Here is a 515,364-nt window from a genome sequence, read left to right as displayed (position 1 = left end):
TACAGCAATTTCAAACTCACCTCGATTTTTTTTACCATTTTTCCAATATTAATTATACGATTTTGAGCTTGTTTTTTGAAGAAAAAACATGGGACTTGCACTAATCCGATTTTTTTGCAATAATCTACTATACTGTATACTCAACTCGAAAAATTTTTTCGCATCAAAAATTGAAAAATTTCATAAGGGGGTAGCCTTTGCTAAAAAAATGCAAAAAAAATAGAATGTGAAATTTCACGTAATTTTGTTTATTGTTCGAATCGTTTTCGAATTTCGAACTGCGGAATGCTGGAAAATGATCGAAATTCGAAAAAATGAAGGAGTTACAGCGTTATTGACCTTAAAAATGACCTTGAATTTTTACGCTAAAATAGATTTGATTTTTGCGATGTTTTTCATAGAAAACTTTACACTATTCCTTCATCCAGCACCACTACGGAAAGAGATTTTCCCCACGAATCCAACGGTGTCTGAAAAATTGTGATGTTTGCAAAACTAAGGAAGTTACAGCAATTGCAAACTCACGTTGGTTTTTTTGAATTTTTTTGGATATTAATTATGCGATTTTGAAGCAATACTCTAAAGTTTTCAAGGAAATAGGAATGAGTATTGCTTCGTCCAGCACCATTACAGAAAGGGATTTTCCTGACGAATCCAACGGTGTCCTCAGATTTTTGAAATTCGCAAAACTAACAATGTTACAGCAATTTCAAACTCACCTCGATTTTTTTTACCATTTTTCCAATATTAATTATACGATTTTGAGCTTGTTTTTTGAAGAAAAAACATGGGACTTGCACTAATCCGATTTTTTTGCAATAATCTACAATACTGTATACTCAACTCGAAAAATTTTTTCGCATCAAAAATTGAAAAATTTCATAAAAAAATAAAATGTGAAATTTCACGTAATTTTGTTTATTGTTCGAATCGTTTTCGAATTTCGAACTGCGGAATGCTGGAAAATGATCGAAATTCGAAAAAATGAAGGAGTTACAGCGTTATTGACCTTAAAAATGACCTTGAATTTTTACGCTAAAATAGATTTGATTTTTGCGATGTTTTTCATAGAAAACTTTACACTATTCCTTCATCCAGCACCACTACGGAAAGAGATTTTCCCCACGAATCCAACGGTGTCTGAAAAATTGTGATGTTTGCAAAACTAAGGAAGTTACAGCAATTGCAAACTCACGTTGGTTTTTTTGAATTTTTTGGATATTAATTATGCGATTTTGAAGCAATACTCTAAAGTTTTCAAGGAAATAGGAATTAGTATTGCTTCGTCCAGCACCATTACAGAAAGGGATTTTCCTGACGAATCCAACGGTGTCCTCAGAATTTTGAAATTCGCAAAACTAACAATGTTACAGCAATTTCAAACTCACCTCGATTTTTTTTACCATTTTTCCAATATTAATTATACGATTTTGAGCTTGTTTTTTGAAGAAAAACATGGGACTTGCACTAATCCGATTTTTTTGCAATAATCTACAATACTGTATACTCAACTCGAAAAATTTTTTCGCATCAAAAATTGAAAAATTTCATAAGGGGGTAGCCTTTGCTAAAAAAAATGCAAAAAAAATAAAATGTGAAATTTCACGTAATTTTGTTTATTGTTCGAATCGTTTTCGAATTTCGAACTGCGGAATGCTGGAAAATGATCGAAATTCGAAAAAATGAAGGAGTTACAGCGTTATTGACCTTAAAAATGACCTTGAATTTTTACGCTAAATAGATTTGATTTTTGCGATGTTTTTCATAGAAAACTTTACACTATTCCTTCATCCAGCACCACTACGGAAAGAGATTTTCCCCACGAATCCAACGGTGTCTGAAAAATTGTGATGTTTGCAAAACTAAGGAAGTTACAGCAATTGCAAACTCACGTTGGTTTTTTTGAATTTTTTGGATATTAATTATGCGATTTTGAAGCAATACTCTAAAGTTTTCAAGGAAATAGGAATGAGTATTGCTTCGTCCAGCACCATTACAGAAAGGGATTTTCCTGACGAATCCAACGGTGTCCTCAGAATTTTGAAATTCGCAAAACTAACAATGTTACAGCAATTTCAAACTCACCTCGATTTTTTTTACCATTTTTCCAATATTAATTATACGATTTTGAGCTTGTTTTTTGAAGAAAAAACATGGGACTTGCACTAATCCGATTTTTTTGCAATAATCTACAATACTGTATACTCAACTCGAAAATTTTTTTCGCATCAAAAATTGAAAAATTTCATAAGGGGGTAGCCTTTGCTAAAAAAAATGCAAAAAAAATAAAATGTGAAATTTCACGTAATTTTGTTTATACTGCATACTCAACTCGAAAAATTTTTTCGCATCAAAAATTGAAAAATTTCATAAGGGGGTAGCCTTTGCTAAAAAAAATGCAAAAAAAAAATAAAATGTGAAATTTCACGTAATTTTGTTTATTGTTCGAATCGTTTTCGAATTTCGAACTGCGGAATGCTGGAAAATGATCGAAATTCGAAAAAATGAAGGAGTTACAGCGTTATTGACCTTAAAAATGACCTTGAATTTTTACGCTAAAATAGATTTGATTTTTGCGATGTTTTTCATAGAAAACTTTACACTATTCCTTCATCCAGCACCACTACGGAAAGAGATTTTCCCCACGAATCCAACGGTGTCTGAAAAATTGTGATGTTTGCAAAACTAAGGAAGTTACAGCAATTGCAAACTCACGTTGGTTTTTTTGAATTTTTTGGATATTAATTATGCGATTTTGAAGCAATACTCTAAAGTTTTCAAGGAAATAGGAATGAGTATTGCTTCGTCCAGCACCATTACAGAAAGGGATTTTCCTGACGAATCCAACGGTGTCCTCAGAATTTTGAAATTCGCAAAACTAACAATGTTACAGCAATTTCAAACTCACCTCGATTTTTTTTACCATTTTTCCAATATTAATTATACGATTTTGAGCTTGTTTTTTGAAGAAAAAACATTTCGAACTGCGGAATGCTGGAAAATGATCAAAATTCGAAAAAATGAAGGAGTTACAGCGTTATTGACCTTAAAAATGACCTTGAATTTTTACGCTAAAATAGATTTGATTTTTGCGATGTTTTTCATAGAAAACTTTACACTATTCCTTCATCCAGCACCACTACGGAAAGAGATTTTCCCCACGAATACAACGGTGATGTTTGCAAAACTAAGGAAGTTACAGCAATTGCAAACTCACGTTGGTTTTTTTGAATTTTTTGGATATTAATTATGCGATTTTGAATCAATACTCTAAAGTTTTCAAGGAAATAGGAATGAGTATTGCTTCGTCCAGCACCATTACAGAAAGGGATTTTCCTGACGAATCCAACGGTGTCCTCAGAATTTTGAAATTCCCAAAACTAACAATGTTACAGCAATTTCAAACTCACCTCGATTTTTTTTACCATTTTTCCAATATTAATTATACGATTTTGAGCTTGTTTTTTGAAGAAAAAACATGGGACTTGCACTAATCCGATTTTTTTGCAATAATCTACAATACTGTATACTCAACTCGAAAAATTTTTTCGCATCAAAAATTGAAAAATTTCATAAGGGGGTAGCCTTTGCTAAAAAAATGCAAAAAAAATAAAATGTGAAATTTCACGTAATTTTGTTTATTGTTCGAATCGTTTTCGAATTTCGAACTGCGGAATGCTGGAAAATGATCGAAATTCGAAAAAATGAAGGAGTTACAGCGTTATTGACCTTAAAAATGACCTTGAATTTTTACGCTAAAATAGATTTGATTTTTGCGATGTTTTTCATAGAAAACTTTACACTATTCCTTCATCCAGCACCACTACGGAAAGAGATTTTCCCCACGAATCCAACGGTGTCTGAAAAATTGTGATGTTTGCAAAACTAAGGAAGTTACAGCAATTGCAAACTCACGTTGGTTTTCTTGAATTTTTTGGATATTAATTATGCGATTTTGAAGCAATACTCTAAAGTTTTCAAGGAAATAGGAATGAGTATTGCTTCGTCCAGCACCATTACAGAAAGGGATTTTCCTGACGAATCCAACGATGTCCTCAGAATTTTGAAATTCGCAAAACTAACAATGTTACAGCAATTTCAAACTCACCTCGATTTTTTTACCATTTTTCCAATATTAATTATACGATTTTGAGCTTGTTTTTTGAAGAAAAAACATGGGACTTGCACTAATCCGATTTTTTTGCAATAATCTACAATACTGTATACTCAACTCGAAAAATTTTTTCGCATCAAAAATTGAAAAATTTCATAAGGGGGTAGCCTTTGCTAAAAAAATGCAAAAAAAAATAAAATGTGAAATTTCACGTAATTTTGTTTATTGTTCGAATCGTTTTCGAATTTCGAACTGCGGAATGCTGGAAAATGATCGAAATTCGAAAAAATGAAGGAGTTACAGCGTTATTGACCTTAAAAATGACCTTGAATTTTTACGCTAAAATAGATTTGATTTTTGCGATGTTTTTCATAGAAAACTTTACACTATTCCTTCATCCAGCACCACTACGGAAAGAGATTTTCCCCACGAATCCAACGGTGTCTGAAAAATTGTGATGTTTGCAAAACTAAGGAAGTTACAGCAATTGCAAACTCACGTTGGTTTTTTTGAATTTTTTGGATATTAATTATGCGATTTTGAAGCAATACTCTAAAGTTTTCAAGGAAATAGGAATGAGTATTGCTTCGTCCAGCACCATTACAGAAAGGGATTTTCCTGACGAATCCAACGGTGTCCTCAGAATTTTGAAATTCGCAAAACTAACAATGTTACAGCAATTTCAAACTCACCTCGATTTTTTTTACCATTTTTCCAATATTAATTATACGATTTTGAGCTTGTTTTTTGAAGAAAAAACATTTCGAACTGCGGAATGCTGGAAAATGATCAAAATTCGAAAAAATGAAGGAGTTACAGCGTTATTGACCTTAAAAATGACCTTGAATTTTTACGCTAAAATAGATTTGATTTTTGCGATGTTTTTCATAGAAAACTTTACACTATTCCTTCATCCAGCACCACTACGGAAAGAGATTTTCCCCACGAATACAACGGTGATGTTTGCAAAACTAAGGAAGTTACAGCAATTGCAAACTCACGTTGGTTTTTTTGAATTTTTTGGATATTAATTATGCGATTTTGAATCAATACTCTAAAGTTTTCAAGGAAATAGGAATGAGTATTGCTTCGTCCAGCACCATTACAGAAAGGGATTTTCCTGACGAATCCAACGGTGTCCTCAGAATTTTGAAATTCCCAAAACTAACAATGTTACAGCAATTTCAAACTCACCTCGATTTTTTTTACCATTTTTCCAATATTAATTATACGATTTTGAGCTTGTTTTTTGAAGAAAAAACATGGGACTTGCACTAATCCGATTTTTTTGCAATAATCTACAATACTGTATACTCAACTCGAAAAATTTTTTCGCATCAAAAATTGAAAAATTTCATAAGGGGGTAGCCTTTGCTAAAAAAATGCAAAAAAAATAAAATGTGAAATTTCACGTAATTTTGTTTATTGTTCGAATCGTTTTCGAATTTCGAACTGCGGAATGCTGGAAAATGATCGAAATTCGAAAAAATGAAGGAGTTACAGCGTTATTGACCTTAAAAATGACCTTGAATTTTTACGCTAAAATAGATTTGATTTTTGCGATGTTTTTCATAGAAAACTTTACACTATTCCTTCATCCAGCACCACTACGGAAAGAGATTTTCCCCACGAATCCAACGGTGTCTGAAAAATTGTGATGTTTGCAAAACTAAGGAAGTTACAGCAATTGCAAACTCACGTTGGTTTTCTTGAATTTTTTGGATATTAATTATGCGATTTTGAAGCAATACTCTAAAGTTTTCAAGGAAATAGGAATGAGTATTGCTTCGTCCAGCACCATTACAGAAAGGGATTTTCCTGACGAATCCAACGATGTCCTCAGAATTTTGAAATTCGCAAAACTAACAATGTTACAGCAATTTCAAACTCACCTCGATTTTTTTACCATTTTTCCAATATTAATTATACGATTTTGAGCTTGTTTTTTGAAGAAAAAACATGGGACTTGCACTAATCCGATTTTTTTGCAATAATCTACAATACTGTATACTCAACTCGAAAAATTTTTTCGCATCAAAAATTGAAAAATTTCATAAGGGGGTAGCCTTTGCTAAAAAAATGCAAAAAAAAATAAAATGTGAAATTTCACGTAATTTTGTTTATTGTTCGAATCGTTTTCGAATTTCGAACTGCGGAATGCTGGAAAATGATCGAAATTCGAAAAAATGAAGGAGTTACAGCGTTATTGACCTTAAAAATGACCTTGAATTTTTACGCTAAAATAGATTTGATTTTTGCGATGTTTTTCATAGAAAACTTTACACTATTCCTTCATCCAGCACCACTACGGAAAGAGATTTTCCCCACGAATCCAACGGTGTCTGAAAAATTGTGATGTTTGCAAAACTAAGGAAGTTACAGTAATTGCAAACTCACGTTGGTTTTTTTGAATTTTTTGGATATTAATTATGCGATTTTGAAGCAATACTCTAAAGTTTTCAAGGAAATAGGAATGAGTATTGCTTCGTCCAGCACCATTACAGAAAGGGATTTTCCTGACGAATCCAACGGTGTCCTCAGAATTTTGAAATTCGCAAAACTAACAATGTTACAGCAATTTCAAACTCACCTCGATTTTTTTTACCATTTTTCCAATATTAATTATACGATTTTGAGCTTGTTTTTTGAAGAAAAAACATGGGACTTGCACTAATCCGATTTTTTTGCAATAATCTACAATACTGTATACTCAACTCGAAAAAATTTTTCGCATCAAAAATTGAAAAATTTCATAAGGGGGTAGCCTTTGCTAAAAAAATGCAAAAAAAATAAAATGTGAAATTTCACGTAATTTTGTTTATTGTTCGAATCGTTTTCGAATTTCGAACTGCGGAATGCTGGAAAATGATCGAAATTCGAAAAAATGAAGGAGTTACAGCGTTATTGACCTTAAAAATGACCTTGAATTTTTACGCTAAAATAGATTTGATTTTTGCGATGTTTTTCATAGAAAACTTTACACTATTCCTTCATCCAGCACCACTACGGAAAGAGATTTTCCCCACGAATCCAACGGTGTCTGAAAAATTGTGATGTTTGCAAAACTAAGGAAGTTACAGCAATTGCAAACTCACGTTGGTTTTCTTGAATTTTTTGGATATTAATTATGCGATTTTGAAGCAATACTCTAAAGTTTTCAAGGAAATAGGAATGAGTATTGCTTCGTCCAGCACCATTACAGAAAGGGATTTTCCTGACGAATCCAACGATGTCCTCAGAATTTTGAAATTCGCAAAACTAACAATGTTACAGCAATTTCAAACTCACCTCGATTTTTTTACCATTTTTCCAATATTAATTATACGATTTTGAGCTTGTTTTTTGAAGAAAAAACATGGGACTTGCACTAATCCGATTTTTTTGCAATAATCTACAATACTGTATACTCAACTCGAAAAATTTTTTCGCATCAAAAATTGAAAAATTTCATAAGGGGGTAGCCTTTGCTAAAAAAATGCAAAAAAAAATAAAATGTGAAATTTCACGTAATTTTGTTTATTGTTCGAATCGTTTTCGAATTTCGAACTGCGGAATGCTGGAAAATGATCGAAATTCGAAAAAATGAAGGAGTTACAGCGTTATTGACCTTAAAAATGACCTTGAATTTTTACGCTAAAATAGATTTGATTTTTGCGATGTTTTTCATAGAAAACTTTACACTATTCCTTCATCCAGCACCACTACGGAAAGAGATTTTCCCCACGAATCCAACGGTGTCTGAAAAATTGTGATGTTTGCAAAACTAAGGAAGTTACAGCAATTGCAAACTCACGTTGGTTTTTTTGAATTTTTTGGATATTAATTATGCGATTTTGAAGCAATACTCTAAAGTTTTCAAGGAAATAGGAATGAGTATTGCTTCGTCCAGCACCATTACAGAAAGGGATTTTCCTGACGAATCCAACGGTGTCCTCAGAATTTTGAAATTCGCAAAACTAACAATGTTACAGCAATTTCAAACTCACCTCGATTTTTTTTACCATTTTTCCAATATTAATTATACGATTTTGAGCTTGTTTTTTGAAGAAAAAACATGGGACTTGCACTAATCCGATTTTTTTGCAATAATCTACAATACTGTATACTCAACTCGAAAAAATTTTTCGCATCAAAAATTGAAAAATTTCATAAGGGGGTAGCCTTTGCTAAAAAAATGCAAAAAAAATAAAATGTGAAATTTCACGTAATTTTGTTTATTGTTCGAATCGTTTTCGAATTTCGAACTGCGGAATGCTGGAAAATGATCGAAATTCGAAAAAATGAAGGAGTTACAGCGTTATTGACCTTAAAAATGACCTTGAATTTTTACGCTAAAATAGATTTGATTTTTGCGATGTTTTTCATAGAAAACTTTACACTATTCCTTCATCCAGCACCACTACGGAAAGAGATTTTCCCCACGAATCCAACGGTGTCTGAAAAATTGTGATGTTTGCAAAACTAAGGAAGTTACAGCAATTGCAAACTCACGTTGGTTTTCTTGAATTTTTTGGATATTAATTATGCGATTTTGAAGCAATACTCTAAAGTTTTCAAGGAAATAGGAATGAGTATTGCTTCGTCCAGCACCATTACAGAAAGGGATTTTCCTGACGAATCCAACGATGTCCTCAGAATTTTGAAATTCGCAAAACTAACAATGTTACAGCAATTTCAAACTCACCTCGATTTTTTTACCATTTTTCCAATATTAATTATACGATTTTGAGCTTGTTTTTTGAAGAAAAAACATGGGACTTGCACTAATCCGATTTTTTTGCAATAATCTACAATACTGTATACTCAACTCGAAAAATTTTTTCGCATCAAAAATTGAAAAATTTCATAAGGGGGTAGCCTTTGCTAAAAAAATGCAAAAAAAAATAAAATGTGAAATTTCACGTAATTTTGTTTATTGTTCGAATCGTTTTCGAATTTCGAACTGCGGAATGCTGGAAAATGATCGAAATTCGAAAAAATGAAGGAGTTACAGCGTTATTGACCTTAAAAATGACCTTGAATTTTTACGCTAAAATAGATTTGATTTTTGCGATGTTTTTCATAGAAAACTTTACACTATTCCTTCATCCAGCACCACTACGGAAAGAGATTTTCCCCACGAATCCAACGGTGTCTGAAAAATTGTGATGTTTGCAAAACTAAGGAAGTTACAGCAATTGCAAACTCACGTTGGTTTTTTTGAATTTTTTGGATATTAATTATGCGATTTTGAAGCAATACTCTAAAGTTTTCAAGGAAATAGGAATGAGTATTGCTTCGTCCAGCACCATTACAGAAAGGGATTTTCCTGACGAATCCAACGGTGTCCTCAGAATTTTGAAATTCGCAAAACTAACAATGTTACAGCAATTTCAAACTCACCTCGATTTTTTTTACCATTTTTCCAATATTAATTATACGATTTTGAGCTTGTTTTTTGAAGAAAAAACATGGGACTTGCACTAATCCGATTTTTTTGCAATAATCTACAATACTGTATACTCAACTCGAAAAATTTTTTCGCATCAAAAATTGAAAAATTTCATAAGGGGGTAGCCTTTGCTAAAAAAATGCAAAAAAAAATAAAATGTGAAATTTCACGTAATTTTGTTTATTGTTCGAATCGTTTTCGAATTTCGAACTGCGGAATGCTGGAAAATGATCGAAATTCGAAAAAATGAAGGAGTTACAGCGTTATTGACCTTAAAAATGACCTTGAATTTTTACGCTAAAATAGATTTGATTTTTGCGATGTTTTTCATAGAAAACTTTACACTATTCCTTCATCCAGCACCACTACGAAAAGAGATTTTCCCCACGAATCCAACGGTGTCTGAAAAATTGTGATGTTTGCAAAACTAAGGAAGTTACATCAATTGCAAACTCACGTTGGTTTTTTTGAATTTTTTGGATAATAATTATGCGATTTTGAAGCAATACTCTAAAGTTTTCAAAGAAATAGGAATGAGTATTGCTTCGTCCAGCACCATTACAGAAAGGGATTTTCCTGACGAATCCAACGGTGTCCTCAGAATTTTGAAATTCGCAAAACTAACAATGTTACAGCAATTTCAAACTCACCTCGATTTTTTTTACCATTTTTCCAATATTAATTATACGATTTTGAGCTTGTTTTTTGAAGAAAAAACATGGGACTTGCACTAATCCGATTTTTTTGCAATAATCTACAATACTGTATACTCAACTCGAAAAATTTTTTCGCATCAAAAATTGAAAAATTTCATAAGGGGGTAGCCTTTGCTAAAAAAATGCAAAAAAAATAAAATGTGAAATTTCACGTAATTTTGTTTATTGTTCGAATCGTTTTCGAATTTCGAACTGCGGAATGCTGGAAAATGATCGAAATTCGAAAAAATGAAGGAGTTACAGCGTTATTGACCTTAAAAATGACCTTGAATTTTTACGCTAAAATAGATTTGATTTTTGCGATGTTTTTCATAGAAAACTTTACACTATTCCTTCATCCAGCACCACTACGGAAAGAGATTTTCCCCACGAATACAACGGTGTCTGAAAAATTGTGATGTTTGCAAAACTAAGGAAGTTACAGCAATTGCAAACTCACGTTGGTTTTTTTGAATTTTTTGGATATTAATTATGCGATTTTGAAGCAATACTCTAAAGTTTTCAAGGAAATAGGAATGAGTATTGCTTCGTCCAGCACCATTACAGAAAGGGATTTTCCTGACGAATCCAACGGTGTCCTCAGAATTTTGAAATTCCCAAAACTAACAATGTTACAGCAATTTCAAACTCACCTCGATTTTTTTTACCATTTTTCCAATATTAATTATACGATTTTGAGCTTGTTTTTTGAAGAAAAAACATGGGACTTGCACTAATCCGATTTTTTTGCAATAATCTACAATACTGTATACTCAACTCGAAAAAAAAATCAAAAATTGAAAAATTTCATAAGGGGGTAGCCTTTGCTAAAAAAATGCAAAAAAAATAAAATGTGAAATTTCACGTAATTTTGTTTATTGTTCGAATCGTTTTCGAATTTCGAACTGCGGAATGCTGGAAAATGATCGAAATTCGAAAAAATGAAGGAGTTACAGCGTTATTGACCTTAAAAATGACCTTGAATTTTTACGCTAAAATAGATTTGATTTTTGCGATGTTTTTCATAGAAAACTTTAGACTATTCCTTCATCCAGCACCACTACGGAAAGAGATTTTCCCCACGAATCCAACGGTGTCTGAAAAATTGTGATGTTTGCAAAACTAAGGAAGTTACAGCAATTGCAAACTCACGTTGGTTTTTTTGAATTTTTTGGATATTAATTATGCGATTTTGAAGCAATACTCTAAAGTTTTCAAGGAAATAGGAATGAGTATTGCTTCGTCCAGCACCATTACAGAAAGGGATTTTCCTGACGAATCCAACGGTGTCCTCAGAATTTTGAAATTCGCAAAACTAACAATGTTACAGCAATTTCAAACTCACCTCGATTTTTTTTACCATTTTTCCAATATTAATTATACGATTTTGAGCTTGTTTTTTGAAGAAAAAACATGGGACTTGCACTAATCCGATTTTTTTGCAATAATCTACAATACTGTATACTCAACTCGAAAAATTTTTTCGCATCAAAAATTGAAAAATTTCATAAGGGGGTAGCCTTTGCTAAAAAAATGCAAAAAAAATAAAATGTGATATTTCACGTAATTTTGTTTATTGTTCGAATCGTTTTCGAATTTCGAACTGCGGAATGCTGGAAAATGATCGAAATTCGAAAAAATGAAGGAGTTACAGCGTTATTGACCTTAAAAATGACCTTGAATTTTTACGCTAAAATAGATTTGATTTTTGCGATGTTTTTCATAGAAAACTTTACACTATTCCTTCATCCAGCACCACTACGGAAAGAGATTTTCCCCACGAATCCAACGGTGTCTGAAAAATTGTGATGTTTGCAAAACTAAGGAAGTTACAGCAATTGCAAACTCACGTTGGTTTTTTTGAATTTTTTGGATATTAATTATGCGATTTTGAAGCAATACTCTAAAGTTTTCAAGGAAATAGGAATGAGTATTGCTTCGTCCAGCACCATTACAGAAAGGGATTTTCCTGACGAATCCAACGGTGTCCTCAGAATTTTGAAATTCGCAAAACTAACAATGTTACAGCAATTTCAAACTCACCTCGATTTTTTTTACCATTTTTCCAATATTAATTATACGATTTTGAGCTTGTTTTTTGAAGAAAAAACATGGGACTTGCACTAATCCGATTTTTTTGCAATAATCTACAATACTGTATACTCAACTCGAAAAATTTTTTCGCATCAAAAATTGAAAAATTTCATAAGGGGGTAGCCTTTGCTAAAAAAATGCAAAAAAAAAATAAAATGTGAAATTTCACGTAATTTTGTTTATTGTTCGAATCGTTTTCGAATTTCGAACTGCGGAATGCTGGAAAATGATCGAAATTCGAAAAAATGAAGGAGTTACAGCGTTATTGACCTTAAAAATGACCTTGAATTTTTACCCTAAAATAGATTTGATTTTTGCGATGTTTTTCATAGAAAACTTTACACTATTCCTTCATCCAGCACCACTACGGAAAGAGATTTTCCCCACGAATCCAACGGTGTCTGAAAAATTGTGATGTTTGCAAAACTAAGGAAGTTACAGCAATTGCAAACTCACGTTGGTTTTTTTGAATTTTTTGGATATTAATTATGCGATTTTGAAGCAATACTCTAAAGTTTTCAAGGAAATAGGAATGAGTATTGCTTCGTCCAGCACCATTACAAAAAGGGATTTTCCTGACGAATCCAACGGTGTCCTCAGAATTTTGAAATTCGCAAAACTAACAATGTTACAGCAATTTCAAACTCACCTCGATTTTTTTTACCATTTTTCCAATGTTAATTATACGATTTTGAGCTTGTTTTTTGAAGAAAAAACATGGGACTTGCACTAATCCGATTTTTTTGCAATAATCTACAATACTGTATACTCAACTCGAAAAATTTTTTCGCATCAAAAATTGAAAAATTTCATAAGGGGGTAGCCTTTGCTAAAAAAATGCAAAAAAAATAAAATGTGAAATTTCACGTAATTTTGTTTATTGTTCGAATCGTTTTCGAATTTCGAACTGCGGAATGCTGGAAAATGATCGAAATTCGAAAAAATTAAGGAGTTACAGCGTTATTGACCTTAAAAATGACCTTGAATTTTTACGCTAAAATAGATTTGATTTTTGCGATGTTTTTCATAGAAAACTTTACACTATTCCTTCATCCAGCACCACTACGGAAAGAGATTTTCCCCACGAATCCAACGGTGTCTGAAAAATTGTGATGTTTGCAAAACTAAGGAAGTTACAGCAATTGCAAACTCACGTTGGTTTTTTTGAATTTTTTGGATATTAATTATGCGATTTTGAAGCAATACTCTAAAGTTTTCAAGGAAATAGGAATGAGTATTGCTTCGTCCAGCACCATTACAGAAAGGGATTTTCCTGACGAATCCAACGGTGTCCTCAGAATTTTGAAATTCGCAAAACTAACAATGTTACAGCAATTTCAAACTCACCTCGATTTTTTTTACCATTTTTCCAATATTAATTATACGATTTTGAGCTTGTTTTTTGAAGAAAAAACATGGGACTTGCACTAATCCGATTTTTTTGCAATAATCTACAATACTGTATACTCAACTCGAAAAATTTTTTCGCATCAAAAATTGAAAAATTTCATAAGGGGGTAGCCTTTGCTAAAAAAATGCAAAAAAAATAAAATGTGAAATTTCACGTAATTTTGTTTATTGTTCGAATCGTTTTCGAATTTCGAACTGCGGAATGCTGGAAAATGATCGAAATTCGAAAAAATGAAGGAGTTACAGCGTTATTGACCTTAAAAATGACCTTGAATTTTTACGCTAAAATAGATTTGATTTTTGCGATGTTTTTCATAGAAAACTTTACACTATTCCTTCATCCAGCACCACTACGGAAAGAGATTTTCCCCACAAATCCAACGGTGTCTGAAAAATTGTGATGTTTGCAAAACTAAGGAAGTTACAGCAATTGCAAACTCACGTTGGTTTTTTTGAATTTTTTGGATATTAATTATGCGATTTTGAAGCAATACTCTAAAGTTTTCAAGGAAATAGGAATGAGTATTGCTTCGTCCAGCACCATTACAGAAAGGGATTTTCCTGACGAATCCAACGGTGTCCTCAGAATTTTGAAATTCGCAAAACTAACAATGTTACAGCAATTTCAAACTCACCTCGATTTTTTTTACCATTTTTCTAATATTAATTATACGATTTTGAGCTTGTTTTTTGAAGAAAAAACATGGGACTTGCACTAATCCGATTTTTTTGCAATAATCTACAATACTGTATACTCAACTCGAAAAATTTTTTCGCATCAAAAATTGAAAAATTTCATAAAAATTTCTTTGCTAAAAAAATGCAAAAAAAATAAAATGTGAAATTTCACGTAATTTTGTTTATTGTTCGAATCGTTTTCGAATTTCGAACTGCGGAATGCTGGAAAATGATCGAAATTCGAAAAAATGAAGGAGTTACAGCGTTATTGACCTTAAAAATGACCTTGAATTTTTACGCTAAAATAGATTTGATTTTTGCGATGTTTTTCATAGAAAACTTTACACTATTCCTTCATCCAGCACCACTACGGAAAGAGATTTTCCCCACGAATCCAACGGTGTCTGAAAAATTGTGATGTTTGCAAAACTAAGGAAGTTACAGCAATTGCAAACTCACGTTGGTTTTTTTGAATTGTTTGGATATTAATTATGCGATTTTGAAGCAATACTCTAAAGTTTTCAAGGAAATAGGAATGAGTATTGCTTCGTCCAGCACCATTACAGAAAGGGATTTTGCTGACGAATCCAACGGTGTCCTCAGAATTTTGAAATTCGCAAAACTAACAATGTTACAGCAATTTCAAACTCACCTCGATTTTTTTTACCATTTTTCCAATATTAATTATACGATTTTGAGCTTGTTTTTTGAAGAAAAAACATGGGACTTGTACTAATCCGATTTTTTTGCAATAATCTACAATACTGTATACTCAACTCGAAAAATTTTTTCGCATCAAAAATTGAAAAATTTCATAAGGGGGTAGCCTTTGCTAAAAAAATGCAAAAAAAATAAAATGTGAAATTTCACGTAATTTTGTTTATTGTTCGAATCGTTTTCGAATTTCGAACTGCGGAATGCTGGAAAATGATCGAAATTCGAAAAAATGAAGGAGTTACAGCGTTATTGACCTTAAAAATGACCTTGAATTTTTACGCTAAAATAGATTTGATTTTTGCGATGTTTTTCATAGAAAACTTTACACTATTCCTTCATCCAGCACCACTACGGAAAGAGATTTTCCCCACGAATCCAACGGTGTCTGAAAAATTGTGATGTTTGCAAAACTAAGGAAGTTACAGCAATTGCAAACTCACGTTGGTTTTTTTGAATTTTTTGGATATTAATTATGCGATTTTGAAGCAATACTCTAAAGTTTTCAAGGAAATAGGAATGAGTATTGCTTCGTCCAGCACCATTACAGAAAGGGATTTTCCTGGCGAATCCAACGGTGTCCTCAGAATTTTGAAATTCGCAAAACTAACAATGTTACAGCAATTTCAAACTCACCTCGATTTTTTTTACCATTTTTCCAATATTAATTATACGATTTTGAGCTTGTTTTTGAAGAAAAAACATGGGACTTGCACTAATCCGATTTTTTTGCAATAATCTACAATACTGTATACTCAACTCAAAAAATTTTTTCGCATCAAAAATTGCACTAATCCGATTTTTTTGCAATAATCTACAATACTGTATACTCAACTCGAAAAATTTTTTCGCATCAAAAATTGAAAAATTTCATAAATTTGCTAAAAAAATGCAAAAAAAATAAAATGTGAAATTTCACGTAATTTTGTTTATTGTTCGAATCGTTTTCGAATTTCGAACTGCGGAATGCTGGAAAATGATCGAAATTCGAAAAAATGAAGGAGTTACAGCGTTATTGACCTTAAAAATGACCTTGAATTTTTACGCTAAAATAGATTTGATTTTTGCGATGTTTTTCATAGAAAACTTTACACTATTCCTTCATCCAGCACCACTACGGAAAGAGATTTTCCCCACGAATCCAACGGTGTCTGAAAAATTGTGATGTTTGCAAAACAAAGGAAGTTACAGCAATTGCAAACTCACGTTGGTTTTTTTGAATTTTTTGGATATTAATTATGCGATTTTGAAGCAATACTCTAAAGTTTTCAAGGATATAGGAATGAGTATTGCTTCGTCCAGCACCATTACAGAAAGGGATTTTCCTGACGAATCCAACGGTGTCCTCAGAATTTTGAAATTCGCAAAACTAACAATGTTACAGCAATTTCAAACTCACCTCGATTTTTTTACCATTTTTCCAATATTAATTATACGATTTTGAGCTTGTTTTTTGAAGAAAAAACATGGGACTTCACTAATCCGATTTTTTTGCAATAATCTACAATACTGTATACTCAACTCGAAAAATTTTTTCGCATCAAAAATTGAAAAATTTCATAAGGTAGCCTTTGCTAAAAAAATGCAAAAAAAAATAAAATGTGAAATTTCACGTAATTTTGTTTATTGTTCGAATCGTTTTCGAATTTCGAACTGCGGAATGCTGGAAAATGATCGAAATTCGAAAAAATGAAGGAGTTACAGCGTTATTGACCTTAAAAATGACCTTGAATTTTTACGCTAAAATAGATTTGATTTTTGCGATTTTTTTCATAGAAAACCTTACACTATTCCTTCATCCAGCACCACTACGGAAAGAGATTTTCCCCACGAATCCAACGGTGTCTGAAAAATTGTGATGTTTGCAAAACTAAGGAAGTTACAGCAATTGCAAACTCACGTTGGTTTTTTTGAATTTTTTGGATATTAATTATGCGATTTTGAAGCAATACTCTAAAGTTTTCAAGGAAATAGGAATGAGTATTGCTTCGTCCAGCACCATTACAGAAAGGGATTTTCCTGACGAATCCAACGGTGTCCTCAGAATTTTGAAATTCGCAAAACTAACAATGTTACAGCAATTTCAAACTCACCTCGATTTTTTTTACCATTTTTCCAATATTAATTATACGATTTTGAGCTTGTTTTTTGAAGAAAAAACATGGGACTTGCACTAATCCGATTTTTTTGCAATAATCTACAATACTGTATACTCAACTCGAAAAATTTTTTCGCATCAAAAATTGAAAAATTCCATAAGGGGGTAGCCTTTGCTAAAAAAATGCAAAAAAAAATAAAATGTGAAATTTCACGTAATTTTGTTTATTGTTCGAATCGTTTTCGAATTTCGAACTGCGGAATGCTGGAAAATGATCGAAATTCGAAAAAATGAAGGAGTTACAGCGTTATTGACCTTAAAAATGACCTTGAATTTTTACGCTAAAATAGATTTGATTTTTGCGATGTTTTTCATAGAAAACTTTACACTATTCCTTCATCCAGCACCACTACGGAAAGAGATTTTCCCCACGAATCCAACGGTGTCTGAAAAATTGTGATGTTTGCAAAACTAAGGAAGTTACAGCAATTGCAAACTCACGTTGGTTTTTTCGAATTTTTTGGATATTAATTATGCGATTTTGAAGCAATACTCTAAAGTTGTCAAGGAAATAGGAATGAGTATTGCTTCGTCCAGCACCATTACAGAAAGGGATTTTCCTGACGAATCCAACGGTGTCCTCAGAATTTTGAAATTCGCAAAACTAACAATGTTACAGCAATTTCAAACTCACCTCGATTTTTTTTACCATTTTTCCAATATTAATTATACGATTTTGAGCTTGTTTTTTGAAGAAAAAACATGGGACTTGCACTAATCCGATTTTTTTGCAATAATCTACAATACTGTATACTCAACTCGAAAAATTTTTTCGCATCAAAAATTGAAAAATTTCATAAGGTAGCCTTTGCTAAAAAAATGCAAAAAAAAATAAAATGTGAAATTTCACGTAATTTTGTTTATTGTTCGAATCGTTTTCGAATTTCGAACTGCGGAATGCTGGAAAATGATCGAAATTCGAAAAAATGAAGGAGTTACAGCGTTATTGACCTTAAAAATGACCTTGAATTTTTACGCTAAAATAGATTTGATTTTTGCGATTTTTTTCATAGAAAACCTTACACTATTCCTTCATCCAGCACCACTACGGAAAGAGATTTTCCCCACGAATCCAACGGTGTCTGAAAAATTGTGATGTTTGCAAAACTAAGGAAGTTACAGCAATTGCAAACTCACGTTGGTTTTTTTGAATTTTTTGGATATTAATTATGCGATTTTGAAGCAATACTCTAAAGTTGTCAAGGAAATAGGAATGAGTATTGCTTCGTCCAGCACCATTACAGAAAGGGATTTTCCTGACGAATCCAACGGTGTCCTCAGAATTTTGAAATTCGCAAAACTAACAATGTTACAGCAATTTCAATCTCACCTCGATTTTTTTTACCATTTTTCCAATATTAATTATACGATTTTGAGCTTGTTTTTTGAAGAAAAAACATGGGACTTGCACTAATCCGATTTTTTTGCAATAATCTACAATACTGTATACTCAACTCGAAAAATTTTTTCGCATCAAAAATTGAAAAATTTCATAAGGGGGTAGCCTTTGCTAAAAAAATGCAAAAAAAAATGAAATGTGAAATTTCACGTAATTTTGTTTATTGTTCGAATCGTTTTCGAATTTCGAACTGCGGAATGCTGGAAAATGATCGAAATTCGAAAAAATGAAGGAGTTACAGCGTTATTGACCTTAAAAATGACCTTGAATTTTTACGCTAAAATAGATTTGATTTTTGCGATGTTTTTCATAGAAAACTTTACACTATTCCTTCATCCACCACCACTACGGAAAGAGATTTTCCCCACGAATCCAACGGTGTCTGAAAAATTGTGATGTTTGCAAAACTAAGGAAGTTACAGCAATTGCAAACTCACGTTGGTTTTTTTGAATTTTTTGGATATTAATTATGCGATTTTGAAGCAATGCTCTAAAGTTTTCAAGGAAATAGGAATGAGTATTGCTTCATCCAGCACCATTACAGAAAGGGATTTTCCTGACGAATCCAACGGTGTCCTCAGAATTTTGAAATTCGCAAAACTAACAATGTTACAGCAATTTCAAACTCACCTCGATTTTTTTTACCATTTTTCCAATATTAATTATACGATTTTGAGCTTGTTTTTTGAAGAAAAAACATGGGACTTGCACTAATCCGATTTTTTTGCAATAATCTACAATACTGTATACTCAACTCGAAAAATTTTTTCGCATCAAAAATTGAAAAATTTCATAAGGGGGTAGCCTTTGCTAAAAAAATGCAAAAAAAATAAAATATGAAATTTCACGTAATTTTGTTTATTGTTCGAATCGTTTTCGAATTTCGAACTGCGGAATGCTGGAAAATGATCGAAATTCGAAAAAATGAAGGAGTTACAACGTTATTGACCTTAAAAATGACCTTGAATTTTTACGCTAAAATAGATTTGATTTTTGCGATGTTTTTCATAGAAAACTTTACACTATTCCTTCATCCAGCACCACTACGGAAAGAGATTTTCCCCACGAATCCAACGGTGTCTGAAAAATTGTGATGTTTGCAAAACTAAGGAAGTTACAGCAATTGCAAACTCACGTTGGTTTTTTTGAATTTTTTGGATATTAATTATGCGATTTTGAAGCAATACTCTAAAGTTTTCAAGGAAATAGGAATGAGTATTGCTTCGTCCAGCACCATTACAGAAAGGGATTTTCCTGACGAATCCAACGGTGTCCTCAGAATTTTGAAATTCGCAAAACTAACAATGTTACAGCAATTTCAAACTCACCTCGATTTTTTTTACCATTTTTCCAATATTAATTATACGATTTTGAGCTTGTTTTTTGAAGAAAAAACATGGGACTTGCACTAATCCGATTTTTTTGCAATAATCTACAATACTGTATACTCAACTCGAAAAATTTTTTCGCATCAAAAATTGCACTAATCCGATTTTTTTGCAATAATCTACAATACTGTATACTCAACTCGAAAAATTTTTTCGCATCAAAAATTGAAAAATTTCATAAGGGGGTAGCCTTTGCTAAAAAAATGCAAAAAAAAATAAAATGTGAAATTTCACGTAATTTTGTTTATTGTTCGAATCGTTTTCGAATTTCGAACTGCGGAATGCTGGAAAGTGATCGAAATTCGAAAAAATTAAGGAGTTACGTTGGTTTTTTTGAATTTTTTGGATATTAATTATGCGATTTTGAAGCAATGCTCTAAAGTTTTCAAGGAAATAGGAATGAGTATTGCTTCATCCAGCACCATTACAGAAAGGGATTTTCCTGACGAATCCAACGGTGTCCTCAGAATTTTGAAATTCGCAAAACTAACAATGTTACAGCAATTTCAAACTCACCTCGATTTTTTTTACCATTTTTCCAATATTAATTATACGATTTTGAGCTTGTTTTTTGAAGAAAAAACATGGGACTTGCACTAATCCGATTTTTTTGCAATAATCTACAATACTGTATACTCAACTCGAAAAATTTTTTCGCATCAAAAATTGAAAAATTTCATAAGGGGGTAGCCTTTGCTAAAAAAATGCAAAAAAAATAAAATATGAAATTTCACGTAATTTTGTTTATTGTTCGAATCGTTTTCGAATTTCGAACTGCGGAATGCTGGAAAATGATCGAAATTCGAAAAAATGAAGGAGTTACAGCGTTATTGACCTTAAAAATGACCTTGAATTTTTACGCTAAAATAGATTTGATTTTTGCGATGTTTTTCATAGAAAACTTTACACTATTCCTTCATCCAGCACCACTACGGAAAGAGATTTTCCCCACGAATCCAACGGTGTCTGAAAAATTGTGATGTTTGCAAAACTAAGGAAGTTACAGCAATTGCAAACTCACGTTGGTTTTTTTGAATTTTTTGGATATTAATTATGCGATTTTGAAGCAATACTCTAAAGTTTTCAAGGAAATAGGAATGAGTATTGCTTCGTCCAGCACCATTACAGAAAGGGATTTTCCTGACGAATCCAACGGTGTCCTCAGAATTTTGAAATTCGCAAAACTAACAATGTTACAGCAATTTCAAACTCACCTCGATTTTTTTTACCATTTTTCCAATATTAATTATACGATTTTGAGCTTGTTTTTTGAAGAAAAAACATGGGACTTGCACTAATCCGATTTTTTTGCAATAATCTACAATACTGTATACTCAACTCGAAAAATTTTTTCGCATCAAAAATTGCACTAATCCGATTTTTTTGCAATAATCTACAATACTGTATACTCAACTCGAAAAATTTTTTCGCATCAAAAATTGAAAAATTTCATAAGGGGGTAGCCTTTGCTAAAAAAATGCAAAAAAAAATAAAATGTGAAATTTCACGTAATTTTGTTTATTGTTCGAATCGTTTTCGAATTTCGAACTGCGGAATGCTGGAAAATGATCGAAATTCGAAAAAATTAAGGAGTTACGTTGGTTTTTTTGAATTTTTTGGATATTAATTATGCGATTTTGAAGCAATGCTCTAAAGTTTTCAAGGAAATAGGAATGAGTATTGCTTCATCCAGCACCATTACAGAAAGGGATTTTCCTGACGAATCCAACGGTGTCCTCAGAATTTTGAAATTCGCAAAACTAACAATGTTACAGCAATTTCAAACTCACCTCGATTTTTTTTACCATTTTTCCAATATTAATTATACGATTTTGAGCTTGTTTTTTGAAGAAAAAACATGGGACTTGCACTAATCCGATTTTTTTGCAATAATCTACAATACTGTATACTCAACTCGAAAAATTTTTTCGCATCAAAAATTGAAAAATTTCATAAGGGGGTAGCCTTTGCTAAAAAAATGCAAAAAAATAAAATGTGAAATTTCACGTAATTTTGTTTATTGTTCGAATCGTTTTCGAATTTCGAACTGCGGAATGCTGGAAAATGATCGAAATTCGAAAAAATGAAGGAGTTACAGCGTTATTGACCTTAAAAATGACCTTGAATTTTTACGCTAAAATAGATTTGATTTTTGCGATGTTTTTCATAGAAAACTTTACACTATTCCTTCATCCAGCACCACTACGGAAAGAGATTTTCCCCACGAATCCAACGGTGTCTGAAAAATTGTGATGTTTGCAAAACTAAGGAAGTTACAGCAATTGCAAACTCACGTTGGTTTTTTTGAATTTTTTGGATATTAATTATGCGATTTTGAAGCAATACTCTAAAGTTTTCAAGGAAATAGGAATGAGTATTGCTTCGTCCAGCACCATTACAGAAAGGGATTTTCCTGACGAATCCAACGGTGTCCTCAGAATTTTGAAATTCGCAAAACTAACAATGTTACAGCAATTTCAAACTCACCTCGATTTTTTTTACCATTTTTCCAATATTAATTATACGATTTTGAGCTTGTTTTTTGAAGAAAAAACATGGGACTTGCACTAATCCGATTTTTTTGCAATAATCTACAATACTGTATACTCAACTCGAAAAATTTTTTCGCATCAAAAATTGAAAAATTTCATAAGGGGGTAGCCTTTGCTAAAAAAATGCAAAAAAAAATAAAATGTGAAATTTCACGTAATTTTGTTTATTGTTCGAATCGTTTTCGAATTTCGAACTGCGGAATGCTGGAAAATGATCGAAATTCGAAAAAATGAAGGAGTTACAGCGTTATTGACCTTAAAAATGACCTTGAATTTTTACGCTAAAATAGATTTGATTTTTGCGATGTTTTTCATAGAAAACTTTACACTATTCTTTCATCCAGCACCACTACGGAAAGAGATTTTCCCCACGAATCCAACGGTGTCTGAAAAATTGTGATGTTTGCAAAACTAAGGAAGTTACAGCAATTGCAAACTCACGTTGGTTTTTTTGAATTTTTTGGATATTAATTATGCGATTTTGAAGCAATACTCTAAAGTTGTCAAGGAAATAGGAATGAGTATTGCTTCGTCCAGCACCATTACAGAAAGGGATTTTCCTGACGAATCCAACGGTGTCCTCAGAATTTTGAAATTCGCAAAACTAACAATGTTACAGCAATTTCAATCTCACCTCGATTTTTTTTACCATTTTTCCAATATTAATTATACGATTTTGAGCTTGTTTTTTGAAGAAAAAACATGGGACTTGCACTAATCGGATTTTTTTGCAATAATCTACAATACTGTATACTCAACTCGAAAAATTTTTTCGCATCAAAAATTGAAAAATTTCATAAGGGGGTAGCCTTTGCTAAAAAAATGCAAAAAAAAAATAAAATGTGAAATTTCACGTAATTTTGTTTATTGTTCGAATCGTTTTCGAATTTCGAACTGCGGAATGCTGGAAAATGATCGAAATTCGAAAAAATGAAGGAGTTACAGCGTTATTGACCTTAAAAATGACCTTGAATTTTTACGCTAAAATAGATTTGATTTTTGCGATGTTTTTCATAGAAAACTTTACACTATTCCTTCATCCAGCACCACTACGGAAAGAGATTTTCCCCACGAATCCAACGGTGTCTGAAAAATTGTGATGTTTGCAAAACTAAGGAAGTTACAGCAATTGCAAACTCACGTTGGTTTTTTTGAATTTTTTGGATATTAATTATGCGATTTTGAAGCAATACTCTAAAGTTTTCAAGGAAATAGGAATGAGTATTGCTTCGTCCAGCACCATTACAGAAAGGGATTTTCCTGACGAATCCAACGGTGTCCTCAGAATTTTGAAATTCGCAAAACTAACAATGTTACAGCAATTTCAAACTCACCTCGATTTTTTTACCATTTTTCCAATATTAATTTTTGAAGAAAAAACATGGGACTTGCACTAATCCGATTTTTTTGCAATAATCTACAATACTGTATACTCAACTCGAAAAATTTTTTCGCATCAAAAATTGAAAAATTTCATAAGGGGGTAGCCTTTGCTAAAAAAATGCAAAAAAAAATAAAATGTGAAATTTCACGTAATTTTGTTTATTGTTCGAATCGTTTTCGAATTTCGAACTGCGGAATGCTGGAAAATGATCGAAATTCGAAAAAATTAAGGAGTTACGTTGGTTTTTTTGAATTTTTTGGATATTAATTATGCGATTTTGAAGCAATGCTCTAAAGTTTTCAAGGAAATAGGAATGAGTATTGCTTCATCCAGCACCATTACAGAAAGGGATTTTCCTGACGAATCCAACGGTGTCCTCAGAATTTTGAAATTCGCAAAACTAACAATGTTACAGCAATTTCAAACTCACCTCGATTTTTTTTACCATTTTTCCAATATTAATTATACGATTTTGAGCTTGTTTTTTGAAGAAAAAACATGGGACTTGCACTAATCCGATTTTTTTGCAATAATCTACAATACTGTATACTCAACTCGAAAAATTTTTTCGCATCAAAAATTGCACTAATCCGATTTTTTTGCAATAATCTACAATACTGTATACTCAACTCGAAAAATTTTTTCGCATCAAAAATTGAAAAATTTCATAAGGGGGTAGCCTTTGCTAAAAAAATGCAAAAAAAAATAAAATGTGAAATTTCACGTAATTTTGTTTATTGTTCGAATCGTTTTCGAATTTCGAACTGCGGAATGCTGGAAAATGATCGAAATTCGAAAAAATGAAGGAGTTACAGCGTTATTGACCTTAAAAATGACCTTGAATTTTTACGCTAAAATAGATTTGATTTTTGCGATGTTTTTCATAGAAAACTTTACACTATTCTTTCATCCAGCACCACTACGGAAAGAGATTTTCCCCACGAATCCAACGGTGTCTGAAAAATTGTGATGTTTGCAAAACTAAGGAAGTTACAGCAATTGCAAACTCACGTTGGTTTTTTTGAATTTTTTGGATATTAATTATGCGATTTTGAAGCAATACTCTAAAGTTGTCAAGGAAATAGGAATGAGTATTGCTTCGTCCAGCACCATTACAGAAAGGGATTTTCCTGACGAATCCAACGGTGTCCTCAGAATTTGAAATTCGCAAAACTAACAATGTTACAGCAATTTCAAACTCACCTCGATTTTTTTTACCATTTTTCCAATATTAATTATACGATTTTGAGCTTGTTTTTTGAAGAAAAAACATGGGACTTGCACTAATCCGATTTTTTTGCAATAATCTACAATACTGTATACTCAACTCGAAAAATTTTTTCGCATCAAAAATTGCACTAATCCGATTTTTTTGCAATAATCTACAATACTGTATACTCAACTCGAAAAATTTTTTCGCATCAAAAATTGAAAAATTTCATAAGGGGGTAGCCTTTGGCTAAAAAAATGCAAAAAAAAATAAAATGTGAAATTTCACGTAATTTTGTTTATTGTTCGAATCGTTTTCGAATTTCGAACTGCGGAATGCTGGAAAATGATCGAAATTCGAAAAAATGAAGGAGTTACAGCGTTATTGACCTTAAAAATGACCTTGAATTTTTACGCTAAAATAGATTTGATTTTTGCGATGTTTTTCATAGAAAACTTTACACTATTCTTTCATCCAGCACCACTACGGAAAGAGATTTTCCCCACGAATCCAACGGTGTCTGAAAAATTGTGATGTTTGCAAAACTAAGGAAGTTACAGCAATTGCAAACTCACGTTGGTTTTTTTGAATTTTTTGGATATTAATTATGCGATTTTGAAGCAATACTCTAAAGTTGTCAAGGAAATAGGAATGAGTATTGCTTCGTCCAGCACCATTACAGAAAGCGATTTTCCTGACGAATCCAACGGTGTCCTCAGAATTTTGAAATTCGCAAAACTAACAATGTTACAGCAATTTCAAACTCACCTCGATTTTTTTTTACCATTTTTCCAATATTAATTATACGATTTTGAGCTTGTTTTTTGAAGAAAAAACATGGGACTTGCACTAATCCGATTTTTTTGCAATAATCTACAATACTGTATACTCAACTCGAAAAATTTTTTCGCATCAAAAATTGAAAAATTTCATAAGGGGGTAGCCTTTGCTAAAAAAATGCAAAAAAAAATAAAATGTGAAATTTCACGTAATTTTGTTTATTGTTCGAATCGTTTTCGAATTTCGAACTGCGGAATGCTGGAAAATGATCGAAATTCGAAAAAATGAAGGAGTTACAGCGTTATTGACCTTAAAAATGACCTTGAATTTTTACGCTAAAATAGATTTGATTTTTGCGATGTTTTTCATAGAAAACTTTACACTATTCCTCCATCCAGCACCACTACGGAAAGAGATTTTCCCCACGAATCCAACGGTGTCTGAAAAATTGTGATGTTTGCAAAACTAAGGAAGTTACAGCAATTGCAAACTCACGTTGCACAGTGGGCCAAATGGCAAAAAAATTGGAAATAAGTCTACAACTTTTTATCTGTTGATTTTAGCCATACAAAATGTTCTAGACATTTGTAGAGGAGGACATAGGCTTTCAGAAAAGTGCTGTTGTTGGTCCATATCTTTAATACAGGGTGAGCTACAGGGTGTCAAAGTTGACCACTTTTGACTTCTCCAAGCTTCTGGGGGCCATAACTTTTGATCTACTCAACCGATTTACATGATTTAGGACTCTAGAGAAAGAGCTTGACAAGATCTAAAAAACTTATGCATAAAGTACCATGCCATCGTGTACTGTTAAGGAGTTATGAATTGTTTAATTTTAAAATATGAAAATTTGGCCTTGGTTTTTTTCAGTGTTTTTTTAATAACTCCGTCAATTTTAAAGCTATAAACTTCATACTTCACACAAATTATGCCAGCATATGTGTGCATAAAATACAAAAGGAATCACGTGAATATCTTTGGCGGTTTAAAAATGGCATCGTTTTCAATATGAAAAATATTTTTTTTGTCAAAAAATTGCAAAATTTTTCAAAAAAGATACTCCCATTTCCTTTAAGTTTTCGCAAACTTTGGCCGTCAAAGCATTATCATTTCTTTCCATTTTCACAAAGTCGAGGTATTAAGAAAAGTTTTAAGTGCTAATTTGGCTAATTTCGATATCAAACAACACCGTTATCTTAAGACCAAAATGGCCAATTTTTTTACTAAACTTCAAAAGTTTCTCACTGGAAAAAAAGTTCCACGGGGATTTTTTCGCTTTTTTTGAACTTAAATGAAAGCTTAAAATGTTCCCAACATTTTAAGGTATGTCTCGCCATATCCTAGCCATAAATGAGATCGTAGCGATCAAAATACTGAAAAAAGTCAATTTTCAAGTAGTGCTATATTCATTGCTAAAAAACAAGTATTACGTCACATTTTATTGCAAAGATGTTAAATAAACTTTTATTTGGTAACACTTCTTCTACAAAACACAAAAAGAATCATGGAAATATCTCTATTCTATTCCATTTTATGGAACCGGCAATAAAAAAGTCAATTTTTCAAAAAAGTCGAATTTCCCAAATTTTGTTTTTGTTGTCCTAATTGCACATGACACACTATAGCCATATTTACGCAACATACCTTATCGTAAAATTTTTCATACCTTTCCAACGATGTATAAAACATTTCTCAACTCGGATTCTATCTACTCTAAAATTCATTTACACTTCATTAAACTCTATATAAAAATGTCTATTTGTGAAATGGAACCTTATATGGGGCCTACACTAAAACATTGATAGATTTGCCCAGGGTTTACAATACAAATGTGTTAGAATAAAAAAAGGTCTCCTGCCAAAGTTTAAAAAAATTGGAATAAAAATATGTGTTTTAGAGCGAAAACACTTCGCATCGGCGTGCGTTTGTATAGTACCTACATCTATTTTTAATGTAAGCTGATGATTTTTGAATAAAAAGTAACCTAGAAATATACCTGCATATATATATATATTTGTGTTAAGATTTGATGCAGACAAATGTTACCTGTTTCGCTATGTCGAATTCCCAGGAAATCCACCGTATCAATGAATGTGAAAAAACCTACCCATAAAAAATTCATTGTCATTTTTTTTAACCAAATTCGAGTCCAGGTAAATAATTATAGAAGAGTAAGTAAAAAGAGGCACTTTGGACCCCTTTTTACGATTGCGTCTGATACCTGAAATGGGTCATTAATTGTGAATATATTGCATAAATATTTGAACAAAATCCAAATTTTCTTCATTATATTTTGTAGAGGCGTAAAGGACATTTATAAGTTATGGAAGTCATACTGAAGTATTCCACTCTTTCGAAAATTGTATGGGACATCAAAAATGATTCCAAATCATACACGGAGTCATTTAAGGAACTTGTTTACACTTTGGACCACATATATGGAATAAGGCTAAATAAAGACGCTTTAGACAAACTTGAAAAATTCTACAAATCATTTGAGAGAAGGTTGCCAGAATGTTCATTCGCAAAAATCAAGTTTTTCAAAATGTATGAGAAGTGGCTGAAATCGGATCTACTTATTGAAATTAAACCGCTGATTCCCGGCCGGCCTAGCAAAGCATACGACGAAGTTACGGAGAAAACCAAAAAGAAAAAACAAGAGGAACTATTGGCGGCACATCCGCCAAATTTAATAAAAGATACGTTCAAAACAGCATTGTTAAAAACACAACCAAAAAATGTTGGACGAATTGTCGATGTTTTACCATTAGCATCTCCGAAAAGGGTAAAGAGAATGGTAGAAAGTATTCCAACTCCAAAATCGACTACAGAATTCACGGAGGAAGATGCACTGGCCCTGATTTTGAACCTAGGCCTCTCAAGAAACAAATACTCAACAATGAGGAAGGCTCTTCGTGAAAAAGGATGGGGTTGTTTACCCTCAAAACATAAATTGTACAACACCAGGACGAAAATGGTGCCATCAAATATATACGTGGACGAATTAAAAGCAAGAGTGAAACTTGCTGATCTTGTTGAAAATACAGCTGTTAGAATTATTTCTAATTTTACTGAAGAACAGTTGAACACATGTAATAATTCCGAAGTGGTTTTGATCAGCAAATGGGGTTGTGATGGATCATCTGGATTTTCCGAATATAAGCAACAAACAGAAATAGATACCAACTTCGCATCAATTTTCATGGCATCATTAGTACCATTGAGAATGAGATTGTACAAGGACCAATCTTCATCATCGAAAGAAAATGCATTTCAAGATATATGGATAAATAGAACACCTGGGTCAAAATATTTATGTCGCCCAATTCGGTTTGAGTATACAAAGGAAGACCGGAACACAACACGATCTTTGGTGAACGAAATAAAGGAAGAAATTGCTGCATTACCCATGATTGTTATAAACCAATTGGGAAGAAATATAAAAGTTTCGTTTCAACTACAACTCACTATGATCGATGGAAAGGTGGCAAACGCATTAACTGGCGTTATGTCCAATTGGAGATGCAATATTTGTGGCAAGAAGAATGGGCAATTCGAGGACAAGTCTGATGAAAATTTAGTAAACGAAAATGCGCTCAATTTCGGTATTTCGCCCCTGCACTGTAGAATTCGATTCATGGAGTATTGTTTGCATTTATCGTATGACCTTAAATATCGGACTAGCCCTGGAAACCGCGATGTCTCTGCTAGAAACAACCAAGATCTTCACAAAATGAGGCAGGAAGAGAAGAATCGAATCCAGTTGGAGTTTAAACAAAAGGGACTTATAATAGATAAACCTCTTTACGGATACGGAAGCACAAATGATGGCAACTCGGCAAGGCGGTTTTTTGAGGACCCCGTATCGACATCTAAAATAACCGGTCTTGATGAACACTTGCTAAGACGATTCAAAGTGATTTTGGCTGTAATCAATAGCAAAAAGATGATAAATTCAACCAAATTTGAAGCTTATAGTAATGACACAAAAAACATTTTATCTGATTTATATTCGTGGAAAGCTTTAACACCGACAGTACATAAAGTCTTACATCATGGCAAGGAAATTGTGGAATACAACATACTTCCGTTAGGAGAACTTACAGAAGAAGCTCAGGAATCCCGTAATAGAGATGTTAAACAGTTCCGGCTTTTCAATACCCGAAAGAGCACCAAATTTAACCAAAATTATGATTTACTTCAATATTTATTGTTATCGTCTGATCCGGTACTATACAGCATCAGAACTAAATGGCTACCAAAAATATGTGACGATATAGATAAGGACGATCCCGATGCCATTCAAATTAAAGAGCTTTTAAATTTTGATACCTTAGATTATTTGGTAGAGAATAAAATCAAATAATACAAAACTAAAATGCTTTTTTATTTTGGGAGTAGCTAATATACATATAAACGCACGCCGATGCGAAGTGTTTTCGCTCTAAAACACATATTTTTATTCCAATTTTTTTAAACTTTGGCAGGAGACCTTTTTTTATTCTAACACATTTGTATTGTAAACCCTGGGCAAATCTATCAATGTTTTAGTGTAGGCCCCATATAAGGTTCCATTTCACAAATAGACATTTTTATATAGAGTTTAATGAAGTGTAAATGAATTTTAGAGTAGATAGAATCCGAGTTGAGAAATGTTTTATACATCGTTGGAAAGGTATGAAAATTTCCTTTACGATAAGGTATGTTGCGTAAATATGGCTATAGTGTGTCATGTGCAATTAGGACAACAAAAACAAAATTTGGGAAATTCGACTTTTTTGAAAAATTGACTTTTTTATTGCCGGTTCCATAAAATGGAATAGAATAGAGATATTTCCATGATTCTTTTTGTGTTTTGTAGAAGAAGTGTTACCAAATAAAAGTTTATTTAACATCTTTGCAATAAAATGTGACGTAATACTTGTTTTTTAGCAATGAATATAGCACTACTTGAAAATTGACTTTTTTCAGTATTTTGATCGCTACGATCTCATTTATGGCTAGGATATGGCGAGACATACCTTAAAATGTTGGGAACATTTTAAGCTTTCATTTAAGTTCAAAAAAAGCGAAAAAATCCCCGTGGAACTTTTTTTCCAGTGAGAAACTTTTGAAGTTTAGTAAAAAAATTGGCCATTTTGGTCTTAAGATAACGGTGTTGTTTGATATCGAAATTAGCCAAATTAGCACTTAAAACTTTTCTTAATACCTCGACTTTGTGAAAATGGAAAGAAATGATAATGCTTTGACGGCCAAAGTTTGCGAAAACTTAAAGGAAATGGGAGTATCTTTTTTGAAAAATTTTGCAATTTTTTGACAAAAAAAATATTTTTCATATTGAAAACGATGCCATTTTTAAACCGCCAAAGATATTCACGTGATTCCTTTTGTATTTTATGCACACATATGCTGGCATAATTTGTGTGAAGTATGAAGTTTATAGCTTTAAAATTGACGGAGTTATTAAAAAAACACTGAAAAAAACCAAGGCCAAATTTTCATATTTTAAAATTAAACAATTCATAACTCCTTAACAGTACACGATGGCATGGTACTTTATGCATAAGTTTTTTAGATCTTGTCAAGCTCTTTCTCTAGAGTCCTAAATCATGTAAATCGGTTGAGTAGATCAAAAGTTATGGCCCCCAGAAGCTTGGAGAAGTCAAAAGTGGTCAACTTTGACACCCTGTAGCTCACCCTGTATTAAAGATATGGACCAACAACAGCACTTTTCTGAAAGCCTATGTCCTCCTCTACAAATGTCTAGAACATTTTGTATGGCTAAAATCAACAGATAAAAAGTTGTAGACTTATTTCCAATTTTTTTGCCATTTGGCCCACTGTGCGTTGGTTTTTTTGAATTTTTTGGATATTAATTATGCGATTTTGAAGCAATACTCTAAAGTTTTCAAGGAAATAGGAATGAGTATTGCTTCGTCCAGCACCATTACAGAAAGGGATTTTCCTGACGAATCCAACGGTGTCCTCAGAATTTTGAAATTCGCAAAACTAACAATGTTACAGCAATTTCAAACTCACCTCGATTTTTTTTACCATTTTTCCAATATTAATTATACGATTTTGAGCTTGTTTTTTGAAGAAAAAACATGGGACTTGCACTAATCCGATTTTTTTGCAATAATCTACAATACTGTATACTCAACTCGAAAAATTTTTTCGCATCAAAAATTGAAAAATTTCATAAGGGGGTAGCCTTTGCTAAAAAAATGCAAAAAAAAATAAAATGTGAAATTTCACGTAATTTTGTTTATTGTTCGAATCGTTTTCGAATTTCGAACTGCGGAATGCTGGAAAATGATCGAAATTCGAAAAAATGAAGGAGTTACAGCGTTATTGACCTTAAAAATGACCTTGAATTTTTACGCTAAAATAGATTTGATTTTTGCGATGTTTTTCATAGAAAACATTACACTATTCCTTCATCCAGCACCACTACGGAAAGAGATTTTCCCCACGAATCGAACGGTGTCTGAAAAATTGTGATGTTTGCAAAACTAAGGAAGTTACAGCAATTGCAAACTCACGTTGGTTTTTTTGAATTTTTTGGATATTAATTATGCGATTTTGAAGCAATACTCTAAAGTTTTCAAGGAAATAGGAATGAGTATTGCTTCGTCCAGCACCATTACAGAAAGGGATTTTCCTGACGAATCCAACGGTGTCCTCAGAATTTTGAAATTCGCAAAACTAACAATGTTACAGCAATTTCAAACTCACCTCGATTTTTTTTACCATTTTTCCAATATTAATTATACGATTTTGAGCTTGTTTTTTGAAGAAAAAACATGGGACTTGCACTAATCCGATTTTTTTGCAATAATCTACAATACTGTATACTCAACTCGAAAAATTTTTTCGCATCAAAAATTGAAAAATTTCATAAGGGGGTAGCCTTTGCTAAAAAAATGCAAAAAAAATAAAATGTGAAATTTCACGTAATTTTGTTTATTGTTCGAATCGTTTTCGAATTTCGAACTGCGGAATGCTGGAAAATGATCGAAATTCGAAAAAATGAAGGAGTTACAGCGTTATTGACCTTAAAAATGACCTTGAATTTTTACGCTAAAATAGATTTGATTTTTGCGATGTTTTTCATAGAAAACTTTACACTATTCTTTCATCCAGCACCACTACGGAAAGAGATTTTCCCCACGAATCCAACGGTGTCTGAAAAATTGTGATGTTTGCAAAACTAAGGAAGTTACAGCAATTGCAAACTCACGTTGGTTTTTTTGAATTTTTTGGATATTAATTATGCGATTTTGAAGCAATACTCTAAAATTTTCAAGGAAATACGTAGCCTTTGCTAAAAAAATGCAAAAAAAAATAAAATGTGAAATTTCACGTAATTTTGTTTATTGTTCGAATCGTTTTCGAATTTCGAACTGCGGAATGCTGGAAAATGATCGAAATTCGAAAAAATTAAGGAGTTACGTTGGTTTTTTTTGAATTTTTTGGATATTAATTATGCGATTTTGAAGCAATGCTCTAAAGTTTTCAAGGAAATAGGAATGAGTATTGCTTCATCCAGCACCATTACAGAAAGGGATTTTCCTGACGAATCCAACGGTGTCCTCAGAATTTTGAAATTCGCAAAACTAACAATGTTACAGCAATTTCAAACTCACCTCGGTTTTTTTTACCATTTTTCCAATAATAATTATACGATTTTGAGCTTGTTTTTTGAAGAAAAAACATGGGACTTGCACTAATCCAATTTTTTTGCAATAATCTACAATACTGTATACTCAACTCGAAAAATTTTTTCGCATCAAAAATTGAAAAATTTCATAAGGGGGTAGCCTTTGCTAAAAAAATGCAAAAAAAAATAAAATGTGAAATTTCACGTAATTTTGTTTATTGTTCGAATCGTTTTCGAATTTCGAACTGCGGAATGCTGGAAAATGATCGAAATTCGAAAAAATGAAGGAGTTACAGCGTTATTAACCTTAAAAATGACCTTGAATTTTTACGCTAAAATAGATTTGATTTTTGCGATGTTTTTCATAGAAAACTTTACACTATTCCTTCATCCAGCACCACTACGGAAAGAGATTTTCCCCACGAATCCAACGGTGTCTGAAAAATTGTGATGTTTGCAAAACTAAGGAAGTTACAGCAATTGCAAACTCACGTTGGTTTTTTTGAATTTTTTGGATATTAATTATGCGATTTTGAAGCAATACTCTAAAATTTTCAAGGAAATAGGTAGCCTTTGCTAAAAAAATGCAAAAAAAATAAAATGTGAAATTTCACGTAATTTTGTTTATTGTTCGAATCGTTTTCGAATTTCGAACTGCGGAATGCTGGAAAATGATCGAAATTCGAAAAAATGAAGGAGTTACGTTGGTTTTTTCGAATTTTTTGGATATTAGTTATGCGATTTTGAAGCAATGCTCTAAAGTTTTCAAGGAAATAGGAATGAGTATTGCTTCATCCAGCACCATTACAGAAAGGGATTTTCCTGACGAATCCAACGGTGTCCTCAGAATTTTGAAATTCGCAAAACTAACAATGTTACAGCAATTTCAAACTCACCTCGGTTTTTTTTACCATTTTTCCAATATTAATTATACGATTTTGAGCTTGTTTTTTGAAGAAAAAACATGGGCCTTGCACTAATCCGATGTTTTTGCAATAATCTACAATACTGTATACTCAACTCGAAAAATTTTTTCGCATCAAAAATTTAAAAATTTCATAAGGGGGTAGCCTTTGCTAAAAAAATGCAAAAAAAATAAAATGTGATTTTTTTGCAATAATCTACAATACTGTATACTCAACTCGAAAAATTTTTTCGCATCAAAAATTGAAAAATTTCATAAGGGGGTAGCCTTTGCTAAAAAAATGCAAAAAAAAATAAAATGTGAAATTTCACGTAATTTTGTTTATTGTTCGAATCGTTTTCGAATTTCGAACTGCGGAATGCTGGAAAATGATCGAAATTCGAAAAAATGAAGGAGTTACAGCGTTATTGACCTTAAAAATGACCTTGAATTTTTACGCTAAAATAGATTTGATTTTTGCGATGTTTTTCATAGAAAACTTTACACTATTCCTTCATCCAGCACCACTACGGAAAGAAATTTTCCCCACGAATCCAACGGTGTCTGAAAAATTGTGAAGTTTGCAAAACTAAGGAAGTTACAGCAATTGCAAACTCACGTTGGTTTTTTTGAATTTTTTGGATATTAATTATGCGATTTTGAAGCAATACTCTAAAATTTTCAAGGAAATAGGTAGCCTTTGCTAAAAAAATGCAAAAAAAATAAAATGTGAAATTTCACGTAATTTTGTTTATTGTTCGAATCGTTTTCGAATTTCGAACTGCGGAATGCTGGAAAATGATCGAAATTCGAAAAAATGAAGGAGTTACGTTGGTTTTTTCGAATTTTTTGGATATTAGTTATGCGATTTTGAAGCAATGCTCTAAAGTTTTCAAGGAAATAGGAATGAGTATTGCTTCATCCAGCACCATTACAGAAAGGGATTTTCCTGACGAATCCAACGGTGTCCTCAGAATTTTGAAATTCGCAAAACTAACAATGTTACAGCAATTTCAAACTCACCTCGGTTTTTTTTACCATTTTTCCAATATTAATTATACGATTTTGAGCTTGTTTTTTGAAGAAAAAACATGGGACTTGCACTAATCCGATGTTTTTGCAATAATCTACAATACTGTATACTCAACTCGAAAAATTTTTTCGCATCAAAAATTGAAAAATTTCATAAGGGGGTAGCCTTTGCTAAAAAAATGCAAAAAAAATAAAATGTGATTTTTTTGCAATAATCTACAATACTGTATACTCAACTCGAAAAATTTTTTCGCATCAAAAATTGAAAAATTTCATAAGGGGGTAGCCTTTGCTAAAAAAATGCAAAAAAAAATAAAATGTGAAATTTCACGTAATTTTGTTTATTGTTCGAATCGTTTTCGAATTTCGAACTGCGGAATGCTGGAAAATGATCGAAATTCGAAAAAATGAAGGAGTTACAGCGTTATTGACCTTAAAAATGACCTTGAATTTTTACGCTAAAATAGATTTGATTTTTGCGATGTTTTTCATAGAAAACTTTACACTATTCCTTCATCCAGCACCACTACGGAAAGAAATTTTCCCCACGAATCCAACGGTGTCTGAAAAATTGCGAAGTTTGCAAAACTAAGGAAGTTACAGCAATTGCAAACTCACGTTGGTTTTTTTGAATTTTTTGGATATTAATTATGCGATTTTGAAGCAATACTCTAAAGTTTTCAAGGAAATAGGAATGAGTATTGCTTCGTCCAGCACCATTACAGAAAGGGATTTTCCTGACGAATCCAACGGTGTCCTCAGAATTTTGAAATTCGCAAAACTAACAATGTTACAGCAATTTCAAACTCATCTCGATTTTTTTACCATTTTTCCAATATTAATTATACGATTTTGAGCTTGTTTTTTGAAGAAAAAACATGGGACTTGCACTAATCCGATTTTTTTGCAATAATCTACCATACTGTATACTCAACTCGAAAAATTTTTTCGCATCAAAAATTGAAAAATTTCATAAGGGGGTAGCCTTTGCTAAAAAAATGCAAAAACAAGTAAAAGCGTGCTAAGTTCGGCCGGGCCGAATTTTATATACCCTCCACCATGGATCGCATTTGTCGAGTTCTTTTCCCGGCATCTCTTCTTGGGCAAAAAAAAAAGGATATAAGAAAAGATTTGCTCTTCTATTAGAGCGATATCAAGATATGGTCCGGTTTGGACAACAATTAAATTAGATGTTGGAGACCTGTGTAAAATGTCAGCCAATTCGAATAAGAATTGCGCCCTTTGGGGGCTCATGAAGTAAAATAGAGAGATCGATTTATATGGGAGCTGTATCGGGTTATGGACCGATTCAGACCATAATAAACATGTATTTTGATGGTCATGAGAGAATCCGTCGTACAAAATTTCAGACAAATCGGATAATAATTGGGACCTCTAGAGGCTCAAGAAGTCAAGACCCAAGATCGGTTTATATGGCAGCTATATCAGGTTATGAACCGATTTGAACCATACTTGGCACAGTTGTTGGGTATCATAACAAAACACGTCGTGCAAAATTTCATTCAATCGGATAAGAATTGCGCACTCTAGAGGCTCAAGAAATCAAGACCCCAGATCGGTTATATGGCAGCTATATCAGGTTATGAACCGATTTTAACCATACTTGGCACAGTTGTTGCATATCATAACAAAACACTTCGTGCAAAATTTCATCCCATTCGGATAAGAATAGCGCACTCTAGAGGCTCAAGAAGTCAAGACCCCAGATCGGTTTATATGGCAGCTATATCAGGTTATGAACCGATTTAAACCATACTTGGCACAGTTGTTCGATATCATAACAAAACACGTCGTGCAAAATTTCATTCCAATCGGATAAGAATTGCGCACTCTAGAGGCTCAAGAAATCAAGACCCCAGATCGGTTTATATGGCAGCTATATCAGGTTATGAACCGATTTGAACCAAACTTGGCACAGTTGTTGAATATCTTAACAAAACACGTCGTGCAAAATTTCATCCCAATCGGATAAGAATAGCGCACTCTAGAGGCTCAAGAAGTCAAGACCCCAGATCGGTTTATATGGCAGCTATATCAGGTTATGAACCGATTTAAACCATACTTGGCAGAGTTGTTGCATATCATAACAAAACACGTCGTGCAAAATTTCATCTCAATCGGATAAGAATTACGCACTCTAGAGGCTCAAGAACTCAAGACCCAAGATCGGTTTATATGGCAGCTATATCAAAACATGGACCGATATGGCCCATTTACAATACCAACCGACCTACACTAATAAGAAGTATTTGTGCAAAATTTCAAGAGGTTAGCTTTACTCCTTCGGAAGTTAGCGTGCTTTCGACAGACAGACGGACGGACGGACGGACAGACGGACGGACATGGCTAGATCGACATAAAATTTCACGGCGATCAAGAATATATATACTTTATGGGGTCTCAGTCGAATATTTCGACTAGTTACAAACAGAATGACGAAATTAGTATACCCCCCATCCTATGGTGGAGGGTATAAAAATAAAATGTGAAATTTCACGTAATTTTGATTATTGTTCGAATCGTTTTCGAATTTCGAACTGCGGAATGCTGGAAAATGATCGAAATTCGAAAAAATGAAGGAGTTACAGCGTTATTGACCTTAAAAATGACCTTGAATTTTTACGCTAAAATAGATTTGATTTTGCGATGTTTCTCATAGAAAACTTTACACTATTCCTTCATCCAGCACCACTACGGAAAGAGATTTTCCCCACGAATCCAACGGTGTCTGAAAAATTGTGAAGTTTGCAAAACTAAGGAAGTTACAGCAATTGCAAACTCACGTTGGTTTTTTTGAATTTTTTGGATATTAATTATGCGATTTTGAAGCAATACTCTAAAGTTTTCAAGGAAATAGGAAAGAGTATTGCTTCGTCCAGCACCATTACAGAAAGGGATTTTCCTGACGAATCCAACGGTGTCCTCCGAATTTTGAAATTCGCAAAACTAACAATGTTACAGCAATTTCAAACTCACCTCGATTTTTTTACCATTTTTCCAATATTAATTATACGATTTTGAGCTTGTTTTTTGAAGAAAAAACATGGGACTTGCAAAAATTGAAAAATTTCATAAGCCTTTGCTAAAAAAATGCAAAAAAAAAACAAGTAAAAGCGTGCTAAGTTCGGCCGGGCCGAATCTTATATACCCTCCACCATGGATCGCATTTGTCGATTTGTTTTCCCGGCATCTCTTCTTAGGCTAAAAAGGATATAAGAAAAGAGTTGCTCTGCTATTAAAACGATATCAAGATATGGTCCGGTTCGGACCACAATTAAATTATATGTTGGAGACCTGTGTAAAATTTCAGCCAATTCGTATAAGAATTGCGCCCATTGGGGCTCACGAAGTAAAATAGAGAGAACGATTTATATGGGATCTGTATCGGGCTATAGACCGATTCAGAACATAATAAACACGTTTGTTGATGGTCATGAGAGGATCCGTCGTACAAAATTTCAGGCATATCGAATAATAATTGCGACCTCTAGGGGTCAAGATCGGTTTATATGGCAGCTATATCAAGTTATGAACCGATTTGAACCTTATTTGACACAGTTGTTGAAAGTAAAAATAAAATACGTTATGCAAAATTTCAGCCAAATCGGATAGGAATTGCGCCCTCTAGAAGCTCAAGAAGTCAAATCCCCAGATCTGTTTATATGACAGCTATATCAGGTTATTGACCGATTTCAACCATACTTGGCACAGTTGTTGAATATCATGACGAAATACTTTGTAAAAAAAACTCATTCAAATCGGATAAGAATTGTGCCCTCTAGAGTCTCAAGAAGTCAAGACCCAAGATCGGTTTATATGGCAGCTATATCAGGTTATGGACCGATTTGAACCATACTTGGCACAGTTGTTGGATATCATAACAAAACACGTCGTGCAAAATTTCATTCCAATCGGATAAGAATTGGTAGCCTTTGCTAAAAAAATGCAAAAAAAATAAAATGTGAAAATTCACGTAATTTTGTTTATTGTTCGAATCGTTTTCGAATTTCGAACTGCGGAATGCTGGAAAATGATCGAAATTCGAAAAAATGAAGGAGTTACAGCGTTATTGACCTTAAAAATGACCTTGAATTTTTACGCTAAAATAGATTTGATTTTTGCGATGTTTTTCATAGAAAACTACACTATTCCTTCATCCATCACCACTACGGAAAGAGATTTTCCCCACGAATCCAACGGTGTCTGAAAAATTGTGAAGTTTGCAAAACTAAGGAAGTTACAGCAATTGCAAACTCACGTTGGTTTTTTTGAATTTTTTGGATATTAATTATGCGATTTTGAAGCAATACTCTAAAGTTTTCAAGGAAATAGGAAAGAGTATTGCTTCGTCCAGCACCATTAAAGAAAGGGATTTTCCTGACGAATCCGACCTCGATTTTTTTACCATTTTTCCAATAATAATTATACGATTTTGAGCTTGTTTTTTGAAGAAAAAACATGGGACTTGCACTAATCCGATTTTTTTTGCAATAATCTACAATACTGTATACTCAACTCGAAAAATTTTTTCGCATCAAAAATTGAAAAATTTCATAAGGGGGTAGCCTTTGCTAAAAAAAAGCAAAAAAAATAAAATGTGAAATTTCACGTAATTTTGTTTATTGTTCGAATCGTTTTCGAATTTCGAACTGCGGAATGCTGGAAAATGATCGAAATTCGAAAAAATGAAGGAGAAAGGAAAGTTTTCAAGGAAATAGGAAAGAGTATTGCTTCGTCCAGCACCATTACAGAAAAGGATTTTCCTGACGAATCCAACGGTGTCCTCAGAACTTTGAAATTCGCAAAACTAACAATGTTACAGCAATTTCAAACTCACCTCGATTTTTTTTACCATTTTTCCAATATTAATTATACGATTTTGAGCTTGTTTTTTGAAGAAAAAACATGGGACTTGCACTAATCCGATTTTTTTGCAATAATCTACAATACTGTATACTCAAATCGAAAAATTTTTTCGCATCAAAAATTGAAAAAATTTTTGCTAAAAAAAATGCAAAAAAAATAAAATGTGAAATTTCACGTAATTTTGTTTATTGTTCGAATCGTTTTCGAAATTCGAACTGCGGAATGCTGGAAAATGATCGAAATTCGAAAAAATGTAGGAGTTACAGTGTTTTTGACCTTGAATTTTTACGCCAAAAAAGATTTGGTTTTTGCGATGTTTTCCATAGAAAACTTTACACTATTGCTTCATCTAGTGCCACTACGGAAAGAGATTTTTCTCACGAATCCAACGGTGTCTGAAAAATTGTAAAGTTTGCAAAGCTAAGGAAGTTACAGCAATTGCAAACTCTCGATGGTTTTTTTGAATTTTTTATACCCTCCACCATAAGATGGGGGGTATACTAATTTCGTCATTCTGTTTGTAACTACTCGAAATATTCGTCTGAGACCCCATAAAGTACATATATTCTTGATCGTCGTGACATTTTATGTCGATCTAGCTATGTTCGTCCGTCTGTCCGTCCGTCCGTCCGTCCGTCCGTCCGTCCGTCTGTCTGTCGAAAGCAGGCTAACTTCCGAAGGAGTAAAGCTAGCCTCTTGAAATTTTGCACAAATGTTTCTTATTAGTGTAGGTCGGTTGGTATTGTAAATGGGCCATATCGGTCCATGTTTTGATATAGCTGCCATATAAACCGATCTTGGGTCTTGAGTTCTTGAGCCTCTAGAGTGCGCAATTCTTATCCGATTCGAATGAAATTTTGTACGGCGTGTTTTTTTATGATATCCAACAACTGCGCCAAGTATGGTTCAAATCGGTCCATAACCTGATATAGCTGCCATATAAACCGATCTTGGGTCTTGACTTCTTGAGCCTCTAGAGGGCGCAATTCTTATCCGATTGAAATGAAATTTCGCACGACGAGTTTTGTTATGATATCCAACAACTGTGCCAAGTATGGTTCAAATCGGTCCATAACCTGATATAGCTGCCATATAAACCGATATTGGGTCTTGACTTCTTGAGCCTCTAGAGTGCGCAATTCTTATCCGATTGAAATGAAATTTTGTACGGCGTGTTTTTTTATGATATCCAACAACTGCGCCAAGTATGGTTCAAATTGGTCCATAACCTGATATAGCTGCCATATAAACAGATCTGGGGATTTGACTTCTTGAGCTTCTAGAGGGCGCAATTCCTATCCGATTTGGCTGAAATTTTGCATTACGTATTTTATTTTTACTTTCAACAACTGTGTCAAATAAGGTTCAAATCGGTTCATAACCTGATATAGCTGCCATATAAACCGATCTTGGATCTTGACTTCTTGACCCCTAGAAGTCGCAATTATTATTACCGATATGCCTGAAATTTTGTGCGACGGATCCTCTCATGACCATCAACAAATGTGTTTATTATGGTCTGAATCGGTCTATAGCCCGATACAGATCCCATATAAATCGTTCTCTCTATTTTACTTCGTGAGCCCCAATGGGCGCAATTCTTATACGAATTGGCTGAAATTTTACACAGGTCTCCAACATATAATTTAATTGTGGTCCGAACCGGACCATATCTTGATATCGTTTTAATAGCAAAGCAACTCTTTTCTTATATCCTTTTTTGCCTAAGAAGAGATGCCGGGAAAAGAACTCGACAAATGCGATCCATGGTGGAGGGTATATAAGATTCGGCCCGGCCGAACTTAGCACGCTTTTACTTGTTGGATATTAATTATGCGATTTTGAAGCAATACTCTAAAGTTTTCAAGGAAATAGAAATGAGTCCAGCACCATTACGGTAAGGGCTTTTCTTGACAAATCCAACGGTGTCCTCAGAATTTTGAAATTCGCAAAACTAACAATGTTACAGCAATTTCAAACTCACCTCGATTTTTTTTACCATTTTTCCAATATTAATTATACGATTTTGAGCTTGTTTTTTGAAGAAAAAACATGGGACTTGCACTTATCCGATTTTTTTGCAATAATCTACAATACTGTATACTCAACTCGAAAAATTTTTTCGCATCAAAAATTGCCTTTGCTAAAAAATGCAAAAAAAAAAATAAAATGTGAAATTTTACGTAATTTTGTTTTTTGTACGAATCGTTTTCGAATTTCGAACTGCGGAATGCTGGAAAATGATCGAAATTCGAAAAAATGAAGGAGGTACAGCGTTGTTGACCTTGAAAACGACCTTGAATTTTTACGCCAAAAAAGATTAGTCGGCACCGACGCTTTTTTCTGAAACGTATCTGTTGAACTCCGTTCTACAAACTATTGAACTTTAGAAATTAAGAAATGAATTAACTGAAATACTTAATGAATTGAATTCTTAGATACCATTAATTAAACAAAGCGGTCACCTTAAACCCTTTCTTTGTCATATGAAGAAAGCTTTTACTCAATTTAAGTTAACATGTTGTCCCTTTCTTTGCTGAATTAACTTAAACTAATTGTTGTATGTTCTAAATCAGTATGTCTGCCTGACGCTTTGTATTTTAAGTTTACTTGTGCATAATCATCTGAACTGGTAAGCTGCCGCTGTCCACAATAAACTTACATACTGTAACTGAATTCTAAAATACTGCATTTTTTATTCCATTTTATTTCGTTGAAACTGCTTACAAATCTGGGAGCCCTTAATTTACCTACATACAGTCCATTACAGTTAAAGCCTACCCTGGATTCGTACATGGTCCTTTCGAACCGTCAGAGGAACTGTTAAAACAACATAATTTTTTTTTTTTTTTGGAAAAAAAAACTGGATCACGTCCACCGCATATCATAAATTACCGCACTTACAAATCATCCTCATCAAGTTTATAATGGAAAAAAGGTATGTAAAATTTATTACTTTGTGAACGGATAGGAATTGTGGAGTTTGAAAATATTTTGAATTTGTTTCGTAAAATTACTTACGAAATTCAAAAAAGAAAAAAAAATTTACAAGTGAAAATTTACTTCAGTTTATCTGTTCAAAGTGGCACAAAGTCAAAGCATTCGAATCTTCTTTGTACATAATACTTGTGTAAGAACAGCTTTTCACGAAAGCGCCCAGTTAAGTATTCATGTGCAACCCTTTCATTTGATAAAAATCGTGGTACTTCACACGCACCAAAAACAATCTTATATTTTGGCGTTAATAAACGCACCGCATCATAGCTACATATATGTATGTATGCTAATTTATGTTAAGAGCACAGGTCTCTTAAAAAAAAAAAAAAAAAAAAAATAAAAAAAAAAAAAAAAAAAAAAAAAGAAGAATCAAAATTCAATCATATTTGCTGTTGTATTTCGTGGTATGTAATTATTGCCAAAAAAAAAGACGAAAATAAGGTAATAATTTTCTGCGCTCTGGCATATGCGTACTTCTGAGTAAAAAGAATAGGCAAAATCTATGTTAAACCCCTTACGCATATTAACAGCCGCGGAAGAGATGACAACCAAAAGTACTCTCTTACAATCAATTAAATTTGCTCTTTAAAATCCACCTTGCTTGTCAGTAAAATCTGCAACATTTTTTTCTTGACATCTATGTCTTTAACATACTGACATACCACCGACAGTCGGCATTATCTTCACTGGCTTCTAAAATCTATAGAGAATCATACACACTTTGCCGCACAAACATAACCTCAGTCAACATATGCCCTAAAACACACCAGCCCCGATCACCCGAACAGTTATCATACGAGACAAGACGAAAGGGAGAAAGAAATTGGCAAATTATTGAAGTAGCAAAGCCAAAGTCATCGTCTACTTCGTCTTTACCACTTGATCCACCTCAGAGTTTGCCATCGTCATTTTACCGCCCTTTTTTGGATTTTTTTATTTCAATTCTGTCTTTGCTTTGCATAGAAAAAAGAGTTGGTACACTCATCGCATGTATACATAATATGTTGTTGCATTTATTTGAAGGAGGGACATCTCTTTGAAAGCATACGTTTAACATCAATACACTCTTTGTTTACTTATACCACCCGCCTGCTGTGTTACTGCGTGATGAGTGGCTGCCATTTCGCACACACGGATTAAATCTCTTACCATCGGCACCATTACGCATTCGTCATAAAGTTGCTGCTGCTTTTATATGTGACTGCGCAGCTCCAAATCTCTTTGATTTACCACTGCTCTTCTTAAAGTTGCTGCTGCCTTTATAAGTAACAGCGCACCTCCAAATCTCTTTGATCTGCCACTGCTCTCCTTAGAATTGCTGCTGCCTTTACGAAAAACAGCATAGCTCCAAATCTCTTTGATTTACTTCATCTTCATTACATATGAGTGGCCAAGTGCACTGCGCATGTCCAAATATATTCTCTTTTATTGTTTTTATAATATTGCACAGGGTTGCCGGATACCCATTTTCAGAAATCGACAACGCTATCCAAGAAATACCCTATCCATTGTTTGTATAAATTATACAACAATATTTAAAAAGTTTCATGAAATATCGATTTCATTGCCAATTTGATTATACGCACAAGACCTACATCAATACGACCAGATTTTCAACTTTATATATCCGATCCGGAAAACTGACACACAAGCCCAGCATCAATTGCCAATGTGGCATCACTGTTTTTGTACATTGGGATTTGCCTCATTTACTGTCACACGATTTAATTCTTAGGAAAGAGAGAGGCTTGCGTAAAGTGTTAGAAAGCCGGTATGTCATTTTGATTAATAACTGATGCTGTAAAGTTCATTTCTGAAGAGGAAGAATAAGAACATTGTTAAAAGATTAAATAGTTAAAAAGAATTTACAAAAGCATAGTTTTACAAGAAGGAGACGTTTGGAAAATTTGTTGAAGTCAATCAAGAAGTGTTGAAAATTGCCACAATAAGCCGGAAAGAAATTTAATTTGAAGAAAGTACGGAGAAATACAGTGAACCAAGAAGTGAAAGAGGGAAAGAGGCGCTAAAATTATCAAAGTTGGAATTTTTTTTATGATGTGTTCTCTGCACCGTTTGGAATAACCAGTCTTGAGGTGAAGGAAGTTCCAATACATGTATTCTGGTTGTTAATTTGGACAGACGACGTTTACCATTGATGATTGTTGGTTTGCCTAACGGTGCACGAAAATCCATTCCAAGACGAACACACATATGGATGGTTCTACAAGGGCAGCAAGAGGTGAGAGGCTGACAGTCAAGAATATTTGGTATAGTGGGTGAGTGTTTGAACATTTGTGGTTGTGTAGGGTTGCCAACATTTTATATAAAAGTGCTACAATCGAAATAGAGGAAATTGAAGACGGAAAGTTGCAAATATAAGAAGTTTTTATTTGCACATAAAGGAGTCTGGTTGGCATTAACTGTGTTCGTTTACCTAAGAATTTGTGCAAATCTGTAAAGATTATTACCGAAAGTCATTCGCGTACTTTATTTGCAAGCAGAATTGCTACTGTCCTGCAAATTTTACCGGAGGATTTTTACTGGGAAAATAAACGAACAGGCATATTACGAAATTGAATTTAGTCTGGAATTTTGTAAAATTTATTGGAAAGTTTCAAAGTGTTCAGTCTAAATTTTCGATTCATCGATTTTGTGGCCGGAAACTTATCAATTATAAGAACGAGACATTTTGGAAAGAAAGAATATATCGATAGATATATGTTCAAGGGAAAGCCACCCTCATCATTATTTCTACAGACATATATACATATTATTCGTCAATTTTTCATTTGTATACGCTGCAAATTTGAATTTAATTACTGATACCTTTGGGGAGAACAAAACCGTCCATTGTATGTCATTGGGCTCATACCCGCAACACGACAATTTTTATCTGCATTAAATTTTGGAAAGATTATTTATATTGAATTTATCGTGAATGTGTGATATTCTAAGTATACGCGCTGGGTCATTTCTCATTCTGAGAAATTGAGTTTATGCCCAAATTTGTTGTTGGTTACCATTTGCATTTAGAATAACCCTAGTTTAGAGATTAGGAATACCAATAGATTTGAAATCTATGTCTCAAATTTAGCAAAATCGGCAATCTGGTTGGAGGTTTGTGGAGGACAATAACAAGAGGCCACAGCCTTCACGTTTACTTTACTTTTCAACTGAAATTTATCTTGGAAGTTTATTGGATCAAAGGCGAACTTACAATACCGTTAATTCGCTACGCCATACGACTGGTATTGGCCATACTACTGTATTATACAAATTGGTCTTGGCGGCCTTGCGAGGATTTAGGATTATTTGGGATTTGGAATTGACTTCTCTTTAATAAATTTGAACAGCATTGATCTATTATTCTCGCACGTACAATTGACTTCCTTATTTGCACTGTTTGAAGATATCTGTATGCCTTTCTTTATTACCATTCTTCTGAACTAAGATTGATCTATATAACTGGGGAAAGACATTAATTTCAGTTGAACTCTTTAATATATATTGTCTGCAAAGCTTGGAAGAGAAACATTTTCAAGGCTCTATTGAAGAAAAATTTAGATTTATGTTAATTGAGGCTATTTGGGTATTACTATTAGTTGGAGAATTGTTCATTTCGTTGTGAAATATATATTTCGAGATATTTATTTGTTAATTGATCTGATCATTTCCTTGTGGGATTGCTTAGTTTGTTGTAATCGCTCCTATACGGAAAATTAATTTTATCTAGGCCCTAGTGCGGGGTTTGTTCACTGTTAAGATTTTCTGAAAAAAATGTCATCGAAGAAGTTCATCTTCTTTTCTGACCAGCTGGTCACATTCTGCGCCAACTTTGCAACTATCGATGTTACTGAGCATACGTTGTCAAGTTTGAAAGTCGATCTGGACGATTTAGATCGTCGTTGGCGCACTTTGACCCAAGTTTATGAAAATTCAATGACCACTGATCCAGGTCCAACTAAGGAGGAAAAGGAATCTATTCACTCAAAGTTTAACGAGTCGTGCAGGTCCTATAAAGCATGTAAGACTTCAATGCTTGACTTGATGGATATAGAACAAGGGAAAATGGATAGGTCATCACGGCCATCTGGGATTATTGAAACCGAAACTGAAACTGGGTATTCCCTAAAAGTTCCTCCATGTGATACCGAACTATTTAGCGGTGGTTATGATAAATGGCCAAGCTTCAGAGATATGTTCACAGCCATTTATATCAAACATCCAAAACTGTCTCCTGCCCAGAAATTGTTCCACTTAAGGTCGAAAACCCGGGGTGAAGCCAACCAAATTGTTAAACAATTTAGTTTAACCGATAATAATTTTCAACTGGCTTGGGAAGCACTGCGACAGCGCTACGAGAATAAGCGCATTCTTATCAACCACCAACTTAGGAAGATATTTGAGAGTGATCGCGTTACATCTGAGAAGGGGAAAGCTTTGCGGAATTTGCAATTTACGATTAATAACTGTCTTTCGGTTCTTAAAACTTATAACATAGCTGTTATTTCATGGGATCCCATATTAGTTTATTGGGTATCTTCAAGGCTGCCTGAAGAAACTCTGACTGCTTGGGAAAACTCCCTAAATGATCATAAGCAAATGCCTACTTGGAACCAACTTGATGATTTTATTTCAAAGCGACTCGATATGTTGGAATCGATATCAGATATGAGGAAACCCTCAAACCAACAAACGACTCCATAAAGAACGAATAATTATCACGCTAAAACTGATCAGAAATTTAGACCCTGTAAGGCCTGTGGGCAAAATCATTCCCTGCGCACTTGTCCAAAATTCAAGTCTTGGCATCTTGGTCAAAAACGAAAGTTTATTGCTACAAACAAGATATGCGAAAACTGTTTGTCTTATGGTCATAAATCTGAAAGTTGTAGAAGCGACAAACTTTGTCAAGAATGTCAACGATCTCACCACACTTTACTGCACCCTGAGTCTAATCATAGTACGAATCCAAGTAATCAGCAAACACAGGTTTCGGCATACCATGTTGACACGCAACATGAAGACGTACCGTCTACTTCAGCTGAGGCTTATTCTGGTCAAATTTCGTATGTTCAGTCGAATTTTGCACATTCTGGTCATTGTACTATTTTGCCAACCGCTTTAATTGACTTGGAACACTTAGGAACCAATTTCACTGTTCGAGTCTTTATTGATCAAGGGTCCCAAGAGTCATTTATCTCAAATAGAATTGTCAATCGTTATTCAATACCCACTAAGAAAGCGTTTACGACGATTTCTGGATTGGGTGACACTGTTTTAGAGAATTCTTCGAAACTCTGCAATATAACGCTAAGATCTAGGAAATCTGAGTTCAAACTGAAGGCAACAGCGGTTGTAATTTCCAACTTGAACCATTTGATGCCGTCTTCCACTACTACCATATCCAATTGGTCTGATTTGAGAAATATGGACTTAGCTGATCCCAATTTCTATAAACCTGCACAAATAGACATGTTATTGGGTAGTGACATTCTCCCGTCTATTTTGAAATCTGGGGTGCAAAAGAATATATCTGGTAACCTCTTGGCACAAGAAACTGAGTTTGGTTGGATATTAAGTGGCCCATCTAGAACTGTAACTTCTTTCGCATCTTTCGTTGCATGCTCTAATACACTCAATGAACAAGTAAAGAAATTTTGGGAACTTGAGGAGATTCCATCATCAAAGAGTTTATCGGATGATGATGTTTGGTGCGAAAATTTTTACAAGACTACTACTGTGCGCCGATCTGACGGAAGATATTTGGTTAGATTACCATTTCACCACGACTTACCCCCCAGTATAGCTCTCGGATCGTCGAGACGAGCTGCTATGGGTCAATATCTTCATATGGAGAAGACTTTAGAAAAATCCCCTGATCTGGCAAAGGAATATAATAGCGTATTATCAGAATACCTTGAACTCGACCATATGGAGCCCACTGTTTCCACAGAAATTTGCCTGAGATCGAAATATTTATCCTTCTATCTTCCACACCACGCTGTCGTTAAGCCTGAACGTACTACGACAAAAGTTAGAGTTGTATTTAACGCCTCAAAGAAAACATCAACTGGTTGTTCTTTGAATGATATTCTGCACACTGGTCCTATATTACAAAACGATTTAATGAATGTCATTTTACGTTGGCGTTTCTTTAGATATGTTTTTAACGGTGACATCCAAAAGATGTACCGACAAATATATGTACACCCAGAAGATAGAGAGTTTCAACGAATTTTATTTCGAAACTCCTCAACTGGAAAAATCACGGACTTTCGTCTCAAAACTGTTACCTTTGGAGTAAACTGTGCTCCATACTTGGCAATAAGGACCTTAGTGCAACTAAGCGAAGATGGAAGGTCGAGTCATCCTGTTGCATCATCAATTTTGAAGCATCAAATATATGTTGATGATATATTGTCTGGTTCTCATTCTTTATCGGAAACAGAATCCTATTTATTAGAACTCATTGACTTACTAAATTCTGCTGGATTTCCACTAAAAAAGTTAACGGCAAATCACCCCCAAATCCTGAAACAAATGCCCCCCGAGGATCTTCTCAACGAAGATTTCCTCAAGCTTGAGGATACCAGTGAAACCAAAACTCTTGGCATTCGATGGAATGCTATGGCTGACAATTTTTACTATAGTGTTTCAAACATTGAGTTCCCTGACAACCCACTTACTAAAAGGAAAATATTATCTATCGTTGCCAAAATATTTGATCCCGCTGGATGGTTAGCTCCCATCGTGGTTGTAGCTAAAGTTCTTCTGCAGCAACTGTGGATCGATGGTACTGACTGGGATGAAGAAGTCAAACCGCACTCGCTTGAAAAATGGCATTACTTCATTTCAAACTTTTCTGAAATTGAATCTATCAAGATTCCCCGCTGGATTCACTATTCCCCTGAAAAACTGATTCAAATTCATGGGTTCTGTGATGCTTCTGAGAAAGCATACTGCGCCTGCATCTATATCTGTACTATTTCGAATGGAGAAATTAGAACTTCTAACTTACTTGCTTCGAAAAGCAAAGTAGCACCGCTAAAAACTGTAAGCTTACCCAGACTTGAATTATGCGGCGCCACATTACTGTCAAAACTGTTAAAGTCTATCTGTCGAAATATGAACATTTCCGTCACTGACATTTATCTTTGGTCTGACTCGACAATTACCTTGGCGTGGTTGGACAAACCACCGTTTCATTGGAAGACATTTGTCGCTAATAAGATTTCTGAAATATTGGATAATGTTGGTAACGCAACATGGAGGCACGTTCCAACAAATGAGAATCCTGCCGATTTAGGAACTCGTGGATGCACTGCTTCGGAACTTAAAGATAATTCTCTTTGGTGGAATGGCCCAAAATGGTTGTTAAAATCATCAGAGTTTTGGCCGAAACCAACTACATTTAAAGAACCTGATCTCGAACGGAAAGCGTCCACTTTTCACACCGAGACACAAACTGATAATATACTGGATCGGTTTTCTTCGTTCAATCGAGCTTTACGTGTCATCTGCTTCGTATATCGTTTTATAAATAAATGCAAAAAACAATCCATTCCTGAAACTGATTGTATTACTAAAGACGAAATATCTATCACTAAACTTAACCTTATAAAAATGGCTCAACGTATGTATTACCCTTCCGAATATAAAGCGCTTACGAATAACTTACCTATTAGTTCTAAAAGTCGACTTTTAACTTTGAACCCCATTCTTGATGAACACAAACTGATACGAGTTCATGGTCGTTTAGCCAATTCTGATTTAAGCTACAATGAACGGCATCCGATAATATTACCAGAGAAATCACGGTTTTGCAAACTGTTTATAGAATTTACTCACAAAATGTTGTTACATTCAGAGCACCAGATTATGCTGAGGGCAATTCGACAGGAATTTTATATAATACGCTTAAAAAGCGCAGTTAAAAACTGTATAAGGAAATGTCGTACCTGTGCATTATACAAGCATCGCATTCGCACTCAAATAATGTCGTCACTGCCGCCTGAACGATGCACTTTTTCGTTACCATTTACACACACTGGTGTAGACTTTGCGGGACCCTTTGAGTTGAAGACGTCAAGACTTCGAAATGCGAAACTGCAAAAAGGATACGCTGCCATATTTGTGTGTTTGTCAACCCGAGCCGTTCATTTGGAGACCTGCTCCGAACTTACAACTGAGGCCTTCCTATCCACCTTCAGCCGATTTGTTGGGCGAAGAGGATATCCTAGCAAGGTTTTTTCTGATAACGGAACAAATTTCGTTGGCGCGAGTAGGTCATTATCTGCTGAATACAAAACATTTCTGAAAAATGTACAAAGATCGGTTTCTGAGAAGTATATTTTGCACGAGTTTTCATGGCATTTCATTCCTCCTCACGCCCCACACATGGGAGGTTTATGGGAGGCGGCTGTAAAGAGCATGAAAACGCATTTACGGAAGGTTGCTGCTAATATCAAATTTACTTTTGAAGAATTTTCCACTCTGCTTGTTAGAATCGAAAGTATTCTGAACTCTAGACCGCTGTCCCCTATAAGCGAAGACCCAACTGATTTGATTCCATTGACCCCTGGCCATCTACTGAGGGGAGCTGCTTTAATCGCTGTCCCTGAAGACTATTCTGATAATTTGACTCTGATAAATCGATGGCAAAGACTTAAGGCTTTACAAATTCAATTTGCAAAGCGATGGAAGACAGAGTACATTTCTGAGCTTCAGCGAAGATATAAATGGAAGTCTGTCCAACAAAATCTGAAAACTGACGACTTCGTTGTGGTTAAGGAGGACAATCTTCCTCCCAGTGAATGGTTACTAGGTCGAGTAGAAAAGGTCTTTAGAGGGCAAGATTCTAATGTTCGCGTAGCTGAAATACGAACTCGAAATGGATTACTGACTCGCCCCTTGGTCAAACTCTGCATTCTTCCCACTGCCTAATATTAGTATTCTCCACATCCGTTCACAACTTAATAAATTTTACGTTTACAGCTCTGCAAATAGTCTACCAAAGTGCCGCATCTGCCATCAAAGGCATGCACTGAAAAATTGCTTTCAGTTTAACAAAATGGATGTCTTCGAGCGGCGGAAGGTAGTCAAGGATAAAGGGTTCTGTTTTAAATGCCTTTGCTCGGCCCATACTCGTGATTGGTGCCCTTCCCGAAAAACATGCTTGGTTTGCAATAACAACCACCACACCATGCTTCATACGGATAATAATAATAAGAGGAAAGCTAGCCAGCAGAACTACTCTTCATGGCAAAACAACCATCCGAAGCCATCAAGCTCCCAGAACTCGTCTTCTGGACGTCGCTCCATAACCCCTTCCAGTTCACGGAGAACATCCAATATGAGACGCCACCGTTCGCCAAAACCATCCGTACATGAAAGGTTAAGTCAGCGATCGAAATCACATGTATTTTCTCCTACAGCTTTGGCACGTGCTCTGACTACAAACGGTCCTGATAAAATTCGGCTGATGCTAAACTCTGGTGGAATACAGACCTTCATATTGCGTTCAATGGTTCAGCGGCTACATCTTCAGACTACACGGAAAGAACACACTGATTTCTGCACTGTTACTCTGCAGTCCTATCATGATCCCTCAGTTAAAATACAAATAACTGGAATTGTCAAATCCAAGTTCGACATTCCTCTGCCCAAAGATACTGTTGAGAAAGAATTGCAATCTATATACGATCATATCACCACGTTAGCTGACCCGCACTTCTTCAAGCCGTCGGACATTGAAATTATAATTGGAAATGATCAATTGTCCAAAATACTTCTGGCTGGCATGATTCAAACCTCCTCGTCCATGCCCATAGCCCAAAGCACCATCTTCGGTTGGATTATATCCGGAGCTTGTACGTACTAAATTGCAATGCTGCAAGGGAGGCGGCATGTTGAACTCCGTTCTACAAACTATTGAACTTTAGAAATTAAGAAATGAATTAACTGAAATACTTAATGAATTGAATTCTTAGATACCATTAATTAAACAAAGCGGTCACCTTAAACCCTTTCTTTGTCATATGAAGAAAGCTTTTACTCAATTTAAGTTAACATGTTGTCCCTTTCTTTGCTGAATTAACTTAAACTAATTGTTGTATGTTCTAAATCAGTATGTCTGCCTGACGCTTTGTATTTTAAGTTTACTTGTGCATAATCATCTGAACTGGTAAGCTGCCGCTGTCCACAATAAACTTACATACTGTAACTGAATTCTAAAATACTGCATTTTTTATTCCATTTTATTTCGTTGAAACTGCTTACAAATCTGGGAGCCCTTAATTTACCTACATACAGTCCATTACAGTTAAAGCCTACCCTGGATTTGTACAGTATCTTTAAATTGCCTGAAAATACTTCAAACTTTATTATAGATCTAGAAATGAATGATGAGGATGGACACAAATATACCCTACAACTACACCTGCAATACATCTGGCGATCGCTGTTTGACGTAACATAGATAGACTACCAAACTTCCTCAGGAAAATAGTGTTGGAAAAGAATATATTCGGGCCAAAATCTGTTAACGATCTTTTATCTCATAATGGGGAAGCAAATTTAGAAGTTATTACAAGCAATTCCATGTGGTATTATTGAAGTTCCAGACTGGGTAAATATAAAGAAAGAAACAGAAAATGCAATGGGAAGCAATACAAGTATTTACAAAAACCTAGATTATTATAGGGGATCTCTACACTTGAATGAGCAATACGATCAAAAAACATACGATGGATAATGAAAGCCAGAGCTGATATGCTTTTCTGAATGCCAATAACTATTCAGCGAGTGGAGAACAAACTCCATGCCCACTCTGTAATCTCCAGAAAGGGAAAAAATTCATCATTTTCTGGGAAATTGTCCAATATTAGCCGGTATCAGATTGCAAGTCTTTGGAATAGACTATCTACCACCATATCAAATTATTGACATACTACAATAAATGGACATCGAAGTGATAACTGGGAAAATCTACTACGATATATGAGAACAGCAATGAATTTCAGATCATAAAGCCTAATGAATATCAATAATTTTGTATGTACATTTGTAATAAATGCAAAAACAATATCCTAAAACATAATATATTATAATTATTTTTGCCTCGGCAGACGACAGCATTCATTTGAGAAACTTATAAATTTAATCCAAAAAAGTTGTAATATAAAAATATGTATACTGTTATTTATAATAAAGGAATACTTATTACTTCTAGCAGTCGGTACGGCCCAAATTTGGTCCTTCGTTACTGGTTTTTGGCTGATTTGGCAGAAATTTTGTACTTTAAGTACACATGTGCACTTCGAATAAGTATGTTTGGATAAATTTTTTATAGAATCCATAGCGGCGAACTCCCAAGGTTTGTAATTCGGTTTAGCAATAATATGCATGCATTTAGTACTTTTTTGCTCTTTTAAAAAACTAAATTGGGTGAGTGCAGCTCTCACATAAATGTATCCTCTGGTTTGACAACTCAAATTGTTTTATAACCAACTCGATCCATTCAGGTACATATAGCTCGGCCAACCGGACTTTAAGTTTAGTACGCATTTTACTCTAGTAGAGAGTAGAGAGGATTATTATCTGCTCAGCCCGTTTGTCTTTTCAGTTTCATTTGGGTTTCTATGATAACTCAACAAGTAAAAGGGCGTCAAGTTCGGCCGGACCGAACCTTGGATACCCATCACCTCGGGTATAATGTAAACCACCTTTCGTCAAAATTCGGTAAAAAATGCATACCTTATGCCTCATAGCAGCTAATCGAAATATGTTCCGATTTGGACCAAATACTAATAAGTACAAATCTTTGCTCAATTGTGTATAACAAAATATTGGTTTTTTTAGTAGCTATATCTGACAATAAACCGATCTGAACCATATACGAAGCGAATGTCAAAAAGCCTAACATAAGTCACTGTGTGGAAGGGCCTAACACTACTCACTGTCCCAAATTTCACTACTCACCGTCCCAAATAAATCGAGAGAACGGTCTATATGGCAGCTATATGCAAATCTTATTCGATCTAGGTCAAATTGCAGAAATATGTGGAGGGGCTTATAACTTACTGTCCCAAATTTCGGCGACATCGAACAATTAATGTGCCTTTCATGTGCCCAAAACCTTAAATAGAGAGATCGGTCCATATGGCAGCTGTATCCAAATCTGGACCAATCTGGGCCAAACTGAAGAAAGATATTATAGGGCCTAACACAACTCACTGTCCCAAATGTCGGCGACATCGGACGGTAAATGCGCCTTTTATGGGCTCAAAACCTTAAATCGAGAGAACGGTCTATATGGCAGCTATATCCAAATCTGGACTGATCTGGGCCAAATTGAAGAAGGATGTCGATAGACCTAACACTACTCATTGTCCCAAATTTCGGCGACATTGGACAATAAATGCGCCTTTTATGGGCCCAAATCCTTAAATCGAGAGAACGGTCTATATGGCAGCTATATCCAAATCTGGACCAATATGGGCAAAGTTGCAGAAGGATTTCGAAGGGCTTAACACAACTAACTGTCCCAAATTTCAGCAAAATCGGGTAATAAATGTGGCTTTTATGGGCCTATGACCCTAAATCGGCGGATCTGTCTATATGGGGGCCATATCAAGATATAGTCCGATATTGCCCATCTTCGAACTTAACCTGGTTATAGCCAAAAGAACCTGTGTAAAGTTTCAGCTCAATATCTCTATTTTTAAAGACTGTAGCGTGATTTCAACAGACAGACGGACGGATATGGCTAGATCGTCTTAGATTTTTATGATAATCAAGAATACATATACTTTCTAGGGTCGGAAATGAATTTTTCGATGTGTTGCAAACGGAATGACAAAATGAATATAGCCCCATTCTTTGGTGGTGGATATAAAAAGAAGGCATCATTTATAATATCTCTGTTGATATTCTTTGCAAAGTTTCGCATATGATTCAATTATCCTTCCAAACACCAAAAAACAACATTACATATTAGTCTTTAATGCATACCTTGAAATTTGTTGCATAGTGAAATTGTTACATGATAAGTTGCTATTGCCTTGAACAAATGTTTATATGAGTATCATTGTTACAGAATACGATACATATGAGCCTAATTTGTAATTTGAACGATACAACACTTAATGAAAATTAATTACCTAATGGCTTCCGGTGTTTTGTTCATTAAATGAAGTGAGAAGCATGAAATTGTTTGCTCACCAACACCAGAGAAATCCCCAAAGGCGTTGTCAAGGATAGTCAAATCAGGATTCTCTTAACGGAAAGTGATGAACATATAAAAACATTTACAACGCTTGTTGTCGGTAGATTGTTATTTATAGCATAATGACCTTATACATAGAAGTGCTCTTAAAGTAACTGCAAAAGCTAAGCTAAGCATTATGGATCAATATGTTCAACTAGCACACTATATGCTCACCTAACCTAGGCTCTCTCTGAGAGCACAAAGGAAATATTTCAGTAAAGGTTAATTCAACTCCTAAGCATTACTACCAAGGAAGAATGCTTCAATTGCAGTCTAGACGATATGATTCATTTCCCATTCACAACCTTTTGTACATAAACAACTTTAACCAAGTTAAGATATGTCACAGTATTCTATTTAAGATTTTATTTCTTTTTTTCCTATCCCTTATTTATGTTGTGTCATTTACACTTCGCATGTATTGTTACAAAAATAAACTGAAAAGCAATGAAGCATGAATGATAAACAAAAATACAACTGTATAGCAAAATATGGTTACAGGGCATTTACTGTGAAAATAGTTGTTGGTTGTATCAGTTTTTTCCTTTCTTCGCAAGTCTATTTGGGGATGAAAAATTTTTATACATAAAATTATTTTAAAATATATGTACATGACTTTGAAAATGGAAACTTTTTGTCAATACTGTCAAATGCTGTGTACATGACTTATGAAAAACAATTTAAAGGAAGCAGGAATGAAATTATTTCTTTAGGGATTAAAGACTTATGATGTTTGATATTTTAAAGCGTTTTTCCTAGATGTATATAAATTTTTTTCCACTTCAACAAAAATTTATTTGTACAAAATACTTAATTTCTATGAACATTCCATTAAAGAACAGGGGATACTTCTCTTATATCAATGAGTGCAGTCCGATTAAAATTTATTAATTAAAGCCGGGTCCGAACGACGTAGCATATTGTGACACCACTTGGTAGAGAAGTTTAAACATGGCAGGATACCTTACAAATGAAGCCAGCATTAGTAATGGGATAACCACCGCTAAAAATCTAGTTAATGTTCGCTCCTGGATGTGAATCCAGACCTTCGGATTCATAGGCAGACATGCTAACCTCAGCACCACGGTGGCCTCCATTTATTTTGTATACGTACAGACAACTGTTAAACGTAATCAAGTTTCCCCCAAAAACCACAAACAATTAAATACAAATAAATTGCTTACAAACAAATTGGCAAACAATTTTCTAAGGACGTTATATATATTTTTGACAAATGACCACACCCTGGCTTCCTAAAATGGATAGTTAATAAATTATGTCAAATATGCTACAAATATTGATGAACATCAAGAGATTGCATATAAAACGTTTCCGCAAGACTACAATAAAAGTAAACAACTTCCGTAGCCATAATGCAGGAAATGGAAGTAGGTCGCTTGGCTAACAATGTGCACAGGCATGTTATGCAAGACTATTATTAGCTTATGATGCTTGAGCAATAAAATCAATCATTTATCGCATTAAATTTCTGCGGCAAATTAATGATATTAAAGTAAATAGGGACATATTGTGGTTTACGACAAGAAAAGATAGCAGTTGGGAAATCCAAGTTTATTGCACACTACCATAGGAATATAGATAAACTTAATGAATCATTTGTTGTTTTTCCCACGGTACGAGCGGACAACTCCCCTTAGGATAATAATGCTACACCTGATGAAAACATGGATAGCTTGGTGTGTAAGCAATGAAGAATTCTTAGATAGCTTCTCGTTAATGAAATCTAATGCCGTAGACCTAGATGATATCGAATCAAAATTTAAACGCATTATTCTCCCTCACCTACTTCTTTACTTCATATAACTTTTTGACTCCATCCTAAGTTCTAGCAATATATCCAGCCACTAAGAAGCATACCAAAATAATTCCAGTCCCTAAATCTAGTTTGTGTTCCGCCCCATTTCCATCGAAAGGAATTGAGAAAATTGTAACATAAACTGATGACTGAATATTTCGAACAGTAGACTTTGCTGTCCATAGACAGACTGGATTTCAAGCAGATCATAGTTGTATTTGTTAAGGTCTCTAAATCAATACGAAGTGAGATAATAGCAGGATTGCTCTTCGGTACTTTTGGAAAATACCAAAGAATTCGATTATGTTGATCATTTGAACCTGTGTAGCAAGCTCCAGATTTTTTTTATACCTTCTATCATAGGATAGGGGAAATATTCGTCTAAGACCCCATAAAGTATATATATTCTTGATCGTCATGACATTTTAAGTCTATCTAGCCAGGTCCGTCCGTCCGTTTGTCGAAAGCACGCAAACTTTTGAAGGAATAAAGCTAGCTGCTTGAAATTTTGCACAAATATTTCTCATTAGTGTAGATCGGTTGGGATGTTTTGATAGGGCTACCATATTAACCGATCTTGTATTTTGATTTCTTGAGCCTCCAAAGGGCACAATACTGAAATTTTGCATGAGGTGTTTTGTTATAATTTCAAACAACTATTCTAAGTACGATTCAAATCGGTCTATAACCTGATATAGCTGTCACATAAACCGATCTGCTTCAGCTGCAGTTTTGCACGATGTGTTTTGTTATAACTTCCAACAACTGTGCCAAATAAGGGCCAATTGGTTTACAACCTAATATAGCTGTTATATAGACTGATCTGGGATCTTGACTTCTTGATCCTCTAGAGGGCATAATTATAATCCGATTTGGCTGAAATTGTGTAGAACGACTTCTCGCATGACCTTTAACATATGTGTCAAATATGGTCTGAATTTGTCTATAACCTGATACAGCTCCCATATTATTCGATCTCCTCATTTTGCTTTTTGAGCCACTAATTCGAATTGGCTGAAAATTTACAAAATGAATTCTTCCATGTTCTCCAACATTCAATTTAATTATGATATAGATCTAACAGTATAGCAATATCGGTAAAACAAATCGACATACGCGATCCATGGTGGAGGGTATATAAGATTCGCGGTCCTTATTGCCCATGCCAATACAATATATATCCTTCCATTGTAAGGATAAAACAATCTCAGTCCACCAAACTACTGAGAGGTAAGTTAGTATTCGTATAATCACGCTTCTGTAGAGTCAGTGAGCTATTCTCGGATTCAGCCCCATTTCGAGCCTACGGCCCGTCTAAATAGTACCCAACATCTGTGAGCCTTCTCAGTAAGCTCCTGAATGTGACACTTCCAATCCACTTTCCTGTCCAAGATCACTCCTTAAAATTTTACCTTGTCATACATATATCAATATCAATATCGTGTTCTTAGTGAGCAGGCAGATTTCAGCCTTCTCTAGGCTAATATTGTGATCCCTAGGTCTTGCCCATTCCATGCCATCTATATGACCCTTCCGGCCCTTCTGCATAGCTTGTTCGAATCCTTACCTCTTAGAAGTTTTATAACATCATGTGGTACGCAAATGGGCTCAAATACCTCCTCAGTCAGCATCTGTAATTTATGGTGGTCACCCATAAAAGTGGCGATAAAATTTCTCCCTGTGGCGTGCCTTGTGCCACTTTCTGCCTTGTCTTTATATAATGGGACCCACAATATATCAACCGGTCAGCACATTGTTAAAAGACCCCTCGATGTCAATGCTTACCGCCAATGTGTGAGTCTTGGCATCGAAGAGCTTATAGGTCTGTAGGCCTTTGGTGTCGCATAATTTGCCTTGCCGGGCTTGGGTATAAACATCACCCTTGCCTCCTGCCAGGCTTTCGGAGTATATGCAAGTCGTAGATATGCTGTGAAAATATTGGCCAGATGAGGCGCAGGACAGTCTGGCTCTTTCTGTAGTAACGCCGAAAATTTCCCATCAAGTCCGAGTGACTTAAATGGTTTGAAACTCCTCAAGGATTCCTTTATCATAAATTCCATAATTATAAACCTTCGATCAACGTCATTATTTCAAGAATCCGGTGTCTCCATGAGTCCCTTTTTTTCTTTAGAGAAAAATTTATTTTAATTTTTGTCTTATTAAAAATTTGCATTAAAATTTATCCTTGAGAGAATAATTCCTGTATTTCGAGAATTACAGATATTCTGTCATTATAAAAAGTTTTATTGTTAGTTTGAAATTTATACTGCAAGCAATGTATGTAAATAAACCATAAAATATTTAACACATTACGTTCTTATATCTATATTTAAGTTGCCTTCAGTTGATTGCACATCTTCTTGCTACCATCTGCAAATATTAAATTTAATTACAATTGTTATTTTCTACAGAAATTTCAAAAATGGCCAAATGCTCAGTGGAATTCGGTTTTGCATTGACTTAAAAACATGAAAATTCAATTAAAATTATAGGGGGTAAATAAATATTTGAATACATCTGTCCTAAAGTGCATTTGATGAGCTGTTTTGGAAATTGGGAATAGCATGAAGCTAAGTGGGAAATTGATAACAAAATAAATTTATTTAGTACAAGGTTAAGTACTAACATGAAAGTTATTTTGGATTATTTTGCAGATGTTGTAAATTATTGCATATTACAAATATTAAATTTTCTGGTAGAGTAAAACATTTTTTATTTATTTTAAATCTAAATTGCCATCATATTTAGAGGGAATTATTGTGCCCTCTAGAGGGTCAAGAAGTCTTATTGGGGGATCAAGCCGGACATTGCTACATCAACTCAAAGTCTCGAGTTAATAAAGAATATAAAGAATTTCTATGAGTTAAGTTTTTCGAGGTACCAGCATTGGTTGATAATTGTATCCAAAATTTATCTGGAGAGTGAAAAGAGTTCTGTATACTTTGCCATTTCATCAGAAACAAGCAACGCCTGCAAATCGTTGAAATTTAATATCAAAATTCGTGCTATATGACAACTGTTTTATAAAAAAATTGGCTTGTGGTCCAAATTTACATAAAGTTATTATTAATAATACCCTGTACCACAGTAGTGGGATAGATTATAACAATTAAAAGCGTGCTAAGTTCGGCCAGGCCGAATCTTGGGAACCCACAACCATGGATTCTGCTAAAATATGGGAGCTATATCTGGTAATAAATCGATTTGGACCGTATTGGGCATAGTTGTTGAGAGTCATAACAGAACACTGTGTGCAAAGCTTTAGCCAAATCAGACAAAAATTGCGGCTTCCAGGGGTTCAAGAAGTCGTTGTGGATTGCAAATGGGCCATATCGGTTCAGATTTCGATATAGCTCACGTATGAGGTTGTCCTTCAATTTGACTTCTTGAGCTCCATAAAGCTGCAATTGTTATCCTAATCGTTACACGAAATGTACTGTAACGACTTTCAACAATCGTCACAAGTACAACCCGATATAGCTCCCATATACACCTATCTCCCGATTTTATATCTTGAGCCCTTCGAAGCCACAATTTTTATCCGATTAGTTTTAAATTTTACACATAGTGTTCTGTTATGACTTTCATCAAACGACACAAGTATGGTACGAATCGGTCTATTACCCAATATGACTCCCATAGAAATCGATCTATTGATTTTACAGCTTGAGCTACAAGAAACCGCAAATTTAACCGATTGGGTTGAAATTTTGCATGTTGTGTTCTGCTATGACTTCCAACAACTCTCATGTAAACATATCTCCCAAGTTGACGTTTTGAGCAGATTTTCAGATTGGCTTTTCACGGTCCCTAGAAGCTTTAATTTTTGCCTGCTTTGGCAAAAATTTGGTACGTGGAGTACAAGTAATTCATTTTGTGTAATCTTTTGGCTGAATCCATTGTCGTGATTTCCAAGCCACGGCTGAACTTTGTTTTTATTTATTGGTTCTATCCAGGGTGGCGTATTAACGTCTTTAAGGGAATGCCATAAAACATACGCCACATAGGTATAAATGATACAGAAGAAACTCCATTTAAGGCTCGCGATGTTACGTTTCAATAAAGTTCGGATGCTAGTAGCCATAATTTTGAAAATGTCATATCGGATGAATACTATATATTGGAGCTATATGTAAAACTGAACCGGTTTTGGTAAAATTATTCACACATGTTAAAACATTAAATAGAACGTCTTGTGCCAAATTTTGTAAAGATCGGACCAAAATTATGGCTACTAGAGCCTTAAAATGCCATATCGGATGAAACATATAAGGGAGCTATTTCTAAGAGAGAACCGATTTTGATAAAATTGTGCACACATATTTGAACATTAAAAAGAACGTCATGTGCAAAATGTTGTAAAGATCGGGCCAATATTATGGCAACTAGAGCTGCAAAAGGCCGTATCGGATGAAATATATATATGGGAGCTATATCTAAATCTGAATCGATTTTGTTCAAAATCAATAGCATTCGACCTTGAACCAAAAATGTAACTTGTGCAAAATCTTACGATAATCAGACAACAAATGCGACTTGAACCTTGATCACAAGAATATCGAATATCGAAAGAATAGGAAATATATTTTGAAGTCGAGAGGCTCGGAGTAGGATTTTATTTCTGATACATGGTTTCTTCGGAGAAACTTCTTAGAATTGCATTAATTTCACGTTTTTGCTATACGATTTAAAAAAATCGACCCGGCCTAATGTTCATACTAGTATATTCTTGATCGTCGTACAACTCTAAGATGAGCAATGTCCATCCGTTCATCTGTTGTGTTGAAACTTTGAACAGCTTTTTTTGTGTCCATAGGTACGTTAAGTTCGAAATGGGCTATATCGAACTATATTTTTATATAACTCCCATGTAAGCCAATCTTTAGCTAAAATTTAGCACTGTAATCGTTCTCAAAACCCTCGAATACGTATTGAATATAGTCTATTTCGGATATAGCCACTATATAGACCGATTTTAGTGTGTAGGGCCCATGAAATTTGGCACAGTGAGTTGTCTCCTTCGACATGAGTATCAAATATCGAATATAATCTAGATTGAACAATATTTTGATACAGCCCCCATATAAATCAACCTCTTGATTTAAAGTCTAAGACCCATACCGACCTCATTTATTGTCCGATTTAACTATAACTTGGCAGACTAAGTTTTGTTAATCCCCTCAATATCCGTGCGAAATATGTCCCGGATTCTGATATCCCGATTTAAGGTCCTTTACCCTTAAATATGGCATATATTACACAATTTTGCAGATATTATTGTTATTATTTATTAATAGATTGATAGATAAACACAAAAATAATACATGCATATAAAATTGATTCTTAGATTTACAATCTATATATATTATTAGATCTATATATTTTCTGTATTTGACACATCTCTCTAAATTATAGTATAGAGGGGTAAGATTCGTGCCATTTAGTATGTTAAATGTTTCATTCTCTTCGAGACTTGCTTTATTAAACCATCAATTTTTCTTTTCAATATTCCAAAATAAAACAAACACACAAGCAACCAATAGAGTGATAGTTGCATGTATTTATGGAAATTCTTTGTAAAAAACAAAATTTTCATTGTTTGGTCGCTATGCACTTATACATATAATACACTTTATGGTTTAAATATAACAATATTTTTATCATGTTTCAAATCACGAAAGCGGCTTATTTGGTCTGTTTATCTTCTGGGTGAAGTTTGTTTGTATCTACGATTCTTCTTCAGAAATAATTTTTATACACTTTTGTGTTGTCCATTGATTATTGTCTCATCATCGTGGCCATTATCAATTATTAACAAGCGCAAATGAGAGGCAAATAAAGGAACATTTGTCAAAGTTAGTTTCTTTAACTTTTGTAGGTCCATTTGCATAATGATTTGTAACAATATTTGTTCTGAAAATTGTTTTGACATGATGTATGAAGAAAGTTAGTATTGGTGGGAAAGCATCATTTATATCATTTTGGGACAATTTGTTAAAGTCCTACAAAAGTTCAATACGAAAACAAACTCTCTTTATTCATGACAAGGCTCTGGACAATAGGAAAAATGATTTCTATTGTGAGCAGGAGAGGTAGTTTAATGGAAAAATAGCGAAATAATTTAAAAGATTAATTTTGTTGACCACAACTTGAACATTTTTTTATTGAGAATTTAACGCCTTTTGCTAACACTGATAACTATTTTCTAGGAAAATATTTACTCTAAATCTTTAAATAATTACAATTTATGTAAATTGCTACTTAATGATGCAATCACTATAGTCATTACAAAAGCCCTTTAACTGAAAAGTTACTCATCGTTCTTTGATGCAAAACTTTCGCCTTATGTCTGCGCAAATATTTCTCTTTTCTCAAGTGCCTTTGTCATTAGTTTGCAGCGCAGCCAATGGTCGAAAGTTTTATTGTGTGATGAATAATTATAATAAAATAACAATAATGTAAAAACTTTGTACCAAGAGCATATTATCACATGCTGCCTAACACTCTATACACAAAGTTTTATTTTTGATATTTGATATTTAATGATTATAGAGCAAAATATTTGAAGTATCCTTAGGGTAATCTTATAAACATGCTAAATACGAGGTCTTTTCTGTGGTTAAGGTATATTTTAGTATTTTTGAGCTATGTGCATACGATTACCGTTTCTTAAGCAGGGCCGAGGATATCTATGGTAAAGTAAAAGAGTGCTAAGTTCGGCCGGGCCGAATCTTGAGAACCCACTACCATGGATTTTGCTACAATATGGGAGCTATATCTGGTTGTAGATCGATTTGACCGCACTTGTCTGTTGTAATGGTTGTTGTAATGCCTCAAGAAGTCAAATCGGGAGTCATCTTATATGGGAACTATAAGAGAACACTTTGTGCAAAATTTCAGCAAAATTGGAAGAAAATTGAGGCTTTCAGGGGCTCATGAAGTCAAATTGGAAGATCTGTTTGTATGGGATCTATATCAGGTTATACATAGATTTAAACCGTACTAAGCACAATTGTTGAGAGTCTTATTATAATAGAATAACCTGTGCAAAATTTTAGCCAAAATCGGACAAAAATTGCGGCTTCCAGGGGCACAAGCAATCAAATCGGGAGATCGGTTTTTATGGGAGCTATAACTAAATCTGAACCGATCTGGTCCATTTGTAATCCCAATGACCTACATCAATATTAAGCATCTGTGCAAAACTTCAAGCGGCTATCTTTACGCGTTCGACCGCTATCGTGATTTCGATAGACGGACGGATGGACATGCCTAGTTCGACTCAGAATATCGAGACGATCAAGAATATAAAGGGTGATTTTTTTGAGGTTAGGATTTTCATGCATTAGTATTTGACAGATCACGTGGGATTTCAGACATGGTGTCAAAGAGAAAGATGCTCAGTATGCTTTGACATTTCATCATGAATAGACTTACTAACGAGCAACGCTTGCAAATCATTGAATTTTATTACCAAAATCAGTGTTCGGTTCGAAATGTGTTCATTCACCGTTCAGCGATGAGGCTCATTTCTGGTTGAATGGCTACGTAAATAAGCAAAATTGCCGCATTTGGAGTGAAGAGCAACCAGAAGCCGTTCAAGAACTGCCCATGCATCCCGAAAAATGCACTGTTTGGTGTGGTTTGTACGCTGGTGGAATCATTGGACCGTATTTTTTCAAAGATGCTGTTGGACGCAACGTTACGGTGAATGAACACATTTCGAACCGAACACTGATTTTGGTAATAAAATTCAATGATTTGCAAGCGTTGCTCGTTAGTAAGTCTATTCATGATGAAATGTCAAAGCATACTGAGCATCTTTCTCTTTGACACCATGTCTGAAATCCCACGTGATCTGTCAAATACTAATGCATGAAAATCCTAACCTCAAAAAAATCACCCGGTATATATACTTTGTGGGGTCCTAGATTAATATTTCGGGGCGTTACAAACGAAATTACTAGATTTGTAAACCCCCATCCTATGGTGGTGGGTATAATTACGGAAAATGTTAATATAGATAAGAAAATACGGATAAATGGTCGTAAGGAAAATAACAACAGGCTAGGACTAAAAGCATGGCACTCTTCGTGTCTAAGGCTACCATTCACAAAACTAGGATCGACGAAAATCTTTTTATATTGTCTACTTTAGGATGGGTGTATACTAATTTCGTCATTTCATTTATAACACATCGAAATATTGATCTGAGACCCAACGAAGTATATACATTATTAATCGACTTGAGATACTAAGTCGATTCAGCCATGCCCGCCTGTGTGTCGAAAGTACTCTAACTTTCGAAGGAAGGAATGAAGCTTGGCTCTTGTAAACCTGCACAAATACTTCCTATTACAGTATGTCGGTTGGGATTTTAAATGAGTCATATCGGTCCATGTTTTGATATTGCTGATAAACTGATACTGGATCTTGTTTTGAGCTGTTGTTCTGAGCCTCTACAGTCACAGTACAGGTCACAGTTCTAATCCGACTTGGCTGAAATGTTGTATGAGGTGTTTTGTTTGTCTTCTTCTAAATCGGTTCTTAACCTGATATAACTCCCAAAGAAACCGATCTCGAATCTTGACTTATTGAGCCTCTAGAGGGCGCAATTATTATCCGATTTGACCGAAATTTTGCATGAATTGTTTTGATTTCCACCAAATATGCCATGTATGGTTATAATCGGTTCAAGACCTTATATAGCTCTCATATAAAACGATCTTCCGATTATACTTCTTGAGCCTCTAAAGGGCGCAATTTTTATTTGATTTGGCTGAAATTTTGTGCAATGACTATGACTACTATGGTCTCCAATATCCTAATGAAACATGGTCCGAATCGGTCCATAACATAACATAGCTTCAATAGCATAGCAATTATTATCCATTGTCCTATATTTCCCTATAAAGAGATACCGGGAAAGGAACTTGACAAATGTCATCCATGGTGGAGTGTATATAAGATTCAGCACGGTAGAACTAAGCACGCTTTTACTTGTTCTAGTTAGACAGTGCAGTGGCAGGAGGCTCGAAATAGCCTAGAGGTCAGTAAGCAGCCTACGAAACATCAGCGATTCCCAGTGAGGCATTTTACCGATGGATCAATTATCGAATCTCCTCCGGGGCGAGACTGAAACACAATTTAATGCATATTGTGAGCAAAGTTAAGATCCATTTTTCTCAAATATACCCAAATATACAACCCAAAACTAAGTTACAGGACTGAACCAAGTGACCTACGTCATAATGGAATGTTCGTTGGCAAATTCGCAATTCGTCAATCTACCCTTCAACATGACGACACCACCACCAAGGCAAAACAAACAGGTAAATAGGTACTCATAGAGTATAATGCTAGCATTAAGTTTAGAATAGCACGGCCAGCGCCAAACCCTAAAAGCTACCGAAAAATGTAAAAATCAACTGGAAACCGAAAATGCTTTGGATTGCCCAAGCAGAAAAAACATTTATGGCAATGTCACACAGAAGAGTTGGCCATTTTCATCGTCATCAAAGTATTCGTCATCAAAGATTGTCGTTATAGTCACATACGATATAGACATGTCTGTCCGTCTGTTTGTTGAAATCAGTCTACACTTTAAAGTTCAAAAATGCCCTATATGTTGATATAGCACCCTTTATACCGATATCTCTATAAGAAAAGTAGTATTTTCGCCCTGATTTCAAGGAACAACTGTGCCGATTTTGGATAGGGCGATCTCCCAATTTAAAAGATTCAAAGACAAGAAATGAGCATTTTCTACCAATATTCGCCACGATCTGACCATATTTGTATGCAGTTGCAGATGCCCCGTTTTCCGATTGAAGGCATTGAACGCACAAAAGCCGCATTTCTTACTCAAAATTTATCAAAATTTGGAAGAGCTTCTTTAACACTCGTACCAGATACAGCCAATATTAGAATTTACGCCCTTTTTGCTGAAATTTTAAGCAGTAAGACTCCTTGTAACAGTATTTGGCTACTCGACATCAATGGTTTTATTCTGCACTCTTAACGAATACACAAAAACGACAAGAAGTGAAATAATTTCTAGTTATCCCCAAAGATGTGTATACCCTACAACACAACTGTGGTACAGGGTATTATTACTAAGTGAATTTGTTTGTAAAACCCAAAAGGAAGAGAGATAGACCCATTGATAAGTTTTCCGATCGACTCAGATCACTTTCTGATTCGATTTAGCTATGTCCGTCTGTCTGCCTGTCCATCTGTCCGTCTGTCCATGTTAATTTGTGTACAAACTACAGGGCGCAATTTTCACCCGATCGTCTTCAAATATGGTATGGACATGTTTTTCGGCTTAAAGGCGAAGTCTATTTAAATTGGAAAAAAACGGTTCAGATTAGAATATAACTCCCATATATGTTCGTCTGATTTGCAGTAATAGTGCAATAAAATTGGTCTTTTGTTAACCGATTCTCTTGAAATTTGTTTGGGAGGATTTTCTCTTGACTTTCAACATTACCGGTGAATTTCATGAAAATCGGTTAGATATAGTTCTTATATATACATATCACCAATTTCCACTCCTAGAGCGCATTTATAAACCAATCTTCCCAAAATTTTGTACAACGCTTTCCTCGGCGACTTCCACAATGTCTATAAAGTTTGCTTGTAATCGGTACAGATTTAGACATAGCTCCCATATATGTGTTCGCCCGATTTGCAGTAATACTGCAATCAAATGGTCATTTGTTTATCGATTCTCTCGAAATATGGCATGAAGGATTTTCTTTTGACTCTCGACTTTATTGGTGAATTTCATTGAAATCGCTACAGATCTACAATCCGCAACCTCTTGTGAACCTAACCCAAACTTAGTAATAGTTCTGATTGTATTGAACCTTTTACTCCAGCAATGAAACATGCATTTTTGGGTTCTATGCTATGTCCATGTGTTAATTAAAATCCTTCCATCCTATCCCATAATGACCTCCCCAGTTTAATTATAAAACGTAATCACTTGGTAAAACTTTCACTGCCATGACAATCATAATATTTTAGAAAATTAATTACAAACATTACAACGTTACCCAACTATCTAATATAAATAATTTGCAAATTGATCTCTCGCCTACGTTCTTTACAACCATTAAACTAATATTTATCTAACTAAATTGAAACCTCCACTTGCTTCCTGCCATTTTTTTTTGTGGCAGAAGTTTGGCTTTCTTTCTACTTAAGCATTTTTATTCACCCCAGCAATTTCATGAGCTTCCAACTTACCCAAAGGAAGGATGATGGCCATAAGACAGCAGATGAAAACTATGTAGGAGTAAAGTTGTAAAATATTCCACATCATTCACTTTGTGAAGTCTGTTTTTTTTTTCTTTTGACCCTGTTCAGGGTAAATTTGCTATTTTAATGAGGCCAGTGAATAATATTTTGCTGATGAATTTAAATGGCTCAAATTACTAGAGAACCAATTAAAATATAATCATTTGAATGACTTAATATCTGCCTTAATTTCTTTTCTTGGAATAAAGTCTTCAACAGAGGTTTGTTAATAGAAATCAAGAGATTTAAATATAAATTAGGATTAATGCAATGAAAGGAGTTTTTTGGGAGAAATGTGGAAGAAATACGCCCTTTTCTAGAATTGGAAGAAAGTCTCATAAATTATTCAGCTCACTGCATTCAAAATCATTCCGGTGGTTGTAAACTCAAATTGAGTTTATTTTTATATGAAAGATAATGAATTTTTATGTAGTCCTATATGCCAGCAATATCCGGTGTGAAGATTACAACTCCTACAAACATTATTCAATCATACTCACCCACCATTCACTGAGTACATTACTTGTCATTTGAAATATTCCCCTTAAAATCCTGCGGGATACATTACTCAGAATAATTTATACAGTGTCAACAAAAACAAGAATTTGTGTAAAGAGGAAAAAAAAGCGCAATAGGCCTAAAAAATCCTCCCCTTATGAAAAGTTAAACATCTATTGACTTAATCCTATTTATCGACACCCTAGCAATCTTTCAAATTCTATGAAGTTCGTATATTAAGCAGGAAATAAGCAAACAAAATTGAGTTGAGTTTGTACTTAAGCCAAAATATGTTATCACATAAGCTTCTTAACTTCCACACTCAAAGGAAAGAGCTGCTGCCGAGAATTCACAAATAATAATCATCTAAAGTGGAAGGGACAAAAAAACTCTTCTCTCCCTAGATACCATGTGATTGAAAAAATATATATGATAGAATTTCCTATTAAAACTAAATCGTATTTCTTTTATTAAAATCTCATTGCTATTGTATCTTTCCTATTATTGGCTAAACGTTAAGAAAAAGTCTAGCAAAACTCAATGGAGTGAAAAAACGAGAGTGGTGCCGACTAAATAATAACTTACACTCTATAAGTGTAAATTAAGCGATAATATTATACGAGGTACCTGGCACGATGCCTTGCCAACACAAACCACCACAACATTTTTTGTTTGAAAATATTTCATATAGTGTTTTTTAGAATCCATTCACTTTTGCTCAATATAGCAACATTTTGCTACTATTTCTCTAAGCCGGTCAAAAAACGAGTTGCAAGCTGCACGAGTGACATCTTCCGATATTTTGGCCCGTTCCCTCTGTAAAATGGCTTTATTCCGCTCCACCATACTGGTATATTTTTATACCCTACAACACTACTGTGGTACAGGGTATTATAACTTAGTGCATTTGTTTGCAAATCCAAAAGGAATAAAGATAGACCCATTGATAAGTATACCGATCGACACAGAATAACTTTCTGATTCGATTTAGCTATGTCCGTCTGTTGACCCATCCTTTTAGATCTATAGATCCCAGATCAGCGAGAGAACTCTCTATGTAGCCAGCTAGATCATGAAGGGCTGTTTTAGTGGATTTGGCTTTACTATATGCATGCTGCTGCCACGACAGGCGATCAGCAGGGATCTTTGCCCTAAGATATGTTTCTATCAACCTCTCAAGAGTCGTTAGCATAAAATATGGCAGACTGCAGACTAATAGGACGAAAATGTTTCACATTCGTGTGGTAAGGTTTTCCTGACCTTCGTGTCTCTCCATCCCTAATTTATATACGACATGCTAATACAACAACCTTCCTAAACCAAGAAGCCAGTCTGTCGGACACAGTTTGTAATTCAACCGGTGATACGTCATCAGAGCCTGACGTCATCAGAGCCTAAAGGAGTCGAAACTTTTTATCCCCTAAAGGATTTTCGGCGCAGACATAATTTACCTAATAATCTCCGACGAATGCATGACAGTCACAACCTCTTCTGGCGCCACGTTGTCCGTTGGAGAATTTCCCGAGAATGTGTATCAACGAATAGTTATAGTGTTTCCTCGCTAGACATTGTCCATACATTCTCTGACTTCTGAATATACCTCAACCTAATAGGTCTCGAGGACAGAATCTTTCTTAGCCTAGAGGTCTCAGATGTATCCTTGTTCCGAGCCTTTCTCAGCTCTGCATTATATTTTCTCAGCTCAGCCCAGTCGTGTGGTGCTCTTGTGGTTTTCGCTCTGTTGAAGAGTTTTCTGCAACCCACCCTATTAATCATCAGTCACGATATTTTAGACGTGCTTCGAAGCACCGCGATCGTATTATTGGAGCATTTTTTTCGACCAATCGACACGAGCCTTTTTTTGAGCGATTGATAAATTGTGTGGAATATAACGCGAACAAATTTTTTTGGCAGTCAAATGTTCATGCAGTATTGAATTTATGCTGGTCCCACTAATGCCTAAGATTATCTCAATCTCACGATAGGTCACATGACGTTCTTGCAATATAAGTTGGCGCACAGTATCCCCACAGAAGTGGCTACAAATCGTGTGCCATATATATGAAAGACAGCTAGCAATGAGACTTTTTAGTTTCAAGGCTGGCTAATACTGAATCTTCAGAACTTTACGGCGAAAGAAGAAAAATATTCCAACTACACTTTTCAAGAATACAAGCTTTGTGTCTTTCATTCCCCGTACTCTTGAGTAGTTTAAATCCAGGAATTTTTAGCACAACCATGGTTCCTGGATAAGAACCACGTTATAACCTTTTGCCAGCAGAAAGACCTTTAGTGGCTACGAAGCGGTTTAATAAAAGTAGAATCTGATCTTCGAAAACCGGACCATAGTCTAGATTTAAATTTTCCTCCACGTTAGCAAAATTTTTATTTGTGTACATTTTTAGTGAAACCCATGATGGTGGGTTCTCAAGTTTGCGAAAAAAGTTTCCCGCTGTTGCTTAATGAAATGCTCATGGGCATTATAAATGATTATTTCTTTCAGTAGTATACTGTTGTATGTCAAGTTAAAGATGAGATAGGTAAGGTTAGGTTAGAGTGACAGTTCTTTATAATTTTAAGTCTATAGTGATATCATAGTAGCGACAGTCCAAAGCCTATGGTGGAAATCAAACCCACGACCCCGTACTAATAATCCGAGCACGATACAAAGCGACTTTCGGTGCGCGCTGCAAATTGTATACTTAGATCTTCTTTCCTCCAATCATTTAAATAAGTAAAAATATGAAATCTCGTTTTGCCTATTGTCTAGTTGGCACAATAAAAACTCTTACCAACCGGATACTGTAATACAAGAATCAACCTCTTACTAACATAACCTTATTATCATCATTCCTCTCTCATGCTAACCCAACCTGTGACAACTTGGTGCTTAAACTCCTTATATTTATCTATACGAGTACCAAGCCTTTACCAATTTCATACTATTCGATATGCAATAAAAGCGAAAAAGAAATACTTGTACGACATGCTTCATAAATTAAACAATTTAGATGTTGCAGAAAAACTCACATAAACAATAGGTTCGACATCATTTTAGCTAAAGCAACCCTTAATATTACGCTTAAATTTACATGTCGTCTTAATTGTTTTTGCTAACATTCTAGCCAAGAGAAAAAAGCAAATATGTAGATTGAAAAATTCCATTGCGTATGCTTTTAATGGAACAGTCTTGCCTCAAAGGCAAATGCTTTTAATGAGAGAAATCTCATGTTACTGCTAGACATGGGTTTACTTTCATTACTTGAAGCTTTTTTTACATGTGCGAGTTGGTACAATTCAAAAATGAAATAGAATTTTATACGTGTGCTCTTCATGTAGTATGTTGGTTTAACACTTATAAGGATGCTGACAAATATTAACAGTTGTAGTAATTGTGTTGACATAAAAATGACTTGTTTGAGAAGTCAAAGTGTTAAAGTTTATCTTAACTTTTGAGAAATTATTTTTGTAATATTTTAGCAGATATATTCATACCACCTTCTAGAAAACTAAAGCTAAGGGTATAACAAAAAATTAACTTTTCTAAACTGTTTTATAATAAATAAATATATGAAAAACAAAAAGGAAATAGAAAACATTAAACCGTTGCATACATTAAGGCTTTACTGGCACCAAATGTTTAAGTGGAGGAAAAACAGGAAACAAAAATTAAATAAGCTGAGATATCTAAACATTATTTTTTCTTTGAAGCGATGGCATTTAACATCAAAAGAAATGACTTAATTACATAAATATAATTGTATTCCGCCAAAGCAAATGGAGATAACTTAGCAAACACCGTTGGAATTTTTGTGGCAGCTTTATTTAGTTAATTTACTTTAACACATAATTGGGTGGTAGTAATTGGTCTTCTCTTTTTGCATTGCTTTTACTTCTGACCCTAAGGCAAATGGAATGCATGTGAAAACGTAAGTGTGCATTTGGTGTAAGATTAAAATGTTTTTCGAGTTTTATAATAATTATGTCTACTTTTTGGGGATTTATAACAAAGACTACTTTAAGGGGCTTAACAGAAAACAATTCGAATGATTAAAACAGAATTAAATTCTTGAATCTGATGTACAATATCATATGCATAGTAAATAGCATGGATTGATTAATTTCTTCAATATAACATGCTATTGACTGATATTATGTACCGCATACATTAATACATGAAATCTATCTTAAACAAATTTAAGAAATATTTCTTAAAGTGAGAAACAAGTATTACTCGTTGGCTCGAATTTAAACCAGAACCCCCAATTTTTTACTCTAAAAGAAGGAATTTGAATTGTTTAGATATTGACTTACCTATTATGCCGAGCATCATGTCCTCTTTTCACACCGGTGTCCTTTACTTTTACATGGTTATTCTTGCAACGCTATGTAGACTAATACTCTGAACAATGTTCATACAACAGTTTTTAACGAAAGGATTCCAGACTGTGTGTGCATCAATTAAGCTGCCAAAGATAACTGTTGCTGCTCCCCAAGCTGCTTATTAGTCCAAAAACAAACAAAAGCATTCCGTATAAATCTTTTAAAAGCATACTCAACCCATATAAGCCTAACCAGTGAGCTTCAGCCATAATGCCGCAAACCATATGCATGGTCAAATTGAAAATGCTTAACAAGTGTTTGCCTTTCTTGTATGAACTGATAGTCTTATATCCATAGGGATTTTGCCATACTATGGGGACATGTGCGAACATTTTGTGCTATTTACTCTTTAATCTTTCCAAAAAGTCTAGTTTATGTCGGTTGGCTAAGTAGTGTTTGAAATATCAAGGACATAAAGAGCACAGATGTGTGGACATTTTGACTCAAATCAACAATAAATGTCAATGCTATTTAATAACAAGTGAAAGCATGTTAAACTCGGCCGGGCCGAATCTTGGGAACCCACCACCATAGATTCTGCAAAAAATTTATACAAAATAAATTTAGTTGAAGGGCATAATTTTATTCTACATATCAAACTTCTGTCAAATCAACAAAAAACGAAGCTTCTAGGAACCGAACAAGGATGATCGAGAGACCGGTTTAAATGGAAGCTATATCAGGATATGTACCGATTTGAAGCATACTTAGCACTGTTTTTAGAAGACATAATAAAACACATCATAAACAATTTCAGCCAAATCGGATATGAATCGCGTCTCTAGCTTTACTCCTTCGAAAGTTACCGTGCTTTCGACAGACGGACGGACATCGCTAGATCGACTAAAAATGTCATGATGATCAAGAATATAAATATATTTCTTGGGGTCTTAGACGAAAATTTCGAGGTGTTAAAAACGGAATGACGAAATTAGTATACCCCCATCCCATGGTGAAGGGTATAAAAACACATAAAGTACAGAAATAGGCATGAAATCTTTATTTGATATTACGTATCGATAGTACGGTCCATATAATGTAATGTTTGCTACTGGCTCATCTTTACTCCAATTCACATATTATGGGCTTAAAATCCTATATTGGAAGATCGGTCTATATGGCTGCTATAAGCGAAGAAAGACCGCTTGGGGTTTATGTTTCATCTGATATGGACTTTCAAGCGTGTAGTGGCCACAATTAAGGTCCTATCGTAAGAAAATCTAACATGGTTCGATTTTTCAATTGTTATGTTAAATTAAGGGCTTGCTAGGTTTTGACAAAGGATCCATGTATTAAAAGTATTAAAGTACGAAGACTCGTTGGTATACCCAAAATTGGTGTATAATCGGCTCCACCGACTTTTGCCTTTCCTTACTTGTTTTTTATAATTTTTATTAAAATTGTGCTCGGATAAATTTTAAATGATTCTGTTAAAATTGCCAAATAATCTTCATACATAAAGGCTTTCACACAAAAACTGCACTTCCATTAAAGGCTATAAGCTGTGCTGTTTATTTCATTTATTTTATTCCTATGGACCATTCCTAACCACTCCAATGGACGAGAGAAATTGATGGATGTGTCAACAATAGTAAAAACCATTTTTTGGAGACATATGTGATGGTGACATATGTAATTCAATTAAGATTTTTGCTCTCGTAATGGCAGAAGCTGCATGTTTTTATTTAATTAAAACTTAAATCTATTGAAATAGTAGTATGTTTGTATAGTAATAGTCAAACCATTTTTCTTATATTAAAAAAAATTTAATTTTATGGTAAATATGGTAAGAATAAGGCATAGGCTTATACAATTTCTAGTTTAACCAACCCAAGAAATCATGGATCTAAAATCAAAATTGAGTTATCGGCCTTTAAAGACAAAATCGGAATTTCGCTTAATATTGGTCGAAAAGGATAAGGTTGTCGTTAAAATGCAGCAGCTCGATTTTGATTTTAGATCGGTGGCGAGCACACTAACACTAAAAACTAAACATCCAAGGGTTTTATAAAGGCGAATTTGTGGTACATATTACGGCGAAACGGCTGAATAAATTGTAATGAAATTGAATTGAATTGAAAACGGCCAAGGGTTTTATAAAGTCGAGTTTGTCGTACATATTATGGCAAACAAAGTTTATTTTTCCAGAGACGTGTAGAATATATTTGAAAATTAATTTTCCGAAAAGAAAATGCATGAAAATGAGGAACTAATTTTCAATAAAAGAAGAAGAAACACAGCTTATTGTTTTTGCTTTTTATTTTAGCATCCGTTATCTGTGTGAATGCAAAGCCACAGGCGGGAGTATTAGTGGTGTGAGTGAGAGTGAGAGAGTTGACTGGTATGTGCGAGATAGAGAGGGAGAGAGGGAGAGTATGTTAAAAGAGGTTATTATTGGGGTGCAGGTGTGTGATGCGTGTGACCCTACTTGGTGTTCTTTAGCATGAAGATCGGTCAGTAGCTTAAGCTGTGGCTATGGACAATGTTGGCAACGGTTAACCACAAATTTGGCAACGCACTTATTTAAACAAGTAAACATTAAAAGGAGTCAAAGTAAATAATTGTGTGGCCACACATAATGAATGAAATAGCTAGCGGAGAGTTAAAACAAGTAATCGAAATAGTGTACAGTATTTATTAGAGTATAAATACTGCACACATTGCCACTGTGGTACAGGGTATTATAGTAAATTTTTTTCCGCAAATAAAATTTCCTTTTTATTTCATTTGTCCCAACGTTTCGTCAATTTTTGTTGACATCTTCAGGGGATACGTAATAAATTAGGCTATATTCACATGAATTTTTTCGTCAAAAGCACATTCATTAACAACACGACATTAATTATTGTGTATTGGAGACAACTTTCTAGAGCTACTGCAATCTTGCAAAACTATGCACAAAGCTTTCTCCGATGACTACCACTACTAAGAAATTTGGTCGAAATCGGTTCAAATTTAGATATAGCTCCCATATGGTAATAAAGTGATCGATATTTGCCAGGAAGGATTTTTTATAACTCCTAATTTTACTGGTGAATTTAATATTTAGATTATTGTCGACCAGGTGCGCTTTGGTGTCTACTCTAAAGATTTATAACTGGTCATATCGAAAAGGTTACCCGACCACTGCAGTATGTATCAAGCGGTGATCCTTGCTAATTGCAAGGATTAAGGAAGTGGTGGAATGGCTGAGATATAATGTCATAACGACGATTGGCATACATATCTTTTCAGACAGCCAGTCAGCCTAATCGCAAGACATGCTGAGAGACTGAAGGTTGCCAGCAACGACTTTTGCAGAAGCTGTGAGGACATCGAAGTAGAAGAGACTATGGAACACCTTCTGTGTGTGTGTCCCTCACTGGTAGTCTGAAGGAGTTCCACTTTAGGTTCTGATTTCTTTGAGAACCTGTCTGATTTAGTGGATGTTTATATTCGCAAGTTGTTGGGCCTTTTAAAGCGATCTGGATGGGCCTTTCAAAGCGATTAAGTGTTTGTGGGTCATCCTCTTTCCTTAAACCACATACCGTGACAATGAGGGTTTTTACAAGTAGAGCACGAAGCTTGCTTTGAGATATGGATTCAACTTTCAGAGTATTTAACCCCAAAATGCACCATCGGGGATATAGCCCTACTATGTTAACACGAATTAAATAAAATTTTATGTCTAAATGAAAAAGTTTTAGGAGTCGAGTAAGAACGTATTATTGAATCATTTTTCAAATGGCAGAAATAATGGCAATATAAATTGAAATGTAAGGTATATGCAGAAGGGTAAAAATTTGTTCCGTCCACACTTAACGTGTGGACAGTAAGAATGGTAAGCACCGGAAATGGATATATAAAGTAAAGTTTCTATCGCTCGACCCTCTTTCAATTTCTACCAAACGGACTTATAACCCGATAATAGCAATATGGGACATAGTTTATAGAAGAGGGGTACGAATCCTACAAAAAAATAAATGAAAATGAAGAAAAAAAATTTTGGCCGAAAAATTTTAGGCGGCTGCACAATCTTATCTCTTCGAAATATTCACAGCATTCAACCGAATGGCATCGGCTATGTGGAGTATATTTGTAGTCAAGATACACCCATGAGACCTAGAAGTTTAGATTATAGGTTAGGTTAGGTTTAAATGGCAGTCGGTCATCGGTCTCACTTAGACGTTTTCGTCCATTGTGTTACCACAGGAGCAGGAGAAGGAAGGTGCCTTCTATAACTTACCGTTGAACCATTCAGATCGCTTTAAAAAGCTTAACTATATGCAGATGTTCACATCCGCTAAATCAGCCAAATTGTGAAAGAAATGAGAACCTAAAGTGGAATTCCTTCTGACTGCCAGTGCGGAACACACACACACAACAGATGTTCTATATTTTCTTCTTCATCGACGTCCTCACATCATTGTCGTTACCAACAACCTTTAGACTGTCAGCATGTTTTCTGAACAGACATTGATCTGTCAAGACGCAATAACTGAGACGTCCGTTCTGAACAGCCACCTGTGTAAGTTAGTTCCTGCAAGCTCGTCCGCTCTACAATTCCATGGCTAACACAGTGTCCGTAGCCGCCGCATGGTCAAAGACAAAGCTTCATTAGCCTCGCAGCAGTGGTCGTATATTTAGTTTAGTTCATAAATGTAAGTAAATTTTTATTCAGGAAGGCACAGTGGAGCTTGCTTGGGTGGGCTAGTTACAATTATTTCCATGTCCATGGGCCTGCATGTGATTATGTGTTGTGTACGTACATTGTTCAATAGCATGCACATTTTTTGGCCAACATTTCTTGGAATTTGTCATAGGTTGGGACTTTCATAACAGTTTGGTGAGTATTTTTGGCCCTTTCAAATTGACCCAGCCTAATGTATGAATATGGTATATAAGATTTGGCCTGTATTGAACATAACTTTATTTAAAGCAAAGATGTAAGGTCATTGGCAATTAATGGAACCTTTCCTGGATTAAACCTCCAATATATAAGATTTTAAAATTTATAGTCTTATTTTTCATCATGTGTCTACAATTTGTGGCGCATTAACTTTAATTCCAAAAGTACTATATCGACTGAAGGTCAGACTTTAAGATAAATTTATCATCGTTACTTGCAACGTGCGTTCCTTCGAATATATGAAGTGTTCTACAGTGGCTGCAAAATTCACATTCTCTTTTCTTTCACTTTCGTATGGTAGTAATTCAGTCAATATGGCATACAAATTACCTCATTAGTTTGACCGGCAGAATCAAAAACACCGAACGCCACATGATATGGTTCGTACTACCATCAAGGTAGCATCTGCCAAAAGAGAAAACAAAATTTTCCTTCAAACTAAATTTTCTGAGATAATGAAAAATGACAGGATTTATTTTCATTTCATGGAAATGTATATTTTTCAAATCAAATTTACGCGGCAGTTAAATTCAATGGCGAAGTGTGAAATTCACCTAATGAAATTGTCATTTTTTAGTCTCACCTTCGACCTTGTCATATTGACACTTCTGTTACATCTATCCAACGGCTGTATTATGTGTCGTTATGACATCCATCATGAGAATTGTAGTAGAGCAATGTTTATCGAAGAAACAGATGTATTCGCACGCCTCTACTTTGAATTTATGACAATTCCTAAGGGGTCAATAAAATAAATTATTCATTTTTTCATTTCATGTTTGCGTTGTGATGAAATTTAAATTGATCTTGGTTGTATACTTACCCATTGATTTTATTAGCAAGCCATAACATTCACCAAGGGACTGTTTGCCAGTGTGAACAAGTGAATGAGGACCCTTTGGGTATTTTCTCTTTTTTAGAGTTTTATACATTTTTGTTAAAAAAATTGTATGCTTGAGAGAACTTAAAGGTTGCAGATTAAGAGTGGTATGTATTAAGTTAAAATTCATATTTGATTAAAGGCATTTGGATAGCAAAAGGACATCTATTGGAATGATTTGTACAATAAATGACTTTGAATCGGTTGTGTAGCCTTTTAAGCTCTAAGATAGAGACTAGAAAAGTAAAAAGGCGTTAAGTTCGGCCGGGCCGAACTTTGGATACCCACCATGTCGGGTATATATGTAAATCACCTTTTGTCATAATCCGGTGAAAATGAATGATTTATGCCACCATAGCAGGTTTATCTAAATATGGTCCGATTTGGACCAAATTCGACACGGATATTGAGTGGTCTAATAAGTACAAGTCATTGTTCCATTTCGTTGAACAAAATATTGGTCTTTTTGGTAGCCATATCCAAATATAGACCGATCTGAACCGTATACGACACGGATGTCGAAAAGCCTATCATAAGTCCCTGTCCCAAATTTCGGTGAAATCGGACAATAAATGCGCCTTTTATGGGCCCAAAACCTTAAATCGAGCGATCGGTCTATATGGCAGCCATATCCAAATCTTGACCGATCTGAAAGTTGTCGAAGAGCCGAACGCAACTCACTGTCCCAAATTTCGGAGAAATCGGACAATAAATGCGCCTTTATGGGCCCAAAACCTTATATCGAGAGATCGGTCTATATGGCAGCTTTATCCAAATCTGGGCCGATCTGAGTTAAATTAAAGAAGAATATTGGAGGACCTAACACAATTCACTGTCCCAAATTTCGGCGAAATCGGACATTTCATGGGTCCAAAACTTACATCGAGAGATCGGTCTATATGGCAGCTATCTCCAAATCTGAATCGATCAGGGACAAATTGAAGAATGATGTCGACTGGCCTAACACAACTCACTGTCCCAAATTTCAGCAAAATCGGTTAATAAAAATGGTTTTTATGGGCCTAAGACCCTAAACCGGCGAACCAGCCTATATGGGGGCTATATCAAGATATAGTCCGATATAGCCCATCTTCGAACTTAACCTGCTTATGGACAAAAAAAAGAATCTGTGCAAAGTTTCAGCTCAATGTCTCTATTTATTAAGACTGTAGCGTGATTTCAACAGACAGGCGGACAGACGGACGGACATGGCTAGACATGATCAAGAATATATATACTTTATAGGGTCGGAAATGCATATTTCGATGCGTTGCAAACGAAATGACAAATGAATATACCCCCATCCTTCGGTGGTGGGTATAAAAATAACTAAGCGAAATATTAGAAGACCTAAAAAGGCTTATGGCATGCATAAATTGTTTTACAAGTCTACCTGCAAATGTTAATTGGCCCTTGAACATTCCATTAAGGATCAACGGGGATGCTTCATGCGTATTAATAAGTTATCTACGATTCATGACCGATCTGAGCTAGATTGGTTCAGTGGTAAAGCATGGCGTAGCACCACCACTTAGTAGAAAAGTTTTATATGGCTGAATACTGGTGTTCTAGTTAGCTTTCAGTCTCAAAAGGTGTTCTACATGGCTCTGTATTGGTTCCACTCCTTTTTTTTCTTATGCATTAAAGACCATCCTCGACAGTTATAGAACTGCAGTATTCATATGTATGAAGACGACGTACAGTTGTATATGATCGCTTCACCGGAGAAGCAGATTGATGTAGGATAAATACATGGGGAAAAGGCCAATGAAGTTCTTTAAAATCCATCAAAGTCGAAGTGCTTTATGATTGGTCGAAATCGAGAACATGTCTGATTTAGCGGATGTATCTACTCTGCACTCCTATATAGTCGAAAGTCACCTTCTATTGTCATGTGAAGGTGTATAAGGTGGATAACTACATATACAAAGACTTATTTTACTGGACACTCACGAAATCCTGAAGATCTTGAGGATGCTATTCTGAAAAGAAAGATTCAAAATCAAACACCTAGCCTAGTTCTTGGTTCAAAGCTTTTTTACAAAGGAATACATTGCAAATAATTCGCTGGATCCATGGGGCGGTGTTACGGTAGAGAATTGTAAATAGAAAGGCTTGTTTTCAGAAGATCGATTAAATCTAAGGACTGATATCAGAAGATTTTTGAGATCTACACAACAAACTCGATATAAAATTGCTAAACTGTTCCATTTTTTATAGATTACGATAAATACCTAGAGACGGTTGCAGAAGGTTACCGACTATATGGTATTGCGACAAATTCATAGGAGCTTGATGCTATGAATACACAAAAAGGAAAGGCAAGTGAAGCCTATGCACCATTTGTCGAACTCTTTGACAAAATGACAAAAGACGGCACTTGCCACTCATTGCAGCTTGACAGGACACATTCCAAACTTTAAGGACGTAGAAATTTGGAAACAATTACAAACGTAGATATATTGTATGTTAGAAATGTTACATATATTGTAGTTAACACTCCTTCTGACAAACGGATAAACTTTAAGGCGGACACAGACCACTGTGCATAGATTTATAGGAGTTTGATGCATAAGTATAGGCAATAGAGAGAGAGAGCTTTAGTTTAAGTTTTACATTGTTAGAAGAAAGTCGTTTGATATTGTTATGAATAATGTAATTATTGAAAAAGAAAAATATTTGTTTATTGTTTTGTATAATATTAGATTTTTCAATAATAAAGCAATTTTCAAAAACAATAACACCAGTTTTTTAACTATTGTCTTCATGACCTCGAGCCGAACAAACCAAAAAAGAAAAGAATAGAAAAAGATAGAAAACTTGTCTTTAGAGAAAATTTCATAGAAATTGTGTCTTAAGAGAATATTTCAAAAAAAATTTATGCTTACAGAAAATTTCTTTAAAGTTTTGTCTTTAGTGAATACTCCCAAAAAAAATTACCTTAATAGAAAATTTTATAGAAATATTTGTCTTTTGAGAAAATTTCATAGAAATTTTGTCTTTGGAGAAAGTTTCGTAGAATTTTGTCAAAGAGAATATTTTTAAAAAATATTGCAGAAAAATTTTCGACGATTGAGCTCGTTTCGAAAGAGAAACAAGCGACAATTGTAATGATCTTCGCTCTAACAGACAAAAAAAACTTGAAAATAGAAAAATTCGGCAGAGCCGTGCCGGGATTTGAACCTGGGCACACGAAGCAGCAGCGAGAGACGTTGCCGTTGTCTAGCGGTCGAACCATCAATGCAGCTTCCAAAAGGTGCACAGAAATATGCGTATGCCATGGGAATAGTTTAATTGTAAAGACAAAAAAACTGTCATTACACAAACACGTGCACTGGGAAAGGAACAGCCACTGGACAGGGTTATCGAGCGTGGGTAATGTTGAATTTATATCATAGAAGCGTTTTCGTAATAAATACAATATAAGTACAACATACCAACTTACGGCCCTTACGGCCACACCTAATATGGTGTTCTAACCAAAGACGAAACGCGCCCCATAGTGGTTGGTGTCTGTGGTGATTTTTGGCTTTCCTTTTCCATTGCAGAAAAATTTCCTATTATTGAGCTCGTCTCGAATGAGAAACGAACTTAAATTTTAAAATTAAAATGATCTTCGCCCTGACAGGCGACAAAACTTAAAAATTAAGAAATGTTTTTAGAGAAAATTGAGTTTTTCTTTGAAGAAAATTTCATAAAAAAATTGTCTTTAGAGAAAAATTTATAGAAATTTTGTCTTTTGAGAAAATTTCATAAAAATTTCGTCTTAAGGGAAAATTCTATTAAAACTTCTTTTTAAGAAAAAATTTTATTAAAATTTTGTGTTTAATGAAAATTTTATGTTTAATGAAAATTTTATTTAAATTTTGTCTTTTTTAGTTCATAGGGAAAATATTTTGGAAATTTTTTCTTTTGGGATTTTTTTTAATTTTGGCTTTGGAGAATATTTCATTGAAGTGTTGGTCGATAAACATATTATGTCACATATCGCCTTAGTGGAACTTTTAAACTGTTTTCGCCATCTTCATTGTAATGGCACTAACTTGGATGTTTAGGCGGTGACAAACTGAGCGATCCATGTGTAAGTGTTTGCCATTACAAACCCAATTAGTTACTACTGCAATCAAGATTTTTTACTTCAAATGATCATTTCATTAAACTACAGTTTTGGTTTTTCTAAAACAGTATTAGAATTCCACTCAAAGAAAAAATATGTTTACCAATTGTGTCCTTGTTGATGTAATAACACTCCTGTGGAAATTCTTTTACTTAATGAAGATTACTAGTGTTGAAGTACACATTGTTTTAATCTCAAATTTGGATTTAGTCACACGTTCCCATTAAATGCCTAGGCCTCTTTGGGACTCTGCCTTGCCATCTGACATATTAAACATTGTAAGCGTAAATCCCTTTTATGCAATTTACTCGTTATAGTCTTTTGCCTCAAACATAACAATCTCGTCCACGGTTTCATTTCCTTTTGTATCGTTTAAGTTTATTTGCCGTTTAATTAAATGAAAGGAGATCGCTTTGTTATTTCTGCCCTTTGCGCCATTTATCCAGCCAATAGCAAAAAGAAAAACAAAAAAACACTTTTCAAGCATAGACGTTATGGTAAGCCGAGACTAGCCTCAGTGTCATATGAGAGGTGGCAGATTAAATTTATCTTTTTCTTACAATTGTTTTCTTAAACTGCTAAGGGGCGCATTTGAAGAAATCCAGCAGCAAAACAACTCGTCTTTGGGTCAGATTTCATTGCTAATTTCAGTTTCATGTTTTGTTCCTTTGAGGTATTGAATGACGCGGGCACATTCGCTATCCCACATAAACTAGATAAATTTTTATTGTGAGCAACTTCAATAAGAATTAATCTAGCCAAGGCAATCACAGAAATTCAATTAAATAAACAAAAAGGTGTTCCATATTGCAAAGGGTCTTAGCTTAAGGCAAAATAATTTTATATTCAAAGCTTTGGGGCAAAAAATTTTGTTTTGTTAAGAAATATTTTTCTTGTCTTAACCCAAAAAGAAAATATTTTGCACAGCGTGTTCCAGCAAAATCATTTCCACAAAATTAAAGTAAATTCCAGCTAAACCGTAGAAATGGAGGATGCTCTACAATGGCCCCCTTATGATGAGTTAAAACAGTTACCATGGCACTCCAGAGAATTTAGAGCAGAACTCAAATTGAAATTTGCATTGCATTTATATTTGAACGGTATTAAAGGGTAGTAATTCTGCGCGAAACGTAGCGAGTTTGTTATATAAGAGAACAATTTATTTTTTAAATTAACTAAAATGTGATAAGTTATGGCAGATGACTTAAAAGTTTCAACAATAAAACTGCTTAATCCAAATACAAAGATCATTTTTTCGTTTTAACGATAGGAACTGGAAACATTCTTCCTTTTGTTATAGCACAACTGACTAAAATGTATAGGTGTGCTTAAAGCACTTAGGATTGTGTGCGAGGAGTTCGAATCAGCTATGCAGAAGGGTCAAATGGGTCTGGAGAGCGGGGTGTCTGAATATGAGCCTAGAAAAATTAACTTCGGCCGGGCTGAATCTTGAGAACGCTCCTCCATGGATTCTGCTAAAAATTTACAAACAATAAATTATTTGAAGGGCATAATTTTAGTCTACATACCAAATTTCTGCCAAACCAGGTAAAAATTTAAGCATCTTGTAGCTGAACGAGGATAATCGCCACATCGGCTTATATGGGAGCTATAAAGACAAGACTGTATATTAGAGTGGGTTAATTTGTACGGCCCAAAAAACACACACCAGTCGGTTGTCAAGATCATTATCTTCGACAAATTCTAAGAAGTTTTGTTGGCGAAATCATGGATCTAAAATCAAAATCAATCTTCCACTTTTAATGACAAAATTCAGGTTTCGGATTCATTTTATTAGAACTGGTAATTATTTTCTTTAAAACACGGAGGCTTGATTTTGGATTTAGATCCATGGTTTTTAGGGCTTAAATTCCTAGAATTTGTCGTAGATTCCGATTTTAAAAAACACCAAAAAATTGGCCAGCCCTGCTATATATGTATCCACCAGTCTCAACTACATGCTCAGATCGAGTGCATTAAAGTATACCTCACTTCCGATTCAATGAAAGTATCCACCTTCATGGTGGACCAATAAGAGGCACCACGTTTCCTCGAGAGAAGAATTCGAAAACGGGTACTGTATACGAGGATAATTTACAGGCTCAACAGAAGTGTGATAAGACCAATATTAACTACACCTCAGTAGTTTAATGGACGGGGATGGAGAAAAAAACTACATAAGGACAATATAAGGGGGTTCAGAGATAATTTCATTTATTTATTTTCATAATCGGTAAGCCACATTCAGCGGTAAGCAGGTCATACCATTGAGGGATAATCAAGGTGAAGTTAGCAAAACCTGGATGGATTGGAAGAGGTAGCGGATCGCATACCTAAGACAACACTTGAGGTCGAGACAATGCTGCAAGCGGTCTTGCATTGGCGGAAATCTAATATTGCTAGAGATCAAAGCTAGAGAACAGAATGGGTTAGGGATCTGCATTGGGGAACCAGGGACTGAGATCTGTTTCCGACTGCCTTACCATAATACGGTTCTTTAGGCGGAGATCCAGGTGATCATAGAATTCGTATGGTGGTATGGTGTTAAGGAGAATACCTCGATTCTGAACATCATTATGTATAGTAAACAGGCCGTTAGGACGGTAAAGTCACGGACAATCTTGAAGTGTAAGAAGGAGATTAATGCCTTCTCTGATGACGCACAGTGGGCCAAATGGCAAAAAAATTGGAAATAAGTCTACAACTTTTTATCTGTTGATTTTAGCCATACAAAATGTTCTAGACATTTGTAGAGGAGGACATAGGCTTTCAGAAAAGTGCTGTTGTTGGTCCATATCTTTAATACAGGGTGAGCTACAGGGTGTCAAAGTTGACCACTTTTGACTTCTCCAAGCTTCTGGGGGCCATAACTTTTGATCTACTCAACCGATTTACATGATTTAGGACTCTAGAGAAAGAGCTTGACAAGATCTAAAAAACTTATGCATAAAGTACCATGCCATCGTGTACTGTTAAGGAGTTATGAATTGTTTAATTTTAAAATATGAAAATTTGGCCTTGGTTTTTTTCAGTGTTTTTTTAATAACTCCGTCAATTTTAAAGCTATAAACTTCATACTTCACACAAATTATGCCAGCATATGTGTGCATAAAATACAAAAGGAATCACGTGAATATCTTTGGCGGTTTAAAAATGGCATCGTTTTCAATATGAAAAATATTTTTTTTGTCAAAAAATTGCAAAATTTTTCAAAAAAGATACTCCCATTTCCTTTAAGTTTTCGCAAACTTTGGCCGTCAAAGCATTATCATTTCTTTCCATTTTCACAAAGTCGAGGTATTAAGAAAAGTTTTAAGTGCTAATTTGGCTAATTTCGATATCAAACAACACCGTTATCTTAAGACCAAAATGGCCAATTTTTTTACTAAACTTCAAAAGTTTCTCACTGGAAAAAAAGTTCCACGGGGATTTTTTCGCTTTTTTTGAACTTAAATGAAAGCTTAAAATGTTCCCAACATTTTAAGGTATGTCTCGCCATATCCTAGCCATAAATGAGATCGTAGCGATCAAAATACTGAAAAAAGTCAATTTTCAAGTAGTGCTATATTCATTGCTAAAAAACAAGTATTACGTCACATTTTATTGCAAAGATGTTAAATAAACTTTTATTTGGTAACACTTCTTCTACAAAACACAAAAAGAATCATGGAAATATCTCTATTCTATTCCATTTTATGGAACCGGCAATAAAAAAGTCAATTTTTCAAAAAAGTCGAATTTCCCAAATTTTGTTTTTGTTGTCCTAATTGCACATGACACACTATAGCCATATTTACGCAACATACCTTATCGTAAAATTTTTCATACCTTTCCAACGATGTATAAAACATTTCTCAACTCGGATTCTATCTACTCTAAAATTCATTTACACTTCATTAAACTCTATATAAAAATGTCTATTTGTGAAATGGAACCTTATATGGGGCCTACACTAAAACATTGATAGATTTGCCCAGGGTTTACAATACAAATGTGTTAGAATAAAAAAAGGTCTCCTGCCAAAGTTTAAAAAAATTGGAATAAAAATATGTGTTTTAGAGCGAAAACACTTCGCATCGGCGTGCGTTTGTATAGTACCTACATCTATTTTTAATGTAAGCTGATGATTTTTGAATAAAAAGTAACCTAGAAATATACCTGCATATATATATATATTTGTGTTAAGATTTGATGCAGACAAATGTTACCTGTTTCGCTATGTCGAATTCCCAGGAAATCCACCGTATCAATGAATGTGAAAAAACCTACCCATAAAAAATTCATTGTCATTTTTTTTAACCAAATTCGAGTCCAGGTAAATAATTATAGAAGAGTAAGTAAAAAGAGGCACTTTGGACCCCTTTTTACGATTGCGTCTGATACCTGAAATGGGTCATTAATTGTGAATATATTGCATAAATATTTGAACAAAATCCAAATTTTCTTCATTATATTTTGTAGAGGCGTAAAGGACATTTATAAGTTATGGAAGTCATACTGAAGTATTCCACTCTTTCGAAAATTGTATGGGACATCAAAAATGATTCCAAATCATACACGGAGTCATTTAAGGAACTTGTTTACACTTTGGACCACATATATGGAATAAGGCTAAATAAAGACGCTTTAGACAAACTTGAAAAATTCTACAAATCATTTGAGAGAAGGTTGCCAGAATGTTCATTCGCAAAAATCAAGTTTTTCAAAATGTATGAGAAGTGGCTGAAATCGGATCTACTTATTGAAATTAAACCGCTGATTCCCGGCCGGCCTAGCAAAGCATACGACGAAGTTACGGAGAAAACCAAAAAGAAAAAACAAGAGGAACTATTGGCGGCACATCCGCCAAATTTAATAAAAGATACGTTCAAAACAGCATTGTTAAAAACACAACCAAAAAATGTTGGACGAATTGTCGATGTTTTACCATTAGCATCTCCGAAAAGGGTAAAGAGAATGGTAGAAAGTATTCCAACTCCAAAATCGACTACAGAATTCACGGAGGAAGATGCACTGGCCCTGATTTTGAACCTAGGCCTCTCAAGAAACAAATACTCAACAATGAGGAAGGCTCTTCGTGAAAAAGGATGGGGTTGTTTACCCTCAAAACATAAATTGTACAACACCAGGACGAAAATGGTGCCATCAAATATATACGTGGACGAATTAAAAGCAAGAGTGAAACTTGCTGATCTTGTTGAAAATACAGCTGTTAGAATTATTTCTAATTTTACTGAAGAACAGTTGAACACATGTAATAATTCCGAAGTGGTTTTGATCAGCAAATGGGGTTGTGATGGATCATCTGGATTTTCCGAATATAAGCAACAAACAGAAATAGATACCAACTTCGCATCAATTTTCATGGCATCATTAGTACCATTGAGAATGAGATTGTACAAGGACCAATCTTCATCATCGAAAGAAAATGCATTTCAAGATATATGGATAAATAGAACACCTGGGTCAAAATATTTATGTCGCCCAATTCGGTTTGAGTATACAAAGGAAGACCGGAACACAACACGATCTTTGGTGAACGAAATAAAGGAAGAAATTGCTGCATTACCCATGATTGTTATAAACCAATTGGGAAGAAATATAAAAGTTTCGTTTCAACTACAACTCACTATGATCGATGGAAAGGTGGCAAACGCATTAACTGGCGTTATGTCCAATTGGAGATGCAATATTTGTGGCAAGAAGAATGGGCAATTCGAGGACAAGTCTGATGAAAATTTAGTAAACGAAAATGCGCTCAATTTCGGTATTTCGCCCCTGCACTGTAGAATTCGATTCATGGAGTATTGTTTGCATTTATCGTATGACCTTAAATATCGGACTAGCCCTGGAAACCGCGATGTCTCTGCTAGAAACAACCAAGATCTTCACAAAATGAGGCAGGAAGAGAAGAATCGAATCCAGTTGGAGTTTAAACAAAAGGGACTTATAATAGATAAACCTCTTTACGGATACGGAAGCACAAATGATGGCAACTCGGCAAGGCGGTTTTTTGAGGACCCCGTATCGACATCTAAAATAACCGGTCTTGATGAACACTTGCTAAGACGATTCAAAGTGATTTTGGCTGTAATCAATAGCAAAAAGATGATAAATTCAACCAAATTTGAAGCTTATAGTAATGACACAAAAAACATTTTATCTGATTTATATTCGTGGAAAGCTTTAACACCGACAGTACATAAAGTCTTACATCATGGCAAGGAAATTGTGGAATACAACATACTTCCGTTAGGAGAACTTACAGAAGAAGCTCAGGAATCCCGTAATAGAGATGTTAAACAGTTCCGGCTTTTCAATACCCGAAAGAGCACCAAATTTAACCAAAATTATGATTTACTTCAATATTTATTGTTATCGTCTGATCCGGTACTATACAGCATCAGAACTAAATGGCTACCAAAAATATGTGACGATATAGATAAGGACGATCCCGATGCCATTCAAATTAAAGAGCTTTTAAATTTTGATACCTTAGATTATTTGGTAGAGAATAAAATCAAATAATACAAAACTAAAATGCTTTTTTATTTTGGGAGTAGCTAATATACATATAAACGCACGCCGATGCGAAGTGTTTTCGCTCTAAAACACATATTTTTATTCCAATTTTTTTAAACTTTGGCAGGAGACCTTTTTTTATTCTAACACATTTGTATTGTAAACCCTGGGCAAATCTATCAATGTTTTAGTGTAGGCCCCATATAAGGTTCCATTTCACAAATAGACATTTTTATATAGAGTTTAATGAAGTGTAAATGAATTTTAGAGTAGATAGAATCCGAGTTGAGAAATGTTTTATACATCGTTGGAAAGGTATGAAAATTTCCTTTACGATAAGGTATGTTGCGTAAATATGGCTATAGTGTGTCATGTGCAATTAGGACAACAAAAACAAAATTTGGGAAATTCGACTTTTTTGAAAAATTGACTTTTTTATTGCCGGTTCCATAAAATGGAATAGAATAGAGATATTTCCATGATTCTTTTTGTGTTTTGTAGAAGAAGTGTTACCAAATAAAAGTTTATTTAACATCTTTGCAATAAAATGTGACGTAATACTTGTTTTTTAGCAATGAATATAGCACTACTTGAAAATTGACTTTTTTCAGTATTTTGATCGCTACGATCTCATTTATGGCTAGGATATGGCGAGACATACCTTAAAATGTTGGGAACATTTTAAGCTTTCATTTAAGTTCAAAAAAAGCGAAAAAATCCCCGTGGAACTTTTTTTCCAGTGAGAAACTTTTGAAGTTTAGTAAAAAAATTGGCCATTTTGGTCTTAAGATAACGGTGTTGTTTGATATCGAAATTAGCCAAATTAGCACTTAAAACTTTTCTTAATACCTCGACTTTGTGAAAATGGAAAGAAATGATAATGCTTTGACGGCCAAAGTTTGCGAAAACTTAAAGGAAATGGGAGTATCTTTTTTGAAAAATTTTGCAATTTTTTGACAAAAAAAATATTTTTCATATTGAAAACGATGCCATTTTTAAACCGCCAAAGATATTCACGTGATTCCTTTTGTATTTTATGCACACATATGCTGGCATAATTTGTGTGAAGTATGAAGTTTATAGCTTTAAAATTGACGGAGTTATTAAAAAAACACTGAAAAAAACCAAGGCCAAATTTTCATATTTTAAAATTAAACAATTCATAACTCCTTAACAGTACACGATGGCATGGTACTTTATGCATAAGTTTTTTAGATCTTGTCAAGCTCTTTCTCTAGAGTCCTAAATCATGTAAATCGGTTGAGTAGATCAAAAGTTATGGCCCCCAGAAGCTTGGAGAAGTCAAAAGTGGTCAACTTTGACACCCTGTAGCTCACCCTGTATTAAAGATATGGACCAACAACAGCACTTTTCTGAAAGCCTATGTCCTCCTCTACAAATGTCTAGAACATTTTGTATGGCTAAAATCAACAGATAAAAAGTTGTAGACTTATTTCCAATTTTTTTGCCATTTGGCCCACTGTGTGACGGCACGTAACTGTTTGTTTGGGTGCAGCACTGTCGAACAGCAAAATAGTCAGTAGTACAATGAAAATTCAATAGGAAGATTCGGATTATAAGAAGACGTGGCTAATACTGAAAGGAAGTAAAAAGAAGATCAGTATCACTTTCGGTATTATTACGGATCACATAGAATCCATTTTCATTTGCGAACCAACAAAGTTTATTTATTATAGATCGTCGTAAAATTCGAAGACGATTCAACGATGTCTGTCCATTCGTCTGGTGGTGAAAGATATCTCGAAACTAGGTATCAGAGATTGGAGAAGGAGAACTGAAGATCAAGGCGCTTGAAAATCTATTCTAAGTTCGGCTAATGGGACAATCATAGCCAATTAAAGTAAAGTCCGTCCGTCAGTTATAATCACGCTACTGGCCTCAAATCGCGTTTCGCTGAATTTTGGAAATTTGAGATGTACTAAGCCCCACGATATCTCTACCAAATATAATCCATAGCGGATCGTATTATGATATTGCTGCCATATATTTCGATATGCCAACTTCCGGCTTAAGCTTTAAGCGGCCGATTTCGCTGGATTTGAAAAAGTGAGTTGCAATATGCCCCCTGTTATCCGAACCAAATATGGTCTATATCGGAATATATTAAGATATAAATGTCGTATAAACCGTTCTGCCGATTTAGGGCCTTAAGCTCATGACAGCTGCTTGTATCAACTACATTCGCTAAAACTTGGCACAGCAAGTTTTGTTAGGCTTCTTGATATCGGTACTTAGTACGGTCTAGATCAGTTAAAAGATATTGCCATCATATATAACGACTTCTCGATTTAACTACCCGATTTTCTGAAATTTAGCACTGTAAGTTGTACCATATACGAATCAAATTATGTCTAGAATGACATATATAAACATATAGCTGCAATATTCACCGATCTCCCTATTAAGTGTCTTGAGCCCATCAAGCTGCGTTTATTCACAAATATTCACAAAGCCACATGGTTGTCCCCAGATCAAGGAGTAAGGAGGAGGCATTCATCCAGTGTATTAGATGTACGATCGATCCGTGAAGCGAACATAGATTCGGATCGTTACTTTGTTGCAGTAAAGATTCGCACATCTGACACTGCATGGAAGCTGAATGCGGCATACAGAGCAGCCCTACAATCAGTAGCAACGTGCCACGTCAAGAATAAGTATCGTGAGAAATGGAGAGAGGAGAAACGACTATTCCGCTGGAAGAAAAAGGAAATAGAAAGGCGTGAATGTGATCGAATTGAGATGTACAGGAGTCAGAATGAAGTCCGGAAATTCTACCAAAGAATTAAATATAAAACCGATGATTTTGGTGCAGGCACACCCTTCTGCAGAGACAAAGAAGGAAGTCTTAGGATATGGAAAGAAAATTTACCCAGCTACTTGTGTCCGACGATGCAACAAAGAGGATACCGCAGATTCAATCCCTGATGATAGAATGTTTATCTCGTAGTCAGAATGAGGTCCAAGTAACAGTAACCTGACTGAAAAACAACAAGGTAGTATAACCGATAGGTTGCACTGCACGGGAAAGCTTTGAACACCACACAGGATAGAACATTGAGCTCCTATCTGTGTGGTGTTCATTGCTGTCACGAGAAGCTCAGCTGCGAGCTACCGGAAGCGTCCACAGGTTGCGGTTATTGGAATGATCCTTAGGGTATAGCTGCAATGGCAGTCGCGGACAATCAGCAGTATTGAGCGGAGAGTCTCAGTGAGAGGCCGGATGGCACCGGCTCTTGACAAGGCGAGTTATTGGCGCCTTTAAATAACCAATGGACACCTTGTTGGTGCGGCAATCGGTCCTTTGGACCAAAAAGATATCATCTACAGGAGCCTGACGAGGATCGCCACTCCCACATAAAAATATGGCTACGGCAACAACAACCGATGGGTTACCCGCTGAACCTTTTTAGAACCGGAGGCGCCACGATGATAAGGCATATCCTATGAATGGAACCTCAGCTTACTATGTCCCGTACAAGACCGAATTTGCCAACTATAGAGAAATAAGTCTCCTCCTCAACGCATAGAAGATACTTTCGAGCGTACTGTTTGAAAGATAAAAACCTAAGGTCAATGAGATAATTGGTCCCTATTATGATGTGAATATCTGGTCTGTGGTAAATCCACCACAGACCAGATATTCACACTGCGCCAAATCCTGGAGAAGACCCGAGAAGAACAGCTCAACTCTTACTATCTCTTTGTTGACTACAAAGCCGCTTTCGATAGCCCTATACGTTCAAAGGTATTTCAAACACGTCTGAGTTTGATATCCCTGAAAAATAAATAAGACTATGCTGGACGATACATGCTGAGTAGGAATAGGAAAGAACCTCTCCGAACCATTCAATATTTATCGTTGGAAATTTGCAATATCTCGCTGGAGAAAATTATACGAGATGCAGATATGGGACACTAATCATAAAAGAACATATGCTACTCGCCGACATCGATTTCACGGGTCAGTCACCGGGAGTAGTAACTGCAGTCTTTGAAAAAATCGAAAGAGAATCAATGGAAGTGGATCTGGCTGTTAGTGGATATAAGAAAAAATGAATGGTATCAACTCCTAAAATACTTTGTACATCCGAGCAGATAAAGAAAATGGAGAAAGTTGGGAACCTCAACTTTGAGATAGTCAGCAACTTTATTACCTCGGCATCGTCGTAACCGAAACGAATGACACCAGTTTTGAAATAAAGCGAAGAATAATACTGGCAAACAAATGCTACTTTGGATTAAGTAGAAACAAGGTCACCTCTCTACAGACGAAGATCACACTATACAAGACTCTGATACAAACCGCGTTGTTATATGGTTCCAGGGCATGTTTACTTGTGAAAGCGACAAGGCAGAGCTTGGAGTATTTGAGAGAAAGATTCTTCGTAGAATTTATGGACCAGTTTGCATTGATGGAGAGTATCGGCGTCGTATGTACCATGAACTGTATGAGTTGAATGATGGCGATAGCATAGTCAAACGTATCAAAGTATAATGGATGCGTTGACTAGGTCATGTGTCAGAATGAATGAAGAAGTCCCAGCAAAGAAGTCTTTTGAAGGCGATCACTGTGATACACAAAAACCGGGACGACCAAGAGCCCGATGGAAAAATCAAGTGGTGGGAGACACCTCGAAACTTGGTGCCAGATATTTAAGAAGGAGTGCAGAAGATGGAACGCTATTCTGAGTTCGGGTTATGGGACAAATATTCTGTAATTCTGTCAATTAAAGTAAAAGTAATAACTGCCATGTAGATCAATTTCCCGATTAGAGGAAAAGTGTATCATAAAACCGTCTTATATTACCCTATATTGAAAAAATTTAGAATAAAGCATAGTTTAGGTCCCCTCGACATGCTTAACTTATTCGGTTTACATATGTTAACGTGTCCAAAGTTTGCGTTGTCGAACTTATCATGATTTAACCCTTGTTTAATGCTTACCGTTATTCTATTTTATACTTTTGAGACAGATGTCACCAATATGTTTTTATACCATCAGAAGTTATTTGACAAAAATAAGAATATTCTTGAATTGTAGCCAAGCTTAAAAAGTTATAAAGAGAACAAATCAAACTTTATTCCGTTTCCATGAGCACATGCCCATAATGTAATTAGTTTATTAACTAATATTATTAATGAAACATTTTAATTAAATTGCATGTTATAGAGCTTTTAATGAATCGTGTAATGGAGTGCTATTGAACATCATTATATGAACATTTCTAGGAACTTGTATAAACGTGATGTGGAACTTAAGCAAACATCCTTCGTATAACACATCGCGTTAGAAAAAAGTAACAATTAATTATTGCATACAATTCTCTAATTGGTTAAAAGATGAATGTGACGATGTGTGTTAGTGCAACAAAAGGCGTAATATGTTACATATATAACATCCATACATGTACACAAAAAACTCTTGGGTTCTTCAATGGAGTCCTTATTAAAAAGAGGCTGGTACTGAATAAGCTGTGTGATTGTTGTCCTTATGTTTCTGAAATAACATTTAGTTCAAATAAAACCCGATTTATTAATATGATGAACATGACCGAAAAACGTTTTTGTTCTCGGTTTAGTTGTAAAGAAGCTGTGGTAATTGTTATTACGTTCTGTTAATCTTTGGCATAATTAACTTATTGTTTAATGAAGAAGAAAATAAATGTAATCTTTAACTTAGTGATTATATTTTTATACCCACCACCGAAGGATGGGGGTATATTCATTTTGTCATTCCGTTTGCAACACATCGAAATATCCATTTCCGACCCTATAAAGTATATATATTTTTGATCAGCGTAAAAATCTAAGACGATCTAGCCATGTCCGTCCGTCTGTCCGTCTGTCTGTTGAAATCACGCTACAGTGTTTAAAAATAGAGATATTGAGCTGAAATTTTGCACAGAGTATTTTTTTGTCCATAAGCAGGTTAAGTTCGAAGATGGGCTATATCGGACTATATCTTGATATAGCCCCCATATAGACCGATCCGCCGATTTAGGGTCTTAGGCCCATAAAAGCCACTTTTATTAACCAATTTTGTTGAAATTTCGGACAGTGAGTTGTGTTAGGCCCTTCGACATCCTTCGTCAATTTGGCTCAGATCGGTCCAGATTTGGATATAGCTGCCATATAGACCGATCCTCCGATTTATGGTGTAAGGCCCATAATAGCCACATTCATTATCCGATTTTGCTGAAATTTGAGACAGTGAATTGTGTAAGGCCCATCGACATCCTTCGTTAATTTGGCTTAGATCGGTCCAGATTTGGATATAGCTGCCATATAGATCGATCCTCCGATTTATGGTGTAAGGCCCATAATAGCCACATTCATTATCCGATTTTGCTGAAATTTGGGACAGTGAGATGTGTTAGGCCCTTTGACATATTTCTTCAGTTTGGTCCAGATCGGTTCAAATTTGGATATAGCTGCCATATAGACCGATTTCTAGATTTATGGTTTTGGGCCCATAAAATGCTCATTTATTGCCCGATGTCCCCGAAATTTGAAACAGTGAGTTAAGTTAAGCCCCTTGACATACTTCTGCAATATCGCACAGATCGGTCCAGATTTGGATATAGCTGCCATATAGACCGATATCTAGGTTTTAGGTTTTGGGGCCATAAAAGACGCATTTATTGTCCGATGTCGCTGAAATTTGAGACAGTGAGTTTGGTTAGGCTCTTCGACGTCCTTCTTCAATTTTGCCCAGATCGGTCTAGATTTGAATATAGTTGCCATATAGACCGATCTCTGGATTTAAGGTTTAGGGTCCATAAAAGAGGCATTTATTGTCCGATTTCGAAATTTGGGACAGTGCTTAGTGTTAGGCTCTTCGACATGTTTAGTCAACTTGGCCCAAATCGGTCCAGATTTGGATATAGCTGCTATGTAGACCGATATCTCGATTTAAAGTCTTGGCCACATAAAAGGCGCATTTATAATCCGATTCCACTGAAATTTGGCACAGTGACTTATGTTCTGCTTTTCGACATCCGTCTCGTATATAGTTCAGATCGGTATGAGGTATATGAGTATACGGTATGAAATTTTCACTGAATTTTGGTGAAAGGTGGTTTACATATATACCCGAGGTGGTGGGTATCCAAAGTTCGGCCCGGCCGAACTTAACGCCTTTTTACTTGTTTTTGTTTAACATGTATTGGTTGATGTGAAAAATTTGAAAAATTTTTACTTTTGATTTCTTTATTTTTGGGCAAATTTATAACGCAAAATTCTTTAAGCGCTTTTCTATATCATTAAAATATGCCTTTAAGATTTCATCTTGGTCTATCATCTGTTGGTCTACTGAATTAATTTCTAAATGTACTGTTTTTGTTTGTTTTTTAAATAATGTCAATTTTTTGTTCTCTTGTTAAATTAGGTAAATAATCGCCAAGTATTTTATGCATAAATTGACTAACGGTGTGATGAATGATTTCAGTTTATCATCCATGTCAAGGACGCCTTCAATGTCAAGCAATTATTTTTGCAGAGTGCTTTTTGGCATAAAATTTGTCAGATAGAACAAAAAAGGACAGAGGCATTTAAGTTGAGGCTAGTGAATTATTTTAAGGGTCAAATATGCAAGTATTTGTGGTTAATCTTGGGACAATGAGAGAACTTTACAACAAATTTTAACCACAAAATTGTGGTCAAGGACGACAAGAGAAACTCATTGCGAAAAGAAGGATATACATGATAGTCAAATAAGTTGGTTGTTAAAAATGAGTAAAGCTAAGTCATTTATTTTTAGTATTAAAACGAAGGAAATTGAGGTAAGGTAAGGCTCATAAGTAGAGGTGGTACTTAATGCAAAACATTTTGGCTTTTATGCTTTAGTTGAAACTATATTAAATGTTTGCTTAAATTTCGATTAAATTTTAAATTTATAGTTTGGGCTATAATATGATCGTTTATCTGTCTGTCGAATAGAATGGGCCGACAGTATCTTGGAGACGGCATACGACTTGGCAAGCCGTAGGAGTCGAACGTTAACCCAGCGAAGACTGAAATCTGCCTGTTCACAAGGATGTGAAAAGTCAAATGCTTGAAAGTGATCTTGGATACGAAATTGTACTGTGGTTTAATGAGAAGGCTCACAGATGTTGAACATTATGTATATGGACCGTAGGCTTTGAACCTAGGCATGGCGATGCGAACTACGACAATTAGTCTACTGGAGACTATTCTAGGTATGCGACAAATAAACTTGCAGAGAATGTTCCATTTACAGAAAGCGCAAAAAATTTACGTTTAAACTCAATGATAAGGAATTTGCTGTTTATAGCTGAGCGGCGTCCCGCGATGCGATACCTCTTTGAGGAAAGTTTTTTTTATAGCTGAATGCTTCACAAATATCGCACTGGAAGTGGATAACCACTGATGAAATTTGTTTTCTAATGTTCTCGCCAGGACTCGAACCAAGGCAGCCGGTGTTATAAGCAGTCATGCAAACCTCTGTACCACGGTAGCTTATATTTTAGGAGAATGGAACCTCTATTTTGAAGTATACTATTGATCGAGATAGTAGGTCTACTTTGATAGGCTTGATATGAAAATATCATTGAGACTGCCAGAGATACACATTGTGTTTCAGCAGATATTTGTACAATAACAGCCACCGCAAGCGAAATCTTCACATGAACCCTTTATGTTAAAAACTCTGTTTTCTAATGTTCTCGCCAGGACTCGAACCAAGGCAACCGGTGTTATAAGCAGTCATGCAAACCTCTGTACCACGGTAGCTTATATTTTAGGAGAATGGAACCTCTATTTTGAGGTATACTATTGATCGAGATAGTAGGTCTACTTTGATAGGCTTGATATGAAAATATCATTGAGACTGCCAGAGATACACATTGTGTTTCAGCAGATATTTGTACAATAACAGCCACCGCAAGCGAAATCCTCACATGAACCCTTTATGTTAAAAACTCTGAATTTATGTGCAAAATTTTGATTATGTCAACTCTGATGATGCTGACATTTGTGCATGAACACAATGATATATCTGAAAATGGCCCAGAAATGTACTAGGAAAATCACGGGTTGTACCCATTATTCACAGGCTGTAGTCAAACGACCTTCGTCTATTGAATCGTGAGAGTCGGTGCAGTTAGACGTAAAGAGCCAGAGATTAGTCAAAAGGCAAAAGATTGCGTGTGGGACTTTGCGGCACAGTCGTCAAACTATTGAAACTCATAAATCAAATGGTCAGTATGGAATCGGGGTAATATTGATAATTTGTATGTAACATAACTCGTTGGTCTGACAAAGGCCAGAAAAGGGAAAGAGAAATACAATACTTGCTACCGCCAGTTTTCTCGAAAGTATAGATCATATGTAATGGCTACGATAGGGGACACGATGTTTTATATCCTTCACATTCCCAACGTTAGTGAATGGGGGAAAGTGAGCCAAAGTTCCTCCGGGAATGCACATTAGGCTGGATCACTTTGTTAGGACAAAAACTCACCCAGCGGTTGGAAAAATCGTAATCAACTACAAACCAAGAACCTTGATTTAGACCACAGATGGGCAACAACACTCAACTGTACATGAACTCCTATTCCCGCGGGCATAGCAACAGTGTAAACAGCTTCTTGTGGCTTTGTTCGGTCGACGCTTTGTTTTTATTTTACATAGCTATTTCACTTAGTTGATCAGTCGTATTTTACTGCCACTCACACAAGCACAATTTACTATTTTCAACTGTGTAAGAGGGCCCATCACTGGTTTAGACCCATGATTTTTTGCGCAATAACTCTCAAAATTTGTCGAAGATTACGATTTTGCTACCAACTAAATATTGACCCACCCTAATATATATACTCGTTCATGTACGTGTATCATTTTCCCATCTTTTCGTCAATGATCTGCGGACTAGTGCATGCAAAACAGACCACTGAGTTAACTCGCCTTGATTTGATGCCGATTTAGATTAAATCTTGAACTTAAATTAGGAAATAAATTGTCGCAATAACGTGAATGAAAAAAATAATTTTAAATATACACAAATCAAGTCTTAGACTATTGGGGCTAATCATGCATTCGATAAGTTTCCAATATATCGATTTATTCCTTGTTATTATCCTTGAGTTTTGTGAATAGTAACAGTTTGGTAAAAAGTTTTCATAACCAAAAATATATAGAAAGTGTTCTTTAAACCATTCTTAAAACATGATTATCACAGCAAATCTATAACACTCAACACAAACACTCACTTCATTCACTAACCCGCTTGTTCTTCCATCTGTTAACAATTTGCTCTCAATGTTGTAAACCTGCTAAATTTGTCTGAGAGTCAATGGTTCCTACCAACCATTGATAATATCCCAGAACCATAACATTCTTTATCATAAGCTCATAATTTAATATGAGCAATAAGTTTCAATTTTATTTATCAACATTGACGGCAAAATCTTTAGAAGAGGCATGATTTGTGGGTGCCAATCTCAGCATGGGAAGTAATATGTGAAGTTTGTATCTTCGACATAATCTTCTTAAAGCTATCGTCATTGTATCTTACATTTGGCTGTGTTCAGAAACCATAGAATGGTTTTTTAACCCAAAAAGCAAGACGCTTTAGCACCTATCGTCAATGCATAAAAGAAACAGCAGTGGAAACAATACAAGTTTATTGGCGAAAAAAAAAATTTAAAACAACCAAAAATTTTTGTAGTAAAATTGGGGGGAAAAGGATTTCACCGGTATTCACAAAACTTAATGTAGATTTGAAATAGGTTAATATGACAGATTTCCTTTAAGGATCTTTCAAATAAATCTACACTGAAAAAATGTCTGTCTCAATTTTATGGATTCAAAGATAAGCAAACTTAATTTAAAGATAATCAGTTTACCAACTGTTTAAGGAAACATTTCCTTTGGTGAAAGATATTTTCCTTGGGACTTTTGGTCTTCCCGGTTTGCGTGTACCACCGTGTTTGCCTTAAAAAGACTTCTTTGCTGGAGCTTCTTCATCCATTCTGACAACATGACCTAGCCAACGCAGCCGTTGTATTTTGATGCGTGTAACTATGCTATCGTCGTCATACAGCTCGTGGTTCATACGTCGCCTATATTCTCCGTTAACGCATACTGGTCCATATATTTTACGAAGAATCTTTCTCTCAAATACTCCAAGCACTGCCTAATCTGCTTTCACAAGTACCCATGCTTCAGAACCATATAACAGCACGGGTAGTATCAGTGTCTTGTATAGTGTAATCTTCGTCTGTCGAGAGGTGGTCTTGTTTCTAAACTGCTTACTTAGTCCAAAGTAGCATCTGTTTGCCAGTATTATTCTTCGCTTACTTTCAAAACTGGTGTCATTCGTTTCGGTTACGGCGGTGCCGAAGTAGATGAAGTTACTGACTGGCTCAAAGTTGTGGTTCCCAACTTTCTCCATTTCCTTTATCTGCTCGGTTGTGCAAGGCTTTTTGGGAGTTGAAACCATCCATTTCGTCTTATCTCCATTTACTGCCAGACCCATTTTCACTGACTCTCTTTCGATTCTTTCAAAGGCTGCAGTTACTACTTCCGGTGACCGACCTATGATATCGATGTCGTCGGCATAGGCGAGTAGCGTGTTTTCTTGTGATTAGTGTGCCATATCTATTCACATCTGCATCTCGTATAATTTTCTTCAGCAGGATATTAAAGAGATCACACTATAGGCTGTCTCCTTGTCTGAAATCTCGTTTGGTATTAAATGGTTCGGAGAGATTCTTTCCTATTCTTACTGAGGAACGCGTATCAGCAAGTATCATCCTGCAGGGATACCAAACTCAAACATGGCTTGAAATGCCTTTGAACGTAAAGGAGTATCGAAGGCGGCTTTGTCTTTCTCGCAGTACGCTCGAGAGTATCTTGTATGCGATGGGGAGGAGACTTATTCCTCTGTAGTTGGCGCATTCCGTCTTGTCTGTTTTCTTGTGTACGGGACATAGTACGCTGAGGTTCCAATCATCGGCTATGCGTTCTTCTAGGCAGATTGCTCAGATAAGCTAATGCATATGCCTTATCAGCGTATCTCCTCCGGTCTTAAATAGTTCAGCGGGTAACCCGTCGGCTCCTGCTGCCTTGTTGTTCTTTAGTTGGGTCACTGCTACTTGGACCTCACTCTGACTAGAAAGAAAATATTCTATACCATCATCATTGATTGGTTCTGCGGTAACCTCTTCGCCACCAACATCGGACACTAGTAGTTGGGTAGAATGTTCTTTCCATATCCTCAGCATGTTATCTGTGTCAGTTAACAGATTTCCTTCTTCGTCTCTGCAGGAGGATGTGCCTGCACCAAAGCCATCGGTTTGATGTTTAATTCATTGATACTAGAATTTTTTTTTTATTTTAAATGCTTACTTAATTTTGTGTCTTGTTAGTTTAGACAAAAATCTAATACGAGGTTAAAATCGTTGAAGGTTATGAAATTAACTTTGAGACAAGACAACGGGGTAAATTGCAAATTTTACCCCTGAACATTCCATTAAGGAACAGGAGCAAACTTCTCACATATCAAGGAGTGCTGTCAGTTTCAAGTTTTTAGCTCAATGATAATGGGCTTCCTTTTTAAAGCCGAGTCCGAACACTTGCAATGTGACACCTCTTTGGGGAGAAGTTTTTATATGGCAAAGTACTTCACAAATGTCGCCAGCATTAGGAGGGGATAACCACTGCTGAAAAGTTTTCTATCATTTTCGCTAGGATTTAAAACCAGGCCTTCAGCGTCATAGGCAAACATACTTACGTGTGCGCTATGGTGGCCTACCTTTATTAACTACAATGTGTAGAATCCTATGAAAACTGCACCATTTATAAACCCATAGTAGATGTATTCAAATATGGTCTTATCTGAATCATACTCGGCGTGGGCATCGAAGGACCTAGCACAGCTCACTGTGTTAAATTTCAACAAAATCGGATATCAAATGTGATTTTTATAGGCCCAAGACTTTAAATCGGGAGATCGGTATATATGACAGCTATATCCCAATATAATTCGATATTGATCATCAGTTCAAAATTTCATCAATATATGTTAATAAATGCTCCTTTTATGAACCCAAAAACTGAAATCGAGAGATCGGTATATATGACAGCTATATCCAAATATAATCCGATCTAGACAATACACGCTGCAGATGTTGAAGGGCCTATCAAAACTTGCTGTTAAATTGGGTAACAAATTGCCTTTTATGAGCACAACACCTTAAATAGGGAGTTCGGTATATATGACAGATATAACAAAATATAGTCCAATCTACACCATACTCGATATAGTTTTCGAGATGTCTAACACAACTCGCCCAGAGGTTAGCATGTCGGCCTATGACGCTGAACGCGTTGGTTCTAATCCTGTCGAGTACATCAGAAAAAATTTTCACGGTGGTTATCCCCTCCTAATGCTGGTGACATTTGTAAGAAACTATTAAATGTTAAACCAGTAAGGAAAGGCAATGTCCGGCGGTGCCGACTTTATAATACCATACACCTACCCTATAAATACAAAATGGAAGCTACATCTAATTCTGAATCAATTTGATTGACCTCGGCGGATGTTTTCATGGGTGATTAAAATCCCCGTATCAAATTTCGAGCAAAGCAAATATGATCAAAATGTAATAACTACGGTTGACAAATGACAACAAATTACCCAAAATCTAACGAACATATACATGGGAACTACATCCAAATCTAAATTGATGTTGACCAAACTTCTTAGATATTGTGGTAGTCATCGAGGAAAGCGTTGTGCACAATTTTGGCAAGATTATTCAATAAATGCGCTTGCAGTGGCTTTAGAAGTGAAAATCGGGCGACATACATATATGGCAACTATATCTTAATTTGATGCAATTTCTTTGAAATTCACCAGTAATATTAAGAGTCATAAGAAAATCCTTCCCGCCAAATTTCGAAATAATCGGTTAACAAATGAGCATTTTATTGTAATATTTCTCAAAACCGGACGAACATATATATGGGAGCTATATCTAAATCTGAACCGATTTCTATGAAATTAATCAAGAGTCAAGAGAAAATTCTTCCTACTAAATTTCAAGAGAATCGGTTAACAAATAACCATTTTATTGCATTATTACTGCAAATCGGACGAAAATATATGTGGGAGCTATATCCAAATCTCAACCGATTTTTTGTAATTTCAATAGGCTTCGTCTCTAGGCCGAAAAACATGCCCGTACCAAATTTGAAGACGATCGGATGAAAATTGCGATATGTATTAGTTTGTACACAAATTAACATGGACAGACGGACATAGCTAAATCGAATCAGAAAGTGATTCTGAGTCGATCGGTATACTTATCAATAGGTCTATCTCTCTTCATTCTGGGTGTTACAAACAAATGCACTATGTTATAACACCCTGGTGTAGGGTATAAAAATGGTAAGGTGAAGGGTATAAAAATGGTATGTCAGCCATGTAAAATCTACTCCCGAAAGAGATGTTGAACTGCAGCACGCCTTTCGGACTCTGCTATAAAAACGAAGACCATTGTCATTTAGCAGTCATTGATATGTGAAAAGTTTGCCTCTGTTCCTTAATGAATTGTTCATGGGCAAATTTGCAACACAATGCACTATGCTTATTATACCCTCCACCATAAGATGGGGGGTATACTAATTTCGTCATTCTGTTTGTAACTACTCGAAATATTCGTCTGAGACCCCATAAAGTATATATATTCTTGATCGTCGCGACATTTTATGTCGATCTAGTCATGTCCGTCCGTCTGTCCGTCCGTCCGTCTGTCCGTCCGTCCGTCTGTCTGTCGAAAGCACGCTAACTTCCGAAGGAGTAAAGCTAGCCGCTTGAAATTTTGCAAAAATACTTCTTATTAGTGTAGGTTGGTTGGTATTGTAAATGGGACATATCGGTCCATGTTTTGATATAGCTGCCATATAAACCGATCTAGGGTCTTGACTTCTTGAGCCTCTAGAGTGCGCAATTCTTATCCGATTGGAATGAAATTTTACACGACGTGTTTTCTTATGATATCCAACAACTGTGCCAAGTATAGTTGAAATCGGTTCATAACCTGATATAGCTGCCATATAAACCAATCTTGGGTCTTGACTTCTTGAGCCTCTAGCGTACGCAATTCTTATCCGATCAGAATGAAGTTTTGCACGGCGTGTTTTGTTATGATATCCAACAACTGTGCCAAGTATGGTTCAAATCGGTCCATAACCTGATATAGCTGCCATATAAACCGATCTTGGGTCTTGACTTCTTGAGCCTCTAGAGGGCGCAATTCTTATCCGATTAGAATGGAATTTCGCACGACGTGTTTTGTTATGATACCCAACAACTGTGCCAAGTATGGTTTAAATCGTTTCATAACCTGATATAGCTGCCATATAAACCGATCTTGGGTCTTGACTTCTTGAGACTCTAGAGGGCACAATTCTTATCCGATTTGAATGAGTTTTTGCACAAAGTATTTCGTCATGATATCCAACAACTGTGTCAAGTATGGTTGAAATCGGTCCATAACCTGATATAGCTGTCATATAAACAGATCTGGGGATTTGACTTCTTGAGCTTCTAGAGGCAGCAATTCCTATCCGATTTGGCTGAAATTTTGCATGACCTATTTTATTTTTACTTTCAACAACTGTGTCAAATAAGGTTCAAATCGGTTCATAACCTGATATAGCTGCCATATAAACCGATCTGGGATCTTGACTTCTTGACCCCTAGAGGTCGCAATTATTATCCGATATGCCTGAAATTTTGTACGACGGATCCTCTCATGACTATCAACAAACGTGTTTTTTATGTTCTGAATCGGTCTATAGCCCGATACAGATCCCATATAAATCGTTCTCTCTATTTTACTTCGTGAGCCCCAATGGGCGCAATTCTTATACGAATTGGCTGAAATTTTACACAGGTCTCCAACATATAATTTAATTGTGGTCCGAACCGGACCATATCTTGATATCGTTTTAATAGCAGAGCAACTCTTTTCTTATATCCTTTTTAGCCTAAGAAGAGATGCCGGGAAAACAACTCGACAAATGCGATCCATGTGGGGGGGAATATAAGATTCGGCCCGGCCGAACTTAGCGCGCTTTTACTTGTTTCTATTAATTTTATTCCCACAGTGTAACGCCTTTTGATTTACACGTTATCCACTTCTCTTCTTCATGCTTATATTTGTATTTGGAGGAAAATATTAACAGGTTTTTATTTTCTGAGAAAATCTCCTCTCGACAGACATCTTTGTATTGATTCAATAATGTAATACATCAAATTAAAGTGTCACTTTCACAAATAGTTAAAAAATAAAACGACTAGCAATGATTTCGGCAGAAAAACTCAATACTAAAACGTGTCATTTCACTTCACCATGCTTATCCCTAGTGTGTGTGCTCGTAATCGGTTTTGTACATGCCAAAATCAACTGGCTAAAACGACCACGACCACAGTCTCACATATGTATGAGGATTCCCATTAACACCATATACATGAAACATTTTTACACCAGCGTTGTATGTTGTTGCACAGTAAGATAAAAGAAAGGAAATGGGCAAATATCTACATATCCTTAAATTTTAAATAAAACCAACTTCCATAGATATCATATTAAGATAAAGCGAGAAGACTTTGCTCATATCGTAGAGTGCTGAGCTTAATCAAAAGGCTCACATCCTCTTTACATATATGTGGCCAATATTTAATGTTGTAGATGTTCTCGCCAGGATTCAAAATCATGTGTCCATCGTCTCAGGCTAACATGCTACCGTGTACTCCATGTTGATCACAGAAGTACAATAGATGTATATATATTGGGGATCCTAAAATCATCCTAAAGCACAGCTATAGTACAATGAAGTTTGGAGACGCTAAACCACTGTTCACTTTTATTGTCACTTCCACATCAGCAAGCTATAAGCGGAATATTTGAGTAATGATGTTTAATATGTCCTTCGGCTAAGTTCTGTCCTATATATGTAACATAACTTTAAGTATTTGCAACAATAACAATGTCTAAGCTTTGGCTTAATGAAACATGCCAGAAGAATTTTCTCATAAAGGCACAAAAACTGGCAAATGTGAGCAAAAATTTCAGAAACCTTGCATACGGAATGCTGGATTCCATACTCAAATTATAAGAGAAAAATTTTATTTACTTACAAGAATCCACAATGAGATTATAAACATTATATGAAGAAGAAAGCACAACACTGGAATCGATTAATTGTTAGTTTGGGACGACTGATTTGAAAAACTAATTTAGTTGACAATATCTGTAATTTAATGCAAATTCATTTTGATCATTGCTTAGGTGTGCAGTGGGGCGTATGATTTACACCAAGCATTCCATAATTAATACACAACATACGCCACATTGTACCATTCAAGTATTCAAGTGGTTCTTATATTAATTGGAGCAGATATGACTAACTTCAACTGAAATTCCATTCCATTAGGGCACAGGGGATAATTCTTTCATATCAATGAGTGCATTACGATCAATATTTAAACTTAATGATAAGGTGCCTCCTTTTTATGCCTTATCCGAACGGTGTGCCGCATGGCGACACCACATGGTAGAGAAGTCTCAACATGGGTTGATACCTCACTAATATAGCCGGCATTGACAAGGGGATCACCTAAGCTCATCACGATACCAGACATGAGCTACGTGGGGTATAAAATAGAGTACGACCAGGGATATTGTGAGTAGCACAGAATTGGGTTTTTCGAGGTTACTTTCCCATATTAAAGGCGGACAGCAAGCCGATTCAATTTAAAGTCCGTATCCACTTTTCAAACCAAACTAATCTAACCGGCATATTCCTTCCTTTATAGTCCGTGAAACGAGTGACTAATTGAAATTTTTAAAGTTCGATTCATGGTGGAGGCGAGGAAGACGTTGTACAATGCTTTGGGAAGATAGATCAATAAATGCACCTGCAATGGCTCTTGGAGTGAAAATCGGGCGATATATATATGAGAGCTATATCTAAATCTGAAGCGATTTCTGTAAAATTCACCAGTAATGTCGAGTTCAACAAATGACCATTTTCTATTTTTAGAGTTATTATAACATAGTCTGAGTAGCAGATGGGTTCAAAACCCTCCGCATTCAGGATCCGTAATAGGTTATTCATGGTGGTCACCCACAGAAGGGGCGATAAAATGCCCGGTTATTGCGTGCTCTGTACCACTTTTTCCCTTATCTTAATATTATGGGACCGACAATTTATCCACCTGTTGCTTATCATATGTCTCTTAAGACCCAATTCACCCGGTACTGGTCTAAGATGTGGATCAGAGTGTCGATTCTCACTTTGTGTGAATTCCCCACGATGACTATGCATACCGCGAATATGTATGTCCTTGCATCGAAGAATCTTCTATTTAATGCACAACCTCATGCAAGGCAGTCTACGCCGATCTTTTCTTGGCATTGGCATATTGTTTGTATTTGAACAATTCGCTTGATGTCCTATTATGGTTTTGAGTAGAAAGCACGTAAGGCTTAAAGCTTTTTAGGCCTTGCAGGCTTGTTTATAAATACCACCCTTGCTTCCTGCCGACCTTTCGGACTATATGCAAGTTCTAGGCGCGCTGTGAATATAGCGGCCAGATGGCACGATAGGTAGTCCGCCTTCTTCTTTAGTAACGTCGAAAATATTCCATTTCGTCCGGGTCACTTTAATGGACCATATTGATAACCCTCCGATCAACCTGATTGTTCCAAGATTCCGGTGTCTCCGTGAGTCCCGTGGTTTCCTGTAGAAAATGCGTTTTCATCAATAACCTCAATTTGTCCTCCATTGACTCTGTTTCGCCTATTAACGTTTCAGTTTGGACATGACAAAAACATTATAACATTTTAAATAAGCCCAAGATTGGTCCCATATCGAAGTAAAAATTTAAAATATCATCTATTTTATCACAACTGACCTGGAATGCGCCTTCAATCATACTTCCTTAATTTTGGCACCATCACCTGTTGCAAATAATATATTTGTTCGGTGATACACCAAACAAATATATAATCACTTGAGAAACATTCAAAAAGAAAATGTTAACAGGTAGTGACACATAAAGACAAATTTTTCACTAGATAACTGTGAAGGAAATTTTCTCTTTGTTATAACACAAAGAAGACAAAATATTCACCTTATCACCAGACTTTTTTTTACAATAGTCACTTTATGTCTGCCACAAGAAGTTGAAGAGAAGATGTGTTCACAGCTTTCTTTTTTAAATTGATGACAAACTCCCAAGGGTACAATTAAATAATTTGTAAGTATTTCTTGGGTGTTAAAAATTGAAATTTCCTTGAGAGAATACTTTGATTTAACTAGCCTCCTACTACAAGGCAATGCTCTTTGTGGCCTGTTTGCGGTCACGACTTTTGCTTTGAGAATAACAGCGAGATAGTGAATCGTAAAATTGGATTAAATTTATTTCGAATATTTGAATTAGTCACAATGAAGCTTTTTTAATTAATACTTTTTATTTAAAATTTAATAAAAAAAACAAGGTTACTAGGGGTTTTTCGATTATGTGCACTTGTTTTCTTTTTTGTGCTGCAGCAATTTTCGAAGCACGGATAATAGAAATAAACCACGATTCATTGAGGTCCAAAACCAGAAGCGCAGCAAGCCGATTAACAGATGTAACCGGTTAATAAAAGCCTGGATAATCGATGTTTTATGTATTTATGTTAACAAACTTGTGCTGGCTTATATACTAGCTGTTAGTAAGCTTTTTTGCATTTTTTATTAAGTTCCCTTTAGTGTAGTTTTATTCAATTCCCTTTAGTTTATCAAAGAAATATAGTTATCCGAATTAAGTATTGTAGTTGGAGTTAGCAAAAGGGATAATTATATTGGGTTGCCCAAAAAGAAATTGTGGATTTTTTAAAATAAAGTAAATGCATTTTTAATAAAACTTAGAATGAACTTTAATCAAATAAACTTATTTTTACACTTTTTTTCTAAAGCAAGTGAAAAGTAACAGCTGATAACTGACAGAAGAAAGAATGCAATTACAGAGTCACAAGCTGTGAAAAAATTTGTCAACGCCGACTATATGAAAAATCCGCAATTACTTTTTGGGCAACCCAATATATAATTAATTAATTAGGATATTCCCACCGTAATGAATTTGCGTTGTCTTGGCTAATTATATATTTTAACATATCGCACTACCCTGTGCTTGTTTTGTCCTGATTAAAAACCTTTATACCACCCTGTGATTAAATGGAGGGTGCCTAGGCTATATTTCAAAAATCGTCTTGTGTGTACTACCCTGTTACTATCTCTTTAATTTATGCATCACCCAGTTACAGTGCTAAAATCGATAATAGCGTGTAATCGGAGTATGTAACAAAGCTCCATTTTAAATCAACGATAGATGGCACCTTCAAAATATGTAGTTTAAACCAAAGAGTTATCAATTATCTAAGAGTGCTTTTGAGCTTCTTCCTCGCGATATCGTAAAAAAGCAGTGATTAGGGTGGCTTGGTTCTTCGTTCGGCGGTCATGTTTGGTGTCGAACATCGAACTTTGGTTAAAACTGTTTACAATGAATGCTTGAATTTATGCTTTAGATATTAGTAATGCCGATTCCGGGATCACCTAGATTAAAGTTGGCAATACAATTAACTCGTTGATAAAACTAACAGAGAGTTATCAACCTCCCCTCCTTGATCGGGAGGTTGTAAATTTCTTTATACACACTAATCTTGTTCACTGGTCATCCCGTACTACTCGCTTGAAATCCGTCCTCGAATGCATCAATGCATATTCCCATCTTAACCAATAAAAAATGCCAAAATCTCAGGATTGCCAACATTTGTGCATTAATTTTCCATAGCATAACTTCAGGCATTTAATTTAACTGATTTAACGTTGTGTAGATTACCGTTGTAAATATTCAAAATCTTACTTAATGTTGGATGCTTTGGATATAAAATGCGCAAGATGTCGGCAATGCTGAATTTGATGTTGGCACTTTGTTTTGCTAAGATGGGATAATATATATGCATGCAAAGAGGGATTAATATATAAAGGAATTTTAAGCGAAAATGCGGGATTACCAGTGACCAAGATTAGCGTACAACATGTGGATTATACAGGTCACAACCTCACGACATATTTTGTTAAAAGGAAAACCGCATTATCTATTGATATTAAAAATGTACCACGTTAATTTTTATCAACATTGAGGCAGTTAAGTAAATGCCTAAAATTATGCTTTGGATTAAAAATTCACAAAATATCGGCAATGTTGGCAATGTTTTTTTGGTTAAGATAGCAGAATTCATTGCTGCATGCAAAGAGGGCCAAATATATGAGGGATTTTAGGCGAAAAATACAAGCTGACCAGTGACCAAGTTAGGTGTGAAACATGTGGATAATGGACTTTACAACCTCACTATCAAAGAAGAATTAATATAATAATAATGGATAACTCTTTGATTTTAACGCGCTGACTATAATGCCAACTTTTATCAACGTGAACCCGGAATCGAGAATGCTAATACTTAAAAAAACATAAATAAAGTATAACTTCATTCACTTGATCTAAGCTGTTTTAGCAATCAAAGTTCGATGTTTGACATCAAACATTGCCGCCGAACGAAAAACAAAAAAAATCTATAAAATGTTCGATATCGTAAACGACATCTCAGCTTTTTACGATATCGCGAAGAAGAAGCACAAAAACACTCTTTGTTGTCAACTAGGTAACTGTATTGACAACTTTAATCAAGGTAACCCAGAGTCGGCATTGCTGATACTTATAAAACATATCTAAAGCATAATTTCCGGCACATTGTATAAACTGTTGTTCGATATCGTAAACGCCATGTTGCACCCTAATCTCCGCTTTTTTACGATATCGCGAAGAAAAAGCACAAAACCAATATTGATAATTAACGACAGTACTACCCTGTAAATGAATTGACCAATCTTCTCTTTACTTCGTACAACGCTTTCCTTGATGACTGTTACAGTATCTGAGAAGTTTGCTCAAAATTGGTGCAGATTTTGATATAGCTTCCCAATATATGTTCTTCCGATTTGCAGTAATATTGCAATAAAATGGTCTTTTGTTAACCGATTCTCTCGAAATTTGGCAGGAAGGATTTTCTCTTGACTCTCGACAATACCGGTTAATTTATGGAAATCGCTACAGATTTAGATATAGCTCTCATATACATATATACATACATATATATATATATATATATATATATATATATATATATATATATATATATATATATATATATATATATATATATATATATATATATATATATATATATATATATATATATATATATATATATATATATATATATATATATATATATATATATATATCGGTTAACAAAAGACCATTTTATTGCAATATTACTGCAAATCGGAAGAACATATATTGGGAAGCTATATCAATATATGTTCTTCCGATTTGCAAAGCTATATATATATATATATATATATATATATATATATATATATATATATATATATATATATATATATATATATATATATAGATTTTCACCCCAAAAGCCAATGCAAGCGCATTGTTTGACCAATCTTCCCAAAATTTTGCACAACGCTTTCTTCGACGACTACCACATGATCTGAGAAGTTTACTGGAAATCGGTTCATAATTAGCTATAGGTCCCATATATACATATGTTCGTCAGATTTTGGGTAATTTGCAATAATGTTGCCATTTGTCCACCATAGTTGTTACAGTTTGAATATATTTGCTCCCCGAGGTCCATCAAAATTGGTAAAGAAGGTACATAGCTCCCACATTGTACTTTTAGTGTAGATGTAGGGTATCACACAGTCGACACCGCCCGACTTTTGCCTTTCCTTACTGGTTAAGGCTGTAGAAATCCACAATTTTTGTGGATATATAACTACAATAAGATATCCGCAAAGGCAACCACATTTTGAAGGCTTTGAAAGGTAAGGATCGGCCTATAAATATTGGGTTGCCCAAAAAGTAATTGCGGATTTTTTAAAAGAAAGTAAATGCATTTTTAATAAAACTTAGAATAAACTTTAATCAAATATACTTTTTTACACTTTTTTCTACAGCAAGCTAAAAGTAACAGCTGATAACAGACAGAAGAAAGAATGCAATTACAGAGTCACAAGCTGTGAAAAAATTTGTCAACGCCGACTATATGAAAAATCCGCAATTACTTTTTGGGCAACCCAATAGAATGTTGGAAAGCAGTAAAAAATTTAGCTCTGACTTTAACCAAATGTCACCGCCGATGGGCGAGTTCCTGCACCTAGTAGCGATCACAAGTTTAAAAAAAAAGTTTGAGGTATCTATACCAATTTCGCAGTAACAGATGAATTTGGCAATTTTCGAATGGGGTGGGCCCCCCAAACTAAAATCCTGGTTACGTCCCTGGTGGAGGGTACCAGGGGTTTTTCTAATTCTTTAATAAAAAATTGCCTATTTTGAAGACCCTTCCTTCAGCTCCAGCAAAGCGACAAGATCTTCACATTCGTAATTAAGTTAGCATAGTAGATAATTGCATCTAAGGCCCAAATAAATCACGAAACAATTGTTGTTTTTAAGTTTATTGAATTTTTTTGTTTTTCATATATATTTTTATTATTTTTTGTTTTTAATGAAAGAGCAAAAGAGATTGTGAAACAAAACCTAATACATAAAATACGAATACAATAATAAGAATACACATACATATAATTCTTTTGTTTCATTTAATAAAACGTTTATGCGTGTCTATATATCATATATATGTTATTGATTTTTTTTTAATGAATAAATATATATGGATGAATATATTTTATATGATTTTATATTTTGTTAATATTTTTCCTCTGTATGTTTTTCGTTTTAAGGGATGATTTTCTGGTTTCATAGAATAGAATATATTGATTTAATGATTTACTGCCTCTGTTTTTAAATTATATTTAGGAATTTAATGGTGGTATTTGAATCATCGTTATATACTGTATATATATATTTTTTTTTTTGTAATATAGATTTTTTTCTTGTTGTTGTCATTTTGGTTGCTTATGGCATGAATGTATATGATATATCTATTTAATATGAATATGCTATATAGACTTTAGACATTTAATATTTCTTCATATATATATTTTCTATTTTTTGTTAATATATAAATAAAAAGATTTTTATATTGCTGATGTTTTTCGTTAATGGATTTTATATTCTTCTGTTATGTTGCTAATATATACTCTGTATTTTATTTATTTCGTATATTTCATATAAATATTTCTTTGTTTCTGTTGCGTTTGTTTTGTTGTTTTTAGGAAATTGTGTGTTTTTTGTTTTGTTTTTGTTCTTGTTTTAGGACACATGGTTGTATTTTGTATTTTCTTGTTATGTAATTGTATGAATTTCATTGGAACGAACATAGATTTTTGTTTGTGGTTGTTGCTGTTGTTACTGTAGATCCTTGTTTTGCTATTTGGGCTTATTTTGTTTTACATTTATTTTTTTAATATATATTAATGAATTCTATGTTTTTTGTGTTGTTGTTTGTTGTATATGTTTTATATATTTCATATGAGTTGAAAATAAAAATAAAAAAAACTAAAATATATAAATAATATTTAATCTTCTTTTACTTACTAATACATTAAATAGACATTTAACTGAGTAGCAAAAAATTTATTTATATTATTTATTCAATATATATAATATTTTGTATTTCATAAACTATTTTCTTATATATAAGTACATCTGTTGATTTACTATATTTTTATTTTATGAAAATATGAAAACTTAGCCAAACCCTGATGTGCCTTGACAAGCCTGATAAATGCTGGGCAATGCTTCTGAGTAGGGTTTAGCCATAGTTTCAAGCCTTCGAGTCATGCCTTTATACTACGATCTTATTTATTTCTTTTTTTTTTGTAAATAATTTATTTGTGTATTGTATTGGGGTTAAAATAAATTATGAGATTTTGTTTTGGTAAAAAAATAATATTTATATATATATATATTTTTCACTATATAAATATTTAAATGTATTGTAATTTGGCCATGTGAATTTGGGCTTTTGACCTTCTTGGAGGTATGGATCTCTGGTCATAATTTGAACATTTAACGATATATGTTTTGACTTGCTACCCGCTTGTTTTATATCGTAAATGCTTTGTATTTTTGTCTTGATGTTCTTCTCCCAATGCATTTTTTTATAAAAAATTAGATTTGTTTTCTTCTATATTTGTTTTTTTTTTAATTTTACTTTTAGTATAAGTCTTTAAGTCTTGTTGTTTGTGATTTATATGCAGCTTGGGAAGATACATCCAACCAAATTGCATTATAATCTTTGTGTATATATATATATATATATATTGTTGCTATATAATCTTTATATTTTCTAAAACTTCACACAACCATTTGGCAATATCGTAAATATTTCAATGACTCCATGCAATCCACTCCTGTTTTGGCCAGCCCTTATTCCCTTGCCTATTTCGTTATGCTTTTAGCAACTTCTTAAAACCATTTATAATTATTTTTGTTATGTATTTAAATATTTTTATTTTCATGGAAATGTCTTTTTTATAAATATTTTGGTATTTTTTTAAAACTAAAACAAATATGAATATTAAAACTATTTTTGTTACAACTTGTTTTTTTGCTTTTTTCCCATTGACATTTAATTTGAAGAGATAGTAGATAGATGCATGATAGTTGAATAGATAGAAGAGAGCTAAAATGATATATTTGTAGAGTTCAGAAATGAACTTAAAAGTCCAAAGAGAAATATCAATATAGTTTTATAGTGAATTTACTGTTAATTTGGATTGGTTATCTATGCTTCTAAGGTTCATTAAATGAACAATATCATAAAAGAATGGAAGTCAGATATGAGTTCCGAAATCTTTACTTACCGTTTTACAGAGTGGGTGATAAGCTTCATTAAATGAACAATATCATAAAAGATGGAAGTCAGATATGAGATCCGAAAATTTTACGTACGGTTCGAAGTTTTCTTGGTCTTGGTCGATGCTAGAAGAATTCTGATCTTTGTTGATTCTTCATTTCGAGAAGCGAACTATTTGAAGAAATTTCCCAGCAACTCATTACTTTTGATAAAGACCAAAGATCCCCTGGTAATGCTAACTGACAACTGTAAGCAGGCAGTTGGTACCCTACCTAGGTTGATTCGTTGTACCAATATCAGAATTTCTCTCTCTTACAATTGAGAAGGCTCTCTGCATGGAGAAATTCAAAGATCAAATTTTTGACAATTCTATGAAGGCGATGTATGAGTATTTTAAATACCATAGCCGATACCTGATAACATTTTCCGCGCATGTCCTTCCAAATTTGAATATAAGATTTGTACATTACTTCAAAAGACTATTTATTTTAGCCCCATATTGTCCCGTACGAACTTCATGTCCGTTTGGGGTGATTTGTAATATGGTTAGATTCCAATTCAACTCTCGACTAACTATTATTGAGTTCAATATTTTCTTGATCGGCCAAATGTTTGCTTTGGGGTGGAGTGTCCTCCAGATAATTGGCATTTAATTTTTCTATCACATTTGTATTCTACACTCTAATACCTTGAGATTCATAGATCAGCCCATTGGCTCAACTATTTCATTTCGGAGTTTTTTTTTTTGGGAGAAAGCAGCTTTCCCGAGACTTGGCGCCGAATTTTGATATCTTTTTTGTATTCTATACACACAAAATGAAAATCATAAGCCATGAACGAAATTGTCGACAAGTAAACTTCTTTGGTAGAAAACAGTAAGTCTATAGGTGCAATGTATCTTATGGTATAGAATCAGTGTCGGATTCACTATTTTTGTTCAATTTTGCAAAATATATAACTTTGCGGACAGTATCGATAGAAAAAATATCAATCGATATTCAGACAAAAAATAAAATATTGATATTTTTCTGCCAGCTCCAACACTAATGGCCACTTTAGGCACATCATGATCGTACCAATCGTGTGTAAGTGTTGATTACAGCTTTTGCCATAAGCGGTACATCGATTTTTTCTCTTCTTTGATTTTTTTTTAATTTCTTATACTTTCTATCTTTCTCTATTTTTTGAGAAAAATGGTACTACAGAGCCAAAATTGGCTTTAAAATTTAGCTACTGAACTCGATGATGGTGCCAAGTGGTTGCTGGCTGAGCAACTGGATTTATTTTTTCAGTATTGGCGAGTTATAATGGGACGAGTTATATTGAGAAAAACGTATTAACAAGCCGCTAACTGTCAAGGACCTCGTTCGTGTGGAGATGGCTCGTAAAGGGAGGTTTTGGACGTTTTTATACACATGTCCTCCTTGCTTTACAAATTGGATCAAGAATTACTAAATTTAGTCAGCCAAAGTTGACCAAATTCGTCTAAAAGTACCTCATGGCAGATTGGCAATATAACTACAACTAGCGTGGCCTGAATTTTGTCAGCTTTAAGATCTCCTCATCACAATATTCCACCTAACGATGATGGTAAAGAAATTTGCCTGCTTCGGTAATAACGGGACGTTTCGGTCTGCACTGCCGGCTGGCTTGAAAAAGGTGCTGAATATGAAGCCTAGTGAGGAGCGAAGACCGGATTCAAAATGGGATGTTTAGGTTTTGCTTTCATGTGATCACATGGAGCAAGGGTCATTAATATCGCTTATATATCATTTTTCAGTGTATTGAAGGGAAGGTCAGTGCGAAGACAGTGGTGAGATGGTTTGCCAGAATTCTGTTGTCTACCGTCGATCAGGAAATAAGGGAGGGATGAATTGTTTTCGTCGTGGCGTCACTTCGCCGCGCACATGAGAAACCCGCGTAGTACATAGTGTAGAAGCTGCAGTGATGTAAATGAGGATGAGACAACGGTTTAACAAGCATTTTCTTTGATAAACACCGGTTTGGTAGGGGCGAGAACTCTCCATCTTGCGGTATCGGGTTTTCTCCGATCTAAGTGATCTTGCAAAGTTTTATCTGAGAGATCTTTAAAAGTACATAGTCAAGAAAGAATGGTCACAAGAGAATACCTACATTATTTTCATGTTAGAGATTCTCCACATGCTCTTGTAACATTCTAAGATAATATAATCTGTTCATATAATTTTTATATTAGATTTTTAAACCTATTGTTACAACAAAGTCATTCAAAGTCTTTAAGAGTTGTTACAAAACTTAAATCTAATGAAAAACATTTAATGTCGAAATTCGTACATGCCCAACTCATTTCAATATTGTTGGGTTTTGCGAGCAAAGACCTCCAATCCATTTTTTCACTTTCTATTTAATATTTCCTTATGGTAGTTTATAAAACCTATATTTTTGTTTTGTTTTATCATTAAATTCTATATGATTTGCCTTAATCGTTTTTTTTCTACATTCAAGTCTAAAAACTATTAAAAAATCTTTTTGTTATTTTTTTTTAATAAATTTCTTTTCTAAATCGCTGTTGTTAGTGTCATTACTTATTCTTTGCCCACTTTTGCACCTTTTATGTTTCATTGATTGGTTTTCAATCTGTTAGCATCTTTTGGGGACTTTTCATAAAATTGTTCTATGCCTATGAAAAACGTAGAATATCTGTCACTTTTCTAAAATATCTCTTTTATAAAACTAATAAATTTCATATATGTATGTATATATATACTTTATAATAAATCTCATGTATTTTAAATATATATTTTTTTATATTTTGGAAGCTGTTCTTTTAAATATTTTTTTCTTAATCTTCACTCGAATAATTTAAAAATTTCTTAAAATTATAAATATTATTTATGTTTTTTATTATATTATAATTTGCTTATTTCTTTGTCATATTTTATATAAAAAATTTTATTTCTTAAGTTTGATTTTTTCAAATTTGTTCTGGTTTGGTTTCGGGGCGGGAGCGTTATTATATTTTTTTTGTGTGTGTGTTTAAGTGTGACTGTTAGTTTGGATGTTTGATATATGTATGTATGTTTGAATTGTATATTTTTTGCTGTTAGTATATGGAATCTGATCTGATTTGCTTTAAATCTAGCCTGATAAACTCGTTTAGTGGAATGAATGGTGTTTGCAGGTGATTGAAGATTTTCAAAATATAATTTTTTTCATTTCATTTCTGGCAATATTGAAGTTAAAGCAAAGATGCGGAAGAAAGAGTTTTTGTAAACAAAAATTTTGGAAATTTTGTAAGAGAGATATGAAAGTCCGATAAATAAGGTGAAAGATTGCTGTAGGGAAATGGTCAGCTTTGCAGTTTGTTTTCATGGTATAAATGGTTAGTTGGCTAGGACTTATGTATCTTCAAGATAAACTACAAAAGGAATTCTCCAGGAGGTGTGTATACAGAGGTAATCTACACTTTGAAAGGCTTGGCCACACATGAGTACGTCGATGAGCGACATAACAATAAAAGGCAAAGTAGAACAAGTTTAGCCTAAATGAAGTAACATGAGTATTGTGAAATGATGTGTTTTGCAAGGATATAGCAATATGAAGGCTTTGTTTCAACAGTTGATTAGTATCAATATGTGTCTTCATACGTCTAGTAATGATTTGACTTATTTTCTACTTATGCTGTGTCAATGGTGACGTATATGCTTTCAACCCCCAGTTTGTCGTTAAGAAAAATATTGATGGAGATTCTTCTGTCTACTTCTTCTGGAATACACAATGACAGGATTTCTGGTTATTCATGAATTTTTCGATGAAGGACTAGTTTCTAGGGTACATACATAAATCGTCACCTCTGGTTGGTGACACCTTCATCAATGAACCTTTTCATACTTCTTTAAAGAACAATGACTTTAAATCTGCCTGGATTTAGTCCTCCAATAGATGAAAAAACCCCCATAGTCTTGTTCTTGTAATGATTTACTCTAGGACATTAGCGAAGAGATAACCATGAGCGACAATGTACAGTTCGTAAACGATACCATTGCAGGTCTGGAGGAGGATGATGTTCAAAATTTCGCCGGGTTCCTCAAAGATCTAGATTTTGAATGCCACAATAAATCTTCGAATAATAGATTCGAAGGATGACTTAACAGAATGATGAATTTAGTAGTCTTGCCTCTGGGAGAAAACTCATAGAGGAGTATAAGCACTGACAATTTTAATGAAATGTCAGTGCTTATAGCAAGTGAGAATGAAATGAGAAATGGGATAGGTCCCAAACCTGTCACGGGATAGATCCTCTGGTGATAGGGACCGATCCCAGTTCTCGACCACTTACATGGAAAAAAACTATCACTTTTGTAAAGGCATCTGTTGGAAGTTGTATTGATGGCTAGACAACGGCAATGGCTCTCGCTGGTGCTCCGTGTGCCCAGGGGCTCAAGAAGTTAAGACCCCAGATCGGTTTAAATGGCAGCTATATCAGGTAATAAACCGATTTTGACAATACTTGGCACAGTTGTTGGAAGTATTACCAAAACATCACGTGCAAAATTTCAGTCAAATCGGACGATAATTGCCTCTAGAGGCTCAAGGAATCAAGACCGGACCGGTCAAGATCGGTTTATATGGCAGCTATATCAAAACATGGACCGATTTGGCCCATTTACAATCCCAACCGACCTACACTAATAAAAAGTATTTGTGCACTAATAAAAAGTATTGCAAGCGAAAGTTAGCGTACAATCGACAGACAGACGGACGGACGTACGGACATGGCTAGATCGACTTAAAATGACATGACTATCAAGAATATATATACTTTATGGGGTCTTAGGCGCATATTTCGAGGTGTTACAAACAGAATGACGAAATTAGTATACCCCCATCCTATGGTGGAGGGTATAAAAATATGGTGGTCCCTCCTTTTGACTTCCAAATGATTATAGAAGAAATTACCAGAATACTACAGATACTTGTACTACACTAGTTGATTGTTAAAATTGATGACTTACATTCATTAATACAAAAGCTTACAGTTAGATTTTACGTGGATAACGCTACCGACTTCATATCCACTGTCACCATATTAAAGTCCTTTCGGATCTTCCTTCTTTCAGGCATCAGAAGAATTAAAAACGGGAAATCCTCTTAGGCTCAGTGCTTTCTTCCCATCATCTAAGTGGTACCAGGAGTTACATTGGTGTGAAGCATTAGAAGAGTTCATTATTTTTGAGGCTGAAGAATAAAGAAGATTTTATAATAACAATAGGCTTTCTGATAGTTATCAAGATTATATTCTTCTATTATCCTTTATCAACCTAACCTAACTATAAATTCAACAGAAACTGTGATTGTATACAACAAACCGTAAAGCCTAGATGAAGTTTTATTAGAAATTAGATTAGTGAATATGAAACCTTTTAAAATTTTTGAGAAACCTTAGCAAATCACTAAAACACCTTTTGTCTTTGCATTTTGGTTATTATGTCTATGGTAGGTCGATTGATTTTTTTCTGTCTTCTTACTTTCTTGCTATCTTTCTTTTCAAAAATATGTATGTATTTGTGAACATTAGAGTTAAGTTACGTTTACGTTTCTTCTTTTGTGAATTTAATGTTTAGTCGTTGAATGAGAATTGTCAATATATTTGTTGATATAGTATAACTATAATTGTATTACGATGACATTGGTTTCACATGTACTATGTTTGACTGTAACGGCTAAAAAACTATGATTTTTGTTGTTTGTTCATGCTAACTTTAGATAAATCTTTTTTTCGATAGAGTATATCTTGCACATATATAAGTGTGTTCTTCTTTCTCTTTGTATATATAAATAATTATATTTAGTTCTTTCTTTTTTCTAGGTATATAAAATACAGTACACACATATATATGTATATGTATATAGAATTTATGTTTGATCTATTAATAATAATATAATATTTCTCTTTTCTTGTGTTTGTATATAGTATTGTATATTGCATTATAAATTTCGATAATTTATTAAATAGCTTCGTTTCTTGATTTTAGAATGAACTTAAAATTTATAGAAAATAATGTTATGTAACTGATCTATTTAATATGCTGATAAATCCGTTGATTTATGTTTGTTTTGTTTTTAAGATGGACTTTATGAATGTAATATAAAATATCATGTTTTTGTTTTAAACTGTTGTTAAATGATCCGTTTCATTTTCTGTTGCTTTCTTCTAGATGTTGTTGATGTTATTGAGTTTTCAGTACTAGTCATGGTGAAAACTCTGTTCTTACCATTGTTATTGATGTAATGATGTTGTTGAGCAATGGTGATTCTGTTGCGCCTTAGTTGTTTATAAATGACATCGATATTTTGTTTGATACTTATTAATATCTATTTTACCTCTTATGTTTTTCTTATATTACTAATATATATTTTTTATTGCATATTAATTATATATTAAGTTTTTAGGGTTTGGTATTACCTCAACCTTCACAAATATTGCCATTCGATATAATAATAATAATTTGATATATTTTATGAAGATTTTTTAAAACTTTTGAATATGTAAATATTTTATATTTTCTATCATTTTTCATATATTCTTTCGGTTTTCTTTTTATATAATATTATATTGAGTTTCTTAATAAATTTCTCTAATATATCTATATTTTATAAAAATTTTATTTCATATCTCTTACATATAAAGATATTTATGTATGCTTGTGTATATAAATAAATAATTATAAATTTGGTGTTTTTCTTGATTTAGCCCTTTAAATTAATACTTAAATTAACTATTCTTCTGCTGGTTGCTTCTTCAAATAAATTTATATATATATAATACGTCAATATAATACGTCACAATAATATTTATTTATCTTTTTTCATATAATTATTATATCAAATCTCTTATTCTAATAGTTTAATATTAGACTAAAATTTTCTTAGGGGGACATTTGTTTAAAACACATTTTTCGTTTGTCATATGTATTTTTTTTATTTCTGTTAATATATTTTTCTTTTTCTTCAGCGTATTCGTTTAATGGTTGTAGAACTAGCGTCAATATTATATTATGTTTATGTGTTATATTAATGTTTGAGCAAAATGTTTGAATTGTTATCATAAGAAAATGAAGATGATTGTTAGATGGAGTGAGAGGGGATTGCGGTAGTAGTAGTTAGTTATTTAATATGGTTTCCGGTGTAGCTTACCTAAGGACTAATTCGATCAAAAGAGAACGTGATTGCAATCCAATAATGAGCTGCGCCATGGAGTACACGTACAAATTTTGCAAGAACATCGTATATGTGCTACAGATACTGTTTCACTAAGGAAATTTAAATTCTTTTCGTTCTCTGAAAGACTAAAGTGTAGCTGTTCATTTACACTTGTCAACGTCTATTAGATTTTCATTTACCAGATCGATGGTACTAAAAGCTTGACCCTCTAAGTTGAATGCAAATTTGTCCATAAACATACCATTAAGGAACAGCGGGTATGCTTCTTTCATATCAGTGAGTATTATCGGTTCTAAGTTTAAGCTCAATGAGTCAGGGTCACTTGTTAGCTTGTATACAGAAATCAGCGAATTTCATTATGGGTGAACAGTTGTGCAAATTAGAGAAGTGGAAACTGGCTGTAAACCCTTGTCAAATTTTTCAACTACAGATTACTCCCCGCAATCAAAAACATCGCTATTTGGAAACCTCATATATATTTTCTATGCCTACGAGCATCCACAATGCCGAAATGCGGAGGCGAACATGCTTTCGCAATTGAGAGCAAATTATTCCCGAATGACAGTATTAGAATTTTAGAAGGAAGCATTTATTAATCATTACAACGATACTCCAGGATGTGAAGAATATGGACAACCTACTGACGAGGGAGAAAGATCATCTAAGCAGTGTTATAGGAATTCTAACAGCACACATATTTGTGATTATTTGCATACCTCAGATATATTTCCGATGTCTAAGAGCACAAACAAAACACAAGAAGGCGTTATTTTTTGCGATATTGAGAACAAATTATTTCCGACTAACAATATTAGAATTTTACAAGGAAGCATGGGTTTATCATTGAAACGATTTTCCAGGATGTAAAGAAGCTGTGGAACGAAAGTTCTAAACCAAATATGAACAACCTACTGACGAGGAAGAAAGATCATCTGGGCAGTAATATAGGAATTCTAACAGCACACATATTTGGGATTATTTGCATACCTCAGATATATTTCCGATGTCTAAGAGCACAAACAAAACACAAGAAGGCGTTATTTCTTGCGATATTGAGAACAAATTATTTCCGAATGACAATATTAGAATTGTACAAGGAAGCATGGATTAATCATTGAAACGATAATCCAGGATGTAAAGAAGCTGTGGAAGGAAAGCTCTAAGCAAAATATGGACAACCTGCTGATGAGGAAGAAAAATGATCTAAGCAGTATTATAAGAATTATAACAGCACACATATTTGTGTTCTTAAAACAAATATCCCGTAAAGGCATAAAAAATTATGACATCTGCTGTTGGTGTCATGGTACTGAAGCATCAACCTATTGAATTCTGCTTGCCATCTATGTCGGGAATGTTAATGTTAATATGGTAAGGCTGAAGAAGAGAGTACCCGATTTAAATCGTCCCATGCCCTTGCAACCTTACACCTAACATAAGCCAGTTATTAGATGTTCTACGCTCTCACAGTTTTTAAAGAAACCAAGAAAAGTCTTAACGAGATTTCTTCGCCTACGAAATAGTTCTTTTACTCGTTTTGCTCATTTACACGTGATTTTCTCGCCTGCGTATCAGCAAGCTATTTTCGCTTACGCGTTTAGTTTCCTTAAGAGATTCACTCGCTTACACGACTTGTTGGGTGGTACGTTTCATTCCCAAAGTCGTTGTGTACGCATACGTGACTTGTGCTAAGGCTATTTGCCGCTGAAATCGTTCGTCCCCTTGAGCGATTAACCTGTTTTATCTCACATGATACGATTAGTTCGTTCATGAACATTCCCACGAACATTCCATAAGGAGCAAGGGATGCTTTTCTCATTACAAATTGGGGACTGTCCTACTAAAGTTTTAGCTCAATGATAAGGGGCCTCATTTTTTATGCCGACTCCGAGTGCCGCAAGTCACTTGGTAGAGAAGTTTTAACATGGGAGCATCACAAATTTTGCCACCATTGGGAACGGTATAACCACCGCTGAAAATGTTTCTGATGTTCACGTCGGGATTTGAGCCCAGGAGCTCGTCGTCATATTTCTGCGGTGTCCAGAGAAGTGTAATTGGCGCCTTTAAATAACCAATGACCATCTTGTTCCTGCTGCGATCGATTCTATGGACCGGAACCGCCTTTTAACTGTGTGGTTCCGGTTTAGTACCATGTATTAAATGCTGAATGGTCTGCGTTAGAGATTGATACAAGTAGGCAACCATAGCGCAGGGTTATGCATGTCCGCCTATGGGTTCGAATCCTGGCGAGAACATCAGAAAAAAGTTTCAGCGGTGGTTATTCCCTCCTAATGCTGGCGATATTTGTGAGGAACTATGCCATTTGAAAAAATGGTATGGCAGCCATGGAAAAGCTTCTCCCCAAAGAGGTGGAGCACCGCGGCACCCCGTTCGGACAAGGCTTAAAAAAGAAGGTCCCTTTCCATTGACATTAAACTTAAATCGAATAGCACTAATTTATTTATGAGAGTTTGCCCCCGTTCCTTTAAGCAATGTTCATGGGAAAATTTGCATTTTTGATGATTGATCAGTTCAGCTTTCAGTGAATACTAAACTTGGTGATTTAGTTCTCTTTATATCTAGACTTATGATAGCGAAGTAAAACTTGGTAGTAGCTCTCATCTCTCGGCCTACATCCGATAGAATATGGAATATAACTGTCATTTATGAAAAGAAACATCAAAAGGTAGTAATGGTTAGGTTTTGTTAGAATGGCAGTCCTTTACAGACTCACTTAGACAATTTTTAAGCCCATTGTGATACCACAGTAGCGATATACCAAGGTCTCTGGTGTGAATTGAACCTACGACCCCGCACTAGCAACCCAACCACGATACCAAGAATCAATAAAAATTTGCCTGTACTGAACTAACAAGTTAAAACAAACCTGAGAAGAATCAAACCGCTTGCGCTCTTAGAAAATGTTTTTTATAAAAATTGCTTAAGCTGAACTAATTCAATTTAAAAGTTCAAGGAATTGAACAACTTCCAACATCCACTAAACGATAAAGGAGAATCAGTAGATACACCTCACACGAAAACTTCAATAATAAGTTATTGCGGCAAACTAAACACACCTGAAATATTAACAAAATCATTTTGAAAATTCGAACATTATAGGAAATTGCGTATTTAAATGAATTAGCCCCTAGCTAAAGATATATCAATAACAATTTGCCTGTACTGAACTAACGAATTAAAACAAACCAGAGAAGAATCAAACCGATTGTGCTCTTAGAAAATATTTTTTATAAAGATTGCTCAAGCTGAACTAGTTCAATTAAAAAGTTCGAGGAACTAAACGATTTCCAACATGCACTAAACGATAAAGGTGAATCAGTAGATATTTCTCATACGAAAACTTCAATAATAAGTTATTGTGGCAATCTAAATACACCAGAGATATGAACAGAATCATTTAGAAAACTCGAAACCATAAACCATAGAATATATATCCGTAAAAGTTTCTCTAACTCAACTCTCAAAAAAGTTGAGATAGATATTCCACAACAATGAAATCAATTTGCATGATAAATAAAACAAAATGAGAAAACAATGATTCTTGGTATTAGTTATTTTCCGTTAAAAATTAGGCAAAGCTATACTGATTCTAAGCATAAAATTAATCTAAATTTGAAAGAAATCGAAATGCCTTACCTCTTCTCTGGTCAAAACCATTGCTAGAATCCTTTTCAACATCTTTGGGTACTCCGCACATGATGTGGTTAAGGAACGAACTGTTACCTAAAATTTGATCTAATTTAGTTTTTGAAAATCAAGGGAGTATTTTACCAAACAGTTATATACTCACTTTTTATATTCGCCAAAAATTTTGCCAAGGTTAAGGGAAACCCAATGGAGTTCAAGTTGAGCCAATTATTATATGAGTTGATATTGTAAATTTGCCTTAAAAACTCACCCCTTGCCGATATTTCCTCAAGCAAAGAGAGCTACTCTAAATAACAAGCTACCTAAATGTTGGAAGAAGAACAGTGATGTTCTTAGAGACTTTCAACAGAGCTCATTGATATAGGTAAGTTGACTTATATAAGGAAGTTTTCACCATTTACTAGATGTTTATTTGCATTATTTTTCTATAACGTGCATTAGACTATAATCTCATTGACTTCTTTCTAGAATATGAACTTCCGAAAGATTAACGACATGCAGTTTAGACAAAAGGCAGTTTATTACACTGAAGATAGGAAATAGAACAATGATATTTTGAAGAATATTTCTAAGACCACGAGAAAGAAAAGAGGTATTGTTTTAAATGATTTGATTTTGTTATAAACAATCTTTCCCATCTAAACAGCATTAACATTTATGACTTATTCATGTTGAAACTGTAAAGAAATAGGGGTTTCAGAAGATTGCGGATTACAGTCCATCGGTGAAGCTTTGTGATTTGCATTGATCCTGGAAAAATACATTTAATACAATTCCTACAATATGGAAATCAATGATTTCTTAGCATTATCGCGTTTTAGACCATATCTATCTGCTATGTTTATTACCTTTGTTGCTCTCCTACTACTTCCCCTTCTAGCCCTCAATAAATACCTTTAGCTCCTTATTGTAGATGTTTATACAAGAATAGATGTATGCAACGTTTTTTCGGTTTGTTGTTAATTTAAAAAGAAAATTATATATTTTATTGATCATTCAATACTTCGTTTAGAGTTTGTTTGTTGTTTTTGTTTTGTTTCGAAACAATAAAATGCGAGTTTATTTTTGTGGTTTTGTTTAGTTGAAATTGGGTTTCTTTTCCATAGTTGCGGTATTTTTCATTTTATCATTATGATTTGTTGTTTTTGCATAAGTTTAGAAATAATATGTTGCATATTTATGTTATTACACACATTTATAGTTGAATATATAATAGCGTAATGATAATAATCATAATTATGTAATGTAATATAAGAAATAATTGGATTTAATAAAGTTTCTCATTTAATAGATTTTGAATTAATGCAATTGAAATAATTTCATTTATAATTTAATAATAATAATTGAATTTAATTTAAGATACACATTTGTTTGGTTTAAGTACTCTATTCCTCCTTCTGTGATATCAGTGGTATTTATTTAATTATTCTGATATTCTTATTTTGTTACACTCTTTATCCTTTGAAGGATCTACATGTTTGCTTTGTTTTTTCTTTTTTTTTAATGAATGTGATGTATATGAGTGATTGCTGTTTTTTTTCTGTTTATGAATATTGAGTAGGCTTTAGACATGAAGGAAGCTATTGGATCTTGATCACAAAGATTGAAAGATCGTGTTGTTGTTCTAGCTTGATTTGAAGGAAGAAGATGATGGTGTTTCTCAAAAGTCTAACAAGAGAGATTTTTTTATGAAAAAGTCAGTAGTAATGTTTTATTGCAATATTCCATTGTTTTTTAATTTTTTGCAAGCATGCAATAAAATATGACCGCTCAATCAAGCTTGGGATCCTTGATTGAGCGGTCATAATTAATGACAATATAATTTTTAATTAACATTATTTTAATTAAAAGTTATATTGTCTTCAACGTCCAAATAAAAGATATGGAAGTTATGACAATGTACTTCGATGCATACATGGCTTTTTCTCATAAATCCAATTCTGATCGGATTACGTACTCCACAGGTCCACTATTGACAAACATGAATTGGAAATTGTCGCATAGATTTGTCAAGAGCAACATTCTACCAAAATTGAGAAAATGAGCAAGAAGAGAAAAAATTTTGAAAGCTATTATCGAAAAGTGACCGAAGATGACGGGAAGTTCCCACCTTCTGAACATTTTTCTAAATGTTCACCTATCTATAACTCGCAGTCCTCTAATTTGGTGTATAATGTATTCGGCAATATTGCTGGCAAGATTGTGAGCAATATAACTCGCAACCCTTTAATTTTGGTGTATAATGTATTCGGCAATATTACTAGCAAAACTGTGAGCTATATTCTTGTGAACCATTTTAACCTTCAAGCTACCCACTTAAACGGTCGTTTTTTCAAATGAGACAAAAAACCTTTTTTTAATGGGTGTATGGCTGATCAAAATATTCTACAAAAATGTTCCCTGTGCATTTCAACTATATATCTCTGATTACTCTAAAACCCAAAACTTTAACCAAAAGCCAGTAGTAAGTAAACATATAATCTAAATTTTAGGGTCAAACTAGCAACTTTTCTAAGTTGCTGTCGAATTCTCCTATAAATTGTCATTTCAGGAGGATGAAGCCAAAGACAAAAATATTCCTCATCAAATTTGACTAAAAGTCACTGAACAACAAAAATCTGTAAGTGTGATATGTATCATGAAAATATCGATGTCGATTTTGGCAGAAAAACACAAAATTTTTTTCAACTCTTTCTGCTTGAATTTCTATGGTACTTCGAGTTGAAACTTCATTTTAGACGAATGGTGTCAAAAGAAGAAAAATTTTCTCTATAAAATTTCAGTTGAATTCTCAAAATAGACTATAGTTATAAATATAAAAAATGTTAAGAAAATTAAGGTATACATTTGAGCATTTTATGCGAAAGTTATTTGGTGACAGCAAAAAGTGTTATTTTAGCACGTGTTTAAAACCAGTCAAAATTTCCCATTATGTATATTAGAATCATAGCGCCAAAAGAAGAAATATAATTCATCAAATTGCGCTTTGAGTCATCAAAGAACTGAAATCTTTCAATATAATGCTACTCACATTTCAACGACGGCTATGTATGATTTCAACGACGGCTATGGATGATATTCACATCGTTAGTTCATAATTTTCCATTAATCAATATACTTATTGTTGATCTTCCAAAATATTTAGAGTTGATCCAAATACAACAAGTTACCATTACTATGTGATATAGCATACACTTATCACAATTTCTTCGGGACAAGGCACCTCCATATCTGGGTATACACATCTGGTGTCTTTGGAGAAGATGGCTTTTTTAACTTATAGTTAATTACTGATAACTGTATTGCGAACTATTTCGGCAAACAAGCTTGTAACATCCAATATATGATTATAGAACATACTAACGTAAATTCTGGATTTTGAAGCAGCTAGATCATTAACTACTCTTTCTTACTCTTTCCTGTCGTCTACTCAAAATACAATATAAATAATTTCCCTAAATTCTCTAATGAATTCGTTAATTTTTGCTGGATTGGATTCCAAGCTGTCTGTCTGTATTAACCATAATTTTCAGTTATACAGTATCATGAATTCGTGCTCTATTATTGTTACCAGTCCATCTTTTCGAATCTGGAAGCTTCTGAACTAAAGGTGAATTTGTATTATTTCCACAAAAATGTGAATATGTAGAAGAGATAGCAACTAGAGAACTACTTTGTCTACCTTAGTAAGGTCTTTCTCTGCCTTTTTAAAAATCAAAAATCGGACAAAGCATATGCCATTTAAGCATGGTAATACTGGTTTTAGTTTGACTAACATCTAGAGATCTAACATCAAAAGATTGGTATAATAACTATATTTACTCTCCGAATACAAATGAGCAAAGCTTTTAGAATGTCTTGTATATGACACCACTTTAGCTGTAAAAGCTCAGAAAAAATTTCTAGATATCACAAATTTGTCCTAGGATTATTATAGAGTAATAGCTGGAACTTTCAGAACGTTTTTATGATGGTTTTCCTATAGATGCTTGCTTACGACCTTTTCACATTGTAATCCACTTACAGAGTAAGCTTCCGGACATGTATACTCTGTATGTTATATATTTGGGGATATGAAAATCCCTAATTTTCTTGTCTTTTAAATGTATAAAACCAGTTTAGCTGTAAAACCTCAGAAAATTTTTCTAGAGATCTCGAATTTGTCCTGGGATCATTAAAGATAAATATCTAGAACTTTCAGATCTTTATTATTGGGTGACAGAGATCACAATTGTGTTGTATGTCACCGTAACTCAAAAATTCAATATCGTCATATGTAGTATTTTATAATGGTATACATATATATCAAATGGATTATATACGTCACCATAAATTTTTTACCATATCTAAATTCAATGTCGTCAAATTGAAAATTCACTAAACCATATTTTCTGAATAGTTATATTTAACTTGTATTTTATTAGAAACTCCAGATCTTGTCATTTTAAGCCATATTTTATCATATAAAAATCTACTACACCATTTATCATTTCAAGTGTTAAGCCTTTTCTTACCTTTTCCTTCATATTCTTTTTTAAAACAACCACTTGCAAGTTTTATATATTTTATTAATTCCAATCGATTTATTTAAAATTTTGTTTTGTTGGGAAAATTAATATTTTTACAAAAATTTGGAAGAACGTGTAATTTTGGACATTCATTGTTTTAAATAAGAATTTGTTTAAGGCTGGTCTAAACCAACTAGCCTCTTCTTTGTCATATTACAATATGACTTTATTCTTACCTGATACTCTCCTAACTTGTATTAGCCCCAAAATCATTGGGATTATATTTTTAAATTTGGGAATATGTGTTTATTTCTCCCAACGATCTTCATCAAAATCATGTACCAATTGTTTATGTTATAAACTAGCTTTGCTGTTGAGTTATCAAGATCATATTAATACATTGGTACGCTGTTGAAAAATGGACTAGTCAATATACGTAGTTCAAATTAAGTTAGTCCAATTTATTCCTTTTTTTCTGGGTTTATGTCTTACCTTTCTCTTTAAGGATAAACATCCACTATAAATGATGAGAATTTAAACTTATTAAATATTTCCGTAGAATGCTATGGCATTACATTAGCAATATCAATTCAAAACTAATGAACAATCTGAAAATGGAATGGTCGATGTTATTCGTCATGTTTGCTCTTTAGTCAACAATGTTATTTTCTTCTTGTTTGATTCCTTTCTTATCCCTCTCTTTCAGTTCCTATATTTGATATTAAATAAAAGACAATTTTTTTAAAGAAATATATGCTGTCCTCATTGATAATCTAGATATAGATTATCTAAAAATGGCAGAAGCAAGAATGAGATTTTTCCATTGAAGAAGCAATAATATGATTTATTATAATTATAATTTGAGTTGAAGAATGAAATAATTAACGTAATGTATGGAAGTGTATGCTGATGGAGCAAAACATTTTTGATATTTATGAAGATGAGGCGAATTTGTTGGTGTACTTACCACACGTGTCGCACAGAATTGGAAAATAATTGCAACATTTCATACCGTCAGTCGCACTAAAGATGATATTATGTGAAGAACTTAGAGTAAGTCTACAATAAAGAGATCTCAATTTTTGCTATTCTTGATAAAACGCGTTGTAACATCCGTTAATCCTAGCAATATGGAAGTATTGTACCTCTATACCTATAAGAGCCGAATTGAATTATAACGTTTGTAAAAGTAGATAGTCGTATACTTCTATATGTATGGTTGCAATTTCAATTGTGGTATGATATACTCTGAAGAACTTGATATATCGAGAAGATTACTTTATCTTTTTAGTGTATATCAAGCGGAGATGAGTTTACTGATTAAATTCAAATAGGAAACTATTAAATTCCAGGCCACGTTTTTCTTAATTCGAAGGCCCACTCGATATATTCTCAAAAACTGTAAAGCAAGAAGATTTGCTATACCAGTGTTCGCAATACTTTTAAACAGAATAATTAATAATTTTATCTGATCAAACTTTGCACATGTTTTTAGTAAGGGTAGTAAAGAAATTAGAGCTTTAAACTAAGTTCTTAGACTTTAGTTGCCTATGTCTGGACGTTCAACAAATATTGCAAGAAAAGAGTAACGTTATAGACTTCCGGAGTTGTGTTAAGAGAATATATTTTCGTCTGCTTAATGATATTTTGGTCCATACGAAATTTATGAGTTTTTTATTTGAAGTTTTTTTTTTTGTATCTTTAAGGTATGTGAGGATGTTTGGGGTATACACTAAAGAACTAGAACTGGAATATGTTTGACAGTTCAACAGTCACTAGTTTGCGCCACAGGTATGAGGATCCTTGGAGTATACTCTAAAGAACTAGAAGTGGAATATATTTGATGTTTCAAAATTCATCAAATTGATAAAATTCATCAACTCTTACTCTTAATTTATATATAATAAAAATAATGAATATAACTCACTTTCTTCATTTTAAGCGAACTCGTCCACTATTTTAGCTGTACACCTCGAAAATGTAATGAGTTTTCCATTGGTAGCTATAAAAATCCTCATTTTTCTTTGATAAATGAAATATCTGTATACTTTCCTAGTTCGACTTGCAGTTTTCATAGAAATTTTCCATTCCATTCTGTATAATAATATAGATAGGGACAAGACATTAGAAAATTTTTTCTATTATAATTCATTTACAGAATAAGCTCCCTTTTTTCCTTGTCCTCGTTTTCCTCGTTTTCCTCGTATTCTATCAATTAAATTTCAGACCAAAGCAATACTCATCTTATGGAGTATTCCTTTGGTTTGAAGTTCAATACATACATAAGACACTATATGAATTTTCAATAATGCCTTATATTAGTAAGGGATTTGGATTTGGTAATTAGTTATTTAACAAATTTGGCGTAAGCCATTTGTAGGTTTCTGAAGATGTCTGTTTGCGTTCTCTTATTTGGATATTTTTAATCATTTCATGAATAATCAAGAATATATTTCAGTAGATGTGTTTCTTATATATACAAATTTAGAAAATTTATGGAACTTTTCTAATGAAGCTAATCTATATTTTACTTATACGTCGAATGAAGTAAGCCATGTTGAATTAGTATTAGTGTAGAGTTCTTTAAATCATTAGTTTGACAAAGGAAGTAATAATAATACAATAACATTGAGTTAATTTAGAGAAGAAATGCCTGGTATTATTTGTTTTGCAAAAATTTGCGAGTGAGATATTTTTTAAAGTTCCTATAATATGCTTAGAAATTCAACACGGCCAATATTTCAGCATTACGTAAAGTGGTTGCTTCTTCACTATTTCTAAAATTCAAAGTTAAGCTTTCATTCTCTTTTTCGTCAATTTGCCCTTAACACAGAATTGAACTTATTGGTTTGACCATTACGTTCAATGCTTCTTTTGTACTATAAACACTAGACAATAGTTGTGGATAAGTGAACTACCTTAATTTTTTTGCAGAATCGTGCAGATTGTGTAATCAGAAAAGAAGATTTGTACAATCTTGCTGTTCTTTTCTGGATGTATCTCCTTTTTGAAGTATTAAACTTAATGGTATAAATCTGTACAATATCCTATTGAGATTCTAACAAGATTTTGAGACCCAATAAAAGGGTGCGGATGTAGAACATTACATAAAATATATATTGACGTGCTTTTTGAAAGACTTTTCATTTGTGCAAAAAAAACCCTCTCGATCTCGTTGTTAAGAGTTAGAGATTTTTGAAAAAGTTCTTCTTCTTTTATTTATTATTACTCCCTTTAACACTACAGCGCCAAACTAGTCTTTGATGAATTTTCTTTTTTGATGTTTTGTTTTTTTTTCTTCATTTTTGTTACTTTTGATGTTATGACAGTCTTTTAGATTTCCAAAAATGTTCTTTCATTCTCTGCGATGATCGTTTGGTCAAACCTTTAGTCTTCCCCCATACAATGTCCCAGCCAACTTAGCCTCTTTCTTCATTTAAAGTAATCAAATAAAAGTTAAAAGTTTTTTTGGTTTTTTTTTTCGAGGTTTTTCTTTATATATAAGTATGTATGTTTCATATATATAATAAATAGAGTTGTTGTTTTATTTTTGCGGATATTTTTTTGGTTTGGTTTTGTTTTTAAAAAAGAATTGTTTTATATAAATTTGACAATAAATTAGTATAAGTAGATAATTAATTAATTAATTCATTAATTAATGCGACAATCAAACGGTTAAACATAAACATATGTATGGCTAAAAAAGAAAATTCTACACACATACAAATATATATTTATTATTATATTTTTGTTTATTTTTTAGAGTTTTTGTTAAAGAGATTTCTCATTCTTCTTTTTCTTCATGCTGCGTTTTCACTGGGCTGTTTTTTGCTTTGCCATATCTCATGCTGTTGGTTTTTTTTTCATATTTCACTTTGTTATAATAAAATTGTTGAAGTTTTCATGTATGTTTTTGTTTTTTTTTTTTTTAATTTTATTATTACAAATTTTTTGAGTTTTTTGTCATTTGCATTATCGTTATCGTTATTATTATGTTTTTGTTTGAAGAATAATTAAACATTGATATAATAAAGTTTATGGTTAATTAATAATATTTTTTGTTGTTGTTTGTTTGTTGGTTTTGTTTTAAGTGTATGGTTGTTTTTGTTGATGTTGAGTTTGTTTTTGTTTTTTTTTTGTTGTTTCATGTAATTAGAATAAGAGCATAATTAAATAATTAAAAATAAATTATGTTTACTAAGTAAGTTTTATGTGGTTTTTTATTTCAATGAGTTTTTTTATATTTTGTGTTTTAAGTTAAGAGTTAGATTTGAAATAAACATAGACAAAGACAAAAATTAAATATATATATTTTTAGATATTTATATTAATAATATATAATAATTAATTAATAATAATAAATTTAATTTGCTCTACACAATGTGCGCGGTTGTTGAGAATTTTGTATTTCATTTATTTTTGTGTTATGTTGTTGTTCACTTGTGATGGGATGTTACGTTTTATGGTTTTTCTTCTTCTATATTCGTTAAAGACTTTAGCTGTTGTCTGTTGTCTACTAGATTTTCATGGTCTATGCTTTGTTAATAGTTTAGAGAATTATTATTATTACCATAGTTTTTGTGGGTGTTGTTTTAGTAGTAGTACTAGCAGCATGGGGACTTTTTCTTTTTTTCTAGGAAGGAGGTTTTTTCTGGTTTCCTGTTTTGTCGGTTTTTAACTCTACTTTATTTGGTTTTTCACATATGGTATATTTTGTGTGTTTGTTGTTCAATTTCTTTAAGTTCTGATTTTTTCTTTTTTTTCTAAAGAGCATTTGTTTTAATTTTCTTTTCTAAATAACAAAGTTTTTTTGTTTTTCTTTTGGTTTTGGAATATTTTCGTAATGCGTGCATTTTTTCACAAAAAAATTGGAAATTACATAAATTTTTTTAATAAATAATTTAAAGAAAATTTGACTAGTAAGTTTTGGTTGTACACCATGCATTGAGTAGGGGGAAATCAAAGCATAACTATACGAATATTTATTTCTTTAAGTGTAAATCAGACAAATAACAAAGGAATCATATGGAGGGTGGCTTATTAAACCTTACCGGGAAAAAGGCAACCGAAAGCAAAATATGACTTTCTTCGTTGCCAGAGTGTGATAAGAACTTTTCCGAAGGGATCGTGTTGCAAGGCAGATGTAGAATACCATTTTATTGCGTTTTTCAGGGAATAAATTTCATTAAACTTGTTAAGTTGAAGTCATAACTTGTGGTTTTACTACAAATAGGCATAACATTATCTAAATCATTACTTGTATTCCATCAAATAATGACTGCTTCACAAACACACCTTAACTTAACTTAACTGTTAAACTTTCGCATAACCGCCCCAAAAGAATTTTATACTTTGCAATACCACTTGCTTTAACGGTAATTTATATATACTTATCTACCCCTAGACTTCATCGGACAGTGGCGGAGCCCGCAACCCTTGTAATAGCCGTAATGATTCTGATAGACCAACAGACCATGTTGCATGCCAGGCTCTATACCGAGAGGTGCAACACCAAGAGAGATGTAAACGGATCATATACGGAACATACAAGAGGAGACTATCGAGAGATTGTACAAATGAGAGTCTGGCCAAGTGGACGCAATGATTTATCACCGATGTACGCATGTGAAGAGATAGAAAGTAAGGCGACGTGAACTATTACGTTATACAGATCTTGACAGGCCATGGCTACTTCCGGATATACCTACTTGGAATGGGCAAATGCATTTATGAGGAACTCGAAGTAGCTGACGATGTAGAACACATATTCTTCCACTGTGGGCGCTGGGTCGAAAGACTCAGGGAACTAGAAACATCGATTGGCGACGTTTCATCTGGCACAATAGTCCAGAGGATGCTGGAGAACAAGAAGAACGGGGAGGCAGTGAGAAGAACGTCGATGAACTAGTGCGCAGGAAGAAAATGGACCTGGACTCAATGAATGCGGAGGTCTAGACGCAGACGCGACAATGATGATGTGAATAACTAGCAGATATGGGGTCCATCTCGAAGTAATGAGAAAGTGTTTCCGAGGTGAAGTTAATCCCCCGGGTGACGTTGATGGAAACGGAGCTCGGCATAAGGCGGGAGATATACTCGTCACATGTGTAAAGCATTTTCCCCATCCTGATCCGCAAAAATACCCCTAGACTTCAATAAATCTTAAAAGCAATGAATTATTGATAGCAATCTTTAGAAGTCTTCAATGGAGAAGTATTATGTTTCCATTTCTCCATGATATTCATTATTTTAAGAATACGTTATGTTGAATATGCTAGCTGTATGTCAGAACTTTACCAGTTATAAATATGTCATATCTCCAGCATATCTTAACCCGTCATCAATAGAAGTATTTCTAATTATGGCGGTGAGAGCGTTGAGCCGAAAGATGCAGGATTGACGAGGTTTCGCTGGTACAATAGTTCAGAGCAATGATGGAGAACGAGAAGAATCTTCTCATCGCAGATTAGCCGAAGAACTACTGCGCAGGGAGAATATGGACTTAGACGCAGCGGCGTAGATTGCAGAGGTCTGAACGCAGACACAACGAAGATGATGTGGATAATCACTAGATATGGGGTCCATCTCGAAGTAATGCGAAAGTGTTTCCGAGGTGGAATTAATCCCCCAGGGTGCCAGATGGTGGGGTTTTAGCAGCTATCCTTGATAGTTACAGAGCTAGGTGGGAGACGTACTGACGTAATGACATATGGTGGGATTTTAGCCGGTACCGTAAGGGAGTTCGGCATAAGTCGAGAGACACGCGTGAAGCATTTTTCCGATCTTGATCAGCAAAAAAATATCGACAGATAATAAATCTTAAAAACAATGAATTGTTGATAGCAATCTCAGAAGGCATTATAGAAGAAATTTCGCATCTTGAAGAAATTCATTGTTTTAAGTATACGTTATGTTGTTATGTAGGTTAGTATAAGGCCTGTTCCCATTATCGAATTCTCAAAGCGAAAGTAAATGTTTTGCCGATATTTGCTAAGTATTATTCTTTTATGGTTTGAAATCACTTGAAGTTCCCTAATATAAAGAAATTTCATTACACTATGCATTCCAATATAGTTTTGGCAAACTTTCCAATCTATAAGGCAAAGAAAATCTTTCATTTTACGTTTTCGAAAACCGGAACAGACCACTATATGTCAGAACATTACCAGTAATAGATATATCGTTATCTCCAGCAATACCCATAACCTTCACGAACAGAATAGTAGATGCGATATTCCTTATTATTGGCGAAAGGTAATCAGAGATACTCCTGCTATACTAGATGTCTTTCGGAAGGAATTTATGCTAATATATAGAAATTTACGATGCTAGTTTTCATCAGCAAGGGGAAAGACTTTAAAATCCCCACCGAAGGCAATCTCAGCTAAAGGAGAATTCAGAATTACACTCTTAGATGTCAGTTCAGAACATCAGAAACTGATGTTAGTTCGGGAAATCTGTAACAGATGTCAGTCAGAGAGAATATTCCCGGTTATATGGAAACTTTAAAAGTCCGTTCTGATCAACAAGAGGAAATGAGATCCAAAATCATACTGCCTACTATGTATATACAGCGGATAAGCTGCTGGATAGTCAAAGAAAACCTCGACTAGAGGAACAGATCACCGCAGTAGCAGAACTCTTAATGCCTTCATCTAAATAAAACTAATTTCTCCAAGAACACTTCGACTAGAGGAGTAGATCACCGTAGAAGGAGAACTCGTAGTTGTAGAGAATAAACTACCATAGCAGTACTATTACTTTGCCAGCGAAGCATAATTAAAGTCTAATACGATGCCTTCATCTATATGCAATCATTCATTGCCTTGAAGTCCTTCTTTTCTTGTGTTAAAAAAATTCCCATCCTATTTCCCTCTTTTAAGTTCAATTCATCTTAACCACCTACCACAAAATCTCTTAGTACATTGTCTGATATTGTTTAATTTTTTGTTTTCTTTTAAATAAATTTCAGTTTTTTTCGGTTTAGTATGTTTAGAAATCTAGTCGTCTCGGGCCGACCATTTGCAAATGCTAACTTACAATAGAATTGCAGCTGCTGCACTGCACATACATACAGATGAGCTACTATTTAAGCGGTTTTTGTTTTATTGGTCTTAAAGCTTACTTGCAAAACACGATTACCTAAAGTATAACCATTCAATGATTGTATAGCCACAACCGCTTCATCATAATTGGTCATGGTAACAAAGCCGAAACCTTTACATTTGCTGGTCTGCAGGTCGCGGATTACCTTAACCGATTGGACGGCACCGAAGGGGCCAAACAATTGCCACAAGACATTCTCTTCCGTTTCGGGTGCCAAATTGTAAACGAATATACACCAACCGGAACCAGTTATGGCATTGCCCGGCAATATGGAATTTGCCAATAGATCACCAGCCAGGGGGGAATATCTAAAAGAAGACAAGGCCAAGCCATAGCAAATAAGGTTTTTTGGAAGAAAAGAAAAAAAGAGACATAAGAAAATTATTTTTTTTAGTTTTATTATTACAATATCATTAAAATTATTTTACAAAATAAATAACAAAACTTTTATTAATTGTGTTTTTTTGGGAATTCATATAGAAAGTGAAACAAATTTTATTTTATATATTTTTTCCTTCAGATTATTAAAAGTTTTGTTTTTTTTCTACATTTATTTTTTATTGACTATAAAATATAGCTTTTACTTAAATTACTTTAATATTTTCTTGTCGGTATTTATTTGCTGCATGCCAAAGTGTTTAAATTTAAAGTGATAGAAGTCAGAGGAAATTAATCTTTCTTGTCTCATATTAGGGGTATTCACAATAAAGACATTACATCCTCTAAAGTCAGAGTGTGGCTTCCCAACACCGAGAGTCCTCTCAGCTCCTGGCAACTTGATTTTTATACCTTAATGTTTTCTTTATTTTTTTTTTTTTTGTGAACAAGACATATTGTAGATCCGTTTTTAGTGAAACTTGAACAAGATATTTCAACTTTAACGGGTGCTATATGTACTTCAATATTGTAAATTTTTAATTAAAAATTTTGAAGAATTCTTTGAGTTCTCAAATTTCAAAACCCAGATCTACCACTTGGGTTTATGTTTTTATACCCTCCATCATATGATGGGTGTATACTAATTTCGTCATTCTGTTTGTAACACCTCGAAATAAGCGTCAAGACCCAATAAAGTATATATATTCTTGATCATCCCGGTCGATCTAGCCTTGTCCATCCGTCTGTCCGTCTATATTTCGAATGCCCGCTAACTTTCGAAGAAATTTCAAGATTTTGGAAGATTAATAAAATACTCTTCTAGAAGAGTTGCGCATTACTCGCCTGGACGAGTAACAAATATGTGTTTTGGAATATTTATCATACGCTCCACAATTGGATGGGGGTATACTAATGACGTCAAACTGTTTGTTACTCCTCGAAATATTCGTCTAAGACCCCATAAAGTATATAAATTCTTGATCGTCATGACATTTTCAGTCGATCTATCCATGTTCGTCCGTCCGGCTGTCTGTCGAAAGCACGCTAACTTTCGAAGGGGTAAAGCTAGCGGCCCCCGTAGCGCAGAGGTAAGCATGTCCGCCTATGACACTGAATGCCTGGGTTCGAATCCTGGCGAAGAGGTGTCGCACTGCGGCACACCGTTTGGACTCGGCTATAAAAAGGAGGCCCCTTATAATTGAGCTTAAACTTGAATCGGACTCCACTCATTGATATGTGAAAAGTTTGCCCCTGTTCCTTATTGGAATGTTCATGGGCAAAATTTGCATATATATACATCACTACTAGAGCCACTGCAAGCGCATTTATTAACCAATCTTCCAAACTTCGTACAACGCTTTCCTAGACGAGTGTCATAGTATCTGAGAAGTTTGCTCGAAATCAGTTCAGAGTTAGAAGTAGCTCCCATATATACATATATGTTCGTCAGATTGTGGGTTATTTGCAGTAACGTTGTCACTTGTCAAACCTACTTATTACAATTTGAACATATTTGCTCGCCGAGGTCGATCAAAATTGGTTCAGAATTCGATATAGCTCCTACATTGTACTTATAGGGTAGGTGTAGGGTATTATACAGTCGGCACCGCTCGACTTTTGCCCTTCCTTACTGGTTCTACTTGAAAAAGTCATTCAAAGAACTTGACAATTGTGATCCATGGTAGAGGGTATATCAGATTCGACCCGGCCGAACTTAGCACTATTTTACTTGTTTTGTGTTAGAAGGTAAAACAATCCGCTGGGTGGGTGTATGTCATGGGGTGTGAGACGGACTAAATACTGTACCTTCTTTTCAACCAAACCTAACAGAACATCTTATTACACTAAGTTAACAGAATTTACAATTTATATAAGGAAGATTGATATAAGGAAATGTTAAAAAGAATGATAAGTGTTTCAGAAGCCAAATTCGATGAGCATTTTAAATTGGAGAATCGCCAAAGAAGTAAAATGTTGTCGACTATAAATATCCCAATAAAGCAATGCAATAAAAGATGTATTTCCTCCGACCCCAACTAATAGTGACAGATGTTTACAAAAGACACAAAAATGACGGTTGATTATGGTTTAGTACAAAAAACAAACTTAAACAAGAGAAAAACAATAGAAAACAAACATTTAACCAAATTAGAAAATTGAAACATTTAAAACACCAAACAAATTTAAAAAGATTTTAAAATATTATAAGGATTCCAACATCGAAACATTTAAAAAATTCCAACAAAAATTCACTCAAAACAATCAAAAAAAAAAAAAAAAAATAAATTAATTCAAAAAATAGGAAAAACTTAAAATATAATCACTACAATTCAAACTTTGCCAAAAACAAATTGTATGCCAAAAAGTTAGTTGCTCTTCTTTTTTTTCATTAATAATTTTTTAATTAGATTTCTTTTTTTTTGTTTTGTTTGTATTTTTTCGGAACAAATAAAATAATAATAAATAAGAAATTAATTCACCTTTGTAGACCCTTGTTAATGGCAAACATGGGGCTTTTTCCAATGCTAAATTTAAAAATTAATTGACCACATAAGAAAATAAAGAAACCAAAAAAGAGCCATAAAAAAAGAAAATGCATATATAAAAAATATTGAAAAAAAGAATACAAAAAATTTTGTTAAGATTAGTAAAAAGTATTGTTAGAGAAAAATATTTATTCAATGTAAATAATACAGAAGTCAGTATATGAAACAATTCGGTTATCCACAAACAAAATTAGTGAAAATGGTTAATTAAAAAAGAAAAAAACAAAAATTATTAACAGAAAGGATATTGTGGGTTATTAGGTTAAAATGGAGTTATTTGGGTGTGGTGGGGGGCTTTGGGATTGGAGGGAATCAGACTTTTTGTGTCGAAAGAGTAAAAGTTTGGGTGTGGGATTGCTGAAGGTGTTGCAAAATAAATCCCTGAAAAACTGTTTCTCATCTTTCATTGAAAAGCATGCCTAAATCCCCTCAATTTTTGTTTCTAATTGCTCGATATAGTTACCTTATACGGCCAGCAGATGGCAAAGCTCCAGCAGTCAAACGTCTAGTCGCAGCAGCTGCCTGTGGCGTCAAATAGGCGGCCAATGGTGGTGGGATTTGAGCTTTAGCACTATTGCTTGGGTTATTGGCAAATTTGACCGTAATCGGTTCGGTATAACCTTTAGGAGTTTTGCCATTCAGTTCTTGGATTGCACGTTCGGCTTCGTTGCGCTGATCGAAACGTATAAAACCAACACCTTTCGAGAGACCTATGGAAGAAAGTATCAAAAATAGTGTTGAATTGAATAAAAGGCATTTAATTATTTTAAAATTATTGAAGACACAAAAACAAAAAACCAAACATACCTTGGCCATTTAACAAAAGTTTTTTGATAACTTCAATATCTAAAATAAAAAAATTAATGAAATAAAAAAGTAACACAAAAAATTCAACAAAACAAAGATTATTAGATTAATACAAAAAACAAGTAAAAACGTGTTAAGTTTGAACGGGCCGAACTCTGGATGCCCACCACCAAGGATAAAATAATCATCCTATTTTATTATAACTGTACTACTATATCCATAGTTATACCTAAATAAGGGCTAGTCTCGATCATATTTTATTCAGGTGCCGAGAACTCATATACAAGTAACAGTTTCAGCGAAATCAAATTTAGAAGTTCCGTCTATATGACAGCTATATGTGTAAACTGGTCTGATTCATATTTGGTTCGGAAGTTGGGAGGCTTAAAATAACTTAATATTTCAAATTTCAACGAAATCGGGCAATAAATGTGGCTTTTATGGGCTTCAAATCCTTAATCGGCATATCGGTCCATATTGCAGCTATATCTATAGTCCGATTTTTAAAATATCTGGGTCATATAGAGGGAGGCTTTAAACAACTGACTGATTCCAATTTCAGTGATATCGGGTAATAATTAAAGCTTTTAGGGGCGTCAGACCCTTAATCGGCATATCGATCTATATGACAGCTTTAACTAAATATAATGCTATCTGAACCATATTTAATTCAGATATCGTGAAGCTTAAAACAACTCACTGTTTCAAATTTCAGCGAAATCGGATAAAAAATAAAGCTTTTATGGTCTTCAGTCCCTTTATCGGGAGATCGGTCTATATGGCAGCTATATTTTAATATAGTCCGATCAAAGCCATAATTGGTTCAGATGTTGGGAGGCCTAAACTACCCAAATTTTAGCGAAATCGGATAAAAAAGACCTTCTATCGGGAGATCGTTCTATATGGCAGCTATATCTAAATATAGCCCGATCTGAACTATGTTCAGGTCAGATGTCGGAAAGTTTAAAATAACCCACTGTTGCAAATTTCAGCGAAATCGGATGAAAAATAAGGCATCGGCAGATCGGTCTATATAGCAGCTATATCCAAATATGGTCCGATTTGGCCCGTTCAAGAACTTAACCAGCATGTATCAAAAAGACGTATCTATGCCAAATTTCAGATCAATATAGGTGTTTTCAATTCAATTAAGGTGTATTAATATTGGTGTTGATATCGGGAATGTCCGAGAAGATAAACCAGTAAAAAATGTCAAAATCGGGTGGAGCCGACTATATAATACCATACACCACTGAGTCCACGCACTACTTTTAATATATATAACCAATGTGTAAATGTAGTCGGGCTTTAATTTTGAATACCTATTGAAATACCGAATGCAAATTGCATTCCGAATAGCGTGCCACAAGTGTTTACATGGCAATGTCTGGCTAGTTTTCATTGCTAAAATCCTACGAATAAGGAAAAATCTTAAATTTTGGCCAACTTTTTTTTAAGTGTGGATATATCTGTTTGAAATTTGGAATGGTAAGCTGTGGGGGCTTTTGGCAGGCCTCTAAATTTGTTCACCTCGGAATTTGCAAAATTTGTTGGGGCTGCCGAGTCCGAACGGCGTGCCGCAGTTCGACACCTTTTAGGGGAGAAGTTTTTACATGGCATAGTACCTCACAAATCTTGTCAACAATAGGAGCGGATAACCTCTGCACTCTGGTGGCCTCTATTCCAGGAGGTTGAGGCATATGGAAATGTGCAAGGAGTGGCTTCAGATCAAGAAGATGGATGTTCGGCTTTGCTGCGTACCATGTCGTCAGGGAATGACAGTACCTATTGGCTAGATTGGATAGAAGCCATGATGGACATCAGGAATTGTTGAAAAAGATAACGTGCCTGGGCCTGAGGGGAAACAACTTCAAATTGCTGATTTGCTAAATTATTAATCGTATAGCTCTCATTCATATGCCTGAATTATCATTTGTGTTTCTTAATGGAATGCTCATGGGCAAATTTGTATCATTTAGGAACATGATTTGCCTGCTTGTTGTATGTGATTAACCTATAAGACTACTTGCTCGGAAACTTCTTTCCCGAAGGTATTAAGGTATACCCGCTCCTACCGTGCTAACGATCAAGGCTCTATTTCCCGAAATATTGTGTCGCGCAAGAAGAAGTAGAGGAGGAAACGTTAAATCCTACTCCAAGTGTTTCTTTATAGTGATTTGTTTGATTTTGGTGGATTTCTTACCGATACCCACAGAGACAAATATATAGAGGCTTGCATCCCGGATTCTTTTTAAGAATTGACATACCATACAAACATAGTGAATCAGTTTGCAGCCACATCACTAAGCAAGGTTTCGGGAGCAGAAAAAACAAGTAAAAGCGTGTTAAGTTCGGTCGCGCCGAATTTTGGGAACCCACCACCATGGATTCTGCTGCATCCCGGATTCCTTTTAAGAAATTACATACCGATTAGTGAATCAGTTTGCAGCCACATCACTAAGCAAGGTTTCGGGAGCAGAAAAAACAAGTAAAAGCGTATTAAGTTCGGCCGCGCCGAATTTTGGGAACCCACCACCATGGATTCTGCTAAACATTTATACAAAATGAATTAAGATGTAGGGCATAATTTTATTCTACATACCAAACTTCTGTTAAACCAGCAAAAATTAAAACTTCTAGGAACCGAACAACGATGATCAAGTGACCGGTTTACATGTGAGCTATATCAGGCTATAGACTGATTTTGGCCGTACTTGGAACAGTTGTTGGAAGTCATAACAAAACACTACATGCAACATTTCTGGCAAATCGGACAAAAATTGTGGCTTGTAGGGGCTTAAGAAGTCAATTCTGACGATCGGTTTATATGGGAACCATATCAGTCAAGGCGCAGTTGTTGGAAGTCATAATAGAACACCACATGCAAAGTTTCAGCCAAATCGGATAAAATCGGGAGATCGGTTTATAGCGAGCTATATCAGGTTAAATACCGATTTGAACCGTACTAGGAACAGTTGTTGGAAGATACAACGAAACTTTGCATGCAAAATTTGAGCCAAATCGGAGAAAATTGTGGTTTCCAGGGGCTCAAAAAGTCAAATCGAAAGATCGGTTTATATAGGAGCTATATCCAAATATGGACCGATATGGCCCAATGGCAATCTCCAAGGACCTATATCAATAAGAAGTATCTGTGGAAAATTTCAAGCGGCTAGCTTACTTATTCGACAGCTATTGTGATACTGACAGACGGACGGACATGGCTAGATCGACTCAGAATGCCGAGGCGATCAAAAATATATATATACTTAATGGGGTCGCAGATCAATAATTCGAGTTGTTACAAATGGAATGATTAGTATACCCCCATCCTATGGTTTCTGCCAAATCGGACAAAAGTAAAATCGGGAAATCGGTTATCGGGTCATATCTCGATTTGGACCCTACTTGGCACAGTTGTGGTAAGTCGCAACCGAATACTACATGCGAAATCTCAGCCAAATGGGACAAACATTGCAGCTTCCAGAGGCCCGAGAAATCAAATCGGGAGATCGGTTTATATGGGAGCACAACACTACATGCAAAATTTCAACCAAATTGGACAAACATTGCAGCCATGTCCGTCCGTCCGTCTCAGAATGCCTAGACGATCAAGAATATATATAGACTTTATAGGGACGCAGATCAATATTTCGAGTTGTTACAAGCGGAAAGATTACTATACCCCCATCCTATGGTGGTGGGTATAAAACTGTTTTAGACTGCTTTAAAGGATGCAGTGATGGGTGGTGCGTTTTAAGCGAAATTTTGTATGCTCCCTTAAAGGAACCTAAAAATAAAAATTTGGTATCCAAATTTCGGATACCAAGTAGAATTTAGTATCCAAATGTGTTTCTGGGTTGCACCCATTTCGCAAAACACCCCCCAAAAAGGTCTTATTTAATGATCATGGCAATATGAGGCTCAAATAAAGGGTATTTAAGTGTAGAATACGAATCTGATATACAAATGTGGGACCAAAAACAATCCACAAAGAGGACAAATTTACTACAATAGCAATATGGAATCTGATATCATTATTCAGGAAAAAAAGTGTGTATGGGGCCACCCCACCCCCATAACACCACCCATATAGGACGTATTTGCTGACCATTTCAATATGGGGCTGCAATAAGAAGTATTTTAGAGTAGAACACGAATCTGATATATGTTTTCAGGGCCAATCACTGAACGGACGCCCCATCCCCCAAAACACCTCCGAAACCGGTCATGTTTGCCGACTATGGAAATATGGGGCTCAAATGGAAGGTATTTGGGAGTAGACCACAAATCTGATATCAACGTGCGGGACCATCTGCCTAGGGGATGTTCCACCCCAACCATGATATCCAAATGTAGGACCATGTATTTGGGGCACCGCCTCTTTCCCAAAAACACCCCCAAAGCGTACAAATTTTGGGGCCAAATGTTTGAGGACGCCTCATCCATCCATTTCATCACCCCCGAAAACACTCCTAAATCGGACATCATGACAATATCGAGATGAAATAATTACTTTTAATAATGGAGTATATTGAACACCCAAACGTTAATGACCCTAAACCCTCCGAGCGAATTCATAGACCAGTAAAGATCATATGGGATTCAGATAAAGGCATTTATATTGTTATGCTTTTGCAATATACATATATTATTTTCGTAGCATGGTATTTCACTAGAAGCTCTTTAATTGTCGCAAATAAATATTCAAAGGGTAATTTTGTTCCATATAAAGTAAAATGAGGTGCGGCGAAGCGGGCCCGGTTCAACTAGTATTTCAATAAAAATAAGTTTGTAAACTAAAAATTCTCTCAATAAAAAATCATAATATAAATAAAAAATCTTATTTCCATATAAATCGAATGCTACTTACCGGATATATTATCACAGAGTATACGAGATGTTATTATTTTGCCATATGGTGCAAATAACGCCTCCAAGTCTGGTTGTGATAGATTTTTGGGAAGACCCGATACATATAAATTAGCACCCTTGATAGACTCCGAACTTGGACGGGCGTACGAGACTTTGATAACCTTATTCTGCAAACGCAAACCATTCAAGGTGTTGACAGCCTTCTCGGCATCTTCGGGCCGCACATAGTTAACAAAGCCGTAGCCCAAACTTTGACCTGAAAAAGGCAGAACTTTTTCAAGTTACAACTTGGCCCCAAGGAGCAAAATCGAGAAACTAACCTTGTTGCAATGCTGGGTTCAAGGCCTGCAGGGAAGCTGGCAACACTAAAAAAAGCAAAGTAGAAAAATCACTGTCAGTAATTGTCAAGGAGGAGGCAAGTAATTGGGCTGAGTTTTACCTGAAATTTTATCTCGCACCAATTTGCAACTTTCCAATTCACCAATGCTGGAGAAGAGAGAACGCATCTCCTCCTGCGTCATGGTCTGTGGCAAATAGTTGACAATCAGATTGGTGCGCGATTCATCATTGCCATCGACAGACCCATTGGTACTGCCATTTTTGATAACAATGTCCATGGCATTGGTCATCTTGGTGGTGGTGGTGGTGGTTTGTTGCTGTTGGAGAGTAATTTTGAAAGATTTCTTTGGTAACGCGTAGATGAAAAAGTGAAGATTAGCTGGCTCTCGCTCTCTCTTTCGCTCGCTCGCTGGTTAGCTCTGACGCTTACTTAAAGTCAGCGTTAAATATCTTAGGTTTTGTTTGTGTATGTGTTTTTTAAGTGTGCTTAGCACAAGTTGTTGTTATTGATGCTGTTGTTAGTGATGCTTTAGTTCTTCTGGGGAATTGTGATTCTCGTTCAGTTTATAAGAAAGTCCTTCTTAAAAAGCGTAGTCCTTTTTCTTCTGGTTGCTGCTGCTGCTGCTTTTGCCGATTTAATTCACGGTTATGATTTCTTTACTTTTCTTAAATGGAGTTGGAGTTTTAGATCTTTGTTTGGATCATTAATTTATAAGAGTTGGTAATTTATTTAAAATTGTTTAAATTTTTTAATAATAAAAGTTAAAAGAGTAAATTTTGCTAATGATTTTGGTTTTGTTTTTGTTATTTTTTCTTTAGTTTGGTTGGTGAATGTGAATTTTCTTTCTTTTGTTTTGGAATGCTGTTTGGTTGATTTGTTGTTGTTGTTGTTGTTGGGTTTTCTTCTGGTTTTTATAAAATTGCAAAAATGCAAAAAGTTCTTTAGCGTAAATTTGGTTGTTGTTGTTGTTTTCTGTTTTTATTTGACTAGAGTTCTTAAATTTTATAAATTTATTTTTGTTGTTGCTGTTACTCTTGTTGTTGTTGTTGTATTTCAATATGGAACATTTGGTTGATTTATACTCAAAAAATTCTTAAATCTTTTTCTGAGTCTCTATTAAAGTGTATAAATGATTATTATTTTTGTTTTTTTTTTTTGTGGTTGTTGTTGTCAATTCGTTATTTTTGTTTTTGTTAGCTCTGTAATAGTTGGTTTTCTTTGGTGGTGTTGATTTGCAAGATTTCTGTTTGTTGTTTTTTTTTGTTTTGGAATATTCTTGATTTTGGAATAATATAAAATATTTTTTTTTTTTTGGGTTTTTGTATTTTCTCACTTGGTGTACAATTAATAGCTGCTCGATTGCTTACTCAAAGTGTATAAATTTCTGTAGTTTGTATCAAATCTGCAAAAAGAGGGAGAGAAAAATGGAATAAAAATTAGCAAAAGTCATTTATAGATAGAAACATGCACTAAAACTAAGCATAAATGTTGTTTTTACTTTGTTGATATTTGTTTGGGCTTATAAATCACTAGAATTTTCAAATTATGCGACTTGACAATATCAGAAAATGATACTCAAAAAAAAAAAAAAATGTATTGAGTTCCATATTGTCCCGATCGGTGGCTATGTCCCTTTTTAGATATGAGCCAGCTCTCCAGATACTTGACCCCAAAATTTGAATATAGACCTGAATTCTACTCCAAAATATCATTTATTTAAGTCTACTAGTCTGGTGTGACCAGTGTTGCCATTCGGGAAAATTATTTCCTACATAAATTTAAGAAAAATCCTACCGAACCCAATTAAAACCTACCAAATATTCTACGGACCAAAAATGCCTTGTATGTTTTTTACCCACCACCGAAGAGGTGGCCATTTTGCCAGCCATTCCATTTGTAATTCATTAAATTGTACATTTTCAACGTTACAAAGTATGCATACTAGACCGTCATTATATTCATAGACGATCTGAACATGCCTGTCCGTCTGAAATCACTCTACAACCTTAATCAAAGATGACCTATATCTTGATATAGCACCGCTTATACCGATCTTCAGATAAGAAATCCTGAGTTATTAAAGCCCGAATGACTTAGCTGAAAGTCTGCTGAAAAGAGTCCTGACTGGTCATTGCAACGTCAGACCTTAAGCATAGCACTGGAGGTAGGGATAAAACGAAATTTTGCAGGGCATGCGATGACGAGAGGGAGTTGGAGATGCTCGATCACTTTTTATGTCACTCCCCCGAAAATAACAAGAAAAAATTTATGGACTACCTCGATTACTGAATTACCAACTTAATCCAATCTAAGTCTGATTTTAGACGGCTAGGATGCCGCCAGATTATTAGTTTCTAGGCCAAATAAAGATCCGAATTTTGTACAAAACCAAACTCGTTTCGTTCGAAATTAGACGATATTATACATATTATCTGCCCTACATGCTTCACAGAACCCCATGACACCAATCGCCTATTTACACACCCGGCGAAACGAACTTATCTAACTGCAGAGTCAATGTGGACTGCTCCAATTGAAGCGGCCAGATTTTGTAGAAAAAGCAACGGAATGACGATAGTCAACAACAGACACACTTGTAACCTATTTTTACAAACTTTTACTTGAGAAGCATATTGCAAAAAAAAGTTTAAAATTTTCAATGTTCCATACCTAAACAAGCAAGGAAAGGCAACAGTCGGGCGGTGCCGACTTTATAATACCCTACACCTACCCTATAAATACAAAGTGGGAGCTATATCTAATTCTGAACCAATTTTGATGGACCTCGGCGGATGTTTACAGATGCGTTATTAAGCAACCCGTATCAAAGTTCGAACATAGCATCGAGGGTTGTGCACATTTTAGGCAAGATTGGTCAATAAATGCGCTTGCAGTGGTTATAGAAGTGAAAATCGGGTGATTTATATATGTGACAGCTAAATCTAAATCTGAATCGATTTTTATGAAATTCGCCGGTAATATTGAAAGTCATAAGAAAATCGTTACTGGCAAATTTCGAGAGAATCGATTACTTAATGAACACTTTATTGCAATATTTCTCAAAATCGGACGAATATATATGGGAGCTATATCTAAATCTGAACCGATTTCGGAAAATTTTTTTAAATATTGTGGTAGTCGTCGAGGAAAGCGTTGTACGAGTTTTTGGCTAGATTGTTCAATAAATGCGCTTACATTGGCTCTAGAAGTGAAAATCGGGCGATATACATATATGGCAGCTATATCTAAATCTGAACCGATTTCTATGAAATTCACCAGTATTGTCAAGAGTCGAGATAAAATCCTTCCTACTAAATTTCGAGAGAATCGGTTAACAAATGAGCACTTTATTGCAATATTGCACAAAATCGGACGATCATATATATGGGAGCTATACCTAAATCAAAACCGATTTCGACTAAACTTGATAGGATATTGTGGAAGTCGTTGAAGAAAATATTGCACAAAATTTTGGGAAGATTGGTCCATAAATGCACTTGCAGTGGCTCTAGGAGTGAAAATGGGGCGCTATACAGTGGCGCAGATATGTCTACATATCTTTTCGTAAATAGCAGTCACGTAGACTGACTGTAACATAGTTATGGTAAGGTTTTACCCTAAAAATTTTAAGTAATTATAATGCTAGGAACCATAGTAAACACTTTTAACACCAATAAATATTTGACAGAAAAGCTTTTTCATTCAAAAAATTAGTTTTGTAAAGTGTGTTTTTTCAATGGGGTATGTATACTTCTCTGTGCCACTGCCATAAGAAATTATGAGAACTATATCTAAATCTGAACCAATTTCTACAAAATTCACCAAATTTCAAAAGAATCGGTTAGCAAATTACCATTTTATTGCACTATTAATGCAAATCGGACGAACATTGATATGGGAGCTATATCCAAATCTGAACCTGTTTTTTCAGTTTAAATAGGCGTCATCTCTAGGCCGAAAAAAATGTACCAAATTTGAAGACAATCGGATGAAAATTGCGACCTGTAGTTTGTATACAAATTAATATGGACAGACAGACGGACATAGCTAAATCGAATCAGAAAGTGCTTCTGAGTCAATCGGCATACTTACCAATGGGTCTATTTTTATTCCTACACACCGCAGTTATGTGTTGTGTTGATGCTGTATTTCCATTCTCCCCTTATATTCATAATAACGCCATGAAAAAATATGATGTTAAAAGCGGTGGTATATTACTGAACATAACACCGCATCAATTGCGGTGGCGGAGGATACTAACACCGAATTATTATACAAATGCCGCAAATCGAATTGCAGGTTTCTGGTACCAACACACGATAACATTTGAGAAAATGAAAAAAGGTCAACCAGCCATCAACTTAAAATTTGAACCTCGTGGCCAAATTGGAATAGTGGAAGCGATGTCGAGGTAGAATTTGGTAAAGAAAACGAGAATCGTAAGAATGACATCAGCCAGAAAAGGACAAACTAATCACTTATCTTCGGGAATTGCGATATAGTCCCTATGTCACACAATGATTACTTTTTAAGCTGTCTGAATTGCTTTGTTCATGCCAGGAGCTCCAATTTCATTAGATGTCCGTTTGGTTTGGCCCTCCGGTAAAAAAAGAAATATTAAATTTTTTGCTAACCAAAGGGGGCAGACCCTTTCCCATATCTTGAAGATGGGCGCACTATGTTATAATACCCTGTACCACAGTAGTGGTGTAGGGTATAAATATATTCTTCGAGATACTTTAATACATACAGACCCATACCGTCCGAATAAGTTTACATGCCTCTGGGGAGTACTTTTTTATTTCCAGCTTAAACTATTTTTTCTAGTCTATTTGATATTTACTTAGCTATTCATATTCCTACAACAAATATTTTTGTATACTTAAAAAATTAAAGGGAAAATCAAACTTTTTCCTTACACTCGTACAATGTACCATTATATCCCTTAGCTACAGGACTACAAGGAATATTTATTATTAAATGTTTTGCAAACAAACTTTTCTATTTACCCTCGACTGGCTCTAGGTCCTTTTCGAGTTTCCTAGTTACAGTTCATTGAACCCATCCATATGGTTTTCGAAGTACAGATGGTATTTTTGTTTTCGGCCTAACTGCATGACAAAAAGAAACCATCCCCCTAGTTATTTTATCATTCTCGACTGGCACGAACATAATTACAACAACAACTAAACTAGCTTTACAAAGTATATTGTCCCTGTTTTGAATGCAATCGTATCTAAGCATTTAATGATCCATTTGCAGTTGTAAGTACTATTTTCATTGCTTGGCTGTATAAATGTTGCTTGCGACAGCAATTTAATGGCGTTAGGCTCAAAAGACGTAAACTGAAAACTAACACTTGTATGGGAACAAAATTTGAGCATGGTGGTTTCATATATTGCACGTCATATAACATCCCTACAAACATTTTTCATAATTTTGGAAGAGAGTTCGTCCCAGTGATAAAAAAAAACAATCTTCTGGAAGATTTTTGAGCAATTGTTCTTCCGTATGAGTCGTGAAACTCTCTTCTACCATACTATTGGACAATTCACTGCGTAAGCGAACATTTTAGCAATTCTTCGCGAGGATTCTCTTACAACCCGTTGCGTTATAATCGTCCGTATGACCCGTGAAACACTTTTCTGGGTTATCATTAGACAATTCATTCCATGTGCGCAAGTTTCACCAACTCTTCGTGACATCTCTTACAACCCATCGCGTTATAATCTTCCGTATGGCTCGTGAAACACTCTTCTAGGTTATCATTAGGCAATCCATTTCATGTGCGGATGTTTTAGCAACGATTATTACGGAACCCATTTCGTTATACTCGTCCAGAAGATTTGTTTATTAATCACCTGAGTTAAATTTTCGCGTTTGCTTTTATTTTCAAGCCTAGTGTATTTGTATTGCATTATGATATTCGATGGACTTGTATTGAATTATGTTATTCGATGTTTTGTTTTGAGTGGACAACATGTGCAACACCAAACATAATTCTCAGTTGGCTTATATGATGATTGGTACCTATACTCGTATGACAAATATGACGAGTAATAATTTTTTTTTTTTGGAGGTTTTTCGCACTAACGTTTCAGATGAACAACTAAACTTGATATGCGTTTTTAGATCTTCTAAGCAAATAACGCGCAATATTTAACAAGTAAAAGCGTGCTAAGTTCGGTCGGGCCGAGTCTTATATACCCTCCAGCATAGATCACATTTGTCGAGATCTTTTCCCAATATCTCTTTTTAGGCAAACAAAGGATAAAAGAAAATAATTGCTATAATATTGGAGCCTTATCAAGTTATGGTCCGATTCGGACCATAATCGATTTGAATATTGGAGACCATAGTAGAAGTCATTGTGTCAAATTTCAATCAATTTGGGTAAGAATTGCGCCGTTAAGGGGCTCAAGAATTAAAACAGAGAGATCGCTTTATATGGGAGCTGTATCGGGTTATAGACCGATTTGGACAATATTTATAGCCGTTGTACAAAATTTCAGCCAAATCGGATAATAATTAAAATGAGCCTCTGGAGGCTCAAGAAGTCAAGATCCCAGATTGGTTTCTACGGCAGCTATATCAGGTTAGGGATCGATTTGAACCATATTTAACACAGTTATTAAAAGTCACAACAAAACACGTCATGCGACACGTTGGAAGTCATAATAAAATACCTCATGCTACATTTCAGCCAAATCGGATAAGAATTGTGCCCTCTAGTGACTCAAGAAGTTAAGATCCAATATCGGTTTATATGACGGCTATAACAAAACATGGACCGATAAAGCCTATTTACAATCCCAACCGACCTACACTAAGAAGAATTTTTGCAAAATTTGAAGCCGCTAGCTTTGCAAATTGCAAATTTTGCCCATGAATATTCCACTAAGGAACAGGGGCAAACTCCTCACATATCAATGAGTGCAGTCCGATTCAAGTTTAAGCTCAATGATAAGGGGCGTTCTTTTTATAGCCGAGTCCGAACGGCGTGCCGCAGTGCGACACCTCTTTGGAGAGAAGTTTTACATGGCATAGTGCCTCACAAATTTTGCCAGCATTAGGAGGGGAAACCAACGCTGAAAATTGGTTCTGATGGTCTCGCCAGGATTCGAACCCAGGCATTCAGCGCCATAGGCGCACATGCTTACCTCTGCGCTACGGTGGTCGCTAGCTTTATCCCTTCGAAAGTTAGCGTGCTTTCGACAGACAGCCGGACGGACGGACATGGATAGATCGACTGAAAATGTCATGACGATCAAGAATTTATATACATTATGGGGTCTTAGACGAGTATTTCGAGGAGTACAGACGAATGACGAAAGTAGTATACCCCCATCCAATGGTGGAGGGTTTAATAAATATTCCAAAACACATATTTGTTACTCGTCCAGGCGAGTAATGCGCAACTCTTCTAGAAGAGTATTTTATTAATTTTCCAAAACAATAATTTGTTACTCGTTCACAAGATTCTTGCGCGATTCTAAGATCTTCCAACACACTTCTGACCTACTCTTTGGTAGCTCATATGGAAGTTTCGCCTAATACACTTGCGGGCGAATCGTCTACGACCCTTGTCGAGCTCTTTCGCGATCGTGACCTTCTTCTAGAAGCATCGCGTAAGATTGTTTGGCGATCAAAAATGTTTGCAGGGATGCCTTAGTTAAGATATATACATATGTGTATGTATTGATGTCTGTCCTGTATTTGTTTGTAATATATTGACTTTTTCGTTCATGTTGAGCCGGTTTGTCCTTTTCGAGAAAATGTCTGGTTTTTCAACTTTGCCTAGATTTCAACCCTTATTACGAGGCTCTGCCTTGCCCAAAAATTACACACATAGCATTTGGCTGTGTGGCTATGCCATTTTTCCAATTGGAAAGGCTATTTCTATGATATCTATGATATTTGAGATGCCAGACTTGCGATAAACTGTATATTAGGCTATCGATATGCGACATTTAAAAAACCCACAAGCTATTCAAATGCTTGTATAGAAATAGAGAAATATAATTATAAATAATGACTGGCAATAGGAGTGGGCAAACTATTAAACTAATAAAAATATCAATCACGGTCATTTACAATTCTAAAAAAAAAAACAATTGAATCATAACTTATTACATTTTACGGAATACTTATTACAAAACTTTACTAACTAGCTGAAATCTCAAGACTTTATGAACAAGGGAATAGCTTTCTTTGTGGGAACTAAATATATTATAATATAGACCGATTGGGATCATACTTTATATAGTTATTGGAAGTCATAGAAGGAGTCATTGTTTGAAATTTCTGTCGATTGGGATCAGAATTGCTTCTTCTAGAGTCTCAGGAATTCTAATCGTGCGATAATTTTAAATGGGAGCTTTATCAGGATATAGAGAGATTCGGATCATACTTGACACAGATACTTGGTCAAAAGAGTGCTCGTCTTGCAATATTTCTGTCAAATCGGGTGACGATTGCGCCCTCTAGAGGCTGAAATAGTACCATGAGAAGATCGGTTCATATGGATCTATATCAGGTTATGTACGTCTTGCAGGTCAGAAGAGGGCTCGTCGTGCATTTTAGCCAAATCGAATAAGAATTTGAAGAAGTTCAACCGTGAGATGGGTTTATATAGGACCTTTATCAGCTTATGAGCCGATTCGTATCATGCTTGATACAGAAGTTAATAGTCTGAAGAGAGTTCGTCGTGCAAAGTTTCAGCCAAATCGAATAAGAATTGCACCCTCTAGAGGCTTAAAATCAATCGAGATATCGGTTTATATGGGAGCTATATCTAAACATGGACTGATTTGGTATATATGCTATTTTTGCTAAATTTCAAGGGGCTAGCTTAACTCGATCAAAAATTGGAGTGCTTTCGACCGACAGACGGACAGACATTGCTAGATCGACTTAGAATGTCACAACGATCAAGAATATAAAGGGTGATTTTTTGCTATTATCATTTTGGCAACACTGGTTTAAACAGCTCACGCACGTTTTGTGTTTTGTTTCACAGTCAAACATCTTCAGTTTGGTCTATAATTGAACCATGAATCGTCTTACAAACGAACAACGCTTGCAAATTATTGAATTTTATTATTTTTATTATCAAAATGAGTGCTCTGTTAAGAAGGTTCATCGCGCGCTTCTGTATTCAGCGACGAAGCTTATTTTTGGCTCAATGGGTACGTAAATAAGCATAATTGTCGATTTTGGAGTGAAGATTAGCCAGAAGCATTGCAAGAGCTTGCAATGCATCCTGAAAAAGTCACAGTTTGGTGCAGTTTATGGGGTGGTGGCATCATTGGACCGTACTTCTTCAAAGATGATGCGAATCGTAACGTATTTGAGAAAGGTGAGCGCTACCGTGAGATGATATCCAACTTATTTGCCCAAAATGCAAGAGCTTGACTTACATGACATGTGGTTTCAACAAGACGTTGCCATATGCAGCACAGTACTCGTAACAACGGACTTATTGAGAGGCGAGTTCGACGAACATTTTAATTCACGTCCGTGACCGGTCAATTGGCGATTTAACGCCTTTAGACCATTTTTTGTGGGGCTATGTTGAAGCTCATATCAACAAGCCCGCTTCATCTGACTCATTGGAAGACAACATTGAAGCATTTATTCGTGAGATGCCGTCCGATTGGAAAGAGTATGCCAAAATTGGACTATGCGTATGGATTATTTGAGCAGCAGTCACAGTCAACATTTGCATGAAATAATCTTAAAAAATTAAATTATATTAACCGTACGTCGATTCAAACAAAGATTTCATGGAATTTTCTTAATTTGATGTGTTTGTTTTGAAAAACTTTCTTGTAGCTCTTAAAACATCATCCTTTATATACAATACTTTATAGGGTTTTACACCAATATTTCGATAAGTCACACATGGAATGACACAGTTGGTATCAGGGCTGCGGAGTCTGACCCTCGACTCCGACCCCGGCTTGGTGTCTACGTCGCAGTATTAAGCCGGTGTCGGGGCAGGCGTGCTCAACTCCGAACTGAACTCCGACTCCGATCTCAAAACCTCGACTCCGGGACTCCCCATTCCTGGTTGGTATACCCCCATCCTCTGGCGGAGGGTATAAACAACGAAAAACGCATTTAGATTCGAGTGGTGGAAACTTTTATACTTTCCACCATGAGTCCTGTTTGACAAGATCTTTTAATGAAGTTTTCAATCGCAATCGACAACATCGAGTAAAGTGACACAAATTGAAAATTTGCCCATGAACATAGCATTAAAAAACAATCTCAATAATTGCTGTCCGGTTCTAGTTTCAGCCGACATCTCCTAATATACACCTCTATCTCAAATATGCTACATTAGTGAGGATATAACCAGAGCTTTTTTATGTTTTCCCCTGGTTTCGAAACCCAAGTTTCAGTGTCCTAGCGTTGCTGCGCCACTGGGGCCTCCGGTAGTGTAGTAATTTTTCTCAAATAGCAAAATGCAAATTTGCCCATGAACATTCCATTACGGAACATGGGCAAACTTCTCACATTTGAAGTGCTGTCCGATTCAAGTTTTATGCTCAATGATAAGGGTTCTACTTTTTATAGCCGAGACCGAACGGCGTGTCGAAGTGCGACTGTTCTTTGTAGAGCAGTTTCTACATGGCAGCAATGTCAAATGATACAGTACCTCACAAATGATGCCAGCATTAGGAGGGCATAAGGGCCTCTGAAAATTTTCGAAAGGTAATATTTAGTTCGCAGCGCCTGAAATGTGTTTGGCCAAAGGAAAAGATCCCTTAATCTTATGGCAGTGATAGCATCAGTTTGTCTAGTCATGATGAGCAAAGGCATTCAACTCAGTGCATCATATGCTGTCGTCCTCAGTGTGGCTGTGATGCCCTAACAGGCTATCCTTTGGACCTGGCTGAGTATTAAACTGTAGGAGGATTTTCAAAGTGCAGTCCCCCGGACCACAACGCCATATAGCATTGTAGGCCTGACGATTACAATATATAGCCAGACTAAGACAAGCGTTGCCCTTTTTGTCTTTTCCCAAATGTTGGATTTAAAGTTTAATTTTCAGTAACCAAAATACCCAAGTATTTTGTGCTTTCTGTAAATTGTAAATTGAATTGTTGTGGTCCTCAGAGCGGCTATGATGCATAACCAAGGCATTGTTTGGGTCAGGCAGCGTATTATACTGCAGGTGGTTTTTTGAAGTGCCGTCCACCAGACCAAAACGCCGTATAGCAATATTATCAATAAGGTTGTAATACACAAATAACCCATAGGAAAAATTAGCAATAGGAGGATTTTCTAGGAGCCGTCCACCATATCACACCACCATACAGCATTGTAGGCCTGACAAAAACAGTAGATCAAACCACTACAGCCAGTGCAACCCACACGGTTTGAACAGATGTATAGCGCAAACGTTGCATTTTTCGTCTTTTCCCAAATGTTGGATTTGAAGTTTAAGTTTTTTGTGCTTTCGTTAATTAATGATTAGACCATTGTTTGGATCCAGCTGAGTATTAAACACTAGATGGATTTGAAGTGCCTTCCACCACAAACTGAAAACTGAACTACAGACAATGCATGGCACGCGGTTTAAACCCAAATTTCTGCCAATAACCTTTTATATGTCTTTGAACATGTGGATGGTCACATGAGGCCTTTTGTAGTCGTTAAAAATATGGTAGTTGTAAAATTGTTTTACTAAGGTAGCCATACTTATAGGGCATGAGTTTTAGATGTCCATCTCTCACACAAAAGGATGCTCAATAATATTGTGTACGCAATGGGAGAGAAATTAATTTGTCTGTAGTTGGGGCATACAGTTTTGTTTCCTTTGTTTTGTCGGATTTTGACTAGGGATAGGGTGTTGAAGTTGTAATCATCGGGTATGGGCTCTTCTAGCCATTTTGTATATAGAAGCTGATAGATACTCAGCTGACAAATCATCAGCAACTGCTGCCTTGTCATTCCATAGGTGTGTTACTAGTGTATCACTTTATTATACTGTGGAAAGATTCAGATGAAGAAGATCTAAAACTCAGATAAGCAAACCGATGAATCAACAGTGAACCAATCACATGATAACTATATGGAGTGCGTAAGCCAATAACCTAATACTTTGCGATTAAACGCACTCCTAATTTAACCCAAAGCTTTTCATCGAGTTCCCTTCATAAAAAATATATCTCGAGTACAAAGACACCTTGGTAAATATAAAATTTTCTTCTCTCATAACAACAAAGACCAGACTGGCCTACATCTCATTTGTAAAACATCAAACACAAAGTTCAATGAACATCTGCATGCCCATTAAGGTTGGCATGAATTTTAAAACAAATAAAAATGCTGCTAAGTAAGGGCCTATGTGTGTCATATGTCTGGGGAAGTCGACCCAATAAACCATAGGCGTTCTGCAGGCGCAAAAATCTCTTCTTTTTTTTAATCCACTGTTGAAATAATGAATAAAACAACGAATGAATGACACAAAATAAAAATAAGACACAATTTCCTTATTTTTTCCTTTCCTCATTCGATGTGATATAAAGTTGCAAAACAACAACTGGGATAGGGTAAAAAAATACCTAAACGAACAAATAAACAACTAAGTTAAGTGCCTTGTAAAAACGAAAAGGATATGATGGGGACAAGATGACAGCTCAACTGACAACGACGACGCAAAAAGGATGACGTTGGGGAAACCAGTTGAGACGACTGGTTGGCGGCAATACTAACCAAAGAGTCCATGCGTTTCATCGGTTCCATGATGAGAGTTGATGTTGGGCTAGAACCAAAAAAAAAACCCACACAAACATAAAAGGAAATTCTCAAGGGGAAACACTCCCACAGAGACAAGGCTATCCCCATCCATCATCATGGTGTGTGTGTAGGCTGACTAGAATGATGTGTGTGTCTATTTGGATGGCTATCATAAGGAAGTCAAATAGAAAAGCAAATGTTACAAAACAGTGGGACATTCCTAGAGAAGTTTATGATTTATAAAGGGAAATGATAAGATCGATTTGTGTCATGAAAATGTTGGGCTGGTTGGGGGGTGCTTTTGGCAATGAAATCATTCTGAGATTTTATGTTATGAGTCGTTACATTATTCCAGCTTAAGCTTATTACTCCACTTTATGGAAAACTCCTGAAAAACTTGTAAAACAAATGGCCAAATGGGATCATAAAGCAATTTTCTAGGAAAGACATTGCAACTGAAAAATAATTGGCTAAAATAAACAAGTGAATATCGGGTTAAGCCTACCATCGGGTTAAGCCTACCATTTGATACCTTACACCACATTGTGTATGCAGACTAAGTTGTCGAAATTAAAATTTTCTCAAATTTTAAATGCAGAATTTCGAATTTCGGTACATATTGTGTGAGTTATAGAAAAAATCGCTGTTCAAAACTTTGAGAAGATCGATTGATAAATACGCTAGCAAAAGCCCTGAAAGTCGATATCGAAAGATACATATAAAAAAAAATCTGCATCTAATTACGATCTGCTTTACTCGCTTTTTATTTTACGGCTTGGCTTAACCCCGTCTATTATCTACCATGTCCATCCGTTCGAAATGAAGATAATGGGCTGAAACTTTCACAGTTTTCTTTTTTGTCCATAGCAGGTTAAGTTCGAAGATGGGCTTTATCGGACTATATCTTGATATATCCCCCATATAGAACGATCTGCCGGTTTAAGGTCTTAGGTCTATTAAATTCACATTTATTATCCGATTTCGCTGATATTTGGTACATAATGTTGTATTAGGCCCCTCGATATCCGTGTTTAATTGGCTCAGAAACTTCTATTGTTTGCTAAAGCGCCCGATTTAAGGTCTTGGGCCCATAAAAGGCGCATGGATATAGCTGTAACATATACCGAGTTCCCGAATAAGTTCTTCTTACCCAAGTTCGCTGAAATTTAGCACAGTGAGCTGTGTTAAGCTCTTCGATATCCGTTCTCAATATCGGTCTATATTTGGACATAGCTTTCATGTATGCCGATTTTCCGATTTAAGGTCTAGGAGCCATAAAAATGTAATTATCACCCGATTTAGGCGAATTTTGGTACAATTAGTTGTATTACTACTACAAATCCTGAATATGGTATAGATCGGATTATATTTAGATACTAGCATCCCGGCAGTCCGCTTTGTTACCCCCGTTTTTTATACCCCTTTTTAGTGTAGGACTTCCAAGGTAGTCACTCAGGTTATAAGTTTATGAAGTTTTGTAATTGTATAAGTATTTGTTTGTTTGTAATAATTGTGTATAAAATTCAGAAATCTGTCCCCTTTTGTAAAGAAAGTACCAAAGTGTACCAAGAATAACAATACATCTGAAAAATCATAAAGTCACCCAATATACATTGTCAAGGTATAAATTAAACCCAATTTTGAGCGCTTTAGCTCAATTCATAAAGAAAGTACGTTTTCTGATTTGCGGTATATTCATAAATATGCGGTGCTAGCGTCTATCGCCACCGCAACTGATGCGTTGTTATGCTCAACAGACTGATATGAGTGGCGATCGTATGAATATTCATACATTAATTTCCATGTTTCATGTATCACCGCTTTTAACAATGTCTTTGCCCATGGCGGTATAATGAGTGAATGTAAGACGGTATGGAAACACCGCATCAATACAAAATATAGACTATTGTAGAATCATAATTACAGTGTTGCTTTTGCCACGATGAAAAATACCATTAATTATAATAAAAAATTTATTATATTGTGTATTGTTGACCTTTTTTGATTATAATTTCATCATTGAGATCTCAAGCTGAACTATCCATGAAATTTATATATTTTAATATTGCAAATATTTAAATTTGTTAGGTAAGGTTGAAAAGAGGGTGCAGATATTAATGCGCCCCATGCCTGTAATTGGCTTGTTGTGCGCTCTAAAAACTATAAAGAAACATCTTAAAAGAAAATTTTAAGTCAGGAATTCCGTGCTACTTACAAAATCCTTAATTGTTTTCAATACCACTCCCCTAAGTTGGTTCATGTCTGGTATTGCGCCCCACCTAAGTGCTGGTATCTGTTAGACGCGAAAGCCGGGCAATGACGAAGGAAATGCTCCAACGTCTCATCATCTTCCCCGCATGCCCTACACATGCTATCTCTTGCCGCACCGATTTTACATAAGTGAGCTCGTAATCCCATGTGTCCCGTTATGATACCAATAGCTATACTGACCACCTTCTTACTTCCTTTCAGTAATAGCCCCGTCTTCTCACGATCTGGATCCCCCCATAGGATTTTCGCCATACTACCGACAGTTTCGCTGTTCCACAATGTTGCATGCTCATTTGTCGCCCACTCCCTTAACTCGGACTGCGTCGACCCGAAAGGCTTTGTGGTAAACCAAGTTTATTGACGGCAGTCCTCTGGTCGCCAAATTGTCTGCCCTTTCATTTCCCCTAACTCCGTTATGGCCCGGGACCCAAACGATGATGATTTTATCATCCTCAGATAAGCCTTTAATCTCCTTCTTACCCATGCCCTTAACGTCCGGGTTGTTATTGCCCTTATGGAAATTTTATTGTCGGTAAACTCGACGTCCTCGTATTAGCACCACACCACCTCACGCATTTCCTAATCGCCCGGATCTCCGCCTGCAGCAACGTACAATATTATGGTCAGGCAGTCTAAAACACATCTCAGTACCTGGGTTCTAAATGTAGACCTCCAAGCCCCCTCTGTCCTCTAGCTTTGATCTATCCGTGTAACATGATCTTCCAGATGGCAATTCAAGGGTTCCGTCAATCCAAGACTGCGCCGATGGCAGCACTGCCTCGCACTCGACTTCAAGGTTCATCTCAGGTATCCGATCGGAAACCTCTTCCCTTTCTTCTAGGTTTCCTATCGTCGCCTCGATTACACCGATATGGTATGATCTGCTTCCATCCTCAATCCATTCTTCTATCGCCTTAAGTCTCATAGCCGCAGTGGCTGCCTCACACTTAATCTGTATGTCAATGGGTCGGATATCTAGCATGGCGTCCAGTGCCCTAGTGGGCGTGGTCCTCATCACTCTGCCTATGCCAAGACAACATGTTCTCTGAACCTGTTGTATGGTCCTTGTGTTGCACTTTTTCTCCATAGCATTCCACCAAACTACTGAGGCGTTAGTAAGTATTGGTCTAATCACGCTCCTGTAGTGATAGTGGACTATCCTCGGATTCAGTCCCCATTTCGAATCTACGGCTCGTCTACATATTGCCCAACATCTGTTAGCATTCTCAGTACGCTCCTGAATGTGACCAATTAAGTTTCCTATCCAAGATCACACCTAAGTATTTGACCTTGTCAGATATCGAAATTGTCTTATTGAGGAAACGTGGTGCGTTAAGTAGGCCCACCTTCGCCTTCCTCGTGAACAGGCATATTTCAGTTTCCTCTGGGTTAACATTGAGACCTCTGGGTCTAGCCCAGTCATATGCCATACGCAAGACCATTTCGGCCCTTCTGCATTAAATATTACATTAAATTAAAATTTGTTTCTGATTATATTTTTTCATCATATTTTGCGATTTTTTAAACATTTGTATGCTAAAAAATGCGGTGTTTGAGTGTTTGACCATAGAGCACCAATGTTTGACCATAAAGCACGGTTGTACGTACTGGATTGACCAGATGGAGTTCTTCATCGCCGAGGGCTGCCGCCTCAGTGTATAACACACTGCTACAACAACAACAACCCATAGAGCATAAGTATATGAGGTGGAAGCTTAAACTCAGGCGTCATACGTTTGCTTCAAAACGATAAATCATTTTTGTTTTTGTAGAAGACGTTTGCGTTGATTGGAGTTGCTTTGTTCCATAAGATGCCTTGATTCAAAAAAGACAAGTATTTTTGCTGTGCATCGCAAATGCGATACACCGCCGTAGATCTCTGGTAGACTCCCATTCCTCTTCTCTTTGTTGCGTTGATTCAAAAAAGACAAGTATTTTTGCTGTGCACCGCAAATGCGATCCACCGCCTGAGATCTCTGGTAGACTCCCAGTCCTCTTCTCTCTGTGCCACTGGCAAAAATGTCTTGCACTCGACCAGCTATATGATCCGAAACTTACCGAAGCCAAGTATAAGAAAGTGTACAACACATTTCACTGTTATTTAGGCCGTTGAAAGGAAAATTGGCCAACGAAATCGGTGAATTAATACATATGGGGGCTATTTATACCTATTGATTTATTGGAGAGGTTATTGGAATGTACTAGTGTAAATTCGAAAAAAAACTGAAGCCTCTAAAAGCTTAAGAAGGTCTTTCAATTAAAATTCCTACAAAGGTTATTCATTATCCTACCATTTCTTTTTTTATTGCAAATCTGACTTTCGAGTTGATTGACTTTAGATTTGAATAATTCGTCAAGGCCAAATTTGGTTTTTAGCAAATTTTCCTCACATTTAGCTCACCTTCATTTGAATTTTTCCAGCGTCAATTTTGCTTTCTAGACCATTTTCTTGCCACTGTGTTATAATTTTTTCTTTCCACCATTACAAAGCATACACAAAAAGGACATAGAGAAACAAAAAACCAACTGAAACCAAAATGAACTCAAAACGCCGCATATTCAACCACATGTAATTGACACTTTTGATGTGAGTACACGACTAAGTGCGAATATGTCTCAAAACATATTCTTTTTTTGTTTCTGTTGCTTTTTGCTGCCTTTTCGAAATGCAAAAAAAAAAGCAAATTTGACCTCATTTTTTATGATTTTCTTTCCATGATGGATCCATCATTCGACAAGGGATGAAAGCCCGGCCGGCATTCAGTGGCTCAGTCGGCAGTCTGGTGTTTTGTTTTCGAGACAATGAGGTGTTTGCACATGCAACATGCTATGTAATGGCAAAGGCAAGAAAAAACAAAGTGAAATATATATTTTTTTTCTAAAATAAAAAAATATACTGGAAAAATGTGGAATTTTAAGTGTTCTGCTGACTGCACTGCCTGGCCCTTTTGCCTGCTTCCTGAGCTAATTACTTAAGCACGTGACATATATGTTTGTTCTTTTCCTTTTTTTTTGCAGAAGTTTATTGTGTATCGAAGAAACCCCAGGCTCAGTCAGTCACATACCCATAAATGGGTAAAATATGTTAATGGCTTAGCAAAGGGGTTCGAGTTTCGAGAGCACCCTGCCAAGTCATTAACACGCCAACGTGAGTGCTTATTATGGCGCTCTTGGCATAGGCAAAATGCCGGAAAACTTCAGAATTTTTTTTTTGGTTTTGGGCCGAGTAAAAAATTGGGTGTGCCTTTTTTGGTGATGGATGTTTGTTTTGTTATTACTAGAGTGGATTGGGTATAAAATTGGAAAAATGAGAAATTTTGCGTTATCGAATTTTTGAGCTTATTTTTTAATTATTTATTTTATTTATTCCAGTAAAAATTTAAATTATTCAGTATAAGTGCTGAACCTTCAGAACTTCGACAAGTCTAAAGGACTTGCATTTTTCGAGTTCAACAAGGTCAAGTTCAAGGTTCTAAAGTAACAGCAACAACCGAGTACTTGTCTAACTAACGAAATAGTAGCTTGTTGCGTTTTAGTGAGATTTTGCCAGAAGCAGACTGGACTTAAACAAGAAAAAAGATATTCCTTCTCGATCTATATAGAGCCAAGGAATGATCCTAACCCAACGATTGCAAATGCAAATTTTGCCCATGAACATTCCACTAAGGAACAGGGGAAAACTTCTCACATATCAATGAGTGTAGTCCGATTCAAGTTTAAGCTCAATGATAAGGAGCCTCCTTTTTATAGCCGATTCCGATTCATCAAGATTAGACAATAGGGACAAAGAGCATGGAAGCTTCCAACCATTTAAGTCGGCTAGATCTCAAGGCAGACTAACTGACATCCCATCTAACCGTTATATGCCTAGCAGAGCGCAAGAGTGCTGTTTATACCCCAGCCCTGGAAGACAAGCCTTACGTCCTGTCTACTCAAAACCATGGAGCATATACTGGATACCATAATGAGTAGGATTTCCAGCGAATTGCTTAGATAAAAGCAGCATGTCTATATCAAAGGAAGGTTGGTGGAGATGGCCCTGCTCGAGATTGTGTATAAAATAGAAAAATCCTTCGGTATGCTTTGAAATCGAAAATCTTTTAACAATGCGAGACCATTAACGATTGGACCGGATCCTTAGTTCCTGGATCAACCACATGCTATGGTGTATAAATTGTGGGTCCCATGACAGAAGTATAAGGGATAAAGTGGCTCAGGGTACGCCACAGGAGGGCACTTTATCGCTACTCCAATGGCTAACCACCATAAATAATCTAATACGGATTCTGACTGAGAAAGATTTTCAACCCGTATGTTACGCAGACGATGTAGTAATACTTCTACAGTCCGAATCAGCAATGCTGAGGGGCCGGAAGGGTCTTGGAAATGACATATGACTGAGCCAGATCTAGAGGTATGAACGTAAAAGCGGAAAATAATGGCATCTGGCTGTTTACGATAAATACGAAGATGGGCCAATTTAAGGCCCCAAGTTCTTTCAACAGAATTTTTGCGTTGTCCGAAAAGTGTAACAATTTGGGAGTGATCTTGGATAGGAAGTTAATCTGGAAGTGTCACAGCCAGGAGCACACTGAGAAGGCTCCCAGATGTTGAATCTGAGGAAAGTCTAGTGGCTCCACAGGTGCGTTGTTGGATGAATACTTACTAACGCCTCAAAAGTTTAAGGGACAACGACGATGGAGAAAATTAACTCCAGAGACAATGTTAGCGCAATAGCAACCTAGGATCACCCCTACTAGGCCACAGCTATCAGCTTTAAGACTTAAGCCAGTGTGGAAAAGGGTAAGTGGATAGAATTTGGGATCAGATCATACCATCGCAAGAATTGGAATTCATGCAAATTATATCGGAAAGTCGAGTACGAGAAATTGCTGGCAGACTTGATTGATGGAACTCTGGTATTGCCATCCCGGCAGTTCATGCTACACGTATGAATCACAGCTAGAGGACAGAGTAGTCCTGGCTGTCCATAATGAGGACCCATGGATTGAGATCGGGCGATATATATATATATATATATATATATATATATATATATATATATATATATATATATATATATATATATATATATATATATATATATATATATATATATATATATATATATACATATATATATATATATATATTTAATATTCGAAAAATGGTAAAAAAATTGAGGTGAGTTTGAAATTGCTGTAACATCCTTAGTTTTGCGAATTTTAAAATTCTGAGGACACCGTTGGTTGGACGAAGCAATACTCTTTCCTATTTTCTTGAAAACTTTACAGTATTGCTTATAAATCGCATAATTAATATTGAAACCATTAAGGAAAGACAAAAGTCGGGAGGTGCCGACTTTAAAATACCATACACCTACCCTATCAATACAAAGTCGGAGCTACATCTAATTCTGAACCAATCTTGACGGACCTCGGCGGATGTTTTCAGATAGGATATTTAAATACCTGTATCAAAATTCGAGCAAAGCAAATATGTTTAAAATGTAATAACTACAGTTGACAAATGACAACAATTTACCCAAAATCTGAAGAACATATATATGGGAGCTTTTCACCAAACTTAATACATAGATGTTGTGGAAGTCGTCGAGGAAAGCGTTGTACAAAATTTTGGGAAGACTGTTCAATAAATGCGCTTGCAGGTGTCTAGGTGTGATATTCGGATGATTTATATATATGAGAGCTACATCTTAATCTGAACCGATATCTATGAAATTCACCAGTAATTTCGATAGTCATTATAAAATCCTTCCTACCACATTTCAAGAGAATCGATGGACAAATGGCCATTTTTTTTGCATTATTACTGCAAAACGGATGAACATATATATGGGAGCTATGTCCAAATCTGAACCGATATCTATGAAATTCACCAGTTCGATAGTCATTAGAAAATCCTTCCTACCAAATTTCAAGAGAATTGGTGGACAAATCACAATTTTATTACATTATTACTGGAAATCGGACGAACATATATATGGGAGCTATATCCAAATCTGAACCGACTTTTTTCAATTTCAATAGGCTTCGTCTCTAGGCCGAAAAACATGCCCGTACCAAATTTGAAGACGATGGGATGAAAATTGCGACGGATAGACAGACAGACGGACATAGTTAAATCGCATCTTTTGGGTGTTACAAATAAATGCACTAAGTTATAATACCCTGTACCACAGTAGTGGTGTAGGGCATAAAAAATTAAACGGCGGCCCTGTAAAAATTCCACCCCAAAGAGGGAGGATATATCGCACTGCGACATATCGTTTTGACTGGACAATAAAATGAGGTCCCTAATTATTGAGCTTAAATTTGAATCGAACAGCATTGAGTGATATGTGAGAAGTTTACCACCTGTGCCTGTATGGCATGTTTATAGGATAATTTGCATATTTGTCCACCAGCCCACAACACCATACAGCATTAAAGATTTGACAACTGCAGCATACTTTCAGTTCACAATCTGCGGTTTAAACATTCAACGATTGCCTTCAGCTCTCTTTCAGGGCTTTTTTTCGCCCTTTCTAAAGTTGTGGAGTTAAATTTCCTATCTTACTAAATACCCAGGCTTTTTGCGCTTTCAGTAAATGCAACCTTGTTTCCAACCAAAGAACGATTTAAAAAAAAAGCAAAGCTTCTCACAAAAAATGGTAGAACACCCTTTTGAAATTTTATTTTTGCTCAAAAATTTGACGATATTTGATTTTAACAGAAATTTGTGCTATGGTTTTAATTTCATAAAAATATCCACAATATTAGTTTGTTCCAGGATTTTTTTTTTTAATTATTATTCTTATAATTTTTTTTTTCAAAATTAATATTTCAAAATATTTTATTGAAACTTGAACTTGAAGAATATTTTTTTCATTAAAATTGCACATTCAATTTGTTAATTGTCTAAATGATGAAAAAAGAATCTAACTTTTCAGTAACAGCCATATTTTTATATCTTTAATTTCTGTAAGCAGCTTTAATTTTTTGTTTGTTTGCAAATTCCCTTTTTTGTAGCTAGAAAAAAATCATCCCCACAATTAAAACATCCCCTTTCACAGAAAATTTCTTTCTCTAGCGGAATAAAAAACTTTTCTCTTGAATTTAGCTATTTACGCTTCAAATGCATGCGCTCAAAATAGAACTAAATGCTCCAAAATACAATCAATACAGGCAGACAGACGATATGATAGACTTGCAGGTTCCTTTCATGTACTCGCTCTCTTTGTATATTTTCCCAATTCGGATGTTTGGGGGAAATCGCCGCGTGAGAGACAAACTGGAACTGAGAAGGCAGCAGCCGGCAAAGGGAGTGCTGCAAGATGGCATTTAATGTAATACACACATAAAATCATAGACTTCCTGTATTTGCCAACTATTACATGATGTACTTGACGAAGAAGAACTGCGACCATCACCAGCATCATGGCATCCTCTTTTACTCCTTTTCACTATGATTTCATTAAGAGAATCTCTCATCTACTGATTGCCAGCTAGACAAAAAGCATCAGCGATTTTGGGGAGGACATGGAAAATTTTCTGTATCTATTCACAAACAGTTTCCCTATTATTCCGCTGCTGCTGCTGCTGCTGTGAAATGAGTAGAGTGGCATGGAAAACAAGTGCCAAAGAGTCAAGCATTAGACCAAAGAATGCTGGCAAAACAACCCCACTACAGACAACCACTATTTGGTTGTTGTTGTTGTGACAACAGCCAGCAGTTATAACAAGCAGCAGCCCACAGGACTCTGAAGGGATAACACATTTGCAGAGTATCCATAGACATACACATATACAAATAGTTAGGGAATTGCATTGATGCTGAGTCAATTCGAAACAATAGAAAATGTTTTCAATAAATTCTTGATTATTTTTCCATATAATTGGTGTTTAGCTGACATATTTTTGATTACACAACATTCTGTGAAATCTTGTTGAATTTCGAGGAAATCATGTATTGATGAAATACTAAAAAATAGACTTACAGTTATTTATTAATATAGTTAATATATAATCAAGTGTATAAAGGCATGTTTTGTGGATCTATATATGGTTATGGGCGGGTTAGAACCATACTTTGCTTGAATGATGGAAGCCATATTAGAAGTTTTTGTGATAAATATCAGCTATATCGTTAAAGGTTAATGGAATCTATGGGTTCAAGAAGTCTACCCGAAAAATGATTAGTATGAGAGCGAGAGAAAGTAGTTCATCTTCCCTTTCAAAGTTATTCAGTAAGTTCTTTTTATAATAACTTTAATTAAAAATGTGGTAGTTATTTTGAGACTTATATTTTCTTAAGTGTTTCCCCCAATAAAGTCTCTTAACTATTTATGAATTCCTTCATATATCCATACATAACATTGATTTTTCCTAATAAACAAACAAAAATAGAATGTAATTCATGTACGTGTTACCCGAAATGTAATCATCATATGTTTGATTCAATCGTTACGTGTTTTTTCTTTAATGATATCCTGCTGACATTTGTCCTCAAACTGAATATTCCCTACATTGTTGTTGCCTTTGTCTTCGCCGTCAAACGATTGATTATATTGAGATTGTTAACGCATGATAAGCATAACAAATTATGATAATTCTCCAAATGTTACAATATTGGAAGAACAGAACGGTAGTATGTTGAAGGAAATAAATAAAATAGGCAATAAGTGTTGCCTATAGTAAAGGTGCTATTGGCAGCAAGGACAAACAAATCACTGAAGGCCATCGATGAAAATAGTATGGTAAAATTAGATCTACGTTTGACATTTCTCGAATTAATGCCTATATGTACATACAAATTAATGATAATGTTTGATTATAATGAAGATTGTTATTCATTGTTATTGGGAATTACTTCCGGTTTCCATAGAGTCTATTGAAAAGCGACGAAGGTTATGGATGTTATCAATTGCCTATTGCCTACGTTCATGCAAAAATTACGTATGCATAAGTTTCCTTGGTAGATTTAAAACAAGTGACAGCATGCTAAGCTTGGCCGGGCTGAATTTTATATACCCTCCACCATAGATCGTCTTTGTCGAGTTTTTTGCGCAGTATCTCTTTTTAGGCAAACTAAAAACAATTAATAAGAACTGTTATGCTATTGGAGCTATCTTAAGTTATAGTCCGCTTCGGACCATTAAAGAATTGAATGCAGAACATGATAGAAGTCATTGTGTAACATTTCAGTCCATTCGGATAAGAATTGCGCCTTGTAGGGGCTCAAGAAATAAAAACGGGAGATCGGTTTATTTGGGAGCTGTCAGTTAAATCAGCAAACGAAATCTGCTGGAAAAGGCACAAAAATTTGCTGAAATGCAATTTTTTGTGGTTGCCTGTTACTTGTTTTTATTACTTTGCATTATTTTTGTTGGAAGATGTGATTTTAATTTGAGGAAAATTACTGTAAACAAGCTACCTGTTCCATCCATTGGTATACGTTTCGAAATGTGGCTGAGCTCACTCGCATTTTTTGTTATTGCTCTACTAATGTGTACACTCATAGAAATTTGTTGGTAAAAACAACAAAAATGTTTGCTGAAACAGCAGAAAGTCTGCTAAAAATAGGACAGCAGCAATTTGAAACTTGTTAGTAAAAACAACAAAAATGTTTGCTGAAACAGCAGAAAGTCTGCTAAAAATGGGACAGCAGTAATTTGTTGCTAAAACAGCAGACATTTTCTGCTGTTTTTAAATACAAATTAGTTAAGGAAAGCTAAAAATTGTCGTAAATATTGAAAATTTTTTATATTCCATTTCGTTTTCAACTTTACTATCATATAACTTAAAATTTTGTACAATATGCTAATTTTTTATTGATCTTATTCTTTTAAACAGAAATTTTACGCCTAAAATTTAATTTTTTTTATTATTTTTATATAGCAAATGCCGCCATTGTTGTTTAGAAGTCCAAAAATTTTTAATGAATTTATTCAAAAGTTTAAAGTTTCTAATTTAATATCAGCAGACTGTGTTTGCTGATATCGGCAGAATAATTTTTCTGGATGTACATGACTGGCATGGCCTTTTGTATCTAAATTTAAAGAAAAAAGATTGTGGGAAGTGTGCATTCAGTGGTGATTTTGGACATCCACTGAGGCACTCATTTACATTTGTATTTTATGTTTTCTCCTAATATTCCCTTCATAATTCGGCAGCAGTCATTTTCAGCAAACAACAAACTTTTCAGCAATAAGCCTGCTGAACTGAAGTTGCAGAACTACTGCTGTACAATAGAAGCAAAATTAACTGGTCTCGGAGATTTTCGACTTTATTTATTGAATGTTTGCGGAGACAGGCTTCATACAAATTTTTTTTCACCAAACAATATTTATAGCCTTCTCCACAGCCAATTTACTGACTTTCTTACTTTATTATTTTGAAACCATCTTTGCTCGAAATGCGTTTTCTACTGAACAAATTCGGGTAATTTTTATTATATTTTTGGACAGTTTTATCCGCTAAATTTAAAGTTTTCGTTTTCTGAAAATTGAAAATTTGAAATGCCGATCACAAATGAAGGTTTGAGGGGCTTGCCAAAAGGGCCTTCAAATTTTACGCATAATCTCGTTAACACCTCAAATATAACCATCAACAAACGGCAGATTTTTTAATACTTTGCCAAATCTTTCCCACAGTGTGTTTGTTTATTTTTGCACTTAGATCAAATTTAACCTAATTTTGCCCAGTTTCTCTATAACGAAGTATTTCGTCGGTCCCCAACTGCTACGTTATAGAGAAGTTCGATTGTACATGGGAGCTGTATTTAAATCTAAACCGATTTCATGCCGGGAGTTGTAAGGGAATCATTTCGTGCAAATCGGTTAACAAATAATTCAATTCTACAATACAAGTCTAAATCGAACGAATATAAAGGGTGATTTTTTAGCTATTATCTTTTTGACAACACTGGTTTAAAAAGCTCACGCACGTTTCGTTTCACTGTCAAACATCTAACCATGAATCGTATTACAAACGAACAACGCCTGCATATTGTTGAATTTTATAATCAAACTTCGGGCTCTGTTAACAAAGTTTATCGCGCGCTTCTTCCATTGAGCGACGAAGCTATCTTTTGGCTCAATAGGTACGCAAATAAGCAGAATTGTCGATTTTAGATTGAAGATCAGCCAGAAGCATTGCAAGAGATACCAATGCACCCGGAAAAAGTCACAGTTTGGTGCGGTTTATAGGCTGGTGGCATCATTGGACCGTACTTCTTCAAAGATGATGCGAATCGTAACGTAACTGTGAGCTAACGTTATCACTACTCTATCGTTACACTATTGTGAGATTATATCCTAATTTGCGGTTTATGGGCTTTAGTGCAGTGGCATCATTGAACCGTACTTCTCAAAGATGATGCGAATCGTAACGTAACTGTGAATGGTGAGCCCTATCGTGAGATGATATCCACCTTCGCGGTTCATGTGCTTTGGTGCGGTTTGTGGGCTGGTGGTATCATTTGATAGTACTTCTTCAAATATGATTCGAATTGTAATGTAACTGTGAATGGTGAGCGCTATCGTGAGATGATGTCCACCTTATTTGCCCAATATGCAAGTTTCAACAAAACGGTGCCACATGCCACACAGCACTCGTAACAATTGACTTACTGAGAGCCGAATTCGGTGAACATTTAATTTCATGTTCGGGACCGGTCAATTGGCCGCCAAGTTTGTGCGATTTCACGCCTTAAAACTTTTTTTGTGGGGCTATGTTAAAGCTGATGTCTATACGGACAATTCCGCTATGTTAAAGCTGATGTCTATACAGACAAGACGCATTAGAAGACAACATTAAGCATTTATTCGTGAGATACCGGCCGAAATGTTGGAAAGATTATGCCAAAATTGGACTAAGCGGATGGACCATTTGAGGCGCTGTCACGGTCAACATTTACATGAAATAATCTTCAAATATTAAATTATATGGACAGTACTATCGGTTAAAATAAAGATTTCTTGCTTTTTTTGAATCGTCCAACAAACAACGTTAATCTTGCAATATTAGTCCGAATCGGACTAACATATGTATATATGGGAGTTATATCCTAATAGTCTAGCCCAAAAATGATACCTCTGCTAAATTTGAAGACGATTAAATAAAAATTGCGTCTTGTACATTGTACACAACTTTTTATGGACAGAAAGACGGACATTGCTAAATCGAATCAGAAAATGATTCTGAGTCGATCAGTATACTTGTCAATGGGTATATTTCTCTTCCTTTTGGGCCTTACAAACTAATGCACTAAGTTGTAATACTTTGCACCACAGTAGTGATGTAGATATTATTTTTATATTGGATGATATAAGGGGGAGGATATGGGACGGGGAAGTGTTGGATGACCACAGCTTTTCTGATCATCGTTATATTAGTTTTAGTCTTGGCGTGGCGCCAGAAGAGTTTGTCACTGGTTTCTGGGTCACAAATTACTGGGTCTGAGTCGTAAACCATTTGGGATAAAAAGTTTCGACTCCTTTAAGCCGCCAGGCCCTGATGATGTATAACCGGTTGAATTACAAGCTGTGTTCGACAGACTGGCTCCTTGGCTTAGGGAGATATACTCTGCTTGTCGTATATACGTGTGGACACAAAAGTCATTTTCATTCCAAAACAAGAAAACCCACCACACGAAGGCTAAAGATTTCCATCCTACTTGTCTGTCATCCTTTATGCTGAAGACACTAGAGAAGGTGATAGAAACATAACTTAGGGCAAAGATTCCTGGAGATAGCCTGTGTCGACAACAGCATACATATAGTATAACAAGTCCACTGAAACAGCCTTTCAACACCTAATCGCCTGCATTAGAATCTTCAATTCAGGCGATTAGGTGTTGCAAGGCGCCGCCACGGAATATACAATGGAATGATTTCTTGTCTTTGAAGATGCTCTCAGTAATGTAAAATCGTCAACAGACATTAAGAAGCTGAAGTTTCTAGGCATCAATACTATCGTAAGAAAGTTTATTAATAGCTTACTTACTAAAATATGCATTATGGCAGGCTTGGGATCTGTAGATCTAAAAAAGTTGGATCAGCAGAGGGAAACCTAAAGGAGGTCTACTGTCTCCTCTACTTTGTAATAAAGCCATTAACAGTATGTAATTGTCTCTGGAAAAACGGTGTAAGGCGGTCGTGTATGCTGATGTCGTGGTTATTGTGGTTAGGCAAAAATTTCCCAGCACACTTAGAGAAATACTTCAGGAAGCTCTACGTGCGACAATGAAGTGGGCTACGGAAAGAAGTCTGGGCTTAAATTCATCTAAGACAGAACTAGTTCTCTTCAATACCTGCAAGAGAGTCATTGGCAAAAGTTGGGGTATTAAATCGTGTGTCATGAACTGAGTTTAAACAGCAGCTGTCGGACTTTAATGCCATATAGTGTTGTAGTCTGATTTACGGCTCTTCAAAAGTCCACTAACTGTTCAATACTCAGGATCCAAAGGATATCTTGTTTGTCGCCCTGAGGATGACACCATCCAATGAACTGAATTTAATGCTACACCTAATGCCTCCGTACATTGTGCCGAGACAAATTGCTGCGACCACTGCTAAGAGGCTAAGGAAGCTTGCTCTTTGATCATGTGACGGCTACGAACACTGTGTTATCCTTGATACAATATTCGATGTTCCAGGCAGTGTGGATTTTACCCTGCCTCCTGATAGAACCGATTTGAACTACGATTTCCATGGTGAAAAAGTCAACCGCTTTGCTTTCGCTGGCTAGAACAGACGTCTCTGTCATGATGTTCGACATGAGAGGTTACTGTCTGATCGGAAAACATGCTCACAGACTGAAGGTTGCAAGTAACGACTTTTGCCGAAGCTGCGAGGACGTCAAAGAAGAAAAGACTATAAAACATCTGGGAGGCCACCCTAGCGCAGAGGTTAGCATGTCCGCTTATGACGCTGAATGCCTGGGTTCAAATCCTGGCAAGAACATCAGACAAATGTTACAGCGGTGGCAATATTTGTGGGTACTATGCCATGTAAAACTTCTCTCCAAAGAGGTGTCGCACTGCGGCACGCCGTTCGGACTCGGCTTTAAAAAGAAGGCCCCTTATCATTGAGCTTAAACTTGAATCGGACTGCACTCATTGATATGTGAGAAGTTTGCCCCTGTTCCTTAGTGGAATATTCATGGGCAAAATTTGCAATTTGCATAAAACATCTGATCAGAGTGTGTCCCGCACTTGAGTTCCACTTTAGGTTCTCTTTTTTTCAGAACTTGTCTGATTTAGCTGATATGAAAATTCGAAAGTTGTTGGGCTTTTTGAAGCATTCTGTTAGGAACTAGAAATCATCTTCCTTCTCCTGTTCCTGTGGTATCCCAATGGACAAAAACTTCTAAGTGAGTCTGATGGCAGACTGCCACTTAAACCTAATCTAGCCCACCGGTCTGCTGATTAAAGTTCTTGGGCCCATAAGATTGAGGATTCCATGTGAACAGCAAATGGAATGTAAGTAACACAATCCTTAAGGCCAATGAAGCGCATGGGTAAGCATATTCGCCTTGACGCTAAACAACTGCTGGTTCAAATCCTGCTAGAACATCACAAACACATTCAAGAGCTCAAGTTGATGAGTTTTTGCCCACGGATGTTGATCTTGGACCGCTGTGTGCCATTTCGAAATGGATTAAAATAGTAAGCCACCTATTTTTTTTAGCTTAGTCTTATATTGTGTAGCATTTATAGATGTATGAAAAGTTTGCCCTGCTTAAAAGTTTATAGGAAGAATATAAAAAGCTAATTTGTTTGGGAAAAATTATTGTGTCCGAATGAAAAATAATTGTCTTTTTTTAAGCCAAATGCATAATTTATGTTAGTCGCAATTTTTTTCTCTTTATTTTTCATGCGATTGCTGAATAAGCCATACTTTAATATTTTTTTTTTTTTTGTATTTAAATTGAAAATTTTTTAATCCGATGGGATTACACTTTACTTACATTTCTGTCTGTTAGCTCCGTATATGTGGTAGTGTAGACATAGACCATAAAGTTTTTCCGGAAAATAATTTATATGTGGTAATAATAATAATCTCAAATTTACAACTCAGTGACACAGAAGAAAAATTAGCGGAAATTTTTATTTAAACCGTGGTAAATTTTCCTTTTCTTTAGTTTTTTTTTGTAACAAAAATTTGACTAGAAAAACGACGTTGAACACAATTTATGCACACACAGACGATGAAACGTTACTAACGATAATAATGACGAAGAATATTTAGAAAAAAATTTGGTTTATTAACAAAGTTCAAAATTTAGGTTTTAATTTGTTGTTTTTGTTTTTGAATTCTAATAATTTGGCCTTTATTCTTAACAATTATCTTGAATAAATTGTTACGAATTTGATTTTTTGTTATTTAGATTAGAAAATAATATTGCAAAATGCCCGTTTGAAATCTTTTTTCCTCCTTTCCTTTTGGGGGGGTGGTGTTATTGGCTGTTATAGTGTTGTTGTTGTTGATAAACCACGGCAACAAAGTCTATAGTGTTTTTATTTTTTCTTGGATATTACAAAGGAGTCCCAAGTTAAACTCGGATTGTCCTGTAGCTGTTTGTTTTCTTTGCTATGCTTTCCTTCTTTTCTTTTCTAGTTCCTTTTTATTTTTGGAAGCCGGTGTTGGTTTGTTTTTGTTTCAAAAAAACAATTTTTTTGTAACGAAACGAAAGTCGAAATTGTGAACCGAGTTTTGAATGGACTACTGGACTTGTAACTGAGAACCTTGGTAAATTGGATGTTGTTGTTTTTTTCTTATGATTTTTCCTGTTGGTGTTTGGCTAGGTTTTCTTTTTGGTTGTTGTTGTTTTTTTTTGTTTGTTTTTGCAATTGTTTTAACACAAAATTATTGCATTAATAGAGTGCAGAGGAGTCCGAAAACAATAAACTAAAGATATTTAAAACTGAATGTTCTCGAAAAATGAACGAACGAAAGCAACAAACGAACACGTACGACTGAGGACGACGATCCTTATGGTTTGTCGATTGATAACAATATGCGCCCTGCTGGTCATTATCCTGGCATGTAAACCCTCAATCTTAAAGCTAACAATTCAAATTGGAAGGCACTGGAATATATTTGAATGAAAAGAGAATAGCAGAGCTCTTGCTAAGAGAGCGTACTCAAAGTCACCCCTAGCTGTTAGAGTATAGCCTAACTTGTCTAGCCTTTGTAAGGGCGGAATAAAGGATACCGGCTTTCACACCCTTTTTGTGAAACAGCAACAGAGCAGTTTCATATAAAACAGAGTTAAGAGAAAAGTTTAAGAGCATACGGCAAAAGGATAACAAAGTAAAAAATACTCTAAATAAAAGCAAGGAAAAAATGATAAAAAATATAAAAACTAACAAAAAGTATAGTTTTCACAATTTTAATAAAATGTTGGGAAAAATTAAAAAAAAATTAATTTTGATTTGTTTATGTTTTTACAACTGTTTCCCGTTTTTTTTCCTAATTTGACATTATTTTTCCTTTGTCTTTTATTTCTCTTCCTGGCAATTTAAATTTTGGGTAATTTTTTCCTCTCTCTCACTCTCTCTCACCTGTGTCGTTTAGTGTCTGTTGTCATGTTAACGCGTGCCTGGTGTTGTTGTCGTCGTCGTAATCATCATCATCGCTTTCCTCCGCTATGGCAACGTCGTTAACATCACCATGTCTGCCGGCAGCCAAAGGACTGAAATATTCCTTCACAACAGCAACAACAACATCTACCGTTTTTTTCAAACCAAGCAAATGCATTGTTTTTGCGTGCTTTAATTTTGTGTGTGTGTGTGTTTTTTTTTAAATTTTGAAAACCCCTTTCCACGCACGCACTCACGCAACACAGCACATTGCACACCCAACACATACGGCCATTCATCTTGCACTGCTGCACACACACACACCCATCTCTGTTCTAGCGTAACTGTGGTTATTTGGCCAGGCTTCTTAACCACCATCCATCCCCCTACTTTCATCTTTTTAGTATAAAAGTCAAACAGGACAATGTTGTTGTTGCTGTTATTTTTGCCTTAGCTGGACTTTTAGAGAAGTGGGACTTTATTTTCCTCTTTCCGTTTCTTGCATATGCTAGAAGGGGATAACGCAATGCAATTTAACAGCAAAAAAATTAAATACAATGATGCAAAGCACAGGAGGATACTATGACGATGATGCTGTGTGCTAGGGCATGTAGGTATGGGTGTGTATGCCTGTGTGCATATGCTATGCAGGAAAAATGCTGAAAATAGCAAAATGCCCACAGTGAGGGAGGGGATTTTGAACGATTAAGCACTCTACAGGCACAGTGGCAGATTTTTAATAGACATTTAAAACTATTTTCACTTTTGGGAGCAAAACTTTAGCCACGAGTAACTTAAGTAAAAAATAAACCATTGTTCTTTTGACTGCAAGTGTCGGGTTTTTGGAAGTTAGTTGTTCTCTACGAGAAAGGAAATCTGTCCAAGAATACCCTGAAAGACCGAGGAGATTCGCAACGATGGGAAACAGGTCGCAGTGGGAAAAATTGAAAAAAAATATAAAAATCAATAAGGAAAGGCAAAAGTCGGGCGGTGCCAACTTTTTAATACACAAAAGGGGGGCTACATCTAATTCTAAACCAATTTTGATGGACCTCGGCGGATGTATCCAGCAATTATGTTCAAAATGGAATAACTACGATTGACAAATGACAACAAATTACCCAAAATCTGACGGACAAATACATGGGAGCTATATATATTGTGGAATATATTGTCGAGCAAAGCGTTGCACAATTTTGGGAAGATTGTTCAATAAATGCGCTTGCAGTGGGTCTAGGAGTGAAAATCGGGCGATATATATATATATGTATGAGAGCTACATCTAAATTTGAACCGATTTCTATGAAATTCACCAGTACTATCGAGAGTTATAAGAAAATCCTTCCTGCCAAATTTCGAGAGAATCGGTCAAATTGCACGAACATATATATGGGAGCTATATCCAAATCAGAACCGATTTCTATGAAATTCGCTAGTTATATCGAGAGTCATAAGAAAATCCTACCTGCCAAATTTCGAAAGAATCGGGTAACAAATGACCATTTTATTGCATTATCACTGCAAATCGGACGAACATATATATGGAAGCTATATCCAAATCTGAACCGATTTTTTCTAATTTCAATACGCTTCGTCTCTAGGTCGAAAAACATGCCTGAACCAAATTTGAAGACGATCGGATGAAAATTGAGACCTGTAGTTTGTACACAAATTAACATGGACAGACAGACGGACAGACAGACAGACGGATATAGCAAAATCGAATCGAAAAGTGATTCTGAGTCGATCGGTATACTTATAAACGGGTCTATCTTTCTTCCTTTTGGGTGTTACAAACAAATGCACTAAGTTATAATACCCTGTACCAGAGTAGAGGTGTAGGTTATAAATATGCCATTTGAGAACGAATAGAATTTCAAAGAGCTGAAATTTGAGATGATTTAAGATGACACCGCCACCCACGAAAGAGCTGCATATGCTGGTGAAGAGTAGTGCATAACAGACAGGGGATGTGGTACTAAGAGGGTGGGATGCGAACTCTCATCACATTGCGTGAAAAATTTCAACCAAATCGGATAATAATGGCGCTTTCCAGAAGTCAATATCCGAGATCGGTTTATATGACAGCTGCGTATATCATATTATGAACCGATTTGAACCATACTTAGTACAATCGTTGGAAGTCATAACAAACACCACGTACATAATTTCAGCCAAATCGTATAAGAATTGCGCCATCTAGAGGCTCAAAAATTCAAGACCCAAGGCCGGTTTGTATGGCAGCTATATTCATATATGGACTGATATGGCCCGTTTACAATCCCAACCAACCTACACTAACAGGAAGTATTTTTGCAAAATTTCAAGCGACTAGCTTTTCTCTTTCGAAAGTAAGCGTGCTTCCGACCGACGGACGAATCTCAGATCAATATTTCGATGCGTTACAAACGAAATGTCTAAACTTGTATACCCCCATCCTTTGATGGAGGGTATAAAAAGATCAGTACAGCTAACTAGAATTTCACATGGTTTCGCCATTTTTGACAACAACACAATCTAAAATTTCATAAAAATTTCGTTAGCGATATATGAAATTCAATCTTATTGAAAATTAGTTATATACCCAACACTCGAGGATGGGGGTATACTCATTTTGGCATTCCGTTTGCAACACATCGAAATATCCATTTCCGACCCTATAAAGTATATATATTCTTGATCAGCGTAAAAATCTAAGACGATCTAGCCATGTCCGTTCGTCTGTCTGTTGAAAACACGCTACGGTCTTTAAAAATAGAGATATTGAGCTAAAACTTTGCACAGATTCTTTTTCGGTTCATAAGCAAGTTAAGTTCGAAGATGGGCTTTATCGGACTATATCTTGATATAGACTCGATTTAGGGTCCTAGGCCCATAAAACCACATTTATTATCCGATTTAGCTGAACTTTGTGACAGTGAGTTGTGTTAGGCCAGTTGATATCCTTCTTCAATTTGGCCCGGATCTGTTCAGATTTGAACATAGCTGCCATATAGACCGATCCCTCGATTTTAGGTTTTGGGCCCATAAAAGGCGCATTTATTGTCCTATGTCGCCGAAATTTGGGACAGTGAGTTAAGTTAGGCTCTTCGACAACTTTCTGCAATTTGGTCCAGATCGGTGCAGATGTGGATACAGTTGCCATATCGACGGATCTCTCGATTTAAGATTTTGGGCCCATAAAAAACGCATTTATTGTCCAATTTCGCCGAAATTTGGGACAGTGAGTTGTGTTACGCTCTTCAACATTCTTCTTCAATTTGCCACAGATCGGTTCCGATTTGGATGTAGCTGCCATAGAGACCGATCTCTCGATTTAAAGTCTTGGCCCCATAAAAGGCACATTTATAATCCGATTTCGCTGAAATTTGACACAGTGACTTATGTTAGGCTTGGGTATCCAAAGTTCGGCCCGGCCGAAATTAACGCCTTTTTATTTGTTTTAACTTTACCATGGGATCACTTTTTTTGTGTGAGGAAGTGGGATGGAAAGAACGGTCTATATGGTGGTCATACCGTAAGATGTATCATACACAAACATACAAATGTAGACGGCCTAGCTAAAGAGACTTTTGAATCTATCAGGCTAACGAAAGCGGCTTGGTAGTCGACAAAAATATGGTAAGTCTCAATTTTTTCTATCTTGGTCTTTTTCAGAATTTTAAGTGGTTTGAATATCTCAATGATGTATTTACGAGGCCTAAAGCCGCATCGATAGGACCCATTACTGCTATAGTTGTAATCATCGTTTGCCATCTTTAAGCTATATTTCGCAAACGACTTAGTTCATATAACTATTCAGCATCGCCTTCGATCTAAAAACATTCAACTGGTAACTCATCGGTTAATATGACTTGCTGTTCTTCAGCCGGGTAACTGATACATGCACCTCATTCTGACTAGGCGGTATAAATTACATAAGTTCATTAGGGTTTATTACTGGGATATTCTCATCGCCGCAACTATCGAATTTCAAAAGCTGGGAAAATGTTCTTCCAATACGCTTAGCACTATACTTGTATCTGTTACCAGATTGATCTTTGTCTCCGTGGGGGGATGAACCTGTACCAAAACGAGCGGATTTTTTAACATCTTGGAAACCCATCGGTTCCCACTGCTTAAGCTGTTTTTAAATTTTAAAAAAATTCAATGCTTTAAGATTAATATTGAAATAAGATTTTCAAACTTTTGTGACAATCAAGAATCAGACTTTCTTCCATTTGCCAACAAAAAAGTACTAATTGATTATTACTTACGCATTTTCTTGCTGTCCTCTGATGGCAGTCGCTTTCTAAGTGACATTAAAAATGTCTTATGGCAAATTGTTCCAAGGATACAAATTTAATTTCTCTTGTGATAAAGACTGGTAATGCAATTAAGCAGCAATTTTTCCTCCAATTCCATTTGCTTTTGAACTTTTCCAAAAGCTGATTTGTGCGCAGCGGTTTTTGCCAATATTTTCTTTTGCTTTGAAGTCTTAACTAGCAGTGAAACGTAATTATGGGTTCTATTGTCCTTTATTTGATGCCGCCATGTCCCGAAAGGAGCAGAGCAAGCAAAATATGAGCTCATATATTGATTGCTACATACAGCAGAGAATGGAAACTATGTGGGTAGGAGTTGTTTTTTGCCTTTTGTAACGAATCTGCTGTTTACCACAGAAGATAGCACCCTCTTAAGCATTTCCCTTCCCTTTCAAATCAACGACTCAGACTTTAGGATTTTCCATTTTTTATGTTCACAACAATTTCAAATACTCCAAATACGCTCTTTTAAACGGTGCTTAACTAATGCTAGCCGATTTTTCATTTTGCGTTTTTTTTTGCAACCATTTGAAATGTACTCCAGCATCAGAAAATCACATTTGACACGCCCGAATAGAAACTACCGAACTAACTAACACACAGACTCCAAAGAGATAAAAGGATAATATTTTACAGCAAGGATATGCTGTGCAAACAAGGGCAGAATATTTGTGCGAGTGTCAGTGTTCATCAAAGGTATACAATGAAATATGACACCATATCGACTACACCATGGCACCATTACACCTTCAACGAAGATGATAACAAAAACTACCTCCATTTGATGCTACATCCATCCCATTGAAGACTTCAATCGAAATTGAACCAAATTTATATCCAAATCTTGTTGAATACGAGATTTATAATCAGTGATTGTTAAAGAAATGAGCTTCAAGACTAATTGGAAGAGGTTTACTTTGAAAAATGCAAATTATTTGCAAGCTATGTTAGATGGGGTAATTATTCTGGAAACAGTTTCCACCCCTGAAAAACCATTAGGTAAGTATGGTGCTGCACCACCATTAATTCCAACGTAGAAGTCATTAATATCCCAATTTATGGCTGAGCTTCATTGAAGACTATTGCAAAAATTCAATTCACGTTAATTTTTCGATCCTGGTTACTTGGGTTCAATGAACTATAGACAAAGCAAAAGATGATACCAAACAAAAATTAACACCTAAAATTAGGGTGTTTCTCTTGGGGTGATTTCTTTGGTAAAGATATTTGTTATAGGCAACATGTGATCTCTAATTGTTTTCCTAGACTGTGTCGTTACTTTTGATGAAATGCTGAATTTTTGAAAGGAGCCACATATTAAGTCCCATTTCCCTCCAGGAGGCATAGTTAAGGAGATACAGCCATTTTAAGTTTTACAAGTGAAATTTAGATTTATAACAGATTTTTTATGAAATTCTAAATTTATTGATGCAGTCACGAATTAAGGGTCCTTTTCCCCTAGGACGCATATTTTAAGAGATAGCACCATTTTAAGTTTTCTAAGTCCAATTTCGGTTTTTAATAGATTTTCCATGAAAATCTGAATTTTTTGATGGAGTCAAGAGTTTAGGAGATACAGCCATATTAAGTTTTCCAAGAGAAATTTAAATTTTGAATGGATTTACCATGGAATGGATTACGCATAGTTTAGCAGACATAGCGAAGTGAAATTTCGATTTTTAATGGATTTTCGATGATATTCTGAATTTTTTGATGGAGCCCCAAAGTAAGCCCCATTTCCTTCTAGGACGCATAGTTTAGGAAATACAGCTATTTTAAGCTTTGCAAGTGAGATTTCGATTTTTAATGGACTTTTTGATGAAATTCTGAATTGTTTGATGGAGTCACGAATTATGGTCCATTGCCCTCTAGAACACATAGTTTAGGAGACACAGCGAAGTGAAATTTCGAAATTTTCCATGAAAATCTGAATTTTTTGATTGAGTCAAGATTTAAAGTCCATTTCCCTCTAAGGAGCATAGTTTTGAAGACACAGCCATTTTAAGTTTTCCAAGTGAAATTTAAAATTTTAATGGATTTTCGATGATATTCTGAATTTTTTGATAGAGTCACAAATTGAGGCCTTTTTCCCTCTAGAACGCATAGTTTAGGAGACACAGTCATTTTAAGTGTACTATTTTTGTTTTTTTTTTATATGAATTTTTTTTTGGAGTCACGAATTAAGGCTCTTTTCCCCCAAGACGCATAATTTAAAAGATACCGCCATTTTATATTTTCAAGTCCAAATTGTGATTTTGTTGATGAAGTTAAAATTTAAGGTCAATTTCCCTCTAGACGAATTTCTGAATTTTTAATGGAGTTACGAATTAAGGCCCACTTCTCTCTAGGACGCATAGTTTAGAAGATACAGCTATTTTAAGCTTTGCAAGTGAAATTAAAATTTTTACCGGATTGTCGTTGACATTCAGAATTTTTGAAAGGAATCATGAATTATGGCCCATTTACCTTTAGGAGGTATTCTGAATTTTTTGACACTTTGCTGGGTGCGGGGGCTCAATGGTATAGAGGGAAATGAAAAAGCCAATGTACTTGCTAGTTCTAGACTAAATCTTCCCCTTGTGTCCCTTATGGATGTTTATCCTACCATTTCGCAAATTTTGTATGGTCTCATAGAGCGCTATGCAAGCGAAGGCTGTGAGCAAAGTGCGGTCATTGGGATCATAACTGGACACAATAAGCTAAGTAAACACATGTCTCGTATAGGCATTAAAAATGATGATATCTGCCGCTGGTTTCACGATCTAGGCGCGATAGAGGACAGTTTTCATTTCTTATGTCAATGCCCAGCGCTATGCCAAAGTAGAAAGAGGGTACTTGTTTATTTTTTCTTTCAGGCACTAGATGAGTGGTGTTAGATCCGCCAAATACAAGGTCTTCATTGACGCGTGAAAGTCGTACGAGAAAGTGTATTGAAACTTGTGTTCTAGGCAGGTGTTACTGCTGACAGAAGAGGAATAGCTCATGAGGAATCACAATGGGTCACATCATGGCCTACGCGGATGCTAAGACGTTAATCTTGGCGTCATCACTTTCCAACCTAACCTAACCCCGCCATATCTTAGTCATAATTGAGGTCGTGGTCCATAACTTGAGATATAGCTCCTGCCACTAAATTTCCCATGAACATTTCACTTAGGAACATGGAATATTTCCCCCATATCAATGAGTGCAGTCCGATTAAAGTTTAAGCTCAATAATAGGGGGCCTCCGAGTCCGAACGGCGTCCCGCATAGCGACACTACTTGGTAGAGAAGTTTTAACATGGCAGGATACCTCACAAATGTAGCCAGCATTAGAAGAGGATAACCACCGCTGAGCATTTTTCTGATGTTCACGCCGGGATTTGAAGCCAGGCGTTCGGAGCGAGGCACGCTTACCTATGCACCACGGTGGCCTCCTTCAATGTTTGCCTGTTTTGGGAGAAATTTGGTATATAAAGTATATAAGTGCCCTACAACTACGTTCATTTGTTAAATTTGTTAGCAGAATCCATGGTGGAAAGTTCCCAAGATTCGGCCTGGATGAACATATCACGTTTTTACTTGTTTATATATATATGCGAGGTGGTAGGAATCGCAAGTTCGGCCCGGTCAATATGGCCTTTTTACACCTCTGTATGTATATTCTTGATCGTCTAAACATTTTAAGTCGAGTTAGCCATATCTGCCCATCTGTCTCTCTGTCGGCATGATCAACTCAAGTTTTAAACCAATTGCATGAAGCCTGCTATTCATAGCCGTATACCAACGGCCTACTGTGTTTCAGAATAGAAATTCATCGGCCGAAACTTCAAACACGGAACAAGGAACACTTCTGTTCCGTATACACAGTCCTAGACTATAGCTTACTTCTGTACTATTTTACATAATACAAATATTGGGAGTTGTCATTAAGGACAAACAAGTTTTGTACATGCTCCTCCTTCCTAAAGTGGCAGATATGGTGGTTGTTATTTAAAGCTTGTTTTGCTGAATTTCAAATCTCATTCCCTGCTAAATAATTATCATGTAACACATACTTCGTTATCAATAACCATCACATAGAGAGCATGATTTACTTGAATTATTACATGAAACTCTCGTAAAGATTCCTATCATTGCATGTTCTAGTATAGCAAAGGTGCTTCAGGACATAAATACATATGACAACATATGTCAAAATGTTTAAGAGTATGTGAGGCAATGTCATTCTTTGCAGCTGTAGTTAAAAAATATCTAATAACACATCCTCATCTGAAAACTTTGTCAAACCAACTTCTATATCTTAAAACATAAAAACGCTGTAAAAAATCTCTAAACAAGGCCTACGTACTGAATCTTGGGTCGTTTTTGAAAATTATTGCCTTAAGGTTTAAAAACACACATATTTCATGTAACTGAAATTCATTTGATGTGACACAATGCCAAGGGGGCAACGAGGGAATGGGGCACATTATAACCACTGCTCAGAATATTTCTAGCATATAAACGCTGAAGCAAGTAAATGAGTTGTGTTCTTGTTCAGATTTATTACAGCAAGTTCTTAATAATGTCCTTACACTTATACACACTCACCCATTGATATATACAGTCAACCACCCACATATGCCCTCTTATGGTGTGGTAAGGTATGCATGGTATGCTGTTGTCTAAACGTTTTTGCATCAAAGCTAGGACATATGCATGTGTGAGTAAATATTTGATGTTATTGTTGTTTTTAAATTAAAAGCTAAAACAACAATCAATCTCAAATGGGGAGTCATAACAAAGAATGACAGTAACAAAGCCGTAATAAAGGCTGTAAAGTTCTCTATAAAGTTTTGAATCAAGTTGATATTAAACAAAGACTTAAAAAAATTTCCATAAAGGAACAACATATCTGTAATACCTTCAGATTATAAAATAAAGAAAATAATTCTTAGAGAAAAATAACTAAAGAATTCAAGATTTCTGAGAAGTATAATAAGGATAATCATTTCTAATTATTAAGAAAATGTTTTTTTTTTTGGCTAAAATAGTTTTTTTTTTAGATATTTCAAGATTAAAGAATTAACAAGTAAAAGAGTGGTATAATCGGACGGGCCGAATTTTGAAAACTCACCACCACGGATTCCGCTAAAATTTTATACAAAATAAATTTAGTTCATGGTTTTTTGGACCGTACTTGGAACAGTTGTTGGAAGTCTTAACAGAACGCTATGTGCAAAATTTTAATTAAATTGGATGAAAATTGCGGCTATCAGGTTATAGACCGATTTGGACCGTATTTGGCACAGTTGTTGGAAGTCATAACAGTACACCGCAAGCAAAATTTCAGCCAAATCGGACAAAAACTGTGGCTTGCAAGGCCTCAAGAAATCAAATCGGGAGATCAGTTTATAGCGTGGCTATATATACCAATTTGAACCGTACTTGGCACATTTGTTGAAAGTCATAACGAAACACTACAAGCTAAATTTCAGCCAAATCGGACAAAAATAAGGGCTTTTAAGGTTTCAAGAAGTCAAATCGGGAGATCGGTTTATATGGGAGCTATATTAGGTGGTAGACCGATCTGAACCGTACTTGGCGCAGTTGTTGGAAATAATAACGGAACACCACATGCGAAATTTCAGCCAAACTGGACAAAAATTGGGGCTCGTAAGGGCTCAAGAAGTCAAAACGGGGGATCGGTTTATATGTACTTGGCAGAGTTGTTGGAAGTCATAACGGAAAACTACGCGCAAAGTCAGTCAAATTGGACAAAAAATGAGGCTTGTAAGGTCTCAAGAAGTCAAATCGGGAGATCGGTTTATATGGGAGCTACACCAGGTTATAGACCGATTTTGACCGCACTAACCACAGTTATTTAAAGTCATAACAGAGGACTTTGTCCAAAATTTCAACCCAATCGGACAAGAAGTCAAATATGCAGAACGGTTTATATGGGAGCTATATCCAAATCTGAACCGATATGGCCCCCCATCCTATGGTGGTGGGTATAAAAAACAAAACCAAAAAACCTCAGGTATAAAAGAAAATAAAATAAAAAATTAATAGAAAAATCTTAATATTGAATTTTCTTATGTCTAAACTTTGGATAAAGAGCAGTCATTTTGTTTCACATTCCAATTGCAAATCTTGCTGAATTGCTTCTCTAGTCACTGATTTTTATACCCACTACTGTGGTACAGGGTATTATAACTTATTGCATTTGTTTGCAACACTCAGATTAAGAGAGATAGACCCATTGATAAGTATACCGATCGACTCAGAATAACTTTCTGCTTCTATTTAGCTATGTCCGTCCGTCTGTCTGTCTGTCCGTCTGCCTGACTGTCCGTCTGTCCATGTTAGTTTGTGTACAAAGTACAAGTCGCAATTCTCATCCGATCGTCTTAAAATTTGGTGCAGGCAAGTTTTTCGGCCTGGAGACGAAGCCTATTGAAATTGAAAAAAAAAAAACGGTTCCGATTTGGATATAGCTCCCAAATATAAGTTTGTCCGATTTGCAGTAATTGTGCAATAAAATGGTCATTTGCCAACCGATTCTCTCGATTTTCGTATAACTCTCGATATTACTGATGAATTTTATAGAAATCGGTTCAGATTTAGATATAGCTCTCATATATGTATATCGCCCCATTTTCACTCCTAGAGCCACTGCAAGCTCATTTATTGGCCAATCTTCCCAATACTTTGTTAGACGCTTTCCTCGATGACTTTTACAATATCTAAAAAGTTTGCTGGAAATCGGTTCAGATTTAGATATATCTCCCATATATATATTCGTCCGATTTTGAAAAATATTGCAATAAAGTGCTCATTTGTTAACCGTTTCTCTCAAAATTTTACAGGAAAGATTTTCTTACGACTTTCGACATTACCGGTGAATTTCATAGAAATCGGTTCAGATCTAGATATAGCTGCCATATATGTATTTCACCAGATTTTGACTTTCATGATCACTGCAAGCGCATTATTGGGCAATAATGCCAAAATTGTGCACAACCCTGTCCTCGATGCCTACCACAATATCTAAGAAGTTGGGTCAAAATCGGTTCAGGTTTAGATGTATATTCGTCAGATTTTGGATAATTTGCAATAATATTGTCATTTGCTCGAAATTTGATACTGATTGTTTAATAACCCATCTGAAAACATCCGCCGAGGTCCACCAAAATTGGTTCAGAATTAGATATAGTTCCCACTTTGTATTTATAGGGTAGGTGTAGGGTATTATAAAGTCGGCACCGCTCGACTTTTGCATTTGTAGTGTAGGCGTAGAGTATTATAAAGTCGGCACCGCTCGACTTTTGCCTTTCCTTACTGGTTTAGTATAGTGATTTGTTATATAATTATACCATATCACGCCTTTGAAACAAACTTGACAAAAACTTTAACATTACCATTTCTTGTATAGGGTGTCATCAAATCAAGAAACCTCGGCCCGTTACAAAAATCAAGACATATGGTAGACTGTTTATTTTATTTCTATTTTTTCTGATTTCCTTTACAAAAAAAAACAGATTTCCCTTACAATTTATCCACACTTTGTACTTTGCTGTTTGTTTGCTTGCCTGTATATCAACAGTGAGTTTTGCATAATTAGCTCTCAAGAAAGATTTTATAATTCAGTCAACCGACAAAATTCCCTCAAGGGTTGTTGTTTGCTGGCAGGCTGCAGAAAAATTTGAAAAGATGTTCAAACATTTTAAGGGCGGTAGCAGAATTTTTAATTAGAAACACCAGCACTTGGTAAATTATGCATAATTTAAAAATTAAGAAAACCAAAAACTCCAGAAAAGAAAGTAAATGAAATATGAAATACAATTACCGATAATCTTAAGTGTTTACATACTCCTAACTCTTTGTGGGCCTGCATATTTGCCTATATAATTGTGAAATTAAAAATAATTTGATTAGTTGTCAACATTTATTAATGGAATGTATGTTGAATGTGGTAGCATTCTAAAAATGATAGAGTGCCCAGACTTGTGAGTGAGGTATGGATATTCTGTGTTAGCAAAAAATGGTATGATTCCTTTATAGACTAAATAATAAAATAAAAAATTTTTTTAAAATTTTTCTGAATACAAAATTTCAATGGGATTACCTCTGAAGAAAATATTTTTGTAAAATTTTCAGTAGAAAAAAATTGTTCATGAAATTTTCCATAAAAATTTATAAGGGCAAAATTTCATGTATTTTTCTTGTAAGACGGTAGAAGTTCAATAAAGTAATAAATCACACGGAAGTTGTCAATCTCTAATCGGAGCCTTTCCCAGGCGGTGTATAGGTAAATAAACGGGTCATTCTAACTCACCTTATCTCTAAAGTTGGTGGATAGGTAAATAAGCGGGTCACTCTACCTCATCAAAGTCTTGCTTTGATAAGTGACACAAGTGAGGTACGTAACCTCCTTAGGGAATCTTGTATTTCCCATGGACCAAAATTGACAAAAAAACCACTATGAAATGTTAGCAAGAGAAAGATCACCTTACCTGTGCAGGGAGTAATAACACCATTACTGAAGGCGTTATGACCTCAGTGCCAGATAAGTTCACGATTCACCAAGTGGTAGAGATCTAGCAATCATGGGCCCATTACCTGCAAGGTTCGGTGGAATAGCCAGTGTATCTGATTTATATGATTCAAAAGGAAAAAAACCGACTAACAAGTGAAGAAGATTCAGAAATCCCAGAGAGGAACGCGGTTCATTCCCAGCGATTGAATACACCCAAGTGACAAAACAAATGAGGAAAACAAAACAAATGAGGTAGGATGAGGAGCTTACAGTTACTTGTATTATCTGTAACATGATTAAGGAAAGGTTTCACAATCCAAACGACTTAAGTTTTTTGTGTGAAAAAGTGTTTTTTTTTTTTTTCATTCAAATGTCTAAAATGTGTAGAAGTAATCTAAATATAACGGAGAAAGTGGCACAAGGCACGCCACAGGGGGGCATTTTATCGCCACTCCTATGGGTGACTACCATAAATAACTTATTAGAGATGCTGATTGAAGAAGGATTTGAACCCTTCTGCTACGCAGACGATGTTTTACTATATCTAAAAGGTAAGGATCCTAATGGATGGATCAAAGCTAGAGGTCGGAGTGGACCTGGGGGTCTATATTGAGAACTCAGGGACTGAGATCTGTTTTAGACAGCCTAACCATAATACGGTCCTGCAGGCGGATATCTGGGCGATCACGGAATGCGTGAGGTAAAATTGCCATAAGGGCAATAATAACCCGGACGGTAAGGTTTCGAACAGTCTTGCAATGTAAAAATGAGATTAACGCCTTCGCTGAGGATGGCAAAATCCGCATCGTTTGGGCGCCGGGCCATAACGGAGTAAGGGGGAATGAAAGGGCAGATGATTTGGAGGTGATGGCCAGAGGACTGCCGTCAATAAACTTGGTTAACCCGAAGCCTTTCGGGTCGACGCAGTTCCAGTTAAGAGAGTGGGCGACGAATGCGCACGCAAAATTGTGGAACAGCGAAACGGTCGGTAGAACGGCGAAAATCCTATGGGGGAATCCACATCGTGAGAAGACGAGGCTATTACTGAAAGGAAGTAAGAAGGAAGTCAATATGGCTATCGGTACCATGACGGGACACATAGAACTACGAGCTCACTTATGGAAAATCAGTGCGGCAAGTGATGGCATGTGTAGGGCTTTGGAGCATTTCCTTTGTCATTGCCAGGCTTTCGCGTTTAACAGTTACCGGCTCTTAGGTGGGTACACTATACCAGACATGAACCAACTTAGGGGAGTGGCACGGAAAACAATTAAGGAATTTGTAAGTAGCACGGAATTACTAACTTAGATTTTCTTTTTCGAGGTTACTTGTTTTATATTAACCAAGAGAAGACAGAAATCTGCATGTTCACGAGGAAGTCACAGGTGAGCCACTTTTACGCACCACATTTCCTCAATAAAACGATTTCGATATCTGCCAAGGTTAAATACTTAGGAGTGATCTTGAACAGGAAACTGAATTGGTGTGTCACATGCAGAAGCTTACCGAAAAGGCTCACAGATATTGGACACTATGTTGACGGTCCGTAGGCTCGAAATGGGGCCTGAATTCGGGGCTAATCCACTGACAGTACAGGAGCGTTATAAAAGCAATATTTATTTACGCCTCAGTAGTGTGGTGGATTGCGATGCAGATAAAGTGCAACGTAAGGATAATACAACAGGTGCAAAGAAAATGTTGTCTTGGCAAAGGCTGAACAATGAGGACCACTCCCACTAGGCCACTGGAGCCTATTCTGGATATTCGACCCATAGACATAGAGATTAAGTGTGAGTCGCCATTGAGACTAAAGGCGATGGGTGAATGGATTGAGGATGGCACCAAATCAAACCGTCGCGGCGTAATCTAGCCAACAATAGGATGGAATAGAAGATGTTCCCGATCGAATGCATGAGACGAAACTTGAGGTCGAGTGCGAGGCACTGCTGACAGCGGCACTGTCTTAGAATGACGAGACCCTAGTATTGCCATCTAAATGATTATGTTATAAGGATGAGTCAAAACTAGATAACAGTGTTGGCCTGGGGGTCTATATTGAGAACCCAGGGATTGAGATCTGTTTTAGACTGCCTGACCATAACACGGCCCTGTAGGCGGAGATCCGTGATCGCCCGGCTTCCACGAATAACATCCACCCGCACTTACGTGTGGACGCAATACCAGTCATGAACCAACTAAGGGGCGTGGTATGGAAAACAATTGGGGATTTTTTAAGTAGCACGGAACTCCCGATGTACATTTTTTTGCGAGAAGACGAAATTCTTATTCGACTTGGCTAAAATTTTGCATAATGACTTCCACTATGGACTCCAACACACAAACTAAGTATGGTCCAGATCGGTTCATAACCAATTGGTTCTACTAGTATGGCAATTCTTATCCATGTTTGCCTTAAAGGGATACCGAGCAAATAACTTGACAAATGCGATCCACGTTGGAGGGTATTAAACTTAAACACTCTTACTTGTTCATTTTGCAAACCTTGTCTCGGTCGAGATTTACGATGCTCTCATGTTGTCGCAGTCATGAATTTATGACAATATGTCTTTTAATCAAAATAGAAAAAAAAATATTTTGTAATTCCAAAACCATACATCCTACGTGATGTTCATTAAAAAACCCCCTATCCCAAAATTGGATTGTGTTAACATCAATGGTGAGAGAACTTAAACTCATTCATGTCGGCGATAAGAAGGCGTAGGCTACGCTTTTGAGTTTATTTGCTCTTTCAATTCATTTGTGGTTCCTGGAATAGCGATATGTCAATTATTTGACATGACAATAGGCATTCATTTGACAACAGAAATAAATTGGATAATACCAATGTGCAAGAAAGAAAAAAAGGAAAAGCAAAAACAACTACGATTTTATGACACATTTCTTAACAACATGACACTCTGATAATAGACACTTGGTGTTGGAGAACATTAAACAACGACAACAACAACAACAAGGGGAATATCCTTAGGAATCCCAATAACAGCTTGCCTTGGTTAAGGAATTTGTGTTGCCTCCAACTCAGCTCTTCTATGAATTTGCCACAAAGGTGAAGCTAGGCTAATGTCATATATAAACCTCAAAACCCAACAAACAAATAAAACAAGCAAGGAAACCAACCTTTGTCTATGGGAACCAAGAGCCCATTAACAGCTGTTATGATGGCATAAAAAGAAGTTTTAAAATGTCAAAGTAGTCCTTGTGGAGTTTCTAATAAAAAAAACAACAAATACTTAGAAACAAGCAAACAAACGCACACAGCAAGACTCATACTCAAATTTCAAATAACCCCAAAGATTAGCCACAACACCCTATATTGTGGGTTAATGAACTCACCAAGTACAATGTATTCCTATCTTCCTACATGGCTATTAATGTTGTTGTTTTTTCTTGCTTTTGTTTTGGGCCTAGTCAATGGTCATTGTTTGTGTTATCAATGTTTGTAATTAGAGCGCGTGTCCTGTGCTAACATAGAATAGAACTCAAATCAGCAACAAACAGGACAAATTTTTTCCTTTAATCTACGTGTCCTGCTTAACATAGTCGCGCTGTCCCTCTCTCTGCCTAGATTAAATTGTTATACATTTCACAGGTAGAACACAGAGAAAAATAGGTTCTGTAATTGTTTGAGTCGGGGAAGTCTTTGAAGGCTCACATATCAATGAGTGCAGTCTGATTCAAGTTTATTCTCAATTATAAGAGCCCTCCTTTTTATAGCGAACGGCGTACCGCAGTGTGACATCTCTTCGGAGGGAAGTTTAACTTGGAATGGTACCTCACAAATGTTGCCAGCATTAGGAGGGGAAAACCACCGTTGAAAATTTTTTTCTTATGGTCTCGCCAGGATTCGAACCCAGGCGTTCTTTTAGGGACCTTCGGTATATACAGTTGAATAGGAGCACGAGATCAGAAATCTTTATTGATTTCTTAGAAATTAGAAAATCTTAAAGACTTCTGGACGGGTTTAGCGCCTTTATGTTTTGGGCTCTTTAAGATCGATGCTGGTTGAAGTATGTGAAAACATCTTCAAATCATTCAAAAGCCTATAAGGATTGTTACTGGGTCCCGGGCCATGACGTACCGGGGAATGAGGAGACTGGAAGGGTAGTTAGGAATATATCGCAAATAACGGATCCGGATCTATGCTTAACAGCTATCCTTGCCAGCTCATCGACAGCTTCGTTCCTCGCCAATCCCTGATGGACCGGGGCCTAGGAAAGCTTGATAGCTTTCCTCATGGGCTCCGAGATAAATCACCTTTCGGGTGGGCTACCCACTCAATCTAAATCCTCTCGATCTCGCTCGATCAAAAACCAGAGCCTTCAGCACCGCCTGATTGCCGAAGTCCATATGATTCCCTGATGCCGATGAACTCCAAAAACATTCCCGCCCCACTAGCCCCATTCCAATTTACATTCTTCCGTGTACACAAAAGGCGGGGTCGCCGCAGCACAGAATTGTCTTTTGGAAAAATTATGTTCAACCCGGCAATAAGTAAGGACACCGCTGGCAAATAATACTTCGCACAGAAGTAGGCCCAAAGCTTCTGACTTTTTCCGTCTAAGGGCGACTAGTGCAAAGGCCTAATGTCGAGCATAGCATTCAGCTTTTCGCCATCTCGGTACTCGTCCTTCAACAAGTACAAGAGCGAGGTGAAATCGTTCAAAAGGGGCCTCATTAGTCTGTTATTGCGAGTCAATAGAGGGAGTGAATGAGTCCTCCACTTTCCGCAGATTGCACCCTAAGGATCCAAAAACTGTTGGACGCATTGTAAGAGATAAGAAAACCTGGACGGAATCTGGCTTTGAGACGCTCGAGCTATTGGCTGTTATGCACATCCCTGGGTGCTGGGACGTAGCTGGTGGGTAATTTAATCCGCGTGGAGCCATGCTATATGCGGCGCGACTGAATACATACCAGGGGAGTCCTTCCTGGTTGATGGATTGAAAGTCGTTTTCCCGAAAAGGGATCTCTGGGGGTTGGGGGCACTCTACCCTTCGCGAGACCCTCCGTGTACACGGATGGGTCTAAATTGGATTGAGGCATTGGATTCATTGCATTCCTTGAAATCAGGGTTTCTTAAAGACTCTGTCAGGCGGAGGTCTTCGCGATCTTGAAGGCACTAGAGACGATGTTGCTGCGGGAGCGGTGGCCCGATCAAGCCGTCACGATATACGTGAACAGTTAGGCGGCGCTGAAGGCTCTGGCGTCGGGCCGCGTGAGATCAAAACTGATTAGAAGGTGCAAAGAGCTTCTTTGAATCATATCAAAGGTTTTGCTGAAATGGATCGCTGATTGCTGTCTTATATACCCTGCACCATGGATCGTATTTGTCGAGTTCTTTGCGCGGTATATCTTTTTAGGCAATTAAAGAATAACGAATAAGAACTGTTATGCTATTGGAACTATGTCAAGTTATAGTCCGATTCGGAGCATAAATTAAATGAATGCTGAACATTGTAGAAGTCATTGGGTAATATTTCAGACCATTCGGATAAGAATTGCGCCTTGTAGAGACTCAAGAAGCATAATCGGGAGATCGGTTTATATGGGAGCTGTATCAGGCTATAGATCGAATAAGACCATAATGGACATGTATATTGGAGATCATGGGAGAAGACGTTGTACAAAATTTCAGCAAAATCGGATACGAATTGCACCCTCTAGAAGCTTAAAAAAATCAAGATCCCAGATAGTTTTATATGACAGCTATATCAGTTTATGTACCGATTTGAACCATACAAAGCACATTTGTTGGAAATCATAACACAACACTTCATGCTCAAGATCGGTTTACATGGCAGCTAGATCAGGTTATGGACCGATTTGAATCAGCCAAATTGGATAAGAATTGCGCCCTCTACATGCTCCAGAAGTCAAGACCCAAGATCGGTTTATATGGCAGCTATATCAAAACATGGACCGATTTAGCCCATTTACAATCCCAACCGACCTACACTAATAAGATATATTTGTGCAAAATTTCAAGTGGATAGCTTTACGCCTTCGAGAGTTAGCGTGCTTTCGACGGACGGACGAACATGGCCAGATCGACTTAAAATGTCATAACGAACAAGAATATATATACTATATGGGGTCTTAGATGCATATTTCGAGGTGCTACAAACGGAATAACGAAATTAGTATACCCCCCATCCAATGGTGGATGGTATAAAAAGCATTTAAATTTGTTTTTCTGTCCTTATTGCTGTCTGGTATCGTCTTGTAGAGTATGCTTATCTATTTTTTCTCCATTTACGTCTCTTCTAGGGTGAACACAATGGACCTAAGGTCTCCGAGTAAAGCGGCTAGTAGTGGAGGTTACTCCTCCTTGTTCCAGATATCAACACAGTCCCGGTACTTCCTCGATAATCATGTTGAAGGCACATTTGGTCAGATCCCGATGTTCTACTACCAGACCACCAAAGATGAATATCAGCCGTACCTCCCTCACAAAAGTTCATCCGAGCACGCTACCAATTCGGCTTCCGTGTCGCCTTAGTGAGAAGATAATGGGTCGCCTTAGTGAGGAGATTGGTTAAATTTTTTTTGTCATTTACCCGCTGTGGAAATATGTTATGGTAAACAATTTTTTAGAGTGTTGCCATATTCTGCCTACTTCTCTACTCATTGTATTTTTTTCGGGTCAAGCACTATTATTTACCTACATATTTCTCCATACCCTAGTCCCTTGGAACTCTTGAACAAATTCTTATTGTATGGCTTTTATCGCCGGTTGTTTGTTTTTTATGTTTTTGTTTTGTTTTGTAATGCGTCTTTTAACTTGAAATATGTATGCGTGCTTCATTATATAAATCTATAAACAAAATAATTAAGGATAATGTTTGCCAAATTATAGGATAGCGTTCAGTATGTCATATGTGTGCGTTTTCGCCAAAAAAAAAAAAAAACGAACAGAAGAAATTATTTCCATTATTTTCAGGAATGCAGTCAGGCAGAAAATTAGATCAGTGTTGCCAACGATAATTAAAAACACTTATTGTAATCTTTGAAAAGATGAAAACCCATGGAACTATCAAGCATGGCATTGTCAAATTGACCACATTTCTTCATAAAAGTGAGTCAACACCCAGATGTTATCAGATCAACCACAAATGTTCATAAACCAACAACAGTTTTTTTGTAAACGAAACTTTAGCAACTGTCCACAGCCGTTCACATTCAGACAACATATAGTGCAAAGTTTTTTAAAAAAGATAAAAATTTTATGTGTGGCTTAGAATCGAACCTGTGTTCTATCCATCCCATGATTGTGTGTTTACAAATGCCTTACCACACTACACTACTGCCGTCTTTCACATAGAGGTAGTGTTAATAATGGTCGGGGCATGAAATCATCCCCGCATGTTGACAGTATTGTAGCCAACGCCTATCCTTGATAATGACATCATTGGTACATGATTTTACAATGTCTATTTTCTATCAATAAAGGTATAATTTATGCTATCTCCCAAGTTATTGAGCTAGTTAGAGAATGATATCTATCAATGATTTTTCCATTGCAAAAATACTTCGATCGGAAAAGCTCGCCTCGAGAGAGAAATAAAATAAGAATTATAAAATAATGATCTTCGCCTTAAAAGGCAAAAAAACTTGAAAAATAAAATTTAGCGGAGACCGGCCGAAATTCGAACCTGGACACTTAGAGCAATGGCGAGAGCCGTTGCTTTTGTCTAACATTCGAAGCCATTGGCACAACCTCCGAAAGATGCACAGAACATGTGTATGCCATGGGATTAGTTACACACACAAACACATGCATTGGGAAAAGAACAGCTAGCAAAGAGGGTGTCGAGCTTGGTAGTGTGGTGCTTATATCATAGAGGCGTTTTCGCTATAATTTCGATATAAATACAACATACTAACGGACGGCCCTTGAAGCCTTCACACCTAAAAGTATCCGATGAGATTTCCACCAAGAATCGAAACGCGTCATACTGTGGTTGATATTGTGGTACCTTCTGGCTTAACTTCATCATTACAAAAATACTTCGATCATAAACAGCTCGAAAGAGAAAGGTGCTAAGTTCGACTGGGCCGAATCATAGGAACCCACCACTATGGATTCTGCTAATAGTTTACACAAAGGATTTGGACCGTACGTGACACGATTGTTGGACGTCGTAACAGAACAGGCCCATCGGATAAAAATTGAGGCTTCCAGGGGCTTGAGATGTCATGTCAGGAGATCGGTTTATATAGTTGCTATATCAGGTTATACACCGATTTGGACCATACTTGTCACGATTGTTGGAAGTCGTAACTGAACACTACGTACAACATTTCGGCTCCATCAGACAAATATTGAGGCTTCCAGGGGCTTGAGATGTCATGTCAGGAGATCGGTTTATATAGTTGCTATATCAGGTTATACACCGATTTTGACCAAACTTGCCAATATTGTTGATCATAACAGAACTCTACGTGCAAAATGTTAGCTTAATCGGATATTAACTGTGGCTTTTTTGGGAGATTGGTTTATATGGGAGCTATAGCAGGTAGACCGATTCAGACCATACTTGGCACTTTTGTTGGAAGTCGTAACAGAACCGTACGTGCAGCTCAAGAAGTCAATTCGAAGGACCACTTAATACAAGAGCTTTATCCAAATCTGGGTCGATATGACCCGCAACGACCTATATCAATAAGAAGTATCTGTGCAAAATTTCATGCAGTTAGCTCTACGCGTTCGAACGATATCGTGATTTCCGCAGACAGACGGACACGAGGATGGACAGATGGACGGACGGACATGGCTAAATCGACTGAAAATTTCAAGACGATCAAGAGTATATATACTTTATGGGGTAGCAGATCAATATTTCGAATGGCCGAATGGCTAGATTAGTATACGCCCCATCCTATGATGGTGGGAATAGTAAAATGAAATTACTGAGATCAATGAACGATTCGAGAGGACACTGTCGGGATGGGTGATACAGACTGGGTTGAGTGCAAACCCAAGATTCGGTGATAAAGGTTACTGGATCTGAAATAAATATTTGGGAGCAAGTGTCCGAAAACCGACTCAACCCAAAAAACCGCTCAATGGAACACGTAGGCCAATTGGGAGAGTATGGGGCCAAACATGTGGGTAACGTGGAGAATCTGTGGTTTATATAACAAATACGCCAAACAAATCATCTATTAATGTAGATCTTAGAAGAATCCCTAGACCAAAATGTATTGATCAATTCTGCTCAAGCTTCAAGATGTTTAACGCACAATCTCATGGCTCGGTGCACTATAAGTTTAATATATAAACATAAAAAAAAAATAATTGTACCTTAGCATATCTCTGTAAAAGTGTTCTCGTCAATACCTGAAAAAGAAGAAAAAATAATTAGTCGTTTGTTTTTTTTTATCCATTTAAATAATTTTCTATAAAATAAATATAAAACATCGATATTTAACTTTTTCTGATGTTAATTCATCAGATTACACTGTGGAACAATTTTAGGGTCATGGTCTGTTGGTGGGAAATTCCAAGCGAGATGATGTTAGTAGGGCACAAGAGAAACACCCTAAAAGGGATCGGAATTCTCCTGCTAAGAGTTCCCACATTTGAGGTACATCCAAGTTATATGAGTAATGAGTGGCCTGTTTTAAGCGATTTACAGCAACCCCGAATGGGGCATATATCCAGTGTTGTAGGTTATAGAACTTTCGACTCTTAAAACTTTATTTTACCTTAAAATAACCCACACCTATAATGCGTATTGCATAATGAATGCTATGAGAAGAGGTAGAAACACCCTTATGTTAAATTTGCCGTTCGACACAGAATCAGCTAGCACCGTCCAACTTTTACCTTTTCTTAGTATAATTTTTGTTCCCTTCACTATAGGATGGGGGATATACTGACTTCGTCATTCCGATTGTAACACATCGAAATATTGAGCTGAGACATTTAAAATTAATTGAGCAATGTCCGTCCGTTTGTCGAAAGCATTCTAACATTATAATGAAAACTTCTCTCTTAGTGTAGGTTGGTTGGGATTGTAAATGGGTCATATCGGTCCATGTTTTGACATACGTAGCTGCCATATGAACCGATCCAGGATCTTGACTTCTTGAGCCTCTAGAGGGCGCAATTCATATCCGATTTTCTGAAATTTTGCAAGAGGTGCTTTGTTATAACTACCAACAATTATGCTAAGAATGGTTAAAATCGGTTAATTACCTGATTTGAACCATACCGATCTCGGATGTTGAATTCTTGAGCCGCTAGAGGGATCAATTATTATCTGATTTGACTGAAACTTTGCGTGAAGTGTTTTATTTTGACTACCAACAATCGTGCCAAGCGTGGTTTAAATCGGCTTTTAACCTGAAATAGCTCCCATTTATAAACCGTTCTCCGACCTTGACTTCTTGGGCCGCTAGAAAGCGCAATTATTATACGATTTGGCTGAAATTTTGCGTGAAGTGTTTTGTTTTGACTTTCAAAAGTTGTGCGAAGTATGGTCCAAATCGGTTCATAACCTGATATAGCTCCCATATAAACCAATCTCGGATCTTAAATTCTTGAGCCGCTAGAGGGCGCGATTATTATCCGATTTGGTTGGAATTATGCGTGAAGTGTTTTGTTCTAACTTCCAACAACCGTGACAGGAATGGTTCAAATCGGTTTATAACCTGATAAAGCTCCTATATAAACCGACTTCTTGAGCCACTAGAGGGCGCAATTATAATCCAATTTGTCTAAAATTTTACATGAGGTGTTTAGTAATGCATTTCAAAAACTATGTCAAGTTTGGATGAAATCGGTTCATAACCTGATATACATCCGATATAAACCGATTTCGGATCTCGACTTCTTGAGCTTCAAGAGGCAGCAATTCTTATCCGATTAGTCTGCAATTTTATAAGAAGTAGTTTGTTATAACTTTCAACTACTGCGCCAAGTATGGTTCCAATTGGTTCATAACCTGATTTAGCTCCTATATAAACCGATCTCAGATTTTGATTGCTTGTGCCGCTAGAGGGCGCAATTATTATCCGATATTTCTGAAATTTTGCATGAGGTGTTTTGTTATGACTTCGAACAACTGTGCTATATCGGTTAATAACATGATATAGCACCCATATAAACCGATCTCGGATCTTGATCCGCTAGAGGGCGCAATTGTTATCTGATTTGGCTGAAATTTTGCATGAGGTGTTTTGTTTTGACTTCTAACAACTGCCCCAAGTATGGTTCAAATCGACTTATATAACTATGATATATCTCCCATATAAACCAATCTCGGATCTTGACTTTTTGAGCCTCTAGAGAGCGCAGTTATTATCTGATTTGGCTGAAGTTTTGCATGAGGTGTTTTGTTTTTACTTCCAACACTTGTGCTAAGTATGGTTCAAATTGGTTCATAATCTGATATAGCTGCCACATACACCGCTCTCGTGTATTGGTTTCTTGAGCCGCTAAAATACGCAATTATTTTACAATTTACCTGAAATTTAGCATGAAGTGTTTTGTAATGACTTCAAATAACTATCCTAAGTATGGTTCAAATCGGTTCATAATCTAATATAGCTCCGATATAAACCGATCTCGGATCTTGACTTTTTGAGCCGATAGAGGGCGCAATTATTATCTGATTTCGCTGAAATTTTGCATGAGATGTTTTGTTATGACTTCCAGTGTTTTGTTATGACTGACTTGCATGAGGTGTTTTGTTACGACTACGAAAGTATGGTTTTTATCGGTTAATAACCTGATATATCTCCCATATAAACCGATCCCGGATCTTGACTTTTTACCGCTAGGGTGCGCAATTATTATCTGATTTGGCTGAAATTTTGCATGAAGTGTTTTGTTATGATTTCCAACAAATGTGCCAAGTATGTTTGAAATCGGTTCATAATCTGTTATAGCTGCCAAGTAAACCGATTTAGGGCCTTGACTTCTTGAGCCGCTAGATGGCGCAATTATTATCCAATTGAGTTGAAATTTTGCATGAAGTGTTTGTTATGACTTCCACTACTATGTCAAGTATGGTTGAAATCGGTTCATAACCTGATATTTCGATCTCGTATATTGACTTTTTAAGCCGCAAGAGGGCGCAATTATAATCTGATTTGGCTGTAGTTTTGCATGAGGTGTTTTGTTATGACTTCGAACCACTTTGCCTAGTATGGTTCCAATCGGTTCATAACCTGATATAGCTCCTATATAAACCGATCTCGGATCTTGACTTCTTGATCCGCTAGAGGGCACAATTACCGTCCGATTTGGCTATAATTTTGCGTGAAGTGGTTTGTTTTGACTTTCAACAACTGTGCCAATTTATGTTCCAAATCGGTTCATAACCTGATATAGCTCCTATATTAACCGATCTCCTGATTACACTTTTCCTAACCCCCAGAGGGCGCAATTCATATCCGATTTAGATGAGATTTTGAACAACTATTTCTTCCATGACCCTAAACATACTTGCTACATATGGTCTGAATCGGTCTATAACCTGATATTCTTCCTTCTTCTTTAATCGGAAAAGCTTCCATATAAACAGCTCTTCCGATTTAACTTCTTGAGCCACTAAGGGCACAATACTTTTCCGATTTGGCTGGAACTTCACACAATAACTTCTACTTTGGTCTCCAACAGCCAAATCAAGTGTGGCCCCAATATGTTCCAAGCTTGGTATAGCTCTGATAGCATAGCAATTCTTATCCATTATCTTTTGTTTGCCTATTAAAAGATATCGGGCAAAAAACTTGGCAAATGCTATGCAAGATGGAGGGCATATAAGATTCCGCCATGACGAACTTAGCACACTTTTACTTGTTTGCTACTCCATCCACTGTTCATTATCAATACCTTAATTAGTGTTACTTAAATACAATTGGTCTTTACAAAAGCTAACATTCGACAATTGAATATTAGATTTTACCCTGTATGAGAGCAAGACGAAACCTTTATCAGTAATTTTGGTACAAAACAGTTGTATAGCCATTTAATTAAGCCTAATTTGTATGCACATGAAAGCCCAGACATATCAATGCCGACAAAATAATCATAAGGGGATACAAAGTCAAATATTCAATGAATTCCAAGAGGATCTTCATCTCTAAAATGTTGTAGTTAACACCTACGTATGTATGGTACGAGTAGCTGCTTTTTGTAAGACCAAGACCATAACGGAAACTTTACCTTGCTCGTTAAGACTTTTGGCAGAGCTTCGCCCTGTTAACGTTTGGTTTTTGCTTTCCCCGCTTAGGTACCACCACAACTATTTATGCCACAATCAACTTTTCTACAAAAAGCATTTCATTTGTGCATGGCCACAAGCGGGATGTAAACTTGTGTCATAGATTACGATGGCAATAGTATCGTAATACCCATAAACACGTGTAGATTATTCAGCACTTTTTCTCTAGGTTTCTAACGATTTTCCTTTTTGCCTCTCTCTCTCTCTCTCTCCTCCCTTGACTACCGAAATTCCATTTTCATTTTCCGCTTTTGCTAAATGTCATAATATCATTGAACGTGTCGTGCATAATTAAGCGTTTCATTGTCGTAATGTTTTGTGGCTCACATCAGAGGGCCAAAAAGGACGCACAAGACAAGCGGTAACCCAAGGGAAGTCATGATAAGAAAATTTAATGTAACACAAAGTTAAAGTTGGATTTAAGAGGATTACAGGATACCACAACCCACACACACACACACTATAACATTCAGTGGACACTCTTGGCCCCTCTTACACACCCATGTTCAGTCCGTGAGTGAGTGGGCAAGACGACAAGGACAATTTTAAACCAAAAACGTAAATGGTATTGTTTGGGGTTACATTTTTGTCAAAAAATTGTTTTATTTTTTATTATTAATTTAGCCTTTTTAACACCAGGTGTGCATTAGGTTTTGTGGGGATCATTACCAAAATTGAACATTCTTAAGGTGGAATGCCTAATGAGGTGTGTGTGTGTGCATGTATGACCAAAGGACACTACTGGCCATTGGTTTATTAACGACAAAGTTGATGAGACCAAAACAATGGTCCAAAAACAATAACCAAATATATAATCCTTGAATAGACAATACCACTGGCTGAAGATGAAGCGCAGAGGAAGGCCAACAAAACACTGACTATTAAAGCCATTGTTACAAAAGCTTAGCAATTACGCAAACTTTGTTAAGTTTATGTATAAAGGATACCAAAATGGATTTTCTATATAATATGTTCGATTAGGAAAGCCATTGTTTTCTTTAAGAGTTATAATTAATTTCCTAAACAAACATTAATAAGAACCAATAAAAGAGGAAGTAGAAAAAAAAGTAAAAGGCACATATTGCTAAACATAAATAATGAAAAGAGGGAGGGAATATGGACAAGACCAATATGAAGAGAGATGCAAAGCATCAAATTATTTTAGACAATACTGACTACAACTTTATCTGGTGAATACAAGTAGATAAGTTCAATTAAGCAATTGAACATATTGCATTACGAAATATTGAATAAGAGAAAGCAATAGAGCTGATGTTATAAAAAGTTTGAGGAGTAGGTATTTAGACGGGCTTTTAAATTTTTCAAGGAATTTCCATAGTAGTGTTATGAAAGATAATAGTGTTAGAACTATATAAACCCCTATATCACCTTATTCTTGTTTGATCAATTAAATATTCGCAATGACTATCAGAACTGGTTTTGACCTTCCTGATAAATATTTTACGGAAATTTGGCAAATATTACAAATATTCGAGTGATGGGAAAGGCTATCAGGCAGTTGTGAGTTCCGGGCTGACAAGCTAGCCATTAGGATATCTCGGATGAGCGTTGACAATGATACTGAATCAATGAATATACTCTTGTTAGAACTACTTGATATGATAGAAGCTTTTTAAAAAGTGGGGACTGCTCGAACAAAGTGGGGACTGATATAATGGGTTACAGGGTGGCAAAGGTTAGTAATTTTCTAGTATTTCTATTAACCGGTACCAGATCGATAACAGAATTTAGGTCATATGGTCAATAATATGACCTAAATCCTGTTATCGGTATGACACCGAGAACATCCAATGTATGAGCTCTGTCATCAAACTCCATATCAGTTTTCAGTCCAAAAATTGTATATTTTTTTACCCACCACCGAACAATGAGGGTATTAATTTTGTCATTCCATCAACAACGCAACACATCGAAATATCCCTTTCCGACCCTATAAAGTATATTCCCGTATGTTCTTGATCGTCGTAAAAATCTAAGACGATCTAGACATGCCCGTCAGTCCGTTACGCTACAGGCTTTAAAAATGGAGATATATGTAAAGGTTGATTTTTTAGTGTTTAGTGTTTTGTTTCATTGCCAAACATCTTCAGTTTGGTCGTAAAGAAATAGAATTGAGTTGACAAAGCATCTAGAAAAAGTCACAGTTTGGTGCGGTTTATGGGCTGGTGGCATCATTGGACCGTACTTCTTCTTCGATGATGCGAATCGTAAGGCAACAGTGAATGGTGAGATCTATAGTAAATGTTATCCAACTTTTTTTTGCCCAAAATGCAAAAGCTTAACTTGCAAAGATAATCGAGAGATGGGTTTATATGGGAGCTATATCAGGTTATAGAATGGTTTTGACTGTACTTGGCACAGTTGTAGGAAATCGTAATAGAACACCGCATGCAAAGTTTCAGCCAAATCGTTCAAAACATGCGGCTTATAAGGACGAAAGAAGTCAAATCGGCAGATCGGTTTACATGGGAGCTATACCAGGTTATAGACCAATTTGGATAACAGGTTAGGTTAGGTTTAAGAGGCAGTCTACCCTCAGACTCACTTAGACGTTTTCATCCATTGTGATACCACTGCAACAAAAGAAGGAAGATGCCTTCTAGTTGCTACCGTTGAACCACCCAGATCGCTTAAAAAAGCCCAATAACTTGCAAATGTTCACATCCGCTAAATCAGACAGGTTCTCAAAGAAATGAGAACCTAAAGTGGAACTCCTTTTGAATGCTAGTGTGGGACACACACATAGAAGCTTTTCTATAGCCTCTTCTTCTTCGATGTCCTCACAGCTTCTGCAAAAGTTGTTTCTGGCAACCCTCAGTCTGTCAGCATGTTTTTCGATTAGACAATGACAGCAAAGCGGTAGACCCCCTCCAAGTCTCGATTAGGCCACATAGTTTTGGCTAGATTAGCTCACATCCCCCTCTTTGTGACCATCTTACTCGTTGTCCTTCGGGCCTGATCCTGAAAACCTAGCTTGCATATCACTAGAGGCATACCCACAGATTCTAGTTTTCCTGGAATGTGTAAGGTAGTTCCTAGTCTCGCAAGCTCATCCGCTTTACAATTTCCTGGGATTTCTCTGTGGCCCGGCATCCAGAACATGTGAATTTTGAACTGTTCAGCCATCTCGTTGAGAGATCTGCGAAAGTCGAGGGCGGATTTGGACTTTACTTTGTACTATTTTTGAAAGTCTTAGAAGAACACTACATACAAAATAATGAGTCAAATCGGACAAAAATTGCGGCATATAAGGGCTCAAGAATTCAAATCTGGAGATCGGGTTTTATGGGAGCTATATCAGGTTATAGACCGATTTTGATCGTACTTGGCACAGTTATTGGAAGTCATAATAGAACATCACGTGCAAAAGGTCAACAAAATCGGACAAAAATTGGGGCTTATAAGAGCTCAAGAAGTCAAATCGGGAGATCGGTTTATATGGGAGCCATATCAGGTTATAGACCGATTCGGACAATAAATGGCACAGTTGTTTGAAGTGATAACGGCCAAATCGGACAAAAATTGCGGGCTACATCAATATTAAGTGAATTCCCAAAATGTCAAGCGACAGACGGATGGATGGACATGGCTAGATTGAATCAGAATTTCGTGACGATCAAGAATGTATATACTTTATTGGGTCTTAGATCAATATTTCGAGGTTTTACAAACGGAATGACTAGATTAGTATACTCCCATCCTATGGTGGTGGATATAAAAATAGCCTAGGCGATGAGATCCACCCTTTTTCACACTTTTTTAGTATGGTTACAAAGTAAATAGGTTCCGAATCGGTGATATGGCTCAAATAGCATGGACATTTTTATCCATTATCCTTTGTTGGTCAATAAAGAGATGCTGGGAAAAGAACCTGACAAATGCAATCCATGGTGGAGGGTATATAAGAATGGGTCCGGCCGAACTTAGCACTTGTTTGTTTTTACATATTCATAATCTACTCGCCTAGGTTGAAGTACTTCACCTCCATTCTTTAGTGATGGGCATGAAACATAGCATTTTTAAGTGCCGGGGTAGACTACGGAGTCCGAGTCGAAGTAGAGCACTTTGCCTGCAGTCGGAGTAGAGTCAAAATTGCTCGACTCCACAGCCCTGCTTCATACCGATGGTGGCAATGGCTATATGAACAAGGATCTGTTGATCAGGTAATTTCCTTTCAGTTATATTCCACAAATCTAAGTCTTCTCTTCCAACACAATATGTCAAAAGAGTCTTGGACGAAAACAGAACACCATTTTTTTAGTGTTACCCAAACTTTTCATGGAGACTTGGTCAAGGCCCACCACAAGCAAAGTTCCTTCATTCATCTCCTCCCTGTGGAAGACCTTCCAACCTGATATACTCCTACTAATATTTCTAAATCGGAGGCCACCGTAGCGCAGAGGTTAGCATGTCCGCCTATGACGCCGAACGCCTGGATTCAAATCCTGGCGAGACCATCAAAAAAATTTCAGCGGTGGTTTGCCCCTCCTAATACTGGCAATATTTGTGAGGTACTATGCCATGTAAAACTTCTCTCCAAAGAGGTGTCGCACTGCGGCACGCCGTTCGGACTCGGCTATAAAATGGAGGCCCCTTATCATTGAGCTTCAACTTGAATCGGACTGCATACATTGATATGCGAGAAGTTTGCCCCTGTTCCTTAGTTGAATGTTCATGGGCAAAATTTGCAATTTGCAATACTTCTAAATTTCCCTTGAATATTGCATTAAGGAACAGGGGATACTTCTCTCACATCAATGAGATTAGACCGATTAAAGTTTTAAGCTCAATGATAAGGGGCCTCCTTTTTATGCCGAGTCCGAACGGCGTGCCGCATAGCGACACCACTTGGTAGAGAAAATTTAACATGGCAGGATATCTCACAAATGCAGCCAGCATTAGTAAGGGGACATGCTTACCTCTGTACCACGGTGCTCTCCTTCAATCTGATATAGCTTCTTGATGAACCAATCTCCTGATTTGCGCCCTTAAGTCCTTGGAAGCCCCAATTGTTATGCCATTTGGCTTAAATTTCGCATGCAGTTTTCTGTGATGACTTCCAATATCCGTGGTAAGTATGGTCTAAATTGGTCTATAACCTAGTGAAGCTCACCAATAAACCGATCTCTAATTGAGTCTTCTACAGCCTGAAAAAACTTAAATTTTTGGCTGATTTTGACAAAATTTTATATATAAAGTACACAAATGTCAATTTTAAGTAGAATCATTTCATGGTTATGGGTACCCCAGAATTGGCCCAGCCTAACTTAGCACGTTTCTACTTATTTAATATATATTGTACACATGTATGAAAGTATAATAAAACAACCATTTCAACTTATACTCGTATTCTAGGGTATTTAATTTAAAAAAAAATCCTATAAAAACTTTCTTCTCAGTTGAGTGTTAATTTAGCCAAAAAAAAAAAAAAATACTTATCAGGAAGTAACGAAATGCGTTTGCGGTCATTAATTTAGAGAAAGTCACTTTGTGGTTTAGATATTTTGTTTTTAACAAAAAGAAGAAGCAACAAACAAAAAGAAAAAAAGCACCCCTTCAATATGTTACTCGTTTGAGGTTCATTAACGAGGCTCTTTTATAAGCCACTTAATCACTTTAATGATGGCCCATAAACAGCAGCATAGATCATAAATTAATGGCTGAATAAAGATGGCACGGAGGGCCTAATAAGCTCAAGTTTATCTGAGACACAGACACAGGCATAGAATTGAAAACAAAAGTGAAAGAAAAATGAAGATGCTTTCAAGATGTGAGGAATAATGGTGGATAAGCACATACTGCTGCGTACCAACCAACAATGTAAATACGTACCATGAATCAAAAACACCCAACCAAAGATAAATTCGAGGGTTGGGAAATATGGCCGGGTTTATATCATTTTTCTTTCTTCTCAACATTTACAATGTTTTTCCTCTTGATGAAGATAAAGAAAAAGCATTCATGTTCTTCTTTCTCAATACAATGAAAAGATTTATAAATGAAAGATGTAAGGATGGAAAAGTGTAGATATGGGGTTTGTTATTTTTTTATATAACCTGCCCAAGAAAAAAGAAATGGCAATAGAAAAACCAAGGCATATCAAATCGCTTACATTTCCTTGAGTTATGAAGAATAACTCAATTTCCTAAACTACAGCTGCTGCTGGTGCTGTTTGGTAAACAGTGATGAAATCCTTAGATCCTTTAAATTTACGTATGAACGTGTGAATGAATGTTTGATGATGGCAGAAGAAGAACAAATCTTAGCAAAAACAAAATTCAAATAACCGCTGCCTTTATGGCATATTGTCATACAGTTCAAGTCATAAGGAAAGCGCGCACACAGACACACATACCCACTCATACACTCTCAAAGGACATGCTTGAAAGTAGGGAGTGTTATGTTTACCCTTTAAGAGTTGGAATTATGGAAAGTCACCTGGTTTTGAGTGAGCACCAGTGTTAATACACTTCGTCAAAGGATATTGAACTTTCGTTGCATGAACCAGCGAAACTAAGCCATGTGTGTATGAGCATGTTGGGGTGTAAGAGTGCCAAGAGGACAAACGTTAGGTTCACCACCTATGCTTGTTTGAGACCCTACATTGATATTCCTTCACAGCACTAAGCAATAGCTAGATAACACACCTAATACCCACCCAGTCATACTTGGATAGTTAGTTGGTATAATACCAAAATCCTGTTTCTATACTAAAGAAATCCAAAAATCTAGGCAATCATTATAATGCGGCTTTAAATTACTTTTAATTTAAATCAAAAATCCCATTTTCCACAATCGCATAAAATGCATTTGTGTTCATGAGAATTTCCAATAACATAAAAACTGAGAGAGAGAGAGAGAGAGTTAAAGAAAGAGATTGAGAATGGCAGAGCAAGCCTTAAATATACTTTGAGGGAAAATTCCAAACGGCGCTTGCACAAAAGGAAAGTGGTGGAAAATTCTTTAAGCTCATAAGTATTTTCTTGTGGCTCTCTCTTTTAATTCCCTTTTTTCTCTTTTGTTTACATTTCCAAAGATTTTTCCTCTTGGAATGGTTTTCTCTTCCGGGTTTCTAGTTTTCCATATGCCTTTGCTTTTTCATGCCTTTACATTTATTTGTATGTTAAGAATTTATACACATGAACTTAAATCATAAATTTATACAGCAAACGCTTTCCTCCCCCTATCTCTTTGGCTCTCTCTCTGAGGCCTATCTGCTTTATCCAGTTATCTCTCTCCCTGTTACTGTTATTGCTCTTATCGTCGTCATAGTTTCCCATATCGTTGGTTATCTGCGCCAGCAAGACTTTTATGTATGTATATGCGCCCTCGTAAAAGAAAACGGCACAGCGGCACACCCAAAAGTTTATGACTTCAGATTTATGTTAATGTTGCAAATATATGTCCCCGCATTATTCCTCAACGTTTTTCCGTTGCCTTTTTGTGCGTATGCTTGTGTGTGTGTGTTATTTTACCAAATGTTCCGTAATCGTAAATATTTATGAGATATACACGAATATCTTCTACTACCAACACATATGCACTTTGACTAGTGCCTGTATTTCATTTGCACGAAATGAAATAATACGAAAATTATTTCACAACATCAAAAGCAAATGTAATAGACATTACTTAGAGGCACAGTGGGGCAAATGTAAGGTAGATAATAAAAAAATACAAAAAAAAAAAAAAAAAACAAGTAAAAACGTGCTTAGTACGGCCGGGCCGAACCGTATATACCCTCCATGGATCGCATTTGTTAAGTTCCTTGCCCGGTATCACTTTAAAGGCAAACAAAGGACAACGGATAAAATTTGACATGCGATTTAAGCTATATCTGGTTATGGACCGATCCAGGCCATACTTGGTTTGGATGTTGAAGACCATAGTGGAAGTCATTGAGCGAAATTTCAGCCAAATCGGAAAAGAATCGGGAGATCGGTTCATATAGGAGATATATCAGGTTGTGCACCGATTTTGACCATACTGGACATAGTTATTGGAAGACGAAAGAAAACACTTCATGACAAATAATAGCCAAATCGGATAATAATTGCGCCCTCTAGCGGCTCAAGAAGTCAAGATCCTACATCGGCTTATATGGCAGCTATATCAGGTTATGAACCGATTTAGACCATACTTGGCACAATTGTTGGAAGTTAAAACGAAAGACTTCATGCCAAGACTGCCGAAAGACTTCATTTTATACCAATCGGATAATAATTACGCACTCTACAGGGTCAAGAAGTCAAAACCCCAGATCGGTTTATATTGCAGCTAGCGACCTAGAACGTCTTATAAAGCAGATATATCCGGTTATGAACCGATTTAGACCATACTTGCCACAGTTGTTAGAAGTTAAAATAAAATACTTAATGCAAAATTTCAGCCAAATCGGGTAATAATTGCGCCCCCTAGCGGATCAAGAAGTCAAGAACCAAGATTGGTTTATATGGCAGCTATATCAGATTATGCACTGATTTGAACAACAATTGGTACAGTTATTGGAAGTCATAACAAAAAGCTACGTGAAAATTTCGACCAAATCGGATAAGAATTGCGCCCTCTAGAGGCTCAATATGTCAAGACCCCAGATCGGTTTATATGGTAGCTAGCTGCTCAAGAAGTCAAGATTCCAGATCGGCTATTATGACGGCAACAATTTTTGAAAGTTGGTTGGCACAGTCCTTGGAAGTTATAACAAAACACTTTATGCATAATTTCAGCCAAATCCACGAATAATTGCGCACCCTAGCGGCTCAAGTCAGGACCCGAGATCGTTTAATATGGCAGCTATATCAGATTATGGACTGATTTGAACAATACTTGGCACAGATGTTGGAAATCATAACAGAACACTACGTGCAAATCGGATAAGAATTGCGCCCTCTAGAGGCTCAAGAAGTCAAGATGCGAGATAGGTTTATATGGCAGCTATACCGATTTGGCCAATTCACAACTCAACCGACCTGCATTAATAAGAAATATTTTGTAAAATTTCAATCGTCTAGCTATATTCCTTCGAAAGTTATCGTGCTTTCGACAGTCAGACGGACGAACATGGCTAGATCGACTTAAAATGACAAGACGATCAAGAAGATGTATACTATATGGGGTCTTGGACGCATATTTAGAAGTGCTTTAAACGGAATTAGTACACCCCCATCCGTTGATGAAGGGTATAAAAATGCATTAAGTTGGGCCGGTCGAACTTTGAATATCCGCCACCTGGGCTATATATATATTAACACCCCTTAGTACAAATCAGGTGTAAATGCAACATATATGAACCCTTAGTAGTTATGTCGAATTATGGTTCAATTTGGGGCAAATTCGGTACGGACGTCTGGGGGTCTAATATAATTTCACTGTTTACGACGGTAAGATAGAATATTGGCCTATATGGCTGATTTATCCAAACATAATCCGATATCCACCATATGCGGGAAGGATATTTTAAGGTCCAAAACAACTCATTGTGCCAAATTTCAGCGAAATCTGAAGGTAAATGTTGGTTTTATGGGCCCAAGAACGTAAATCGGGAGATCGGTATATATGATAGCTATATATCAACATAACCTGATCTAGACCATACTTGATACGAACGTCAAGGGGCCTAAAACAACTCATTGTACCAAATTTCAATCGGATAGAAAATGTATCTTTTATGGGCCCAAGAATTTAAATCGGAATATCAGTCTGTATGGCAAATATAAGCAAATATGGACCCTTCTCAGGTGCCAAATCGGGTAATAGACGTTGGTTTTATGGGTTCAGGAACGTAAATCGGGAGATCGGTATATATGACAGTTCTATTTCAATATAGCCCAATCTAGACCATACTCGATACGAACATCGGGGGACCTAACAAAACTCATTGTGCCAAATTTCAGCGAAAACGGATAACAAATGCGCCTTTTTTGGGCTCAACACCCTTTATCGGAAGATCATTATATATGACAGCTATATCCCAATATACACCTATCCAGGCTATTCTCGATAGGAACGTCGAGGGGCCTTACACAACTCCTTGCACCAATTTTCAGCCAATTCTCAGCGAAAGTTTTTGGGCCCACATATGACAGCTATATCCAAATATAGAAATATTAATCTAGGACCCCATAAAGAATAAATATTCTTGATCGTCTCGACATTCAGAGTTGAACTAGTCATGTCCGTCCGTCCGTCAGTCGAAATCACGATAGCGGTCGAACGCGTAAAGCTAGCAGCTTGAAATTTTGCACAGATACTTATTATTGATGTAGGTCGTTGGGAATGGCAAATGGGCCATATTAGTACAGATTTGGATATAGATCCCATATAAACCGATCTCCCGATTTGACTTCTTGAGCCCCTGGAAGCCTCAATTTTCATCCAATTTGGCTGAAATTTTGTACATAGTGTTCCCGAACATAGGAACATGATAGGAACATGATATAGCTTCCATATAAACCGATCTCCCGATATGACTTTTTAAGCTCCTGGAAGCCGCAATTTTTTTCCGATTTAGCTGAAATTTTGCACATAGTGTTATGTTATAACTCTAAACAACTTTGCCAAGTACGGTCCTAATCGGTAAGGAACATGATATAGCTGTCATATAAACCGATCTCCCGATTTGACTTTTTGAGCACCTGGAAGTCGCAATTTTTGTCCGATTTGGTTGAAATTTTGCACATAGTGTTCTGTTATAACTTTAAACAACTTTGCCAAGTACGGTCCAAATCGTTCCATAACCAGATACAGCTCCCATATTTTAGCAGAATCGATGGTGGTGGGTTCCCAAGATTCGGCCCGGCCGAACTTAGCACGCTTTTACTTGTTAAAAATTATCTACTCACCAGCAACTTGTTCGTTTTACTCTATCTTCAGTAGTCTTGATACGACATCATATGGGTTCGGCGTTCACGAGTTCAGCAAAACTAGTCATCAATGAAGGGTTTTGTGCAGGCTTTTTCGATACATCCTGCTGTCACAAAGAATAGCAGGGACACCCTGTGGAAAACATCCAAAACCAACAGAAATACACTCCCATACATCCAATTTCCTACTCAACACTACCAGCTCCGAAGACTATAGCAGCCTTTAACTCATTATGAGGAATAAAAGTTTCTCCCGATACAACCCTTTCGACTGGCGCGTTTCTACTGACTACAGAGTTGCTCTTTATGCCGTTTTCTTGGTTTAAGTAGCATTTCGGCACTCCTGAACAAAGCATGGGTTTCTTGAGCAAGGCTTTTAATATCCAAGTACGGATTTCATGGCATTTTCTATTGAGCGAGTAATGGTTTGCCATGGAGGCGCTTTGTCATCGGAAAAGGAGTGTTTTCACCAAGCTGTTGGGACAGCCGAGGGGAATATGTCATTGCCAAACATTGCGTTTGCTGCTTGTCGACTTCTAGCTACGCTTAGACTCGTACAAACTTCGATTGCAACAAGGTAATAATCCCAATAAATGTAAGCTCATAGGTCAGCTCTTCCAATATGCTGAATAAATCTTCCTTTTATCATAATGTGACCAATGGGGTTTCTCACTTTTTGAACGGGTGCCGACCGCAGAATGTGGCTTTTATGTGAATTAAGGTAGCCCATAATCCTCTGGGTTAAATTAGGGACAAGATGTTTTAGTCGCCTACTAACCACAAATACACAGCCAAAAAATTGCTGCTTTTGTCACTGTACTATGCATAAAAACTATTCTCATTTATTTTTTTCTCAACTTACTCCCAGTAAGCCATTTCAGTCTTAGGCTAAAGAAATCTTTCATTCCTTTGCCTAAGACTAAGGTAGATTATTTCTTCAGTTCAAGCCCAATGTTTGTTTAAAAGGATATATGGGACAAATAAGGTACCATTGGGTTATTGGCCTAAATAGGACTCTTTTTTTAAAACAAAAAAAATATTTATTTTGCTTTTAATCTTAAGTGTCCTCAGCTTAAAATGAATCCCTTTGTTCTATGGCAAATGCATATCTATGTATGTGGGTGATTGTGAATTTTTATTTATGTTAATCAATTTTTTTTTTGTTTGCCTCTTTGTTGATCCTTAAAAAATCCTCTTTAGTTTTAGTGGTTGTCCTTTTTTGTTTCCATAGGAAAAATTGGAATTTTTTGTAACATTACAAAAATATGTGTGTCTATTTCTATGGGGAATTTCTTTGATTATGCTAACAAAGATTTTTCCGTTTGTGAATAGCTTTAAATTTTCCGTAATTTTTCCATGTTGCCTTTTTGGGGATTTTCTGCCCAAAAATGCTCTGCAAGACTCTGAGACAGGATTTCACTGAGTTCCTGTGGTTGAAAGAGCGCATGCGCTTTATTGATTTTTCGCCAAAAACCAAATGGAATATGGAAAATTTCCGTATCAACGCATCAAAAATATAGAGAACAGCCGGATAAAATGAAAACAATTCCCTTCCAAAGGACCAACTAAGTTGAGGGAGTGTGTGCGTGTGTATGCGTAGAATTTTTGGCAAGTGGAAATGTGAGGCGAACTTTCACAGTGAGGGGACAACAAAAAAGTTTCGGAAGGGAAATTGTCTTTGGCAAGTTAGTTAAAGTTTCAAATGGAGGTGTTGGTGGTGGTTTGGTTGTAAGTTCTATGAACGTGACAATGTGTGCGTATCCTTTCAGGAATACCCACGTACTTAAGGGGGCTCTCTTCCACCCACCCAACTTTTTGGGCATTTGTTGTTTTAGCCGGTTTTTTCTTTTTTTTTTTTTTTGCAGCGAATATTTAACACGCAGCACATAAAAGTTGAACGATGTGCACGTCTTTCCTTTTTCCCGTATTTTCTTTGCCGGAACAAATACCAAATACCGTCTGTCTGTCTGTCTGTTCGTCTGTCTGTTAACCAACTTTTTGTGAAAGTCCTTAGTGAATACTAGTGCGTGCGTTTGTGGGTGTGTATCGAACCTCGATGAGTGTGTATTATGTACGAATATCCTGCTGGGAATCATTACACACGAAAGCAAGTGTAAAGAACTTTACATCTGTGATTGTTGTACATACACATGTATAGGTACAGGCATATGGGACTTTCCATAAGCAAAGGGAAAATTGGGAAAAAAATTAATTTAGAAAAAATGCATTAAAATGGTGTTTTCCAAAACATTTTATGAATAATTTGAAGAAAATTGCTGTATATTTTGTTATTAGAGAAAATTTCGGGGACATTTTGTACTTAGAGGAAATTTCATGGAAATTTTATCTCTAAAGATAGTTTCAAAGATATTTTGTCTTAGAGGAAATTTAATGGAAATTTTGTCTTTAAATAAATTGCACGGAAATTTTGTTTTTTGAGAAAGATTTCATGGAAATTTTATCTTTAGAGAAATATTCAATGAAAATTTTGTCCTTAGAGAAAATTTTATGGAAATTTGTGCTTTAGAGAAAATTTCAATGAAATTTTGTTTGCATAAAAAAAAATTCAGGGAAACTTTTATGGAAAATTTCATTGAATTTTTGTGTTAAGAGAAAATTTCATGCAAATTTGGTCCTTAGGGTAATTTAATGAAAATTTTGTTGTTGGGGAAAATTTTATAAAAATTTTGTCTTAACGGAAAATTTCATAGAAATGTTGTACTCAGGCACAATTTCATAGTTGCTTTTGGGAAAATTTTGTGAAATCTTTGTCTGTAGGAAAAATTGCAAAGCAAATTTGCCTTGGTGGAAAATTTCATGGAAATTATGTTTTATGGATATTTTGTCTTTAGGGAAAATATCATCAACATTTTGTCGTTAGGGTAAATTTCGTGAAAAATTTGTCTTTAGCAAAACTTTTTTTGAAAATTTGTCATTTGTCAGGGAAAATTTCATGAAAATTTGTTTTTAGGGAAAATTTGCTTGAAATTTTGTCTATAGGGAAATTTCATTGAAATTGCATAAAAATTTTGCCTTGGTGGAAAATTTCATGGAAAATTTGTGTTCTTGGAAAATTTCATGTTTCAAGGATATTTTGTCGTTAGGGTAAATTTCATGAAAATTTTTCTTCAAAGAAAATTTCATTGAAATTTTTCTTCAGGGAAAATTTCATTGAAATTTTGTCTTTGGGGAAAAATTGCTTGCAATTTTTTCTATAGGGAAAATTTGCTTGCAATTTGTTCTTAAGGGAAAATTTTATCTTTAGGGAAAATTTGATTGATATTTTGTCTTTGGGGAAACTTTTATTAAAATTTTTCATGGAAATTTTGTTCTTGGGGAAAATTTCATAGAAATTTTGTCCTAAAGGAAAATTTCATAGAAATTTTGTCCTAAAGAAAAATTTCATAGAAATTTTGTTCTAAACGAAAATGTCATAGAAATTTTGTCCTAAAGGAAAATTTCATGAAAATTTTGTACTCAGGCACAATTTTATAGAATAGTTGCTTTTGGGAAAAATTTTTTTTAAGGGAAAATTTTATAAAAATTTTGTCTTTAGGAAAAATTGCATTTTTCATGGATATTTTGTCTTTAGGGAAATTTCGTCAACATTTTGCCCTTAGGGTTCATTTTATGAAAAAATTGTCTTAAGAGAAACTTTTATTAAAAATTTGTCTTTAGGGAAAATGAAAAAATTTGTCTTTAGGAAAACTTTCTTTGAAATTTTGTCTATAAGGAAAATTTACATCTAATGCCTCTAGACATTGTGGCTAGACAAATTGCTGCGATCACTGCCGTGAGGCTAAGGAAGCTTTATCCCTGGTCATGTGTCGATAATGGAAGTTAGATAGACTTCTGTACGGATTGTCCCAAATTAAACAACCAGACGAGCTTTGGGGTGTACTCTAAAGATCCAGAACTGGTCATATCGGTTACCCGACCACTGCAGCGTGTACCAATGGAGATCCTTGCAATTAAGCAGGTGGTGGAATGGCTAAGATATAATGTCATTGCAACTTTTGGCATAAATATCTTCTACAGACAGCCAGCCAGACGGGCAGCCATTAAATCCCTGGAGAAAGTATTTTTGAACACAAAAACAGCCCTCACTGTCGTAGATCTCTCAAACATATGGCTGAAGAGTTCAATATTCACCTGTTCTGGGTGCCGGGTCACAGAGATATTCCAGGGAATTATAAAACGGACGAGCTTGCGAGACTAGGAACCACCCTACACATTCCAGGGAAACTGGAATCTGTGGGTATGTCTTTAGCGACATGTAAGCGAAGTTTTCAGGACCAGTCCCGAAGGACAACGAATGATAGATGGTCATAAAGAGAGGCATTCCAAAACTATGTGGTCTAGACTAGACTTAAAGAGGTCCACCGCTTTGCTGACACTGTCTAGAATAGACGTCTGAGTCATTGTGTCCGTCATGACAGGTCACTGTCTAATTGGAAAACATGCTGACAGACCGAAGGTTGCCAGCAACGACTTTTGCAGAAGCTGAGAGGATATCGGAGAAGGAGAGACTATAAAACAACTTCTGTGTGTGTGTCCCGCACTAGCAGTCAGAAGGAGTCTCACTGTAGGTTCTCATTTCTTTGAGTACCTGTCTGATTTAGCGGATGTGAACATTCTCAAGTTATTGGGCTTTTTAAAGCGATCTGGAGGGTTCAACGGTAGGAACTAGAAGGCATATTCCTTCTTCTGATCCAGTGGTATCACAATGGACGAAAACATCTAAGTGAGTCTGATGGCAGACTGCCACTTAAACCTAACCTAATCTAAACTAAGTCTTTAGAGAAAATTGCCTGTTTTATCATGAACTGCCCCATATGTCTGTTTGTATATTTGCCATGTGTGGCATTCTGTGCTTTCTTTTGTAAACGATTTTTCTATTAAGACTGCTTTTTGTTGTGTTCATTGCTTGAATGAACTATTCTTAAGTTTAATTGGAATTTTTGTTGTTGGCCGAAAATCCCTCCACCCCCTCTGAAAGTAGCGGAAACTTGGGTAAGAAAAAAAAAAGAAAAGAAAATGGAAAATATAGAACTTTGGCCTCAAAGCCAACAATATTATCATTACAAACATCATAATTATCATCATAACCATCAGCACTGAAGTTGCCATTTAAGCTGATGCAACATAAAGGACCACAGAAATTGAGTTAAGGATCGTTGCTCAACCACGCAACGCCAACAACGCAACAAAACGAAACGAAGCTGTTAATTTAAGCCCCACAATGGGCAGGAAATATTACTTTTGGGGTTAGATGAAATTTCCAATTCCCCCTATTGAGGGATTTCCAAATTAAATTCCATTTCCGTGCCTTCGCCCCCACAGCAACAACAACAACTACAAAAACTGCTGTGCAAACATTCATTCATTCATTCAATTCGCTGTTTTCGTTCATTCGTTGGTTGCTTCGTTCACGGAGCAGTACAAACAAACGGCACAATAAAAATGTCGAATAATCAAATATTCCATAAATTAAGGGAATTATCAAAAGCCATTTCGGAGCAGAATGCCAACTGAAGTGCCATTGCGTCTAAGTGACAAGCAATCAAAATGAATTTTAAGAATTCACCAGGAAGGGATTTTGTACAACGGATGGAATATTTAAGCAAGAGGAGCAAACAACAGAAAATTCAAAAGCAAGAACACAATTTAAAATTTGCTAAAGTTCTACATTTTTTTTTTTTAATTTTTTAATTTTTAATTCATTGTTCAACTCATGGGAAAATCCTCACAATGGTCCCTAAGGTCCATGTTCAGAAGTATTACAGCTTCTAAGCTTAACTTGATTGGCATTTAATTTGTAGAAGGTCTTCAATATTTGATAGTTGCGCCGTATAGAGTATAACTCCTTTTCCAAGAGACCCATGTTCCAAATGTCTACAGCAAAACTCAAGAAAAAAACGTTGATCGTATTCGGAAAATGCTGCATCTATGCCATTGATGGGCAACAATACACAAACACACATAAATTCCTATGCTAGCGGGCATAGGAAAATCGAACAGTAGCTCACGTACAGTATAACCAACTTCGTGTGGTTTCGTCCGGTTGACGCATATTTCTTTTTTATACCCTCCACCATAAGATGGGGGGTATACTAATTTCGTCATTCTGATTGTAACTACTCGAAATATTCGTCTGAGACCCCATAAAGTATATATATTCTTGATCGTCGTGACATTTTATGTCGATCTAGCCATGTTTGTCGAAAGCACGCTAAATTCCGAAGGAGTAAAGCTAGCCGCTTGAAATTTTGCACTAATACTTTTTATTAGTGTAGGTCGGTTGGTATTGTAAATGGGCCATATCGGTCCATGTTTTGATATAGCTGCCATATAAACCGATCTTGGGTCTTGACTTCTTGAGCCTCTAGAGTGCGCAATTCTTATCCGATTGGAATGAAATTTTGCACGACGTGTTTTGTTATGACATCCAATAACTGTGCCAAGTATGGTTCAAATCGGTCCATAACCTGGTATAGCTGCCATATAAACCGATCTTGGGTCTTGACTTCTTGAGCCTCTAGAGGGCACAATTCTTATCCGATTTGAATGAATTTTTGCACGAAGTATTTCGTTATGATATCCAACAACTGTGCCAAGTATGGTTGAAATCGGTCCATAAGCTGATATAGCTGTCATATAAACAGATCTGGGGATTTGACTTCTTGAGCTTTTAGAGGGCGCAATTCCTATCAGATTTGGCTGAAATTTTGCATGACGTATTTTATTTTTACTTTCAACAACTGTGTCAAATAAGGTTCAAATCGGTTCATAACCTGATATAGCTGCTATATAAACCGATCTGGGATCTTGACTTCTTGACCCCTAGAGGTCGCAATTATTATCCGATATGCCTGAAATTTTGTACGACGGATCCTCTCATGACCATCAACAAACGTGTTTATTATGGTCCGAATCGGTCTATAGCCCGATACAGCTCCCATATAAATCGTTCTCTCTATTTTACTTCGTGAGCCCCAATGGGCGCAATTCTTATACGAATTGGCTGAAATTTTACACAGGTCTCCAACATATAATTTAATTGTGGTCCGAACCGGACCATATCTTGATATCGTTTTAATAGCAAAGCAACTCTTTTCTTATATCCTTTTTTGCCTAAGAAGAGATGCCGGGAAAAGAACTCGACAAATGTGATCCATGGTGGAGGGTATATAAGATTCGGCCCGGCCGAACTTAGCACGCTTTTACTTGTTTTTACATAGCTACTTCACTTAGTTCATCGTTCGGATTTAACTGCCCGTCATACAAATACAATGTAGTATTTTAGAATATGTTAGTGTGCCCATCCCTGATATATGCCCTCATCCGATTATTAGTATAGCCTAGGTTAGGTTAGGTTTAAGTGGCAGTCTGCCATCAGACTCACCTAGACGCTTTCGTTCATTGTGATACCACAAGAACAGAAGAAGGAAGATACCTTCAGATTCCTACCGTTGAACCATCCAGATCGCTTTAAATAGCTCAAAAACTTGTGAATATTCACATCCGCTAAATCAAACAAGTTCTCAAAGAAATGAGAACCTAAAGTGGAACTCCTTCTGACTGCCAGTGCGGGACACACACACAGGAGATGTCCTATAGTCTCTTCTTCTTCAACGTCCTTCTGTGATAGTCGTTACTTGCAACCTTCAGTTTGTCAGCATGTTTTCCGATCAGGTATTGACCTATCATGACGGATACAAAAACTGCGACGTCTGTTCTAGCCAGCGACAGCAAAGCGGTAGACCTCTTCAAGTCTAGATTTGACCAAATAATATTGGAATGTTCACAAACCCTCCGTTGTGACCATCTATCATTCGCGGCATTTTTCATGGAGTGGGAAATAGTTTGCCACTGCGCCATTATATCATCGGAACAAGGAGTGCTTTCAGCAAGCAGTTGGGTCAGTCGAGTGGAGTATGCCGCTGCCATTTGTTGTGTTTGCAGCTTTTCAATGTCCAGCTTCCGTGCAGTGTCAGATCGTACTTTTCTCGCCATGTTCAAACCTTTGCTGCAACAAGGTATATCTATGTTCGCTCCACGAATCGATCGTACATCTAACACGCTGGATGAATGCCTTCCATCTATCACAACGATATCAATTTGGTTTCTCGTGTTTTGATCGGATGACAGCCATGCGGCCTTGTGAATATTTTTACGTTGAAATCTGGTGCTACTAACTACCATGTTTTTAGCCGCGGCGAAATCTATCAGCCTCAACCCATTACTAAACGTTCTCTCGTGGAGGCTAAACTTTCCGACTGTTGGACCAAAAATGTCTTCCTTCCCTATCTTCGCATTAAAATCTTCCAGAACGATTTTTATATCATGAGAAAATATCTTTGATCTGCTCGTCCTTGTCTTCCGTCGGGGCATGAGCACAAATAAGGCTGATGTTGAAGAATTTGGCTTTTATAAGGATTGTGGCTAGCCTCTCATCCACCGGAGTAAAGCTGGAGACAAGGTGTTTCTCTCTCCGACTAACCACATATTCTCTCTCTAGGCGCTCGTAGAAAATATCCTTGGTCTGCTCATCCTTGCCTTCCGTCGAGGCATGGGCACAAATAGGGCTGATGTTGAACAATTTGGATTTTGGAGTAATGCTGGAGACAAGGTGTATCAGTCTCCGACTAACCACAAATCCATAGCCAAATTCATGCCTCGTGTTATGGCAGCTATAGTATAGTTTGTCACCGTTTGGTGTTGTAGTGACGCCATTCCCAGTCCAACGCATTTCTTGTAAGGCGGTAATATCTGCCTTGTACTTATCTAACACATCCGCTAGCGCGTATACCGCACCTTCTCTATAAAGAGTGCGGAAATTTCAGGTGGTGATCCCCAAATCATGGTCCTTTTTCGTGGGTCGTCAACGTTGGGTGGGGGGGCTGTTTTTACTATGTTTCTCATAATAGTCCTCATAGTTTTCCGGGGCGGGTTACTGGCCCAGCGCTCCAACCGCATGGGTTTTGTGGGATTGCACATGTATCCCTCGTTGTGACGAGCCGCTTGCTCCAAGATCCGACGCTCGCCTTCAGCCGCCCCTAACCTGGGTACAGACGCTGATGTTGGCCATTGGTTGTTTGAAGGCGACAATAACTCGCCTTGTCATCTCGAGTATCATTGGCACTCAGAATTTTATTAAGAGCCAGTGCCACCCGACTCCTCACTGAGACTCTCCTCTCACCGAAATCCTAACTTAGATTTTCTTTTTCGAGGTTACTTTTTTAGTATTTAGAGCTCACAACAAGCCGATTACTGGCTTAGGTGTATGTCCATAGTGGCATGGGTTGGATTAATATCCGCATACTCTTTTTATACCCACCACCGAAGGATGGGGGTATATTTATTTTGTCATTCCGTTTGCAACACATCGAAGTATCCATTTCCGACCCTATAAAGTATATATATTCTTGATCAGCGTAAAAATCTAAGACGATCTAGCCATGTCCGTCCGTCTGTCCGTCTGTCTGTTGAAATCACGCTACAGTCTTTAAAAATAGAGATATTGAGCTGAAATTTTGCACAGATTCTTTTTTTGTCCATAAGCAGGTTAAGTTCGAAGATGGGCTATATCGGACTATATCTTGATATAGCCCCCATATAGACCGATCGGCCGATTTAGGGTCTTAGGCCCATAAAAGCCACATTTATTATCTGATTTTGTTTAAATTTGGGACAGTGAGTTGTGTTAGGCCCTTCGACATCCTTTGTCAATTTGGCTCAGATCGGTCCAGATTTGGATATAGCTGCCATATAGACCGATCCTCCGATTTAGGTTTTGGGCCCATAAAAGCCACATTTATGGTCCGATTTCGCTGAAATTTGGGACAGTGAGTTGTCTTAGGCTCTTTGGCATGTTTCTTTAATTTGGTCCAGATCGGTTCAGACCAAACAGTGAGTTTGGTTAGGCTCTTCGACGTCCTTCTTCAATTTTGCCCAGATCAGTCGAGATTTGAATATAGCTGCCATATAGACCGATCTCTGGATTTAAGGTTTAGGGCCCATAAAAGAGGCATTTATTGTCCGATTTCGCCGAAATTTGGGACAGTGCTTAGTGTTAAGCTCTTCGACATGTTTATGCAACTTGGCCCAAATCGGTTCAGATTTGGATATAGCTGCCATGTAGACCGATATCTCGAATTTAAGTCTTGGCCCCATAAAAGGCGCATTTATAATCCGATTTCACTAAAATTTGACACAGTGACTTATGTTCGGCTTTTCGACATCCGTGTCGTATATAGTTCAGATCGGTATGAGGTATATGAGTATAAGGTATGAAATTTTCACCGAATTTTGATGAAAGGTGGTTTACATATATACCCGAGTTGGTGGGTATCCAAAGTTCGGCCCGGCCGAACTTAACGCCTTTTTACTTGTTCAACCTAACCTAACCTGCTTCTACCTTTTTCTTAAATGGGTCAAAGTTCTCCAAGTGAAGCGGCTTGTAAACGAGTTTGCCAGTCGCTTTCCCTCCAAACTCACCTAACCTAGTATACATAACTCTTCCTATGGTGCAGGGTATAAAAGTAAAAGTTTTCATTGTAAAAAATTAAACAAATTCAAATTAAATCGAACAAGTAAAAGCGTGTAAAGTTCGGCCGAGTGGAATCTTATATACCCTCCACCATGAATCGCATTTGTCGAGTTCTTTTCCCGCCATCTCTTCTTGGGCAAAAAAGGATATAAGAGAAGATTTGCTCTGCTATTAGAGCGATATCAAGATATGGTTGGTTTGGACCACAATTAGATTATATGTTGGAGACCTGTGTAAAATGTCAGCCGATTCGAATAAGAATTGCACCCTTTGGGGGCTCAAGAAGTAAAATAGAGAGATCGATTTATATGGGAGCTGTATCAGGCTATAGACCGATTCAGACCATAATAATAACGGCCATGAGAGGATCCGTCGTACAAAATTTCAGGCAAATCGGATAATAATTGCGACCTCTAGAGGCTCAAGAAGTCAAGATCCCAGATCGGTTTATATGGCAGCTATACCTGTTTATGAACCGATTTGAACCTTATTTGGCACAGTCGTTGAAAGCCATAATAAAATACGTCATGCAAAATTTCAGCCAAATCGGATAGGAATTGCGCACTCTAGAAGCTCAAGAGTCAAGTCCCCAGATCTGTTTATATGACATCTATATCAGTTTATGAACCGATTTAAACCATACTTGGCACATTTATAGGATAAAAAAAAACTACTTCGTGGAAAAATTCATTCAAATCGGATAAGAATTACGCCCGCTAGAGGCTAAAGAAGTCAAGACCCAAGATCGGTTCATATGACAGCTATATCAAAACATGGACCGATTTATCCCAACAATCCCAACCGACCTATACTAATAAGAAGTATTTTTGCAAAATTTCAAGCGGCTAGCTTTACACCTTCGAAAATTAGCGTGCTTTCGACAGACAGACGGACGGACGGGCAGACGGACGGACATGGCTAGATGGACATAAAATGTCACGACGATCAAGAATACATATACTTTTTGGGGTCTCAGACGAATATTTCGAGTAGTTACAAACAGAATGACGAAATTAGTATAACCCCATCCTATGATGGAGGGTATGAAAACTTCAACATGTTTCAGGTGCCCACTAATAATTCCTCTCAGAGAATAGAACCTGTTAAGTAATCCGATAGAAGATTACCACAATAACCTCGTCCCTATCTTAATTTGCTATCTAACAACATTCACTCAAACAAAAATCCATAAAATTTATAACTCAACCGCATTTAATTTAAAAAAACCAAAAAATAGATCTTCAAATGATACAAATTTAAAATCATACTTTAAGTTATACAAACATCTCAAAATAAAGCACTGCAATCCAAAATCAACCCCCATGGTAGAGAAATGGAAAAATGGAATAAAACACAAAAAACCAAAAACAAAAATGATATCACTATCACATCATGACAGGGCAACGTCTATGCAATACTCGGGCCAAACGCAAACAGACTAATGGAAGCGTAGAGAAGTTGGGTTTTTAATTAATGCATCCTGCAAAGTGCACTTGAAAGTGAAGCCACCAGCAGCAGCAGAGTCAGCAGCCCAGTGGCCAAAATTCGAAAGAAAGGAAATGAAATGTAAATTTCACAGCGGACAGGCAGTATCCATCGCAACTCAAACTACTCAGACAGGCAGAGCCAAGGATTTAAGAACAAAAACATAGGCTCAGTGAAATAACACAACAACAAGGATATCAGAAGCAGCAACAGCAGCAGTAGTAACAACGTATGCAGCAGACATTTGGGCTGCTTGTAAATGTTTATTTGCTGTATTTGTTGGCAACTTTAAGTTTTGCATCCCTTAATGTTCCAAAATCAACGATACTCATGAAATTTAGCCACTCTATACAAACAAAGCGCACTCTAAAGATTTGTAGGCATAAAATTGAATTTTTGAATAAACAAATGGGCAAAATTTAATGAAACATTATTAGAACAAAAGTAGGGGGTACTGAATCACAAGACCATGTATATGAATATGAATCAGCCATATGCAAAGGATATATGACCATATGATGATATGCAGAATATTTGCCAATCATTTTTGGCATATTTCATAGCCTTTGTGGCAAAAGATTCAGGAACAATTTTTTAGCCATATCATTCCAGGCGTGGGCTTTCTCTGACCCAAACCTACGAATGCCTGGCATCATTAAAATGGTCCTCTGTATGCTATGCATTTGTTATAGTCCCCCTTAACCCAAAAAAAAAATGCTCAAAATTCCTCTCGTATGTATCTAGAATTTGGTTAATTGAAACGGCCAGTTTCCTTTGGTTAGGCATGTCGAACATTGGGGCTCTATTGCGGATGGGTCGTTGTGTATGTGTAAAGCCCTATGATGCTGTTTGTTACTGCCTATGTGAGTTGGTGTAGTACTTTCCCTTTGTTGATGCTTATTGGAAAGAGTTAAGTAAAAACGTTACCTTCAGCTAGCCACTCGTATACAATGACAAGGCTTTTTATTTCATTTCAATCCAATCCCAAGCCATTCGGCGGCACAATTTTGCACTGGACATACTTGCCAAACCATTTAAAAAAAAAATGGAAAGTCATACAATACGAAACTCTTGTTCTCTTTCTGCAAAATATGAGATTTAACAATGCCCTGGCCCTTCCGTCTGCTGTCCATAATAAAGCCCATTTGTCAGGGGGCTAAAATCTGCCGGTTGTTTGCATAACAACCGACCATTGCATACTTTGTCATCAAACACAAGGATTTTTTGTCATTTTCCCTTGTTGCCGAACATTAACAAGGAGACAAACAGACATCAGCTTATCACATTGCACATCGTGGCAACCAACCATAATGGCTGGTTGGGTAGGATGTTTGCTTGGCAGCCGCCATCACTAGGATTTTTTTTTTAATTTTTTTCTTATTTTTGGCAAACAAAAGTCATTTTTGTAGAGTGGTTACTACGAAACAATTCCTTAAAGGCCAAAAAACAGGAAAATGTGAAATTGAAAAAGTGGCTAAAAGTTTGTTTTATCGGCCGAATCGCTAAATTCATTAGAAACGAAAAGATGATTTTTTTTACTTTACCAAACACCCTAGGATTGGACGGATACACTACACTCGTCATTCCATTTACAACACCTCGAAATACTTTTCCAAGACCCTTTAAAGTACAGTGATAAGTCCATCTCGCCAAGTCAATCCAACCAACGGAGCCAACTAAGCCTCCAACCATCTGTAGAAATATCTGTGGTTTGAAACGAATAACTTTACTTCTTAGGAAGATACATAGAATGCCTTTGATAGACAGACGGACGGACAGACCACCGCAATTATCCAGCGGGAGATACAACGGTTCGTTCTCTGAATCCACAAAATGTCTCTGAATCTACAAAATATACAAACAGTTCCGTTCTCTGTACTAGCAAGCCCTCTGTGTAACAATACCTAAGACATATGGTCTCTCCAACTAATTCCTGTATATTTTGTCCGCTACTTACTAACTGACGTGAAGTGTTACCAAGTTCAAGCTGGTATATCTGTCAAACAGTCATTATATTGTTGAAAAGGCAACAACCCCATTGTATTTTCATTTCTGAAATTTTATTGCCTTATATGTGGCTGGAAAATCGCTTCCAGCTATTGTTTGCGAACTCAATCACCTCAAAGTGAACAAAATGTTTCTATATCTAACCATAAATCGTAACAGTGAGACTTGTGGTATTACCAAAAGCCATGGTGGTGGTCCAAAAATACAATCCACGCCGTTGTGACAATCAAATGGCTAAATATCTCAAAATATCCTTTGAAAGAATGCGATATATATTGAACAAGTAAGTAGTAGTCGCGCAGAGGTTATCATGTCCGCCTATGACGCTGAACGCCTGGATTCAAATCCAAAACACCAGAAAAAAATTTGAACTGTAATTATCCCCTCCTAATGCTGGCGATATATGTGAGGAACTATGCCATTTGGAATAATGGTATGGCAACAATGTAAAAACTTCTTCCCAAAGAGGTATCCCACTGAGGCACGACGTTCGGACTCGGCTATAAAAGGAGGAATCGGATAGCAGCAGCATTCATGTGAGACGTTTGCCCCTGTTCCTTAGTGGAATGTTTATGGGCAAAATTTGTTTTTGTCTGGTCTAAATCGGTCTAAATATGACCTGATATAGCTGCCATATAAACCGATCTCCCAGTTTGACTTTTTGAGCCTCTGGAGGGCGCAATTATTGCTCGGGTTGCCTGAAATTTTGGAGGTGGTGTTTTTCTATGACAGGGGTTTTTCTACTTGAAAAAGTCATTCGAAGAACTTGACAAATGCGATTCATGGTGTAGGGTATATAAGATTCGGCACGGCCTAACTTAGCACGCTTTTACTAGTGTTTTTATACTCTCCACCATAGAAAGGGGGTGTACTAATTTCGTCATCCTGTTTATAAATTCTCGAAATAATCGTCTAAGACGCCATAAAGTATATATATTCTTGATCGACATGACATTTTTAGTCGATCTAGCCATGTCCGTCCGTCTGTTCGTTCGTCTGTCTGTCTGTCGAAAGCTTGCTATTTCGAAGGAGTAAATCTACCCGCTTGAGATTTTGCACTCATACTTCTTATTAGTGTAGGTTGGTTGGGATTGCAAATTGGCCATATCGGTTCATGTTTTGATGTAGCTGCCATATAAACCGATCTTGGATCTTGACTTCTTGAGCCTCTAGAGGGCGCAATTCTTTTTCGATATGGCTGACATTTTGCACGACGTATTTCGTTATGACTTCCAACAACTGTGTTAAGTATGGTGGAAATCAGTCCATAACCTGATATAGCTGTCATATAAACCGATCTGGAGTCTTGACGTCTTGAGCCTCTAGAGGGCGCGATTCTTATCCGATTTGGTTGAAATGTTTGTATGACGCGTTTCGTTATGACTTTCAACAACTTTGCTAAGTATGGTTCAAATCGGTCCATAAGCTGATATAGCTATCATATAAACTGATCTGGGGTCGACTTTTTGAACCTCTAAAGGCGGCAATTATTATCCGATTTGGATGAAATTGGATGAAACGGTTTCTCCCATGACCTTCAATATACGTCTCAAATATGGTCTGAATCGGTCTATGGCCTGAAACAGCACCCATTTAAACCGATTTACTTCTTGAGCCCCTAAAGGGCGCAATTCTTATTCGAATTGGCTGAAATTTTACACAATGACTTCTACTATGGCCCCCAACATTCAATTCAATTCGAATCGGACCATAACTCGATATAGCTTAAATAATAGCAATTCTTAACTTTTATCATTTGTTTGCCTAAAAAGAGATACCGGGAAAAGAAGTAAACAAATGCAATCCATGGTGAAGGGTATATTAGATTCGGCTCGGCCTAACTTAGCACGCTTTACTTGTTTTTTTTTTTTTTTTCATTTGGTAAAGCTCAGTCTGTTAGCAGTCAGTATTAGGTGGTTTGCCATCGTTTAAGGATGAAAACTCTGAAAGTGCAAATTGTTAAAATTTTACTTTAGGTGAAAAATACTCGTATTTACAATGCCACAAACAAAATACCTCGTACCAAATGGCGCCAGGCTGGAGGCAATAAGAATTTAACAGTGCATAGATTGTTCAAAAATATTTTGCACCAAAAAGGATAATCCATCCTTTGTATTCTACACAAATTCTTGCAATTTAAAGTAAACAAAATTCCAACGTTTTTCATTAATATGAGGGTATAAAAAATTCTACCCGGCCGAATTTAGTACGCTTCTATTTTTATACCCTCCACCATAAGATGGGGGGTATACTAATTTCGTCATTCTGTTTGTAACTACTCGAAATATTCGTCTGAGACCCCATAAAGTATATATATTCTTGATCGTCGAGACATTTTATGTCGATCTAGCCATGTCCGTCCGTCTGTCCGTCCGTCCGTCTGTCTGTCGAAAGCACGCTAACTTCCGAAGGAGTAAAGCTAGCCGCTTGAAATTTTGCACAAATACTTCTTATTAGTGTAGGTCGGTTGGTATTGTAAATGGGCCATATCGGTCCATGTTTTGATATAGCTGTCATATAAACCGATCTTGGGTCTTGAATTTTGGCACTACGTGTTTTGTTATGATGTCCAACAACTGTGCCAAGTATGGTTCAAATCGGTCCATAACCTGATATAGCTGCCATATAAACCGATCTTGGGTCTTGACTTCTTGAGCCTCTAGAGTGTGCAATTCTTGTCCGATTGGAATGAAATTTTGCACGATGTGTTTTGTTATGATATCCAACAACTGTGCTAAGTATTGTTCAAATCGGTCCATAACCTGATATAGCTGTCATATAAACCGATCTTGGGTCTTGACTTCTTGAGCATCTAGAGGGCGCAATTCTTATCCGATCAGAATGAATTTTGGCACGACGTGTTTTGTTATGATATCCAACAACTGTGCCAAGTATGGTTCAAATCGGTTCATAACCTGATATAGCTGTCATATAAACCGATCTGGGATCTTGACTTCTTGAGCCTCTAGAGGTCGCAATTATTATTCGATTTGCCTGAAATTTTGTACGACGGATTCACTCATGACCTTCAACATACGTGTTTATTATGGTCTGAATCGGTCTATAGCCCGATACAGCTCCCATATAAATCGATCTCTCTATATTACTTCTGAAGCCCCCAAAGGGCGCAATTCTTATTCGAATTGGCTGACATTTTACACAGGCCTCCAACATATAATTTAATTGTGGTCCAAACCGGACCATATCTTGATATCGCTCTAATAGCAGAGGAAATCTTTTCTTTTACCCTTTTTTCCCAAAGAAGAGATGCCCGGAAAAGAACTCGACAAATGCGATCCATGGTAGAGGGTATATAAGATTCGGCCCGGCCGAACTTAGCACGCTTTTACTTGTTTTTTTTTTTTTTTTCATTTGATAAAGCCTGTAAGCAGTCAGTATTGGGTGGTTTGCCATCGGTTAAGGATGAAATCTCTGAAAGTGCAAATTTTTAAAATGCTCGTATTTACAATGCCAAAAACAAAATACCTCGCACCAAATGGCGCCAGGCTGGAGGCAATAAGAATGTAACAGTGCATAGATTGTTCAACAATATTTTGAACCAAAAAGGATAATCCATTCTTTGTATTCCACACAAATTCTTGCAATGTTAAAGTAAACAAAATCCCAACGTCATAAAAGAAGCTTACTTGTCAAACTGTTCGTTTATGGCTAATGAATAATTTATTTTTTGCGTGCATTACAAATAAAATTCCAACCCTACTTGTCATACTGTTGATTTATGATATTTGCTTAGATCCCAATTTAATTAAGGGTTCGCTGTAACAAACACAGATTTGTTCTTAATTAGAACCACATAATTTATCTTTGCAAACTATCTTTGCACACTTTGAAAATTTTGATTTGGAATTCAAATAAAAAGTCATTTCTCATTTGGCATCAGCTCAAGTCCTAACCAAATGATGAAGTTTGCAGAAATTAATTTGGAGGAGAACAAAACTCTGCTTACTTGACTTTATGCCACCCGCTCATTTGGACAACCCACTCATCAAATCTTTGTTGTATGAACGTTAGGAAAATTGTTCATGGCGAGGGCTCTTCTAAGTTTAATATTTATTTCTTATTTTGAATTTTAAGTACCCTTTTGGACTTTAAAGCGGCAATTAGTAGCATTGCCTTTGGTTATTTGGCAAGAGTAAACAGCCCAACACCTTAACCCCTGCTATGCTCTGGGAGAAAAGTTATGGCTCCCTTCCTAGCTCACTTCATGAAATTTTTATCTTCTATGTATATGTATTTACATGACAGGGCTCGAAGTCCTTCAAAGGACTTTAGTTAAGTCTGCAAAGAGGCTATTGCATTTACTGGTGTTGTTAGAGGCTCTTTAACAATTTTTAAAGTTTTAATAGTCTTCCGCCATCCACAGTGACAATTAAACGAAAAAAGGCCCATTGAAGTGTTTGAAAAACTAATTAGCACCGAAAGATACTTAACTCCATCTCTGGTCGGCAATGGTTTTTCATTTCTTGCCAACATCTTAAAGCTTAACTTTGCCAGGGGGGCTGGACCCGGAAAGCAGCAGCATAAGCAGTTGAGCAAATGTGATGTTTACCAAATAAATTCATTAAATTTCAAGAATGCTTCAGCTGATTACACAATAAAACAAAGGCCATGATGGTTGGTGGCTTTCATTTTAGAGCAGCCAATGGATGATGGCTGGTATGAATGGTGGGTGTTTGGGAATGGTGGAACACCATGGCCTAGGGGCCATACCCAAAGAACCACTAGCAAAAGAATGACGACAATTTCATGGCATAGCTTTCGCCCTGCTCTGCTGGTGGCGAGGAGAGGGAACAGCCTCTGCTGATAGCTGTGGAATGTTTGTTTGCTTTTTTTGTTGGTCTATGTGTGTGTGTGTATGTTTGTTTTTTGCGAAAAAAAGGGAAAGGATAATGGAAGGATAACAAATTACAAGGCATATTAATTGCCAAAGTATGTAAATTATGTTGGCCTGGAATGGCGAGCAGCAACGCTGGCGGGCCTCAAGCTGTAGAACAAATACATATTCCATGTTGACGCTGTGACAATAAAGCCAGCAAATGGAAGAATGCAAAGCAAGTTAAGGCAGCAACGAACTTGCATACGTTACATACATACATCTCCATATGGCGGATTTAAATTTATGTCGTAATTAATGGAATTGTTTAAATTAATCATACTTACAGCTATTATTTGCATAATGGGACAAAAAAGGGGATTTAAGTAAGAGTATGTTATGATGTTAGGTTTTTTTTTTTCTAGATAAAGTCTCTACACTGCAAGGCAAATTCAAGGAGCTTAAGAACACTTTTAATGCAAGTTAAAGCGTGGTAAGAACGGCCGGGCCGAATTTTCTCTGTGGTTAGGGCCATGCCTGCCCTGCATAAACACAAAGACGGTTTTATCCGTAAGGGAAGGGCGCTTTGTAGGAATGTTCAAAGGTCTGCTGATCCAGAGAGGTGAGCGATACTTAGGGCGGATAGTCGTAATTGGGCCCTATTATACAGGGTCATGTTAACCGCTTGAGACAGGTTCGTCTGCAGGAATTTTTGGGTAACTTTCGAGTTGATAATGGTGCGTATGGTCGTGTGAATAGCCTGTGGGAGATTTGTGGCGCTCATGTGTTGGATGATGCGAGTTTGTCAAATTGATTAAGGTGCCCTACATATCCAACGACCATTTAGTATGGTGTAGATCATACTTTTTTGAAACAGCGCTAAATAAGTCCGCTTACTCTCCTTAGCACCACAGAAAGAGAGAAGACAAAATTTTCTTAAAAATAAAATTTTGCCAAAACTTTTTATAGAGATAAAATTCCGATTAATATGGAAATTTTAATTGATTAATAAAAGACTCAATGACGAATATTCTATAGGTAGTCACAGAGTAATTTTAAGACAACTACTACCACATGATGATCAATGTTATAGCCGTTAAGCCACTCTAAGCGAGTAGCAAAAATATTTAATTTAGCGCCCTCTACTAGCTGTTTGCGATTGGATCTGAAACAGAACGCCAATACGAACAAAGTGAGGGCAGAGTGGTCAAAGTTGATGACAACCTATCGGTTCTCTGAATTAAGAAAAACCAGTAAGGAAAGTCATAAGTCGGACGGTGCCGACTTTATAATACCCTAAGTTAAGACAACTACTACCACATGATAGCATGAGTATCAATAATATTTAATTTAGCGCCCTCTACTGGCTGTTTACGATTGGATCTGAATGGGAACGCCAGTACGAACAAAGTGAGGGCAGAGTGGTCAAAGTTGATGACAACCTATCGGTTCTCTGAATTAAGAAAAACCAGTAAGGAAAGCCATAAGTCGGACGGTGCCGACTTTATAATGCCCTACACCTACACCAAATTTGATGAACCTCAGCGGATGTTTTCAGATAGGTTATTAAACAATCCGTATCAAATTTCTGGCAAATATGTTCAAACTGTAATAACTACGGTTGACAAATGACAACATTATTGCAAATTAGCCAAAATCTGACGAACATATGTATGTGAGCTACATCTTAATCTGAACCAGTTTTGACTTAATATCTTAGATATTGTGGTAGACATCGAGGAAAGATTTGTGGACAACTTTGGCGAAATTGGTCAATAATACCATGAACATTCCACTAAGAAATAGGGGCAAACTTCTCACATATCAATGAGTGCAGTCCGATTCAAGTTTTAAGCTCAATGACAAGGGGCCTCCTTTTTATAGCCGAGTTCGAACGGCGTGCCGCAGTGCGACACCTCTTTGGAGAGAAGTTTTACATGGCATAGTACCTCACAAATGTCGCCAGAATTAGGAGGGGAAAACCACTGCTGACCATTTTTTCTGATGGTATCGCCAGGATTCGAACCCAGGCGTTCAGCGTCATAGGCGGACATGCTAACCTCTGCGCTACGGTGGCCATCGGAGAAAGCGGTGTATATATATCTTAATCTGGACCGATTTCTATGAAATTCACCAGTAATGTCGAGAATCATAAGAAAATCTTTCCTGCCAAATTTCGAGAGAATCGGTTAACAAACGACCTCATTATTGCAATATATTTCAAAATCGGACGAACATATATATGGGAGCTATACCTAAATCTGAACCGATTTAGAAAAAAATTTTCCAATACTGTTGCAGTCGTCGAAGAAAGCGTTGTGCAAAATTGTGCGAATATTAGTCAATAAATGCGCTTGCTGTGACTCTAGAAGTTAAAATCGGGCGAAATATATATATGAGAGCTATATCCAAATCTGAACCGATTTCTATGAAATTAGATAGGCATTAGTCTCTAGGCCGAAAAACATGCCTGCACCAAATTTGAAGACGATCGGAAAAAATTTGCGACCTATAGTTTGTACACAATTAACATGGACAGACGGACAGACAGACAGACGGACATAGCTAAATCGAATCAGAAAGTGATTCTGAGTAGATCGGTATACTTATCAATGGGTCTATCTTTCTTCCTTTTGGGTGTTACAAACAAATGCACTATGTTATAATACACTGTACAACAGTAGTGGTGTATGTTTGTTTGTTTGTCGGTTTGTTCGTTTGTTTCCTATAGACTCAAAAACGGCTGAATCGATTACCTTGAAATTTTCACAGATTGTGTAGGTTAGTCTGGTAGGAAACATGGGCTATATAATTTTTGATATCGGGAGGGGGCGGACCCACCCCCTTACCCCAAAAGTACTACCCAAAATAAAAAGGTGGACCGATCGGGACAATATGGGATTCAAATGAAAAGTATTCAAGAGTAGATTACGAATTTTATAATAAAAGTAGGGTCCAAGTAACTGGGGGCCGCCCCAGCCCCAAAACGCCTTAAAATAGGTTTATTTGACGATCATGACAATATGGGACTCAAATGAAAGGAATTCAGGAGTAGATTACGAATATGGCTGGGAAGTAGGAATAGGCTTTATAATTTATTGACAACGGAAGGGGGCGGAACCTCCACCATTATCCAAAAAACACCACCCAAAATCAAAAGTGGACGGATGAGGACAATATTGGTATCAAATGAAAAGTATGCAGGAGTAGATAACGAATCTAGCATACAAATTCATGTTGAAGTATAGGGGATTGACCCGATGAATTCCTTCATCGGCAAGGGCTGCCGCCTCAGTGTACCACACACTGCTACTACAACAACAACCCTCCCCTTATGCCAAAAACACAACCCAAAATCAAAAGTGGACCGATCGGGACAATATAGGTATCAAATGAAAGGTATTGAAGAGTAGAATACGAATTTGGTATTAAAATTTGAGTATAAGTACCCATCGGGCCGCCCCAAACCCAAAACTCTCCCAAACAGACATACAGGACGTTCATTTCAATATGAGGCTCAAATGAAAGGTATTCGGGAGTAGATTTCGAATCTGGCATACAAAATCAGATCGAAGTATAGGGGGTCACGCCACCACTCAAAAACGCCATTAGACCCATCATGACTATATGATACTTGGCTGAACCTATTTGTCTGGAAGCAAACATGGGCTATATAATTTTTAGATATCGAGTGGAGGCGGACCCTACCCCTAACCACAAAAACGTCACCCATATCCGAAAGTGGTCCGATGGGCACAATAAGGGTATCAAATGAAAGGTATTGGAGACCAGAAAATTAATATGGTATTAAAATTTGGGTCCATGGCAATATGGGACTCAAATTAAAGGGATTTGGAAGTGCAGCACGAATTTGATATCCATATATTTGAGTCGAAATGTCTGAGGTCCCATCCCTCACCTAATGAGAACCCTAAGGAAGAACATTACCACCAGGAATCGAGAATGGGCAAATTCTCACACATCAATGAAAGCTTGCCGATTCAAGTTTAAACTCAATGATAAGGGACCTTTTTTATAGCCGAGTCCCTAACGGTGTCCCGCAGTGCGACACCTCTTTGGGGAAAATTTTTTCAATGACCATGCATGGCATTGTGCCCCGCAAACGTCGCCAACATTAAGAGGGGATAAACACCGCTTTGTCCGATGTTCTCGCCAGGATTCGAACGCGTTCAGCGTCATAGGCTACAATGGCACGAATTCGATATTCGCATTCAAGGCGAAGTGTTCCCACCCTAAAAAGATATAAGAGAGTTAAAGAAGACGCAGCGGAGCGGGCCGGGTTCGTCAAGTATAATATATATTCCACAACATCTCTTGCATATATTGGGTTGCCCAAAAAGTAATTGCGGATTTTTCATATAGTCGGCGTTGACAATTTTTTTCACAGCTTGTGACTCTGTAATTGCATTCTTTCTTCTGTCAGTTATCAGCTGTTACTTTTAGCTTGCTTTAGAAAAAAAGTGTAAAAAAGTATATTTGATTAAAGTTCATTCTAAGTTTTATTAAAAATGCATTTACTTCCTTTTAAAAAAATCCGCAATTACTTTTTGGGCAACCCAATATAATATAAATATATACATTCATTAAAAATTCTATTTTGTACACCTCAACATATATCGTTATTCGTTTTTTAATATTAAAATATTAAGTCCTTAAAGGTCCTTGAAGCTGGGTGGCTGGCTGTGTACTCTGGGGAAATTTATTCGTTTTTAATTCCCTTTATACTTGAAATAATTTGTAATCCATGAAACTTTAATTTTGCATAAAATAAATAGACTCTGAAATGTAAATTTACTTTGGCCCATCATCATCGCCAACGGAGGCCATACATTCGAATATTATTTTAAGGAAGCGTTTTTTACGACAATTGTTCGTGCCACTTGCACAAGTGCCAGACTCCTGCCCTAAGCCTCCAGCTGTTTTAACATGTTACATGGGCATAATTCTTCCATCTATACCTTTTGTTGGTACTTAGCATTGATGTTGGCACGGCTCACTAAGAATAATAACACCACTTGCCATTATTTCAAAGGTTCTGGCGTTTTTCAATAACAACAATTCAATGTTTGAATGTGTGTGTGTGTGTGTTAGTATTGTTTGTATAATTTGTACTAAGCTTAAATTGTCTGTTCTTGCTGCTCACTGTCCATTAGAATCTTTCTTCGGAGGCTTCGGTGTTGTCTTGTCTTATTACCATTTTCTTCTTTCACACGTCCTCCCCCAATAAATTAGACTTTTATGTTAATGATTTTCTTCCGTTTTCCGGCTTTTAGTTTGGTACAAAACAAACAACGCAAAAAAATGTAAAAATTCCAAAGACAGTGTAAAAGCGAGAAATAGAGGGAGGTAGAGTGAGAAAGAAGAATTTCAATTTACATATTAAAATATGCCAATAGTAAAAATTGCCAAAGATGGCAAGGATGTGAATGAGGCCGAACAAGCAAAGAAAAGAAAATTAATTCTAAAAGATGGCATTTTAAAATGTTAAGGAACTGTGACAAATCGAAAATGAAAATAAAACAGTATAGACATTTTTAGGTGAAAGGCCACACACAAATTTCTCAACAAAAAGATACGGCAGAAATATCGAACAAAGGGGAGTTAAATCACCTTGAAAAGATTTAAAGCCACAATCAAACATTTGTTTGGTTCCTATTTGGTGAGAAGTTTTCTAAAAATCAGCCAGATAGCCTTAAAAATGCTCTATTATTTGCTGTTGTTCACATTCGCCAATTCAGACAAAAACCTCAAAGAAATAAGAATCTAAAGTGGAAAGTCTGAGTTTGGTATCCCTGCAAAATTAATACGACTCTGCAGGGTTACACTTGCTGAAACACGTTCCTCAGTAAGAATAGGAAAGAATCTCTCCGAAGCATTCAATATCAAATGAGGTTTCAGACAAGGAGACAGCTTATCGTGTGAACTCTTTCACCTGCTGGAGAAGATTATATCCTGCTGAATAAATATGACACACTAATCACAAGAGAACACATGCTATTCGCCTATGACGACGACATCGATATCATAGCTATAATATCTGTAAACGGAAGTAGTAAATGCAACCTTTGAGAGAATCGAAAGAGAATCAGTGAAAATGAGTCTGGCAGTTAATGAAGATAAAACGAAACGTCATGTACAAGCCAGCAGATAAAGAAAATGGAGAAAGTTGGGAACAACAACTTTGAGAGAGTCAGTAACTTTATCTACATCCCAAGTACCGGTGTCTTTTAGCCGCGAATTGCCCGGCTGGCAATGACATAGGAAATGCTCCAAAGTCTCATCATCTACCCCACATGCTATCACTTACCGCACAGATTTTGCATTGTTGAGCTCGTAGTCCTATATGCCCCATCATGATACCAATAGCTTTACTGACCTCCTTCTTACTTCCGTTCAGTTATAGCCTCGTCCTTTCACGATCCGGGTCACCCCATAGGATTTTCGCCGCCCTACCGACTGTTCGCTGTGTAACATGCACGTTCGTCGCCCACGCCTTTAAATCGTCCTGCGTCGACCCGAAAGGCTTCGGGTAAACCAAGTTTATTGACGGCAGTTCTTTGGCCTTCACTGCCAAATCGTCTGCCCTTTCATTGCCCCTCACTCCGTTATGGCACGGCAGCCAAACGATGCGGATTGTGCCATCTTCAGAGAAGGCGTTAATCTCCTTCCTACACTGCAAGACTGTTCGTAACCTTACCTTCCTGGTTTTTATTGCCAATTTTAATGGCAATTTTACTGTCGGTAAAGATGTTCCCACTCAGCACCTCACGCATTCCTTGATCGCCCGGATCCCCACCTGCAGGACCGTATAATGGTCAGGCAGTCCAAAACAGATCTCAGTCCGTGGGTTCTCAATGTAGACCCAAGGCCCAATCTGTACTTTAGCTTTGATCCATCCGTGTAACATGATCTTCGAGATGGCAAGGGTTCCGTCAATCCAAGACTGTACCGCTGGCAACGGTGCCTTGCACTCAACCTCAAGTGTTGTCTCAAGTATTCGATCGGAAATCTCTTCCCTTCCTTCCAGGTTCCCTATCGTGGTCTTGAATATACCTCAATCCATTGACTGCCTCACAATTAATCTGTTTATCAATGGGTCGGATATCTAGAATAGTCTCCAGTGCCAGTGCCCTAGTGTGCGTGGTCCTCATTACTCTGCCTATGCCAAGACAACATGTTCTCTGAACCCGTTGTATGGTCCTTATGTTGTACTTTTTCTCCATAGCAGTCAACCAAACTACTGAGGCGTAAGTAAGTATTGGTCTAATTATGCTCCTGTAGAGCCAGAGGATTATCCTCGGATACAGGCCCCATTTCGAGCCTACGGCCTGTATATATAGTGCCCAACATCTGTGAGCCTTCTTAGTACGCTCTTGAATGTGACACTTCCAATTATGTTTCCTATTCAAGATCACTCCTAAGTACTTGACCTTGTCAAATGCCGAAATCGTTTTGTTGAGAAAAAGTGGTGCGTCAAATTGTCCCAACTTCGTTTTCCTCATGAACAGGCATATTTCAGTGTTCATTGTGTTAACATTGAGACCCCTAGGTCCAGCCCAGTCATATGCCATATGCAAGACCCTTTCGGCCCTTCTGCATAACATTGTCTGCGTTGCAGAAGGGTTCAAATCTCTCCTCAGTCAGCATCCGTAATAGGTCATTTATGGTGGTCACCTTCACACTCTTTATCGGGAGATCACTCTATATGGCAGTCCGATACGAACCATATTTACGTCACACATCGGGAGGCTTAAAATTACCTACTGTTTTAAATTTCAGCGAAATCGGGTGAAAAATAAAGCTTTTATGGGCTTCAGACCCTTAATCGGGAGATCGGTCTATATGACAGCTGTATCTATATATGGACCGATCTAATCCATATTTAGGTCAAATATCGGTAGGCTTAAAATAGCCCACTGTTGCAAATTTCAGCGAAATCGGGTAATAACTAAAGCTTTAATGGTCTTCACACCCTTAATCGGGAGATCGGTCTATATGGTAGCTATATCTAAATATAGTCTGATCTAAACCATATTTGGGTCAGTTGTCGGGAAGCCTTCAAATACCCAATGTTTCAAATTTCAGCAAAATCGGATGAAAAATAAATTTTTATGGGCATTAGACCCTTTATCGGAAAATCGGTCTATATAGCAGCTATATCCAAATATGGTCCGATTTGACCCGTTCAAGAACTTAACCAGCGTGCATCAAAAAGACGTATCTGTGCGAAATTTCAGCTCAGTATCTTAATTCTTGAAGGCTCTTGAGTGATTACAACAGAGGGACGGACAGACGGATAGACGCACAGACATACGGAGATCGTTAAATCGTCTTAGAATTTTACGACGATCCGAAATATATATACTTTGTAGGGTCGGAAATTGATATTTCGATGTGTTACAAACGGAATGACAAAATTAATATACCCCCTATCCTACGGTAAAAATGAAAATTTTGCCCATGAACATTCCACTAAGGAACAGGGGCAAACTTCTCACATATCAATGAGTACAGTCCGATTCAAGTTTAAGCTCAATGATAAGGGGCCTCCTTTTTATAGCCGAGTCCGAACGGCGTTCCGCAGTGCGACACCTCTTTGGAGAGAAGTTTTACATGACATAGTACCTCGCAAATGTTGCCAGCATTAAGAGGGGAAAACCACCGCTGAAAATTTTTTTCTTATGGTCACGCCAGGATTCGAACCCAGGCTTTCAGCGTCATAAGCGGACATGCTAACCTCTGCGCTACGGTGGCCTCCTACGGTGGTGGGTATAAACTCCAAGCTTAGACTCCAAGTAAGTTTTATCTCGTCTGATGGTATGGGCAGCTGAGATGGCCGATGGTCACTCTACAATTATTAATTTTGGATGCCCATAAATAGCACTCAGAATAACTTTTCTTCCAATCCACTGCCGCACTTAATTTTGAAACTTTTTTCCTAATCTTCGTACATGTTCTCTAAAAGATTCTTATACAATGGCAAATATAAAATTCTTACTCATAAATATAAAACTGCAACAACTTGGTGTTATGTTTTAATCATTTCTCTCCCTATTTCTTCTCTTATTAACCTCCAGCCTTTTAAAAGCCAATTATTTTGGGCCAACCTCAAATGAAAAGTATTTTCCCAAAAGAAATTACAACAAGGCAATAATAATCAACCTACGTTTCGTTTTGTTAAGGCGCCCATCAACGGCGTTATTAAGAAGGACATAGGAAAACATTTTAACACAAGCTCAACTGCTTGCCTAAAAGGTCTATAATTAGGCATTTAAAATTGCTTTTCTTTTGTGGCTTTTCTATCATTTTATGTTTTTTTTTTTTTTTTTGTAAACAAAATTCCCTTTTGATACATCTTCGACAGGCTAGTCCTTTTTCATTGTGGCCAATCCTTTTTTTTTTTTTTTGATAAATACTATGGAACTTTTCTCCTTGCTTAAGGCCGTTTTGTATTTTTTTTTCGTTTTTGTTTTTCGTTCCAAAAGAAGAGTGAAGTGTAAACTTTGTATAAGCACTTTGCAAAAGAAAAAGTTAATAGAAAATAATACATATCTCGTTTATGTTTCAACAATGCAATTAAAAAAGTTCCTTGTTTCTCTGTTTTTGTTGTTGTTTTTCTTTTTTTTTTTTTGTTACAAGGCACAGCACTCCACATTAACAATAGAAACCCTTAAACATCCCCTCTCTTGGGGTTTATTGCAAAAAAGCTACAACTCTACTACCCAAACCTTCTTCCACCACAGCGCTTGTTTGTTAGAAAAATTCAATAAAAAGTTCCCTAAAACTCTTTTTTTGTTGTTAGTAGGCAAATACTACGAAAAAACGGTGGTGAATAACACGAAGAAGTTTCTGGTGCCAAGTCAACAGCAAAGCACCCACAAAAAAAATGGAAGAAGAACATTTTTTTATTTATTTACTTATATGGCTACTTTTTGACAGAGAGCAACTGCATCCGAAATTAAAGGCGTAGAAAATTTGGCATAAGGAGAGGGGACAATATTAAGGATAATAATGAGAGGAACGCGTTATTTTGGCTAAGTGGTGCTATGAGTTCCCCACCAAACAGAACGCTGAAGACTATTCGGCATACGGAGTATGAGCATGTGAAAGAACTCGCAGCTAAGAGACAAAGATTAGGTTAAAACTTCAATCAGCGCGAGCTTCATCTTTTAAAAAAGAATCAACCCGATTGGTCCATAAATGACTGCTTGGCAAGCATCACAAAATTTTACATACTCGAGGTGGCCAACTTTCAAGGCACATGGATCAGCTTCTGAACCCACTAGGATCCCCAAATTTCCCAGACTTGTTGGAAAACTCCTCAACATTGATTGTGTAAAGTTTCGTGTACATATCTCTATACGTCATATGACATATGCAAGACCCTTTCGGCCCTTCTGCATAACATCGTCTGCGTTGCAAAAGGGTTCAAATCTCTCCTCAGTCAGCATCCGTAATAGGTCATTTATGGTGGTCACCTTCACACTCTTTATCGGGAGATCAGTCTATATGGCAGCTATATCTAAATATAGTCCGATACGAACCATATTTACGGCACACGTCGGGAGGCTTAAAATTACCCACTGTTTTAAATTTCAGTGAAATCGGGTAAAAAATAAAGTTTTATGGGCTTCAGACCTTTAATCGGGAGATCGGTCTATATGGCAGCTGTATCTATATATGGACCGATCTAATCCATATTTAGGTCAAATATCGGTAGGCTTAAAATAACCCACTGTTGCAAATTTCAGCGAAATCGGGTAAAAAATAAAGCTTTAATGGTCTTCACACCCTTTATCGAGAGATCGGTCTATACGGTAGCTATATCTAAATATAGTCTGATCTAAACCATATTTGGGTCAGTTGTCGGGAAGCCTTCAAATACTCAATGTTTCAAATTTCGGCAATCGGATGAAAAATAAATTTTTATGGGCATTAGATCCTTTATTGGAAAATCGGTCTATATAGCAGCTATATCCAAACATGGTCCGATTTGACCCGTTCAAGAACTTAACCAGCGTGCATCAAAAAGACGTATCTGTGCCAAATTTCAGCTCAGTATCTTAATTCTTGAAGGCTCTAGAGTGATTACAACAGACGGACGGACAGACGGATAGACGCACAGACATACGGAGATCGTTAAATCGTCTTAGAATTTTAAGACGATCCGAAATATATATACTTTGTAGGGTCGGAAATTGATATTTCGATGTGTTACAAACGGAATGACAAAATTAATATACCCCCTATCCTACGGTAAAAATGCAAATTTTGCCCATGAACATTCCACTAAGGAACAGGGGCAAACTTCTCACATATCAATGAGTGCAGTCCGATTCAAGTTTAAGCTCAATGATAGGGAGCCTCCTTTTTATAGCCGAGTCCGAACGGCGTGCCGCAGTGCGACACCTCTTTGGAGAGAAGTTTTACATGGAATAGTACCTCGCAAATGTTGCCAGCATTAGGAGGGGAAAACCACCGCTGAAAATTTTTTTCTGATGGTCACGCCAGGATTCGAACCCAGGCTTTCAGCGTCATAGGCGGACATGCTAACCTCTGCGCTACGACCAAATTTCCCAGACTTGTTGGAAAACTCCTCAACATTGATTGTGTAAAGTTTCGTGTACATATCTCTATACGTTCAAAAGTTTCAGAATTATTTCCAAGATTTTTCGATTCTGCAGCACTCCGCATCGTTAGAAAGCTGCTACCAGTTTGCCTACACCAAGCATCGATCAGTTGATAGTATCCTCAACGGCGTGGTGAGTTACATAGAGGGAAACTTGGAGACAGGTGAATTCACTTTTGCGGCCTTTTTGAATATAAAATGGGCTTTTTATAACGTGGAGTTGGGCTACATTCGTGTTTCTATGGTTGATATGAGAGTTTCACTCTCTTTTAATGAACTGAATTAATACTATGCTGAAGGGAAGAATAATCAATGTATCACTGATTGAGAGATCGGTGAGGAAGATTGTGATCACGGGGCCGCTACAGGGAGGGGTTTTATCCCCTCTCTGGTGGCTCTTGATTGCAAATTTTCCCAGAAACATTCCAGTAAGGAACAGGGGCAAACGTCTCACATATCAATGAGTGCTGTCCTGTTCAATTTTAAGGTCAATGATAAGGGACCTCCTTTTTATAGTCGATTTCGAACTGCGTGCCTTTAGACGACACCTCTTTGGGGAGAAGTTTTTACATGGCAAATATATTTTCATCACAAATTTGGTCAGGATTAGAAGGGAATAGCAACCGCTGAAATTCCTGCCATGACCAGCCGTTCAGCGTCATGGGCGGACATTCTAACCTCTGCGTTACGGTGGCCTCCATTATCAATGTTATTCTCAGATCCTTCGAGGAGGAAGGAGTAAACGTGGTTTCCTATACTGATGACCTCCATTATCAATGTGATTCTCACATCCTTCAAGGAGGAAGGAGTTATTTTGATAGGCGGTTGTTGTTGTTGTAGCAGTGTGTTGTATACAGAGGCTGCAACACTTGTCGATGAAGGATTTCATCGAGTCAATCCGGTACGTACAAGCGGCTGTTGCTTTCTCTCTACTATCACGTCGTTATTTTGATAGGCGGTTGTTGTTGTTGTAGCAGTGTGTTGTATACAGAGGCTGCAACACTTGTCGATGAAGGATTACATCCAATCCCATGGCAGCCGGTTGTACGTACCGGATTGACTCGATGGACTTCTTCATCGGCAAGGGCTGCCGCCTCAGTGTATAACTCACTGCTACAACAACAACAACAACAACAAGGATTACATCGGGTCAATCCGGTAGGTACAACCGGCTGTTGCATTCTCCCTACTATCACGGATATTCTTTAGGTCGCGCCAAACAAGCTGTCTAGATAGGCAAGGGCCAAGGGGCTTGCCATAAGCCCCAAAAAGATAGAGCTGGTGTTGTTCACAAAAAGGAGACGTATGGTGAGTTCAGGGGACCGGTACTTAGTGGAGTGGAACTGCCGATCTCTCGGTGGGCTAAGCAAGCTACGAAATTGAACTAGAGAAGAAACATTGAGGAGAGAGTCAATCGCCAGCTGAATGCGCTCCACTGATGTCACAACTTGATGGGTTGGAGTTAGGAACTAAGACCAAGGACTCTCCTGTTGATGCACACTGCTGTGGTTCGACTGATGCTCATCAAGCACGAAGGGTGCTATGTGTGGCACCGAGTTCTTAAGACAGTGGGTCTAATCAGTATGATGGAGGTGAAACAGGGTATTGCGACGGTACTGATATCGGGAGTGAGGAGAAGTGCTCCAAGAGCAGCACTAAATGCAATACTTGATCTGATACCATTGTACTTGTGCGTGGAGTGCGCGGCGTTGATTATTGCCCTCAGACTGAGGCAGTCAGGGACATGGCGCACTTTGGATTTCGAGCATTCGTTTGTTTTGCTGAAGGCCGGTGGCGTGGGATGACTACGTGGCATTGGTGACGCGACGGACTATATCCGGGTTGGTCTTTGTTCGATTGCTGGAAGTTGTGTTCGCGGAGATAGAGCTTTTGGCTGGGGGCCCTTCTTAGATTCCTTTATTTACACAGATGGGCTCGATATGGATGGGGGCGCTGTGGCAGGGAATTCCTAGGAATTAGGGAGTCCCATTGCCTTATGGACGGCAAAGACACTGCACAGCGTCTTGGATGAAATCCTGCGTTATGACTTCCAACAACTATGTTAAGTATGGTATAAATTGGTTCAAAATCTGATATACCTTCAATATAAACCGATCTCGGATTTTGGCTTCTTGCATCTCTAGAGGGGGCAATTATTATTCGATTGGGCTGGAATTTCAAGTGTAAAGTTAGCTTTTGATTTCCAATAACTACGCCAAGTATGGTCTAAATCGGTTCAAAAACTGATATAGCTCCCAAATAAACTGAACTCCCGATTATACTTCTTGAGTCCTAGAGTGCGCAATTATTAACCAAATTGGTTGAAATTTAGTATGAAGTGTTTTGTATTGATTACCAATGGTTGTGCCAAATATGGTCTGAATCGGTTTATAACCTGATATAGCTCCCGTGTAAACCGATCTTCCAATTTTACTTATTGAACCCCTATAGGGCGCAATTCTTATCCCATTTGACTAAAATTTTGCATAATGGCGTCTACTGTGGTCTTCAACATCCAAACCAAGACTAAACGAATCGGGCCATAACTTGATATAGATCCAATAGAAAAGCTATTCTAAGCAGCTAGCTGTAGCGTTCGACCGCTATCGTGATTTCGAGAGACGGATGGATGGAAACATGGTAAGATTGAATCCGAACGTCGAGACGATAAAAAATATATATACATTATGGGGTCTTAGACGAATATGTCGAGGTGTTACAAACGGAATGACTAATCTAGTCATTATGCCCCCATCCTATAGTGGTGGGTATAAAAATCGAATACTAAACAAATTTGTCCAAGTTTAATTTTCGTTTGGTTAGAACTGTGTCACCGTAGCGCAGAGTTTACCATGTCCGTCTATGACGCTGAACGCCTAGGTTCAAATCCTGGCGAGAACATCAGAAAATTTTCAGCGGTGGATGTCCCTTCCTAATGCTGGTGACATTTGATTTGATTTTTTGCCATGTATAATTTTCTCTTCAAAGAGGTGTCGCCCTTCGGACTCAGCTATCGGACCTTATAATTGAGCTTGAACTTGAATCGGACAGTACTCACTGTTATGTGAGAAGTTTGCGGCTGTTTCTCAATGAAATGTTCATGGGCAAATTTGCGTTTGCGGACCTCCGCCATATACCTCATCTTACGCCTTTGTTATCCACTTAAAACATTTGCTCACCAAATAAATTTAAGTGAATTCAGAATTTTATCTATATTTTATGGCTTTTGCAAGTCTTGGGGAAAAAATTTAACTGCTCTTTGCCAAACAAAACCAAGCCAAAAAATTTGATTTGAACCTGCTTCATCTTATTCCGCATAGTATATGTATATTAAATTTTATTTTATTATTCCTTGCAATTGCTGACCACATTGTGCAATATGTAATATCGAAAGACAGGTCGTGCCCTCCACCCCACCCCCCATCCAACACATGCCAAATATAGAATGTTAAGAAAAATCCTCTCCACCAACCATCCCCAATTGTTACCTATGCAGTTTTAACATCAACCCACAATTCTTGAATATATGACCAAGGCTTTTTGTGTAGAGGTATATAAATAAAAAGGAAGTTCAATTCACTCCCACATTTGGCGTTACATGCATCACCACCTCCCTGCCATTCTAATGGCTGTAGGAAGACCAATAAAATTCTAACTTGCCGGAGTATTTTTTTCTTTCTCTTCCCTATTCAGCTACACTTCCTGTGCAACATTCAAAAATGTTCGCATAAACGACACACGGATGACTATTGCTATAACAAAGCCATTAAAAAAGAAGCACGAGGGGCTACACTAAAGTCGCCCAAGGGGAATTTAACATGATTCAGCCTTTAGATGATCATAAACTCGAAAGGTAATACCATATTATCGTAAATCATCTTATTTATTGTTGGATACCATTAAACCAAGAAGAAAAACAACAACAGCTAAAAGTCAAATAAAAAATATACTTTTGAGATCTAATGCACAAGAAAACGGTGTTAAATGGCCTTCTTCTAATGCCAGAGATGTATGAAATCCAATATGAACCCAGGATTGACTAAATAACACAGAATCTTAGCCCAAAACTTAATGAAAAGGGAGTGGGGACGTCTTTTAAGGAAACCCTCTGTAAGGCGAGTATGGCATTGTGCCTGGGAAATCTGTAACTGTTTATACGTCATTTTAATGAATTTATTGATCACATCCCCCCTTTTTATAATCATCAGACATCAGCTACCTTTTGAGTCTTAGAAGAAACTCCTAAAGCTTTTTATATGTCGCACACTGGGAGAAAATCGAAAAAAAATAGTAAAAAAATATGCCGTGTGAGAACGGCTATCGATGTCTCTTTGAAATTTGGTATGGCTAGAGCTGAATTGTAAGTGAGATCATGTGCAAAATTTCAAGTCCCTAGGCGCTTTTTGGCAGGCCCCTAAAGTTGGTCACCTCGGTATTTCGAAAATTGTGCGGGCTGCCAAAACTTCATTGGAGGCCACCGTAGCGCAGAGGTTAGCATGTCCGCCTATGACGCTGGGTTCGAATCCTGGCGAGACCGTCAGAAAAAATTTTCAGCGGTGGTTTTCCCCTCCTAATGCTGGCAACATTTGTGAGGTACTATGCCACGTAAAACTTCTCTCCAAAGAGGTGTCGCACTGCGGCACGCCGTTCGGACTCGGCTATAAAAAGGAGGCCCCTTATCATTGCGCTCACAAACTTAAAATCGGACTGCACTCATTGATATGTGAGAAGTTTGCCCCAGTTCCTTAGTGGAATGTTCATGGGCAAAATTTGCATTTTTCCAAAACTTCGTTTGTGGTACGATTTTCAAAATTTTTGAGGATAGTGCTCAAAAATCCGTACAAAAAAGGCCGCTTGAGGGGCACAATATCTCCACTGGTTTCGAGGATATAGGAGTTTTAATTTCCATTTGTTGAAATGTTGGCAGAGAGACTGGCTTCGAATATAGACTTATCTCTCGATTTAGAGTCTTAAGCCCTTAAAAATAGCATTTATCATAATAAAAATACAAATACAATACAAATTGTCTGTTTTTGCAGAAATTTAGAATAGCGAGTTGTACTTAGGCCTCCGATATCCACACCGAATATGGTTCATATCAGGCCATATTTACTATAGCTATAGGAAATATTTACTATAGCATATAGACCGATCTGCCGATTCAAGGTCTTTTATTACCCGATTTCGTTGAAACTTAGAACAGTGAGTTTTATATGTCGACATCCAAACTAGAATATGGACCATATTTTGATATGGTTGTTATATAGACCGATCCACAAATTTATGGTCTTAAGCCCATAACAGGCGCATTTGTTGTCGGATTTCGCAGAAATTTTGAACAGCGAGTTGTACTAAGGCAGCCGATATCCGGACCGCCGCATTATCTATAGCTGCCATATACACCGATTTGTCATTTCAGCATTTTAATCCCATGAAAGGCGCATTTATTATCGCGATTTCGCTGAAATTTTAAAATGTAATCTGTAAAAGGTTTCTCGACACCTGAATCAAATATGAACCAGATTAGCTCATATTTGGATATTAATATGGATCAAGTAGGGTTATAATCTATTATATAACCAATAAAGAATGGCAAAAGTCGGGCGGTGCCGACTTTACAATACCCTACACCTACACTATAGGTACAAAGTATATCTATATCTAATTCTGAACCAATTTTGACGGACCTCGGCGGATCTTTTCGGATGGATTAATAAATAATCAAATTTCAAGCAAATATGTTCAAACTGGATAAATTCGGTGGACAAATGAAAACATTGTAAATTAGCCAAAATCTGACGAACATATATATGAGAGCTACATCTAAATCTGAACCGATTTCAACCAAACTTCGTAGATATTGTGGTAGGCACCGAGGAAAGAGTTGTGCACAATTTGGGCAATATTGGCCAATAATGCGCTTGCAGTAACCCTAGAAGAGAAAATCGGTCGAAATACATATATGGCCGCTATATCCAAATCTAAACCGATTTTTTCCAATTTCAATAGGCTTCGTCTCTAGGCCGAAAAACATGCTCATACCAAATTTAAAGACGATCGGATGAAAACTGCGACCTGTTTATTTGTTCGCAAATTAACATGGACAGATGAACAGACAGACAGGCGGACGTGGCTAAATCGATCAATGGGTCTATCTCTGTTCCTTCTGGGTGTTACAAACAAATGCACTAAGTTATAATATCCTGTACCACAGTAGTGGTGTAGGGTGAAAAATGAAATGGTTGCGCTTTATTTGTTTGTTTCTTTATTAGTCTGTTTGCCTGTTCCGTATAGACTCAGAAAAGGTATAGGTGGAGCGCCCGGATTTTTTGTTATCCGAAGGGGGAGACGGACCCTCCCCCATACCCCTATTTTCAAAAACGCCAGATCTCAGAGATGGGTGACCGATTCAAGCGAAATTTTGCATGCTACCTTTTGGAAAACAAAAACACGAAATTGGAATACAATTTTGGGGTCAAATAAACTGGGGGAACGTACCATCCTAAAACCCACCCGAACGGACAGGTTAACCGATTGGGACAATATCAAATGAAAGGTATTTAAGAGTAGAGTATGACTATATATATGACCCCAATGGAAGGTATTCGAGAGTAGAGTATTAATATGATATTAAAATTGGATCCTAGTACAAAGGGAGCCGTCCCAAGCCGATAACCGCCCAAAATCAAAGTGGACCCACCGGGACAATATTTGGGCGTTAAATACGAATATGATGTCAAAAATTTAATCCAGGTATCTAGGGCGCCACCCATAGCCCAAAACCGCATCACAAGTACCGCCCAAAATCGAAACCGGACCGATCGGGACCATATGGGACTATAATGAGAGGTATTCGAGAGTAGAGTATGAATATGATAATCGAATATTAAAAATTGGATGTAATTACCAAGGGGGCTGCCCCATAACCAAGACCGTCTCAAGCGGCCATATTAGACAATCATGACAATATGGAACTCAAACAAATTGGAAGAGGTAACAATGCATCCAGAAAAAGTCACAGTTTGGTGCGATTTATGGGCTGGTGGCAACATTGGGCCGCACTTCTTCAAAGATGATGCGAATCGTAACGTAACTGTGAATAGTGACAGGCGAGTTCGCTGAACATTTTATTTCACATTCAGGACCGGTCAATTGGATCGTGCGATTTAACGTCTTTAGATTATTTTTTGTGGGGCTATGTTAAAGCTTATGTCTATATAGACAAGCCCGCTTCAATTGTGGCATTGGAAGACAACATTGAAGCATTTGTTCGTGACACACCGGCCGGAATATTGGAAAGAGTATATTGAAATTGGACTAAGCGGATAGACCATTTGAGGCGAAGTCACGGTCAACATTTGCATGAAATAATCTTTAAACATTAATTTATATGAACCGTACTATCAATTTATATAAAGATTTCAAAATTTTTTATGAATTTTATGTGTTCTTTATTTTGTATATCAATTTTGTCATACATCGAAATATCCATTTTCGAACCTATAAAGTATATATATTCTTGATCAGCGTAAAAATCTAAGACGATCTAGACATGTCCGTCCGTCAAAATTGCAAATTGCAAATTTTGCCCATGAACATTCCACAAAGGAACATGGGCAAACTTCTCACCTATCAATGAGTGCAGTCCGATTTAAGTTTAAGCTCAATGATAAGTGGCCTCCTTTTTATAGCCGAGTCCGAACGGCGTGCCGGAGTGCGACACCTCTTTGGAGAGAAGTTTGTCCGTCCGTCAGTCTGTTGAAATCACGCTACAGTCTTCAAAGAGACATTGAACTGAAACTTTGCACACACTCTTTTTTTTGTCCATAAACAGTTTAAGTTCGAAGATGGGCTATATCGGACTATATCTTGATATAGCTCCCATATAGACCGATCCGCCGATTTAGGGTCTTAGGCCCATAAAAGCCACATTTATTATCCGATTTTGCTGAAATTTGGGACAGTGAGTTGTGTTAGGCCCTTCGACATGCTTCGCCAACTTGGCCCAGATCGGTCCAGATTTGGATATAGCTGCCATATAGACCGATCTCTCGCTTTAAGGTTTTGGGCCCATAAAAGGCGCATTTATTGTCCGATGTCGTTGAAATTTGGGACAGTGAGTTATGTTAGGCTCTTGGATATTTTTCTGCAACTTGGCCCACATCGGTCCAGATTTGGATAAAGCTGCCGTATAGACCGATATCTCGATTTAAAGCCTTGGCACACAAAAGGAGCACTTATAATCCGATTTCACTGAAATTTGCCAAATCGAAACACATAGCTGATATGGGGAGAAGCGTATGCATTTTTCACCGGATTTGGATGAAAGCCCACCACCCAAGGTGGTGGGTATCCAAAGTTCGGCCCGGCCGAACTTAACACCTTTTTACTTGATTTTTTTGAAAAACTCTCCTACATCACTTAAAAAATTACCCTTTATATACATTTTTATTTGGAATTTAAAAGTTTTAATATATATGGGACTATCTCTTTCTGTGCCACCTTCAAATTAATACAATGGAAATTAAATCCAAGTGTATCAAAGTACCCTTCGGTTTATTACCGTGGTTCCCAAAATAAAACAATACCAATTTCAAGTTTCAATTCGGTCTCTTTTTTATGGAATTGAAAAAAACAATTTCTTTCTTTGAATAAATAAAAGAAAAGAAAAGAATAACTCAATTAAATACATAATTAAAAATCCAATTCACCTTTTGTCTCATTTGTCCTTCCTTCCTTCGTTTTATCCTATCTATCTTCTTAACCTACATTTTTAAAATTCAACAGCGAAAAAATTAATCCAATTAACATTTTAAATGTTGCAGTTATATTTAATTACTTTTTAAATTGTCTTCCATTAATAAAACGAAAGAAGCTGAGAAGAACGGCCATGCATACACCTTGGTATTCCAAATTCACACTTGTAATTGATATTCCTTGAGCTTAAGCTTAAAATAAGAAGGCGAACTTTTTCAAAGACCCTTCTTGTGCCCAATATCCTATCCTAGCCTAGCCATGCTGAAAGCAAAGGATAGGAATAAATAACTACGAAATGCTATTCGTTCGTTACAATGTAGACGGCTTGTTACGAGAATTGTGGAAAATTTAATGGAATATAAAATACGAGAATATTGTATGCCCTCGAATAAATTCATATCAAAATGGCAAAACAAAAATAAAATGTTTGTACCATTTCTGCCTACTACATGCAATTCAATGTAGCATATTTCCTCTGAGGAGGGGGGAGCAGAAATGTCTACCCGACTATCTGACATGCAGCTATGCATGGCAATGATGTTGATGATGATGCGGCTCTGCGGCTGTTGGTCAGTAAATTCGTTTTTGCAATTGTGTATTAAAAATTCATAGGGATATAATACATATATAATTGGAGAGGCAGGAGCTACTATATAAGCAAAGATATACACAATTTTATGCTATTTGCTCTTTGATATGCCCATCAATTATTCCAAAAAAGGCTTTACACAGAAAATAAATCAATAACAATGTTATAGCTGTGAAAAGAATTGAAGCCAAGGAATTAATTCATAACACAATATCTTCTGTATCATATGTATGGTAGATGTAAAGTATTCATGTTTTACATATTATTTCAACGTTTTTTTACTTTGTTATAAATATGCCCTTAAATTAAGGACATTTGTCTTTACATTAAATACCTTGTCTAAGAAAATACGTTTTTTGTTGGTGCTGTCTGCATATTTCATAGCCATTTTATGTATGACTTGTTTTTAATGCACACCATCATAAGTCCTTGTATCCTTGCTGCCTTTCTCCACCTCCTTTATTTATATTTTCTGTGTGCATTTAGTACTTACTATAAATGTGCTTTGTTAATTATTCCAACGTTTTTATTTTTCTTTCTTTCTGCTCTTTTATAGCAAATAAATCTAATTGTATTCCTCGCTCGTAAGAAAATTTATTATTTTTTATACAAATTAAAATAAGAATAGAAAGCCGTTCTGGAAAATTTTCAAATTCAACTTTTGCCCATGAACATTCCACTAAGGAACAGGGGCAAACTTCTCACCTTTCAATGAGTGCAGTTCGATTCAAGTTTAAGCTCAATGATAAGGGGCCTCTTTTTTATAGTCGAGTCCGAACGGCGTACCTCAGTGCGACACCTCTTTGGAGAGAAGTTTTACATGGCATAGTACCTCACAAATGTTGCCAGCATTAGGAGGGGAAAACCACCGCTGAAAATTTTTTCTGATGGTCTCGCCAGGATTCGAACCCAGGCGTTCAGCGTCATAGGCGGACATGCTAACCTCTGTGCTACGGTGGTGTTACCATGTTACCATGCGGTAAGTGATTCAGACAAAAACCAGTCATAGAAAAACACCACCTCAAAAATTTCATGTAAGTCGTTTAATAATTGCGACCTCCTGAGGGCGATAGGTTTATATGGCAACTACTATATCAGGTTATATACCGATTTAGACCATACTTGGAACAGTTGTTGAAAGTCATACTAAAACGACATATGCAAAATTTCATCCATATTGGATAAGAGTTGCGACCTATAGAAGCCCAAGAAGTCTAATCGGGAGATCGGTATATATGGCGGCTAAATCAGGATATGGACTGATTTCGACCATACTTGACACAGTTGTTGGAAGTCAAAATTAAACACTTCATGGAAAAATTCAGCCAAATCGGATAGGACTTGCGCCCTCTAGAAGCTGCAGAAGTCAAAACCCAAGATCGGTTTAAATTGCAGCTATATCAGGTTATGAACTGATTTTAACCACACTTAGCACAGTTGTTGAAAGTCTTAACGAAACACGTCACCCAAAATTTCAGACAAATCGGATAGGAATTGCACCCTCAAGCTTTACTCTTTCGAAAGTTAGCGTGCTTACGACGGGGGTTGGAGAGATATGGCATCGACTTAAAATGTCATGACGATCAAGAATATATATACTTTGTGGGATCTTAGATACATATTTCGAGGTGTTACAAACGGAATGACGAAATTAGTATACCCCGACAACGTCAGATCGAGTATTATACAGAATAACTCTGCAGGGGCTCGCCCGTAGACCATCTAGTACCGAGAATCCACCAGGACCGAAAGTTTCGGCACGGACGCAATATTTACAGGACCCAACCTCATATAAACCAACACACTAACACAAGAATTCTACATCAACAGCCAACATTACACTGATTGCACAAAACAACGCCTTTGCGAGGTTACTTGCGACAGACTTTCAGTAGTTGGACCAATTCAGATTTACGAAACAGATGAAGCAAAGATCCAATCCTCAAAACCTCCTCGCAAGAGGAATAGCGAAAAGAACGAAACACCGGCGAGCAGCAATGGAAAGTAATCTATAAATGCTCGGTGCGGTATCTGAAGAAGAAGGTCTAGAGCAGCGATGCCCAGCCCTTTACGGTAACGTTGATGGCAAGTCACACGCATTCTTATTCTCTTTGCTTCAATCGTTATTGAGACAGCAACGAATAATTTTATTTTTTTAAACAATGATTTTTCTTAATTCAACGCTTCGAAGGTATGAAAAAACATAAATTTTTTTTAAATTCTTTTTTATACCCTCCAACATAGGATGGAAGTATAATAAATTTGCCATTCCGTTTGTAACCCCTCGAAAGACCCCATAAGGTATATATATTCTTGAGCACCTCGACGATCTAAGTCGATTTAGCCATGTCCGTCCGTCCGTCTGTCGAAATTACGATAGCGGTTGAACACGTAAAGTTAGCCGATTGAAAAATTTGCATAGATACTTAGAATTTATGCGATCCGGGTGATCACGGAATGCGTGAAGTGGTGTGGTGCTAACGCGAGGATGTCGAGTGTGAACATCTTTATGGACAGTAAAATTGCCATAAGGACAATAACAACCAGGACGGTAATGTCACGAACAGTCTTGCAGCGTAAGAAGGAGATTAACGCCTTCTCTGAAGATGGCTAAATCCGCATCGTTTGGGTGCCGCGCAATAACGGAGTAAGGGGAAATGAAAGGGCAAACGATTTGACGGTGAAGGCCGGTGGACTGCTGTCAATAAACTTGGTTAACCCGAAGCCTTACGGGTCGACGCAGTCCGAGTTAAGGGAGTGGGGGGCGAATGCGTATGCATTGTGGAACAGCCAAACGGTCGGTAGGACGGCGAAAATCCTATGGCGGGATCCAGATAATGAGAAGACAAGGCTATTACTGAAAGGTAGCAAGAAGGAGGTCAGTATAGATATTGATATCATAGCGGGACACTGCCCACTTATGCAATATCGGTGCGGTAAGTGATGATATGTTGGAGCATTTCCAATGACATTGCCCTACTTTCGAGTCTAAAAGACATCGGTAGTTAGGTGGGGACACAATACCAGAAATTAACTAACTTTGGGGAATGGTATGAAAAAACAATTAAGGATTTTGTAAGTAGCACGGAATTCCTAAATTAAAATTTTCTTTTTAGAGATTACTGGCATAGTTGTATGTCCATGGGGCGTGGCATGGGGCGGATTAATATCTGCACCCTCTTTTCAACCCAACCTAACCTAGTATTTATGTACACAGAAGAAAACAACTCATAGAAAAAACCAACTACTAAATTTGTATGTGAATCTTTACATTCTCAGCGAATTTTAGCATTGAATCGAAAATATTATTTCTTGAAGTACGTGAGGAGGCCACCGTAGCGCAGATGTTAGCATGTCCACCCATGATGCTGAACGCCTGGTTTCGAATCCTGGGAGGAACATCAGAAAAATTTTCGGCGGTGGTTATCCCCTCCTAATGCTGGCGACATTTGTGAGGTACTTTGCCGTGTAAAACTTCTCTCTAAAGAGGTGCATCTTTGCGGGACGCCGTTCGGACTCGGCTATAAAAAGGAGATCCCTTATCATTGAGCTTAACATTGAATCGGACAGCACTCATTGTTTTGTGAGAACTTTGCCCCAGTTCCTTAATGGAATGATTTAAAAAACCTGTGTTTCGAGTCCCCCGGTAGGCAAACAAAAATTTTAGAAAATTTGGCATAAAAAAATATAAATTTCGTATTCAGAAAAAAATTTTTTAGAGTTCTTTTCCCCTTTTTTTAATTTAATTAATTGAGACGCTTATTACTGTGCAGCAGTACTTATTGATTTATTTCATCATAAGGAAGATGATGTCGGTAGGCTAGAAAATGGGTGCAAGACTACCTAACATGAGATCATAAGTTCAATACTCTGCGGCACCAAAATTATTAAAATTCGTTTTTTGAAGGGTAACTGTAGAGAGTGACGAAGGAAAACCCGAGAGCAGCGGTAAAACGAACGAACGAGACAATGCGAGCCGAACAAAAAAAAACAAAAACACCACCACCCTAAACAAAGCACATGCGTTAGCTGGTAGATGATTTTTTGCCTTGCTTATCGATATATTGTTGTTGTTATATGTTGGCTTGCAAAGAGTGCCTTTTAACAAGAAATTTGTACTTTGGGTCGTTGAGATTCAAAATAAATTGTTGAAGGAAAATTAACAAATTTCGTAGTTATTTTTTCGATCAAAGTTGTTGTTTTTTAAATTTATTTTCATCTGTGTAGGTCGTTGGGAATTGCAAATGGGCAATATCGTTCAGATTTCGATGTGGCTCCCACATAAACTGATCTGCTGATTTGATTTCTTGAGCCCCTGGAAGTCACAATTTTTCTCCGATTTGGCTGAAATTTTGCATGTAGTGTTCTGTTATGACTTCCAAAAACTGTGCCAAGTACGGTTCAAATCAGTCTATAACCTGATATAGCTCTTATGTAAGCCGGTCATCATCCTTGTTCGGTTCCTAGAAGCTTTAATTTTTGCTGGTTTGACAAAAGTTTGGTATGTAGAATAAAATTATTAGTGGTGGTTTCCCCAGATTCGGCCCGGTTTTTACTTGTTTTTTCTTCGAGGAGCGAAATGAAAACACGGCCGCTCCAATCAACAGATATAATTAATAAAGTTGAAACAGCAGGTTTTTTTAGTTGTAATAGCAGGCGGAAAAGTTTGCTAAACCTACAAACCTTTGTTTGCTGAAACAGCACTCATGTCTGCTTTTCCATTTTTAGCAGATAAAAGCTATTGCTTTAGCAAACATATTTGCTATTTGGATTAACAAATTTCGTTGAATGTAACCTATTTATCATACACCATTGAAAATTAATCCTTATATACTATTTCCAACTTATTTTACTTTCTTATCTCTTTAGTTATAAACAATACAAATACAATTTGTTATCTCTTACCTTTTTTCTTGGTGTAAGATCTTTCCAGTTGATATATGATTTAAACTTTTAACAACTCGAAGTTTGATCGCGTTTCGCTCCGGAATCTTGGTTTTATTTATTTTTTGGTTAAAAAATCACTTTGTCTTAACGATATATGTTTTAAGTTTGTTGGCTTTCCTTTAAAAATGGTTTTTTTTTTTGTTTAAATTTTTGGATTTTTTTTTCAGTTTCTTATAAAATGTTTGTTTTCTTTTGTATTTTTTTTTGTTATAAAAACAGTTTATATTAAAAAAATTATCATTAAAGTCACAAACCCTTTTTTATTGCAGTGCTTTTTTTTAATATACTTTTTTTTTAAGTTTTTCGTTTTACTTATGAAGTAGTTTTAAACTTTATAGTTTGTTGTTGTTGTTGTTGGTTGATGAGTTCAAAAATTTGGCCTTTCTTTAAAAAGTGTCTTTCTTATTTGTTAACCGTTGAAGTATGTTCTCTTTTTGTTTTGTCTTAAATTTTTTTATTTTAAAAGAACTTAAAATTTCGTCGTCTTTTTGCTAAAATCGTTGGAAGTCCTTTTTTGTAGGTGTTGCTTGGTGTGTGAACATGTGTGTGTGTGTGTTTGTATGTAAGTGTATGGGCGTGGATCTTTTTTGTGGGGCTTAATCCTCTTTCTCTCTGTATCTTTTTTGGGTGAATTATAATTATGAAAGTCTTTGCTCAAAATTCTTAAACACTCAATATATATTTTTGTGTAAATATATAAAACATCAATATTTTATTTTGGGGGGAGTTTTCTTTACGTTTTTGTTTTTCTTTTTTTCTAAAAAAATGGTTTTCACTTATAATCGTTTGCTTACACTTATTTTCTATATAAAATGCATACACACCATTTATGAAAATTGCTTATATTTGATTTACTTTTTGGGGGGAGATTTTTGTCTTCAACTTTTTAAGCCGCTTGTCGCTTAGTGTGGTAAAATTTTTGAACAACTTCTTGAAGGTTGTTTTTTTGCATATAGCCGGCGTTGAGTTCTTAAAAAATATTCACTCTTTTTATGATCAGACCACAACTTTTCTTTTGGGATTCATAGGGGGGGGCGAAATTCTCTCTGGAAAACTTCTTGGTTGTCCTTTGGTTTGTCTCTTGTGTATATATCAATACTGCAGATTGTTTTTGTTTTTTGAGTTTAGGCGCGCTTCCAATCCTTAATTCGCGTTTAAATTCGTTCTTTTCTCCGTTTCGTGTTTTTGCTTCAAATCATGTGGAATTTTACTTTTAAATGGAACATTTGATGGACGCAGATTCTTTAAAGAACACTGAAAGCAAATGAGAAGAAGGAAGGCAATATTGTTAAAAATAACTAAACACTAAGTTAGGTTAGTTAAGATGATAGTGGCAGTCTGCAATCAGACTCAATTAGGCATTTCAGTTCAATATGATACCACAAGAACAAGAAAAAGAGGATTTATACTACAGGGTACGCCACACAGTGGGAGAAAATCAAAAACAAACCAGTAAGGAAAGGCAAAAGTCGGGCGAAGCCGACTATATAATATCCTACCACCAAGTCTACATACTACGATTAATACATGGAACCTATGTTAAAATGAAGCAGTCTTTAATTTTGAATACCTATTGAAATAGTTTTTTTAAGATCGGACCAAAATTATGGCTACTACAGCCCTAATGGGCCATATAGGATGAAAGATATATATCAGAGATATATCTTAATCTGGCTCGACTTTGATGAAATTTTGCACACGTATGCGATCGTCAAATAAAACATTTCGTGCTAAATTTTTTAAAGATCGGACCAAAATTGTGGCTTCTACAGTCTTGAAAGGCCATATGGGTGAGATATGTAGGGGAGATGTATCTAAATCAGACCCAACTTTGATGAATTTATGCACACGTTTTGGGAAGTCAAATAATACATCTAGTGCTAATTTTTGCACAAGTATTGAGACGTTAAATAAAATACCTCATGCAAAATTTTGTAAAGATCGGATGAAAATTACGGGCGAGTACGGGCTGCAAATGCCATATCGGATGAAAGGTATATATGGGAGCTATATCTAAATCTGCACCAATTTTTTTTCAAAATCAATGGCGTTCGTCCGTTGCAAACAAATTTACACAAAGTTATAATATATAACAAGTAAAATATATGCCGTGTGAGAGGTTAGACCTGAGGTGTCAGAGATCGAGATCGTGTTCAAAATGTTAAGGCCGTAGGTTGTCAGGGTGCCTTTTGGCCGATCCCTAATATTTCGAAAATTTCTTTGGGCTGCAAAATCTTCGTTTGCCGTCCGATTTCCGATGTAGTCAAAATTTGGGACAGTGAGTTGTGTTAGGCCCATCGACATCCTTCCTCAATTTGGCCTGGATCGGTCCAGATGTGGATATAGCTGCCATATAGACCGATCTTTCGATTTAAGGCTTTGGGCCTGATTTCGCCGAAACTTAGGACAGCCAGTTAAGTTAGGCCCCTCGACATCTTTCTACGATATTGCATAGATCGGTGCAGATTTGGATATAGCTGCCATATAGACGGATGTCTCGATTTAAGGTCTTGGGCCCATAAAAGATGCCTTTATTGTCCGATTTCGCCGAAATTTGGGACTGTGAGTTGTGTTAGGCCCCACGACATCGTTCTACGATATGGCCCAAATCGGTCCAGATTTGGATATAGCTGCCATATAAAACGATCTCTCGATTTAAGGTTATGGCCCCTTAAAAGGCTCATCATAAAAGGAGCCAGTCTGTCGGACACAGCTTGTCATTCAACCGGTGATATATCATCAGGGCCTTCTTATCGCCCAAAGGATTTTCGGCTCAGACACAATTTCCCCAGTAACCTATGAAGCATACTAGTGACAACCTATTCTGGCGGCACGTTGTTCGTTGGAGAATTTCCCGGGAAACGTGTATCAAAGAGTAGGTCCAGTGTTTCCTCACTTGACATTATCCATACATTCTCTGACTTCTGAATATACCCCACCGTAATAGGTCTCGAGGGCAGAGGCCTACAGTCCTCAGATGTATCCTCCACGGAGCCACAGAATTCCAACAAGGACTTGTTCTGACCCTTTCTCAGCTCGCCGTTATATTTTCTTAGCTCAGCCTTATAGATGTCCCAATCGTGTTTATTGTTGTTGTCGTAGACAGATTTTCAGATGGAGGTGGCGATCCTCTTCAAGCTCCTCTAGGTGAGCAAGCTTGTGCCGGTCCAAGGGACCGATCACCGCGGGACAGAGTGGCCATTGGTTATTTGAAGGCACCAATAACGCGCCTTGCCATATCAAGCACCATAGGCATTCAGTATTGGTCAAGAGTCGGTGCCACCCGGCCTCTCCATGAGACTCTCCGCTCGATATCTCTAATTGTCCGCTGCTGTCGTTGCAGCTACTCCGTATGGAGCATTCCACTATCCGCAACCTGTAGATGCGCCCGGTAGCTCGCAGCTAAGCTTCTCGTGACAGCAATGGCCCTCACACAAATTGAGCTCAATATTCCAGCCTGTGTGGTTCTCACAGCTATCCCGTACCGGGATGTCCCCATCGTATGGTGCTCTTGTTCCTTTCGCCCAGTTTAAGAGTTTTCCTCAGTTCTACCTTAGACCCAACAGCTCTGGGGTCCACCATGGCGGTCGCTGTTTGCGCCTTGGCACTAGGACATGCTGACATAAGCGAGAAATTCAGGGCCTTCGTGATCCTCTTGACCATTATGTCTATATCCTGGGCAGTTGCCACTTCCTTTTCTGATCTAGATGGGATAGACTTCTGCAGTATTTCCTACAAGGCTGAAACTAATATAACGATGATCAGAGAAGCTGTGGTCATCCAAAACTTCCCAGTCGTATATTCTTGCGCTTATATCTTCCGATATCAAGGTAATATCTAATACCTCCGGCCTGTTCCTGGTAATAAAGGTCGGTTTATCCCCTTTATTACAAATCGCCAGATTGCAACTTATAATATATTCAATAAGCAGCTTACCCCTTTCGTTAACATCCGAACTTCCCCATATCTAGTGATGTGCATTAGCATCACTTCCTACAATGAGGCTCTTCTTCCCTGCAGAGCGGCTTCCACCAGCAACTTAAGGTTTGAAGGCGGCATCTCTGAATCGTGTCCCACACATAGAGAAGCCAGCCAGTAATGAGACTTATTTATTTTAAGGCTGGCTACAACTGAATCTTCAGTACTTACCGACGGAAGAAGAAAAACATTAAAAAACACTCTTTGCAAGAATGCAGGCTCTGTGTCTCCTATTCCCCTTCCCCTGAGTAGTTTAAGTCCCGGAATTCTTAGACCACGAACTATTCCTCCACACATGTTTCCTGGAAAGGAACCACGTCAAATCCCCCTGCCATCAGGAGGACCTTTAGTGCCGCCGAAGCGGCCTTATAATGGTGGAGATTTATCTGCAGAAACCGGACAATAGTCAGGATTCAGAACTTCCACCACTGTTGTGATAGCCTCGTCATCTGCTTCCGCCAGGAGTTCATCCTCACAAGATTCGTTAGATCTTGTCATAACGAGCTTCCGTACGCATCCAGGGGCAAGTGAAAAGCTGTGTAAACACTCTTCTTCAGGACATTGGGCACTTGCGGCTTATCGGGTCCCGTTTCGATGCCATCCCCTCCTATCTCGAAAGTGGCAGGGGGATTACCAGTCTCCTGTAATCTGCCAGACCTTAGCGATGTGGTCAATAGTTCCTCAGGCAAGTATTCAGCAAAAACTGCTGAGTCGTCTCCTGATTCCCCAACCCCACCGCTTCTATAGGCCTTCAGTTTCAACTTGTTGAATCCGTAGGATACAACCCCTTCAGACTTGTTGAGGTCTGCGAGACAGCCGGAGTTTAATACGAATACTGCATGTCTCGGGTCACCATCAGCCTCATCCAATCTACCAATCTTCCAATCGAGGGTTGAAAGAGTGGGATTATATTCCCTTAGTCTTCCAAGTATGGATTCAGGATCTGAGGGAATCCTTGGTATCCAAGCATGTGCCACTGGTCGAGAAGGAATATCTTCCTTCTTGACTAAATCTAGTGCCGCACCTGCCCAGATGTCACCAATCATTTTTAGCGCACAACGATACATTTCAAATTAGTCTGTATCGTCCCCGATACCAGCCTACATTGTCACAAACTGGAGGACACCCAGGAAATTCCGCATAAACATCGGAGTATAGTGATGACAGTCCATTGACTATCCCTCTCCAAGTATTTCTAGGTATGTACCCCTGTTCATCTCCCTAGTCGACAACTGTCATCACCAAATGTTTCCTAGCGATATTAGCAGAGGTTCTTGGACCCATCTTACAATTGTTCGCCTTAGTTCTTTTAGACATGGGATGCCCTCCGGGTGACCGTAGCCTTTTGGCTGACTGCGGTGTAGTTTCCGAATCTAGATGTGTAGTCTTTGGGGTAGCCTGTGCAGCCAATCCCCGATCCCAATTTAGGGAGTATCTCTCCCTAGATAAGGATCATTTGCACCAAGCCTCTCAATAAACCGGAGAGCGACGCCGCTCCACTCTTCGAGGTTTCAGTAGCAGACAACATGCTACGGCCTGATACTATCACCCTTCACAACCTAGTCGGCTACATAGAGGGTTCCATCGATGTCAAGGAATATACGAAAGACGTAAAAGTGGTCGCGTATGCTGATGACGTAACAATTTCGGATAGGGGAAGGTTTCCCAACACTCTAAGACATATATTTTAGAAAGCCCTACGTGCTCAATTTAAGGAGTCAGCGAAGTGGACTACTGAAAGTGGTCTAGGTAAAAATCCGTGTAAGACAGAAGTGGTTGTTTTCAGCAGGAGATACAAGTTGCCTACAGTGAAACCTATCTCCTTGGAAGGAGAGAATGTTCCATTTACAGAAAGCGCAAAATACCTAGGTGTTTTGCTGGACAGGAAATTGAACTTCATATCCAACATTTTGGAAAAGGCAACTCTTGCCCTATACACCTGCAAGAGAGCCATTGGCAAAAGTTTAGAATTTAGACCATGTGTCACGCATTGGGTCTTTTGTGGTGGTCTGATGGACGTCGCTTCAAAAGTCCACCTACTGCTCAATTCTAAACCGGATCCAAACGATGGCTTGTTTGTGCATCACAGCGCACTGATGCTACATCTGTCTTGCCTCTGGACATTGTGGCTAGACAAATTGCTGCGACCACTGCCGTGAGGTTAAGGGAACTTTCTCATTGGTCATGTGGCGACCACGGACACTGTATTATCCTTGATACAATATCCGATGTTTCAGGCAGTGTGGATTACACCCAACATGAGCCGCTTTTTGATAAAAATTACTGTACCACTATTCCTACTTCCGGGGTCTAGATCTGTCGCTCCACTGGAAATAGACACGGTTCATCAACCGCCTAATGGCTACTCAGAATGTCAGGAAGATCAAAAACATAAATATTTATGGAGTCGAAAATTAGTATTTCGATGTACTACAAACGGAATGACGAATTTAATATACCCCCATGCAATGGTTGAGGGTATAATAAGATTGCATTAGGACCATCGCTTAAAACTACACTTTTAATATCCATCAACTAAGCTTTTTAACTCATCCCCATGGAGTCGGGGCACACTACTCTAGTCATTCCGTTTGTAATGTCTTGAAATATTGATCTGCGACTCCTAAAGTATTTATATTCGTGATCGTCTCGACATTATGAGGTGATCTAGTCATATCCTATCGTATGTCCGTCTGTCGAAATCACGATAGTGGTCGAACGTAAAGCTAGCCGCTTGACATTCTGCACAAATACTTCTTTTTGCTGTAAAGTGACCTTTCAACGTGTCTTCTTGAGCCCCTAGAAGCCTCAAATATTATCTGATTGGGCTGAACGTAGTATTATGTTACGACTTCCTATAATAGTGTTAAGTACGATCCACATCGGTCTACTGCCTGATAAACCTGAGCTTCTGAAAGCCGCAATTCCAAACCCATTGGGCTGAACTTTTGCATATGGTGTTCAATTGCGATTTTCAACAACCTTGCTAAATACGATTCAAATCGGTCTATAATCTGATATAACTCCCAAATAAACCGATCTTCCGATTTGTGATCTTAAGCCCCTGAAAGCCGCAATTATTATCTGATTTCGCTAAAATTTGGCACGTGGTGTTCAAATACGACTCCTAACTAACTTGTCAAGAAGGATACAAATCGGTTTATAACCAGATATAGCTGCCCAACAAACCGATCTACCGATTTGAGATTTTGAGCCCCTGAAAGCCGCAATTGTTATGCAATTTGGCTGAAATTTTGCAAGTTATGTTTGATAATGACTTCCAATTACCGCAGTATCTTCGGTCCGAATCGGACTATAGCCTCATATAGCCCCTTACAAACCGATCTCCGTATTACTCTTCAAAGGCGCCTTGAGGCTTGAATTTTTTTCCGAGTTGGCAGGTGATTTGGTCCAGTAATTAGACACATGCTTCCAAGAATCTTCCCAGCCGAATTTAGCACGTTTTTGGTTGTTTAAACTTTCATCAAATCTTTTAAATCGAATCTTTTCCCAGAATGGCTAAACACCAATTAATAAACATTTCATTTTAAAATGAAACTAAAAGCAACTCTAGTTATCTCATTGTTAAACAAAAGTTTACTGCTCTAAACTTCATTGTTCTCTATTCATTGTTTCAATAGGTTCTATAATAGCATGACACAATTCTTGCTAGCTTGCCAGATAGCCTGCCTGCCTGTGTATCTGCCAGCCACTGACCCATGACCAATAAAACTTTAATCCGAAAATCAAAAAATCACTTTAAACGAGTTCTCTCTCAAAACAAAATTCAATTAATCACTGGAAAACTGAATTATGAAATGACTGAAATGACAGAAATAACCTTTCCTCGGCCAGTTAGGAGGACAAATGAGAGGAAAGTAATCAATCAGCATGGAATGATGGGCACAGGGGCCTAAAAGGAAATCACGAGCCAAGAACCAAGTTGACATCCAACTTCAGTCATCCTCCTATCCTTAGCCCAACTCCCTTGTCACTGGAGGACAATGATAACAACGACAACGACATTTACTAAAAGTTCAACAACTCAATTATTCAGGACAGAAATAACAAAAGTTGTTTGTTCGGCTCTGAACTGTGCTGTGATGTTCTGTTTTGTATTGCAATCATCAGCAGTTCAAAGCGTTGAGGTGTGGATACCATTGCAAAGTTAGTGGGATGATATGGGGCGCTGTTGATGCGGAAGTGGGATACAGGCCACAAAATCAAAGCCAAATTGTCCTGTGGAGTCAAGAGCAGAGACGCCGGCAGAGTGAGATGAACCGGCAGTAATGGCAAACTACTGCCACTGCCATTACCAGTTACTGGTGCTGCTATGCAAAAACAAAAAAAAAACGAAATCATCAACAAAGCACAACACAACAACTAGAACGAATACACGAATACTTCAAAGGACATCAAAGGATGTATGTGTCAAAACTCACACATAAACAAGACTCTCGTCGCAGGCTAACATATGAGTCGGTATGCTGACAATGGCATCTTGTGTTTGGTGCTTAGGGCGTGGTACATTTGTGTAGGTATACCTGTGCGCAAAATACACCAACACTTGCAGGCCGGCTCGTATACACCAAAAACCAAAAAATAAAACACTCTCTTTTATAGGTTTACTCTCCCTGGCTAGCGAGCGTTCTCTCTCTCTCTCTCTCTCTCTCTCTCTGACGCTCTTTAAACGCCTTCGCCACTTTGGATAAGGGCAAAAGCGCAAATGTAGGTCAAATTGCATTTTTGCCAAGCAGAAACTTTAACCTCCCCAAAATGGGGCTTAAAAAAGTGCATCAGCCAAGTCCTCCACCCTCTCTTGCGAAGGCGTTAATTGCAATTTTACCTCATCTTCAAAGACATTTTGCGGTGCCCGGAAAAACTGAACCAAGCCCTTATGACCCTAGCAAGAACTGCATGTCTAGATGGAGCATATTTTTCTGGGAACTTACCTTTGCCGAATGTGGGGCGCGAGATGTCCAGTAAAAGGATCTCTTAGCTCGTTTGCTACTTATTTTTCCTATTCAGCGTTAAAGTTTCGTTGAATGGTTCTTGCCTCGTTCTGTGTGCGTTGTTGGGTAAATTAAACACCGAAATTAAAGAGTCAATCGACAATCTTCATACATGTATGAACATATGTATGTAGACGTAAATATATCTACATATATATATGAATAGATTTGTTTGAGTGTGTGTGTGTGTTTCGAAACAATCGCAATAGTTTTTTGTTGAGAATGAAAATTGAGAATGAACCTAAAAAATCAACAAGACATATGTTTGTTGTAGAGATTTTGAAATTTAGAGCTGATTTCCGGCTGCTTCCGTTTCCCCTCAATGCTGGACTTGGCCTTTCACTTGTGGAAATTCTAATGTCAGCAGTTAATTTGGGACTGTTGTTTTTGTTAGGAACCGTTTTTAAACACCGCACACCAGCTTGCTGGCTATGCAATTTACAGCCCCTCTGGGTTTTGCTGGAGAAAAATATCCAAATTCCGTTCAAAGGAAAATTTCGAAACGAAACTTTTTGCGTTTTACGTTTTTGTTTCCGATTATTTTGGTTTTATTTTTGAAACAACGAAATTCCAATTCGGTTGGTTGGTGTTGTTGTTGTTGTTGTTAAACTTGTATTGATTTTGTTGGTATTCTACGAAACAAGGAGAAATTATATAGCGACGCAAATTATAAATTATATGAGTAGAATTTAATAAAAACGCGCTTAAAAAGAACCGCGTTCTCTTTGCTGGATACTTTGAAGACCGCTTGACTCGTACTGAAATGCAAAAGTGTCCCAACACAGTAAATGTTGAGCCACACACATCGCACAGCCAACACAACAGCCATCCAGCCAGCCAGCCAGCCAAACAAGAACATCCTGCGAGGAGCAACGAGGAGACGAGAGCCTATACGAATATCAGATGTGGTGGCGGCGGTGGCAATGGTGCTGGTGCTGGCGACATACATTCACATGGCCCACTCACATATAGAATAGTAGTTCGTGCCACCTCTTCCTGGTACTTTGATGATACCAAAGGACTGCTCCTACTCAGCTGAGGCTGCTTTAGGCCCACCGCCCATGCACTCACTCCCACTCCCACTTGGGCTTCGTGAAAACAGAGCACCTATTTTTGTGTCATGTCATAGTATAAACATTCCCATTCTATAGAAGAGAGCCACAGATAATGAAAGAGAGTTTGGAAATTAAGGAAATGGGTTATACAGCCAGTGTTGCCAAAGAGTTTCCATACAAAGGATATGACAGAATATAAATAAAATAAATTTTAATTAATTCATCTAAATAGCAAACAAAATGAGTTATCTAGAGGCCTCGAAGTTAAATTGGGAAATCCGACAATTTTCCCCAACTACATTTCCCATGAACATTTCATTAAGAAGAAGGGAATACTTCTCTCATATCAATGAGTGCAGTCCGATTACAGTTTAGGCTCAATGATAAGGGGCCTTCTTTTTTATGCCGTGTCCAAACGGCGAATCGACAACACAACTTAGTGGAGAAGTTTTAACATGGCAGATTAACTCAGAAATGTTGTTAACGCCGAGATTTCAACCCAGGCGTTCGGCGTCATAGGCGGACATGGTAACCTCTGCGCCACGGTGTCCTCCGGCAGTGTAGCAGAAACTTATAGAATTAATTAGGAAAAGAAGTTGCAGTTATTAATCCGCCCCATCCCACTATGGGCATACACCTGAGCCAGTTGTTGTGCGCTTTGAATAATAAAAAATAACCTAAAAAAAAAATCTAAATCAGGAATTCCGTGCACTTACAAAATCCTTAATTGTTTTCCATACCACGCCCCTAAGTTGGTCTGGTATTGCTTCCCATTTAAATGCCGGTGTCTGTTAGCTGCAAAACCCGAGCTCTGACATAGGAAATACTCCAAAGTCTCCTCATCTTCCCCGCATACCCTACACATGCTATCAGTTGTTGCACCGATTTTGCATAAGTGAGCTCGTAATCCTATAAGTCCTGTCATGATACCGAAAGCTATACTGAACTCCTGCTCCTCTCCTTTCACCAATAGCCTCGTCTACTAATGGTTCGGATCTCCCCATAGGATTTTTGTCGTCTTTCCTACCGTTTCGCTGTTCCTAAGTGTTGCATGCATTCATCGCCCACAACCGTAGGACTACATCAACCCGAAAGGCTTTGGGTTAAAAAGGTTTATTGACAGCAGTCCACTGACCTTCACTGCCAAATCGTCTACTTTTTCATTCCCCTTACACTCTATGGCTCGGCATCGAATCTCCCTCTTACACTCAAAAACTATTCATGCCTTTACCGTCCTGGTTGTTATTGCCCAGTTTACGTTAATACTACACCACCTCACGCATTCCGGAACTGTATTGCAGGACACCGTGGCGCAGAGGTTAGCGTGTTTACCTATGACGCCGAACGCCTGGGCTCAAACCCCGGCGTAGCATCAACAAAATTTTCAGCGGTTGTTATCCTCTTGCTAATGCTGTCGCTACGCGGCACACCGTCAGGACTCGGCATAAAACAGGAGGCACTTTATCATTGAGCTTAAACTTTAGTCGGACTGCACTCATTGAGATGAGAGAAGTATCCTTAATGGAATTTTCATGGGAAACTTAGTAGCAGTAGTAGTATTATGGTAAGACGTGAGTGTCAGCGAATTGCGATGTACAGAAGTCAGAATGAAGTCCGGATATTCCACCAAAGAGTTGAACATCAAACCGATTACTTTAGTGCAGGCACATTCTCCTGCTGAGACAAAGAAAGAAATTTAGTAACTGGATAGTGTGCAGAGGATATGGAAAGAACATTTTATTCAGCTGCTAGTGTCCGACGATGGCGGCGAAGGGGATACCGCAGAACCCTCCAAGTCAGAATGAAGTGCAAGAAGCTGTGACCCGACTGAAGAACAACAAGACAGCAGGAGCCGATGGGTTACCCGCTGAACTATTTAAGACCGGAGACGACTCGCTGATAAGGCATATGCAACAGCTTGTCTGCGCGATCTGGCTTGAAGAACACATAACCAATGATTGGAACCTCAGCAACTATGTACCGTACACAAGAAAGGAGACAAGACGGAATGTGCTAACTAAAGAGGAATAAGTCTCCTCTCCATCGTATACAAGATACTCTCGAGCATACTGTACTGAATGATTAAAACCTAAAGTCAATGAGATAATTGGGCCCTGGGAAGACCAGCGAAGGACAAATCAATACCTACCATCTCTTTGTTGATTACAAAGCCGCTTTCGATGCCTCTCTACGTTCAAATGTATTTCAACATCTGTCTGAGTTTGGTTTCAATGCAAAATTAATTAGACTTTCCAGGGTTACACTTGCTGAAACACGTTCCTCAGTAAGAATAGGAAACAATCTCTTGGAACCATTCAATACCAAACGGGGTTTCGTGCGACTACATAGTTTATCGTGTGATCTCTTAAATATCCTGCTAGAGTAGATTATACGAGATGCAGATGTGAATACATATGGCACACTACTCACAACAGATGCTACTTGCCTATGCCGAAGACATCGACATCATAGGTCGGTCACTGGAAGTAGTAAATGTAGCCTTTGAAAGATAGAGCCAGTTAAAATGGATCTGGCAGTATATGGAGATAAGACGAAATGGTTGGCATCAACTCCCAAAATGTCCTGTACAACCGATCAGATAAAGCAAATGGAGAAAGTTGGGAACCACAACTTTAAGATTGTCAGCAACTTTATCTACCTCGTCACCGCTGTTAACGAAACGAATGAAACCAGCTTGAAATAAGGCGAAGAATACTTCTGGCAAATAGATGCTACTTTGGATTAAGTTGGCATTTTAGAAACAAGGCCACCTCTCGCCAGACGAAGATAACACTATACTAGACACTGATACTATACGTGTTGTTACAACACGGACAAGGCAAGGGTACTTGTGAAAGCAGACCAGGCAGTACTTGCAGTGTTTGAGAGAAAAGTTCTTCGTAAAATATATGGACCAGTTAGCGTTAATAGAGAATATAGGTGTCGTACGAAACACGAGCTGTATGACGACAATAGCATGGTTACACGCATCAAAAGTAAAAGCGTTCTAAGTTCGCCCGGGTTGATCGCATTTGTCTCAACCAAATTTATCTTTGCAGGAAAACAAGTTTTTTGTCCAGTATCTCATTAGAAACAAAGGATTATAGATAAATATTACCATGCTATTGGAGCCTTATCAGGTTATGGACCTATTCTGACTTTGTGTGGATGTTGGCGACCATAATAAAAGTCATGGTGCAAAATTTTAGCCAAATCGGATAGGACTTGCTTTCCACAAGGGCTCATGAAGTAATATCGGGAGATCGGTTTATATGGGAGCTATATCCGATTACAGACCGATTCAGATCATATTTGGCACGCATGTTGAAGGTAATACGACAAAACGTCGTATCGGTTAAGAATTGCGCACTCCACAGGCTCAAGAAGTAAAGGGTGATTTTTTTAGATTTAGTTTTTCAACAAAAAAAAAAAACAAAAAACAATAATAAAATTCAGAAAAATTAATAAAATCTTTATTTCATTCGATAGTACGATCTATAAAATTTAATGTTTGAAGATTACTTCATGCAAATGTTGACCGTGACTGCACCTTAAATGGTCCAACATTTCGGCAGGTATCTCACGAATAAATTCTTCAATGTTGTCTTCGAATGCGTCAGTTGCAGCGGCATTGTCTGTATAGACATGAGCTTTAACATAGCCCCACAAAAATTGTCTAAAGGCGTTAAATCACAAGATCTAGGCGGCCAATTGGCCGGTCCCGAACGTGAAATAAGATGTTCACCCCACTCGCTTCTCTATAAAATCCATTGTGATGCGTGCAGTGTGGCGTGTGGCACCGTCTTGCTGAAACCACAAGTCATGCAAGACAAGCTCTTACATTTTGGATTAAAAATGGTAGATATAATCTCACGGTAGCGCTCACCATTTACAATTACATTACGATTCGCATCATCTTTAATGAAATACGGTCCAATGACGCCGCCAGCCCATAAACCGCACCAAACTGTGACTTTTTCAGGATGCATTGGAAGCTCTTGCAATACTTCTAGCTGATCTTCACTCCAAAATCTACAATACTGTTTATTCACGTACCCATTGAGCCAAAAATAAGCTTCGTCGTAAAATAGAAGAAGAGCGCGAAGAACTTCTCTAAAAGAGCAATAATTGCATCAATAATTAGCAAGCGTTGTTCGTTTGTAAGCCGATTCATGGTTAAAATATAAATCAAACTGAAGATGTTTGACAGTGAAACAAACACGAAACGTGCATGAGCTGTTTTAACCAGTGTCGTCAAAAAGATGATAGCTAAAAAATCACTCTTTTTAATCGGGAGATCATTTTATATGGGAGCTATATAAGGTTATGAACCGATTTACCGACCTAAAGAAGTCAAAATCCAAAATCGGTTTATATGGCAGCTATATCAAGCTATGAACCGATTCAAAAAGGAAGTCTTAACAAAATACCTCATACAAAATTTCAGCCAAATTGGATAAGAATTGCACCATCTAGAGACTCACGAAGTCAAGATCCAAGATCGATTTTAATGGCAGCTATATCAAAACATGGACCGATATGGCCCTTTTACAATCCCAACCGACCTACACTGATTAGAAGTATTTTTGAAAATTGTGTAAGTTAGCGTGCTTTCGACAAGCAGATAGACGGACGGACTGTGCCGCTGGTAGGTTAATAAATACTTAACTTTGAGTCTTTTTATTAAAGAAAAAATAGGAGCGTCTTAAATTTTTTAAGTTAAGATGCTAAGTTTTAGAAAAGAATATTTCAAAAAATATTAAAAGGGCAGTCATGTTTGAAGTAAAATGAGAATCAATCAGCGATCAAAAAAATTTTTTTTTAGTGCAGTATGGATGCGCTTACAAAAAGAAGTACGGTCCAATGACGTATGCTCCAAGTCCATTGTATGGCCCAGTCCATACAATGGACTTGGAGCAATATCAAGGCAACAGGTAGTCATTTGGGCAAAATTGAGTCGATTCTGAAATTTAGATTACTTCCACACGTTTTTTCAATTCCAAGTGAAGATAGATAATGGAGGAAGTCAAAGGTATTTCGCCCAAATAATTTCACTTGAATCTTTTTCAAAGATACTTTTACAACTTTTCAAAAAAACGGCAACTCTACTTACGCACACCCACCCATAAAAGAGGGGGGCTAGGCAAGTTGAAAGCTTTTTGCCAACTTCTTAGCCGGTTTGTTGAATAAAACATTTCATTTCACGCTTAACTACATTTCCTTGAAGAGAGCCATTTTCATTTAATGCACAAAACAAAATGTTTATCAGGAGAGTAGTCCGTTTCGTTGGAGAGTCATTCCATTAGCCGACACAGTTGCTGTGTGATAGCTCATTTTGGTGCTGCTGACTTCGGCAACTGAGTCTCTCAACATACTCAATTTGCACTTTTTATCTCTCTCTCTGTCTGCATACGATGTCCTTTTGAAATCTTCACACCATACCACAATTTTCCAAGACTACCTTGTTTTTGACCATATTTCTTTATTGCTGTTGTTTGTATGTGAGTTTTGCAATTTTTATATGGTGAATGAACCTAGGAAATGCATTTATCCAACATTATTATACCCTACAATGGGTGTGTGAATTTTAGAGGGATTAAGAGTTATTTATAATAGATGAAAGTATTTATGAAAACTACCTCTAAACTAATATTTTAAAAATCCTTTTACAAGGACGTGTGAAAGGTATTTCTAATATACAGCTTTAGTTTGCTCTAACGCTCATTTTACACCCATTGAACAAACTGCCCTCATTGGTTCAAAATAGTGAACCAATAAGTCAGACAAAAATGTTCATAAATCAACAACAGTATTTTGTTAACGATACTTTCGAAACAGTCCCCAGGCGTTCAAAATCTGACGACGTATAGTGAACATTTTTTTTAAAGATTACAAAAGTTTTTATTTGATACTGATGTTTTAAGAGTCATTTAAACTAACAGTTGGCGTACATACAGATTTTGTGGGAATAATGTTCATAACGGTCCGTATATAAAATTGACAACGCGTGTTCGCAAAATTACTCCCGTTGTCAATATTTTCAACAACGCCTGTTTATGATCATATCACCATTAGTGCTTGATCTTGCAACAATAGTAGAAATACCAGTGTTGGTGAGAAGTTTTTTTCAGTAAACCTCTTAGGTTAGGTTGAAAAGAGGGTGCGGATATTAATCCGCCCTATGCCACTATGGACATACACCAACAAAACATGGTGGAAGAAAGATGGATCTGATAATTTCCAATCGAAGACATAACATCTCAGAATTTAGACTCTCGCCTCTTTTTTAAAAAGAAATTTAGGAGATGGTCTGGAAGCGGGTACAAGGATGATATCTCGCGAAGGTATGCCCTCCTCGATTCTCGTGAACTCATTAATCTCAGATATGCTGGCAATAACGTGCTGGTAGTGGAAGCTAAACTTTTATCGAGGATTTGTCAGATAACTTAATTGTCACTGAGGTGACTGCAGAGATAGGCGACAAAATACAATATATGGCTTGAGGAGGGTGCCAAGAAAGACGGATCTGATAATTTTCACTCAAAGATATAAAGTACCAGGATTTAAACTTCTCCCTCCTAACAAGATCAATCTACAATCGTAGAAGGAAGACTTTGCCTAGGCCCAGGAGAATACCTTTGTCTAGTCCTCTAATCGGAGTTGCCCTGGAAAGTCTGCACGGAGGAAAGAAACCGAAAGGTACTGTTCACCTTTTAAACCTTGGGGGGTTGCTGTTGTAGCAGTTTGTTGTGTTCTATTGGGTTGCCCAAAAAGTAATTGCGGATTTTTTAAAAGAAAGTAAATGCATTTTTAATAAAACTAAGAATGAACTTTAATTAAATATAATTTTCTAAAGCAAGCTAAAAGTAACAACTGATAACTGACGGAAGAAAGAATGCAATTACAGAGTCACAAGCTGTGAAAAAATTTGTCAACGCCGACTATATGAAAAATCCGCTATTACTTTTTGGGCAACCCAATATCTTCCGTCCACTTGATTCTGTTGAGTGTCAAGACCCATGAACTCTGCGACTAAGATGTGGTGCGTACACAATGACCTGGGTGTGAGATTGAAACCTTGAGGGTGATGTTCAGTAGTAAATGAAGAAGTAACCCAATGATAATTTTCTAATACCAGTACTAACTTGTGGGGCACTGTTATGCAGAAGGGCTGTGGAGAGAAGAACTCGTCCTAGGTAGATCTAGAAAGTTAAATTCCTTGTCTAGGTTAGAATCACGGGAGCGTTGAGTTGTACATCACAGACGGCTTGGAAGAACTGCTATATAGGCCGCCTGCAGAAGCAGCGAGATGCATCTCTCTTATTCAAGAGAGCTGTCCATCAATGTTACAAAAGGCAGGACCATGTACCATACGACTCCTTAGGGGATTTTAAGGAGCTGCGTTTTGCTGGACTACTTGCTGACTAAGTGACGGCAGATTAAGGTGGAGGGTTGGTGGTTAGAATTACGGGAGCGTTGAGTTGTTCGGAAGAGCTGCTAAATAAGCCGCCTGCAAATGCGAAATTTACCACGGATATTCGATTAAGAAGCAGCGGGAGCTGCAATATTACAAATGGCGGGACCATGTACCATACGACTCCTTAGGGGATTTTAAGGAGCTGCGTTTTTCTGGACTACTTGTCGACTTATTGACACGAATAACAGGCCAATCAGCCTCTCAAACTTAGTCTTTAAGTCTAGCACTTGCGTGTATTTGGTGGCATTCTTGAACATAGAAGGGGTTCTTAGTAACATGAAGTTGGAGTCCCTATTTGGTACTTTGATAGACAAGAATTGGGCTGATACGATGGTGAAAGGAGGATTAGGAAGATTGATACAAGAGGATATCCACAAGGAAGAAGTTTATCGTCTACGTGTACTTTGTGACGGAGAAAGTGAAATACTAGGGGGTCTAAGGGTATTTGTTTTGGATAGGAATGAGCTGCCGTACTCTATGGAGGCAAGAATCTGGGTGTAATTCCTGCCAAAGCTGAAGAAATAGGGGACTGAATGTACACTACTCCTATAGTTGAGGGCTTAGAAGGAAACGATGCATTGAATGTTTGTTGAGGTGGTTCGACCGGTTCTGGTGTGCCAATAGACCATTGGCATCTGAGCCCTTCGCAGCATGAACTAGAAATACAGGACAGCGCTGCGTTTTTTATCTCAAGAGTTGAATAGCATGCTCGATCTAAGGACTTTGCACTTGTGTATTAGTTGTGAGGCACTGAAGCGATCAGATACCTGGCGCTCCTCAAACTTTTGTGAATATTGGGTTCTGCTGGGAGATGGCGATGTGCCTTGGAGGCTTACGATGTGCCTTTGGCACGAGAGATTAGAAGCCTTTCCTTGTTGATTGGCTGGGTGTGGTTTTTACAAAAAGCGAGCCCTTGGTTGTGGGTAACCCGCAATTCCCGGAACATTCTGTATACACGGATGGGTCCTAACTTGAGAGGTACATGAGGGCACAAGTCTTCATTGAGGACCCCGGGGGACCCCTTTGCCCCAAAAACCTGTTCCTGGGGTCAAATTAGAGGAGGTGCAAAAAATGAAAAAAATCGGGGGTGCTTCCTACAAAGTGCAGTTTTTCCCAAATTTTCGCGAAATCAATCAATACGCCCGTTAGAGAGTTAATACCTTAAATTGAGAGTGGAGTTTATATGGCAGTTATGTCGAAATAAAAACCGATCTTATCCATACTCGGTAGGAATGTCGAGGGATCAAACGCAACTCATTGTGCCTAATTTCGGCATAATCGATGAAAATATTCACCTTTTATGGGCATAAAATCTTAAACTGAGAGATCGGTATTAAACAGCGATATCGAGCAGCCTTACACAACTCACTAAATCAATTTTCTACGTAATCGGAAAATAAATGCGCCTATAATGGGCTCAAGACCTTAAATCGAGAGATCAGTCTATATGGCAGCTATATCCAAATCTGAAGCGATCTGGGCCGTATTAAACAGGAATGTGGAGGAGCCTAACAGAACTCGCTATACCAAATTTCTGCAAAATCGGACAATAAATACGCCTATTATGGGCCCAAGACCTTAAATCAAGAAATCTATCTATATTGTAGCTATATCCAAATCTGACCGGTTTGGGCCAATTTGAATAAGGACGTCGAGAGTCCCTACACAACTCGCTGTTCCAAATTTGAGCGAAATCGGACAATAAATGCGTCTTTTATGGGTCCAAGACCATAAATCGAGAGATCGATCTATATGGCAGCTATATTTAATCTGTACCGATCTGGGCCATATTAAACAGGGATATAGAGGAGCCTTACACAACTTTCTACATCAATTTTCGGCGAAATAGGAAAATAAATGCGCCTATCATGGGCTCAAGACCTTAAATCGAGAGATATGGCAACTAAATCCAAATCTGGAGCGATCTGAGCCAAATTGAACAAGGACTCGAGAGTCCTAACACAACACATTGTAACAAATTTCAGCAAAATCTGCGCCTTTAATGAACCCAAGACCCTTAATTCAGAGATCGGTCTATATGACAGCTATATCCAAATCTGGACTGATCTGGGCCGTACAACCAATCGTCCAAAATTTCAGGGAAATCGGATAATAAATGTAGCCTTAATGGACCTAAGACCTTAAATCCATAGATCGGTCTATATGGGGCCTATATCAAGATATAGGCCAGTATAGCCCATCCTTAAACTTAACCAGCCCATAGACAAAAAAAAAAAGAATCTGTGCGTAGTTTCAACTCAATATCTCTATTTTTAAAGACTGTGGCGTGATTTCAACAGATAGACGGACGGACATGGCTAGATGGTCTTAGATTTTTACTACGATCAAGAGTATATATAGTTTATAGGGTCGGAAATGAATATTTCGATATGTTGCAAACGGAATGACGAAATGAATATTCCCCCATCCTTTGGAGGTGGGTATAAAAAACGAATTTTTATTACAGAAAGCATTTTGTGTAGCATGTGCTTCATAACCGACTTGCATACCCTTCTACAGTGTCATAGTGTTAATTCTCTCATTTGCCTTTTTAGTTTGAGGGCATCCTCTCTACCCCACCCATAACGTCCTTTGTTGCTTCGTTGTTCGTGCATTCGTTTTTCCGAAATTGTAACACAAACTATTGAACTATTTTCCTTTTTTACTCCCGGGCATGATGCTCTGACAACGAGATGATGTGGAGGTAGCATTTTGGACGATATGTGAGTGGGGTGGCCAATAAAGCGAGCTAGCCGAGTGTTGCAAACGAAAAAAGGCTGTCATGCCGATGAATGTGATATATAATGCGATGTGCCCTGTTAGCAGATATATATGTAGGTGGGTAAAAAGGACTTAACGAGAAATACATGAAAGCTTTGGTATGCATATGGCAATGCACAAATTTAGTCATATACAAGTGAATGTATCTATCCTTCCAACCGTACGGCAAGGATATGTGCAGTTAAGGCAAATAATTATTTGGAATGTAGGTGTATATAAGGCTCTAAGAACAATACCAACTGCCAACTATGTTAACAGAGAATATTTTCCCAACGATATGCCATTATGATTGCGGTTTAAGTTGCCATTGGCAAATATGTAACTTGGCTCGTTTTGCTTTTTGCATTACCCATTGTGCATTTACCGTACACTTTGTTTGCGGCCTATGTATGTGAGCTTGCATGTGATAATTTGTTAAAGTTTTAGTATTTACATTATTTTTATTCTGTTTACGCAAAAATGATTGAAAATTATTGCTTTTAGTCAAAGACATTCGATCGATACTGTCAATGCTGATAATAATGTTGATGATGTTGTTGTGTGCATATGCCTTTGTGTGCTGCCGTTCAAATATGCAAATATTGGACTTAAAATTAAATTGGATTATATATTATTATTGAACAACAGAAACAAGTTGATCAAATATTTTCAATAGTTAATGAAAATATTTGCTATGTTTTTATGTTGTTTTTGAGGGAGTTAAAGAAGGGTTAGCATACGATTACAGGTGTTGTTATATTGCATGATTTCGATAAGATGACAATACACTAATGTAAGAGAGTGAAACAAAAATGGGATCACATCTGCGGAAGCCAGTTGATGTGCTGTTATTTGTAAGCTTCAGTCTATCAGCATGTTTTCCGATCAAAAAGTGACCTGTCATGAGGGACACAAAGACTGAGACAACTGTATGTCTATAGCTAACAACAGCAAAGTCTAGGTTGGGCCATATACTTTTGTAATGTTTACAACCCGCACTTTTTGACCATCTGTCATTTGTTACCCTACTGGGCTTTTCCTAAGATTTCGCTAAAGGCATACGCACAAATTCCAGTTTCCTTGGAATGTGTAAGGTAGTTCCTAGTTTCTAACGCTAGGTTAAGTCTGTTTAGGTTTAAGTGGCAGTCTGCCATCAGACTCACTTAGACGTTTTCGTCCATTGTGATACCACAGGAACAGAAGAAGGAAGATGCCTTCTAGTTCCTACCGTTGAACCATCCAGATCGCTTTAAAAAGCAAAATAACTTACGAATGTTCACATCAGACAGGTTCTCAATGAAATGAGATCCTAAAGGGGACTCCTTCAGTCTGTCAGCATGTTTTCCGATTGGACAATGACCTGTCAAGACGGACACAATGACTGTGACGTCTGTTCTAACCAATAACAGCAAAGCGGTAGACCTCATCAAGTCTAGATTAGGCCACATAGTTTTGGAATGCACACAGCCCCCTCTTTGTGACCATTTATCATTCGTTGCCCTTCGAGCCTGATCCTGAAAACTTAGCTTACATGTCGCTAGAGGCATATACGCAGAGTCCAGTGTCCCTGAAATGTCAAGACGGTGAAGAATATATATACTTTATATACCACGGCTAACGAGTAAATCATGACTCACGAAACACTCACGACACCCGAAACACTCACGAGACACTTAGGACTCACCAAACGCTCACGATTCACGAGATGCCCATGAGATGCTTAAAATTATTATTCGCTTCATGAGTCGTGAGACGTGAGTGCCTCGTGAGTCGTGATTTCCTCGTGAGTCGTGATTTCCTAGTGAGTTGTGATTTTCTCGTGAGTCGTGATTTTCTCGTGGGTATTGATTGTCTCGTGAGTCGTGATTTTCCCGTGAGTCGACATAAAAAATTCGTGCGCGAGTAAAATTTTTTTCTCGTAAGTGAAAAATCACTCACGCGCATGGCCTATTTCCTCAGTATTCCTCTTTCAGGACAGCTTCGAAAAGAGGGCTATACCAATGTACTTCGGCTACTCGACAGCTGCAGGGTGATCACGTGCAAGGACAAGAGTCTGAACTCCCGTATATTGCATCTGCACGTGGAGAGCAAAAGCTCGGTCTTCCTTGGGTTGATCCTCAACCCCTTTTCAGGTAGCCCATCGCGACAATCTCCTCAGTGAACCTTCCAGATCTCGCTGAAAGTCGGCAGAAACCTGCCTCGGACCAACAACACGACGCACAGTGGGATAAAATCGAAAAACGCTAGTAAAAATATGTCGTGTGAAATGGGTAGAGATATTTCTATGGGTAAATATATCTCATTGGAATTTTAAATGGTTAGAGCTGAGGTGTTAACGAGATCGTGTGAAAAATTTCAAGTTCCTAGATTGTTTGGGCGCCTTTAGGCAGGCCCCTAAAATTGGTCATCTCGGTATTTCCCAAAATTGTTCAGCTCCAACCACTTAAAATTTCAAAGAGATATCTCTACCCTTTCTCACACGGCATATTTTTTCAATTTTCGCCCACTGTGCGACGTCGTCCGCATAAGCAATTATTTTCGTGCCATCTCCGCCGAGTTCCAACGGAATTTCATTTATGACGAGGTTCCACAGAATCGGCTAGAACACCCTCCCTGGGGATTTCCTCTTGTCATCCGCTTTTTGACCACACTGTCTCCCAGGTTCGCAATAATAATCCTGTCATAAAGAATTTAATTAGGCTACTGGGAGATTATGGAGTGAATCCCCATGCTGTCCAGTGCGGCGACAATCACCACGTTATTGAAGTCCCCTTCAATACAAACTGAGTAAGTTGGTGTATATATGCACCATTCAAGATGGTTAGTACCCAAGACACGACCCGGCCAAACTTTGTATATTTTTACATGTTTCTAAATATATTTAAATATAGATAATTTTCCGATATCCAATACCTTTTTGGCTTCATAACTTTTCAAAAATTCCAATTTAATTGTTGCCCAAAATAAACTCTTAAACAAAGACTTTGCCACATAGCTGTGTCTATCTGTGTGTTGGTGTTAAATATTTAATACAATATATTCTGTTTGTTTTTTTCACAAAATAACCTCATTATTCCAGTGCTGAATAAAGATAATTCTGTTTTGTAGCCAACTATGTATGCTCTATGAAACTAATATTGTGCACAAAAATTTACATTATGTGGTCAAAAGAAACAAAAATGTTTTCATTCCAAACACATAAGTGCATACAAAAACATAATAAAAACACTCCCACACACACACAAATACAGAAATTCCAAATTATCTCTATAAAAACTAAATAAAATACATTTTCACAGCTGAGTACATGCATGTGAAAACAACTGCTTGCATATACATATGTATGTATATAAATAGCCATATACTTTTGTTGAGTATGAAAATACATTCCTAAATGTTTTATTCAATATCCTGTTCCATATAAGGCGGCAGAGATGCTGCCGCCGACGTCGCCGACAATATTCTCAGCAAAATTTATTATCAACACCATCAGCGGTCACCATCATTGCTGATATGAAATCCTACTTCCGCCTACATCCGCTTTCCTAACAGCAACTACAGCAACAACAACGAGCTGTTAACATCGCGAAAAGTGCAAACGAAGAAAAAAGTTCGAATGCAACCCTTGATGTTATCGATTTTAAATTTCTACTGCCAACGAACAACAACGAGAAGTTTAATCAGAACTACGAACCAATATCGTGCATTCAAAAACCTACTCTAAATAGCTCAACATCTCTATTTTGGTAGATAAACGGAAACAAACATAAAGAGAGAGAGAGAGAGGTCCCTAAAGCTTTCATTCTTAAAGCTTTTATGCACTTTATGAACGAACCTCCTTTACAACCCAATCTCCTAGAAATAGGAAACTTCCACACCATCTAAAAAAAAGTCCAAGAAAAACAAAACAAAACTCCCATTAAACCAGAACCTTCTTAGTGGGATTCCCTGTGCATATCTTAAAAGGATGTTCTTCATACTCAGACTCCTTCTCAAATGGCAGCATTTATGGTGGCTCCTCTTTTTGGTCTTTTGGGAGTAGCCTGATATGATGACTATACAACCAGCATCCTTTTCCTAAATGAAAAATAGAGCAAAGTGTATGTTTACCCAAAAAAAAAAACGAAACCCCAAGAAAACTCTGCTAACAAGGATAAGACTTGCATAAACCATTTACTAGGGCGTACATGTTTGAGGATACAGAATCCTATTCCAACCTATCCCGAAGCCAACAACAATTTGCTAATATTTAATTTGCATCTTTTTTCTGTGTTTGTTGTTATTATCGTTGCTTGTGTGGCAGGGAAACAACTTAAAAATAATCTTCATTATGTACACTTTGCACTGGGCTAAGCTAGGAATTGTGGGTAATTCATTGGGCGCCTCTTACACTTTTATACAGCATCTTGTGTCTCATGTGTTTCTGTGGCCTGCTTCTTTGCTCCTTTTACAGCGAATTGATTTTAAGGATAATCAAATTTGGATTTTTTTTCTTTAACAAAGAAATGTATTTAGTGTTGAACATGAGTAGAACATAAAGGGATTTATAGAATTGTTTGAAACCTAACATCGATAAGTAGTTTGAAATTCTTTCGCAATTCAAGAGGCAATTTGGATATTAAAAAAATACTTATCAATTTACCAAACATTAGATTCGAACGTTAAATGCAAAGTTGCCATGAACATTCCTTTAAGGCACCGCTGCAAACTTCTCACATAATACTCGTAATGAGTGCTGTCCGATTGAAGTTTAAGCTCAATGAAAAAGGCCTTCTTTGTTTAGTCGAGTTTCAGTACAACACCTCTTTGGGGAGAAGATATTATATGGCTGTAATACCATTATTTTAAAATGGCATAGTTCCTCGCAAATGTCGCCAGCATTAGGAGGGGATAACTACCGCTGACAATTTTTTCTGATGTTCTCGCCAAGATTCGAACCAAGCGTTCAGCGTCATAGGTGGACATGCTAATCTCTGTGCTACGGTGGCCTCCGAGTTGAAAGTAGGAATAGTTAAATACAACTAAAAATGTGCTAAGTTTGGCAGTGCCGAATTTTGGGTACCCATCACCACGGATTCCTCACTATAACCCATTTTATATTGACTTGTGTCCCGTTATGATACGAAAGCCATGCTGACCTCTCTCTTCCCCTGAGTATAAGCCCCGTGTTCTTACGATCCGGATCCACCATAGGATTTTTGTCGTCCTTTCGTTTCGCAATGAGGGCCATGTCCAGAAATCGGATTGTGTAGCTCTGAATGACTTTGCATTCACCAAATTAGTTGATGCCAGTCCCCTGGTTCTTGCAGCCAACTGCACTCATGTTTTCCCTTTTTCCACTACGGCCCCAAAACCACTCTACCACGGTCGCACTGCATGAGATATCTATGAACATCACACAAATTGGAATTTTGAGCTCCTATCTATGTGGGGTTCATCTTTATCATGAGTAGCTCAGCTGTGAGCTACCGGGCTTGTTCACTGGTTGTGTAATGATCCTAACGTATACTGAATACATAGCTGCAACTTTAAATAATCAACGATATCGCATAGATAGCGTCAATAAGAAGCCGAACGGCACTGGCTCTTGAGTGCCTATGATACTCGAAATGACTAGGCGAGCTATTGATGCCTTTTAATAACCACAGCCATCTCGAACCACTTTGCTCACCTTTAGATATCGATCATCGTCAAGATCGCTATCTCTACATCCATAAGAACAGTATCTAATTCAAATATTCCACAACCGTCGTGACCTCGCCATCCTGATTATTAATGACTAACTTAAAGGAATTCCCTCCAACCTACACTAAGTCGCTGGCAACTTAACATGTCGCTACACGTATCTTATCAGAAACTTCTTCCAATCTTTTCCGGTTTCCTATCAACGCCTTGATTATCCCATAACCATATGAATTGCTGATGGTAAGAATTTTCGAAGGATGACGGACGGATTGATAGAAAGATGGATGGAAAAAAGGATGGATGAAAAGATAAATAGAAAGCAGGATGAATGTAAAGATGGTTGGCAGAGTGAATAACGGAAGTATTGGTGGAAGGATGGTTGATAAGATGGGCGAAAGGAAGAATGGATAGAAAAGACTTCATAAATAGAAGAATGGAAGGATGGTTAAATGTAATAAGGGTATAATGGGCGCAAGGAATGATGAAGGGATAAAAGCGAACATAGAAATATGGACGAATGGATGGAAGAATGGATGGATGCAAGAATGGATGGGTGAAACGTTGGAGAAAAAGATGGAGGGAAGGATAGATGGAAGGAAGGATGGATGGATGGATGGATGGAAGGATGGAAGGATGGATGGATGGATGGAAGGATGGAAAGATGGAAGGATGGAAGGATGGAAGGATGGATAGATGGATGGATGGATGGAAGGATAGATGGATGGAAGGGTGGATGGGTGGATGGGAGGATAGATGAAAGAATACATAGAAAGATGGATGGATTGATGGAAAAATGGATAGATTGAAAGGTGGATGGAAGGCTGGATGGATAGATAGAAGAATGAATGGAATGATGGAAGGATGGATGGAAGGATGAGCGAAAGGATGGATGGTAGGATGGATGGAAGGGTGGATGGAAGGATGGATGGATGAAAGAATGGATGGAAGGATGGATGGATAGATGAAAGGATAGATAGATGGAAGGAGAATGGATGAATGGATGGAAGGTTGAATGAAAAGGATAGATAGATGGAATGATTGATGGATGGAAGGTTGGATGGAAAGATGAAAGGATAGATGAATGGAAGACGAATAAAAGAATGGATGGAAGGATAGATGGAAGGATGGATAGAAGGCTAGATGGGAGGTTAGATGAAATAATGGATAGAAAGATGGATGGAAGGATTGATGGAAGGTTGGAAGAAAGGATAGATGAATGGAAGGAGAATAGAAGGATGGATAGAAGGCTAGATGGAAGGATGGATGGATAGAAGTATGGATGGGAGAATAGATGAAATGGATTGAAAGGTGGATGGAAGGTTGGATGATAGGATTAATGGATAGATAAATAGAAGAATGGATGGAAGGTTGGATGGAAGGATGGATGTATGCATGGAAGGAAAGATGGAAGGATGGATGGAAGTACTCGTACATTAGCAGAGTAAGAACTCGATAGCCTCCTCCCTATCCTCATCAAGACAACTCCTGCAGAGTTGTTTAGAGATGTTTACACCCAAGGCAGGGTGTAAACGTCTATCCCTCATGTAAACACGTGTATATCACTTTCCTTTCACATAGACTTCCCAGAGCTACGTTCGTAATATCACCCAAAACGCAGAAGAACCGCCTCCACAAATAGAAGAGTTATGAACAGAGCAAGTACTCGTTAATCTTCTCTGCATTCTCATCATATGGGACAAAACCAGAGAGTGGAGCGAAACGCCTAGCCCTCACGCAAGCACGTAAGTACCTTCGCCGGATCATATCGCACCCTCCGTCGGAACCATACCGCTCCTAACGCAAATCTTAGGATACGTCACAGAGGTACGATCGCAAGATCACACAAATCGCAGAAGAAACTCCCCCTCAGGAAGCACAGACTGCTTTCCTGCAAACCCGGGCAAAATACCAGCCAAAACGGATACGAACTGATCCCTGTAGAGGCTCCAGAAGTCAATACCCACAGCTGTTGAAAGTCATAGCAAAACACCTCATGCAAAATTTTAGCTAAATCGGATACGAATTGTTCTCTGTAGAGGCTCAAGAAGTTAAAACCCCAGATGGGTTTATATAGCAGCGATATCAGATTATATACCGATTTGAACCATTCTTACCACAGTTGTTGGAAGTCATAACAAAACACGTCATGCATAATATCAGCCAAATCGGAAACGAATTGCTCCCTGTAGAGGCTCAAGAAGTCAATAACCCGGATCTGTTTATATGGCAGCTATATCAAAACATGCACCGATATGGCCCATTTACAATCCCAACCGACCTACACTAATAAGAAGTAATTACGCAAAATTTTAAGCGGCTGGCTTTACTCCTTCGAGTAAATGAAATTTCAATGGCTTCTTGGAGCTCAAGAACTCAAAACGGGGGATCGGTTTATATGTACGCTTTAATTCCCAACAACCTACATCTATAAGAAGTATCTGTGCAAAACGTACAAAAGCTTCATTCGATCGAGTTAGAGATTAAAGTAGCAGTGGGTTAGGTTGGAAGTGGCAGACTCACTAAGACGTTTTCGTCCATTGTGTTACCACAGGAACAGGAGAAGTAAGATGCCTTCCAGTTCCTACCGTTCAACCATCCAGATTGCTTTATTCGATAGAACACTGTGGTGATTTCGACGGACGGACAGATATGGCAATATTGAATTTCGTGATGAACAAGTATATATACTTATGTGGTCGCAGACCATTATTTCGAGATGATACAAACAGAATGACTAGATCACTATACCTCAATCCAATGATGATGTGTATAAAAGTCTCGGAATAAATCCTGAATGGACTTTTACAGCTCCATGGAAGATACAATAGAGAATTGTACAACCCATTAAGCAAACACAGAGACAATTCGGTTGTGCCCCTTACCACAAAGCTCAAACTTTAACAAGACAGGAATATTGAAGACTAATTTGGCTTTTAATTATGTTACAGCTGGCATAAAGATCAAAATCCCTATTGAATGCCGAGAAATCATGGAATCTTGCGCTCATCATGCATATTTGCATGCTTTAAGGCACCCTATTATCCTAACGCCTTGAATGATAAACATTTCTCGGAATAAATCCTGAATGGACTTTTACAGCTCCATGGAAGATACAATAGAGAATTGTACAACCCATTAAGCAAAAACAGAGACAATTCGGTTGTGCCCCTTACCACAAAGCTCAAACTTTAACAAGACAGGAATATTGAAGACTAATTTGGCTTTTAATTATGTTACAGCTGGCATAAAGATCAAAATCCCTATTGAATGCCGAGAAATCATGGAATCTTGCGCTCATCATGCATATTTGCATGCTTTAAGGCACCCTATTATCCTAACGCCTTGAATGATAAACATTTCGAGCCTGGGAAAACAACAGCTGCTTCAAATTCACATATGACACAATCCAATAAGTTTAATAGCCCATCCTAAAACCAAATAAAAGACAAGAATACCCTAAAATGCACACCATCCCTACATTCACAGAGATCCACGAGTATCAATTAAATAATTGCCCAATATCATAAAAATTTTATTTTGTTTTGCTCGCTTTATGGGCCAAACATACTGTGAGCTCAGTCACAATTTATGTCTTTATTCGATTTTTATGATTTTGAATATAATCGTTAATATTTTTCACGGTGTACTTAAGGCAAATAAAAATAACAAATTTTGGTCGCAGAAGAAAATGCCAACCACATCACGAATTCAAATACAACAGTCGAAGCAGCAGCATAATTTTTATGACGATTTCTTTGTGTTTGAAAAAAAAAAAAAAAAACTGAAAAACTTGAAAATGAGGAGTGAGATGAGAATAAATAACGAAAGAAGGCAAAAAAAATATTCAAATAAAATGCAAACGATTTATTTGAATATCATCATCCACTTGAGATAACCAGCATATATAAAACGGGGCTTCCCTAAGAGGCCTTACTAAGTCCATATTTGGCACACACCATATTGTTTATTTAAAGGTTATTACTCCATGTCCTAGTATGTAAGAAGTCCATTTAGCTCTCCATGGGGGTAGACGATATCTTTTTTTTTTTGTTTTGCTTGAGCAGTACGTACAAGTATATGCAAGGAATTCCCAAATTGTAGCATACTCTCCTCGAGGAGCTGGGCATATTTTATTACTTGTTTGCAGATTTTTCCCCCCACTCCTTCAACCATTTTGTGTTCCTCCAATGACAATATTGTGCTGCTTGTCAATGTAGAAGGATCTCGTTGGTAAATTTGAGAATTCTTCTCCTTCCAAACTGCTTTTATCCTTATTTAAAGCCAAACAAATAGAAAAGAACGGAAAAAATCAATTGCATCTTTCACCCGCCCCCAAACCCACACTCAAGGCAGGAAATTTGAATCTGAATTGCCTGTTGCCACCCTGTCAACCCATGAGTCTCCCTCTCTATGGGTGTGACGCATGAAATATTTGCAAATCTCTTCTTCTTTGGCATCCAAGCGTAAGGAATTGTGGAAAGAGAAGAACATTTAAATATTTAAATCTGTATTTATTACGATTTGTATTTAAGTACAATGTCATTAAAATGACAGAAAATGATGTTGCTGCTGTAGCTGTGGTTGTGGCTGCTTCTGATGATGATGAAGAAATGATGATTCAATAATTTTACTTGCCAGAAGAAAATAACTCATTTGTATTTCCGCCTAATCCCTTTTTGGAAAATGAGAAATGATACACAATACTCGTGTCTTGAGGATTAACTTCAATCCAATGGGAAATGCATTGATTGAATGTTCCATGCCAAAGGTGAAGCATTTAAATGGATTTTTGAAGATAGAAATCATAAAACCATCGTAGCGCAGAGGTTAGCATGTCCGCCTATGACGCTGAACGCATGGGTTCAAATCCTGGCGAGACCATCAGAAAAAATTTTCAGCGGTGTTTTTCCCCTCCAATGCTATGCCATGTAAAACTTCTCTCCAAAAAGGTGTCCCACTACGGCACGCCGTTCGGACTCTGCTATAAAAAGGAGGCCCCTTATCATTGAGCTTAAATTTTAATCGTAATGCACTCAGTGATATGTGAGAAGTTTGCCCCTAATCCTTAGTGGAATGTTCATGGACAAAATTTGCATTTGCATTTGCAGAAGTCAAAAAGCACAAGGATCAGATGTAGTAAGTATGGTCATTTAGAGTAAAAGCGTGCTAAATTCGGCCCTTCCGAATCTTATATACCCTCCACCATGGATCGCATTTGTAACGTTCTTTGCCTGATATCTCGTTAAAGGCCAACAAAGGAACATGGGTAAAAATTGCCATGCTAATGAAGCTATATCAGGTTATGGACTGATTCGAACCATACCCGATTTGTATGTTGGAAACCATAGTAGAAGGCAAAATTGTGCAAATTTTAGGCAAATCGAAAAAATTGCGTCTGGAGAACGGTTTATATAGGAGCTATATCAGGTTATGCACCGCTTCGGATCATACTTGGTTCGAATGTTGGCGCCCATATCAGTACACATTGCACACAATATTAGTCAAATCGGATACCCTAGGGCCTCAAGAAGTAAAATCGGTATATCTGTTTATACGGGTGCTATAGCAGGTTAAAAACCGTTTTGAGACCATATTTGGCATGCATGTTGAATGTCATGGGAGTATTCGTTGCACCAAATTTCAGCCAAATGGGGCAAGAATTGCTCTCTCTAGGAGTATAGTAAGGAGATCGGTTTATATGGGAGCTATATCAAGTTATGAACCAATTTAGATCACACTTGGGGTAGTTGTTGCAGGTCATAATAAAACACAATTATAATTGAGCCCTTTAGAGACTCAAGAAGTCAAGATCCTCAAGAAGTCAAGATCCAAGATCGGGTTTTATGGCAGCTATATCGAAACGTATGCCGATTCGGCCCATACTTAGCTCAATTGTTGCAAGTCAATACAGAACACTTCACAGCCACATCTGATACGAATTTCGCCCTCTAGAGGCTCAAGAAATCATGACTCGAGATCTGTTTATATGGCAGTTATATCAGGTTATGAACTAATTTAGACCTTACTTAGCACAGTATATGGAAGTCGTAACAAAACTAGAGGTCGAGACCTAAGATCGGTTTCTATGACAGCTATATAAAAACATGGACCCATATGGCCCATTTAAAATCCCAACTGACCTACACTAATGGGAAGTATTTGTGCAAAAATTTCAAGCGGCTACACTGAAAAAAATGTTGTCCTACTTTTAAAGATTAGCAAACTTAAGTTAAATGTGATCAAATTTTCAACTTTTTAAGGAAACTTTCCATTGGGTGAAAAATATTTTCCTTCATATTGGGTTATTTTGTAGCCATTATTTTTTTTGGTAACATAGCTAACGATCTTTATGTTTTTGGTTTCACTGCCAAACATCTTCAGTTCAGCAAATTATTGAACTTCATTATCAAAATGCGTGCTTTGTTAAGAAAGATCATCGCGCGCTCGTTTTTGCTCATTTTTATACCCTACACCACTACTGTGGTATAGGGAATTATAACTTAATGAATTTGTTTGTAACACCCATTGATAAGCATACCGATCGATTAAGAATCACTTTCTGATTCGATATAGCTATGTCCGTCTGTCTGTCTGTCCATGTTAATTTGTATACAAAGTACAGTTCGCAGTTTTCATCCAATCGTCTTGAAATTTGGTGCAGGCATGTTTTTCGGCCTAGAGTCGAAGCCTATTGAAATTGGAAAAAATCGGTTCAAATTTGGTTATAGCTCTCATATATATGTTTGTCCGATTTGAAGTAATATTGCAATCAAATGGTCATTTGTTTATCGATTCGCTCGAAACATGAAGGATTTTTTCTTGACTCTCGACATTATAGATAAATTTCATATAAATCGGTTCAGATTTAGATATAGCTCCCATATATATGTTCGTAGGTTAATAAATCCTTAACTTTGCGTCTTCTTATTAAAGAGAAAAATTTTAAATGAAGGTCAAAATATCGTTGAAAGCTAGAAAATTGTCATTAGGACAGACGGATGGACAGACTTCCATTTCCACCATTTCCGTGTTGTATACAACATGCTGATACATGCAAAGTTTAGGGAGATCCCTAAACCAAGAAGCCAGTCTATGGGACACTGCTTGTAATTCAATCAGTTATAGGTACATCATCAGAGCCTGGCGATTGAAGAGTCGAAACTTTTTATCGGCCAAAGGATTTTCGACTCAGACACAATTTCTTTGACATTTCCTACGAAAGCATATCTGAGACAAACACTAAATATAACATCGTAGTCTTATAGGCCGATCTTATCCATATTAGGCAATGTGTATTTTCATCACTCCCCACTTCGAAGGTCAATGTTTACCTTGCAGATGCTGCTTCTTTAGGTTTGAAGGTGGCATTTCTAAATCGAGTGTCACATAGAAGAAGGCTATCCAGTAGGCATTTTTTTATCTCCAGACTATCTGCCATCAGAAAACCTCATAGGTTTCCAAATGGTGTAAATTTATGTGCAGAAACCAACCGATGGTCAGGGTTCAAAACCCCACCTCCATTGATTAGCCTCAATGCTTGTGTCCGAGAGAATTCATTCCCAAAAAAATCGTTTGAACTTATATTTATGAGTTTCCTCAAGCATTATTGGTTCAGTCTCTCCACTGAACTGAACTTCCTTAGAACACATGCGGTATGGCCGTTTGTTCCTATCCTACTTTCTGAGTTTCTTTTGCGGCTCATGAACACCTTGAGCCTAATCCTTTCGAATGATCCACTCGCCCAGCCTAAACCTATCAAATAACCCTCTCCAACTTGGAATCTTCTCATCCTCCATTGATTGGATTAGTGGTGTGGGTCCATTTTTGCAACCATTCAGACTTTAGCGTTATGGATGATGGTTCCTTACACTCAGAAAAATGCTTTTGGTATTTACGAGATGATTATGTAATACATGTAAGTTCATGATGTTTACTCATCTTAAGTTAAAAATTCGAAAAGGCTTAAGAAATTAACTTTGTGCAAATAAAACTAACTTTTCATGAGTACAGATGAAATCGGTAAAACTTAGATGGTGTAAGTATTTTTACTGAAACAAATTTCTTTGGAATAAACAAGAAATTGACCAAACATGAGTAAAAACACATTATCATCTACGATAATGCAGCTATCCTTAACGGCTGGGAAAACTATCAGTACAAAAATTTCCCTGGCAAGTGTTAAAGAGATAAGATTAAGATTCTAAGTCATCATATATCACCCATAATAACAATTCTATTAAATTGAAGCAATTTTTTTTTAAACTATGCCATATTATATTTCATGCTCCTCTTCTTTATCTAGCTCTTGATGATTTAAAATGAAATCCCCTAACGCTGCTCAAATTTATCTCTGTGTGTAAACTGAGAAATGTGTTGAAGACATCCTTTGCACAGAATAAAATAAACTTTTAGTGTGTTAACAAATCCTTTGCAACTAAAAAATTGTTTCATTTACCGGAATCGCTGCACTTGTGCCTGGGGTTGGTTGCTGGCACATGCATACACCAACACACACATACCCACACTTGCAGTTGTTTATAAATTGTGTATCCTTTATCCATGACTGCTGCAGCAGCAGCATAATGTTTATTTTGCTTTTGACCAACTTCTGTTCCGGTTGGCAATTTTTATGCTCTCCAGTAAATGTGGGTGGTTTGTTAACCTTTTTATCCCTTTGGACTTCTTTCTCTCAGTGGCATCCATTATTATTTGTGTTTTCGCAGAATGTTCCTTTCCTTTCCACTAAGCCAAAGATTTGTTTGCCTTACGAGGAGGCCGCTGGAGAGGCAGCAGCAGGAGGAGGTAGCCTTTGTGCCTTCTTTTTATGTTGTCCGCAGGCAATGCAGTTTTCCTTCATTTTCTTTGTATCCTTTACATTTGAATATTTCGTTTTTTTGTTTCGTTGCTTTTTTTAATTTGAATCGTTAGCTAGGATTTTTTTTTAATGAATTGTGTGGGAACAGAAAACGATGTCAGACGCTTAGTTAACAATCTCATAAAGCTCACGCTAAACAAACGCCTTCAAATGTTTGAGGTTATATATTCTATGAAGGATTTTAGGGCGGGTTTAGGGTGGGTGGTTGTGCGTTATCAATCAGCTCCAGAAACTACACTTTGCGATCAATTAATTTGATGCTGGATTTTTAAGTACAGGTTAGCGAACGCTTAGAGTTTACAATCCAAACGACCACATTTTTGGTGTGAAAATATTTTTTATTGATTTAAATGACACACATTTGTGGAAGTAATCTAAATTTCAGAATCTATTCACTTTTATCTTGACTTTTGTTCTAAGTTGGTCTAAAAACGAGTTGCAAGCTGCACAAATGTAACTTGTATCCGAGTTGGTAGCGTGCTTGGATTGCCTGAGCGGTGGTCACGGGTTCTTGGTCTGTCACTACTGTGGTATCACAATGAACTTCAAATCGTCTAAGTGAATCTGTATAGGACTGCCACTCTAACCTAACCTACCATGCTCTGGCGATTTGGACAACCACTGTGTGGATAAAATGAAGTGAGGAATATGATTAGCCATTCTTGTTCCATGATCAACGATCAAAATGTTTTCGTGCCCTAAGCTTCAAATCATTTTCCAAAATGTTTTTCCTATAATGAGTCGCATTGCAATGATGCCAGGCTCGATGACCATTTTAGCTGCTGTTACCATCCCGTGAGATGGAAAATTACTTCGGTTGGATTTGACATTTTTGTGGGTGGTCATTTCCTCTCTACTATTACAGACCTCTTTCAGGGGGCGTTGAGGAAGATATCTGAATTGGCGAGGGCCCACTGCCTTGGCTTTAGCCGTAGAAAGACTGAGCTGGTAATTTTAACGAGGAGAAGAATGCTGAATTTACCCAGGGTTGGGTATAGCTGCGGAGTTCAAGTACTTGGGCATGATTCTTGACCCGAAAATAAACTGAAGAAGAAACATTGCAAAAGCGTCAAGAGGGAATTTTAAGCGCTCTACTACTGTTGCAAGTAATCGATTGCTTGGGCCGGTTGCGTTACACTCCATGTCTAACCCGGTTGTTCGGCAGATTCTCATCTATGAATGTCTGGCTTGGTATCGGGTTTACCCTACGTAGAATAAAAGTGAAGGTACAAGTTAAGTGGCAGTGGCGATCTCTCGAGCAGGGAGGAGTGCCCTTAGAGAGGCGCTTAATGTCATACCCTATCTTTGACTTCTTTATACACTCCACCATAGGATGGGAGTATACTGACTTTGTCATTTTGTTTAAAACCCCTCGAAATATTCGCCTTAGAACCCTTTAAGTATATATATTCTTGATCGTCATGACATTTTTATCTATCTAGCCATGTTCGTCCGCCCGTCCGTCTGTCTGTCGAAAGCACGCAAACTTTCGAAGGAGTAAAGCCAGCCGCTTGAAATTTGCCACAAATGCTTCTTATTAGTGTAGGTCGGTTGAGATTGTAAAAGGGCCATATCGGTCCATGTTTTAATATAGCTGCCATATAACCCGATCTTGTATCTAGAGTTCTTCAGCCACTAGAGGGCGCAATTCTTATCCGATTTGGCTCAGCTGATATAGCTGTTGTATAAACCGATCTTGGATTTCTATCCGATTTGGCTGAAATTTTGCATGAAGTGTTATGACTTCAAAAACCCAGGGACTGACATCTGTTTTAGACTGCCTGACCATGATACGATAATGCAAGCGGAGATCCGGGCAATCACGGAATGCGTGAAGTGGTGTGGTGCTAACGCGAGGACGTCGAGTGTGAACATCTTTACCAACAGTAAAATTGCCATAAGGGCAATAACAACCAAGACGGTAAGGTCACGAATAGTCTTGCAGTGTAAGAAGGAGATTAGCGCCTTCTCTGAGAATGGGAAAATCCGCATCGTTTGGGTGCCGGGCCATAACGGAGTATGGGGAAATGAAAGGGCAGACGATTTGGCGGTGAAGGCCAGAGGACTGCCATCAATAAACTTGGTCGATTAATCCGCATGGGGCGGATTATTATCTGCTCCCTCTTTTCAACCTAACCTAACCTATGACTTCCAACAACTGTGTCAAATATGGTTCAAATCGTTCCATAGACTGATATAGCTGCCATATAAACCGATCTTGAATCTTGACTTCTTGAGCCATAAGAGGGCGCAATTCTTATCCGATTGGGCTGAAATTTTGCATGACGTGTTTTGTTATGACTTCCAACAACTGTGTCAAATATGGTTCAAATCGGTCCATAACTTGATATAGCTGCCATATAAACAGATCTGGGATCTTGACTAGGGCGCAATTATTATCCAATTTGGCTGAAACTTTGCACAACGGCTTGTACATGATCTTCAACATTCGTGTCAAATATGGCCTGAATCGTCTATAGCGTGATACAGCTCCCATATAAAGCTCCCGTGATACATCTCCCATATAGACCTCCCATATCTCCCCATTTTACTCCTTGAGCCCCTAAAGGACGCAATTCTTATTCGTATTGGCTGAAATTTTAAACAATGACTTCTTCTATGGTCTTCAACATTTAATTCGATTATAGTCCGAACTTGATATAGCTTCAATAGCATAGCAATTATTTTCTTTTATCCTTTGTTGGCCAAAAAAGATACCGGGAAAAGAACTCGATTAATGCGATCCATGGTGGAGGGTATATAAAATTCGGCCCTGCCGAACTTAGGACGCTTTTATATGTAATCTTAATGTTGGGTGTGTGGCAAACTAAGGGTGGTATTGGCAGGTACTTGGCGCTCCTTAAACTTAAGGAGCTGGGGAAGGCAATGCTGATCTGCTGGGGAAGGCAATGCGACTTGGCGACATGACGCATGCTGCGACTGATTATATGCTGGAAGAGCTTTGAAGGCCATCGTGGAGCAGAGGTTATCATATTTCGCCAATGATGTCAGAAGCCTGGGTTCAGAACCCGGCGCGAGCATCAAAAACATTTTCAGTGGTGGTTTTCCCCTCACTAATGCTGGATACATTTGTGAAGTATCCTGCCATGTTAAAACTTCTCTACCAAGTGGTGTCGCTATGCGGTACGCCATTCGGACTAGCCATAACAAAGTCCCTTATCATTGAGTTTTAACTTTAATCGGACTATACATGCAAAATGTTTATTGGCCCATGAATATCCCACCAAGGAACGGGCAAACTGCTTATATATCAATGGGTGCTGTCCGATTCAAGTTTAAGCTCAAAGATAAGGGACTTCCTTGCCGAGTCCGAACGGCGTGCCGCAGTGCGACACCTCTTTGGGGAAATGTTTTTACATGGCTGCCATACGAAAAGATATAGTACCTCACAAATGTCGCCAACATTATTAGGAGAAAACCACCGCTGATAATTTCATTACTGATGTTCTCGTCAGTATTCGACGACCTCTGCGCTGCGGTGGCCTCTAAGAAGTATCCCCTGTTCATAAATGAATTGTTCATGTGAAATCTAGCAGTATTAGAGTTCATTATTGCTGACGTGTTGGACAGCGTTTTCCCGAAAGATATCTCTGGGCTGACGTTACCTCGCCCTTCCCACGAACTTCTGTATGCACGGATGGGTCTAAATTGCAGGAGGGCACTGGTGCATGAGACTTCATTAAATTCCTCAAAATCAGGGAATCACATGTGCTTCAGGCTCTACTGGATCTTAGATCAGCAAGGGGGTTGCGGGAAACAAAGCCGTCAACGAGTTGGCCAAAAATGGATAGCTGATTGGGACAGGTTGCGAGAAACAAAGCCGTCAACGAGTTGGTCAAAAATGGATAGCTAATTGGGACAGATCTCCTAGGTCGTCAAGAGGTTGCTAGAAACATTGCGGTCGACGAGTTGGCCAAAAATGGATAGCTGATTGGGACAAATCGTGCTACTGAATAACTAAGCCCTGTCTTATGCAAGCTTCTTGGTTGGGCGTACGCGCTCTACTTCAACGCTAATGAGGCTTGAACTGTAGCTATGGGTTGCAGAGTGTCAAAGATCCTGTGGTCGAATATTTCGATAATAAGGACGTTGTATATCCTGGAACTGAGAAGGCAGGACACTGCAAAATCAGGTCTCTGACATCGCTCTGGACGCATGGAAAGGCATACGTCTACAGGTTGTGCGATGACGAGGAGGAGTTACATAATAGATGAACATATCTTTCCGTCCCTGGATTTCCTGCAGGCACTTAGTCCTCTTGTTATTCTGGAGTTCTGTATGGGCCTGAATTGGCCGGCTTCTCGATCCGCTTTATTCCATACCATTTTTGTTGTAATAGCCACTTATTTGCATGTGGAGGTAGGGAACCTCGTCAAGTTCCTATAAGCAAGCAAGGTCTTTCTGATCTAAAAGTCCGATCGCAGCTGGAACGCATTGGCCATTCACTTGAACTTGAATGGTGTTATCAACATTAAAGGCGTTGCAAACAATAGTGTGTGACAACAATTCAACCTACCCATTCTATTAGGGTGGGCCGATTATTTTTGATTGTGGTTCTCGGGATTGTACAGAGAAAAAAAGTCCACTAGACCATAAGTCTACGGTAAAAATCGATCCTCTAGATTTTGTCTTGCAGATTTTTCTCCGACTATTGTCACGTTTTTTGGATATTTTGGCTATAACAGCCAAACTGTTGAGATTTTCGATCCAATACTAAAACAAAACTTATAGCCATGACAATAGTTAGGAACTCTCTTTGGCTGTTATAGGCCAATATATCAAAAAACAACGTGACAAATGTCTGAAAAAACGGCAAGACAAAATCTGGAGGTTTAGTCCACTTTTTTGCTCAGTACAATCTCAAGAATTAGAAACGTGAAGATTTCAAAATCGCCGCACCCTAATGTCTATACAAAAATTGGCATTTTAATATCATATCGCACAATGAAGAAAGTTCGAAGCCTGCATGTCTTTGCACTCAATTTAAAGATCAGTTTGGGATTAATTTCATGAAATATCAAAAATCATTAAACTATTATGTAAAATTTTTTAGCAAATCTCTCACTCCCTATATATATATTCAAAAATTAGAATATCTCTCGTATAGTTTGCTATTTGACAAGCTCTCCCTATAACTAAGTCTGCTATTTTCGTTACACTGTGTCTGTGGTGTAGCTCTAAGCTTTGTCTTGATTTCATGCAATCTCTTGCAATTGTTTTGCTTTCTTCGTTGGAATCCATAACAATGGGGGTTTATTAAAACAATAACAACAAGGAACAAATTGTTGCATGCATTACTTTGTAATAAAATTGCAAGACCAGCATGCCGGGGAATAACAAAAACATTAAGGATAACAGCGCCAAAGAGGATAGAAACACCAGCAACAACAGCAGCAAAATATTAGCAAATTCCAAGCAGCAGCAAAAAAAGGCACAGCAGGAGCACACACTTGCTATCCCACATGAGAAGTAAATTTGCATTAGCCAACCACACAAACACTCATACGCGATTATGCTCATATGTGTGTATGATACCACAAAAGGACTAAGGACACATATGAATTTCAAACATTTGTCTAGCTCTGTGACTGCTCATGTCGACTGTGGTGATATTCCTTTTCACACATCACGAGTGTACGGTAGTAGCCCAAGCAGGTCCTGCACCGAAACTCATCCACCTCTCCCAAACCCAAAGTTCGCACTCCTTTATTAGCCTTATTTCAGGCATAAACAAGAAGAAAAAAAATGAGACGTGAAAAAAGGCACCGAAGAACTGCAGAAAATTTGTTTTTGTCTTTCGCTTCCTCTTACATACTTTTGCCCCGGCATTACATTAACACTCTTCGGGGAACATACGAAGCGTCAAAACAAAAAAAGCCAAAGCAGAGGCAAGGGCAGTAAATGAAAAAGTGGTTCTCTTCCTTTCAAGTACACCAACCCATAAAATAACACCCATGCCATCCCATCCCTAACCATCCCTTCACGATGCGTTGGTTGGTTGCTCATGACGCTTTTGCTGTTGATTTGCTTTCTCGCATCTTCTGGTGGCCTGTTAATTTTTGTAATTTGAATAATTTACCACACACAGAGTGAATTTAACAACAAACCCACGCACACACACACACACACACAGCCTGCCAAACAAACAACCACCCACCCACACACAGCTGGCGCTCAATGAAACACCACCCACCTACATGCATACATAACAAACAGCAGCGTAGAGACACACCCACACCAAAACATACAGTTGTACCAAAAATATATTTCCTTCTTTTTGGGTTTTCGTTTTTTGCATAAATAACCTGAAGTTGATGAATGGAAAGACACAAGAAGAATAATTTTATGATTATTCCAAAAAGGGTCCTACACGTGAGAATGATGAGAAATTGCCAAATTTTTACAATAATGCTATAAAAATTATATTTTTTCAAAACGGTAAAAAGTGCCGATTTAGCTGAAATTTTTCACTAAGTGTTTTATTTTGACTTACAACAACTGTGTCAAGTATGGAACCGATTTGGTTCATAGTCTGATATCGCGGCCATAGAAACCCATCTTGAATCTTGGATTCTTGAGCTGATAGATGGCGCAATTCATATCCGATTTGGCTGAAATTTTTGAACAACGACTTCCTCTACGACCTTCAACATACTTCCACACATGGTCTGAATCGTTTCATAACCTGATACAGCTCCCATATAAGCCGATTTCATATCTTGACTTCTTGAGCCGCTAGAGGGCGTATCTATAATCCGATTTTGCATGAGGTGGTTTGTTTTGACTTCCAACAACTGTGCTTAGTATGGTCTACTTCGGTTCACACCTGATATAGCTCCCATATAAACCGATCTCCTGATTATACTTCTTGAGCTCCTAGAGGGAGTAATTCTTATTCGAAATTTTGCACAACGACTTCTGTTATGACCTTTAACATACCTTTTAAATATGGTCCGAGTCGGTTCATAACCTGATATAGACCCCATATAAACAGAGCTCCCGATTTTATTTCTTTAGCCAATCTAGGGAGCAATTCTTATCCGATTTTGATGAAATAGCTCAAATAACATGGCAATACTTATCCATAATCCTTTGTTTGACCACAAAGAGATATCGACCAAAGAACTTGCTAAATTTGATCCATGGTGGAGAGTATATAAGATTCGGCCCGGCCGAACTTAGAGCGCCTTTACTTGTTTTTTTCTATTTTTTTTTTTTTTTTTGTCAGATTGGGAAATGCTTTGTGACTAGTGTGTTTCTCGCCTTATGCCGGACTCCGTAATCCCTGGGGATTAATTATTCCTCGGAACCGTTTTCGCATTACTTTGAGGTGGACCCCATATCTGGTGATTTTCCATATCATCTTCGTTGTGTCTGGGTCCAGACCTCCTTATTCGTACTCTACGCCGCTGCGTCCAGGTCTATCTTTTTCCTGCGCAGTACTTGTTCGGTGTTTCTTATCACCGCCTCCCAGTTCTTCTCGTCTTTCGATCTACATAGATGGCTCCAAGATGAATCAGGGACTAGATTGCTGGTCTACTCTGATGCACTCAATATCAGTATGTTTCTGAGACTGCCGGACGAGTGGAAGGTCTTTCAGGCAGAGGTTTGTGCCATTACAGTAGCCGCAAGAGAAATTCTGGAAAAGGGCTTACCGCCCTCAAAACTCAGAATTTATATGGACAGTATGGCGGCGCTCAAGGCCTTGGGGTCAAGGATGGTGAGGTGGAGATGCGTGGTGGACTGTTTAGAGTCTCTGAATAGGCTCCGGGCCCACGATGTGACGCTGACTTGGGTTTCTGGGCGTGAGGGGATTCTAGGAAATGAGAGAGCGGACGAGTGCGCCAGGAGAGGTTCGTCTGCGCCGGGCGGACCAGTCAGCGGTCTTGCCTACGTGCCATTTGTCGAGCTATTGAACACAGTGGATCCGTGTATAACCTCCAGTACGAGGTCTCACATTTTCTTTTTTTTTCTTCCCTTTCTCTCTCTAGGGTACCACAATGGGCCAAACTGGCCCCCGAGTGAACTCACCATTGGTGGGCGACCCATTCAACCTAACATAACCTGCACCGCAGCAGCCGGAACGATCCGATATGCCATTACGAGTCTTAAGGCCTAAATAGAATGTATGCATTGAGGAGGGTCTTGTTGAAAAATGGAACTCTACAAACAAATATCAAAAAAGTAACTCGCAAAAGTTAAACAAATTTTAACTTTGACGACTAAAAACACTATTTCACAAGCAGCAGCACAGAATGGCGCTCGCTTTCAAGCCTCAATGTAAGGATAGGTTAGGTTGAAAAGAGGGTGCTGATATTAATCCGTCCATGCCACTATGGACGTTAGCTTGGAATCCAGTCGAAGTCCAAGGTAATTTACCGATTTTCTTGTCATGATGACTACGTCGTCGACTCGCATGTTTATTTCCTGGTTAATTCGCAGCCTAATTAGTATAACTAGTTCAGTCTTATGTGTGGCCAACTGTAGTCTAGTACAGTCAGCTAGAAGCATTGGAAGAGCTGCCAATGCATCCGGAAAAAGTCACAGCTTGGTGCGATTTTTGGGCTGGTCGCATCATTGGAGCGTACTGCTTTAAAGATTTTGCGAATCGTAACGTAGCTGTGAATGGTGAGCGCTAACTTGGATGATATTCAACTTTTTTTGCCTAAAATGCAAGAGCTTGACTAGCATGATTTGTGGTTTCAACAAGACGGTGCCACATGCCACTCAGCACGCCTAACAAAGGACTTATTGAGAGGAGAGTTCACGTTCGGGACCGATCAATTGGCCGTCTAGATCGTTGAAGTATTTATTCGTGAGGTACCGGCCGAAATGTTCGAAAGAGTATGCCAAAATTTGACTAAGCGGATGCACTATTTGAGGCGCAGTCACGGTCACGGTTTCGCCTTGCCACTGCTATTTGTTTCACCATCTCTGTTGGTATTTGTTATTGTTTTGTTGAATACAATTTAAAGTTGCCTAAAGCTCTACAGATCAAGAAACAAAATCATAAGCAGACATTTTCTGTAATGGGATGTATTTACCGGAATCAAACATTTATGACCAACACATATTTTAAGTAGAAGAATTTCAAAGTATTGATGTGAGCTTTTTTGTTGTTGAAAGGACATTTTAAGGCCTTTACAAGAGCCTTCCTCCAAAATCGATTCTACCTTATTGTGCTACATTATTCATCAACGGCAACGTCCATTAGATACAAGACGTAAATATATGGAATTTTAATTTTCTGTATTCAGTTTGTGTAGGGAGAAAGGACATTTGGTGAAGAATAACTATTAAGATCGTCTGTTGGGCAATTTTAAAGAGTTGCAAAGCATATTGTGGGCCTTTGAGACATTTTGTGAGGCATCTTGTTCCTTGCTATAACTTTAAAATTTGTTATCCATAAAGATCGAAACATAAAGTGCTTAATGCACCCAATGAACCACGTAATTCTAAACAAAAATTGAATACAAAGCAATGTTTATTAAATATAACCCTTTAATCTGGATTTATTTAAGATTTTATAAATTAAACAATACAACAAGGGATACAAACTACCACCACCATTAACAATACACAACCTTTGTTTCACTTATATCCTTTACCGTACTACCACCTCATGTTGTTCATCGGAGAATGGGCAAAACTTGCATTGGACGTTCGAGTGAAAAGACACACCTGAAGTAACAAAATTGAAATTGAATAATTTTTCCATCTGATTGCACTCTGCATGAAAGCATGGACCAGAGGAGCCAACGGACATACATATATGAGTACATCCTTATGTAAAGGTATACACACTCATCACAGACATATATATTGAGTATGATGATATGTCCTTTAGTTATAGAACTAAGGGTGGAAATTTTGGTATTCGCCAATGCAATGCCATAAGGCAGCATCGCTAGCAACTGATTACTACAATCAGCTGATTGCTATCTCAAGCCTGCTAATGGTAAGCATTGTAATGATGTTGTAATGTACACTGAAGAAAAGAACTATATGTTGGTATATAACAACTCATTCGTATGTAATAACTAAAAGATTAAGGTTTTGAGATATTTTTTGTATTCTAACATGAATGGTGCAATGGATCATTCGATATGAGCATAAAATTCATTTGAGATTAAAAAATTTAAAAAAAATACCATTAAACAAGTAAAAGCGTGCTAAGTTCGGCCGCACCAAATCTTATATACCCTCCAGCATAGCTCATCAAGCTATGCTTATCAAGTTCTTTGCCCGATATCTCTTTATAGGCAAACAAAAGTTAATGGATAAGAATGGCTATGCCATTGGAGCTATAGCAAGTAATGAACATATTGGAGATATATTAGGTTTGGCTGTTGGAGACCAGAGTAGAAGTCATTGTGTCAGCCTAATCGGATAAAAATTGTCGCTCAAGAAGTAAAATCGGGAGAGTTGTTTATATGGGAGCTATAACAGATTATGGGCTAACACAGACTATATTAGGCAAGTATGTTGAAGGTCATAGAAGAAGTTGCCGTACAAAATTCCAGCCAAATCGGATATGAGTTTCGCTCTCTGGAGGCTCAAAAAGTGTAATCAGGAGATTGGGTTATATGGGAGCTATATCAGGTTATGAACCGATTTGGACCATGCTTAGCTAATTGCTAATTTTGCCCATGAACATTCCACTAAGGCACAAGGGCAAACTTCTCATATCTCAATGATTGCAGTCCGATTCAAGTTTAAGCTCAATGATAAGGGGCCTCCTTTTTATAGCGGAGTCCGAACGGCGAGCCGCAGTGCGACACCTCTTTGGAGAGAAGTTTTACATGGCATAGTACCTTACAAATGTCATGTCAGCATTAGGAGGGGAAAACCACCGGTGAAAATTTTTGTTTTCTGATAGTCTCGCCAGGATTCGCACCCAGGCGGTCAGCGTCATAGGCGGACATGCTAACCTCTGCGCTACGGTGGCCTCCATACTTAGCACAGTTTTTAAAAGTCAAAACAAACTACTTCATGCAAAACTTCAGCCAAATCGATTAATAATAGCGCCTTCTAGCGGCTCAAAAAGTGAAGATCCGAGATCGGTTTGTATGGGAGCTATAATAGGTTATTAACCGATTTGGCACAGTTTTTAGAAAACATAAAGAAACACCTAATGCAATATTTCAGACAAATCGGAATCAGACAATGAACCCTCTATAGGCTCAATGAGTCAAGATCCGAGAGCGGTTTAAATGGCAGCTATATCAAAACATGGACCGATATAGCCCATTTACAATCCCAACCGACCTGCACTAGAAGGAAGTATTTGTGCAAAATTTCAAGCGCCTAGCTTTACGTCCTGTGACAGGCGGGCGGAAAGGACAAAACCGACTTCGCACGCTTCTGGTCAGTGCCGGGATTGAAGAGAACGCCGGACCCAGGTCCTTTTCGGTTTGTCAGAACCGCCTCTATGAAAACAGATCTTAGTCCATGGGTTCTCAATGTAGACACCCAGGCCCATTCTGTACCCTAGCTTTAATCTATCTGTGTAGCATGAACTTCCAGATGACAATACCAGAGTTCCGTCAATCCAAGACTGTGTCGCTGGCAACAGTGCCTCGCTCTCGACCTCAAGTGTCGTCTCAGTTATCTAATCGGAAACCTCCTCCACACCAAGCTACGGTGTGGCTCCTTATAAGCGAACCAACTCTTATGATATCCCATTTTGTTCCAGTGTATTTATTCACCTAGTCCACAAGTTCTTTTGTCTTCAGGCGTATTAGATAAAATTATGCACGTGCTGCCAAAATCCACTGATAATTGTGTAGCCAAGCATGTACGCGCTTTCGTAACCAGCCACTGGCAATGTTACGCATGCGTTCACCACCCCTTTTTCCGAGGTTGATTGTTTGCTCAAAAACACACACACACATTCACACTCAGACCAAAGGACATAATCATCCATTGTTGTAACTGACGTTCATTCAATTGGTTTTGCATTGCAAGCGACAGCTTGGATACAAAAGCTTAAAACATTTTCACCATGTCGCGTTGTTGCTATGAATATTTCATATGGAGTAACGTCATATATGAAAAACTATTCGTAATGATTGGGAAACCCTCCGACAGCAAGAGTCTTCCAAAACAATTTTCTCGTTTTCACAGCACATCAATGAACGACGCACCCAAACGACAAGAAAAAGAGCTATGCGTGCGTGTTTGTCATCCGTTTTATTTTTAATTAAAAAAAAAATACAAAACAACCATCATCGAACCTGGGTTAAGATCACATACCGAACGAAGGGCCAGAGATGGTGAGTTGGGATTTTCGTCTATAAGGATACAATGGCAAAAGGGATTTTTACAGCTTTCTGTGTCAAAATCATTTACATACACAATATGTTTTTTATTGGTTTGCCTTTGCCATTGTCCTGTTGTTGGCTGTAGGCTGTTTTTTGGGTTTTCTGCTTCCTTAACATGACATGGCAGCCTGTCTGTCATTTTATGAAATAAAGGTATTGTGCATTAGTAGTTTTGTTTCATTTCTTTTCAATATCTCACAAGCGAAGAGACACGTGTCCGTCCATTACAAACAAAATATCAAGCATTCAGAAGACATTGGAATAGGAATTATAATGAATATGTCGCATAGACATGATGTGTGAACTTTCCACCACCTTTTTGAATGGCAGTTTACTTGTTTGAAATTTGTGATTAACATAAATTTAATATTTTTGCAAGACTTCTAAAAATTAAGAAAAAACTTTTTACACTATTTATTTTTACTATATGACAGCCTATTGAGAGTGTGGTTCGATTAGTCATTGTTACCATTTATATCTAGATAGGACACATAATTAATGAGTTACAAGCATTTTAAGTTTAAAAATTAATTTTTTTTTTTAATTTTTAAGAAAAATTTTACGCTCCCAGAATGAAAAAGTTTCACTCAAAAACCCATGTCCAAACTGAGACGTTAGTAGGCAACATGGGGTTAGAGCAGAGACGGCGGAAGACATATTAAGGCTTCTGATGAAAACGCATTTTCCGTTGGATACCACGGACACACGGAAATACCGGGTTCTAGGTACAATAAGGTTGATCGAGGCCTCATCATTGCGGACGTTTTGGTAGAGTAAGCCTTGAGGAGCTTCCAACCATTTAAGTTAACCCGTTGCGAGGGAATATTTCTGAATTACTACAGAAGGACTGTAGCGCAGCGGTTAGCATGTAGGGGGACATGCTGCTGCATGAAGCTGAATCCTGATGAAAACAGAAAAAAATTTTCAACGATGGTTATCCCCTCCTAATGCTGGCAACATTTGTGCTATGCCATGTAAAAACTTCTCCCCAAAGAGGTGTCGCTTTGCGGCACATCGTTCGAACTCGGCTATAAAAAGGAGATCCCTTATCATTGAGCTCAAACTTGCATGGGACAGCATTCATTGATATGTGAGAAATTTGCCCCTGTTCCAGTGCATGGACATACACAGAAGGAGGCGGACTACCTGACGCCCAATGTGACCAACAGCGTTCCCAGGACTTGCTTAAACTCCAAAAGCCTTTTAGGAGGCAAGGCTGGTATTTATACAAAAGACCTTTGAGCCTTACAACTTTTCTACTCAAAACCATGGGGCGTATAGTGGAAACCATGATAAAGAGAAGTACATTCAACGAATTGGTCATGTCAAGAAAAGGGCTGTGAAGAACCCTATATACGAGTTTCTGCATAAAAAAGAAGAATCCTTTCATGCCAAGATGTACTCTTAGGCGGTTTGTTTTGACATCGAAAGGGTTTTCAAAAAATGTGAGGCCCAACACACTCATCCAATAGTACCGAGTGCTTAGAGGCTGGATAATCCACATGCTAAGGAATAGATGTAAAAATTGTGAGTTCCTTGACATAAGCATATAGGGGATAAGGTGGAATACGGCACTCCAGAGGGGGCCGCTTATCGCCACTTCTATGGATGAACGCCATAAATAGTATATTGCAGACCCTGACTGAGGAGGTGTAAGAGTCCGAATCATCTAAGCAGAAGAGACGAAACGGTCTTGGAGATGACATAAGATTGGGCTAGACATAGGAGTTTGAATGCAACCAAGGGAAGGCTAAGATCTGCTTGTCTGCCGCACCACATTTCCTCAACAGAACGACTTCGATATCCAACAAGGTCATACACTTGAGTGTGATCTTGGATAGAATATTTAACAGGAAGTGTTATTGTTGTAGCAGTGTGTTGTGTTATAAATTTCGTCTGCATGGTTCGGTTGAATATCCAGATCCTGGAACTCTGGAACAAAGTTATGGTGTGTCCAGAGGGTTTCGGGTCTGAGTCGAATGGATCTGGCGGGGCAGTTAAACTGGTGACATGTGTCGTGTGGTCTCAGGTCACAATCGGAACATACATCCTGGATGTTGTCGTGTGGTCTCAGGTCACAATCGGAACATACATCCTGCATATTGGCATCAATCCTTGGCCTGTAGGAGTAGTAGGAGTAGAGAGTAGGAGTAGAGTAGTATGCATCAGCAAAATCGTAATTGAGCCAGAACTGATTTGCTGGGCGAGGTCAACTGACTTTTGTGCCACCATGAACCATGGGAAAGCTGTCAGGCTCTGCTGGATGTCAAGCCATCAAGGTGTGGCGGAGAACAACGCAGCTGACGAGCTGGTCAGGAATGGATCTCTGATTGCCGCATATCTTGCTGTGGAATAAGAGAGACCTCCACTGTGCAAGCTTCTTGATATGGAGGACGCCTTTTATGATAACTGTGCGAATAAGGCGTGGAAGGGCTGGTGCTTCAGGTTATAGACAGTCAAAGGTCCTGTGACCAAGTAGCATGACTGAGAAAGAATGACTTAGGACTGCTATAGGAGTCCAGACTGGTCATTGCAACGTGAGGTCTTTGAAGTCGCGCTGAGCGTATGAATAAGCAAACTTCGGCAGGATGTGCGATGACGAAGAGGAGTTAGAGACGTTCGAGCACCTGCTGTGTTTTTGCCCGGCAAGCAGGAGCACAGGATCATTGGTGAACACCTCTTTCCGAGACTGGTAGGGCGCTTCTTCTGTGATCGAAGTGATTATGTGAGCGTTCCTCTGGGAGGTCTTCTGAGATTTGTGAATACGTGTATAACCTCCGGATATGGGCCGTGGTCTCACGTCTTTATTCTCTTCTCTTTTTTTCTAGAGTATCACAATGGGCCAAACTGGCAACCGCACATGCACCTAATCCTAGTCGTAGAGTTCCTCGATGTGGATACTCAACAGAATCAAGCAGACGAAAGATAGAACACAACACACTGCTACAACAACAACAAAAACAACGGATATGAAGGTACAAATCTTGGTTTCCTTTGCAAGCCCATAGCTCTTCAGCAAAATGACCTACATCGGCGAACCATTTGAACTTTGGGTTTATTTTGCAATTCGCCGCACTCTAATGTCTCAACAGATATGGATATGTGTGGCTACACCTTTTAACCCAACTGATAAGCATGGCTTAAAATTTCAAATCAAAATCTTTGAAAAAATAGTTTTTTCAATGCATCATAGTGTCCAAAACTTTTGACGAATACAGTTCCGTGTTATCGCATTCACATCATGAATATTTTCAAAAATTTTCTGATTTTTGCCTTCATTTATTTCAATTCTATTGAAAGTGCCAACATTCCAACTGATGAATCGAATTCCTTGGTCAAGGTGGAGTCGTTAAAGCTCAAACTTCAACAGCTGGAGTTGGATGTCAGAAAACAACTCGTTGCTGGAAAATTGCAATGGCAATTGCAGACATTTCAAAAGTGGTATCAGGATGCTGAGAAATGCTCTCGTGATATTTCCTACATATTTGATGACTGGACAATTATACAGAGACGCATTAATGCCAATGAAAATTTCCATAGAAATTGGACGGATTATAGCAATGGCTTTGGTGACAAACAAGGAAGCTATTTTTTGGGCTTAGAGGAAATTCACCAGCTGACAAACTCGCAACCTCAAGAGTTATTGGTGCTTTTGGGCGATGATGAAGGAAAAGTGGCCTATGCCAAATATGAAAATGTTGTAATAGGAAGTGAGAAGGAGAAATATGAGCTTAAGGAATTGGGTGAATATAGCGGAGATGCTGGCGATTCACTGTGCTATCATGTAGGTAAGCAATTTTCTACCTTCGATCAGGATAACAATGATGAAATGCAACGTTGTGCTAAAGTCTGGGTAGGAGGTTGGTGGTTCGGTGAATGTTTTGATAGGTAATTCAAGCAATGTTACGTATTGAAGGCTGTTATTCTTTTGTGATTTTCATTTATTTTCTTAAAGCAATCTGAATGGTAGTAACATGAAACATAAATCGGGCTCTATCTCCAATGAAGGCATAGTTTGGAAACACTGGCATGGCATGAACTATTCTTTGGAATTCGCTCAAATGATGATAAGGTCTAAGGTATGAAAACATGAATTCAAAAACATTGCCTTGGATTGATTAAATTATTCAACTACAAATTTATCTGTATATACCAATAAAGAAGCCGTTTGTTTGAACCGTTGAGTAGATCGTGCGTTTTGTTACCTCATTCCGCAAGAATATAACTAGTAAAAGGTAGTTATTTTCGGAAAAAAATTTTAAATCTCTCAAGGGTAGCTACGATAGTGTTATACATTAGGCGGTTGGTTGTTGTTATTGTAGCAGTGTATTATACACTGAGACGGCAGCCCTTGCCAATGAAGGCTTCATCGGGCCAAACCGGTACGTACAACCGGCTGCCATGAGATTTCAGTTATTAGGCGGTTTGTGATCTGCGTCTGTTTCCAGTAGAGCCCCCAGATCTTGATTCCGGGAGTTGGATTAGAATGAGGTCTAAAGATACAACAGCTACGGTGGTGGTATCAGGCCGTAGCATATTGTCTGCGTCTGTTTCCAGTAGAGCCCTCAGATCTTGATCACGAGAGTTGGCTTAAAATGAACTCCCAAGATACAGCAGCTGCAGTGGTTGTATCAGGCCGTAGCATATTCTCTGCCAATGAGCCTCGTTTAGTGGAATGGCTGCGATAGGCTGCACTAGCAAACAAAGGACTGATCAGTCTTTTCTGGTCAGGCGCAGCACTAGATTTAGCCCAGAAGGAAAATATTCCTTCTCGAGCAATGGCACATTCTTGGATACCAAGGATTCCCTCCGATTCTGTATCTATACTGCATGCATGTTTTTTGATCAGACAGTGACCTGTCATGACGGACACAATGAATGAGACGTCTGTTTTAGCCAATGACAGAAAAGCGGAAGACCTCTTCAAGTTCATTCGTTGCCCTTCGGGCATGATCCTAAAGCACTAACTTACATATCTCTAGAGGCATACTCACAGATTCCTTTTCCCCTAAGGTACTTTCAAGTCTCGCAAGCTCGCCGCTTTACACTTCCCTGGGATATCTTTGTGACCCGGCACCCAGAACAAGAAAATATTGAACTGTTCAACCCTCTCGTTGAGAAATCTGCGACAGTCAAGGGCAGTTTTTATATTCAGAAATACGTTCTTCAGAGATTTAATGGCTACCTGGCTGTCTGAGAAGCAATTATATCAGGATTTAAGTTCAATTTCGTGTCCAGCAAACCATCCAGGTATTTTGTGCTTTCAGTAAATAGAAAATTCTCTCCTCCCAAGGAGACAGGCACCACTGTAGGTAACATGTATCTGTTGCTCAAAAAAACTACTTCCGTCTTGCACGGATTTACGCCTAGACCACTTTCGGTAGCCCACTTTGCTAAAGCACATAGAGCTTCCTAAAGTATGACTCTAAAAGTACTAGGAAACTTCCCCTAACCGCAATAGACACGTCTTCAGCATACGCGACCACTTTTACACCTCTTTCTTCCAGAGACAATAATATATTGTAAATGGCTACGTTACAAAGTGAAGGAGACACTATACTTCCTTGAGGTGTTCCGCTACTGACACATCTTTTATACCCACCACCAAAGGATGGTGTCATTCCGTTTGCAACACATCGAAATATCCATTTCCGACCCTATTAAGTATATGTATTCTTGATCAGATTAAAAGTCTAAGACGATCTAGCCATGTCCGACCGTCTATCCGTTAGTCTGTTGAAATCAGGCTACAGTCTTTACAAATAAAGATATTGAGTGGAAACTTTGCACAGATTCTTTTTTTGTCCATAAGCAGGTTAAGTTTGAATATTGGCTATATCGGTCTATATCCTGATATAGCCCCCGTATAGACCGATCCGCCGATTTAGGGTCTTAGGCCCATAAAAGCCACATTTATAATCCGATCTTGTTGAAATTCGGGACAGTGAGTTGCGTTAGACTCCTCGACATACTTCTGCAATATGGCACAGATCGGTCCAGATTTGAACATAGCTGCCATATAGACCGATCACTCGATTTAAGGTTTTGGGCCCATAAAAGGCGTATTTATTGTCCAATGTCGCCGAAATTTCGGACAGTGGGTTAAGTTAAGCCCTTCAACATTCTTCTTCAATTTGGCTCAGATCAGTCCAGATTTGGATATAGCTGCCATATAGAACAGTTCAAAGTCTTGGCCCCATAAAAGGAGCATTTATAATCCGATTTCACTGAAATTTGGCACAGTGTCTTATGTTAGGCTTTTCGACATCCGTGTCGTATATGGTTTAGATCGGTTTATTTTAGATATAGCTACTTAAAGGTCTAATATTTTGTTATACACAATTGAATAATGACTTGTACTTATAAGTATTTGGTCCAATTCGGAACATATTTCGATATAGCTGCTATGGGGCATAAGGTATGCATTTTTCACCGGAATTTGACGAAAGGTGGTTTACATATATACCCGAGGTGATGGTATCCAAAGTTCGGCCCGGCCGAACTTTACACCTTTTTACTTGATAGATCTACAGATCCCAATGCTACGGCCTGATACCACAACCGCAGCTGTTGGGTCTTTGGATTCCATTCTAAGCCTATTCCTGTGCTTCAAATTTGCCACTCCACAGGAAACAGACACAGATCATCAACCGTCTAATGCATAACACTGTCGTAGCTATCCTTAAGTGACTTACAATGTTTTCCTATTACAAGTTGCAGAATATTGTTGCGGAGCGAAATAACTCGACGGTTCAACAGGATTCTGTGAGATTCTCCAATATGAAATGGCAGCGTATACTGAACACTTTTCACTTTTACAGATGACAAAATTGTCAACCAGTGCTGCCAGGTCGAAAAACGTAACTCATAAAAAATCATCCTTTACCTTTCATTTGAGCCCCATATTGTCATGGTCAGTTAATAATTCCGGGTTTCAAGGTTTTTTGGAGTAGGGACGCCCCCAGACAGTTGATTCCGAAAATCGTTAACAATTTCGTGCTCTATTGCCGAATACCTTTCATTTGATTAGGTAAATATGTGCAGTTTGTGGTGTGTTTTGTGTGTGAGGCGGCCACCCAGACACTGAAGGCCTGAAAAAATATGTCAGACTTGTCCTCTACTCTCAAAAATCTTTTTTTTGGTCCCAATATTAACAGGGACAGTAAATAAGCCCTGTTGAGGAATGGTTTTGGAGGTGAGTGGACTCCCAGACACTTGGTCCCGAAAGTCGATATCGATTTCGTGCTTTACTATAAAATACTTTTATTTGATTTTGGTCTGGGAGGTCTTTTGGCTTTGGGAATTGACCTGAACACTAGGTTTTAACTCTCAACCCCGAGCATTTTTGAAAATTATGAAAAGAGAGAAGGGACCTCCCGCCTATTTTCACCACGGGACCATTCCACACCACCTGTAAAAAAATTCGAGAAAATCAGTTCATCGAAAATTGTTGAAATATAATGAGTTTGCGAATTTTCGCTCGTCCTGCTGCTTTTATGCGCTCCATTTGTCAGTTCCAACATTTTAAACTCAAAGTTCATGTTAACTAAGCCCAACAAAATGACTTTAGTGTCTCTTTCAATCAAAATTTAAAAGTCCATTTAGAGTTCGAATACATTACCGCCACATCTCATCTAAATCCGATATAAAAACAACCCCCTTGAGCATCCCTATCCTTTAGTTTAGCTTTATCTTTGAACTTTTTTTTTTGGAAAGGCATAAAGGGATGAGAGAAACTTCTCTTGAATGACCACTGACGCCAACATCCTATCATCAAAGCTGCAAGGGTGAAAGTGTTGTAGTTGCATGTGTGTGTGAGAGAGAGAGAGGGGGTAGAAACAGGACAAACGAGACGCTGGCCACCAGCACACAACAAAAAAGGGAGAAAAGAGTTGAGTTTAACAAAACAAAGGATTAACCCGAAAACAAAATATTGACGATTAATTCAAAAGGCTGTAAAAACTAAGCCCAACATACAGACATAAGGAGAAAGCTTGGATGTTGATGCTGGAGTAGTAACATGGAACATTGCCTAGATGAAATTGCAATCCCAATGGTCCTTACCGGTAAAGACTTTCATTCCCAACGAAAAAAAAAAACACAACAAAAACTGATGAAATCATTCTATGATATGGGACTGGGACACATTCAGGATACAAGGACAACAAATGCATCAGCCCTTATGAATGATGGCTGTGATGATGATGTTTTTGTTGTTGTTGTTGTTGATGATGCACCATGACCATAGCCACCATAACTCAAACCTTTGTCATGTTGAAGTCCGTTTTTTGTTTCTTTGCCCTCCAAGCTACATTTCCAAAAGGGTTAAAATACACAAAGGTAAACGAATGCCATAGTAAATTTGACTTTTATTGCCATATTTTTGTTTTTATACTCTCCACCATAGGATGGGGGTATACATATACCTCGAAATATAAGTCTAAGACCCCATAAAAAATATATATTCTTGATCATCATGACATTTTAAGTCGATCTAGCCATGTCCGTCCTTCCGTCTGTCTGTCGAAATCACGCTAACTTTCGATGGAGTAAAGCTAGGCGCCTAAATTTTGCACAAATACTTCTTATTGGTGTAGGTCGGTTGGGATTGTAAATTGGGCCAAATCGGCCCATGTTTTGATAGATCTATAAACCGATTTTGGGTCTTGACTTCTTGAGCCTCTAGAGGGCGCAATTATTATCCGATTTGGCTGAAATTTTGCACGTATCTTTTTGGTATGACTTCCAAGAACTGTGCCAAGTCAGTCCAAAACCTGGCCTAAGTCAGTCCAAAACCTGATATAGCCGCCATATAAACCGGTTTCCTGACTAAACTTCTTGAGCTTTTAGAGGGCGCTATTCCTATCCAATGTAGTTGAAATTTTGCTTATGTCATTGTGGTACGATTTCCGACATCTGTGCCATGTATGGTTTAAATCTAAATCTATGGTTTAAATAATAACCCGATATAGCTGCCATATAAACCGATCTCCCAATTTGACACTCAGACCCACTAGAGGGCGCCATTTTTACTCGATTTGCCTGAAATTTTGGAGGTGGTATTTTTCTATGACTTCTAACAGACATGACATGACGGTCCATATCGGTCAATAACTTGATTGTAAAAGTCATTAAAAAAACTTGACAAATGCGGTCCATGGTGGAGGGTATATAAGATTCGGCACGGTCGAACTTAGTACGCTTTTAATTGTTTTTTTTTTTTGTTTTTCAAAAACAATTTAAATATGCCAAAGAAATTCGAAACCAGGGTCGTTAGTTACGTGTTTTTTCTTAAACATAAGGGCTAAGAAAACGAATCAGAGAACTGTTTAACAAAAAAAAATGCTCATAGATGAGGAAAATAGGAAATCAATCAGGAACTAGTAATGTGTGTAATAATTGTGCCGCAAAGATAAGGACAAAGGATAATTGGTCAATTGAACGATTCCTTACTTTTTTATGTCATGTGAAACCAATTCTAGAGATGAGTTATTTAGCAAAGTGGAAAGAATGTTAAATCAAAGCTATACGAAGATAGCAAACATAGAAATTGGATGCAAAAAAGCGCTTTCTGTACAACAGATAATCCCAATGGAATGCTTCATCGGCCAACAAATTTCGTAGAAAAAAATTTTTTGTCGAAAATTTCGTCAAATTATTGATTTCTATACGAGCGAAATTTTTTTAATGGCTTACAGAAAATATAGAAAAGTAACCAATTTGCAGAAAAATAGGGGAAATCAATGATCAAATAGAAGCACATTTTAATTTCAACTAAATGCATTTCTTCAAAAAAAATTTAAACTTGTCATATATTTTATTTTCCTGTAATAAATGTGAAACATTAGTAAGATTAGATTCTTTTATGAATATTAACTGATTTCGGCCCGCTTCGCTGCGTCCCCAGATACTTGGACATTAATCTTAATGTCATACCCGTAATCTACTTCCAAACAGCCTTCATTTGAACCCCATGTTGGGGCAAAATCCCTCGGCCCCCTCCTAAAAGGTTATATGATTTTCCAATATGCCTATTTGAAGAGTTTTTGGATCGGAGCGGCTCCCTAGGTACTTGGACCCATTTTTGAATACCACATTCGTACTCTACTCACAAATACCTTTCATTTGAGTCCCATATTGTTAAGATCGATCCACTTTTGGTTTTTTGTGGCGTTTTGGTGGTAAGGGGGAGGGTCCGATCCCCCTTCCAATATGAACAAATTATATAGCTTATATCTCCTTCCAGACCAACCTACTACCGCTTTGCTGTCGCTGGCTAGAACAGACGTCCCAGTCATTGTGTCTGTCATGAGAGGTCACTGTCTGATAGGAAACAAGTAAAAGCGTGCTAAGTTCGGCCGAATCTTGGGAACCCACCACCATGGATTCTGCTAAAAATGTATACAAAATAAATTTTGTTGAGAGGCATAATTTTATTCTACATACGAAACTTCTGGCAAACTAGCAAAAATTAATGCTTATATTAATTAAACAAGGATGATCGAGAGGCCGGTTCACATGGGAGCAATATCAGGTTATAGACTGATTTGGACCGTATTTGGCACAATTGTTGGAAGTTGTGAGGTCGTCGAGGAAGAAAAGACAATACAGAATCTGTAGTGTGTGTGTCCTGCACTGGCAGTAAAAAGGAGTTCCACTTTAGTTTAGTTCAATGGTAGGAACTAGAAGGTATCTTCCTTCTTTCTGCCAATTCTGTGGTATCACAATGTACGATAACGTCTTAGTGTGTCTGATTGGAGACTGCCACTTAAACCTGACCTAACCATGGACCAAATCAGTCCATGTTTAGGCATAGCACCCATGTTAACCGATCTCCCGACTTAACTTTTTGAGCCGCTAAAGGACGTAATAAATACCCTATTTGGATGCATAGTTCCAAAATAAACTTCTTGAGTCTCATATTGTCATGTCTTGTTTCGTGGTGCCCTCTTGCTAACACAGAGGCATGAGCTACCAAATATCTGTTGTCCGCCTCATCCTCCAAAAATCCATAAAACGGACAAGTAAACCAGTCGGTCAGTATGGGGATCATTTGAAAGAATAAGATAGAACGGGATGCAGCGGCGTAGAGTATTAATGCGGAGGTCTGGATGCCGATACAACGGAGATGATATGGAAAATCAACAGATATTGGGTCCACCTCGATGTAATGCGAAAGCGGTCCCGAGGTGGAATTAATCCCCAAGGGTAACTCAGGATGGGTTTTTATCCGACACAGTTGATAACGGAGTCCAGCATAAGGCAGGAGACGCACTTGTCATATGTGTAAAGCATTTTCCAATACTGACCCGCAAAAAAGAAAAGTAACAGCGTGCTATGTTCCGGCGGGCCGAATCTTGCATACCCTCACCCATGGATCGCATTTGTCAAGTTTTTTGGCCGATATCTCTTTGTATTGCTATACAATTTCAACTATACCAAGTTATGAACCGATTGGTGCCATACTTCTTTTGACTATTGGAGACCAAAGTGGAATTCATTGTGCAAAATTTCCGCCAAATCGGATAAGAATTGAGCCCTATAGCGGCTTAAGAAATAAAATTGGAAGATCCATTTATATAGGAGCTATATCATTTCGGCCTGAACGGGTAAGAATTGCTCCCTCTAGAGGCTCAAGAAATATAATAGTGAAATCGGTTTATATTGGAGCTATATCGGGTTATGAACTATATATAGCACAGTTGTTAGAAGTTGGAACAAAACACTTCATGCAAAATTTCAGCCAAGTCGGGTAATAGTTGCGCCCTCTATCGGCTCAAGAAGTCAAGATCCGAAATCGGTTTATATGGTAGCTATATCAGGTTATTAACCGATTTGAGCCATACTTGGCACAATTGTTGATGGTTAAATCAAAACACTTCGTGCAAAATTTCAACAAAATCGGATAATAATTGCGCTCTCTGTCGGCTCAAGATGTCAAGATCCGAAATCGGTTTATATGGGAGCTATATCAGGCTATGAATCGATTTACACCATACTTGGCACAGTTGTTGATGTTAAACTTGAACTCTTCATGCAAAATTTCAGCCATATCAGAAAAGAATTGCGTCCTCTAGAGGCTCAAGAATTCAAGATCCGAGATCGGTTTATTAGGCAGCTATACCAAAACATGGACCGATCTGGCATATTTACAGTCCCAACCTGCCTGCTCTAATAAGAAAGTTTTGTTCAAAATTTCAAGTACCGCTCCGCTCCTGATTGTAAAAATTCTAGTTTTTCTCCTGCTCCCGAAAAACTAGGACAGCTTCACTTCTGCTCTGGCTATCACTCCGTTTCGCTCTGAATCTCTGACCTTAAGTCATGTTAAGTTTGTCTACTGCCATGAAACACTCAAACCCCAGTAGAAGGGATAATGGGTAAGACTGAGACTATTCACCATAAAGAGGCAGATAAGTGTTTTCAGGGGGCCTGTCCTGGATGGTCTGGAGCTGCCGCTTTCTCGAGAGTCTAAGGACCTTGGCGTAATATACGTAGCCGTAGCATAAATTGGAGAGGAAACGTAAAGACGTGTTCAAAAGAAGACACTGCTGTTGCATTTCGATAAGTATGGATTGGGGCTGAGGACTGCACGATGAATGTTTACGGCGGTGGTTGAAGCCTTTTTCGATGCAATATCGCCTTTTCGATGCAATATCGGCTGCTCGATCGGTCTATTACAATATATGAGGTTAGTCAGCGACGCTGAAGGTCTTCAGGCTATGTGAGGTCAAGACTGATCAGGAGATGCAAATAGCATATTCGCGCCATTGGAAAAGAAAGCCAACTGGGTTTGCGAGCCCCTTTTAATTAAGGTTTATCAGGAAATAGGTAGGAAGCGAGCAAGCTAGGAATGGATCGCTGATGAGTGCATGATCAGCACTCATCAGCGATCCATTCCTAGAGAATAAGTGAAACCAATCCGGAGCAAGTCTTAATTTAGCTCCTAGAAATGGGGGAGTCATACAAACTTCTGAATGGGAGTAGTATTTTTCTGGCGGATGTCTACGCGATCCTAAAGATCCTGGATATGTTTTTGGATCAGGAGCAGCTGCCCAATCGAACCCACACGATATAAATACGAGGATTTAAGATCTTCTAAACTAATAAAGAGCTTCTACTACCGATGGGGAAAGCTATCGGTCTTTGTTGGGTACCAGACCATCAAGGAGTGGCAGGGAATGAGATGGCTGACGAGCAACCCAAAATTGAATCCCTGATGAATGTTGGTCAAGCTACTGAATAAGTTAAACTTACCAAGTGTAGAGCTCTTCATTGAGTACCCAGGAATTAGGTAACATTGCCGTCTCGAAGAGAGTAGCGTTTTCCAAAAATTTGTTTTAGCGATGCCTTACAGATGATTCCGATGCAGGAATATTTGCCTGGTGTAAGAAGACAGTCAAGCTGCGCTGAAGGATCTGGCCTTATTGTTGCTGTAGCAGTGAGTTGTGTTCTATTATTCGTTTGCTTGATTCTGTTGAATATCCAGATCCAGGAACTCTGCGACTAATGTGGCGTGCATCCAGAGGGATCTGGGTTAGAGGCGAGTGGGACTGGCTACGCTGTTAAACAGGGGACGCTTGGTCGCAGATCAGGTGCAATTTTCAGAATTTCCAGAAACTGATATCCCCCATGCCGCTTGAACTAGAGGTTCTCTCTTGTAGCGCTGAACGATACGCTCTAGATCGTATAGGTTATGTTAGGTGGAATAAGTTGACCACCATAGGTGAGTTCACTCGGAGGCCAGCTTGGTTATACCCTGGAAAGAAAGGGAAGAGAAAGGAGGCCACATCCAAAGGTTATACACTAAATGGAGAACAGAATCAGAAGGAATGGAGAACCAAAGCGGGGGGTGGGGATCCCATCCCCACGCAAGCATGAATGTACATTCCCCGGAGCTTATGGCACCGCCATTCCGTAGCATAAGAATCGGATCCCATGAAAGGAGAGCCATGCAGACCTGCACATGAACATAGCAAGTACTTGATAGTCTCCTTCTCATCCTAATCGAGGCAACTCCTGCAGAAATCATTATGCGGTATTACCATGGGCGCCACCATGCGGGCTATGGAAGAGTGTCCGGTTATGACACCTTTTAAGGTACTCATCGACTCCTTATCGAACGCCAGCAAATCCCCCGTCCTCCTTCCGGACATGAACATAGGAAGTACTCGATAGACTCCTCCTCATCCTCATCGAGGCAACCCCTGCAGAAGTCATTATGCGGTATTACCATGCGCGCCGCCATGCGGCCTATGGCAGAGAATCCGGTTATGACATCTGTTAAGATACTCATCGACCTCTTATCGAACGCCAGCAAATCCCCCGTCCTCCTCCGGTCGATGACAGACCAGAGCGCCCTAACGATTCGGCAACCATCCACCGACGCTGCTCTGGCCATCTTTTCTACTGTGTTCAGTAGCTCGACAAATGTCATGTAGGCAAGAAAGGTGGCTGTTTCATCAGGCGCAGACGAACCCCTCCTGGCGCATTCGTCCGACCCCCCATTCCCTGGGTTGGGCATGGGTGGTCCCCTTCACACACGTTGGAACTAGGAGCCCCGATTTTTGTAGTTTTCATCGTCATGCTCATGTTGAGAGCTACCGTCCACAGATTGAGGATAGTGGAATGCTTCGTATTCCGAGTCGTTGCAATTGCAGTCGCGCACAATCCGCACACAATCAAGTGGAGAGTCTCAGTGAAAAACCGGGCGACACAGACTCTGGTTTAAATACTGGGTGCCTTTGATATTCGATGCCAAGGCGAGTTATTTGCACCTTTAAATAACCAAGTCCATAACGTTCACGTGGCGATCCGCTCTCTGGAACTAAACGAGATTTCTTATCTATGGAGATTGAAGAGGATCGCTACCTTCGCATGCCAATGTGGTTCCAACCAGGGCTGTGAAGTTAAGTTTTTGAGATCGGAACCGAAGTCTAGCCCTCGAATCCGACACCGGGTCGGAGTATTGTCATGCTTTAGACCACATACATACATATTTGGTTTCTATTCAGAAAATGGAACAGCTAAAAACTTTTTGGAAAGTTAGTCAAAGTGTGCAGAGGCTATCAATAAAGAAACTATTTTTATTATTATGATAAAAAAGACATCACACACAAGATAAGTAAACAAACAAAAAAATATGTATTAACTTAATAGGATTCTATACAAGTATGTAATTATCGTTTGGGACATTTTTCCATTTTTTTATTTGATTTATTTTTCTTAGTTTTCTGCCGTCTACTGATATAATACTTAAAACTAGAAGTTGTTTAAACCTAGAAGAACAAACACCTCACATTTTATTTGTTGGTTATGTTGCCAACAACAGCTTTGGTTACTTCTAGTACTTCTTTGACTGGTTGTTTTATGGCCTCCATGGTGGTCTGATGGGCACCGACTGTACCACTACTGGGTACATGGAAGAAATATAGCATAAAACCGGCAGCTAACAGGAAATGAGCAGCTAATATGCCAATAATTAAAAATAAAGAATATTTGGAATTTCTCAAAGCTGGAGTGAGTACAGCTATCAATACAGAGCCGGACAATAAGGCGGCTGTAATGACCAGAAGCCATTGGAGTATAGAAAGCTGCAAAAATGGAAAGGGAAATATGGGAGTTATTTGAAATTAACGTTGAAGTAGTAGGTGATATATACCTGAATAACCCATAGAATAGATACTGGAATGTATATGGCCAGTGAGTATCCATAAACGCACATTAGACTTAATAAAGATGGAGTATAATCAGCCTGTAAACATAAAGGAATGTTTTTTTTTAATTATCGGGAAATCTCGATAATGGTAATGAAGACTGCAAGAAAGAAGGCCACCGTGGTGCAGAGGTAAGCATATCCCCTTGTGAAGCCGAACGCCTGGGTTCAAATCCCGGTATGAACATCGGACTACGTTTGCGAGGTAACCAGCCATTTTAAAACTTCTCTACCAAGTGGTGTCTCTATACAGTACACCGTTCGGAACCGGCATAACAAGGGGGGCCCCTCATCAGGGGGCCCTCTAATCGGACTACGCTCATTGATATGAGAGAAGAATCCCCTGTTCCTTAATGAAATGTTCATGGGAAATTTAGAAGTAGTTGTAGTATTGTAGATTACCCCTCCTAATGACAACATTTGTGAGGTACTATGCCATGTAAAACTTCTCTCCAAAGAGATGTCGCACTGCGTTGCGACATTCGGACTCGGCTATAAAAAGGAGGCCCGTTATCATTGAGCGTAAACTTTAAACGGACTACGCTCATTGATATGAGAGAAGAATACCTTGTTCCTTAATGAAATGTTCATGGGAAATTTAGTAGTAGTAGTAAATTACAGGTACTGTTCCATTTGAAAAAATTGCATGGCAGCCATGTAAAAACTTCTCCCTAAATAGGTGTCATACTACAGTAAGCCATTCGCACTCGGCTATACAAAGGAGATACCTTATCATCGAGCTTAAACCCTCTTCGTGTTTCTTAACTATTTGTGAGAAAATTTGCACCTTCAATTGGGCACAAAATCATTGAAATCTTAAGAGCGGAAAAAGCCAAGCCCCATTCTTCTAACAGAGGCAAATCTGGCGGGGCCCGTAATTTATTCAGCTGAATGTTTAGTTGAACGGATAAATTTCCTGAGTGGTCATTGTTTTTGTCAGGTTTTTGATGTGACGCTGAATACGGAAAGTGGGAATTTTGCAAGTTTTATGGCGTTGAGAATTTGAAGGCAGTTCAAAAGGCACAGGATTAAAGGTGAACACCCCTTACCGCATCCGAATTTTCGTCAGTCACACAGCCCTCCCGTCGTTCTGCACTATTCTATAATAGGGGACCTGAAATGACTGCCCGTAGCAAACTTTTTCCGATAAGGACTCTTTTCCAGTTTGCCAGTTTTGTACAGTTTTTAAGAAAACTTTTGAAATCTGAGGGTGTGGCTCCATCAACATACAACCCAACTTAAAAGGGGACCTAAAATGACTGCCCAAACTTTTACCGATAAGGACTCTTTTCAAGTTCGCCAATTTTGTAGAATTTTTAAGAAAACTTTTCAATTCTGAGGGTGTGGCTCCACTACAATACAACCCAATTTTACTGTAAAGAACCCAAAAGCCAAATGTTGTTGTTATTGTAACCACATATTTGCATGAGGTGGTAGCGATTCTCGTCAATCTCCCAAAGTTGAGCAAGTTCGTTGAGGCCTTTAGAACCGATTGCCGCGGGAACATTGTGTTGTGTATTCATTATTGCAATATTCGTTGTATCGATCTCCTATTCTGGAAGGACTGGCTGGACGAAACTTTCACTGCAGTTGCAGCTACTCTGTATGGACCATTCCACTATCCGCAACCTTGGACGCGACCGGAAGCTCCCATGTAAGCTTCTCGTGATAACGAAGAACATCACACAGATTGAGATTCAAAATTCCAGCCTGTGTGATGTGCTGGGTCCATTATTCATTGGTAAGGTTCTGTTAAATATCCATATCCAGGAAATCTGCAACTAGGATTAGGGGCGCATACGGTGGTCTTGTCGTTAGTTCAGTAAAATTGCCAATGCCGTTGACAGGGGATGTTTGTCATCAACCCCAGACCAAAAGAAATTAAGCCTTCTGCTTCTGCTGGAAATTAGGTAAACCAGAATTACTATGGTCCGCCGAAGGAGGTTACCTTCGTCAAGCGTTATGGACGGCGTATGACTTCAAACTTTACGCCCCAGATCGTGAAGATCCAACTTGACGTTCCTGGCATACTAAGCGACAGTCGTGCTTTAAATTAGACGAAATACATGCTGATGCTAAGCACTGGAAAATTCTCCACCAACACTCGAGGGGAATGCTTTTCTGGCTTTAGTAGCGGGATCATTTCCAACAATGCACATATTACGGATGTCCAAGGTTTCAGTTTCTGCTCGAGGACGTATTGGCAATGTTCTCAAGAATGGAGTTGTTTCACTGTATCGAAAGCAACGGAGATCGTCCTATGATTAGCAAAATCCATGCTGACAATCAGCACTACGAAATGCTCATTCAAGGCTAGAGGGATTGGTGCCACAATTGCTTTGGTTACAGGCGAGAAAAGGGAGATCGGAGAATTAAACTTTTTCTGGAATCCCTTTAAGGCTTCAATAGCAACATCGCTCTCTCCATTTTCCAGATAATGGGAACTATGAGAGGGCCCTGGAAGAGGTTAAAACTTTGTCAGCAACAGCGACAACCCTTGGCCGATAAAAATTCCGCTGGGTAGATCTGGTACCCAAACGGATTGCCGTAGAATCGCAAAGTCTGCGTTAGGAGCTGCTACTGTAAATATAGGGAGTTATTTGTCTGCTTTAGGTACAGGAGAAGTCGGGGGGATGACATAGTATGCCGGTGCCTATGACCCACTGCCGAATACGTGGACACAGCACCTTGTAACGTTGTCAATATGACTATACTCCTGTATGTTAGACAAGCCAGAACATGTCCTCACTTACATGTTAGAGTACTGGCAAACAGAAGCAGGTTTCAGATTATTTCTCATTCCCTTCGGACCAAAAGTATGCTGAGTAGGTACTTTGGGATGAGCCTCGTCGAAGACAATGAAGAACAAAACACGTATTCTTTGAAGTTGAGTATTCCATCGAGTCAATTCGCGCCATATAACTGAAATTCTAATTTTTGTTACTTACATTTTCCGTTTCAAGACCCTCTTCCAAGGGCTTCAAACTGTATTTGAAGAGGGCCCATAAAGCTCCTGGCAAGAAGTTTGCATAGATAAATATACAAGTGGCTGCATAGGAGACCAAATGGAAGTTATAATGCCACTGGTAAGTTTCACTTTGATGCTGAAGATAATTGGCAATATTGCCGCTAATGGCAATGCAGAAGATCTATGAAAGAAAGCCAAAAAATACTTTGATATGAATCTATTTCTGTAATTATATCATTGACTTACCAAAGTCGTTGTTATCCAAAATGGTCCATACAAATCCGGATTCTGTCCAATTGACGATTTTAAATAATTACTGGGAGCCCTTTTGGGTATCATAGAATTGGCAATACGTTCCAGTACTACCAAGGTATCAACATCAAAGAATCTTTGATAATATTCAATGGTCAGGAATGAAGTTTTACTGGGCGTTGCCGTGGCAGGCTCTGGTAAGCCAGTGTTTTTGCCACCGCCACCTCCACCACTTGACGACATGCCACCGGAAAGAATTTGCGCTGAATTGCTCATGTCATAGATTAAATCGGAAAGGGGATCACCACGCTGCCGCCCAGCTCCACCAGAACCGGAGCCCGTTGAATGCGTTGGTGAATTGACATTTATTTGTGCTGGAGGACTGCTGGTGCTAGGGGTATTGGTGTAATCCTTAAACTGCAATAAGTCATCTGACTGCATGATGTTGTGCTGTAAAACAAAGAGGAGACGTACTAAATGTTATTCTGGTAAAAAGGTTTAAGATATGTAATAATTATGAGGAAACAGAGTTGCTGTTACTGTAAAAGCCACTTCGAATGTGGGCCACGATAAAAACCTCTAGCGTGTTTCCGAGCATCTTAAGGTCAAGCTAAAATGGGTTAGTCCACATTTTAAGCGGTAATTTCAATGTTTCCCAATTGCCAAGTTTTTATTGAATAAGTCGATAGGAACACCTATATACACTAAATTCCTGCTAATAATTTTCAGGCATTCGGGCAAAATGGAGCGTGCACACCTAGATTAGATGCCAAAAACAATTGCAAATACCCTTGTACCTCAGTTTATTTTTGTATGCCAACGGATGGTAGGGGACTCTGAAGGTTTGCATTCCCCCCTTTGTGATTGCACGATTATATTTGTTTTGTTTCTTCCTATTAACATCAAAGGGCGGACACCGCAATAAGAATTCATAGAGGATGATGCATGGCGTGGGGTATGAACAATAAATCAAACAGTGCACTATCTATGTACTCCAGATCTAGCACTACCCAACCCCAACATTAGATTCTCATTATAATTGCGACGGAAAATAATTTGTTTGCAAATATTATTCATTTTTCACCGACAGACACTTGCATGCCGCACACTCTAAAATGGCCCTCAAATTAAAAGTTTTTTATTATTTTAACAAGATATGCCATATTTCTAAATAATTACTTATTTCAGTCCTTTGCCTTTTCTTTTAACTACTTATTTCAAGTGTTTTATTATTATAAATTTTAATTATATTTTATTTTTTCCATTGGCTTAACACGTCGATTAGTTTTCAGTCAGCTGTGTGCTGTCATTGGATTTGGTGTGGATTGTCATATTGGATTACTTTGTTCTTTTTCATGTTGTGCGCTATGTTTTTGATAACAAATGGCAGGGTTGTATTTTGTTTAATACATAGCCAACGACAGTTATAATTGTGAATGGCAAAACACTTTTGAATGTTAAACTATTGTGAATGTCGGAAGGGTAATAATAGTATAAAATTTTTGCCCATATAATTCACAAAACTTAAAGTAGCGTTAAAGTAGGTTTATTTGACAGATTTCTCTTATAGAACTGTCAAAAAAATATACTATAAAACTGTCTTAAGTTTAGTGATCAAATGAAATTTTAACAGTCAGAAATTATCAAAATTATTATTAAAGTGTAAATTACATCAGGATTCACTGAATAAAGGTCGAGATATATACTTACGAGTGCATGTCAGAAAATATGTGAGTTACACAATAAATGCACGCACGCATCTGACGGAATAAGTTAATCAACTCTCAAATTTGAACGCGTTTGAGGGAGCAAAACATATGAATTGCAAATGTTTAGTATTCAAAAATTGTTTTGCAGTCCGTAAATTGTAGAAATTCTTTTGTGATTTTAATACTAAACCACATTATTAGCAATTTCCATTGAAATTATCTTTGGAAATGATAGAAATATAAATAATTTTTGGCAGTACATGGCATTGAGGATATCCACTTGTTCTTTTTACATTCATTCTTTGTTTACGTTTTCACCTATTTGATGACACTTTCAATTGGCAGATTTGACATCCCTAATGATGTTCATGGGGCCTATCCACTTTATGTTTTCTCAAGTGACCTAACCTTCTATTAGTGAATCCTGTGTTGTGCCCAACGAGCATCATATTGTGTTCTCATACCCAAAACATCAAGAGCTTTTGACCGCTCAATATCAAATCAATCAAATTGTTTTAATAAAATATACAACATTGAAATATTTTGTTTTCAAAAGATAAATTAAAAAACCAAAAAATAATGCTTAAATGTGCAATGTACTGCACTTTCTCAATAGAAAACAAATTTTTATTGGCATTTGTTAACATTCACAATAGGCAGGCTTGGAAAATCTTAACGTTATTCATGGGGTCTATTCACTATATGTTTTCGAAAGTGTTTTGACCTTCTATTCAGGATTCACTGAATAAGGTTAAGCCAAGCGATCAGCAAGCATACAGTATTTTTAATTTTTGGCAGTACTTGGCATTGAGTATGTCAACTTGTTCTCTTTTTTACATTGATTCTTTGTTTATGTTATCTCCTATTTGATGACATTTTCAATCGGCAGATTTGACATCCCTAATGATGTGCATGGGGCCTATCCACTTTATGTTTTCGCAAGTGACCTAACCTTCTATTAGTGAATCCTGCCTTCTATTAAAGAATCCCGAAATATCGCAAAAACGTGTTAAGTTCCACCAGTAGTGGAATTCTGTAAACTCTTTTAACGGAAATCGTTTAGTATTGTTGTTTTAAAAATCAACATAGAAAATCGTATAGTATTAAGTAGCCAGTTTTAACAATCAAGGCACGGGATAGTTGTAAGCATCACACAGGCTGAAACATTGATTTCTAATCTGTGTGGTGTTCATTGCTGTCATGAGAAGCTTAGCTGCTAGCTACCGGGCGCGTCCATAGGTTACGGATAGTGGAATGCTCCATACGGAGTAGTTGCAATGGCAGTCGCAGGCTCAGTGAGAGTACGGGCGGCACCGGCTCTTGCATAAATATAGAGTGCCTATGATGCTCGATATGACAAGGCGAGTTATAGGCGCCATTATGTTCCCGCGGCGATCGGTCCTATAAACCGATCCTGGATCTTGAATTCTTGAGCCGCTGTAGGGCGCAATTCTCATCCGATTTGGCTGAAACTTTGCACGAGGTGTTTTGTTATGATTTACAATAATTGTGCTAAGTATGGTTCAAATCGGTACATAACTTGGTATAACTACCCCATAAACCGATCTGGGATCTTGACTACTCGAGCCTCTAGGAGGCGCAATTCTCATTCGATTTGGCAGAAATTTTGTACAACGGCTTCTCTCATGACTTCCAACATTTGTGTCTAATATGGTCTTAATCGATCAATAGCTTGATACAGCTCCCATATAAACCAATCTCCCGATTTTGCTTCTTGTGCCCCTACAAGGCGCAATTCTTATCTGAATGGATTGAAATATTACACAATGAGTTCTACAATGTTCAGCATTCAATTCATTTATGGTCCGAATCGGACTATGGCTTGTTTTTCAATAACATTGGTTATTTTATAGAAAACTGCAATGCGTAGTAATTTTTGCAAAATTTTAATTTTTCTATTAAAAATCTAAATTAAGTACAATAATTTGCGAGATAGCATTTCATTATCTTATTCTCTTTATAAATTTAAGATTGATACCATTTTTTGATTTTAAAGTCATTTGTGACATCAATATTAACTCCTCTTCTGGATCTCTCAACACCACTTCGTATTGCTGCAGTAGTCGTACACACATGATTTTCATAATTTGCAAAGAATATTTTCGACCAATGCATACATGTGAACCTCCCGAAAATGGAATATAAGAGAATTTTTCCAAACGCTGGTATTCGCTTCTGACAAATCGCAAAGGTCGAAAATGAAAAGGTTTTTCAAAGAGGCGGCTATCGTGCGATAATCCATACATATTAATCCACAATGAAACTCCTTTTGGATAGGATCTGCCACCTATTTTGGTAGGCTTAGTGGTTTGACGTCCCGTCATGGGTACTATGGTATAGAAACGCAAACATTCCTTAATAAACATATCCAAATATTCCAGCTTATTGAGATCAGATGAATTGGGAAATAAATCCTGTGACTCTTCTCGAGCGATTTGAATTTCTTCGAAAAGTTTCTGCTGCTCTTGTGGATATTTACCGAGGCTATAGAGAATAAAGGACATGGCTGCCATGGTAGTATCCACTCCCTGAAATGACATTATATGAACATTATGGTGGAAATTTCAATTTGTATGTTTCTTTTCTTTACTTACTGCCAAGATAAATGTATTGACCTCATCTCGGATTTCTTTTAGGCTTAATGGTTTCCCCTCTATGGTTGCCGTTAGAAGTGTATCCAAAAGGCATCTTGGTTTCTTGATGCTTAATTCGTTGAGATTATCCTCCTGTTGCAAATATTCCTGACGTTCTTTGATAACGGTATCCATGAGATTGTGAACGATTGCTACATAGTTGTATAAGTCTTTGGATCTTTTGGTTTTATTATAAATAAAATCGGGAGCTAGCAATGGGTTGACCATGCGTTCGTAAAGCAATTCACCTATTCTGAAAAAAAAAATCAAAAGTAAAAACTCTATTAATAATGGGTTAGGTTAGGTTGAAAAGGGGGTGCAGATATTAATCTGCCCCATGCTACTATAGACATATACCTAAGCCAGTAATCTGCTTGTTGCACGCTCTAAAAACCCAAAAGCAACCTCGAATAAGAAAATCTATGTTAGAAATTCCGTGCTACCTACAAAATTCTTAATTGTTTCCCATGCTACGCCCCTAAGTTGGATCATGTCGGGTATTGTGTCCCCACCTAAGTGCTGGTATCTGTTAGACGCGAATGCTGGGCAATGACAAAGGAAATGTTCCAACGTCTCATCATATTTCCCTCATGCTAGCTCGTAGTCCTGTGTCCCTTTATGATACCAATGGCTATACTGACCTCCTTCCTTTCAGTAATAGCCTCGTCTTTTCACTATCTGGAATAGGATTCTCAACGTCATACCGACCATTTCGCTGTTCCACAATGTTGCGTGTGCATTCGTCGCCCACTCCCTTAACTCGGACTGCGTCGACCCGAAAGGCTAAGGGTAAATCAAGTTTATTGACGACAGCCTTCACCGCCAAATCGTCTGCCCTTTCATTCCCCATTACTCCGTTATGGCCCGGCACCCAAACGAAGCGGATTTTGCTATCCTCAGACAAGGCGTTAATCTCCTTCTTACACTGCAAGACTGTTCGTGACCTTACCGTCCGGGTTGTTGTTGCCCTTATGGCAATTTTACTCTCGGTAAAGTGTCACACTCGAAGTCCTTGCGTAGCACCATACCACCTCACGCATTTCGTGATCACCCGAATCTCTGCATGCAGGACCGTATTATGGTCAGCAGTCTAAAACAGACCTTACCGTCCGGGTTGTTATTGCCCTTATGCCAATTTTACTCTCGGTAAAGTGTCACACTCGAAGTCCTCGCGTAGCACCATACCACCTCACGCATTTCGTGATCACCCGAATCTCTGCATGCAGGACCGTATTATGGTCAGCAGTCTAAAACAGGTCTCAGTTTCTGGGTTCTCAATGTAGACCCCCAGGCCCACTCTGTCTATAAGCTTTGATCCATCTGTGTAACATGATCTTCCAGATGGCAATATTAGGGCTTCGTCAATCCAAGACTGTGCCGATGACAGCAGTGCCTCGCACTCGACTTCAAGGTTCATCTCAGGTTTCCTATCGGAAACCTCTTCGTTCCTTCCAGGTTTCCTATCGTCGCTTCGATTATACCGCTATGGTATGACCTGCTCCCATCCTCAATCCATTCTCCCATCGCCTTATGTCTCATAGCCGCAGTGGCTGCCTCACACTTAATCTGTATGTCAATAGGTCGGATATCTCGATTAGTCTCCAGTGCGCTGGTGGGCGTGGTCCTCATCGCTCCCCCCTATGCCAAGACAACATGCTCTCCGAACCTGTTGTATGGTCCTTATGTTGCACTTTTTCTCCATAGCAGTCCACCAAACTACTGAGGCGAAAGTAAGTATTGGTATAATCGCGCTCCTGTAGAGCCAGTAGACTATCCACGGATTCAGGCCTCATTTCGAGCCTACGGCCCGTCTACATAGTGCCCAACATCTGTGAGCCTTCTCAGTACGCCCCTGAATGTGACACCAAGATCACACTTAAGTATCTGACCTTGTCAGATATCGAAATCGTCCTATTGAGGAAATGTGGTGCGTTAATTGGCCCACCTTCGTCGTGCTCGTGAAGAGGCATATTTCAGTCTACTCTGGGTTAACATTGAGACCTCTGGGTCTAGCCCAGTCATATGCCATATGCAAGACCTTTCGGCCCTTCTGCATAGCTCGTTCGGATCCTTACCCGTTAGAAGTATTATAACATCGTCTGCGTAGTAGATGGTTTCATATCCCTCCTCAGTCAGCATCCATAATAGGTCATTTATGGTGTTCTCCCATAGGAGTGACGATAAAATGCCCACTGTTTCATGCCTTGTGCCACTTTCTCCTTTATATTTATGCCACGGGACACACAATTTATCCACCTATTCCTTAGCATATGGGTTATCCAGTCTCTAAGGATCGGGTCCACCCGGTACTGGTCTATGGATTGAATCAGTGTGTCGGTCCGCACATTGTTAAAAGGCCCCTCGATGTCAATGCATACCGCCAGGGTGTACGTTTTGGCATCGAAGGATTCATCTATTTTATGAGCAAACTTGTGCAGGGTAGTCTCCACCGACCTTTCCTTGACATAGGCATGCTGTTTGTATTTGAACAGTTCGCTGTATGTCATACTCTTTATCATGGTGTCCACAATACGTTCCATGGTTTTAAGTAGAAAGGGGATGAGGCTTATTGGTCTGTAGGCCTTTGGTGTCGCATAACTTGCCTTGCCGGGCTTGGTTATAAAAACTACTCTTGCCTCCTGCCATGCTTTCGGGGTATATGCAGGTACTAGGCACTCTGTGAAAATATTGGCCAGATGAGGCGCCAGATAGTCTGCCTCTTTCTGTAGTAATGCCGGAAATATTTCATCAGGTCTGGGTGACTTAAATGGTTTTAGGCTCCTCAAGGATGAATATAATAAATATTATTATTAATTTTATGAAATTTTTTCTTAAATGCTATGAAAGTTTTTCATAAATGTTATGACAATTTTTCATAAACTTTATGTGTGATTTTCATAAATACTATGACATGTTTCATTGAATTGAGATTTATGAAACGAGTTTCATAAATGTTATGAAAAGTTTTTTTTTTTCATAAATGTTATGACAAAATCAATTTTCTTTCTGTGTAGCCGTATTTATATGAACCGAACTACATTGAAGAAGGTTAAAAGCAATAGGATCAGTGTTGTTGGGTTTACAAAGCTTTGCCCGTCCGAGTTAAACTTATTTTATTCCAATTTTAGTTACCTATGAAATGCATGGCTATAATTTGAATTTGAATCCTCTTGGGTTTGTAAATTTTTGCCCATCGATGTATCTGAAAAAAAAAGTTTAAGGGTGTCAAAATACTATTAGGGCTTTACAGCTGGTACTATATTCGCTTTATGTAAAAAAATAATCGGCGAAAACTATTCCGAATATTTTTTACATAGTCGATTTTAAAGCAAACAAGTTATGGTTCATTTCGAACCATAATTGAACTGAATATTGGAGACCATAGAAGAAGTCATTGTGTAAAATTTCAACCAAATCTAGTAATAATTGGGCACTTTTGGGGCTGAAGAAGTAAAATAGGGAGACCGGTTTATAGGTGAGCTGCACTAGGCTATAAACCGATTCCATGCCATTTTTGACACGTATTTTAAAGGTAATGAGAGAAGCCGTTGTACAAAATTTCAGCTAAATCGGATAATAATAACGCCCTCTAGTGGCTCAAGAAGTCAAGACCCCAGATCGGTTTTTATGATAGCTATATTTGGTTATGGTCCGATTTGAACTATTCTTAGCTCAGTTGTTGAAAGTCATAACAAAACACCTCATGCAAAATTTCAGCCAAATCGGAAAATAATTGCGTCCTCTAGTGGCTCAAGAAGTTAAGACTCCAGACCGGTTTATATGGCAGCTTTATCGGGTTATGGACCGATTTGAACCATTCTTAATACAATTGTTAAAAGTCATAACAAAACACGTTATGCAATATTTCAGCCAAATCGGATCGGAATTGCTCCCTGTAGAGGTTCAAGAAGTCAAGACCATCAGGTTATGGCAGCTACATCAGGTTATGGACCGATTTGGACTATTCTTAGCACAGTTGTTGAAAGTCATAACAAAACACCTCATGCAAAAATTCAGCCAAATCAGATAATAATTGCGTCCTCTAGTGGCTCAAGAAGTCAAGACCCCAGATCGATTTATATGGCAGTTTTATCAGGTTATGCACCGATTTGAACCATACTCAGCACAGTTGTTGGAAGTCATAATAAAACACCTTATGCAAAATTTCAGTCAAATCGGCTCAAGAAATCAAGATCCCAGATCGGTTTATATGGCAGCTATATCAAAACGTGGACCGATGTAGCCCATTGATAATCCCAACCGACCTACACTAATAAGAACTATTTAAGCAAAATTTCAAGCGGCTAGCTTTACTCCTTAGAAAGTTAGCGTGCTTTCGATAGACAGACGGACGAACGGACGGACAGACAGACGGACTTGGCTAGTTCGACTTAAAATGTCATGACGATCAAGAATATATATACTTTATGGGGTCTTAGACGAATATTTCGAGGTGTTACAAACAGAATGACGAAATTAGTATACCCCCATCCTATGGTGGAGGGTTTAAAAAATTGCTGATTTCATTCAGTAGGACATCCCCTCATTACTTTAGATTACATTGTTACTTGTGTAGTGTTCCAAAAAACTAATCGGGGAAAACATGGGTTTTCATCGGTGAAAAACGAACATAGTACAGCCATTATTCAGAAAACTTAAAGTTTTCTGTCAATATTTACTAAATTTTAAATAAACTCACCTATAATGGTATCAAAAAGGCATGAAAACAAGTAATCGGTAACTTCTACAGGTTTTTCATTCAGTTTCTCAAATCTTCCCAAAAGAATGTCCACATGCTGAATGATGGTTTTGGTGAAGCCATTTAAAATATTTGGATGGAAAGCCGGTCCCAGAGCTTTCCTATGAAGTTCCCAGTGTTTTCCTGAATTTAAAAGAAAAATAGAATTAGAGTCAGATTTTTTTTCTCAAATTTGCTTAAATTGCCAACCTACCTTCACTTATAAGCAATCCATTGCCTATAAAGACATTCAATAACCTAAAAGTATCAGCTCTCTCCAGAGTGGCATCGTTTAATGCGTCTCGTGTTTCTTGTGGTGTATGCAGAAATACCCAAAGTTGTGGACCCAACCACAAACGAAAAGAAGCTCCAAATCTTTCACGATATTGATGGACAGTGCGAAATAGTTCTTAAATATGAATATTGCAAAAAGTAAAAACAAGTTCTTTAAATAACATTTTCAAATAGAAAACATCAGTCATAGAAAAACACCACCAAATAAAGTAATAATTGCGCCCTCCAGAGGCTCAAAAAGTCAAACTGCGAGATCAGTTTATATGGCAGCTATATCAGGTTATACGCCGATTTAGACCATACTTGGAACCGTTGTTGGAAGTCATACCAAAACGTCATATGCAAAATTTCAACCATATTGGATAAGAGTTGCGCCCTCTAGAAGCCCAAGAAGTCTAATCGGGAGATCGGTTTATATGGCGGCTATATCAGGATATGGACTGATTTAGACCATACTTGACACAATGGTTGGAAATCAAAACATAACACTTCACTTCACAAAATTGCGGCTAAATCAGATAAGAAATTCGCTCTCAAGAGGCTCGAGAAGTCAAGACCCAAGATCGGTTTATATGGCAGCTATATCAGGTTATGAACCGATTAAAACCATACTTAGCACAGTTATTAAAAGTCATAACGAAAAACGTCATGCAGAATTTCAGTCATATCGGATAGGAATTGCGCCCTCTAGAGGCTCAAGAAGTCTAATCGGGAGATCGGTTTATATGGCAGCTATATTAGGTTATGAACTGATTTAGACTATACTTGGCACAGTTATTGGAAGGCATACCAGAACACTTCATGCAAAATTTCAGCCAAATCGGATAAGAATTGCGCCCTCTAGAAGCTCTAGAAATCAAGACCCAAGGTCAGTTTATATGGCAGCTATATTAGATTATCAACCGATTTAGACCATACCTGGCACAGTTGTCGGAAGTGATACCAAAACACATCGTACAAAACTTCAGCCAAATCAGACGAGAATTGCGTCCTCTAGAAGCTCAAGAAATCAAGACCCATGATCGGTTTATATGACAGCTATATCAAAACATGGACCGATTTGGCCCATTTACAATCCCAACTAACCTACACTAATAAGAAGTATTTGTGCAAATTTTCAAGCGCCTAGCTTTACTCCTTCGAAAGATAGCTTTCTTTCGACAGACGGACGGGCAGACATATTTCAAGGTGTTACAAACGGAATGACGAAATAAGTATACCCCATCCTATGGTGGAGAGTATAAAAATGACCGGTCTGTGGTAAGCTATACCGCTCCAGTGTGGTCTCGTCAACTAAAGGGTGATTTTTTTGAGGTTAGGATTTTCATGCATTAGTATTTGACAGATCACGTGGGATTTCAGACATGGTGTCAAAGAGAAAGATGCTCAGTATGCTTTGACATTTCATCATGAATAGACTTACTAACGAGCAACGCTTGCAAATCATTTTCAGTGAATGGGCCCTAGAAAAGTTGGCAGAAAATCCGCTTTTTTATCGACAAATTTTGTTCAGCGATGAGGCTCATTTCTGGTTGAATGGCTACGTAAATAAGCAAAATTGCCGCATTTGGAGTGAAGAGCAACCAGAAGCCGTTCAAGAACTGCCCATGCATCCCGAAAAATGCACTGTTTGGTGTGGTTTGTACGCTGGTGGAATCATTGGACCGTATTTTTTCAAAGATGCTGTTGGACGCAACGTTACGGTGAATGAACACATTTCGAACCGAACACTGATTTTGGTAATAAAATTCAATGATTTGCAAGCGTTACTCGTTAGTAAGTCTATTCATGATGAAATGTCAAAGCATACTGAGCATCTTTCTCTTTGACACCATGTCTGAAATCCCACGTGATCTGTGAAATACTAATGCATGAAAATCCTAACCTCAAAAAAATCACCCTTTATGTGATACTCCGTGGAATAATATTCTGATCTGTCAGAATGCGGCTTTTCGAACTGGGAGGGGCTGTATCCTCAGTTCTCGCGTAAGCCATCTCTCTAGACAATCTTCATGCAGACACGATAGCTGACGAGGCGAACAGTTACCAGGTGAATGTGGTTCTTGGATAACAACCACCACCCATTATACCGAAAGTAATTGACCTGCTTGGCAAACCGTCTCAATTGCGTTCCGGCAGATGTGGCTGCTTCAACTTCTACAGAGCTAGAATTGATGCCAACGTGCGAAATGTGTGCCCGATTGTGACCATAACCGCGCGACATACATCATCTGTTTAACTGTCGGTCAGACCTACTTGGCTCAAACTTAGATCCCTCTGGACGCACCCCACCTTAGTCGCAGAGTTCCTAGATCTGGTTATTCAACCAAATCAAGCAGACGACAGGTTAAACCCAAAACACTGCGATAACAACAAGAGTTGTCCTTTTCGCCCTCTCCATGATGTTGGATTTGAAGTATAATTTGTGTCAAGTAAAATAACCAGGCTTTCAGTAAATGGAAAATTCTTGTGTCTTGTGTCTCCCGCTGGGCAACTTCCGTCTTAGATGGATTATCACTTAGACCACTTTCACTTGTCGTACATTGAGCTTCCTGAAATATTGGTTTATAACAGAGTGTCGGAAAACTTTTCAACGTAATCAGCATACGCAACCACTTTTATATTATCTATTAAGGGAATGATTACGTCGGTGTTAAGTTTGGCTATCAAACCCGGCATCTAGTGCTTTAACTTGAAATCATTATCAACCTATAACGATACGATTGGTTTGAAAAAAATTGATTTTGGAGATTAAATGTCCATACATTAATCTAGGCAACGAAATCTTGCACGTTTTAAATGAGCCCCTTAAAAATTGCAGACGTAGATTAAAGAATGTTATAAAATATATTGATTACACGTTTTTCTGAAGGACTTGTACATTGCCCAACTTCTAATGCAGCTCTTATTGTTGAATCATATTCCGTTCTAAAATGTATGAAACCATTGGTGTTATACGACAATGTCCGAAATGCAGTAAATTGTCTGGTCTACAAAGACTTCATAGAGCTAATTAATTTAATTGAGTGGTCCTCATCAATTGCGGTGGTTTCAAACCCCATTGAATATGCAACTATTTCAAGGCCACTTTGAATCTTCAAATAGAAATTGAAGAATATTCAACACCAACAATCGAATAATTTTTCCACAAACTTCTAGGAGTTAGAATTGGTTTGCCCAATAATGCAAAAAGCATCATGGTCACCATGTTTGTATACATGTTACTACCATTTCCGCGGAGATTAGGGGCTACACATTGATGAATTTTAAAATTGTATCCCTATGGGCGCCCCTGTAGCCGAGTTGGTACTGTGCTTGGATTACCAGTGGGGGGGTCGTGGGTTCGAGTCCCGTCAGAAGCCTTGGTCTGTCGCTGCTGTGGTATCACAATTGACCTAAAATTGTCTAAGAGAGTCTGTAAATGACTGCCACTCTTAGCTAACGTAACCTATCCCTTTGAGAACGACGGATTGCTTAATCGGATATTGGCTGGTCTCCCCTTTGAACTTTTACTTTAAAAGGCATCCTCAGAGAGGTTGTTTTTTAAGATAATAAATAACAATTGTAATAAATATTTATTTGTAGTGGATAGCCAATGTTCAGTCCGCCAGTACTTAATGCGTTTTTATTATACCCTCCACCATAAGATGGGGGGTATACTAATTTCGTCATTCTGATTGTAACTACTCGAAAAATTCGTCTGAGACCCTATAAAGTATATATATTCTTGATCGTCGTGAAATTTTATGTCGATCTAGCCATGTCCGTCCGTCTGTCCGCCCGTCCGTCCCTCCGTCTGTCTGTCGAAAGCACGCTAACTTTCGAAGGAGTAAAGCTAGCCGCTTGAAATTTTGCACAAATACTTCTTATTAGTGTAGGTCGGTTGGTATTGTAAATGGGCCATATCGGTCCATGTTTTGATATAGCTGCCATATAAACGGATCTTGGGTCTTGACTTCTTGAGCCTCTAGAGTGCGCTATTCTTATCCGATTGGACTGAAATTTTGCACGACGCGTTTTGTTAGGACATCCAACAACTGTGCTAAGTACGGTTCAAATCGGTTTATAACCTGATATAGCTGCCATATAAACCGATCTTGGGTCTTGACTTCCTGAGCCTCTAGAGTGCGCAATTCTTATCCGATTGGAATGAAATTTTGCACGATGTGTTTTGTTATGATATCCAACAACTGTGCCAAGTATGGTTCACATCGGTCCATAACCTGATATACCTGCCTTATAACCCGATCTTGGGTCTTGACTTCTTGAGCCTCTAGAGTGCGCAATTCTTATCCGATTTGAATGAAATTTTGCACGACGCGTTTTGTTATGATATCCAATAACTGTGCCAAGTTTGGTTCAAATCGGTCTATAACCTGATATAGCTGCCATATAAACCGATATTGGGTCTTGACTTCTTGAGCCTCTAGAGGGCGCAATTCTCATCCGACTAGACTGAAATTTTGCACATAGTGTTTTAGTATCACTTCTAACAACTGTGCTAAGTATGGTTCAATTCGGGCCATTACCTGGTATAGCTGTCATACAAACCGATCTTGGATCTTGACTTCTTGAGGCTCTAGAGTGCGCAATTCTTATCCGATTAGAATGAAATTTTGCACCACGTGTTTTGTTATGATATCCAACAACTGTCCCAAGTATGGGTCAAATCGGTCCGTAACCTGATGTAGCTGCCATATAAACCGATCTTGGGTCTTGACTTCTTGGGCCTCTAGAGAGCGCAATTCTTATCCGATTTGCCTGAAATTTTGTACGACGGATCCTCTCATGACCATCACCGTGTTTATTATGGTCTGAATCGGTCTATAGCCCGATACAGCTCCCATATAAATCGATCTCTCCATTTTACTTTTTGAGCCCCCAAAGGGCGCAATTCTTATTTGAATTGGCTGACATTTTACACAGGTCTCCAACATATAATTTAACTATGGTCTAAACTGGATCATATCTTGATATCGCTCTAATAGCAGATTTTTCTTTCTGCTCCGCTGCGCCTTCATTCACTCTCTTATTTTACCTGAGCCCTATACTGACACGATCAGCAAAAAAGTCCTGTTTGAGGATGCTGGTACGGCCTTTCAGATATTTCGCCCCAATATGGATATCGTATTGGTGCTCTACTCCCAAATTTCTTTCATTTGATCCTTATATTGCTATGGTCGGTAAATATGTCCTGTATGGAGATGTTTTTGGGAGTAAGGCGGCCCCTTTGTTTAAGATTCGTGCTCTAGTCTCAAATACCTATCATTTGAACCTAATATTGTCATTATTGGTTTAAATTTCCATTTGCATGGCTTTGAGGTGGAGCGGCCGCCCTAGACATCCCACCTTAAAAGGAGTATACCAAATTTCTGTTGAGTTATTATAAACAAACTAAATTTCGCCTAAGATGGGGGCGATATCTCCGAGATCTCGCGTTTTTTTGAAAAAAGGGCAAGGGGAGGGTCCGCCCATTAAAGGTTGGATGTAAGTTTTTCTTCATGCTTTTGGTTTTGGTGGTGGATTGAAGAAGCCCAACCCTTTGCCCCAAAAGTGGATATCAGATTCATACCCTTCTCTCAAAAATCAAATTTGATCTACATATTGCTATAGTCGGTATATATGTCTGGTTCAGGAGCAGTTTATGAGATTAGTCGTCTCTGGATAAACAGATATCAGATTTGAACCCCATTTTGCCATTATTCACAAATATGGCCAGTTTGAGGGATATGTAGGGTGGCGCGGCCACCCACGCACTTATCCCTAAAATAATATCGGCATCGTGCTCCACTGTTAAATTCCTTTCATTTTGGCCGCAATAGCAATTGGTTTGGGAGGAGTTTATGGGGTGAGACTACCCCCAAACACTTGGCCTCAAAATTGGATATGAAATTCGTTTTCAACTATCAAATACTTATTATTTGAGCCCCTTATTGCAATAGAAGGCAAACATGGCCGGTTTGGAGGAAGTTAAGGGGGCGGACGCTGAAATAATGAAATAATATCAGCATCGTGATAGAGCACGATTTTGTTTGAGCCCCATAAAGTCAAGCATTTTGAAGGTGGTTTTCGAGATATTCAGGGTAACGGGTCTCGTTCAGATCCACACTGATTATTTTTTTTTTGTATTGGTTATCTACATTAAAAATCATATTTCAAAGCTACCACTTGGGATACCACATTTCAAATGATCCGAAGGTCCTTCTGTGTCTATACCAATTTGAGGACAAAAAGTGTATTCTCCTACCAAAGACTTTACTTTAATTGCTGTCCTATTCTATACTGATCGGTCTTCATATATTATTTTTTATTCCTTTTTTTGGGTAGGATAGGGGTAGGGGGATTGCACTCTGATACATCTTTTGATTTGAGTACAATATATTCTTGGTCGTCCTACATGACAGTTTGGTGTTGTTTTTATTGGATGGAGAGGATCGGTCGCCCCGACTCTAAGACCCAAAGGACAATTTATTTGTGCTCTCTAATGTCGAGACCTACATGTCCGGCAGGACAGCAGGATGGCTGGGCGTGACGCAGATTCTTGAATCCTTATATCAAGATTAGATTCGAACTCTACTGGTATAGACCCATCTTTATTTAGCGAGTGGGCCGGTCCCAGACTCTTTCCCAAATATGTATACAAGATTCGTAGTCAACTCCCAAAGACCTATCATTTGATACTCATTTTATGACGTTGGACATTAATGCCCAATTAAGGGGTTATTAGGGTTGAGGAGGCCCCGTAAACCCCCTTTTCCCCAAATTCATATAACAGATGAGTACTCAACTTCCAAACACCTTTCGTTTGTTATCCATACTGTCCCAATTGGAAAATAAGCCATGCTGGGGGGTTTGGGGAGGCGCTTTAGATACCAAGGAATACATTTTTATATCAGATTCTTACTCTATTTTCAAATACCTTTCATTTGATACCCATATTGCCCAAAGCGGTGAAAAATTCCTGTTGGAGGGTTTTTTTGGGGGGTGGGGGACTCCCCCGAACACTTTGGGCGAAATTTGTACACCAAGTTCGTACTCAACACTTATATACCTTTCGTTTGATACCCATATTCTCCCAATCGGTAAACATGTCCGTGCGGGGTGTTTTGGGGGTGGAAGGCCACTCAGACATCAAAGGAATACATTTGTATGTCAGATTTATACTCCACTTTCAAATACCTTTCATTTGATATCCATATTGTCCCAGTCGGTAAACATGTCCGTTCGGGTAGGTTTTGAGATGGGGCGTCCCCCATTTTTTTGATCCCAAAATTTATACCAATTTCGTCTTTTTGGATAACCATAAGGTGGCATACACAATTTCGCTTAAATCGGTGCACCGATCTCCCATATCTGGCGTTTTTGAAAATTGGGGTAAGGGGGGTCCACCCTCACTTCGGATACTACAAAATATAATTCCCTATTTTCACGGGGGGGCTGAAACTCTACCTTCCGAGAAAATTTCATGAAAATCGGTTCAGTTGGTTTTGAGTCTATACGGAACAGACAATGATACTAACAAACAAACAAAGCGCAACAATTTCATTTTTATAACCACCACCTTAGGATGGGGGCATACTAATCTAATCATTCCGTTTGTAACACCTTGAAATATTGATCTAGGACCCCATAAATTATATAAATATTCTTGATCGTCTCGAAATTCTGATTCAAACTAGCCATGCTCGCCCGTCCATCCGCCCGTCTAGCCGCTTGAAATTTTGCACAGATACCTTATGTTGATGTAGGTCGTTGAGGATTTCAAATGGGCCATATCGGTTCAGATTTGGATATAGCTCCCATATAAACCGATCTCCCGATTTGACTTCTTGAGCCCCTGGTATCCACAGTTTTTGTCCGATTTGGCTGAAATTTTGCACATAGTGTTCTGTTATAACTTCCAACAACTGTGCTAAGTACGGTACAAATCGGTCAAGAACCTGATATAGCTCCCATATAAACCGATCTCCCGATTTGACTTCTTGAGCCTCTGGAAGCCGCAATTTGTTTCCGATTTGGCTGATATTTTGCACAAAGTGTTCTGTTATGACTCCCAATAATGGAGCCAAGTACGGTTCAAATCGGTCAAGAACCTGATATAGCTCCCATATAAATCGATCTACCGATTTGACTTCTTAAGCCTCGGGAAGCCAGAAATTTCGTCCGATTTGGCTGAAATTGTACATGTTGTGTTCTGTTATGACTCTCAACAACTGTGCTAAATATCGTCTAAATCGGTCAAGAATCTGTTATAGCTCCCATATGAACCCATCTTCCGATTTGACTTCCTGAGCCCCTAAAAGCCGTAATTTTTGTTCGATTTGCCTGAAATTTTGCACTTAGTGTTTTATTTTGATTTTTAACAACTGTATCAAGTACGGTCCAAATCGGTCTATAACCTGATATAGCTCCCATATAAATCGATCTACCGATTTGACTTCTTGAGCCTCGGGAAGCCAGGAATTTCGTCCGGTTTGGGTGAAATTTGACATGCTGTGTTCTGTTATGACTCTCAACAACTGTGCTAAATATCGTCTAAATCGGTCAAGAATATGTTATAGCTCCCATATAAACCCATATTCCGATTTGACTTCCTGAGCACCTGAAAGCCGCAATTTTTATCCGATTTGCCTAAAATTTTAAACAAAGTGTTTTATTTTGACTTTCAACAACTGTGCCAAGTACGACTTAAATCTGTGTATAACCTGATATAGCTCCCATATAAACCGAACTCCCGATTTGACTTCTTGAGCCCCTGGAAGCCACAAATTTCGTCCGCTTTGGCTGAAATTTTACATGTTGTGTTCTGTTATGACTTCCAACAACTGTGCCAAGTACGTTTCAAATCGGTCAAGAACCTGATATAGCTCCCACATAAACTGATCTCCCGATTTGACTTCTTGAGCCCTGGAAGCCGCAATTTTTATTGGATTTGGCTGAAATTTTGCATATAGTGTTCTGTTATGACTCCCAACAACTGCGACAGGCACGGTCCGATTCAGTCTATAACTAGGTATAGCTCCCATATTTTAGCAGAATCCATGGTGGTGGGTTCCCAAGATTCGGTACGGCCGAACTTATCACGCTTTTACTTGTTATACAATAGATTTAAAAATAGAACTCTTCGAAAGGTTTTACAGTTTTATCTATTGTCAAACTGGTTTGTCTTCAACTTATTTAAAAATTAGCTAAATGTGAATATTTGAATACTTGCATAACTGCCACACAGTTAAAAACAAATAAAAGCATGCTAAGTTCGATCGGGCCGAAACTTATATACCCTCCACCATGGCGAAGTTAGTATACCCCCATCCAATGTTTTTAAAGATAAAATCTAATAATTGTAAAGAAGTATAACTTTGTAGTGGGTAGCCAATGTTCGGCCCGCCAGAACTTAATGCGTTTTTCTTTTTTTCTTAATAATTTAAAAATATATCTCTTCCAAAGGCTTTACATTTTTATCTATTGTCAAACTGGTTCAAGTATTTTGTGTTCAAAAATTAGCTAAATGTGAATTTTTGAATACTTGCATAACATCCACACAGTCATAAAAAAGATTAGTCTAGTCTATACACACAGGAGAACATTTGTTTGTCTTTTATAACAATTCCAACACTTTCACTCACTTTCCGGCTTTAACGTTGCAATAAATTGCACATTTCCAAAGGGCGGCAATGCCCATGGACCCGGCAGGCGTAAGCCGCATAAAAAAATCCGATACCAACGTACAAGAAAATATACCAAGGCAAAAGCTAAGCAAAATACTAAAACCACGGACATTTTTTAAGGCAAATTCAATGCTTCAGAACCGCTGAAGTTTGTTTAAAGTTATTTTATTTTAATTCACTAGCAATGTTTGAGTTCAATACCCATTGATTGTTTACTGTTTGAGAATTTGAATTGTTTATCACATACGGCGAAAACATGTCCGTTTCGTTGCCGCGTTGGAATGGAACTGAAGATGCAATGGTCATTTGAAAATATTTACCACGTGGGAGTCATTCATGCGCTAACTATAAAAGCACAGTGGGACTTTATTGTAAAAAAACAAACAAAATTTGAATGGTCGGTAATGAGAGATAACACTCCATATTAATACTCAATGTCAGGGTATTTATAAGATAGAATGCCATTTTAAACCGATAATGGTTGGTAATGCATTCTTTCTTCTAAGAAGTTCTTGCTGTGTTTTATAACCACCACCGAAGGATGGGGGTATATTCATTTTGTCATTCCGTTTGCAACACATCGAAATATCAATTTCCGACCCTATAAAGTATATATATTCTTGATCGTCTAAAAAATCTTAGACGATCTAGCCATGCCCGTGTGTCTGTCTGTTGAAATCAAGCTATAGTCCTTAAAAGTGTAGATATTGAGCCGAAACTTTGCACAGATTCTTTTTTTGTCTATAAGCAGTTTAAGTACGAAGATGGGCTACACCGGACTATATCTTGATATAGCCTCCATATAGACCGACCTGCACAACTCAGGGTCTTAGGCCCATTTAAGCTACATTTATTAACCGATTTTGCTGAAATTTGGAACAGTGAGTTGTGTTAGGCCTCCTTCAATTTGACCTAGATCGGTCCAGATTTGGATATAGCTGCCATGTGTTAGGCTCTTCGATTTTTTCTGCAATTTGGCCCAGAGCAGTTCATATTTTGATATAGCTGTCATATAGACCGATCTCTCGATTAAGGGTCTTGAGCCCGTAATAGGCGCATTTCTTGTCCTTTTGGCTGAAATTTTGTAAAGAGAGTTGTGTAAGGCTCCTCAACATCCTTGTTCAAATTGGCCCAGATCGGTCCAGATTTACATATAGCTGCTATATAGACGGATCTCTCGATTTAAGGTCTTGGGCCCGCAATAAGCGCATATCTTGTCCTTTTTGGCTGAAATTTTGTAAAGAGAGTCGTGTAAGGCTCCTCGACATCCTTGTTCAATTTGGCGCAGGTCGGTCCAGATTTACATATAGCTGCAATATAGACCGATCTCTCGATTTAGGGTCTTGGGCCCGTAATAAGCGCATACCTAGTCCTTTTTGGCTGAAATTTTGTAAAGAGAGTTGGGTAAGGCTCCTCGACATCCTTCCTCAATTAGGCTCAGATCGGTCTAGATTTACATATAGCTGCAATATAGACCGATCTCTCGATTTAGGGTCTTGGGCCCGTAATAAGCGCATTGATTGTCTTATTTGGCTGAAATTTGGTAAAGAGAGTTGGGTAAGGCTCCTCGACATCCTTCCTCAATTAGGCTCAGATCGGTCTAGATTTGGATATAGCTACCATATACACCGATCTCTCGATTTAAGGTTTTGTGGCCCATTTAAGGTTTTGCGTCTATTCATTTATTGTCCTATTTGGCTGAAATTTGGAAAAACAAGTTATATTAGGCTCCTCGACATCCTTGTTAAACTTGGCCTAGATCGGTCCAGATTTGGATATAGCTACCATATAGAGCGATCTCTCAATTTAAGGTCTTGGGCCATTTTAAGCTGCATCGCTGAAATTCGGGATAGTAAGTTACGTTAGGCCCCTCGACATCTTTGTTAAAGTTTATCCAGATTGGCATAGACCGATCTCTCGATTTAAGGCTTTGGCCCCATAATAAGCGCTTTATTGTCAGATTTCACAGAAATTTGTTATAGCGAACTAGAACAGGGGGCAAACTTCTCATATATCAATGAGAGCAGTCCGATTCAAGTTTAAGATCAATGATAAGGGGCCTCCTTTTGTATAACCGAGTCGGAACGGCGTGCCGCAGTGCGACACCTCTTTGGAGAGAAGTTTTACATGGCTTAGTACCTCACAAATGTTGCCAGCATTAGGAGGGGAAAACCACCGCTGAAAATTTATTCCGATGGTCTCGCCAGAATTCGAACCCAGGCGTTCAGCGTCATAGGCGGACATGCTTACCTCTGCGCTACGGTGGCCTCCATTGTTGGATGTAGCTGCCATATAAATGCGAGTTTATCAAGATCGTCAATATCGGGCTATATTTGGATATAGCTGCCATATATATCGATCTCTCGATTTAAATTCCTGGTACCATAAAAACAAGTTTCTTATTTGAATTTCGCTGAAATTTGACACAGTGGGATTTGTTTAGGTTTGGTAAGGTTTGGTCTTGAAACTATAAAATGAAATTTAATACAGTGAGCCCTGTTAAGCTCTTCGACATTCGTGTCCTATATAATTGAGTTCAGTCTATATTTGGATATAGCACAGTGGGTTTTGTTAAGCTCTTCGACATTCGTGTTCAATATGGCCCCGATCGGTATATATTTGGATATATATGCCATATAGACCAATCTCCTGATTTAAGGCCATGAAACTATAAAATGCGCAATTATTTTTCAATTTCACTGAAATTTGGCACAGTCAGCCCGGTTAAGCTCTTCGACATCCATGGCCTTATAGTTGAGATCAATCTATATATGGATATAGCTGTCATATGTATATACCGATCTCCCATTAAAGGTGAATTTTTTAATCGATAAATTTGGTACAATGTGTTGTGTTAGCCTTCCCGGATATGGTGGAGATCGGAAAATGGATTCATAAATGATGCATTTTCACCGTATTATGATGTAACGCGGTTAACATATATATCCAAGGTGGTGGGTATTCAAAGTTTGTTTAATGCTTTCTATTCAAAGAATAGTATATCAAAAAACATTTAAAAGTCAGCAAAAAATGTGTTGTTTGTTTTTTTAAAAGAAAAAATTTTAATAAAATTCCCTTTTTTCCTACAGACAAAATTTTGATGAAATTTTTTCTAAAAACAAAAAAGCCGGTCAATATCCTGCAATGGAATCGCAATAAGATTTAAAACCAAAAAAGAAAGCAAAACTTATCAAATTTTTAGATTTTTGAGATATTTTAAGCCTTGAATTGTGTACTCACCCAGCAAAAACTTGGTAAGTACATGCCATTATTTTTGGCATGTAAAATAATGGATAACTCATTATCCTTAGATTTACTAGCTGCTAAAACATAATGAGTTATCAACAGGAATACCATCTGTGTTGTAAATCTTCGGATGCACGCACAAATCTACTAAATTCACTCCCATGTGTTAGAATGTTGTGTCTAAAAGTAGAGTACAAAATTCCAAGAAAAGTTTGACAAAATGTTTCATCATTTTTTCTTAAGATACATTTTCAATGGGAACAAGTAAAAAGGCGTTAAGTTCGGCCGGGCCGAACTTTGGATACCCACCACCTCGGGTATATATGTAAACCACCTTTCATCAAAATTCGGTGAAAATTGCATACCTTATGTCCCATAGCATCTATATCAATATATGTTCCGATTTAGACCAACTACTAATAAGTAAAAGTTATTGTTCAATTGTATATAACAAAATATTGGTCTTTTTAGAAGTTATATCTAAAAATAAACTGATCTGAACTATATACGACACGGATGTCGAAAAGCATAATATAAATCAGTGTGTCAAATTTCAGTGCAATCGGAGTAAAAATGTGCCTTTTATGGGGCCAAGACTTTAAATAGAGAGATCGGTCTATATGGCAGCTATATGCAAATCTTGATCGATCTAAACCAAATTTCAGAAATATGTGGAGGGGCTTAACATAACTCTTTGTTCCAAATTTCGGCAACACCGGACAATAAATGCGTTTTTTTATGGCTCCAAAACCTAAAACCGAAAGATCGGTCTATATGGCAGCTATATCCAAATCTGGACCGATCTAAGCCAAATTGACGGAGAATGTCGAACGGTCTAAGACAACTCACTGTCTTAAATTTCAGCAAAATCGGTTAATAAATGTGGCTTTTATGGGCCTAAGACCCTAAATCGGAGAATAGGTCTATATGGAACCTATATCCAAATCTGAACCGATCTGAGCCATATTGACGGAAGATGTCGAAGGGTCTACGACAACTCACTGTCCCAAATTTCAGCAAAATCGGATAATAAATGTGGCTTTTATGGGCCTAAGACCCTATATTGGAGGATCGGTCTATAGGCGGGCCAAATTGACGAAGGATGTTCAAGGGCCTTACATAACTCACTGTCCCAAATTTCAGCAAAATCGGATAATAAAAGTGGCTTTTATGGGCCTAAGACGCTAAATTGGAGGATCGGTATATTTGGCAGCTATATCCAAATTTGGACCGATCTGAGCCCTATTGAAGGAAGATGTCGAAGGGTCTAAGACAACTCACTATCCCAAATTTCAGCAAAATCGGATAATAAATGTGGCTTTTATGGGCCTAAGACCCTATATTGGAGGATCGGTCTATATGGCAGCTATATCCAAATTTGAACCGATCTGAGCCATATTGACGGAAGATGTCGAAGGGTCTAAGACAACTCACTGTTTTAAATTTCAGCAAAATCGGACAATAAATGTGGCTTTTATTGGCCTAAGACCCTAAATCGGCGGATCGGTCTATATGGGGGCTATATCAAGATATAGTCCGATATAGCCCATCTTCGAACTTAACCTGCTTATGGACAAAAAAAGAATCTGTGCAAAGTTTCAGCTCAATATCTCTATTTTTGAAGACTGTAGCGTGATTTCAACAGACAGACGGACGGACATGTCTAGATCGTCTTAGATTTTTACGCTGATCAAGAATATATATACTTTATAGGATCGGAAATGGATATTTCGATGTGTTGCAAACGGAATGACAAAATGAATATACCCCCATCCGTCGGTGGTGGGTATAAAAAATGTCAATAGGACTAAACTTGTGTCCTCTGTAAGCGGACGGATTTTGTTTAGCCTAACTTGTGGTCATTGACTACATCTATGTGTTATACATTTCTTTATTAACAGGAAGCACCTTGGACACCTGCCAACAAACTTCTGTACTTCATACCCCTTAATTGGATTACAATTCTCATGCCATGCATATTGAATGACAACATTTACCTCAAATACTTTCTTACTGTCTCACTCCAAGTTGAAAGCCAATTGCTTTGAGTTTGAACGAACTCTGTATCGTTAGTCTAGTATTACTATAAATCGATTTTAAGTACTAAGATGATACACGTATGTTATGTACGAACATTAGACCGTCCCACACTAAAAAAGGAGATTGTTTTTTGCAAATAGGAAAATACATATCCTTCATTACGTGATGATTGGGTAACAAATGGGATCTCCACTTTGATTACAAAAGAGCGATAGATGGAGAAATGGTACAGAAAGGATATGCGGACAGACAGACATGGCTAAAATGAGTCAAGAAGAAGTTCTAGTACATTTTATCACAGCCATAGTAGTGACACAAGGTACAGTTGATGTTTCAACCATAAATTCCATATAAATATGTACTTGACTTACCTTTATCATGCTAAGGCCTAAGATCCTCAGCCGGTTTCCCTAGAAAGTACTACATCCAACTTCGAACGACGTGTCGGCACGGGTTACTGCTTACCGATCTTCCTAATATTTTGTGTTTTGATTATCGAGATGAAAATTAAAAAAATGGAGGGCATGTGTTTCAAAGAGTGTTTTTTGGGACACCCTTACGTACATACATACATACTATTGTAAGGTAGAATGAAAACCTACAAGTGTCTATCTTTTTTTTCAATTGACCCAATTGTGCTCATGTTGTTTATTGCCAATTTATAACATTCAAATTGTATTGACATTGGATTTTAGTTGAGCCGCTACATACATATATGAGCTATTTCAATTGAGATAGTTTTGATTTATATAAAAACATATATCCAAATTAGAACGGAAGCAGAAAAGGAGATATAAATCTTTGTATAATTTAATATAAAATACTAACCAAAAATTCATTGTCTAGCTACACCCGAAAAAATAAGTCTGCGGATATCAGCAAACATTGTCTGCTGATTGTATATAAACTATTTTTTACAATTGAAGGAAAAACTTTCAAATGGTCGAACATTTAAACGATCGTTTAGGAATTTCCTAGAGGTGCACATTTTTGGCACTGAACGATAAAATGTACAGTTTACTTTCTGAAAACAGCAGAAAATATTTGCTGTTTTAGCAAACTTTTTGTTTTTTCTGCAAACCTTCTGCTGTTTTTACTAACAAATTTCTCTGAGTTTGTCGCCAGCATTAGGAGGGAATAACCACCGATGAAAAAGGTTTTTTTTCTGATGTTGTCGCTAGTATTCGAACTTAGGCGAGCAGTGCCATAGGCGGTCAAGTTAACTTCTGCGCTACGGTAGCCACCAGTCAAGCGTATCTTTTGCGAAAATCCCATTCTGGCGTAGACATGATGTTCTGAAATTCACAACTTTCATGCGGCTTGCAACTTGTGTTTTGTCTGATTCAGAGCAATAGTCAAAGAAAAAAGTGGTCATGTCCAATAAAAAAGAATGGATTCCAAAATTTAGATTACTTCCACACATTTTTGTCATTTTATTCAATAAAAAATATTTTCATACAAAATTCAAAGTGGCCGTTTGAATTGGTAACACTTTGTATCAGCTATACTGTATTTATTTAGGAACATGACACTCCTTATAATTTGGACATTATTATATGTTGCTAGTATGGCGTATTGATGTTATGGACGGTGTTTTCCTGGATACCAGTTTGTAGACTGGCCAAAGCCCTGTGGCATATACTTTCGGATATTAGTCCTTTATTATGGGGTCAAGGAAGTATAAAAGGCTACTGATAGGAGTGCTGATTGGCATAGCGGCACGACTTGATAGAGAAGATTTAGTATGATAGGATACCCTATAAATATAGCCAGCATAAGTAAGGGAATAACAGCCTCTGAACATTTTTTCTGATGTTCACGCCGAGATTTAAACTCAGGCATTCGGCTTTATAGGCGGACACGCTAATTTCTGCGCCACGATGGCCTTCAGTTGTGTAGAAGCTATTGAACTTAAAAGAATCTTTTAGGGGAACTGCAAATATGCCCTAGAGCATATCATTACGAAACAGCGGGCAGAGTTTACTAATATTACTGACTGCTTTTTGTATCTACCACCGAAGGATGGGGGTATATTCATTTTGTCATTCCGTTTGCATCACATCGAAATATCCATTTCCAACCCTATATTCTTGATCAGCATAAAAATCTAAGACGATCTAGCCATGTCCGTCCGTCAGTCTGTTGAAATCACGCTACAGCCTTAAAAAATAGAGATATTGAGCTGAAACTTTGCACAGATTCTTTTTTTTGCCCATAAGCAGGTTAAGTACGAAGATGGGCTACATCGGACTATATCTTGATATAGCCCCCATAAAGACCGATCCGCCGATTTAGGGTCTTAGGCCAATAAAATCCACATTTATTATCCGATTTTGCTGAAATTTGGGACAGTGAGTTGTGTTAGGCCCTTCAATATCCTTCGTCCATTTAGCTCAGATCCGTCCATATTTGGATATAGCTGCCATATAGACTGATCCTCCGATTTTGGGTCTTAGGCCCATAAAAGCCACATTTATTATCCGATTTTGCTGAAATTTGGGACGGTGAGTTGTGTTGGGCCCTTCAATATCTTTCGTCCATTTGGCTCAGATCCGTCCATATTTGGATATAGCTGCCATATAGACTGATCCTCCGATTTTGGGTCTTAGGCCCATAAAAGCCACATTTATTATCCGATTTTGCTGAAATTTGGGACGGTGAGTTGTGTTGGGCCCTTCGACATCCTTCGTTAATTTGGCCCTGAACGGATCAGGTTTTGATATAGCTGCCATATAGACCGATCTCTCGATTTAAGGTTTTGGGCCCATAGAAGGCGCATTTATTGTCCGATGTCGCCGAAATTTGGGACGGTGAGTTAAGTTAAGCCCCTTGACATACTTCTGCAATATGGCGCAGATTCGTCCAGATTTGGATATAACTGACATATAGACCGATATAGACCGATTTAATATTTTGGGCCCGTAAAAGGCGCATTTATTGTCCGATGTTGCTGAAATTTGGGACAAAGAGTTAAGTTAAGCCCTCCACATATTTCTGCAATATGGTCTAGATCGATCAAGATTTGCATATAGCTGCCATATAGACCGATATCTCGACTTAAAGTCTTCGACCCATAAAAGGCGCATTTATAATCCGATTTCATTGAAATTTGACACAGTGACTTATGTTGGCTTTTCGAAATCCATGTTGTATATGGTTCAGATAAGTTTATTTTTAGATATAGCTACTAAAAAGACCAATATTTTGTTATACACAATTGAACAATGACTTCTACTTATTAGTATTTGGTCCAAATCGGAACATATTTCGTTATAACTGCTGTGGGATATAAGGTATGCAATTTTCACCGGATTTTGATGAAAGGTGGTTTATATATATACCCGAGGTGGTGGGTATCGAAAATTCGGGTGAGGTGCTCCAACCAAGACAATATAGGTATCAAATGAAAGGTATTTGGCGAGTAGATTATGAATATGTAAAAACAAAAAATAAAAATTGGACCAGTAAAGTACCTACGGGATTTCGAAGATTTTGGACCCCTTAAAGATGAAGAGGAGGAGGATGATGATGAGTATGAAGACATCACATAGTGGGTGTAAATGGAGCCTAAATTAAATATACTCCCAACGACAATAATAGGGAGCACGTACTTTACTTCCAAATACCGTTTATTTGAACCCCACATTGTAATAGTCGGTATATATGTATGTCCGATGTGGGGGTGTTTTGAGGGGGGTGGGGTGGGGCGGTGCCTCAAATAATTGTTCCCACACTTGGATGTCAGCTTATCCAGAAGTAGTTCTTTTCAGCAGGAGAAACAAGTTGCCTAAGGAGATACAAGTTGCCTAAAGCTCAAAATACCTGGGTGTTTTGCTGGACAGGAAATTAAACTTCACATCCAACATTTTGGAAAGGGCAAGAAAGGCAACTTTTGCCCTATACACCTGCAAGAGAGCCATTGGCAAAAATTGAGGGTTAGACCACACGTCATGCATTGGGTATACACGGCAGTTGTCAGACCTATAATGCTATATGGTGTTGTTGTCTGGTGGACGACGCTTCAAAAGTCCACCTACTGCTCAATACTTCACCGGATCCAAAGGATGGCTTGTTTGTGCATCACAGCCGCACTGAGGACGACACTATCTGATGCACTGAATTTAATGATACATCTTATGCCTCTGTACATTGTGGCTACCCAAATTGCTGCGACCACTGCCGTAAGGCTAATGGAGCTTTTTCATTGGTCATGTGGCGGCTACGGACACTGTGTTATCCTTGATACAATATGCGATGTTTAAGGCAGGGTGGATTACACCCTACCTGAGCCGCCTTTTAAAAAAAAGTACTGTACCACTATTCCTGATAGAACCGATAGGAACTAATACGATATCCCTGGTAACAGAAGTTACATAAACTTTTATACGGATGGTTCCAAACTAAACGACCAGGTAGGCTTTGGCGTGTACTCTAAAGATCTAGAACTGGTCATATCGAAAAAGTTACCCGACCAACGCAGTGTGTATCAAACGGAGATTCTTGCAATTCAGGAAGTGGTGGAATGGCTAAGATATAATGTCTTAAATATTTTCTCAGGCAGCCAGACAGCTATTAAATCTTTGAAGAACGTATTTCTGGTAGGCTTTGGCGTGTACTCTAAAGATCTAGAACTGGTCATATCGAAAAAGTTACCCGACCAACGCAGTGTGTATCAAACGGAGATTCTTGCAATTCAGGAAGTGGTGGAATGGCTAAGATATAATGTCTTAAATATTTTCTCAGGCAGCCAGACAGCTATTAAATCTTTGAAGAACGTATTTCTGTACACAAAAACCGCCCTCACCTGTCGCAGATCTCTCAACGATATGGCTGAACAGTTCAAAATTCATCTGTTCTGAGTGACGGTCCACAGAGATATCCCAGGGAATTGTAAAGCGGCGAACTTGCGAGACTAGGAACTGCCCTACACATTCCAGGGTTACTGGAATCTGTGGGTATGCCTCTAGCGACATATAAGCTAAGTTTTTAGGACCAGGCCCCAAGGACAGCGAATGATAGATGGTCACAAAGAGGGGGCTGTGAGCATTCCAAAACTATGTGGCCTCATCTAGGCTTGAAGAGGTTTACTGCTTTGCTGTCATTGGCTAGAACTAGAAAGGAAGTCTCAGTCATTGTGTTCCTCATGACAGGTCACTGTCTAATCGGAAAACATGCTGACGGGCTGAAGGTTGCCAGCAACGACTTTTGCAGAAGCTGTGAGGACATCGAAGAAGAAGAGACTGCAGAACACCTTCTGTGTGTGTGTCTCGCACTAGCAGTCAGAAGGAGTTCCACTTAAGGTTCTCATTTCGTTGAGAACCTGTCTGATTTAGCGCATGTGAATATTCGCAACTTATGGGGCTTTTTAAAGCGATCTGGATGGTTCAACGGTAGGAACTAGAAGGCATCTTCCTTCATCTGTTCCTGTAGTATTACAATGGACGAAAACGTCTATGTGAATCTGATGGCAGACCGCCACTTAAACCTTACCTAACCTAACGACGGGAGGCCATCGTAGCGCAGAGGTTAGCATGTCCGCCTATGACACTGAACGCTTGGGTTCGAATCCTATCGAGACCACCAGAAAAAATTTTCAGCGGTGGTTTTCCCCTCCTAATGCTGGCAACATTTGTGAGATACTATGCCATGTAAAAACTTCTCTTCATAGAGGTGTCGCACTGCGGCACACCGTTCGGACTCGGCTATAAAAAGGAGGGCCGTTATCATTTGAGCTTAAACTTGAATCGGACTGCACTCATTGATATGTGAGAAGTTTGCCCCTGTTCCTTAGTGGAATGTTCATGGGCAAAATTCAAAACCTAACGACGGAACAAGAATTTGCTTTAACATAATACACTTTTAGGGACATGAGGCTTCTCCTAGATTGGACACTCTCGTTATTGTAGACATTTGTCGGTTTTGAAGCCTGTCGAAGTCCCTATACGGGCAGAAGTCCCATATGCAAGGGCCGGCCATATTGATTGATGGGCCATCAATAACTTCGCACTGAACGCAGGCAGCTACGGACTTCTGAGCATTTAGTCAAGCATCTCTTGTGCGAAAATATGGGTTACAAACGATGTTCGGAAATTCACAACGTTTATGCAGCTTGCAACTCGTATTTTGTTCCACTCAGAGTAATAGTCAAGGAAAAGGGGGGCATGTCGAGTAAAAGAGAATGAATTCCGAAATTTAGCTATATATATATATATATATATATATATATATATATATATATATATATATTTTGTTATAGATATTTATTTAAGAACTTGATACTCCTTATAATTTGAACACTCTTAGATGTTGCAAGTTTGGTGCATAGAAGTTTATAGGCTGGCCAAGGCCTTTCGGGGACAAGTGCTTCATTCGGGGGTTAAGAAAGCATGTTAGGCTGCTGATAGGTGCGAACAGAGAAACAATTTTGAAGTAAACATTTCAGACAAACTTACCATTTGTAAACTTTTTTACTCCTTTTTTTTCCAAGTTATCATCTGTCAATGAAAACCCTTTAAGATGCATGTTTTCAGTTCATATGTAACTCTTGATATCATTTTATTTAACAATTTGCATAAATATATATATATATTCCCTTATCTCTCATCCAATATGTATTTATTGTTCACATTCAAATCGAATATTTAAAATTCTGATTTAAAATAATTTTGCGGTTTTTGAATCATTGGCAATGATTTTTTTAAGTTGATTTTTTGTTTGGTGTTCCAATTCCGAACATGTTACTTACTACAATACAATATTTAATATATATATTTTTTCCAAAAATTATTGAAATTTTTACACAAATCTTCAGTTTTGTTGACAAAAAAAAAATTAAAAAAAAAATAAACATAATTTTGATTTCCAATTTGATGTTTTTTTTTTTTTTTAATTAAAACATAAAATAAAAATTAACATAAAACACCACATTTTGTTGATTGTTGATCATTGGCATCTGTGTGGGGGTTTTCTTAAGGATTTGGCTTAATATGGTTCTCCAAGTATGGAGAGGTGAAGAATGTGGAGAGTTTGTTGTAAGGGTTTCCCTTTTGTTTCCTTTGGCATTCGATGCAGTGCTGGCATTTTGGCGTTGTCTTCAAATGTTAGCTTTTCCCTTTTTATTTTGTAAATATTTTTGTTTTTATTTGTATAATTTCTATGGTTAAATATCTATACATTTTGTTTGAATAACAATTAAAGCAATAACTTTATTTCAATATATTTACTTTGTTTATTATTTTTTTCCATACTTTTCTATATATATTTTATTTTTATATGTTTCCAACTGGTTACAGTTAATATCGATTATTAATAATATTCGTCATTATGCTTGTATTCAATACAATGTGAAAGCATACTTTGCTATTGTGGGTTATTTTCCAAAAAAATGTAACTCCATTCCAAAACTAAGATAGATAGGCTAGTTGGGGTGAAATTATAAAGGTTTAAGTCTACAGTAAAATATGTTAAAGCAGTTGTACTACTTAAAGTTTTAAGGCAAAATATTAGAAAATTTTAATATATGTGGAAACTAAGCATGCAAGATTATTGTATATGAATAATTTGTTAAAAAATGCCTTAAGGGCTTCAAATGTAAATAATTACAAAACTTTTTTTGAAATTGTAAACTATTTGTGTTATAAAACTTGAAAACTGTTTTTCCAGAAATTAAGAAGTGAAGGTTACGTTTGATGACTTCACTTTTATATATATGTTGAATAAATAATATATAGATCGCTTTATGTAGAGGCAACTATATTGCGAAAAAAAGAAAAACGTGAAACTAAATTGTTGTTTTCCTAATTTTAAGAAAACCCTTTGGTATTGCACAATAAGGAGATCCAACCAATTTGTGCTTATACCATTTCGGGGCTATTGCCGACTCCACAAACTTAATGTGGATTTTATGTAGCCTGATTTGCAAAAATAATCAATAAATCAAAAATTATCCCATGCATAATTTTTACATGTTGTATACATGCGTTATAATTTGTAATAAATTAAGAACAAAAAGTTGTTTAAATATTCCTTATTTAGTTCAAATCGAAATTTTACTGCGTTTACAATACTTTCCCAAAAAATGCAAAGTAAAAAAAACTTATGCTTTTAAAATATACAAAATTTTTACATTGAGATTCCATTGCAGGATATTGTCCGGCTTAAATGTTTTCTATTCAAAGAATAGGTTAGCAAAAAACAAGTAAAAAGGCGTGTCGAACTTTGGATATCCACCACATATATATGTAAACCACCTTTCGTCAAATTCCGGTGAAAAATTCATACCTTATGTCCGGTAGCAGCTTTATCAAAATATGTTCCGGTTTGGACCAAATACTAATAAGTACAAGTCATTGTTCAATTGTGTCTAACATAATAATGGTCTTTTTAGTAGCTATATCTAAAAAATAAACCGATATGAACCATATAAGACCTTAAGGCCTTACATAAGTCACTGTCCCCAATTTCGGCGAAATCAGACAATAAATGCGCCTTTTATGGCCCCAAAACCTTAAATCGAGAGATAGGTCTATATGGCAGCCATATCCAAATCTGGACAGATTTGGCCAAGTGGCAGAAAAATGTCTAAAAGCATAACACAACTCACTGTCCCAAATTTCGGCGAAATCTGACAATAAATGCGCCTTTTATGGCCCCAAAACCTTAAATCGAGAGATAGGTCTATATGGCAGCTATATTCAAATCTGGACCGATCTGAGCCAAATTGAAGAGGGATATCGAAGGACCTAACACAACTCACTGTGCCAAATTTCAGCAAAATCGGGTAATAAATATGGCTTTTATGGGTGGAAGACTTTAAATCGAGATGTCGGACTATATGACAGCTATATCGAAATCTGGACCGATTTGGGCCAAGTTGCAGAACAATAAATGCGCCTTTTATGGCCCCAATACTTTAAATCGAGATATCGGTCTATATGGCAGCTATATTAAAATCTGGACCGATTTGGTCCAAGTTGCAGAAAAATGTCGAAGAGCCTAACGCAACGCACTGCCCCAAATTTCGGCGAAATCTGACAATAAATGCGCCTTTTATGGCCCCAAAACCTTAAATCGAGAGATAAGTCTATATGGCAGCTATATCCAAATCTGAACCGATCTGGGCCAAATTTACTTAAGACTTCAAAGCGCCTAACATAATTCATTTAACCAAATTTCAGCAAAATTCGATAATAAATGTGGCTTTTATGGGCCTATGACCCTAATTCGGCGGATCGGTCTATACGGGGGCTATATCAAGATATAGTCCGATATAGCCCATCATCGAACTTAACCTGCTTATGGACAAGAAAAGAATCCGTGCAAAGTTTCAGCTCAATATCTCAATTTTTTAAGACTGTAGCGTGATTTCAACAGACAGACGGACAGCCGGACGGACAGACGGACGGACAGGCAGACGGACAAGCGGACAAACATGGCTAGATCGTCTTAGATTTTTACGCTGATCAAGAATATATATACTTCATAGGGTCGGAAATGAACATTTCGATGTGTTGCAAACGCAATGACAAATTGAATCCTTCGTTGGTGGGTATAAAAACCTTTAAAAGTCAACAAAAGTGTGTTGTTCCTAGAAGCATTTGACTGGCTATCGGTATCGCGATTTCAATTTCGACCAAGAAATATCATCAGCGGACGATGACAAATGGATCATGGTGCTTTACAACCATCCCAACTAGAGTAGATTGTAAAGCACACATCTAAATATGAACAAAGCTGTGTGCTTTACAATCTACTCTAGTTGGGATGGTTGTAAAGCACCATGATCCATTTGATATCGTCCGCTGAGGATATTTCTTGATCGAAATTGAAATCGCGATACGGATAGCCAGTCAAATGATTTTTGCAACAACAAACTTTTGCTGAATTTTAAATGGTTTTTGCTATACTATTCTTCGAATAGAAAGCATTAAACAATGCACAGTGGGATGGGGAAAAAAATAAGTGGAAAAAAGTCTGACATTTGGGAACGGATAGAGATATCTTCATAAAATTCATCATGTTTATAGCTGAGGTGTTATCCAGCTTATGTTCAGGGCCCTAGAAGTCCCAGGGGCCCATTGGTGGGTCTTCAAAGTTGTTCGGGCTTTCGACAGCCCGATTTTCAAAAAAAAAATCTGGAAAGTGCTTAAAAGCCCTACAAAAAACATGTGTGGGATATCTTTTATAATATCCAACAAATTTGACTAACATTTTTTTTTAATTTTTGCAGAGGCTGGTCTCTTATTTTTTGCTTGTGAAAGTATTTCTAAACCGATTTCAAATTTTTTAACTGATTTAGAATACTAATAAATTTTACTATTCTTTTGTCGTGATGTATGTATAAGGTCGGATTCATCAGTCAAAATTGATGCAAGTTATAAAGCAAAAAATATGAAAAAGTCAATCTGTGTGAAATACAATATTGGCATTTTTTAACAAAAAACTGAGAAAACCCTTCGAATTCTCAAAACTCAAAGCTGAGACCCCCAATTTTGTAACATATTTTCATTGCCCCAAGAAATAACTAATTGCATGCAAAAATTGTTGTGCGCCTTCTAAGGATTGAGGTCTCTACGGACAATTCTATGTCAATTTTGCAAACTCCTTTCCCCAGTGTGGGGATTATGGGTGTTTTCATCAAGAAATGTGGCCAAAATTTTTACTCATTTTTTTAAAAGGTTAAACATCCACAAATTTGTGAAAAATTAGAACGATATCTTTAGTAGTTTTGATTTCATTTTATTTTTAATTTGAATTTTTTTTTTTGACAAAAGTAAAATGGGTCCCCGGGACTTCTAGGGCTGTGAAAATTTTCTGGATAACACCTCAGCTATACCCAAAATGTCCTCAGATAAGTCCCAAATGGCGAACTTATTTCCACTAATTTTTTTCCCATCCCACTGTGCAACGGTCTAAAGCCTGCAATGGAATCTCAATCAGATTTTAAGACCGAAAAAAAGCGCAAACAGACAAAATGTTTATATCGTTATATGCTAATTAAACTGTGTATTTTTGTTTAATTTTATTTTAAAAATTCCAGGAACTATAAAATTTGCTCTAACTTCATCTGGCTAATAAAGTAAACGAATGATCTGGAATAGGTCCCATAACCACTAAAATATGGGCATTCTATTTGTGCACCAATACATTGATATCAGCTGTTTGTTTAATTTGGTGAAAGTATGGAGTGCGAACATTTTAGTGGTTTTGCCAATAAAACTGTGCAAATATGTGAACAAACGAGGTTTCATCTACTATACAAATGCGAGTGCAAAGGGTAGTATAACTAACGTTTATATTAATTATTACTTATACTCCCCAATGTACGGAACTATTGAATATTACTCATACAACCCGGGTACCAAGCATTAAGATTGCAATTTTATTATACCCACCACCGTAGGATAGGGGGTATATTCATTTAGTCATTCCGTTTGCAACACATCGAAATATCAATTTCCAACCCTACAAAGTATATATATTTCGGATCGTCATAAAATTCTAAGACGATTTAACGATGTCCGTATGTCTGTCCGTCTGTCCGTCCGTCTGTTGTAATCACTCTACAGGCTTCAAAAATTGAGATATTGAGCTGAAATTTGGCACAGATACGTCTTTTTAATGCACGCTGGTTAAGTTCTTGAACGGGCCAAATCCGATAAAGGGTCTAATGTCCATAAGAACTTCATTTTTCATCCGGTTTTGCTGAAATTTGAAACAGTGAGTAGTTTTAACAGCCTCTCGACATCTGACCCAAATAAGGTTCAGATCGGACTATATTTAGATATAGCTGCTATATAGACCGATCCCCCGATAAAGGGTCTGAAGCCCATAAAAGCTTTATTTAATGCCCAATTTCGCTGAAATTTGAAGCTTAAGCTTCCCGACATCTGACCCAAATATGGTTCAGATCGGACTATATTTAGATATAGCTGCCATATAGACCGATCTGGCGATAAAGGGTCTGAAGCCCATAAAAGCTTTATTTATTGTTTCGCTGAAATTTGAAACAGAGGGTTATCCTAAGCCTCTCGACATCTGACCCAAATATGGTTCATATCAGACTAATATATCGTCTGTCCCATGCCATATAGGCGGAAAATGTAAAATAGCGGAAAAAAGTTAAATTTTCAAAATCATATTTGTATACCCGCCACTGAATGATGGAGGTTTATTCATTTTTTCATTCCGTTTGCAACACATCGAAATATCCATTCCGACCCTTTAAAGCATATATATTCTTGATCGTCGTAAAAATCTAAGACGATCTAGCCATGCCCACCCGTCCGTCTGTCTGTTGAAATCACAATACAGTCTTAAAAAAACAGAGATATTGAGCTGAAACTTTGCGCAGATCAGTTTTTTGTACATAGGCAGGTTAAGTTCGAAGATGGGCTATATCGCACCATATGTTGATATGACGCCCATGTAGACCGATCCGCCGATTTAAGGTCTTAGGCCCATAAAAGCCACAATTATTATCCGATTTTACTGAAATTTAATACAGTGAGTTGTATTGTGCTCTTCGACATTTTTCTGCAACTAGGCCCAAATCGGTCTAGATTTGGATATAGGTGCCATATAGACCGATCCGCCGATTTAGGGTCTTAGGCCCATAAAAGCCACATTTATCATCCGATTTTGCCGAAATTTGGGACAGTGAGTTGTATTAGACTCTTCGACATTTTTCTGCAACTTGGCTCAAATCGGTCCATATTTGGATATAGCTGCCACAGAGACCGATCCGCCGATTTAGGGTCTTAGGCTCATAAAAGGCGCATTTACTGACCGATTTTGCCAAAATTTGGTGCAGTAGGTTGTATAAGGCCATTCGATATCCTTCTTCAATTTGGACCAGATCGGTCTAGATTTGGATATAGCTGCCATATAGACCGATCTCTCGTTTTAAAGCTTTGGGCCCATAAAAGGCGCTTTTATGGACACCGCTGCATTTGTCAAGAAAATCCATTTCCGTAATAATGCTGGACGAAGCAATACTCTTTCCTATTTCCTTGAAAACTTTAGAGTACTGCTTCAAAATCGCATAATTAATATCTAAAAAATTCAAACAACCAATGTGAGATTGCAATTGCTGTAATTTCCTTAGTTTTGCAAATCCTACAATTTTTCAGACACCGTTGGATTCGTGAGGAAAATCTTTTTCCGTAGTGATGCTGGATGAAGATATAGTGTAAAGATTTCTATGAAAAACATCGCAAAAATCAAATCTATTTTGGCGTAAAAATTCAAGGTCCTTTTCAAGGTCAACAACGCTGTAACTCCTTCATTTTTTCGAATTTCGATCATTTTCCAGCATTCCGCAGTTCGAAATTCGAAAACGATTCGAACAATAAACAAAATTACGTGAAATTTCACATTTTATTTTTTTTGCATTTTTTTAGCAAAGGCTACCCCCTTATGAAATTTTTAAATTTTTGATGCTAAAAAATTTTTCGAGTTGAGTATACAGTATTGTAGATTATTGCAAAAAAATCGGATTAGTGCAAGTCCCATGTTTTTTCTTCAAAAAACAAGCTCAAAATCGTATAATTAATATTGGAAAAATGGTAAAAAAAATCGAGGTGAGTTTGAAATTACTGTAACATTGTCAGTTTTGCGAATTTCAAAATTCTGAGGACACCGTTGGATTCGTCAGGAAAATCCCTTTCTGTGCTGGACGAAGCAATACTCTTTCCTATTTCCTTGAAAACTTTAGAGTATTGCTTCAAAATCGCATAATTAATATCCAAAAAATTCAAAAAAACCAACGTGGGTTTGCAATTGCTGTAACTTCCTTAGTTTTGCAAACATCACAATTTTTCAGACACCGTTGGATTCGTGGGGAAAATCTCTTTCCGTAGTGGTGCTGGATGAAGGAATAGTGTAAAGTTTTCTATGAAAAACATCGCAAAAATCAAATCTATTTTAGCGTAAAAATTCAAGGTCATTTTTAAGGTCAATAACGCTGTAACTCCTTCATTTTTTCGAATTTCGATCATTTTCCAGCATTCCGCAGTTCGAAATTCGAAAACGATTCGAACAATAAACAAAATTACGTGAAATTTCACATTTTATTTTTTTTTGCACTTTTTTAGCAAATTTTTCAATTTTTGATGCGAAAAAATTTTTCGATTTCACTTTTCACATTTTATTTTTATTTATTTATTTATTTATATTTCACATTTTATTTTTTTTTTTGCATTTTTTTAGCAAAGGCTACCCCCTTATGAAATTTTTCAATTTTTGATGCGAAAAAATTTTTCGAGTTGAGTATACAGTATTGTAGATTATTGCAAAAAAATCGGATCAGTGCAAGTCCTATGTTTTTTCTTCAAAAAACAAGCTCAAAATCGTATAATTAATATTGGAAAAATGGTAAAAAAATCGAGGTGAGTTTGAAATTGCTGTAACATTGTTAGTTTTGCGAATTTCAAAAGTCGGAGGACAACGTTGAATTCGTGAAGAAAATGCCTTTCCGTAATAATGCTGGACGAAGCAATACTCATTCCTATTTCCTTGAAAACTTTAGAGTATTGCTTCAAAATCGCATAATTAATATCCAAAATATAAGTAGAATGTGGGAGTTATATCCAATTCTGAACCAATGATGGTGGATTTCGGCTGATGTTTTCGGACGGATTATTAAACAATCCGTATCAAATTTTGAGCAAATATGTTCGAACTGCAATAAATACGGCTGACAAATAACAACATTATTGCAAATCACCCAAAATCTGACGAACATATATATGGGAGCCCAGGTTTGCATTAACGACGAAAAATACCCATGGCTCTAGTCATGGGTATTTTTCGCCATAGAAAAATTCTACCTCGAGTTAGGATAGAGGTATCGTAATGAAATTTGGATTGGTGTAAAGCATACGACTGAAACCAGTTACAACAACTTTTCCCGTCGTGTTTTGGGGGAAAATTGGCTTGCCAAAATAATATCCATGACTAGAGCCGCCATAGAAAAATTCTAGCTCGAGTTAGGATGGAGATATCGTAATGAAATTTGGATTGGCGTAAAGCATACGACTGAAACCAGTTACATCAACTTTTCCCGTCGTGTTTTGGGAGAAAATTGGCTTGCCAAAATAATAACTAGGCCAAGTATGATTCAAATCAGTTTACAACCTGATATAGCTGCCATATAAACCGATCTGGGATCTTGACTTCTTCAGCCTCTAGAGGGCGCAATTCTTATCCGATTTGGCTGAAATTGTGTATGGGGTGTTTTGTTATGACTTCCAACAACTATGCTAAGTATGGTTCAAATCGGTACATAACCTGATATAGCTGCCATATAAACCGATCGTGGGCCTTGACTTCTTGAGCCGCTAGAGAGCGAAATTTTCCTCCTATTTGGCTGAAATTTTGCATGACGTGCTTCGTAGCGATTTCCAACAACTTTGCTAAGTATGACTCAAATCGGGTCATGACGTGATATAGCGGCTATATAAACGGATCTTGAATCTTGACTTCTGGATCCTCTAGAGGGCGCAATTCTTATCCGATTTAGCTAAAATTTAACATGACTTCTACTATGATCTCCAACATTTAATTCAGTTATGGTCCGAATCGGACCATTACTTGATAAAGCTCCGATATTTTAGCAATTCTTTTTTTTTTTTTTACCCTTTGTTTGCCTAAAAAGAGATATCGGGAAAATAATTCGACAAATGCGATCCATGGTAGAGGGTATATAAGATTCAGCCCGGCTGAACTTAGCACGCTTTTACTTGTTGTGATTGTTTTAAACAAAAAGTTATTAAAAGTTTCTTTAAGCAAAAATCGTTATGGAATTTGCTAGCTTAAAATTTGTTTATAAAAATTGTTCCGAAAGACAAGCATTTAACAAAAATTTTTCTAAGAAAAATTTCTATATGAATTTTCTCTTAATTTTCGTTTTATTATTTTAATTGAAATTGTATCTGTGGAAAACATATTATGTAAAAATGTCTTCAATTGAATTGATTTTTTTCCAAAGAATAATTAGCAATTTTTCCTCTTGTTTCACTTTCGAGACGAGCTCAATGATCTAGAGATCACAACACACACCAACCACTGTGGGACGCGTTTCGTAATTTGGTTAGAATAACTCATGGGCCATATAAGACTGTGGAGACTTCAAGCGCCATACATTGGTATGTCGTACTTATACCGCGCAATCGTGTCTACGATATAAACACGACACTAACACTAGTCTGACACCTTTCACACTAGCTTTTCTTTTCCACCACCGCATGTATTTTCTTTGATGTGATAGACTTTTTCTATACGACTACTTGGTTTCCATGGCATACACTGTCATTTGTGTGCATCTTTTGGAAATTATATTAATGGCTGCAAACGCTCGCTAGACAATGGAAACGGTGTTCGCTGCTGCTCCGAGTGGCCTGGTTCAAATCCCGGCCGGGCTCTGCTGCATTTTTTTGGCTGTTATGGCAAAGATCATTTAATTTCACATTTTTTCGTTTTGTTTTTCTTTCGAGACGAGCTCAATGATCGGAGATTTTAATGGATTCGAACCTGGGCAAACGGTGGAGCAGCACTAGCCCTTACCAAAAGATATTCGCATAGACAACCATACTTTGAAGGTTTTGAAAGATTAAGATCGGCCTATAAATAGTGTGTTGGCAATCAGTGCAAAATTCAGCGCTGATTTATGACCAAATGTCATCGACGATCGGTCAGTTTCTGCCCCCAATAGTGACCACGATTTTCAAAAATAAAATTTACCAAATTCACAGTAACAGAAGAATTTGGGCAATGTTCGATTTCGAACAAATGTGTGGTGGCCCCCCTCCCCCTAAATTAAATCCTGGCTACGTCCCTGATGGGAGCTGTATGAGGATATAAACAAAGCTTCATTCAAAGCTTTTCTGGCACATATGTTTATGGTCACATAGAAGTCGTCATTGTACAAAATTTCAGACAAATCGTATAAGAATGGCGACCTCTAGAAGCACAAGAAATATAATCAGGAGATCGGTTTATATGTGAGCTATAACAGGGTTTGCGCCGATTTTGACCATACTTGGCACGTGGGTTAGAAGTCATAAAAAAGTCACTGTGCAAAATTTCAGCTACATCAGCTAAAAATTACGCTCTCTAGAGGCTTAAGCATAAGGCTTTTTCCGACTCTTATGGCCTTATTCAGAAAACTTAATAAAACCTTAAGATCGATTTATTTGACGGTTATACAAAGGAAATCAAATAAATCTATTTCAAATCCACATCAAGTTTTATAAATACCGGTGTCAGAAGATTATTTGGAAATTTTAAAGGGGGAATGTTCCCATCGCATGGTCGATTCTGTTGACCATGACATTTATTTTTTTAAAACTCTTTAACAATTTCAATTTGTCACATACCTCTTGTAGACTTCTTATGTCATTTTTGTCAAATCGCTAGCAGTGTGTAGTCTGCCAATTCTATTTCTACTGGTTCACCCCAAGGTTCTGTCTTGGGACCTGTTTTATTTATGCTCTATGTTAATGACGTTCGTTCTTGTGTACAACATGTAGACTTAGCAATATATGCCGATGATTTTCAGTTGTTAAGTACAACTGACTCCGGTACGTTAGAAAGTTGCATCGCGAACCTTGATGAAGATATTGGACGTGTTTGTCAATGGGCTCGGCCAAATAACTTAATAATTAACATTGGTAAAACAAAATGCGTGCTATTTAATAGCTCACATCATCAATACTCTTCACAACATATTATTGTTCAAAACAATAATATGTTTGTAATTGATTCGGATATGGTATTCTCCTTGCACAAATTAGCTCCAAACTAAACTTTATACTTGAAAAGCTCTACAATTTGAATATTATCTTACCCACACAAATAAAATATATGCTGGCTCATTCGTTGCTGATGCCTCATATATTGTATGGTGCTGAGGTATATTCCGTATCCAATAGGACTAATCTGTTTAGGCTTCAGAAGTGTTGCCACAGCGTACTACGCTTTGTTTACGGTCGTCGTTGTAGACGAGACTACGAATACTTTGCGAAACAATTACTTGGATGTTCTTTTGAGCACTTTCTCAATATTAGATGCCTCTGCTTTTTCTTCAATATCCTTAAGTACCGTGAATCCAGTTACCTTCTTCCTTACTTTCAATTCTGGCATTCAACCCGGAACTCTCAAATTCGTATTGAAAGTTTCAATCATGTTGTATTTGAAAGATCATTTGTAATACGCTTGTCTAGGCTATGGAATACTCTTCATTCTAGTCTTAAAAACATCTCAGTATGTCAATAAACTTTTAAGTCTAAGCTAATCCAACATTTCTTATAGGCAACTCAATTGAATTCATTTTCATCACTGATAATATCTCACATTTGGTGCTTTTTCTTGGTGTTTCAACGGATAATTGTGCGTTAGACTATGTTACTAATTTAAAAAAAAAAAACATTTTTTTTTAAATTCAATAAATTTGTTAGCTATTTATTTTAGTGATAGTATTATATTAGATTTTAATATTGATTTTTGTATTATAAAAACCTGAAAATGTTCCAATCTATCAATGTAAAGCCCGGGTGGGCGATGTTTGATTAATAAAAAATGAATGAATGAATGAATGAAATGTTACTCCAGCAAAGAAGCAAAAGTGGAAATCTCAAAAAAACCTAAATTACTTTCAATTATGAAAAATTTTCTAAAATAAAACAAAGGTGTTTTTTTTAATAGTATATTAATTCACATTTCAATATTCGTCCAGTTGGCTGATGAAATAAGCCCCATAAAAAATTTTTACAAAATACCTGAAAATCTTTAATAAACCTCCTAACAGCTTCTACGCAAGGGTTGAACCTGCAACAAAGGTTATGTTCATTGGATTTATTAAAATTAACTGACTTCACAGAATAAAATCAGCTCACATGGAGACATTAATGGAGAATTTACTGAACATACAACCCTTAGGGGTCTCCTTATATGCTTTACAGTAAAATAGTGCATTCAAAATCATAAATGAAAACAAAAAGAGATCAAAAAAAATATATGTTTGTATTTTTTTTTTCTGTTGCATTTTACTTTATTAATATCAATATTATTGTTTGTTTGTTTGTTTTGTTTTTTTTTATCATTATTATTATAAATTAAAGCAAAGTTGTTAAAATAAAGAGAAAAATTACAATATTTTCCATGAAATTATTGTCTAAGTGTTAAATTTAAATTAAATTACAATACGTAATACAATGTAAAAGTTACAAAATAACAAAAAAATATGTTGTGTAATATTATATTCTTAAACGAATTTACTTTTAACATTAAAACAAAAGGGGCTAAAAGGTGGATGCTATGAATTTTTGTTGGTTGGTTTTGTTTTTATAGCAGCAACACATTTCGATTTCACATTTACAGATTTCAAAATTTCAAAAAATTCTTAACAACATTTACATAAGAAAAAAAAAATTAAGAAGAAGGTAGATAAAAAACACTCACAACAATTACGAAAAGAAAATTATAACAAAGTATAGAGATAATGAGTATCAATTAGCAAAATTTATAAGAAACATACAAGAACTTTTTTTGTTTGGTTTTGTTTTTTTTTTTCATATTAAATTATAAAACAAAAATTATTGGGAATATCACAATGAAGCAGAAAACGAATTCGCCTTATATCAAAAGAAATAGTTATGCAAATGTTAACTTAAAAAAATAAAACTTATAAAGTCTCTCTATGTGTCAAAGATTTCTTATCTCAACAAAAGAAGCTGGCAAAACAAAAAAGTTTGCATTACCCAGCAGTAGGGGGAGGCAGAATTAGGTGTGTTTTTTTCTTTTAAATTCTAACAAAAAAATGCTACTACCGCCGCATATGAAAACAAGAAACGTAGATTACTTTGCAAAATTTTAAAATTAGACACAACACTCAATCAATCAATTCAAGTGGCGGAAAATTGTTTTCCTCATTAAAAATACAATATGCAATAGGTTTCTGGTTTGTTTTTGATTTGTTAGCAGGTTTTTTGGGGGGAAAGCCTACAAGAGGAGAGAGAGTTTACTTTCCAAGGAGTATGTAGGTAGTTTTTTGAGGAAATCAATCAAATTTTACAAAGAAAATAGCATTAAAACTTTAATTGTCATGTTTTACGAGGCGGTGTAGGGGGAGGCACCGCAAAATGATGCCTCATCATGTCTTTGGAAAAGTTTTCGTAGGCTGAAAAATGACGGGAGTCAACAATTTGAGCAAACCGGGTCGTGACGAGACCTGCTTACCTGTACCCGCCGACGACGCCGTCGTTGCTCCTGCTAATCCTGCTGCTGCTGATGATGAGGATGATGATGACGACGAGGCTTGTTGTGTATGCTGGTGTACCAATTGCTGAGCTTGTGTTTGCTGATGCCCCACCACCATTTGGGGCGACTGTTGTGGACCATGATGATGATGATGATTTTGGCTTGCATTATGATGGGCTTCGATGTGTTTTTGTGTTATTTGAAATATGTCGTTGCTATAGATCGGCTGTGGCTGTGTCGATGGTGCCTGCGTAAATTTATGACGGCTGCTTGGTGTTGTGGGTGATGCCAAGGGCATTTTAATAAAATTTGATTTCGATGCTTGATTGTTGTCGGCAGCATTACTAATGCTGCTACTACTATTATTGCTACAACTTGTTGCTGAGGCATTGGCCTGCTGCTGTTGTTGCTGCTGTTTACTAGCTAAACTTACAATAGGTGGTAAGGGAGATCTTTGTGCTTCATTACCAATTTCACCGGTATATCTGTAAGACAAAACAAAAACAAAGAGCAATAATTAAAAAACAAATTTCTTTAGAAATCAGGTATGAAGAATCTTTTGAGCCTTCTTTAAACTCTGTGCTCCACTTACTTTATATTGGTATATTCCCGTCCAACTTGTATACTTTGTTCCTCGGCCCTTTTGCGTTGTATCACCGTTTGTATGTAATGTTGGACAGCATAATAAACGAATTTATACTGGGCCTCAGTTTGTACTAGACCAGAACGTTGGGCTCGTACCATTTGTATTGTGCGTTGAATATCGATTTCAGTATCCAAACCTAGAAGATAAAGAAGAAGAGAAAAGAAAATTATACATTTTTGAATTTATAAAAAACCCCAAACGTAGATTTTTTTATAGTTTCTAGAGAAATGGTAACTAGGCCTCTCAGCTAGTTCAAATCTATTTTTACGTTTTTTTTTATAGAAAATCTGAAAAATTACTTCACCCATTTTTTTCTATTTTTTTTGTTTTTCGGAAGAAACAGCACGGGAGTTGCGATGAACCTCTTTTTTAAGCATAAACATCAATGCTGCATACTGAATTCAAAAAAAAATTTTCGCATCAAAAATTGAAAAATTTGAATTTGAATTTGAATTTTTTGCTAAAAAAATGCCAAAAAATAAACTGTTAAGTTTTAAGGAATTTTGTTTATTTTACGATACGTATTCGAAATTCAAACTGGGGAATACTTTGAAATTTTCTAAATTCGAAAAAATGAAGGAGTTACAGCGTTTTCGAACTTAAAAATGACCTTGAAAATTTTAGGCCAAACTTAATCGTTTTTTACAATTTTTTTCATAGAAAACTTTGAAAAATTGCTTCAACTAGCACCATTAAGGAAAGAGTTTTACTTCGCGAATCCAATGGTGTCTTCTTTCGAAGTTCGAAAATCTAATAAAGTTACAGCAATTTCGAACTAAAATAGATTTTTTTCTTTCTATTTTTTGGATATCAATTATGCGATTTTGAGCTTGTTTTTGAAGGAAACAACACGGGAGTTGCGCTGAACCTCTTTTTTTTAACATAAAGTTCAAAGCTGCATACTCAACTCAAAAAAAAATGTTCGCATCAAAAATTGAAAAATTTGGAAGGTTACCCCCCTTTGCTAAATAAATGCAAAAAATATAAAATGTTCAGTTTTAAGGAATTTTGTTTATTTTACGATACGTATTCGAATTTCAAACGGGGGAATGCTTTGAACTTTTCTAAATTCGAAAAAATGAAGGAGTTACAGCGTTTTCGAACTTAAAAATTACTTTGAACGTTTTAGGCTAAACTGAATCGATTTTTACGATTTCTTTTCATAGAAAACTTTGAAAAATTACTTCAACCAGCACCATCAAGGAAAAAGCTTTACTTCGCGAATCCAATGGTGTTTTCAGAATTTCGAATATGGAAAATCTAACAAAGTTACAACCATTTCGAACTAACATAGATTTTTTCTTTCTATTTTTGGGTAATAATTATGCGATTTGGAGCTTGTTTTTGAAAGAAACAGCACGGGAGTTACGCTGAACCTTTTTTTAAGCATAAACATCAATGCTGCATACTCAACTCAAAAAAAATTTTCGCATCAAAAATTGAAAAAGTTGAATTTGAAGGTTACCCCCTTTGTTAAAAAAACGCAAAAAATATAAAATCTTAAATTTTAAGGAATTTGGTTTATTTTACGATACGTATTCGAATTTCAAACGGGGGAATGCTTCGAACTTTTCTAAATTCGAAAAAATAAAGGAGTTACAGCGTTTTCGAACTTAAAAATTACCTTGAACATTTAAGGCTAAACTGAATCCATTTTTACGATTTCTTTTCATAGAAAACTTTGAAAAATTACTTCAACCAGCACCATCAAGGAAATAGTTTTGGCGAATCCAATGGTGTTTTCAGAATTTCAAAGTTCGAAAATCTAATGAAGCTACAGCAATTTCGATCTAACATCGTTTTTTTTATGGTATTTTTTTTGATATCAATTATGCGATTTTGAGCTTGTTTTTGGAGGAAACAGGTGTGTAGGTCCACAGAAGCATGGGGCGACTTAATTGTCCGCACCCCCCTTTTCAACCTAACTAAAGCTATCTTGTTAATATGTGCTTGTTTCCCTATGTATTTTGTAATGATGCTGGAGATCATACTGCCACATGCGCTGTTCTAGCCCCAGACATCACATCCTCCTAAATTAACATTGGCAAATTTCCGGTCCTTAAAGTCTGGCTGTTCTTCCTTTGCTTTCCTGTTGTTGGAGCAGTGTGTTTTACACTGAGACAGCAGCCCTCCATCGAGTCAATCCGGTACGTACAACCTTCCTTTTATACAAATGTTGCCTGGCATCCTTGGTTTTTATGGCTCTTATACAGTGGTGGGCACACTAGACATATGTACACGACTTCCAACTCCATGAGCGTATGTTCTTGTGTACGTATACAATAGCAAGCAAAAGTATGTTTGCATTTGCCCAATACTGCTATAATATGGATACTGGTGTATTAGTTCAACTCAAAACGACTTGGCGAGTTTTCAGACTAAACCATTTTGGGCCCTTTATGAATAATCTTAATCGAAGACAAAAGGTCTTCAATATTATGCGATATATCCTAGATATACCAGAGATGGTTGGAAAGATGTAAGTGAAGTTTTGAAGTAAAATTCCCAAGGGAATATCTCACCCAAAACTCCCCAATGAGTACGCAGAAAGATCAAAACATTAAGGGATTTAAGGAAAAGGAATCTTAGATATAAATTTGGTGCCCAGCGTCGTAGGGCCTTCCCCGCGTTCTCGAAGTAGTCCAAAACAGCAAAATGAGATATTTCCCCTAAGGGGCATATAGAACAATTAACATAATATGGGATTTAAATAAAAGGTATTTGGGAGTACAATATAAATTTGATGCAAAAATTAAAAGCCAAGCATCAGATAGCCCACCTCATACCCAAAAATCTACTAAATGATCACATGCTCGATCGGTACAATATGTGTGTTCGCGTACTCAAAAAAGTGTGCAAATTTGCATACATTATTACAGTCGTTCGCGTACTTTATTAGCGGGCATAAGAGAGCGGGAGAGTGAGTGAGAGCGAGAGTTTGGTAATTGAGAGCTTGCAAAAATTCTACTGGAAGTTTTTTCCCAGCCGAAATTTGCAGCGTCGAACAGCTGTTTTGTGAAAAACAGCTGTTTAATTCAAATAAATAGCAAAAGAATAATGTTTGTGTTTACTCTGTTGCAAATTTATAATCGAAAAATACACGAACAGACCTAATAAGAAACTATAAAGTGAAAGATATGTTGGTGCAGATTAGGCCAGATGTCCAGATGTAGTGCATTTTATAGAGCGGAGGACGTAAGTTAAAATGGTTAGAAGCGAGTCCATGTATGCCCTCTTTGTAATAAAGCGATGACAGTGGTGGGGACAAATAACGCTTTCCGGTGATCAAAGCCATGTAGGATTATATCACAAAAGTAGGCGTCCGAAAGTTTCGGTGTTTCCATTCCAAATTGAATCTGTATCCTTGCAGCTGAGGTCTAAACACAGTAAGAGCTTACTCTTGAGTAACATTCCCAAAAGTATGCCCATTTCCTTCCCATTATAGCTATTCATCAAGGGAGTGTAAAAATTAGCAATACCACGATCATCGACTTTTAGCCCAGTTGAAGGTTATTCCAAATCATTGTTTGTTTTACAATTCCCAAGGACATTACTCTGATAATACATTTTAATGGGCTTAAAAAACTTACCATTCTTATCAATTTGATCCAAAATCATATCAATCACTATAAAAGTGCCAGTACGACCAATGCCTGCAGAACAATGTACACATATGGGACCCTGCAATCAAGAAAAACGAAAGAACAATGTTTAGTGCTCACTTAAATCACAAAAGCTTTGTAATGGATATATTTTCGATAAAAACTTGAAACTTCAACTTACCGGCTTATCACCCGAATGTATTATCTGTCCCTGTTTGGCATTGACATCTTGCAAGAAATTCAATACACATCCAGGATCCGCAGGCACCCCATGATCGGGCCACACTTGAAAATGATAATGGAATATACGTCGCTCTGGCTGGTCACGCCATGAGAACAGGAATTCCCTTAGCGTATAATCACTTGTGGAACTCTCTGAGATACATTGAATTTTGGCAGGTCCGAATTGTTTGGTTTGTCCCTCGTCGGGCCAATATTTGGCACATTTATTTTTGCCACGTTCAAATTCTTTGGTTGTCATCACAATGACACGTGTATTCTCCTGCCATATCATATTCCAGAAATCTGCCACCGTATTGGACAAACAACCCTGGGTGGCTATGTAGGTTTTGAACATTTCACGTTCCGTCAGATCATTGCTGTTCTTTTTGTTGAGGGGACGTGAAGAACCAATGACACCGCTACCACTACTGCCACCATTGGCAGCCGATGTTCCAGCTACTCCTCCCGTACGTTGTTGTTGCTGCTGCAGGGATAAGCCATTGCAATTGGCAATTAAAGCATTATTGGTTAATGATTCACTGCGTTTGTGCTTATTCAAATTGTCGGCCTTTTTGTTGCATGTAGCACAATTGCTATAGGGCAGCGTTGCTGTCTTCACCGCACACTGGACACAGGTTTTGTTCAACAACTGGCAGTTGGGACAATTCTTTTGAATTTGAGCAGCTGTACAGGCCGGACAGGAGGGAACCATGGCGTTTAGGCTTTCTTGTGAAGCATTCATGTTGTTCTGTTCACCATCGGTGGGTAAGCGTATATAATTGGCATTGATATATTCAGCGCCCGATATGCTGTGATCGACATCATTTAATTTGACACGGGTGTGATCATCTGGAAAAGGTTATGATGGAAGAGGCATGTTAGTTAAGCAGAGTCAGGGAAAAAATGGACATGGAAATATTGTACTTTTTATTTTTTGTTTCTACTTACATGGTAAAATGTTTCTATAACGATTTTTATTGCGATTCTCCGCTTTGTAGCCTTCAATGCGAGAGAACATATCACGACTGTCTTGTTGTAAAGCTTCAAATTCTTCCCAAAAGCCACCCTAAAAGAAAAGAAATAAAGAAACAAATTTTAAAAATATTTTAGAAAATTTACAAAAATATTTGCAAACAATTAAAATATATCTTAAAAACAACTTAATAAATTATATAAAACAATATAAAAAAAATTTAAACAACTACTTAAAACTGATTTTTAATTTAATAATTTTGTATTTTTTTCAATTATTTCAAAATTATAAATTTGTATTGAGTTTAATTAGAAATTATTTTTTTATTAACTTTTATTGCATACTTCTCGGGATCATGGAAGAAAATATGCACAAATCTTGTTTTAAAAATTAAAGAAACTTAACAAATTATTTCAAAACAGAAAAAAATTTAACTACTAGTTAGCATGACTTTTAATTTAATAATTTTGCTTTTTTCAATTTAAATTTATTGGAAATTATTTTTTTAATAACTTTTTATTGCATACTTTTCGGGTTCATAGAACAAATTATGCACAAAAATTTGAAATATATAATTAATTAATTTTTTTATGTATTTTTAAATTATTTATTTTTAATTTTTTTTAGATTAATATTTTTTTTGTGTATATTTTTTACACATTATAATTTACTTTTCGATAAATTTAAAATAAAATTCTAATTATTACAAGCTATTTTTACTAGCTTTTTATTGCATACTTTTTGAGTACCTTTTGCAGCTAACTGATATCGCTACTTAGGTGGGGACACAATACCAGACATGAATAATTAAAACTGATATTTTTTAATTCAATTTTTGATATTATTTCAATATTTAAATATAATGACATTTCTTATACATTTTGGTTCTTTTTTTAAGAAGAAATATTTTATTAAATTTTTATTGCATACTATTCGGGATCATAGAAAAAATATTAGCAAAAATATTTAAAAAATCATTTAATTTAATACTTTCAAATTATTTTTCTTTGTTTTAAATAGATTTAAAAAAAAAATTAATTTATTTTTGATATTTTTCACTAAATTTGTATTGGATACTTTTCGGCAATCATAGAACATATTAACAAAATATTACCAAATATATTTAAAAAAAAATATAAAGCAAACTCAATTATTTAAATAACTTAAAAATTTCAAATATTTTTAAGTTTTACTACTATTTTTTACTTTAATAGCATATTTTTTACTATCCTTTTAATTGCATGGTTTTGGAGAATCATGTTAAAAATATTCAAGATATATAAAAAAGGTCAATTATTTAAATAATAAAAAATTTTATTATGTTTTATTGTGCAATTTTTGGCGATTTGCAGTTGCTGGTCAATTTTATTTTAAATAAAAAAATGCTTTTTGTCTGAAGCTTTACTAAAATTAAAATGAAATTTTTTTGGTGATCAAAAAGGCTTACAAAGAAATTAAAAAAAAAAAATCAAAAATAAAAAAAATATTAATTTACAAAATATTTTTACATTTAATATATTTCTAATTTTTGGTTATTTAAAATTTTTGAATATTATTTACTAATGATTTTTTTTTTAATTTTTGATTATTTTTTATTTACGATTTTTTATTTAAATTTTTAATTTAATTAAATTTTTTACTAACTTTTCTATAGCATACTTTTTGGCAAACATGCAACGCAATAAGTATATTATTATTTTAATATTTTCAAAATCTTAATATTTTGTTTATTCTAAATATGTTTCAATTTGAGTAAGCTGTTGGTATTTTCAAATAAAACGAAATAAATAAAAAAAATCTAATTTTCTAGATTTTTTTTTTTTAATTTTTGAATATACTTTTAACTTTGTATATTTTATAATAATAAAAAAAAAAATAAAATTGATTCTAAAATTTTTTTCTGGTTTGTCATAAGATTTTTTACTGACTTTTCGATAGCATACTTTTTGGCGAACATGCAACGCAATAAATATATTATTACTTTAATATTTTGAAATTTTAAATATTTTTTTTATTCTAAATATTTTTCAATTTTATTAAGCTGTTCGTATTTTCTCAATAATAAAATATAAAAAGAAAGAAATAAATTAAAATATTTGATTTTTTCAGTTTTATTGTAGGCTTAACTCTTTTTAATAGCATGCTCTGACGATCCGAGTCCATCTGATCTCTTATATAAACGTGGTTCTAGTCCTTAGCATGTGTTTTAAATAATTTATTATTTTCTGAAGAATTGTAAAAAGTTGACTGCTCCTAAACATATGCAATATTTTAATCAATACTGTTGAAGTATTATTGCCCCTTAAGATATACAGTATTTTTAGAATGCCGAGAAATTTTACAATTTTAATAAAAGAAAGACTAAGACTTTAAGAAGCAAAAGAATAATTATTTCAACAAAGGTAGGGGACTACAGCTGACCAACTATCGATAATCGCCACATTCGATTTTTTTTTTCTATCACCTATGTTGTCAAAGAAAAAACATTTTTAATGCTAGCTAACTTCTTAAAATGTAAGTTTTTAACTTCTTCAAATTTAAACAAATTTTAATTTCGACCACTTAGCTTGCATACTTAATGAGGTGTAAGGTATCAAAAGATCGGCTTTACCCGATTTTACTTGTTTTTCCCACTATGTATTTCTTTTTTTAATTTTGCCGATAGTATCGATAGAAAAATTCCAATCGATATTCAGACAAAAAATAAAATTTCGATAGTAACATCGATATTTTGGCAACTCTAGTTGAGACCCCTTTGTATTTTTGCCTTTTATAATATGTCAACAGTTTTGTATAATTAATCAATTAAAAAAAATTGTTAAATTTTTTTAGCAAATGATTATCTCCTGAAATATTGCCTTTCATACCAAAAAATATTTTTTTTTTAATTTCACTTGTACTAACACAAGTTAATTTTTAACAAAAGTTATACCCCAGCAATTGCAAAAGTAAACACTCATATATATATACATCATATTTTCAAATTTATAATGCTTTGTCTACAGCTGTTAGAGATCTTGGCTCTATAAATGCATACGCCATGAGGCTTTTGCCTTAAAAGGTTACGACTACTCTCCAAATAAACGTACAACGTTGCTGCTGCTAATGACTGATGGCTCATAAAAAAATTACAGCACAAAAAAATCTCAAACTCAAATGGACGAGACGTCAATATAAAACAAAATACACATACAAACTGACATACTAGTACTATATACAAAGCTATGACAAATAAACATGCATAGAGCAATAGGTATGAAACAACAACGTCAAATATTTCCCCAAATATAACCTTTCCCTATGCCTCACCATTCACCCCTTTTGATATACTCAAAATACAATTAAACAGAGATTTAATCTAAAGCACAGTTCCATGCATCTATCCAGTGCAATTCGTTTGGAAACATTTCACATCTCATGCTTGCTTGAGTGATTTTTGGTGCTAATGCGAAAACAATTCATTTTAGCAATGGTATGGATGAACTGTTTGCTTGCCCCCACACACCACCCAAAATGTCGTTATATCAAATTATCGTATGTCCTCATGGGTGGATGTGTCTTGTCTTACCTTAACCAATTGCTCCACTCGGGCATTGATGCCAGCTGCAGTGATGCGTGTAGCATTAAATGGCTGTCGCAGATGGACAACCGTACCACAGGTCTCCACCATTGGATTACGTTTGTAGTGTTCAATTAATTCGGATAGAGTCTTGAATGGTTCACCTCCGCCAACATCGTATTTGTTATCCTAAAAGGAAAGAAGACAAAAATACAAAAGGATATCAGTCAAGTGAGGTTATTGATGGTTTTGACCTCTGTCACAGAGAGTCAAGGTTCAAGTTAAATGAGAAAAACAAAAATAAGTGATGGGAATGGCTTTCGTTTAATGTTAGTGGGACCGTAGTCTTGTTAGTCTTGATAATCAAAGAAAATAAACGCGTAGTTTTGGTTTTGGCCAAAATTGGTTTAATTCACTTCTCAATATTTTACTATTAAGTATTTGTTAGAACCTATTTTTTTTGCAGATTTTAATAAATCTTTTTCTATCGAAAAGTTTTTTTAATAAAAATTTTTAAAATTGTCAAATATAATTAAAACACTAGTTTCTTATCGTGTACTAACAGTTAAAAAAAACCCTGGTTATTCATTCTGGTACTAAAAATAAGGTCTAAGAGTACCTAACTTTTGGGCCTAAAGATCTAGTACTAACTTGGAATATAATTGACACATTATTTGTATTACTAATGGTTCCTAATTCGTGTACTAAAAGTTTAAGAAACTCTGTTTTTCATATGTGTACTAAAAATTAAGTATGACAGCGCCTAGTTCTTAGGGTTAATACTTTCTGGTATTAACTTGGAGTAAAGTTGGCACATTATTTGAAGTACTAATAACTTTTAGTACAAATTAAAGGCATGGTAGTACATAATTTACAACATTGTTGAAAAACGTTTACTTCAACGTTTAAGTACCTGTATTATATTTAATTTTGATTCTAATTCCTTTAACTAATTCTTACAATTTTGGTACTAATCCGTATAAAAATTTAAATTTTAGTTTATTATCTTTAGAGAGAGAGAAAAGAGAGTGAATGTTGGGGTTAATATTTTCTGGTATTAACTTAGAGTAAAATTGACACATTATTTGAAGTACTAATAACTTTCAGCAGAACTTAAAGACATGGAAACACAAAGTTTACAACATCGTTGAAAAACTTTTACTTCAAGGTTTAAGTACTTGTATTGTATTTTTAACTCCATTTGATTCAAATTTTTTAAACTAATTCTCAAATTTTTAGTAATAATCCTTAATCGGTACTAAAATTTAAATTTTAGTTTATTATCTTTAGAGATAAAGAGAAAAGAGAGTGCATGTTCGTATGTATTTACAAGAATAACCCAGCGCGCTTGGAAATAAGGTGTGAGGTTGTGCGTGTGTCTAACACAGCTTTAGGCGTTTAAAATTATCTTTTAAAGTTTAGTACTTTTATGAAGACATTTCAATATTATTGTCACTTGCAACAATTCAGTTCTTCATATTGTCCTAAGTTAGAGGTAACTTTTTTAATATTGTTGTTTTTTATGAATTTGGCCTACAAATTATTGGTTTGGTTCTAAAATTAGGATAATTTAGTACAAAAGGCATAATGATGGACTTTTAGTACTTAACATGCATTTAGTTTATATTAAGAGAAAAATAGTCATTACTCTCGAAAGCACGCTAATTTTTGAAGAAAAAACAGCTAACCACTCCCATTTTGACACCAATACTTTTTAATGATATAGGGCGGCTGGGATTGTAAATCGGCCAAATCGTTCTATGTTTGAATATAGCTTCCAAATAAACCGATTTCTCAATTTGAATTCTTAAACCTCTAGAAGGCACTATTCTTATGATATTTGTCTGAAATTTTGCAAGACTACTTCTTTTGTGACCTGCAACACCTACACTAAGAGTGGTCCAAGTTTGTTCATAATCTGATATAGCTCCCATGTAAACTGATCATCCAATTTAACATCTTGAGCCCCCAGAGGGCGTAATTATTATCCGTAATACATGTTAAGTATGATTTCGGTCTTTTCGGTCCATATCCTGATATAGCTCCCATATAAATTGATCTTCCGATTAGACTTCTTGAGCCACTAAAAGTCGCAATTCTCATCCGATTTAAATGGAACTTCAAAAGATGACTTCTGTTATGATTTCCAATAGCCATACCAAGAATAATACAAATCGGTTTATAAACCGATATAGCTCCCATAAACACCGTTCTCACGATGTAATACTTTGAACTTCTGGACAGCTAAATTCTTAACCAATTTGAATGAAATTTTTCATGCAGACTTCTATAATGACCTTTAAGGTCAGTGCCAAAAATGATTGAAATCGGTTTGCAATCTATAAACCGATCACTCGTTTTTATTTCTTGATCCTCTAGAGGACCCAGTTCTTATCCGATTTGGGTGAAATTTTACAAGAAGACTTCTGTTATGACTTCCAACACCTCTATTGAAAGGGGTCCAAATGGGTTAATAACCTGATATAGCTCTCATATAAATCTTTCCGATTAAATCCCTGGGGACTTTAGAGAGAGCAATTCTTAATCAATTTTGGAGAAATTTTGCATGCTGACTTCTATTATAGCAACATTCGATATTTTCGATAGTTCTAATAATAAATATCGATACTATCGTTAATTTCCCATCACCTATATTTCAAACGAAAATGAGAAGTAAAAATCAGTAGATCGATTTACATAGAACCAATATCGATGCACAGACCAGATAAAATCAAGATTAATGAAGTCAGTTGGAAGCCATGAAAGAAATCATTGTACAAAATGTTAGCTTAATCGAATGAAAATTGCGCCCTCTATAGGTGCAATGTATCTTAAAGGATGCATTCAGTGTCGGTTTGCTAATTATACCCTCCACCTTAGGATGGAGGTATACTAATTTCGTCATTCTGTTTGTAACTCCTCGAAATATTCGCCTAAGACCTCATAAAATATATATATATATATACATATATATATGTTTAATTTTGCAAAAAATTAAACTTTTACGATAGTATTCATCGGAAAAATATCAATCGATATTCAGTCAAAAAATTAAATAATTTCGATAGTGATTTCGATATTTTGCCAGCTCTACTTTAACAGCCATCTTTAAACATCATTCAAATTTTTGTGGAAAGCATACAAGATTCGACTCGGCCGATCTTATCACGCTTTTAATTGTTTTCCGATTCCTTAAGCCTGCCATTGTATCAGTTCGCAAGTGTTGGGACTTTTATCGCTTTGTTTTGCTTTTTCCTGTCCTTTATAGCTCACAACCTTTTGTTTCTTTTTGCCTATGGTTTGTGTCATAAATCTACCCTTGGCTTTCTGGCTAACAATTTCCGCTTTTGTTTGGTGATTCATAAAGCTTTGTAATATTTCGTGCTTACGCAAAAAATAATGCGCTAGATGTTAGCCCTTGACATATACTATGGCGAAAGAAGAGAAATTGTATCCTTCAGTTTAGAGGTATCTCATAAAGAAAAAAAGGTATAAAGGATACAATTCATAAATCATAAATGGGAATATATTTATGATACTCACACCACAATCAGGATAAAAATTGAATTGGGCTATGCCACAGGCAATCCATCATTTTCATTTTCCCAAAAAAAAAAGGAAAGGCAACCAAGCCCTTTTTCCAATACTTATAACCATAGAATCATATATTTATGTGTTACAATACGTTAACCCTTAGATGAGCTGCTATACTCTACTATTCCATCCTAGATAATCCATTAAGCATGCCTTAAGCTTTTATTGCTTTTGTTGGTTTATAGCAAATAAATGTATAATTAACAAATGAATTTGCATGGATTTGTTGAAACACCTATAACTGGGACAGACAATTTGCTTTCTTGAATTTCAGCCTTTTTTTATGCAAACAATTAATTATTGCTCTCACTTGAAACAAGCGGCGGGCTGGCTGGCTAGCTAGCTACCCAGCAAAATCTGAATGGGTGGCTACTGTCATTAAAAGTAGTTGCAAAATCAAGCAAACAATTTAAATTAAAAAAAAAAAAAAAAAAGATTTTTAAAAAAATTGTTACAGCTACATACGGAGAAGATTGAAAATCTGATGTTCAAATTGATGTACAATTGATATGTATGGGTGAGGTGAGGTGGTTTTTAGTGATGCATCTCTCTGTGTATATGTGTGGTTTTGTCTATAAGGCTGGCTCATTTATATGTTTCGTTGTAGTTTGGATTTTTTCCGTTCAAGGTCATAAATAATAAGGAAAAACTTTACGACGTTTAGTTGAACTTGAAATTTTGTTAAGCTGCCGCCATCGGACTGCTTTATTGTTGTTGTGCACTATTTTGTGCTAACAACAGCAACAAAAACCAACAGCAATAGTTTTAGCCATAGCAAAACAAATCGATTTTGTTTGCTTTTTTTCGCCATGCATTATTAAATGCCAATTTCGTATGGTGCTATTTGTTGTTATTGCTATGGCATTTTGTGTAAAAAAAATGTAGCTATTGAGTGTGCGATATAGTAAGAACGTCTGTCTGTCTTTCTATCTGGCTGTATGTGCGTGTGTGGCTTTAAGTTAAGCTAGTGAAAACAAAATAGAATCTTACATACCTGCCAACGTATCATGACATGAGTAACTTTTTCGTCCGTCCTTACGGATAAAACAAAATCGCCTGGTTTCGATTGTGATTCACGCACCAGAAATGAACCATTCTTTCCACGTTCCAATAACAATTTTTCACCTTCTTTGCCAGAAAGATTGCCGTGAAACCATCTGTAAAAAAGTAAAACAAAAATTATAGTAAATAAAATTGTTTAAATATTAAATCACTTAGTCATACTTTATAAAATTTATCCTTTAAGCTTTATTTTGTTTTGTGTTTATTTTTTTTTTAATATTCCCGATTTATTTTTTTAAATCTCAAGTCCTTTCAATTGGCTTAACAATTGCGTACTAATTGTTTGTTTTCAAAATACAGCCATATGACACAATTCACCAAAGCTTTCTTTCCGTGGTGACTTTAAAACTGTATTCTAGACGAGTAAAGCTCTCTTGTGTGTGTGTGTGTCTCTCTCTCTCTTTTATTTTTTAAGCTGCCTCTGTTTTGTTTAGGGAGAACACAAGTTCTCTAACTTTGCCCCCAAAATGCATTGGCGCCACCAGCACCACGAGTAGCCAAGAACATCTGGTTAAGGCATAAAACAAAAGCTTTACTCTTTACTAACACATGCTCACCCTCTTATGCCAATTAGTAATATAATCTTTAATAACAAACCGCTCTCAAACTGGTATCACCTGTTGCTAATATTTAAGCACGTGTGAGATTAAGTCTCATTTAAACCCTATCCCCATATACTCACATATATTGAGTGTAAGGTGCTTTGGTGTTGGTAAATAAGAAAAAAATCAACTACAGGGTTATTAAATTAAAGAAACAGATGGAAACGAATAACTACAAGAAACTTTCAGGGAAAATAAATAAATTAAAAATAAAAACTAAAATTTAAAAATTTTCTTAGAAGAAAACAGATTCAAAAAAATAAAAAATGTTTTATATATAAAAATAAAAAAATAAAAATATATAAAAAAATAAAAGAAAAAATATAAAAATAAATAAAAAATAAAAAAAAATAAAAAATATAAAAGTAAATAAAAAAATATAAAAATAAATAAAAAAATATAAAAAAAGTAAAAAAAAATAAAAAAAAATTAAAAAACTAATTGAAAAAAATATTTTAAATTTATCAAAAACCAAAAAATTAAAAAAATATTCAAATAAATTATTTAATTTGGAAAAGAATATTTGAAAAAATATATTAAAAACTATTTTTTTATGAAAAAGAATTTTGTTTTTGACTTTTTCATTAAAAATAATTTCTTTAAGGTTTTTTTGCAAATATTATTTTTTAATTTTATTGTTTTTTTAAATAAATTTTTTTATGTTTTTTAGATTTTTAACCCTTTTTTTAATATTTTTTTTTTTTCAAACTACTTATTTGATTTTGAACAAATTTTAACTCGGTGGTTATCCCCCAGTAATGCTAGAGACATTTGTGAGGTACTCTGCCATGTACAAATTCTCCCAAAGAGGTGTCGCACTGCGGCACACCGTTCGCACTGGGCTATAACAAGGAGGGGGCCCCTTATCATTGAGTTTGAACTTGAATCGGTCAAAACTCATTGATATGTGAGAAGCTTGCCCTTGTTCCTCAATGGAATTTTAATGGTCAAATTTCCATTTGCATGTAGAAGCGCATGAAAATATTCCATTTTCCGTAACACAAAGTTAGTGGGACAGACAGTTCATTAACGATTGTAGCAGCGAGTAGAAAACAATCCCTAACGATGATATTGACATTAAGCCAGAAAAAGGTCAAAATGGTAAGGCAGCAGGAGCCGATGGGTTGCCAATTCTCACATAAACCAATCTCGTATGACGGTATTGAAGGCGCCTCGGTAGGTTGGTAGCGTGCTCATATTGCCAGTGCTTGGGTCGTAAGTTAAATTCACACCAGAGTCCTTGGTCTGTAGCAGTTGTGATATTAGATTTAAAATTATCGGAGTCTGTAAAGGACTATACCTAGCCTACGACGATATTGAGTGTATGCCGCCTAGCCAGATAGATTTAAAAATTTCAGTACTCCGCAATAAGTATAACAAGGCAGAAGGAGCCTATGGGTTACCGATTCAAGTTTAAGACCAAAAGCAATATGTTGATATCTGTTTGTAAAGGTGAGGTAAATACCTACGAACTAATCTGCAAAGACAGAAAGAACAAGAAAAAGTCTGCTAAGTTCGGCCGGGCCGAATCTTATACACCCTTCACCATGTATCGCATTTGTCAAGTTCTTTGAATGACTTTTTCAATATACATATGAGCAACATCAAGTTATTGACCAATATGAACCGTACTTTTCATGGCTGTGAGAGGTCGTAGAAAAATTCCACCTCCAAATTTAAAATTTTAGGCAAATCGAGTAAAAATCGCCCTCCCAATGGCTCAGAGTGTCACATTGGGAGATCGGTTTATATAGCAGCTATATCAGGTTATCAACCGATTTATACCATACTTGGCACAGCTGTTGGAAGTCATACCAAGCTTTACTTCTTCGAAAGTCAGTGTGCTCCGACAGACGGACGGACAGACAAATGGACCTGGCTAGATCGACTTAAAATGTCATGACGATCAAGATTATGTATACTTTATGGTTATGGTTACAAAAGGAATGACGTAATTAGTATAGCCCTATCCTATGGGGGAGGATATAAAAATGGCAGCAAGTCTTCTAAGGAATAAAGAAAGGCAATAGGTGCCGATAGGTTGCCAGCTGAGCTATTTAAGACGGGAAATGGCAGTCTGGTATATGATAATGGAGGTGAAGAAAATATCTATCCAGCCAATTACATGTCACTTGAAATAGTCCGGCTAATGAATAACAAGGTAATAGAAACCGATAATTTGCAAAGCTATTTAAGACAACCCCGAAATACTGATATTTGATTATAGCAGTGAAAGGTTTACTGCAAAGACCGACAGGGGTTATTAACCCCTGTCAGGGAGCCGAATAAAGTATTATAAGGCAACATGGGCTGATGGGTTGTCTGGTCAACTATTTAGAACTGGAGACACGCAGATATCCGATTATAAAGATGACAAGAATACCTACTTAGTCAATAAAAATTCAACCTGCTGAATGAGCCATTGTCTATTTGTGGAGGGGAAGGAAATGTCTTCAAACTAATCACTGGCCAGCGTATTGAGTGAATACTTTCTTAAGAAGTCAACATGGCTGCAATCCGGGTAAATATTTATAATCCAGCAAGTGCCGATGGGTTGTCAGCTGATCCATTTAAGATCAGATGTAACTCACTGATATCTCACTGTAGATGAGATTGGAATATCTCTGACCAATTCCCTAAAGATTAATTTCAATGTGAACACCGCCAAGTCAGAATGAGATTAAAGTACACCGGATAAAAATTACTGTAAGGCAGCAGGTGCCGATGGGTTGCCAGCTGAACAAATACAGAATAGGGGCGCCTCGTTAAAATACGATTGTAGAGAAGACGGTCTAACTAATCCAACTAATCTCTGATGGGGGTTTATTGTAGAGAAAAAAACAACCATTATAGCAATAACCCGAAGGAGGAATAGTATGGCAGTCGGTTCCGAAGGATCTCAGGAAGGAAGAATAGTATGGCAGTCGGTTCCGAAGGATTGTTGGCTGAACTATTAACGACCTATAGCGGCACGATGGCCATGCCAGATTCATGTTTGAGCTTTAAGCACACGGCGCCACTGAAAGCCTGATTGTGATAACAAGCTAGTATCGACATTGGTCATAAAAAGTTCAGCTGGTAACCCAGCTGATCGGCTCCGACTGCCTTAAATTCTTTAGTCAGATTACTGGTTACATAACAGACACTCGATTACCATACAGGTATAAGACAAATAGAGGACCTATTATGTAACATTTCTAATATAAGATACTTGCGGTAGTCTTCGTTAAAAAAAACGATTCTTAACATTTCCTATAAGTTGTACACTTTTGGTATACCTAGGGAGTCATACAAATTTAACTAAACTGCTATCATTTTCAACCCTACTGTGCAAAAAATGAGCTTTTCTCTTGTTTAACCATAGATCAGACGAGATCATTTAGCCAATGCGTAACGGTCGGTAGTCTCTTCTTGCCCGCCATTTGAGTTTATTAACATTTCTTAGTGGAATTTTTCATGATATTATCTTAAAGACAACAAAATAAGTGTTACTGTTGTTTTTGTTTTCTTTTCGTTCTGTTTTTATTTTTTTTTTTTTTTTTGCTTTTCATAATGATAAATATAAAAATACCTTGGATATATTTTAAAATAAATATTTGAACTTTAAAGTTTGTTTTTAAAATATTTTCTTGACATAACGCTTTTTTTTGTTTTTTTTTTTTTTTTTTGAGGCAGTGTTGCTTTTTTTCGTTATTTCTGGCCCCTTTCAATCCTAGTGATAGACAGATAGACACTCGACAATTAATGAGATATTTGAATAAATGGCTTAACTAGAATTTTTGTAAATAACGAATTGGAAGGGGACAGCACAAATGAAAACAAACAAATAAAGTCTTCCGTTATGATATAACTCTAAATGGGTTTACCGCTTGAGTCAGTCTATTTACCGTAACAAATATTCAAAGGGAGTTATTGAGTGGTATTTTGAACACATGGCAAATGCACGTGTCTCCTAATAAGGGTTCTAATAGAGCTTAGCTAAATTTAGTTCTTTTAAGTTCCGTGATCTAAATGTAAAACGCCTGCAGCAATTTTGTTTTAAATGCAAAACGCAATGAGTGATAGTAAGCTAAGATTTAGTTTGCTTTTATTTTTTTTTTTATTTATTGCAAGAACCAGTTACACAATGGGTTTATGGTGTCAAGTTTGTTTTGGTTTGAGTTTTTTGAAAAATTTTCGACAAAAATCTCAAATCTTTGCTTATCTTTTCTTGAAGGCTGAGAGAAGTCCAAATTCTCCAAACTTGGAGACTTATTTTTTTATTTTATTTGAATAAAAATTCATTAATTAACTCAAATACTATTAGTTTATCTTTTGTTCGAAACGAAAATATTTTTAAACCCAATTAAATGTTGATTCTTCTCAACGTCATGAAAGTTGCAAAACTTGTTCACACTAGCTTTCATGCCTGCTTAACAAAGATTAGAGCATCGTTTAATGAATGCTACTAATCTTTAACTAAATGAATTAATTTTCAAAAATCCTAAATGGTTTTTATAATCTTATATGAAAAAAACCCATGTACAAGTTATGAAATATTGATGAGAAAAGCAAATTATTAAAGTATTGTCATAAAACTATGGTGTAAGGAGACGTAGAGAAAACTAGAAAATATAGGCCAAACACTTTTCCTTACACAATCTTAACAAAAATGGGTATTATAATTCACCATAAACCCTTTCACCATAATTGAGCCTCGTAGCCTTGCAAATAAATAAAAGCCCGTCCGATTGCAATACCGGTGGAGGTCATCCAGAAAATAGCCGAAAACAGACCGATAGTTGTGAATGTTCTGGATGGCAACGGCAACTTACGGAGGCCATCGTAGCGCAGAGGTTAGCATGTCTGCCTATGACGGTGAGCGCCTGGGTTCGAATCCTGGCGAGACCCTCAGAAAAAAATTGTCAGCGGTGGTTTCCCCCTCCTAATGCTGGCAACATTTGTGTGGTACTATGCCATGTAAAACTTCTCTCCAAAGAGGTGTCCCACTGCGGCATGCCGTTCGGACTCGGCTATAAAAAGGAGGCTCCTTATCATTGAGCTTAAACTTGAATGCCCCTGTTCCTTAGTGGAATGCACATGGGCACAATTTGCATTTGCATGGCAGCGACAAAATATGGCCGGCAAGCTACCGGAACCACTTAAAAAGCCACAGCTACAAAATGCTATACTTTGATGCATTGGACGTTGTTGGGCTCTCAGGGAGATGACATAGCTGTTGTACAGAAAGATCAATAGTTCCATAACTCAGTGATGTGGCTGAGGTAGTAGAAGGGCAGATAGTTAAACTTTCTTCGACCACTCAAAGAGCATTACAATGTAATAGCATAACAGGATAAACATAAGAATGGCGAAGAACTTCCTACATAAATCAGTACAATTTCAAGGGTGGTATAAGCAAAAAACAATCAAAATACTGCCTACAGTAGCATACAGTTTCATCGCTATTGTGAAAACTTGTTGGGCAAAAATTTTAGAATTGTATAGAAAATTTTCTAAAAATGAATTTTTAAAATTCTGACAAATAATCACCAAAGTACACCAATTGGAAAATGAGTTTTGAAAAAGGATAAAAACTAGGAAATTTGCTGAATATGATTTTGCAAAATATTGACAAATAATTTCCAAAATACCCCCATTAGTGATATATTGTTGAAAAAGGACAAGAATTAAGATGTTCAGCGGCGTAGACGGAAAAAAATATGGTAACATTTTCTCTATCGACTAAAATCATAAAAACATGTAGGTATTAAAATAATCACTTTTTTTGTTAAATGTTTAATGGTAAACAAATATTTATTACCACTTAAACTTAAGTTTATGGGAATCATGGCAAACATTAAAAATTTTAATTAGTTTTTATGTTTTCGGGGTGGGTGGCCACCCAGACACTTCGTCCCGAATGTGGATATCAAATTCGTGCACTGCTCTCAAATACCTTTCTAGTGAGCCCCATATTGGTATGATCGGTAAATATGTCCCGTTTGCCAAGTATTTTGGGCGTTAGGCAGCCCCCAAAATACGTGGTCGCAAAAGTGCATATCGGATTCGTTTTCTATTTTCGATAACCTTTCATTTGAGTTCCATATTGCGCTTATAAGTGTATAGGGGTGTCTCACCACCCCAAACCGATTTGCCCCTGTTCAGGGGTAGATGTCCCCCTGAACAGGGGCAAATCGGTTTGGGGTGGAGAGACACCCCTATAAACTTAACCCCGAATTTGCATAACAAATTTTTGTTTTTAGATCATTATAAGAGCGCAAACAAATTTTCGCGTGAATCGCACCATTCATCTCCGAGATTCGGTGTTTTTGAAAATAAGGGTAAGGGGGAAGGTCCTACCTCCCCCCATTCAGATATCGACAAATTTAGTACCGTATTTTTAACTTTTTTCAGATATTTTTAAAAATTAAGGTAGGAGTTAGCGAGGCCCGATTTAGCACATTTTTTTTATTCTTTTTATTTTTAAATAGATTTTCTTATTGTTTTTTATTTAGCAAATTTTTGTTATTTATTTTCTTATTGTTGTTTTTATTTTTTTAATTCTTCTTATAAAAATTCTTTTATTTTCTATAATTTTTTATTTTATAGAGTTTTAATAATAATTTTAACATTTTTATTTTTTTAATAATATATACTATGTGTTAAGATTTCCATATATTTTTTTAGTTTATAATTTAAAATATTTTTTTTTCTATATTTTACTTGTTTTTTTTTATTCTTTTTTTTAATTACTTTTACATTTTTGAAATATGTTTTAGTATATTAAAAAATTGTGTTTATGTCTTACATTTTTTTCTCAATATTTTCTCACTTTTTAAATTTAATAATTTAATTATTTAGATTTTTTTGTTATTCTTTTCGTTATCGTTAATATTGGGTTGCCCAAAAAGTAATTGCGGATTTTTTTAAAGAAAGTAAATGCATTTTTAATAAAACTTAGAATAAACTTTAATCAAATATACTTTTTTACACTTTTTTTCTAAAGCAAGCTAAAAGCAACAGCTGATAACTGACAGAAGAAAGAATGCAATTACAGAGTCACAACGTCAACGCCGACTATATGAAAAATCCGCAATTACTTTTTGGGCAACCCAATATATAATTACTTTTTCATTTTTTTTTTAATTAATTATTTGATTTATAATTTCTTTTATATTTTTTAAATATGTTTTAATATCTTAAAAAAATTGTTTGTATATTTTAATTTTTACTTTAATTTTTTCAACATTTTCTCATTTTTTTAAAATTTAAAATTTTTTTCAAATTAAATGATTTAATTATTTAGATTTTTGTGTTATTGTTTTTAATAATTTTTAGACTTTTTTGTGTTTTTGTCGTAAATAAATATATATTTTTTTAGTTTTCTAAATTTCCTAAAGAAGATTTTTATTATTATTACCCTAAATGCTAAATATATGAAAACCCAAACGGACAGGGGGTCTGGCGTTAAGTGCTTTAATAGTTAGGACCCCTAAAACAGGCTATCAGTCAAAAGCTTACATGCAAAGCTAGCATTTAAAAGTATATTTAATTAATTGTCAATTGCTTTATTATTTAAATCACTTGTTGTCACACGACAAGGTCATTGTCACTGAAGAATCACTAAAAATAAAGACAAACACGTGTAAATGTCTAAGACTCACATAACGTAGTTATGTAGAAAACAATCAAGCTAGAGCTAAATTTATGATTTGAGTTTTTTATGTTTATTTAAATGACTTAATAGATAAACAAATAGTTTTCTAAGCTTAAATCATGGGAAAAAGAATTTCTCTTGCTTCACCCATACCCCTTCTGCCTTTCTCTCTAAAGGAGGAAAAATTTTGCAATCAATAGCAGTTAAATGCTTGTTCTGGCCATTTTAATGTTATGCACGAATCAAATACAACCTTCAATCAATTTATTGTCATTTAAATTTTACAATAAATTACTATGATATATAATAAAAGAGAAAACCTAGCCTATAGATGGCGCCACTGGTTTAACAATTTCCCCCTTTAACATTACTTATCCATGCCATATAAAATAAAAGGCATGATTTTATGATAAATGTTTGCAATTACAATAATTTAGTATAGCCTATGGGATTTATTTATAAAAAAAAATGTTGCCCCTTAATATTATGCCGCAATTACAGTTTCCATTATAACGGCAATAGAAAGTAAAGGCGGCACACATAGATTGAAATGAACGAGTGAGTGAGTGACATTAATACCCCCTCGTATAGAATTTTCTAAGCCATTCCATTGAAATGTGAAATTAATTATTAGCAACTGTCCTTAAGATAGATTAAAAAAATAAATTTTGTAAAATAATGGATTTTGTACAGAGCAACCTGTATGAGCTGGGCCAATAACGAACCAACTTCTTTCCACCTCTTAGCCTATGGCTATTGATATAAAAATAATCAAGCGCACTGGGTATATTGTGGTAGTAGTATAACGAGTACGTAAGTGCGCTATTCTATTCGTACTAACAATGGCTAACAACCGCTTATGTAGTGTTTTTCTTCCTGTTATACTATTAACAACAATCCATTAACAAGATCAACAACATTTTGTTTATTTTCTAATAATGTGTTTTTTTTTTTGTTTTTCTCTCAAAGGGGCTTTTGGGTTTTTACTTGTTTTTGTGTGTTTTTATTTACAACTATCTGTAAACTGTTTTTTTTATATTCCATGTAAAAATGTGTTCAAATAAATTGGATAATATTATTTATTTAACCGCTTCTTGGGTGGCTTTGTGCATTATTTCTAATTAATAATGAGGAGAAATGTTGTCTAAAGACTATTCAATTCGGTTCAATTCAATTCTTTTTTTTTTCCATTCATTATAACCCACATTTGTTGTCTGGCAAAGTGAGTTGGTTGCTTGAGTTGAATAATTTATAACAAATGTGGGTTAATCACAAGTGCTTATTAACAATAATATTAACAAAAAAAATAAACAAATAGAAATTGTCATTTGTAGCTTTGTTTTTTTTTCCTTTTGAAATGCACGAGTACATTTTAAAAAACGTCAAATGACTATTTGAAATTGCAGATGTTTAATAATATGCAAAACTTTCCACCTTTTGTTAGGCAGGTAAGTAATGTATGGTGGTGGGCAGTATTAAAATATAATATTTTATGAGGGCTTTTTTTATAAGGGTCATATGTTTCATAAAATTATAAAATTAAGTTCGTATTTGTAAAACTAATACAAAAATAAAAAAAATAAAAAAAAAAAACACAAAAATTAATAGTTAAATAAAAAAATAAAAAAATAAAAAAAAATAAAAAATTTAGTTTTAGGAGAAAAAAAAAACAGAAAATATAAAAAAAAATAAAAAAAACATAAAAATTATTAATTAAAAAAATAAAATATGTACAATAACAAAAAATAAATAAATAATAAAATGAGAATAATATATTAAAAACATAAAAAAAATATTTTTTTACGTTATTGGCGGTTTACTAAAAAATATTTGTGTGTAAAAATCGAAATATATCGAATATGGTCCGATTTGAACCATATTCGGCACGGACATTGTTCAATTTTGTAGAACAAAATATTGTTTTTTGCTAGCTATATCCAAATATAGACCGATCTGACCATATCAGACATGTATGTCGAAAAGCCTTGCATAAGTCACTGCGTCAATTTTCAGCGAAATCGGACAATAAATGAGCCTTTTATAGGCCCAAGACCTTAAATTGAGAGATCGGTCTATATGGCAGCTATATACAAATCTGGACCAAATTGAAAAAGGATATCGATGGCCTTAACACAACTCACTGTCCCAAATTTCGGCAACATCGAACAATAAATACGCCTTTTATGGGCCTAAGACCTTAAATCGAGAGATCAGTCTATATGGCAGCTATATCCAAATCTGAACAGATCTGTGTTTCATCCCCTAAACCTCGTAAGCAAATGTGCGAATTAATGGGTTTTTAGGAGTAAAGTACAAATATGACGTTCACAATTGATTTCAATAATGTGGGGAGCCTCCCCTCCCCCAATGCCCGCCGAGCGGACATGTTTACCAATCAGAACAAAAAAGTATTTAAACGAAAGGTAATTGGGAGTGGCATCCCCTAAACCTCGTAAGCGAATGTGCGAATTAATGGGTTTTTAGGTGTAAAGTACAAATATGACATTCACAATTGATCTCAATAATGTGGGGAGCCTCCCCTCCCCCCAAGGCCCGCCGAGCGGACATATAGACCAATCAGAACAAAAGAGGACTTAAATGAAAGGTAATTGTGAGTAGAATGAGAATATAATAACCAAATTTGGTGTCAAGTGTCTGGAGGGTCACCACACCCAAATACCTTAAATATTCCGCTCGCCGGGCTTTGAGTGTGGCAGTCCTCCAGTCACTTGGCGCCAGTTTTGGATGTCAGATTCTCACTCTACTCCGTAATCACCTTCATTTAAATAACCTTAAGTCCTGAGATCTATGTATACATACATATTTTCCCCTGACCATTCCCTTAAGGAACAGGGAATACTTCTCTCATAACATTGAGTGGAGTCCTATTTAAGGTGCTCGATTGTCTCCAACTCCTCCACTTCATTACTACAAAATTTTCCATGAACATTACATTAAGGAACAGATGATACTTCTCTCAAACCAATAAGTCCAGTCCTATCCAAGATTTAGCTCAATGATATGGGCCCTCCTCTCTTATGTCGAGTCCGAAGGGCTTGAAGCAAAGCTACACCATTTAATATGGCAGGATATCTCACAAATGTAACATTAGTAAGGGGATAACCACCGAGGAAAAATTTTTCTAGTGTTCAAGCCGGGATACGAACTCAGGCGTTTGGCGTGATAGGTGGACATGATAACCTCTGCGCCACGGTGGATCAATGTATAATAAGTTATTTGGGATTAGGAGTACAAATTCGACATAAAAATTCGGTGTTTGGAACGTACGCGCAACATAAAATCCTACTAAGCAGACATGTTACTCGATAAGGACACGAATGTCGTGCTTAACGCAGTTGCCTAACATGCGAGGCCCAAGGCGCCAGGGAGAATACAATGCGTCTACAAATGCCTTATAGCACAGTTACCTGTTAATGAGTACCAATTTGTTCCCACGTATTTGGACGTTTTGTGTTCACCTTTTTGGTAAGGAGCGGAACACTACCAAAAACGGAACAATAAGAATATCGTAGATTATGATTTTGATGAAAGCTTGGTGAGTGTCTTTTTAGCACTTACAAAACGAATCGCCCTTATGTACAGCCTTAACATTGATCAAATTCTTTTGAGGATTTTTACCAGGGATTCGGAGCGGCCCGGAGCGTGATGAGGGATGGAGTGGGATTGAGATTGCAAGCTATTCCGCTCAGCATAGAAGAAATTTCACTCCGTCTACAGCAAAAACTGGGTTGCTCCGCTTTAGCTCCAACCCCTCTCCGGCCGCGCTCCGAATCCCTGATATTTACAGACAAACATTAAGGAAAAATCAACCTAAAACACGTGGAGATGGACTGGGTTTTTTCCAGCTACCTTTCCCTTTTGCTGTAGGATTTTGAACTCTTATCAGATCATGCAAAAAACCTTTGTTTACTCAAGCTTCTATGATATTCAATCAATTTTATTTGTTTTCCAACTGTTAAAATCTATTTGCTCATATGTTGCCTGATGTTCTAAGTCAACCTTGATGACTATTTGCTTTTCAATTAAAATTTTAAAAACATTTATATTTTTCTTAATGTTCTAACTAAACTTAGCATAACCTTTGTAAATTGAATTTTCAAGTTCTTTTCAATATCGATTTAAATCATTTTTGTATTCTATACTAAAATGTATGTGATGACAAGTATGAGTTGTATCAATCCTTGGCCTAGATTGCAGAAACCATAAGTTAGTCTGCGTTTTTTTGTTGTAAACTATTCTGATATGTATGTTTTATTTGATCAGCAAAACCATTAAAGTGTTTAAATATTTATTTTATTTCCAAGTGAGGCTGGTTGACTGGCAGTGGTTTTTTCTAAGTTGAAATTCCTGTTGCTGTTCATGTTTCTTGAGTTTTGAGTAAAAATCATTTTCTAGTTCAATCAAATTCAATTTACAAATATTTGTAAATAAATACAAATCGAATATAAGCAATGACAACTTCAAGCATGCAAAAACCAAAAAGATGTTGACATTGAAAGAAGTCTGTGGCAGAGACTCCTCATATTAACAGGAGTTATAAAATGCATTTATAATTGAGATGGCAAAACTTGGATTTTTTAGTTTTTATGTTAAAAAACGGGAAATGCATTAAAAACTTAATTTTAAATTTTGTTTCGCCTTAGCTGACCAAAGCACACCTAAGAAAAGTTTTAAACCAGAAATGACCAATATGAAACCTTAACAGTGCAAGATATCCAACAAATTAAACTCGTGATTTTGTGCAAATTGATCAATAAATTGATATAGCACCAATATATGCCCACCAAACCATAAAACCCGGACTCAAAAACAAACTCAGATGTCATTGCTGCTGACCGAATTTGTACAAAAAAAAAAAAAAAATTAACAATTAATGTTTACAATCTGTATAGGTAGCTTCTCTTTTGTTGATTGCATAAAAAACCTTTGGGTTCAGTTATTTTTATTTTCTTTTGTATTTGCTCAATAAATTGACTGATTTGCTATGGTCCCACTATTAATAAATGTAGGTAAGGTGTTATTGATGATGATGACGATGATAAACGATCTTGTATAAGTTTCTCAAGAAAAAAAATTATTTATATTTATAGCAATTGCATTGGACGTCAGGGGGAGCAAATTCGTTATTGTCTTGCCATAAACGTCATTAATGTTAAAAATAATTTAACCTAATTAAACGAGAGTTCATTCGTCTCAATATTTGGGTGAAAATCTCACACTACTCTTTTCTCCCACCACCCATCTCACCGGTCAAAATACAAATAATAACAAATATAAAAAAAAGACATTTAAATGTTTGTAATAACGGATATTTTTGTAAACACGCCATAATGTCTGTTGTTTTTAAGAATAACGGTTATGAACTTGTTTGCTTGAGATGTCAAAAGGAAATTATCGCACCCAACCGCAATACTGACATTTGTACACACTCGCACACACACACATACACATGCGAATGCCGGTATATTTAAGTTTGACGCAGTTATGATGTTGTGATATGGTGGGTAGAAGAAAACCTCAAGTAATTGCATAAATTTCACCACAATTTGTGTTGGTTGACTTCATTGTGATGTAATTCAAAAAGAGAATTAATAATAATTAATGGACGTGTGTATTATTGAATATAATTTGGATTTTTATCTAAATTAATGTGGGCAAAAGTTGCATTACTACGTATTACAATTTAACAAATGGATAAAGGTTTCAAACAAATAAGGAAAGAAGATATGAAAAAAAACAATTAAAAAAAAATAAAAATTCAAAATAAAAAAAGACAAAAACCCAATTAAACAAAAAAAAAAACTAATAAAAATAAAATAAGAGAAGACAAAAAAAATACAAAATAATAAAAACCATAAAAAATAAATTCTTAAAAAAATGTAATTCAAATAAAATAAATAAATTATTAATAACTAAATAAAGGAACAAATAAATATATAAATAAATGATTGAAGAAAGTAGTAAGAAAAAAAAAGCTCGATATAGTAAAATCAAAAAAAGAGAAAACATAAGAAAAAATTAATTTAAAAATTTATAAAAACAAATAAAAAATTAAATAAGGAAAATGGTAAAAATAAAAATTAATTTTTTAATAAACAAAAATAATATAACATAACAAAAACTAAGATAAAAAACAAAAAAAATGTATTATTTTAAATAGTAAATTCTGCACATCTAGGGAATTCGATTGATGTTACTTTCTTTGAAATTCATTTAGCAGTTTGGCCGTGATATGTATCAAAAAATTGTCTTTAGAAATCTCTTGGGCGTTGATAAATATACATATATGAACAATGAATGCCACAGTGTTTGGCATAAGAATGACAACAACAAATGAAATTGAAAGTTGCAGTTAGAAGAAACTGAATGGGTTTACAATTGAAGTGAATGAAATAGGCAAGGATTCAAAAGTTTGTACTCCAGTTAAACTAAAAATAACTTTTAATGGACTCAATGATATTGGAGGCCACCGTAGCGCAGAGGTTAGCATGTCCGCCTATGACACTGAATGCCTGGATTCGAATCCTGGCGAGACCATCAGAAAAAATTTTCAGTGGTGGTTCTCCCCTCCTAATGCTGGCAACATTTCTTGGGTACTGTGGCATGTAAAACTTCACTCGAAAGAGATGTTGCACTAAGGCACGCCGTTCGGACTCGGTTATAAAATGGAGGCCCCTTATTATTCAGCTTAAAAAACTTGAATAGGACTGCACTCATTGATGTGTGAGAAGTTTGCCCCAGTTCCTTAGTGGAATGTTCATGGGCAAAATTTGCAATTTGCATATGAACAATGAAATTCAGTAAAAGCGCTTTTAACTCTGCCGAACAGGATTTTATATCTTCCACCATGGATGGCATATGACAATAGGACTTCTATAAAGTTGTTGTTGTTTTTGTTGTTGTAGCAGTATATTGTAGACTGAGGCGGCAGCCCTTGCCGATGAAGTACTCCATCGGGTAAATCCGGTACGTACAACCGACTGCCATGGGATTGACCTCTATAAAGTAATGGGCAGGTATGAATTGAACTTATCATGGTTCTTAGAAGTCATAACAGAACACCACATGAAAATTTTCACCAAACCCGGATAATGAACTGCGCCCTCTAGAGGCTACATCAGATGTTGGTCTGGTTTTATTACAAAACAACAATACTGGTAAAATTTCATCCAAATCCAATAATAAGTGCGACATCTAGAGGCTTAAGAGGCCAAATAAGGATTCTGGTTCATTTGGTAGCCATTTCTGAAAAGGTTCCGATTGAACTGTATTTGGGCATGGTTTTTGAAGACAAAAAAACACACCAAGCATAAAATGTCAGCCAAATCTGATAATATTTGTGTCTTTAGAGATTCGAGAAGTCAAATCGGGAGATCGGTTTATAGAGCAGTGTTAAACACAAACACAGAGCGATTTGGCCAATTTACAATACCAACAGGCCTATACCAATAAAACTTAACTGCAAAAAAAAATCCAAACTTTCAAGCGCTTAGCCAAACTTCTTCCAATTTACATTAAAAAAATAAAAATTTAAAAACTTATCTAAAAATTAAAAACATTAAAAAAATTATATAAAAAATTTAAGACAATTATCTAAAAAATTGAAAAAAATGATCTTAAAAAAAATTATAAAAATTATTTAAACAAAATTAAAAAAAAATATCTAAAAAATTCAAATTAAATACCAGCAAAAGAATCAATTCTTAAATACCCATTAAAATGAATTTTTTATTTTTCCAAAAATCTTATGCTGAAAATTCAACATTTGGTCAATTTGCAATTCCAATCGACCAAAACACAAATAAGAAGTATTTGTATAAAATTTCAAATACCTAGCCCTATTTATTCCAATTTATAGAAAAAAAAAATTAAAAAAATTGTCTAAAAACAAGAAATGTCAATAAATGCGTTTGCAGTGGCTTTAGAAGTGAAAATCGGGCCATATACATATATGGCAGCTATATCTAAATCTGAACTAATTTCTATGGAATTCTCCAGTAATATTAGAAGTTATAAGAAAACCCTTCCTGCCAAATTTCGAGAGAATTGGTTAACAAATGAGCCCTTTATTGCAATATTTCTCAAAATCGGACGAACATATATATGGGAGCTATATCTAAATCTGATCCGATTTCGACCAAACTTTATATATATTGTTTTAGTCGTCGAGGAAAGCGTTGTACAAATTTTTGGCAAGTTTGGTCAATAAATGCGCTTGCAGTGGTTCTAGAAATGAAAATCGACCGATATACACATATGGCAGCTATATCTAAATCTGAACCGATTTCGACCGTACTTTATAGGTATTGTGGAAGTCGTCGAGGAAAGCGTTGTATTTTATTTTATTGCATTACTACTGAAAATCGAACGAACATTTATATGGGAGCTATATCTAAATTTGAACCAATTTTTTCCAATTTCAATGAGCTTCGTCTCTAGGCCGAAAAACATGGCCGTACCAAATTTGAAGACGATTGGATGAAAATTGCGACCTGTAGTTTGTACACAAATTAACATGGGCAGACGGACGGACATAGCTAAATCGAATCAGAAAGTGATTCTGAATCGATCAGTATGCTTATCAATGGGTCTATCTCCCTTCCTTTTGGGTGTTACAAACAAATGCTCTATGTTATAATACCCTGTACCACAGTAGTTGTGTAGGGTATAAAAAATTTAAACTAAATACCAACCAAAGAATCAATTCTTAAATTCCCATTAGACTCGAATTTTTATTTTTTCAAAATTCTTATCCTAAGAATTCAACATTTCATGCGAATTATTTTTATCAAACAATAACCTTGCTTTGTTTTCAAAATTCTTTTCATTTCGCATTGTCTTCGAATGGAGAAGAAGAGCGAGCAAAAATTATAATAACGAAACGAAAAATTGTGTTAATTGAAATGTTTAACAGAGTGTTAAACACACAAAACACAAAAAAATGCGAACAAGCGTCAGTAAGACAACTGAAACTTTTGTCTTGTCAACAACAAAAGACAACCACCCCCGATATTGAGCAAAAAATGATTTTTTTTTATTTTCGGTTTTTTTTTTTTGCAGCGGAAAGAGACATGTGTTCGGCAGCCAGCAGAAGTAGCGAAAAAATATCAATCAGTCAGCTAGTAAGTCTGTCCGTCAGTCAGTGGTTATAGTGACAACATGAAATGTTAAATGACAACAACTAAAAATTATTAGTAAAAAAAAATCTACCATGGCGCGTATTTTTCTTTAGCGAAAGTCACATGTTTGTTTACCTTTTTTGGTGATTTGTTAATTTTTTTTTAATTACTTTTCATGTTTTTTGGCAAAATGTCTCTCCCACATAAGAAAGAAGTGTTGGAATACTTTTGACTTCAGAGCTTCATGGTGGGACAAGACTCAAGGTGAGAATTTCTTTATAAAACTCACGATTTTTACAATGTGAATTTTTTGTATAAATAGAAAGATTAAAAATGATTTGCACTAAATGTTGTTATAAGCAATTGGCAGGGATTTGTTAATTTGATAAAGATTCAGCAAGGAAAATATGAATTGCCTAACATTGAAAAGATGATCAAGAAGAACTTTGAAAAACATTTGAGTATATAAAGAATTGTTAAATAAATACACTGGCCTTTGCAGTGATTGCTTTAAAATTAAGGTTTATTTAAGCTTTCGGTTACTCTTTGATGTCCCTGATGCATACAACATGCAATACAAGGTTTGTGGCCTACATATTTATGTTCAAAACTTGGGACAACCGAAGATGGCCCCAGCAAGGCCTGTTTCAGCTGCCTATAAAACAAAACAAATGAAATTTTTTTACTTTTTCCTGTTTGTCTATTATTCTCCTTTTCTTTTCCCAAGACAAATCTTTAAGATTTATCCCTCTTTTTCAAAATAAATCTCTTTTTTTATGATAGCGGAAAACTTGCATTCTTGCGACTCGGAATAAACACATCACAACTCACATTCATTGTTTCTTTGCCCTCTCAAGGTTTATATTGTTCTCATGCTACGGAAAGATAGTCTACTTAAGTTTGCTTTTTTTTCGCATAAACTTGATGAAAATCGTAAACTAAATATAAAACATGGTGTGAAAAATACCTTCAACTTCATACACAAAGATCAAGATTAAATGTTTAACCCCATGAACATTAACTCTGTTGAAAAGCAAGCAAAAACGCCTTAACTCCATAAGAAAAATTGAAAAAATACAAAAGAAAATTAACACTTTTTAATGAACTGTCAAATTGAGCAAAAAAATAAAAAGTTTAATTGAAATGTAAAGAATTGAAATAGTAAATTCTGTGTGAATGTACCATATATACGAGTAGTATTGTAGATAGGAAGTCACGTATTTGTTTTGTTTTATTTCTAAATATATAATCACGAATGTACATACGCTGTTACATACATATGCTTTTTTTTCATTTGTATACAGCAGCTGTATGGTATATATGTACATACAATACATTACCAATGAATGTACATAAAAAAAGGTTTCTTTTATTCGGAGGTAAATTACTATTACAAATATGTTTATGTATAAATAAAGAAATAAAGGAAAACATTTTTTTTTTAAATATTTAAGATCATTCTATAAAAGGGGAAGTTAACAAAGAAAGTTGGTTTGTCTTTAATGGGAAAGAATATGGAGTTTTTTGTTATTCTTCAAATTGTAATTCTCCGTCTAAAAGCTTTTAATATATATTTTGTTATAAATTTGATACCTAGAAAACAAAATTTTTAAATCAAAACTGAAATACTACAAAGTAAATCAAACCCAAGCTAAGCTTTAAAGCTTTCCAAAAAGGAAAACTAGTTCAAAATAATGTCTGTTAAGCTTTAAAGCACAAAATTTTAATGTAGTTAAAAAGCTTTTAGCACAAAAGCTTTTATTTCAGTTTGAAATTTCTTTAAATGTATTTCCGAAAAGGTCTTAGTTTTGATAATTTGAAACAAAACTAAAATAATAATAATTTCCTATATCCACTCTGTTTAGGCTTTTAATGAAAGAAAACAAAAATCAAATCTTGTCTGCTTTACTTTAAAGCTTTCAACATCAATTTGTTAAAATCTTGTCTAACAAAATCTTTCCTATGACTTTAGAGGTTTTAAAACTTTTTTAATGTAATTATACAAAAATTCTTTCAAGAGCTTTGCCGATACAGACATATATGTATTTTTACTTCAAAATCATAAACTAAAATATAGTAAAATCACACCTGAATCCAATCATAAAAACCTTTGCGATACTAATCTCTATTGCGCTCAAAACTGTAGTGCAATAAAAGCTTAAGCGCTATAAAAATTAAGTGCGATAAAAGCTTTAGGGCTAAAGAAACTTTAAATACCATTAAAAGCTTTATTGACATAGAAGATTTAGTAAGATAAAGCTCAAATGCGATAAAAGGGTTAGTGCCCTAAAAGCTTTAGTGCTTCAAATGTAAATAGATCAATATTAAAATAATAAAAAATTTCACTTATTAAAAGGGCGACATCTACATAAAGCTCTTAGATTTAGGAGGAAATAAAATATAGCAAACTTGAAATTTATTTGACTTAAGCTTTGTTTTCTAGCAAATTACAACTGAGTGGATGATATACAGTTTGAGTAAGTGGCGAGTTTTTGTTTCCCAAAAGCTTTTGCCATGTTTTATTTTACAGTGAAAATCCCGTGTTATTGTATGATACGAACAACTATCCAGTACAACTTTACAATTAAACAAAAATTACTTACATTTTTTCTTTATGTAAAATTTTACTAAATTTTGATATATCATTTTTTTAGAGACAAAATTACTTAAAAATTTTACCCTTAGAAAAATTTTACTAAAATCTTGAGAAAATTTTATTAAAATTCTGACTTAGGGAAAATTTTATTGATATTTTGTCTTTAGAGAAAATTTATTGGAAATTTTTTATCACAATTTAGTTTTAAAAAATTTTATTGATATTTTATTTGTAGAGAAAATTTCTTAACGTGATTTTTCGAACATATTCTAGCTCGATTTCATATTCAACGCTTTCTATTCAAAGAATAGCATAAAAAAGAACTTATAAGATTTAGGCAGGTGTGTACTATTATTCGAAACACTTGTTTTAACAGGAAAATTCTATTAAAATTTTGTGGTTAGAGACATTTTTTTTTAATTTTTCCTTAGAGAAAATTGCATGGAAATTTTGTCTTTAGAGAAAATTGTATAGAAATTTTGTTTCTAGAAAAAATTACTTGTCTTTTGAGAAAATTGCATTAAAAAGTTATTTAATTTTTCTTTAAACAAAATTTTAATGAATTTTCAAAAAATTGTTTTTAAAGAATAATTTTATTGAAATTTTGTCTTGAAAGAAAATTTCATGAAAATGTCGTCTTTAGATACAATTTTTTTTTGAAATTTTGCCTTAAAATTTTGCCGTTAAAGAAAATTTTTCGAAAAATTTCTTTGAAATTTTGAGTTTAGAAAACAATTCTCCGAAATTTTGTCTTTAGATAACATTTTGCCTTAGATAAATTATTTTTTTGAAATTTGTCTTTAGATAATATTTCATAGAAATGTTATCTTTACAGAAAATTTCTTGGAAATTATGTTTTCAAGAATATTTCTTAGAAATTTTGTCTCTAGAGAAAATTTCATAGAAATTTTATCTTCGGAGAAAACTTCATAGAAATTTTGTCTTTAGAGAAAATTTCATAGAAATTTTATCTTCAGAGAAAACTTCATAGAAATTTTATCTTCAAAAAAACATTCGTAAAATTTTGTTTTTATCAACCTATTTATTTTCCTAGTTTATAGTTAAAATCTTTTTTTGTCTTGTATACTAATTTTATATAAAATATGAATTCAAAAAATACCCACGGAAATATCCACATTCTTATGCGCAGCATTGCCAATTCATGAGGCAAATGAAGTCTCTGGGACACTGGCCATACAGGATTGCCGGAAGGTAATGATGAGGGTGTTGAGACATTCGATGAGTATGGAGTTTCGCTGGCTGCCGATGAATTTAAAGATTCTGTTGAGGAGGAGGAGGAAGATGAAGCCGCCGATGATGAGGACGCAGATGGTGAGGGTGATGATGCTGCCTGCATAGAACCACTTGCCGAGCCATATGATGAGGAAACATTGGAATATATGCCCGACGATGGTGAGGTGGATAAATGCAGCGTCAAGGAACTTTTTGTTTCCCTTAAAGTTGGAGTACAGGCATAAATATTATGATGAGGCGATTCCTTGAGAGTGTGGTGCTTATTCGACGATGATGATGATGATTCGCTACCCTTAATAATAATGGCCAGTTCATTGGAGCTAAGGCAAGTTTTGGTATTATTGGTATTGTGAACATTAATTTTGGGCTTCTTCTTCTTGGGGGTAGAAGACAAGGCGGCATATGAAGCCGCTATGGCACGTTCATATTCCAAATTGCGAGCTTGTTGATTGTTAATATGGGCAGCAGCAGGCACTGGCAGCGAGGAGGAGTAATAATTTTCTGCACAATCGTTGTGATGATGATTTTTGAGATTTTCTTTGTTTTTATGCTGTACAGCATTGGAAATTTTGTTTAAATATTTATTCAACATGTTTGAAAATAAGGGCAGTCGTTGTGGGTGTTAAAATGAATGAAGAGATAACGATAACGATTTCGACAACGTTAATGAAGAGTTTCACGTTTCTTTTTTGTAAGATTGTTGTGACTAGTTTTCTAGCTAATTGATTTCGTTTTAGCACAAATAATGGCCTTTAGAGGAAACGTGCTTGATTTTTAATTTTTTCCTTCTTAGGGTTTTTTTTTAGCAAAAATACTTTCTTTTTTTTGGTTTTGTTTGGCAAACTGAAATGTTATAATTTCACTTTTCTTGCATAGATTTTGCAAAATATTTCTAATTCGTTGTGGTATTTAGTTTAGAAAACTTTTGAGAGTAATGACTTTTCTTAAGCGTAGTTTTCTATTTTCAAAATTCGTTGTATTAACAGTCTTTTGATAAGTTATTGACTTTTTTATTTGCAATAAACTTCAATAAAATGTCACTTATGTTGGGATTTTCAACAGCTAGTCTTTGTTACTGTTTGAGAGCTTTCTTGGTGGAATTATCGTATTTTTCCTTCAAAGCTTTGTACAACTTTTTGTGACAGTTTTTCAAAGGGTTTTCCTTTTTGGGGGATTTTTTAGCAATTTCTTGGGGTTGTTGTAAATTTTTTGCTTCTTCTTCTTGATTTATATGGGCACACATTAAAGACTCAATCGTGTACAATGAATGCATATTGACCACATAAATGAATTTATTCACACTCAAATAGTTTTGGAATATTTTCCTTGTTTTTTTTTTTTTTTTCAAACACCAGTTTTGATTTTTTTCATTTGAATTTTATACGCATACGACGAAGTGTATTTTTTTAAATTTTTCGTTATATTTGGCTTGACTGATTTGTGGGATTTGCTTTTGTTTTGCTTTGGTTTGGTTGAGAAAACAATTTTTTCACACTTTTTCTTTTCCCATAAAGGAAACTTGTTTAACTTCAATTACAAATCGATCAATTTTTACTTATTTTTTGCAATACAAAACGACCGTGGCGTTTTGTTCCTTGTTAGTTAGTAAGGAAAAATTTTCACTTATTTTTTAATTTTCCGATAACTTTTCTTTGAAGAAAATATTGCAAAACTTATAAAACAAAATTTTTCTAAATCAGTTCAATTCAACTCAATTTGTAGTTCGTTATGAAAACAACACGTCTTTTTTATTTGGTGGTAATCGTTGTTGATTGCTTGTATTTTGTGCGTGGTGAGAAAACGCGTTTCCGCGATAAGCTAAGAACACTTCTCAACACTTCGACTGTATGAACGTAAATGAATCAAGATTGAAAACTTACATTTGTTTTTAAACAACATTAAGAAATAAAAAACGAGACAATAAAAGTCAAAGCGATACGTTAGCCGATGATAACAGCAAAAACAATGAATGCCTCCAAGCATTAGGCAACAGATGAGGGTTTTTGCAATAAGCGCGTGCTCAGTGCGATTTTAAAAGCCAAGTCGGTCTCTCTCTCTCTCACACACACACACACACGCTCCTAATGTTTGGTTTACTCTTTTCTTGTTTAAGCCCCCACACTCAATGTGATCAATGAACACAGAAATCATTTGTAGCAGTAGAAACAAAAAACAAAACAGGGAAGGGGGAGACTACTCCAAACTGCTGGAGTACAACACCAACCACATGCCGTATACTCACTCGTATGAATGACTAAGCTAGGTGTTAACTCATTTGACAAGTTTGCCGGTAAATGTGGCGGGTTTTTTTGTTGTTGTTACCAAATGTCGGTAATGTCGATAACAGCATTTAAGTCTTTCAGGAAATGTAGCAAAAATGAAACACAAATAAAAACGATAACACAGTAGCGATGTTAGTCATCGCAAAAAAAAATCTATCGTTTCAAAGAATTTGGAATTAAGTATGCAATAACAGAAAAAAGGGAGAGGGGTTACTCCAAAATGCTGGAATACAATAGCATACGCCGTATACCTACTCGCATAAATGACTAAGTTATGTAGGTCTATACTCATTCGACAAGTTTGCCCGTAAATGTGTCGGGATTTTTGTTATGACTACAAGATGTCGTTAATGTCGATATAGCAGTTTAGTCAATATCAAAATGTAGCAAAAACGAAAAACAATAACGATAACAAAGTGGCGACGACTAGCTTAAAATTTGAATCGGACAACACTCAGTGATATGTGAGAAGTTTGCCCCAGTTCCTTAGTGGAATGTTCATGGGCAAATTTGCGTTTGCAAGTGGCGATGGCTAAAATCGCAAAAATATGGTTTTAAAAGAAAATTTATTTGATGTTGGTGTTAAGGCCAAAGAAAGAATGAGCGCGTTGAGCTTTGGTTTTGAGCGTCGCGATGCAAAAATGAAACTCTGCATACAAATTCCACAAAAGCAACGGGGAAAAGTTAAAAAATTTTCAACTTTGACGCTTGAAACTGAGCGTCATTCGGTGTTGCTACGCTTGAAGTTGTGTTTCTGGTCATCAAAGTTAAAAAATGTTTAACTTTGTTAGCGGAGTTCCATTTTTCAACGCTACGGTCCTTAACGCGCTGAATCTGTTTAGGCCTTTACGTATGTACTAGTGAGAAAAAGGAGCAAGTAAAAAGGCGTTAAGTTCGGCCGGGCCGAACTTTACATACCCACCACCTCGGGTATACATGTAAACCACCTTTCGTCAAAATCCGGAGAACAATGCATACCTTATGCCCCATAGCAGCTATATCGAAATATGTTCCGATTTGGACCAAATACTTATAAGTACAAGTCATTGTTCAATTGTGTATAACAAAATATTGGTCTTTTTAGTAGCTATATCTAAAAATAAACCGATCTGAACCATATACGACACGAATGTCGCATAGCCTAACATAAGTCACCGTGTCAAATTTCAGTGAAATCGGATTATAAATGCGCCTTTTATGGCGCCAAGACTTTAAATCGAGATATCGGTCTATATGGCAGCTATATCCAAATCTAGACCGATTTGGGCCAAGTTTTGGAAAAATATGGAATAGCCTAACACAACTTACTGTCCCAAATTTCGACGAAATCGGACAATAAATGCGACTTTTATGGCCCCAAAACCTTAAAAGGAGAGATAGGTCTATATGGCAGCTATATCCAAATCTGGACCGATCTGAGTCAAATTAAAGAGGAATGACAAAGGGCTTAACATAACTCACTGTCCCAAATTTCGGCGACATCGGACAATAAATGCGCTTTTTATGGACCCAAAAGCTTAAATCGAGAGATTGGTCTATATGGCTATATCCAAATCTGGACCGATCAAGGCCAAATTGAAGAAGGATATCGAAGGGCCTAACTTAACTCACTGCCCCAAATTTCAGCAAAATCGGGTAACAAATGTGGCTTTTATGGGCCTAAGACCCTAAATCGGCGGATCGGTCTATATGGGGCTATATCAAGATATAGTCCGATATAGCCCATCTTCGAACTTAACCTGCTTGTGGACAAAAAAAAAAGAATCTGTGCAAAGTTTCAGCTCAATATTTCTGTTTTTAAAGACTGTAGCGTGATTTCAACAAAGAGACGGACGGACATGGCTAGATCGTCTTAGATTTTTACGCCGATCAAGAATATATATACTTTATCGTGAGTGACCGAAAGGACGGATAAAATTCAGTTCTATGTTCAATGAGTGTAGTATTTTTCAGACGGATGTCTATGCAGTGGCAAGTGCAGCGAAGATCGTGAAGAAAAGACTCTGCACTGTGTGCCAGAGCATAAGAAATTCCTTGGTAACGAAAAGGCACGCATGCTTAGGAAACTAGGACCAAATGTCTCCATAGTGACTCTAACAGATGAATATCCACTACTACTCTATATCCACTACTTTCTATATGCTTGAGGTATGATACAAGGAAGGATGAATTTATCGCTGGAATGATGCCGTAAACTTACTGTAAGCAGACGAATCAGCTATGGGATCAACGTTTCAAAATGTTACAAACCTTCTGTCTGTGTAGACGATACATCTAAGCAGTATAATAGACATAATTACACATTTGTAGTTAGTGTCATAGTACTGACGCTTTCATTTCCTTTGTCAATGTCCGGCCTTATGTCGTAGAAGAAATAGGATACTTGGATCTCTCTTCTATCAGGCCCTAGAGGAACTAATAGTGGATAATCGAGTTCAATTCATGCTGTCACCTTAATGGTATGAGAAGGTGCGTTGAAGGTCCGTCTTCCAGTAGAGAAGAAGAAATTCAGTACCAAACCAATAGCTGAAGGAGAGAGAAGATGGAAGAACCACAATATGCCATAGGAGGGCATCAGGTGATATCATGACTATCACGTTATCTTCCCTCCGAACATAACCTAATTATATACCTTTTCTTTTATTTTTTTTTTAGTTAAAACTTATTTAGTTAAAACTCATCTATGTGTCACATTTTTTCATTAGTTTCAATTAATGAAGATTAAATTATCTTTTCATTAAATTCATTCTTTTCATTCATTCATTTATTTTATTAAAATGAAGCCTTCTTTGACCCAAAGATGATCTGATACTGCGTAATCGATAAAACGCCGATAGCTAATTGATAAATTACTGAATGGTCGGTAATAGCGATTTGTTGATGGCTGAACAGCCGATAACAGAGTTACTGCCTTGCGAGTATAATAACAGTAATATATCTCAAACAAATTATAACATTCTCTTGATTATCTACAAAGACAGATTTTATTTTTAAGACTCTCATTCTCTCACACTCTTTTCTTTTTACTCCCTTACTCTCTTAAATAATTATCAACATAACTAAACTAATATCTGACCAGAGAAATAACTACGTGCGTGAATTATAAATTTAGCAGAGATAAAACCACAATAAACTCCACATAAAAACAAACAAACCAACGATTGACGTACTTACTTACTTTAATCAGATATGGCGTAAAAAACCCGCGCACAATATAACTCTTTTAAACTGAAAAGTACGACGTAGTGTTGCGAACTCTCCGCTCTATTCAAATATCAATTCATAAGCGTCACAAGTGAAAAATAAATAACAACAAACACTCATAATTAAAAAAAAATTATACAAACAATAAATAAAAAAAAAACAAAACGAGGGGGTGTGTATTTTTTTGTACTTGTTTTTTGCAACAACGACAAAAGAGTTTGTGTCTTAAGTCTTTTGTTTTCTTTGCTTTGCCAGACCAAATAAGGTTGCCTAAAAAAACATTTTTGTTTTTACTATTCCAGCAACATTTGAATGAATGAAATTCTGGTGAAAACAAAACCCGCCTACAAACATCTCCCGAGAAGATGCCTATATGGCCATTGGTTTTGTGAATCCAAACAAGAAGATAACAATAAACAAACATATTTTAAATAATTTAGCTTTTTAAGGTAAACAACTCATCTACAGGTTTTTTGTTTTGTAGCCAGTTCAAAAGAGTTTGTTTTAAAAGACATACGAAAAACAAAAAAATAAAACAATAAAAGCCTTGTTTTTTTCAGCCATAAACATTTAGAGGCAACTCTATCTAAAAATGTCGCCTTTGGATACATGATTTCTTTGGTCTATTCTATACAGCCTGCAAAAAATTAAAAAAATATGTCCCATAGGTAAAGCCTTAACTTAGAAAATGCGTTGTTTCTCAAATCTTTCGTTGACAGACATCTGACCATATAAAGTTGTATGGCGTCAAAAACCTACTCGTTTGGCGAATGTTTTAAAGTAAACAAAGCCCACAATCTCGAACATTTCCCAGAAAAATTAATGCATTTCTTTATACCCAAACGAAGGATGGATGGTTAAAAACAATAACAAACCATAATAAAAGTACGAAAAAAGAAATATTTTCAATAATTTAAACTGTATTAGGTAAACAGAATGTTTACCGGTTTCCGGTTAACTTATTAAGCTGTGGTTCTCATTTATTTATGGCCTGCAGAATGTCATATTTATAGGTTTATTTACATTATTGACTGAGTTGTCTGGCTATTTTAAATAAATTTGTAATGCGGTGTAATAAAAACAAATGATCATAATAAACAAAATGTGGGCTCAGCGCCGATTATTCTCATCCGCACAATAACTCACCGGCATTTCTACTGAATTTCTTATTTGCTAATCTTTGGAATGGTTCGCTCGCCCACTATAACATTAGCATTGATTTTGTTTAATTACTAATGGCACTGTGACTAAATATGATATGGATTACGAAATCATGTTGTTAATGTAGAATCGATATGAACAAATTGATTAAAAAAAATAGTGGCATTTTATAAAAGGTATTGAGTTGCACACACACTCACTTAGACATGTTTTAAGGCTATTAATTAATGGAATATTTCATTAATAACATAAAGACATTATGGTGTAATAAATTCAAAGAAATTAAATGATTAAGACTAATTGTTACTAACTCACAGCGTAACATACATGCAAATGCAAATTAAGGAAGAGGGGCGAACTTCTCACATATCAATGAGTGCTGTCCGATTCAAACTTAAGCTCAATGATAAGGGGCCTCCTTTATAGCCGAGTCCGTACGGCGTGCCGCAGTGCGACACCTCTTTGGAGAGAAGTTTTTATATGACAAAGTACCACACAAATGTAGCCAGCATTAATAAGGGGAAAACTACCGCTGAAAATATTTCTGATGTTCACGCCGGGGTTTGAACCCAGGCGTTCAGCGTCATAGGCGGGCATGCTACCCTCTGCGCTACGGTGGCCGTAACATACATACATACGTTTATAGTTGCTAGAATTGGGCACAGAAGCACTGTGGGAGAGTGAAACGGTCGGTTGCACGGCGAAAATCTTATGGAGAGATCCGGATTCTGACAAGAGGAGGTTAACGCTAAAAGGAAGTAAGAAGGGGATCAGAATAGTTTTTATACCCACCACCATAGGATGGGGGTATACTAACTTAGTCATTTCGTTATAACACCTCGAAATATTGATCTGCGACCCCATTAAGTATATATATACTGGATCGTCTCGATATTCTGATTCGATCTAGCCATGTCCGTCTGTTCATCTGTCGAAATCACGATAGCGGTCGAACGCGTAAGGCCAGCCGCTTGAAATTTTGCACAGATACTTTATATTGATGTAGGTCGTTGGGGATATCAATTGGGCCATATCGGTTCAAATTTAGATATAGCTCCCATATAAACCAATCATCCGATTTGAATTCTGGAAGCTGCAATTTTCATCCGATTTGGCTGAAATTTGGTATGTGATGTTCTGCTGTGACTTCCAACAACTGTGTCAAGTACGATCCAAATCGGTCTATTACCTGATATGGCTCCCATATAAACCGATCTCCCGATTAGACTTCCTGAGCCCCTGGAAGCCACAAATTTCGTCCGATTTGGCTGCAATTTTGCTCATAGTGTTTTGTTATGACTTCCAACAACTGTGCAAAGTACGGTCCAAATCGGTATATAACCTCATATATTGGGTTGCCCAAAAAGTAATTGTCGGTAATATAGTAGTAATATAGTCGGCGTTGACAAATTTTTTCAACGGCTTGTGACTCTGTAATTGCATTCTTTCTTCTGTCAGTTATCAGCTGTTACTTTTACCTTGCTTTAGAAAAGAAGTGCGCGAAATTTTGTTTATATTTGTTTGTTTGGCGTCAATTTTAATATGGGTACCACATGTATTGAAAGAAATTCATTTAACAAACCGAATCAACGCTTGTGATATGCACCTTAAACGCAATGAATTCGATCCGTTTTTAAAATGAATCATAACTGGAGATGGAAAATGGATTGTTTACAACAACGTTAGTCGAAAACGATCATGGTCCAAGCATGGTGAACCAGCTCAAACCACTTCAAAGGCTGATATCCACCAAAAGAAGGTTATGCTGTCTGTTTGGTAGGATTGGAAGGGTGTGGTATATTTTGAGCTGCTTTCAAGGAACCAAACGATTAATTCGGATGTTTACTGTCAACAATTGGACAAATTGAATACAGCCATCAAGGAGAAGCGACCAGAATTGGTCAATCGTAAAGGTGTGATATTCCACCAGGACAACGCTAGACCGCACACATCTTTGGTCACTCGCCAAAAACTGAGTGAACTTGGCTGGGAACTTTTGATGCATCCACCATATAACCCTGACCTTGCACCATCAGACTACCATTTATTTCGATCTTTGCAGAACTCCTTAAATGGTAAAACTTTTGGCAATGATGAGGCTATAAAATCGCACTTGGTTCAGTTTTTTGCAGATAAAGGCCAGAAGTTCTATGAGCGTGGAATACTAAATTTGCCAGGAAGATGGCAAAAGGTTATCGAACAAAATTGCAATTATATATTAGATTAAAGTTCATTCTAAGTATTATTAAAAATGCATTTACTTTCTTTTAAAAAATCCGCAATTACTTTTTAGGCAACCCAATAGCTCCTAAATAAACCGATCACCCGATTATACTTTTTAAACCTCTAGAGGGCGCAAGTATTATCCGATTGGGTTGAAACTAAGTACTATGACCTTTTCTAGGACCTCTAACATACGTGCCAAATATGATCTGAACCGGTCCATAACCTTATATAGCTCCCATATAAACCGATCTCCCGTTTAGACTTCATGACTCTATAGAGGGCGTTATTTTTTCCGATTTGGCTGACATTTTGCACAGTGATATTTTCCAAAACCTCCAACATACGTACCAAATATGGTTTCAAACGGTCCACAATTTGATACAGTTTCCATATAAACCAATTTCCCGATTATGCTTCATGCCCCTCTAGAGGGCGTTATTCTTATCCGCTAAAACTTTTCTGGGGGTTGCTCAGCTATCCACCAGAGGTCTTTCTACGCTTATGGCTGCTATAAAAGCCAATCGGCTGATTTGACTTCTCTAGAGGGCGTAATTACTATCCGATTTAGCTAAAATTTTGCCAATGGTATTTTTTGGTATTTTTTGTTGATAGAGCTCCTATATATTTGAAAAAAAAAAACATTCAAAAAACATATCCCATGCGATCCATGGTGGAGGGTACATAAGATTCGGCCCGACCGAGCTTTACGCCAATTTATTTGTTTTACTTTTGCATTTAAAAAAAAAAAACATTGAAAATATATTTCTCTCTTCGGAATTTCAACAACTACACCATAAAAAAGTTCCAAGTTAAGCCCAAAAGTCTAGTCAATAGATTTTCTGTTTAACAACTTTGGTATTTCGAAAAAATAATATAATGTGACCAGGCTATAAAAAAATAGTAATAGTCCATGGTGCCTATTACTAATTGAAAACTTTGAGTAATTGTTTTGTCCATCTTGAAATATTGTCTACTTTAATACTTGCTATATGAAATACGTAGTCACTACGTTTTAGATTCATTCGTCAATTTTTTTATGGCGGTTTCCCCAGAGAATCTGGGGTTTTTCTGTGACGTTTATGTTTCTAGTCAGACGAATTATTCAAATTAAATACCATGTACTTTACATTTTGATTACTAAATGTACAAAATATTGTTAACGAGAAGACATAAATCATTATTTAAGTATGAGCTTTAAAAAGTATTCATTGATCTCTATTAATAAAGTGTAGTTTATTTCTAAAGGGGGGTTTTCCAAGGACATAGAGAATAATGATATGCTACTAAAGTATTTATGGATTTGCATTCGAATGATGTTCTTAAATTCTGAATGGAAACAAGAGAGAATTTTGAATTTGTTATATGGTTATTGGAGGCCACCGTGGCGCAGAGATTAGCATGTCCGCCTATGACGCCGAACACCTGTGTTCATGAATCCCAGCGTGAACATCAGAAAAATTATCAGCGATAATTATCCCCTTTTTGATGCTAGCTACATTTGTGAGATATCCTGGTATGTTAGAACTTCTCTACCAAGTAGTGTCGCTATGCGGCACGCTGTTCGTACTCGGCATGCAAAAGGAGGCTCCATTTCATTAAGCTTAAAACTTTAATCCGACCGCACTCATTGATGTGAGAAAAGTATCCCCTGTTCCTTAGAGGAATATTCATGGAAAATTTAATAGTAGTAGTATTTGTATATGGTTAATGGAAAAGTGTATAAAAGAGTAGATGTATGATCTTTCAAGTTTTGCAGCTAATAAGGCGTGTTTAAATTTTACGGCCAATGTTGAATGTGATCTACATTGAAGGTGAAGTTTTTTTCTGCATTCCATTTGTCATTTTCCAATTTCAGACTTACTTAATTTGAACCATGTATGGAGTCGAGCAACGCATTAAAGTCATTCAAAATTAACACCAGCCCTTAAAATTTAACCCCCCCTTTAGTTTAAATGGTGGCATATACCCTTCATTTGAAAATATATTGCCAACTTAGGTATAAGGCGGACTCTCAGCCACTTGTTAAGTATTTTAATGTTACAATCGAACTCTACTCCTAAACTCTTTTCATTTTGACCCAGATTTTATAAATCGGCAACATTTCCTTTCGAGCATATCGAGCAGGTTTGGAGGCCCTTGAGATTGTGGGCCCAAAATTTCGATTTCAAATTCCTACTCAGTTCTCAAATAAATTGAATTTGAGCCCTATATTTTCATAGTAAGGCTATACTCAAACAAATTTGTTATTCAAAACAGCAAAAATGTTTGCTAAAACAGCAGTTTTTATACCCACCACCGAAGGATGACGGTATATTCATTTTGTCATTCCGTTTGCAACACATCGAAATATCCATTTCAGACCCAAAAAGTATATATATTATTGATCAGCGTAAAAATCTAAGACGATCTAGCCATGTCCGTCCGTTTGTCTGTTGAAATCAGATATATTGAGCTGAAAATTTGCACAGATTCTTTTTGTGTCCATAAGAAGGCAAAGTTCAAAGATGGGCTACATGGGACTATATCTTGTTATAGCCTCCATATAGACCGACCCGCCAATTTAGGTTTTTAGGCCCATAAAAGACACATTTATTATTCGACTTTGCAGAAATTTGGGACAGTGAGTTCAGTTAGGTCAGTCGACATTCTACTATATTTTCGGCCTGATAAATCCAGATTTGGATATAACTGCCATATACACCAATCTCTCGATTTAAGGTCTTGGGCCTATAAAAGGCGATTTATTGTCAGATTTTGCCAAAATTTGGGACAGTGAGTTGTGTTAGTCTCTTCGACAACCTTCTTCAATTTGGCCCCGATTGGTCGAGATTTGGATATATTGGGTTGCCCAAAAAGTAATTGCGGATTTTTTAAAAGAAAGTAAATGCATTTTTAATAAAACTTAGAGTGAACTTTAATCAAATATACTTTTTTTACACTTTTTTTCTAAAGCAAGCTAAAAGTAACAGCTGATAACTGACAGAAGAAAGAATGCAATTACAGAGTCACAAGCTGTGAAAAAATTTGTCAACGCCGACTATATGAAAAATCCGCAATTACTTTTTGGGCAACCCAATAGCTGTCATAAAGACCGATCTCTCGATTTAACGTCTTGGGCCCATAAAAGTCGCATTTATTTCCGATTTCTTCGAAATTTGGGACAGTAAATTGTGTTAGGATCTTCGACATTCTTCTTCAATTTAACTCAGATCGGTCCAGATTTGGATAAAGCTGCCGTATAGACCATCTCCCGATATAAGGTTTTGGGCCCATAAAAGGCACATTTATTGTCCGATTTCGCTGAAATTTGGAACAGTGAGATGCGTTAGGCCCTTCGTCAGCCCTCTTCAAATTGACCCAGATCGTTTCCGATTTTGATATAGCTGCCATATAAACCGATCTCTCGACTTAAAGTCTTGGCCCCATAAAAGGCACTTTTATAATCCGATTTCGCTGAAATTTGACACAGTGACTTAAGTAAGCCTTTTCGACGTCCTTGTCGTATATGTTTCAGATCGGTCTATATTTGTATATTTTGGTAGCCATATCCAATACCAATATTTGCTTCTACAAAATTAAACAATGACTTGTACTTAATAGACCACTCAATATCCGTGCCAGATGGGTCTAAATCGGACCATATTTCGATAAAGCTGCTATGGGGGCATAAATTAAGCATTTTCACCGGATTATGAAGAAAGGAAAAAGGTGGTTTACATATATATCCGAGGTGGTAGATATCCAAAGTTCGGCCCGGCCGAACTTAACGCCTCTTTACAGCACCCTCTTTCCTTACTTGTTGTAACTCTCCTCCATCTATTTCATTCACAAAGTGTGTGGTGTGGCCACACAAGAGTTGCTTTGGCTCCTTTTAATGTATACTAATATATAATACTGGGTTGCCCCAAAAGTAATTGCGGATTTTTCATATAGTCGGCGTTGACAAATTTTTTCACATCTTGTGACTCTGTAATTGCATTATTTCTTCTGTCAGTTATCAGCTGTTACTTTTAGCTTGCTTTGGAAAAAAAGTGTAAAAAAAGTATATTTGATTAAAGTTCATTCTAAGTTTTATTAAAAATGCATTTACTTTCTTTTAAAAAATCCGCAATTACTTTTTGGGCAACCCAATATATTTACTTCAATATATTAACCGCTCGCACATACCAGTCACTTCTCTCACTCTCACCACTAATACTCCACCCTACAGCTTTGTATTGACCTACATGCAAATTATGGCCACGCACATCACACTGTCACAACACTCTCACCTACATAGTGATTCTCTTTCTCTCATACCATTTGTTTTCCTTACTCTCATCACTAATACTTCCACCTATGGCTTTGCATTCACACCCATAAGAGAATACATTAGAAAAAAACAAAAACAATTTGCTGAGTTTATGCTTCTTCTTCTTTTGTTGAATATTAATTACTAATTTAATGGCTTTCCTTTAAGGAAAATTAATTTTCATATGTATTCGTCGCTTATCTGAACAAATATATTTCAATTGATGCCAATTTCATAAAAAATCCATTCGGGGGTTCGGCAGTAATATGTATTGCAAAATCGCCTGTATAAAACACTTGCCCGTTTAATAATTTATATCAGTAATTTCTCTGTTTTTACCACATTTTATAATTTGTTTTTAAGAAGTTGAATATATTTTCTTGCCAATCAAACTAAATAATAAGCAGATTTGCAAAAATACAAGGATATTTCGTAGATTTTTTTGGACATAAAACAATGTCAAAACATCATCTAACACACCATTGAGTTTTAATAGTCACTCAATTTGCCAACTCAATGACTCAGACTTAGAGTTTATTTGCGAAAGTAACTTCAAGTCGTTAGCGTAAAGCATTAGAAAACCATTTAGCACATTGCGATATGTCTTTAATGGCCAAGACAAATAGCACTCCCTTGGGATAGAGTGAAACGTGGTTTATGGATTTAATATATTCATAAGATTCAATTCAAACATAACGAAATCATTCATGCAAGAACTGTGAGATCGATTCTGAAAAATTAGAATAAAAACCTTGAAAAGAAAGTTCAATACTACACCCAGAGAAAAGTTGATACCAAACGTGCTCATTTCAGTGACATACGGTAGGTAAAGTAACACCGTATGGTACAAAAGCAATACCGGATGGTATGGATGAACCATGAAATAATTAGTACCGTTTGGTACTAGTCTTATTACCGAATTGGGATTTGGTTTATTCGACCGCCTAATGAACGAAAACAGAAAACCATTGAAAATAATTGTAATCTAATTATTTTCGATTATTTATGTTTTTAATGTAATATTACACCGTGACCATCCTCAATTCTTTGTATTAAGCAATTGATTGCATATCCATCGATTCCCAGAAGCGGTTTTTATATGAATACACTAATACAGCATTGTTTTTCACACAATGGACTATTATATTTTTGATGTAGAATGTCCTTAGAATTTGTGCAATATCGATTTTCACCGCTTTCGAGTATTTTAACAGGTTTTTACGCACTCAAAATTTATTAAAACATTTTATTTATTTTTTTAACAAATCTTATATATAAAAATTAATTTGTGTTTGTTTGTTTGTTTTTCAGTTTGTTTGTTTGTTCCGGATAGACTCAAAAATGGCTGAACCGATTACCTTGAAACTTTCACAGATTGTGTAGGTTGGTCTGGAAGGAAACATGGGCTATATAATTTTTTGATATCGGAAGGGGGGTGGACCCTCCCCCTTACCCCAAAAGTTCTATCCAAATATCAAAAAAAGGTATTGAAGAGTTCAAAACGAATATGGTATTAAGAATTGGGTCCAAGTACTCAGGAAGTCGCGCCAACCCTAAAAAATCTAAAAGCAGACAAATTAAACCTCCATATCAATATGGGGCTTATATGAAAGGTAATGGATTGCGAATCTGGCATACAAAATCAGATTGAAGTATAGGGGATCACACCAACCCCCCGAGAACGTCTTAAATATCACATTAACCAATCACGACTATATGAGACTCGGTTTGTTTGTTTATTCCGTAGAATCGAAAACGGCTGAACAGATAATCTTAAAATTTTTACAGATTGTGTAGATTGGTCTGGAAGGAAACACAGGCTGTATAATTTTTAGTTATCGGATGGAGGCGGAACCTCCCCCTTACACCAAAAAAGCCACCCAAAACCAAAGGACTGAAAGGCACAATATGGGTATCAAATAAAAGTAATTGAAGGGTAGAAAACAAATATCATATTATATTTAGGGTACAAGAACGCAGCTAGCCACCCCAAATCCAAAACTACTCTAAACAGCTATAATCGACTATCCTATCAATATGGGACTCCAATGAAAAGTTTTCGGTAGATTACAAATATGGCATACAAAATTAGGTCCAAGTAGTGGGAGGTCGCCCCACCCTAAATACCTACAAAAGGGCATATCAGCCGACCATGGCCATATGGGATTTAAATGAAAGATATTTGGGAGTATATAACGAATATGACATGCGTTCATTTCTAGGTGGCGCTTTTCCTCTTAAAAATACGTTGATTAGGTTAAATGACCCATAATGATAATATGGTACTTAAATGAAAGTTAATTGAGGGTAGAAAACGAATTTGATATTCAATTTTGGAGCCAAGTGTTGGGGGGTACGTCCTAAATCACGACAATATAGAGCCATGTGTTTGGGGAGCCGCCCCACCTCAAAATACCTCTCTATTATAAAAAGGCTATTTGGGGTGGAAATTGATTGATGTTCGCGAAATTGATATTCATTTTTGGGACAAAGACCCTGGGGTCATGCCATTATGGGGCTTATATGAAATGTTTTTAAAAGTTGAGCACGAATTCCGATTCAGATAAAGTTTATCGATGATGAGGGACCTGTTTTATAGCCGAGTCCGACCGGCGTGCCGCAGTGCGACACCTTTTTGAGGAGAATTTTTTACATGATGATGCGCGACATGGCAAAAGGATTCGAACGCAGGCGTTCAGCGTCATAGGCGGACATAGGCTTCAGTGGCACGAATTCGATATTCAAATTCAGGGCGAAGTGTCCCCACTCTAAAACGATATTAGAGAGTTCAAGAAGGCGCAGCGAAGCGGGCCCGGAACGGCTAGTATTTTATAATGGCGACAATATTTTAAGTACAAAGCTCAACAACACTCCTGGCGCTATGACAAGAATATAAATGTGACGCCGTCAATTCTTAAAAGCCTCCTTTGTCAATGACGCGAACCAGGTGGTATTGGCAAAGTACCGTCATTTTTCTATCATTGTAGAGGGAAGCTGGCACAAAGTGTTACCAAGTTCACATTGGTATATCGGTCAGACTAGAAATGGTGGATATATGATACAATAGTTCATAATATTGTTTACAAGTATTTGCTTACTAATTTATTGACAAAATAATGTTATTCGTGAAGGAGTTAAAGCGTTATAGTGTAATGGCGTTATATTTGGCTGGAAAATCATATCGGCTATTGCTAGCGAATTCATACACCTCAAAGCGAACAAAATGTTGGTGTACGCACCATCGCAAACGTTATAATGGTACTGTTGTTAGATTTAAAAAAAAAAAGTACATATGAAATGGTTAGGTGAGTAAAAGCTCGAATTCAACGAAATCTATGCCGTAGCACCATTCAAATGGTTAAAAATTTAAATTTGCCCATGAACATTCCATTAAGGAATAGGGGCAAACTTCTCACTTATTAATGAGTGCTGTCCTATTCAAGTTTTTAGCTCAATGATAAGCGGCCTCGTATTTATAGCCGAGTCCGAAAGGATTGCCGTAGTATGACACCTCTTTGGGGAGAAGTTTTTACATGGCATAGTACCTCAAAAATATTGCTGACATTAGAAGGGGATAACCACCGCTCCAGCTTATTCTGAGCTAAGTCTCGAGCTTATTACCAATTAAACTTCCAGGGTGTTCTAATTAGTCATATGACGGCTAAACACATTCCCCATAACACAGAAGGAAACAAATACGGATTAATGGATTTCGGTGAATGGAATTCTTTTCAAACAGCCTAATATTCAATTGAGAAACTTGAGTAGCCAAATTATGATTCACAAGATAAATTATCATTATTGAAATAAATAAATTATAAACATGTGATAAGTCCATTCTTTAGCCATTCTCATATCAGAAATATGTACCAAAACATCTCATGATATTATTTTTTCTATTTGTTTTAGCTAATAACCCATAAAATTCTATAGTTTTGTTTATTTTTATCTCTTTGTTTTTTTCGCCTATCGACAATAACAAATTTACCTTTTTGTGTTTCAAAGGCAAATAAACAATCCCACAAGGTTTTCTTCTTAGGTAAGGTAGGTCGGTCAATCGATAGCTTTCTGTCCGTCCTTCCGTTTGTGTATGAATGTGCTTTTGCAATATTTGTCATCCACAATGATTTGGCAAAATAGTCTCTGAGATGAGATGAGTTCAGACTGACAGGGAGTCATCGCATGATCTTGGTGACAATGACAAATAGATCGAATGGTCGGTCACATGCTTTTTAGAGCCATAATGTCTACGGGGTTCGTTTATGTTTTGATGTGATTTGATATTCATCGTTATTTCCTTAATTTCGAAGCCATTAATTATGTTGAGCTCTCACCATAGATTTTTCTTCTCGGATATTTGCATTAGTATGCATAACTTCTTCTTCATCTTCTTCGCCCTCTTCGGTTGGTGCAAATTATTTCATAAACTAGTTTTTATCTTATTAATTTTTTCGACTTTTATCACCATTTTTAGCATAACAAAAAGAAGTGCGAATTTATGATGACAAGTGGAAGTTTATATTGTTTAAAAAAAATTAAATCATATATAATAGAGAATATTAGAAGCAGCAACTGCTACGGAAGGTAGTTTTATGGATTTTCTAAGACCTCACATGATTTAAGTATTCAAGGTGGACTACAGGATATTAGGGGGACTTGTTTGTCAAAAAATGAGCTGAAGTGTTTCATTTCTTCAGGGTCATACACAGATCTGGAAAAAAGTAGGCATTGTTGTATTGTAGTATTGTTAATAATATGTTCAAATTCCCTATCAACTTTGAAACAATAACACTTAGGAATTCATTCTTTTCAAAACAGTAGCCGCCCTTCCCTTTAGAGAAGATTGTAGATAGAGTATTCAGCACCTAATCCAGACCATAGGTGTAGACCCATAATCCAGTCCCGACTTTCTAATACAGTTCCCGACATCTTGGAGCCATATTTAACTAACACTCGGTACCTCATAGTCCTCCAATAAGTAACCACCTCCCATTTTCCTTGTTCGGAAAATTCAAGATATGATGTGTAGGACATTATTAAGACCATGGATGTAGATCCAGCCCCCGTATCCATATTGTAACCCTTAGTTAGGACCTAGGCGTCATCGTCCACAAACACACCCGACGACTAATTCTCCATTTTTGGGAAGGTTCAAAATAGGATCCTTAGCACACGAACTCGGCTCCAGATAGTCTGGGACCCTGTTCAGCTCCATTATATCCAAAAAGGAACAAGGTTCTCAAAGACAGAGGTCTTCTCATCTCTAACACGGCACTTTCCGTCCAATTTTGCCCGTTCGGAAGGTTCAGGATAAGATCTTCAGGGCCTGGTTTCCATAAGAGGCAGTCGTAGACTTTCCTCATCTTTCCCAACGGATTCATAGTATCTAAAACTGAACTGTGACTATACCCTTCCTCCTTTAACATTACGTGTTCCCTCAGCTTCTGGCACAGTGCCTAGTATAAACCTCAGATCAATCTTTGGATGTTCATAGCCTCTCCAAAAGGAGTTCATCTATCCAAAATACTATTACCTCATATGTCATCACTGGCCTTACGATGGCAGTATATATGTGCATAGATAATCATTAGGCTGTCTTCGCTTCCACAGTGCCTTATGACTTGTTTATCTCTTTTCCTTATCTAGGTTAGGTAAGAGTAGCAGTCCTTTACAGACTCACTTAAACAATTTTAAGCACATTGTGGTACTACAGTAGCGACAGACCAAGGCCTATGGTCCACATGGCCCCGATACCACAATCTTCAGCGGCATCTGAATATATTGTGACAATCCGATCGGGCAGACGCTCCGGTATCGAAATCGTCTCCGGCGCCTTCATAATCCCGACAGCCTCCTACCCAATTCAAAACACTATCTTATGCACTATACGCACGGTCAGCGTAGAAAGGCTCTACCCTACAAAGAAGCTTACTCAGGGAATGGTCCACTGATTTCGTCACATGATCAGTTCTTATCAGCGATCCATTTTAGACCAACTCTTTAGCTGGCTCATTTTCTCGTGGAGACCCAGGATCCATCAAAGCCTCATAGCCTTTCTTATGATTCGAAGAAGCTCCTTGTATCGTCTCGTCAATCGCGGCCTCATCTGAATATATTGTGACAGTCCGATCAGGCAGACGCTCCAGCATCGAAATTATCTCCGGTTCTTCAGATCCACCTGAGTGTCTACGTATATCGTGACAGTCGATGGGGCATCGAAATCGTCTCAAGTGCCTTCAGAATCGCGAAGACCTCCGCCTTAAAGACGAGTATATGACTTCCTAAATCCTAGAAGAAACACCGGTGCTCCCCTCGAATCTAGAAAGAGGATCTAAGGCAATGCGGCATATCTCCAGCCCAGAGCCCATACTATAAGCTTGCCGCCACGAGGCATTGAAAAGATGGATGATGTAGCTCTCCCTATACGCATAAAGGCATTAAATCGATCATTACATTCAGCCCCTCGTTCAGGATGCTCCACCTTGCCACCATTAGCGAGCCCAGCTCAGCTTTCTGCGTGGCTAAAACAATTTGAATACCAATTAAATTAGCAAATTTTGTCGAAAACAATGAACTTTTTTTAATTCTGGGCGGACTACAACTTTTTTGGATGTGCTTAGACCACCCCCCATAGGCCTATACACGCTTATGCTTGCTACCGATATTGGCAACGACGCAGTAGCCTATACCTCAAACCTTCTGCGGATTCAAAACTTCTCAGTGCCAGAGACAGACCAAACATTCAAAAATAAGAACCAGCCCAATTACCGGCGTAAACATCCACATGCACATTTCTAAACCTAAGTCCTAAAACCTACCTTGATTGAGCACGCCCATCAAGTCTCCCTCTAAAAGCTCCTAAATGTCCCACAACTGTTCAGTCCGTTGATAATAGACCAGCAATTCATAGGTAAGTATCGACCACACCATCAGCGACAAGAGTAGAGCGCATTCAGATCTATTTCTGACCCCCTCCATGACGTTGCTTGTGCAATTCAGTTTCGGGTTTAGAGTCTCTCTTTGGCATTTCGACTTTAGAGGGAGCTGCAGATCCAACCCATGTCGGGCAAGTCCTCTGAAAACACCAAACTTCCCCCTTCTGGTAAAAAGTACCAGCTCTATCTTTCTGGAGTTTTGCCAAGCTATTTCGAACCTTGCCTATCCGCACAGCTTCCCAAAAGCCCCCTGAACAAGATCAGAAATAATAGAGAGAAAGTGGCCACCCACCATTATTACGGCTTTGTTTTCGTAGGTTACAATCTTCACATGAGAATCCTATTATATGCAAACGTATTAAATAGAAAAAATCAAGCACGGCGTTGTCAAATTGATTCCATTGGCTCATAAAAGTGTATGAACACACAGATGTTATGTGAATGAGTCGTTCAAAACTGTCCACAGCCGTTTACGAACTGACAACGTCTAGTGTACGTACAGTTTTCTTTAATAATTGCAAAAATGTTTGTGTGCTGCTGAGAATCGAACCTGTGTTCCTTCCATCCCATTATTGTGTGCTTCTAACGCCCTACCATATTGCACTACAGGTGCATGAAATCAACAACGCACGTATGTAAAATCGTAGCCACATGTTGACAATATTTTTAACAATGCCTGTTTGTGATGAAGACACCACTGGTGCATGATTTTAGAACGTCGTTTTTCTATCAGTGCAGGGATACAATACCGATACTACGACTTGATCATTGGCTCCTCGATAATGTGCCCGATGAATTCATCCGCATAGGCCGCTCAGTGGTTAATGGCATATTGCGATCGTCTCCCATAGATGTCTGCTGAAGGATAGGTCCGCCTTTAAACCAATGACTGACTCACTTTGCTAATACATAATCGGTTAATTTCCATCACCAACTGTCTTTAACTATGCCAATTATCTCATTGATTTTAATCAGAAATTTTAATGTAAACTTTTGAAATTAAATTCAAATGACAGTTTTGCTTTTATTTTGAAATTATTTTGAAGAGGCATTTCCTTTGATTAACACACTAAACAAACTGGAGAGTATTATAAACTCACATTTAATTCCGATAATTAATTATTCAAGAAGTTCTTTGTGTGGGGGAAGCAAGCAAGCGGGTGGGTAGGAAGGTAGGTAGCCAACCAAGTAAGCCAGCAAGCTAAACCATCATGATGACAGAGCATGAGTGACAGACTGACTCACTAACTTCGTAATAAAACGGAACAACAACAAAAAACCAAACCACAACAAACTGGGCTTAATTCAAATGCTGGCTAAAGTTTAATAACACCAATGAAGGAAGGAAGAAGGGGGAACAAAAAGTGAGTCGTTGATTTGGGAACAAAGTCTGTCATTAAAATCTGAAATTTACCATGTTAAAGTTTTGTTGGTTTGTTTTGTTTAACCACCTTTTTTTGTGTTTAAAGAAATTATTGGGTGTTAACACAATTTTCGCTTTTTAAAGTGTCATTGCCTTTTGAAAATAAGACCGGTCACACTTTTGCCAAAATGAGAGGTAAAAACCACACATGCGGTATAACAAAATCACACCTCTTTTGGGGATGTTCCAGGCATTATTTAGCATTGGAAATGAAAAAAATATTAATTACAAGTATGTCCTCCAATTTGGTTTGTAATTGTTTAACAGAAATTTGCATAAAGGCAACAGTGCCACTAGGGCTACTGTTTTCCTTGTTTAACCACCATAAAAGCTTAATTTCATCAGGTTTTTATTCCACGTACCAACTTGGTTAAGTCCTGCATTGTGTAACTTTTTTGAGTACAAAACACCATTGAAGTCAATTGTCCATCCTCTCTTTTTGCATCTTTTGTGTGGGAACAAAGAACAAGTCTTCCTTGATGTTTTTAGACGTTTTATGGCAACGCTTATGACAGTCATAATTTTCTCACATTTTATAATTTTAATATTTATACCCACCAAAAAACAAAAGTCGAACTACAGCACAAGATGAACACAACTCATCTTTTTCAAGCAAAAAAGGTGTTAATGGACACAAACACAAAGAGTATTTTTAAAATCAAAGAGATTTTTTAGATAAAAAAAAATATCGATTTCAAACATAAAATTTAAATTTATTTAAAATTGGCAATTTTTTTAAAATTTATTATATATAAGGTTGAATGACTTTTGTTATAACCATCACTATCTGATGGAGGCAAACTCAACTAGTCGTGCCGTTTAAAACACTTCGAAATTCCGACCCCATAAGATATGTATATTAGGGTGATGACTTTTTTTCCTACAAATTATTTCCTGTTACACGAATGAATGAACTTTTGCCTATAAATGACTAAAAAAATGTGTTCTATTTAAATATTTACAAGTAAGAGCATACTAAATTCGGCCGGGCCGAATCTTATATACCCTCCACCATGGATCGCATTTGTCGAGTTCTATGCGCAGTATCTCTCTTTAGGCAAACAAAGAATATTGAATAAGAACTGTTGTGCTATTGGAGCTATATCAAGTTATAGTCTATAAATGAATGCTGAACATTGTAGATGTCACTGTGTAATATTTCAGTTCATTCGGATAAGAATTGCGCCTTGTAGGGGCTCAAAAAGCAAAATCGGGAGATCGGTTTATATGGGACCTGTATCAAGCTATTGATCGATTCAGACCATATGTTGTTGGTGTATGTTGAAGGTCATAAGAGCAGCCGGTGTACAAAATTTCTTCCAAATCGGGTGAGAATTGCGCCCTCTAGAGGCTCAAGAAGTCAAGATCCTAGATCGGTTTATATGACAGCTATACCAGGTTAAGTACCGATTTGCGTCATACTGGGCACAGTTATTGGAAGACATTCCAAAACACCACGTGCAATTTCAGTAAAATCGGACGAGAATTCAGCCCTCTATAGGTTCAAGAAATCAAAATCCAAGATCGGTTTATGTGGCAGCTATATCAAAACATGAACCGATTTAGCCCATTTGCAATCCCAATCGACCTACACCAATAAAAAGTATTTGTGCAAAATTTCAAGCGGCTAGCTTTACTCCTTCGAAAGTTAGCGTGCTTTCAACAAGCAGGCGGACACACGGACGGACAGACATGGCTAAATCGACGTAAAATGTCATATACTTTATGGGTCTCAGACGCATAATTCGAGATGTTACAAACAGAATGTCGAAATTAGTATACCCCCATCCTACGGTGGAGGGTATTACACACACAAACCACTTTGAAATTATATTTGTGTGCAAAATTTTATTTTTTTTATATCATACATGCGAAAAATGTGTCAAGGTGTATAACTTTCACGAAAAGCCACATAGCCTTTGAAAAAAATTATAGCCATCCCGTTTATATTCAATTTAAAAAGGAAAAGGAAAGTCAATTTTTTATTGATGTGTGTTTTTCCGTTGGCTACCTTCTACGGATGATTTTGTAACAAAAATCACATTTATGAGGGGTCAATAATTTAGAAATTTTGAAAAATTTGCAACGTATGCAGACTATATACCATGTGTATATAATGCGGCTATATACACATGGTATACAGCCGCCGTAAATAACATCCAGATCGCTTTAAAAAGCCCAATATCTTGCGAATGTTCACATCCGCTAAATCAGAGAGGTTCTCAAAGAAATGAGAACCTAAAGTGAAATTCCTTCTGACTGCTAGTGCGGGACATACACACATGTATTCTGTAGTCTCTTCTTCTTCGATGTCCTCACAGCCATGTTTTCCGATTAGACAGTGACCTGTCTTGACGGACACAACGACTGAGACGTCTGTTCTAGCCAGTGACAGCAAAGCGGTAGACCTCTTCAAGTCTTAATTAGGCCACATAGTTTTTGAATGTTCACAGCCCCCTCCTTGTGACCATCTATCATTCGTTGCCCTTCGGGCCTGGTCCTGAAAACTTAGCTTACATGTTACTGGACACACCCACAGATTTCAGTTTTCCTGGAATGTGCAAAGTAGTTCCTTGTCTCGCAAGCTCGTTCGCTCAACAATTCCCTGGGATGGATATCTCATTGGCCCGGCACTCAGAACAGGTGAATTTGGACTGTTCAGCCATCTCGTTGAGAGATCTGTGACAGTCGAGGGTGGTTTTTGTGTTCAGTAATACGTTCTCCAGTTCTCGTTATGACATTATATCTTAGCCATTCCACCACTTCCTTAATTTCAAGGATTTCTGCTTGACACACTGTAGTAGTCGGCTAACATTTTCGATATGACCTGTTCTAGATCTTTAGAGTTCACCCCAAAGACCACCTGGTCGTCTAGTTTGGACACATTTGTATAGAAGTGTATGTGACTTCTATTACCAGGGATATTGGTTCTGTCAGGAATAGTGGTACAGTACTTTTTATTAAAAAGCGGCTCAGACAGGGTGTAATCCACACTGCCTGGTCGCTTTTGGCCCATTGGCTTGGCACATGCTAACACATGCGAGTCATTCAGGGCCTTCGTGATCCGCTTGACCATTATGTCTAATCCTGCGCAGTTGCCACTTCTTTTTCGCTTGTTTTTGCCCAAAATGCAAGAGATTGTCTAGCATGACATGTGGTTTCAACAAGACGGTGCCACATGCCACACAGCACGTGTACCAATGGAATTTTTGAGAGACGAGATCAATGAACACCTTATATCACGTTCGGGAAAGGTCAATTGGCCATCTAGATCGTGCGATTGAACGCCTTTAGAGATTTTTTTATGGAGCTATGTCAAAGCTCATGTCTATACAGACAAGCCCGCTTCAATTGACGCATCAGAAGACAACATCGAAGCATTTATTCGTGATATACATGCTGAAATGTTGAAAAGAGTATGCCAAAATTAGACTAAGTGGATGAACCATTTGAGTCGCAGTACCGTTCAACATTTGCATGAAATAATCTTTAAACATTAAATTATATGAACCGTACTGTCGATTCAAATAAAGATTTCATGCGTTTTTCTGAATTTTATGTGTTTTTTTATTTTTTGAAAAACTTCCCTATAGCTTTAAACAAGGAAGCTGCTTGGGCGAAGGAGTACTTGGTAAGCACGCTTTATCTGGAGAAATGGAGCACTTTGACGACAAACAACTTGAGAGCGTTATAGCCCCTTGAAGGTTGGTCAACTTTGACACCCTGTATTAAAGATATAGACCAACAACACCATTTTTCTGAAATGTCATATTTTACCACTCAGATCAATAGGTAAAAAGTTGTGAAATTATTTCCATTTTATTTCTTCGTTAAGCCTACTGTGCGCCATTGGAAATATCTACCCTTTGTATTCGTCACAAACTCTTACAATTTTATCGTAAAAAATCCCAACGTTTTTCACAAAATTCGTTTATGGCTAATGAATTATTGTTTTGCGTTTGACATCACTGATAGGCAACGATAGCAAAGCGATAGTTCTTTGAAAATTAAGACTTGGTCACATAAGCTTGGAGCATTCATAACATCCAATTTGTTAACATCTGTCAGGGGAAGCCCTTTGGGGAAGAATCAGCATACATGGCCTGGAGGTATAATTAGAGATTTTTCACAAAATTCGTTTATGGCTAATTAAGTAATTTTTTGCATTTGACATCACTGATAGGCAACGATAGCAAAGCGATAGTTCTTTGAAAATTTAGACTTGGTCACATAAGCTTGGAGCATTCATTACCTCCAATTTGTTAACATTTGTCAGGGGAAGCCCTTTGGGGGAAGAATCAGCATACATGGCCTGGAGGTATAATTACAGATTTTTTTGTTTCTAAAATATGATAGTTAGTTAAAACTCTATTGCAAAATTCCCCGCTGGTTTTTAGTGAAAAAAAATATACAAATTTATAAAGAATTGTTCTTTGAATTATTAGAAATTTTATGATATCAATGAAATTGATGACAACTTGGCAGCAAACATATGTACATCAGGGAAGTTTCATTAAAATTATGATAATTCAATGAGCAGAAAACAAACCCTAGAGAGAACTAATGGGATTCCTCACAACATGCATGACATATCAAAATAGTAATGGCATGACAAACCCGATTAGTCTGAGAAATATCAGAAATTCAGCGAGAAAGCAACACATGTTACTCAGGCGTGATCAATATAGTCATAGACACAAACAGCCATATAAAACTCTGAGTCCATTATATGCCAACGTAATCATTATGAAACTAGGTAGGGAAATTTAAAAAAATATATTCTTTATATTGTAGTTTTTCTTTGCAAAATTAACTAGAACTACGAATTTTCTTTTTAATTTCTAGGCAAGTAAATGATGAATGATTAAAATTGATAACATTTCGCAATTGCTGTAAGTTCTATGTGCATTTGTTAAATATCCAACTAACAAAGTCATTTAATTTTAACTGGAAAAATTGCAAACAATGCACATTAACATTTGCCTTGACCAATTCAATTCAATTCAATTAAGCCAAACCATCAGTGTCAGCTGTGCCAGCAGTCATAAAAAAGCCACAATAATTTCTCAAAATTGCATTGCATTCAAAGCTTAAACGCACAGCAAAAACAAAGCTTAGTAACTACTACTCATAGTTAATTGTTTACACAATACAGTAGAATTATACAATCAATATTCCAATTATCGTATTCTACTATAAAATACTACTTGACTACGTTAATGGTTAATGGGAAAGGCTGGCAGGAAAGTGCATGACTTGTGTTTTTTTTTTTTGTTGCATCTTTCTACTAAGATTCTAAAAAACACAAACTTTTGTATAATTTTTCTAAATAGAAAAATCATAATTCACGTGCTTTGTTTCATTATAAACACCATAAACATGTGCTCATAGTTCTTTGAAGGAAAACCTTGCTGCTGATTTCTTAGTATTCATGTTGTTGTCTATTATGATATGGGAACATTAATTGCATTTCATAGTATTCTGCGTTCAGACTCCAATGCAGGTGTGGGGAATACCCAACTATGGCGCTTTGAATTATAAAAATTCTTATAAGCTTTTTCTTTCATATTGAAAAATTTCATAAATAAATTAAATGAATACCATAAATTAAAATCAAAGAAAGCCTTAGAAAGAATGGAAATTATAAGATTATTTTTAATTGCTATTGTCTATTATTGTCAAACCTGGAAGTCATTTTTCAAATGCATTTTAATACACAAGAGAATGGAGAAAAGATTGGCATTAAAGCAGCTTAACCAAACGGAATGTCCGTGGGAATTTTTAAATGAAAAGAGAGAGTGTGTTTTAAAATCCGAATTTTTATGTTACTACAGGTGATTTCAACTCGAATTTGCTTTTAGATAATAACTTGATTAGTGACTTTAATACATATGGCTTACATTCTGTTAATTCGGATACTCCAACTCATTATACAAATACATCTGAGACTCTATTGGATCTTTTTCTTGTTGGGTCAGTGGATAAGGTGCTGCTTTATGACCAACTTTCTGCTAGTTGTTTCTCCAGGCATGACATTATTTTCTTAAATTATAATTTTACTATGGAATACGAGGATAAAACTATTTGGTATAGAGACTTTAGACATGTAGACAACGAGAACTTACTGACGGATCTGCTCTCAGTGGAATGGAGTGCGATATACCACTACGTGGATGTGAACGAGAAAGTAAGATTTCTTGAAGAGAATGTGATCCGCCTCTACGAGAGATACGTGCCTTTGAAACGTAGGGTTGTCAAATCAAGGCAGCAGCCCTGGATAACCGGACGAGTGACTGAATTGATTTCTAAAAGAAATCGGGCTTACAGTAGGTGGAAGAGGTTCAGGACTGAAAGACTCCATGACGAATATAGAACACTCAGGAATCAGGTTGTAAAGGAGATCCGGGAGAACAAGATGTCGTTCTATGGTGAAAGGTACAACTCTGCTGTCACTTGCAGGCAAAAATGGGGCGTGATCAGAGACATTGGTATCGGAATTGGAAAGAAGACTGGCGAAGATGCGAATCTTTCCAAACCCGAACTCGATGATATGAACCGGCAATTTTTGGCCATTAATGTACCGTTTGCGCAAGGTAATGTTTACTTGGGCGGATTGCAGACTGACGTGAATGGCATTGACGAGCAATTCAGATTTCGACTTGTTGATCAATGTGACGTTCTGGAGTCAATTTTGAGGATAAAATCCAATGCCACAGGTGTCGATGGTATTGACCCTAACTTTCTGAAACCAATATTACCGAATCTTTTACCATTTATTACACATATATTTAACTATATACTTCTGTCATCGATCTTTCCCAGTGGCTGGAAGAGGGCAAAGGTTATTCCGGTACCTAAGTCCAATAATGATTTTAGACCAATTGCGATCTTGCCATTCTTGTCTAAGGCATTTGAGAATATTGTGTATGATCAGATAAATACATTTTTAAACAGGAATTTCCTTTTATCAGATAGGCAATCTGGGTTTCGTAAACGCCGTAGTTGTACGACTGCACTTATTGATGTAGTCGAAAATATTAGACGCAATATTAATGATAACCACGTAAGCTTTCTTGTCCTATTAGACCACTCTAAGGCATTCGATTCCGTGGATCACACGATATTGGCATCTAAACTTACAACCTTGTTTAATTTTGACGACACAGCAGTTCGGTTTATTGCATCATATCTGGACAGGCGCACACAGGCTGTTTACTCTAACGGTATGATGTCTGATTTCTTGGAGCTTACTCGTGGTATTCCTCAGGGTTCTGTGCTGGGACCACTATTATTTTCATTATATGTCAATGATATTGCAAGCATACCTGATGGATATGACATGCACATATACGCTGATGATGTGCAATTGTGTTTCTCTTGCAGGACGAGTGATACAAGGTCATATGTGGCGTGGATTAATTTGCAGTTAATTGCCATCAGTGATTGGGCAACCAAGAATGGCTTGAAGTTGAATCCTGATAAGACGAAGTGCATTGTTATCTCGAGAAAGTCTATAGATACATTGTCTTTGCCTAGGCTTGCCTTAGGTGACAAGACCATAGAGTATGTGCAGACTGCAAGGAATTTAGGGGTATTATTTGACAATACTCTGTCCTGGAATAGGCATATTGAGTTGGCTATAGGACAGATTTATGGTATGTTACGGACTCTTTGGTCTATTCACCAATATATTCCATTCAGTGTGCGTCACGCAATTGCTCATGCCTATTTACTACCTAAACTTTTGTATTGTTGTGAGATATACGCAGAATGTGACTACGTCCATAAGCGTAAATTAAAAGTAGTTTCGAATGACATTACACGATTTGTTTATAGTATCAGACGTGCGGATAGTATATCATCGGCTTCTAGACAGTTTTATGGGATGGAATTTGAAAATTTTTTGAAATTTCGTGCACTGACTTTCATGCATCGCTTAATTTATACACATGAACCCAAATATCTCTACGACCGGTTGGAAATCTCACGATCTTCTCGAACCAATTGCATGGTTCCACTGCAAAGTAACTACTTGGTATGTGACAGACAATTTTTTGTTTACACCATTCGTCTCTGGAACGCCCTCCCAATCAATTTAAGAAATAGTCCTAATGAAAAGAACTTTAAACTTAAGCTAAAACATCATCTCACTTAGGAAGTAATTTAATTTTGACCCTTTAAATATTAGCTCACATTTATTAATATATACATCAAATTACACTAATAATTATTTATCTTCTGTATAATTCTTTAATCATTAATTTCTTTGTTTATACTTAAATACCTATGTAATAGTATTATTTTTGTGAAACTATTAGTTATTGACATATATCGGATAGTACTGTAATTTATAAGTAATGCTTGTTGTACTATCATTACATTTTTATCAAATAAATAAAATAAATAAATTAAAAAATCGCATTAGTGAATAATTTTAATTAAACTATTAACCATAAAAAAAGTAAATACACTCAAAAAAAAAATAATTCGTTTGATATAAAGAAAATTTTCGCCAAGAAAACTTTTTTCTTCAAAAAAAAAAAAAAAAAAAGAAAATAGTATACCCCCATAGGATGGGGGGCATACTAATTTCGTCATTCTGTTTGTAACACCTCGAAATTTTCGTCTAAGACCCCATAAAGTATATATTCTTGATCGTCCTGGCATTTAAAGTCGATCTAGCCATGTCTGTCCGTCCGTCCGTCTGTCAAAAGCACGCTAACTTTCGAAGATGAAAAGCTAAAGGCTTGAAATTTTACACAAATGCTTCTTATTAGTGTAGGTCAGTTGGGATTGTAAATGGGCCAAATCGATTCACGTTTTGATATAGCTGCATATAAACCGATCTTGGGTCTTGACTTCTTGAGCTTATAGAGTGCGCAATTCTTATTCTAGAGGGCACAATTCTTATAAAATTTTGCACGTGGTGTTTTGGTGTTACTTCTAAAAATTGTGCCATGTATGGTCTAAATCGGTTGATAACCTGATATAGCTGACATATAAATCGATCTTGGGTCTTGACTTCTGGAGCTTCTAGAGGGCGCAATTCTTATACAATTTGGCTGAAATTTTGCTTGAAGTGTTCTGGCATGACACCCAACAATTGTTCCAAGTATAGTCCAAATCAGTCCATAAACTCTTATAACCGCCATATAAATCAATCTTCCGATTAGACTTCTTGAGCCTCTAGAGGGCGCAATTCCTATTCGAATTGGCTGAAATTTTGCATTACATGTTTCGTTATGACTTCCAACAACTGTGATAAGTATGGTTAAAATCGGCACATAACCTGATATAGCTGCCATATAAACTGATCTTGTGTCTTGATTTATTGAGCTTCTAGAGGGCGCAATTGTTATCCGATTGAAATTTTGCATGAAGTGTTTAATTTTTACTTCCAACGACTGTGTCAAGTCTATCTCAGTCCATATCCTGATATAGCCGCCATATATACCGATCTCCCGATTAGACTTCTTGGGCTTTTAAGAGCGCAACTCTTATTCAATATAGTTGACATTTTGCATATGTTGTTTTGGTATGACTTCCAACAACTGTTCCTAGTATGGTCTAAATCGGTACATTTATCAGGTTGATAAAGCTGCCATATAAACCCATCTCCCAGTTTGACTTTTTGAGCCTTTGGAGGCCCCAATTATTAATCGATTTGCCTGAAATTTTAGAGGTGGTGTTTTTCTATGACAGATGTGTTTCTATTTGAAAAAGTCATTCAAATAACCTAACAAATGCGATCCATGGTGGAGGGTATATAAGAATCGGTCCGGCCGAACTTAGCACGCTTTTACTTGTTTTACCCTGACAATACCTTTAATTTTTTCTATATTTATAAATTAATTGAACGTCAAACGTTTAAAGTGGATTATGAATATTGGAAAGTGTACCAAGTTCAGTTAAATTCAATTCAAACTCAAATTTTTACGAGTTATAAGCAGATCTCAGTTGGTAATTCAAACTCTTTCAGAGTATATTTGGATTTATTTCAATATTATATTGTAATAAACAATCATATTAAAAAAAGCCTTTCATTTTCACACAACTCCATTATGGTTTTGTATTATGATCTGCTGTATTTGTTATGCTATGTGCCTTGGAAATTCTTGTTTTCTTGTACCTGGTAGCCATTTGTGTGTTGTTTTAATGATCTTTGTTATTGTACATACCAGCATTTTGCTACCGAAAGTTTAAAAATTTTCGCTTTTGAAGTTTACCATCCGCACTCGTCGGAGCTGCGCAATATTCTCACTTCTCTTTGCTCAGTCAAAAAAAAAAAAAAAAAGAAAAAAAATGTTGAGTGTGCGAATGTGTCTATACTAGTAACTAGCACACAATTGCAATTATGGATCTGCTTGGGACTATTTCCTTGTGTATGTACAAAGTAATGTGCAATAAAACGAGTATTTTTGCCAACCACTGGTCTATACGCTCAAGTGATCATCCTTTCTCTCTTGCAGGAGAGAAACAAGAGATTTTTTTTTAGGTTCAGTAAACGAATAATCGTTCGCGGCTATTGAATTACTTTGTGGAAGGTTTTAGTGGCAGACACAATTACAGTGTAGCTGACACGAAGTGGCCACTATTTTTGTACCCCCCCACCGCAGGATAGGGGGTATATTCATTTGGTCATTCCGTGTGCAACACATCGAAATATTAATTTCCGACCCTACAATGTATATATATTTCGGATCGTCGTAAAATTCTAAGACGATTTAACGATGTCCGTGTCTCTGCTCGTCTGTCCGTCTATCCGTCTGTCGACCCGTCTTTGGTAATCACTCTACAGTCTCCAAAAATTGAGTTATTGAGCTGAAATTTGGCACAGATATGTCTTTTTGATGCACGCTGGTTAAGTTCTTGAACGGGCCAAATAGGACCATATTTGGTTATAGCTTCTATATAGACAGATCTCCCGATAAAGGGTCTGAAGCCCATAAAAACTTTTTCGCTGAAATTTGAAACGGTGAATAGTTTTAGGCCAAAAAGGCAATTTTTAAATAAAAAAAAAATGGAAAACCCCCTCAAGTTCAAAATTTCCAAACCCCTAATTGGGGATATGTTTTTTTTACTCCATATGTCCCCTAAACCCGTGCAAATTTTTTTTTCGCTCCTAACAATATTTGTAGCCTCCACAGCAAATGTATCGAGATAACCAACTTTAGGGGCCTGCCAAAAGGCGCCTGGACAACCTATAGCCTTGAAATGTTGCCCACAATCTCGTTAACGCTTCAGATCTTACCATTTCAAAGAGATATCTATACCCGTTCTCACACGGCATATTTTTACTATTTTTTTTTCGATTTTCTCCCACTATGCGTCGACTTGATCATAGCGCGATAGTGTGACCTACTCCTATTACCTAGCTATTCTCTCACCGCCTTAAATTGCATAGCCCCAGTGACTGCCTTACACTTAATCTGAATGTCTACGGGTCGTATATCTAGAATAAGAACCGTTAAGAAGCATTATGATATTATTATGTATTATGAGCGGTTCAAACCCCTCCTCAGTCATCATCCGTAATTTATGGTGCTCACCCATAGGAGTGGCGATAAAATGCCCTTCTGTAGTGTATCATATGATTTAACCAGTCTTTAAAGACCCACTCTACCTATGTTCTATGGTTTGGAGTAGAAACGACGTAAGGCCTATAGGCCTGCAGGCCTTTCGTGTAGCATAATTTACCTTACCGGGCTTGGGTATAAATACCACCCACGAATAACTTTATTTTTATACCGTTGACCAAAGAATGGGGGTATTCTAAACCAGTCATTCCATTTGTAACACTTCTAAATATTGATTTTCATATAAAGTATATCTGATCGTCTTTACATTCTGAATTGATCTACCCAGGTCCGTCTTTCCGACAGTATGTCTAAGTGTGTCTCCATCCAATAGGTGTATATGACATGCAAAGAGAGTTAATATATCTCCCTTAACCTGCAGAGTATATCTTTCAAAGCTAGTAGTTTGAAGCTTCCCTGACGATTTAAAGGAGTCGAAACTTTTGATCGCCCAATGACTAATCCATATCAGTGATAACCTCTTCTGGTGTTACCTAGGGCGTTGGAGAGTTTCCTGGGAAATGTCTATCCACGAGTACCCTACCAATGCATGTGCGGAGGATAGCATCATCCTTAGCTTAGAGGCCACGAATGTATCTTCCACAGAGCCGCAGAATTTCATACAGGGTTTGTTCTAAGCCTTTTTCAGTTTGCGTTAATGGAGAATATAGGTGTCGTATCAACCATAGCATAGTTACAAAAATTGCAAATTTTGCCCATGAACATTCCACTAAGGAACAGGGGCGAACTTCTCCCATATCAATTAGTGCAGTCAGATTCAAGTTAAAGCCCAATGATAAGTGGCCTCCTTTTTATAGCCGAGTCCGAATGGCGTGCCGCAATGCGACAAAACTTCTTAGAGAGAAAATTTACATGGCATAGTACCTCACAAATGTTGCCAGCATTAGCAGGGTCAAAGGAGGACATGCTAACCTCTGCGCTACGGTGGCCTCCAATCATAGCATAGTTACACGTATCAAAATACAACGGCAGCTTTGGCTAAGTCATGTTGTCAGAATGGATGAACCAGCTCCAGCAAAGAAGTCTTTCAAAGGCAAACACGGTGGTACACGCAAACCGGGACGACTAAAACCCCGATGGAAAGATCAACCGGTGCGAATAGAATAGAAAAAGCGCATAAGATCGAGGCGCTTGGAACGCTATTCTACGTTCGGCTAGTGGAACGAATGTTCTGTCATGTTAAGAATGTTGAGAGGCCTACGGTACGGCTCTAACTCAGCCTTATAAATGTTCCAGTCCTGTGATGCCGTTCAGACTTTCGCATTATTAAAGAGTCTTCTGTTACCCTGCCTTCCTAGACAAAAAGTTCTATCGACCACCATTGTGAACGTTGTTTGCTCCTTGATTTGATTCTGTGACATGCAGACTTTAGCAAGTCGTTCAGGCTGTTAGGGAATTTAGCTCAAGGTAACATCTAAGAGAATATCAATATATTAAAAGTTTTTAAAACGCAATTATTCCCACATTTTTCACAGTAATTGCAGAATACTACAAAAATCCTATTAGAATTCGAAATGAAGACAATAAATAATGAATAATTTTTTAATCAATCTTTTAATTAATCAAAATTTAAATTTGACCCCCAGGCCTTAATCTCAATTACAAGCAATTAGAAAATGTCTAAGAATTTTCCAATTGATTATAAATTATTAATCAATACAACACCTGCGCTATTTCCAATACCTTATGCATATCCATGCATCCATGCAACCTAGTATGGGAGCGTTCATCGTTTTTTCCCATTGTAATGTAATGTTTAATATTACGTTCATGGTAATTATGGCATTTTTTATTCTCATGTAGGCATTTTTCTATTCTACATTATTATTTGTTATAGTTTAATTTTCTAAAACAAAAAAAAAATCTTAGAAAACGTGCCCAGCAAACAAATGAAGCGGCAATTTTCTCGATTTCAAGGAGTGCCCAGTGAAAGATTAATGAACCGATACTCCCAGAATATTCGAATATAAAACAAATAACAATGATCGTATGGTTGTGAAGTGCACATATCCACCTAAGATGATAAGAGTGAAACGTTCAAATGATGGTGAAAATTGAAAAATATTATTTAAGAATTTTAATGATATAAACAACAAGCAAATAGTAGAAATAATAACATGATCAGACAATTTGTTGGTGCAAAACAAAGCTATATAATTTAATGGCTGCATATCTTTAAAACTACACAGAAAAAAATTTGGAAACTTTTAAGTGAAAATTAATTGCATAGAAATGCAACAAAGATTGGTGGCTTCAGTTAGAAAGTAGTCATTGTGAAAATTGTCTCTCAAAATGAAACTTTAAAGGTAATCTTATACATAAAAATCAAAGAATTGCGGAGTTTTTGTTTGTAAATTTCATATATACTCAAAAACGGCTGACCGATTTTACCGACATTTTTTGGCAATGTGGAGTGGAAACAGATATCCGAAGGGAGACGAATTCTTCCCTTTGCCTAAGTTTTCAAAAAAACGCCAGTTTTCTTACAGTAACCCAAAATCACGAATTTGTTAACAAAATATATGGGATCGCCCCCATGGGGGAGCGCCCCATCCAAACGGACCTGTTTACCGTTTGGGACAATATGGGTATAAAATAAAAGGTATTTTAAAGTATAGTACGAATCCAATAAAAAATTAAACTCAAGTGTCTGGTGGCGAGACGAATTCTTCCCATTGCCTTAGTTTTCAAAAAACGCCAGTTTTCTTCCAGTAACACAAAATCATGAATTTGTTAACAAAATATATGGGATCGCCCCCATGGGGTAGCGCCCCACCTAAACGGACCTGTTTACCGTTTGGGACAATATGGGTATCAAATGAAAGGTATTTCAAAATGGAGTACGAATCCAATAAAGAAATTAAACTCAAGTGTCTGGTGGCCCGCCCAACACCAAAAAAATCGCAAATGGGCATATGGGCCTTTCGAGCCATACGTAACGCATATAAAAGGTTTTTGACAGTATCTGGATGTCGCCGCAACTCTAAAGACACTAGAAATGGGCATGTGAGCCGACCAGCATAATATGTGGCTTAAATGAAAAGTATTAGGAAAGAGAAAATGATCCTGACGTTAGTACGAGTATTTGGAACAGAGTGTGTGCGGCTATTCCATCTTTCAAAGACGACCAGGATAATATGAAACTTTAATGTTGTTGTAGTAGTGTGGTGTACACTGCGGCGGCAGCCCTTGCCAACCGGCTACCATTGGATTGATGAATCTCTCTCTTTCGAACGCCGTATCACTCCCAAAAAGAAAACACGAACGGACAAGTAGGCCGACCGGTACAATAAAGAACTCATTTGAAGTGTATTTCGGTGTAGAGTTTAAATGTGTTATTAATATTTTGGACCAAGTTATAGTGGACTATCAATTCCAGTAAAACATTCCAAACAGACGTGTTAGGCTAGGTTAGGTAAGGTTGAAAAGATAATAATCCGCCTCATGCCACTATGGACATACACCTATGCCAGTAAACAGACATGTTAACCGATTGGAGTAATGTGAAGGGAATTTGAAAGGATAGCACGCAACTGATATACAAATTGGACGCAAGTGTCTGGGAGCCTAACCCTAAAAACCAAATCTCATATAAATACGAGGAAATGAGTATCTCTTGCCCGCCCCATCTCTAGGCAATCAAAAAGTCAAAACCGTGAATTTGTTTGGGGACTATATCCAAATCTTAACCGATATGGCCCATTTACCATCCCCAACGACCTACATCAATAAGAAGTATCGGCGAATATTTTCATTCGTTCCCGATATATTAACTTATAGGATCTCAGATCAAAATTTCTAGGTGTTACAAAAGGAATTTTGGACAAAATTTTCTAAAAAAAAAATTTAAACAAAATTTTCTATAAAAATAAAATTTGGACAAAATTTTCTATAAAAAAAAATTTCTATAGAAATAAAATTTGGACGAAATTTTCTATAAAATTAAAAATTGTACGAATTTTTCTATACAAATAAACTTTTGACAAAATTTTCTATAAAAATAAAATTTTGACGAACTTTTCAAAAACAAGTAAGAGCGTACTAAGTTCGGCCGGGCCGAATCTTACATACCCTCCACCATGGTTGCGTCTGTCGAGTTCTTTGCGCAGTATCTGTTTTTAGGCAAACAAAGTATAATGAATAAGGACGGGGGATCAGCTATATCAAGTTATAGTCCGATTCGGGGCTCAAGAAGCTAAATCGGGAGATCGGTTTTTATGGGAGCTGTATCAAGCTATAGATCGATTCTGATCATATTGCACACGTATGTTGAAGGCCATGAGAGGAGCCGTTGTACAAAATTTGCGCCAAATCGGATGAGAATTGCGCCCTCTAGAGGCTCAAGAAGTCAAGACCCAAGATCGGTTTATATGTCAGCTATATCAGGTTATGGACCGATTAGGATCATACTTCGCACAGTTGTTGGAAGTGATAACAAAACACTATGTGCAAAATGTCAGTCAAATCGAACGAGAATTGCACCCTCTAGAGGCTGAAGAAGTCAAGACCCAAGATCGGTTTGTATGGCAGCTATATCAAAACATGGACCGATTTCGCCCATTTATAATCCCAACCGGCCTAAAAGTATTTGTGCAAAATTTCAAGCGGCTAGCTTTACTCCTTCGGAAGTTAGAGTGCTTTCGACAGACAGACGGACGGACATGGCTAGATCGACATAAAATGTCGCGACGATCAAGAATATATATACTTTATGGGGTCTCAGACGAATATTTCGAGTAGTTACAAACAGAATGACGTAATTAGTATACCCCCATCCTATGGTGGAGAGTATAAAAAATAAATTTGGACGAAATTTTTTATATAAATAAAATTTAGACGCAATTCTTCATAAAAAATAAAATTTCGACCAAATGAACTAGAAAATAAATTTTCTTTAAAAATAAAATTTTAACGGAATTTTTTATATAAATAAAATTTTGACGAAATTAACTATAAAAAAAATGGAGAAACTTTCTATAAAAATAATTAGACGAAATTTTCTATAAAAATAAATTTAGACACAATTTTTAATAAAAAAAAAATTTTACCAAATTTTATATATTTTTATACAAAAAAAAAATTTTTGTCGAAATTTGACTCTTGTAGCAACAAAATTTCGACGAAATTTTCTATTAAAATAAAATTTTGACAAAATTTTCTATAAAAATAAAATAGTGAGGAAATTTTCTAAAAACATACTTCAGAAAAAAAATATTCTAATATTTTTTTGTTTGTGTATAACTTAAGGGGCTTCCTTTTCTCCCCATAAAATCCATAAAAAGAGATGTTCAACAAAAATAAAGTTTAGAATAAACAAATGTTATAGCCGGGCTGGTTGCCTAATTTTTCGTAATCCATGCACGTTCGATATAATGATTATCATCATCCACATCATGACGCCTGACACTTTTCTGCTTGCCTCTCAGAAAACAAGAGGAAGAATACAAAAAAATAACACGAAAATCATTTCATTCAAACCGCAACAAAAATCCCCATCACACGGTAGACTGTTAGATATAAAAACCCAAATAAAATGAGAAAAAAAACTTATATTTCTGTTGTTTTACGATATAAACAAATCAAGGAATCGTGCTTAAAGTCACATACGCCATCTTATCTACAAACGTGGTGTCCAACATTATCTTATATGAAGAAATACGCACCAGTACAAGGCAAGTGGCTTTGGTTACAGATTTGTATGAAAAAAAAAATCAGCAAATAGAAGGGAAAACCCCTTTATGTTGAGAGGCAGTGGGGCAAGGAGGAAAGTTTTTTAATACTTGTCGTTCCAAAACAAATCGATCGTTTGATTGATCCAAACGTCCAAGTTTGGTGCTTCACTCAAGCAATTTGCCCGCTTTTGGATACATGGACGGACTGACATAGAAATACAATGGGGCACTCTTGGTACACGACAAACAGGCTGTCGCGTTTTTTAATTCGTTAAGTTTTTGCACAGCACGTTTCAATACGTGTTCAGCAAGGGGTTTTGGATATTTACCAGACAAGTTCTAATGATAAGGTGGGTAAGAAAGTAAACAGAGCTCATTTACTATGGGTGTTGTAAAAGTCTTCCCTAAATGATGTGTAAGCACCCGGATACAACAAAATAAGGAAATGTTACATATGACAAAATTGTCCATGAAGCAGTGTCGATTTCAAAATAAATTACCACCCAAACCGTGTTAGACTTAATAACTGAAGAATCGCAATGCCAGCTACAATATAAAACTATCGCTTTATCAACTTACCAAAAATAATGGAATAGAAGTCACATAGTCTTACCTAAAATAAAAATAACAACACAAATAGATTATTAAATTAATTGTGACACATGATTTAACTCCATTGAAGAGAATTTTCACTCAAAGAAAACTTTTAAAAAATTTTGATAAAATCTTTTATATAAATGATTGTTTGTATGGAAGTCCCTAAAAAAACCTGTTGCGTTCCGCCGGACCGAATTTTGGGAACCAACCACCATGAATTCTGGTACTAATTTCCACAAATGAACATAATTGAAGGACTCACATAGATTTTATGTACCAGTTTTTTTTTGCTAAATCAGACAAAACTTGAAGCTTCTACACTGAAAAAAAAGTTGACTAAAATTAAAGATGCTTCCTTAATCGTAGAAATTTACCAATGAAATTGAGCCAACGAACCAAATCTCTAAAAAAACCAGTAAGGAAGGGCAAAAGTCGGGCGGTGCCGACTGTATAATACCCTACCCCAACCCTATAGGTACAATGTGGGAGCTATATCCAATTCTGAACCAATTTTGATGGACCTCGGCGAGCAAATATGTTCAAACTGAAATAACTACGATTGAAAAATGACAACATTATTGCAAATTGCACAAAATCTGACGAACATATATATAGGAGCTATATCTAATTCTGAACCGATTTCAACCAAACTCAGATAATGTGGTAGTCATCGAGCAAGGCGTTGTACAAAGTTTTGGGAAGATTGGTTAATAAATGCGCTTGCAATGGTTCTAGGAGTGAAAATCGGGTGATATATATATGAGAGCTATATCTAAATCCGAACCGATTTCTATGAAATTCACCAGTAATGTCGAGATATCCTATATCGAGATAAAAAATCCTTCCTGCCAAATTTCGAGGGAATCGGTTAATAAATGACCATTTTATTGCATTATTTTTGCAAATCGGACGAACATATATATGGGAGCTATATCCAAATCTGAACCGATTTCAAGCAACCTTCTCAAATATTGTGGTAGTCGTCGAGGAAGGTGCTGTACAAAATTTTGGGAAGATTGGTCAATAAATGCGCTTCAATGGCTTTAGGAGTAAAAATCGGGCGATATATATATATGAGAGCTATATGTAAATAAAAACCTATTTCTATGAAATTCAGCAACAATGTCGAGAATCCCACCTGCCAAATTTCCAGAGAATCGGTTAACAAATGACCTTTTTATTGCATTATTACTGCAAATCGGACGAGCATATATTGGGTTGCCCAAAAAGTAGTTGCGGATTTTTCATATAGTCGGCGTTGACAAATTTTTTCACAGCTTGTGACTCTGTAATTGCATTCTTTCTCAGTTATCAGCTGTTACTTTTAGCTTGCTTTAGAAAAAAAGTGTAAAAAAAGTATATTCGATTAATGTTCATTCCAAGCTTTATTAAAAATGCATTTACTTTCTTTTAAAAAATTCGCAATTACTTTTTGGGCAACCCAATATATGGGAGCTATATCCAAATCTGAATCGATTTTTTCCAATTTCAATAGGCTTCGTCTCTAGGCAGAAAAACATGCCTGTACCAAATTTGAAGACGATCGGATGAAAATTGCGACCTGTAGTTTGTACACAAATTAACATGGACAGACGGACGGACAGACAGACATACGGGCATAGCTAAATCGAATGAGAAAGTGATTCTGAATAAATCGATATACTTATCAATGGGTCTATCTCTCTTCCTTTTGGGTGTTGCAAACAAATGCACCAAGTTATAATATCCTGTAACACAGTAGTGGTGAAGGGTATAAAGATGCCGTCTTTACATTTAATTTCCACACAAATTAACATGGATAGACTGACAGATAGACAGACAGACATACAGACAGACGGACATAGCTAAATCGAATCAGAAAGTGATTCTGAATCAATCGGTATACTATCAATGGGTCTATCTCTCTTCCTTTTGGGTGGTGCAAACAAATGCCCTAATTTATAATACCCTGTACCACAGTAGTTGTGTAGGGTATAAAGATGCCGTCTTTAGATTTAATTTCCTAAACGGACCATCCGTTCCAAATTTTGAAAGCTGATTGATTCTTGTTTTACTTCATAGGTGACTATTCAATTATTTTTTTTGGAAAAGTCTGTTTTATATCCTCCACCATATGATGGGGGTATACTAATTTCGTCATTCTGTTTGTAACACCTCGAAATATGCATTTGAGACCGATAAAGTATAAATATTCTTGGTCCTCATGACATTTTAAGTCGATCTAGGTATGTCGGCCCCTCTGTCTGTCGAAAGCACGCTAATTTTCGAAGGAGTAAATCTAGGCACATGAAATTTTGCACAAATACTTTTTATTAGTGTAGCTCGGTTGGGATTGTAAATGGCCCAAATCGGTCCATGTTTTGATATAGCTGCCTTATAAACCGATCTTGGATCTTGACTTCTTGAGCCTCTAGGGGGCGCAATATTCGTCCGATTTGGCTGTTATTTTGCATAAGGTATTTTGCTATGGCTTCAAAGACTGTGCTAAGTATGGCGCAAATCGCTGCATAATCTGATATAGCTGCCATATAAACCGATCTCCCGATTTTGCTTCTTGAACCCCTACAAGGCGCAATACTTATCCGAATGGACTGAAATATTACACAATGACTTCCAATAATAGTTCTTATTCTTTGTTTGCCTAAAAAGAGACATCGCGCAAAGAACTCGAGAAAAGCGATCCATAGTGGAGGGTATATAAGATTCGGCCCGGCCGCTCTTACTTGTTTAATCTTAGCATCTTAATCTAAAAAAATAAGGCCAAATTAGTTGACAATTATGGCTTCTTGGAGCTAAAGAATCAGTTTATATAGGTGCTATATCTATTTATGGACCTATATGAGCGGGATTTGGTTTGGATGTTGAAGGGAATAACGAGCTTTGCGAACAAAGTTTCGGCCAAATTAAACTAAAATGTAGGTTGTGACCCTAGACACAAGAAGTGAAATCCGGGGATTAGTTTTTATGGGGGCTACATCAGTTTATAGACCGATTAGGATCATGCCTAGCACGGGTGTTAAAGAGTCAGAACAGGCCCCATTTAGGCCCCTAGGGGCTCAAGAAGTGAAAACGGGAGATCGGTTTATATGGGGGCTATATCAGTCGGATGTTAAGAGTCAGAATAGAAAACCTTGTGGCAAATTTCAGCTAAATCGAGAGAAAATTGAGGCCTCTAGGTGTTCAACAATTCAAAAACGGAGATCGGTTTATACAATATATGGGCTACATCCAAATCTGAACTGATATAGCCCATTTGCAATCCCCTACGACCTACATCAATAAAAAGTATCTGTGCAAAATTTCAAGCGGATATATTTATTCGTTCGACCGCTATCGTGATTTCAACAAACGGAGGGATGGACGGGCATGACTAGATCGACATAAACGGCATTTCCAATAAGGAAACTTTGACAACATTGAATTTAATTTGTGGACGCATTCTTACACTAATCATCGAACTGTCCTGTCACTGTCAATTTATTCAGTAAACTCAACATTTTCATCATGGTAAAGTTCACGAACGAACAACGTCTGTAAATCATAAAAATTTATTTGCGAAGTTCGACCGCTACTTTAAGAGTGGAATCAAAGCAAAATTATTTTCTGTGACGAAGCTCATTTTTGGCTTATGTGGTTCATAAATAAGCAGAATATATGTTATTGCTCAAGTGAAAATCCACATGCTTCAAAATCAACACTTGATTCACAAAAAATAGCTGTTTAGTGGGGTTAGCATGCCGGCGGCGTCATTGGGCCATACTTCTTCGTACACGATGCCAATCTTCAATTTACCGTGAATGGACAACAATACCGCACTATGCTCACTGATTATATTTGGCCTGAATTGGTAGATGTGACTCTGAACAACATGTCAAGGTCCACATTTCCCCCACACCGATCATCCAAAAAAATTTTTTTGACAAAATTTTCTATAGAAATAAAATTTTGACAAAATTTTCTATAGAAATAAAATTTTGACAAAATTTTCTATAGAAATAAAATTTTGACAAAATTTTCTATAGAAATAAAATTTTGACAAAATTTTCTATAGAAATAAAATTTTGACAAAATTTTCTATAGAAATAAAATTTTGACAAAATTTTCTATAGAAATAAAATTTTGACAAAATTTTCTATAGAAATAAAATTTTGACAAAATTTTCTATAGAAATAAAATTTTGAAAAAATTTTCTATAGAAATAAAATTTTGACAAAATTTTCTATAGAAATAAAATTTTGACAAAATTTTCTATAGAAATAAAATTTTGACAAAATTTTCTATAGAAATAAAATTTTGACAAAATTTTCTATAGAAATAAAATTTTGAAAAAATTTTCTATAGAAATAAAATTTTGACAAAATTTTCTATAGAAATAAAATTTTGACAAAATTTTCTATAGAAATAAAATTTTGACAAAATTTTCTATAGAAATAAAATTTTGACAAAATTTTCTATAGAAATAAAATTTTGACAAAATTTTCTATAGAAATAAAATTTTGACAAAATTTTCTATAGAAATAAAATTTTGACAAAATTTTCTATAGAAATAAAATTTTGCAAAATTTTCTATAGAAATAAAATTTTGACAAAATTTTCTATAGAAATAAAATTTTGACAAAATTTTCTATAAATAAAATTTTGACAAAATTTTCTATAGAAATAAAATTTTGACAAAATTTTCTATAGAAATAAAATTTTGACAAAATTTTCTATAGAAATAAAATTTTGACAAAATTTTCTATAGAAATAAAATTTTGACAAAATTTTCTATAGAAATAAAATTTTGACAAAATTTTCTATAGAAAAAAATTTTTGACAAAATTTTCTATAGAAAAAAATTTTTGACAAAATTTTCTATAGAAAAAAATTTTTGACAAAATTTTCTATAGAAATAAAATTTTGACAAAATTTTCTATAGAAATAAAATAAAATTTTGACAAAATTTTCTATAGAAATAAAATTTTGACAAAATTTTCTATCGAAATAAAATTTTGACAAAATTTTCTATAGAAATAAAATTTTGAAAAAATTTTCTATAGAAATAAAATTTTGAAAAAATTTTCTATAGAAATAAAATTTTGACAAAATTTTCTATAGAAATAAAATTTTGACACAATTTTCTATAGAAATAAAATTTTGACAAAATTTTCTATAGAAATAAAATTTTGACAAAATTTTCTATAGAAATAAAATTTTGACAAAATTTTCTATAGAAATAAAATTTTGACAAAATTTTCTATAGAAATAAAATTTTGACAAAATTTTCTATAGAAATAAAATTTTGACAAAATTTTCTATAGAAATAAAATTTTGACAAAATTTTCTATAGAAATAAAATTTTGACAAAATTTTCTATAGAAATAAAATTTTGACAAAATTTTCTATAGAAATAAAATTTTGACAAAATTTTCTATAGAAATAAAATTTTGACAAAATTTTCTATAGAAATAAAATTTTGACAAAATTTTCTATAGAAATAAAATTTTGACAAAATTTTCTATAGAAATAAAATTTTGACAAAATTTTCTATAGAAATAAAATTTTGACAAAATTTTCTATAGAAATAAAATTTTGACAAAATTTTCTATAGAAATAAAATTTTGACAAAATTTTCTATAGAAATAAAATTTTGACAAAATTTTCTATAGAAATAAAATTTTGACAAAATTTTCTATAGAAATAAAATTTTGACAAAATTTTCTATAGAAATAAAATTTTGACAAAATTTTCTATAGAAATAAAATTTTGACAAAATTTTCTATAGAAATAAAATTTTGACAAAATTTTCTATAGAAATAAAATTTTGACAAAATTTTCTATAGAAATAAAATTTTGACAAAATTTTCTATAGAAATAAAATTTTGACAAAATTTTCTATAGAAATAAAATTTTGACAAAATTTTCTATAGAAATAAAATTTTGACAAAATTTTCTATAGAAATAAAATTTTGACAAAATTTTCTATAGAAATAAAATTTTGACAAAATTTTCTATAGAAATAAAATTTTGACAAAATTTTCTATAGAAATAAAATTTTGACAAAATTTTCTATAGAAATAAAATTTTGACAAAATTTTCTATAGAAATAAAATTTTGACAAAATTTTCTATAGAAATAAAATTTTGACAAAATTTTCTATGGAAATAAAATTTTGACAACATTTTCTATAGAAATAAAATTTTGATAAAATTTTCAATAGAAATAAAATTTTGACAAAATTTTCTTTAGAAATAAAATTTTGACAAAATTTTCTATAGAAAGAAAGTTCTGATGAAATTTTGACAAAATTTTTCATAAAAAATTAAATTTTGTGAAATTTTTTTTAAGAAATAAAATTTTGATGAAATTTTTTATACAAATTAAATTAGCCTTATTCTTGTTTTTCATACATTTAAAAACATTTTAGTAGCAAAACTATTCAACTAATATTATACAGCTTTGACTAAAATGCTCCAAATTTTTATGATCTCGCATAAAAATGCACTTAACTTTGTTTTGAATACATTAATTTAAAATTTGTCTTCATCTTGAATTCATTAATTTAAAATTTACATATATTTCATAATTCGCATTAAAATCTCTTCATAAATTTGAAAATAGTTTTAATTTTTTTAAACAAAATAAATATATTCGCTTCAAATTCTAGTATTCGTATGAGAATGTTAATCTGCCTGAAAGTCAAATACAATTTTTCTCAAACCTAACAATTTTACAACCAATAATAATTAGAAAGTTATACCATAGACAAAGGAAGATACCTTTATTTGAGTACGGTTCTACTTGGAGGAAATATAACATAGACATCATTAAAAATGAGGCGTTTCCTAACGGAAATGCATATTCAAATTTCTCTTCCACTTAAGTTCTTAGCATATTTTCTAAGCCCAAACCTGCCAGCCAGCTATCCATTCATTCATCAACTCTGCCACCCCTTTAGAACGAACAACTTTCAAATTGCTGACCATTAAAAACTGACTAAAAATAAAACAAAAAACCGGGCGCAATTCTTCCGCCAGAATTTGATGATAAAAATACAAATGCTCGCTGGTGTATCTGCTGTGGACTTTGAAAAGTTGCCCAAATATGGTTGAACTTTTAATTTGCATAGCCAATAGCTGCTAACACAAAAATTCTACAATTCTGGTTGTGCGTTATGCGGTGAATAAAATTATGGTGACAAGAAAATTTTTCAAAAAATAAATTAATATTTTAATTATAAATCTGACAGACAGAGGCGCACGTGACTAAAATTTTTATATTTTCATATAAAGCTCTAGAAGAATAAAACTGAAAAAATAACAATGCAGGCTAGTAGTAATAATTTACGATCAAAATCTTATTATGAGGTCCAAGGTGATACAATGGTCTAGAAAAGTTATAACAAACCAAGCATGATGTTAACTTTGCGGTTAGATGTGAGCAAGTGAATGAATTGAAATAGATTTAATAGAGGTTAGGGTGAGGTGAGAATTAGTGGTTGATTTATATGATTTTTTTAAGATTTTTATTGTTGTCACTGTCAATTAGTGGTTGAGAATTCAAAAATACAATGATAAATAAGTAAAAACGCATTAAGTTTGGTCGGGCAGAACTTTGGATACCCACCACCTAGAATATACATGTTAATCTTATTATCCAAATCCGTCCAGAAATTTGGCATATCCGCCTATGACGCTGAAAGCCTGGGCTCAAATCCTGGCGAGAACATCAGAAAAAAATCTTTTCAGCGGTGGATATTCCCTCCTAATGTTGGCAATATTTGTGAGGATCTATGCTATTTAAAAAACCAGTAAGGAAAGGCAAAAGTCTGGCGGAGCTGACTATGTAATACCCTACACCTACCCTACAATTATATATTTGGACAATAGATATTTGTATATGAGAGCTTTATCTAAATCGGAACCGACTTTTTCGAACAGATCGTTTGAAATTTGTTGTTACTACTGCCACATAAGTGCAAATCCGGCGATAAATATACATGGGAGCTATATGCAAATCTGAACCGATATCGAGGAAATCTTGCAGATATGTCAAGTTTTGTGGAGATCGGTTGAAAATTGTAGTTACTACGGCCATTTTAGTGCAAAGAGATACATATATATCGGAGCTATATCTAAATATGAACCGAAATCAAGAAAATCTTGCAGATATGTTCAGATTAGTAACAAAACAATCCCTGTCAAATTTTGTACAGTTCGGTTGAAATATGTAGTTACTATGGTAATTTAAGTGTAAATAGGGCGATACAAATATATAGGAGCTATATCGAAATCTGAACCGATTTTGGTGAAATCTTGCAGATTTGTTAAGATCGGTAATAGAACAATCAATGGCAAATTTTATGCAGATCGGGGGAAACTTTTAGTTACTACAGCCATTAAAGTGCAAATCGGGTGATGGGAGCTATATCTAAATCTGAACCGTTTTTTATAAAAATCAATCGCATTCGACCTTGAGCCAAAAAAGTGACACGTGCGCAATTTCGTGGCGATTGGACAACAAATACGACTTGTAACTTGATTACAAGAATACATGGACTCACAGACGGACATTGCTAAATCGATTCTGAGTCGATCGGTACACTTATCAATGGGTCTAGCTCTTCTCCTTTTTAGCGTTGCAAACAAATGCACAAACTTATAGTACCCTATACCACAGTGGTGGTGTAGGGTAAACAAATGGTATGGCAGCCATATAAAAACTACTCCACAATGAGGTGTCGCACTACGGCACGGCGTTCGGACTCGGCTATAAAAAGGAGGCCCTTTTTTTGAGCTTAAACATGAATCGGAGTGCACTCATTGATATGTGACAAGTTTGTCCATGTTCCTCAATGGAATGTCCATGGACAAAGGTTTGGCCAGAATTTGAATATCAGATTTGTACTCCAATCCCAAAGATCGTTCTTTTGACATCCATATTGTCATGATCGTGTCCGATATTAGTTTGGGGTACTTTGGGTGTAGGGAGCTAGCTACTCCTAGTGACTTGACCCTAAACTTTTATATCAGATTTATATTTTTGGATTGCTGTAAGGGGAAAAACAACAATTTGCTTTAATCGGCGCACCGATCCTAGAGATAAAGCGCTTTTAAAACTGTATTAAGTGGAGGGTCACTTTTTAGATATCAAACAAGTAGGTGAGGTTAGATTGAAAAAGAACATACACCTAACCGGCTTGTTGTGCACTCTAAATACTAAAAAAAAAGTTACCTCGAAAAAGAAACTCTAAGTTAGGAATTCCATGCTACTTACCAAATCCTTAATTTCTCTCCATGCCACTCCCCTAAGTTGATTTATATCTGGTATAGAGTCCCCACCTAAGTGCCGGTATCTGTTAGACGCGAAAGCCGGGCAATGATAAAGGAAATGCCCCAACGTTTCATCATCCTCCCCGCATGCTCTACATATGCTTCACTTGCAGCACCGATTTTATATAAATGAGCTCGTAGTCATATGTGTCCTGTTATGATACCGAAAGCTATACTGAGCTATTTCTACTTCCTTTCAGTAATAGCCTCGTCTTCTCAAGATCTGGATCTCCCCATAGGATTTTCGCCGTCCTACCGACCATTTGGCTGTTCCACAGGGTTACCTGCGCATTCATCGCGCGCGCTTAACTCGGACTGCGGAAGGCTGCGAAAGCCTTCGAGTTAACCAAGTTTAATGACGGCAGTTTTCTGGCCTTCACTGCAAAGAGAAGTCGTTAATCTTCTTCTTAAATTCCAAGACAGTTCTTTATCTTACTGTCCTGGTTGTTATTGCCCTTATGGCCTGTTTACTGCCCTTAAAGATGTTCATACTCGACGTCCTCGTGTTAGCAACACACCACTTCACGCATTCCGTGATCGCCCGGATCTCCGCCTGCAGGGCCGTATTATGGTCAGGCAGTCTAAAACAGATATCAGTCCCTGGGTTCTCAATGTGGACTCCCAGGCCCACTCTGTCCTCTAGCTGTGATCCATCCGTGACACAAGATCTTCCAGATGACAATACTAGAGATCCGTTAATCCAAGACTGTGCCGCTGGCAGCAGTGTCTCGCACTCGACCCCAAGTTTCGTCTCAAGTACCCGATCGAAAACCTCTTCTATTTCTTCCAGGTTTCCTATCGTCGCCTCGATTAAACCGCGATGGTATGACCTGCTCCTATCCTCAATCTATTCTCCCATTGCCTTAAGTCTCATAGCCGCAATGGCTGCTTCGCACTTAATCTGTATGTCTATGGGTCGAATATCTAAAATAGTCTATAGTGCATGGTCCTTATCACTCCACCTATACCATCCTTATCGCTCCATCCATACCGAGACAACATGTTCTCTGAACCTGTTGTATTATCTTTACGATGCACATTTACTCCATCGCAATCCACCAAACTACTGAGGCGTAATAAGTTTCGGTCTAACCACGCTAAACATAGCAAAGACCAAATTGATGAGGATAAGAACATCAAGTCTGACGCCGACTATATCATTGAAGACGTTGACAACTTTTCCTATCTTGACAACAAAATAACAAAGGACAGAGGATCAGAGGCAGACATACGTATCAACAGAAGCTTCTTTCTTAAACACAACAAAGTTTGGAGATGCAGTGACTTCTCAGGATCTTCAACAGTAGTGTGAAATCTATTTTATTATATGGTTGTACAACTTGGAGCTTGACACGAGCGACTACCCGTAAAGTCTAATTATTCATAAATCGCTGCCTACGACAAATATTGCGAATTTTCTGGCCAAACCATATTTCAAATGAAGAATTGCAAATAAGAACAAACACTTCCTCTGCCGAATTAGAAATCCGGAAGAGAAAATGGACTTGGCTGGGTCATATCCCACGCCGACCGCGCGATGATATAGCGAGAAATGTCCTAGACTGGAACCCGCAAGGACAGCGAGGGAGGGGACGCTCGAAAACACATTGATCCGCTGTACGAAAAGAGAGTTTGAATCAACCCATATATCGTGGAATCAAACCAAGGCTTTGGCCTTTGATGCCGTATGTTCACACTGAACAATTTACTATTGGCCATATTTTATTGTCATATATTTAACAAACTCCAATTGTAAATGAAGAACATAACAACCCACTCATTCTTGGGTTAATGTCATAGACTGGAACCCGCAAGGGCAGCGAGGGAGGGGACGCTCGAAAAACACATGGATCCGCTGTACGAAAAGAGAGTTGGAATCAACCCATATATCGTGGAATCAAGCCAAGGCTTTGGCCAGCGATAGAGCTCGATGGAGAGAGCTTTTTGATGCCCTATGTTCACACTGAACAGTTTACTATTGGCCATATTTTATTGTAATATTTTTAACATACTCCAATTGTAGAACATAATCGAACTACTCATTCTTGGCTCAATGGGCACTTAAATAAGTAGAATTTTCTATTTTGGAGTGAAGATCAGCCAAAAGCATTGCAAAAGCTACCAATGCATCCAAAAAGTCACAGTTTGGTGGGGTTTATGAACTGGTGGCATCATTGGACTATACTTCTTAATGGTGTGTGAATGGGAATTTGTGGGACCATGTTAAAACTCATGCTTCAATTGACGCATTGGAAGACCACATTGAAGAATTCGTGAGATACCGGCCGAAATGTTTGAAAGAGTATGCCAAAATTGGACTAAGTGGATGGACCAAATGTTGAGGCGCAACATTTGCATGAAGCAATTTTCAAACATTAAATTATATGGATCGTACTATCGATTCAAATAAATATTTCAGTTTCAGTTTCAATTTCTATATTTTTTTTTTTTTTTTTTTTTTTGAAAAACTTGCCTATAGCTCATCATCCTTTATTATAGCCTGGATATCTCCTTGTTCGATTTGAATATTCATACAGCCACGTGTGCTTTTGAATATCAAGTTCATACTTGAATTTTTCCCCTCACGGCGAAGTATGTTATCCTCATTCCAGTACTTGACACATTTTGGATGCCAAATTAACCGAAGTCGTTTCCCAGCTCGAAATATGCGTCTGAGACCCCATAAAGAATATATATTCTTGATCGTCATTTCATTTTAAGTCGATCTAGCCATGTCCGTCCGTCTGTCTGGCGAAAGCACGCTAACTTTCGAAGGAGTAAAGCTAGCCGCTTGAAATTTTGCACAAATACTTTTTATTAGTGTAGGTCGTTTGGGATTGTAAATGAGCCAAATCGGTCCATGTTTTGATATAGCTGCCATATAAACCGATCTTGGGTCTTAACTTCTTGAGCATCCAGAGGGCGCAATTCTCGTCTGATTTGACTGAAATTGTACACGTGCTGTTTTGGTATCACTTCCAACAACTGCGCTAAGTTTGGTTTCAATCGGTCCATGTTTCAATATATCTGCCATATAAACCGATCTTGGGTCTTGACTTCTTGAGCCTATAGAGCGCGCAATTCTTATCCGATTTTTGGTACCACTTTCAACAACTATGTTAAGCATGATTCAAATCGGTTCATAATCTGGTATAGCGACCGATCTTAGATCTTGACTTCTTGAGCCAATAGAGTGCGCAATTCTCATCCGATTTGGCTGAAATTGTACACGTGCAATTTTGGTATCACTTCCAACAACTGCGCTAAGTTTGGTTTCAATCGGTCCATGTTTTAATATATCTGCCATATAAACCGATCTTGGGTCTTGACTTCTTGAACCTGTAGTGCGTGCAATTCTTATCCAATTTTTTGCACGTAGTGTTTTGGTATCACTTTCAACAACTGTGTTAAGCATGATTCAAATCGGTTCATAATCTGGTATAGCGACCGATCTTAGATTTTGACTTCTTGAGCCAATATAGTGCGCAATTCTCATCCGATTTGGCTGAAATTTTGCATAAGGTGTTTTGTTATGACTTCCAATAACTGTGAGAAGTATGGCGCAAATCGGTACATAACCTGATATAGCTGCCATATAAACCGATCTGGGATCTAGACTTCTTGAGCCTCTAGAGGACGCAATTCTCATCCGATTTGGCAGAAATTTTGTACAACGGCTTCCCCCACAATCTTCAACATACATGTCCAATATGGTCTGAATCGATTTATAGCTTGATACAGCTCCTGTATAAACCGATCTCCTGATTTTGCATCTTGAGCCCCTACAAGGCGCAATTCTTATCCGAATGAACTGAAATATTACACCATGACTTCTACAATGATCAGCATTCATTTATGGTCCGAATCGGACTATAACTTGTTCTTCTCTACCGTGGCTCGAAAGCCAGACCTCACAATGCAGCAAACGCAATAGATGGGAAAATTGCTTGATGTTGAAGCACTGCCTGTTGAAGCATTGCCCACTTGGCAGTTCCGCGCTATCGGAAATTTGATCTTTGACTTTGGGTATCAAATTAATACGCGAAAATGAAAACTTCTGTTAAGCCAAAAATCGTTTGCTGCAAAAGATGATTTCGTTTACTGCAACAGATTTGTTAAACGAAAAGGCGATTCGTTTGGTTTGTTTATATCTCGTTTCTCTTCCATTTGACGGAGAATGAGCTCAAAAAATAACAATTTAGGCAGGTAGGATTGCGGTCGTGTACGGATATATGCTTGGAAAGTGACAATTTTTAAAATTTATTTTAGTCCCTAATTCTTGCAATGTTATGACTAATGAATTATTATGCGTATGGTGTAGTAGCGGCAAAAGGGATACCACAAATGCAATCTCTATTAATAATATAACATGTATACCGTCTAGTCACAATAACACCCAAGTAGTAGTGACCCGACTGAAAAACTAGTCAGCAAAAGCCGATGAGTAGCCGGCAGAACTATTTAAGGCCGGCGGCAACATGCCGATAATGTGTATGTATCAGGTCGTCTTTTGATATGGCTAGAAGAAAGCATGCCAGATGATTGGAACCTCCGCATACTATATCCCATAAGTATGTATCTGTAATTGCATTCTTTCTTCTGTCAGTTATCAGCTGTTACTTTTAGCTTGCTTTAGAAAAAAAGTGTAAAAAAAGTATTTTTGATTAAAGTTCATTCTAAGTTTTATTAAAATGCATTTACTTTCTTTTAAAAAATCCGCAATTACTTTTTGAGCAACCCAATAAATGCATTTTTAATAAAGCTTAGAATGAACTTTAATCAAATATACTTTTTTTACACTTTTTTTCTAAAGCAAACTAAAAGTAACAGCTGATAACTGACAGGAGAAAGAATGCAATTACAGAGTCACAGGCTGTGAAAAAATTTGTCAACGCCGACTATATGAAAAATCCGCAATTACTTTTTGGGCAACCAATAGCAACAAAGGAATAAGTCCCGTCCCCATGGCATACAAGATACATACTTTCGAGCGTACTGTGTGAGAAAAATGATTTTTATGTCAACCAGATAATTGGGTCCTACCAATGCTTTAGGGCTGATAAGTTCACCATAGACAAGATATTTACACTCAGGGGCCCTGGAAAAGGCCAAAGAGAAAAATATTGACACCTACCACCTTTTCGCTGACTACAAAGCCTCATTCGGCAACCCACGTTCAAAGTTATTCCGAGTCATATCTGAAATTTTCTCTCTGTGAGATTTAAAAAGAGAGGGCACTTGAGTAGCAAGAACCTTGTTATATAGGTTTCACTTTCCGTTTAACCTAATTCAATTCCCTCACAATCATACCATTGAATGTTTGTGACGAATTTCAACATAAAACAAAAGGATGTCTGGCCTTAACTTGACATTCATATGAAAAACCAAATTGGTCATACCGGAAATTCAAAATAAAGCCACCCCCTTTTGTCAACGTTTAAGGAAATTATTCAAATAACCAAAAAAGGTTTGTCATCGTCACCAATTGCCGCACCAATTATACAGCGTCATTATTATTGCGGCCAACAGTTGGGGGTAGGTAGAAAAGCAGCGACGATTCTTGGAACATCAACACCATAGTTATGGATGGTTATGTATGGACAGGAGATACATAAAATTGAAACTTATATTCTAAACAGTTTTAAAACTACACGCTCAAAAATCGTATCGAAAAGCCATTCAAATGAAAGTGACAGGAATTTTAATTTAAAAAAACACAAACTGTTGAAAAAAACTCAAGCATATGAATATGCGTTGGAGCAAAAAAAAAAAAAACAACAGCTTCATAAAGACTACTCCCTGGTGGTGGGGCATATCCATTGATATGAGATATTGACCACCACAACACCACCATAAAAAGTCCAGTTTTGGTTATATCAACTTTTGTGGAGAGCAAAAACAAGCCAACCCCACATTCGCTATGAAAACTGAATTGCAAATAATTTGTATGTTGCTGTTAAGAAAACTTAAATCCACCGTGACTAGTTTGTTGTCATAAAAGCAATTTAACACTAAACACCATGTTTTAAGGCAAGAAAACTTAACGTCCCACAGATTGGTAGTCAGACTATTTAAGCAGCGATTGATTGCTTCACCGATGCCTCACTGGCTACCTGGCTGATTGTCTGTCTCTCAGTTTGCCTGTCTGTTGGATTGCTTTAAACCGGTGGTGCGCTGGACAATGACCCTTTTGCCAAGACATTTTTTATATGATTTACGGTCATTGTTTGGATTATTTTGATAATACAAACAACAAAGACAGCAAACCGTTGCTTGTTCCCCATTGTGCCATTGAGCTGCAAAAATCATTGCGAATAACATTTTGAAGTGTATATTCCCCAGTGTTCTAATGCCCCACCACCAAATCCACTAAAATCCACATCAAACGGAGGCTATATATTGCCTGTATGCCAGACATCATTTGATGTCTGTGGTTCGTTTATGATTTCTTGTGAGCAATAGAATCCGCCAAAAAGAGTTGTGCGTGTGTTTTTTAAGGAACTCAAATAAGTGATTATTCATTGTGGTTTTATAATTAAGCATGTCTCAATGTCAAAATAATTAATTTTTAGAATATTGAATTGAAATGAAGACACCAATACGAGTATGTGTGTGTATGTGTAGAATTATCACAGCATATTACATTGTTTATGCAATATATGGCAACGAACTTCAGGATTAAGCTACTTAAATTCTATAATGCACATAAGCTAAGAATTTTCCCCACATGCTCAAGGTTTTGTTCTTAGACAGGAAAGCTAAAATATCAACATAAGCTAAATAACAATATTATCTAATTAAAATGTCCCAGCAAACTTTGTGGGCAAAGGTTTTTAAAATGACATTAGTCGCTTGTTTGAAGCCACCGCTTTGTTGTGGGAGACTTATGTTCACCATGAATAAACGCCTGGTTTCGAATCCTACACTGAAAAAAAGTTGGCCCAAATATTAAGATTTTTCCTTATTCGTAGGATTTTAGCAACATTGTTGTCTTGTCCCAAGGTCAATTTTCTAACTTTCAGCGATATTTTGACCTTCATTTTAGATTTTTTTCTTTCATAACAAGACGCAAAGTTAAAGATTTTTTTAGCTACCATTTAAAATAAAAAAAAACCCTAAACATAAAGGAAAGTATTTTTTACCAAAGAGAATGTTTCCCTAAAAAGTTGGAAAATTGATCATCTTTAAATTAAGTTTGCTTATCTTTGGCTCGAATCTTTTAAATTAGGGCAAACATTTTTTTCAGTGTAGCGGTGGTTTTCCCCTTCATGAGCAAATTTGGATTTTTGGTTGGATCAGCCGTTTCCTGGTATGACGTCAGACCACTTCCCATAATTCTGAACAATGACCATCCGAGCATTAAGCACTTTTAAATAACAACACAAAAAGTATCAATGTCTTGTATAGATCAATTTTTGTCTGTTGAGAAGAGGCTTTGCTCCGTATTTTTTCAAAGATGCTGTTGGACGCAACGTTACGGTGAATGAACACATTTCGAACCGAACACTGATTTTGGTAATAAAATTCAATGATTTGCAAGCGTTGCTCGTTAGTAAGTCTATTCATGATGAAATGTCAAAGCATACTGAGCATCTTTCTCTTTGACACCATGTCTGAAATCCCACGTGATCTGTCAAATACTAATGCATGAAAATCCTAACCTAAAAAAAATCACCCTTTATATAGGTGTGTGGCAACAAAGATGGTCATGAGACCCAGGGAGTCAGGTACATTGCGCTCTCCGAGCTTAGGTCATTTATTTGTTCTGCGGGGAGATAATGATATCGCCTATCGCCCATCCTTTTTGATGGGTTGGAAGTCGTTTCATCTGTTCTTAGGAGGGATGGTGATATTATGTGGCGGCATGGTATATGTGACACTACTGATTATTTACCAGGGGAGGACTTCCTTTTAGATGGGTTGGAAGTCGCTTTGCCAAAAGGGGATCTTTGGGTTGGGGCATTTCACGCTTCCCGAGTCCCTCTGTATACACGTATAGGTCTTTTTGATGGGTTGGAAGTCGTTTTGCCAAAAAGGCAAAAAGATCGCCATGAGTCTCAGGAACATGGCTTTCCTCTAACTTAGGTCAATCATCTGTTCTTGGGAGGGATGGTGATATTATGTGGCGGCATGGTATATGTGGCACTACTAATTATTTACCAGGGGAGGCCTTCCTTTTAGAATGGTTGGAAGTCGCTTTGCCAAAAAGGGATCTTTGGGTTGGGGCACTTCATGCTTCCCGAGTCCCTCTGTATACACGTATAGGTCTAAGTCTTCATTGAATTCCTTGGAATCGGGGAATCCTAAAGGCTTCTGGACTGGTGCAGCGTCATTCAGGCGGCCCGATCAGACTGTCACGATATACGCGGATAGTCAGGTACATTATGATCCCGTGGTGAAAATAAAGTACTTAATTTTGATATCCAAAGGGAACACGGAACCTCCCCCCTATCCAAATTTTCAGAAACGTTAGATTTCGGAGATGGTTAGAGCGATTTAGCGAAATTTTGTTTGCAACCCTTTAGTAACCCAACATTTTATGTCCGAATTGGGTTCAAGTGTAGGGGGGCCGTCCTAACCCTCTAAGACTCTAACGAAAGGTATTTGAGAGTACAAAACAAATCTAATATCCAATTTTTGGCCATGGGAGCATGGGGCCCCAAATACACCTTTCATTTGGAGTACGAAATTGATATCCACTTTCAGAACTCACTCTGTGTGGCCCGCCCCACGCCAAAACATTCCACAAAAAGGGCTTAATTACTGACCAGGGACGTAGCCAGGATTTTATTTGGGGGGATATTAGAACCAAAAGCCGTCCAAGGAATATATGCACTAATCATAACGAGTGGGACTCTAACGAAAAGTATTTGAGAGAACGAAACGAATCTAATATCCAAGTTGTAGCCATGGGAATATGGGGACCAAATGAAAGGTATTTGAGAGTAGAGTACGATTTTGATATCCATTTTCGGGATTCACAGTCTGGGGTCCGCCCCAACCCACAACACCCCCCAAAAAGGCCTTGATTACTGACCAGGCACGTAGCAAGGAATTTATTTTGTTGGGGGCCTATTTGACCTAGAAAACAATAAAAGGTACGCATAGGCGCTGACTTTTCAAAAATAGGAATTTAGGAGAGGGAGTCCCGGGCCTTATAGACCCCCCTGGCTACCTCTCTGTTACTGACCATGACAATATGGGTCTCAAATAAAAGGTTTTTCGGAATTAAGGGCGAATCTGATATCTTCTCTCAGCGCCAAGCGTTTGGGTAATCGCTCCAATTCCAAAAAATATAGGTATTTGGAAGTAGAGCACCAAATTGATATCTACATTCGGCATCAAGCGTGTGGGGCCAACCACACCCCCAAAACATCCCCCAAATAAGACTCAAAAATGAAAATGTTGCCCATGAATATTCCACTAAGGAACAGGGGCAAACTTCTCACGTATCAATGAGTGCAGTCCGATTCATGTTTAAGCTCAATGATAAGGGGCCTCCTTTTGATAGCCGAGTCCGAACGGCGTGCCACAGTGAGACATTTCTTTCGAGAGAAGTTTTACAAGGCATTGTACCTCACAAATGTTGCCAACATTAGGAAGGGAAAACCACCGCTGAAAATTTTTTCTGCTGGTCTTCCCAGGATTCGAATCCAGGCGTTCAGCGTCATAGGCGGACATGCTAACCTCTGCACTACGGTGGCCTTCTCCTCCCAAATAAGACTCACCTTGCCAATAATGGGCTCAACTGATAGTGTTTGGTGGCAAACACAAATGATATTCACTTTTGGGACCAAATGTCTATCCAATAGAATATAAATATGTAAAAGAAAATTTTGTTTCAAATAAGGCACTGCGGCGTTGGCCAGTTTCATCTAGTTTACCTTAAAAATATTTATATTCGCGGCAACTGACTACCTTTAACCAGTGTTCAAGGCAGCTAACCCCGATGACACAATGGGCAGGCTAATGCCCACAATTGAGATGAGGGAGGAACCTAGATTGGCCCACATTTTGCCAAGTTAAGACCATTTAGAACAGTTGCTTGGTATCCCTCATTCGCTACGTCACCACGGCACAACTTGTACAATGTCTTCTAAAATGTTTTTACAAATTAAACTCCTATGTCGAAATTTATTCAATTTATAATTATCCACAACTATTCGCAGATAACACAAAAAATCCCCGCTACATATAAGCTAAAGTATAAGACAATATCCAAAGTATTATTGTTGCATAAACTCAAAACCAGCCCACTTTCGTAGACCTGACAAGTATTGTAAGTTGTGTAAGGGAATTATTCGCATTTATTATAAATGCTGTGCTTTCAATTACAATTTGGATCCATATCAAAACAATAAACACGAAACTCTCTGATCAACAAGGTAGTCATCATCAGAACTGTAGTCATAGAGACAGATCATATCACATGGCAGTGGTATGGTGTGTTATTTTGTTACCTAAAAACAAATTAAAGCTTAATTATAGTGCTGGTTGATATCATTTTCGAAATGATTTTTATAGGCACAAATTTGAACACTTGACGATTAACATAAATCAGCACAGTGTTATGAATAGAAAAAGAACTTCTCAAACATTGAAATTTTAAAATAATTAAGTTTATAAGACATTTTTAAATATGGTAAACTTTTCCGTTTTAACATCATTGCAAATGCAAATGCCAATTTTGCCCACGAACATTCCACTAAGGAACAGAGCCAAACTTCTCACATATCAATGAGTACAGTCCGATTCAAGTTTAAGCTCAATGATAAGGGGCCTCCTTTTTATAGTCGAGTCCGTGCGACACCTCTTTGAAGAGAAGTTTTACATAACAAATGTTGCCAGCATTAGGTGGGGAAAACCACCGCTGAAAAATTTTTTCGGATGGTCTCACCAGAATTCGAACCCAGGCGTTCAGCGTCATAGGCGGACATGCTAACCTCTGCGCTACGGTGGCCTCCAATATCATTGAGTCCATTAAAAGTTATTTTTAGTTTAACTGGAGTACAAACTTTTGAATCCTTGCCTATTTCATTCACTTCAATTGTAAACCCATTCAGTTTCTTCTAAGTGCAACTTTCAATTTCATTTGTTGTTGTCATTCTTATGCCAAACACTGTGGCATTCAATTCCGCAGAACACTTGGTACAACAAGATAGAAAACTTTACTTGAAGTTCAACACTTTTGTTAAGTGCCCACAATGAATTGAAGTTCAGAAGTAGCAAGCCATCGTACAAAAGTTCCTCACAAATTGAGTGCATGTAATTTTAGGAAGCCATAAAATTCACACGATAGCCATCAATGAAACTAAGTGAAGTGAAATAATTAATGAAAGATAGTAATAAAACAAAACAAAACCCACAACACCATAACAATACGCCGCAATAGTAATTGCTGAAACGTGATGTATATGGCGCGCACCGGGCAAAATTTACATGTGATCGATGACTTTTCTCAAACTCTGAACTTACACATCCACTCTGGCTTTCTCACTTATCTGACACTTTAAACAAGTGCTAGACGGATTGTTTATAGTTCCGAGTTTTAGATTTATGTAAAGTCTACTCAAAACAATGCCAAAATGCCACACAACTATGTTCATCAAAATTGTTTAGCAATTTTCAGCGGTTTATATGCGTTGTCTGTCTAAAGTCATGTCTAATTTTTAAATTACTCGAAATAGATCAGTAGCCTTCTGACATCAATCAAATCGTGAAAACTATAAAACGTTTACTAAAATCACTTAAGGGGATTTATTTAACGATGAGTGAGTGCCCACACGAAATGGGTATTGTGCAGCACCAGGAAAATATGTGAAATGAAATGATTTTAGCAGTAATAATACAGGTAATTGTTATTATTTACACACAAACAAAATTAAATGAGGGAAATTTATGGTTACATGATATGTAGAACCGCAATAGTTTTAGGATTTAAAAAAAATGATTTTTGTCAATGTTTTCTTGCTATAGAAAATGTTGCTAAAATTTTATTGTTCTTTAAGACGAGCTTAATGACCCAGCGAATGCTACACACAAAGGAGAGATTGTTAAATGAGTTTTGAAGCAAAGAAATTGCCAGTTCTTCAGACAAGGCAGGACATATCACCTCACTGGTGGACGCATTTCAATCATTGGGTTTCTTTATCTCATTGGCACCATCGTGAACTATGTCCGTCGGTCTGACCGGCCTACAGTTCACAGTCTGTTGTTCGTAGTACTTATAGTTGAGATCTTAAGCACAAATCCTATATGAGCACTACGAACAACAGGGCTGTGAACTGTAGGCCGGGCAGACGGACGGACATCATTCACGATGGTACCGATGAGATAAAGAAAACAAATTATCGAAACGGGGTGATATGTCTTACCTTGTATGACGAACTGGCAATTTCTTTTCTTTAAAGCTTATTTAACAATCTCTCCTTCGTGTGTTGCATTCTCGTGGTCATTAAGCTCGACTTGAAGAACAACGAAACAGAAATTGATTCGCATGACAGACTGTTAAAAGGCACACAGATGAAAAAATTTTATTTCTATAGAAAATTTTTTCAAAATTTTATTCCAATAGCAAATTTTGTCAAAATTTGCGTTATCACCGCCTACAAGACCGTATTATGGTCAGGCAGTCGGAAACAGATCTCAGTCCCCGGGCTCTCAATGTAGACGCTAGGCTCACTCTGTCATCTAGCTTTGACTCATTCTTTTAGCATGGACTTCCACATGGGGACACAAGAATTCCGGTATTCTAAGACTGTGCCGCTGACACCAACTCAGCGATATCCGATTGGAAACCTTTTTCATTCCTTCCAGGTTTCGTATAGTAGCATCAAGTATACCGTAATAGTATGACCTGCTCTTATCCTCTATCCATCCGCTGAAGGTCTCATAGCCAATGTGGCTGCTTCTCACTTAATCTGTATGGCTATGGGTCGGATATCTAGAATAATCTGCAGTGCCCTAGTGGGCGTGGTTCTCATCGCTCTGCCTATGCCAAGAAAACATATTCTCTAAACCTTTTTTATTGGCCTTACATTACACTTTGTCTTCATCGCAGTCCACCAAACTACAGAGGCATAAGTAAGTACTGGCCTATTTACGCTCCTGTAGCCTGTAGCCTAATTACAAGCCTACGACCCATACACATAGCCCCAACACCTTTTCAGTACGCTACCGAAAGTGAGACTTCCAAATCAGATTCCTGTCCAAGATCGCTCCTAAGTATATGACCTTGTCAGATATCGAAATCGTTCTGTTGAGGAAACGTGGTGTTTCAAATAGAGACCGACCTCCGTCTTCCTCGTGAACAGGCAGATATCAGTCATCTCTGAGTTAAAATTGAGACCCTTAGGTCTAGCCCAGACATATCCCGTCGCCAAGACCCTCTCGGACCTTCTGTATAGCTGATTCGGATCCTTACCCCTTAGAAGTACAGAAGGACCTCGATTATCCGGGATGCTCGAAACCGGAGTCATCACGATTTTAATTGAGCAATATGTGATTACAGTTTTTACACATCTTTTTAATAACATTTGTCGTGGTCTGAAATGCCAGGGCTTTCCAAGAGGTTCAAACAATTTCGTGGAACCATGTAAAGGTATTGCTCTTTTAAGATATTTTTGGGTGATTAATATCATCGTCATCAGATTGATCTGAGCTATGTTCTTGTTAATAACTCACAGGAAGATTGTATAAAATCTCTAAAGCTCTTGGCCGAGCACTTTTTCCTATCACTAATGTCTTGGAGTGGAGGCCACCGTAGCGCAGAGGTTAGCATGTCTTCCTATGACGCTGAACGCTTGGGTTCGAATCCTGGCGAGACTATCAGAAAAAATTTTCAGCGGTGGTTTTCCGCTACTAATGCTGGCAACATTTGTGAGGTACTATGCCATGTAAAACTTCTCTCCAAAGAGGTGTCGCACTGCGGCACGCCGTTTGGACTCGTCTATAAAAAGGAGGTCCCTTATCATTGAGCTTAAAATTGAATCGGAATGCACCCATTGATATGTGAGAAGTTTGCCCCTGTTCCTCATTGGAATGTTCATGGGCAAAATTTGCAATTTGCAATGTCTTGGAGTACCAGCAGATTAGCACTCAATACTGAAGTGAGCCTATTTTTGACACCTTATGCACATCTATGACAGTTTCATCATTGCTCAAGGGCAGAATTATAAATATGCACAAATGACATAGGGTTCGTGAGCAAGATTCTTTCCAGGGGACATCGCGTGAAGAGAGAGTGGATTGGTTTTTTCCCCCTTGTGGCTCTTTGTTTTAAATGAGACTCTCAGGTCCTTCGAGAAGGAAAGAGTGGAAGTGTTTGCTATTCTTGACAAGAAATTGAACTGGAAAAGAAACGTCGAAGACAGAGGCTGAATGCGATCTACTTATATCGCAACTCGGTAGACAGGAGTTGGGGACTTAGGCCAAGAATGGTCCACTGGATGTACACTGCTGTGGTTCGGCCGATCTTTGAAATCTATGCACTTTTACGTAAAGTGCGCTGCGTTAAAAACTGCCGTCGGACTAAGGGTGTTAGAGACATGAAGCTCTTTGAAGTTAGGGCAATCGTTTGTTCAGCGGAAGGCCGCTGGTGTGGGACGACTACATGACATTGGCGACGTGAAGGACTATGTGCCAAACGGATCTTTCTTCGATGGCGATCTGGAGCTAGTCTTTCCGGGGAGGGAGCTTTGGTCTAGGGGCTATTTTTGTGTCCCTCTGTTTACACGGATGAGTCCAAGATGGATGGGGGCACCAGGGGAGCGGTTTTTGTTGAATACCTAGGAATAAGGGGGGCATATAGGCTTATTGAGGGGTTCAGTGTCTTTCAGGTAGAGGTTTTAGCGATCCTCAGGGCCTTGGATATGTTCCTGAGTCAGGTGCAGAGCCCTATCATAATTTATATCGGCAACCAGGCGAAGATGAAGTGGAAGCTTGTCTGGAGATGCAAGGGGTGGCGGGGAAAGAAGCAGCTGATAAACTGGCCGATGGTGAACCCCCTCTGTGTGGGCTGTCCGGCCACTGGGTTGCTGAGGTTCTGCGAAACGAGGACGTCGATTGTTCACGAGCTGCGGAAGCGTGACCTTGGCTTGTTTGTGGGAGTCCCGACGATGGCGATAGGCTCGGGACGATGAGAATTTCTGCAAGGTCTGTGAGACCTGTCTGTGAGGAGGAGTTCCAGACGGTTGAGTGTCTGCTGTGCCAATGTGCCGCGATAACGCGGAAAAGGCATAGGATTAGAGGTGAACACCTCTTTTCGTCACTAAGCTTTCTACAGTCTTTCTACCCCTGAGTTCTTCTGGGCTGACGGGCGGCCCTCTAGAGACTTCTTTCGGTCTCAATGCCGATTTTTGTCGCGATCTCACTGCCGGTTTTTGTCGGCTCGGGTATAAATACCACGATTGCCTCCCGCCAGACTTTCGGAGTTTTTGCAAATCCTAGGCACACTGTTAAAGTAGCTGTCAGATGGAGCGCCAGATAGTCGGCTCCCTTCTGTAGCAAAGCAAAATTGAAAACAACTCCAGGCTTCCTTTACCATGAATTATGTTATGAAGAGCCTTCGATCAGCCTCATTATTCCAAGATTCCGGTGTGTCTCCGTGAGTCCCGTCTTATCATGTGGAAAATGCGTTTTCATCAAAAGCCTCAACATGTTCTCTGTTGTCTCTGGTCTCACTCGTATGTCGTATGCCAACTTTTCAGTTTGGACATGGGTTTTTGAGAGAAACTTTTTCACCTTGGAGGCGCCATTAACGCTATCGACCTGTTCGCAGAAAAACTTCCAGGAGGTAGATTTTACAGCTTTGATAATCTTATTGTAATCCTGTAATAAACATCCCTCTTTTCTTCCTCTAAAAAAAGGGCCGACTTGGGCCCCTGTAATTCTTTTTCAGTGTTCTTCAGTGAAGTATTCTGAATCAAAAACGAACTTGCACCAATCCAATATTTTGGATTATTTTGTAACTTATTTTTCGACCACTTTTGGGAAACAGAATATATAATTCCTTTAAATTGGGCTTCTAGCATATCAAAATATTCTACACCAGAAGTCAGTTAAACACCTATAGGCTTAAGAACTCAAATCAAGAGTAATACACAACCCAATAAACTGCGACGTGCTCCGTTATAAATTCCCCCCACTATTATAGTCGTAATCCTTTTGAGGCTCTAGATACTGCAATCATTATCAGATTTGGCTGAAATATTGCACCTATGGTTTCGTTAAGATTTCCAATGGTAAGCATGGCACATCTACCGTTTAGACTTTTAATACTCCTAGAAGCTTACATTTTTGTCTGGTTTGCCAGAAAATTGGTACGAAAAGTGAAATTATGCCCTTAGTTCAGTTTGTGTAAATTTTGAGTAGGATCCATGGTGATGGGCTCCCAAGATTTGGCCCTGCCGAACTTGTTATGATAAGTTGAAAAGAGATTGCGGATACTAATCCGCCCCATGCCACTATGGACATATACCATGTTATAAAATAGATTTTGTTAGAGGTCCCAACATTCATTTTTTGTTCTTCTCAAAATATTCATAACTTAGTAAAAAACCACTCAACGATTCACTTTGATCTTAAAATAAAAGATTCCAAACAAAACTAAAAGCCATACTTTTACCTATCATGTTTTCAGAATGCCTTTAAACTTTCTTTTATACCATTTGTTTATTTTTATTTATTCCGCATACCAAAGAAGATGAAAATCCAATTTTGTCCTTCCACAATTTATGGTCCATAATCATAACAAAACCATTTAGCATTTCTGCTAACCATAATAACCAAAACAAAACCATTTAACATTCTGCTCACAAAGGACTGCTCTTGTTCATCCTGTTTAAATAGTTGATCTTTTTTTATTGACAAAGGTGTGACTTGTGCTGTTTTTGGTGCATATTTAGAGTTATTTTTAAGTTGAATTAAAAATAAACTTTTCTTGAAGGCTTAAAATAGAGACAGGCGTGACAAGAAATTTGTTTCTTAACTTTTTATTTCTTTAGTTTGTTTAACAACCCAATGGTCAAGCCCTATTTTTATCTCTCGACCAGAGAAAAGGAGATAAAAATAAAACTCCTCTATACAAAATTAATTGCATAATTTCACTTCTTTTGGGCATATATGGGTTGAAAAGAGACACAAAAGAATGTTTGTGTCTTTAAAATCCCCTAAAAGTGCGTCAATTTGCAACCATAAAAATCAATCATAACTCATCAGTGTTTTTAATTTAAAACGCTCAGCACGCTCAGCCCCTGGGTGGGTAGGGACAAGGGGGTGTGAGTACAATGGTTTACTCATTTACGTGCACGTACCACAATGAGACCCTCCTACATCGGCGATAACAGCCATACATGTTGACAACAAAAAAAATTAAGTACAACGTGAGTAAGGTACCCGGAGACTACTGTTTTCCACCGCACGAACTTGCGTACATCAAACCGTCCATATGCCACGTTCATTTAAATTTACAATTATAAATGCAAAGAAGACATTAAAACCATTGGCTTTGTGGTTGACGATGTTGGTAATGTGGTTGTGGTAGTGGTAGTAGTGTTGAGGGCTCCCTCCAACTTGTTTTAATCCATTACCCTCTCATGCATATTCTACCGGTGGCCAATGCTCCTCATGTTAAGATTTATGAATAACGTCACCCTTTATTACCCACAAACTAAATACGTCATCATTATAATTTTTTGTGAATTTGCTCCTTTCGCCTTCGTCAACATCAATTTACCCAACCCTCAAAGGGTAGGGTGATTACATCAATGCAATAAATTATTGAAGTTGAAATATGTCATTATTGCTAATGTAATTTAGATGAATGCGTGCCAGGAATTTATAAAAAAAAAAACAAACGTTGCAACTATCAAGCTCAAGTTCCAGAAGGAATGGAAGATCTAAATTATGCAATTAGAATGATGCCATCGTAGTTCTTAGGAATTTTAAGTGATTACAACATACTGGCGCCGATGCAAATTAAATTATAAGGCGTGTTACAAAGTAACTGGAACGGAAATAATTTTAGTTAGTTAGTTATTTTAGTCTATAGCGCTTTTTTGACATTTTAAACACATGTCTTTAAATGCCCTTCGTTGGATAGTTGAATGAGGGGAAGGGCAGTGACCCTTGTGGCTATTACAATTTGTCATGGTAATTTTTTGGGAAGACGCGTGGGCTATTAGCTTTTTGTGTTGTGTTGTGTTTGTTGTGCACGTGTGGTTTAAAAAATAAAATCCATACATGTCACAAGGGAAACTGTAGGTATGGTATTGCTTCAGGAAACAAATGTAGATATTAGGCAAAACAAGTAAAAACTTATTAAGTTCTGGCATGCCGAACTTTGGTTACCCACCACCATGGATAATTTAACCTTTCCCTTTTATAACAACTCCACTGCCATATTCATAGAAATAAGCAAATGGGGGCTGGTCTGGATAATCTTTAATTTCGGTCCCCAGTACTCTTATACAAGGTACAGTTTCAGCAAAATCGGGCAACAATCTACTTTTTATGGGATTAAGACCCTACATTGGAAGATCGGTCTTTATGACAGTTTTATCTAAATATAGTCTGATCTGAACCATAAGTCACTAGGGTAATAAATGCCACTTTTGAGGGCTTCAGACCCTTAACCGGCTGATCGGTTTATACGGCAGCTATATCTTAATATAGACGAATCTAAACCATATTTGAGTGGGATATCGGTTACAAGTTACAGTTTCAGCGAAATCGGGCAACAAATCCACTTTTTATAGGATTAAGACCCTTAATTGGAGGATAGGTCTATATGGCAGCTATATCTAAACATAGTCTTATCTGATCACATGACGGTAGGCTTAATAAAAGTCACTTCAGACCCTTAACCGGCCGATCGGTCTATATGGCAGCTATATCTTAATATAGTCCGATCTGAACCATATTTGAGTCGGATATGGGAAGTCCTAGAACAACTCGCTATTTCAAATTTTAGCGAAATAGGATAATAATTGCAGCGTTTATGGGCTTAAGACCCTCAATCGGCAGATCGATCTATATGGCAGCAATATCTAAATATTGTCCGATCTGAACCATGTTTAGGTGTGATGACGGAGGGCTTTAAACAACTCAATGTTTCAAGTTTCAGCGAAGTCGAGTTATAAATGCAACTTTAATGGGCTCAAGACCCTTAATAGGCAGATCGCTCTATATGGCAGCTATATCTGAATATAGACCGATCTGAACGATATTTGAGTCGGATATCGGGAGGCTTAATTCATCCCACTATTTCAAATTTCAATGAATTCGGATAATAATTGCGACTTTTATGGGCTTAAGAACCTAAATCAGTAGATCGGTCTACATGACAGCTACATCTAAAAATGGTCCGATCTGAACCATATTTGAGTCCAGAGGCTTAGAAATATTCGAAATATTCGTCTAAGACCCCATAAAGTATAAATATTCTTGAACCTCTCGACATCCTGAGTCGGTATAGCCATGTTTGTCCGTCCATCTGTCGAAATCACGATAGCGCTAGAACGCGTAAAGCTAGCCGCTTGAAATTTTGCGCAGATACTTAGTATTGATGTAGGTCCTTGGGGATTGCAAATGGGCTATATCGGTTCAGATTTGGATATAGCTCCCATATAAACCGATCTCCCGATTTGACTTCTTGTGGTCCTGAAAGCCGCAATTTTGTACGATTTGGCTGAAATTTTGCACATTGTGTCCCGTATAACTTCCAAAAACTGTGCCACCTAAGGTCTTAATCGGTCTATAACCTAATATAGCTCCCATATAAACCGATGTCCCGATTGGACTTCATGAGCCCCTGGAAGCCACAATATTTGTCCGATTTGGCTGATATTTTACACATTGTATCCCGTATGACTTCAAACAACTGTGCCTCGTACGGTCTGCTCCCATATATACCGATCTCCCGATTTGATTTCTGAAGCCCCTGGAAGCCGCCATTTTTAACCGATTTGGCTGAAATTTCGCACATAGTGTTATGTTATGACTTTTAACAACTGTGCTTAGTACGATCCGAATCGGACTATAACAAGATCTAGCTCCCATATTTTAGCAGAATCCATGGTGGTGGATTCTCAAGATTCGGCCGGTATTTCACAAATAAATGCTTTAATGTTGTCTTCCGATGCCCCAATTGAAGTGGGCTTTAACATAGCCCCGAAAAAAATAAAAATAGCCTTAAGAAGTTAAATCGCAATTCTGTTTATTTACGTACCCATTGACCCAAAATGAGCTTCGTCGCTGAATGGAAGAAGCGCGCGATGAACTTTCTTAACAAAACACGAATTTTGGCCCCCACTGCAATTTTCTGTTTCAAATTTCATCGAAATCGGACAAAAATACGGCTATTATGGGCTTAAGACCCTAAATCGCCAGATCGATCTATATGACAGCTATATCCAAATATAGACTGATGTGGCCCATTCAATAACTTAACCAGCGTATAGAAGGAATACAAGTCTGTGCAAAATTTCAACGCAATATCTCAATTGTTAAAGCTTGTAGCGTGCAAACTGACGGACGGACAGACACATGGGCATCGTTAAATCGTTATGCTTAGTAGGGTCGAAAATGGATACTTCGAGTTGTTGCAAACGGTATGACTAAATGAATATACCCCCTATCTTTTGGTGGTGGGTATTAAAAGCAATAACCATTTCCGTAGACACGCCACATGCAGGTTTGTTGCTTAAGTCTTTTGTTTGTTCAAAGGTCCCATGAATATTCCACTAAGGAACAGGGAATACTTCTCTAATATCAATGAGTGCAGTCCGACTAAAGTTTTTAAGCTCAATGTAAGGGTCCTCTTTTCTTATACCGAGTTCGAACGGCGTGCCGCATAACGACACCGCTTGGTAGAGAAGTTTTAACATGGCAGGATACCCCACAAATGTCGCCAGCATTGGTAAGGGGATAATCACCGCTGAAAATTTTTCTGATGTTTACGCCGAGATTTGATCCCAAGCGGATATGCTAACCCCTGCGCCACGGTGGCCTCCATAGTTCATAGACAACTCCGTTTAAATTTAATTTTCAAAATAAATTTAGTCAAAATGTTGTATTCCAAGAAAAAAAAAACAATGTTCATGAATATATTGTCAAAATTTAATTTTTTTAAACATAATTTTTTCAAAATTTTATTTGATAGAAAATATTGTCAGCATTTTTATTGTTATAGAAAATATCTTCAAAACATTGCTTTCATAGAAATATGGTTTAAATTAGATGTTAATTGTAAAATGTTAGGAATTAAAAGAGGGAAATAATCATATTTGGCATATTATTCCATAGGCATATCTTACGCAAGTTTGTTGCTTAAGTCTTTTGTTTTCTTCATAGACATTTTTGTCAAAATGTTTGTGTTAAAAACGAAATTGCGGCATGCTATATGCGGCGCTACTGTTTATATACCAGGGCGAGGTCCAACGAACTTGGGGAATTGGGCCCTGGACGGTGCACTGTTTGTCTACGGCGGTTGTTCGGCCAATTCGTTCGTGCCCTCCAAAGATGATCGAGAAGGTACAGAGTACAGCGGTATTGCTGATCTTTGAGGCAAGGAGCAAGGAGCGATTTAAAGCTTTTGCACCTGTATGTTTGGGTGTGTGGCAACGAAGATAGCTAAAAGACTGAGGGAGACAGGTACATGGCGTTCCTCATACTTTGGGTATTCTTGTGTTCTGCAGGAGGATGGAGATGCGGCATGGCGGCATACTATATGCGGCGCCACTGATTATATACCAGAGGATTGTTGACGAGTTTTATGCCGTTTTCCCGAAAAGGGATCTCTGGGTTGGGGGCATCGCACCTTGGACATACATACGATATAAATACAAATAGGCCAACGTTCGATGTACATACGAATAGGTCAACATTGGATGGGGGTACGGCAACAGGAGTCTTCATTGAATTCCTTGGAATCAGGGAAACTTATCGGCTAAGGAATCAATTAACCCTCTATTGTGTGACCTTCCTATTTGGGTGGGCACCTTCTACGATGACCACGTTGTCGTTTATCCAGGTGCTGAGGAACCATGACTATTGGTTGCTGATAGGCAATCTGAGTAGTCATTGAAATGGCAGGTCCTTGAAGTCGCGATGGACGCAGTGTACACCAGACTTCTGCAGGGTGTGCGAGGATGAAGCGGATTTGAAGAGGGTTGAGCACCTTTTGAGTCACCGCCCCGCCATTGTGAGGAGCAGACAGAGGACTCATCTTTCCTTGCCTGGTTTATCTTCTGGCACTTAGTTCTCTTGCCATTTTGGACTTCTGTACTCTCGACGATGAAAGTTTCTTATTTTTGTTTTGTACGTAGCCTTCTTTCTTTCTTTTTTTCTATCTTTTACCTTTGGTGTAAATTTATCCGTTCCCTTCACCGTCTTCTTTTTCTCTTCCACCTTCCTCTAGGGCGAACACAATGGTCGCGGGCCCTCCAGCATAACCTAACCGAACCTAAGCTAATTTATTTAACTGGAGTTTTCTTGCACTAATGCCGTTGTCGTTTATCTAGGTGCTGAGAAACCATGACTATTGGTTGCTGTAGTAGTAGTCGTTGCAATGGCAGGCCCTTAGCGTCGCGATGGTCGCAGGGAACAGCAACGCGCACCTTTTGAGTCACTGCCCCGCCATTGTGAGGAGCAGACAGAGTATTCATCTTTCCTTGCCTGGACTATCTCCTGGCACTTGATTTCTTGTCATTTTGGACTTCTGTACTCTCGCCGGTGAGAGTTTCTTCATTTTGTTTTGAATGTAGGTTTCTTTCTGTACCTGTGGTGTAAATTTATCCATTCCCTTTACCGTCTTCCTTTTCTCTTCCACCTTCTTCCAGGGCGAACACAATGGACCTAAGGTTCCCAAGTAAAGCGGCTAGTAATTGATGTTGTTGGTCGCGGGCCCTCCAGCACAACTTAACCTAACCGAACCTAAGCTACTTCATTTAACTCGAGTTTTCTTGCACTAATGCCCATGCACCGTAGGCCACCGTAGCGCAGAGGATAGCATGTCCGCCTATGACGCTGAACGCCTGGGTTCGAATCCTGGAGAGACCATCAGAAAAATTTTGCAGCGGTGGATTTCCCCTTCTAATGCTGGCAACATTTGTGAAGTACTATGCCATGTAAAACTTCTCTCCAAAGAGGTGTTGCACTGCGGCACTCCTTTCGGACTCGGCTATAAAAAGGAGGCCCCTTATCATTGAGCTTAAACTTGAATCGGACTGCACTCATTTTGAAAAGTTTGCCCCTGTTTGCAATTTGCAATGCCCATGCACACCGTATGTCACATGCTGTCCCTGCTTTAGCAGTTCTCGCATGATTGTTTTCGACAAAATGAAATCAGTTGAACACTTTTAATGACATTTATTCTGAAATAAATAGCTTGTTTGCCCAAAGCCAAAACAGGCTGATTAAGATACTTTTGCCCGATATCCCTACCTGCCAAAACTAGCCTTGCCATATTGTTTCAAATCATAGTTCTATTCTGTTGCCGCGATTTTGAGTATTTAAGCTACAACAAATCATCTCTACTCGTTTAGACTCATTTAGACTTGTTTTCACTTCTTTTATTCAAAACAAAAATTACATCACCTTAAACACAGTTTGAAGTTAAAATTCAAATCTCATGGAAGTCCACCCTTGAACCTTTAGGGATGTTTTCGACATTTGACTATATGCAAATGATAAGAGAGTTTATTGCAGCTTAGCAAAACAAAAGTCAACTGATTCGCCCACATAATTCTTCATATTCTTGACGACATAACTAGCTGAGCTAGATTATAAAAATATCAAAAACTGAAATATGATAGAAATCCAAAATATGATTTGTATTGCAAATATTTTCATCAATGGAAACCAAATGACCTCGTCTAATTTCGAGAGAGTTTATTCACCTCGGCAACAAAAAGAATCTTGGTAAAAATTTTAAACAAAAGGGGGCGTTACTTTTCCTGTACGGAATTTATAAAAAGAAATATTTTCACAGCAAGTGTCATACGAGTATTAATATAACGGTTTCAATTCTAACACCTCCCATCGAAAACAAAAAACAACAGACCTCCCAAAAAACCATGCCAAGAGAATTTGTTTTATATTTCAAAAAAAAAATTTTTTTTGATGCATATAATTTATGAATGAGCATATCTCGTTTGTTTTTTGTTGTTTTTTTTTCTGTATTCATTTGTTATCTCCTAAACACGCAACAATAATTCGTTGATTGTTTATATAAAATTATCATAAATTATTTTAAATATGGCATAATTAACACCTATATGGCGCTGTGCTTGTTATTTTTGTTATTATTACATTGTTATACAAAAAGTCTTTCTTTCAAACAAAAGAGGCAGAAAAAAATCGAAAAAAATATAAAAAAAGATTTATTAAATATGTTATAGTTAAAGGCATGCCGATAATATTTTAAATGGTTTCAACAATACCTCAGCCCCCACAAAAGACTTTCTTCTGCCATATTGGTAGCAAATTGCTTTATTTCTTTTGAAATTCATTCTTAAGAATTGAGTGATTGTCATACAAGCTCCTATTTAAACAAAAAATTTGGCAATACACCCTCGCATTCATTTTAATTTTATTTGATAGCATTTAAAGAGAATTGCTTTTTCGATAAATTTTAACGTGAATGAAATGATCTGAATTTGTCTGGCATACACAGTGGGAGTTCCACTCTTTTTTATGTAAAAGTTTGTGCAAACATATTGGGATTATGTGTTTGATGATTGAATTAAGAAATGGAAAAAAGTTGGAAACAGAAAAATTTGAGATCAAAAGTGATACAACTCGCAGAAAAAAAATTTTAGTATTTTCCCTACTAAACCAGGAATCTGATCTTATTTAAACCAGTAATGTGAAGAGTCATAAGAGAATTGATAGTGACAAATTTCATGAGGGTCGGTGAACAACTGACCACAATATTGCTATATTAGTCCAAATCTTACGAACATATTGGGATGCCCAAAAAGTAATTGCGGATTTTTTAAAAGAAAGTAAATGCACTTTTAATAAAACTTAGAATGAACTTTAATCAAATATACTTTTTTTTACACTTTTTTTCTAAAGCAAGCTAAAGGTAACAGCTGATAACTGACAGAAGAAAGAATGCAATTACAGAGTCACAAGCTGTGAAAAAATTTGTCAACGCCGACTATATGAAAAATCCGCAAATACTTTTTGGGCAACCCAATACATATATATATGAAAGCTTTATCAAAATTTGAACCTATCTCTTCCAATTTTGGTGGGCTTTATTAATGCAAATTTGCCCATGAACATTCCATTAAGGAACAGTCCGATTTAAGATTAAGATCAATGAAAAGGGACCTCCTTTTTAAAGCCGAGTCTGAACGGCGTGCGTCAGTGCGACACCTCTTTTGAGAAGAAGTTTTTACATGGCATAGTACCTCAGGAATGTCGCCAGCATTAGGAGGGGATAACCACCGCTGAAAATTGTATGATGGTCTCGCCAGGATTTGAACCCAGGCGTTCAGCACCATAGGCGGACATGCTAACCTCTGCGCTACGGTGGCCTACGGGCTTTATCTCTAGGCCAAAAAATAAGTATGTGCAAAATTTTCAGATGTTCGGATGGCAATGCCAATCTTTACTTTGATTACAATTTAACATGGACAGACGGACAAACAGACGGAAAGACAGATAAACTGACAGACCGACGGACAGACAGGCAGACGGACGGACATGGTTAATCAGAAAGTGATTCTAAGTCGATTGTTGTGCTTTTCACAGGGTCTATGTCTCTTCTTTCTTTCTACTTTCAATGGGATGTAAACACCCACAGACTTTGTAGTTCGAGCGACTAAGGGCTGATATAAAAACTGGAATCTAAATAATATGCAACGTTAGGGTGGAATTTTTCTTTTTCAAGGTTAGGTTAGGTTGAAAATAGGGTGCGGATAATAATTCGCCCCTTGTCACTATGGACATACACCTAAGCCTGTAATCGGCTTGTTGTGCGCTCTAGAAACTAAAAAGTAACCTCGAAAAAGAAAATTTTAAGTTAAGAATTACGTGCTACTTACAAAATCCCTTCTTGTTTTCCATAACACTCCCCTAAGTTGGTTCATGTCTGGTATTGTGTTCCCACCTAAGTAAGCCGCGAAAACCAGGCTATGACATAGGAAATGCTCTAAAGTCTCATCATCTTCCCCACATGACCTACACATGCTATCACTTACTGCACAGATTTTACATAAATGAGCTCGTAGTCCTATGTGTCCCATTATGATACCAATAGCTATACTGACCTCTTTCTTACTTCGTTTCAGTAATAGCCTCGTCCTCTCACAATCCGGATAACCCCGTAGGATTTTCTCCGTCCTACCGTCTATTTTGCTCCACAGTGTCCCAGTAATAGCCGTTCTTCGCCCACGGCCTTAACTCGAACTGCGTCGACCCGTAGGGCCTCTGGCTTTCACTGCCAAACCGTCTGCCCTTACATTCCGCCTTACTCCGTTATGGCTCGGCACCCAAACGATGCGGATTTTGTCATTTGTCAGAGAAGGCGTTAATCTCCCTCTTACACTACAATACTGTTCGTGACCTTGCTGTTCCACAGTGTTCCAGAAATAGCCGTTCGTAGCCCACGCTCTTAACTCTGACTGCGTCGACCCATAAGGCTTCGGGATAATCAAGTTTGTTGACGGCAGTCCTCTGACCTTCACTTCCAAATCTGCTTTTTCATTCCCCCTTACTCCGCTATAACCCGGCACCCAAACGATGAGGATCGAGTCACTCTCAGAGAAGGCGTTAATCTCCTTCTTACACTGCAAGACTGTTCGTGACCTTACCATCCTGGTTGTTATAAAAGATGTTCACATTCGACTTCCTCACGTTAGCATCACACCACCGCACGCATTCCGTAATCGCCCGGATCTCCGCCTGCAGGACCGTATTATGGTCAGGCAGTTTAAAACATATCTCAGTCCCTGGGTTCTCAATGTGTACCCCCAGGCCCACTCTGTCCTCCAGCATTGATCCATCGACTGTGCCGCTGGCAGCAGTGCCCAACACTCGACCTCAAGGTTCATCTCAGGTATCCGATCAGAAACCTCTTCCCTTCCTTTCAGGTTTCCTATCGCCGCCTCGATTATACCGCGATGGTATGACCTGGTCCTATCCTCTATCCATTATCCCATCGCCTTAAGTCTCATAGCCACAGTGGCTGCCTCACACTTAATCTGTATGTCAATGGGTCGAATATCTTGAATAGTCTACAGTGCCCTAGTGGGGGTGATCCTCATCGCTCCGCCTATACCAAGATAACATGTTATCTGACCCTGTTGTATGGTCCTTAGGTTGCAGTAGTCCACCAAACTACTGATTGGTATAATCGCACTCCTGTAGAGCCAGTGGACTATCCACGGATTCAGGCCCATTTCGAGCCTAGGCCCGTTTACATAGAACCCAACATCTATGAGCCTTCTCAGTACGCCCCTGAATGTGACACTTCCAATTCGGTTTCCTGTCCAAGATCACACCAAAGTATTTGACTTTGTCAGATATTAAAATCGTCTTATTGAAAAAACGTGGTGCGTTAAATTGGCCCGCCTTCGTCTTCCTCATGAACAGGCATATTTTTCTTCTCTGAATTAACATTGAGACCTCTGGGTCTAGCCCACTCATATGCCATATGCAAGACCCTTTCGGCCCTTCTGCATAGCTCGTTCGGATCCTTTCTCCTTAGAAGTATTATTACATCGTCTACGTAGTACAATCCCTCCTCAGTCAGCATCCGTAATAGGTTTTTTTATGGTGTTAAGCCATAGGAATGGGTAAAATACCCCCTTTTGCGTGCCATGTGCCACTTACTCCCTTATATTTATGTCATGGGACACACAATTTATCCACCTGTTCCTTAGCATATGGTTTATTCATTCCTAAGGACCTGGTCCAACCCGGTACTGGTCTAAGGATTGGGTCAGTGTGTCAGACCGCACATTGTTAAAAGCCCCCTCGATGTCAATGCATACCGCCAGTGTGTGCGTTTTGGCATCGAAGGATTCTTCTATTTTATGCACAGCCTCATGCAGGGCAGTCTTCACCGACCTTCCCTTGACATGCTATTTGTATTTGAGCAGTTCGCAGAATGTCCTATTCTTTATCATGGTGTTCACAATATGTTCCATGGTTTTGAGTAGAATGGACGTAAGGCTTATAGGCCTGTAGGCCTTTGGGGTCGCATAACTTGCCTAGCCGGGCTTAGGTATAAAAATCACCCTTGTCTCCTGTCATAAATAATGAATATATGAAATTTTATCAAAATCGGACAAAGGAATCAAGGGTCAGGCGTCAGGGGCAAACTTCTCACATATCAAGGAGTGCAGTTCGTTTCAAGTTTAAGCTCAATGATAAGGGAAATCCTTTTATAGCCAATCGAAACAGCGTGTTTGCAGTGCGATAGCTCTTTGGGGAGATTCTATGCACGTCATAGTACCTTACAAACGTGGCAAGCATAAGAAGGGAATAACCACGGCAGAAAATTGTTTCTTATGTCCTCGCCAGTATTCGAACCCTGGCTTTCAATGTCATAGGCTGACATGCTAACCTCTGCGCTACGGTGGCTATAAGCACCCACTAATCCTATAAGCCTATAAGCACCCACTAATCCAAAAACTTGAATCTGATATGCAATATTGGGTTCAAAGGTCCCCACCGCTTAAACTTCCGATTCAAACTTAACTCGACCTCAAATAAGGATCAAATTATGACTAACATACAAAACAGTGCAAAGTGGCATGAGATCTCAATAAATTAGAAAAAATCTACCGTTTGAGAACATGTAGAGCTGAAGATTTGGCAGCTCATCAAATTTTTGGAAGACCTGTGTACAACCTAGGTCCTCGAAATTTTGCACATCATCCCCTTACCGCCTCTCGTTCAACTGTTCCCAATTAGTTGATTTTTTATTAGCTTGTTTCGATCAAAATGGGTGAAAAAGATGAAGAATGGGTTTCTGCTTAGTCTTCCCAATACCTTAAAAAACTCGCGTTAAAGACATAACCTGTTCGATGTATTCCAATTGGATTGAGGGTTGCAACATTTTCGGGTTTTTCTGATTTGATTCGGGCATTTGTTCGAACATTTTTTCGTATTTTGCTTTGTTTCTTTACAACCGAAAGTTGGAATAAAAGAAAAAACGAAATATCGTAAGAAATTCTTTAACTTTTGTCACAGGTCATCCCGAATTGCGCTCTAATGCCCACTCTTCTACTTTTTCACCCTCTTTAGTTTCGACTCCATCACACTGTGCAGCGTACTTTTGGTACAGATTTTGGAGATTTGAAATCTAATTGGGCGACTTCGGTAATAAGGCATATCAAGCAACAGTACTGTGTGTCAAAGTTTAGGTGTATCTTATCCTCTTCAAGGTGTCACCAGGAATATTTGCCTTTAATATAGACATGCTGCTAAACCCAAATATTTTCATAATCCAAAAACTATAAAAGATATGATTGAGGAAGCTCCGAATTAAACATCAAAACAATGGCTTTGGTACAGGCACATCCTCCTACAGGCACAAAGAGAAAAATCTGGTTATAGATAAAGATAATGTGCTTAGAAAATTTTTCCTAGCTCCTGGTAGCTGATATCGGCGGCGGTCAGGATACCTAGTCAATGAGGTCTAAATATCAGTGATTCGACTAAAAAACATAGAAGGCAGCAGGAGACGATGGGTTGTCGACTGGACTAGTTAAGACTGGAGGCAATACGCAGACTAAGAGAATGCATTAGATCGTCTGTGCGATCTGGAAGAATGCATACCTTCTGGATTTCCATAATATAACCAATATAGACTATAGGTAGAGATGGGCGATGGGTAAATACCCGGGTATTTACCTATTTACACCCAAAAGCTGGGTATTTATAATATTGCTGATATCTGGGGTATAATAAAACGTGCAAACAATTTTTGATCATTTCGTATTCTTTGTATATAAACTTCATCTTCTGATCTCATAAAATCGGATTTTAGTTATATATAGCCGCCATATTGACCGATCTCTAGACTTTAAATCTTGAGACAATAAATTGGTAATTTTTCATCCGATTTCGATGAAATTTGGCACAGTGAGTTCTGGGAGACCCCTACCCATTTCGGTGAAGTGTGGTTCAGAACGGACTATATTTGGATAGGGGTTCCCTATAGACCGACCGCCTGATCTCCTGATATAGGGTGTTGAGGCCATAAAAGATCCATTTATTACCCGAATTCGATGAAATTTGGCACAGTATGTTCTGATAGACCCCTATCCATTGTATGTCAAATGTGGTCCAGATCGGACCATATTTGGATATAGCTTTCATATAGATCGATCTCCCGATATTGAGTATTGAGCCCATAAAAGAAGCATTTTTCATCCGATTTGAATGAAATTTGAAACAGTGCGTTGGGTGTTTACCCAAACGTTGGGTATTTACCCGGTAGAAACCCATCTTTAACTATAGGCTATCAATCCAAAAACATAAATAGAAAAATCTGACAACAGATACAGATAGAGTGCTTAGAACATTTTTCTCAGCTGCTGGTATCCGATAGTGGCTGCCGTGAGCTTACTTAGTCAGAATGAGATCTACATAGCAGTGACTCGGCTGAAGAACCAAGATGGCAACAGGAGACAATGGGTTGCCGATTGAACTATTTTAGACTGAAGGCTACCCGCTAATTAGAGGAATGCATTTGATCATCTGCGCAATCTGGAAGAACACATACTTTCAGGGTTTTTTTTACTGAAGCACTCTTGGACTTCTTGGTTTGAACTTGGCTATTGACTATAGCCTATATAGACTGTAGTCAATCAATCAAAAATAAAAGTCGGCCATTTTTGAAGTTGCCAAATCTTGATAAATTCTCATTAAAAGTCAATATCGCATTGACAAATTTTTTGCATACATATGTTGGTTTTTTAGACATTTTCAAAAAAACCAGTCAATCAATCCAAACTAGAACGAACAAGCAACCAACCTGTCATATAAATGCACACAACCATTCAAGCGTCAGGTTTCTTCGTCCGCCCCACACTATTAGAAAACAAAAAGATCGCAGATGTGGGATGGATGTATGAACTGCTTAAATATGGCAAAAGCGTGCCTATGGTTGGCGCTGGTAGTTCACTTATTTACGGTATTTTTCGCATTTCGTTTGACAGCATTTGAAATAAGTGCTTTTGTTTTTTCTACATTTTTCAGCAAAAAGCCGTGCGCAATATATACAAAATCGAAAGCAATTAATTTCGTTATTGTCAAACTAAGTAGAAAGTCAAGTAAAATAATTTATTTTGTGTTTTTTTTTTTTTTGTTTGCAATTGCATTGGGTTGAGATTATATTTTGTTTAAACAGGCCATAGTCCATTTTAATGGAGCAGTATGGAGGTGGCCAAATGGGAAAGTATTCAAATATGAATCTCAACCATATAAGGAGAATAAAACTCAATGAACTCATTCACTGGACACTTAAATATTTGGCTTTTTAAAATGAAATATTTCGAAATTTTTGTAGGTGTTATTAATGATGCCAGCAACAATTCAAACAAGATTGTGAACATATTTAAAGGATGACTTCAGTGCAGATCAGAGTGACTATTATGGTAGTTGAATAAATATAAATATATTGCCAGTATTCGTATAAATAAACCAGTAAGAAAAGGCAAAAGTCGGGCGATGCCGACTATATAATACCCTACACCACTTAGTGCATGTAGTACTTTTTATATGTAGAACTTATCTGGAAATCTAGTCAGACTTTAATTTAGATACCAATTAAAATAGCAATTTAGAACCTTGTAAGATTTTCCTACCATAGGACAAAAGATTTGGATTTCCACCTCTTTAAGAGGCCATATCGGATAAAAGATTATATGGGAGTTATATCGAAACCTGTGCCAATTTAAATGGCACATAGTGGGTCGTCAAGTAGAGCATCTCACGCCCTAGATTGAAGAGATGTGACCAAAATTTTGGGATTTTACTGCCTTAAAAGTCCATATCGAATGAAATATACACACTGGAGCTACATCTAAATTAGGACCGATTTTAAGGAAACTTTGCGCACGTACTGGAACGCCAATTTAAACGTCTCATATAAAATCGGCCGAAAGGCCACATCGGATGAACGATATATATGGGAGCTATATAACGTCAAATAAAGCACCTCATGCAAAATTTTGTAAAGATCGGACCAAAATTGTGGCTTCTACGGTCTTAAAAAGCCAAAGCGGATAAAAGATTATGAAATTGCACATACATTGAGACTTCACAAAAAGGTTCAAATCGGATGAAAGATATATATGGGAGCTATATCCAAATCTGAACCGATTTTTGTGAAATATTCCAGATATATTAAGTGCAGTAACAAAACAGTCCGTGCCAAATTTTGTGCAGATCGGTTGAAAATTGAAGCTACTACGGCCATTTAAGTGCAAATCGGGCGATACATATATATGGGAGCTATATCTAAATCTGAACCGATTTATTATGAAATTTTGCACACATATGAAGACGTCAAATAAAGCACCTCATGTAAAATTTTGTAAAGATCGGACCAAAATTGTGGCTTCTACAGACTTAAAAAGCCAAATCAGATGAAAGATATATTGGTTGCCCAAAAAGTAATTGCGGATTTTTTAAAAGAAAGTAAATGCATTTTTAATAAAGCTTAGAATGAACTTTAATCAAATACAGCGGTCAAAAAAAGTATTCATCATTCAATGTTTTTTTTTTAATAAGTCTACAAAAGACAATTGGATTAAAAACATATTAAACTAATGATGCAGTAGTGCTTGTGTGATATATATGTACACAATTTCATTGTTTTTAAAGAAAAAAATAGTATTTATTGGAACAAAAAGGGCCATTTTACAGCTGAACACAAAAAATTAAACAAAAAAAGTATTCATCATTGCAAAAAAACAAAAAAATAAATAACATAATTTAAAAAAATTAATACTTTGTTATTCGACCACCGCGTCTTATAACTTCTTTTAAACGGTTTGACATCGATTGGACTAATTTAGCGGTTATATTTTGGTCTATATTAGTCCATTCCTCCATTATCACCTGTTGCATTTGACTCTTGCTCGAAAAATTGCGCGTTCTCAATTTGCGTTCGAGATGTTCCCAAAGATGTTCAATTGGGTTCAAGTCGGGACTTTGAGGAGGAGTTTTAATGACTTTGGGGCAGTTATACAGCATCCACATCTTGGTATTTAAAGCAGAATGTTTGGGGTCATTATCTTGATAATATTGAAAGTTATTACCAAGCCCAAGTTTTACAGCACTATCTTTTAAATTCCTCTTTAAAATGTCAATGTAATACTTATGATCCATTACTCCATTAATAATTTCAAGATTTCCCGCTCCTGAAGCCGCCATACACCCCCAAACCATTAAACCACCTCCACCATGTTTTACAGTAGCAACTGTGTTTCGTTCTTCAAGCTCTGTATTTGGTTTTCTGTACACTATGACCTTTCCATCGCACCCAAAAAGATTAAACTTGCTCTCGTCTGCAAAAATGACTGTTTTCCAAAATGATTCGGGCTGTTTTACATACATTTTTGCGAAGTTTAGCCTTTTCACTCGCTTTATTTTATTTATAAAGGGCTTCTTACGTGCAGTTCTTCCTCTGTAACTATGCCTTTTGAGTGTATTTCGAATTGTTTGTGTAGTAACTTCCTTCCCTAAATATTCCATAGTGTTTTTACGAAGAATGGTCGCATTTGTCTTCGGAGTTTTCTGAACTTGCCGCACTAGCCAACGCACATCTCCAACTGAAAGTGCTTTTGGTCGACCAGATCTTGGTTTATTGTCAACAGTTTTCGTTTCTGTCCACTTTCTGATGATGGATTGTATAGTAGATCGTGGTCTATTTAATATTTCACTGATAGTTTTTTGAGTTAAACCATTCCTGTGGTGTTTTATTATCAAAACTTTTACCTCATCAGAAACCTCGTTTTGCTTACGACCCATTTTGACAAAAACTATATTTTCAATGAAATTAAATATTTGCTGTCAAGGGCAAAGCCTCCTTTACTAAATAAAACAGAAAAGGGGGATTCCCAAATAATATTTGAATTTGACTTTGATGATAGCACATCAATGATGAATACTTTTTTTGTTCTGTTTTTGGTGTTATTATATAAAATTGCATTTTTTGCGCTAATTAAATTTATTTTTTTAATTTATTTTAAAACATATTACGAAAAATAAACTATTGCATAAAACTGCATTATTTGTTTTCTTTAAATTTTCTTCAATTACCCAAAATAAGTGAATTTATTATCAATTTTGCTAATGATGAATACTTTTTTTGACCGCTGTATACTTTTATTACACTTTTTTTATAAAGCAAGCTAAAAGTAACAGCTGATAACTGACAGAAGAAAGAATGCAATTACAGAGTCACAAGCTGTGAAAAAATTTGTCAACGCCGACTATATGAAAAATCCGCAATTACTTTTTGGGCAATCCTATATGGGAGCTATATCTAAATATGGACCGATTTTCATGAAATTTTCCATACAAATTAGGACGTCAAATAAAACACCTCGTGCAAATTATTTTAAAGATCGGATTAAAACTGTGGCTTCTACAGCCATAAAAGTCTATGTCGGATGAAAGTTATATATGGGAGTTATATCTTAATCTGAACCGATTCTTATGAAATTTTGCACACATATGTAGACCTCAAATAAAATACCCAATGCCAAATTTTGTGAAGATCGGACAAAAATTGTGGCTTCAACAGCCTTAAAAAACCATATCGGATGAAAGATATATATGGGAGCTATATCTAAATCTGAACCGATTTTTATCAAAATCAATAGCATTTGTCCTTGGGGCAAAAAAGTGACCACAGTGGTGGTGCAGGGTATAAAAACATTCAATAAACAAGTAAAAAGTCATTAAGTTCGGCCGGACCGAACTTTGGATTCCCACCACCTCGGGTATAAATGTAAACCCCATTTCGTCACAATCCAGTGAAAATTGGATGAATTCGACATTTAGTGGTCGAACATATATGTGGCACTATTCACTATACTTATTTTGGCAGATATACCCAATTATAAACGGATCTGAACCATATTAAGGTCGGATATCGAGAGGCTCAGAAAAACTCACTGTTTCAAATTTCAGCGAAATCGGATAATAAATAAAGATTTTATGGGCTTCAGTCCCCTTAAAGGCAGATCGGTCTATATGACAGCTATATCGAAATATAGTCCGATCAGAACCATATTTAGGTAGGATGTTGGGAGGTCTTAACCTACTCACTGTTTCAAATTTCAGAGATATCGCGTAATAAATAATGTTTTTATGGGCTTCAGTCCTCTTAAAGGCAGATCGGTCTATATGGCAGCTATATCTAAATATAGTCCGATCTGAACCATATTTAGATCGAGTGTCAGGAGACTAAAAATAACTCCATGTTGGGAGGCTTAAAACTGCACACTATTCCAAATTTCAGCGAAATCGGATAAAAAATAAAGCTTTTATGGACTTCAGACCCTTTATCGGGAGATTGGTCTATATGGCAGCTATATCTAAATAAATAAAGTTCAATCTGATCCATATTTGGGTCAGTTGTCGAGAAGGCTCTTATAAAAATGTATGCTATATCAACTGTCCTGAGAGGTCTTTTTAGAGAGAAAGAAGCTAAGTCACGAAAAACTATTGGCCCAAGTATCTAGAAAATGAAAGAGTAAATATTTAACCGGAACCCTCAATATGTCAACAGCCAGCCTGATAATAACCGATTTGGGCCATAGTTAGCTTGGATGTTGGAGACCATAGTAGATACCATTGAGCAAACTTTCAACAAATCGGATCGGAATTGCGCCATATAAACGTTACAGTACAAAATTTCAGCCAAATCGAATAATAATTACGACATCTAGAGGATGAAAAAGTGAAATCGGGATATCGGTTTGCATGGGGAAAAAAACATGGACCGATATGGCCCCGACCTACACTAATAGGAAGTATTTTCCGAAATTTCAAGGGTCTAGCTTTACTCCTTCGAATGTTAGCGTACTTTCCATAGACGGACGGACAGACATGGCTAGATCGACTTAAAACGTCATGGCGATCAAGAATATATATTAAAGAAATATTTCGAGTTGGTACAAACAGAATGACGAATTTAGTATACTCCCATTGTATGGTGGAGGGTATAAAAACGTGCTAAATTCGGTCATGCCGATTCTTAGGAACCCACCACACTGCATTTTACGAAAAATTTACACAAATGAACTAAAGTTGCTGTCACACGATATGTGCGTTACATATGTAATGTCACTTTTTACATATACAAGAGTATCCTTATGTACGTCAAATACGATAAAACGCCCTCTAATTGGCGTGTATTCTCATATGTATTGTACCTTTTTTTACAGACATTAGTCTACATCAGTGGCGGGCAAATGGATACACTCTATTGCACATATTTGTTTGCGCGAACAAGAACATAAACTCATGGGCTTGGAAATATTACGCATACTACCACATGTGCCCAACACTGCTCTACATGTATCTTTGATGAAATTAGAGCTCCATTCATATTCAATTTTTTTTAGGTATCACACGATGTAAACAACTTTGAGAGTTGCTATCTTTGAAAATACCTAAGACAAGACATATTGTGTGATAGGTAATAGACTTATTTAGATCATAAATTACTCCGGTCGTTGAAAGTCATAACAGAACACTACATGCAAAATTTCAGACAAATCGGACAACAGGTGCGGCTACGAGGAGCCCAAGATGTCAAATCGGGAGATCGGTTTATATGGGAGCTATATCAGTTTATAACCTGATTTGGATCGTGCTTACGACTGTGCCGTTGGAAGTCGCAACAGAAGACTACGTGTAAGATTTCCGCAAAATAGGAAAACAATTGCGACTTCCAGGGGCTCAATATGTCAAATCGGAACATCAGCCTATATGGGAACTATGTCAGGTTGTAGACCGCTATGGACCATGCTTTCCGTGGACATTGCAAGTCAAGAAAAAACACTACATGCGAAATTTTAACCAATTTGGATAATAAGTGCAGCTTCTAGGACCTCAAGAGGTCAAATTTGGCAATAAGTTTATATAGGGGCTATGTCCAAATCTAAAACCATATTTGCTATTCCCAACGACATACATCAATAAGAAGTATCTGTGCAAAATTTCAGGTGGCTAACTACATTTGTTCAAACACTATCGTGAAATCTGTGGTTCTTAAACTGGCAAAGGCTGTTTATCCCGCCCTCTTAAAAAAACATTTTCGAGTCACCAAAGGTGAATGAAGAGGTGGATGTCATGTTAACAGAATGGAGCATAATCGCGGCATTGAAACCCTATAAATCGGCCGTGCCCGGCGTAACAATCACATCTGACTGTAGAGGCAGTATGGACCGCTCCAATTGAAGCCAAGTTTTGATATCACATTTGTATTCCATTCTCAAATATTTTTTATTTGAGTCCCATATCGTTCCTATCGGTTAACATTTTTTAGGGAGGCCTTCCTGAGACCTGGCGGCAAATTTTGATATCAGTTTACCCCTCTGCTCCCACGTAACTTTCATTTGAGACCCACATTATCCCGATCGGTCTATTTTTCATTGTGGGTGGTGCTTTTTGGGTAAAAGGGAAGATCCGCGCCTCCTCCGATATCAAAAAATTATATATCATTTTATTCCTTCCATAGCGTCCTACAGAATCTATAAAAATTTCAAGAAAGGCACTCATAGATATGAGACAAGTATCCCCTATGGTCCTTAATGGCATGTTTATGGGCAAATTTGCGTTTTGCGCTTGTATCCCTTTACTGTAGCTCTTCGTTATGGGACACTCAGACCCTTTGAGGAGGAAAAAGTTAAGGTGGTTGCCATATAACATTGTCATTATGATGGTGTGGGTTCCCAGCTATTGAGCACCCCATTCAGAGCTGCGTGGGCGACTACTAATGGGCTTGCATAAATCTCAGAAAAAGAAAGCTGATACTGTTGAATATAAGCAGGAAGCTTTGCTTTTAAAGAGGACCGGAATAAAGTTGTCGGTGGCCACGGTGGTGTAGAGGTTTGCATTTCCGTCTATGACGCCATTCGACTGGCAAGAATATCAAAAAAAAATTCTCCAGCGGTAATCTTCTCCTAATGCTGGCGAAATTTGTGAAGGACTTATGCCATTTGAAAAAATTATATGCCATGTAAAAATTTCTCTCCAAAATGGTGTCTCTCCAAAGGCTTTAAAAAAGACGTCATCATTGAGCTTATCTTGAATCGGACAGCACTCATTGATATGATAGAAGTTTGACTCTGTTCCTTATAGTCATTGTCCCATGAGGCTTAGTTCCAACTTCATCAGGTTACTCCTGCTCCTGGGCTGTTTTTCGAACGATTATTCCCTTTTGGAGTAAATACTGATATCAATGGAGATAAATAGTAATAATGACTCGGCAACGTTATCCTAGAAAGGAAGATTTCTGGAGGAACTTAGGGCTTCTCTGGACATTCTATATACATATGTATACAGATTGCTCCGAGATTATGGGTGTACCAGAGCAGATGTTATTCGGTTCTTAAAAATTAAGTAATAATAGACTTCCTGAAGGGCGTACCGTCTTTTAGGTGACATACTCGTGATTGTGCATGGTCTATATGTATATGAAACGCCAGGGGGCGCTTTATATTTCAAACGAAAATGAGAAGAAGACAATTCAGGAGATCGGTTTATAATAGAAGCAATATTAATGTACAGACCGAATTAATAAAGTCAGTTGGAAGCCATGAGAGAAATCAAAATATTAGTGCAATCGAATGAAAGTGCGCCCTTTATAGGCGCAATGTATCCAAAGCATAAATTCAGTGTCGGATAGTTTATTTTTATTAAATTTTGCAAAAAAAAATTAACTTTACCGATAGTATTGATAGCAAATTTGCCATCAATACTGAGAAAAAATAAATAAATAAAATTTCGATAGTATCGTTATATATAGAGCGAAATCTCCGGCGCTTTTATGCTGAATTTACATGGCATATCTGATGTATGGTCTTTGTAATATTATTGGTGAAAACAAAGGTGTATTCGCCACATGTATATATAACCATCAGTCATGGCTGAAGAATCAAAATCATTTGATTTTTTTCGATGAATGACGTCTATCGATTACCGTTTACAAAGAAATGTGTAATCAATAGTTGACAGATATTGAAAAACACGTTCTGTGACAATAAAGTGTGAAAAATTATATATTGGGTTGCCAAAAAGTAATTGCGGATTTTTCATATAGTCGGCGTTGACAAATTTTTTCACAGCTTGTGACTCTTTAATTGCATTCTTTCTTCTGTCAGTTATCAGCTGTTATTTTTAGCTTGCTTTAGAAAAAAAGTGTAAAAAAGTATATTTGATTAAAGTTCATTTTAAGTTTTATTAAAAATGCATTTACTTTCTTTAAAAAAATCCGCAATTACTTTTTGGGCAACCCAATAAAATCAAAGAAAAGAAAAAATCGATGTACCGTTTTGGGCAAAAGCTTTAAATAGCACGTACACACGATGAGTACAATCATGATGTGCCATGTAAACTCTGCTTTAGTATTCTTTTTACACTCTATTTCAACTCTATCATAGGGCATCGATTAGATATTATATGCTTCCGATTGTATGATCATAGCATCGAGCCCCTACATCGACGACATCACAACGCAGTCATGATCGATCATCAAATAGCAGCCATAATAAGTTAACTGTCAAAAATCATTTTGAGCTCCTTGTAAAATAGTTTCTCTTATGATTCTACAGGTGAGTAATGAAAACGAGATTTTTGAAGTATAAGCCTCTAACACGTGGCATATGGTAGAGCGATACCTCGCATAAAAATACAATCTTTGTGGACATTTTCTTATACTCTCGCCTTAACTATAACCCTGCTATAGGCGCGAGATTAGCAAAAATATAAATTTACAAAATTTTTAAAGTTATCATAACCTAATTATTAACATGTGTATGTATGTATATGACATATCGATTTGCTGTTTGTATTTTTTATATAGTTTTTCAGTAACCAACTGAAAACATATAAGCCAATATGAGTAATAATTGCGGAATAATAACTACAGAGATTAAAAGTATAAACGCATACACGCATATTATTGATATGCAATTTAAAAATAGACTTTCTAATAGAACAAAATGTTAGCTCCATGACTTACAAGTGAACATTGTACTCCAATCAAAACGCTGTTCGTAAGAAATTTACATCAGCAGCCTTGAAATTCTCGGCATAGTTTTCATTTATTTATATCGATAAATAAGGCTTAATTAGCAATTCCCATTTCAATTACATTTTCACTTTCTCATACGACTTTCAATTTTCAGGGATTATAAATGTTTCAGTAAAGCATTAATTGCATCATTCCACTTACCTTTCTGTTGTTGGTTCAGCACATATCAGTGGCTGTTTCAATTCTATCACCTGACCATTTTTCTCTTTCAATTCACCATTTTCCATGTAATATTGTACCAACTCAGGTAGCGTAGCAAATTTTTCACCTATAAAATTGTGAAAGGGAATAGTAAATGTAAATTTCATAGAATTTAGATTCAACTTACCTCCATAGAGATCGAAAAAGTCACCGTTGTTTTGTATTTTAATGTGTGTCACTTCTAGACCCCTTCGTACAGATAAAGTAAATGCACCGGGATTGGAAGAGGAGAGCCGAGCCAAAAAGGATCCATCAAAGCCATGCTCCAGCAGTAAATTTTCAGCTTCTATGCCCGATATTGTGGGATGAAACCATCTAGGAGAAGGTAGGGAGGTAAAAGAAAAATAGAAATATTGATGAAATTAAATGTTTAAGTTTAACAGAAACTTCAAATGCAGTGCCGTTGACACTATAAGCAGCCATGTTAGCAAAAGGACCAGAAACATTTAAAAGTGTGCTAAGTTCAGCCGGGCCGAATCTAGGGTTTCTTTGTCTGCACCTCAAGTACTACCAGCAAGTGACTTGAGGACCTTGTTTCTAGTTTTGACTTCATCGCAAACTGCTGTGGCATGTGGGGAGAATGTGTAAGAGCTGTCAAATATGACGTCAAGCATTTTGGGACACTTGATGGTCGGGTATCTTCAGATTTCTCGCAGCGAAATATGAGGCAAGTTCGTTGAGGTAGACGTTCAACCTTTCGCAGATGTCAACAATGGGTGGGGGGCCTGATGCCATGATCGTACAATCGTCCGCATATGAAACAATCTCTATGCCGTCTTGAGGGGGTGGAATGGAGGATAGATAGAGGTTAAACAGTGCCAGAGATATTACCCCACCTTAGAGAACTCCCTGTTTCACTCTACGGTGCTTCGACTTCTTATTTGACATCGAGGAAGAAGAGACTATAGAACACCTTCTGTGTGTGTGTGTCCCGCACTAGCAGTTAGAAGGAGTTTCACTTTAGGTTCTAATTTCCTTGAGAACCAGCCTGATTTAGCGGATGTGAACATTCGCAAGTTACTGGGCTTTTTACAGCGAGCTGGATGGTTCAACGGTAGGAACTAGAAGGTATCATCCTTCTTCTGTTCCTGTGGTATCGCAACGGACGAAAACGTCTAAGTGAGTCTGATGGCAGACTGCCACTTAAACCTAACTTAATCTAACCTATCCCTAAATTCCACAAATGACTGGCGACCACACAGATAATTCGCGACCCAGCGTTTCAGGCCTGGCTGGAGGGACGTGTTGGCGATGTCCTCAAATAATTTAGCATGGCTGACAGTGTCGAATGCCTTCGATTGATCCAGTGCCAAGAGAACCGTCCTATCACATGGCCTGGGCTGATTAAAGGCACGGCAAATGTGTGCGGTCATGGCATGCTAAGCTGTTGTTGTGCTATGCAGTCTTCCAAAAATACATTTTGATGCTCGGTGAATGGAAATTCTCCCACGAAGCTCGGGAGGAGTAATGCCTCAAGCGTCTTTGCCACTGGTGAGAGAAGGGAGATCGGTCTGTACGACTCCCCCAAACTCGGGTCCTTTCCAGACTTCAGTAGTGGGATCACTCTGCCTATTTTTATATTTCAATTACATTCGTATCACACTATGTTTGCAACTTTAATAAGTTAAAAACTAGATGTCATAAGACAAGCACATATAGTGTGATAACATCTTAAGTCTTTCCCTATATATATATATCAAATACGAATAGAGCGCTATCTAATCGGTATGTATATTTTATTTATAGTCATGTGTCTATATGTAGAGCGCACTATAATCTAAAGAGCTGCATATTGATTGCAAAATCCATTTTTCATATTACATCACGATGTCTACAATTTTTTTAACTGCTATCTTTGAAAATACAAAAATCATGTGAAACCAGCTTAAGATTTCAAGAGGTTTGCCGAAATCAATTGAAAAATAAATAAAAAAAAAATGGATAACCACCCAGCCAAACAGAAGGACAGACTAAGTTAAAAACATTCTAGCTTAGTTATTTTCATAATTTCTGTATAATATTTCAGTTAAAAATTCCTCAACCACGTTTATATTTCCTTTTTTACAAAACACCGGCATTTTATTTCCACTATGTATTTGTATTTGTTTACATTTTGTAACGGCTGTTTCAGCTCAGTTGGGCATACGCAATGTCAGTGCCACCTAAACGAAAAAGCGTTTTAAACCAGCTGAAAAAAGAGGGAGGTGGGGGTGGTGTCATCAGACAACAGCGTCATCATCCAAGAAATGGGAAACAAAAAATACACACGATTTAATACGCCAAAACCACAACAACAACAAAACAAATGAACGAAGCAGAACAGCAAAAACAAAACAACGAAAAAGTACACAATACAAAAAATACCGAAGGACGGCGGATGATAAGCGAATAGGCAACGAACATTCACACAATTTACATATTTTTTTTAGTTTATTTTTTTGCAAATAAGCAACATATGGATTAATAAGAAGTATGACGAAAAAAACACGACGGCGACCAATTATCGTTGACAAGAGAGAAAGGGATACATTCTTAAGGTTACCCACTTTAATGACAACAACAACACCGACAAGGGCGTGTGGAGTTGGGTCTCAATTTTCTATGAATTTAATAAAACTCTACAATCTTTTCTCATCATTGACAATATTTATTTTTTTGGTACATTTCCATAAGCTGTACCGATGCTTAGATCTCATTAAATCAAGGGGGGCTAATGTTTTTTTTTTTCATGGCTCCCCTCACATATACCACATACACTAACACTTTTTGCAAAGATTTCTTCTTCGTTCATGTCTGTTTTTTCATTCATAGCAATTATTCGTTGTTTTTCATTAATTTTTTTTTAACTTTCCACACATTTCCATACCTTCGCGATGACATTTTCTTCGTTGTATTTGGAAAGAACAATCAAACAATCGGTATTTGTAAATTATTTAACTTTTATTTATATTTTTTATTAACCAGCAACCCAAATTTCTCGACTGCGACGTTATCCAGACCAGTGTTGTCAGATTAGGGGAAATTTACTGTAATGAATAGGGGATTTTTAAAGTGATCGGGGAAATGTTTTTTGTTCATACGTGGTTCGGGGATAATCAAGGGGTGTGGGTATAATGGCACTTTCCACAAAAATTTGTTATTGTTTAATTTTTTCATACACAAAGGCTAGGGCTTTTGTTTAGAGGAGAGATGGGAAATTGTACATTTGAACGTATATATTACACAATGATAAAAAGAAAAAACATTGAAGTCGGTCCATAACACTAATCTTCAGATCTGAGCAATACAAAATTCTCTAGGCATATGAAGAGGAGACATAAGCTTTAACCAAGTTTAAATTGATCATTAAAACGTGATTTAATGGTTCATTCATAGGTTTTTCCTTTTGTAAAATCTGCTAAGAAGAGTCCTATATCCGATTTGAATGTAAAAGGGGTTATATATAATAAAATTTTTTTATATCAAGGGAATTCTTAAGCGTTCTAAAAAGACAACGTTGTGAATTTCAAAATTTATTAGAGGATTTTGTTTTGGGATATCAGTTTCAATATTGGGAGTCTCTTTCTCAAAAACAAATCTGGCAACCGTGAGTTGGCTGTCAATCAGACATACTCACATGATAATATGGCCATAAAATGCCATATAGCGATATGGCAATATACTGCGGCCTTACACCAAAGTTGATTGAGGTATGGAGTTTATTAGTTCTCTTTACATGAACGAATATAATCAAAATTATAGATGTCGCTTTGTAGTAAAAACCACAAAAATACTGCAATTTGGAATATTAATATAAGAAATGTAGGAATGGAATAATATTTGATCAAATTGAGACCAGAAAATGCTTTAAATGTACATAAGGCACGAGTCCGCACTTTTATAAGAATATTTTTTTGATGTGAGACGGAAATAGTAATGCTCACTTGAACAAGATAATGCCCACAGGCACAATAGTTGCACAATGGTAAAATTTAAATAGAGTCTTATCTAAGATAAGCAATGGTTTAGAAATTCTTCTACACATATGTAATAGGCTATCACAGTAACTGTTCCCATAACACAAAGCCTCTAAAACAATCAAACCGCGTCCAACCCCGATTAGTCGTACAAATAATCGCAGCTAAAATATTGGGTTGCCCAAAAAGTAATTGCGGATTTTTTAAAAGAAAGTAAATGCATTTTTAATAAAGCTTAGAATAAACTTTTATCAAATTTACTTTTTTTACACTTTTTTTTCTAAAGCAAGCTAAAAGTAACAGCTGATAACTGACAGAAGAAAGAATGCAATTACAGAGTCACAAGCTGTGAAAAAATTTGTCAACGCCGACTATATGAAAAATCCGCAATTACTTTTTGGGCAACCCAATAGTTAATACTTCGCCTTCGATTCCACGCCGCCACTAACGCCGTTTGTATAATATTACCCTCCACAGAGCATAGAATATGTGTAGCAGCCTAATATACACAAAAACAGCTGTTCTTTTGCTATGGGTTGATGGATTCTAACATTTTAGCCTCACGTGTAGCGCACAATTTATAATTTACTGGCATAAAAACTAATTAATTTCCGCTAGAAATCATATACGAATGTTGTTAACACTCTTAAGGAACGCTGTGCGTGCCAATAACCAAGATATACTAAAACAATTGCTTCTCAATAAAGGAGTCAAGAAAACACGAGACATGAACTCAAAACAGACAACACAGCAGCAACAAGCAAAGGCCAAGGATAAGGCTGACAAACCAGTGGTCTTAAGAAAAGAACGGCAACAACAGGCAGCTAAGAAGAAGGCTGTTCCTTATATACCCGGCACTGTAACTTTGCAAATACTTGGAGCTGGTTCCAATGGGTCGCCGGCATCGGTGTACTTGTTCACTGATCAGTCAAGGTATCTATTCAATTGTGGCGAGGGCACCCAACGTTTGGCTCATGAACACAAAACCAAATTGGCCCGCTTAGAGCAAATATTTGTTACACGCAATACATGGCCCAGCATAGGAGGACTACCTGGTCTGGCTTTGACGGTTCAAGATGCCGGAGTGAAAGAATTGTCTTTACATGGTCCCCCATATCTGGACAATATTCTAATGTCTATGAGAAAATTTGTGGTTTTGAAAAATCTACAGGTAAGTCGGAAAATGAGAGAGTAGAGAGAAATGGAAGGTATACTAAAGGCTTTTAATTTCAGCTTAAAACTGTGGATTGCACTGTAACACAAGAATTTGAAGACTCAGTGATGACAGTCAAAAGCCTGCCTTTATATCACAGTAAACAAAATGGCCAGTCAGCTGAGTCTGCGGAAACTTACCCAAATCAGGATTCAGTAGTAATTTCCTACATTTGTACCTTGAAACCTCGACCTGGTCCCCTAAACTTAGACAAATGTGTTGAACATGGAGTACCGCCTGGACCTCTTTTGGGTCTTTTGAAAAATGGCATAGATGTTACACTAGAAAATGGCACATTGGTCAAGTCAGCCGATGTTAGTGAGCCTAATGAGAATCCCTTGTCATTCATATTTCTGGACATTCCTTCTGTGGACTTTTTGGAAAACTTGGAAAAACACAAAGCCTTATTGATCAACAAACGAATCAACACTGATAATACACCCGAATTGGCTGTTATGGTGCACTTTGCTCCCATTGAGGTACTCAATAACAATGTGTATAAAACATTTTTGGAAAAATTTGCCCCAGCCACCCAGCATATCTTTCTAAATGCAGCCCAAAATACATTTTCTGGTTACATAGCTGCACATAGAATTCAATATCAGCTGAATCAATTGAATCCCAAAGTATTTCCAATTTTGGCAGAAGCAACCCAACTCTTGGGTGGGTTGAATAATAAGCTAAAGAAAACAAAGTTAGAGGATGTTGGTGGAAATGAGACATTGTCCAGGTATTCGGAAAGCTCAGGATTTGAGCAAAAATTGCAAGATTTAAATACCATGAGTATTTATCACTTAAGGCCCAGAAAAGGTAATTTCAGAATTAAAGTTATACTTAGTCAAATATTTGGTAAAATTCCTCTATTTTGCTCTTAAAGGTTTGGATCGTACCTCGGAAGCAAAATTGCAGCCCACTGAATACATAAACGAAACCCAAATTCCAGACTTTCCTTCTATGCTGGAGAAATTCAAAGCCGATGTGAAGAATCTCGAATCCTCACCAAAATCGTTTCCAAAATATCCCATTATTACATTTCTGGGCACAGGCTCCTGCATACCAAATAAAACCCGAAATGTTAGTGCAATTTTGGTACAATCACAGGATAACAGTTATGTGCTGCTAGACTGTGGCGAAGGGACATTGGGTCAAATTCAACGTATGTTTGGTGTAGCCAAAGCACAGGAGATTGTTAAAAATCTCAAAATCATTTACATTTCACATTTGCATGCTGATCATCACATTGGCCTTATTGGTTTGTTAACGGAGAGATTGAAATTGGAGACTAATGCAGAGGAAAAATTCCAGAAAGTTATGGTAATGGCTCCCAAACAAATTGAACCCTGGCTAAATTTTTATCAGGAATGTATACATAACATAAAAGAATCTTATGAGCTGGTGGGCAATGCCGATATGTTGAATGAACCTTTAGATTTAAGTAAAACTCATGCAGATTTGGGCATAGAATCCATAGCCACCTGTATGGTTAAACATTGTCCTCATTCCTTTGGTGTTAAGCTAAATATAAGGCCTATAGAAGACAGAAGAGAGGAACCCCTTAGTCTTGTCTACAGCGGAGATTCAATGCCTTGCCAAGATCTTATAGATTTGGGTCAAAATTGCACAATATTAATACATGAAGCCACTATGGAAGACGATCTAGAGGATGAGGCCAAACTAAAAATGCACAGCACAATTTCTCAGGCTATACAACAAGGGAAGGCTATGAATGCCCAGCATATTATATTGACACATTTCTCACAACGTTATGCCAAGCTACCACGTTTGCCTATGAATAATCAAATTAAGAATGAAGAAGAAATGGAAGCTGAGCCCTTACCCTCACCATCACCTATGTCTAATGTCTCCATAGCTTTTGATAATATGCAAATTTCTTTGGAAGAATTGCAAAATTTCCATGTTATGTATCCCGTTATGCGTTCTTTGTTTGCTGACCATGCCGAGGAGCTGGAGCAGAAAGCGCTGAAACGAGAAATGAAATTAGAAAGAAAACGAAAGTTAATGAGTTCGTAAAATGTAGTTGGCTATGAGCATTTCTTTTAATATCTAATGGTTATTAAATTATTTGGTTATTGATAATTTGGTTATTAAATTTATGAATTAATTATTTAATTAAGGCCATATATTTTATATAAATGACAACAAAATGGAAATTACAAAATATGTAAAAGTTGTATTAAATATACATCAAATTCTTAATGGAATAGTTACAAAAAAAACATTTTTTTCTTAGAAATTTTGTCTTTAGAGAAAATTGTTTTAAGAAAAAAACTTCTTAGAAATTAGAGGAAAATTTTAAGAAATTAATTTAAAAAAATTAAAACCGAATATAAAAATGAATCTGAGTTACATGACCTTGGCAAGGCAGCTGTTAGGCGGATATGTATCCCACGCACTTAGATGCATTGCTCTATCAATACAGGTTCAATCACGACGACTTTTTCATAATAATCTTTACTGTATACCTGGCTTTTAATGGATGGAGATTAGGTTTTGAGGATGGAATTACCTTGGAAGTGTAAATATTGTGAAAATGTAGAAGAGATACATTTATACCCCCAGGCATAAGAGGCAAATACGTTTTTTTTCTCAAGAACGTCTGTACCATTGAAAAAGGTAGGAAAAATACTATCTCTCATGTTGATCTTTTCTTTTTTCTCCCTCCATCTCCCTCTCTCACTCTTTTTCTCCACATCACCGATAAGTAAATCTAATAAAAGACTAAAGAAACAAACCTGATTTGGTCATCGATATTAAGTTCATTTCTCAAGTCTTATGACAAGGCAGGGTAGTATAATCCCGGCGATTAATTCGTTTGAGTCCTACAAATCGGCCGGACCGGATGGTATATCGCTTGCGATGCTGCAGAAAGCAGGACCGTTTGCCTTGCGGCTTTTGGAAAGGATTTTAAGGGCTTGTGTTATGCTTGTCTTTGTGCCGACTACCTACGGCTGGAGGTGAAGGTCGTTTTCATTCCCAAGGCGGGAATACCGCGACTCCCGCCTCAAGAACTTTAGGCCAATCAGCCTGACGTCTTTCGGCTTGAAGATACTGACTGAGGGTTCGGTGAAGAAGATTGTGACGAAGGGGTCGCCAAAGGGAGAGGAGCTTATGCCCCCTCTTGAGATTCTTGGTTATCAATGGGACTCTCATGTTCTTCGAAGCGAAAAAAAGTGAAAGTGGTTGTCTACGTCGTCATTTTGTTTGGCGGTCACTTTCTCTCTACTACCACGGATATTCTACAGAGCGCGCTAAGAAAGACACAGCTGGTGTTGTTCACAAGAAGGAGAAAATATGTCGAGTTCAGGCGACCGGTCCTTGATTGATTGAAGCTGCCGCTCTTTTGGGAGGCTACATCTCATCTGTTGTCACAGAGCACGAATTTTGATAACAAATTTCAAGGATTTGCAATCGGTGCTCGTTTTTTTAACGTCATGATGAAATGGCAGAGTATACTGAACACTTTTACAGATGACGTTTGGACACAATTATGTAAATTATTATGTGCTGCTACCTAATTCTAATACCAACTTTTTCATTGAAATGTTTGTTTTCTGAAAAAATAATAAAGATAGTCAATATTTTGTTCTCTCATAGTTTAGTTATTATTGAAATTAAAAATCGTTTACACATATTATGGTCTATATCATTTCTAGCTTTACTGCTCCAATTTTATTTGTTATTTGGCGTTTTATGAAAATTTATTAATAATGGGATCGTAAATTAGTTTCCTATTAAAACTGCCAAATTGTCAAACAACATCACGACTTTATTTATCTTTAAATTATTTTTGGAGTTTTCTATTACAATATAGAACTCTGCTGACAACTATCATGTTAAACATATATACATTAATACATACTATAAAAAGTGTTTACAAAACTGATTGAAAGAGGCTCATGAAAGAGATTACAATATTCGACAAACATAAAATTAATAAACAATTAAAATAATGTTTAAAACGTGATAGCCGCAAAACTCTTAAATTTTTTCATGAAAACAACAAACGGAACAAATCACAAAACAAATGCCTCAAAAATATGGGAAACTAGCTTTACAGCGTTTCTTAAACGATTTTGAAAACAACCTCTAGTGTTTACAAAACAGCGACAACAATTAGCTTGTTCTAATGGCATTAACAACGACACCAATCGTCCTGTAATAATACTAATAAAATTGAAAGCACCCACTGCCACTGATATACAAGACACTTGGACGTCAACTTGTTGATGCAATGTGGTAAGAGTATGAGAAACATGAGTGCTTGAAAGGGTGTAAGTATTTTGGATGTTTGTAAATAATTTGATTTACGTAGTGTTAATTTCAATCCTTATTATAATAGTCTTTTATCTTAGTTTCCTTTTCTTCCTATCTCAGATAGCAATTTTAATAAAAGCCTTAAGAAAAAACCAATACTTGTCAATAAAATTAAAATTAGCTTAAGGCTTAGGAAGTAAATCTTTTTATAAGAATAGTTCGTTTCTTAAGTCTTTTATTTTGTACTCTTACTCTCAGATAAGCATTTCTCTTAAAAAAAAACTTAAGATACAATCCTGATTAAAAACTACTCGATAAGCTCGTTACTGAAGTCTTTTATTTTGATTTTACTCTCTCCAAATTCAACTTTTTTAAGTCTTTCCAATTATTTCATTTCTTAAGTCTTTGGCCATCTCGGATATGCAATTCTAATAAAGACTTAAGATACAATCCTGATCATAAACTTAACAATTCATAGTTCATTTCTTAAGTTTTTTATTTTGTACTATCTCTCATAGGAATTTGTAATGAAAGAAAGATACAAACTAAGACGTGATCGGTAGCTTTCAACTGAGCTTCGTATAAAAACGATGGATTCTGACCAAATCATAATGTTTGTTTCTTAAGTCTTTCATAAGAATAGTCCAACATTTAGGCAGAGAGAGACCACCAAATAAAAGACTTAAGAAACAAACTTATTGTGAATACAATAATCAAGTTTGTATCTTAAGTCTTTTATTTCACTTATTGTGAATACAATAATCAAGTTTGTATCTTAAGTCTTTTATTTCACTTATTGTGAATACAATGATCAAGTTTGTATCTTAAGTCTTTTATTTGGTGGTCTCTCTCTGCATAAATGTTGGACTATTCTTATGAAAGACTTAAGAAACAAACATTATGATTTGTTCAGAATCCATCGTTTTTATAGGAAGCTCAGTTGAAAGCTACCGATCACGTCAACGGGTTACGGGTATCGGAATACCTCATAAACACGAGTGTAGACTCTCAATGAGAGGCCAGGTGGCACTGGTTCTTACTTAATTACTGAGTGCCTGTGATTCCAAATGACAAAGCGAGTTATTGGCGTCTTTAAATAACCAAGGTAATTATTTTCCCGCTGCGATCGGTACTTCCACATGCAAATGGATTGGAGAAGTTGAGTGCGGCCCTCCTCAATAAAAACCGCCTATCTGACATATAGAGTGATCGAGGCAATATGGTACTTAAATGAAAGGTGTCTGGAAGTGAAAATCCAGGTATTAGTACTGACCAAGTAAACATCCAAGTATAAGTGCTGACCAAGTATTTGAATTGGCCACCCCCAAAATCCCCATACAATACCCGTATGTAGATCGATCGGAATTATTATATATATATAATGTATATTTATAATATTAATTGGGACTAAAATGAATGTTCATTGAGAGTAGCGTGCCAACTTGATGGCCAAATTCGGGGGTCATTGTCTGAGAGCTACCCTTCAAACGAACATTTCGGCCGATTAAGACAAAATGGGGTTTACATATAAAGTCGTTTGGAGTAAAGTACAAATCTACACAGCATTAGCGGCTGTCCTAATCCCATAAAACACCCCAAACGATCATGTGGATAAATTGGGATAAATTTTAGGGCAAAACAAAGCAAAGCGGCAGACTAGATTTATTTTTTTATTATAAATATATCCAAATTCGAGAGCCGTCGAGAACAATCGAGGTCAAAATGCGAAATTTAAAGAACTTCAAGATTATCGCATAATGCTGTTGTTGTTGTTGTAGCTGAGACAGCAGGCCTTGCCGATGAAGGACTTCATCGGGTCAATCCGGTACGTACAACCGGCTGACAGGGGATCAAATAATGCTGATATGGGTTACCGGATAAAACGAAATTACAGGAAATGAACAGGCGGACGAATAAGCTAGGAGGGGCTCCTCCTCGACTTGTAACTGGGGGATCAATCTTGCATGCATTTCATTTATCGAACTTAGCCTTGAAGATGAGAGGGACAATCTGGAGGCTATACAAAGGTAGGAATCTACAGATGACCGCCCGATTGTTATTACTCTTTGCTCTGCCATCTATCGAGAAAGTGCGGGCAGACTGTTTCCATTTGGCAAAACGTCACGGTAAGATTATTACACAGAAAAAAATAAAAATCGGTTTCAATCCCCAATTAATTTTTCAATTAAAATTTTTCAATTCAATCACGCAAATGATACCAATCATTGTTTTGAAAAAAGTAATTGAAAAAAAATTCTCGAAAAAACATTCAATTAAAAATTGGATTGAAATTTTCAATTAATTTTTTTAATTGGATCAATAAAAATAGTTATTACAATTTACAATTATTCTTTTAATTGGATCAATAAAAAAAGTTATTACAATTTTCAATTATTTTAATTGATTCAATTAAAAAAATGGTTAAAATTTTTTAAAAATTCCAATTAATTTCTATATTTGTTGTTATTGTAGCAGTGTGTTGTACACTGAGGCAGCCCTTGCCGATGAAAGACTCCATCGGGCCATGTTCTATATTTAATACGCAAAAGTGTACTTGGAACATGACAAAGGTCCGTGGTCACCAGTATAAAAAACTCACTGCGGGGGTTCTCCAAAAAGTTTTGGGTGTTGGATAGGGGTGCCCTATAGATTAGCTGTTGTTGTCGTAACAGTGTTTTGTGCACTGAGGCGGCAGCCCTTGACCGATGAAGTACTCCATCGGGTTAATCCGGGACGTAATATGGGACGCATGTGTCTTTGAAATCTCCTTCCTTTTATATTGTAGGAGACAAAATAGCCTTTAATTGAATTTGCTTAAGCGCCATATTTAAAAATTTAAGATTTGATTAAACAAGTAAAAAGGCGTTAAGTTCGGCCGGGCCGAACTTTGGATACCCACCACCTCGGCTATATATGTAAACCACCTTTCGTAAAAATCCGGTGCAAAACTCATAACTTATGTCCCATAGCAGAAATATGTGGAGGGGCTTAACTTAACTCTTTGTCCCAAATTTCGGCAACATCGGACAATAAATGCGCTTTTTATGGCCCCAAAACCTAAAACCGAGAGATCGGTCTATATGGCAGCTATATCCAAATCTGGACCGATCAGTGCGATAATGCAGAAGTATGTCAAGGGGCTTAACTTCACTCACTGTCCCAAATTTCGGCGATATCGGACAATAAATGCGTGTTTTATAGGCCTAAGACCCCAAATCGGAGGATCGGTCTATATGGCAGCTATATCCAAATCTGGACCGATCTGAGCCAAATTCACAGAGGACGTCGGAGGGCCTAAGACAACGCACTGTCCCAAATTTCAGCAAAATCGGATAATAAATGTAGCTTTTATGGGCATATAACCCTAAATCGGAGGATCGGTCTATATGGCAGCTATATCCAAATGTGAACCTATCTGAGCCAAATTGACGAAGGACGTTGTAGGGCCTAACACAACTTACTGTCTCAAATCATAGCAAAATCGGCTAATAAATGTGGCTTTTATGGGCCTAAGACCCTAAATCGGAGGATCGGTCTATATGGCAGCTATATCCAAATCTGGACCGATCTAAGCCAAACGGACGGAGGATGTCGAAGGCCCTATCACAACTCACTGTCCCAAATTTCAGCAAAATCGGATAATAAATGTGGCTTTTATGGGCCTAAGACCCTAAATCGGACGATCGGTCTATATGGGGGCTATATCAAGATATAGTCCGATATAGCCCATCTTCGAACTTAACCTGCTTATGGACAAAAAAAGAATCTGTGCAAAGTTTCAGCTCAATATCTCAATTTTTAAAGGCTGTAGCGTGATTTCAACAGACAGACGGACGGACATGTCTAGATCGTCTTAGATTTTTACGCTGATCAAGAGTATATATACTTTATAGGGTCGGAAATGGATATTTCGATGTGTTGCAAACGGAATGACAAAATGAATATACCCCCATCCTTCGGTGGTGGGTATAAAAAATGATTGAACCGATTAATTTTTTAATTAAAAATTACAAATATTTCAATCACGATTGCGATAAAAAAAAATTTCGGATACAATTAAAAAATTAATTGAATCAATTAATTTTTTAATTGAAAGTGGCAAAAATTTCAATCATGACTGTAGTTAAAAAAAAACTTATTCAATTAAAAAATTATTGAATCAATTAATTAATTGAAAACGATATTATTTTCAATAAAATATTATTTTTTTTTGCTGTATATAGAAGCTGTCTTAATTTGGATAAAAGGATTGAGGACTTACTGTGTTAATGCCCGAATCTTAAGTGGCAAAATCGCAAAAATTTAATCACGGCTGTAATTGAAAAAACATAATTGAATTCTATTAAAATATGATTGATACAATTAATTTTTTAATTGAAAACAATTTTATTTTCACTTTAATTCTTAATAGAATTTTTTTTTTCAATTTTTCTTCTATGTATAGAAGCTGTCTTAATGAGGATAAAACTATTAAGGATTTGCTGCGTTCATGCCCGAGTCCTAAATGGCAAAGTTTTTGTATCATCGAGAGGCATTTCTTCTCAAATTTATGTGATTTTGCAAACATGGGATAAATAGTTTCTCCAAATACGTTGACAGTATGGTTTCCTGGACGTAAATATTTGTGTAAAGCCGAGCTGGTTTGCTGATAGCTGGTGGGTTCGCACCCTATCTTCGCAGAGGGATTCTCATAAATATCGACATAATTGAATATGCATTTGTTCCCTACCCTCCCCTTTTTCAAGTTTCAAAGAGAGGCATTTCTTCTGAAATTTATGTGATTTTGCAAACATGGGATAAAAAGTTTCTCCAAATACGTCGACAGTATGGTTTCCTGGACGTAAATATTTGTGTAAAGCCGAGCTGGTTTGTTGATAGCTGGTGGGTTCGCACCCAATATTCGCAGAGGGATTCTCATAAATATGGACATAATTGAATATGCAGTTGCTCCCTACCCTCCCCTTTCTCAAGTTTCAATGTACCATAGAGACATGCATGGCTTCATTATTTCTTCTCCTACCCTTCCTCTCACTAGGTTATTATAAGGGGCCAAAACTGGTCTCCAAGTGAACTCACTTTAATGGCTGTCTATCAATTTATCCAAGCTACTGATGTGCGGAACCCATAATCACAACACCCTTTTCTTGTTTAACAACCCAGAGACACCATTCATACATTGTTTCCCTGGCTGCAATTTGATTACAACAATTATAACAACTTATGTAGTAACTGCTACCGACCAACAGACAGACACATTGTCATGGTGGTAACTCATATTGGTTTGGCTTAGAACTCGTCATATATTTAAATGTTGTTATTACAATCAAATGGCTGGAAATACTTACTCACAGGAAAAGAAGCCAGCGGCCTTTAATGCCCTTTGTTTAATAACACAGACAGTCGGAAGACAGAGCTCTTAGAGGGCTAGTCAACACAGCCACAGCGTTAGATGAAAAATAAAAAACTTCAAAAAATCTACAGACATTGAGACACACTACCAACCAAATGAGATAGACAAACGGATGAATATATAGACAATGGCATACAATTCAATCATGCCAAGATTTTTGATAGTTGTTGCAATTGACGTCTGTTATACATATTCATGGACCTGGTATTGTTTGTATTAACAAAAAATTATTGTTTATTGCTCTATTCTTAGTAATGGAAGATACAACAAAAAATTAATACACAATAATTTTAAGTCAGCCTTCTTGCAACTGTAGACAAAAAAAAACAATAATAATTACTTTACCCCCAAACAAACTTGGCAAATTCTTCTTCAACTACGATTTTCCTATGATGTCAAGTTTGCAAAACAATAGACAATGCCTTGCAGTTGCAATGCAGATGCATTTCAACTCTGAGGCATAACCAGACCAGAAATGAAGATGCAATCAGGAAGCATGGAGGAGGGGGAAGGAGATGACAAGGAGGAATAACAATAAAATTGTTATTATGATCTTGCAATATTGTTGTTGATCAGTTAGGGCAACTCCCACTTTCCGATCAAGGTCATTTAACAATGGTTCATAAAAACGAATAACTGGTTGAATGGACATTGAATTTCATATTTCATTGATAAAACATAATTTTTTGTGATGTTTAATGGGGGGAATTATAATGGTTCTATGCATCCCTATAGAAGGAAAAATCATTCAAATGTATCAATTCGTTTATAACAAAACTAACATCCCGGTGGTCCGCTTCGCTACCCCCGTTTTTTGATGCCCCGTTTTTAGTATAGGACTTTCAATTTATAAGATTATGGAGTTTTGTAAAAAGTGCTGGTCGTCCAAAATTTATAGTCAAGGTGTTACTGTACGCCAATTTTGAGAGATTAAGATCACTCTGTATAGAAAGTGCCATTCTGGGTATTTTAGTACCCAAATGCACGAATCAAAAATAAATATTCTAACCGTCCAATATTTACTGTCAAGGTGTAACTGTATTCTAATTTTAAGTGCATTAGCTCAATTCCTACAGAATGTACCATTTTGTACGTTTTAGTACCTAAATGTACGATTATGAAAAAACTTTTGGTCACCCAAAATTTATAGTCAAGGTGTACTTCTCCCAACTTTGAGAGCTTTAGCTCACTCCGTTAAGAAAGTACCATTTTGTATGTTTGAGTACCTAAATATACGAATAAAAAATATCTTCTAATTGCCCAATATATTCCTTTAAGGAACCAATTACACCACAATTAGTACGTCCTTATGTTGTATTGTTGCCAAGACTGCGATAATGTAAAATTTTTTTGCACTATTGTACTATTTTGCAATTTTCGGTACCAAAAAGTACGAATTTTAAATGGAATATTTAGTCACCCATTTTATGTTTCCTTCTTGTACCTACATGCCAAATTTCATACCTCTAGCTCCATCTGTAAAGAAAGTACCAAAACGGTACCATTTGGTACATTTGCGGTACTAAACGTACGTTTTCTCTCTTTACCAGTACTACTTTGCCTTTTTTCTTTGTACCCTCATCCTTTTGCACCAGATGTCTTTTAAGTCTAATTCCAAAATTCTTCCTCTATCCATTCGCCCTGTACAAGGTTTACCCATTTCGTAACATTTTGGTACTTTTTGCAATAGCTAAATGTACAAATTTCCAAAAACTCTTATAGTCACCCAATTAAGGATGCCATTGTGTACCAAAGTTCTAAAATTCAGAGATCAAGTTCAATTTATAAAAAAAGTACCAAATAGTACCAATTGCGGTACTAAAAGTACTATTGCTCCCATTCAGTAGTAGTACAATCGGCGTTTATAGATCGCTGATGATCCATGGCTAGCTCGATGGGCCGAGATCTAGCAGAGACTGTCAGACTTCCCCATGGTTCGAAGAAGCTTCTACTATCCTACAAACAGTTTCGACTTACAAGGCCCGATGCTAAATACTTCTGAGTAGCCTGATTGTCTACGTACATCGTGATAGTCCCATGGGCAGCCTCCTAGGGATTGTTAATGGCTCCTGGGCCTTCAGAACCTCGAAAACCACCAAAAAGAAAAAACGCTACACGCCTAATCGCAAGGGACTGTATTAAGATTCCCGACCCGGTGTATACAGAAGGACCTGGTAAAGGCGAGGTACTCCGAGCCCAGAAATCCCTTTCGGACAGGACGACGTCCAACTTGTCAACAAGTAAACACTGCTCTGGCACATATTAAGGCACGCCGCTTATAGCCTGCCGTTATGCCGCATCGGCAGCCACCAGCAGATTCAAAGAACGCTCATTGTTCTAGGAACGCCAGGTTCTCCACTTTCTCCGTCTAAGGGCGGTCGTTGTCGCGCACATACAATATAAAGGAGCGAAGGCATAAGATCGGCATTCAACGCCTTCGACTTCACCTCACTCCAGCATCATCTCTAACTCTGCACCCTCTCTACTATCCTGCGGAGGTCACAGCTACTCAAAGTCCCGGCACGGGGTAACTATGAGCACCATTAAAATTTGGAGCTCCGATTTTTATGGTGTTCATCGTTATCATGACAAGCTTAGCTGAGAGCTACCTTGTGCGTCCACAGATTGCGGATAGTGGAGTAGATGCAACTGCAGTCGCGGACATTGGCACTGTCGACCAATCGGCACACAGTGGGAGAAAACCAAAAAAAAAAAATCAAATTTGCGTGTCAGAACGGATAGAGAAATTTCTTTTTGAAATAGTTAGAGCTGAGGTGT

General features: G+C 36.7%; 7 protein-coding genes across 17 annotated transcripts; 3 read left to right on the top strand and 4 right to left on the bottom strand.

The window, feature by feature from the left end:
• The first annotated feature begins 42,879 nt into the window (after positions 1-42,879).
• On the top strand, positions 42,880-53,728 carry LOC131996853 (uncharacterized). 3 transcript variants are annotated; one of them, XM_059366977.1, is made up of 2 exons: positions 42,880-43,431; positions 52,488-53,728. In XM_059366977.1, exons 1-2 carry the CDS (start codon positions 43,421-43,423, stop codon positions 53,371-53,373), a joined length of 897 nt encoding a protein of 298 aa, XP_059222960.1. In that variant the 5' UTR covers positions 42,880-43,420; the 3' UTR covers positions 53,374-53,728. The 3 variants fall into 3 exon arrangements, with proteins under 3 accessions (XP_059222960.1, XP_059222961.1, XP_059222959.1); XM_059366978.1 differs by lacking the exon at positions 42,880-43,431 and adding an exon at positions 45,542-45,729; XM_059366976.1 differs by lacking the exon at positions 42,880-43,431 and adding an exon at positions 45,542-45,766.
• An 80,949-nt stretch (positions 53,729-134,677) lies between these two features.
• LOC106087570 (ELAV-like protein 3) lies at positions 134,678-323,848 on the bottom strand. Of its 6 annotated transcripts, XM_059366317.1 has the most exons (9): positions 323,361-323,848; positions 271,851-271,960; positions 262,879-264,174; positions 149,646-150,948; positions 149,527-149,571; positions 149,205-149,477; positions 143,988-144,234; positions 143,459-143,503; positions 134,678-140,908 (listed from the first exon to the last, which is right to left on the bottom strand). In XM_059366317.1, exons 4-9 carry the CDS (start codon positions 149,833-149,835, stop codon positions 140,584-140,586), a joined length of 1,125 nt encoding a protein of 374 aa, XP_059222300.1. In that variant the 5' UTR covers positions 149,836-150,948; positions 262,879-264,174; positions 271,851-271,960; positions 323,361-323,848; the 3' UTR covers positions 134,678-140,583. The 6 variants fall into 6 exon arrangements, with proteins under 6 accessions (XP_059222300.1, XP_059222302.1, XP_059222303.1 ...); XM_059366319.1 differs by lacking the exon at positions 271,851-271,960; XM_059366320.1 differs by lacking the exon at positions 323,361-323,848 and having other exon boundaries at positions 149,205-149,462; positions 271,851-272,449.
• Positions 313,332-314,229, top strand: LOC106087567 (fibrinogen-like protein 1). Its single transcript, XM_013252655.2, has 2 exons — positions 313,332-313,994; positions 314,062-314,229. The coding sequence occupies exons 1-2, from the start codon at positions 313,348-313,350 to the stop codon at positions 314,189-314,191; spliced, it is 777 nt and encodes a 258-aa protein (XP_013108109.2). The 5' UTR covers positions 313,332-313,347; the 3' UTR covers positions 314,192-314,229.
• Positions 323,849-325,282: 1,434 nt separating the features above from the next.
• On the bottom strand, positions 325,283-330,361 carry LOC106087569 (protein YIPF1). Its single transcript, XM_013252656.2, has 5 exons — positions 330,218-330,361; positions 329,033-329,488; positions 328,767-328,967; positions 325,765-325,857; positions 325,283-325,696 (listed from the first exon to the last, which is right to left on the bottom strand). The coding sequence occupies exons 2-5, from the start codon at positions 329,477-329,479 to the stop codon at positions 325,406-325,408; spliced, it is 1,032 nt and encodes a 343-aa protein (XP_013108110.1). The 5' UTR covers positions 329,480-329,488; positions 330,218-330,361; the 3' UTR covers positions 325,283-325,405.
• Positions 330,362-332,673: 2,312 nt separating this feature from the next.
• On the bottom strand, positions 332,674-360,657 carry LOC106087572 (probable cytochrome P450 311a1). Of its 2 annotated transcripts, none has more exons than XM_013252662.2 (6): positions 359,840-360,657; positions 338,354-338,548; positions 338,101-338,283; positions 336,534-336,603; positions 333,363-333,654; positions 332,674-333,296 (listed from the first exon to the last, which is right to left on the bottom strand). In XM_013252662.2, exons 1-6 carry the CDS (start codon positions 359,907-359,909, stop codon positions 332,712-332,714), a joined length of 1,395 nt encoding a protein of 464 aa, XP_013108116.2. In that variant the 5' UTR covers positions 359,910-360,657; the 3' UTR covers positions 332,674-332,711. The 2 variants fall into 2 exon arrangements, with proteins under 2 accessions (XP_013108116.2, XP_013108115.2); XM_013252661.2 differs by lacking the exon at positions 359,840-360,657 and adding an exon at positions 348,060-348,370.
• A 12,283-nt stretch (positions 360,658-372,940) lies between these two features.
• LOC106087566 (tyrosine-protein phosphatase corkscrew) lies at positions 372,941-500,739 on the bottom strand. 3 transcript variants are annotated; one of them, XM_013252654.2, is made up of 10 exons: positions 500,599-500,739; positions 497,860-498,047; positions 497,673-497,799; positions 387,234-387,396; positions 382,655-382,834; positions 379,062-379,179; positions 378,073-378,962; positions 377,880-377,970; positions 374,236-374,425; positions 372,941-374,128 (listed from the first exon to the last, which is right to left on the bottom strand). In XM_013252654.2, exons 1-10 carry the CDS (start codon positions 500,610-500,612, stop codon positions 373,537-373,539), a joined length of 2,553 nt encoding a protein of 850 aa, XP_013108108.1. In that variant the 5' UTR covers positions 500,613-500,739; the 3' UTR covers positions 372,941-373,536. The 3 variants fall into 3 exon arrangements, with proteins under 3 accessions (XP_013108108.1, XP_013108107.2, XP_013108106.2); XM_013252653.2 differs by lacking the exons at positions 497,673-497,799; positions 497,860-498,047; positions 500,599-500,739 and adding an exon at positions 408,403-410,391 and having other exon boundaries at positions 372,941-373,563; positions 373,623-374,128; XM_013252652.2 differs by lacking the exons at positions 497,673-497,799; positions 497,860-498,047; positions 500,599-500,739 and adding an exon at positions 408,403-410,390.
• A 1,454-nt stretch (positions 500,740-502,193) lies between these two features.
• On the top strand, positions 502,194-505,123 carry LOC106087573 (ribonuclease Z, mitochondrial). The gene is made up of 3 exons (XM_013252663.2): positions 502,194-502,859; positions 502,922-503,711; positions 503,779-505,123. Exons 1-3 carry the CDS (start codon positions 502,320-502,322, stop codon positions 504,930-504,932), a joined length of 2,484 nt encoding a protein of 827 aa, XP_013108117.2. The 5' UTR covers positions 502,194-502,319; the 3' UTR covers positions 504,933-505,123.
• Positions 505,124-515,364: the final 10,241 nt, after the last annotated feature.

This window comes from Stomoxys calcitrans, chromosome 4, assembly GCF_963082655.1.
Source record: "Stomoxys calcitrans chromosome 4, idStoCalc2.1, whole genome shotgun sequence".
NCBI classification, from domain to species: Eukaryota; Metazoa; Arthropoda; class Insecta; order Diptera; family Muscidae; genus Stomoxys; species Stomoxys calcitrans.
The sequence above is the reverse complement of the archived record's forward strand: the minus strand, read 5'-3'. Positions and strand labels throughout refer to the sequence as shown.

Bases quoted from the DNA above. Each gene is read 5' to 3' on its own strand.
- LOC131996853 (XM_059366976.1), top strand. From the start codon at position 45,702: ATGGATGGTTCTACAAGGGCAGCAAGAGGTGAGAGGCTGACAGTCAAG. The intron at 45,767-52,487 runs GTGAGTGTTTGA...TTACGTTTACAG, and splicing joins AAGAATATTTGGTATAGTGG to CTCTGCAAATAGTCTACCAA.
- LOC106087567 (XM_013252655.2), top strand. From the start codon at position 313,348: ATGAATATTTTCAAAAATTTTCTGATTTTTGCCTTCATTTATTTCAAT. The intron at 313,995-314,061 runs GTAATTCAAGCA...ATTTTCTTAAAG, and splicing joins TTCGGTGAATGTTTTGATAG to CAATCTGAATGGTAGTAACA.
- LOC106087572 (XM_013252661.2), bottom strand. From the start codon at position 348,213: ATGTCCGTGGTTTTAGTATTTTGCTTAGCTTTTGCCTTGGTATATTTT. The intron at 338,549-348,059 runs GTGAGTGAAAGT...TTCATATTTAAG, and splicing joins TGCAACGTTAAAGCCGGAAA to AACTATTTCGCACTGTCCAT. The intron at 333,655-336,533 runs GTAACTAAAATT...TTTTTTTTTCAG, and splicing joins TATAGCCATGCATTTCATAG to AATAGGTGAATTGCTTTACG.
- LOC106087569 (XM_013252656.2), bottom strand. From the start codon at position 329,479: ATGCAGTCAGATGACTTATTGCAGTTTAAGGATTACACCAATACCCCT. The intron at 325,858-328,766 runs GTAAGTAACAAA...TTATGTTTACAG, and splicing joins AGGGTCTTGAAACGGAAAAT to GCTGATTATACTCCATCTTT. The intron at 325,697-325,764 runs GTATATATCACC...CCATTTTTGCAG, and splicing joins CTATTCTATGGGTTATTCAG to CTTTCTATACTCCAATGGCT.
- LOC106087570 (XM_059366317.1), bottom strand. From the start codon at position 149,835: ATGACCAATGCCATGGACATTGTTATCAAAAATGGCAGTACCAATGGG. The intron at 143,504-143,987 runs GTAACTATATCG...TTTTAAATTTAG, and splicing joins CCATCTGCTGGCCGTATAAG to CATTGGAAAAAGCCCCATGT. The intron at 140,909-143,458 runs GTGAATTAATTT...GTCTTCTTTTAG, and splicing joins ATTAACAAGGGTCTACAAAG to ATATTCCCCCCTGGCTGGTG.
- LOC106087573 (XM_013252663.2), top strand. From the start codon at position 502,320: ATGTTGTTAACACTCTTAAGGAACGCTGTGCGTGCCAATAACCAAGAT. The intron at 502,860-502,921 runs GTAAGTCGGAAA...TTTTAATTTCAG, and splicing joins TGGTTTTGAAAAATCTACAG to CTTAAAACTGTGGATTGCAC. The intron at 503,712-503,778 runs GTAATTTCAGAA...TTGCTCTTAAAG, and splicing joins TCACTTAAGGCCCAGAAAAG to GTTTGGATCGTACCTCGGAA.
- LOC106087566 (XM_013252652.2), bottom strand. From the start codon at position 409,124: ATGTTGAATAAATATTTAAACAAAATTTCCAATGCTGTACAGCATAAA. The intron at 382,835-387,233 runs GTATGTAAGATT...CTTTCCTTTTAG, and splicing joins ATGTCATGATACGTTGGCAG to GATAACAAATACGATGTTGG. The intron at 374,426-377,879 runs GTAAGTTTTTTA...TTTATCTTCTAG, and splicing joins GGATCAAATTGATAAGAATG to GTTTGGATACTGAAATCGAT.